Source organism: Geotrypetes seraphini, chromosome 13 (genome assembly GCF_902459505.1).
Source record: "Geotrypetes seraphini chromosome 13, aGeoSer1.1, whole genome shotgun sequence".
In the NCBI taxonomy this organism is placed as follows: domain Eukaryota; kingdom Metazoa; phylum Chordata; class Amphibia; order Gymnophiona; family Dermophiidae; genus Geotrypetes; species Geotrypetes seraphini.
Genome location: NC_047096.1, coordinates 53264003 through 53794666, shown reverse-complemented (window position 1 = coordinate 53794666; position 530664 = coordinate 53264003). Strand labels below are relative to the sequence as shown.

The 530664-nt window shown below is 43.0% G+C and overlaps 1 protein-coding gene across 13 annotated transcripts; it reads left to right on the top strand.

Moving 5' to 3' along the window:
- Positions 1 to 72186: 72186 nt before the first annotated feature.
- ST3GAL4 (ST3 beta-galactoside alpha-2,3-sialyltransferase 4) lies at positions 72187 to 506626 on the top strand. Of its 13 annotated transcripts, XM_033917741.1 has the most exons (16): positions 72187 to 72762; positions 156565 to 156702; positions 269685 to 269741; positions 305570 to 305679; positions 350178 to 350243; positions 445592 to 445667; positions 451331 to 451461; positions 456381 to 456468; positions 458086 to 458166; positions 458405 to 458502; positions 459477 to 459540; positions 475141 to 475236; positions 480845 to 481034; positions 495748 to 495891; positions 499666 to 499809; positions 501837 to 506626. In XM_033917741.1, exons 7-16 carry the CDS (start codon positions 451440 to 451442, stop codon positions 501921 to 501923), a joined length of 1014 nt encoding a protein of 337 aa, XP_033773632.1. In that variant the 5' UTR covers positions 72187 to 72762; positions 156565 to 156702; positions 269685 to 269741; positions 305570 to 305679; positions 350178 to 350243; positions 445592 to 445667; positions 451331 to 451439; the 3' UTR covers positions 501924 to 506626. The 13 variants fall into 13 exon arrangements, with proteins under 13 accessions (XP_033773632.1, XP_033773629.1, XP_033773637.1 ...); XM_033917738.1 differs by lacking the exon at positions 305570 to 305679; XM_033917746.1 differs by lacking the exons at positions 305570 to 305679; positions 451331 to 451461 and adding an exon at positions 430603 to 430711.
- Positions 506627 to 530664: the final 24038 nt, after the last annotated feature.

The following is a 530664-nucleotide window of genomic DNA, read 5'->3' as shown; positions in this document are numbered from 1 at the left end:
GGCCTACAAGTGGACTTGTTTGCACCTCTTTGCAATCACCAGTTGCCCTGGTTTTGCTTCAGACTTTCCTTCCTTCTCCGTCTGATAGCAACTTTTTTCTCCTGGATTGGAAGGGAATGTTTTTCTGTATGCATTCCCTCCACTTCTTCTTCTGTTGAGCATTTTATTCCAGCTCATGAGAGAAGTAGCCACCATACGTCTCTTTTCTCCATGGTGGCCCAGGCTTCATGGGTTCTCCTTTCTTCTTCAACTCAGCTCAGGGAGCCCGTAACTCTTCTGATATTCCATACTCGATTCAGTCCAACTCAGAGGTCTCTGATTAATTCTAATCTGCATTGATATCCATTGTCAGTTGATTTTTCTCAGGCTGCGTCCTTCTCAGCCTGTTTGTTATCTTATGGATGTCTCCAGGAAACCAGCCACTTAACAATGTTTCCATTATAAGTGGTCTTGGTTTTTCTTCTTGGTATCTTCTTTATCTTCATGTTCTACATTCCTACATAGTGGGATTGCTCATGGATTATTTTCTTCTTTGTTTGCTTTTAGTCTCGAGTCTATATCTCTCGGACTTCTTTCAAGTGCTATTACATTTTTTTCCCCTTTGTCAGTCGAGGGTCAACCTCTTACTGCTTATCCTCTGGTGTCTAGATTCATGACATCATGACAGGGGTTTTTAATGTGTAATCACACCTCATGTTTTCTCCTGTCGTTTGGGCCCTGTAGCCCTTTTCACTTGGTTTCCAGGCTTATGATAGGGTTTTTTTCCCCTGTGAAACCACCTCTCTGGTCCTTTCATGTCATTTGGGACCTTACTGTAGTTCTTTCTAGTTTGTTGAAGCCTTTTTTTGGCAGTTCATCTTTTATTTCTTGCCTGGCAAGTGTTTTTTCCTTATTGCTCTCGCCTCTACCAGGAGTGTGGGTGAGTTACCTGTATTAGTAGCAGATTCATCCTTCTCAGTTTTTCATCATACCAAGGTGGTTCTGCGTACATGTCCAAAGTTTCTTCTACAAGTTGTCACTTTTCTTTTCACTTAATCACTTGTTCTGCCTGTGTTTCATTTTGGCCTGCTACTTTGACCGGACAAAACCTCAGCGAACCTTTCTCTAACTTTTCTTTTGATTCACGAAAGTTAGGGCAGCCTTTATTAAAGAGAATGATTTACGCCTGGCTATCTGTCTGCATCTCGTTCTGCTATGCTCAGTCTGCCCTAGCACGATAAAGTCGTGTCACAGCCTCCAGAGTTAGAACTCTGGCAGCTTTTGTTGCTTTCCTTAGATCTACACCATTAAGGACTTCTCTAAAGCTGCCACCTGGTCCTCACTTCTCACTATTGTCTGAATTCTTTCTCCAGACGGGATGGGCACTTCGGCCACTCTATGTTTCAAATTATATTTTCTTTGGCCAACACTCCCACCATCCCATCTCTGTTAGCTTGGAGGTCATCCATCAGTGAGAATATGCTGCATGCTTGTCCTGGGATAAGCACAGTTACTTACCGTAACAGGTTTTATCGAGGGACAGCAGGCAGATATTCTCACAACCCACCCACTTCCCCGGATTGGCTTCTTAGCTGGCGTATCTTAACTAAAGGACCGTGCGCCCTCATCGGACAGGAAGGCACTCACGCGTGCGCAGTTCGGGCTTTCACAAACTTTTTGAATTCTTAAAGTGGCGATGCTCTTTTTAAAGTGGTCCGTACCGGGGCTCTGTCGGTGACGTCACCCATCAGTGAGAATATCAAGTTTCAAGTTTATTAGGATTTTATATATCGCCTATCAAGGTTATCTAAGCGGTTTTTACAATCAGGTACTCAAGCATTTTCCCTCTCTGTCCTGGTGGGCTCACAATCTATCTAACGTACCTGGGGCTATGGAGGATTTAAGTGACTTGCCCAGGGTCACAAGGAGCAGTGCGGGGTTTGAACCCACAACCCCAGGGTGCTGAGGCTGTAGATCCAACCACTGCGCCACACACTCCTCCTCTATATCTGCCTGCTGTCCCTGGATAACACCTGTTATGGTAAGTAACTGTGCTTTTCTACCTTGAACATTGCCAGTGTCCATCTTGGATCCTCTGCTATTACCGTATTTTCGCGGATATAACGCGCGCGTTATACGTGATTTTACGTACCGCGCATACCCCTCGCGCGTTATATGCCTGAGCGCGGTATACAAAAGTTTTTAAACATAGTTCCCACCCCGCCCGACGCCCGATTCACCCCCCCAGCAGGACCGCTCGCACCCCCACCCCGAACGACCGCTCGCACGCGCTCCCACCCGCACCCGCATCCACGATCGGAGCAAGAGGGAGCCCAAGCCCTCTTGCCCGGCCGACTCCCAGACGTCCGATACATCCCCCCCCCGGCAGGACCACTCGCACCCTCACCCCGAAGGACCGCCGACTCCCCAACAATATCGGGCCAGGAGGGAGCCCAAACCCTCCTGGCCACGGCGACCCCCTAACCCCACCCCGCACTACATTACGGGCAGGAGGGATCCCAGGCCCTCCTGCCCTCGACGCAAACCCCCTCCCCCCAACGACCGCCCCCCCCAAGAACCTCCGCCCGTCCCTCAGCCGACCCGCGACCCCCCTGGCCGACCCCCACGACACCCCCACCTGCCTTCCCCGTACTTTGTGTAGTTGGGCCAGAAGGGAGCCCAAACCCTCCTGGCCACGGCGACCCCCTAACCCCACCCCGCACTACATTACGGGCAGGAGGGATCCCAGGCCCTCCTGCCCTCGACGCAAACCCCCCTCCCTCCAACGACCGTCCCCCCCCAAGAACCTCCGACCGACCCGCGACCCCCCTGGCCGACCCCCCCACCCCCCTTCCCCGTACCTTTGGAAGTTGGCCGGACAGACGGGAGCCAAACCCGCCTGTCCGGCAGGCAGCCAACGAAGGAATGAGGCCGGATTGGCCCATCCGTCCTAAAGCTCCGCCTACTGGTGGGGCCTAAGGCGCGTGGGCCAATCAGAATAGGCCCTGGAGCCTTAGGTCCCACCTGGGGGCGCGGCCTGAGGCACATGGGCCTGGGATCCCTCCTGCCCGTAATGTAGTGCGGGGTGGGGTTAGGGGGTCGCCGTGGCCAGGAGGATTTGGGCTCCCTCCTGGCCCAATATTGTCGGGGAGTCGGCGGTCCTTCGGGGTGGGGGTGCGAGTGGTCCTGCCGAGGGGGGAGAAGAATCGGACGTCGAGGGGGGGCATCAGGCTTTCAGGATGGGGACAGGACTTCAAGGGGGGACAGGCAGACCTTCAAGGGGGACAGGACTTCAAGGGGGGACAGGCAGACCTTCAAGGGGGGACAGGCAGACCTTCAAGGGGGACAGGCAGACCTTCAAGGGGGACAGGACTTCAAGGGGGGACAGGCAGACCTTCAAGGGGGGACAGGCAGACCTTCAAGGGGGGACAGGACTTCAAGGGGGACAGGCACGGAGAGGCGGGGCAGTGCACCGAAAGTCAGGGCGGGTGAACGGTGAGTCGGGGCAACCAGAGGAGAGTCGGGGCAGTGCACCGAAAGTCAGGGTGAGTCGGGGCAACCAGATGAGAGTCGGGGAGGGCGAAAGGAGAGTCGGGGTGGCCAGAGGAGAGTCGGGGTGGCCAGAGGAGAGTCGGGCAGCATGCGCGTTATATGCCTGAGCGCGGTATAGAAAAGTTTTTGTACATATCATCGTGATTTCTGCGCGCTATACCCCTGTGCGCGTTTTACAATGGTGCGCGTTATATCCGCGAAAATACGGTATACCTAAGATATTTCAGGTATTGGTGGCTTCCCTTTCTCTCCCCTCAGTGGGGATCCCATAGCTCCTGCTTGTTACCCTTAGCAGGTTGGATCTGAGTTATACATGAGTGTTTGTTGTTCTCTGTTTACTTGTTAAATGTTTATTGATCATTGTTCTATTTTCTAAGTTTCAAAGCAGAGCAGAATGTGTTTCTTGTCAGGGAAGTTCCCCGTGCCTCTCCTTCTCTTTTCTCTTATTTCAGTGGAGTTTAATTGCTTTGGTACCAACTGAGGGGGTGTTATGTTTCACTACATAAGTAGAGTAGTTCTCAAGTTCTTAAAGAGATATCCTTCTGCAGTTTATGGGAAATGGAAATCAACAGCTCAAGTATGGATTCCTGTGTATCCTAACAGAACCCAGATTACTGAGGTAAAAATCTAATCTGTTGATTTAAGGACCAATTTAGCCTGGTTTCAGAAGGAATAGTTTTCTAGCTTCCTTAGCCAAGGACTATCATTGCAATAGCTGAGTGAGTTGGGAGGGGATATAAAATAGGAGAGAAGAACTTTGTATAGTTACAAATGAATCTTCATGGCCCAAAGTAGCAGGAAAATATTGCCTGGTCCAAAAAACCCAAAGGCTCAAACACTTGAATTAATGAGATGTCTGTTTTAATTTAGTCTAAGATAAGAAAAGAAACACTTTGTAGCATCTTTTATAGTTATTAAAATTAACATTTTGATCAGCTTTGTAATTTCCTACACTGCCAATAAAAAATTCCTTGGGCTTATAGTATCAAACTATCATATAAAAATGCTAATGTCCTAGGCTACAAAAATCATTAGGGTAACTTTTTTATTGAAATTCTTGATGATTCAGTTCTCTATTACATTTTTTTAAAATTGATACAGTAGTTTTATGTTCTTTGTAAGGGAAATATTAATATACTCCTAGAACAGAAACTTCTATAAAACCACCTATATTATAGAATGGAAATTTGTATTGCAGCCTGACTTTGGTGCACAATGGGAATAATTTACTAACTAATTCCTTCACATAAGCAACTGTGATTAGATGCATCCTGTCACATTTACTTATTATTTGGATTTGTTAACTGTTATTCCCATCATTGAGAAATATATTAAAAAGCAATGGGCCCAGCACAGACCCCTGTGGAACCCCACTATTTACTCTTTTCCATTGAGGAGGCCTTGGATGGACACAACTTGTTTCATCTCCCATACATCAAGCAGGACATATTTTAGATCTGTTTTTTACCTAGTACTATGAGCTCCTTTTATCAAGCCGTGCTAGCAAGGTTAGCGCGCATGACTTTTCATCATGGGCTAACCCCCACACTGGACTAAAAACTACCGCCTCTCAAGAGGAGGCGGTAGTGGCTAGCGGGCCGGTGGTTTAACGTGCGCTAAACCGCTAGCGCGGCTTGATAAAAGGAGCCCTATGTTCTACATCCATATTTGTGGAGAATGTTCCATGGTCTGATCTCTTTTGGTATATTGTGATAATATTTTATTTGAAGAAAGTAAAGACTAATGTGGCATGACTGACATTTAGTTGTACAGGTCAGTTTGTGAACAAGTTGAAATCCCTTCTGAATCCTAAGGTGAATAATTTAGAATATGTATCTTTGAACGATGCTTGTGATAGGTGGCATGATTCTTTAACAGAATGTTTAGATATTATTGCTCCTTTTAAAGGAAGTTAGAGTAAAGCGGATGCATACTGTTGCGTGATTTTCAGATGCGATTAAATTATTGAAACAACAATTGCACCAGAAAGAGCGTATTTGGCACAAATATCCTCATGCCCCAACAGTAAACAAAAAAACAAGGTCTGTGCCCTTCAAATTCATGCGAGAGCTTTGCTGAAGCTTTTGTTCTAAAAATAAGAAAATTGCAAATTCTTTACAGACATGGCTCTACCTATTGAGTTATCAAGTTCATGTGAGCCATGGAGAGATTTTACTCTAATATCCAAGCAAATTGAAATGATTATAAATGGACTTAATTTGTCTTTATGTCCATTGGACCCTTGTTCTCTACTGATAGTGAAAGCCTTGAATGATAGTTTGCTTTTGTGTTTGATTTCGTTGATTAATAAATCTTTGTCAGAAGACATTGTGTCTAACAATTTGAAGTGTGCAGCGGTTCATTCTTTATTAAAAAATAAAGCCTTAGATTCTGAAGTTTTCACAAATCGTCCCATATCATCTTTGAGGTTTTCAGCAAAGATCTTGGAGAAATCAATATTGCTGTAATTGAAAGATTTTGAATGAAAATACTGACTTAAATGGTTTTCAATTCAGCTTTAGACCAAAATATTCTACAGAAACATTATCATCATCTGTATTGGACCTTGTCAGAGCAGGTTTCGCTAGAGTAAATATTATTTTTGTGGTCTTTTTTATTTTTAATATATTGGCTGCTTTTGATTCAGTAAGTCATGAAATTTTGTTGTGACGTTTGGACTCCACTGGTATCTGAGGGACTCTATTGGAGTGGTTTGTCATTTTTGGCTGGCCATTTGTTTTGTGTTCAGAGAGGGGTTGAAAAGTCTTATTGGAAACAGATCCTTGTGGGGGCTCTACAATGGTCAGCTCTGTCAACTGTTCTTTTTAATGTTTATCTCCTCCCTCTCGTTGCATGTTTGCCCAATTTGGTACTCATTTTCGGATATATGCAGACATCCAATTTTATTTTCCTGTTGGTGAATCTTTACAAAAAGCTATTGATTTTCTGAAAGTATATCTTCAGGTAATTAATAGTTGGATTTGAGATTGAATATAATGAAGATCCAAGTGTTAGGGTTGTTGTTGTTAGGTGCCATTGACTCATATTTGAATCCTAGCGGGCTAAATCCTTCTCCAGTACCAAAGCTCAAATGAGTCAATCTTTTTTCTGTCTTGTTTCCCTAGTGTTCAGCTTTCGCGTCTATAATCGACCTCTGAGAAAAATGAGCAGGGCTGTGGAGTCGGAGGAAATTTCGGGTACCTGGAGTCGGAGTCTGAGTCAGAAGTACAAAAAACTGAGGAGTCTGAGTCGGAACATTTATCTACCGACTCCATTATTGAACTTGGCATACCAATCACGAGCGATTCTTTCAGCTATAGCACCCACTATATACACAGCACAAATGTTGCGAGCAGCTTCTGCGGCCTTAGAACCTTGATTAAAAGCAAAAAGAAGGTGGTGTAGAAAATGCTCATTTCTCTCAACTTGACATTCCATTTTAACGATCTGAAAATTAACCAGTGCTGTGGAGTCGGAGTCGAGGAGTCGGAGGAAATTTCGGGTACCTGGAGTCGGAGTCGGAGTCTGAAGTACAAAAAACTGAGGAGTCGGAGTCGGAACATTTATCTACCGACTCCACAGCCCTGAAAATGAGTATGTGGACAAGTCTGATCTTCGTTTGGTGTGTTATTTTCTTACCTTTGAATACTTTGTCAAGAGCCTTCATTGATGAGTGACCAAGTGCTAGTTGCTTCTTTGTCTACAAAAGAGCCCAGGAAATTGAAATCCTTTACAACTTCTATTCTGTTGCCTTCAAAAGCTCAAAATCATGATTTTCCGTGTTCATGATCTTTGTCTTCTTTATGTTCAGTTCTAATCCCTTGCTATGACTTTCAGCTTTGACTTTTCTCAGTAGATATAGCATGTCATCTTTGCTGCTGGTGATGAGCATTGTATCATCTGCATAGCACACGTTGTTTATATTTCAGCCATCAAATTTGAATCCGACGCTCTCTTCTTCCAAATTTGCTTTCCTGAAGATGGCTTCACCTTAAAGGTTGAATAGGTAAGGTGCCCGACGCCATGTTTTATTGGAAAGTAATCAGTATTGCCATGTTCAGCTCTCATTGCAACTTTTTGATTTTCGTAGAGGCTCTTTATCAGTTGACTTATGTGTTTGAGTGTTCCCATTTGCGCTAAAATTCTCCATAGTTTATCATGATCCACACAGTCAAAAGCTTTGCTATAGTCGATGAAGCAAAAGTATTAGGCTTAGCAGGCAATAATGTCCAGATAGATTGGCCAACTCAATTTTGGTTTGAGAGTGAGCATATTTCTATTCTTAGAGAATGCTAGTATTTGATTGTTATCTTGAATTTGGCACAGTCTATGAAATCCCAAGAGAAGAGTGTGGTGAAAAAAGCCTTTTTTCAGTTAAGACTTTTGAGAGGTCTGAAAGATTTTATGTCAATTGTAAACTTTCATGATTCGGGTAACGATATTCCTGATTTTGGACTACCATAATTCTTTGTACTTGGGACTTCCAAAGTATATGTTACAGGCTTTTCAGCTTGGGCAGAATGCAGTGGCCCGATTGACCAGTGTCTCTAAAAGTAAGCATATTACACCAATTTTGTAAAAGTTGCCCTGGTTACCAGTTGAGTCTCGCATTGGCTTTAAGATTTTGTTTAATTTTCAAAACTTGTGAATGATGATGGTCCTGTGTTTCTTGCAACTACATTACAAGCCTTTGCGCTGTTTATGATCTCAAGAATAATTCTTAGCTATTCCTTCTTTTTAGACAAGACAGATTATTTATAGAGAGTCAATGTTTGATTGAACGAGCAAGGAAGTGGAATGAACTGCCTTTGGATTTACGTTATGTCACCAGCGGGGTCAGGGCAATTGGTCCCGAGCCGCTGGGACACAGAAGTATTGGCTCTTGTGTGCTGCAGCTAGCTACACAAGAGTAAATAAATCAGGATTCAACCCAAAAAGAAAAAAACACACTCCAAACCGGTATGTAAGAATACAAAACCTGGACCGGATTTAATGGTACAATATCCAAAAACAAAAAGGGTTGCTTCACACATCAGCTTGACATCAGTCTTCAAAATAAAGTAATCAAAAAACTAAACTTTGTCAGGCAATAGCCGCCAATAGGTAAGTCTTTGTAATGTTCAAAAGAGGTAAACTTAAACAGTCCTATTGCAGTCCAATATTTCTCCAAAAGAAAGAGGTTTCAAAACTCAAAACCAGAAACCTTAAACCTCAACAAAAAGGATTCTTTTCTGTAACAAGCGTTCCCCAAACAATAAGGTTTCTCTGCACATCGAATAATATAGTCCCAGCATAAGTCCTTATTCTTCACCAAAAAGACTTGTGCTTGAACCAGTGCACCGGCAATGATTCCTCCAGCCGCAGTAGTGCTGGATAAGGTGGTGTGCTCCACGTGATGGAATATTGCCCAGATAAGGCCCTCTATCCCTCCACATTTGACGTGGGGCTAACCCCCACCACCTTCAAACAAAACACAGTCTGCCTTGCTCAAAAATAGGCCTTCCAAAAACCTATATACTTGTAATCCACAGTTATACAGCACTTGAACACTTGCCTTTGCTTAGCAGACTTTCATGGGCTGTGTGCTGGCAGTTAACTCAGGGAAAGACTCCGGCTCCAAATCCAGTTCCATGGGTTGGAACTCTTCCAAAGGCCTCTCAGGTAACTCTGCTCCAGCCTCTACTAGTTCCATCTGCTCAGGAATCGAACAGCTTTGCAGAGCTCTCAGCCCTGAGCTCTGCGACTGCCTGTGTTCACTCCCTGTTGCCTTCTCCCCTTCTAGCCAGGCAAACCTGAGGTTTAGGAGTTGGGGACCACGCCCCAAATGCCCAGGTGTGCCGGATATCCTGGCCTTCCTTCCCTGTCTAAGTGGGGGAAGGGAAACCTGCATTCTGGCACCAGCACTCCCTCTGCTGGACCCAGGAGTAACTGTAGGCAAAAGGTTACCTTGGGGTTTAAACAGAGCAACTTGGGCACTATCTGCTCCAGCAGTGGGCTTTATGCCTAGCAGGCATACCTTGCATATCACAGTACTTCGTTAGGTCTATTATATTTTCATAAGCAGCTAAAACATTAGTCACTCAAGTTTATTGCACTTAAGCATTAAAGTATATTTCTATAGTTTCATAATAGTACTATTGTATGTGATTAATGACTGCATAATTTTTAAGTATTAGTTATCCAAAGCAGTATGTCATTTTTGGATTTTTTTTTTGTACGTCCTGTGTATTGTTTTATTGTGTATGAATGATTTGTACCCTGCTTAGAACTGTGGGATAATGCAGGCTATAAATATTTTAAATAAAAAATTAAACAGCTTAGCCGCATTGCTGCACACTAACCAATTAGCAAAGGGGTAGGGAACTCCGGTCCTCGAGAGCCGTAATCCAATCAGGTTTTCAGGATTTCCCCAATGAATATGCATGAGATCTATTTGCATGCACTGCTTTTAATGCATATTCATTGGGGAAATCCTAAAAACCCGACTGGAATATGGCTCTCGAGGACCAGAGTTCCCTACCCCTGAACTAGCATGTGGTTAGTGTGGGAGCCCTTACTGCCTAGTAAACAGGTGTCGGTAAGGGCTTCTGTGCTAATTGGCTGCATGCTATTTGATAAATTAGGACATAGCCATTAGTGTGGGAAATAGGAAATGTGAACATTTTTCAGCAACGCTTTAAAGAGCTGTTATTCTATACATCTTGCTTAAGTTGTCTATTCCTTCACATACCCTCCAAGGCCCAATTCTATATAGTCCGCCTAAAATCTTTATGCTGACTAGAACGGCACTAAGCGTGATTCTATAGAAGTTAGGTGCAGTGTATAGAATCATGCTTAGCACCACCTAAGCGGGCTAGACGTTCTAACTTTAGGCGCACCCAATTTATGCCAGGATTCTCTTTGCCTGAATACCTGTGCCTAAGTTAGGCGCCTAATTCACAATGAGGCACCTAACTTGAGAAAATCCATGATCAGCCCCTAACCATGCTCACTTTGGACTAGGCGCCTACTTTTTATAGAAATGTGTTTTTCAAGGTAGGTGCCTGACTTGTAATTAGGTCTAATTAAAGCTGATTGAGATAAGTGCCAATTAGGCCTATTAAGATGTCAAAACAATTCACATGTGGGGTAATTACATGTAAGAGATTTTTGAAAAAACCCAGCAGCCAAAAATGTTTCTCAAATTGCTTCAACTATCAAGTGTGGAGGACTAGCAAAAAATACTTTTGTTATTGGATCCTCTGTAGTGGGTTGTGGAGAAGTCTATTATTACTCCACATATCACCACTAATACCATCATTGGTCTCCGCTTCTGTAATTTACTTTCATGTCATTCCGAAAACATTTGTTATCTAAATTGATAATTTCATTGTGTAAACTGTACAAATGTTGTGTTCAAAAACCACTTAGCTCATTATTTATGATATCCAGACTAGAGAATGACACGGGGACAAATTTTTCATCATCCCCGCAGGAACTCATTTTTCATCATCCCCGCAGGAACTCGTTTTCCATCCTGTCCCGGTGAGTTCTTTTACTGTCCCTGCCCCATTCCTGCAAGCTCGTCCTCATCTACACAAGCCTCAAACACTTTAAAAATCATATGTATTTGAAGCTTATGCGGTTAAAGCAGAGCTTACAGGAATGGGACAGGGACTGCAACAAAACCCGTGGGGATGGGGAAATTGAGTTCCTGCGGGGATGGGGAAAAATTTGTCCACGTGTTGTTCTCTAATCCTGACCCACTGCCGGCATGGTCAGTGTTTTGGAACCTGCATCAGGGTAGCAGTCCACTGAAAAAATAAAAAATATATATGTAATCTCTAAGCCACCCTTCGAATATTACTCACATTAAAAACAATGTCTCAAGATTTATTTATTTTCTTCTTATTAGCCTCCTAAATTACTCACATTTACCCATGCTAAGTAGTGCCAAGCAACCTATACTCGGCTATTCAATGCCAGCTGGTATCCAGAAACCAGCGCTGAATATCTGGGAATAAAAAATACTGACTGATGTGGGCTGAATATTCACCCACAAGTTTGCAAAAAATTTCCTAAGAAATAAACATGACAATTCAGATTTGATTTCTCCCGAGTGACCATTCCAAAAATGCAGGATTGTTCCAGAAATTATACACTCCCCAGCAGCAGCATATGCGATATCCTTACATGATCTCCAGCTGTACTAGGCTGATGCAGATGTAATGACAAGGACTTCTGGGAGATGAGGCCCATTTCCAAAGGCGAGGGATAGCTATACATCTGTTCCATTCTGAACCTTGTCCTCCTCAAGATACATTCTGCTCCTTGACTGCTTCTTTCAAATGCATTCATTTCAGTAGAAGTTTTCTAGTTTAGGAGACAAACATCATGTTTCTAGCTTTTACTCTTGTCACCTTCCCTAAGAGAGTCTTTCAGTGAATTGCCTTGTACTCTGAATCCCCTAGCCAGCAGGCACTTTTGGATTTAATGTTGCAGAAAGAAAATGGGCTTTTATACATGACTGATACAACTGTCATAGCTCCACAGTTAATACCTGTCAGTATCCCCCGGGTGCCAACCAAAACAGAAAATCAAGAGACGCAGTTACAATAAGGAGCATTGGAAAATATGTTTTAAATGGCAAATTTGAGCTGCTGTGAATATATTGTTTCAGAAGGAATGCTGATCATAAATAAATGGTTGGCAAAATCAAAAGTGATTATAAAAGGATATGGACTGTTCTGAGCATCCTGCCTAGGATTGTCACCTAACCCACATCTACTTAAAGAAGTTGAGCCATTTTTTGTTTAGCGATGTAGTGAGGGAAGGAGGCACCCAGGGTGGGGGCACCTGGTATCGCCACACTATGTGTGCCTCTTCAATTCTTTGCCAGCAGCAAGCAGCATCTCCTACCTACTGCTCATGGCAGCCTCAGCTCTCCATCTGACATCACTTCCTGGTCCCGTGACCAGGAAGTAACATAAGAAGGAAAGCTGAGGCCAGCGCAAGCAGTAAGTTGGAGGTACTGCTTGATGCTACTGAATAGTTGAAGAGGTAGTTGGGTGGGGAGGTGCCAGAGCCCCCACTAGGACAGCACCTGGATTGGTCCTCACCCCCTCCCCGCTACGCTACTGTAGCCCCAGTTCATACAGAGATGTCCTGTTTTTCTGAAGTGTCGAATACCCATCCTCTAATAGTTTTACTAGTACTTCTTCAGTTTAATATGTTTTTAAACTATTCCCTTGCTACTTCCTCATCTCTACATGCACACGTGTGTAGAAAGGAAGGCAGGCTCACATACAAATCCATTAGTTTGTGCAGAATGAAATATCATCTCTAGCAATGTGACTTGCTATGCAGCAGGGGTGGGCAACCTTTATACACAGAGGGCCACATGAATGTCAGCACTTTCCCTAGTCGGCTGCAACATTACATAATGCTGAAATCAAAAATGCATGGGACTCCATAGACCTCCTGTGATGAATATTTAAATAAGTAAAAACATAACTAAAATCAATATAAACAAACTGATAAGAGTAGCTATTTTGGAAATACTTGTGAAATACAGTACTTAAAATCACCCAAATTCTGGTTATTGATGTCTTCTGTGTACACTTTCCATAGACTTGTGAGCTGTATAAAATTCAAAAGTGGGCCTCTGTTAGAGTAAGAAAGGAATGCATGTGAGGGTGTCTGATACTGGTTCATGTGGATGGAGAGGAACTGGTCAACAAATTTCACGCAATATTTTCACACTAACAATTTACTAAAAATTGTTCTCCCATTTTCTGTCTGTAGAAAAAGTTCTTAGCAAATATAGCCCTAAATCTATCCCATGTGCAGCTCATGCACAAAGTATAATTTCCTATATAAATTGTAAACTGTAAGGGCTTTTGGGTATATACTCCCTGATATTCAGCCCATGATACTGCAGATTAAAAGCTCCTGAGTGCTTAAGGTTACCATATTTTTGACCTGAAAAAAAAAAAAGAGGACACATGATGACCCCACCCCTGGTCCTGCCCCTAGAAGCTAGTTTGGCAAGGCCGATTTACAAGGAATCCAGTGGCTCTTTTCCTCTTGCCTTTTCGGTGCTGCAATTCGATTTTCTTTGGGCCAACGGCAGCAAAGTGACATGAGCCTGCTGCTGTCAGCCTGCCCCAGAATCTGCCTCTCTGCAGGACCTGCCTACGTGGGAACAGGAAGTCGCTGCAGAGAAGCGGTTTCTAAGTCAGGCCGATAGCAGCAGGCTCACATTACTGAGCTGCTGGCGGCCCGAAGAAAATAGAATTGCAGTGGTAAGGGGGGAGAGCCACTGGATCCTTTGTAAGCCAATCCTACAAAACCTGGACAGATGCCACAATTTAAAAATCCTATCCAGTCAGTCTTTTTTTTTTTTTAAAGGAAGACGTCTCAGTTTTCCTGGACGTATGGTAACCCTCTGATTAGGGCTGCTTGATTTTGCTATTGTCAAATCCGGACCTGCCCAAATCACGTCCCATTCTGCCCCAGCCAACCCCTCAACCTGTTCCATTCTCGGAGCTGCGTTGGGAGGGCATCTGCACATGCACAGGTGTGACAAGATTGTCACAAATGTGTGCATGTATATGATGTCACCGCATTGCATCCACGCATGCGCAGATGCCCTCCCGACGTTGTCCCGAGCTGGAAGTTTTTCAAAACCCGGATGAAGTGCTGGGTTTTGAAAAGCCGTCTAGATACCCAGACATGTCCTCTAAAAAACTGAACTATACCTTAGGCTTATAAACCGCATCTTCTCTATAACAGTAGAGCTCAGTACGGTTTACAAGAAATTAGAAAGGAGAACAGATACAATATGGATGGAATAGTATGGAGAGGAGCGGAATTTACAACTTTGAAAATAGCCAAGTTTTCAGATGTTTTTGAAATGGTTGGAAAGAAGCCAGCTCGCGCAGTTGAATAGGAAAATTGTTCCATAGCTCAGTAATTTTGAAAAGCAGAGACTTTCCTAATTTGCCAATGTAGGTAACGCCTTTCAATATAGGAAAGGACAATTTAAATTTTGGAGTAGATCTGGTAATGTCAGATCTTACAGAATTCCAAGACAGGGGAATTAAAAGAGGAAGGATGCCATGCAAGATCTTAAACCCACGCTGCTCCTTGTGACCCTGGGCAAGTCACTTAATCCCCCATTGCCCAAGGTACATTAAGTAGATTGTAAGCCCGCCGGGACAGAGAGGGAAAAATGCTTCAGTACCTGAATAAATTAATGTTCTCCTGGGAGAACGGTATAGAAAATTGAATAAATAAATGTTAAGCAGGCACATTTAAAATAAACCCTGGAAATTATTGGAAGCCAATGAAGTTTCTGTAGGAGCGGAGAGACATGATCAAATTTACTTTTTGCAAAGATCAGCCTAGCAGCAGTATTCTGGATTAGTTGAAGTCTTTGAAAACTTTTCTTGGTCAAGCTTAAATAGACAAAATTACAATAATCCAGCCTTGCAAGGATGATTGATTGAACAAGGACAGCAAAGTGTTGATGATGGAAACAGGATCTCACTTTCCTCAACAGATGGAGACTAAAAAGACATGTTTTTACCAGAGAATTAAGATGGTCATTGAATATGAGTGTTGAATCTATAATGACACCCAGAACTTTACTTGAGAATTCAATCTGCAGTGAGGATCCTGAAGGCAACAGAATGGACGAAGGTAGCTGCTCTAATTTTGGGCCATGCCAAAGTAACTTTGTTTTGGATTCATTCCGTTTCATTTGTACAGTAAGGGCCCAAGACTGAAGTTTCATTATACATTCTAATATATTCCCAACAAGGTCAGTGAGCTTCAAGTCTATCTCAAGGAGAACAAAGATGTCGCCTGCATACGTAAATAGTGTTTTGCAGGGAGATAAAATGGAAAAGTTTTAAAGTAGTCATGTAGATGTTGAAAAGATTAGATGATAAAGGTGATCCCTGCAGGACTTCGCAAAAAGGCTTCCAAGAGGATGACATGGTGCCATTCATATTAACAGTATATGAGCGAGATCGTAAGAATTTTGAAAACCAGTCTAAGACTGTGGAATCAATACCTTTCTTAGAAAGTTGGTAAATCAAAATATCATGGTGAACGACATTGAAGGCCACCGATAGATTGAATTGTAACAAAATTATTGCGCGCTTGCAATTGCTGAACCTTAGAGATTAGTGAGATCAGTAGAGATTCAGTACTGAGATTAGGTCCGGATAAATCTGGATGTTGGTAACCCTACCTATTACTGCTATGGGAATAGCTAGGCTTAAATCTCACTTCTGCTCCTTGTGATCTTGGGCAAATCACTTAATCTTCCATTGCCTCAGGTACAGAATTTGATTGTGAGGCCCCCTAGGAACAGAGAGCAATACCTGGTGTACCTGAATGTAACTCACCTTGAGCTGCTACAGAAATAGGTATGAGCAGAAACCTAAAAAAATAAAAATATATAGAAAAAAAATAAAAATGGATATTCAATGCCAGAGACATGTTTGGATACTAATGCTGAATATCTGAGTCAGCTATGGAGCCAGAAGCTATACCATATTTGGTGCTGGCATCTCCTTAGCTAACCAAGCAAAGGTAGGACTGCACAAAAGGCAGTCCTATCTGTCCATTTAGTTATGCAGCATCAGCACTAGATATGGCTGGTGCCTTCCCAGCACTAACCACACAGAGAGGATATACAGTGGCACTATGGCCCAAATTCTGTAACTGACGCCTAATGATAGGCACCTATTTTGGAGGCGCCCATCTAGAGAGGCGCCTCTCTAAATTGATTAACAAACTCAAGCTTTTTAATCAGCAATAATTGAAACGTAGGCGCCTATCAAGAAAGCACAATTCTGCAACAAGGCGCCTCTAAAAATTTAGGCGGCCTTCAAAAAAAATAGACGCTATGCACGTTAGGTGTGGGCTTGGCTGTGTTAGGCACCTTGTTGCAGAATGGCTGCTCTTAAGCATGCTTAAGTGCTCACATAGGTGTCTAACTTTTAGTTGTGTCTAGAGCTGGCCAATATATTGGTCGCCTCCAAAATAGGTGCGGCTCCGCATGATTCATTAAACAGCACCCTATTTTACTTGAATCGTGCTGAACAGTGCCTATATCGGCGCCTAACTTTTGGGCGCTTCATTTAGAATTTGCCCATATTTTGCCCTTTTTTGGGAGCCATATGAAAACCCTACACTCAGTGGACTATTCCAAGAGTGTAGGGTGTAGGGTTATCATATGGCTCCCGAAAAAGGAGGATGAATTGAGACATCCAGGTTTTACTTCCATTGCTTTCAATGGAAGTAAAACCCGGATGTCTCTTTTTCTGGAACCATATAATAGGGTTTAAGGGAGCATAAACCTCTTCTGCCTATCTAAGCCTCTTTCAACCCTTAAAAATCTGCTGAACAGGGTATTAATATTCCTATCACTCTCCTCCCTGTTGGTTTTCCTTTATACGAGTATTATACGAGTTTATACGAGTATTCCTTTATACGAGTATTCTAATCTTCATCAGTAGTTGTACTTATTTTCTGTACAGCAGTTTGCAGCTGGAACCCAGGCATAATGTCACTTTTTGGATCCATTCACTGTTCTCTGCAGCAGCAGTTGGATGGGATTCATCGTTCCAGTGAGGCTATATTGTATCATTTTACTTTTTTTTAAGTTCAATTTCTTTATTAAAAATTTTAACAATAATACAGTATTATATAGAGTAAGTACAACCTGGTATAATTATGAAACAATGCAGTAATCATACACAGGATGGGGAGTACAAAAGTACCAGGTTAAATAACAAAAGAGTGAGCACAAAATTCTGCAATATACATATACAGATATGGTGTAATTAAATACCTGAAAAAGTACTACAATTATATTATGATTTAACTGGATTCCAAGTTTTCAGATTTGAGTTGACAGGTTTTTCTGCAATAACACGTTTTTAGCAGTTAAACAAACAGTATTCCACCAAGAATTGTATTCAACTTTAGTAAAGTCCTTCCAACAAAGTAAAATATGTTTAATTGCCAAGAATATTAAGATGCTAAGTAATCTGGAATTATGTTCTGTTAATGTGGCCTAATATGAGAATTTTCAGTTGTAAAGGGTCTTTAATGTTCAATATGGATGATATAGTTTTCCATACTTTGTCTCAGCAAACTTGCAATTGGTTTCATGAGTAAATCATGTGTGTCAGGGTTCTTTCTTCTAATTCACAGGACCAGCATAAATTGGATGATTTATTTTAAAAAATTTGCAATCTTTTTTGGAATTCAGTGCATTTTATGGAATAGGAAATACATGGATTGGAGTACATAAGAACATAAGCAGTGCCTCTGCTGGGTCAGACCAGAGGTCCATCATGCCCAGCAGTCCACTCACACGGTGGCCCATCAGGTCCAGGACCTGTATAGTAATCCTCTATCCATAACCTTCTATTGCCTTTTTCTTCAGGAAATTGTCTAATCCCTTCTTGAACCCCAATACCGTACTCTGTCCTATCATGCCCTCTGGGAGTGCATTCCAGGTGTCCACCACCCATTGGGTGAAGAAGAACTTCCTAGCACTGGTTCTGAATCTGTCCCCTCTTAATTTTTCCAAATGGCCTCTCATTCTTGAAGTTTTTGAAAGTTTGAAGAAATCTGTTCCTCTCCACTTTCTCTATGCCCTTCATGATCTTGTAAGTCTCTATCATGTCCCCTCTAAGTCTCCGCTTCTCCAGGTAAAAGAGCTCCAGTTTCTCCAATCTTTCAGCGTATGACAGGTTTTCCATACCTTTTATCAAATGTGTCGCTCTCTTCTGTACCCTCTCGAGTATCGCCATATCCTTCTTAAGGTATGGCGACCAATATTGGATGCAGTACTCCAGGTGCGGGCGCACCATTGCCCAATACAACAGCAGGATAACTTCTTTCGTTCTAGTTGTAATACCTTTCTTGATAGTACCTAGCATTCTATTCACCTTCTTAGCGGTCACTGTGCCGACGGCTTCATTGTCTTGTCCACTATTACCTCCAAGTCCCTTTCTTGGGTACTCTAACCCAATAACAGCCCTCCCATCATATAGTTGTACTTCGAAACCGAGTTGACTCACGTCATATTTAACGTCTGGGCAGTTGAGGGGCATGATTATAGATTTATTTTTATTAAGTTTATACCCAGACTCTATGGAATATTTCCCAATCGTATTCAGTAAGGAGGGAAGAGATGAAGGTGAGATATATAACAATATGTCATTGGCATATGCCGAGATCTTTATTTCTTGATTTAGATGGCGGAAACCTTGTATATCTGGGTTGTGTCGTATGGCAATAAGGAGAGGTTCGAGAGCCAGGTCAAACAAGAGTGGGGACAAAGGGCAGCCCTGTCTAGTTCCTCTGCTAGGATTAAATGAGGAGGATAATTTACCATTTATGTATGTCTTGGTCGAGGGAGATGTATATAACAATCTAACTCTTTGAATGAAGGTGGGTGGAAATCCGAACCATTGCAATACTTTAAAGAGGAAGGGCCACTCAACCCTGTCAAATGATTTTTCAGCGTCAAGACCTATAGCTAATAATGGATGGTCGGAAAGAGAGGTTGTATCATGTAGTAAAGAAATGATGGTTGAGAAGGTATGAGTATTGTCTGAGGATCGGCGTCCAGTGATAAAACCACATTGATCAGGGTCAATAAGTTTGGTACTAATCTGTTGAATTCTGCAAGCCAAAAGTTTGGCGTAGATCTTGGCGTCAACATTTATTAAGGAGAGTGGTCGATAATTGGTGATCTTTTGTGCGTCTTTGCCAGATTTTGGTAAAACAATTATGGTAGCTTCAGTGAACGAGCCATATGGGTTGCCTGATTCGAGTAGATGTTCAAGATACCTGAGGTATTGGGGTAATATTATATCCTGGAACTCCTTGTAGAATTCCACAGTTAGCCCGTCTGGGCCAGGAGTTTTACCGAGAGCCATCGTATAAAGTGTTCTGGAAAGTTCTTCAAGGGTGATAGGTGAGTCCAGTGCGTCAGCCTCCCCTGACTCTAGCCTGGGCCTGGGCAGGTCATCTAAAAAAGAGAAAGCAGAGCAATTTTCTTCCAGTTCTGAGGTATATAGAGTGCGATAGTAATTCATAAAGGCCTGAGATATATCCATTGAGTCGGTGAGAATAGTCGAGTCATCCAGAGTAATACTAGCTATATCCGATTTTCCTTGTTTGCTTTTCAGAGAAGCAGCTAGAAGATGGCCACATTTATTACTTTCAGCAAAGTATGATGTCGATTTCTGGAAAACAGTGTGTGCTGCGGATTTGCTCAGTGTAGTGTTATACTGATATTTCAATTTGCCAAGTTGTTGCAGAAGAGACAAGTCAGAGGGGGTTTGCTGATGTAGAGTTTCCAGATGTTTGATTTCCAAATCCATTTGATTAATTTCAGTTCTCTGTTTTTTGTGTTTATGAGCTACATATGATATGATATGGCCTCTGATACATGCCTTAAAGGCATCCCACCAGGTATTCCACGAAGTGTGCTCTGGTAGATTGAGGAGAAAGTAGTCATTAATGGCTGTTCTGACGTGTTCAGTAAATCCAGGATCTTGTAAGAGGGTCGAGTTAAACCTCCATTGCTTTTGTGTTATTGCAGGTAACGAAATGTTGAAAGTCATAGTGATTGCAGCGTGGTCTGAGATAGTAATAGGGTGTATGGTGGATTCCGTCACCTCAGTTATTAAAGAATTACTAATCAGGAAGTAGTCTATTCGTGAGTAGGAGAGGTGGGGGTGGGAGAAAAAGGTGTATGCAGAGTGATTAGGGTGCTGAAGTCGCCAGACATCAGACACGTTCAATGCAGTATAAAGTTGTTGCAAGGCAAGCCAAGCTCTTGATTTTTTATATCTCACCTGAGATTTGCGGTCTTTTCCGGGATCAGGAACTAAGTTAAAGTCACCACCAAGAATGATTTGTGCATTGGAGTGTGAAAGGGCAGAGGCTGTGATTTCGTGAAAAAATTCAGGGTTGTCTGTGTTGGGGGCATAGATATTGTATATGGCATAGGTGTTTGTACCACAGGTAATGGTAACCCTAACCCATCTGCCATGCAAATCTGAGGACGAGGAATGCACGATTAGCCCCTGACGCTTCTTTATAAAAATTAAAACACCCCCTTTCTTATCAATCGCAGGAGAAAAATAAGGGGGAAAAGCCCAGGATAAATATAATTTCTTAGAGGCATTTTCATCTAGGTGGGTCTCTTGAAGCAAGACTATATCCGGATTAAATCTTTCTATATATGATAATAATTTCTTTGCTTTGATTTGATTGTTTAATCCTTTAGCATTCATGGATAGAATTTTAAGTGCCATGAGCTGTCATGAATTGAAGGAATGCAATCCTAGATACATATACTGTCTCATGTGCAGAACGACCATGTACATATGCTGAAACATTATACCAACTCAGTATGTGAACCGTGTGTTTGAAGGGGGAAAACATCTTGTAGTATAATACACAGTGACACTGTGATGAAGACATCACAAAACTAAAAATACCTGTGGGGAAAAACAGCTTAAAGACATCAAAGAACAGCAGGGGGAGAAAGCACCTAGAGCAATGGATTTTTATGGATGAAATATTCCACTCTGAGAGAAATAAAACAGTAAGGCATCCAGTAATGAAGCTGATACCACATGAATCAGTTATTAAGGTAGTAATATATACGATCATAAAGCATGCCACAGAAAAGGAAAAGTGATAGGTGCACCATAAACGAGAGAGGGAGAAAAACATGCCAGTAAACACCCATATATAATACAACCATGCAGAGTGTTATAACATGCTAAAAGTGAATCCAATTAGCAGAAACCTGGCAGGCAAAGAGTCAGTGCATGGAAATCAAGAATTGCAACACACACAGCATGCATTAACCAGTGAACTAGCATGCTATGAAAAGTGTCATTTTAAATTTAATGGTGCCATACAGTCAGTGGTGGCAAAACATGCATAGTGATTCACAACACAAATCAAACCTGATGAATGGGAGTTGGAGAGTGTTGCTCAATAAAAGCAGCCAGTTCCTCAGGGTTGAGAAAATCTTTTGTAGTGTTGTTGAGAGTCACCCTCATTCTAGCGGGGTAGAGGAGACCATATCTAGCAGCGAGCTGCTTCAGCTGAGGGCGATATGAGAGAAGTTGTTTTCGCTTGTAGGCCGTCGTCTTACTGAGGTCAGGGACGAAAAGTATGGCGGCTCCCTCGTGTTTCAGAGGAGCACGTATCTTGGCACGTTGCATGATGTCAACTACTTGCTGATAACGGAGCAGTTTCACCACTACTGGACGAGGGAAGCGGTCCGAGGAGGAGCGATGCGAAGGGACGCGATGCGCTCTTTCTATTTCAAAATCTTGCGTGAAGGTGAGATCAAGGAACTTCGGGATCCATGTGGTCAGATGCTTGATTAGATCGCGGTCAGGTATTTCCTCAGATAGCCCCAGAATTCTAAAGTTGCTCTTACGAGAGCGATTATTGCTGTCTTCCAGCTCCCTTTCCAGTGTTGTGATGCGCTGAGCCTGTTTCCTGAGGTCAGTTATATTATTAGTGTTCACCTCCATCTTGTTTTCCAGAGAGGTGACACGTGTTTGGATAGCCAGAAATTCAGATGTGAGAGCTGAGTTTTTCATTAATCTCTTCTGTTTCCAATTTTGTGTCGGAAACCAGGCTTTTTAAATCTTTAATTTCGTCAAGCAACTCCCTGTTGCTGACCGTCGGCGTTTCCGGGAGCGGCGTCTTCGAGGGAGAAGACGGCTCAGGCTTGTGCTTCTTGTTGATCTTCTTGTCCGACATTGCCGGTTCGGACGCTGAAATGAAAACGCTGTGATGAAACGAAGCAAGAAGGGTGCAGGATCGATTTTTGATGCGGGTGGAATAAAGATTTTTGAAGGTTGGTGCAGGAGCTCTTCTCTCATGCTGCCATTCCTCGCGGGCTCAGCAGCGCCCCCCCCCCCCCCCCCAAGGTTTTGATTTCTATTTTAAGAGTGTTGCAATTTTGGAGAACTACTTTAACATTAAGAGTCATTTTCATAGATAAGGGGGAGTCACTGAGCTGAAAGGAATTTATCAAACAGGTACGTTTTTAGTCTTTTTCTGAAGGTGTGGTAGTTCATTTCTGTCCTTATGTTAATTGGGAGAGCGTTCCACTTTCACATAGAGCTCCTTTTACTAAGCTGCGATAGCATTTTTAACACGCGCAGAATTTTAGCGCGCACTAAACCCGTGCTATGTGGCTAGAACTAACGCCAGTTTAATGCTGGTGTTAGTGTCTAGCGCGCTTGGCAATTTAGCGCGCTTAGCGCGCGCTAAAACCACTATCGCAGCTTAGTAAAAGGAGTCCTTAGTTGTGACGTATTGTATGTGAAAAGGCTGTTGAATGTTAGCTTATATTTCACTCCCTTGGATGAGGGGATTATCAGTAGGTAGGTGGTGTTGATCCTGGTTGAGGTGAAAATGAAGTTGGAGAGCAGGTGGATTATCTTCTGAGGTGAGTTGGTGCTTAGTGCATAGTGTACAATGCAGGAGATTTTAAACATGATTCGGACATTTATAGACAGCAAGTGTAGTGTTCGGTAGTATGCAGAGACACGGTCATTTTTTTTTGTTTTTTTTTTTGCAGAGACATACATTATTACATTAGATTACTTTTGGAGACATAGCATTCAAATAGGAAAGAAGTTTCTTCTGTTTTATTAAATCCCTTTCAAATATTGTATATCAAGTACAAAAATACCAACAAAAAAGAATCAACTTTCCTGCACTTTAGGTTTGTGCTTTAGAGGCAAAATAACGCTGGTGCTGGGTTCTTTGTGCAGGCCGCAGCTGCACTAATAGTGATTAACTTCGTGAAGAAGCCTGATGTAACATATTGATTCGGGCGAAACGGAGATCTTCCGTCAAGTTAAGTACTACTTCATTTCAATTATAAATACAAATATACAGCACTCGATAAAACTATGACTAAAAATTGAGATAAAAACGATCAATGATAGTCTGCATTGAAGTTTTCCTTCAAGATTTGTTCTGAGGTCTGACTGCAGACACTTGAGATTAGTTATCTCTGGTACGAATTTTGTTTGATTCCACTCTTAAACAAAGTTGATTCTTTTTTGTTGGTATTTTTGTTATTAAATCCATTGACATTCAGTGATACTAGTTTAAATGTCATAAGTAAATAAAAAACTTGAACAAGATTCTCAGCAAGATGATTATACTGTAGTACTCATATTTAGCAAAATTGTAGGGTATTTCAATATATAACATGAAAGTATTGACAGAAAATGAGCTCACTTTGTTGTCATGTGGATACATTGCCAGTTGCCACATGAGGTAGCAGTATGGATTAGAGAGAAGACAATACAAAAGCACTACACATCAAACATATCTCCCACATAGCATATATGTGATAGTATAAATTTGTCAAACATAATTACATAAAGCATTTATTTGACTAATTGTTGTCTTGTTATGCAATAATACCATTATATATCAATTTACAATGCAAGAAATTTACATCCTGTACTGTATAATTCTTTTAGTATTATTACAAACCAAGTATGCATCTGGTTAATACAATAATTATATCAGTAGCTATTACTAAGTATAAAAAGATGGAAAGCTGTTATTTGAAGAGAGATGAATTCAAGGATATTTGATATAACCAACATAATTTATTCATTATTATATGTTGTAAAAATTACCTCTCAACTTAGTAATGCTGTTTGGTAGGATTGCGATTTGACAATGACGAGTATTATTTAGAATGTCGACAATGGTTGGCAAGTAAAACTTCTGCAACTGTAATTGAGGCCTGCAAACTCATGGTCATAGTAGGCCACAAATATTCTATGAAAGAGCCAGTGTCAGGTTGTTATCTTCAAGAAAAGCCTCAAGTTCAGCCTGGACCCTCTAATCAGCACCAATTTTTTTTAGGTGGCAGGAAGCACCAAAGCTCAGTAAAAAAAAAAAAAAAGTAATTTAAATGACGTTTATGACTGAGTTTCAAGGCACCTACTGGCACCTTAAAACTTGGCACTGGAATCGTACCTCCATAGGCGCTTTAAGCTGCCTGTTGGCGTGGCTAATGCCGGAAGGGGCGGAGGCACAATTCACATGACAGGTAAGAACCAGAAATGTAGGCCTGGAAAACCCTGGCCTACATTCCTGGTGCCTACCTTTGAAGGAGGCATAATTCTGCACTTGGCGCCGTCACCTGATTGACGCACAATTGGCAGACACTTTTATAGTGGCCACCAATGGCGTCGGTTACAGAATCCGGGCCTATCTGATTAGCGCATCCATTCCCTGTCATGCCCCCTCCCCCCCAAAATAATGAAAAATAATTAGCACACACATAGGGCCAGATTCTGTAAACCACGCCTAAATTGACAGCCACCTACAAAACTGAGTGTCAATCATGCTTAAGCGCTGATTACAGAATCGCAGCTAACAGCGTCTACCAGAAAACGTAGGCATCTGCAATGTAGGTCAGTTTTACTGGCCTACATTACAGATGCCTAAGTTCTATAGTGAAACACACCTGATGGTGCCTAAGTCCCATTCCACCCCCTAACCACACCCACTTAGGTGCAAGACACCGTTAGGTGTCCTGTTGTAGACTTGATTCCAGTGCCTACACTGTAGATGCTTCTCGGTGCCTAATTTTTATTAACAGATTTTTACCATGCCGATTAAAGCCAATTAAAACAATTAAGTTAGGCAGCAGTAGGGCCACTATCACTACGTAACTTATGGTGCCATTTATAGAATATGCCCCTTAGAGCACAGATAGCAAAACTAGCGCAGCAGAACAGTTTAGCACAGTGGTTCTCAACCCTGTCCTGGGGACCCCCCAGCCAGTCGGGAATATGTATGAGAGAGATTTGGCATATAATAGAAGTGACAGGTATGCACATCTCTCTCATGCATATTCATTAGGGATATCTTGACCACTGGTGGGTCCCCAGGACAGGGTTGAGAGCCACTGGTTTAGCACATCTTACATTAGGCCATTTTTGCTACATTAGATGCACATTAACATTAATGCACTCCAAAGTTAGTTTTCACAAGGAAAGTGTGTTTTGTTAGTAAATGACCTACAAAGAATCTACTCATTAAAATCACAGTCTAAATTCATTCACGTTATGCCAATGTGATCCAAGTGAACCAATATCAATAAATCTATCATAATAAAACCCTAAGAGCGCATGCGCACTTCAAATGCTGTTATCCCTGACTCCATGATCTATGCTTCCATGGCGCCGCATGCGCAGTAGGATCCTGTGGTGGTTTCTCTATTGGCCTCCATTCTCATGCACATACACGCCAATGGCTTCCCCCTCCCACACCCCAGCCAGCTTGCATCTCAATAAACGGGGCACAGACAGGGACTAGCGGCATTTCCCCAGCCCGAGGCCGGACCAGCAGCACAAGCAGCCACAGTTTCATCAAGCAGGCCATTTGTTAGGCTGGCCCACTTCGATAATGCGAGGCGGGCCGGCCTAGCAAAAGCCCCAATGCAGCCCAGGCTAGCGGATGCTGGACAGGGGGAACAGGTAAGGGAGAAGGGGTACTACTGGACAGGGGGGATATAAAAGGAAGGGAGAAGGGCTACTGCTGGACAGGGGGAGCAGGGAAGGGGTGCTGCTGGACAGGGGGGAGGTAAAAGAGGAGCAGGGAAGGGGTGCTGCTGGACAGGAGGGAGGTAAAAGGAAGGGAGAAGGGCTACTGCTGGACAGGGGGAACAGGGAAGGGGTGCTGCTGGATGGGGGGGAGGTAAAAGGAAGGGAGAAGGACTGCTAGCACCTGTTAATGTAACAGGCTAAAAACTAGTATAATATAAATGCATTAAAACATTATAACTTTATTACTAACATGATCAATTGATGAATAAAGTTACAATGTTTTTAATGCATTTATATTATATTTATTGATATTGGTTCACTTGGATCACATTGGCATAACATGTGAATGAATTTAGATTGTGATTTTAATGAGTGGATTCTTTGTAGGTCATATTCTATTAGTTTTGAATCTTTCTGTTTTTGAAATTTAATTTTTCTCAGTGAGTTTGTTTTGTTGTTAGTAAATGAAACACAAGTGAAAGATATGTATCAACAAAGTAAATACAAGTGCCACCACAGGTTGATACTAATTGATATATAGCCTAAATGGAGTAAAAAAGATCTCAGAATCACTTTTGGGAATCATAGATTTCTCACCCCAAAATTGTACGGTGACATTAGATGCACATTAACATTAATGCACCCCAAAGTTAGTTTTCACAAGGAAAGTGTGTTTTGTTAGTAAATGACCCATAAGGTTTCTTTGTGTAAGTAAATATTTTATATTTACCTGTATAAAAATGTTGAAAATTAATTCTCGGTATATTTCTTGTAGTTTACTTGGAAGGAATGTAACATCCATTTTACTTTAGGAGGTAGCAGTTTCAGATTTTAAGTGTGAGCTATTAAATGGACTTTGTCTGCTAATTAAAAGCATTAGTAAATTTTTTAAAATTTTTATTGTTCTGACTGATACTAACCAACAATTGTTAATGAAACGTCCTCTCTTTCTGCTGATCTGCACAAATGTGTGTTTGCAGTTCTCTGAAATAAGGGCATCTCAGTTTGGTCCTAGACCTCTGTCTCTCACATAATAGAATCTTTGCAGTCTAATACCTTTTGTTGGACAACTGACAAAGAAATCAATGATAGTGTAACATGAGCCTCGGACACCGTGTATAGATTCCCTCTCCAGAATCATTAAGCAAATCCTTCAGTCATCTGACTTGACAAATTAATCCAGTCTTGGCCTTCTTAGGAAATCTATTCCTCATATGACCTGTAAGATTCGCCACCAAAGGGCCTGCTCCCTTGGTCAGGGATTGGCTTTACCATTTATTTATTCAGTTTTTTATACCTTTCTCCCAGGGAAGCTCAGAACGGTTTACATGAATTTGTTCAGGTACTGAAATATTTTTCCCTGTCTCAGTGGGCTCACAATCTAATGTACCTGACTCATTGGGGACCAAGTGACTTGCCCAGGGTCACAAGAAGCAGTATGGGTCTGAAGTTGAACCCACAATCTTGGGGTGCTGAGGCTGCAGCCATAACCCCATGTCACACTCTCAGATATAGTGTCACAATCTAATGTACCCAGGGCATTGGGGACCAAGTGACTTGCCCAGGGTTACAAGAAGCAGTGTGGGTCTGAAGTTGAACCCACAACCTCGGGGTGCTGAGGCTGTAGCCATAACCCCATATCGCACTCTCAGATATAGTGTGGCAGGAACATGCTTGTTAACTATATCTGCCATATCTGACAGATATGGCAGATATAGTTAACAAGCATGGCAAAACATAACATGCCAAATATGGTGTGGCGAGACATAATATAGTGAGCACAGTGTGGCAGACATGGTATGAGAGATTGTAGTATGGTAAATATGGTGTTTAGTATATTATAGTGCAGTAGGACAAAGATGGTGAATAGTATGACAGAGTTCGGAGGAACATTGTATGAGAAAACATGGTATGGTCAGACATAGGATGAAGCACATAATGTTAGACTGGAGATTGGGGAATTAGGGCACTTTGTCAGAAGATTGGGGGAATTTGGGTCAGCGCACTCTTTCTGACTGTACTAGAAAAAGATGACCAGAGCATGTACTTTGGAGAAAAGGTGGGAGAGGAGAGATATAATAGAGATGTTTAAATACCTATGTGGCATAAATATGCATGAGGCGAGTTTCTTTCAATTGAAATGAAACTCCAGAGTGAAAGGATGTATATTGCTGGAACCTAACCTCTGTTTTCCTCTAGACTCAGCATTTCATTATTTGCCATTTTGCAGTTTGCAAACATTTTTGGGAACCGAACTACCAAGAATAATGAGAACGGACTGTCCATGATTCCCTTTCTCTAAGAAAATGCAAGAATTCTTTTGTCCCAACAGAGAAAAGCACAGATGTAAAAACAGGAAACCATAACATGTCTAAAAAGTTGTTTCTATCTATTTATGTGAAAAAAAACCCAAAACCCATATGCAGTGACTTTGTTACAGGCATGTGAAGATCAATCTGGGATTGTCTGCATTACCAGAAGAGAAGATTACAAAGTTAATGGTATGAGAAAATGAAATCCAAAATATTATAATGGAAAGAAATAAACTGTAATATTACTAACTTTGCAATAAAAATGAAGAGATTTTTTTTTTTTTAAAGTATTTCTTCATGGAAGTTAGTGGATGCAATGAACATCCTCAAAGGGGAGAAAAAATTAGTAATGGAATTTAAAAAGATATGAAATAGAGACTGATGGGGAAAGTGAAGTTACTTACCTGTAACAGGAGTTCTCCATGGAAAGAAGGATAAGTCAGCCATACAAAAGTGGCTGATGCATCCTGCTTGTTCTAGGCCAGTGCTTCTCAACTCAGTCCTTGGGGCACACCCAGCCGGTTCGGATTTCTAGATATCCATAATAAGTATGAATCGGGGAGATTTACCTGCATTGCCTTCACAGGATGCAAGTTGGAAGGTGTGGCTCATTGGTAGAGCTGCTGCCTCTGCACCCAGAGGTTGTGAGATCTAATCCCAGTGCTATTCCTTGTGACCCCTCAGCAAGGGTAGGGCGAGCATATGTTATATTTGCAGTATTTTGTTTGTATAAAATTTAGTTTCTTTGTTATGATTGATTGATTCTGTCCTATAACTAATAGCGTTCCATTTTTTTTTGTTTTAAAAAATTTATTTTTATTGTACACCGCTTTGAATTATGTTGCAACTAAGGCGGTATATTAAGTTTTGATAAATAATGTCACTTCCTCCAGTGCCCACCGCTTTGAATGCCAAAGCCACAAAAAGGTGGTATACAAGTCCCCCATGCCCTTTCCCTTCCCTATCATGCATATTCATTGTGGATATCCTGAAAATCTAACTAGCTCAGTGATGCATGTTGGTAACAAAAATCTCATGCATGAATACAGGATGTCTGGGGCGGTACTTGGAGAGACCTCCCGGGAAAGGGACTTGGGAGTTCTGATCGATGAAGCCGTCCGCGCAATGTGTGGCGGCGGCGAAAAGGGCAAACATAATGCTAGGAATGATAAAGAAGGGGATCACAATCGCGAAGGCACAGGCGGAAGAACAAATGGCTAAAAATGTAAAAAAGGGAGATAAAAATTTTTTCAGATATATTAGTGAAAGGAGGAAGATAAAAAATGGAATTGCTAGGCTAAAAGATGCTGGGAACAAATATGTGGAGAGTGATGAGGAGAAAGCAAATGTGCTAAACAAATACTTCTGTTCTGTGTTCATAGAAGAAAATCCTGGAGAAGGACCGAGATTGTCTGGCAAAGTTACACGAGAAAATGGAGTAGATTCTGCGCCGTTCCCAGAGGAGGGTGTTTATGAGCAACTTGAAAAACTGAAGGTGGACAAAACGATGGGACCAGACGGGATCCATCCCAGGATACTAAGGGAGCTCAGAGAGGTTCTGGCGAGTCCTATTAAAGACTTGTTCAACAAATCTCTGGAGACGGGAGTGATTCCTGGGGATTGGAGGAGAGCGGATGTGGTCCCTATTCATAAAAGTGGTCACAGGGATGAAGCAGGAAACTACAGGCCGGTGGGCCTCACTTCAGTTGTTGGAAAAATAATGGAAGTGTTGCTGAAAGAAAGGATAGTGTACTTCCTTGAATCTAATGGGTTACAGGATCCGAGGCAACATGGCTTTACAAAAGGTAAATCGTGCCAAACGAACCTGATTGAATTTTTTGATTGGGTGACCAGAGAGCTGGATCGAGAGCATATGCTAGATGTAATTTACTTGGATTTCAGCAAAGCCTTTGATACAGTTCCTCATAGGAGGCTGTTGAACAAACTTGAAGGGCTGAAGTTAGGACCCAAAGTGGTGAACTGGGTCAGAAACTGGCTGTCGGACAGACGCCAGAGGGTGGTGGTTAATGGAAGTCGCTCGAAGGAAGGAAAGGTGACTAGTGGAGTCCCTCAGGGTTCGGTGCTGGGGCCAATCCTGTTCATTATGTATGTGAGTGACATTGCTGAAGGGTTAGAAGGAAAAGTGTGCCTTTTTGCAGATGATACCAAGATTTGTAACAGAGTAGACACCGAAGAGGGAGTGGAAAATATGAAAAAGGATCTGCAAAAGTTAGAGGAATGGTCTAATGCCTGGCAACTAAAATTCAATGCAAAGAAATGCAGAGTAATGCATTTGGGGATTAATAATAGGAAGGAACCGTATATGCTGGGAGGAGAGAAGCTGATATGCACGGACGGGGAGAGGGACCTTGGGGTGATAGTGTCCGAAGATCTAAAGGCGAAAAAACAGTGTGACAAGGCAGTGGCTGCTGCCAGAAGGATTCTGGGCTGTATAAAGAGAGGCGTAGTCAGTAGAAGGAAGAAGGTGTTGATGCCCCTGTACAGGTCATTGGTGAGGCCCCACTTGGCGTATTGTGTTCAGTTTTGGAGACCGTATCTGGCGAAAGACATAAGAAGACTTGAGGCGGTCCAGAGGAGGGCGACGAAAATGATAGGAGGCTTGCGCCAGAAGACGTATGAGGAGAGACTGGAAGCCCTGAATATGTATACCCTAGAGGAAAGGAGAGACAGGGGAGATATGATTCAGACGTTCAACTACTTGAAGGGTATTAACGTAGAACAAAATCTTTTCCAGAGAAAGGAAAATGGTAAAACCAGAGGACATAATTTGAGGTTGAGGGGTGGTAGATTCAGGGGCAATGTTAGGAAATTCTACTTTACGGAGAGGGTAGTGGATGCCTGGAATGCGCTCCCGAGAGAGTTGGTGGAGAGTAAAACTGTGACTGAGTTCAAAGAAGCGTGGGATGAACACAGAAGATTTAGAATCAGAAAATAATATTAAATATTGAACTAGGCCAGTTACTGGGCAGACTTACACGGTCTGTGTCTGTGTATGGCTGTTTGGTGGAGGATGGGCAGGGGACGGCTTCAATGGCTGGGAGGGTGTAGATGGGCTGGAGTAAGTCTTAACAGAGATTTTGGCAGTTGGAACCCAAGCACAGTACCGGGTAAAGCTTTGGATTCTTGCCCAGAAATAGCTAAGAAGAAAAATTTTAAAAAATTCAATTAAATTAAAAAAAAAAAAAAAAATTAAATTGAATCAGGTTGGGCAGACTGGATGGACCATTCGGGTCTTTATCTGCCGTCATCTACTATGTTACTATGTTACTATGTTACAAACAGATCGGAGAAGGTTATCATGCCACTGTACTAGGCCATGGTGCGCCCTCACCTGGAGTACTGCATCCAGCACTGGTCACCGTACATGAAGAAGGACACGGTACTACTTGAAAGGGTCCAGAGAAGAATGACTAAGATGGTTAAGGGGGTGGAGGAGCTACCGTACAGCGAAAGATTAGAGAAACTGGGCCTCTTCCTCCTCGAACAGAGGAGCTTGAGGGGGAACATGATCGAAACATTCAAGGTACTGAAGGGAATAGACTTGGTAGATAAGGACAAGTTGTTCACCCTCTCCATGGTAGGGGGAACGAGAGGACACTTTCTAAAGTTGAAAGGGGATAGATTCCGTACCAACATAAGGAGGTTCTTCTTCACCCAGAGAGTGGTAGAAAACTGGAGCAATCTTCCGGAGTCTGTCATAGGGGAAAACACCCTCCAGGGATTCAAGACAAAGTTAGACAAGTTCCTGCTGAACAAGGACATACACTGATAGGGTTAGTCTCGGTTAGGGCGCTGGTCTTAGATCAAAGGGCCGCCGCGTGAGCGGACTGCAGGGCATGATGGACCACTGGTCTGACCCAGCAGCGGCAATTCTTATGTTCTTACCCTGAGGACTGGTTTGAGAAGCACTAGCCTAGGAGCAATCAGAGAATAACTAGGGCCTGAGACAATGCACCAGGCAATAAATTTGGCAAACTAGATGAGCCTAATGTCCGTATGTGTCATCATATTCTATGTCTGTGTTGGAGAACCTGTGAAACCACAAAGTGTGTGCATCCTTTGACATCAAGCATCCAATTAAGTTGTGCACACCTCTTGGATTAGTGCCCAAATTTGGGCATCATATATCGAATCCAGTGACAATGTGCATAATGCTAATCTGGTGCCTCTTCATGTGAACTGGTTCAGGAGAACTCTTTTTTGTTATAAGGGGGCACTAAATCATCCTACCTAGATACAGGAGAGTTGCTGTACCCTAATGAGTACAGTGCCTCTGAAATATGGCTTCTCAATTCTGTCCTGTGGCCCCACAGATCGTTGGGTCCTCAGGATATCCATAGCAAGTATGCATGAGATAAATAAGGGCTGACCCAAAGATTAGGCAGCAGCTTTTGGTCAGTGCCAAAGAGCAGCTGCAGTTCAAACAAGAAAATACAGTAGGTCCTAACAACCACACAAACTACAAAGAACAGACAGTATAAAAAAACAGGAGGCTGAGAGGGAGGACATTTTCAAAAAGCCCATTGACCTAGATTATTAAGGGAAGGGCAGTATTGGGGTGATAATGTTTGTTGGATGGCATGGGGACCTAGAGTTAATTGGGGAAGGGAAGTGGGCGCAAGACTGAGGTTTTGCCTAAGATGTCTAATAATTCCCTTGCACAGGCCCTTAGATAAATTTGCATATGGGACTAAATTCTAAATATGGCGCCTAAAAAATTAATAAGAACATAAGAATTGCCACTGCTGGGTCAGACCAGTGGTCCTTCGTGCCCAGTAGTCCACTCACGTGGCGGCCCATAGGTCAAAGACCAGTGTCCTATTTGAACATAGCCTTACCTGCGTACGTTCTGGTTCAGCAGGAACTTATCTAACCCTTTCTTGAATCCCTGGAGGGTGCTTTCCCCTATAATAGCCTCTGGAAGAACGTTCCAGATTTCTCTCTGGGTGAAGAACTTCCTCACGTTTGTATGGAATCCATCCCCTTTTAACTTTAGAGAGTGCTGAAAAAACCACTGGGCACAATTAAATCTTATTTTGACTTTTCGTCTTTTAGATTGATTGTGAAGTCCTTGGCTCTGAGTACTTTAGACTATTGTAACATCATTTATCTAGGTTTTTATCAAAAACTCATTAGGAAAATGTAAATCATCCAAAACACGGCTGTGCGAATAATTTTCAATCTAAAAAAAATCAGAACATGTAACACCATACTATCAAAAGTTGCATTGGCTTCCGATAGAGGCAAGAATAACTTATAAATTGGCCTGTATTTGTTATAAAACTTTATATAGTCTTATACCAAGTTACCTTTTAGATCGTTTTGAAGTAGTAGAAAATGGACATTCTTCACGAAACACAACCTTATTTTTTCCCCCCTCAATAAAAGGTTGTGTATTCAAAAAATTTCTTAATAGAACCCTATCTTTTCAGGCAGGACTTTGGAACCAAAGTTGTAGTGGTTTGATCTTATATTCTTCTTCTTACCAGGCCTTTAGAAGATCGTTAAAAACTTATGTTTGATAAATATGTATAATCTAGATAGAGGTAGTGGCGGAATAGAAGACACTAATGTAATGTAAAAATTTCTTAATGTTATATTTTATATATGATGTACTGTGTTTTGTGGTGTAAATTCACTGTGTTTTTACAGTTCTTTCCTCTTATTGTAACCTGCACTGAACCATGAGGTATTGCAATATATAAATAAATTTATTATTATTCTGTAAACCATGCTTAAAGTTAGCTGTGGTTTACAGAATAGTGCTTATTCCTGGGAACCATGCCTAACTTTAGGGCAGGGATGTCAAAGTCCCTCCTCGAGGGCTGCAATCCAGTCGGGTTTTCAGGATTTCCCCAATGAATATGCATGAGATCTATTTTCTTGCACTGCTTTCATTGTATGCTAATAGATCTCATGCATGTTCATTGGGGAAATTCTAAAAACCCGACTGGATTGCTGTCCTTAAGGAGGGACTTTGATACCCCTGCTTTAGGGTGACCATTTGCACCCATGCCTAAATTTAGGTGCAGATGTGCTTATTCTATAATTATGTGTGTACATTAAAGGAATGCTCCCAATCCGCTAATGACCTGCACATTTTCATGCCCCCTTGTTTTGACTAGCATGTAAAATATAGGTGCGGATCTTGCGCCTAAATTTGCATGCGTAACTTGTAATTGATCCTAATTAGCATCAGTAATTGTAAAAATGCCAATTATTGCTGCTAATTAGCTTGCTAGTCCATTAAATTGCGTACACAAATTGGGTACACACCCAAATTTGTGCACGCAATTTTCAGCACTTTTTATAGAATTAGGGGGCTAATGGCTTTCTAATCCATGCAGATTTATCTAATATAATAAAGCCCTAAGCGCGCATGCGCACTCCCACCTGCATGCTCCTGTTTTCCATGCACTGTAGGGACCTGCAGGTAGGAGTGCAATGCGCATGGCCCACGCTCGTGGCAGCAGAAAGAAGAGGCCGTACAGCGCCGCGTCTCCCGCGGCTTTGGAGTGTGAACTGGCCAGGGCGACGTCAGCGGGGGCCGGACCTGAGCTGGAAGAGAGAGGAGCTGCTCTCCTCCCCTCCTCCAACGGACTTTAATTCCTGGCTCCCAGGCTTCTCTTCCTGCTTCGGCTGGGCCCGTGTAAAAAACCCCAAAACCCTCAGAGCTCGCTTCGGGTCCGGCAAGGGCTCTGCGGGTCCTGAAACCTTCCGATTCAAGCAGTGTCTGCAGCACTCTACACACGCTGCTTTGTGGCGTTCTACTGCCCTGATTTGCTGGGCAGTAGATGGCCCTGAAGCAGCATGTGTAGAGTGCTGCAGATGCTGCTGGAATAGGAAGGTTTGTTGGGACCGCGGGAAGGGAAGGGAGGGGGGCGGTAAGGGACTAAGGGAGCCGGCCAGACTGCGGGAAGGGAAAGGGGGGGGTAGGGGAAATGCTGCTGCTGCACAGGGAAGTGGTGTGGGGGGAGGGAAATGGAGAGGGAGGGAATGCTGCTGTGGCTGCTGCACAGGGAAGTGGTGGGAGAGAAATGTTGTTGCATAGGAGGCAGGGAGAGAGACAGATAGATAGGAAGAAAGACACAGGGGCAAGAAGAGACACAGAAAGACAGACAGACAAAGGGGGCCAGGGAGAGAGACAGACAACGGGAGGGAGAGAGAGACAGAAATAAAGACACACAGACATATATTCTAGCACCCGTTAATGTAACGGGCTAAAATACTAGTAATATGCATAAAAGGTAATTGTATAATCTGGTGCCTAAATTTAGATGTCAATAATGTGCCTAATTTATAGGAGTACATACAGGCGTGATTGGCGCCTGTAATTGGAAGTTGCACACATTAGTGCTAGATGTTGTTCTATTAACAAAGCACTTAAATTGCATAGTGCACAGTTCTTGGGGAGTGTATGCCTGCGCGGAGCTTGGGTATGTGACCCAACGACACGCGCAACTTGTAAAATATGTGCTATCATTGTGCATGCTACATGGCACACTTAGGCCAAGGAAAAGTGGGGAAGGGACACTGCACATCGGCACAAAAAAGATTAAAGGCTCTCAAATAGGCTTGCATTACTTCGCTTATATGTTTTAATAGTTGACATGTTTTTAATAAATTGATTGATTGTTCTTAACCTTTTCCTATTGTGTGTCCCGGATGACGGGACATTCCCAAAAATGTCGTTGCCATCGTGGATAAACAGTCTGTATGGACTAATAAAGAGCCAGGAACACAAAATATTTGAATTTACAGACTTATTTACATTATGTTTACAATAGCCGTAAATGATAACGGTGAATAATACAAAACTTTGCTAAAATAATTACGATTGGAACCAGCGTAACGTAAAATTTATTACGATAGGAAAAGGTTAAGGCTGATGTGCCGTGTCCCTTCCCCACTTTTCCTTGGTCTTTGTATTGTTATACGTGGGGTCGTGTTTTCCTTTCTGTTGTGGAATGCGCACTGAGGCATGCCCACTTGTCCCTATTGACAGCGCTGCTGGAATCAGGCAAAACGGAAATAATCCTAACTGGAGTCTTTTACTGAGGTGTGCTAGCCAATTTAGCATGCGCTATTTAGCGAGCGCTAAATCGGCTAGCGCGCCTTAGTAAAAGACCCCCCCCTGTGTTTTCCCTCCTCCCTTTCCTATTACATTTTTATAGTTCTTTGCCTTGACCTAATTTTTGAGTCTTTGAATTTTAATGTGACTTTTTTTTCTATTAAATGTTTTTAGATTGTAAGCCGCTCTGAAGGTATTCCCTAGATGCGAGGTAGTAAATTTTAATAAACTTGGACTTGTGCCAGCCATTGATTCATGCATGCCTAACTTTTGGTGTGCCATTCTGACTTTGCCTTAGCATTTTATAAGAGCCTAGGCACACCCTTAAGCCATTACAGAATTGGCACATAAACACCCCTCTCTAAGGGAAGGCTGCCGATTGAGAAAGATCTAAGTGACAACAGACAGAAGTTTTAATTTTGCACTGAAACAGACTAAGTCCCAGGGAACATTTTTGGGATATGTATGTCGGTCTGTTTATAATGAACCAACAGAAAACAGCAAGCATGTATGTGTGTAGCGTGAATTAGCATTCTCATCGCTGTGTTATGATGTATCATTGTCTAAATCACACAATCATGATTTGATTCATAAAAGCTCCTGAGGCAGGCCGTAGAAGCCAAAACACGTGCATGTCGAGCACACCAACAATATTCTGGACCTCTGCTGTTTTCTCTTGGTTCGCTACTTGTTTGTGGAGGATTTTCTCCTGGTTTTTGCCTTAAGTCTGTTTATAATTGCAGTATGTAACCCTTGGTCAGTTTGTATTGTGTTTGTGTATCTTGTTGTCATGCTTTTTGTTATGATGCTATATGTATAGGATTTTACAGTTGTGACCTGGTTTTGATTCAGTCTGTAGAAGCAGGGTATCAGTTCCCAGTTTTTATTTGAAATACAAGAGAATCGCCTAAAGACGTCAAGTCAATTATTGGAAGTGACAGAGAGGTAGGTTTGCCCAGGAGAATGGACAGAACCTGTGGGTCCATTGTAAATCTCTCTCCTTTCCCTCCCGGCTTCAAGTGCATATGACATGTTTGCACCTATATTCTGGTTGAGCAGCACTGCTTTTGTCTTTTTCACATTTATGCACCTAGCCTACATATGAGCATAGAACTACCATCACCAAAAGGACGAGGTGCAAAATTAGAACTTGTAGAAGAAGTGAAGGGGGTGGGGGAACCAGAAGCAGCAATTACGGGGGCTTTACGTATTTACTGGTTCTGTCCCTGCTCTATGCCCCTTCATGGTTCATTCTTCACTACAGGAAACTATCCCCTCCTTTTATCAAGCTGCGCTAGATGTTTCTAGCATGGGTCTGTGAGGTAAGTGCTCATAGGAATTTTATGAGCGATGGAGCATTTACCGTGCTGGCTTGCAATAAAAACCTATAGCGCAGCTTGTTAAAAGAAGCCCTATGTGAACAGCCCAGGCATCAAATAACCAGCAAATCGCCCAGCGGTTTAACGAACTGTAGAGAGCAAGCTGACCAAGAGCCAGACAAAATGGTTCATTTTCTATAAAATGCATTTCATCCACTGCCTTTTAAATGGTATATTAAAGTAGTTCATCTCTGTTTTATCTTCTCATGATTCGCTCTTTCCTTCATTATCTTGTTAACAGCTGTGAATACTTTGCCTACACTGTATTGCTGTTTTATTTTTTCTACATCAATACTAATAAAATTCTAGTTATAAATCAGAGCAAAATTCTCATAATAAAGACACATAATTACCCAATTTTTGTTTTGTGCGAACAACAACAACAAAAATTTATATAGTTTTCTACGCCCCCCAAGGAACTCCCGAATAAAGAAGATGGGGATCATCGTAGGTGACTCCATTATACGACATGTGGACAGCCACACCGCAGGAGGAAGAGAGGACAGAGTCGTCACCTGTCTGCCTGGAGCAAGAGTGAAGGATGTGACCAACAGGATCTCCAGGATCATAGATGGCGCAGGGGGAGAGGACACCGCTGTGCTTATCCACGTGGGAACAAATGATGTGAGCGGGCGGAAGTATGACAGGGAAGAGCTGAAGGGCCAGCTCCGCTCACTCGGAAGACAACTGAAGATCAGGGAGGTGAAGGTGGCCTTCTCTGAGGTCCTCCCAGTACCAAGAGCGGATGGAAAGAGACAAGGGGAATTGCAAGTAATCAACGCCTGGATGAGACGATGGTGCGAAGAAGAAGGCTTCGACTTCGTGCGCAACTGGACGGCGTTCTGGGGAAAAAGCAAGTACTACAGAAGGGACGGACTACACCTCAACAAGGAAGGAGCAAGAGTTTTGGCAGGCAACATGAAGAAGGCAATCGAGAAGGCTCCTGGTAGAGGAGTGTGTGGCGCAGTGGTTGGATCTACAGCCTCAGCACCCTGGGGTTGTGGGTTCAAACCCCGCGCTGCTCCTTGTGACTCTGGGCAAGTCACTCAGTCCTCTATAGCCCCAGGTACGTTAGATAGATTGTGAGCCCACCGGGACAGATAGGGAAAATGCTTGAGTACCTGATTGTAAAAACCGCTTAGATAACCTTGATAAGCGGTATATCAAATCCTAATAAACTTGAAACTTGAAACTTTAAACTGAAAGATAGGGGAAAGCCGACAGTCGACCACCGGTCGATGGCACGGATAGCAGGATGCCCCGACGAAGAAGCCAAGGACTACTACTCCTACACAAGAGAAGACGACCTCACAGCCAATAAGGGAGAAAAAGCAGGAAGGGACAACTCGGACACAGGAGGGGACGACCACACAGCAAACAAGGGTGATAACACAGGAGCAGTAAAGGATACCGTAATTGAAACTATAGGGACGGCCAAGAGTAGAAGGTCCAAAAAGGTAACACGAAGGGAACTTAGATGTATGTATACGAATGCTAGAAGTCTAGGTAACAAAATGGGGGAACTAGAGACAATAGCAAGACATGACATATTGGATATCATTGGCATAACAGAAACATGGTGGAATGAAGAAAACAAATGGGACACAGTACTACAGGGATACAAACTGTATAGAAGAGATCGAGTAGGGCAGAAAGGTGGAGGTATTGCTCTATATGTTAAGGAGGGAATAGATTCTGTTGAAATGGTTACAACAGAAATGAAAGAGAAGCTTGAGTCACTCTGGATCAAAATTCCTGGTCAATATGGCGCAGATACGAAAATTGGCCTTTACTATCGTCCCCCAGGACAGGCGGAGGAAACTGACTCAGAAATGATGGAGGAAATCAAACAAGAATGCAAGATAGGCAATGTAATTATATTGGGAGACTTCAATTTCCCAGGGATAGACTGGAAACTAGCAACCTCCAACTGCGGCAAGGAGGCCAAGTTCCTGGAGGTGCTAGGGGATTGCTTCCTGGAACAAATGGTAAAAGAGCCGACAAGAGGCAACGCCACCTTGGACTTGGTCCTAAATGGCCTCACGGGACCGATAACAGAAGTGGAAGTCATGGTTCCACTGGGAACGAGTGATCACAATGTAATCAACTTTAAACTTGACATCGGGAAAGGGAAACATGCCAAAACCTTAACCACCACCTTAAACTTTAAAAAGGGTAAATACGATCGCATGAGAGCCATGGTAGAAAAACGACTCGAGAAGATGGTGGACAAACTTGAAACGGTAGATCAGGCATGGTCCCTACTGAAAAATACTATCACAGAAGCACAAGATCTCTACATTCCGAGGATTTCCAAAGATCGGAGAACAAAGAGCAAAAGAGAACCAGCATGGCTTACCATACAGGTGAAGGAAGCCATAAAAGAAAAGAAGGACTCTTTCAAAAAATGGAAATGCATAAAGACAACCGAAGCTTGGAACAAACATAAAGATGATCAGAAGAAATGTCACAAGGCGGTGAGGGATGCCAAACAGGAATATGAGGAAAAAATAGCCCAGGAGGCCAAAAACTTCAAGCCCTTCTTTAGATACGTGAAAGGGAAAAAACCTGCAAAAGAGGCAGTGGGACCCCTGGACGACCAGGGAAGAAAAGGGTACATCAAGGAAGATAAACAAATCGCAGACAAACTAAATTCCTTCTTTGCGTCCGTCTTTACGAAGGAGGACACCTCAACAATACCTGAAGCGGAGAAAGTGTTTGCAGGAGAAATAGAAGACAGCCTCACCACAGTTGAAGTGGACTTAGACCAGATATACTATCAGATCGACAAACTTAAAAGTGACAAATCCCCTGGACCGGATGGAATTCACCCGAGAGTCTTAAAGGAATTGAAGGTTGAAATCGGAGAGTTATTGCAAAAACTTGCAAACCTGACAATCAGAACTGGACAGATACCGGATGACTGGAGGATAGCGAACGTCACGCCAATTTTCAAAAAAGGATCGAGAGGGGAACCGGGCAACTATAGGCCTGTGAGTCTTACGTCGGTCCCCGGCAAGATGGTTGAAGCACTGATCAAGGATAGCATAGTCTGGCACTTGGACGCACACGACTTGATGAAACCCAGTCAACATGGATTCAGGAAAGGGAAATCATGTTTGACGAATTTACTCCAATTTTTTGAGACCATGAACGAGCAAATTGATAGTGGGAAGCCGGTGGACATAATATACTTGGACTTCCAGAAAGCGTTCGACAAAGTTCCACACGAAAGACTTCTCAGGAAACTACAAAGCCATGGCATAGAGGGAGATATACAAAGATGGATAGGCAAATGGCTGGAAAACCGAAAGCAGAGAGTGGGCATAAATGGGAAGTTCTCCAACTGGGAGAAAGTGGTGTACCCCAGGGCTCGGTACTTGGGCCGATCCTTTTTAATATTTATATCAATGACCTGGAAGAAGGAACATCCAGTGAGATCATCAAGTTTGCAGACGATACAAAACTATGCCGGGCAATCAGATCGCAGGGGGATACAGAGGAACTCCAGAGCGACTTGTGTCGGTTAGAAACATGGGCGGAGAAATGGCAGATGAAGTTCAATGTGGAGAAATGCAAGGTAATGCATTTAGGCAATAAGAATAAGGAATACGAGTATACAATGTCAGGTGCAACTCTGGGGAAGAGTGAACAAGAAAAGGACCTGGGTGTACTGATAGATAGGACCCTGAAGCCGTCGGCACAATGCGCGGCAGCGGCAAAGAAGGCAAATAGAATGTTGGGCATGATAAAGAAAGGAATCTCGAGTAGATCGGAGAAAGTTATAATGCCGCTTTATAGGGCAATGGTCAGACCACACTTGGAATACTGCGTCCAACATTGGTCTCCCTACCTAAAGAAGGATATAAAACTGCTGGAGAGGGTGCAGAGACGAGCAACAAAACTGGTGAAGGGTATGGAGAAACTGGAATACGAGGACAGACTTATAACACTAGGATTGTTCTCCCTTGAGAAAAGGAGACTGCGTGGGGATATGATCGAGACCTTCAAAATACTGAAAGGAATCGACAAAATAGAGCAGAGAAGATTATTTACATTGTCCAATTTGACACGGACTAGAGGACATGTAATGAAGCTAAGGGGGGACAGGTTCAGGACTAATGTCAGGAAGTTCTGCTTCACTCAGAGAGTGGTTGACACCTGGAATGCCCTCCCAGAGGAGATTATTGCGGAATCGACCGTCCTAGGCTTCAAGAGCAAACTAGATGCATATCTCCTTAAGAGAGGCATATAAAAATATGGTGGACTATAAATTACGCCAGGTGTACACCTGGCAGGGCCTCCGCGTGTGCGGATCGCCGGACTTGATGGACCGAAGGTCTGATCCGGAGATGGCAGTTCTTATGTTCTTATGTACACATAAACCCAGACGGGACACTGTACAGTGGTGCCTCACACAACGAACTTAATCCGTTCCAGGAGCAAGTTTGTTATGTGAAACGTTCGTTGTGTGAAACGCGTTTTCCCATAAGAATACCTGTAAAACAAAATAATTCGTTCTGCAGCCCTACATTTCCCTCCCTCCACCTCACCTCACATGCAGAGCCTGCCAGCCTTCTCCCTCACCCAGCCGCACGATCTCAAAAAGCTGTGCACGCGCAGCTGCTGGAGTTGATCAATGTTCTCTCTCCTGCAACTTCCGGTTTCCGGTTGCGTCAGAGGAGAAGATTGAACAACAGAGCATGCGCGCATGTGCTGCTCTTTGAAAGTGTGTGGCTGGCCGAAAAAGAAAGCCGGAAAACTCGGTTTTTAAGGTAAGGTGGAGGGAGATGATGGAACACTGCATTCAGACAGGAGGGTGCTGCTGTTCCCGGCTCACATTAGAAAGTGGCGAGAGTAGTTCCGCCCCCCCCCCCCGGGCCCCTCGGGCGACTTCGTTGTGTGAAACGAAGTTCGTTATAGGGAGCAAGACAAAAAGTTCGTTATGCGCAGCGTTCGCTGTACGAGGCGTCCGTTATGCGAGGCACCACTGTATATTCATTCCACATTTGTGCCTAGTTGCTCTATGACTCACAGCTCACACCTGATTGGTTCTATGGCTTAAATCACTTTACAGTACAGTGGGCTACTGCAAAGAGAAAATAGACCTGGGAAGTTAAGGCTATAGTCTTCTACTTGCTCTGTATACTATGGGGCTTTTTCAAAAAAGATAGATTTCCTAAAGATAGCATAAACTGGCACTTGGGCATCTTACTAGTCAAAACATCAAGTGGGAAGTTTTGAAACTGACTTTTCAGACATCTCTCTGGTTGTTTTGTCTCCAGTGCATCTAAATCTTAAGGGGGCATGTTAGAGGTGTGTTTTGGGTTGGCTTAGGACTTGGATGTTCGGCAGGAATAATCAAATTTTTTAACAAAACATCTAGGGCATCATTTAGACCAGGGGTACCCACACTTTTTTGGCTTGTGAGCTACTTTTAAAATGACCAAGTCAAAACGATCTACCAACAATAAAATTTTAAAAAACACAAAGCACACTGTATGCAGAGAAAATGTTAATTGCCATTTGTATTCGGGGTTTTTCTCAGAGGTCAAGGCAGATGACTTTAAAATATGCAATGTCACCTCAGTAACAACTATACAAGAATAGACAAATATACCCCCTCCCCTTTTACTAAACCGCAATAGCGGTTTTTAGCACAGGAAGCTGCACTGAATGCCCCATGCTACTCTCGATGATCATAGGCTCCCTGTGCTAAAAACTGCTATTGCAGTTTAGTATAAGGGAGCCATAATGCAAAATATAGACAGCAGATATAAATTCTCAAAACGGACACATTTTGATCACTAAATTGAAAATAAAATCATTTTTCCTACCTTTTTGTCTGGTGATTTCATGAGTCTCTGGTTGCACTTCTTCTGTAAAGCCAATATTTCTTTCTGCCTTTCTTTCTCTCTTTACCTGCCCTCCCAAGCCATCGTGCTGATTTCTCCACTTTCCTGATTCTTTCCCCACCCCCACCCCCAAGCAAACAACGTGATTTCTCCCTGCTGCTTCCCCGAGCCAGGCCTGGCGCATACAAGGGCCGGGCCCACAAGACTTCACCTCCGACATCAATTCTAACGTGGAGGAGGAAGTTCCAGACCAGCCAGGAAGTGATTGGCTGGCCCAGAACTTCCTCTCTGACATCAGAATTGACGTCGGAGGTGAAGTCTTGTGAGTCCGGCGCTTGTACGTGCCAGGCCTGGCTTGGGGAAGCTGCAGGGAAAAAAGATCGTAAAGGGAATGCGATCGACTCGCGTTGCCTTTGCGATCTACTGGTCGATCGCATTCGACCATTTGGGCCCCTGATTTAGACATTTGGAGCTAGAACTGTTTTAAAAACAAGGGTGAAGAAGGTATCCAAACTGACCAGTTGATCACTGGAGAGATTAAGGCACAAACCCCTTATTCCCCCAGTGGTCACTGACCCCCTCCCACCACCTAAAAAGTAAAAAAAACCCCAAAAAACCACCCTACATTCCAGCCTGTATTTACAGCTTCAGGCAGTCACAGAGTTGAGATGAGCTGAGCAGAGCAAAGTGGCACTCTAGGGAATACTGCAGTGAATGTCACATTTAAAAGTCCCAGGTACACTATAACTTGCTTATATTGTATAGTGAGCCCTCCAAACCCACTCAAAACCTACTGTACCTACATAAAGATGACACCTACAGGTATAAGGGCTAGTGTTGCGGTGTACAGGTAGGCATTTTGGGTGGGTTTTGGAGGGCTCACTGTACAATATAAGCAGGTTATAGTGATACTAGTCGTTAAGCCCGTTACATTAACAGGTGCTAGAATATATGTCTGTCTGTTTTTTTCTTTCTGTCTTTCTCCCCTTCCATTTCCCTGTGTAGCGCTGTCTCTGCTTTCTTCCTCACTCTGCACTCTCCAGCTGTAACATTACTGCCTCGCTTTATCTCCCTGCTCCTGATCCTCTGTTTCCTTGTAGGTGTCTCTTCCTTTTTTTTTTTTTTTAAATTCCTTCTTCAGTCTCAGTTCTTTATCTGAACATTCCCTTCCTCAGTCTCTCCAATTGCAGCTCTCTTGCCCTCTAAGCCCCTGCTGTGCATGTCGCTCCTGATCCCCTTTCACTGACCCTTGCCACTGCATAATTTTTGTTATGCTGGCTGGGTTTCCATGGCAACCCTGCTCGCTAATGCCCCGAACTCTTGCTTACAGTGATCGTGGTCTCCATGCCACCTTGGGGTCTGTGAGTGTGGGGCCGTTTTATTATTTCCTCGTGGGAAGCTGTTTTGCAGGCTAGTGGGTGTGAGCGGCCGGGATCGCGAGCAATGCCCAATGTTCTGTTGCCGACCGTTACAATTGGGGCCTTGACTCCTTTAGTTCTGGCCGAAGTTATTTTTAAGTTCTAAGCTGCGGCAGCGGCTTCTCTCATGATCCCTGCCTGCGTCGGAAGCCTTCTCTGACGCAGGTGCGGCTCGTGAGAGGAGCCACCACCGCGGCTTAGAACTTAAAAATAACTTCAGTCAGAATATTACCTTGGGTTCCGCGAGTGTGGTACAATTTTTCCTGGTCTCTGATTGGGTCCTGTTTGGCCTGCCACTGCCTGGAAGAGCTGAAGAGCAGGGAGGCCCACGTACAGATTCTCTGCCGGCCACTGTCACAGCTAGGAGCGCATGCGCACTCCTGCAGCCACAGATCTACGGATCATGGAAGCATGCAGTTAAGAGTGCGCATGCGCGGCTAGGGTTTTATTATATAGGATGTGTACCTGGAACTTTAAATGTGATATTTACTGCAGTACCCCCTAGAGTGCCCCTCTGCTCTGTTCAGATGTCTGTGTGGCCAGTTTGCTAAGAATGCTGGCTGCTTGGATGTCCCATTTGTTTTTGTGCATTGTTTTGTGCTTGTTTTTGTGCATTTTTCATTTGGACATGTTTGTATTCGAAAATAACCAAAAAAGATAGATATACTAAGGGCCAAATCATCTAGATAGGTCATTAAAAAAAAAAAAAAAAGATAGGCATCTTGCTATTTTGAAAATAGACATTTTCTCTACTGAATTTCTGGACATCTTTCCCAAAACATCCAAACTCAGACTTTGACATCCTATGGAAAATGCCGCTCCATATCATAAGAAAATAAGGTGCTTATTGGCTAATGAAGTTAGTTGATCTCAGCCACTGAAACCTAGTTGTAGCTTTCCAGATGGTGTTTCTGTATGTACAAACTACTAAGGAGGGGAACATCTTCAACATGGGATACTGTTACATGTTGTTTTACCACAAGTTGTACCATTTTATGCAATGTACTAAAATAGTATGACCTGTGCTAAAATAATCTGTCTTAATAGTAGCCCGTGTAGAGAACTTCTTCCCTAAGTGAAAAAAATGATTGTAAAGTTAGCTTAAATTAGAGCTTGCATTAGAGCTGTGTGTTATTGACTTGGGCATAATCAAAAGAAACATCTAAGCCTGATTTGGACATAGGGCGCTAGTTGCTCAACGTCAGCAGAAGCAAAATGTTCATTCCCGAAAAGTACGTCCCCCAATTTTTTTTTTTTAATGAACATTGTCTACCTGTACGCACAGGCATTTAATCAGCCAGACCGTCACCACGTCTATCTTTATATCACATTCTTGACCAAAAATTTGTCCAAGTCCCAAATGCTCAGAACAAGACCTTTTAGACATGGGATGGCCAGTTCCTCCTGCTGCCATCTTTCCGAGACAGCCACCCAGCAAAAGGGATGCCCACTCCCTAGTAACATAGTAGATGATGGCAGATAAAGACCCGAATGGTCCATCCAGTCTGCCCAACCTGATTCAATTTAAATTTTTTTAATTTTTTCTTCTTAGCTATTTCTGGGCAAGAATCCAAAGCTCTACCTGGTACTTTGCTTGGGTTCCAATTGCCAAAATCTCTGTTAAAACCTATTCCATCCCATTTAAACCCTCCCAGCCATTGAAGTCCTCTCCAGCCCATCCTCCCCCAAATGGCCATATACAAACACAGACCGTGCAAGTCTGCCCAGTACAGGCCTTAGTTCAATATTTAATATTATTTTCTGATTCTAGATTCTCTGTGTTCATCCCACGCTTCTTTGAACTCAGTCACCGTTTTCTTCTCCACCACCTCTCTCGGGAGCGCATTCCAGGCATCCACCACCCTCTCCGTAAAGTAGAATTTCCTAACATTGCTCTTGAATCTACCACCCCTCAACCTCAAATTATGTCCTCTGGTTTTACCATTTTCCTTTCTCTGGAAAAGATTTTGTTCTACGTTAATACCCTTCAAGTAATTGAACTTCTCAATCATATCTGCCCTGACCCTCCTTTCCTCTAGGGTATACATATTCAGGGCTTCCAGTCTCTCCTCATACGTCTTCTGGCACAAGCCTCCTATCATTTTCGTCACCCTCCTCTGGACTGCTTCAAGTCTTCTTACGTCCTTCGCCAGATACGGTCTCCAAAACTGAACACAATACTCCAAGTGGGGCCTTACCAATGACCTGTACAGAGGCATCAACACCTTCTTCCTTCTACTGGCTATGCCTCTCTTTATATAGCCCTCCTGCCGGAACCCCCCGCAAAGATCATCAGCAAGAGGGATGCTCACTCCCTCCTGCCGGAAACTCCTACCTTCCCCCCCGAGACCTTCCCCCGCAGGAGGGATACCCAATCCCTCCTGTCGGAACCCCCCTCCCAAAGATCAACAGCAGGAGGAATGCCTAGTCCCTCCTGCCAGAACCCCCTAAAAGGCATACCCCTGACCCCCCCAAAGCCCTCTTGGATCCCACCAATACCTTTTTTAGTTGGTTGGCTGGCAGGATACTTGCTCCCTCTGGCCGGTAGGCCTGCCTTCACAGAATGGCAGGCCTTCCCCTTCCCGGTGCATCGTGGTATGCACTGGGGAAGGGCCTAAAGTCATGATTGGTCCAGGCGCCTAAGGCCCCTCTCATAGGAAGAGCCTTAGGCACCTGGGCCAACTGGAATCTTAGGCCTCTCTTCCCAGTGCATTTTGAGATGAATTGGGAGTGGCTTAAGATTCCAACTGTCCAGAGCCCTTAAGCCACTCCCATAAAGTGATCATTGTGTTGTCTTGTCTGGCATGAACTTCAGAAGCAAAACTCCTCCCAGAAGACAGTTGCCATGACTTGCCTGCAGATTTTTCTGTCTTGAACATTTTGGGGTGGGGGATGACTTGTGCTTTTACTGCATTAAATTCATTTTGGACTCAGGATCTCTGTGATAGACCCAAGTCTCATCTTCTGTCACCAAATGATGAAAAAAATTCACTTGGTCTTCTTGGAGCAACTCCAAGTTCTTCTGATAGCACTGGAGCCTTGAAGCCTTTTGACATAGTATCACCATTCTTGGAACTCATTTTGCATTAATCTTGGACGTGCCCAACTTTTTATGACTTGCTGTACAGTGAGAGGTTAGAGAAACTGGGCCTCTTCTCCCTTGAAAAGAGGAGGCTGAGAGGGGACATGATTGAAACATTCAAAATAATGAAGGGAATAGACTTAGTAGATAGAGACAGGTTGTTCACCCTCTCCAAGGTAGAGAGAATGAGAAGGCACTCTCTAAAGTTAAAAGGGGATACATTTTGTACAAACGTAAGGAAGTTCTTCTTCACCCAGAGAGTGGTAGAAAACTGGAACGCTCTTCCAGAGACTGTTACAGGGGAAAACACCCTCCAGGGATTCAAGACAAAGTTAGACAAGTTCCTGCTGAACCGTAACGTATGCAGGTAAGGCTAGTTTCAGTTAGGGCAACGGTCTTTGACCTAAGGACCGCCGTGGGAATGGACTGCTGGGTACGGTGGATCACTGGTCTGACCCAGCAGTGGCAATTCTTATGTTCTTAATTATTTTCCAAATTGTACCTGCCGAGATGCCTGTTTCCTCAGCTATTCGGGAAACCTTAATTCATCTGACAAAATTAAATCCTCTACTTTCTTGCACATTTCTGTGGAAGTTGCTTCCACAGGCCGTCCAATGTGAGGGTCAGCTTTAATGGACTCTCTACCCCACTTAAACTGCTTGCTCCAAAATTTCACTTTGTAGAGTGATGGGGCAGACTCACCATAAACTGCAATCATAGGTTCATAGATCTCTTTTGTTTTGTTTCCTTTCTGTTGTGAGAAACTGTTATCACTGATCAGTGCTCCAAATTTAGCAGTTTCTTACTTGATTCGCATGAGGACTCTCCTGATATCCTGTTTCTTGAAATGTTAGACTTGCACTGAGCCGCAACTGTGCATGAGTAACCTTGAGACATGTCACAACATGCACAGACTTGTTTCAATATGCTTGCTATTATCTTTCATAATCAGGTAGATAAATTATTGAATGCCCCTCGTATCTAAATAAAATATGTGCAAAACTTGTATGCTAATTAGGGAGAACACACTGGAGGCATATGCATAAGGATCTATGCTAACAGCAGCTACTCGTCATTCCTCAGCAGAAAAATCTACCAGCGCACTTCTGAGCATGTGTGGGAATATTATTCTGTGTTCAAAACTCAGCTCTTCTAGTATCGGTGCCTTGCTCACATAGGGGGGAGTCTTTTACTAAGGTGCCCTAAATGCTAACGCATCCATAGAATATAATGGGCACATTAGCATTTAGCATGCACTAAATCAGCCAGCGTGCCTTAGTAAAAGACCCCCTTAGCAATGCCAGCAAATACAATTACAAATAGAAGTGAGGCAATATAAACCATACATAGTTTTATCTTAAACTCTTTTAATAGGTCATCAGATGTACTTTCCGTATATGATCATGTTTAATCCACAGAAATGTGTGCACAGCTTAGGCAATGATTTCATTAACTTTAGTCGTTACCTAGCCCTCCTCATTGACTCAATTTTCTATGTTTTATTTATACGCTTTCTTCATACGTTTCTTTTTTCCATTTTATATATATGCTTTCATACCACGTTTTATTATTAATTGTTAGCAAAATTTCTCATTTCATAAATGTACTAAAAAGTACCGGTACTTATCTTGCGCACTCTGTTTACTATGTCAGCTGGGGACTGTTTTCCTCCGACATGTTTCGCCCTGTGGCTTTATCAAGGTTGTCCCCGGCAAAGCATACAAGATATTATTTAAAACTTTTGTCACCCAAAACAGCACACATTATTATTATTTAACTCTTGTAAAACCTTATCAGCTCTCATCACTGTTATACTTATCTCCTTTTCTTTCTTTATATTATTTACTTATGAACACTGTTCGGTCCACTTCTCACTGGCCTCAGTGCAGTTCAAAATGGCCATGGCATTTTTAGAATCACTTTATAGGAGAGATACAGCACAGGTGACCAATCTGATTTCTGGTCTGACAACAAATGACAGTCTCAGTTCAGTAGTACTCTTTTTAAGGCTATTCAAGGAAGATTGCCCATTCTATCTTCAAATTTAGCCCATTAAGCGTCAATGTATCTAATTCAAAAATCCAACATTGTTCTTTATAGTTGAGCATCTGGTCTGGATTACCACCCTCCCACCCTACTATCGCTTGATCAATAATTTGCCTTTTTATATCCTCAACAGAATGCTTTTTCTCTTGCCAATAGGGGACTCTGTTTTTTTTAGGTGTGTCTTACAGAAAAGCACTGTAGGAACCCAATGCAAAACAATCTGTGTCCATTTTTAGGTGCAGATGCATCGCAGAAATTGAATGCCAAAAAATTAATAGGTAGGTAATGTATTTGCACAGTTTCTGACAACCAGGAATCTTATGCACAATTGTACACAAATGCACATCTAAAAAAAGGACACAGAAAAAAAACCAAACCAACCGACATGCCATAGCTGAGGGCTCCTTTTACCAAGGTGCACTAGCAGGTTTAGCACACGCAGGGTATTACCGTGCGCTACACCACGTGCTACGCAGCTAGAAGTAACACCAACTCAATGCTGGCGTTATCGTCTAGCGTGCGGGGCAATGTAGCGCGTGCTATTCCGTGCATTCATGCCCTAACGCAGCTTAGTAAAAGGAGCCCTGAATGTTTTAAGTCCCCCTGGGCTGGATTGAGAGTTGTGTGCATGTGTTAAGAGTGCAGCTGTTGGTGTTTCATGTATGTTTGTTCTGAGCCTCAAACAGACGTCGGGACAGTTGGGATCTGGTGTAAATGAGCTGCTACCGAGTGTGTGGCTCAGGAGAGGGTTCTTTTGTGTTAAATCCAGAGTTTTAAACTGAATTTGTGAGAACTAGGTAAGTTGGTGACATTTTGGAGCATTTTGGTTGTTTTAAAAAACAAACAAACCCCCCCTCCCCAACCAGGTTCAGTGAGTGGTGAGGAAGTCCCTGAGTGAGCTCAAGGAGCTGAAAAGAGGCTAAAACAGCTTTGTTTGTTATTTTGGTAAAGTTTTGAGTGGTTTTTGGTGTGGTTTCAGGTGCTTGAAGAAGCAGACCAGGTCCTGTGAGGACAACTTGGACTGGTAGTCAGTTCTATAACTTTATTTAAAATGTTTTTATTGGTAAGCATAGTATAAACCAGGGGTGTCCAACCTGCGGCCCAGTGATATATTTTGTGCAGCCCTGGTCGAGGGCAATGCAGTGTTTTCCTCTGCTGCCCCCGGGTGTTTACCATCTTGCCGGCTCCTTCCTCTGTCTTTCTGCAGCGTTTGCGTGGCCCCAGAAACATTTTTTCCAGCCAATGCGGCCCAGGGAAGCCAAAAGGTTGGACACCCCTGTATAAACCATACAAAATGTAAAGCATTCAACAATTTCTGAGTTACTTACATTTCCAGTTTTACAATAATTCAACTCAGTAGTACATCCCAACAGACCCCCTTTTATACAAACAGAAATAAATAACCTACCTGGAGATCTGAAATCTTGAACCCCTGGGTAAAGAAAATATTTTTAAACCCCCACAGATAACATACCTCCCACACACACACACAAAGAGTAAACTGGTACTTAACTGGAAACAGAACAATCATTTAAGATCTGACTCCTCACTCTAGTAGGAAGGTATTGTAAAGATGAATCCCAAGCCAATATGAACTTTTTATAATATTAGGAGGTTGTCAAACTCCATAAGATTCCCTTATCATGAGTGAATACCTTATTGTGGGAGAAATATCTTACAGCCAATGATTCATGAGACACTTTATCCCTAAAATATATGCCCTCTGTAATACTTCACCCTTACCACTGGCTCCCAAATAAGATTGCCCAGCAAAGATAATACCCTCCAATTGAAAAGGTGAAGTGTAGCCTAACATAAATTGCAGTACTCGCCACTGACAAATGCCATGCAAATTATCTACTTGATAACATTTCCTACATATAGGAGAGAAAAAAACCACTGTGGAGTGACGATGATCCTAAAATGGACTTTAATGATAGAATCAAAGTTCCAAATTATACAATAAAATAATCCACAAAAAAGCTAGTAAATAATCCACATGCAAATCAAAAGGACTTAGTCCGCTAGTAGCGCAGGACCCAACATGGTCCACGTTTCGACAAGATGTCTTTTTCAGGGGTCCTTTTTTTTTTTTTTTTTTTTAATTGCTTTGGTTTTGTATTCATCATCATAGGACTCTTAGGGACCCCTGAAGAAGACATCTTGTCGAAAGGCGGACCGTGTTGGGTCCTGCGCTACTAGCAGACTAGGTCCTTTTGATTTGCATGTGGATTATTTACTAGCTTTTATGTGCCAGTTTGATGTTTGGAAGGGTCCACCATGCAGAATTAGCAGTTGCTTGAGTGGTTTGATTTGATTTTAATACTTGATACACCACTCAAAACAAGTTGCTTGAGTGGTCAGTGGGTTCCCCCTAAATTGTTGGGACAGCAAACGTCATGGTTCTCTTTTCCCTCTAGAAGAAGAACAAAATGAAGTTGTGGTAAAGAAAACAATACATTTATTTCACCTATGACTAATGTGTACAAGATTCTCACAACATATTTCATATATGATATATTTTCAAATAACATTAAATTTTAAAATTTTTATTTTTTTTTTTAATTAAATATTCTATGAAATTTTATAGCAGAAAATTCCACTATCCTAGTAAGAAACCTTCCTGAGTTTTTTTGGCAGTGCTCACATATGAAGTGAGGTGCCCAAGATTTGTCTTGATACCCAATAGGCATGCTGAAATATGCCTTGTAGGCATTGTATATCTTAGCAGATGCTTCTATAGAGTACTTTTTCCCCTCTAGTCTTAATAAATTGGCCGCATACTTAAAAAAATGCATCTGCCAGATGTTTGCAGCCTCTATGCCATCTAAAACAATGCAGATATGTTACCACTTTGATAGCTGGAAGTGAACTAAGCTGATGGGCTTAAGATCTCTATAGTTATACTGAATTACTATTGATATTGATGGAAAGTTCTAGAAAGTTCTTGAAGTTACTCTAAGAGGCCCTTTTACTAAAGCCAGTTGCCAAAATTACTAAGGAGTATGGCAAAAAAAGGTAAATTTAAAAATTTCAATGTCCTGGTCACAAAAGCAAAGTTTGAGGGGAATGGTAGTCATTTTCTATACATTTGTGGCATAGGAAACTAAGAAAGAACATTTATTATCCAAGAACAAAAAAAAAAATTTTGCTATATGGAGGGGCATTTTTGATAGTTCATCTAAGTCCAACTTCAGATGTTTTCTGCAAGACATACAATTTTTTATTTTAAAATGATCCATCTAGACCAGGGGTCTCAAAGTCCCTCCTTGAGGGCCGCAATCTAGTCGGTTTTTCAGGATTTCCCCAATTAATATGCATGAGATCTATGTGCATGCACTGCTTTCAATGCAGATTCATTAGGGAAATCCTGAAAACCCGACTGGATTGTGGCCCTCAAGGAGGGACTTTGAGATCCCTGATCTAGACATTCTTGGTCCTTGGCTATTTTTGAAAATCAAACCATCCAAATTAAGCCCATTTGGATGCAGGAAGGACCGGTATCTTAATGGACTGGCCACAGAGACATGCCAACAGGACAGTGGGGCACCTTAGGGGGCACTGCTGTGAACTTCACATAAAACATGCCAAGTACATATTTCATCAGAACCCCTTTTTAGTGTATAGTGAGACCTCCAAAACTCCCAGAAAACCTACTATACCCACTTGTCTACCACACCAATAGCCCTTATGACTGCAGGTTTCACTTATGTATATGGCAGTACAGAAATAAGGTCACCTCTTTCTCCTGGTATGACCTCTCTGGCAAAGCATGGTAAAACATAATATGACAAAACATGGTATAGTGAGACAGCATGACAAGCATAGTATTACACCTAATCTAACATACATTAAATATGTGCTCAGTGATGTGAACATTCAAAAATGCCACTGGAAGACTATAAGATGTTCAACTCCTTACATCATTGCACAAGCCCTCCCTGCCTCCATTATAAATATGCTCATAACACCTAAAATCGTGACTGAAAAAATTATAAATAATAAAGTACTTAGCTCAATGGATCTTTGTAGGCTCTTGTAGATTGCAAGCAGGGTTTTTTTTTATGCAGGGTTTATTTTTACCCATAAAGTGCAAAGGCATCCTTAAGTTTCAAGTTTCAAGTTTATTTTTAACTTGTTGAATCGCTTAATTTAAATTGCTAAGCGATTTACAGATAAAAAATAGATACAACAGATTAATTATAAAAGGATACATAAATTTAACACATTATCATACAGAATAATAAATAAAGTCATACAAACTAACAGACACATGAGGAAAGAAAGGGTAGAACTACAATCGTATATATTAAAGAAAACATAAATGGTAAAAATACAACAGGTAAGGGAAATCACGGGGAAATAAAAAGGTAAAACCAGCTGGCATCAAAACTGTGTGTGACCAAATCTCCCCAGTCCTCAATAAGGGTTAAATATAAAATATATAATCCAAAATCAGACAACCAAAAAAAACAAGTCACTGAAAATCCTTCATCCATATAGTCCACATGTTCACCATATATCCTCACTCTGCTTCCTCCGACACAGATCGTGTTCAAAAGGCTCTTTTTCAAGAGGAAGAAAACGCTGGAAATGTAGAACACACACACAAAAAAAACTATAAGCAAAAAGCACCAAAACTTAAAGCACTTACATAAAAATAGACTAAACTTTAAAGGAATATTTGAACTTCCTTACCGGGTGGAGAGCAAAGAACACACACTCCCAAACACAGTGATGTTTCAACTGCCGGACCAAATCACGTGATCAATCACAGAGGAGGTGAAATTTAAATAGCCATGAAAACCTGACGTCAACTGCTCAGGTGCTCAAGTGAAATGATCAGCGAGGCCGGCGGTGAATATGCAAAAAATCTTTACAAGATAAATCAATGTGGTATTAGCCGCTCAATTTCCCTATTAAATCCATGGGGCATAACAGTGCCCCATGTAAAAATTAAATGCTGTTTGTGGAAAGTGAGGAGCTGAGATATATTGCCTCCATTTCTCGGGCAGAAGTGTTTTAACACACAGAACTTCAACTCAGTTAATAGATGGTTAGCTTGACCTCAATGTTCAACTAAAGGAGATTCAAGTTTGTTAGTCCTGTTACAACTCAAATGTTCTGCGATGCGGGTCTTAACCGCTCTCTTAATCTGTCCAATATAAAGTTTAGGACAAAGACAAAAAAATCCCATAAACCACTTGCAGGTGGTCTTAGATCTCAATTCATAACTGATGTTAAAGTTAGTGTTAGGATTGATATTTTTGATTTTGAGAATTTATTCATCTAATTTTTTTCTCTCTTCAATATATTCTTTTTGTATAAACATAGTGTTACAAGCATGGCTAACCTAGTTTGACACAACAATATGACACGTAGCACGATAGAACCTAGCATGGTAGACATGGAACGGCAAACATTGTGTAGTAGACATAGCGTGAGAATCGTAGCATGGTAGACATAGTATGGCAAGTATAGTGTGGAAGATACGACATATAATATAGTAGAGAGAGAGACAAGGTGACTGTGATAAAGCATTTTATGACAAAACATGGCATGGTCAGATGTAGTACATAGAATGGAGGGAGCTTGCACAGTGGAGGCTATATATTATACCACCGAAGGGGACTTGGTAGGATAGAGCATTATATGTTGGGCAATATAAAGTATGACAGTACATGGTTATAGTCCATTTGAAACAATTGCTTTATTTTTGGTATTATAACAGTGCTTGGTAATCCATCAAAATACTAGAGATTGTTAGTACTTCTGACTTGGAAGGTCATTACAGTTGAAGGCACTGAAAGAAGGTAGGAGTTGAACGATAATCATCAAGCTCAGTCCCAAAAATAGAAGGCAAATTTGACCTGTACACAACAGTGTAGAACTGTAGTAGAATCATGGATACAACTGGAGCAAGGTGTTAATAATAATCTGATTTAATCATGTATTTATTACCATTCTGGTTCCAAAAAACAAATGACCTAAGACGTGGTATATAGCAAAAGACATAAAATCTTTACAACAATTTTAAAAAACCCATAAACTACAGAATGAAAAAAGTGAAAATTTGTCACTACTGTTATCATAAACAAATATAGTAATATCACAAACACATCAAAATCAATATAAAATATGTATCCTTAGATGCCTGATTTATGTTGGAGGTGTGGTATGGGTCCTGGCTCCTTCTTGCATATATGGTGGGATTGTAAGGCAATTAAGCTATTCTGGTTGTATGTTACTAATACTTTAACACAGTGAATCCAGGACCCAGTCCAGATTCTACCTCAGGTCTGTTTACTGGGAATGCATAATTTTAGAGGTGATCCATGGCGGACTAAACTTGTGCGTATGGGTCTGGTGGCGGTTAAGTGCCTGATTGCCCAGCATTGGAAGCACACAGTTGTTCCCACGGAGGAAGAGTGGTTGCTTAAATTAAGTAAGCTGGCACAGATGGAATGTCTAGCTGCTAGGCATTATGGTCATTATGAACAGCAGGAATGGATTTTGAAAAAAATATTTCAAGTTATTTAATTATTTCTATGAGCTGATGTTGGGGAGGGGGATAATGGGGGGGCCTGTCTGAAGGAAACACAAAGGGACCGCCCTATGGAGTACATTCTGCTTTATGGGGGTTGCAGATATCTTTGTTGATGGTGGGGATTGTCTTGGACTGGGTATAGAGTTGACACTATCTCTTTATATTGGCTGTATAGGCATAGGAGACGGGAGCAGGTGGTGAGGTAGAAGTTTTGGACTTTATATTGTTTTATCTGGCCTGTCTCGATTTGTATGTAGTGCTGTATCTCTGTGTTGCTGGACTGTTGTTGATCTTTTATAGAATAAAATTCTAATAAAAATTTTTAAAAACTCAATATAAAACTATAATACCTTACTTACCCCCCTTTTACTAAACCACAATAGCGGTTATTAGCACAGGGAGAAGCGTTGAATGCTCCACGCTGCTTCCGCCATGGAGCATTCAATGCGGCTCCCTGCATTAATAACTGATATCGTGGTTTACTAAAAAGGGGGGGGGGGGGGCATTAAATCTTAAAGTAAATCTATCAAATTTGCACAGCCCTTCTGCTATCATTACTGACCACCTATAAACTCCCAAAAATGATTGAGGCAGAAAGCACCAGTAAAGCCCAGTCATAGCTGTCTTCTTTTTAGGATTTGCAGTTAAATTGATTAAGCCATGTTGAAAGTATTCAGAGCTGCATGTCTGCCTTCAAACTTAGAGCCTCTTTTACTAAAGAATGATAAGCCCTAGCTTGAGTTTAGTGCTTGATAAAAAGCTTACTGCAAAATGCTTTAACATGATTTGCAGTAATTTTCTAGTTTGCACACATTAATTGCACATAATTTTTATATATATATATTTTTGGGAAGGGACATGTTATGGGCAGGGAATTGTCATGAAAGCACCTCCTAAATAAGAGTGATAATTGCTCCCAGATTAATTTTTAGGGAAGTCCTACGTGCTAATAGAAAAAATTAAAAAGCTTTAAATACTTTGCTAATTCTTAGGTTTAGCAAACGTGAAACTCCCACATTAAAACATGTTGAGCCCGGATTTTAATGGGGCCGATATTCAGACTGCGAGAGACAGTTGGCTATCTCCCGCAGTTGGCAACCAGCATTGAATTTCTAGGGTTTTTTGGCTGGCAAAGACATATCCCCCTTTTACTAAGCCAGGGTAGAGGTTTCTATCATGGTCTGGAGTGCTAAATGTCCTGACGCTCATAGAATTCCTATGAGTGTCGGAGCATTTAGGGCCTTGGGCCAAAGTAAAAAAAACTCTTCTGAGGCTTAGTTAAAAGGGTGTGTGGGGGGGGGGGGAAGCCAACTATACCAATATTCATAGTCTGGCTGGCTAAGTCCTAGAGGCATTTTAAGTTGGTCTATCTGGCCACTTAGTCAGAACTTAGTCGGTAAGCCAATGAATATTGGCGGTGACTGGCTATGTCTGCCAAACGGGATATTCAGTGGGAGATAGTTGGCCATGTGCTCTTTGGCTGGCCAGAAGCCATTTCTGGCTGGACAAATAGCGCTGAACTTCTGGCATAATGTTTTTTAGTAAAAGAATCCCTTAGTCACTACCACTGCTATTAATTATTTCTAGAGTGCTACCAGGCGTATACAGAACTGTAAAGAGTCACAAAAGAGACAGTCCCTGTGTGAAAGAACTTACAATCTAAACAGACAAGATAGACAAACAGGATGCCAGGGTGGGGATACAGTTAGGGGGGGATGGATAATCTGCTGGCTAGGATGGTGAGCAGAGGAGAGTAGGGTTATGGACTGAAAGCTATATCAAAAAGGTGGGTTTTCAGTCTGCTTTTAAACAAAGTAAGGAAAGGGGCGTGACAGACAAACTCTGGTAGATTATTCCAGACATACCAGGCAGCTAGATGAAAGGAATGAAGTCTAGAATTGGCAGTGGAGGAGAAGGGTAAGGATAAGAGCAGTTTATCTGAGGAACGAAGTTCTCGGGGAGGTTTATAATGAGAGATAAGAGAGGCGAGATACTGAAGGAATGCAGAATGAACACACTTGTAGGTTAGTAGTAGAAGTTTAAACTGTATGTAGAGGTGGATAGGAACACAGTGGAGTGATTTGAGGAGGGGGGTAAGGTGAGCATAGTGAGGCTGACAGTAGATAAGTCGTGCAGCTGAGTTTTGCACCGATTGCAAGGGGAGAGGCAATTCACAGGGAGACAATTATTTGAAACAATCCAAATGTTGACTGCACATTTATCCAAAGCAGTTTCGTAATACTTATGTACGGTTGTGAAAATTAAAGCTTTGTAGGTGTTTTGTCAAATCACTCATTAAAAAGAAAAAATAATAAAAATGGGAATATTAACTAATCATGTCTGTCTGCCTTTTACCTTGAGATGGTGTCAGGAAAAGGCAAAGACATCAAGACTGGATGAAGATGATGGATAAACAGCAGATGAATGAAACATGTCTGAATGTACTTCCATAAATTAGCTTTATTATTTTAAAACATTGTTAAGTACCACTGAAGTGGAAAACCATTCAAAGTGATTTACAGTAATAACATCATTCGATATCAAAACATCCCAATTCCACCCAACTGTGAAATCAAATGAAATGCATATAATTGAAAATATAATTGTAGCAAGCTGCCAAAATATGTTTTCATTTGTAGTTGCAGGAAGAGCATTCTGGGTCCCTAGCATTTAAGGAAAATATAAAATTGAGTTAAGGTGGAGCCTTGTCTCTTCCACATAGGAACATAACAGTTTCCATATTGGGACAGATTGAAGGTCCATCAAGCCCAGTATTCAGTTTTCAATAGTGGTCAACCCAGGTCACAAGTACCTGGCAAGATCCCAAGGAGAAAACCAGATTTTATGCTGCTTATCCTAGGAATAGTAGTGGATTTTCCCCATGCAATCTAGGACTAGGGGGTATGTGATAAAGCTACTAAGTAGTAGATTTAATACAAACCAGAGAAAATATTTCTTCACACAATGTGTAATTAAACTCTGGAATTCGTTGCTGGAGAATGTGGTAAAAATCAGTTTGCTTAGCAGGGTTTAAAAAAGGTTCATTTCCTAAAAGAGAAAAGGCCTAACAGGCCATTATTGAGATGACTTTGGGGAAATCCACTGCTTATTCCTAGGATAAGCAGCATAAAATCTATTTTACTACTTAGAATCTAGCTAGGTACTTGGGACCTGGGTTGGCCACTGTTGGAAATAGGATACTGAGTAGAGAATGACACGGGGACTGTTTACCGCAGTAAATCTGAAGGCATGGAGACATTTGCAACTGGTTTACCGCAGGAATGGGGACAAGACTTCTCACCGCCCCGCAGAAGCGGTGAAAAGTCTTACTCCTATGGTAAAAAAATTGCACCTGTGTCAGACTCGGCATCTCCTCCTGCGCCTATTTTACCACGATGAAGACAGAAGAAAACCAAAGCCTCAGACCAATGTGATTTGAAGAATAAAATTACCAGACAACAAAAGGTAGAAAAAAATAAATTTATTTAATAATTTTGTGATTAGAATATTTCAGATTTGAAATATGTATCCTGCTAGAGCTAGTATTAGACATAACTGGGGACTGCAAAGCCCAGGCTGTGCTTCTTCCAGCTGGCTTAGGGCTCACTCTCTCTGACCAGGGGGCAGTTGCCCTAGTTACATTCCCCTAACACTATTCCTGCTGTGTGTGACTGAAGTATTCTGTTAGCTTAATTTTTCTATCTAGCATTCTGTAGTAATTTGATTTGTTCAGTTTTCACAATAGTGGAGGGGATATTTGTGAAAGGGAGGGGAGACAGGGGTTTTATTGATCCTTGCTCTGTATTATTTGTGTTTATAAAATGACAATTGTACAGAATATTGTCTCTTTTTATACTTTAATAAAATAAGTTCAGTATAAAATCATAACTATTCGAGGTTTGTGCGGATGGGATCTGACAGTTTGCAGGGCGGGGGTGGGAATCAAGCTTGCGCGGTGGGGACAGGGATTGAGCTCAAGGGGCCGGGATGGGGACTGAGCTCACAGGGACGGGGTAGGGATGAGGACTGAGCTCGCGGGGACGGGGCAGGGATGGGGACGAGCTCAGGGGGATGGGGCGGGAACGGTGATAAATTTTTTCCTCTGTGTCATTCTCTAATACTGGGTTTGATGGACCTTCAGTCTGACCCAGTATGGCAATTCTTAAGTTCTTAACAATGGCTTACGGACTTCTCTTTTACAAAATTATCCAAACCTATTTTAATCTCTGCTAAACTAACTGCTTTCACCACATTCTCCGGCAGTGAATTCCAGAGTTTAATTACACATGAAGAAATATTTTTTCCGATCTGTTTTAAATCTACGACTTAGTAGCTTCATCATATGCCCCTTAGTCCTAGTATTTTTGACAAGAGTAAACAAGCAATTAACCGTTCCACTCCACTCCACTCCCTGGAAGGAGCATATAGAACAGCAGTAAGTGGGTAATCCTAATCTAGGACCCTTTGGAGCCTGGCTGCCTACTCTAGGGGCACAACAAACAAAAGAACCTCAATTCTTCACTTAAAAAGGGGAAAACACAAACGGTCTCTTTTACAAAGCCGCACTAACAGCCCCAAAGCCCATAGAGATTTAAAGGGCTTCGGGGTTGTTGCCATGCGGCAGCCGCTAGCGCAGCTTTGTAAAAGAGGCCGAAAAACAATGTCCTGCACTAAAAGTGAAGGAATAAGTGAAGTAGATGAAATGGATGTTATCAGGTTTATTATAAGCAAATATTAACATAACATAATTACTAAAATAATAAGATTGATGAATCTTATATAACAAAGGCAACAAATAAACTCTGGTTGGTGCTAATCTGTAAAGCAATGTCTCTTGTGTTTGCCAAACCAGTTCAGAGATGCAGTAGGACAAAAGCTGGTGAGTAGAGATGGTGCAGGATCAAAGGGTAGATGGGACCCTACGTGGTCTGTGTTTCGGCATATGAAAATGACTTCTTCAGGGTCCATGGCTGGGGGGAACTTGAAGGGCCAGACCATCCGCAGCACTGAAACACATAGAATATTGAAAGCCACCAGTATCAAATTGGGATAAAACAGTATTGATGCTTTTAGTATCTGGGTACTACAACTGTGAACTGATTATTCGAGATATGAACTTTCAACAAATGTCAATGCTGAGCTTTACCCTTCGATCCTGATGGGGAGGGAGGGGGAATTCCCCTGCTGTGATCAGCTGAGCCAGCAGCCATGGACAGAGACCACCCCCAACCAGCAGGAGGGATGCCCAATCCCTTCTGCTGCCACCCCCGAAACAATCCCCAGCAGGAGGGATCCTCTGGCCACACTTGCAGATAAAGGTACGAGAGGTCCAGGTAAGTTTCGGGGGGTGTTTTTGGGGGTGACAGCAGGAGGGATTAGGCATCCCTTCTGCTGGGGATGGGCATCCCTCCTGCTGGGGTTTTCTGGGGTTCCGGCAGGAGGGAGTGGGCATCCCTCCTGCCTGCCGACTTGCGGTGGGTTTCGGGGGTTCCTTGCTGCAACTGCTCAGCTGATTTCAGCAAGGGAATTCCCCCCATCAGCTGAGCAGCAGAGACTCCCCAAAGCCGTGATTCTGTAACAGCGCCCTCAAATGATTGACAGGCAATCCAACTTGGGCGGCAGTTACAGAATCGCAGCTTTGGGGAGTCCCTGCCGCTCAGCTGAAGGAGGAGGGGGAATTCCCCTGCTGCGGTCTAGTGGCAAAGATAGGTGCCTGAAATGTAGTCTAGGGTTTTCCAGGCCTCTATTTCAGCCACCTATCTTGAATTATGGCTGGGTAGCCACTTTAGCCTGCATAATGCCACCTTCGGCGTTGGCCATGCCTACTTTGGCGTTCTGTGGCCTAAAGCGGCTACCTAGCTGCGATTCCAGCAGCCATTTCAGCTGCCTTTTAATTAAGCGTTGGTAGGCGCTTCAGCACTGCTGTTCCTGACTGCATTTTTCAATTACATAGGCATGGCAGCGCGCCTACCGATGCCTAAGTTTAGTCACTGGTTATAGAATTTCTTCCTTAGTGAACAGGTGGACTTAGAAATGGATATAACTGTTGAAGAAATAATATCCAACATCTCTGACCTACAAAAAGGTAAAATGCCTAGCATGGATGTATTAACAACTGAATTCTAAACTGCGCCTAAACAGACTCTCCTTTTAACCACCTACACAGAATATCTAAATTCTAAGAGTGTTGCCAGCACAATGGGTGAGTCTTTGCTGATTATGCTCCCCAAGGAAGACCATGATCCCACTGAGGTTTCTAACTATAGATCTCTCACTTATAAATATATACCAAATTAATAGCCACTCGTCTATCCAAATTTATTAACTGTTTAATTAATCAGAATCAGACTGAATTTATAGCTGAGACATTCAGCTGATAATGTCAGACTTTGCCTTCAACTAATGCAAACATCCAAACCTGTGAACCTGCCTTTCTGATTTTGTTAGATACTGAAAATGCATTTATGCTGAAATATGTTTATTAAATATCAAAGTGCACACATATAAAGATGACAAAATAAAAGTTTTCTTGAAAATTTGCACAAAACAATCTCTGGGTAAAGAAGAACTTCCTTACATTTGTACGGAATCTATCCCCTTTCAACTTTAGAGAGTACCCTCTTGTTCTCCCTATCTCGGAGAGGGTGAACAACCTGTCCTTATCATAAGAACATAAGAAGTTGCCTCCGCTGGGTCAGACCCGAGGTCCATCTACTAAGTCTATCCCCTTCAGTACCTTGAATGTTTCGATCATGTCCCCTCTCAATCTCTTCTGTTTGAGGGAGAAAAGGCCCAGTTTCTCTAATCTTTTGCTGTACGGCAGCTCCACCAGCCCCTTAACCATCTTAGTCGCTCTTCTCTGGACCCTTTCGAGTAATACTGTGTCCTTCTTCATGTATGGCAACCAGTGCTGGACGCAGTACTCCAGGTGAGGACGTACCATGGCCCGGTACAGCGGCATGATAACCTTCTCTGATCTGTTCGTGATCCCCCTTCTTTATCATTCCTAGCATTCTGTTTTCCCTTTTTGCTGCCGCCGCACATTGTGTGGACGGCTTCATCAACTTGTCAATCAGAACTCCCAAGTCCCTTTCCTGGGAGGTATCTCCAAGTACTGCCCCGGACATCCTGTATTCGTGCATAAGATTTTTGTTACCGACATGCATCACTTTACACTTATCCACGTTGAACCTCATCTGCCATGTCAATGCCCATTCCTCGAGCTTGATTATGTCACGTTGCAGATCTTCGCAAGCCCCCTGCGTCTTTACTACTCTGAATAACTTCGTATCATCTGCAAATTTAATCACCTCGCTCGTCGTACCTATGTCCAGATCATTTATAAAGCTATTAAAGAGCACGGGTCCAAGCACCGAGCCCTGCGGCACCCCATTGGTGACGCTCTTCTAGTCCAAGTATTGTCCATTTATCCCCACTTTCTGTTTCCTATGCTCCAGCCAGTTTTTAATCCACGTGAGTATTTCACCCTCAATTTCATGGCTTGCAATTTTCCGAAGTAGTCATTCATGTGGAACCTTGTCGAACGTCTTCTGAAAATCCAGATATACAATGTCGACCGGATCGCCCTTGTCTATCTGTCTGTTTACTCCCTCAAAGAAGTGCAGCAAGTTCGTCAAACACGATCTGCCTTTGCTAAAACCGTGCTGACTGGTCCTCATCAGCCTGTGTCTGTCAAGGTGATCAATGATGCTGTCCTTTATCAAGTGACTCTACCATCTTTCCCGGTCTGTAATTCCCCGGATCTCCCCTCGAACCTTTCTTGAAGATCGGTGTAACATTCGCCACCTTCCAGTCTTCCGGAATCTTTCCCGATTTGATCGACAGATTGGCTATTAGTTGAAGCAGTTTAGCTATGGTCCCTTTCAGTTCCTTGATGACCCTCGGATGGATGCCATCCGGTCCCGGGGATTTATCGCTCTTAAGCCTATCAATCTGCCTACATACCTCCTCTAGACTGACCATCAATCCTGTCAGCTTTCCGTCTTCATTTCCAGCATATAGCCTGATGCTGTGTACATCTTCTTCGGTAAATACAGATGCAAAAAATGTGTTCAGTTTATCAGCGATTGCTTTGTCCTCCTTTAGCGCTCCCTTTATTCCATGGTCATCCAACGGTCCCAACACTTCCTTTGCGGGTTGTTTCCCCTATTATGCTTATTTTGTATTTCAATAGTTTGTTGTTTGATGTATTGGTTGTTTAAAACTTTTTATTATTATGAATGTTAAATTTATATTACGAATCCCCTAATCAGAATTAGAATGGAATGATGAAGCCTACATAAAACAAAAACAAAAGAAAAAACCAGCAAAGATATATCAATTCATTTTATTTATTTATTTAATTAGTTTTCTATCCTTTTGTCCCCAAAGAGCTCAGAATGGGTTACAGGTTAAACATGCATAATTTCAGTACAAGTTTACGATAAACGTTTTTATCCTATGACCTCATGTGAATGAAATTAAAATTTATGATCAAAAATCACACTCAGAATCCATGAGGACTTTCAAAAAGGAAGATGGAAATTTTGAACTGTAAGAGAAACAGAGGTAAAAGATCCAGGGCCAGAAAAAAATATGGCCTCACACTTGGAGGCATTTGAAAAGAGCTGATTTTGCCTCAGCCATTCAGATACAGAATTAAGACATACTTGGAGAGGAAGGCATCATCTGAGGCAGAGCAAACTGAGAAAAGAATTAGGACATTGTTAGTATGGCAGTGGGGGCTACTGCCCAAAAAGAGCAGATCAAAACTGACAGAGGTGCAAGAAAAATTTTAAACACTAGAGGTTATAATAGCGATCCTCCCCTTCATTACTCTGGAGTAGAGTTCTGCACAGGAACAGGGATTGCGGGACTCTCGCAGGGATCCCCCTCCCCGGTAAACAGGACTTCCATGGGGATCCCCCCAGGCTTACGGGACTCCCGCAGGGATGGAACTGGGGTTCCTGAGGCCTGGAAAGAGAATTAGTAGACAGACAAAAGCAGAAACTGGGACCAAGATGATGAAAACCAAAATGTCCTACCAGCTACAGCAAGGGAGATGTTCATTTTGAGGGGGGCTAAGCTCAAAATGGGAGGCCCAGCCCCCTCTCATGGTTATGCCACCAATTGTGTTTAGTACAAAATGAAGTACTTATTGAGTTCGTTTTGGGGTTTCCAGTTCAGTTTTGGCACATTTTTCTTTTGCAAATATTGTCCTGAAAAGTGCCTCTCTCAATTCTGCTTTAAATGATTTAGGGCTCCTTTTATCAAGGTGTGCTACGGGGGTTAGCGCGTCGGACATTTCATCATGCGCTAACCCCCGCGACAAGCCAATAACCTAACGCCTCGTCAATGGAGGCGTTAGTGACTAGCGCGGCAGGCGGTTGAACGCATGGAATTCCGCACGTTAACCGCCTACCGCACCTTGATAAAAGAACATAAGAACAGCCATCTCCGGATCAGACCCATGGTCCATCGAGTCTGGCGATCCGCACACGCGGAGGTCCAGTCAGGTATACACCTGATGTAGTTTTAGTCACCCATATCCCTCTATGCCTCTCGTAATGAGATGTGCATCTAATTTGCCTTTGAATCCCAGCACAGTGGATTCCTTAATAACCTCCTTTGGGAGAGCATTCCAGGCGTCTACCACTCGCTGCGTAAAGCAGAACTTCCTGACATTTGTCCTGGACTTGTCCCCCCTTAGCTTCAAACCATGTCCTCTTGTCCGTGTCGCGTTGGACAATTGAAATAATTTATTTTCCTGCTCTATTTTATCGATGCCTTTCAGCATTTTGAACGTCTCGATCATGTCCCCTCGCAGCCTCCTCTTCTCAAGGGAGAACAGTCCCAGTTTCTTGAGTCGTTCCTCATATTCCAAGTTCTCCATACCTCTTATTAACTTCGTTGCTCGTCTCTGCACCCTCTCCAGCAGTTTTATATCCTTCTTTAGGTTGGGAGACCAATGTTGGACACAGTATTCCAAGTGTGGTCTGACCATTGCTCTATAAAGCGGCATTATGACTTTCTCCGATCTACTCGTGATTCCCTTAGATGCTGTATGGTTTGATTCTTTACTCGTTGCTGCATTAAAAACCATTTGTGGAACTTGGAATGACCTCTCACAAGTTACCTATGCCAGATGGAGGAACCAGATTTGTTTGTTCTACAGATATGTGCTTTATATTGCCAAAAAATCCAACTCTTTTATTTCACACTAGTCTTTAAGCCCGTTACATTAACGGGTGCTAGAATAGATGTCTGTCTGTCTTTCTTTCTGTCTTCTTAGCTGCTGTCTGTCTGTCTTTCTTTGTCTCTTTCTCTTTGGCCGCTGTCTGTCTGTCTTCCTGGCTCCGTCTATCTGTAATTCTTTCTGTCTGTGTCTCTCACTGGTCCCCTGTCTGTCTGTCTTTCTTTCTCGCTCCTTAGCCGCTGTCTGTCTGTTTGTCTCTCTGGCCCCCCGTTTGTCATTCTTTCTGTCTGTGTCTCTCCCTGGCCCCTTGTCTGTCTTTCTTTCTTGCTCCTTGGCCGCTGTCTGTCTGTCTCTCTGGCCCTCTGTTTGTCATTCTTTTTGTCTGTGTCCCTCCATGGCCCCTTGTCTGTCTGTCTTTCTTTCTCGCTCCTTGGCCGCTGTCTGTCTGTCTCTCTGGCCCACTGTCTGTTTGTCATTCTTTCTGTCTGTGTCTCTCCCTGGCCCCTTGTCTGTCTGTCTTTCTTTCTGTCTGTCTCTCTCCCTGGCCCCCTACCTATCTTTCTCTGGCACCCCCGAGCAAACCAAGATTGCTGCCTGCCCCCCAGCACACCCCTCCCCACAAAGCAGTCCCATTTCCCTCTCCCTCTCCACTTCCCTGTGCAGCAGTAGCAGCAGTAGCAGCAGAATGCCTCGCAACACCTCGGACACCCTCCTGCCGTTGCTCTCACCGTCGCACGTGCTGCAAGCTGATGCACGTCGCATGCACCACAAGTCGCAAATGGAACACGGCACGGAAGCACAAATCACGGCAGCAGGGATCATGCTGTTTCAACTGCGCATGTGCGGGTAAGGGTTTTATTATATAGGATGACCTAATGTCTATTCTAATTCTTTCTGTGTTGTATGCATCTCTTATTTCTGTTCAAAGTTATTTGTTTATATTGTATTTTATTGTTGGTTTAAATAAATTATGACTTAAAAAAAATCAAAACTATCAGAAGTAATTGCTGCTTTTTATGGGGACAGGTAACTTTTATGGGAGGATTGTACCTAGGGTATGTGGCACCCGGGTCCATCATTTTTTGACACCCCCCCCCCATGTAAAAAAATATTTTTTGTAATGACCATGAAACGGAATAAATGGTCAGAATAGAAACAGGCAGTGAAAATTTTCTTTTATTGAACCTCATATATGTAACCATTATTCCAAACATAACATAACATAACATAAATTATGTCTGAATTGTCACGACATCAGAAGTACATATGGAGTAGTTGCAGGTGCTGCTTGGTACAGTTCTGATTGTGTTAGTTCGGTTTTATGTGTTTTTTGAATAGAAGGGTTTTTATTTCTTTTTTGAAGGTTTTGTAGTCTGTGGTCGAGGTCAATAGGTTGTAGAGTTGGGGGTCGAGTGTTAGGAGGTTGTCGAACAGTTTTTTTTTCTTTTAATGTTTTTGGTTGAGGTGGATTGAATTATTTGGCTGAAGAAATTAGTTAGCTGAAGAAATTAGTTACCCCCCCATTCCACACACATTAATTTTCTTCCATTTTTGTTCCCATTATAAAAAACACTGATAAGTTCCCAGAAAAAAAATACATTAAAATAAGAAGTGAAAACAAAGGTCCCTACAGATGAGAATATAACATAAGAATAGCCTAACTGGGTCAGACCAATGGTCCATCATGCCCAGTAGCCCATTCTTATGGTAGCCAATCCAGATCACTAATACCTGGTCAAAACCCAAAGAATAGCAACATTCCATGCTACTGATCCAGGGCAAGCAGACACTTCCCCCATGTCTTATAACAGACTATGGACTTTTCCTCCAGGAATTTGTTCAAATCTTTCTTAAAACCAGCTACACTATCTGCTTTTACCATAACTTCTGGCCACTTCATTTTTAAGTTTAGATCTTTCCTTCCAAACAGAGACCTTGCTAGATGTCAAATACAGCACAAGGTAACTTCACACGGACTTAGCTGTGCAGGAAATGTGAATCTCCTCATACACCCACCATATAGTGCAAAAATGTGCAAAGGTCTGTTTTTTTCTTTCGATCACTACATAGCCTAATGCCACACAAGCAGCGCTGTTACAAACATATTCTGAAGGTCAATGCTAAGGTTAACAAAGTTTCCTTCCTTGGACCAGAAGGAGATACTGACAAACCACTGGAAGAGATCCCAAAACAACTACTCAGGAACAACACCCAAAGACCCACTCAGTGTGTGAACCAGTTGACTGGAGTGGACTAACTGGGGGATGGAAATGGGCCCAGAGTTTGCTCAGCAGAATTTCCCAGACCATCTCTTCCTCTCAACACATTGACACGCTGCCACCACCACCACTAGGAACACCTCACCAGGTAGGCCAGCAATGCTATAAACTTTATAAAACACATTATTATATTTTCTTATAAAGCACATATTTTAACTGAAGTCTCTGACATCCTCAGCCTTTCCATTCACAAAAATAGAAGGAAGAAAAGTTCCCATTTCCTGCTGTCTCATGTCCCCAGCCTATACAATATTTTTATTTTGCAGACCCTTTAAAAGTCTGACCAAATCCTCATTTCACTTGCATTATAAAGTACTGAGGATGCCATCTCTCCCCAATCCCATGTCCTAAATTCCAAGACAGTAGCGCAAACTAGTGCTGCCAGATTCAGGAAAAAAAATTTAGATTCAGCCTATTGAATTGGTTTAATGATTCGATTTTCCTGCCCAATTGGGTGTTTTTTTCAAACATCCTGGTGGGTTTATTTTATAGCTTTTTCACCCCCCTTTGGTTTCTCCTAACCACACTGGCGCTTTGGTGTAAATCCTAGCTCACGTTTACGGTCTAACACCAGCTCTGACAGGATACACATTTCAAATCTGACTTATTGTAATCACAAAACAGAAAATAAAATTAGTTTTTCTACCTTTTGTTGTCTGGTTATTTTTCAAATCTTGTTGGTCCAAGGCTCTGGTTGTCTTCTGAAAACTTGCTTGCAAGGGTCTCCTTCTTTCTTCTTTCTCCATGCTAACCATTCATCTTCCATCTTCCATCTCTGTCCTCCCCTTCCGTTTTCCTTCCCTCCCACGGATGTCTGGCATCTTTCCTTTTTTTTGTCTCCCTCCACAGATCCACCTTTTCTTAACTACCCTTTCATCCAGTATCTCTCCCTTTCTTTTCCCAACTACTCTCCTAACCAGTATCTCTATCCCTCCCTCCACACCATCCCTTATGTCCAACTTCTCTCCCTGTTCTGTTTCTTCCCTCCCTAAAACCCATGGTCCATCATCTCTCTCCCTCTCCTCTATTTTCAGCCCCATTATTTCTTCCCACCCAAAGTCCGGCATATGCATGTCTCTTTGAACCCCTCCCCCTTCCCTCCGTGTACTTCTACACCAGGGCCCCCCCCTCCCCTGAAGGCCTGTCCCCCCTTAAAGGTCTGCATCCCACCCCTGAAGGCCTGTCCCCCCTTGAAGGCCTGCACCCCACCGAAGGCCTGCACACCCTCTGAAGGCCTGTCCCCCCCTTGAAGGCCTGCCTGCCTGTCCCCCTTGAAGGCCTGCACACCCCTCCCCCCTTGAAGGCCTGCCTGCCTGTCCCCCTTGAAGGCTTGTCCCCCCTTTGAAGGCCTGCCTGCCTGTTCCCCTTGAAGGCCTGTCCTCCCCTTGAAGGCCTGCCTGCCTGTTCCCCTGGTCTGTCCCCCTTTGAAGGCCTGCACCTCCCCTGAAGGCCTATCCCCCCTCTTGAAGGCCTGCCTGCCTGCCTGTTCCCCTTGAAGGCCTGTCCCCCCCTTGAAGGCCTGTCTCCTTCCCCCCACCAAGACCTGCCTGCCAGCCCCACCCTGAAGGCCTGCTGTCCCCCCCCACCACCTCGAAGGACCGCTCGCCCCTTATCACGTAGGACTGCTCATCCCCCCGGCCTCCCCTCACCATTTACCTGGGGAAGCAGCCTGCAGCAAGATCGCGATGCCAACGATCTTTGGGCTGCTTCGGCTCTGTTTCCTCTGCCGCGGTCCCGCCCCTCCTCTGATGTCAGAGGAAGGGGCTGGACCGTGGCGGAGGAAACAGAGCTGAAGCAGCGCAAAGATTGCTGGCGTCCCGATTTTGCTGCAGGCTGCTTCCCCGGGTAGGTTAGGGGAGGGGAGGGGAGGGGAAATCCAATCCAAACGCGAGACCCGGACGTCGGGGGCTGAACCGGATGCAGGGGGGGAACAGGACCGGGAGCACCCCCTCAGGCTGCCTGGGGCGGACCGCCCCCCTCCCCCCCCCCTTGGTACGCCTCCGAGGATGGCGGGGACAGAGGAGATTCCTCACGGGGTCGGGTGGGGACGGAGGGGATTCTAGTGGGGCTGGGTGGGATTTCTGTCCCTGTGCAACTCTCTACGCTGGAGCAGGGTCCCTGTTACTGCATTGGGCTCATTGTGACATCCTGATACATGCATATTTCTTGCTTTGATTGCTTACAAATGTGAAAATGACAGGATAGATGTTTACAATGATTTAATCAAAAACAAAAACATCATCGAGATCCCATTGTCTAAATATACCAGTCACTTGTTCTCCTTGCAGTTCCAAGTGATTTAAATTGTTTATTTCATTTAATTTGATATACTGTACCAATTGCCAGGCAGGAACACAGTTTACAATAAAAGTTCAGGATGAGCTATATAGAAAAAGGAGGTGATAAAGTTTGGTATAATTGTCAATTTCCCTCATTACAGAGAAAAAGCCAGATGGAAGAACTTGGATTTAAAAAGTTTTTTTTAAGGTTGTGTATTTTTCCATCTACAAAAACTGTTCTTCAAAAATATCTATTGGAATCTTCTTCTGCATTTCAAGGAGTGAAAATATGGAACCAGATTCTCTTTTGGATTAGGCAATTTGGCTCCTATTATTCTTTCAGGAAAGCTTTAAAAACATTCTCTAATACTGTATAACATAGTGCCATTAGTAATTTTGAAATAAATTGTTATATTTTTAGCATTCTATAAATATATGTTAAGGCCTGTAATTCTGTAGTTGGAGAACTTCTTGTGATGGAATCTGCATTGAATCTAATTGGAATAATGCTAAATAAAAGACACCGTATATAGCACAGAACAGTTACTAAATATATGTCTATGAGAATTCGCAATTGCCTTCCACATCAATGATTCCTTAGGTCACACTTGTAAGTGTCTCATCCCCCTCCAGGGTGCTGTGGAATGGAGCGGAGGAGTAGCTTAGTAGTACAACAAACAGCCTGAGAACCAGGTGAAGAGGTTTAATTCCCGCTGCCGATCAAGTCATTTAACCTTCTACTGCCCGGTTGCAAAATAGGTGGCTTGGATTGTGACCACAGAACGGCAGTCCATCAAGTCCCGTCCCCTTTCCCCCAACAGCGGAAACTCAAGGGCATGGCAAACATCAGCAAGGCATCCTGGCCTGACTCCTTGTGTTCCTTCTTTGTGCTGCATCCCCCCTCCTCCTCCCCCTAGTGCTGGCAATCAGCTGAGTGTGCGCAGGCGTGTCTCTTCGTCTCTCCCCCCTGCCCCAGGGCCTCCCCCCTCCCTATCTCCCAGGCTGGCTCATCTCCACCGAGGCGTCCTAGATGCTGCTGCCTGTTTGCAGTCGCATCGGCGGGGAGCCGTGCAGCCTTCTCTGCGTGGGTATTGTGGATTGGATCCGGTGAGTAGGATTCGTCCTTCTGGCTGCTTCTCTTTGCTCCATCAGAGCCTAACGGGGTAGGCGAGGGAGCGGTGGGATCCCCCCTTCTTCCGTTCTGGAGTCTTTCAGCTCCTTCCTCTGCAGAGCTCCCACAGCACTTGCTTGATCATGTGCGAGAATTTGCCAGGAACTCGATCTATCCAACCCCCCCCCCCCAAAAAAAAAAAAAAAAGCCCCAAATCTAATTTAGATGTGCAAACTTGCTCCCAGCAATCCAAGTAGGTATTAAAAACACGACCGTTCTCTTCGGTATCTGAACTTCATTTTATTCGAGCAAATGGGGAACAAAGAGGATTTTTCGTGCTCGATGTTTTCAAACTTGCAGTTTTTGGGGGTTTTTCCGAGCAATGGTAGGGGGGAGGGGCTGACCATGCTCCTTGATTAATTAGAAGCGGCTTCTCTGGCTGCATCTGAAAGGAGAAATTGGAATTGTACAACAGAAGCTAGGCTCTGGGAGTGGATGTGTGCCACTTCTTGGACTCTGTGTCCTGGCTCTGCTGAGAGATGATTTTTGGAGGGTTGCAGTTACCCAGCTCCAGAAAGGAGACTTCCTGGCTATTCAGATTTTAAACATATATTCCAAAACAGTGTGGCATTGGTAGTGCTTGAGTCTGCCCTTTGAAATCTGTGCTGCAGAGCCCATAATGCATCAGGATGAATATGGCAGAAATGTAGGACCAGCTTAAAAATCTCTTGTCTTGGAACTGGGTAACTTGGAAACTCTGATCCTGGTTGTGGCAGGTCTGTGGTAAATACAGATGAGACTGCCTAATTATTATAAAATCTATAGGGTATCAAGTTTCTTGAACTTTCATCATCCAGAGAATGGTTTTTTCCTTTCATCTGAATGCTGGTATGACTAGGACAAATCACCATGGTGTTTGTATGTTTACACACAGTGATAGAGATAGCGATTAGTTTTCGGCATTTCCTAGTAACAGTTTCAGAGTAGAAAAAGAATGTTTGTAGATGGGTCCATGATGTTCAGATTCCAGATTTCTTCTGGTGTTCTTGAGATGACTGTTATCTCCTGTTAAAAAAATAAAATGAAAGTGTGTGTATATATAGAAAGAGATCTGTTTTCATTTGTTTGGTCAGAAGCACTTCAAAATATCTCTAGTCTATGGTATTCTTTGAGTTAACTTTTCAAGACTAGCCACCCTGTTGCCGTTATTGAACAACTATAACTGGGTTTTGGCAATGCTCTCTTATCACCTGTTGTAAAGATGACATCAATCTTAATTTTAAAAGTAAGTTATCCTTGAACCCTAGTTTGACCTATTGTATGGGTCTCCCAAGTTTGGGGGTGGAGTTCAGTTCTGCACACAAACTAATTAGTTAAAACCAGAGGACATAATTAGAGGTTGAGGGGTGGTAAATTCAAGAGCAATGTTAGGAAATTCTACTTTACGGAGAGGGTGGTGGATGCTTGGAATACGCTCCCGAGAGAGGTGGTGGAGAGGAAAACGGTGACGGAGTTCAAAGAAGCGTGGGATGAACACAGAGGATCTAGAATCAGAAAATAATATTAAATATTGAACTAAGGCCAGTACTGGGCAGACTTGCACGGTCTGTGTCTGTATATGGCAGTTTGGGGGAGGATGGGCTGGAGAGGGCTTCAATGGCTGGGAGAGTGTAGATGGGCTAGAGTAGGTTTTAACTGAGATTTCGGCAGTTGGAACCCAAAATATAGTACTGGGTAGAGCTTTGGATTCTTGCCCAAAAATAGCTAAGAAGAAAAAATTAAAAAAATTTAAATTGAATCAGGAAGGGTAGACTGGATGGACCATTCGGGTCTTTGTCTGCCGTCATCTACTATGTATATTACATTAAAAATAATTGACATTAATTAGCACTAATTTGGACTTGTGCGTGAATGTCCCTGCATACTATTCTATAATGCACTATGCATGGGGCATGGGTGGGTCAGGGGCATGCCCAAAACTTGAGCACTTTAGGCTAGGTTCTATATATGTCACCTAAAAAAATCAGTGCTGACTAGTGTGGCAGTGAGCACGATTCTATAAAAGTTAGGTGCCCATTATAGAACCATTCTTAGGCTGTGCTAAGCATTCTAGCATTTAGGTGCACTCAAAAGCCACACCCCTGATCTGCCCCAACCATGCCCACTTTTAACTTTGTGCTTTACATTAGGGCACAGGTGTCTGGGGGAAAGGGTGTATCTTTAATTTTAAATACAAGGGAGTTCACTAGAGTGCAAAGGACCGTTAAAAGCAGTCTAGGGCAGAGTGGTTGGGTTGGAGTGAGAGAGGGTGCGTCAAGACACCTGCTCCTCTGAACTAATCTTTCACGCCGTCCCAGGCCTGGCAAAATTTTCCTATGCACAAACCCATCATATTTTATTTTTTATTTGCATGGCCGCAGAATTGTTAATGCCTGCAAATGTGGTGTGCAGTAATGGTTTCTGAGCGACTTAACACCTGTGCTGAAACTATATCTGCAATGCTCAGCCAGGTGAAATACTTTCTGCATAAACCCCTGAATTGGGATGCACATTTTTTAACTGGTGGATTAGGAAGCCTGGCATTGAACTTAGGGCAGGGAGTCCTTTTAACAGATCATATGCTCTATGCAATCTTCCCCTCACCCTCACAGCTTAAGAAGAAAGGTAGTGGGGTAGGTGGGGGATGTATAATTCTGAAAATGATGATGATCCTTGCTCTTCACAGTTAAGTCCTCACTATTAATAACTCTAATCCTGTGCTTTGTGTATTTCATTCTTGTCCACTGGTCTTGATTAGACTAAGCTGTCAGGAATCAAGGGACCCTCTTTTCTGTGTTTGGTAGCACTACACGCAAGACCTCAGATTTTCTTGTTTTCAGAATTTGTACTGCTTTCCTAAATTTTCTTTCTCTTCTGTCCTGTGTAGTCACAGGTTTACTGTACACTGTTTGATTAATTTTGTGTTATTTTTCATTGTTGCCATTTTGATTACAATTTTACTTATTCACCACCCCCTTTTTAAATCTATTGTTAACTGCTTAGGGTTAAAAAAAAATTATATTAGCTGCATATCAAATAAAATGAACCTGACAATAATAATAACTTTGGCTGCCGAGAGAGAAGATGTTACATTAGCCCAGTGTATCTCAAACTGTGTGCCGAGCCACACTAGTGTACCTCCTGAGATGCCAAGTGTGCCACGGCACACTGAGGAGGATGAGAGGCACCTGCCAGCTGACTTCCCTACGCGGTACAGCGCCAGCGCTCCCCGATTCACCGAAGGCCTACATGTTTCCCCCTTCTCTCTAGCGTCTCTGGCTTCCTCCCAGTCTCACCTTTTAAAGCTAATTACAGCAGCCTGCAGAGGATCGCCGATAGGTAAAATGATTTTATTTTCAATGTAGTGATTGAAACGTGTCAGTTTTGAGAATTTATATCTGCTGTGTATATTGTGTGTATATGAAAAATGAATGGAAAAAATTGCATTACAATTAATAATAATAATAACTTTATTTTTCTATACCGCCACAATCTTGCGACTTCTAGACGGTTTACATTCAAGAGAGCTGGACATTCAGCGAGTTACAATATGCAGATAGTCAGAGGAAATACAGAGTTACAATATGCAGATAGTCAGAGGAAATACAGAGTACATCAACTTTAAGAATGCGAAAATATAAAATATACATTTCGCTAAGAAATTTCCAAGAGGACCTGTTAGGAAAAGGTTGCGAATTACCAAAAATACATCGAAAATTACAATATACAGTTTAAGAATTTTCAGGGGGGGACTTATTAGAAGAAATATCCCAAATTGCAAAATACAGTTTGATAAGGATTTCAGAGGGGGTATATTTGGGAACGAGAAAAGAAAGAAGTGTTCGGTGAAAATTCTATTTAGGTGATATATTTGTCGAATAAGACAGTTTTTATGAGTTTTCTAAAAGTATTATAGGTCAGTCTAGCTTTATTAATGTAGTTGTCTAGCCAGTGTTGTTGTTTGTTTGCTTGGTATGCGAAAGTTCTATCCAGAAAGATTTTGTATTTACAATTGGTAATGCTTGGGTATGCAAAAAGATAGCGGTTTCTGGTTTGTCTTATAGGGCTGTAGAATATGAAGTGAGATAGCAAGTACGTAGGAATTAGTCCCCAAACTAGTTTGAAACATATGCAGGAGAACTTGAAAATTATTCGTGCCTCGACTGACAGCCAGTGCAGTAATTTGTAGTAGGGGTGACATGGTCGCTCTTTTTTAATCCAAATATCAAGCGGACCGCTGTGTTCTGAATAATTCTAAGTTTCCTTACTGTTTTTTGGGGTATACCCATGTAAACGATATTGCAATAGTCCAGAGTAGAAAGCACTAGTGATTGCACTAGTAATCTGAACGATAATGGGTCAAAGTATTTTTTGATGGTCTTTAATTTCCATAATATCAGGAAACATTTTTTTACCACTATATTTGTGTGTTCGACCATTGTCCTATGTGGCACCCGGGGCCCATCATTTTTTGACACCCCCCCCCCCATGTAAAAAAAATTTTTTTTTTTTTTTTTTTTTGCAATAACCATGAAATGGAATAAATGGTCAGAATAGAAACAGGCAGTGAAAATTTTCTTTTATTGAACCTCATATATGTAACCATTATTCCAAACATAACATAACATAAATTATGTCTAAATTGTCATGACATTAGAAGTACATATGGAGTAGTTGCAGGTGATGCTTGGGACAGTTCTGATTGTGTTAGTTCGGTTTTATGTGTTTTTTGAATAGAAGGGTTTTTATTTCTTTTTGAAGGTTTTGCAGTCTGTGGTTGATATCAATTGGTTGTAGAGTTGGGGGTCGAGTGTTACAGCTCGAATGGCTAGGAGGTTGTCGAAAAGTTTTTTTCTTTTGACGTTTTTGGTTGGAGGGTGTGTGAATGGTGCACAAGTTCTCCTATGTCTGTTTGAAGTGGATTGAATTATTTAGCTGAAGAAATTAGTTACCCCCCATTCCACACACATTAATTCTCTTCCATTTTTGTTCCCATTATAAAAAACACTGATAAGTTCCCAGAAAAAAAATACATTAAAATAAGAAGTGAAAACAAAGGCCCCTACAGATGAGAACATAACATAAGAATAGCCTAACTGGGTCAGACCAATGGTCCATCATGCCCAGTAGCCCATTCTCATGGTAGCCAATCCAGGACACTAATACCTGGTCAAAACCCAAAGAGTAGCAACATTCCATGCTACCGATCCAGGGCAAGCAGACACTTCCCCCATGTCTTAATAACAGATTATGGACTTTTCCTCCAGGAATTTGTCCAAATCTTTCTTAAAACCAGCTACACTATCTGCTTTTACCATAACTTCTGGCCACTTCATTTTTAAGTTTAGATCTTTCCTTTCAAACAGAGACCTTGCTAGATGTCAAATACAGCACAAGGTAACTTCACATGGACTTAGCTGTGCAGGAAATGTGAATCTCCTCATACACCCACCATATAGTGCAAAAATGTGCAAAGGTCTGTTTTTTTCTTTCGATCACTACATAGCCTAATGCCACACAAGCAGTGCTGTTACAAACATATTCTGTAGGTCAATGCTAAGGATAACAAAGTTTCCTTCCTTGGACCAGAAGGAGATAAACCACTGGAAGAGATCCCAAAACAACACCCAAAGACCCACTCAGTGTGTGAATCAGTTGAGTGGAGTGGACTAACTGGGGGGTGGAAATGGGCCCGGAGTTTGCTCAGCAGAATTTCCCAGACCACCTCTTCCTCTCAACACATTGACACGCTGCCACCATCACCACTAGGAACACCTCACTGGGTAGGCCAGCTATGCTATAAACTTTATAAAACACATTATTATATTTTCTTATAAAGCACATATTTTAACTGACCTCTCTGACATCCTCAGCCTTTCCATTCACAAAAATAGAAGGAAGAAAAGTTCCCATTTCCTGCTGTCTCATGTCCCCAGCCTATACAATATTTTTTTTCTGCAGACCCTTCAAAAGTCTGACCAAATCCTCGTTTCACTTGCATTATAAAGTACTGAGGATGCCATCTCTCCCCAATCCCAGGTCCTAAAGACTAAGACAGTAGCGCCAACTAATGCTGCCAGATACAGGAAAAAAAAATTTTGATTCGATTCAGCCCTATTGAATTGGTTTTTCAATTCGATTTTCCTGCCCAGTTGGGTGATTTTTTTCAAAACTCCTGGTGGGTTTTATAGCTTTTTCACCCCCTTTGGCTTCTCCTAACCACACTGGCGCTGTGGTGTAAATAAAATAAAGAAACAAAAAGGACTTTTCCTCTTTCTGTTAAATCCTAGCTCACGTTTGCAGTCCAACACCAGCTCTGGCAGGATACACATTTCAAATCTGACATGTTATAATCACAAAACAGAAAATAAAATTAATTTTTCTACCTTTTGTTGTCTGGTTATATTTCAAATCTTGTTGGTCCAAGGCTCTGGTTTTCTTCTGATAACTTGCTTGCCAGGGTCTCCTTCTTTCTGCATGCTAACCATCCTTCTGCCAACTCTGTCCTCCCTTTCCATTTCCCTTCCCTTCCCAGGAAGTCTGGTATCTTTCCTTTTTTTCATCTCTCTCCACAGATCCACCTTTTCTTAAATACCCTTTCATCCGGCATCTCTCCCTCCTTCCCCACCATCCCAGAGTCCACCATCTCTCCGTTTCTTTTCCTAATTACCCTCCTATCCAGTATCTCTATCCCTCCTCCACACCATCCCTTGTGTCCAATTTCTCTCCCTTTCTGTTCCTTCCCTCCCTAAATCCCATGGTCCATCATCTCTCTCCCTCTCCTCTATTTTCAGACCCATTATTTCTTCCCCCCCCAAAGTTTGGCATATGCATGTCTCTTTGAACACCCCCTTCCCTCCGTGTACTTCTAAATCATGGTCCCCCCCCAAAGGCCTGTCCCCCCTTAAAGGTCTGCCTGTCCCACCTTGAAGGCCTGCACCCCCCTTGAAGGCCTGTCCCTTCCCCTTGTAGGCCTGTCCCCCCCTTGAAGGCCTGCCTGCCTGTCCCCCCCTTGAAGGTCTGCACCCCCCGAAGGCCTGTCCCCCACTTGAAGGCCTGTCCCACCCCCTTGTAGCTTCTCCCCCCCCCCTTGTAGGCCTGTCCCCCCTTGAAGGCCTGCCTGCCTGCCTTTCCCCCCCTTGAAGGCCTGCACTTCCTTGAAGGTCTGCACCCCCCCGAAGGCCTGCACCCCCCCGAAGGCCTGTCCCCCACTTGAAGGCCTGTCCCACCCCCTTGTAACTTCTCCCCCCCCCTTGTAGGCCTGTCCCCCCTTGAAGGCCTGCCTGCCTGCCTTTCCCCCCTTGAAGGCCTGTCTCCCCTTGAAGGCCTGCACCCCCTTGAAGGCCTGCACCACCCCCCTCGAAGGCCTGCACTCCCTTGAAGGTCTGCACCCCCCCCCCGAAGGCCTGTCCCCCACTTGAAGGCTTGTACCACCCCCTTGTAGCTTCTCCCCCCCTTGTAGGCCTGTCCCCCCCCTTGAAGGCCTGCCTGCCTTTCCCCCCCTTGAAGGCCTGCACCCCCTTGAAGGACTGCACCCCCCCCCCCGAAGGCCTGCACTCACTTGAAGGTCTGCACCCCCCCAAAGGCCTGCACCCCCCCGAAGGCCTGTCCCCCACTTGAAGGCCTGTCCCACCCCCTTGTAGCTTCTCCCCCCCCTTGTAGGCCTGTCCCCCCTTGAAGGCCTGTCCCCCCTTGAAGGCCTGTCCCCCCTTGAAGGCCTGCACCCCCTTGAAGGCCTGCACCACCCCCCTCGAAGGCCTGCACTCCCTTGAAGGTCTGCCCCCCCCCCGAAGGCCTGTCCCCCACTTGAAGGCTTGTACCCCCCCCTTGTAGCTTCTCCCCCCCTTGTAGGCCTGTCCCCCCCTTGAAGGCCTGCCTGCCTGCCTTTCCCCCCCTTGAAGGCCTGCACCCCCTTGAAGGACTGCACCCCCCCGAAGGCCTGCACTCCCTTGAAGGTCTGCACCCCCCCAAAGGCCTACACCCCCCCCGAAGGCCTGCACCCCCCTGAAGGCCTGCCTGCCCCCCTTGAAGGCCTGCACCCCTTGAAGGTCTGCACCCCCCCCAAAGGCCTACACCCCCCCCGAAGGCCTGCACCCCCCTGAAGGCCTGCCTGCCCCCCTTGAAGGCCTGCACCCCTTGAAGGTCTGCACCCCCCCCCCGAAGGCCTGTCCCCCCTTGAAGGCCTGCCTGCCTGCCTGCCACCCCCTCCCCCTTGAAAGCCTGCTTGCCTGCCCGCCCGCCCCACCCTGAAGGCCTGATGCCCCGACCCACCCCGAAGGACCGCTCGCCCCCCTGGCCTCCCCGCACCACCTATGAAGCAGCCGCAGCAGGATCGCGAAGTCAGCGTCAGCGATCCCTGCGCTGCTTCCTGCGCCACGGTCCCGCCCCTCCTCTGACGTCAGAGGAGGGGCGGGATTGCGGCGCAGGAAGCAGCGCAGGGATGCTGACGCTGACTTTGCGATCCTGCTGCGGGCTGCTTCACAGGTGGTGCAGGAAGGTCAGTGGGGCGAGCGGTCCTTCGGGGGTGGCGGGGGACTGAACGGCAAGGCCGGGAACACCCCCTTAGGGCTGGTACCCGGGGCGGCCCGCCCCCCCCGCCCCCCCTAGGTACGCCACTGCCCGAGGGGTTTCTCCAGGAGTTTGAGTATATCCCACCACTAACCACTCGGTATGATCTTTGTTAGGAAACCCTGTATCCAGTTCCTTGCTTTTCCATGATTCCTATTGCATCTAGGCAGTGTATCATTATTTCGTGATCAACTAGGTCGAAAGCACTTCTAAAGTCTAGTTGTAGGATAAGAGCACTTGTTCCTTTGCTGAATAGGCCATATAGGTGATTCAGGATCGAGGCTAGGACTGTCTCAGTGCTAAAGTCTTTCCTGAATCCTGATTGGTGTTCGTTTAGTATGTTGAATTTGTCTAGATATTTCACTAGCTCCACGTTGACCAATCCTTCAAGTATCTTGGTAAATACGGGGATGCTTGCTATGGGTCTGTAGTTGGTTTTCAAAGCTAGAGATATTTTTTTATCTTTTGGAATGGGTGTGATTAATATATGTCCCATTTTCTCGTGAAATGTTCCTTCCGTGAGAGTGGTTGTTATCCAATTGTATAATAGGTCCTTTTTAAAATCTAGTGTGGCTGTTTTCAGGGTCTTGGAGGGACATACGTCTAGGAGGCAATTTGATTTAGTATATTTATTGAAAAGGGTAAGAAATTGATGCCAATCAGGAGGTTTGAAGTGGTTCCAGATCATGTCTACTCTAGGTTCTTTTTCGAGGGGTCTGATTTGGAATTCGAAGTTGGATGCAGGTGAGGGTCTCTCTTACCTCTAAGATTTTGTTGTTGAAAAAGGTGGCCATGGTTTCTGCTGAGGGTATACATTCATTTTCCTGTAATAAGATTTGGGTAGTGTCAGTTAGATTGTTTACCAGCTTGGAAAGTTTTTTGCTGTTTGTTTGTGCATAATGTTTTGTTCGTTTTTCTCTAATCTGGTTTTTATAGTTTTTTTATTTTTTGTTTCCAGTGTACTTTGTCTTCTTTGTTTGTTTTTTGCCAGGTTCTTTCTAGTTTTCTCAGTTCCTGTTTTAGAGCTAGTAATTTAGAGTCGAACCATATATTTAGTTTCCTTTCTTTCTTTTTATATGTTTGGAATGGTGCTTTATCCCAGGACAAGCAGGCATGATATTCTCACATGTGGGTGACGTCATCTACGGAGCCCCGATGCGGAAGCATTTTCAAGCAAACTTGATTGAAGATTTAAGTTTGCTCTGCTGCTCCACGCATGCGTGCCTTCCTGCTCCACTAGGGGGCGCATCCCCTCGTGGTCTCCAGTTCAAAATTTTCCGCTGAGCCTAGAAGTCGTGTTTTTTCAGGCTCTGCCCCAACTGTCTTCTAGCACCGCAATTTTTTCTTGTTTTTTCTCGATTAAGTTGCTGTGTGCGAATTTTTCTTTTTTAACTTGATTCCTGCTTCGTTTTTCACCGACCCGGAGGCTTCCGTGGCCGCATGGCTACTCGAGCCGCGGCCACTTTCGATTCTATGTCCCGGCCTTTGACCGGCTTTAAAAAGTGCACCCGGTGCAAGCGGCTTCTTTCCATCACAGACCCGCATCACCGGTGCATCCTTTGCCTGGGGGCCGCTCATCCAACCGACTCCTGCCCCCAATGCGCTACTTTCCAGAACCGGGCCCTCCGTCGAAGGAAAGCTCGCATGGCGGATCTTTTCGCCCCAGACCAACCCTCTACCTTGGCCTCGAGGTCGGCCCCGGCCTTGACCTCGGCCCCGAATACCTCGGCATCACCTCGAGACTCGACCCCGAAGTCCTCGGGACAACAGAAAACCTCGGCTCCGGGTAAGTCCCCTCTTCCCTCTTCAGGTTCCTTACCATCAAAGAAACCAACCTCGGGGACACCGGCGACGCATGGCGGAAGCCCCATGCTTACAGCCCCGGCGAAGCCCTCCAAGCCTTCGGGCCGTGCCTCCACCACACGGGAATACTCTGATACGAGGTCGCCCCCAGTGGAGTGCACCGAGGCAATGGACATGCCTTCGATGCTGTCCGTGCCTGTCTTCCAGGACCTACTCCGAGCAATGATCTCGTCGGAGCTGTCCGCTGCAATGGCCCATCTACAACCGGCCTCGACCTCGACCCCGCATGTGCCAGACCAGCCTGAGCCTCGCGTCGAGCCACCTCGGGGAAAAGTGCGCAAGCTCCGCCGCATCTCATCCTCCTCTGACTCCTCGCCGAGGCACCCGAGGCGCTCTCCCTCCACAGAGCAAAACGTCGTGCTAAACCGACAGAAACCTCGAACCGCCATACCTCCAAGAAGGCCCGGAGTTCCCCCACTCTACGAGGCCGTTCCCCTACACCTCGTACGGGACTGCTCAGGGTGGCGGAGTTATCACTCTCCAACCCGCACATCCTCCGAACTCCCCCTCGGACCGGGGCTCCGATCCGAGGTGTCAGGCTTTCACCGAGGGAGTCCGGGTCGAGGTCACCGATTCAACATCGATCGGTACCCCGAACCCCGGCATCGTCTCCGAGGGGCTCCTCGAGACGTCGGAGATCCCCGACCCCGGAACACTTTCACAGCGCTTCCCCGGTCTCGGAACGTGGATCGGAGCGAGAACCTCGATACTCGAGGGAAGCCTCCCCGTCCTTCTCCACCCGACGGATGTCTCGTTCACCGACCCCACACGGGGCCTCGGGAACATCCCGCCCATCCTTCACTCGCTTTGTCCAGGACATGGACCACGCTTTGGACTTAGACCTCCAGTCCGACTCCAGATACTCAAAGGAGTACCTAGCGGAGCTGGACATGCCATCACTGCCCAGAGAGTCCCTTCGCTTACCGCCTAATCCGGTACTCCAACAGGCTTTCTTCAGGAACCTGGAGACCCCCTATATGGTCACAGCCGTCCCCTCCAAAATGGAGGCCAAGTACCGTACGGTACCCTACCCGGGGTTTGAACAACCACAGCTCTCCCACCAGTCGCTGTTGGTAGAATCGTCCCTGAAAAAGGCTCACCCCTCCCGGGTCTCAGCTACGGTCCCCCCAGGTCGGGAAGGCCGAACCCTGGACAAGTTCGGCAGGAGACTATATCAAAATGCGATGATGGCCTCTAGGGTGCAAAGCTACACTTTCACCTTCACATCCTACCTCAAACACCTCATCGGACTACTGAGAGCCTTTGAGACTGACTTACCAGCCTCCCGCCAAGGAGCGTTTAGCCTGCTTGTAGAGTCCCTCTCCAACCTACGCCTCCATCTATTCCACGCGGCCTACGATGGCTTCGAACTCTCCTCCAGAGAGGCAGCCTTTGCTATCGCCATGCGCCGACTAGCTTGGCTGCGCCTGGTCGACATGGACCCCAACTTACAGGACCGGTTGGCTAACCTACCCTACGTGGGAAAAGAGCTGTTTGACGACACTATCGAGGCGGCTACAAAATGCCTCTCTGAACACGAACGCTCATTTGCCTTCCTTGTCCGGCAAAAGCCCAAACCGCCCGCGTCCAGGCCATTCAGGGCCCCTCCGCGCCGCTACCCGCAAAAATCCACCCCTGCCTTCTCCCGGCCTCCGCCCAGGCGTCCGCAAACCCACCACCGGGCCCCACCCAAATCCCAACCGTCTGCAACTACCAAACCATCCCCGTCCTTTTGACAGGATACGCGGAAGGGGACTGACCCCCTCCGCCAGAGTTCCAGGCTCCCTACCTATCGGGAGCCGCCTCAGAGCTTTTTACCCTCACTGGGAACAACTCACGTCGGACGCATGGGTCCTTGGCGTGATCTCATCAGGATACTCTCTCAACTTTCGAGCCATTCCCCCAGACAGCCCCCCAGGGAAGTGCCTTCCCAACCGAACGCTGCTACCACAACTCCTCTCAGAAGCTCAAGATCTGCTTCGCCTGAGAGCGGTGGAGGAGGTTCCCCCCGACCAACAGGGGAAGGGCTTCTACTCCCGTTACTTCCTGGTACCGAAGAAAACGGGAGACCTACGCCCAATACTAGACTTGAGATGACTCAACAAATTTCTGGTACGGGAAAAATTTTGGATGCTTTCCCTACCGACCCTCTACCCCCTGATCGAGAAAGGCGATTGGCTCTGCTCCCTCGATCTGAAGGAAGCGTACACACATGTTCCAGTGCACCCTGCTCACCGCAAGTTCTTGCGTTTCCAAGTAGGGGACCTGCACCTACAATACCGAGTCCTCCCCTTCGGCCTAGCATCGTCACCCCGGGTCTTTACCAAGTGCCTCGTGGTGGTCGCAGCTGCCTTACGCTCCCAGGGCCTTCTTTTATTCCCCTACCTGGACGACTGGCTGATCAAAGCCCCGTTCAGGGAAGGGGTTATCTCAGCGACCCAACAGACTATTATCTACCTACAGAGTCTGGGGTTCGAGGTAAACTTCCCAAAATCCCAACTGAGCCCCTCGCAGTCCCTGCAGTTCATCGGGGCCACGCTGGACACGGTTCGCCTCCGTTCCTTCCTCCCCCCTCCACGTCTAGAGGCGTTAGTAAATCTGAGTCGAAAGATCTCACTGCTACCCTCTGTATCAGTTCGACAGATGATGACTCTACTAGGCCACATGGCCTCCACCGTCCACGTCACACCATTCGCCCGTCTCCACCTGAGAATCCCTCAATGGAACCTAGCCTCTCAATGGCGTCAAGATCGGGACTCGATCGATCGCCCCGTGACAGTGACTCCTTCTTTGCAACGATCGCTCTGCTGGTGGGCCGACTCTTCAAATCTTTCCAAAGGTTTGCTCTTCCTCGCCCCCCCCACACAACAAGGTCCTCACCACGGACTCATCGGAGTACGCTTGGGGAGCCCATCTGGATGGCCTACGCACTCAAGGGATGTGGTCAGCAGAGGACCGTCGCTGCCACATCAACGTGCTAGAGCTTCGGGCCATCTATCTCGCAGCTGTAGCTTTTCAACATCTGCTCCACGACCGGGTGGTTCTCATCCGAACCGACAACCAGGTAGCAATGTACTATGTAAACAAACAAGGGGGAACAGGGTCTTGGCCCCTCTGCCGGGAAGCTCTGCGCCTCTGAAAATGGGCAATCTCCAACAACACCTTCCTTCGAGCGGTGTACATACAAGGAGAACAAAACTGTCTGGCGGACAGACTCAGCCGCCTCCTCCAGCCACACGAGTGGTCACTGCACTCTCAGACCTTACGACAGGTGTTCGAACAGTGGGGGACACCACAAATAGATCTGTTCGCATCCCCCCACAATCACAAACTGCCTCTCTTCTGCTCCCGGATGTACTCCCCGGACCGGCTCGAGGCTGACGCCTTCCTCCTCGACTGGGAGGGAAGGTTCCTGTACGCGTTTCCACCGTTTCCTCTGATCCTGCGGACACTTGTCCACCTGAAAACATTACAAGCCACCCTGATCCTGATTGCTCCTCGCTGGCCACGCCAGCCTTGGTTTTCCCTCCTACTTCAACTCAGTGTCAGAGATCCACTGCCTCTGCCTCGGTTTCCCTCTCTACTATCACAGGGTCAGGGTTCGCTGTTACATCCCAATCTTCAATCTCTTCATCTGAATGCTTGGTTTCTTTCCCCCTGACTTCTCTCCCCGTGTCTCAATCAGTCAAGGAGATACTGGAAGCCTCTAGAAAAACCTCGACGAGAACCTGCTACTCCCAAAAGTGGACCAGATTCTCAACCTGGTGCTCCTCCCACAGTCAGGACCCGGTGTCGGTCCCCGTTCCTCTGGTCCTTGACTATTTCCTTCAATTATCTCATTCCGGCCTAAAGACCAACTCCATTCGAGTACACCTCAGTGCGATTGCGGCCTTTCACCAGCCCCTGGAAGGGAAAGCCCTCTCGCTCCATCCCTTAGTCTCTCGCTTCATGAAGGGTCTCCTGAATGTCCACCCTCCTCTCAAACCTCCTCCGGTGGTTTGGGACCTCAACGTGGTTCTGGCTCAACTAATGAAACCTCCATTTGAGCCCCTAGACCAGGGGTGTCAAAGTCCCTCCTCGAGGGCCGCAGTCCAATCGGGTTTTCAGGATTTCCCTAATGAATATGCATGAGATCTATTTGCATGCACTGCTTTCATTGTATGCTAATAGATCTCATGCATATTCATTGGGGAAATCCTGAAAACCCGACTGGACTACGGCCCTCGAGGAGGGACTTTGACACCCCTGCCCTAGACAAATGCCATCCAAAATTCCTCACTTGGAAGGTAATTTTCCTGCTTGCGCTCACTTCCGCTCGGCGGGTTAGTGAGTTACAGGCTCTGGTAGTGGACCCACCCTTCACGACAAGGTGGTACTCTGCACTCATCCAAAGTTCTTGCCTAAAATAGTATCTGATTTTCACCTCAATCAGTCCATTGTCTTGCCTGTGTTTTTTCCCAAGCCCCACTCTCATCCCGGAGAGGTGACGCTCCACACTCTTGACTGTAAGAGAGCGTTGGCCTTCTACCTCCAACGCACTCAGTCACACCGGAAAGTCCCACAATTGTTTTTGTCCTTCGACCCAAACCGGTTAGGTCACCCAGTCTCCAAGCGCACCTTGTCCAACTGGTTGGCCGATTGCAACTCCTTCTGCTACGCTCAGGCTGGTCTCGCGCTGCATGGTCGAGTAACGGGACACAAGGTCCGAGCAATGGCAGCCTCCGTAGCGTTCCTCAGGTCCACACCTATCGAGGAAATCTGCAAGGCTGCCACGTGGTCTTCGGTTCATACTTTCACCTCCCACTACTGTCTGGACTCACTGTCCAGGAGCGATGGCCGGTTCGGCCAATTGGTTTTGCGAAATCTATTTGCTTAAATTGCCAACTTCCCTCCATCCCTTTTCAGTTAGCTTAGAGGTCACCCACATGTGAGAATATCATGCCTGCTTGTCCTGGGATAAAGCACAGTTACTTACCGTAACAGGTGTTATCCAGGGACAGCAGGCATATATTCTCATAACCCGCCCACCTCCCCGAGGTTGGCTTCTTTGCTAGTTAAGTGAACTGGAGACCACGAGGGGATGCGCCCCCTAGTGGAGCAGGAAGGCACGCATGCGTGGAGCAGCAGAGCAAACTTAAATCTTCAATCAAGTTTGCTTGAAAATGCTTCCGCATCGGGACTCCGTAGATGACGTCACCCACATGTGAGAATATGTGTCCCTGGATAACACCTGTTACGGTAAGTAACTGTGCTATTCGGTCTAACACTTCTTTGCTAAACTCTGCCCATCTAGTTGGGAGGTCCTGTATTTCCTCGATTTTGGGTTGTAGTTCGTAGTGGGCCCAGAATTCTGTTGGATTTATAGTTCCTTTTCTGGTGATTGTGGTTGGTTTTGGGATTTTTCTTTTGTATTTTTGTTGGGGTGATTTTTTTTGCCAATGTATATCAAAATTACATATGTAGTGGTCCGACCAGATGCATTTATCCCAGGTCCTTGTGTTGTAATGGATTTTTGGGTTGGGGATTTCTTTTTGCGAAAAAGTAACTATGTCTAGTTGGTGGCCTTTTTCGTGTGTTTTCTCTGGTTTTGGTATTATAAAACCGAGGGTTTTTAAGAAGGTGTTAATTTCTATTACGTCAGGTTTTTCCACTTGCTCCAGGTGGACGTTTACGTCTCCCAGTAGTAGATTGTACGTTCCTTTTATGGTGTTAGTAGTGAGGTATTTGTATAACTCTTCTCTGCCATTAGTCCACTGTTTGGGGGGAATGTAAAATATTGTCACGGTTGGTGCCTCTTCCAGTTGGGTGTTGGTGACCTTGCAAGTTAATATTTCTAGGTCTTTAGTGGTTTTTGAGTCTATTTTGCTATAATCAAAGGTTTCTTTTAGAATTATTGCTATGCCACCCCCTTTTTGCCAGTTTCTAGATAGAGGTATTATTTTGAAACCCTGGGGTAGCATTTCTTTCATAATCGTGTCAGTGTCTGATACCATCCATGTTTCAGTCAGAAATAGGAAGTCGGGGTTTGTTTGCGCCAGCCAATCTTGTATTATTTGTTCTTTGTTCATGTAGTATCCCTTGAGATTATCGTACTTAGTTGCGGCTAGTGTTTTAATGCATTCTGTTTTTTTCAGTTTACTTTCCTTGGTTTTGTTTCTATGGGGTTTGAAAGAGTTGTGAGTTCTATTTAACACAGGTATTTGTAATGGGCCTTGCTTTGTATATTCATATAGAAATTGATGTGGGCCATTTGGTTTGTTTGTCTTGGTTGGTCTGTGCCAGGAAAAATGAATAGGGATTGGTTTGGGATTTTTTTCATCGTTACACCAGCTTCTATAATATTTTAGATAACGTATCACCAGTATCAGGAGATAGTTGTTGAAGGTCGCCATTTATGGTTAATGAGTAGTGTATTCGGGTGAATAGGTGCAGTCAGTTATAGAGGAGGATATATAGTACTATCAATGTTGTGCAAGAATATCAGCAATGTCAGGTGCAATAGTAGGTTGCTAAAACTAATCAGGATATTTTGGAGTCACAGTGCTATCAATGCTATACAGGAATATGCAGAACTATCAATGGTATACAAGAGTATCAGCTGTAACAGGTTGTATATGATTATCAGGATATTTTGGAGTCAAACAATACTATCAATGCTATATAAGAATATGCAGAAACTATCAATGATATACAGGAGTGTCAGCATTGATAGGTGCAGTATAGCGATGTCAGCGTTAGTGGTTGTTAAACTTATCAGGATATTTTGTCGCTTCACAATATAGTGATTGAAACGTGTCAGTTTTGAGAATTTATATCTGCTGTGTATATTGTGTGTACATGAAAAATGAATGGAAAAAATTGCATTACAATTAGTAAAGGGCAGAGCTTGGGTGGACCTAGGGAGGTCTGTGGTTGGGGTACTCGGTTGATATTTGTTAGACTTAGGGGGTACTTAGCTTGAAGTAGTTGAGAAACACTGCTGTAGGCAATCGGCTGGCGCCAGTGCCTCTCTCTCTCTCCAGCACTCTTCCCTGCTGGCACCCCCTACTGGCTTCTCAGGGCCCATCTGGAGGGCCTCTGCACATGTGTGGATGTTGACGTGATCATGTCTTGCATATGCGTGATGTCATCACGGTGACATCCGCACTCCTGGGTGCTTCAAGCCATAGCCACTACCTTTGGTGTGCCCTGTCTCGAAAGTTTGCGAGACTGCATTTGCCTGTAGACAGGCCACTTTTCTTCCCAGGCAATGCTTGAAGGGATTTAAGAGCCCTGTAACAGTGGAAGCTCTGGGTGCTGGTAAAAGCTAGGAGAAAGGCATTGTAAATTTCAGCAAGATTTGTTTGATTTAGGCGCCCTGACCTGGCTCCATATGTTTCTTCTTGCTGAATCCCCCTCCTCTCTTTAGTGCTGGTAATCAGCTGAGTGTGCGCAGGCGTATCTCTTCGTCTCTCCCTGCCCCATGGCCTCTGCCCCTCCTTATCTCCCATGCTGTCTCATGTCCGCCGAGCCTTACTAGATGCTGCTGCCTGTCTGCAGTCCCAGCAGCACCCCTGGGTTGGGAAGCCGTGCAGCCCTCTTCCTCTGCAACTTCCCTTCATGGGCATTGTGGATTGGAGCCAGTGAGTAGGATTAGTCCTTCTGGCTGCTTCTCGTTGCTCCACCAGAACCTAATGGGGGTAGCGAGGGGAGAGGTTGGATTTCCCCTGTTCCGATCTGGAATCCGACTTGTTTCTTCCTCTGCAGAGCTCCCACACCGCTTCCTTGATCTTGTGCAAGAATTTGCCAGGAACTGATCTATCCACATTGAAAACAGGTACCTCATTTAGATGTGTAAACTTGCTGCTAGCAATCAAAGAAGGTGCTTAAAAACATGAAAAGAAATCCGGTCTTCTCTTCTGTATAGGGAATGAAGAGTTTATTTGATGCTTGATGTTTTAAACTTGCAGCTTTTGGCTTTCAGAGAATGATAAGGGGAGGGGCTGGCCTTACTCCTTGTTTAATTAGAAGCCGTTTCTGTAATTGTGATCCCTGTTGCACAAAAACTTTTTTTCCTGAGCCAGTAAGACTCATTAAAGCAGTGTTACTGTCATGGAAAGCTCCCCTCCCGACGCAAAAAAGGGTTCTCCATGGTTGCTAATGATCCTCATGCTAATGCATTAGAAAGAGCATTCCATATAATGCACAGCAACAAATGCAGTTTTAGCGCACAAATTTTGATGGCAGGGTCTGAGCTGTCGTTGCCTTACTTTCCTGTCACTGCCTGAGTACTGATTGGCTCAAGCACTAATAGGAAAAATAAGGCAAGAGCTCAGACTCACCACTGAAAAAAATGTCCCTGAGTCCCCCCTCCCACTGAGCTCAAAATATTGTGAGCCTGGTGGTCTAGTGATGGGTTCATAGACAAAACCGCGGAAGACAAAGGCGCGCGCCGACAACTGAGCGCAAGATGGAGGCGCGCGCCGAAGAAAATGACAGTTTTTAGGGGCTCCGATGCGGAGTTTTGTTGGGGAGCCCCCCCACTTTACTTAATACAGATCGCTGCGTGGTTTGGGGGGTTGTAACCCCCCCCATTATACTGTAAACTTAACTTTTTCCCTGTTTTTAGGGAAAAAGTGAAGTTTTCAGTAAAATGTGGGGGGTTACAACTCCCCAAACCCCCCCAACGCCCCCACAACGTGACACGATCTGTATAAAGTAAAGCATCGGAGCCCCTAAAAACAGTTATTTTCTTCGGCGCGCGCCTCCGCACTGTGCTCAGTTGTCGGCGTGCGCCTTTGTCTTCCGCGGTTTTGACCTGACACCCTAGTGATGTGAACCTTAAGGGCAAGGATCCCCACCCTTCTCTTGATGACTGGCAGGAGGGATGCCGACTCCCTCCTGCTGGTAGGTTCACTTTTTCAAAATGGGGAGGGGAGGGGCTTTAGTCACTTGAGCCAATCAGGGCCTTAGACCCCTCCCAGTGTGTACCAGGACGGCCTGCCATTTCCACTAGACCATCAGGATCATTACTATCTTTTGGGCTTGGCGAGAGAGGGACTAGTGTGAGAGCTTAGGTGGCTTGGCAGGAGGAGGGACCGGCATTGAGAGCTTGTGGGTCTCAGTGAGAAGAATGGAAGGGGTCATCTTTATTATTATTTTTTTTAATAGACGCAGCTCTTGTGTGTATTGTGCATGCACAACAGCTGTGCCCATTAAAAAAATGAAGCAAAACAGCTGATCGGGGATTCCCTTGCTGGCTCCAAAGCAGGAACAGACAGAGGATGCCCCGATTCAAAGCCTGCAGCCACTGCTCTCCCCTCTGCCAGTTCTTAGCTTATTACAGCTGGGTAGAGGGAAGGAGAAGGGAAGCTGCAGGCAGGAGGAGGATCTGTGCCTAGTGATTGCTCTTCTGAACAGGTGCCAGGCACATTTCCTCCCCTCTTTTACTGGTGCTGCTCCGCACAAATAGCATGCATATAATTTGCCTGCTATTGTGCTGAGCATCACCAGTAAAAGAAAAATTGCTCTAACCACAGGTTGTTGTTTTTTTTTTTTTTTAAATCATATGCTATGCCTTTATCCAAAAGGAGAAATTGGATTTACCCAACAGAGAGGCTAGGCCAACAAGAGGCAAGGCTCACTGAGGGCAAGATTCTCAAAACTTTAACGTATTTGCTAAACTTTTCCGGCGGTTTAGCCTGCACGCATTTTAGCGACGGATTATCAAAACAGATTATCTCTGTCTTTAGCGAGGTTTCTAGCAGTCTCCGACAATGGAATGCAAATGTGCTCTTTAACATTGAAATGAGCCCTCTGGTGGATTCTTAAAAATTGCCAAGGCATTTTGGAAGAGTGACGTCGGCTTTTGGCAACAAAAAGCAGCGACTGGTCCGGGGGTGCCGTTACACTTGTGTTTTGATTGGCTAATGAAAAAAAAAAAAGGTGTATCTATATGTTTCATAAGTGGAGGGTAATAAAATCTCGCTTCTTTTGAGTTTATGGGAGAGACGGGCATGTTTCATGTGTGCTTGTTAAAAGCCAACTTTTCTTCTTGAGCGCGTGTATGATACCCTTGCCTTGTGTGTTTCTGGCTGTGGGTCATGATTAAATTTTACATAAAAACCAATTACAATGTTAACACTCAAACCTGCACAAGAGTCCCTAATTAAAGATAATACTAATCTCAGGAAGAAAGTGGAAATACTCGAAAATAATTCCAGGAATAATAATTTGAGACTTATTAATTTTCCTAGAGTAACCACTGTCACTCCTAGGGAAATGTTAAGGAGATATTTGACAGAAATTTTGCAAGTTTCTGAGGAAACTGTACCACCATTTACCTTAGTTTACTATTTACCAAATAAAGAAGGGACTCAACCTCAGTCTAATACAGTGGTGCCTCGCATAACGAACGCCTCGCACAGCGAACGCTGCGCACAACGAACTTCATGTCTTGCTTCCTACAACGAACTTCGTTTCACACAACGAAGTCGCCCGAGCTGCATCCTTCCGCGCAGGCACTGCGCTTAACTGCCCTCTCTCCGCCTGGCTCCCTGTGCAGTGGCGGACCGTCGGCTCGCAGGGGCCCGGCGCCTACTGCTGATGCGTTGGGGGGGGCGGAGCTACTCTCGCCGCTTCCCCGATGGTAGAAAAAAAAAAAAAAATGAACAGTTAAGTCCCAGTTTTTGCCGCTGAGACTCTGCCCTCTCTCACTGTAAAATTAGACTCTACTTAGTCTGTCTTTAAATTTAAAAAATGTGTGTTGTTTTAAAAAACAATTATGTTTTTAGATGTATCTAAATAAAAATAATAACAAAAAATTTATCTTTTTTTATGTCATCTTAGCATATTTTATGCTACAGAACGAATTATTTTTTTTAACATGTATTGTTATGGGAAAACGCGTTTCACATAACGAACTTTTCGCATAACAAACTTGCTCCTGGAACCAATTAAGTTCGTTGTGTGAGGCACCACTGTATATCGGAACTAAGACCATTGAATGTGACCACAATGATTGTGACTTTAGCTCTTGCATTGGATAAAGTATGGTTATTGAGACTTTTCTTTAAAAATAAGCAGAAAGAGTTTCTTGGATGTAGAGTACAAATGTTTCCTGATTTTTCAAGAGAGACTCAAAAGCGTCGTAGAGAATTTTTACTTTTGAAATCTGGAGTCACCTCTTTGGGAGCAACGTTTTACTTGAGAGATCCTTGCAAGTGCATTATTTGTTACCGTTCAGTCAAAGATGTTTTTTTTTTAACCTTACCAGTTAACTGCTTTTCTGGCCTCACATCGACTGGATAAAGAGAAAACATCTTTAGCTCAATGATTTATTTAAGCAGCTCCTTAATCTCAGTTTTGTCTGTAAAAGTCTAACTTGTATAATTTTCTTTTCTATAGTCTCGCTTACGTAATCTTGGATTCCGTTTTGTGGACTTGAGTTTGGATAGTTGAAAGAATTTTCTTAAGTTTATTGTGATTTTTTTTTTTGATATAAGTAATAATTTCACTAACCAACTTTCTGTACAAGTGAATATTTGGAACATATTATTAATAGATGCATACATGTTTGCATTGTGCACCTAGGTGCCTGGGTATTGGATTATTTGCATCAATAAAAATTGTTTGAACTTAAAACCAATTACAATATTTGCCTGAATTGTAGTAGTTTTTTGCTGATAAAAGTCAACGTAGCTCCCCTCCCCAATGGCATTTTTCAGCATGGGGGGGTGTTTGGCCGGCTGCGGGCAGGGAGAAGGGGGCCATTGGCACCGATGGCAGGAGGGACCGAGCATCCCTCCTGCCATTTTTGGGGGTTCTGGGAGGGGGGAAGAGATGGAGCGCTTTGTTGGGTGGAAGAGAAGCTTTTTTTTTTTTTTATTGGCCAGATATTTTGCTTGTGTGAGACATGCAAAATATCTGGCCCATTAAAAAAAAAAAAAAAAAGAAAGAAAAAAAGCCGGCAGAAGCTTTGACAGGAGGCTGCTTCGCCTGTCACTACTGTCGGCGCTCTGCTTGGAGAGTTTGCATGCAAATGATTTGCACTTCCGTGGAAATCATTTGCATGGGAAAAAAAAGATAGTGAATCAATCGCTGTTTAAAAATCGGCCAGAGAATCGGCCAACAACGATTGAATTGCTATCTTTAGTGAATCTAGCCCTTTAACCCTGTAGACCAGAGGTGTCAAAGTCCCTCCTCGAGGGCCGCAATCCAGTCGGGTTTTCAGGATTTCCCCAGTGAATATGCATGAGATCTATTAGCATACAATGAAAGCAGTGCATGCAAATAGATCTCATGCATATTCATTGGGGAAATCCTGAAAACCCAACTGGATTGCGGCCCTCGAGGAGGGTCTTTGATACCCCTGCTGTAGAATGCTTGAAAATAGAATAAGCAGCTGAGGTGTGAACTCAGCAGAAAGAGATGTTTAAAAACAGCAGATTCAGCCTTAATAGAGGTTTACGTTTTTTTCATTCCAAGAGTATGAAAATTTAAGAACAAATTCTTATTAAAATAAGAAAGAAAAGGGACCTAATGTATAAGACCAAAGGGGACACCATAAAGCCCCGAAGAAGGCACAAATAGTTTGGAGGTTTATCAAACTTTTTGTTAGATTAGGGTTGGAAACTGCTGACAGTTTTTCCAGCCTATTCCTCTTCTGTAATTCTGTACCGCTGACTCTTAAGAGCAAGGTTTACTAATATTTTTTCTTGCCCATTAATGTGTTTTAATGTAATTTAATGCACATTAAATCAGGGTGCCCACCCCTGTATTAAATGTTGTTACCAGCCAAAGATAATACTGTGTAACAAGGTTGTACATGTTTGAATGGAACCAATGGCTGGGGCTCTCTTTGTGGTTTTAAATGAAGCATCTGGATCAAATTACATTTCAGTTAATATAAGAGTTTGCATTTTTCTAATTTAATTAGGCAGCTTCCTGGACTGACTCCTTCTTGCCGATACTTTGCCTTTAAACCTCTGAAAGAATAATAATCCAGGGAAATAATAAATAATAATCACTGTCTGAAGATGGCATCTAATAAGGGGTATAATTTCTACTCAGTGACCTTATTACTTTTTCTTTGAACTTTGTTGAGAGGAAGAGCATACACAAGGCTTGCTATTTATAGGGATGATACTTAATAATCGTTGCTCTGTAATGCTGTGCTCACTGGTGCTTTATAAATCCTAGAAGTGGGGGAGAGGCCTTGGTTCAGTGAGATTGGATATAACCACTTATATAAGCATATGAAGTCACTTTGCAAGGAAAAAAAATAAGGAATAGAGAAAAAAAAATGAAGAGTTGAAAAAGAAACAAATACAGTTGACAGAAGAATTGAGAGAAGTTAGGTAATGAAGAAAGAAGTATGGTTGGAAATTGAGAATGGGTGGTAAGGGTCTTTTAAGGTTGCTTTGAGTCTCCTGCGGCCACGTGATAGCAGGCTTCATTTAGCCTGTCTGGAAGTAACATAGTAACATAGTAGATGACGGCAGATAAAGACCCGAATGGTCCATCCAGTCTGCCCAACCTGATTCAATTTATTTTATTTTATTTTATTTTTTTAATTTTATTTTATTTTTTAAATTTTTCTTCTTAGCTATTTCTGGGCAAGAATCCAAAGCTTTACCCGGTACTATGCTTGGGTTCCACCTGCCGAAATCTCTGTTAAGACTTACTCCAGCCCATCTACACCCTCCCAGCCATTGAAGCCCTCCCCTGCCCATCCTCTACCAAACGGCCATACACAGACACAGACCGTGCAAGTCTGCCCAGTAACTGGCCTTAGTTCAATATTTAATATTATTTTCTGATTCTAAATCTTCTGTGTTCATCCCACGCTTCTTTGAACTCAGTCACAGTTTTACTCTCCACCACCTCTCTCGGGAGCGCATTCCAGGCATCCACTACCCTCTCAGTAAAGTAGAATTTCCTAACATTGCCCCTGAATCTACCACCCCTCAACCTCAAATTATGTCCTCTGGTTTTACCATTTTCCTTTCTCTGGAAAAGATTTTGTTCTACGTTAATACCCTTTAAGTATTTGAACGTCTGAATCATATCTCCCCTGTCTCTCCTTTCCTCTAGGGTATACATATTCAGGGCTTCCAGTCTCTCCTCATACGTCTTCTGGCGCAAGCCTCCTATCATTTTCGTCGCCCTCCTCTGGACCGCCTCAAGTCTTCTTACGTCTTTCGCCAGATACGGTCTCCAAAACTGAACACAATACTCTAAGTGGGGCCTCACCAATGACCTGTACAGGGGTATCAACACCTTCTTCCTTCTACTGACTACGCCTCTCTTTATACAGCCCAGAATCCTTCTGGCAGCAGCCACTGCCTTGTCACACTGTTTTTTCGCCTTTAGATCTTCGGACACTATCACCCCAAGGTCCCTCTCCCCGTCCGTGCATATCAGCTTCTCTCCTCCCAGCATATACGGTTCCTTCCTATTATTAATCCCCAAATGCATTACTCTGCATTTCTTTGCATTGAATTTTAGTTGCCAGGCATTAGACCATTCCTCTAACTTTTGCAGATCCTTTTTCATATTCTCCACTCCCTCTTCGGTGTCTACTCTGTTACAAATCTTGGTATCATCTGCAAAAAGGCACACTTTTCCTTCTAACCCTTCAGCAATGTTACTCACATACATATTGAACAGGATTGGCCCCAGCACCGAACCCTGAGGGACTCCACTAGTCACCTTTCCTTCCTTCGAGCGACTTCCATTAACCACCACCCTCTGGCGTCTGTCCGACAGCCAGTTTCTGACCCAGTTCACCACTTTGGGTCCTAACTTCAGCCCTTCAAGTTTGTTCAACAGCCTCCTATGAGGAACTGTATCAAAGGCTTTGCTGAAATCCAAGTAAATTACATCTAGCATATGTCCTCGATCCAGCTCTCTGGTCACCCAATCAAAAAATTCAATCAGGTTCGTTTGGCACGATTTACCTTTTGTAAAGCCATGTTGCCTCGGATCCTGTAACCCATTAGATTCAAGGAAGTAAACTATCCTTTCTTTCAGCAACACTTCCATTATTTTTCCAACAACTGAAGTGAGGCTCACCGGCCTGTAGTTTCCTGCTTCATCCCTGTGACCACTTTTATGAATAGGGACCACATCCGCTCTCCTCCAATCCCCAGGAATCACTCCTGTCTCAAGAGATTTATTGAACAAGTCTTTAATAGGACTCGCCAGAACCTCTCTGAGCTCCCTTAGTATCCTGGGATGGATCCCGTCTGGTCCCATCGCTTTGTCCACCTTCAGTTTTTCAAGTTCTCATAAACACCCTCCTCTGTGAACGGCGCAGAATCTACTCCATTTTCTCGTGTAACTTTGCCAGACAATCTCGGTCCTTCTCCAGGATTTTCTTCTGTGAACACAGAACAGAAGTATTTGTTTAGCACATTTGCTTTCTCCTCATCACTCTCCACATATCTGTTCCCAGCATCTTTTAGCCTAGCAATTCCATTTTTTATCTTCCTCCTTTCACTAATATATCTGAAAAAATTTTTATCTCCCTTTTTTACATTTTTAGCCATTTGTTCTTCCGCCTGTGCCTTCGCCAAACGTATCTCTCTCTTGGCTTCTTTCAGTTTCACCCTGTAGTCCTTTCTGCTCTCCTCTTCTTGGGTTTTTTTATATTTCATGAACGCCAACTCTTTCGCCTTTATTTTCTCAGCCACTAGGTTGGAGAACCATATCGGCTTCCTTTTTCTCTTGTTTTTATTGATTTTCTTCACATAAAGGTCCGTAGCCATTTTTATCGCTCCTTTCAGCTTAGACCACTGTCTTTCCACTTCTCTTATGTCCTCCCATCCTAACAGCTCTTTCTTCAGGTACTTTCCCATTGCATTAAAGTCACTTTAAGTATCGTGCGGCCGCTCTCCACTTTAGCCGTTATATCAAACCAAACCGTTTGATGATCGCTACTACCCAGGTGAGCACCCACTCGAACATTAGAGATATTCTCTCCATTTGTGAGGACCAGATCCAATATCGCTTTTTCCCTTGTGGGTTCCATCACCATTTGTCTGAGCAGAGCCTCTTGAAAGGCATCCACAATCTCCCTACTTCTTTCCGATTCCGCAGACGGAACATTCCAGTCCGCATCCGGCAGGTTGAAATCTCCCAACAGCAGAACCTCCTTTTTCCTTCCAAACTTTTGGATATCCACAATCAGATCCTTATCAATTTGCTGCGATTGAGTCGGAGGTCTGTAGACTACACCCACGTAAATAGAAGTTCCATCTTCTCTTTTCAGAGCAATCCATATCGCTTCTTCCTCTCCCCAGGTCCCTTGCATTTCGGTCGCTTGGATATTGATCTTTACATAGAGAGCTACTCCTCCACCTTTATGACCATCTCTGTCCTTCCTAAAAAGATTATATCCCGGTATGTTTGCATCCCATCCATGTGATTCACTGAACCATGTCTCTGTGATAGCAACAATATCTAGATCTGCCTCTAATATCAGGGCTTGCAGATCATGAACTTTGTTGCTTAGACTGCGAGCATTTGTGGTCATCGCTTTCCAGCTATTTTTCAGCGATAATCTCCTTTTTTGTATGGATTTTTGTGTCGTTTCACTTTCCATTGCAATACTAAGAAATGATTTGCTGATATTGCTTATGTTGCAGCCTTTACTACTATCACATCTTTTCTTTTGCTGGGGGTGGTCTCTATAATTGTCCTTCGTACATACACCACCCCCACCTCCTAGTTTAAATGCCTAGAAAAATATTGTCTAAATTTCTCTGCAAGGTTTCTTTTTCCTGCTGTAGTAATATGTAGCCTATCAGTGCAATATAGTGTAGATCTGAAAGTCTAAATCTTGAGGAGTAGCATTCCAGAGACAGGGTAAGCAGAACAAAAATGCGTTCTGTCTTGTAGCATCAAGTCGGGCTGTGGAGGAGTGAGATAGTAATATAGTAACATAGTAAATGACAGCAGATAAAGGTCCATCCAGTCTGCCGATGAAAACAAAAAACTGTGGATACAGATGTTCTGGAGATAATTTATTATACACTGACATATAAAAACATGAAAATTCAATTAAAAAAGTACAATGATAAAAATCCAACCGGACCCTACACGGTCCGTGTTTCGGCGAACACGCCTTCCTCAGGGGTCCTAAAAGGAAGAGATAATGATAGAGAAAGATAAAAAGATGGAAAGATAAGAAGTGACTGTGATGCCAATCTGGAGCATGCATATTAGTATCTATACTCGACTGCAAGATAAAGCAAGTGAGCCAAGTGTGATCATGCTATATAGAGAGACTTGAAACATTGACAAGAGACATAAGAGGAAAAAAATATGCCAAAAAAGGCCGAAAAGAAAAAGTGCCATGGTGTGTATTAAGAGTATAAAATTAAGCACAGAAATGTATAAAGTGCCTAAGAGAAGCCATAAGAATGAAAAGTTAATAGGATAAAGAAACCAGTCTGCCCAGTAGTTACACGCATTATAAATTCACGATTAAATTGTCTTTTTCCTTTCATATCTCTGGGCCGTAGAAGTCTGCCGGTACTGTTCTTATGTTCCAGCTACTGGAGCTGCCGTCAAAGCTCATTCCAGCCTATCCAAAGAATCTCATTTGCAGGATACAGACTGTAAATGTCTGCCCAGCACTGTCCTCCTATTTCAATTTACTGGCTTTCCTGTTGAAGCCCTCGCCAGCCCATCCTAAACTGAATTGCGATATACAGGAAATGGACCATTCAAGTCTGCCCAATACAGGCCTTAGTTCTTCAATTTATACCAGTGTTCTTCAACTGCCAGTCCATGGACTGGTGCCTGTCTACAGAAATCACATGACGGTTCACAGGGCTGGCACGTGCATTGGGCCCGAGACAGTGTTCTTTAGCTGCTGGTCTATGATGCGATCGATGCGGCGTCTTTGGGCCGGCTCCCTCTTCCTCAGTGCTGCAGTGCACAAAGCCGTGGGCAGAGGTTCCTATGCGTGTCCTGTGCCTGAACGCGTGTTCTTCTCTCTGACATCGCATCGAGGTGAAAAACGGGGAACGGCGATGGCAGCGGGCGAGTGGGTTTAGAAAGGTGGTGCGGTGGCAGCGGGTGGGTGGGTTTAAAAAGGAGGTTTGGTGTCAGCAGTCGAGTGGGTTTAGAAAGGTGGTACGGAGGGCGGATTTTACAATGTTACGGGGGAGAGGGTAACAATTTGTACATTCGCTTCATAAGACGCACCGAGATTTCCACCCACTTTTGGATGGGAAAAAAGTGCGTCTTATGGAGTGAAAAATATGGTAGTTCTATATTAATGCCTATCTCCCCTGTTTCTCCTCTCCTCTCCATATTCAGGTCTTCCTGTCTCTTCTTGAACTTCTTTTGACGCAAATCAACTACCATTTTATTGCCTTCCTCTGGATCGCTTCAAGTCTTATTTCTTTAGCCAGATATGGCCTCCAAAACTGTACACAATACTCCAAGTGGGGCCTCTGCAGGGCCGGATTTTCCTATAGGCTAACTAGGCTTCAGCCTAGGGCCTCAAGATCAAGAGGGGCCTACATTCAAATTGTTAGCAAAATTAAAATTACATTATTCTAAAAACAGTGAACATAAACACTGAACCGAAAATAAGGAGAAATTCTACGCATATGACTAATAAACAAACATAAAAATGTATTGGTTAAGATCAACACGTTCTTCTCATTGGGTCTGTTCGTTTGTATATACTAGATTGCACCAAAGTATAGTTCATACGTTCACTGATTGCTATGGCAAATATTGACGTGTATTATGCTACTAAGCTCTGGTTTGTTCTTGCATAAATAAATTGCAGATTGGTGTAGATTGGAACAGACAAACGAACAGACCTATTGATATCCCGACGTTCGGTTATATTCGTGTTATGTCACATGTTATGAAACACGTGTTAATGTTATTAGAAAAGATTCTTATTTTAGGATTCTCGCCTTTTGAGTTCAGTAGGTTCAATACTTTAGTGAAGTGTTTATAGACTATTGAAAAATGTTTTTGTGACAATATCTTCATTTCGCGGAATTCTAAGTAAGTTCTTAACATATGTTTTAATTTGCATATTTTAAAATGTATATTACGTGCTTTATTTTATATTTTCATGATTATATCATAAATAATAAAATCCTAGAGCGCACATGCGCTGTTGAAATATCGTGAGTCCTGGTGGCGAGAGGTGTGCTTCTGTGTCACTCCTCACGGCGCCTGCGCCAGCAACTCATCAAAATTCAGCCGAGGGTTGGGGAATCTGAATTGCACACGTGCTCCAGCTCCGGATCGGATCCCGCTGCTCCTCTCTTCCCCCCCCCACCCCTTTCCCAGCTCCAGAGGGGAATCGGTTTCAGCCCCAGGTGGGGGCGCGCGCCGGTCCCTGGTCCGATCCTGCCTCCGGTTCAGGTTTTAGCCGCTCCCCAGTTACCTCGGTTCCGCCTCGGGATCGGAACTGGCTCCGGCTGCAATGGGGTGCCGACTTGGCTTCTCCCTTTCTTTTTCTCGCCCTAGGAGGAGGATCGGGGAGGGAAAGACGTCAGTCCGGAAACAGCTGGGCAAAGCCCAGCCCCGCGGGGAGAGAGGCAAAATGTGGATCCGTCAGGACAGGGCGGCCCAGACTGGCATCGGGGGGGGGGGGTTGGTTCAGTGGAAGGGGGATGGGAGGCAGGCAGGCTGGCATCGGAGGGGGGTGGGTGTTTCAATGGGAGGTGAAAGGGCCTCATAAGTGGAATAGCCTAGGGCCTCTTTTCATCTAAATCCGGCCCTGGGCCTCTGAGTATCTCATAGTATAAGTTGGAGTCTAAAGAGAGATTTGTGATGGAAACCGGTATTAATTGAAAAGTCTAGTGAGTTGCTATCAACATTTTGAACTGAGACTTGAGTGAGGCATATAGTCAGGGCTGTTCTCTAGGGAGGAGAGTGGTGTACTGAAACCTGCTTGTGCTCTATACATAGGCAGTGGAATGGGGTGGGGCACAGTGACTACAACTCTACCGGTTTCAGGCCCCACATAGCATCAACATGGGGGAGGGGGGTGACGAGAGAGGCAGGAGTAGAGCTTTGTTTGGGCCTCCCAAGTGTAAAGATAATTCTACACCACTCAGGATTTTGTAGATGTCAGTCATATCCCCCTTAATTGTCTCTTTTCCAAGCTGAAGAGGCCCAACCTCTTTAGTCTTTTCTCATATGAGAGAAGTTCCATCTCCTTTATCATTTTGATCGCTTTTCTTTGAACCTTTTCTAATTCCACTGTGAACAATATGGAAGTATCTTTTTTTGCAATAAAAAGTTTTTGGACCTTGGAACTTTGTTTGTGTTAGAGGCCATTTGCTCTGTAGGGATCCTTCCTTCTGTTGTTTTGTTTTGGCCTGCCTCTCTCTCTTGAATTAACTGTTAACTGCATCTGTCATTCAGTGGTGCCAAGAGGCTGAGAGAACATAGGGTTAGATTCACTAACCTGCCCGAATCGGAACAATCTGTTTTCCGATTCAGGCAGGTCTGACTGATTCACCAATCAGTCGTATTCAAATGGGGACGATCGGAGGAATGCCCCCATTTGCGAGCAGGGATTGCAAATGTGCGATCTCCGCTCATGCGCACACCCTGACAGTAATGACAAGAGAAGCAGCCTCTTGTCACTGCTGTCAGGGCTCTGCCCTGATCTCTCCTACCTGCCCTGCCCCGCCCCAATCTCTCTTGCCTGCTCGCCGGATTCTCCTGCTCTCTGCCGCCGTTCCCTGCAGTGCAAGCCCTTGGTTTTAAAGTGGGCCTGCACTATGGGGAACGGTGGCAGAGAGCAGGAGAGTCCAGTGAGCAGGCAGGAGAGATCTGGGCAGGGCAGGCAGGAAAGCCTACACTAGCCCCACCCACCAGCCTGACATACCGCCGGCCCTTCCCGACACCCCCCTCACCACCTCACCCATGACCAGCCCACCACAGGCGGTCAGGCCCGGCCCACCAACCGCTCCTACTCCTAACTATTTTAAAGGTACAGGGAGGGAGGTGGATGCAGGTAGGCCAGCAGGCCCAACCAGGGTGAGCTGGGGGGTGGGAGGCCTACGGAACAGGAGGGACTGAACACCCCTCCTGCTCCCAACTTTTTGGTGCCGGGACTGGGTGGGTTGTGCGGTGCTTGGGGGGGGGGGGCGGCCGTGCTGCAGCATCGGCAATGTGGGTTTTATTTTTATTTATTTATTTTTTTTAAGTGCTTATGGCAGTAGGAACTCATGAGGCCTTAGGCCCCGCCCCGGTGTATCATGTGTGACATGGGGGTGGAGCCTAAGGCCCTGATTGGCTCAGGCACCTACCTTGGGAGGGGCCAGGGGCACCTGAGCCAATCAGTGACTTTCTTAGAGCTGAGCCTTAGGAAGTCCTTGATTGGCTATTGCTTTGACTAATCAGGAACTTCCTTAGGCTCAGCCCTAAGGAAGTCCCTGATTGGCTCAGATGCCCCAGACACCTCCTAAGGTGGGAGCCTGAGCCAATCAGGGCCTTAGGCTCCTCCCTATGTATCATATGATGCAACAGGGCGGGGCCTAAGGCTTCAGAGGAGGCCTCACGGGAGGCATTGGAGCAGGAGGGGCTGGAAAGGGAGCCTGGGGTGACCGGTGGTGGGGGGTGGCAGGAGAGATTTGGCATCCTTCTTGCAGTTTGTTTTTTGGTGGGTGGGCCCGGCCCGGCAGCCTGACTAGATTTTGCAACAGGGAGGGAGGTGGGCCGGGTCGGGCCCAGCCAGGCCAGGAGGGGTTTAACATGGCAGGAGGGAGTTGGCATCCCTCCTTTTTTTAAATTTTATTTTTTTCCTTTTTTTCACTTTTTGTAGGCCAGGGAGCCCATGGTTTTAACCTGCTTTAACCCAGGGGTTAAAACCACGGGCTCCCAGTGCGGGGAAGAGCAGGAGAGATTTGGGGCGAGAACGGGGTGGCAGGAGAGATTGGGGGTGAGAGCGGGAGAGTCGGGGCAGGCAGATTTGGGACACAGCTTCGGGGCAGCAGAGAGCAGGCTGCGGGGCAAATTTTATGTGGGTTTGGGGCACTTGTTGGGAGGGGGGTTTAATATTTTTTTAAATCGGGCAGATATTTTGTGTGTGTAAAACACGCAAAATATCTGCCTGATTAAAAAAAAAAAATTTAAAAAGCCAGCAGAAGCCCTGACAGGAGGCTGTTTCTCCTGTTACTATTGTCAAGGCGTTAGTGATCGTGCAGTTGGCTGGGGGTGTGCCAAGGATCGTCTTCATTTACATGCAGGCCTTTAGTGAATTAGTCGGCCTGCATGCAAACGGAAATGGATCACACACGGATTGGAGGGTTAGTGAATCTAGCCCTAAGTAAGCCTCCAGGCAGGCCAAATTAGGCCCACGGGCCTTGAGTTTGATACCGTGCCTTAGATAGAAGAGTGGATAGAGAAGAGATTCAAGATAGTCGTATAGCTAGAAGCTCTTCCTACGGTGGCAGAATTTAAGCTTTACTGTTTTTTTTTTAGCGTTGCTTCATACTATGCCTAAGCGTAGAGGGAAACAGAGGGGTGGTTTTCCTGCCTCCTCTGCCACATCGTTAATGCGCCAGACAGCAATCACATCTTATGCTGTGTCGGTTGAACAGGGCGCTTCTGCTGATCGAGGGGGGTCGACCTTGATATCGGACAGCGAAGTTTCACTGAGCCCAGCTGGTCTGGGAGTTCCCCCACGCTCCGGGTTGATGTCAGGGATGCCGACAGCGTTGCAGGAAGCGGCAGGGCGGTTTCTACTCCACTAGCGTTGTTCAGCTCACCCTTGACCCCGGAGGCAGTTCAGTCTCGCTGGATCTTCAACTTCAATCGCCAGCGATTGGGGGACTTGGAATTCAGTGAGTCCCGGGAGTTGGAAATATTAATATGGATTCAATGGTTGGAGCTTCTTCAATGCTTTCTTCCTCCCTCCTGAGCCCGCTGAAAATACCATCGGTGATAGATATGCAAGCAATCTGGGAGGCTATCGAAAGCCTTCACAAGATATGCTCCCAATTTATTTCTGTTTCACAAACTTCCTCGTAACAATTAAAAAAACTTAAGAGGAAAAAATTCAACATCACGATCAAAGATTTGACAAAGTAGAAAAACAGGTCTCTGAGTTACAGAATTCTTCTAATTTGCAAGTTAAGGACAAAGCATTGCTGGACAGGAAGATTGAGAACCTGGAAATTGTAAATAGGAATTTAAACCTAACATTGATTAAGTTTCCAGGCTACAATCACCTAAGGAACTATTTCAACAGTTTCTAACTTCTGTCTTGAAGTATCCAGAGACACCTATACCCCCACTACAGAAATTGTACTATTTAAATCATGGTTTAAAGGATTCCTACAATCCAGAACTTACAGAGTTAAAACAAACAATGAAAAATCAGAACCATGGAACAACCCCTGCGGAGTACCCCAAGGATCACCTCTGTCTCTCACACTCTTCAACCTATACATTGCTTCCTTCGGCTCCTACTTGGATAAGCTAGGCCTAACCTCCTACAGTGCAGATGACATCACCATTCTCCTCCCCTTCGACCAACCAGCGCCATCCTTGGTAGGCACAATACACAGAACACTTGAAACAGTAGCAACATGGATGAAAGAACACAAACTAAAGCTTAATCCTGATAAAACAAACGTCATCCTCCTAGAAAGCAGCAAATCGCCAACCTTAACAAACCTAGTAATAAACTCGATCTCATACCCCATTCAACCCACGCTAAAACTCCTCAGAGTGCTGACAGATAGAGGCTATACCATGCAACCACTAATCAACAAAATAACAAAAACATCATTTGCTATTATGAGAAACCTAAGACAAGTTTGAAAATTCTTCGACAAAAAACAATTCTAACTCTTGGTACAATCACTAATCCTAGGCCTAATAGACTACTGCAACATACTATATCTCCCCTGCCCAGCAACCATGATAAAACAACTACAAACAATACAAAACACAGCCCTAAAACTTATCTATTCACTGAAAAAATACGACCACATCACAGAGGCATACCACGACTCACACTGGCTCCCAATACAAGCCAGAGTACACTTCAAATTCCACTGCCTACTATTTAAAGCTATAAACCGAGACAGCCCAACCTACTGGAACAATCAACTAATTAAATCCACCTCAACCAGACACAGGATAACCCACATACTATTCACACATCCACCAACCAAAAATGTCAAACGAAGAAAAATGTATGACAACCTACTGGTCACCAGAGCAGCGAAACTGGACAGACAAATCACCAATCTGCTGATCTCGACCACAGACCTACAAAACCTTCAAAAAAGAAACGAAAACCCTACTATTCAAAAAATACATAAAACCAATATAACACAACCAGACATGTCCCAAGCTTCACCTGAAACACTATCTACTCCTTAGCAAATTAGAAAATGTTCAGACTATTCTTTAAAGTTCTGCTTAATGTCATAACAATTCTTATGTAATCCGCCTTGAACCGCAAGATAATGGCGGAATAGAAATCACCAATGTAATGTAAATATTCCTAAGGAAATAAAACAGGATTTGGAAAATCAATCAACAGAATTAAATATTACAGATACTTTGAATCTTCACAGTCTGAAATTTCTGTAAGGGCTACACTTCTTGTGACCTTAGTCTTTTTACAAGACAAAGAAGCTGTTCTTTGTCTATTCTTTAGAGCCGAGAATGTTGAATTTTTTGGTACTAAAATAGCTTTTTTTCCTGATGTTTCTAAATGAACGCAATCTCATTGAAATAAATTTCTAATGTTATGTCAGTCAATATTGAGTTTAGGAGCTACCTTTCAGCTGCGCTTCCCTTGTAAATGTTGTATTAATTATCAAGCTAATAGATATACCTGATTGTAAAACCGCTTAGATAACCTTGATAGGCGGTATATAAAATCCTAATAAAACTTGAAAAACTTGAATATGTTTTTTATGAACCTGATCGATTACAATTTTTCTGCTTCCGTAGCCCTACAGATGCCTACTGATGTCACCATCCAGACTGTTTAGTAAGATATACAAGTGATTTGCTCTGTACTTACGAGTATCTTGATATGTTTTCTTTTTCCTTGAAATTCAACTACCCTTGACAGTGCTTGATTCTCTCTCAAGTTTCAAGTTTTATTAAAATTTTGATGTATCGCAATATCATTAATTCAAAGTGATTTACAATTAAAACAGGGTCTTAATTATTAAATAAAACCAACACACACGGACATGACGTACCAATACATAAAGGAAGTAGGGAGAACTACAATAAGTATAGTAAAGGACACATGAAAGGAAAATACAAAAGGAGGGTAAGAAATTTTAAAAGTATTGATAAAAATATAATAGAAAATTAAGAATTTTTTAAAAAAAATTTTTAATTCAATTTCTCAGAGCCTAAGACAGAGGACATGTGAGTTTAAGCAACGAATGGGATCAAAAGAGACTCCGATGATTAGGTCTCAAAAGCATCCTTGTACAACCAGTATTTTAACAGTCCTTTAAATTTACTTAGTGATTTTTCTTCCTTAATAAATGATGGTAAGGAATTCCAAATTCTTGGTGCTGTAACTGCAAAGATCATATCTTGTCTTGTATTTATTATACTAAGTGGTGGAATTACTAGAAGGTTTTTGTCCTCTGATCTCAAACTTCTAGTAGGAATATATGAAATCATGTACCTTTCTAGGAATCATGGAGCTTTAGTTGTTAATATATTGAATGTTAATATTGCTAATTTGTAGGAGATTCTGTGAACAATTGGAAGCCAATGAGCTTCTTTAAGAAGAGGAGTCACATGATCAAATTTTTTCCTGTTTGTTATGATCTTAAATGAGGTGTTTTGAATTAGTTGTAATCGACGGATATCTTTAAGAGCTACTCCTTTATAGAGCAAGTTGCAATAGTCTCAATTGTGGACTATTATCATAGTACAGTTTATGTTGTTGTTATATGTATTGTTTCCTTATTGGATATTGTTATTTTTCCTTATAAAGAAGAAGAAAAAGAATGGATAGCTTTCAAGTTAGACCTGTATAATGTAAATAGTTAATTTTATATATACAATTGTGCTGGTAAAAGACTATTTAGCTCTGGGGGGCAATGTCTCCAAATGAGAGAGCTTGCTAACTCTTGTTGTAGGACTTGCATCATGCCAAAGAGAGCTTATCCTCTTGAGTTCATAAGATACTACATCCAAGTGTGTTTTGGAAATTCTTTTTAAAGAGGCCTGTAGTGCTGAAAACAATAAGAAATATTTCTCTATCCTTCTGCTACATTTTCTTGATACTCGCAGCTTTTCTTTCTGTACATGATTCATAGATGTGTCAGCCCCGTGACTACTTGATCAACACCATTCTGATGTTTTTCTCTTTTACCGTTATGTCTGGTTGTTACTCAGTTTTCTATCTGTTAGTATGGGAATGACACAGGTAATCATAACCTCTTCATTCTCCATGATTCTCTTAGGGTCACGATTCCAGTGTTGTAGTGTTTACAAAGTTTCCAATGGAGGAGATGAACCACCTTGTTTTGCCTTTCTGTATACTGGGTACAAAGAGCTCTTAGCCCTCAGGGAGTGGGTCCAATCTCTTGAGGCTAGAATGGCAGACTTGTAGAAGCTGAGGGAGACAGAGGTATATAGAGGATACCTACAGGGACATTGTAGAGAAGTCCCACCTTTAGTCTGGCAGCCTCTGTGCCTCCTTGGAGGAGGGAGGTTTTTTTTTTTTTTTTTAAAGGAGAGCATCACCTTGGTGAAACTGGAAGTACTGTAATCCTTTAGCCAGGACTTGCCCGCCTGGGGATGCAATATCCTCTCGTACCAAGGATGTGTCTCCAGGGGCTTATGCCCAGTAGGCAAGAGTTAGGGTGGCTGTTGTAGGAGGAGATTCAATAAATAGGCATATGGATAGCTGGTTGACGTGAGGATCGCTTAGTTACTTGCCTGCCTGGTGCAAAGATGGAGGACAAACAGGTGGCAGTACTGCGGAGTTATGCTCAATCGATAGATACTCCAAGGGAGAAGGGTCCTTGAGCAGGCAGACTAGTTGAGGGAGGGTTCTCAAGTGGGCAGACTTGTTGGGCCATCGGCCCTTTTCTGCCGTCATATTCTATGTTTCTATGAGCCTGCTGTCTTGGTACATGTGGGTACCAATGACATAGGGAAATGTGGTAGGGAGGTTCTGGAAGCCAAATTTAGGCTCTTAGGTAGGAAGCTAAAATCCAGAACCTCCAGGGAAGCATTTTCTGAAGTGCTCTCTGTTCCACATACAGGACCCAAGAGCAGGCAAAGCTCTGGAGTCTCAATGCTGGATAAGGCAATGGTGCAGGGAGGAAGGTTTTAGATTTGTTAGGAACTGGATGACATTCTAGGGAAAGGGGAGCCTATTCTGCAAAGATGGACTCCACCTTAACCAGGGTGGAGTCAGGCTGCTGGCATCAACATTTAAAAAGGAGAGAGAGCAGCTTTTAATCTAGAAACTGGGGGAAGGCTGACAGTCGCTCAAGAGCATGGTTTGGAACAAAGCATCTTTAAAAGTTATCATCAAATAGCATGGTTGCAATAGGAGGCCATAGACCAGGTGTCCTTAAATACAGAGCAGAACGATTTTTAAAGATTTCAAATTATCAAGAGAAAATATTTCTTCACTCAACCTGTAATTAAATTCTGGAATTCATTTCTGGAGAATGTGGTGAAAGCAGTTAGCTTGGCAGGATTTAACTTTAGCAAGATCTGGAAAATTTCCTAAAAGAAAAGTCCAGAAGCCATTATTAAGATGGACTTGGGGAAATCCACTGCTTATTCCTAGGAGAAGCAGCATAAAATCTGTTTTACTCCTTGAGATCATTCCAGGTACTGTACTGTGATTTGCCAGGTACTTCTGTACAGTATCTGGTGGAAACAAGATACTGGGCTTGATGGACCTTCGGTCTATCCCAGTATGGCAGCTCTTATGCTATGTTCTTATGAATGACAAACATTGTTTGAAATGTCTGTATGCAAATGCCAGCAGCCTAATAAACAAGATTGGAGAGTTAGAATATATTGCACCAAATGAAAAGATACAGTAGATATAATGGGGATCTCTGAGACCTGACGAAAGGAAGATAACCACTGTGATAGGGTACAAATTATATCACATTGGCTCGAACGAGTGGAACTTTAGCATTATATTTTAAGGATGGCCTTGAATCAAATAGACTAAAAATATAAAAATTCTACAGGAAATAAAACATACCTTGGAATCCCTATGGGTAGAAATTCTATGCGTAAAGAAGAAAAGGATAGTGATAGGAGTGTACTACCATTTGCCTGACCAGATAGATGCTGAAATGCTATCAGAAATTGGGGAGGCTAACAAACTGGGTAACATAATAATAATGAGTAATTTCAACTACCCCAATACTGACTGGATAAAAGTTAACATCGGAGCATACCAAGGAGATAAAATTCCTTGATGAAGGACTGCTTTTTTTGAGCAGCTGGTTCAGGAACCAACAAGAGGCAAAGCAATTCTAGACCTTCCAAGGGAAGGGCTGCAGTTGTTTATTCTTGATTTTCCAGTCCCAATCTTACTCCTGATGTAGGAAGAAATATTAGTAATAGAAAATCAGCTTGAAAGCACGGCAGTAAAGTGAAATGGAGCTGACATGCAGATTGCATGCAAATTATCGATGAAGAAATTTCTCCTAATGTTAAAAAATATGCTAATCATACTAGGGCATTTTTTTTTTCTTTTTAGTGTTGAACCTTTACATTAGCCCTGGGCAGGTGCAAAAATGCAGCTGGGGTAAAAAATAACCAAAGATTTCTGGTGGCCCAGATGCCCATCACACTCAGCTAAGGCCTTAATAATTCCTGGTGATCCAAGCTGACCCGCTTGGATCCCCATCCTCCTCAAGAATGAGCAATTCTTGGGACTAGATGTGCCTCAAGGACTGAGTTAAGAAGCACTGATCTAAACCATAGAAGCCAACTCTGTGTGGGTGCATGAGCATTTCCAATATTGAACAAACGTTTTGACTGTGTTGAGAGCAAGGTAACTTCCACTAGATTTAGCACCTTCAATAATTTTGAAAAGTTTGACTCCTATAGAGTATGACGGCAGAAAAGGGCCGTCGGCCCAACACATCTGCCCATTCAAAAGAACCCTCCCCTTAAAAGAACACTCCCTCTAAGCAATTCCCCTAAATGAACCCACATGTTTATCCCATCGTTTCTTGAAGTCGGGCACGTTGCTGGCCTCAACCACCTGACGTGAAAGGCCATTCCAACGATCGACCACCCTTTCGGTGAAAAAGTACTTCCTGATGTTACCATGAAATCTCCCACCCTTAAGTTTGAGCGAATGCCCTCGTGTTGCCGTAGGACCCGTAAGAAAAAAGGATGTTTTCCTCCACCTCGGTACAGCCTGTAAGATATTTGAACGTCTCTATCATGTCTCCCCTCTCTCTGCGTTCTTCGAGAGAATATAATTGTAGCCTGCTCAGACGTTCTTCATATGGGAGATCCTTGAGTCCTGAGACCATCTTAGTGGCTATTCGCTGAACCGACTCCATCCTCTTCACATCCTTCTGAAAAGGATGGAGTCGGTTCAGCGAATAGCCACTAAGATGGTCTCAGGACTTGATCTAATCAAATGATGTTCCTTGTGATATACTACCACTACTTATTTCAGTAGTGTTACTGGATGTATGCAATGCTGTACACTTTATTTGCAAATACCGTCTCTGGCCCTTGTAGGCTCACAATCTGAGGGCTCCTTTTATCAAGCCGCGCTAGCGGTTTAATGTGCGTAATAGCGTGTGCTAAACCGATGGCCTTGCTAGCCACTACCGCCTCCTTTTGAGCAGACAGTAGTTTTTGGCCAGCGCAGGGGTTAACGCGTGATGAAAAGTCACGCACGTTAACCCCGCTAGTGCGGCTTGATAAAAGAAGCCCTGAGTTTTTGTGTCTGGATCAGCGGAGGATTAAGTGATTTGGTGTGAACGGGCCGAGCTGTTTTCTCCCATCACATTACCAGCACATGCAGTGCTCCTGGCTAGGTTTTCTAATAACCCTCTGTGTATTCACACACATGTACACATTCTAGACACTTTTGGAAGGTATAATGAAACACTTTTTTAAAATTTATTTACAGGATTTGAGTCTGTTCCTTCACAGACCAGGGAGGAAAATCACTCTCAGTTCAACTCGGCAGTCTGGTTCAGTAGCATAATTCTTCACACCTCTTAAGGTTCACAGGAATCTCCAAACATTCCTTTGACCCATAAACATAGTTCTCAGAATAATAAGTGGGGCTTATCTCAGCCATCCAAGCACAAAAAAAACCTCACAATACCAGCTCTTTCAAACAGTTCGTTTCTCAACTTCCCAGGGTTCTGAGCCCTCTCTGCTCAGTGAAGTCTCTTCATGGAGGCTCTCACCCTCCCCTCCCCAAATGAATCCCAGACTAGCATATGAAACTCTTCCTGCCTGTGTCACCCCATGACTCAGCGTGGTAGCCGAGCTCTGAACTACAGAGCTCAGTGCATCCTGGACCCTGTAGTTTACCCACTAATGGGCCAGTGCCCTCTGCTGTCATAGGAACATAATAGCTTTATTGGGTCAGACCAACGGTCCATCAAGCCCAGTAGCCTGTTCTCCAAGAGATCTCGCGTGTCTATCCCATGCCCTTTTAAATTCAGACACAGTTTCTATTGGTTTTAAAAGTATTTCCACTTGTACCCATTCTACTCCACTCAGGATTATGTTGATTTCAATCATATCTCCTCTCAGCTGTCTCTTTTCCAAGCTGAAGAGCCCTAACCTTTTTAGTCTTTCCTCATATGAGAGGAGTTCCATCCCCTTTATCATCTTGGTCACTTTTCTTTGAACCTTTTCTAGTGCGCTATATCTTTCTTGAGATAAAGAGTCACTTGTGAAGGAAAATCCCTGACTCCCTCACACATGCCCTGAGTTACAAGGAAGTGCTAAAGCTTTGTGTGCATGTATCGGGCACGTTTCTCCCCATACTTTTCATTTAGTAGTGCAGATTTACCATGCATATCATTTGCATATGTTTTCTTTTGAACATCACTTAGCTATTTTTTTTATTTTGCGTTGTTCTTGTGTTGTGGACTTTAGCACCTGGCTTTGAGCATCGGCCTCTCTGTGTACCCCAAAGACTGACTTGAGAGTCACTGAAATAGAGATCGTGGCTTGTCAGTATTTTGAAGAAATGATGCTGCTTTATATAGTATCATGCAATAGATAAAAACTCTGCTGCAGGTCAGTAAATTCCATTAGTGTGTCTCTTCTGTGGTAATTATTGTCCAGCTTCCTAGCATATGCCAGCTTTGTGAGTTGCAGTTTCCATTCATTTTATAAATATATATATTTTTTTACATTTCAAATATGTTTATTGTCATTTTCATCTGCTTATTTTGATGATTGCATTTCTGTTTTGCTTCCCAAATGAAAAATAGCTGACAATTGCTCTTATTGCATGTTATCATCAGACAGCAACTATGTGTCATTGTCTGATAACGGCATCAGCTACTAAAAAAACACATCTTGTGTGTCATATTTCAAGTCATTGCGTCATGACCTGGATTGATTTATTTATTCCAATTGATTACTCATCTCTTCATAAAGCTAGAGATGAGGTGCAATACATGATCAAAAACAAATCGGTCAAAACGGAGTCCCAAGTAATTGTAATCCTGCCCCATCCCTTCAGATAACCACTACTACTATTTCTCTAGCACTACCAGACGCATGCAGCTCTGCACAGAATCTTAAAGAGTAAGAAAACAGTCCCTGCTCGAAAGAGCTTACAATCTAAACAGGCAAGACAGACAAACAGGATGTCATGGATACAGTTAAGGGGAACGGTTAATCAGCGGGCTGGGTTGGAGGGCAGAGGGGACAATCAAGCCATTGTGACATCACTGATGAGGTTGCCTCTTATTGGTGGAAGGAGGCATTATGACATCACAATCTCAGCTCTGCTTCCCAAAGACAAACAGGATGTCATGGATACTGTTAAGGGGAACGGTTAATCAGCTGTCTGGGTTGGTGGGCAGATGAGTAGGGTTAAGGATTGAAGGCTATATCAAAAAGGTGGGTTTTCAGCCTGCTTTTAAACAAGGGAAGGGGATTGACGGACAAACTCGGGTAATTTATTCCAGGCATAGATGAACGAAGTCTGGAATTGGCAGTGGAGGAGAAGAGATCAGTAACACACAGTTCTACATGACAAAGCCCACAGCAATCCTATCAACCCCATGACTTCATGAAGACAACCAGTCCCCAACCCTCTTGTGTTGTATCTCACTAGTGGAGCCAAATTTTCAGCCAAACAGCCAAACACTCAAACACTAATATTCCATGACAGGTTAGGTAGGCCACTTTGTACAATTGTCACTATAGTTCTTTGTTTATATACAATATAACCTTGAATTGCAAGTAACTTGGTGTACGAGTGTTTTTTGCAAGACGAGCAAAATGTTTTATTAAATTTTAACTTGATAAAAAAGCATTGCCTTCCAATACAAGTACGTACAGTATATGCACATGACAACTGAGCCAATGGTTCTTCTCTCTCTGACGCTGCGGGAATGTAGTTGACTGTTCTAAACGAGCGAGGTCTTGCGATACGCGCGCCATGTCATAGTGAAAGTAGTCCTACACAATCCTCTCCTCACTCTCGTCTCCCTCACACCAGCCACAATTCTTTTCAAAAGTAAAGTGCAGGTTAATGCTTTTTTTACTTTATAAAGTACAGTACAGTATTTTGTATTAAGGGTTTTTGGGTTGTGGAACGAATCATCTGAGTTTCCATTATTTCTTATAGGGAAATTTGCTTTGATATACGAGTGTTTTGGATTGCAAGCATGCTTCCTGAACGAAGTATTCTTGCAAAACAAGGTTTTACTGTATATAGATATGTAATAAATTAGTTGGACATTAAGAGCATGAGTCTTCTCATGGATATTGAAATAGGGTTAGCTTGCTGTTTAGTAGGTAATAGTGCTGTCCGATTCAGGAAAAAAAAAAACAACCTTTCATTTTTAGCCAACTGAATTGATTTTTCAATATGATTCGATTCACTTTCTATACCACAGCTTTTTAAGTTTAAATATTTTAAACATTTTATTTAACCTAGGCAATATCATGTCAAAGCTAACATGGCTTTAAAATTAGCTAGAAAAATGGATTAAATGAATTACATTTTCTAGTTCCTATTTAGAAATATTAATTTATCATTCTCCCTCTATAAGCTATTATCTTCTCCTATCCTAATTCTTCATCTGACTATACAGCCTGTGTCTGGCATCCTGGTACACAGGTACTCAAAAGGTTAACCCACCAGGAGAAAAACGCATTAAGTAAATGAAGGAAAGGATCTCAGAATTGCCACTCCGTGGATAATAATGAAATTAACTAACTAAGGAATTGTGGCAGGAGTATCTTTCATAAATCCAAAAACCTTCATACTATCAATGTGTCAAATTATAACACGTTTTAGAAAAATTTCAATCATTTACTACTTAAAATATTTTTTTGTTTTTGAATTTTTCTTTTTATAGAATCAATAAATATGAGAACTCAGTAGTGCAAATAGCTGTAAACAGATCTCTTTCTTATCTATATTTGTGCAAAAAACTTTGTGCGAATAGCATTCTTAGAATTATATTGAAAACAAAAGCACTTATCTTTCTTAGATGTGAAAAAAGCATTTGATAAAGTGAAATGGCCTTTCTTGTTTACTCCAAAATAGAATCCTATAAACTTCAGAAATAGATATTTCATTTAATTATGCTACTGAATTAAAGGCTCTGGTAGAAACCCATTTAAAAATAAGCAAAAAGACTTTATTAATTTGGAAATACTAATTGGAAAGAATACATACTTTGTAAACGGGTTTCTACCAGAACCTCTAATGTTTATAAATTTTTATCAACACAACTAATATACTACTTTATCCTGAAGCAAAAAAAAAAAAAGAAATATAATTTTTTTCCTATCTTTGTTGCCTGGTTTCTGCTTTCCTCATGTTTGCATTCAATTCTTTCCATCCACTATCTCTCTTCTCTCTGCGTCTTCCATTTGCTCTGTTACTGTGCCTCTCCCTTTCTCCCCCCTTCCAAATTGGTCTGGCACCCATCTTTTTCCCTCCGCTCCCCCCATAGTCTGGCACCTCTGTCTTCTTCCCTGCCAGCATCTTCTCCCCACTCCCTCTTCCCCATTTCCTTTCAGTGTCCTTCTCCCCCCCCCCATCTTCCCCATGTTCTGTCAGGCAGCATCCTTCTCCCCCCTCTGCCTTCCCCATGTCCTTTCAGCGGCCTTCTCCACCCCTTTGTCTTCCCCAGTGCTTTCAGGGTCCTTCTCCCCCATTCTGTCTTCCCCATGTGCTTTCAGCATCCTTCCCCCCTCCTCCCGTTTTCCCCATGTCCTTTCGGCGGCCTTCTCCACCCCTTTGTCTTCCCCAGTGCTTTCAACGGCCTTCTCCCCCCTCAGTTTTACCCATTTCCCTTAAGCGTCTTTTCTTCTCCACTCCACCTTTCCTCCCTCCCTGCCCCTTACCTTTGTGGCGCTTCCCCACCTGACCGACAACAGAACAGGCCCGGTCAGACAAATCTCCCTGTCCTGTAGCTGCAAATCTAAATTACCTTCTTACAGCAGCTGGAGTATTGAAGCTGCTGTAAGAGGTAATTTAGATTCGCGGCTACAGGGCAGGGAGGTTTGTCGGCCAGTCCTGTTGTCGGTCGATCGGGGGACCTGACCGGATGTGCACACTCCCCGGGGCGGACCGCCCCCTCCTCTTTCATATGCCATTGCCTTCTTCCTACCTGCCCTGCTGCACACAGCCGACTGGAAGTCTTCCCGATGACAGCGCTGACGTCGGAGGAAGGGAGGGCTTTGCTTAAGCCCTCCCTCCGACGTCAGCGCTGCCATCGGGAAGACTTCCGATCGGCTGTGTGCTGCGGCAGGGCAGGTAAGGAGAAGACTAGCCTTGCGGCAGGAATCCCGCGACCCTCGGAGGCGTCCCCAAGGGATCCCCGTGACCCAAGGGGGGAACCTGCGGGATCCCTGTGGGTCCTGCGGGATTCCTGTCGTCCCCATTCCCGTGCAGCTCTCTATTGCAATCCTCATTAATCCCAATTAGTAGCTTCCTATAATATTCTTATTAATTTGAACTCTTATTATCCATTATAGTGTTCTACTTTGTGTTTTCTTATTACTGCTTTTTATCAACATTAAAACATATAGGCTTATCTACATAAGAACATAAGAATTGCCGCTACTGGGTCAGACCAGTGGTCCATCGTGCCCAGCAGTCCGCTCATGCGGCGGCCCTCTGGTCAAAGACCAGCGTCCTAACTGAGACTGGCCCTACCTGCGTACGTTCTGGTTCAGCAGGAACTTGTCTAACTTTGTCTTGAATCCCTGGCGGGTGTTTTCCCTTATGACAGACTCCGGAAGAGTGTTCCAGTTTTCTACCACTCTATGGGTGAAGAAGAACTTCCTTATGTTCGTACGGAATCTATCCCCTTTCAATTTTAGAGCGTGCCCTCTCGTTCTCCATACCTTGGAGAGGGTGAACAACCTGTCCTTATCTACTAAGTCTATTCCCTTCAGTACTTTGAATGTTTTGATCATGTCCCCTCTCAATCTCCTCTGTTCGAGGGAGAATAGGCCCAGTTTCTCTAATCTTTCAGTGTATGGCAACTTCTCCAGCCCCTTAACCATCTTAGTCGCTCTTCTCTGGACCCTTTTGAGTAGTACTGTGTCCTTCATATACGGCGACCAATGCTGGACACAGTACTCCAGGTGAGGGCGCACTATGGCCCGGTACAGCAGCATGATGACTTTTGGGAGCTATTGAAACCTTATACTCTGAGTCCAAAGCATCTTTAATAGTAAATAGAATACAACCAGAAGCCTTCCCAATAGAAGGTGGCCCTGGGCAAGGATGCCCATTATCCCCATTATTTTTCTGATATCATTAGAACCTTTGTTAAACATGCTATGTAACTCCCCAGAGATAGAATATGTATAGTTGGATGAACTAGAGGTTAAAGTGCTGGCCTTTGCTGATAGTTTTAATGGATCCGCACCATTCATTATATGATATGCTACGTTCATTATATAATATGCTACAAAAATTGGAAAGTTATGGTATGTTGTCAGGTTTTAAACTGAATTTGCAAAAGTCAGTGGTAATATCAGGAGCAAAAACGGAACAGAGGGGAGATTTTCCATTAACGTGTGCCAACGCAACTCTTGAATACTTAGGCATATTGGCCCTGATTCTATAGTACTTAGAAAATTAAAGCCAACTACTGCAGCACTATGCATGATGCTATAAAAGGTAGGTACACTGTATAGAATGACACCTAGCAGTATCTAAATGGCCATGAGTTACTGCCTGAGCTTAATATCCCTCACTTGTATTCCAAGAGCTCATACTGAGGCCCTTTAAATTGATTTCTTTTACTTTTTTAATAGATGGCTTTATAGATTTTTTACAAGTGAAAACAGTCCCCCCGAGGGAAATTTTTTCCAGTTAAGCCAATTATCTATTCGGTAATAAAAAACAAAACATGATAAGTGCAATAGAAGGCTTCTTAAAGTTAGTAGGTACAATACTCCCCCGATATTCGCGGGGGTTCCGTTCCAGGAACCCCCACGAATGTTGAACAACCGCAAATATGGTTTTTAGCAGAGGAGACAGGAGAGGTTCAGCCGGAGAGGCAGGAGAGGGCAGCCGGAGTGCTGGCGAGTGAAGGAAATCACTCGCAGTATGCTCCTACCGCCTCTTCCAGTACTAAAGTCAGGCTTCACCAATCAGGAGTTGCTTTGACACGCAGCTCCTGATTGGTGAGGCCCCACTTTAGTACAGGAAGAGGCGGTCGGTGCATACCGTGAGTGATTTCCTTCACTCGCCGGCGCTCCAGCTGCCCTCTGCTGCCCGGTGTTTCACGTTCGGAAAATACCACGAATGACCGGGACTGCAAACTCGTGGGGGAGCACTGTATTTATTGTTGAGTTAACTGAAGCCATTTTAAGTGATTTAAAGCCCTGTTTGTACTAATTGGTAATCTAAAAAAGATATAGTGGCACTAGCAAAGGTTCAAAGAAGAGCAATCAAGATGATAAATCTAATCTAATCCAGTCTTCAATTTATATACTGGGTCATCTCGCAATGGAGCTCGACTCGGTTCACATGTAATTAATTCTAGAGTACAAAAGAAAGAGAGGATAAAAGAAAAAAAGCTGGATTATCATAAATTCTTTGATACTATAGTTAAGCCATTTAAATTTTGTATAAGGAAGTGACATCACCGATGAGGATGAAGCTTCGTGGGGGCTGAGGTGTAATTGCATGATTGCATGGTGATTTTGGCTTGCCTTGCTCCTTCCTCACATTCCTGGCATGGTGTGATATGGTGACAGTGACCCGTTGCAAATTAGACCCCTCCAGAACAGTGATCGGCAAGTCAAGGCCAGGAATCGACAAACAGCAAGGCTACCTGAGTGCATCCAAGATGGCGGTGGACCCGATTGCAGCGCGGGCCTTAGAGGCAGAGGGGGCCAGAGGAGTGCACGGCCCTCCAGAGTCAGAAGAATTTGCGTATATGCTGGTGTGCCTTCAGGAGGACATACTTTTCGGTCAAACAGATATAAAACATGTGATGGTTGAAATCAAACAGGACTTACATGAAATAACCTGCCGGCAGGAAGAAATGGAGACGTGAGTGGATGCGGTGGTGGAGAATTTAATAGACACTCAGGGAGCGGTGGCGGCCCTCCAGAAAGATGGGTCGGACTTGTGGGAGAAGATGGAAGATTTAGAAAATCGCACACGTAAAGGTTGGGAAACAGTGATCATAACATGATCAAGTTCAAGGTTGAGGTAGGAATACCGAAAGAAAAGAGAACCATAGCGACAACTTTCAACTTCAGGAAAGGAAACTACGAAGCAATAAGAGAAAGAGCACAGGAAGTATCAAAAAGAATATCACCAAGTGGTTCGAAAAGCCAAAAGAGATGCTAGCCAGGGAAGCACGAAATTTCAAACCGTTCTTTAGATATGTTAAAGGGAAGCAACCGGCTAGGGAGGAGGTGGGACCGCTGGACGAAGGAGACAGGAAGGGAGTGGTAAAGGAGGAGAAAGAAGTGGCAGAAAGACCACTTTTTGTCTTTTTGTCTGTATTTACAAACGAAGACACATCCAAAATACCAGAACCTGAGCAATTCTTCAATGGAAATCAAGCAGAAAAATTAACATTCATGGAAGTGAGCCTTGAAGATGTACGCAGGCAGATAGAAAAACTAAAAACGGACAAATCCCTGGGTCCGGACGGAATCCATCCAAGGGTTCTGAAGGAATTAAAGGAGGAGATAGCGGAACTACTGCAGCAAATTTGCAATCTATCCCTGAAAACAGGCGTGATCCTGGAGGACTGGAAGATAGCCAACGTTACGCCCATCTTTAAAAAGGGATCAAGAGGTGACCCGGGAAACTACAGACCGGTGAGTCTGACCTCGGTTCTGGGGAAAATGGCGGAAGCACTGATAAAAGAAAACACCGATGAACATTTTGAAAGAAACGAACTTCTGATAACCAGCCAACATGGTTTTTGCAAGGGGAGATCGTGCCTAATGAACTTATTGCACTTCTTCGAAGGAATTAACAAACGGATGGACAAAGGAGACCCCATAGACATCATATATCTAGATTTCCAAAAAGCCTCTGACTAGGTGCCCCATGAATGCCTACTCCAGAAACTGAAGAACCATGGGGTGGAAGGAGACGTACATAGATGGATCAGAAACTGGTTGGCGGGTAGGAGTGAAGGGCCACTACTCGGACTGGAGGAGAGTCACGAGTGGGGTCCCGCAGGGCTTGGTGCTCAGGCCGCTGCTATCTAATATAATAAAACCCTAGCCGCACATGTGCACTCTTAACGGTGTGTTCCCTGATCAGTATGTCCGTGGCTGGCAAGAATGCGTATGCGAACTTACAATGGCCCCGCATTCACGGTCTCGCTGGCTCCCTTAATAAAGTTTTTTGCGATGGTGGCTCGCTGACAAAAAAGACTCCAGCCACTTTGCCGGCTCCCCACTCACTCCGTAAGTAATTTCTTTGCGGTCTGACCCTCCCATCCCTTCCCGACATCTGACAGGCTCATTTAGTCCTTTGCCGCCGCTCCCCTTCCCTTCCCGCCATCCTGACTCCAAAACTGCCGATTCTAGCAGTGTCTGCAGCACTCTACACACGCTGCTTCGGGGCCTTCTACTGCCCTGATTTGCTCTGCCGCATCTCTGATGATGTCATCAGGGACGTGCCAGAGTAAATCAGGGCAATAGAAGGCCCCGAAGCAGCGTGTGTAGAGTGCTGCAGACACTGCTAGAATCGGCAGGTTTGGAGTCAGGATGGTGGGAAGGGAAGGGGGGGTGGCGGCAAAGGACTAAATGAGCACCCATTAATGTAACGGGCTAAAATACTAGTTTAATATATTCATAAATGATCTAGAAACAGGGACGAAGTGTGAGATAATAAAATTTGCAGACAACACCAAACTATTTAGTGGAGCTCGGACTAAAGAGGACTGCGAAGAATTGCAAAGGGACTTGAACAAACTAGGGGAATGGGCGACGAGATGGCAGATGAAGTTCAACGTTGAGAAATGTAAAGTATTACATGTGGGAAACAGAAACCTGAGGTACAACTATACGATGGGAGGGATGTTATTAAATGAGAGTACCCAAGAAAGGGACTTGGGGGTAATGGTGGACATGACAATGAAGCCGACGGCACAGTGCGCAGCGGCCACTAAGAAGGCAAACAGAATGCTAGGCATAATCAAGAAGGGTATTACAACCAGAACGAAAGAAGTTATCCTGCCATTGTATTGGGTGATGGTGTGTCCGCATCTGGAGTACTGCGTCCAATATTGGTCGCTGTACCTTAAGAAGGACATGGCGTTACTCGAGAGGGTTCAGAGGAGAGCGACGCGTCTGATAAAGGGGATGGAAAACCTTTCATACGCTGAGAGATTGGAGAAACTGGGTCTCTTTTCCCTGGAGAAGAGGAGATTTAGTGGGATATGATAGAGACTTACAAGATCATGAAGGGCATAGAGAAAGTAGAGAGGAACGGATTCTTCAAACTTTGGAATAATAAAAAAACAGGAGGGCATTCGGAAAAGTTGAAAGGGGACAGATTCAAAACGAATGCTAGGAAGTTCTTCTTTACCCAACGTGTTGTGGACACCTGGAATGCGCTTCCAGAGAGCGTAATAGGGCAGAGTACGGTACTGGGGTTCAAGAAAGGATTGGACAATTTCCTGCTGGAAAAGGGGATAGAGGGGTATAGATAGAGGATTACTGCACAGGTCCTGGACCTGTTGGGTCGCCGTGTGAGCGGACTGCTGGGCACGAAGGACCTCAGGTCTGACCCAGCAGAGGCATTGCTTATGTTCTTATGTTCTAATTTGTGGTTGAGACGAGTGCCGGAGACATACCTATAAAGATGTGAGAAAGGTCGCTCAGGAAATTTGTGACGATCTGTCGAGCCTGGTGCAAGGGGAGGCTTCTGGAAGCCCAGCAGTGCAAATTGAAAGAGCACATTGTTCCCCTGGTTGGGCGCAGGGGAATTATCCCAGGAACATTGATCTGTCTGTCTTCATATGGTGTTAAATAATAATAATAATAATAACTTTATTTTTGTATACCGCAGTACCATAACAGTTCAGAGCGGTTAACAGGGTAAGAGACTGTACATATACAGTGATGTTACAAATAAGACAATCAGCTTAGCTTACCAAGTCGGGAGTGGTCAGGAAATCTGGAGGTATGTCGGAGATACAAGGCGGGGCAGGGGGTGGTGGAGTCAGAGAAATTTGTCAAAGAGTTAAGATTTGATTGATTTCCTGAAAGTTTGGTAGGAGGGTGAGCTAGAGATGAAAGTGGTAAGACATGTATTCCATTTGCCTGCTTGCTTGGAATGCCAGGTATCTATCGAGGAATCTCTTGTAGAAACAGCCCTTTAGGGACGGGAAGGTAAACAGGTGGGTATTACGAGTGCGGGTGAGGCCTGAACGTTCAAAGTGATCCGATAGATAGAGGCTATTCTGCAAACTGCCTGGCGCCGCAGTGATTATCAATGGAATGGGCTGTCGATTACTATCTTTCAGGATCTTGCTGCGGTTACCCTGAGGAAACAGAGAGATTTTCATGGGGTGACCCGCTATCTGAGACAAGCTGGCTATAAATACAGATGGCAATTCCCCTTTGCAATGGTGATAACAGTCGGGACAGTACACAAGAGGGTAAAAACATCAGAAGAGGTGTGGACTGTACTGAAAGAGATGGGTGATAAGCTGCCTGTGGAGTTGTCAGGTGTGGCCGGTGGGAGAGCAGATGGGGATCGCCCTGCATGATGGCAGCGAGTGAGACAGCAGGGCTCCAAGAGAGGAGAGATGGGAACATCAGGGGGGTGTCCGCCATGAAGAAGATGTGTGGACTATTTGTTGGACTATTGGTTAGTTTCCAGTTTCTGGGTATTAGTTTGGGAGAGCGTTTCGGGAGCTCTGGGGGGGGAGGGTGTTAGCAGTTAATTGGTGGAGGTGAATGGGGAATGTGGTTGTGAGGATGTTTGTATGGATGTGATGGGTTTTTCATTTACTCTTTTTGCTGGGGCGAGGGGATTTGGGGGAGTGGGGGGAGGTTGGGGCTTGTCAGATGGAGCAACCAGTTGCGGCCCTTCCATTGGAGGGCCTTCCTTGTTTAGTCGGCTTCGGCCGTCTATGGGGATGGAAAGGGAGGGTGGGGGAGGGTGGGGTGGGGTAGGGGGATGGAGGGGAAGGGGGATGGGTGGGTTTCAGGGAGGTTCATTCTCATCCTGTGGGCTACACGACTGGTTTAGGGGGGACTGGGCTGGCTGCAGTCCAGATTGGAGGGGGGGAGGGTAGCGGTAGTGCCATCTTTAAGGTGGAGACATGGAATGTGGGGAGTATTAACTCACCAATCAAGTGATCCAAGATTTTACAACATTTACAAAGACATAAGGTTGATGTGGCCCTGTTGCAAGAAACACCTAGATGCGAAGGAACATAGTAAGTTGAAATGGTGGTGGGTGGGGGACTATGTGGCGGTGGATGGGGTTGACAAGAATAAAGGGGTAATCGTATTATTTCGGAAGGGGGTGGTGTCTAATTTGGAGGTGCTGGAAATTGACCCGGGAGGGCGCTATGTTTTTTGTAGAGGGGAGATCGCTAAAAAGAAATTGATCCTTGGATGTTTGTATGCTCCCACTATATATGACCCCCTATTTCAGCAACGGGTGTTGACTGCCTTATTGCCCTATCAGGGGGAGCTGGTGCTCCTAGGGGGGGATTTTAATGTTCTTTGGGATCCTAGTATTGATTGTTCTGGCGAGGTCGGTAAGGGCCGGTACCCTGGAGCACAGGGGTTGCAGAGCTTGGGCCAATTGTTCTATCTGGTTGATGTCTGGTGGGTTTTACACCCCGCAGAGAGGGATTATACCCACTTGTCGAGAGCATACAACACACAGTCCCGTATTGATTATCTTTTGGTGTCTGGATCACTGTTTGGTATGGTGTGTCAGGCTGAAATCGGGGTGCCCGTTATTTCTGATCATGCTTGGGTGTGGTTGCAGCTGGAGGTGGATAGTGGCCGGCATCGACAGCGGCATTGAATGTTTCCTCTTTATCTTTATAGGGATGTACAGTTTCAGGAGATGTTGAGCGAGTAGTGGCAAAATTATACTCATAATAATGCGGAACATAAAGATGGTGCGGTCGGTGGGAGAGCAGATGGGGATTGGGAAGCAGCAAAAGAGGTATTGCGTGGGGAAATCATTAGTTATACTAGTCATGTGCAAAAGATGCGTGACCGGGAAATTTTGTGATTGGAAAAGGACTTACGTCAGGTACGTAGGATCTTTGGAAGCACTCATCGAGATGTGGATAGGGCCTGGTACTTGGAAATACAAGTGACTCTTAATGAGTTGTACATCAGCAGGCGCGTAAAAATTTAGCGTATTACAGATACCAGTTGTACCGCTACGGCCAGAAAGGTGGGAAAATGTTGGCCCGTTTGGTAGCTCTGGACTGGGGGTCCAAACTGATAGTTACGTTAAAAGATACCAGAGGGAAGAGGGTCCATACTGATCCAGGGCAGCTGTGAAATCTTTCGGCAATATTATATGCATTTATATGGTGCCCCGGATGGAGGGGGTTTGAGTGGCTCATTGTATCTTTAGAATATAATCCATCCGCGGATAAATTCACAGGAGCGAACAACTTTGGTTACACCCGAGGAGGAGTATGCAGTGATTGTACAGAGTCCGCTAATGAAGGCTCCGGGGGAGGATGGGTTTCGGAATGAGTTCTAAAGATCTTGTTAGCAGGTATTGTGCAGGAGCTAGCTCAAGCGTTTAATGTTATGATACAGGCGGAGGCGTTACCAGAGCATTTGAATATAGCCCGTATTTTGGTGCTTCCTAAGCCAGGGTGGGACTCTACGGTGCCGGAGGCTTACCGACCTATCTTCTTGTTAAATGCGGAGGTTAAATTGTTAGCGAAAATCATAAGAACATAAGAAGTTGCCTCCGCTGGGTCAGACCAGGGGTCCATCGCGCCCAGCAGTCCGCTCCCATGGCGGCCTATCAGGTCCATGACCTGTAAGTGATCCTTTGTCTAAAACCTTTCAATCCCTATTTTTCTTCTATCTATACCCTTCCATAATCCTATCTCTACCTCTATCTATATCCCTCAATCCCCGTATCCTTCAGGAACTTGTCAAATCCCTCTTTGAATCCCCTTAATGTACTCTGTCCTATCACATCCTCCGGAAGCGCATTCCAGGTGTCTACCACCCTCTGAGTGAAGAAATATTTCCTAGCATTGGTTCTAAACCTGTCCCCTTTCAATTTCTCTGAGTGCCCCCTTGTTCTTGTAGTTCCCAATAGGCTGAAGAATCTGTCCCTTTCCACCTTCTCTATGCCCTTTATGATCTTGTAAGTCTCTATCATGTCTCCTCTGAGTCTCTGCTTCTCCAGGGTGAAGAGCCCCAGCCTTTCTAGCCTGTCTGCGTATGAAAGGTTTTCCATACCTTTTATCATTTTTGTCACTCTTCTCTGAACCCTCTCAAGTATCTCCAAGTCCTCCATGTCCTAATAGATTGGAGAGGGTCTTACCCCGCATTTTGCATGAGGCACAAGTTGGGTTTGTGAAAGGACGGTCGAACGCTTGGAATATGCTCAAATTATTGCTATCATTAGAAGTGCGAGCTCACTGGCAACAACGGTCGCTATTGGTGAGTTTTGATGCGGAAAAGGCTTTCGACTGAGTATGGTGGGATTTTCTGTTTGATACGTTGGAAGCGTATGGGTTTGGAGGTTTTTTTGTCTCGGCAGTGCATGCACTATGTGTTGCCGCAGGTGTGTATTTTGGTAAATGGTTTGGAGTCTGGTCTTTTCCCATTTTTTGTGGGACGAGACAGGGATGTCCTATGTCGCCGCTCCTTTTTGCATTGACTCTTGACCCCTTGATTAGGGATGTGTATGCGCAGCCTATGGTGGCAGGGTTTCAGGTGGGGACCCATCAGTTTAAGCTGGCGGCTTATGCAGACAATTTATTGGTGCATATTGTGGAACCTGAACATTCGCTGCCGGTCTTATTGGACCTTTTGAGAGAATATGGTGATTACGCCGGCTTGCAGCTTAATTTGTCCAAGTCAGAAGCGCTGGCTTCCTCGATAAATATTCAGGAGGGGTGGGGGACTCGGTTTCCTTTACGGTTGGCTAAGGGGGCTTTTCGTTATCTTGGGGTGTGGATAGCCTAGGATGTCAAGGGCTTGTATAAATTGAATGTCCCTCATTTATTGCAGACCACGCGTAGTTGGCTGGAGAGTTGGCCATCGTTGCCTATATCGTTGTCAGGGAGGATTCGTATCAGTTGATACGAATCATCATTCGTATCAGTTGATACGGATGATGATTTTGCTGAGATGGCTTTATATGTTTCAGACTCTCCCCCTGCGTCTTCTCAGGCGGGATTTGCAGAGAGTGCAAGGATTATTTTCTAAGTTTATTTGGGCACGCAAGAAAGCTAAGTTGTCGCTGATGTGTTTGCAGGGTGGTTGGGGGCAGGGGGTTTAGGCTTGCTCGACTGCAACACTATAATTATGCCTGCCTATTAAGGCATTTAGGGGATTGGATACTGGGGTCCTCTAAGTTTACCCCGGTGTGGATGGAGCGGGCTTATTATGCGCCAGCTCACCTATTTTCGTTGTTGCATTTACCGTGTGGACAGATACCGGTGCGTTTGCGTTCCAGTTTGCTGGTGAGATCTCTGCAGGAGGCTTGGATCTGGCTGGTGTGTCACTTGGATGGCGATCCGGTGGTCACTGACCAGATCCTGCAGCGTGGACATTTCCCTTTTTCTCCGGGAAATGATAATGTGGCTTTTGCAGTTTGGGAATGGGAGGGGTTTTGGAAGTTGGAGCATGTGATGATGCCAGAGGGCAATTTGATAGGGTATAAATGGGAAAAAGGTTATCCGCTCAATTTTCTCCCTTTGCTGAAGCCATGCTGGCTGGTCCTCATCAGTTTGTCCGTCAAGATGATCGATGATGCGGTCCTTTATCAGCGCCTTTACCATCTTTCCCGGTACTGAAGTCACACTCACTGGTCTGTAGTTTCCCGGATCTCCCCTCGAACCTTTCTTGAAGATTGTGGTGAAAGCAGTTAGTTTAGCAGGGTTTAAAAAAGATTTGGCTAATTTCCTAAAAGAAAATTCCATAAGCCTTTATGAAGAAGGACTTGGGGAAAAGCCACTGCTGATAAGCAACTTAAAATCTGGATACTGTGCTTGGTAGACTTTTGTTCTCGCCCAATATGCAACTCTTATGTTTTTTATGTTCTAATGTTCTGAGATCCAAGTTAGCCTCTTTCATGACTACCTCTAGATCTAGGAATCTTTTTCTATGGGCTTTTTATGATATAACTTTCTAGCTGTTACCGCTTTTTCCAATTTCTTTACAAGTGTTTACATTTTTACTTACCTGAGAGTTTTGTCCATTCTTCCCCAATAATCTCAGTTTAAAAATCCCTCCTCAATAGGTTTGCCAGTCTGTTCTTGAAGACTCTTCACCTCTCTTCAATAGATGGATATCATCTCTACTCATCAGTGTTTGGAATATCATTCCATAATATAGAAAGCTGAAACCATTTATATCGTCTTGCATCAGTTGATGAAATGTTAGCATTTCTGCCTTGGTCTTTCTCCCTTACTGGGAGGACTGAGGTGAATACTACTAGTTACTACAGGAGAGGTGTGGTGTGGTGGTTAGAACTAGAGCCTCAGCATGCTCAGTTTGTTGGTTCAAACCCTGTGCTGTTCCTTGTGACCCTAGGCAAGTCAGATAGATTGTGAACCTGCCAGGATAGATAGAGAAAATGCCTGAGTACTTGTATGTAAACTGCTTTGAATGTGGTTGTGTAACTACAAAAAACGTGGTATACAAGTCCTTATCACATCCCATTAGGACAGACTCCCTCTCCCGCCCAGTGGTTGTAAACAAGTTTAAATTTCAAGTTTAAAAATTTGATTAATCGCCTAATCATATATTCAAGGCGATATAAATTATTTTTGCATTATATAACAACGAATAAGGGTTTAATACAAATGCTACAAACATGACTTATGGGACTAACAGAACCACTAGGAAAAGCAGGAATAGAAATACAGTGATTGACAGCAAATGAGACAATTAAGGAAAACAACAAAGGAGGGATTTAGAAGAAGTCAGGAATCTAAAGTTGGGCTAAAAAATCAGGAATCTCAAGTGAGGTGTGCAGCCTTGTCTAAGGGATCTAACAGTCAAAAGCATCTTTTTAAAAAAAGCATTTTAACTTGCCCTTGAATCTATCTATGTCTTTCTTCCCTTAGATCAGGGGTGCACAACTCTGGCCCTTGAGGGCCGAATCCAGTCGTGTTTTCAGAATTTCCCCAGTGAATTTGCATGAGATCTATTTGCCTGCACTGCTTCCATTGTATGCATATTGATCTCATGCATATTCATTTGGAAAATCCTGAAAACCTAGCCTGGCTTAGATAAATAGGTAAGGAATTCCATAGTTGAGTAGCTGTGACTGACAAAATGTATTGTCTAGGTCAGGGATCTCAAAATCCCTCCTTGAGGGCTGCAATCCAGTCGGGTTTTCAGGATTTTCCTAATGAATATGCACGAGATCTATGTGCATGCACTGCTTTCAGTGCATATTCATTGGGGAAATCCTGACAACCCAACTGGATTGCGGCCTTCAAGGAGGGATTTTGAGATCCCTGGTCCAGGTGTATTAATGGATTTAAGTGAAGGAACGGTCAATAAATGTTGATAACTGGAACGAAGTGTTCTGGTGTCCCCTGTAAATCCAGTTCCAACTGCCTTGAGCTAAAAGTTAAACCCAGTTTCCTCTGCATGGCAATACAGAGCTCTGCCAAATTAACTAGCTGGCTTTTTCTCTTGCCTGTGGTAACAGTGTACAGCAGGTGCTTTCAGTGCCCATTGCTGATCCTGGAAGATGGCATTTGATATTTAATCAGAAAGGTTAGCTGCTGAAGTCTGTTTTGAGGATGTGTATCAGTTCTTTGTCAAACTCTGCTTGTTGTACCTTGTTTTGAATTAAAATAAAACAAGCTGGCTCGTTTTGGTCTCCTGTGTTTTTAATAAATCAGGTCCCTGTGGCTTTGTGTAGTTTACTGGAAGATTAACATCTGTCCCTGATTGCCCTGTGTGAAATGTTCTCTCAGTAAAGCTTCTTTCATGGCCATTCTGCCCTTACATGCTTTACCCTTACAAGATCCCAGCCCATTTCCCCTGTAGTCTGAATATTTCCAGAAATAGCGTGGCCTATATTTCTCATCGTATTTTCTTAATGTTTTTTTTTTTTTTTGGACGGGTCTTTGATGACTCAACCCCCTCTAAGCCAAAAGCTTATTCCTGAAATGTGAACCCTTTCCTGAATTGCTAACAGAAGGGTTCTGGTTTGGCTGGTGATCCCCTAGCAAAGACTTTTTCTAAGTGCACTGAATGAATATACCTCTTATGCTGATTCAGCACCAGAATAATGTGATCGGGATGATGTTATGATGAACAAAATCTGATGTCAGCTATGTAGTCAGGAAGCTCCTCATTCGATCACGTGATCATACACAAGCACACAGGGCCAATTCTGGAGAGTAACCCTTTGCAGTTACTGTGGTTAGTTTTCCGATAAAGAGATTGTTTTTCCAAGTTTTATTTAAAATTTGATATACCGCTTAAAAACTGTCTAAGCAGTGTACAGTGTTATAACTATTAAAAACAAAGGGGGAGACATTAAAACCAAAAGACGTAGATGACATATGGAGACATTATGGTAGGGGTGAAGTACAATCTGTGATAGGAAAGGGAGACATAAATGGTCAGCACATGAGGGGGGAGGGAGATGCTCTTCCTTCTTCCTGAGGTCTAGTATCTACTTGTCATAGGCGTTCTTAAAAAGAAAGGTCGTAAGCTTGGCTTTAAATCTGTCTACAAGTAGTTCCTCACGGAGATGTGAGGGCAAAGAGTTCCATACTGTGGGTGCTATGACAAAGAAGATCTTCTTTCTGGTAGTGTCGTAAAATAGGTGTTACGGGGATTGGATAACCAGAAGCAGGGTAGGATTAACCAATAGGCCAAGTAGGCATGTGCCTAGGGCCCGAAATGGGAAAGGGGCCCGATGAAGGAGGGCATCAACACTGTTTTTTCCAAACGGCAATGGGCCCCTCCAGCATCAATCGGCAACGCTTGCCCAAAGCTTCCCTCTGACGCAGCTTCCTGTTTCTGCCTGGGTGCATAGAAGGATGGGGCAGGGCAGGGCAGGGGGCCCAGTGTTCTTGTGTGCCTAGGGGCCCTCGACTAATTAATCCTGCCCTGACCAGAAGATGCTGGTTACTGGATCGTTGCGTTCTAGTTGGACAGTGTGGGATGAGCTGTCTATCTGTGTTGCCATTGACCTACAAGTATTTAACATAAAGAGGGAAATTCAAATCTAATCGAGGATGCATAACGGCGCCTAATTGAATTCTGCAAGGAACGTAATTGTTTTAATTGGCATGGTAATTGACCATCCCATTTAAAACCACTTTAATATTACAGTTCTTGGTTTTTCTTGATGTTGAGCATTTTTCTTTCCAATTCTATGTGCTCTCTCTATTTCCAATGTACTTTTAATTTTTATTGGAAGAATTTTTGGTATTACATCCTCTAAAAAAGAGATCATGTTTTTCCCCTTGGCACCTTCCTTTAATCCAATTATTCTTATATTCTGATTTCTAGATCTGTTTTCCATATCAATCATTTTCTTATTCATTTCCATCAAGATATTATGATCTTCCTTGTAATTTTGTTGAATGTGTTCAATTTTTCCCATTTTATCTTCCAATTTGTCCATTCTATTATTTAAAATATCAAACTTACTGTTCATGAGATTCATTTCTTTTTTCATTTCCATTAGGTTTAAATTAATATTCCTTAATTCTTCCATTACCTCAATTATATCTAGAGCAATGGAACCCCACTGGCAGTTTGTGGATCCTCCTTTAATCTCTTAGTCTTTCCTGTTGATTTAGCAGGAGTTTCTTGTAGTTTTAGTTTAGTTGATGCCATTTTCTCAAATTTTAAAATGAATCTGGAGAAAATTAATTACTTTAAATCTAATAAATTATGCTCATAGGAGGGAGCTCAGCCGTTAGCCAGCCATCCGCTAAGCATCCAAGTTCCAGAATCCCGCTTTAAAACATTTTTAAAAAACAAGTTGCATGTGGAATACCATGTAGCACCTAGTGACACCAAAGTCGCTGCATCTGTTATGCGCTGGTCCATTAGGCCAGGAAAACCCTGGTCTAATGTAACGGCACGTACCACTAGGATATCTAAGCCTGCTTTAGGTGCTGCTAGGTGTGAATCTATAAATGGCGCAGCACGGTTGATTGATCTTATTGCCGACTGATACCTACAAGTTAGGCGCCATCTATAGAATCAGGCCCGAAATGAGGATAGCTGAAAAATGTAGCACTTTCAAAACTACACACTCGTGAAGAAAAGCTTCATCCACTTCCATGCATATGAGAATGTTCTTATCTCTTTACAAAATAAAGAAGGAAAAAAAGACCTCAGATACCCCTCATTATAAACTGTGGCGTCCTTCCTAGCTCACAATGCAACACTGTTCTGGGGTTGATGTAATCATAGGTCAAACAAAACTCCCATTATCATCCAAATCATCAAAACGTATAAATATAGAGGCTATGGTCTTAAATCTACATTAAACCCTAATAAAAAAAAACCATTTATTAAATAATGATAACAAAACAATTTTATCTAATTGGAAGGATTTTTCTAAATTGGATTATAATGTGGTGGAATATGATATGTCTGTATAGTAAATATGAGAAAATATGTGCAATTAAGTGTGGCAGGTTGAGGAAATTAAAAAAGGTATGGAGCTGTTTATTGAACTTGAAATGTTGGTAATGTGCACTACACCCTTTGACTTATTTATCTATATTGTATTAATATTATTTTGCTTTTGTATCTTAATTTGTAATTATTTCTTTTAACATTTTAATAAAATATTTATGAACCCCCCCCAAAAAAAAAAAACAACAACCCAAAAACATATAAATAATTGAAGAGCAGGAAACTTATCTTTTTTTTTTTCAACTTAGTCCTCCCTGTTTTTGGGGTAAGTGCATTAATTCTTTAATCAAACCTGAATAGTCCATCCAGTCTGCTCTGTAGTCCCATGTATTACAATTTCATCATTAAATTAAAACGTCTTTTTTCTTTGTTTTTTTTCTGGGCCATAGACCTTAGAAGTCTACCACGTACTGTCCTTAGGTTCCCCCTCCTTTCCTTTGCTTTCTTGGAAAGTTTTTGGTTCTTATCTTCTTGGTTGTCTGCTGAATTAGTGTCTTTAGTCCCACCCATCTGAGGGTTTGCTACTGGAAATAGTTAACACAATGTTCCTGCACTTTTCACTCTGCAAGTGCAGGAAAATTGTGTTAACTGTTTCCAGCCTGATCTTTTAGCAAGTAAAGTGAGGTTTGCAAATTCTGTGTTCTAAAAAATCCTGTATCTTTTGCTCAGCTCTGTAGTATAGTGATTTGAAGGGTTTGGCTTGCAATTGGACAGTTTGAATAGTTGCCTTGAACCAGAGTCTAGCTAGGAGGGGCCATGTCCTGGAATATTTTCATTTTCTCTTTAAGTTGTATAAGTTGCGTTTATTGCTTGGTAATAATCCATGACACACCCATGCTCCACCCACATGAAAACCCCCCAGACAGTTGTGTGCCAAGTGATTCAGGCACCCTGTTTATAGAATGGCACTTACAAGCAGAATTGTTGCTTGGTACCAAGCATGCTCCTAAGCACTACTATTTACAAAACACGCTAATGGTGCCTAACTCAGAGTGGAGGAGTAGCCTAGTGGTTAGTGCAGCGGCCTAAGAATCTGGGGAAGTGGGTTTGATTTCCACTTTATCTTCTTGTGACTCTGGGTAAGTCACTTAACCCTCCTTTGCCCCAGGTACAAAATAATTTCTTGTATATAATATGTAAACCGCTTTGATTTTAACCACAGAAAGGTGGTATATCATAAGAACATAAGAACTGCCATCTCCGGATCAGACCTTCTTGAGAGAAATTTCAGGTTGAAGAGCTTAAATGTGTTAGAATTTGATCTGATAAGACTAAGGGCTAGATTCACTAAGCCCACCGATCAAGTCCCGAACACTTATCGACCCCTTCGTGACCCCAACCTGATTTACTAACCTTACTCCAGATCCGATCCTCGCCTGATCCGATCCTCACATTTAAATGAGGGGGAACGGCATGCAAATATAGGCAGGCAGTGATTCACTAAAAAAAAAAAAAAGGAAGAACCCTGACTGGGTTGGCCGATCAAAAAATAAGCGACTGCTGAGGACCAGTCGCTCAGGCCCTTTCCGACTTCCCTACTCTCTGCCTCGACCATTCCTTTCCTGCTCTCTGTCACCCTGAAATTCTGCCTCTCCCCAGAGCCAGTCTCCCTTGTTGGATGCTTAAAATGTCCTTTTCTGAAGTGTTCTTCTGCCCCAATCGCTGCCCTGCTTCTGCCCTGACTCTCCTGCTCTCTGTCCCAACTTTCCTGCTCTCTACCCTGATTGCCGCCCTGCTCTCTACCCCGATTGCCGCCTTGCTCTCTACCCCGATTGCCACCTTGCTCTCTACCCTGATTGCCGCCCTTCTTCTGCCCCGATTGCCGCCCTGCTTCTGCCCCAACTCTCCTTGCCTTCCCCTACGCAGTTGGAGCCGTGGGCTCGTGAAAAAGTAGAAAAACTAAACAAAAGTAGTAAAAAAAAAAAAAAAAAAAAAAAGTTTTCTTTAATTCTGCCGGGCACGGAGGGCTATAGCCGCGCATGTGCAGACCATCTAAAGATGGTCTGCGCATGCATCGGGATCGCTGGAGAACATTCCGTGCGCATGGTTGGGGGTGTGATTCTGATCACCCTCATTTGCATGAGGGCGATTCATGAATCAGCCCCCCCGGCCACGGATCCAATCCGATCTGTGGCCTTTGTGAATCTAGCCCTAAATGTCAGCTTCTCTGTTGCTCTTATAAAATTGAATGTTTTGTTTGGTTGTCTAATGCTGCCAGTGAAAATTAGCACCTTATCAGGGCAGAGTGTGTACCCTTGCTAAATTGACACCTTTTCCCTTATTTTATGGTATCCTGCATATTTGTTATAGCAATGATGTACTGAGAATGTAGTGTTAAACTTGAATTTTTCTGTAGTAAACATCAGAGCCTCTAAGGGAGAGCAGTTTTTAAGTAGGAGTTACTTCTCACCTCCCTCCACATTCCTCACCTGCTTACTACAATATTCTTTCCTGCCGGCCCTGCAACTGTGAACAACTTCAGATTTCACAGTTGCTAATTGCAAGGCAGGAAGGGTTGGTCATGAGATCCGAAGTTGTTTTTGGTTACAAGCAGACAAGATATTCTATGGTTGGTTCTGAGTCTCCCAGGTTTGGCAGGAGCTTCCTGCTTTTGTGCAGCTGCACCGAGATGGGGAGAAGTTTTCAACTCAGGCTACAAAATTAGTATAAAATGTTTTAGGACTTCTACTGCATGGCAGTGGAAGATGGCCCAGTTTTTACTGGGTGCCTAGTTAGTAGTGAATTTTTTGTTTTTTGGCAAAAGAGGCGCCGGTATTCAAATACCAGACTGTTTTTTTAGGAGTGGGATGATTACTGAGGGACCCAACCGAGCCAAACAGTTTCATAGTAAGGGTGGAGGGCAGTTTACCCTGGGCACAATCTTTGTAAAGGGCTCAGGCACCCGCCATCCTCATCGCACCTCCGCTCCTTCCTGGCTTTCCCCTGCTGCACGCTTGCACCCCCCCCCGTACCTCTTAATTTTTCCCTTACAAACTTGCTGCCCACATCAGTGTCGCCTCTTTTTGACGTCGCTTCTGGGCCCTGCGCCTAAGAAGTGATGTCGGAGGGATAGCCAACACGATGTGGGCATCAAATGTTTGCTAATGTTCAAATTGAGCGAGATTGAAATTCTTCTAGGATATGCATAGTGTTAACTGTAGCACTGCATACATATTGGAAAAGGCAGTAACTTTTACCCCAAAATATAAACTTTTATTTCCTTCTTTTAAGGCAATAAAATGTGTTGAGAAATTATGCCAAAGCAAGGAAAACTGCAGATGGGCATACAATGATGCAGGCAAAGTTTATTATGACAATAGATAAAATGCGGTTAAAAACATCACCTAAAGGCAAACAAACCAATGGATCCGACATGGTCCGTGTTTCGGAAAACACGCCTTCATCAGGGGTCCTGATAAACCAAAGTAAAACATACAAAATAAAATTATATCAATACATATGTATGTGAATACATAAGCATAAATAAAAAAAAGAAAATAAAAAGAGGTATACAAATTCAAATCAAAATCATGAAATACAAACCTTAAAACCATAAAAGACAAAACTTACAAGTGGAAAGTTAAAAGTAAAGTTAAAATTAAAGGACATCCAAAGCAAAAAGAAGAAAAAATGAAAGTAGCCAATTTATCATGCAAGTGTATATTATCACCAACAATAATTTAACAAATGATGGTGAACATAAGAATTGCCATCTCTAGACCCTGGGTCCATCAAGTCCGGTGATCCGCACATGCGGAGGCCCCACAAGGTGTGCCCTGGCATGGTTTTAGTCCCCATGTCACTGTATGCTTCTCAAGGGAGATATGCACCTAATATACCCTTACCCGTATCACTCTATGCCACTCTTAAGGAGATATGCATCTAGTTTACCCTTAAACCCTAGAATGGTGGATTCTGCAATTACTTCCTCTGGGAGAGCATTCCAGGTATCCACCACTCGCTGCGTGAAACAGAACTTCCTGATATTCGTCCTGGACCTGTCCCCCCTCAGCTTCAGTCTCTGTCCTCTTGTCCGTGTCACATTGGACATTGCAAATAGCTTCTTTCCCTGCTCTATTTTGTCGAATCCTTTCAGTATTTTGAAAGTCTCGATCAGGTCCCCTCGCAGTCTCCTTGTAGTTCAGGTTCTCCATACCATTCACTAGGTTCGTTGCTCGTCTCTGCACCCTCTCTAGCAGTTTTATATCCTTCTTTAGGTATGGAGACCATTGCTGGACGCAGTATTCCAGATGCGGTCTGACCATGGCTCTGTAGAGCGGTACTATAACTTTCTCTGATCTACTCGTAATTCTCTTCTTTATCATGCCTAGCATTCTGTTTGCTTTGTTTGCTGCCGCCCCGCCGCACATTGCGCCGACGGCTTCAGAGTCCTATATCAGTACACTCAGGTCCTTTTCCTGTTCGGTCTTTTCCAGAGTTACACCTGACATATTATACTTTTGATCTTTATTTTTTCTGCCCAAATGCATCACTTTGCATTTTTCCACATTAAACTTCATCTGCCATTTATCTGCCCACTTCTCCAATTGATTCAAGTTGCTCTGGAGGTCCTCGCTGTCCTTCTGCGATCTGATTGCCCGGCATAGCTTTGTGTCGTTTGCAAACTTGATGATTTCACTGGATGTTCCTTCTTCTAAGTCATTTATGAAAATATTAAATAAGATGGGTCCAAGTACTGAGCCCTGGGGTGCACTGCTAGTCACTTTTTTCCGAGTCTGAGAACTTCCCATTTATGCCTACTCTCTTTTTTCTGTTTGCAGCCATTTGCCTATTCATCTTAGTATATCTCCCCCTATTCCATGGCCTTGTAGTTTCCTGAGAAGTCTTACATGTGGAACGTTGTTGAACGCTTTCTGAAAGTCCAAGTATACAGTATCCACCGGTTCTCCACTATCAATTTGCCTGTTCACTGTCTCAAAAATTGGAAGTAGGTTCGTCAAACATGATTTCCCTTTCCTGAACCCATGTTGACTGGCTCTCATCAGATCGTGAGTGTCTAGTTGCCGGACTATGCTATATTTGATCAGCGCCTCAACTATCTTTCCAGGGATAGACGTGAGAGTCGCAGGTCTGTAGATGCCTGGCTCTCCTCTCGATCCTTTCTTAAATATCGGCGTGATGTTCGCTATCTTCCAGTCATCCAGTATCTGTGCTGTTTTGATTGATAGGTTGGCAAGTTTTTGCAATAGTTCTCCGATTTCAAATTTCAGTTCTTTTAGGACTCTTGGATGAATTCCGTCTGGTCCAGGAGATTTATTGCTATTAAGTTTGTCGATCTGGTGGTAAAACTTGTCCCAGTCCACTTCTACTGTGGTGAGGCTGTCCTCTACGACTCCCTTGAACACTTTCACTGCGTCTGGTATTGTTGCGGTGTCTTCCTTTGTAAAGACAGATGCAAAGAAGGAATTCAGTCTCTCCGCAATTTGTTTGTCATCCTTGACGTACCCTTTTCCTCCCAGGTCGTCCAGTGGTCCCACTGTCTCCCGTGCGGGTTTTTTCCCTTTTACATATCTAAAAAAGGGCTTAATTTCTGGCCTCTTGCGCTATTTTCTCCTCGTAGACCTTTTTGGCAACCCTCACCGCCTTGTGACATTTTTTCTGATCATCTCCATGTTTGTTCCAAGCTTCAGATATTTTCATGCGTTTCCACGTCTTAAAGGAGTCCTTCTTTTCATTTATGGCTTCCTTCACCTCTTTGGTAAGCCATGCCGGTTCGCTTTTGCCTTTTGGTTTTCTTTACTTTGGACATCCGCAGAATGTAGAGGTTTTGTGCTTCTGTGATAGTATTTTTCAGTAGGGACCATGCCTGTCCCACCGTTATGACTTTGCCCAACTTTTTCTTGATCCGTTTTTTTTTTTTACCATGGCTCTCATGCTGTCGTATCTTCCCTTTTTAAAGTTTAAAATCGTGGTTGAGGATTTGGTACCTGTCCCTTTCCGGGCATCAAGTTTGAAGTTGATCATGTTATGATCGTTCGTCACCAGCAGGACCGTGACTTCTTTTGCCGGACCCGTAATGCCATTTAGAATCAAGTCCAATGTGACGTTTTCTCTCATCGGCTCTCCTACCATCTGTTCCAGGAAGCAGTCCTCTAGCACTTCAAGGAACTTTGCCTCCTTGCCACAGTTAGAGGTTCCCAGGTCCCAGTCTATTCCCAGGAAATTGAAATCCCCCAAGATTATGACATTACCTGTCTTACATTTTTATTTAATTTCCTCCATCATTTCCTAGTCAGTCTCCTCCCTCTGTCCCGATGGTCGGTAGTAAAGGCCAATCTTTATGTCAGCAACGTTGTGTCTGGGAATCCTGATCCAGAGGGATTCCAGCTTCTCCTTCTCTTCCATCATAGCCTCTCTCACAGATTCTAATCCTTCCCGAACATATAGGGCAATACCTCCACCTTTCTGCCCCACTCTATCTTTTCTGTACAGTTTGTATCCCTGTAGTATTGTGTCCCAGTTGTTTTCGTTGTTCCACCATGTTTCTGTTATGCCAATGATTTTCAGTTCGTCATTATTAGCTATTGCTTCTAACTCTCCCATTTTGTTTCCTAAATTTCTAGAATTGGTATACATACATTTGAGTTCTCTTTGTGTTACCTTCTTGGACTTTCTAAGCCAAGCAGTATCTACTGTTTTTTCCACGGTATCCTTTTCTGCTGCTGTGTTGTCTCCCTTATTTGCTTTGTGGTCGACCCCTCTTGTGTCTGAGTCGTCCGTAATTCCTTCTACGGGACATCCTGTCACCCGGGCCATCGACTGGTGGTCGACTGTCGGCTTTCCCCTATCCTTCAGTTTAAAGCCAGAAACCAGAAAAAGGACTGCTAAAAAAAAGGGTGATTGTGGAATAATATATCATAAAGGAATACCACCGATAAGTGAAACCAATAAAAAAAGAAAAGCTGAAAATAAAAAATGTAAAAAATGAATAAACTTTGAATGTCCTTTATTTTTAACTTTATTTGTATTGATATAGTTTTATTTTGTATGGTTTACTTTGGTTTATCAGGACCCCTGATGAAGACGTGTTTTCCGAAACACGGACCATGTCGGGTCCATTGGTTTGTTTGCCTTTAGGTGATGTTTTTAAACGCATTTTATCTATTGTCATAATAAACTTTGCCTGCATCATTGTACGCCCATCTGCCGTTTTCCTTGCTTTGGTTTGTCTTCGTATTCCTGATTGCAGACTTTGTTGGTTCCTCTTTCGTTGTTTGCCGAGAAATTATGCCAGTCCTATACATTTAAATTAACGGAGATCTGGAATGGAATGCCTTTTATTAGAACAATGGGCTCTTTTCAATTATTTCATAAGACTATGAAAACATCACTATTTGCACAATATTTAGGTGATCATTCTAGATGATCCAATAATCTTTATGAACTAATTGAACCTTTTCTTTTATTAGGTTAGCCGCATATTAAGAATATTTATCCTCTTTCACTTCGCCTTTTGTTAACTGAGTCGAGCTTTTGTTGATGATCCGGTATATAAACCCGAGTCTTAGAATAGATTAGATTGGAAGAATAAAGACACTTTGAAGCAGGGAGTTTGAGTTTGACCTTTAGGGGTACTGGTACACAAAACCCCTGCTATGCTAAACCACCAATCTCTTAGGCTTTAGCTGTGGCATTTGCTTTCCTGTGGAACTGCAATGGAGAAATGGTTCAATAGTCTTTGGATGGTGCAGATAATAATAATAACTTTATTCTTTTATACCGCCATAACCAAAAGGCGGCTTACACTAAAAAGAGCTGGACAATCAGCGAAATGCAGTAAAAAATACAAATATTTGTAAAATAGATTTTCAATAATAAAACTCACTAAGTAATAAACATATCGAACAAAGTGGCCTTAATTAATTTCTGAAAACTGCAATAGGATAACATAGCTTGCTGAATACATTTACCTAACCAAGATGTAGCCATGAATCACTTGTCTCCTTTCCCTTGCTGATCATGACTGCCCAGGGCTTGAATGAGAGAGATTACATTTAATTAGATTGCTTTGGATGTGTCAGCAGCTGGACAGTTAATTATAAATTTTCTTCCCATTGCCCTAATTCTTGAATAATCTCTAGGCATTAGGAGTTAAAACTACAGAACTCCCAGGTTAATCTCAGCGTACTGATGTGCAAACATTTTCAGAGGTGAAATAACTATTTGAATTTTATGAACAGCCTATTCTCACAAGCAAAACAACTTGTCAGGCTGTTGTGCAATGTAAGTTAATGACCAGATCTCTGGAGGAAATACATTGTGGGTTTTGTATTTCCTGTTTTCGTTACCTAATTTGAAAAGCACAGGCAATAAAATGAGCCAAATTGAGATGTTAGAAAACTGGGACATACTAAAAGCCTTTCTCCATTATTTGTACGGCAATAAAAGTAGCAATAACTTATAAATTACTTATGTTTATGTAATGATGTACAAAGAAAATATTATATATAAAAAATAAAATAATGATGGGCCGCCGCGGGAGCGGACTGCTGGGCGTGATGGACCTCTGGTCTGACCCAGCGGAGGCAACTTCTTATGTTCTTAATGACAGGAAAGCACAAACAGTAATTATATCAAAAGCATCATTTATACCTATCCAGAACAAGCCTATCCAGAACAAGCGATACATACTTATTATTATTATTGAGATAACTTAAGTGCTTTGCAAAAGTTTGTCCCCTTGTACATTTTTCACAATGTGTTGTATAAAACATACATTTCAATGCATTCTAAAGTATTAAACTAGCAGTTCTACTGATCTACATAACATACTATTTATTTATTTTTTATTTAAGTATTTATAGGCTGCATATCCAGCAATTCTTTGCGGCTTACAATTAGTGAATTTTAGGCGCTAGAAACTTCCCTATCTTTCCAAAAAGGCTCATAATCTAGCTAAAGCACCATAAAAACAATTAATATACTAGGTATAACAAGAGAGAATTCATAAAAGTCATAAAAAATTAAACAAAAATATATGGGAGGAGAAATGACTATCATAAAGAAAAGATAAAACAAAAAGACCAAAAAATAAAAACCTGGCAGAAAAATCAAAAGAAATAAAATTAAAATAAAGTCCAATTTTAAACATTGTAATATCAGTCAAATCTAGAGAAAAAACATGTCCATCTTTGCTCTGTGTAATGCCACCGAGACACTGATGAAGGAGGCAGCCCAAGGCGAACCACACCGGGCAAGCAGTAACTAGGGGAGAAGCAGCAGGAATCAGCTGAAATTCTCAATACACTGCATCGCACGACGAGCAACACATGCCGCTCATCCAGATCACCAGGCAAAGCCGGACACCGCCAAGGCAGGACACTAACACAGCAGGCTCCCAGACTCCACAAAGAAGCCACAGTGGTTAATCTTCCTATTGCCTATGTAGCCGTTGACCTTGGCGGCCGAGCCCAGGGAGCTGAGCTCATCCCCTGCCAGCAAGCTCTACTCCAGGTCCCCTAGAGTCTTCTGGCTGCTGCTAATGCTGCCAGTGCCGGCGGGTGTGCTCAGGCTGTTCCTCTCTGCACTCCTTGCCATGACGGCCAAGCCTCTCAACCCCGCAAGAACAGCTATAGATATATTGTGTAAATTTTTGTCTCACCCAAGGCACATCCAAATCATGCCCTAGAGGAAAAGTCCATAGTCTGCAATTGAAGCAGCCATGGGGGAAGCCACTGCTTGCCCTGGATCAGTAGCATAGAATGTTGCTACTATTTGGGTTTTTGCCAGGTACTTGTGACCTGGATTGGCCACTGTGAAGATGGGATACTGGGCTAGATGGACCATTGGTTCTGACCCAGTAAGGCTATTCTTGTGTTCGTATATCCACATCACGTTATTTTTAAATTTCTGCAATGTTTGGGTCTCTATATGTAAATAATGACTTTCTGAAATTGTCATTTACACATGTAAGCAATCTATACTCGTAAATGTTGATGTTTGTACATGGATTTGCATCTGAAATAACACCCATAGCATAACTTGAAGGTTTATAGTTCCTGTGATCATCACTTTGTGGAAAAACTCAGAAGAAGCAAAACCTAAAGGGGTCAATATCTAAAGTGATTTAACCAAATAAGAGAGGCTTCTGCTTGGTTAAATTATAGTGGCTGGTCCAGGAGCTGATTTTTTTTTTTTCAGTAGTACCTGCAGCAGAATATTTGCTCTGATTACTGTGGCACTTGCCTGTTAGTGCCAGGATGATCAGAAGGTTTTGGTAATCCGTCTGGGCTCTGTAACCCTGGGGGAGGGGGAGTGGGGGAGGTTGAAGGGTGATCAGAAGGTACCAGGCAGTAAGAGTTTGTAGTTCATAATGTGATAGGAAGCCCAGATTTTTTTCTTGGGTATTATTTTGACACACATACAAATAGTCATGCCAACAAGGAATTCTTAATTTGTAATCAAATGGTATCATAAGTAAATGAGGAGCTCTTGGAGGAGCTTTGAGGTGTTCTAGTTCAAATAATCAGAAGCTTGTGGTCGTGTGAGGATATGAGGTAGGTGTTTCTCTAGAGAAAAGAGGCACCAGGATTTGCCTTGAAGTATTCCATTAAATAACATGCTGCCGTGTGTTAGATTTTGCTGTGGATGCATTTTATCAGCTAAGAATGCAATTTTGTCTCTCCTATAGTGTTGCTAGGCCTTAGACATCTACCAGATCCTGTGCATGATCAATTCCAAGCAGTTCAGATCAAATTGCTAATTAAGAATGACTTAAAAACAAAGCAACAATTGAGGACTCTATAGAAGGAAGGAATTTATACTCATTGTTATATGGCGAGGAATCTCCATGAAAGGAGCATTTTTTTTTGTCTGTAGTTTTGGGAAGAGAAGATTACTGGATTATTTTGCTAGCTGGGTGGAGCATCTATTTGCTGCTTTTCGGTTGCTTGCATTTGCTTCCTTTGTTGGTGGAAATGTGTGGCGCAGTGGTTGGATCTACAGCCTCAGCACCCTGGGGTTGTGGGTTCAAACCTCGTGCTGCTCCTTGTGACCCTGGGCAAGTCACTCAGTCCTCCATAGCCCCAGGTACGTTAGATAGATTGTGAGCCCACCGGGACAGATGGTAAGAAAACAAGCTATAGGTGATAGTCTTAATGGATTAAATACTTCTGCAACTAGCTTTTGAGTGCTCTGCTTCCTTTATAAGGTTCATTGAGAAATAGTAGAGTTGTACTGATACACTGAGATAAACAGTATGGTATCAGTTAATTGCAAACTCTGTGCCACGGTGAGATTCCAGAGTGCCGTGAGATGATGGCAAGGAGGAGAGGCACCAGCGTGACGTGTCTCTTGTGGCACGTTCTGTGGGCAGACAGCCAGCACTACCACCTCTCCGCACCCCCCACTGGCGTACCAATTTCAAGGTTGGCAAGCTCAGCCAGGAGCACTAAATTCTCCAACACTCATAGCATTCTTATGAGTGTTGGAACGGCATTGTAGCATTTAGTGCCCTGGGCTGCGGTAGAAACCTCTATCGTGGCTTACTAAAAAAAAAAAAGGGGCCTTAAATAATTGTTTGGTGCACCTAGCCGATCTAGGCACTTAATTATAGGGCCATTTATAGAATCTGGGCCTATGTGCCCAGCTGCCTTTAGTTGGGTGTGAGTATTTGCACCATTCATGAGACCGGTGTAAGTGCTTGTGACTAAATTTAAGTGTGTAAATGTGGACTTATTCTAGTATTCTCTAATAGCAGTTGTGCGTTGCTCCCAGATTCTATATATAGTGCCCAAAGTTGCACACTGAAATCTGGGCATGTGCCCAAGTTGCACAGACAACTTAATTGATCAACGAACCGTTAACTAGCAAAAATTGGGCGCTAACAACCAATTTTTGCAGGTAATTGGCATCAATTATAATTTGTGCGCGCAACTGGCTGTCTGCTAGTCTATGAGGCTTGGCGCTTAATTCTCTTAGCACATATTTGAAAAAGGGGCATAGGCAGGGACCTATAAAGTCCATAAAATTGTGTGTGGAATTACAAAATTTACCCAAATTACATCTAAGTTGGGTGCTGGCATTTACATTTGCCTTTTGTAGGTGTGAGTACAGCATCAAAAGTTAGACACTGAATCCGTGCCAAACACTTTTCAGTAAAACGGTGCATTCCCTTTAGAGAATAATGCTTAACGCTTAATTTTTTTGGGACCATTTATTAAATTCCTTCCTTAGTGTGCCACAAACATTTTGAAGCTGCAGCATACTAAATGCGGGGCCGTGGCTGGAGGGCATCCGGAAATGCGTGGACATTGACGTATTATCATCACATTGAAGTCCACACATGCACGGATACCTTCCAGCCACCCTGAGTCTCCTATTACTGCCAGCAGATGGGTGTATGTGTGTGTGTGCTGGAGAAGGAGAGGTGCGGAGAGGTACCCGTGCCCACTGCCTACAGGATTGCCTCTCGCTGCGCGAGGCATGTCCTGTAAGCCGTCAGTTGGCGTCAGCGCGTCTCCTCCTCGACGGTATCCGGCCTAACCCTAACTTTAGGCGGTGTAATGAGAATTAACCCCTTAATAAGCAAATAAATGCCAGCGTCTAGGTTATGGAATTTTTCAGATAGGGCAGAAGGCAGTCTGTAAGAATATTCAGAAACAGTATTTCCTGATAGTGCCTTTGACTTTCCCAGTCAATAGCTTTTTATCCAAAGAGCATCTGTTGTTACCTGGATAAGTGCTTTTGAATATTGACTTGCAACTGATTTCACATTTGTTCACATGCTCCAGTTTCCTTTGTGCTACCTTGGAACAATTGAAAACTGTTCTGGTCCAAGAGAAGAGCATGCCAAAAAGACAATAACTTGTATCCCTGAAAGATGATCCAGGGCAGCATGCAGACATGTTTGTTGCTAGTACATGATGCACTATATGGACTAAGGTCCAGATTCTATAAATGGCACCATAAGTTAGGTGGTGGTAGTCATTGCACCACCGCCTACCCTAAATTGCTTTAATTGGTACAGTAATTGATTGCATTGTTAAAAACTAATTAAAAACTTGATAAAAAAAAAAGTATGTGCTGGTAGATGCCTACGAAGGTAGGCATCGTAATCACTTCTAAGGAGACGTCTAACAGTGCCTAAGGTCAGATGGCAATTTTCAAAAGAACTTAGGTGTCTGCAATGTAGGCCAGTAAATTTTATGAGTGTCGGAGCACCGTCGGAGCATTTAGGCCCAGATTCTGATAACTGCGTTCCGATTGTAGGCAGCTGTTGGCATCCTACAGCTGTCTAATCAGCCAGCCGGGACGCACCTTAAAAAAAAAAATTGCTCCCCAGGAAAGCCACCTATTTGGAAGGTGCCTCCGGGAGCCTAGGGAGACCCGCAAGCCTGCCTAAGCTCGCCTAAAACTAGGTGGCCCTACGCGTCTCCCTAGTAAAGCAGGAGACGCTTACAATGTAGGCCAGCAAAATGCTGGCTTACATTGTAAGTAGACGTGGCCGCTATATTTATCGCAGCAAGGGATCTCCCTGCCCCTGAACGAACGAGGCAGGAAGGTGCCCAACCCCTTCTGCCGGGAGAACCCCATTGCCCCTATGGGATGCTCATGTCGGATCTCTATCTCTCAAAGGGTAGCTAGGAGGGTGGGTTGGTCAATAGAGTGGGCAGACTTGATGGGCCTTGGCCCTTTTCTGCCGTCACTTTTCTATGTTTCTATGATTGCCGGCAAGAGGGTGCCCAATCCCTCCTGCCGGGAGAGCCTCCACTCCCCACTACGATTGACGGCAGGAGGGTGCCCAACCCCTCCTGCCGGGAAACCCCCCCCACTACGATCGCTGGCAGGAGGGTGTCCAACCCCTCCTGCTTGGAAAGCCCTCCCTGCACGGACCCCCCTAGACTCTCAACACTAACCCCCCCAACCCTTCGGAACCTCCCACTAACTGTGAAATGTTGGTTGGACGGGTCTTTCCACTGTCCGTCCTTCCGGCCTGCCTCCATCGAAATGAGGCGGGCCCACCCCTCTCTGGCTCATCAAATAAGATCCTAAGGCCTGATTGGTCCAGGTGCCTAAGGCCCAACCAGGATGGGCATCCTCCTGCTACCACGATCTTTGGGGGGGAGGGAGGGGGAGACTGGCAGCCACGGCCGCTATTATTGTGGCAGGGAGATCCCTTTCCGTGATAAGTATAGTAGCTGCGTCCATAGTAACCCGGTTCTGTAACCGGCGTCTATAACATGGACGTCGGTTACAGAATTGGGTTTATTTTAGGCGGGTGTAGGCCTGATTCAGTATAGGATGCCCGTCCTGGGCGTCTTATACAGAATCCGGGCCTTAGTGCTTCGGGCTGTGGTACAAATCTCTACTGCGGTTTAGTAAAAACCAGCATTAATGAATTGCTGTATATGAAAAACAAATTCAGATCATCAAGGGACATGGAAAACATGAATGGGATATTGATAATTAACATGAAAGGCTCATCAGTAATGGGAATTTTCCAGTTCAAAAACTATTAAAGATGTACATGGTCACAAGGGACCACATGAGAAGGTCACAAGGGACCACATGAGAACTAGCTCTGAAAGAAGTATTCTAAAAGTCGTCATTTGTCCATTTTCTAAAAATCTACATTTGGAAATTTTATGTTCAAACAATTTTATTGATGAAAACAGCATTACAATCGTAAACAAATTATACATATCCAAGTCGAGTAGGAAACAATGGAACAGCAACAGCAGCAAAGAGAAACAGTCATCAGTTTTATACATAAAATGCATAAATCTCCCATCCAACTATTCCCCATTAATAGACCTAGGTCCATAATCAAAAACAAAGCACCCCAGGACCCTGGACTCTTATGAGTGGGCCCTGGACTCTTGGAGTGGGCCGTCCATCATCCCTCTCTCTCCCCTCTCTGACTAGTAAACTGTCTCTGACTAGTAAACTGTCTCTGACTAGTAAACTGTTATCAGATGCATAACGTACAAAAAGAGCCCCCCTCCCAAAACAAAGAACACCCCTCACTCCCCTCCCCACCCAAATAGTGCTGTCACAAAGCCAAATTTCAAACAGACCAATATCCACTAAAACTATTCCCCCACCCTCCCTGGTACTCTCCATCCTTTCCCCCCTGTACTCTCCACTCAGTCAACTGCGAACAGCCCAAATTAAGACAGCCACTTAAGTACAGCACTACGGCCTTTGTAATGCAAGGACTGCAGATAGGGTTCCCAGATGCGCATTACATTTGGAAGTTTTATGATGAAAGAAAGATAACTGACCACAGAGAAAAGCAACTGGAGGCACCTATATTTAAGTTGTGCTTTTAAAATCATTTTACAAGTAAGCAGTAGAAGGGTGGTGTCATGGGAATATATTTAGTGGCGTAGTAAGGCAGGGAGCAGTCTGCCCCAAGTGCTGTCTTGGTGGGGTGCCCCTTCTCTTCCCTTGTACCTCTTTTACAGTTGCAGCACGAGCTTGTGCCAGCATCGGCTCTTCCTCTTCACTTCCTGGACTCGTGCTTAGGAAGTGACATCAAAGGAAGAGCCAGTGCCCTAACTGAGACTAGCACTACCTGAGCACGTTCTGGTTCAGCAGGAACTTGTCTAACTTTGTCTTGAATACCTGGAGGGTGTTTTCCCCTATAACAGACTCCGGAAGAGCATTCCAGTTTTCTACCACTCTCTGGGTGAAGAAGAACTTCCTTATGTTTGTATGGAATCTATCCCCTTTCAATTTTAGAGAGTGCCCTCTCATTCTTCCTACCTTGGAGAGGGTGAACAACCTGTCCTTATCTACTAAGTCTATTCCCTTCAGTACCTTGAATGTTTCAATCATGTCCCCTCTCAATCTCCTCTGTTCAAGGGAGAGGAGGCCCATTTTCTTTAATCTTTCACTGTACGGCAACTCCTCCAGCCCCTTAACCATCTTAGTCACTCTTCTCAGGACCCTTTCGAGTATACCGTGTCCTTCTTCATGTACAACGACCAGTGTTGGATGCAGTACTCCAGGTGAGGGTGCACCATGGCACGGTACAGCGGCACGATAACCTTCTCCGATCTGTTCGTGATCCCTTTCTTTATCATTCCTAGCTTTCTGTTCACCCTTTTTGCCGCCGCCGCCGCAGATTGCGTGGACGGCTTCATCAACTTGTCGATCATAGCTCCCAAGTCTCTTTCCTGGGAGGTCTCTCCAAGTACCGTCCCAGACATCCTGTATTCATGCATGAGATTTTTGTTACCTACGTGCATCACTTTACACTTATCCACGTTGAACCTCATCTGCCATGTTGATGCCCATTCCTCGAGCCTGATTGTCACGTTGCAGATCTTCGCAATCCCCCTGTGTCTTCACTACTCTGAATAACTTCGTATCGTCCTCAGATTTAATCACCTCACTCGTCGAACCAATGTCTAGATGAAGATGTTGAAGAGCACGGGTCCAAGCACCGAGCCCTGCGGCACCCCACTGGTGATGCTCTTCCAGTCCGAGTATTGTCCATTTACCCCCACTCTCTGTTTCCTATGCTCTAGCCAGTTTTTAATCCACGTGAGTATTTCACCCTCGATTCCGTGGCTCTCAATTTTCCGAAGTAGAACCAGCGGAACCTTGTCAAACGCCTTCTGAAAATGCAGATATACAGTGTCGACCGGGTCGCCCTTGTCTATCTGGCTGTTTACTCCCTCAAATAAGTGCAGCAAGTTCATCAAACACGATCTGCCTTTGCTAAAACCGTGCTGATTGGTCCTCATCAGCCCGTGTCCGTCAAGGTGATCAAAGATGCGGTCCTTTATCAGCGACTCTACCATCTTTCCCAGTACCGAGGTCAGACTCGCCGGTCTGTAGTTTCCCGGATCTCCCCTCGAACCTTTCTTGAAGATCAGCGTAACATTTGCCACCTTCCAGTCTTCCGGAATCTTTCCCGATTTGATCGACAGATTGGCTATTAGTTGAAGCAGTTCAGCTATAGTCCCTTTCAGTTCCTTGATGACTCTCGGATGGATGCCATCCGGTCCCGGGGATTTATCGCTCTTAAGCCTATCAATCTGCCTACACACCTCCTCTAGACTGACCGTCAATCCTATCAGCTTTCCGTCTTTGTTTCCAGCATATAGCCTGATGGGTTCTGGTATGCTGTGTAGATCTTCTTTGGTAAATACAGACGCAAAAAAATGTGTTCAGTTTGTCAGCGATTGCTTTGTCCTCCTTTAGCGCTCCCTTTATTCCATGGTCATCCAACGGTCCCACCGCTACCTTCGCGGGTCATTTCCCCTTAATATATCGAAAGAATGGCTTGAAGTTCTTCACCTCCTTGCTTTTTTTTCCTCGTAGTCTTTTTTGGCCCCTTTTACCACCTGCATTGATGTTGTTTGTGCTTGTTCCAGTATTCGTTCGTTTTTGACCTTTTCCATTCCTTAAACAAAGTTTTCTTGTCTCTGATCGCTTCCTTCACCTCTACAGTGAGCTACGCCAGTACTTTGATCCCTTGTTGATACACAGTATATATAGATTTTGCGTCTCGGTGACCATGTTCTTAAAAAGGGACCAGTAGAGAGTGGGGAAGGAGCGGGTGGGGCAGAGAAGGGGGAGGGGCACCACCGCCCTGGGCGCCTCACTCCCTCGCTGTGCCACTGAGTATACATAATTGTTTTTGTTCTTCAGTGTTGTATTTGTTACAGTTTTTAATGTTGTAATGGCTCTGATAATAACTAGTTTTCTGTATTGAGCAATTTATGAATAAATACATTCTAGTCGTTCCTAAATTAGGCACCTGGATTTATAAGCTGGCTTCTGGATTCTAAGCAAATGTACTGAGGCTTGATCTAAGACATGAAGGAATTTATTTCCATCCTAACAATATTTAAAGAAACACTTTAATCTAGCTATTGCAGTGAATTTGGTATGGGTCAGGGTGGATTTGATTTTAAATCACTAGTCCGAAAGACGATGTAAATCACACTGGTGACGTTATGAATGGATAAATGGAATTCATTTACCAAAAAAATTGAACTTTTCATATGTTAAGCTACATAATTAAAAACTGGCCTTATTTCATGATGATTTAATTTTGGACTATAATGTATCTTAAATAGAAAACTATCTTTTGATAGATTTTCCCTCAAAAAAGTACCGTATTTTATTTTAAAAAAAAAAAAAGTTCATTTTAAATTGTAAAAAATCCAATTTTAAAAAAATCTTTTTTTTTTTTAAATCATTGATTTTTATTCACCCTGGTATGGGGTGATATATGTGGTACAACCAAAGCAGTTTTCATATTTATAATACAGGTACTATGACACTCATGTAATGGACTTCTTTTTCTTGTGATACCACCCTTTATCATTTCATTCCTCTGTAATTGTACAGACAGAGAAATTACCGTATTTTCACGCATATAACGCGCGCGTTATACGCGTTTTTACCTACCGCGCATAACCCTCGCGCGTTATATGCGTGAGCGCGGTATACGAAAGTTTTCAAACATAGTTCCCACCCCGCCCGACGCCCGATTCACCCCCCCAGCAGGACCACTCGCACCCCCACCCCGAACGACCACTCGCACGCGCTCCCACCCGCACCCGCATCCACGATCGGAGCAAGAGGGAGCCCAAGCCCTCTTGCCCGGCCGACTCCCCGACGTCCGATACATCCCCCCCCCCCGGCAGGACCACTCGCACCCCCACCCCGAAGGACCGCCGACTTCCCGACAATATCGGGCCAGAAGGGAGCCCAAACCCTCCTGGCCACGGCGACCCCCTAACCCCACCCCGCACTACATTACGGGCAGGAGGGATCCCAGGCCCTCCTGCCCTCGACGCAAACCCCCCTCCCCCCCAACGACCGTCCCCCCCCAAGAACCTCCGACCGCCCCCCCAGCCGACCCGCGACCCCCCTGGCCGACCCCCACGACCCCCCCACCCCCCTTCCCCGTACCTTTGGAAGTTGGCCGGACAGACGGGAGCCAAACCCGCCTGTCCGGCAGGCAGCCAACGAAGGAATGAGGCCGGATTGGCCCATCCGTCCTAAAGCTCCGCCTACTGGTGGGGCCTAAGGCGCGTGGGCCAATCAGAATAGGCCCTGGAGCCTTAGGTCCCACCTGGGGGCGCGGCCTGAGGCACATGGTCGGGTTGGGCCCATGTGCCTCAGGCCGCGCCCCCAGGTGGGACCTAAGGCTCCAGGGCCTATTCTGATTGGCCCACGCGCCTTAGGCCCCCACCAGTAGGCGGAGCTTTAGGACGGATGGGCCAATCCGGCCTCATTCCTTCGTTGGCTGCCTGCCGGACAGGCGGGTTTGGCTCCCGTCTGTCCGGCCAACTTCCAAAGGTACGGGGAAGGGGGGTGGGGGGGTCGTGGGGGTCGCCAGGGGGGTCGCGGGTCGGCTGGGGGAGCGGTCGGAGGTTCTTGGGGGGGGCGGTCGTTGGGGGGGAGGGGGGTTTGCGTCGAGGGCAGGAGGGCCTGGGATCCCTCCTGCCCGTAATGTAGTGCGGGGTGGGGTTAGGGGGTCGCCGTGGCCAGGAGGGTTTGGGCTCCCTTCTGGCCCAACTACCAAAGGTACGGGGAAGGGGGGTGGGGGGGTCGTGGGGGTCGCCAGGGGGGGTCGCGGGTCGGCTGGGGGAGCGGTCGGAGGTTCTTGGGGGGGGCGGTCGTTGGGGGGGAGGGGGGTTTGCGTCGAGGGCAGGAGGGCCTGGGATCCCTCCTGCCCGTAATGTAGTGCGGGGTGGGGGTAGGGGGTCGCCGTGGCCAGGAGGGTTTGGGCTCCCTCCTGGCCCGATATTGTCGGGGAGTCGGCGGTCCTTCGGGGTGGGGGTGCGAATGGTCCTGCCGGGGGGGGGGGGGGATGAATCGGACGTCGGGGGGGGGGGGGGGAACGGAGAGTCGGGACAGCGCACGGAGAGGCGGGGCAGTGCACGGAAGTCAGGGGGGTGAACGGAGAGTCGGGACAGCGCACGGAGAGTCGGGACAGCGCACGGAAAGTCAGGGCAGTGCACGGAAGTCAGGGGGGGTGAACGGAGAGTCGGGACAGCGCACGGAAAGTCAGGGCAGTGCATGGAAGTCAGGGGGGGGTGAACGGAGAGTCGGGACAGCGCACGGAGAGGCGGGGCAGTGCACGGAAGTCAGGGGGGTGAACGGAGAGTCGGGACAGCGCACGGAGAGGCGGGGCAGTGCACGGAAGTCAGGGGGGTGAACGGAGAGTCGGGCAGCATGCGCGGTATAATCGTGAGCGCGTTATACCAAAGTTTTTGTGCTTATCATAGTGATTTCTGCGCGCTATACACGTTTGCGCGTTTTATACGGGTGCGTGTTATTTGCGTGAAAATACGGTAATCCCTCATGATTTGCAGCTGCTTGCTTTGGCCTATGTTGGAGCTCAGCGGCCTGGTCAGCTGGTCCATTTTCTATTGTGACTAAAAGGGCACAAGAGGGCAAAGAATACCTCTGAAATATGTGCTGTGCAAAATGCAGAACAGTCCTTAGGTGGAATTTTGGCATTTACACAATGGGTGACATTTTGGGGGAAAACATGGCTGAAGTCACTAGAAACAGTCTCTCCAAAAGTACTTAATAAAAACATTTTGGGAGAGATTCCAGAAAGAATGCTAAAAAGTAGGTAACAAAAATATGGGCACTAAGACTTTGCTAGGACAAGAACCATCTTTTCTGAACAAAGACATCGTGGGTCTTGTCTGCTACTTGTTAACAAGGTGTTTGCTTACAGCCAAGGTCAGCCCCAGACTAGATCCTGAGAAACTATGTAGGAGTGAGCTTCACAGGCATAGTGCATTAAAGTTAGTCTTGCTTTGTTATCTTGGCGAGACATTCTGTACCAGTCCTGATAAGAAGGGTCCAACTAGAAGCCCATTTGCCCTCCTTATGTGTGACCAGCCATAACCTACTGGACGGGGCCTGATTGGCCCATGTTGTTACCTGGACATGACTGGAGAGATTATGAACTAGGCTGAACTCAGTTTTGTGTTTGATTTTGGGAGAAGGAAGAAAAGAGATTTCCTGGTTGGCGTGCACAGCTCTGGGAAGAAAAGGACTAAATTGTCTGTGAAGCTTTTGTCTGTGTTTCTATGAGACCTCATTTAGAATATTGTGTGCATTTCTGGAGGCCGCACCTTCTTCTTTTTATTTTTAATTCTTTATTCAATTTTTAAACTACAGTTGTGCACAATAATTAATACACTTACAAAGAATATTAAAATTATTATGTTTTTAATATTCTTCATTTTTAAAACTTACAATAAGTGCAACAGCATATAACATCAATTTATATTTAAATATATCACTTAATATCCTATTAAAATTTAATTCAGATCCCATAACACACAATAAACTTACAAGAATTTATATAAAAGAAAATTATTTCCCACCACCCATCCACCTATTAATCAATAAATAAATACCTACAAGAACAATCTAAACATACCCCTAAACCAATTCCAAAATGTACCCCCCTTCCCCACCCTCCCGCCCTGGATGTGTTTGTTTAAAGGGACATCTAAAGAGATCAATCCTTACAGTATTTAGTTGATGGTTCCCGAACATCCATAAATTTCTTGTAACTTCCCTGCTGAATGGCCATGAACCGCTTCATTTAAAAAATAAAACAGAGGTATTCCCAGCAGAATGTATAATTTAATCTACCCAATTTTTCCAATTTTTTAAAATAAGCTGCATGGCAACCCCTGTCATTATAAAAAGAAGTTTGTTATTTCTCACAGATAGTTGACTCTTCGCTCTCATAAATGTACCAAATAAAATGGTATCATACGATAATGCCACTGGATTCTCTAATAAATTATTAACTTGATCCCAAATAGATCTCCAAAATTTCAGTATCCAGGGACATAGTATAATAAATGATCCAATGTCCCAGCTTCGAGATGACAGTGCCAGCATCTGTTAGACTTGGAACTATCTACTTTATGTAAACGAACTGGGGTCCAAAAAGCTCTACGTAATAAGAAAAACCATATTTGTCTCATAGATGCATCCTCCAAATCCAGATTCGTGGCCATTGAAACGCAGTAATCTGTTGCTTTATCTCAATGCTCCAAATGTCACGAAGACCAGTCTTTGGTTTCTTATTCAAAAATCCAGATACTAATTTATACCACTGAGTGGCCTGGTGTCCCAGGAAGTCCGCCTGAAAACATAAGACCGGCAAGCTATATTGATTTTTAAGATTTTAAGCTAGAAGGATGCTAGGGTGCATAGGGAGAGGTATGGCCAGTAGGAAAAAGGAGGTATTGATGGCCCTGTATAAGACTGGTGAGACCTCATTTAGAATATTGTGTACAATTCTGGAGGCCACACCTTCAAAAAGTATAAAAAGGATGGAGTCGGTTAAGAGGAAGGCTACTAAAATGGCTACTAAAATTGGCTTCATCATAAGGCGTATGGGGACAGACTTAAAGATCTCAATCTGTATACTTTTGAGGAAAGGTGGGAGGGAGGAGATATACTAGGGACGTTTAAATACTTACGTAGCATAAATGCACATGAGTCGAGTCTCTTTCATTTGAAAGGAAGCTCTAGAATGAGAGGGCATAGGATGAAGTTAAGAGGTGGTAGGCTTAGGAGTAATCTAAGGAAATATTGCTTTATAGAAAGGGTGTATGGAACAGTCTCCCAGAAGAGGTGATGGAGACAGAGACTGTGTCTAAAATTCAAGAAAGCGTGGGACAGGCATGTGGAATCTCTTTGAGAGAGGAAGAGATAATGGTTATTGAGGATGGGCAGACTGGATGGCCTTTATCTGCCATCATGTTCATCTATGTCTGTTTATATGACTTGTCTCTTTATGTGCTAAGACCTGCACCAAGAAGAATTCTGCAGCTGATTATTCTGGCTTTTATTAGATGGAGAATCCTACTACTGTGGCAGTGCAACGACTGGGTCCTTAACTTATACTGGAACTTGGGGTTTACACTGCAAAACTTGCACCCCTGAAGAGAAATCGTTTCAACACCATCGGTCGCTGATCCAGCTGAAGAAGGGTAAGAAGTTTCAAGTTTTATTAAAATTTGTTATACCGCCTTATCAGTCTCCTAGGCGGTTTACAGGTAAAAACCAAACAAAGGTAAATCCATACATAAAAACATAGTAAAATAAACAGGGACAATGTCATAATAAAAAAAAGAACAAATTATACAAAGTACAAAATACATAAATACCAAAAATACAATGAGGCAACAGAAACAATAGGCTAAGGCAGGGATCTCAAAGTCCCTCGTCGAGGGCCGCAATCCAGTCGGGTTTTCAGGATTTCCCCAATGAATATACATGATATCTATGTGCATGCACTGCTTTCAATGCATATTCATTGGGGAAATCCTGAAAACCCGACTGGATTGCGGCCCTCAAGGAGGGACTTTGAGATCCCTGGGCTAAGGGGAAGAACTACAAAATATAGAAAAGAAGGTAGAAGGAAGGAACGTAAGGGAGGGAAGACAGAGGGTTAAGCAGTTGTACAGTGATACCTTGTAGAGTTTCAGGGATTAACCTTGGGGTTAACCTAGGGGTTAACCTTGGACACTTGGTAATTAGCCTAATATAGCTGCTGCTTTGTGATATCTTCTCAGGAAATTTCTTTAGTGTAAAAATATATTTATTTAAAAATTTTTTATACCGCCAAAAGTCTCAGCGGTTTCCAAAATAACATACATAAAAGCATAAAAATATACATACACTAAAACAGCAATTTAAAATCATCTATAGGCCCAGATTCTATAAAAGATACCTAAAGGTAGGCACCTAGAAAGACCCGCTTAGCTGATTTAGGTGCCTAATTTAATTATTTGAAAAAAGTTTAATTGGTGCTGATAACAAGCTTAATTGGCTTAAATTAAAACTAATTGGTTGGTAGGTGCCTAACTCAGCGGGTGCCTAGTCCAAGGTGTTTATCAGAAAGTGGGCATGGTTATGGGCAGATCATGAGCGGAGGTGTGTAGTCACCTAAACTGGACTGAGGCACTGCTTAGCACCGGTATTTAGGCCAAGAAAACCCTGGCATAAATAGGGGTGTCTGTGGTTTTCTTACCTACCAGTGCCTAAGTCCAATTTAGGCACCGCTAGGCGTGATTCTGTAAACGGCGCCTAACTCATGATTGTCATGCATTATGTGCCGTGTTCCTTGGTGCCTATTTTTAGATGCTGTTTATAGAATTAGGGCCTGAATGCCAAGTCTATAATGGTAATTGTGTGTGAAATTGCCATTATAGAATAGATTGTAAGTTGGCTTGTGCATGCCTAAGTTTACGTCATGAACACGTACCCATGTCAAAGGCTGGTGTGAATGCTTGAGCCTCAAGTTGGCAGTTGGTGTATGTAAGTGATACTATTCTGTAACTTGTGCACACAACTGCAAGACATGCCCCTGATCCACCTTTGCACATTAGAGAATTTAGGCGCTAGGTTTATAGGTAATTAAACCCTGGAATTCTTTGTCAGAGAATGTAGTGAGAGAGGTTAGCTTGGCAGGGTTTTAAAAAGGTTTGGATAATTTCCTAAAAGAAAAGACCATAAGCCATTATTAAGATGGTCTTTGGAAAATCCACTGCTTATTTCCAGAATAAGCAGTATAAAATCTGTTTAACTTTTTAAAAAATCTTGCCAGGCACTTGTGACCTGGATTGGCCAGTGTTGGAAACAGGATACTGGACTTGATGTATCTGTCCTCTGTCCGAGTATGGCAATTCTGATGTTCTAGAATAGTGTCTAAGGCCCAGATTTTCGAAACTTTAATGCCGTCACTAAACTGTTTTTCAGCAGTTCAGCCTGTACACAGTTTAGCGATGGATTATCAGAAGGTATTAACTCCCTCTTTAGCAAGGTTTATAGCAGTCTCCGACACTGACATGCAAATGGGCTCTTCAACATTGAAATGAGTCCTCTAGTGGATTCTTAAAAAATGCCGAGCCATTTTAAAAAAGCGGTGTTGATTTTTGGCAGTTAAAAAAAAGCGACTGGTCCAGGGGTACCGGTCAGTGTCAAGACTGCTGGAAACCTCACCGTGACTGACCCGACCCCCTACCTGCAGTGGGAGAGATGCCCACACTTTCCCGCTACACTAAAACTTTCCCTCCCCTGATCCTCCCCCTCCCCTGCAGCAAGAGAGATGCCTACACTCTCCCGCTGCACTAAAACCTTGCCGCCACCAACCTGACCACCCCCTGCAGTGGGAGAGATGCCCCCACACTCCCGCTGGCAAGTAAACCTCCCCCCCGCCATCCTCTTCCTCCCCTTACCTTGAAGTTGAAGAACGGGAGGGACACAGACTCACTCCTGCCAGCTGCCTGCATTGTCTGAAGACAGTTGGTATGGTTCTATGGAGTGATAGAAGCTGCTTTGATTGCATCCAATTTCCTGCTTAAGATTACAGAGCTCTTCCTTCATACCAGAAAGCTGAAGACAAATGGGGCAAACCCTGTCTCCAGATAGTGCGACTTGAAACTAAAGCACATGCACAGAAAAAAATGCAGCTATCAACACCGCCATTAAAAAAAACCCCAAAACAAAAACACAGCAAACCTCACTGTGACTGACCCGACCCCCACTGCAGCAGGGAGAGATGCCCACACTCCCATGGGAGGGGCCTTAAACAACTTGGACCAATCAGAGCCTCATACCCCCTCCCCGGACGCATCGTGAAGGGGCCTAAGGCTCTGATTGGCCCGGATGCCCCATAGGAAGGGGCTTTAGACGTCCGGGTCAATCAGAGCCTTAGGCCCCTTCACGATGCATCCGGGGAGGGGGTATGAGGCTCTGATTGGTCCAAGTTGTTTAAGGCCCCTCCCATGGGAGTGTGGGCATCTCTCCCTGCTGCAGTGGGGGTCGGGTCAGTCACAGTGAGGTTTGCTGTGTTTTTGTTTTGGGGTTTTTTTTAATGGCGGTGTTGATAGCTGCATTTTTTTCTGTGCATGTGCTTTAGTTTCAAGTCGCACTATCTGGAGACAGGGTTTGCCCCATTTGTCTTCAGCTTTCTGGTATGAAGGAAGAGCTCTGTAATCTTAAGCAGGAAATTGGATGCAATCAAAGCAGCTTCTATCACTCCATAGAACCATACCAACTGTCTTCAGATTTCTACTATTAAAGAGGAACTCTGTAATCTTAAGCAGGAAATCGGATGCAATCAAAGCAGCTTCTATCACTCCACAGAATCATACTAACTGTCTTAATAATAATAATAACAGTTTATATACCGTAGGACCGTGAAGTTCTGTGCGGTTTACAATGATTAAAAGATGCTACAAATTGAGTGGAATTAACAAAGTTAAAAGCTAGTGATTAACATCTCTAGGGATCAGTTATTGTGGAATAAGATTGTGCAGGTTAGTTGCCTAAATATTTCAGGAACAGATATGTTTTTAGGCGTTTCCTAAATTCCCTATAAGTAGTAGGTGTAAACAATTGTTCCAGATCTTTATCCCATAATGCTGCCTGATGTGAGAAAAGATGTTGATGATGTCTTAAATTTACATCCTCTTACCGGAGGGGAACCAAAATTCAAATGTGAGCTTCTCTTATATCTGTTGGCTGAGAAAGAGAAAAGGTCAGTTATATATTTAGGGGCTAAACCAAATAGTACCTTAAAACAAAAACACCCAAACTTAAACTTCACACGTGCCTCTATTGGCAGCCAATGCAGAAGTTGGTAGGAAGGTGTTACATGATCGAACTTCTTCAACCCGAAAATCAGTTTGACCGCTGCATTTTGCACCAGTTGTAGTCGCCGCATATTCTTCTGGGAATTTGCCAAGTAGGCGATATTACAGTAATCAAGTTGACTTAGTATGAGGGATTGTACCAGAATTCTCAATGATGACACATCAAAATATGCTCTAAAGAAGAACTCAGGAATTGAATTCAATCAGAGCAGCTTCCATCACTCCACAGAGTTGTACCAAATTAATACCACTGCCTTAAAGAGTAATGCAATCAAGGAATAAATGGATCACAGTAGGCTCAGGTACACTGTGACATGTGACACGGAAACATCCGCCCTCACAGTTGCACCTACAGAATTCTTTTGCTCCATTAGAGCATTTCACTGCTCAAGAAAGAACTGAAATAGAATTGGAACCAGTTAAGGTAACATATGAAGAAAAGCGCCCACAAAGAAAAAGTAAAAAAGGTCAGTCCAGAAAATTATTGCTTTTAGGGTTTTCCATCATCAGAGGCATTAACCTTGGAACACAAGTCAAGGAGCCTAAAATAGTTTAGTGTCTCCCAGGATCCACGGCTACCAGGAGTACCAAACAAATACTGTGTATAATCGGGGAAGAAACTAAGAATTCTAAAGCTGATGTTATCCATTTCAGCGCAGAAAGCTTTTCGGGAGCTAGGGGAGGGTTTAAAACCTTTTGTAAAGACTGTAGCCTTTTCAGAAGTACTGCCTGCATATGGAAAGGAAGAGAAAAGAGTTAAAAACACAGAGGACTTCACTAGGTGGCTCAAAGCCTGGTGTCGGCAAAAAGGCTTTAGGTACATAGGAGACAGGGAAACACATGGAAAGGTACGAGACGATATGGTAAACATGGGCTTCATCTTACTATAAAAGGAAAAAGAATCCTTGCTGAGAAATTTAGACAATATGTTTCTAGGCAACTAGAAGATAGGGGTGGCGTATGTATGAAGGACAATTATGGAGGCCATCCCCAACAAAAGACAAGATGTGATGGTAGTAAAGATAGTGGCGTAAACAATATTAGCAACTCACTTCTTAGCTATGCAACAAAAAGCGAAACTAAACAAAAAAAACTACAAAAAAAGGAGTTTACCAGTGAAAGATAGCTGGAAAGCAATGACCACAAACACTCGAAGTCTAAGCAACAATGCCCTGATGTTAGAGGCAGACCTGGATATTGTCGCTATCACAGAGACATGGTTCAATGAATTCCATGGATGGGATACAAACATACCGAGATATAATCTTTTTAGGAACGACAGAGATGGTCAAAATGGTGGAGTAGCTCTCTATGTAAAGATCAGTATCCAAGTGACTGAAATGCAGGGGACCTGGGGAGAGGAAGAAGCGATGTGGATCGCTCTCAAAATGAGAAGCTGGAACTTTTATCTATGGGGTGTAGTCTACAGACATCTGACTCAAATGCAACAAATTGATAAAGATCTGATTGCAGAAATCCAAAAGTTTAGAAAGAAAGAGGAGGTGCTGCTGTTGGGTGATTTCAATCTGCTGGATGCTGACTGGAAAGTTCTATCTGCGAAATCTGCTGGATGCTGACTGGAAAGTTTCATCTGCGGAATCAGAAAGAAGTAGGGAGATTATGGATGCCTTTCAAGAGGTTCTGCTCAGACAAATGGTGATGGAACCCACAAGGGAAAAATGATACTGAATCTGGTACTCACAAATGGGGAGAGTATCTCTAATGTTCAAGTGGGTGCCCACCTGGGAAGTAGCGATCAGCAAGCAGTTTGGTTCAATATAACGGCTAAAGGGGAGGGTGGCCTCACAAAATTCAAATGGGAGAGTACCTGAAGGAAGAGCTGTTAGGAATGGAGGACATAAGAGAAGTGGAAAATCAGTGGTCTAAGCTGAAAGGAGCAATAAAAATGGCTACTGTAAAGAAAATAAATTTATGTAAAGAAAATAAATAAAAACAAGAGAAAAAGGAAACCAATATGGTTCTCTAAACTAGTAGCAGAGATAATAAAGCAAAAGAATTGGCATTTGTGAAATATAAAAAAAAACCCAAGAAGAGGTGTAGAGACAAAATTGTTTCAGATATATTAGTGAAAGGAGGAAGATGAAAAATGGAATTGCGAGAATAAAAAAATGCTATGAACCAATATGTGGAGAGTGATGAAGAAAAAGCAAACATGCTAAACAAATACTTCTGTGTTCACGGAAGAAACTCCTGGAGAAGGACTGAGATTGTCTGGCAAAGTTACACATGAGAATGGAGCAACTACACTGTTCACGGAAGGTGTTTATGAACAACTTGAAAAATTGAAAGTAGACAAAGCGATGGGACTAGACGGGATCCATCCCAGGATATTGAGGGAACTCAGAGAGGTTCTGGCGGGTCCTATTAAAGATTTGTTCACCAAGTCTAGAACTGTTACAGAACGGGACCTGGAAGTAATCATTAGTAAAGATATGAAGGCTGCCAATCAAGTGGAGAAAGCTTCATGCAAGGCTAGACAAATTCTGGGTTGTATCTGGAGAAATTTCATCAGCTGAAAGTCCGAAGTGGTACTGCCGCTTTACAGGTCCATGGTGAGACCACATCTGGAGTACTGTGTTCAATTTTGGAGGCCACATTATCAAAAGGATGTGCTGAGAATAGAGTCGGTTCAGAAATTGGCCACTAGGATGGACTCAGGGATCTCCCATATGAAGAATGTCTAGATAAGTTGCAGCTATACTCTCTCGAGGAATGCAGAGAGAGGGGAAGACATGTTACTGGCCGTATGGAGGTGGAAGAAGACATCTTCTTCCTTACAGGACCTACGGCGACAAGAGGGCATCCGCTAAAAATCAGGGGTGGGAGATTTCATGGTGACATTAGGAAGTATTTCTTCACCGAAAGGGTGGTTGATCGTTGGAATGATCTTCCACTTCAGGTAGTAGAGGCCAACAACATGCTCGATTTTAAGAATAAATGGGATAAACATGTGGGTTCACTTCGAGGAAGTGCTTAGGGGAGTGGGTTATTCGGATGGGCAAACTTGTTGGGCCGACGGTCCTTCTCTGCCGTCATACTCTATGTTTCTATGTAAGTCTCTAGAGACGGGGGTGGTTCCTGGGGATTGGAGAAGAGCGGATGTGGTGACAATTGACAAAAGTGGTCGCAGAGATGAAGCCTCACTTCGGTATTGGAAAAATAATGGAAGTGTTGCTGAAAGAAAGGATAGTGAAATTTCTAGAATCTAATGGGTTACAGGATCCGAGGCGACATAAAGGTAAATTGTGCCAAACAAATCTGATCGAATGTTTTGATTGAGTGACCAGAGAATTGGACCAAGGATATAGGCTAGATGTAATTTAGTTAGATTTCAGCAAAGCCTTTGACGCAGTTCCTCATAGATGGCTCTTGAACAAACTTGATGGGCTGAAATTAGGGCCCAAAGTGGTGAACTGGATTAGAAATTGGTTGACAGACAGACGCCAGAGGGTGTTGGGTCATGGAATTTGCTCGGAGGAAGGAAAAGTGAGTAGTGGAGTCCCTCAAGGATCTGTGCTGGGGCTGATCCTATTCAATATATTTGTGAGCAACATTGCTGAAGGGTTAGAAGGAAAGGTTTCCTCTTTGCAAATGATACCAAGATTTGTAACAGAGTAGACACTAAGGAGGGAGTGGAAAACATGAAAAAGGATCTGCAAAAGTTAGAGGAATGGTCTAATATCTGGCAACTAAAATTCAATGCAAAGAAGTGCAGATTAATACATTTGGGGATTAGAAATTGGTAGGAGTTGTATGTGCTGGGAGATGAGAAGCTGATATGCATGGATGGGAAGAGGGACCTTGGGGTGATAATGTCCGAAGATCTAAAGGCAAAGAAACAGTGACAAGGTGGTGGCTGTTTCCAGAAGGATGCTGGGCTGTATAGAAAGAGGCATAACCAGTAGAAGAAAGAAGGTGTTGATGCCCCTGTACAGGTCATTGGCAAGGCCTCACTTGGAGTTTTGTGTTCAATTTTGGCAAAGGACATAAGAAGACTTGAAATGGTCCAGAGAAAGGTGATGAAAATGGTAGGAGGTTTGCACCAAAAAATGTATGAGGAGTGACTGGAAGCCCTGAATATGTATACCCTAGATTGGAGAGACAGGGAATATATGATTCAGATGTTCAAATACTTGAAAAGTATTAATGTAGAACAAAATCTCTTCTAGAGAAAGGAAAATGGTAAAATGGTAGACTCAATGGTAGGGGTGGTAGACTCAAGAGTAATGTAAGGAATTTATTTTTATGGAGAGGATGGTTGATGCCTGGAATGTGCCCCCGAGGGAGGTAGTGGAGAGGAAAACTGTGGGAGAGTTCAATAAAGCATGGGATGAACACAGAGGATCTCTAATCAGAAAATAATAGTATATATTGCAGAACTAAGGTCAGTACTAGGCAGACTTGCACGGTCTGTGTCCTGTGTATGGCCATTCAGTTGAGGATGGGCTGGGATGGTTTAGATGAGCTGGAGTGAGCTTTGATAGAGACTCGAGTAGATGGAACCTGTGCACAGTACCGGGCAGAGCTCTAGGTTTCTGGCCCAGAAATATCTAAGAAAACGAACAATTTAAATTAAATCATTAAATTAGAGCAGGGGTGTCAAAGTCCCTCCTCGAGGGCCGGAATCCAGTCGGGTTTTCTGGATTTCCCCAATGAATATGCATTGAAAGCAGTGCATGCAAATAGATCTCATGCAGATTCATTGGGGAAATCCTGAAAACCCGACTGGATTCTGGCCCTCGAGGACCGACTTTGACACCTGTGAATTAGAGAGTGTATGTTTGGGCAGACTGAATGGACCATTTGGGTCTTTATCTGCCGTCATTTACTATGCTATGAGAATTCACAGCTGGGTAGGATATTTATTTACTTACTTACTCCCCTCCCCCGCCTTTTTTTTTTTTTTTTTTTTACAAAACCATAGGATGGTTTTTAGTGCCAACCACGGCAATCACAGCTCTAACACTCATAGGAATTCTATGAGCATCGGAGCTGTTACTGCCGCAGCCGTCACTAAAAACCATGCTAAGGTTTTTTAAAGAGGGGGTGTTATTCAACATCCTATTATTCTGCTTGGGGTACAAAAGAGCATACACAATTAAATACATACATCAAAGTCTATTGCTATAGTTGGCAAAAATGATTTACATCTCAGTTATAGGATGGGTGAATACTCAGCTTTAAGGGTCAACCTTTTTTTTTTTTTTTTTAACGCAGCCAAAAAATATCCAGATATTCAGCACCACAATCTGGCTAGTGGCTGGCAGAATATATGTCCAGATAAGGTTGTCCAAGTTGGAATTTGCCCTTAGTGGTCATTTCTGCAGAATTTTAATAAGAAATCTTCTAGACTGAGTTAGGTTAAATCTGCTTTGTTCTGTTTGTTTTCTGAGTGGATGATTTTGGTCTTAGGTGGTTAAGAGTTTCAAGCTGAAACTTTAAGGAGGTACACAAGCAACATTTCATTTTTGAAATGATGTTTTCTTGATTTATTTGTTGGTTTTTGGGTTAGTTTCACACATTTGCTGTACTAGGGAATTTTTAATGCACACTAAGTTGATTTAATGTGCACTAACTGATGAATGAATAATAATAATAACTTTATTTTTTTATACCGCCATAACCAAAAGTTCTAGGCAGTTTACACTAAAAAGAGCTGGACAATCATCGAAATACAATAATACAGTAAGAAATACAAATATTTGTAAAATTGAATTTCAATAATAAAACTCACTAAGTAATAAACTTATCAAACAAAGTGGTCTTAATGCAAGTTAAATAAGTTTAACACACACTAAATTTAAGGCACACTAATGAACTCGCACCCCTAGACCCTAAAATCTGTGCGTCACAAACTTTTTAGGTGTACTTCTTTATAGAGTAGCATGCAGCCAGATGTACATATAAATCCAATTGGTGCCAGATAACATAAGTAATTGGTTGTTAGTACCCAATTATTGCTGTTAATTGGCTCGTGAACCAGTTAAGTTTGCACACCAATGGCATAGTGAAGGAAGGAGGCACCCAGGGCGGTGGCATGTGGCATTGCTGCACCGGGTGCCCTCCTGCACTCTTCTCTATCGGGTGTGCCATGCCTCTTCAAAATCTTTGATGGCAGCGAGCAGCACCTCCTAGCTGCTGCATGCACCAGCCTCAGCTCTCTCTTCATAGCCAGGAAGGGATGTCAGGAGAGCTTAGGCCGGTGCAAGAAGCAGCTAGGAGGTGCTGCTCAAAATTTTGAACAGGTGGGTGAGCGGAGAGGTGCAGGCACTCCTCGTCAAGATGGCGCCTGGGGTGGTCCATCCCCCTCGCTATGCCACAGGTGCATACATTTAAGAAGCACACCCAAATATTGATGTGTAAATTTGGATGAACTTTGTAGAATCCAGGGGGATACCATGCCTATTTTAGAAGGACATGTGGGCACATATGTTTTTATAAAATTGCAGCACAGAAGCAGCTGAAATCATGTTTAAAAAGTGACTGTGCACATTTACATCAGCCCAAGAGCTCATATAACTTTATACAGCTGAAGTAATTGTTTATGGGTGAATTTTATAACTTAAGCCCATACAGTACTTTGTAATTTTGCCTGAGCTCTTCCTTATAGCACTTTTTCATAGTGCAGGGTCTGTGTAGTCTAATCTTATAAGAAGAGGTGTTTTAAGTGCTTATACTCATGAAAACCAAGTTACTTACCTGTGATAGTGTTCTCTGTGGGCAGCAAGATACAAGTCCCCACAGTATGGGTGATGTATTGATGGAGCCTACACAGGAAAGCTTCTGTAGTCTTAGTAAATACCTGAAACTTTTGAGTCACTTCACATCACATGTCCACCACTTCCCGTCTGCCACTATTGGGCAGTTTATTAATTTAGCTTGATTACTTGATAACTTAAAGATCTGGATTATGACTGTATGGTTATTGATATACTATTAGAAATGGAAGATGGGACTACGTTTTGTACTTGCAAGGTGGAAGTATTCGTGTTAATACCTATGGAGTGATGAGCAGGTTGCTTAGTTACAGAGTCTGCGCAATTAATCTGTGGAACAGGAAGAGAAAGTACAGTTGTTCCACTCCTTATGAGAATTCTTTAAAGTAGTTTACGATGTCAGTCTGCAAAATTTGGGAGAGTTCTTTTAAGTTCATTCTTCAAAGGAGTCATCATTCGTCAGCATGAAGAAATTCATATTCTAAGGTGAGAGGTATTTGTGAAAAGTACTAGAAATGGTGTACCTTGGTTTCTTGAGTTTATTATTTAAAAGACAACAGTAACTTTGCTCATGGAGGAACTGAGGGTGTCAATGAATAAATTTGTTATGTTTGCTGGGAAATATTATTATGGGTTTTTTGTTGTTTTTTTTTGTAAAAACCTACGTAATGTTTAGGTGGGGTTTTACTTAAAGAAAGAGGATGTTTGGTATTTTAATTCCTTTAGTTGTGAGCAATATGCATTGATTTTAAATTAGATGAGTCATTATTGCATTTTCATTGCTTATTTTCAGTGTCTTCAAATATATAAGAGAAAATTATATTTTTTGAAATTTTCTGTGATATTTTTCTTATATTTAGATTTATTCTAATAATTGTTAAGATGTTTTTTATGGCAGTACATGCTGGTGTTGAAAATTTTTTAGATTTTTTGTTTAATACCTGGTTACATAACAAGAATTTCATTGGATATGTATGATTCCAGTAAAGGATTTGAATGTTCTATGTAATACATATGAGATGGAGGTTAATTGATAATGGATGATAGGTTATTGGGATTTAAGATGTGAATGGTCTGACAACTGGGGATTCAACTCTAAATGGGTTTTAATTGGGTTTATTAATACAAGATAAAGAGGAAGTAGAAGATAATGTTTTAAGGAGATAGATATTAAAATGAATATGTATTTTATAATAATAGGCTTTATGATATATGGGGGTTTTAGATATATATAAATATAAATGACAATGACATTGAGTAATTTATTTATTAGTACGATAATTTCATTTATATATAATTTGGGTTGATATACAATAGATAGCTTATTGTATTTTGAGAATATAATATAATAAATTATCCTGTTGGGGTTTTTCGTCACCTGAATCCACATGTGTGTCTCCAAGTTTTCACTTTTGTTTTGGGGGGATGGGAGGAGAAGGGTGGGGGATTTAGATAGGGGGTAGGGGGTGGGAGGGGGTTGGATTTTTTTGCTTTTAATTATGGGAAAAGTGGTATTATAGTTTATCTTCAATATAAATTTCTTTGCTTAAAGATTTTTGTAGGATCAATTTATAAGAAATTATGTCTTTGAAAATATTCTCGTTAAATGTAAATGGTCTAAACCATCTGATTAAGAGGAAAAAAACGCTTTTGTTCCTAAAACATGAGAATGCGGATATCTGTTATATCCAAGAGACGCATCTGTCTGATGAAGAGTCAAAGAAGCTTGAGGGGAATTGGGTGAAACATTGGTTTTTTTTGCCCCTGCAGTGGGAAAAAAGGCTGGAGTTGCTATTTTGATTAATAAAAAATGTTTAGTATGATAGCTTCTGATCCACTAGGAAGATGGTTGCATGTTAACATGAGTATGGGTAATACTACTTTGTCACTTTTCAATGTATATGCCCCCAATTCGAACCAAATAGAATTTTATAAGTCTCTACAACAGTTGGTTTTGCCACTGGCTGCTTCTAATTTGGTAGTGGTGGGAGATTTTAATGCTGTTATGGATCCTTTAATGAACATGAACAGACTATAAAACAAAACACACACTTACATACAAAATATAAAATTACATGTAACATACAGGTCACTTCAACGATGAATATCTTTATACTCAAAAATAACTGGTCAGCCCATAGAATATATCAGAATATAAAATTGCATGAAACATACAATTCGCCTCAGAAACAAACATCATTATGGCCAATAAAACAGACCAGACCATGGAATACATCCATGGCCAGCACTCTGGTTTTGGCTGTTGACCCTCCCCCTCTACAAAACCACAATAGCGGTTTGTAGTACTCCTTGCTGCTGCTGATGCTCGGAAGCAGCGTAGAGCATTCAGCGTGCAGGGCTGCGCTAAAAAAAATGCTATTGCGGTTTTGTAAAAAGGGGGAGGGGTAAATGAATTTTACACCTTTCAGGGATGAAAAGGATAATATCGGACAATGTTTAAAGTGTCCACCTTCAACCTTGACTCATTCATGAAGTCTTTGATTCCGCTGAGCTGTTAACTCGGTGAACGCTGGAGTTTCATTAATTAAGAGCTGTTTTGTGAGCTTGATGTGCTAGAGCTCCTTCCTGTTCAACAATGAATGACTTAGAAATGTCTTGAATTTCAGGTAGATGTTTCTGATGTAGTAGGATGTTTTTGGGCTATTTGGAAAAATGTTGGAGGTCCTTTTCTTTTCTGGGCACTGTGTATTTATTTTTATTTTTCTTAATTTTATTATTTATATTCTGCATATCCTACAATTCTACGCAGATTACAAATTATTCAGGTACTCGAGCATTTTCCCCTATCTGTCCCAGTGGGCTCATACTCTATCTAATGTACCTGGGGCACTGGAGGATTAACTGACTTGCTCAGAGTCACAAGGAGCAGTGCGGGATTTGAACCCACAACCCCAGGGTGCTGGGGCTGTAGCTCTAACCACTGCACCACACACTCCCTACAGAATACCATATGACATTTTCATGTGTAAGTCAACATTTAAATATCTAAATGTCAGTATTCTGTTCATTTAGGCTTGCTGTTGGTGTGTTACTGTAGGACTTGTTATAATGTTCCTCTACATTGGACTTTTCATGCCACTTGTGAAAATTTAGTTTCTAGTACTATACTTGTGAAAGGGCTGCTGGCATCTTGTACATTTACAGACACAAATGATGTGTGAATATGGGCACCCAGTTATGGAATTGCTTGTGGAGGGTAAGGCAAATTTAGTAAATGGTGTTCACAAGTTAGGTGCTGGGAAGGTCTGTGCTAAACTAGTATTTTCCAAAGAGTTCCCTTTACAGCAGGGGTGTCCAACCTGCTGCCCAAGGGCCACATGCGGCCCCTGTGAAGTATTTTGTGCGGCCCCAGTCGAGGGCGATGCATTGTTTTCCTCTGCTGCCCCCAGGTGTTTACCGTCTTGCCAGCTCCCTCCTGTGTCTTGTTGCAGCATTTGCGCATTTGTGTGGCCCCAGAAACATTTTTTTCGGCCAATGCGGCCCAGGGAAGCAAAAAGATTGGACACCCCTGCTTTACAGATTTCCAGCTTAGTGTGGATACTGTGCCCAACTTGGAGTGTGAGCATTTATGCCTGCTGAGACCTGGTGAATGGTGGATGCACAAGCAATGGCAGTTGGGCGCATAAATGGACCCTGAACCACCCATGCCCCTATATAACATTTAGGCACACATGTTCTAGAATAGGGATGCAATATAAAAGCCAGTGTGTGCCAATTAACATCCAATTATTGATTAATGACTTATTGACTAATTAGTTTGCACATGGATCTGGGATTCGTGCCCAAATTTGGGCGACCTGTATAGAATTCGGATTGGAACTGGGAAGGTTAGATCTGTCCTACTCATACAGGCAGGTATATTCTTTCTTCTTTAGATGACATGCAAGAAAATGGAGGATGAGGGGAGCAGTGCAGTGAAATATCAGTAGTCTGAGAAAATGAAGGAATCTTTGAGGTTGCCCTGTCTGTACTCAACTATCTGGCTTACAAGGGAGCTACAGAGTCCACTCTATCTGGTATCATTGGCACAGAAATGTCAAAACAGTAAGACATTGGGCTAGATTCACTAACCTGTTTTTCCTGGGCAATTCTTGGCCGATCCCAGCAGGCCTGAAGAATCCACAAATGGGAAAAATTCAAATGAGGTTGATCGAAGGAACACCCTCATCTGGCCGACGTGGATTGCTAGTGTGCGATCCCGCACATGCGCATACCATCGATAGATGGGCTGCGCATGCGTCAAGACCCCTCTGAGCCGTGACTTTTAAAAAACATTTTTTTACTTTTTTAAACTTTTTTGTAGCCCAGCAAGCCCAAGGTTTTAACCCGCTTTAAACCCGTGGGTTAAAACCATGGGCTCGCAGTGCGGGGTATGTCAGAAGAGATTCAGGGCAGCAGGCAGGAGAAATACAGGGACGAGCAGGGTGGCAATTCGGGGCAGAGCAGGCAGGAGCAATCCGGGGAAGAGCATCGGGGTGGCAGGCAGGAGAGATTCGGGGCAGCAGAGAGCAGGGCTTCAATGGAGCTGGAGAGTTGGAAAGACGTTTTCGACTGGTCCCCAGCAGTTGCTTCTTGGGTTGATCGGCCAGCCCAGTCGGTTTCAAAAATCTCTTTGGTGAATCGCACCCCTGTCTACTTTGCATGCGTTTCCCCTCATTTGCATGCACGGATTGAAAGCAGATCGCAGGAGAGGTTAGTGAATCGAGCCGGAGGGAAATTTGGTCACAAAGGGGTCGCAAACTGATCAGTACATGATCGGTTTGCTTAGTGAATCTAGCCCATTGTACCTTATTGTGATTGCAGGAAGAACTGTGGGATCACGGATGGATACGATGTTCTTCTGAAATTTTAAAAAAAGAGACTTTTAAAATATTAAAAGGATTTGACCAAATTAACCAGGAAGCAGCATTACTGACATTTTCAGATGTGACAAGGACATGAGGTCATAGCCTGAAACTGAGTGGCAGCAGGTTCAAGACAAATGTTAGGAAGTTCTATTTCACACAACGAGTTGTGGGCGCTTGGAATGCTCTCCCGGAAGAGGTGGTGGCAGAGGCTACTGTTCTGGGTTTCAAATGCAAGTTGGATGCACACCTTTTTGCAAAACATATTGAGGGATACGGGAAATCCGGGTCTCCAACAAGGAGCATCTAAATGGGCCTCCGCGTGTGCGGATCGCTTGACTATATGGACCTTGGTCTGTTCCGGTGAAGGCGTTTCTTATATTCTTATGTTTTATTGCATAAGCAGTCTCTGAGGTCTTATGGTAAATGAGGGAGTCCTTTGTTCTAAAGACCTTACAATAAATAGAAAAAGCCCAAACAAATAAATTCTGATGGGAAATTTCATACTAAGGAGTCTAGATGTGATAAATAGCTGTAGGAAGGGTAAAGTGCCTTTGCAGCTGACTCAGCTTGCAGGGGTGGGGAACAAAAGAAATATGAAAGGAAGGTGAAATGGATAATGGTACAATCTTTTTCTGACCTTGTAAATGAGTTAATAAACATTCAAACCCAGTTTGAGGTAGAGAGTTGCACGGGAACAGAAATGTCACTCATCCCCTCTTGTCTTTACTGGAATTTAACATTTATCCACCCATCTCCACCCATCCCCACAATTAATCTCTATCCCCGCCCACACATACCTGCAGGAGTTGGCACGGTTACTTACTTGCTAGTAACCCACCATTTCCTCCCAGCCCCAATAGCCTCCTGTTCTTTTTTTTTTTTTTGAGGGGGAAGGGCAGTATTAACTATTGAACCAATGAGTGTTCCAAGCCTCAGTCTGGTGTTCCAGTTGCCTTTCTGGGCATTCCAAGCCTCGTTCTTGCACTCCATTGCCTGCTAAGTGCATTCCAAGCCTCATTTTGGCATCACTAGCTAATTTGACTAACATGGGAAATTCAGCAACAACTTCTTCAAATCCCTGTGGGAATCCTGTGATCTCCCAATCTTATGCAGCTGCCTAGTTTGAGGAGTTGGAGAGGGATATGGGATGGGTAGCAGAATTTTTTACCATTTCCCATGTACAGTAGAGGAGTAGAAGGAACTGTTATCATAAGAACTTTAATTCATGCCTGAAGAACTGGCTGGTGAATGGAAGAAGGTCTTTGGTATATTGGTGACTGGGGATGGACTAGGATCCTTTCAAATGAACATAAGAACATATAAGAACATAAGCAATGCCTCTGCTGGGTCAGGCCTGAGGTCCATCTTACACAGCAGTCCGCTCACGCGGCGGCCCAACAGGTCCAGGACCTGAGCAATAATCCTCTATTTATACCCTTCTATTCCCTTTTCCAGCAGGAAATTGTCCAATCCTTTCTTAAATCCAAGTACTGTACTCTGCCTTATAACATCCTCTGGAAGCGCATTCCAGGTGTCCACCACACGTTGGGTAAAGAAGAACTTCCTGGCATTTGTATTGAATCTGTCCCCTTTCAACTTTTCCGAATGCCCTCTTGTTCTTTTATTTTTTGAAACTTTGAAGAATCTGTCCCTCTCTACTCTCTCTATGCCCCTCATGATCTTATAAGTCTCTATCATATCCCCTCTAAATCTCCTCTTCTCCAGGGAAAAGAGACTCAGTTTACATCCATTCAAGAAGGGCACTACAATTATTTCCTGAAATAGTATAGTGCTCATTTCAGGCTGCTTTAAGGCATTCCTTTATGTTTCCTAACAGCCATAATACCCTTGTGCAAATAAAAACTTTACCAGTGGTAAAACTAATCATAGGGGGTATCGCTGTTTATTAGACCTACTTCTTTAAGTTTCAAGTTTATTAGATTTTAATATACCGACCATCAAACAAATATCTGGCCGGTTTACATTAAATTAAAAAAATAAGTATTGAAAAAGAAATTAATATAATAAATATTTACAAAGTGCATATAGTGAACATTAAGACATAAACAGGACAAACTTGACAGTGAGGAAAAAAGGGAATGGGAGGGTAAAGTTACATTGTAGAGAGAAAAGGGAGAAAGGGGAAGTGGGAATTAAACATATTGGGTGGGGAAAGATCTTTAAAAAAAAAAAAATAAAATAAAAATTGAAAGTTATGAGAATGAAATTATCGAGAAGAGTAGAATCTAAACAGAAGAGAATGCGTCGCGAAATAGAAAAGTCTTTAGGCCGTCTTAAATTTATCTAGTTGTTCGTCTCGAAGTGGTTGTGGTAGAGAATTCCACAATGTTGGGGCAGAAACAGCAAAATTTATTTTCCGTGTGTAATAGAAGTGTTTTATGGAGGGAATTAATAGGAGATTTTGATTTGTAGATCTCAAAGTTCGTGATGAACATTGAGGAATGAGGAGTTTATGAAGAAATGAAGGCAGATGAAAAGATTTTATTTTGAAAGTCAAGAGGATGATTTTATAGGTGATTTGGTGAGCCACGGGAAGCCAGTGTGCATCTTTCAGGACTGGAGTGACATGATCATATTTACCTAGTTTATAGATGAGTTTTATTGCAGTATTTTGAATTAATTGAAGGCGTCGGATTTCTTTTTGGGGGAGACCGTTGAGAAGGGAATTACAGTAGTCTAAGTGAGAAATAATCAAAGAGTGAACCAGAATTTTAATAGATTCGGTCTGCAAGATTGAAGTTAATGAGCGAATGATACGAAGTTTATAGAAACATGTTTTTATTACTGAACTAATATGGTCGTGGAATGATAGATCTTTATCAATAATGACTCCTAAAAGTTTTATTTTTGTTTCCATTTGAATTGGAACAGATTTAATATAAATTTTTTCCGGTAGAAATTCGGTATTCTTAGTTGAAAATAGAAGGCCGCGGGATTTGTCAATATTGAGAGAAAGTTTATTAGAATAGAGCCAGTCATTTATGGTGTCCAGTTTATTGTTTATATCTTTTATATCAGAAATGTTAGAGGTGTTGATTGGATGAAGAAGTTGGATGTCATCTGCATAGGCAAAGATCGTAAATCCAATAGATTGAGCTAAGGTTAGGAGAGGAGATAGGAAGATATTAAATAGTAAAGGGGATAGAATGGAACCTTGTGGGACGCCATAGGTTTGAGATAAAGAGGTAGTGGTTTCATTCCTTACATGGACTTTAAAGCTACGTTCTTTGAAATAAGACGTGAACCATGAAAGTGCAGATCCTGTGATACCGCAATCTTTGAGTCTGTTTAGGAGAAGAGAATGGTCAATGGTATCAAAGGCTGCTGAGAGGTCGAGTGAGATAAGAAGGACAGATTTTTGATGATCATGATAATAGTGTATGGTTGAGATGAGGCCTAGCAGTGACAGTTCCGTTGAGTGCGAAGAACGGTTTTTTCGATAAATTCAGAAAGTTGAGTGTGAATGATTTTTTCCGTTAGTTTCGATATTAAAGGAAGATTAGCAATAGGACGGTAACTTGCTGGAAGAGAGGGATCAGAGTTGTATTGTTTAATTTTTGGAAAGACGAGGGCAGTTTTCCAGGCCGAAGGAATAGAGCAGTCGGAAAGGGATTTGGATATCATTTCCCAGAGATACGGACCAAAGAAAGAGAAGAATTTTTTGAGGAGAGAAGGAGGAATACTCTCCAAAGGAGTGTTAGAGGTATTTAGAGATTGCAGGATGGGAAGTAAGTTAGCTAACGAAGGCATTTTAAAGGTTGAGCAAGAGCTGAATGAAAGATGAGAGGAATCGTTGGGCATATGTGAAGGAGGAGCAGAAGAGGCAGGTCCGAGATGAGATCTAATATCCTTGATTTTTTTATCGAAGAAAAGTATTAGTTCATTTGCAGAAGGGGTGGTAGTTAGGGGTAGTTTTTTTTTAGAGTATTTTGAAAGAGATTGAGCAAGATTGAAAAGAGTAGAAGAGTTGCGGGTGGTAGTTATAAGTTTAGTGTAGTATTCTTTTTTGGCTTGTTGAATAGCATTTTTGTAGTGAGAGGCTTTTTCTCTGTACAGAGTGAGGAAGTTGTGAAGAGAGGTTTTTCGCCATTTATGCTCTATGGAGCAAAGTTGTCTGCGAAGAAGGGTGAGATTTTCATTATACCAGGGTTGTTGTTTGTTTTTGTGGGTCTGGTTTGGAGTGAATTTCTTTTTTTCTTGTTGAGGTGCCAGAGAGTCTAATAGGGATTTTGTGGAAGTATCCCAAAGAGAAGTTTGTTCATTAAGAGAAAGGGAAGAGAAGTCTGTGAGGTTTAAATTGAAGAGATTCTGGATGGCTGTGAGAGTAATTTTATTGGTATTACGAGTAAAGTATGTATCTTTTTTGTTTTGTTTTTGGACATTACATAAATTTGAAGGGGAGTCTAGTTGCCAGCTGATTAGGAGGTGGTCAGACCAAGGTAAAGGATGAAATTGGAAGTTTTTGAAACTCAGAAGATCATGTCTATGGTGTTGCCGGCTACGTGGGTAGGCGAGGAGATGAGAGAGGTTAATGAAAGGTCAGAAATCAGAGTTAGAAGTTCAGAGGTGTTGTGATGATTAGGGGAATTGAAATGAATATTGAAGTCACCGAGGATAATAGAGTCTGGATAGGTGATATTGAATTCTGATATGGTGGAAATGAGAGTGGAAAGTGAAGTTTTAGTTACCGGAGGGGGAAGGTAGATAAGAAGAAAATTAAAAGAGGGAGAAAATTTGATGGAAAATTGAAGAGTTTCAACTGAGGCAGTGGGGGATAAATTTGAAGTATTAGGTTGAAAGGGGATGGAAGTATGATAAATAACAGCTACGCCTCCTCCTTTTTTACCCAAGCGGGGGTGAAAGATAGCCTTAAAGTTGGGAGGGCAAGCTTGGGTTAAGTAGGCTTCTTCCCCCTGGGTTAGCCAGATTTCGGTGAGGCATAGGATTTGAAGTTTATGTTGAATAATAGTATCGTAGATAAGATGATGTTTATTTTTTAAAGATCGTACGTTTATTAAACCAATATTGAGTTTTGAAGGAGAGTGAGGTGAGATAGAGTAAGAGGTAGGAGAAGGATGAATTGGGATGGTGGTATAAAATCTAGCCTGAGTTTCTGTAGAGAAAAGAAGGGGGGTTTTCTTGGGAGGTCGGCAGCCCCAAATGGTGGAAATTGAAGACATTATTTTAAGATTAGGGGGTTGGGGAATAAAATGATTAATTTGTAATGGGGTATGAAGTAGAGAAAGAGAAATTAAGAAGAAGAACAGCATTGCAAGTAGAAAGAAAAGAAAGAGATGAGATACGTTAAGGAAAGAAACTTTGTTTAAAAGGTGAAGCAGCTGCATGAAGGAGCGCATAAAGGAGCAGGACCTGCTCCTTAGGTGCGCTCCTTTGCGGCGTGCGCCGCAAAGCAGGGGAATTTGAAGGAAACGCTACTGGTGGTGGAAAGTGCTACTGGACTGCACAGTTGCAAATGGCAGCGACAGAAGTACCAGTTTGAGGTTCAGAGGACTGTGTTACATAGCCACTCTAGAAGCTCTGATTGGGATTGTGTTGAACACTGTTCTGGCAGATACTGTTTTCCTAAGGGAATGGAATTCTCTTCATATGCACGCTTGAAATACTGCTGGTGAAAGAACAAACATATTATTGTGGTGTACTGAAGTCATAGAGGTGTAATGTACGTCTCTGTGGATTTTGATCTTTTGTTCTTGTTAGGTTTTCCTTAAAGTTGAATTTAGAGGCCTATCTTACAATGCTTGTGACTGGAATTTCTTTTTTTTCATTTATATACTTTGTCAATTTAATTCAAAGTATAAATTTAATGAAATTAAGAAAGAAAAAAAAAAATAGGAAAGTAAATAGTTTATTTATTTATAAATCTCTTTATTGGTCATGATGCACAGACAGACGTTTATCATTAAATAAAACCCCACCACAACATATAATACTGTCAATACGATTTCCATGGAAACACAAGAGAAAATGAGATCCAAAAATCTATGTACATAAACATCTGCTCATGTTCCATCTTATCCAAAACTTTTCCTGGCGGACAAAACCACTGTCGTTCCCTCTTGAACAACATCCCTAAATACCTGCTATCACCCAACCATTCCATACCTACCGTATTTTCACGCATATAACGCGCGCGTTATACGCGTTTTTACCTACCGCGCATACCCCTCGCGCGTTATACGCAAGTTTTTCTACATAGTTCCCACCCCGCCCGACGCCCGATTCACCCCCCCCCAGCAGGACCGCTCGCACCCCCACCCGAACGACCGCTCGCACGCGCTCCCACCCGTATCCACGATCGGAACAAGAGGGAGCCCAAGCCCTCTTGCCCGGCCGACTCCCCGACAATATCGGGCCAGGAGGGAGCCCAAACCCTCCTGGCCACGGCGACCCCCTACCCCCACCCCGCACTACATTACGGGCAGGAGGGATCCCAGGCCCTCCTGCCCTCGACGCAAACCCCCCTCCCTCCAACGACCGCCCCCCCAAGAACCTCCGACCGCCCCCCCAGCCGACCCGCGACCCCCCTGGCCGACCCCCACGACACCCCCACCCCCCTTCCCCGTACCTTTGTGTAGTTGGGACAGACGGGAGCCAAAACCGCCTGTCCGGCAGGCAGCCAACGACGGAATGAGGCCGGATTGGCCCATCCGTCCCAAAGCTCCGCCTACTGGTGGGGCCTAAGGCGCGTGGGCCAATCGGAATAGGCCCTGGAGCCTTAGGTCCCACCTGGGGGCGCGGCCTGAGGCACATGGGCCCAACCCGACCATGTGCCTCAGGCCGCGCCCCCAGGTGGGACCTAAGGCTCCAGGGCCTATTCTGATTGGCCCACGCGCCTTAGGCCCCACCAGTAGGCGGAGCTTTGGGACGGATGGGCCAATCCGGCCTCATTCCGTCGTTGGCTGCCTGCCGGACAGGCGGTTTTGGCTCCCGTCTGTCCCAACTACACAAAGGTACGGGGAAGGGGGGTGGGGGTGTCGTGGGGGTCGGCCAGGGGGGTCGCGGGTCGGCTGGGGGGGCGGTCGGAGGTTCTTGGGGGGGCGGTCGTTGGAGGGAGGGGGGTTTGCGTCGAGGGCAGGAGGGCCTGGGATCCCTCCTGCCCGTAATATAGTGCGGGGTGGGGGTAGGGGGTCGCCGTGGCCAGGAGGATTTGGGCTCCCTCCTGGCCCGATATTGTCGGGGAGTCGGCCGGGCAAGAGGGCTTGGGTCCCTCTTGCTCCGATCGTGGATGCGGGTGCGGGTGGGAGCGCGTGCGAGCGGTCGTTCGGGGTGGGGGTGCGAGCGGTCCTGCCGGGGGGGGGGCAGGGCAGGGCGGGTAAACGGAGAGTCGGGACAGCGCACGGAGAGTCGGGGAGGGCGAAAGGAGAGTCGGGGTGGCCAGAGGAGAGTCGGGGCGGGCGAAAGGACAGTCGGGCAGCATGCGCGTTATACCCGTGAGCGCGGTATACAAAAGTTTTTATACATAAAATCGTGGTTTCTGCGCGCTATACCCGTGTGCGCGTTATACACAGGGTGCGCGTTATCTGCGTGAAAATACGGTACCTCCACCCAGAGTGGTGACCATGAAGAAAACTGTGTAAGCGTTTACAGAGGAATGCATTGCTTATTTAAAATTCTGCTTAAAGCATAATGGGTCAAAGTGTTCCAAAAGGTTCCCACACTTTCTGAAAACTCTGCCACTGCAGTGGCCTAAAAGTGGAGACCCTCAAGCAGATTCAATTAAGGCATAGGCAAACTAAAAGTTTAAGGGTGGGGGACCTTGTCATATGTGCTCAGGATTTAGGAGGCTAGAACTGCCAACTGTCTGGATTTTTTTCAAGATTCCAAAAAGTTGTAAATAACCCATTTCAAAGCCAGAAGGGCTGGCTAAGTGTGTGGATATTTTTCAGAGTTTAGCTCACTACAGCACTCCATGCTGCGTGCAGTACTCTTCCAATGCAGAGGCTATGGCAGGCTCCAGCCAATGGAAAGGTTGCTGTAGTCATAGGAAGGAGGGGCTGAGCTGCAAGAGCTGTGGGGGAAGCAGATCTCTGCACAGGGTCTTTTGGAGTATTGTTACCAGACGTCTGGATTTATCTGGACATGTCCTCCTTTTTAAAGGACTGTCTAAACCAGGGTGCCCAAAAGGTCGATTGCGATCAACCAGTAGATCGCAGGGGCAATGCGAGTCGATCGCGGAGCCCATCACAGGTTCCGCAATACACTCGCGTTGCCTTTGCGTTCTCCCTGCTTCCCAAACGCGCAAAAGCCAGGTCCGTTCAGCCACTACACAAGCCTCCCCCGACGTCAATTCTGACATCAGAGAGGAAGTTCTGAGCCAGCCAATTGTTGCCTGGCTGGCCCGGAACTTCTCCAATATCAGAATTTACATCGGGGGTGGGGTGGGAGGGGGGTAGAAGCTTGTGTGGTGGCTGCATGAGCCTAGCATTTGCACGTTAGGGAAGCAGGGAGAAATAATCTGCGGCGGTGGCTTAGGGGGGCAGGGAGAGAGAGTGCCCTGTCCCTTCCTACCACTAGACCACCAGAGAGGGGACAGGGTACAAAGCCTGTCAGGGAGAGGGGACAGGATGCAGAGCCTGGCAAGGAGAATTTGGTTCAGAATATTGTTTTTTTTCTTGTTTTCCTCCTCTAAATTTAGGGTACATCTTATGGTCAGGTGCGTCTTATGGAGCGAAAAATATGGTATGTATGGTGACATCTAGTTACTGAACAAAGTAGTTTGCTGGTTGCTGTATCTACTGCCTCCTAGTGGTGGAGATCCACAACAATACTTGTTTTGGGACAATGGTACTTTGCAGGGGAAACTAAAATCTATCCTTTGAAATCTGTTGACAATGACAATTAATGGCTACAAGCATTATTACGCTTGTTTTTATGTTATTCTTTTCAAACCAGCAAAATATTTTGCTATTGCACCATTTAAACCACTCAAGGTCAGAGGCATGCACAGACATTTGCAAATTGTATTTAATCCTTTTTTTATTTTTCCTTTTTGTGTTTGTCTGGTACACAGGTGTGTGAATTGTCTTGTTTGAGTAATGCGTTTTTTCTTTTTTTACCCCAATTTTACTAGAACTTGTAAATCGCATTGAATTACGATTTTGCGTTCAAAATCAAAACTTTATTAAACTTGGACAAGACAGATACAAACATATATATGGAGAGAGGTTGAAAACAGTCCTATAAAACATGTGCCACATGCCCACATACTTTCTCCACTTGTATTACCAAATCAGTAGGAAACAAAACTTGTTTTATATTATCATAATGTCCTGGTTGTAAGTAACACCATTGTTACTATGAGACATTTACAGTTCAGTCAAAACTTAGCCATTGGACTTGAAAAAAAATAAGAATTCAAGTTGCTCCTGAGTCTAAACTCTCCTCCATGCACCCATGACCCTAGTGCCTGAAATCATGAGTTATTGTTCTAAAACTCCTTTCCAATTAATCATGGTTACCTCTGATGCATTAATATCACCATTCATATGTTTGAATGTCTCATACCTCCCCTGTCTTGCTTCTCTTAAAGGATATTTGGACTCTTCAGTAACATCTCACAGATCTTTGGTTCTGTAGACCTTCATAGTAACATAGTAGATGATGGCAGATAAAGACCCAAATGGTCCATCCAGTCTACCCTTCCTGATTCAATTTAAATTTTTTTAATTTTTTCTTCTTAGCTATTTCTGGGCAAGAATCCAAAGCTCTACCTGGTACTTGTGCATGGGTTCCAACTGCCGAAATGTCCGTCAAAACTCATTCCAAACCATCTACACACTCCCAGCCATTCCTTCTATAGGCAGCCTCCACTTTACCTCTTTCTGAAGATTTGGCCTTCAAAACATGAATGCTTTTTGTTCTCTTAGGCTTCCACAATTGGCGTCATGATTGTTGCTGTTTTCCAGGTCTCGCTGCATCTGGGTAGGCAGAACCAATGTTTCAGCCATCATGCTGTGGCTTTCTTCAGGGTATTTATCCATACCCTGAAGAAAGCCACAGCATGATGTCTGAAATATCAGTTCTACCAACCCAGATGTGGTGAGAGGCAGAAAAAAACAACAATCATGAATGCTTTTTGTCGAACATGTGATTTGTTGAAATGACTGAGCAGGGTTTCTTTATGTGGAGAGTAACATATAGGGTGTCCACAAAAACACTCCTTGATTTTTAAATGGTTACAAAATCAAAACTTATTGGAATATGTTTATAAATAAGATGACAGCAGATACAAGTTCCAAAAAGCCCAGTTAACAAGATCTTACACAATCGCTTGCACTTTCACCCTTATAAGCTGCAATTGGTGCAGAAGTTACAACCTTCAGACAATGCAACCCGACAAAATGACCAGGTCTTCCTCTGGCGGCCCCCGAGATCACCGGGCATTACTGTTTGTGACTTTTTCCTTTAAGGGAGTACGTGAAAGACCAGAGTGTACGTACCTCCACTACCCGCATCTCTGGATGATCTGTAGGAGCGTATCACTGAAGCTATAAATGTGATCACACCGGATATGCTTCAAAGAGTCTGGTCCGAGTTCAATTATTGCATCGATGTTTGCCGAGTAACAGGTGAGGCGCACATCGAGTGTATGTAATCAGCTGATACCATATGAAACTTTATCAGTTGATGAAACTGTGGCCTCAAAGGTGAAAGAATATTCCAATAATTTTGGTTTTGTAACCATTTAAAATTGAGGAGTGTTTTTGTGGGCACCCTGTATTTCCTGTGCACTGGAACAACAGGGATGCTACCGGTCAGGAGCGAGGTCCTCCTGTAGAGCTGATGGAGGAGGGTTCACTATTAGAATTTGGAGGTAAATGCTGAAAATTCCCTCTCTATGCACGCCTACTTCTTAATAGCAGAAGTAACACATCTTAACCATTACAGGAAAGAAGAAGAAAAGGAGTGACAGAAAAAACCCACACATCCCGCTTCTATATTTACACAAAACTTTACACACCTTTATTTTAATGGAATGTGTTATTGAACTCTGCAGTGACATTATGTACACGGAAGTTTCAGCTTCCTGATGTATTATATATGCATTTCAGTTTTTATTTTTCTAATAGTTTTGATCATGCAGAGTCCAACTTCCAGAGTGTGCCAGTTCTGTGTTTTGCCTTCCTATTTTTTTTGCTTATTTGTGGTCACTTGCTTCTTATTTGCTGAGGGTCCGTTTGTGTTTTACATATGTTTCCAAGATGCAGCATTTGATTAGCATGTCATTTTTCTGTACAGCTCTGTAGAAATTGTAATGTAGTGGCATATTGGTGTTTTCAGGTCCAGCAGACACTATATATACCTATGCAGATGATGTTTTCATTTTATTAGAAGTTGATCCTGGTCCCTAGTATAGACTGCTGCATTTCTAAACTTCAGCTGTGGGCTTTGTCTATTCAAATGAAACTAAACGCTGCCAAGACCAAATTGCTTTGGATTGGGCCAAAATTAGAAAACCTCCCTTCCTCTGTTACATTAGAAACAGGTATCGGATTACATATAGATTTTTCATCTAGAGTCTTGGGTGTCATCTTGGACTCATCACTTACATTTCATGAACAGATAAATTCCTTGACAAAGAGTGTTTTTTTAGTCTGCGCATGTTGAGGAATGTCAGATCACTATTCCATCAAGAACATTTCTCAGTATTGGTACAATCCACTGTGCTTTCTCAGCTAGATTATTGTAACTCAGTTTATCTGGGGATTAAGCAGAGCAGTCTAAAATGACTTTAGTTAATACAGAATACTGCAGCTAAGCTCATGTTTCTCCTTTGTTGATGAAGCTTCACTGACTCCCAGTTCGCTTTAGGATCCAGTTTAAATGCGCATGCATAATCTTCAAGCTTCTCTATGGAATATTTGATCCTTTTGTCCTCTTATGTAGGAATACCCGTAGACTTTGCCATTTGAGAAACATACAAAGATATACAAGATATTCCTTTAAGGGAATTAAATCTGCTGGGAAGCTCAGTCGATCTTTTGTTTTCAAGTTTGTAGAGATCTAGAATGAACTTCCTGACTCCATTAGGTTCTTAGGTCAGCTGCAATTATTTTGTAAATTCCTGAAAACTTTGTTGTTCTCGCAATTTTTAAATGGTTTAACTACAGCCTCAACAAAATGATAATATAGTTATTTTTCTTATGCTTTTCTTATGTACTTTAGTTTTTAATTAATTCTTCCTTCTCCTATGTTTTCTGCTATGTACTCTAGTCTTAATTATATGTGATCCGAGTCGAGCTCCACTGGGAGATGACCCGGTATATAAACCAAAGATTAGATAATGATGATGTGGTTTGAATTCTGGGAGTTAAAGCTGTTTTGGTAAGGTTCTGAGTGTGTTTATATACAAGTTTGTACCACATCAACTAATCATAATCAACTTCAGCACTTTAATAAATCATTTTTTCTTTTTTGGGGATCTTCAGAATTGAGCGCAGCAATCTGTCATATTGTTTTAAGAGAGCTGCTCAGATCATCATTGATCCCTTTTATTATATTTATCTTTTTTCTTATAAATATATATATCTTTCTTCTCCTTCCGTATCCAAGGGGGTTAGGGGCAGAGTCGACCCGTGAATATTAAAAAACCGCGAATAATATTTGGGCCAGTTCTACCCCTAACCCACACTTCCCCCTAGCTATTTTAAGCCCTGTAAGCCCCCCCCCTTATGCCTTACTTGGTGGTCTAGCGGTTTTTCGGGGCAGGAGCGATCTTCCCACACTCCTGCTCCATGCAGATCGCTCATAGGAAATGGCTGCCTTGCTCCCATTGTAGTCTCGAGAGACTACGGGAGCTCAAGGCAGCCATTTTCTATGAGCGATCTGCACGGGGCAGGAGCATGGGAAGATCGCTCCTGCCCGAAAACCTGCTAGACTACCAGGTAAGGCTTAAGGGGGGGCTTACAAGGCTTAAAATACATAGAAGGCAATGGACAACTGAAGGCGAGCCAGCACGGCTTCTGCAAGGGAAGATCGTGCCTCACGAACTTACTGTATTTCTTTGAGGGAATAAACAACCAGGTGGATAAAGGGGAATCCATAGACATCATTTACCTTGACTTCCAAAAAGCCTTCGATAAGGTACCTCACGAAAGACTACTTAAGAAGCTGTGGAGCCACGGGGTGCAGGGGGATATCCACCGATGGATCAAACACTGGCTGGCAGGCAGGAAGCAGAGGGTTGGAGTAAAGGGCCATTACTCAGACTGGCAATGGGTCACGAGTGGAGTTCCACAGGGGTCGGTGCTGGGACCAATCCTGTTCAATATATTCATCAACGACCTGGAGACGGGTACGACATGTGAGGTTATCAAATTTGCTGATGACACCAAGCTTTGCAGCAGGGTTAGAAACGCGGAAGACTGTGAGGTCCTGCAAAGAGACCTAACAGGACTGGAAGAGTGGGCAAAAAAATGGCAAATGAGTTTTAATATAGAGAAATGTAAGGTCATGCATGTAGGGAAGAAGAACCCGATGTTCAGCTACAAAATGGGGGGATCACTGCTAGGGGTAAGCAACCTTGAAAGAGACCTGGGGGTGATGGTGGACACAACATTGAAAGCATCAACTCAGTGCGCAACGGCCTCAAAGAAAGCGAACAGAATGTTGGGTATCATTAAAAAGGGTATCTCGACCAGGACGAAGGAAGTCATCATGCCGCTGTATCGTGCAATGGTGCGCCCACATCTGGAGTACTGTGTCCAATACTGGTCGCCGTACCTCAAGAAGGACATGGCAGTACTCGAGGGGGTCCAGAGGAGAGCAACTAAATTGATAAAAGGTATGGCAAACTATTCGTATGCTGACAGGTTGAAGATGCTGGGGCTGTTCTCCCTGGAAAAGCGGAGACTTAGAGGAGACATGATAGAAACCTTCAAAATCCTGAGGGGCATAGAGAAAGTGGACAGGGACAGATTTTTCAGACTGTGGGGAACCACTAACACAAGGGGTCACTCGGAAAAATTGAGAGGGGACAGGTTTAGAACAAATGCTAGGAGGTTCTTTTTTACCCAGAGGGTGGTGGACACATGGAACGCGCTTCCAGAGGTTGTGATAGCCAAGAGCACATTGCAGGGTTTCAAGGAAGGTTTAGACAAGTTCCTAAAAGAAAAGGGGATTGAGGGTTACAGATAAAAAAGAAGAGGTAGGTTACAGAAACGGACAGGAACCACATTACAGGTCATAGACCTGACGGGCACGATGGACCAATGGTCTGACCCAGTGGTGGCAACTTCTTATGTTCTTATACCAAAAAATTAAAATGTTTTTTTTGTTTTAAAATTGCGAATAACCGGATCCGCGGATGCTGAAACCACAGATTTGGAGGGGGAAGTGTACAATGGAAGGGAGAGGGGGGGTAGGGGGGTTAAGAATTTTAAAAGTGTAATAAAAAGTAAAAAGAAAATTAAAAAGATTATTTATTTATATTTCTCGAGGCCAGGGACAAAGGACGTGAAAGTTTCTGCAATGAATGTCCAAAAGAGAATTTGGCTGTCTAAGTACAAAAGCCACTTCACTTAGTACTTGATATACAAATCCAATAAATCCTGAAGTACTAGCACTAAAGTATCTAAATGCTGGACAAATTTACACTCTTCTACATTATAAGCTTTTAAACTAGTCCATAACTCAAAATTTTTTATGTCTGGATCTACAGAGTGCAACCGGGAATGGCATACTTCTGGCTACTTAGGTCTACATCGATCCAATTTTTAATGAATTTTTTGTGCTTTTTTTCTTTCTCATTGTGCAAAACTTATATTAAAACTTATTTTCTACTTAGCGTGTGCTTATCATTCAGCACATTAATAAATCTTCGATTTCACCACCTCTCCCAACATGCATGTTTCACAGGAAACTTTCTTCAGGGTCGAGGGGATCTATATCTGCACAAAATGTTTCTTATTGGAATATATTCACTCAGGTATAAGAAGTCCAACATTTATTGTGAGACCCTTATAGCTCTCTAACATGAACTTAACAAATAATAGATCCATGTGTTAAAGCGTTCTGCCAGGCATGATTGGTAGCTTTCCAAGATCTAATTGGTTAATAGTTGTTTATTGACCTTTCCACTAGGAATTTGTCAAACCCATTTAAGATGAGCTAAGCAGGATAGGATTTTTGTTTTTTACTCAAGGAAACTTTCTCCTGGTACAATTTGAAGACATTTCTAACCATTTTCTCTTTCACCCCACTTAATGATGTTACAAAGCTCTGCCAAGTATCTCCTCTAAATCTCTTCCTCAAGCTGAGGAGCTCTATTCTGTTCAGCCTTTCTTTATAAGGAAGCTGATCTATCCATTTTGTCATATATGTCGCCCATCTCTGTATCTTATTCAGTTCTGCTGTATCCTTTATTTTGAGATGGAGTGACCAGAATTGCAGAGATTCAAGATGTGGTTGTTCTTTGGTTTTATCCAGAGGCATAATGAGGCGCTTACTTTTATTTTCTATTTGTAGTGAATCTTTATCTTGAAAAAATTTTAAGATAGTAGTTAAGACTTAGGAAAGAAAAATATCAGCCAAACAAGAAAATAGGGTGGATAATAGGTTAGAGCAGTGGTAGTCAACCTAGTCCTCAGGGACCACCTGACTAGTCTGGTTTTCAGGATATTCACAATGAATATGAATGAGGATATCCTGAAAATCCGGACTGACCAGGTGGTTCCTGAGGACTAGGTTGAATACCACTGGGTTAGAGGACAGTGTCTCTGCAGGAGTAAGCTGATCACACTGAGGCCCTGCACCCGCTCACTATCCAAAGGAAAAGGCTTGAGAGAACCGCCATGTCTTACGAGCTACCTTGAATTCTTTAAGGGAGGGTATGCTGTGAATTCAATTACCTCTTACCCATCTTGACAGTTGGTATGATGAATTAGTGTGGTTGATACTCTCCTATCTAAAAATTGTAGTTTCTTTCTTGTATTGAACCGGTAGATTGCACACTGCCTTGCTCTGCTATTCCAGTTAAAGGTGGTATAGTAAATCCAAATTAAATAAATAAATCATTTATATTTTCTGCTGTGACTGTTGCTGCTCATTGAACTAAGCATTTTGATATACTGCCTCCAAGATTTTTTTCTTGGGTGATGACTCTTAATACAGAACAAACTTTGTATAAATATAATTAGGATTGTTTTTCCTTTCGAGCATCCCTTTGCAATTGTCTGTGTTTAGGGCCCTGGTTACTAATGTGTGTCAAGGGTATAATGTATCTTTTAAACCAAATAACATGCATTAAATGTACACTTGAGATCACTGGGTTGCTACTGCACAACCTGATCCTCATGGGGAGCATTTTAAAGGTGAAATCTAGTACTATTACTATTTATTATTTCTGTAGCACTACCAGACGCACACAGTGCTATACTTTAAACACACAAGAGACAGTCCCTGCCCGAAAGAGCTTACAATCTAATTATGAAAGACATACTAGCCAAAAATGGTGAATCAATATACTTCATTCTGCTCATGTAGGGAAATACAAAGGGAGAAGAGTTAGAGAGGATAGAGGACTATGGAGGGAATGACAAACAAATGTGGTGCTTTACAGATTGGTAAGGTTAAGACTTGAATACCGCCAGAGACAGAGCCCAAAGTAACAAGTCAGGTAGGCTGTTCCAGGCATAAGGCGCAGCAAGGCAGAAGGGACGGAGTCAGGAGTTGGCTGTAGAGGAGAAGGATACAGATAACATAACATAGTAACATAGTAGATGACGGCAGATAAAGACCCGAATGGTCCATCCAGTCTGCCCAACCTGATTCAATTTAAATATTTTTTTATTTTTTCTTCTTAGCTATTTCTGGGCAAGAATCCAAAGCTTTACCTGTTTCTGTGCTTGGGTTTCAACTGCCGAAATCTCTGTTAAGACTAACTCCAGCCCATCTACACCCTCCCAGCCATTGAAGCCCTCCCCTGCCCATCTAAGAAAACCAAGTTCTCAGTCTTGTGTTTTACCTTTGCCTTGATACCTTGTCATGAGTACAGCCCACCCCCGAAAGTCCCTTCTGAAGAGCAGTCCCACACCTATGACCCCTTCCTTCACATTCTCATATCCCATTCCATTCTCTCACTAGCAATTACAAGAGATCTCCCTGATGGCCACTGGGAGGAGGGGGAGGGGGAGGCAGGAACAATCCCCAATAACTCCTGCCCCATTAGCACTCAGATTCAAAATGGTGCTCAAATCATTGTAGCAGTAGTCTGGTGGTACTGCTGCTAGAGACCAAGCTGCCAAGGTTCCACAAGTTAGTGACTCATATGAAAAACTGGTCTGCGGAAAAACTGCAAATTTTAGTAACTCCCCTCTAAATTTTATCTGCCATTTCAATTCCCATTTCTTTAGCTTTGAAGGTTCTTCTGCAAATTTTCAGTCAATCTGTATTTTGACTGCTTTTGAATATTTTTGTGTCATCTGCAAATTTGATCAATTTCTTCCTTTTCCTTATGGTTAATGAATATGTTAAATAACTCCTTCACTAATCACCTTTTTTCTTTATATCCAACACTATTACTTAATTCAACACATAGCTGATGTGGTTAAGTGAACACTCAGACCCACAGCTGAGGTCCCAGTGAAAAAATCACGGAGCAGCTGTATAGGAGACCATCATAGTTGTTCACAGTCTCCTCCACCATGCAAAGACTGAATAACATTAAATCAAAATGAAATAAAGTAAAATAATACAGAACATCAACTTAACTTTGAATGGAATAGACACAACTGCTCCGGGCTCCTCCTTTATTCTCAATACCGACCCCCCAACCTAGGTTTCACCCGCTGGCTTCTTCAGGAGGGGTGCTGAAATTACAAGATGACTCAAATCAACACTAAACCCAACAGCTTACTCTACCTTCTCAATAAACTTGAAAACATTGTAAATACTCGATATACACATACACTCTACGACTTACCGGCACAAACACTCCATGCTGCACACAGACACGCTACTGACGACGGGATACATCTCAGCATAGTTTCCTGAGGCATTTCACTATTTACCTCTTTTCACTGGGAAAAAAAATGAGCCATGTAGTCTAACTCTTTAGACTAAATAGTCAAGTGACAGCCCTTGCAAAGGTTGGAATATTTTGGGAGTAGTGTTTGACATAACTCAAGCCAAGGTGTTTTTGCCTGAGTGCAAATTCAACAAAATCCATGCTTGGATTCAGAGACTGTTTTGTTTTTGGTGCCCTGAAGGCCTGAGATTATTTACAAGTACCAGGTACACAGACATCCAGTATGGAGGTAATACTAGGGGCAAAAATTCACATATGACAAATGCAGATCTCCAGGGAACAGAGGTTTTTGAATCCAACTTCCACTACATGACTTAAAGTCTTGGTAAATACACCCTTGAGCAAGTCTTAAATATTGAAACACTAGCCTAGATTGTTGTCAGTAAGGGAATATTCATAGTAGGGCAATAGAAGACCAAGAATGTGCCTGCATCTTTAAGGAATCTGTTTAATTAAGTATACAGATGCTTACGAAAGCAGAACCACCAAGGTGAAATAGGGAAAATGTCAGTTCCAGGCAGGATGGATGGGATTTAAATCAATAGGGACAGATAGGGAAAATACTTGAGTACCTGATTGTAAAACTGCTTAGATAACCTTGATAGGCAGTATATAAAAACCTAATAAACTTTAAACTAAAGGAGAAGGAATTGTCAAAAGGAGTTGATGGAAAACTTGTTAGAAATGTAATAAAAAATGTTTGTATGTTGTGCATTATTCATACTGTTGAGATACTTTTTTTTCCCCCAAAAAACTTTATTAATTTCATATCTTAAAACAAGTACAATCAAGACATATAACAATTTAACTTTCAAATACACCTGACATCTTATATTTGGCCCTTATAAAATAATATACCTCCCACCCTTATTCCTTTATAAAAATGATTTGTTTCAATTATAACCAAACATACTCACCCCCCTCCCCCCTTTATCTCTTAAACTTTTTATATAGGGAAGAACATTTTTAATCTTTACAATATTCTATCAATGGCCTCCACAAATTTATTATAATTTCCTTTTTGGACCACTAACGCCCTTTCCATTTTATATATATGACAAACAGAATTCCACCAGAAACAATAATTAAGTCAATTCCAATTTTTCCAGTTATAAGTGATCTGTTGAATGGCAATCCCAGTTAAAATTAACAATAATTTATTATTATTAGGTGATAGTTGTTTCTTTGCTCTCATTTCTATACCAAATAAAACTGTCATATGATAATGCCACATGATTTTCTAATAAGGAATTAATTTGATTCCAGATTGATTTCCAAAATTTGAATATATAAGGACAGTAGAATAACAAATGATCTAAAGTCCCTGCTTCAAGATGACAATGCCAACATCTATCAGATTTAGAGCTATCTAATTTTTTTAAACGAACAGGGGTCCAGAAAGCTCTATGCAGCAAAAAAAAACACGTTTGTCTAATAGATGCAGACATTATACATCTCATCCTCCAAGCCCAAATACGTGGCCATTGAGAAGCCGTAATTTCATGCTTAATCTCAATGCTCCAAATGTCTCTAAGACCATTCCTTGGTTTTTTTTTCCCAATAATCCAGATTTTAATTTGTACCACTGTGCGGCCTGGTGTCCCAGAAAGTCTGCCTGAAAGCAAAGGAATTCTAAACTATATTGATTATTAAGATTTTTCCATTCAGGGAACCCTGCCTGAATGGCATGCTTCAGTTGCATCCATTTATAACTTTGTGATTTATTTAAGCCAAATTTTTGTTGCAACTGTGAAAACTCAAGCAGTTTACCATTAGATATTACATCATCAAGAGTACGTATTCCTCCTATTATCCATTGCTTCCAGATAAGTTTACATCCGCCAATTTGAATCTTGGAGTTAAGCCATAATGTTTGATTGGTCGATTTATGAATTGGATTAGAAGTTAAATTATCTATCAATTTTAAAGTTTTCCATGTGTCAATTAATATTTTATTTTCTTTATACAACCTAGGCATTTTAACACTAATAATATGACACAGCCTTAAAGGAGACATGAGTTGCCATTTCAACCTTAACCAATCTGGTAGTTTTTCCATTAGTTCTGGGAGGACCCAATACATACCTTGGCGCATAATATAGGATTGATGATACCTATAGAAATTTGGAAAATTTACCCCTCCCTCCATAATTGATTTTTGTAAAGTCACTAAGGTAACTCTAGCTATTTTACCTTGCCAAACAAATTTTGTAAGAATACTATTCATTTTTTTGTAAAAAGACCCCTGAAAAAACACTGGTATCATTCCCATTTGGTAACAAACCACAGGTGAAATCATCATTTTAACTGTTTGAACTCTTCCCCACCATGAAATATGTAAAGGATTCCATTGCTCACATAATTCTGTAACTTTCTGTAAAATATGTTTTTCGTTTATTTTTATTGTCTCTTCTAATGTATTTTTAATCCAAATTCCTAAATATTTTATTCCCTCATCTTTCCAGATAAATGAAAAAGTATCAAATAATCCTTTTGTACAGTAAATATTGAGTGGAAGGACTTCTGATTTACTCCAATTTATTCTATAACCTGAAAATTTTCCAAAATCATTAATCAAATTAAGTAGATTTGGAATCATTGTTTCAGGATTCCTTAAATAAAGCAGAATGTCATCTGCATATGCAGAGACCTTATATTCCTGATCTCTTCGAGGAATACGAGGAATACCCTGAATCTCCTTTGATTGCTGAATTGCTAATAACAAGGGTTCTAAAACAATATCAAAAAGCAAAGGAGATAGTGGGCATCCTTGTCTAACCCCCCTTTGCAAATTGAAACTTTCTGAAAAATTATTATTAATATATAATCTTGCAATAGGGGAGCTATACAATGTTTGAATCATTTGTATGAATCCTGATCCAATTCCAAACCATTCCATTGCTTAATACATAAAGGACATTCCACTCGATCAACAGCTTTTTCTGCATCTAACGAAACACAGAAAGCTGGATCATTAATATCTTTGGATAAATTTAACATATGTAAGGCCAATCTGGTGTTGTTAGAAGAATGTCTATGAGCTACAAATCCAGTCTGATGCATTCCAATGAAGTGAGGGAGAGCCTTAGCCAAACGTAAAGCAATGTTTTAGCCAGAATTTTGCCATCTACATTTATTAAATAAATAGGTCTGTAGTTTGAAACCAATGTGGGATCTTTATTTGGCTTTGGCAAAACTATAGTAACTGATTCTGCCATAGTTACTTTTATACTGCCACTATCTTATTGTGTTTGATATAAATTCAATAGATAAGGTAATATGGTAATTTGAAAAGATTTGTAGAATTCTACTGTGAAACCATCACCACCTGGAGCAGATCCACTGTTGAGATACTTAAATGTTGACTATCTCTTGATTATCCCTTTCTGTCTCTCTCTATACATACACAGGCCTAGAGAAAAGAGGAGAAAAAGGGATATGCAAGAGACACGCAACATTTAAGCATTCAAGTACCTCAATGGTATAAATAATGCACAGGAAGCAAACATTTTTCAGTTGCTGTAAGAGAACTGTAGAATATCAAATTCAAATATAGACTGAGGAGTAACATCAGAAAAGATGCTGAATGCATGGAAAAGCATCCCAGCAGAAAGATTAATGGAAATTAAAGATGGCATGGGATAAGGGCAAAATAAATCAGATGGCATGGAGGAGTGGCCTAATGGTTAAAGCTGCTGCCTCAGCACTCTGAGGTTGCAAGTTCAATCCCAACCTGGTCTTTATGAGGAGCGGCGGGACTGCGGCAGAGGAAACAGCTCCGAAGCTGTTTGCAAACATAGCTAACGCTGTGATCTTCTGTGCAGGATGTTCTTCAAAGATAAACCGTGCAGGAAGGCCAAGGGGGAAGCCGGACACCAGTGGGAGGCCAAGGGGAACTCGCAGGCCTTCCGGGGGGGGGGGGGGAGTAATCCTTCGGTATGGGGGGTGGGACAGGCCTTCAGGGGGGAACAGGCAGGCAGGCCTTCAAGGGGGGAGACAGGCAGGCCTTCAGGGGTGGGATGCAGGCCTTTAAGGGGGGGGACAAGCCTTCAAAGGGGGAGACAGGCCTTTAGGGGGGAACAGGCAGGCAGGCCTTCAGGGGTGGGATGCAGTCCTTTAAGGGGGGGACAAGCCTTCAAGGGAGGAGAAAGGCCTTCAAGTGGGGGACAAGCCTTCAAGGGGGGGAAACAGGCCTTCAAAGGGGAAACAGGCCTTCAGGGGGGACAGGCAGTCCTTCAGGGGTGGGGGTGCAGACTTTCAGGGGAGACAGACCTTCAAGGGAGGGGGCCCTGGTATATAGAAGTACACGGAGGGAGGGATGGAAGGGGGGTTCAAAGAGACGTGCACATTCTGGACTTTGGGGGGGAAGAAATAATGGGTCTAAAAATAGAGGAGAAGAAGAGAGATGATGGACAATGGGATTTAGGGAGGTAAGGAACAGAAAGGGAGAGAAGTTGGACACAAGGGATGGTGTGGAGGGGGGATAGAGATACTGGATAGGAGGGTAGTTGAGAAAAGAAAGGGAGAGATGGTGGACCCTGGGGTGGTTGGGAAGGAGGGAGAGATGCTGGATAAAAAGGTAGTTAAGAAAAGGTGGATCTGTGGAGGGAGATGAAAAAAAGAAAAGATGCCAGAGGACAGACATGGCAGGTGGATGGTTAGCACGGAGAAAGAAGGAGACCCTGGCAAGCAAGTTATCAGAAGACAACCAGAGCCTGGGACCAACAAGATTTGAATAATAACCAGACAACAAAAGGTAGGAAAAATAATTTTATTTTCTGTTTTGTGATTACAGTATGTCAGATTTGAAACATGTATCTTGCCAGAGCTGGTGTTAGACCGCAAACGTGAGCTAGGATTTAACAGAGAGAGGAAAAGTCTTTTTTGTTTGTTGATTTTGTTTACACCACAGCGCCAGTGTGGTTAGGAGAAGGCAAAGGGGGTGAAGAGGCTATAAAACCACCAGGATGTTTGAAAAAAACACCCAATTGGGAAGGAAAATCGAATCGAATCGAAAAACCAATTCAATAGGCTGAATCGAATTGAAATTTTTTTTCCTGAATCGGGCAGCACTACTCCATACTCACCATCTTCCATCTCTGGACCTTCCCTTCCTCTGCCATGTCCAACATTTCTGTTTCTCTCTCACACCTCTCTATTCCCCTCCATGCAGCATCTCTCTCTTCCTCCCCTCCATTATCATGTGCAACATATTTTTCTCTCTCCCTACCCTCCACCCTATGTCCAGCATTTCTCCCTCTCACCCCTTTCTACCTCTTTGTTACATCTCTCCCTTCCTCTCCTCCATCTCTTGTCCAATAATTCTTCCTCTCTTCCCACATGTGCAGCAGCTTCCCACATGTGTAGCACCTCCTGACTGACCCCTTCCCCCCCCACCTGTGAGATCTGACATACCTTCGAGTCTTCCAAAGCAGCTTCAGTGGTGTCGTTGGCCAGAGGAAGTGCTGTGAACAGGCTGCTCTACCAGGGCTTCCCTCTGTGGAAAGAAGGCCCTGGCAGGACAGGCCACAAGCCTCCTTTTCAGAGCACTGCTGCTGCTGCTGTTTTAGGAGGCCTGGGGGTATGTCAGGTCTCACTGGGGGAGGGTGTTGGTCACTGAATTGGCAAGTATAATTTTTTTTTGGAAAATGAATCGATTCACTGAAGTACGTTAGATAGATTGTGAGCCCACTGGGACAGATGGGGAAAATGCTTGATTTCCTGGTTGTAAAATCGCTTAGATAACCTTGATAGGCAGTATATAAATACCTAACAAACTTGAAACTTAAACTTGAAACTTGGTGCATTGATTTGAATCGGTGAATTGGGCAGCACTATCCTGGAGGGACAGATAGAGAAGAGTACCTGATTAGAACATATAAGAACATAAGAGTTGCCGCTGCTGGGTCATTGATCGTGGTCCATCATGCCCAGCAGTCTGCTCACATGGCGGCCCTTTTGGTCAAAGACCAGCGCCCTGAGACCAGCCCTACCAACGTACGTCCTTGTTCAGTAGGAACTTGTCTTGAATCCTTGGAGGGTGTTTTCCTTTATGACAGCCTCCGGGAGAGCATTCCAGTTTTCCACCACTCTCTGGGTGAAGAAGAACTTCCTTACGTTTGTAGGGAATCTATCCCCTTTCAACTTTAAAGAGTGCCCTCTCGTTCTCCTTACCTTGGAGAGGGTGAACAATCTGTCCTTATCTAATAAGTCTATTCCCGTCAGTACCTTGAATGTTTCGATCATGTCCCCTCTCAATCTCCTCTGTTCGAGGGAGAAGAGACCCAGTTTCTCTAATCTTTCACTGTAAGGCAGCTCCTCCAACTCCTTAACCATCTTAGTCGCTCTTCTCTGGACCCTTTTTAGTAGTACCGTGTCTGTCTTCATGTATGGCGATCAGTGATGTACGCAGTACTCCAGGTAAGGACACACCATGGCCCGGTACATCGGCATAATAACCTTCTCCGATCTGTTCGTGATCCCCTTCTTTATCATTCCTAGCATTGTGTTTGCCCTTTTCGCTGCCGCCGCACATTGTGTAGACGGCTTCATCGACTTGTCTATCAGAACTCCCAAGTCCCTTTCCTGGGAGTTCTCTCCAAGTACCGCCCCGGACATCCTATACTCGTGCTTGAGATTTTTGATACCGACATTTATCCACGTAGAACCTCATCTGCCATGTCGATGTCCATTTCTCGAGCCTGATTATGTCACGTTGATTATTGTTCACTGTACAAGCAGTCCCTGGGTTAAAAACGTTCGACTTATGTCTGACTCGTACTTACGAACTGGGGGTCTTGTCTCCTTTTCTGTGCCAAAGAGCTCCTCTTCCTCCCTTCCTTGTCCCAATGTGCCCCTCATCATCTTTCCCTCCGTTCTGCATCTCAAATTTGTGCCTCCCTCCTTCCCTCTTGCGGGTGTTTACCTCCGCTGGCTGGCTGCCTCCTCCCATCCTCACTTCTCTTTGCAACACCAAGCAGCTGCTCCTGCACGTGGCCCATGGTTGACCATAAGCTTTCCCTATGATATCGGAGGGAAGGCTTCTGGTCAGCCGTGAGTCGCATGTAGGAACTGCAGCTGCAGTTTTGTGAAGAAAAGTGCGACTGGGAGGAAGGAGCTAGCCAGAGCAGGTAAACACCCATGGGAGGGAAGCATGAATTTAGGACACAGAACGGAGGGAAAGACAAAGAGGGGGTGTGTTGGGATATTGAAGGGAGGAGGAGGAGGTTTGCGATGAGACAGGAAGGGTGGAGGAAGGTCGTGATGAGACAGGGAGGAAGAAGGGGTGCACTGGCACAGGAAGGGAGAAGCAGGGTCACATTGAGACAAAGAAGGAATGGAGGGAGCACAAACGGGACACAAAAGGGAGGGAGGGAGGGAGTGAAGCATGAACTTGGGACATAGAATGGAAGAATAGAGGGAGTGAGGGAAAGAGATGCTGAGGTGGGGCAGGAATTGAAAGTGAGATTTGTTGGCATGGGTGTCTGAGAGGGAAATAGAGATGGTGCACATGGGGAAATGAAGAAAGATGTGAATTGGGCATAGGGAGGGAGAAAGAAAGATTGGACATGGTGGGAGAGGCGTGAGGTACAGATGCATGGGGATGAGAGGGAGAAATGTTGGATGTGGTAGTAGAGAAGGAACAGTGAGATGGATGAAGAATAAAAGTAAGTGTAAACCTCCTATCTTTTCTTTCTATTTAAATGACAGTACTTTATTTTGAGGACTGTTTTTTTAAATATTTAATGTTTTTATAGACTGTGTACTGTACAGGATCTGGGTTACATATATATTCAATTTAAGAACGGTTTAAAAAATGGAACTCGTTCTTAACCTGGGGACTCTCTGTGTTGTAAACTACTTTGGCGAATCTCTTCATGAAGGGGTGGTTAATAAATCCAAATGAAAAATGAAGGGAACATTCATACAAACATAAGAGTTACCCTACTGTGTCAGACCAAGAATCCATCTTGCCCAGTATCTTGTGTCAATGGCCAGTCCAGGTTGCAAGTACCTGACAGAGCCTTAAAAATGACAACATTCCATACTGCTTCATCCCAAGAATAAGCAATAACATTCATTAGGTCTACCTTAATAATGGTTTATAGACTTTTCCTCCAGACATTTGTCCAACTCTGCCCCCAGAATGCCCCCTAAATAGCCGTTTTTGCATTGGGTGCTAACCCGACATTTTCAGCAGCACTAACTGGTTAGGTACCTCTGAATATGACCAGTTAGTCTCAAACAAGTGATTTAATCGGAAAGCAGCTGTTTTAGGCCAGTTTAAATCACTTTGAATACCAACCGCACTGTTTTCCTTCAACATTTTGATCTATCCCATGGTCTTTTAATTTTCTTAGGAGTCAGCTGGGGCATTGCAATAGGAATCAAACTGAGTGCTCTGGATGCTCTTTTCTGGCCTCATTTGCTGTAACATAGTCATTTTCTTGACAATGGTAACTTGCTAAACCATTGTTCAGCTACTGCTGCTCTCCTGGTTCTACTTCAAGTAGCCTGCGAGGCATTACAGTAGCAGCACTCAGAATGCGATTTGTGACCTACTATTTCCCAATCCCTCTCAAAGCCTATAATTAGAGACTCTTGCACATTTACTGATAAGGTGTTTTTCTGGAGCACACAATGGCAGCATTGTTGTGATTATAATTATGTTTTTCTAGGAGTCTTTTTTGCCTTGACTAGGTCTATGTTTTTGACAGTGAACATATGAAGAGAGGTGAACTCGGTGGTGCAACCTAGAGCAGTGGTTTTCAACCCAGTCCACATGGCCAGTCAGTTTTTCAGGATACTGACAATAAATATGCATCAGAGATATTTGCATGCAAAGAACTTCCCTTGAGTTTAGTCACCCAACTATTTATCCCAATGGACTCTGTACCACCCATCTTGTCCCCACTATATATTTGCACTTGGCCCCTTGACTATATAGTAAGCTGCATAGGCAGCAGAACACTTTTTTGTTTGGGGGGGGCTGGGAGCGGGAGAGGGGTATATCTTTTGTTTTGGTATTATTCCTGATAGTAATGATGGATAGGGGAGGGAATTTTTATCTTTTGTATAGATGCTGATTGATTATAAGTGCTTGGTTGATTATCATTATTTGTATATAAATTGTATTGCACTTTTTGTTGGCATTAAAACTAAACAAATTAAAATAAAAAAATAAAAACTCAGCGTGAAAACTATCAGGTCCAGGAACTTTCCAAAGTGCACTAGAGTGGATTACCATAGCAATCTCTTCAGCTGAGATAGGAGCATTTAATATCTGCAGATGATGAGCAGACACTCGGGGAATGGGAATATTATCGAGATACAGCACACTCGGCATCTCCGGATCTACAGAACGAGTATACAGCTGCTGATAAAACTGGCGGAAAACAATCGCTTCATCAGTACAAACTGACTCCACCCCCTCCCCTGTCATCCGGAGGATCTGCCGAGGGTCATCCGAAGTACGCACCAAGTGAGCCAAAAGCCGCCCACCCTTATTACCATGTAAATAAAATTGATGCTTAAAGTATTGAAGCGCGCGGGCAGTACGGGCCTGCAATAACTCATTTAAAAAGGCCTGCAAGGCCAACAGAGTGCTCCTGCGGAAAGGGGTGGGATGACACGCATACCACATCCTGTTCGCTTGAACCTGTCTTTCCAGGCATAAGATCTCTCTATCTCGTGCCTTCTTCTTAAAACTAGCTTAGGCAAGAATTTCGCCCCATAGCACTGCTTTAGCTGCATCCCAATATAACACCGGATCATTCAGATGGGCCTCATTATGTAACTGATAATCCTGCCATTTCTTAAGTAAAGAGTCCTTATATAAAGCCAGAGGAAAGGGCCAGCGATGAAGGTCACCATCACCTGACCCCACAGTCAAAGTGCACCAAATAAAGGCATGATTGGAGACACAATATGAACTAATCCCCGCTGTTTTTGTAGAAGAAAAAAGAGAAGTAGACAAAAGCCAGTAGTCTATCCGAGATTGGGTGCCATGAGCGTGGAACAGGTGAATATAATCACGTTCCCCAGGGTACAGGGTTTGCTACACGTCCACAAGGTCTAAGGAGGAGCATAGGTAAGAAATACCCCTAGAAGTGTCCATGCGCTCCTGCGGGCGGGGATCGGACTTGTACAAACTAGGATCATGGACAAGATTAAAATTACACCCCAGCACCCGATGCATGTTAGGGTATTTACTCAACATAAACATTCGACGCGTAAATATTACAGGGAAGTAAAGATTTCCGGTTTAGAACTATGACAAACCGACCAGAAGGGTCTGCATATACTTCATGCACCGTCACATCTAAAGTTTTCCGAAGGAGAATCAAGACCCCTGCCTTTCGCCTTAATGCTTCAGCCCCCAGCACACGCCCAACCCATCATCTAGCAAATTAATCATGTTCCAGAGAGGTCAGGTGTGTCTCCTGAAAAAAGGCAATATCTGCCTTATGTCGATTCAAGGTCTGCAATATCTTTTGCCTCTTAACAGGGGAAGTAACCCCATTAACATTCCAGGATATCAATTTAACCATAGAAATCACCTATAGACAAAGATCAACAGGAAAGTGAGCAGCAACACAAAAAGAAGGGAGGTCCGTCTCAGTCTAAAAACCCACCAGAAAGCCGTCCACCACAAAGCAGCGGAAGAAGACATCCAATTTAGAAACAGGAGGTGGGGGGGGCAGCAAACCCCCAGGAAAGCCCTCCCCCAGCCCATCCTCCAAACAAAAATAAAACCAAATCTGAAAGCTAAAGAAAAAAAAAAACCACCAACAAAGTACAAACACTCAGCCACCTCTGTCCCCCCACCCTCCTCAAGAAAGACCCCCATTCCATCCCAAATATTCCTATGTCCCTGAGGACAATCCTGGGATGCCCAGAGCCACCCAAACTCCCCCCTCCTCAAACAGAATCCTAACCAAGAAGTAGATATGCTGTCAAAGAACGCTCAAAGAAAGAAATGGCCAGAAAGCCCTATACAGTATCCAGGCACATGCAGGCAAACCTTTATACAGAGCCCACAGTCTACCTAACTCAGAAACAAACCAACCTAAAACCCCCATTGAACCCCCCCCATCATCCCCAAAAATCACAAACAAAATCCATCCCACCTGCCCAAGTCCCCTCTGAAGAAACAAACCCCCGCAGTTTCCATAACTCACTGTAAATTGGGTTATAACAACAACTCTCGCACCCCTCTCCCCACCCAACAACCTACCACATGTACCCAGGCAGCACCCCACAAATCGCTGCCCAAGCAAGACCATTCTGTCCCAAAAGGAAGGATCCCAGCAATACCCCCTTACCCACCAACCGATCAAGGTCTACAATATCCAAAGGGGGATGCCTAGGAGAGCAAAAGGGGAGCCAATGCAATTCAAAGTCTAGTAAGTTGGTGTCCCAGCTGAAATCATCTGTACTAGGTAGAACACAGCCAACCGCACCAGGCAGGCCAAGAGCAGCCCACGGGAGAAGCTCGTGTCTGGCATACCAGAAAGGTTGAAGCCGAAGACGCCGCCCGGACCATACAGGGGAAAATCACAGGGCTGCAAGAAGGAAGGGTAGTCCAGAGCAGGCAAAAAACCCCCCGGCGTGAAGCAGCCAGCATAGCACGGCAGGCTCGACCGCCAAAGTGGGAGCCGCCACCCCAGAAATCAGCAGGCAACTGTAATCCAAAGTCCCAGAAGCAGTCCGGGGCATTGTTATGGCGCTGAACTCGTAGAAGGGGTAGCCATCTGCGCTACAAAGTGGGTGGAATCAGCTAGCTGATCAAAAAAATGAGGTTTACCCTCGTAGAAAATCTTCAATTTAGCAGGATACAAGAGGACAAACTGCACGTGCCGGCGATGACAATCCGCACAGAGGGGAGACCAGACCAGAAACTCTAGGTGAGTAGTCTTGGAAGCAAAGCACGGTGGTATTCTCATAACTCAGGGGCCCCTTAAGCCGGATTGCACAGAGGATTTCCATTTTATGAGCATAATTGAGTAGCTTCAGGATCACAATGTGCGGTTTTTCTGATGGCAATCTTTTAGGCCCAAGCTGGTGATCCCGCTCAATACGAACTGGCCACACCGCGGAACTCAGAGCCAGAGTGTCCACCAACCACCGCTCCAGGAACCCTTGAAGCTCGGCTTCTGAAATGCTTTCAGGGAGTCCCACCAAGTGTAAATTCCCCCGACGGGAGCGATTTTCTAGGTCATCCACTTTATCTTCTAAGAGCTGAAGTTTAGTTTGCAGTGCAGATTGCATGGTCATGACCTGGGCCATTGAGTCCTCCAGCTCCGACACACGTTGGCAGCAGGACGAAAACTCCCCAGTCAAAGATTCCAGTCACCCATCCACAACATCCAGTTTGTCTGTGAGGGCCTGGAAACGGTGGTCTAAGGATGACTTAATTGCCTCTTTCACTTCAATCACTATCTCCTGCAGCCACACAGAGCTCACCGTGGGTCTCTCTAGACTGTTACCATCCGCCATCTTGGGCTCCGCAGCAAATCTCATTATATTTATATTTAGCTTTTAACAGGGCATTCAAAGTACTCTGTTCCCATTTTAAAGCCAATTGTGATTCTAAAACTGAAATAATTTGTTCCAATTTGGAAAACTCTAATCTGAGTAATTTCCTAACGTGCCGAATATGAAATAATCTGCCCCCGTATAGTTGCCTTAAAAGCATCCCAAAGAATTTCCAAAGAGATTTCCATTTGCCATCTTGGGCTCCGCAGGTTTGGTTTTCTCCTCCTCCTTGTGGAGAGATTTAGAGGTCATAATCGTGGTACAGGCAGTAACCAGGTAAACCAGCCCTCTGCACCACTCCAGAGCAAATGTAATAAGAGAAATTTGTTTAGTTTAAAGCCGATAAAGTGCCGATTTGAAGAGAGGGGTTCAGGAGCTCAAGGCATGCATGTCTGCTCTCTAGCTCAGCACCGAGTATCATATTAATTTTTCCTCATATTGATTTCCATAAATTGAGTATCAAGGGACAATAAAACAACAAATGATCCAGTGTCCCTACATCAAGATGACAATGCCAGCATCTATTAGACTTTGAACTATCCAACTTTTGTAAATGAACTGCAGTCCAAAAAATTCTATATAACAAAAAAACCCAACAAGTTTGTCTCATAGATGCTGACGCTGTACATCTCATCCTCCAGGTCCAAATCCGTGCCAATTGTGTAGCAGAAATATAGGTTCTATGGTGGCTTTTGTAACCTGTTGAAAGTTATCAAAGTTAACAGAGATCTTATTAATCAGGATTGCAATCAGGATTGCCTTTTTGCCTACTGCTGGAGCAAAAAAACAATGCTTTATCCACCCTCCCTCCAATTTAACTGCCTCTACAGCTGATAGATGATTTTCCTGTATAAAATAAATATTTGCTTGCTGGCTTTTCAGGAAATTAAGAACCTTTTTCCTTTTGATGGGGTGATTGAGTCCGTTTACATTTAGTGAGTATAACTTTAAAGCTATTTCCTTTTAAATATAGGTACCAACAAATGGAAAAAATAATATCTTTTTTACTGAGATTATTATTAATCTTTCCACACACATCCAAGATCCTAAACTAAAAGCCCCCCACTCCCTCCCCAACCCATCCCTTTAAGTATCTCAATAACTTGGGTGCGCACATACAGACTAGCAATTACCATGCTCCCTAAACACCTTAAATCTTCCCCAAAATTAATCCTCCCCAGTTAAACAATTACAAAAAAATAATACTAAGTAAATTATGATTTCCAGTTATATTAAACTATAACACAATACCAAATATATTATTAAGTATTGAATATGCAAATGAACAGTTTACATTACAAATCATTTAGCCCCTCTAGCAATTTAAAATAAAATAATTCATCAATTCTTTGACATTTGAGTAATATCACATTCTATATACATTTTGTTTAAAATTATTACTTTAATTACTTGATTAATTATTAAAAATAATAAATTACATCCATGGAAAAGGAAATATCTCATGAACCATTTTAAGAACCCTAGGTAATATGTATAAATCTTACCAAATAAATAAGATAAAATTAAAACCTCAGTTTATAGCATAACTGAATTAAATAAACTGATAAGTCAATATATTCATAAAAAGTAAATGTGTAAACCATCTCATAAATAATAGATATTTGTCAGTACTAGTTAGAATGAATTAGTCAAAAGAAACTAGGATCAAATAATTATTGTCTCAAATATATTAAACATAGCCGAATCCAAATATTCCATATCTAATATTATACTGATTGTAACTTTGTGCTACCTACTGTAAAGAGATATATAACATTCAATTAATTATTCATTTAATACTAAATTCAGTCACACAGTAACCAATCACACTACCTTATCCATTCATTCTTTTACTTTCCATTCACAACTATCCTAAAAATCTCCCACCCCAAATAACTCTATACCTATTTGACCGCTCAAACATCCAATTACCATTACTATCTATTTATGCATCCTACAGCCTTATAAGCCAGAGCATTATTTTCGTATAACCATTTTCCCCCATGTACTGCATGTATACAGCCCAGGAGTTACCAACTACAAACAACACAATGAACATTCCTGTCAATCACAAAAAGGCAATTCCTAAACGGATAAACTCTCCCTGAAGCAATAACTTCCATTTAATAGAATAAATTGCATTATTCCAGCTCAATGAGCAGTGCAAAGTTATCCTTGAAGTGGTTGTAATAAGCAATGATGTTATCATGCTACAGCAGAGCCATAATGACAATTTCATTCAGGGCATCACGGTGATCCTTCTCAGATAGCTGGGTAAGACACACTTCCTTCCACACCACCAAGGAGTCTTCCTCGGTGCGCTGGTACGACGTCTCCTCTCCACAGGCCCCGTGGTCTAGAATACAGATGGGGATGTAGTGGAGCTTCTCCTGCTCAGGCACTGTACAGGCCCTCGAGCCACCCACATCACTGTCTCCATAGGAGCCCTGCCAACTTTTCTTTTAAATGCAGCTTCGGCGGCAAAGTGCTTCCCTCTCCTTGCGGAACCGAGGCAGGGGGAGAGAAAATGTGGCCTACTTCTCAGTCTGGCTATTTTCGCTGAAACCTCGGTGAAGAGAAACTGAGGATTAACTCTTGTTCATTGCGGGAAGTAGGAGGCAACTGTGGCGTCTTTGCGGTCCTAAAGACCATTGTAAAATTGCCGGTGGGAGAAGAGAGAGTGTGTACTGATCCATATTTGACCTATGTGACGTCAGCTGTTCAATTGCAAATGAGAGACAAGGTAATATCTGGCGAGGAGGCTCCAAGCGTCCGAGTTGTAGCAGGCTGTAGGAATGCTTCATATCCACGCGGTCTCAGTTTTTTAAACTGTCACCAGAATAGCTTTAGAATTATGGCTCCCGTTCAAAAATCAACAATTGTCATTTAATTTTCGCTTCAATTTATCCAGCGAATAGTTAAACAACTACAATCCTCTATCAAAACAAGGAACAGTCCATTCCCTCAAATTAATAACATAAACACAATATAAAATAAAGATGAAGATTATAAGTAATATTATTAAACCTCAGGATATTATGTTATTGGATCAGAAATTTGATTAAGATATTCTTGGAGCTTAGCTGGATCTTCATAATGAACAATTTTATTGCAGTGAGTTACCCTCATCACTGCCGGATAAAACAACCCGTATTTGGCTCCTAATTGTCTCAGCTGTGGGCGGAGTTGTAAAAACTGTTACCTAACAGTTGCCGTGGCCTTTGCAAAGTAAAAATAAGAGTCTTAACACTTGCCATTTCACATCTCTGGATTCCTTAGAAGCCCTCAATATCTCCATGGCCTGTGGAAATCTGAGCATCCTGGAAATGAAGGGTCTTGGTCCATTCTGCCTGCCATTTCCATGGGATGGTATACGATGTGCCCTTTCAAATTCCAACGGTTGCCTGAGGTTTAAAATAAGTATTTTTGGAATTAAGTCCTCTAGAAATTTGATTGAGTCAGATCCCTCAGCTCCTTCTGGAAGTCCCAATAATCTAATGCTTTTCCTCCTGCCCCTATTATTGATATCTTCCAGCTCCTTAGTTAGACGCATGATAACTTTATGGTCTGACTGGCACTGCACTAAAGAAGTTTCAGTGGCAGTTACCTGATATTCTAAAGCCTCCATACGAGAGTTAGAAACCTTCACTTGATTTGCCAGATTTATCACCTCTTCTTGAACAGCTGAGAACTTAATTGAATTGTCTTGCAGCTGTTTTGAATTATCTTGCAGCAAGCCCTTAATACTTTTCATCTCCACCATCAGCTGCTCCAGTATTTAAATAGAATCCTTCGGGAGTGGCACTTTAGAAGGTGTAGGTGGATCAGGCTTTGATCTTGTTGCTGTACCAGTTGCTACAAAAGCATTTTCCAATCTGGTTTGTCTCCCCACTGCCATGGTAAACCAAATCTGATATTTTGAGGAAGAAATAACTGATAAAATAAACTAAAGGTGCCTTTAAAGGAGGAGCAGAGCAATTACACCTCTATCTGCCTCGCAGCCAAGTGCCGGAATCTCTACAGGGAGATACTTTTAAAACCAATAGGAGGAAATATTTTTTCACTCTGAGAATAGTTAAGCTCTGAAACATATTGCCAGAGGATGTGGTAAGCATGGTTAACATAATTAGTTTTAAGAAAGCTTTGGGCAAGTTCCTGGAGAAGTCCATAGTTTGCTATTGAGAAAGACATGGGGGTAGTCATTGATTTCCTTCCCATTAACCGCCCCTTACCCACTTGTTGATAGTTTTTGAGAGATCCAGTCCTTCTCTTTCCCCATACCCTTTGATAACTTTTAGTGTGGGGAAGCTCCTTTTCTACTTTTTTCTCAATCAATACCCTATATGGAACTCATAGGATACCCTAGGACACTGCAAGGCCATACCCACACACACTACCCACTGCAGTCACTCAATCACAAATGGACAAAAAAAGAGAAAAAAAAAAGTGGAGAAAAGGTCTCAATTTTGCTTCATATGGCCAAAAAACTCCACTTCATTTAAATGCCCACTTGCACACGTGAACTACAAAAAAGGTGGTGAAAAAAAGCACTGTAGCAGCCCATAGAGAACTACCATTTATCACAGCATGCCAGGGAAAAATATTTCAAACAGTAATAATGTGAAAATACTTAGCATATCAGCACACTAGTCACTCAATATTGCTTAATGAGCAGAACAAAAAACTTAGCTGCCACTGATGTCCAGGCTCTCCTCAAAGCATTCACAGTCACTACTCCAACACCCGGACCCGGCAGCCAGTTGATCCGATGGGGAAATCTCCGTTTCGCCTCGCTGCGTCAGGGGTTCCAATTCTACTCCATCACAAGCAACAGATCAGGACTCTGTGCTACCACACTCCAACTCCACAATTGAATCACTTCTGGCTGCAGGCGGTATATATGGTAGTATAGTAGGATTTTGGTAGCCTCACACTTTCCATCATAAATATAATGGTTAGAGTAGCTTATGGGCCTGGGTCCTCCTATCTTTGACTCAGTAGCCCAACAGGTTACTTGACACACCTGTGTGATGCTCTGCTAGGATTTCCCATACCAGATATTGCTTTTCAAGGGACAGGTATGTACTGTTTCATTAAGATTTTTGGGGGATAGGAGGGGGTTCAGTGACCACTGCAGGAGTGTGTGGAAGTCATCACTTAATCCCTCCAGTAGTCATTTAGACAGTTTGCATATATTTTGAGTACTTAGATGCTTCTAAAATAGGTCTAGCTCCGGATATCTAAGTTCCGTCCTAGGAAAGAGATGTCCAAGTCTAATCATACCCAAAGCACGCCCATAACATGCCTCCAACACACTCCTCCCCCCCTTATTGAATTTTGGACACACAGAGGCTGGGATGCCTTTCAAGACATCCTGGAAGTCAGTTTTGAAAATTACAGACTCCATGCTGGAGTTAATAAAAAGAAAAATACCACTATCTATGTCCTTACCAAGATATACTCTTTTTTTATATTTTGTAACCATGGTGATTAACTCTGAAATTAAAAAAAGTTATTAAAAACAAACCTGGACAAGTGGGATGAACCAGCCTGGGAAAATGCAGAAGGCACTGCGTTAATTCTCAGCAATGACAGGAGTGTCCTGAGCTGTCCCCAGCAGCTGCCATAAATAAGGCGATTAGGACGTCCAAGTACCATTTTTTGCCATTTTTTTTTAATGTCTACATTTTTTGAAAATGAGCCCCAAAGAATATGGGAACCAATTGGAGAATTGTACACATACATGTTTCAAAACCTATGTAAATACTAAAGAATAATAAGTACCTAATATTACACTTGCGCATACATATGCACTTCAGTACTAATTTCGGCAGCAGCAGCACACTAGTCCCTACATGCAGGACTCCTAAGAGCTTTCTCAACATGCTGTTTCTGTTCTGCCAGTTCTGAGACTTATCAGCCATCCCATGGAAATGGCTCTTAGTTTGCTGCCAGCCCAGAAGGAGAGTCACTCGCAGCCCCAGACAGATTTACTTCTCTGCTGTGCAAACATTATGAAAGGGAGGATTGGAAACAAGAAGAGCAAGCTGGGGAATTTTAAGGTTGGTTGATCTAAGATTGGTGTGGTATGGTTCTGAAGGGTAGGAGGCACATATTTGTGCTTTTAGCAAATATTTGAATACATGCTGAACACACACCTAACTAAACTTAAGTATATTCTAAGAATGTTATAATCTTTATTTAATGCATAACTGTATAGGATGCATACATTTAAGTGGAATGTGGGCTGGACATGGGTGTGTCTTGCATTAATGCACGTGATGTAGTACTTAAGTATGCCCAGTTATGCCTTTCATTGACAGCATAAGTAAGTGTACCTATCTGTGCACACAAAATGCAGGTTTAAGCCTGTATTCTGCGTGCACAGCCACTGTTAGAGAACAGGTACTTAGGCCCCAATTCTATAAATGGTGCCTAAAACAGGCGCTGAGGAACGTGGCGCATAGCACATGTCAACCTTAAGTTAGGCAATGTTTATAGATTGTGCCTAGCAGCACCAGAAGTGGACTGGTAGGCTCCTGAACCATAGGCACACCCTATTTATGCCAGGGTTTTCTTGGCCTAAATACTGGCGCCTATGTTAGATGCCTACATGCAAAAAACACCCACGATCTGCCTCTAACCATGATTACTTTCTGTTAGGCACCTTGGCTAAGTGCCTACCCAAATGTGGTACACCACACCCAAAATTTAATAGAAAAGAAGGGGTGGTGGGAGGAAAGGGAAAGAGGGGGAAGTCTTTGATAAGTCCTTCATAAACCAACATCAATGAAAAATTTGAAGGATTCTTTAACAGAGAGGATAGGTCATAGATAAGTAGGTTAACCAGTCTATTGCTGAAGACACTTCTCTTCTTTGATAGATGCACACCAACCCTGCTCAGTAGCCCTTGGAAAATCATCCCATGGTCCAGGAAGCCAAAACGCTCTCAATGACACCATCCACACAGCCACACATTCATCTCCAGGATGCAAGCTTCTCTGCTTTGGCCTTTACCCTCAACAGGGAGGATCAACAAGAACACCACCTGCACACTTGACTGTTTCACCTTTTTTCCCAGAACCACAGTCACTTTTGATACATTTGGAAGGGTACCTAACAGTACTGCTAGTGCCAACATGGATAAGCAGAATTGGATAATAGTCATTAGGCTTTTGATGAGTCTAGGCAAGTTCTCTATAGCATCTTGAATTTTGGCACCAGGCAGACAGCATACCTGGTCTGTGGATGGACTCCTCTGTATCCTTCAGAAGGGAATTACCAACCACCATTACCTTATGCTTCCTAGTAGTCATGGATTCTTCAACTTTCCGGATTTCGAGCTTTGGTTCTTCCTCTCTCTAATATGGTCTCATCTCCTCCACTTTCAGGGCTGCATATTGGTTCTTTAGTTCAAGGGCAGGTGAATTTACAGTATTGATTCTGCACCTGTATCTGAGTCCAACTGTCCTCCCTCAGCATGGCCTCCTCTTCTCCACTGCTGAAAATCTTTCATGCCTCATGAAACATTTCATTGATGTACCTTTCATAGATCCTCAGCACTTCTTCAGGACAAGGAGCAGCTAATATTCAATCTCAAATGATTTGCCAGTATCCATAGTTTCAGAAAATCAATAGCTTTTTATACATATTCCCCAAATGAAAAATAAAATTGGATGTCGTTTGCAAATATCCAAAAATGGAAATCAGCACGATTAAGCTTTATAAATAATTAAGTTAGGCGCCTGGATTGGCTAGGTGTGCTGATCTAGATACCTACCTTTAGGTGTCTTTTATAGAATCAGGGTCTCAGTTAACACTATCAGATTGTTGAATACGTGATGCCCAGATATAGAATTACCCCTAGCCTGCTGGCACCTCGGAGACATTTTCGAAACTCACAAGTTGATTGTACTAACTTCAGAATGCTCGGGATTAATGCAGTAAGGTTGGACATTCTTCAGCTGGCTACCCCCACCCCCACCCTTGTCTTTAGGCTACTTAGAAACATTTTGACAAGCCAGATACAGGACAAACCAATTCTTAGAAGAAACTTTTGTAGCCTTATTTATGGCAGCTGCTGGGGACAGCTCAGGACACTCCTGTCATTGCTGAGAATTAACGCAGTGCCTTCTGTATTTTCCCAGGCTGGTTCATCCCACTTGTCCAGGTTTGTTTTTAATAACTTTTTTTTAATTTCAGTTAATCACCATGGTTACAAAATATAAAAAAAAAGTATATCTTGGTAAGGACATAGGCAGTGGTATTTTTCTTTTTATTAACTCCAGCATGAAGTCTGTAAAGCAGTCACTCCCACACTAGAACCAAATAATCACTGCTAAGTAATAAATCAAAGTTTTGTTTTCTGCCCAGTGCCCAAATGCTGAACCTAATTTATTTTCTCTTCCCCTCCCAGCACAATCTGCATTCAAATCTCAGAAGCACCACTCCTAATCAACTCCTTAAAGCAGGGGTGTCAAACTGCAGTGTAATTATATTTGGCCTGCGAGAAAATACCAAATGTCTACTAGAGCTGATCCACAGGGTATGTCAATGTAGGACAGTATACTATCTTCACGATATGTGTTACGGTAGTTGTTTTTAGATCTTTCACTTTTATTTATTTATTTTGAAATTCTTTATTAATTTTCAAATCAAATACAAAGTGCAAAGAAGACAATCAATTAATACATTAAATAGCACTTAGATCCAAACAAATAATGATACACAGTATATTTCCCCCCCTCCCCCGCCTCCTTCCCTCCCACCCTCCCTGGATGTGTGTAAAGATCAATTAGGAATTAAAGGCTTATGTGATTACTCAGTTTTAACAAATTCCGTTAATGGACCCCATGTTTCCTTAAATTTTTTTATTATGTCCCATTTGCTCAGAATTCATTCTTTCAAATCTATAGTATTGACATAAAGTTTCCCACCAAAAGTTAAAATTCAATCAGTCCCAGTACTTCCAATTCCTTGTTATTAACTGCAAATGAACTGGGGTCCAGAATATTCTATGTAACAAAAAAACCCCAACTTTGTCTCATAGATGCTGACGCTGTACATCTCATCCTCCAAGTCCAAATCCGTGGCCATTGTGTAGCAGAAATATGCTGCTTTGTTTCAATGCTCCAAATATCTTTTAAGCTTGTTTTTGGTTTTTTATTCAGATATTCATTTATACCACTTGGCGGCCTGATGCCCTTGCAAATCTGCCTAGAACATAGGCCCGGTAAGCTATACTAGTTTTTAAGTTACGCCAATCGGGGAACCCTTTCTGAATGGCCTGTTTCAACTGCAACCATTTATAACTTTGAGATTTTGATATGCCAAAAGATTATTGCAATTGTAATAAATTTACCATTTTCCCATTCTGAATTACATCATCTAGAGTTCATATGCCTGCAACCAATGTTTCCAGAGAATTTTAGACTCGCCGATTTGAATCTTGGAGTTCAACCATAGGGATTGACACATGGATTGTTGTATTGGAGTAGGAATTAAAGCTTTAATAAATTTTAATGATTTCCAGGTAGAAAGAAGAATATTATTGTCCTTATATATTCTGGGAAGCTTGGACTGAGGTGTGGTAAGGATCCAAGATGGTCCCTAAGCTCACTTCATTTACCTGTTTGCAAGAACTTTACCTGCTTAAAAATGCCGAAGAGGAGAGGACAAAGTGCTGGTGGAGCCTCACAGCCCTCCAGGACTGCCGTCTTCGCCAACATTGAGGAGCTGATGAGGAGAATACAGGAAACGCCAATACCATCGGGGAGTTCCCTGCAGGAGTCGCGCAATGGTGGCGAATCTGTGCCGTTCTCCATAGGGCTGGAGACATCGCTAAGCCCCGATGTGAGAGCACCTCCCCCACGCCCTCAGTCCACCAGTTCCCCGCGAGCGGAGGTACTTTCGGATGTCGGAGTTCACCTCCTCCCGGAGGCTAAGGAGATCGAAAGAGGAACTGTGCTGCTGGGGTCCTTGCTGCTGCAGGGAAGCCCGAATGAGGAGACTGAGGAGGAAGCGGAGGGGAAGTAAGAGCCCAACAGGACGTTGGAAGGAATAGGTTGCCAGTGGGTGAGCTAAGTAAACTTAATTTACACTTTCTTCAAATAGAGAAGCCCTGGGAGGTAACATTGGACTCCTTGTGGGACCTAATGGCTAACTTGGCAAAATCTATAAGTCCACAGTTACAACAACTTGAAATTAAATTTAATGATCACGAGATTGAGATTAAAAATCTGAAGACTGGAATTGAGGACTCTAAGACCTCAATACAGAATGTATATCAAGAACTAAAGGTTACTAAACAAATTACTGAGACATTAATTAAAGATAACACTAACTTAAGAAGGAAGATGGAGGCAATGGAAAATTTTTCCCGGAATAATAATCTTAGATTGATCAACTTTCCCAGGGTGCCTATGATAGCCCCTAGAGAAATGTTGAAACGTTAAATGATGGAAATATTGGAGCTTTCTGAAGAAACATTACCTCCATTTACACAGGTCTATTACCTTCCAAATAAGACACAGGAACAGCAACAACAACAGAATTTGGGACATGATTTAATGAACATATCTAATATTTTGGAAACTTCTGATAAAGAATTGGAGGTTCTAGCAACTTTACTTTTAACAGTAGCTCTCGCACCAGGTAAAAATTGGTTGCTGAAACTTTTCTTTAAAAATAAACAAAAATAATTTTTAGGTTGTAAAATACAGATGTTTCCAGATTTGGCCAAGGAGACCCAGCGAAGGAGACGTGAATTTTTGTTAAGGAAACCTAGTGTTATAGCTCTAGGGGCTACATTTTATTTGCGACATCCATGTAAATGTGTAATTAACTATCGTTCACATAAATTTGTTTTCTTTGAGCCATCTCAACTGACAACCTTTCTCTCAACTTCATGTTTGGAGAAAGATGGAACATGAGTGCTAAGTTTAAGAAAGGGTGTACTATCTCAGTCAACTTTGTAATTTTTTTTTCTTTTCTTATTATTATTTGCCTATTATCCACCTTGGATCCTATTTGAGGACTTGAGTAGAGATTTAAGCTTATATTTGATGTTTTATAATGTCTTATTTTCTTGCTGAATTTCCTTTCTGTACAAGTTATGCTTGATTATATTGAAAATTCAATAAATATATATAGATATATTCTAGAAAGCTTAATACTCAAAATATGGTGAAGACGTAATGGGTACTTAAAATAAGAGCCTTACTCTAAATGAGAGGGGTCAAAATGACTTGAAACTACAAAAACCAGACCAGCTCTCTATTCTCCAGACACCTGAAGGGTCTCGGGCTAACTGAACCCCTTGTGCCAAGTGTTTGTTTGGGTGTTACAAACAGAATGTTACATCAGTAAGTGGGAACTCGTGTGAAAGATTTTATCTGAGTTCACCAGGGTTCAACACCGCCAAATGCACAAACGTGCTTGGCAGACATTACCCACTCACATCATTTTAAAGCACTCTGTGGGCTAATCTAAAAATCTATAATTTGTAGTGCAAGTTTTTTTTTGTTTTTTTTTTAAATTCTTTATTCATTTTCAAATTTACAATAAGTGTAACAATATATCCAAACTGCTTTTTAACTTTTTCTCTTTAAGCTATAAATTAATGCAAAAATTGTTATCAATCGCCCAAAACCCTGGTGTCTATATAATGTGGAGAATTAAATTTAAATAGAATTCAAGTAAATAAATCAACAATTCAACAACGCTTTTAAATGACATTGGTGAAAAGCTCCTGAGAAGTATAAAGCCTGGTGAATTTTAAACCCTTAGTAAAATGGCTGAAAAACAGGAACTTATCTGCAAACTGCTGTTTTGTTTTTTCATGCGGGGTGCCAGCTAATTGCCCTACAGAGCCCCGTTTCGTGCCCTTCATCAGGTGCAACCTCAGGAGCATCTCCCAAAGCAGTACGGATCAAGAGATGGTTCTCCGTAGTACAGTTACACTGTAAATAAAAGCAAGAGTATTTAAGTCTTATGGAATACTCCCCAGCCCCCTCACTCCAGCTGAAATTAATCCTCCTATTCCCAATAGGTCCACCCTTCTAGCGTCATAGATTCTCTCTCCAATACTAGCTCAGACCTACACAAAGGGAGACACGCTGCACCCCTAGTGGATCGGCTCAACTCAAAACTCCAAGGGGGAAAAAAAACATTCTAATTTCCTAAATAAAAAGATAAAAAACGGAAATTACTGGAGCGCCCTTATGAGGGATAAGAGATGTGTATATATATCTCTATATCTATCTATAGATCTCCACTACAGGGGGCTAGAACAAGTTAATCATGGATGGTTTTTTTGTGATTGAGGAAATGTTGTTAGTGTATTCCTGTGCTAAAGGGAAAACCCCTATGAGTCAGGAACATATTGTAGTCCAAAATCCAAAAGCCTAAAAGTGTTCAATTAAATATGTTGCTTGTCTTGTAAAAAATGATCAACTGTTTATATTGCTTGCTACATGCCAATCTATAGCTTTATTCATACCATATGGAAAATACAATTTTAAGCAGTAAATCCAGTATTGTTCTCTGGCAAGCAAAAAGTTCCTTTTATTTCCTTGAAATCCATTCATGACTTGCTCAATAATAGTCCAACACATATCTTGTGAACAGATGTCCTGTTTCCATAGTGTGGCTCACCATAGGGGCATTTTCCCTCAAGTTTTTCATGCAACTTCTATGTTCTGTAATTCGCACTCTGATGGCTCGAATGGTACTCCCTACATATAAGAAGTTACAAATGCATTGTATAACATGTACTACATATGTACTGTCACAAGAGGTGTTACTCCGTAGCTTGTATGTCTGTTTAGTTTGTGAGTACTCCCACTGATCTCCTTCCAATGTTTGTTTACATGCTAGACAATGTCCACAAGCCTTGAGACCCAGAAAAACTTGAGAGATATTGGTCCTTTCCTGAAAATTAGCTCGTAATGGGGCCATAAGATGACTCTCTAATATCAGCCAATCTGATAGATTCTCCATAAGTTCAGGATCCGATAATAATAATAATAATAATAATAACTTTATTTTTATATACCGCCAACAATCTTGCGACTTCTAGGCGGTTTACAATTTAAGAAACTGTTTACAATAAAAGAAGCTGTAAATACAATAAAAATAAAGAGAAACTTTACGTACAGCGAGTTGAAGAGTATAGCAGTGAATATCTCGTACAACGAATTAAAGAGTATAGCGGTGTACATCTGATAACATTAATAATGTTAACATCAGTTTGTGTGTTGCAAGGCCAGGAAGTGCCAAGTTGTTTACACAGAAGTAGAGATGTTCCGTATTTAGTGATTGGGGGTTGGGTAAACAGTTTGCAAGTTCAGGTATGTGGTGATGTTACGAGGGGGGTTGATCCGGTTCGTTGCCTAGGTATTTCAGGAATAGGTAGGTTTTTAGGTGTTTCCTGAATTCTTCATAGTTGTTTGTGTGCGCGATTAGTTTTCCTAGGTCTTTACCCCATATGGCTGCTTGATATGATAGCAGTTGCTGATGGTGTCTCTTATATTTGCACCCTCTAGCCGGTGGGGAGACAAATTTCATGTGTGTTTTTCTTTCATGTCTATTGGTTGGGAATGAGAAGAGGTCTGTGATGTATTTTGGGGCTAGACCGTTTAATACTTTGAAGCAGAGACATCCTAGCTTGAACTTCGTGCGTGCCTCCATCGGCAGCCAATGTAGGAGTCGGTAGGAAGGAGTTATGTGATCGGTCTTCTTCAGTCCGAAAATCATCCTGACTGCTGCATTTTGTATTAGTTGTAGTCTTTGCATTTGCTTCTGGGGGATTGTCAGATGGGTGATGTTGCAGTAGTCCAGGTGGTTTAGTATTAGGGATTGTACTAGGATTCTGAATGCTGAAGTGTGGAAGTACGCTTTAATGGATTTAAGTTTCCAGAGAGTGAAAAACCCTCTTTTGATTAAGGAGTCTATGTGGTCTTTCATGGTTAGTCCTTGGTCTAGTATTACTCCTAGAATCTTCATCGTTGGTTGAATGGGGTAGTTTAGATTGTTAATGTGTAATGATATTGTCGTATTTTGTGTGTGTGGCGAGGCTATTAAGAATTTAGTTTTTTCTGAATTGAGCTTCAGTTTGAAATCTGTGGTCCATTGATCCATTGTGTTTAGCGCTTCAGTTGCTATGGGGGTGATTTCGGAGGGGGATGCTGTAAACGGGATTATGATTATGAAGTCGTCTGCATAGCTGAATACTTTTATGCCTCGCTGGTTTAGCTTCGTGCCTAGTGTAGCTATATAGACGTTGAAGAGTAGTGGGGATAGTGGGGACCCCTGTGGAACGCCTGATGGGTTTCTCCATGTTTTAGAGAGATTGTTATTGAAGCGGACTTGATAGGTGCGGGTCGTAAGGAAACCTCGGAACCAATCCAGGACTTCGCCTCCGATGCCAATTGTATCTAAACATTGTAGTAGTTTTTTGTGATCTACCAAGTCGAATGCTGAGCTCATGTCGAATTGCATCACTAAGGCTTTGTGGCCCTTACTAAATAAGTTACGTAGGTAATCTAAGATTGCTGCTATCACCGTCTCAGTACTGAACAGAGGTCTGAAGCCTGACTGGGTTTCATGTAGCAGTGAGAACCGATCTAGGTAGTTCATCAGTTGGGTTTGTACCAAGCCTTCCATTATTTTTACGAAAAATGGGATGGATGCTACTGGTCTATAGTTGGTTGCTGAAGTTAGGGGTAGTTTATGATTTTTTGGGATTGGGGTGATTATAATGTGACCGTTTTTTGATAGGAATTTTCCCTTTTTGAAATTGTTGGACATATGAGTCCATAGTGTTATCTTAAAGTCTAAAGGGTTATGTTGGGTGGACAGGGATCTAGGATGCAATTTGATGTGGTATATTTGTTGTAGAGTTTTATGAAGTTATTCCATTCTAGGTCCTGAAAGGAGTTCCAATACATGTCCACTGGTATTTCGTTTTCGTGTATGTTGGCTATTTGCTGTTCATCTGTGTTATTTGTTGGGCAGTTGTTCCTTAGGTTCACAATTTTTGAGTTAAAGTGTTGTGCTAGATCGTCTGCTGATGGAAGTTTTATGTCGTGTGTTGATTGACTGTGGCGTGTGGTGTCAAATAGATTTTTTACTAGATTAAACAATTCATGAGTGTTAATTCCTTTTGCACTTATGTTGGATGTGTATATTTTGGATGAGTAGAATTTTTTCCTTTTTTCTTTTATCAGTTGTTTATATTCCTTTATGTTTGATCTCCAGTTATTCCTGTCGGATATTTCACCTGATTTGTTCCAGATCCTTTCTAATCGTCGTATTGATTGTTTCATTTTTTGTAGTTCGGAGTCGAACCAGTTGTTATATTTATTTGAACGGTTTGTTCTGTTTTGTTTGGGAGCTATTTTGTCTAAGATATTTGTGCTTGTTTTTGACCATTGTTCCCAGAATTCACCTTCTTCGTTCATCTCCTTGCGCGCTTCGTAGTGGGCCCAGTATTCCTCTGGGTTAATGTGGCCCCTTGTGAGATGCTCTTTTTTTTTATCCTTGGGTGAGTTTTTACTTTAGTTTGGTTCCAGTTTAGATTAAAGTAATAGGTGTAGTGGTCGGACCAGATGTCGTGGTTCCAAATGCCGTTTGATATGGAAATAGTGGGATTTAGGATTTCTTTTGTGGACATAGCTACTAGATCTAGCTGGTGGCCTTTTTCATGGGTTTGTGTGGGTGAAGGAAGATTGAAGTTGAGTGTGGATAGGAAGTTTTTGAAATCTTTTGTGTCGGGATTTTTCTTGTTTTCTAAATGTAGGTTTGCGTCTCCTGCTATAATATTGTAAGACGGAGTAATTGAGTTGTGTAGGATGAATTCATAGAAGTCTTCTCTGGCCTTTGACCAGCATTTTGGCGGTATATAAAATAGAATGCAGGAGAGGTACTCTTCTAGGTCCTTATTGCTAATCTTGCATGCTAGTGTTTCTAGTTGGTTGGTTATCTTGGAGTCAACTAATTCTAGTTCGAGTTCTTCCTTGAGGATGACTGCTAGTCCTCCCCCTCTGCGGTCTTCACGGTTTAGCATGTGAATTTTGTAGTTATCTGGTATTAGGTCATTTAGTATTGGGTCCCCTCCTGATATTAACCATGTTTCCGTTAGAAAGAGGCAGGCTATCTTTTTGTGGACGATCCAGTCTTTGATTAAGAAAGCTTTGTTCCTTACTGATCTGGTGTTAAGGTAGGCGCAGGGAATGGAGGTAGTTGTGTTGAGTGTGGTGGGTGTATTGATTTTGATGAGTTTTATCTCCCTTGGTCTTTTTTTGAGGGTACGGTGAGGTCTGTTATTACTTGTGATCGTTTTAATATGATTTACTCTTTCTTCCTGTTGGTTAATTAGGAGCCTAATTGGTGTATCAGGTTCCTGGGCGGATTGTAGCTTTGGATAGAGTGATATAGCTTTTTTCACATTGTTGCATAGCAAATATATCAGTAGGATTGATAAGAGCTTCATGATTGCTGATTTGGAATCCTTCTAGTATTGATTTATGTTGGTTTTCTGTCTATGCAGGCTTTCTGTCTTTATCAGTAAATGCTCTTGTATAGGGTTGCGAATAAATTATTATAGGATTGTGGAGGATTTGAGTGGGGTAATAGTCGGTGATTGGCGGGTGGAGGAGCGGGGGTTCCACGCTCCTTACCTTGTTGGAGGTCAGCGGACGATACATACCCTGACGCAAAATAGAGGCTTGGTGATATCTGTAAATATTTGGAAAATTTACCCCCTCGTTGTGATTTTTGTAAAGATACTAAGGCTATTCTAGCAGTTTTACCTAGCCAAAGTTTGGACTCTCCCCCACCAAGAAAGATGTAATGGATTCCAATGCTCACACATTTCTTTGACTTTCAATAATAAGGATTTTTCATTTACTGTCATTGTGTCTTCCCATGTTCTTTGAATCATAATACCCAAAACTTCATACCCTCTTCCTTCCAAAGGAATGGGAATGGATTAAACAAACCTTTTACAGAATGTACACCTCTGATTTACTCCAATTTATCTTGTAAGCAGAAAATTTACCAATTGATCTATCAATTCCAATAAATGTGGGATGGTCGATTCAGGATTCTTCAAATAAAGCAAAATTTCATCTGCATAGGGCGAGACCTTATAATCCCGACCTGCATATGGAATTCCCTGTATCTCCTTTGCCTGCTGAATGGCCAACAACAAGGGTTCAAAAACAATATCAAAAAGCAAAGGAGATATGGGACATCCTTGTCTAACTCCCCTCTCCAGACAAAAACACTCTGAGAATGTATTAATATATAATCTTGCAGAAGGGAAACTGTACAAGGTTTGAATCATTTGAATAAATCCAGAACCTATTCCAAACCAATCCATTGTTTGATACATAAATGTCCATTCAACACGATCAAAGGCCTTCTCTGCATCCATAGAAACAGAGAAGGCTGGATCCTCTATAATTTTTGCCAAATTTAACATATGAAGTGCCAATCTGGTATTGTTTGCAGAATGTCATTAAGCAACAAAACCCGTCTGGTGCATTCTAATCATATAAGGGAGAACCTTGGCTAACCTCAGAGCCAATAATTTAGCCAAAATTTTCCCATCCACATTAATTAAAGAAATAGGCCTATAGTTTGAAACCAACAAGGGATCTCTGTTTGGCTTTGGCAAAACAATTGTTAACACTTCCATCATAGTACCTGATATACAACCCTTAGGGCTCCTTTTATGAAGGTGTACTAGCATTTTTAGCAAATGTACTGGATTAGTGCGTGCTATAGCGCGTGCTAGCTGAAAATCTACTGCCTACTCAAAAGGAGGTGGTAGCGGCTAGCGTGCACGGCAATTTAGAGTGCACTATTCTGTGCGTTAAAGCCCTAGCGTACCTTCATAAAAGAAGCCCTTAGTCAACTGTGATTGATATAAAATTAAACGATGAAGTAATAGTATATTTTGAAAAGATTTGGAAAAACTCCACTGTAAATCCATCACTACCCGGAGCGGATCCAACTCTAAGAGACTTTAATGCTGCTTGGAATTCCTTAAATGATATAGGCGCTTCAAGAATTTTCTTTATATGCTCTGGAATTTTTGGCCCATTAATTAAGTTTAAAAATTCTCTTCCTTCAATTTCTTTATTTGAATAGAGCTCAGAAGAATATAAAGCTTTATAATAGTTTAAAAATTGCTTTAAAACTTCTCCAATATGGGTAGAAATTTTACCTTTTTCATCTTTAATGGCCACAATCTTTACTTTTCTTTTTTTTGCTTTAAGATAATTAGCCAATAATCTTCTCGCTTTATTCAAGTTTCCGTAATACAAAGCCTGCTGAGAAAACAAATCTTTCCTAGCCAATTGTGAGGAAATCTCATTATATTTATATTTAGCTTTCAACAGGACATTCAATGTATCTTGTTCCCATTTCAAAGCCAGTTGTGATTCTAAAGTCAGAATAGTTTGTTCCAAATTGGAAAATTCAAATTTAAGCAATTTCCTAATATGCGCCAAACATGAAATTATCTGCCCTCTCACTGTAGCTTTGAAAGCATCCCGTATAGTTTCCAAAGAGATTTCCTCTGAAGTCTTGAATTGAAAGTATTCAGTCATTTTTATTTGAATTTCCTCAAGAAAGTTTGAGTCTGTAAACAGTGTATTATTGAACCTCCACACTGGTCTATTAGAATCTTCTTCCGTGAACTGATATTCTATCCAAATTCCAGCATGATCCGACAAAAGAATAGGATCTATGCTGGCCTTTGTAACCTGTTGGATGAAATGATCCAAAAAAAAAAAAATAATCAATTCTTGAAAAAGATTTATGAACTTGGGAACAAAATGAAAATTCATGAGCATTAAAACGAAAAATCTGCCATATATCTTTCAATCCACATTTATGTATAAGATTATCCAGGCCTAATGATTTTAATTGTTTACTCGGTTGTTTATCCATTAATGGATCCATGTCAGCATTGAAGTCTCCGGCCACAATTAAATTAGTTGTAACCAATGACAGAATTATTTGTTGGAGTTAAAAAAATCTGCTTGATTTGAATTAGGACCATAAATATTAAGAAGCTTCAGACCATCATTTCCCAAAGTCATATTAACATGGAGCCATCTACCCATAAGATCTGCCTGAAAGTTACCAAATGTAGCAGAACACTTCCTATTAATCAGGATTGCCACACCTGCCTTTTTCCCTGTTGCTGATGTGAAAAAACAGTGTTTTATCCACCCCCTTCCAATTTAGCTGCCTCATCGATGATAGGTGTGTTTCTTGTAGGAAATAAATGTGCCTCCTGTTGTTTCAAAAAATGAAGTACCTTTTTCATCTTGATGGGATGATTAAGTCCATTAAAGTTTAAAGAATATAGTTTAATGGCATTTTATTTGATTAAAACATGTTTATTGATTAAAACATGTTTATAGATAAACCTTTAAATTTCATTTAACCAGATATATACATAATATTTTCACACACATCCAGGACCCAAATCCAAAAAACCCCCTATTCCCTCCCATATCCCCATCCTTAAAATAATATGAAAACTTGGATGCAAGCATTGGATTAACAGCCTCCAAGTCCTCCTTAATGCCCTATATCTGTCCCAACCCAACATGTACTTCATAATGATTATATTCCCAAACCCTTTATAATTTTAAATCATACAGTAGATGAGATTACCTAGATCATTCCTGCAGTACCATTTTACCAAATACAGAAGAAACAATCAAATAATCACATTCCCCAACTCTTCACAATTATTAAATCATGTAATAAATAGTTACTCAATTCAGTCCTATAATACTCTGTTAGAATAAATAGAAGAATTATCAATCTCATTTCCACAATCTATTAAAATAATACCCTATTGTATTAAATAAATATATGACACTACATAGGCAAAAAGTAAAATTTAAGAATTGTATCTCATAAATATGATACTATATACCCTATAACAAATCCACTTATAATTCATTTAATTTTTATCAAATATCCTATAATCCCTAGATAAATTAACTTCTTTCAGTATTTGTTTAATATTAATCCCCCCTTTTAAAATATAAATAACTATATTTCAATTCATTCAATTCATAAAATTCATTTTAAATTCTATTTTAAATAATTAAAGACATTCTCTATTAAAGACATATTTCCATTAGATATTTTCAGCATTTGTAGAAGAAATTATCCCTTTTATAATATAAACATACATTAAATTCACTCAATTCATATCAGCCAACCTAGTAAATCTATAATAAATTACTAAAGTATAATTATACCAGTATATCAATAACTAAAATGTTTCATAAATGTGAATTCTTGTGAATGGCTAATTAAAATGTTAATCTAACATAACATACCAGTAATAACTCTCCATAGCAATTATAAGGTATAGGATTAAAACAAATAAGAGATTCCACATCCTAGATTAACTTTAAAATCAAGTTATCAAGTCTCATGTCGTAAATGATTAATACTGCCATTTATGTTCCCAAACCTGGTCTTCAATAATAATCTGAAATTGCCCAAAGATGAACTGCACCAGATCTTTTCTGTTTTCTTATTCCTTCCTTTATCAATGATATTTCTTTGTTATGATTTGGAGTGATTCCAGTTTTACGTTTCCAGGAAGAACAAAGCTGGTATGTTGTTGTTTTCATCCAACCGCTATGTCAAGATTGTTTCCTATCGTCCTTGCAGTTCATCTTCTGAATTTATCCCATGGAAGGAACTCTTGACAAGCTAGCAGACTCTTTGCATGTAAATTTGAACAAGGCGAATGAAAGCAAAATAAGATAGGGAACAAGTGACGTTTGTGACGTCTCCTTTTCTTTAGTTGCGTGCGCTGGATCCAGCCACTGTAATCACAAATGTAACACCCTTCCATGCAGAACAACCATCAGACAATGGGGGCAGGGAGGTTAGGTCTGAATGAAGCTGGAAAGCAGTATTGAGCCATATTCAATCACTTACCAGCTCTGTCCTCACTTCCTGAGTCAAGCTGGCTTTGTGCCTCCAGGAAACACTTCACATTTTTAGCGACTTCATGGAATTCATATGATATAAAAGAAATAAATATTAAGATTTGTGAGACATCCTGTCTTAGTGTGAAATCCATCAACGTTGGAGGTCGGTGGACGGCTTCCTGCTGCTTGTTGGAACCCGCGGCGCACAAACGCGCTAATACCTGGGCCCGGACACTTCCCTAATTGAGCCGATCACTGGTGCTTCGCAGGGCTGCTGCCTTCTGATTGCAGGTACGTTGGGGCCAGCGGCTCAGAAGCGCGCTGCTGTGTGGGCGGGTGCCACTTTTGAATGGCTGCTCAGTTCTACTGAGGCAGCCATTCAGAAGTGGTGCCCGCCCACACAGCAGCGCACTTGTGCGCTGCTGGCCCCGACATGCTGGTAATCAGCAGGCAGCAGCCCTGCGAAGCACCAGCGAACGGCCTAATTAGGGAAGTGCCGGGCCCAGGCATTAGCGCGCTTGTGCGCCGCGGACCTTGACAAGCAGCAGGCAGCCGTCCTTTTACCTCCAACATTTAAAGGTACTGCCGGGTGGAGGGGGCTGGGACGGAATTTAAAGGTGCTGGGGGGCTGGGATTGAATTTAAATGTGCTGGGGGTATGTAAATATGATTGATGGAGGTGCTGGGTCAGAATATAAAGGTGTGGGGGCTGGGATTGAATTTAAATGTGTTGGGGGTATATAAAAGTGATTGATTGGGGGGGCTGGGATGGAATTTAAAGGTACTGGGGGGTACGTGGGGGATGATTTAAGGTACTGGGGGGCATGTATGGGGGATGATGTAAGGTACTGGGAGCACCTGGGGGGCATGGGGGGGTGATTTAAGGGATATGGGGATGATTTAAGGTACTGGGGGGCACGTGGGGGTATGGGGGATGATTTAAGATATATGGGAGATGATTTAATGTACTGGGGTATGTGGGAGTGTGGAGGATGATTTAAGGTACTGGGGGTATGGGGCCTGCCTGCCTGCCTGCCACTAGGTCTGCCTGCCTGTCACTAGGCCTGCCTGCTGTGCCCTGCCCCGACCTACCACTAGACCACCAGAGAAGGGTGGGGGGACAAGGTACAGAGCCTGGCAGGGAGAATTTAGTTCAGAATGTTTTTTTTTTCTTGTTTTCCTCCTTTAAATCTAGGGTGCATCTTATGGAGCGAAATATACAGTATTTATTATTTTTAATCTGGTTTTAATTCATCATGTGACCATTGATTTCCTTTGTGTTTTTTTTGTGCCACTTTTTGCTTATGATTACGGTTGTGACTATGGCACTTGTCATATGACCTCCCCTTTTTTAAATTTTTCGAGCCGGTTTTACTTTTGATTTGCTCAGCTCAGAGCGCTACAGATTGTCTCTACTAGGTAAGAGCCTCCATGGCTTTATTTAAATCTTCCTTTTTTATTTTTAACACGAGCCTGTATGTTGAAGTGCTAAGGGGACAGTCACCTTAGTACTTCAACATACAGACTCACTTATTTGTTGCGGCTTTACCATGACCATCAAAGCTTAGGGACCCCTGAAAAAGATGTGTAGATTGAAACATGGACCGTGTCGGTCCCTTGATTTGCAAAAAGGTGGTTATATTATGCGCAACAAAAGACTGACTAAATAAACATATCCTGCATCTTGTACAGCTATCTGCAGTTTCTCTTTTTCATTTGGTTTCTATTCAGTGGTACACCATAAGAGCTTTGGATTGCATTTTATTTTTAGGGTGCTGTCATATCAATGTCATTAACTGAACTCTGGTGCTCTGAGCTCAGCCTGTTGTTTTGCCACTGATACACAAGCTGTGTGTGCCACACAGTTCGGGGGAAGTTTTTTTTTTAGAATGTCAGTAAATGTGTTGGACACAGAAGAGAAGGGCAGAAACCACTCTACTGACCCTAAATTGGATAAAGTCTTGGTGTTTTGGTAGTATTCAGCCCAGGATTATTTGTAAAACTTGGGTTCCTCTGTGACTGTGTTCGTTCTCGGTGGATAATTTATTGAGAGAAGCAACTGCACTGGATGAACAATTTCATCAAATTTACATTCTTGTCAAAATGAAGCTTGAGAGAGGAGTTAAAAAAAAGAAAGAAAGGCAGGAGATCATCTATTCTTGTAAATCTAATAAATCTTTTTGAGTGGGAGGGGAAGAGGAGAGCAGGGGTGAATGTGGAGAAAGAAATGCAGACTCATTCTTCTACCATACTGTGCAATTTTTATGTAAGGGAGTTGGGTATCCATGTACAGTGTAGAGTCTACAGTGTAGACCATTATACAACATGACTCACTGTAATGTTAGATCTCTTATAACATGGCCAAGAGATGGACCACACTTTTTTTTAAAAATTAAACATTACAGCGTAGACCCAATATAAGCAGTTCAGTTATAATGTGGTTAAGTATCTTGGATTCTAACATCTGCATTGAATGTGATCTACAGCATGTGCTCTGAATTAGTCTCTGGTGAAAGTTTTGCTTCCTGCAGAGAGAGGAGGGGTTGATCACAGCTACCACATCCTCTGCGCTATGTGCCCTGCCTGACAACACACCTTGCAGCCTCCTCTACTAGCTTTCTTGTGAACTTGAAGCTACAACGGTGCAGGTTCAATGAGTCATGTGAGACTTCAAAACCCCATAGCTTCAATTTCAGGGAGAAGCTAACAGAAGAGGAGACAGCAGTAGGGAACTTGACAGGAGTAGGTACTTGATTCATCAGCTCTCAATATTCTTATTCACTCACTCATCAAATCAAAACTGAATTACTGTAATTCACTACTCAAAGGCATTACTCAAAACGGAGCGCGGCAGGGAAGTTCCTGATGCATCTGGGCGGCGGCGGATTGTCAACCTGCTCCCCATGTGCAGCGCGAGCAGCACCCGGCCTCGCTTCTTTCTGGCAGGCAGTGGAGTGGAAGACAGCGATACAGTTTTGAGTGGCCCGTGCACGCCCGCTGCTGAGCACTCCAGTGCGGCTGACTTGGACTGAGAAGAGCGGCGGTGAGGGTACAGGGCATTCGGGCGATTGCAGGGCCAGCGGGGAGTGCATTCGGCGCTAGTTGGAGGCCTTTGAGGAACGCTGTGTTAGTGGCCTGCAATAGCGCTCTGGAGGTGACCAGCTCAGCCTTTGGGAGGGGCAGGAGTTTAGCCCAGTTGGGGAGGCTGGTTCCTTGTTCGGGGCCCCCTGGTGTTCTGCCTTCCTGCCTATGCATGGATTCAGCTGCCCTTGCTTGTCAGCGGAGAGCCCCCGAGTGACGAGTGCCTGGGAGATTGGCTACAGCGGAGGGGATCCGAGCTGGTAGAGCCGTGGAGACTGCTGCCTCGCCCACCTCATGAGCCAACATCTGCAACCCCGCAGTCCCACAATCGGCTGCCGGATGCGTCGGATGTCCACGAGGAGGAAGTTGGACAGCTACGGGTTTGCGGGAAAGAAGCAGGGAGCCCCGAAAACAGCAGGAGCCAGTCCGCCACAGGCAACCAGGATGGCGGTGTTGGAGACCGCTGAGGGGGGTGGTGTGAACCATCAGGATCGACCAGGCGGAGGTGTGCAGGGGGGGCTCCATGGAGGTGCTGGACTCCCTGAGAGAACTGTTGCTGGACATTCGTAGAGAACTGCAGTCCCTGCGCCACAATGTTACCACAATAGTTGCAGACTTAAAACGAGACCTGGGGGAGCAGGTGAAGAGGCAGGATGCGGTGGAAGCACATGTCAACACCATGACTGAGGATATTATAGCTGTGCAGCAGGCGGTGGTGGGGGTCCGCGCGGAGGAGTTGGCGATGTGGGACAAGTCGGAAGATCTGAAGAACAGATCCCGGCGATATAATCTCCGGATCCGGGGGGTGCCGTAAGAAAGTGCCTATTAGGATGCCCGCCAGACAGCCTTGGACATCTGTACAGATATCCTCACAAGTGCTCTGGCAGGTGAGGGGCGGGTGCCGGAAAATTAAATAGAACGAGCGCATCGGGCTTTGGGGCACCCTAGATCCAACTTGCCCCGTGACATTGTTTTGTGCTTGGGCAGCTTTCAGGTGCCATATTCCATGCAGCGCGGAAGCAGAGGGATTACAAATGGAATAATTTGCGGGTGGACATTTATCTGGATGTGGCGGCAGCAACCTTGCGCAAGCGGAGGGATATGCAAGCGGTGACCACCTATCTCCGCAGAGAGGGCCTCGGATATTGGTGGCTTTACCCATTTGCCTTGGCACTGACGGTAGGACCACGACCAGATGGGTTCGCACAGTGGCGGAGGCCTGGTCGGTGCTACAAGAACTAGGTGCTCCTAACCTTCCTGAGCAGGGATCTCCTAGAGATCGAGAGGAGGAGCTGGCTGGACCTTCCGGATGGCGGTGACAGACCAGAGGAGTGATGGCGCTGAGTGCAGAGGGCCGTGAGCCACAGGGACAACCCCCCGTGAGAGGGCTGCTGACATCGCTGGACATTGCTGTTGGCTATGATGACTTCCGCTGTATAATGGCTGTGGGGTCTTTGCTTGGGAGATGGGAGGGGTGTGTGTGTGTTATTGGGAGGGTTGAAGGATCAATTGGGGAGTCTGTGTGTGGTGGGGCTTCAGGAGGGGGACCAGGTGTGATGTTGAGGGCAATTGTAAGTGTGAGGCTTGTATGGTGGGTTTGGGTAGTTTGATTCAGTGTTGCCGGGGGGGTCTGTTATGTGGACTCTGCGGTGTTTGTGTGCAGGATGAGTGTTGCAGGGAGGGATGGAGGCTTTATTGATGGGTGTTGTATGTGGTGGAGACCCGGGAGAAGTGTATTGCATATATTTGGTGTATATTTGGGGTGCTGGGGGAGTGCATTGGGGTGGCTGGGGTGGTGGAGTTGCTTATTCCTCAGGGATCTTGAGATCTGTTTGGATGGTTTCGAGATGTAGTTTTGGGTTGGGAACAGGGGGGCGGGGGATGTTTGTGGAGGGGAAGGGACTGGGAGTTGGGGTGTGGGGGGGGGGGAATGATACTTTCTGCCCCAAATTGGAATTGGATGGTCAGGGGCTGGGGTGGCCGGGTCCCAAGGGTATTGAAGATTGAGTCTGTGGAGTGGTTAGTGGCAGTGGATCCTGGTTAATTTTGTAACTTGGAATGTGGGGGAGATAAACACCTAAGTTTTTCACGTGTTTGGGATTTGTGCAGTTTGTACACTTGGGAAGACTCTATGTTCGCTGGCACAGTAGGCTGAAACTATTCCCCTGACGCAGCTCAGCGAAACGGCGATTTCACCGTCGGGCAGGAGTGGCTGCGGGGTAGAGTGGACTGGTGCCATTTAGGTGCTTGGAAGACAGCTTGGATACCGTCTGCAGCTAAGTGACTTTGGTTTTTCCTGCTTGCCTTTGATTGTGTTGAGACTCTAATGTGTGCTATGGACTGTGCTCACTCCTTGTGAGGGTCACTTCCGTGTCTTTCACTATTTTGTTAGACACAATTTTGACCCTGCTTTTCTTTGAATTTGAAGTGGAGTTTTTTGCCAGATGAAGATGAACTGAGGCTTTTTCGCCACAATTTTTTGTTTTTTCTGGTTTTTCTGGCTGGATTTGAGTGAGTGGGTCTGTGTGTGAATGCAGTGACTGTACCTTGTAGTGTCTCAGTAGGCTCCCCAGCTGTTTCCAGTAGAGCATACTTTGAGTGTTATGGGGATAAATTCCCCCATTAAGCGCTCCAAAATTTTACAACACTTACAGTGCCATAAGGTGGATGTGGCCTTTCTCCAGGAGACCCATTTAACTGATCTTGAACATATGAAATTGAAGCAATGGTGGGTTGGGGAGTGTGTTGTGGCTTCAGCCAAGGAGAAACATAGGGAGGTAGCAATTTTGTTCCGTAAGAGACTTCTAGACAACCTACAAATTTTGGCTAGGGATGGGGAGGGTAGATATGTGCTCTGTCGAGGGGTGATCGCACAGCAGGACATGGTATTTTGCTGTGTCTATGCTCCTAATGAAAGTGACCTGGCATTTTATGCTAAATTAACCCGCTTGTTCCTGCCCTTCGCCCAGGTCTCCCTGATTGTTGGGAGAGACTTTAACGCTGTTCGTGATTCTAGTCTGGATTGCTGGGGTGAGGGAGCTCCAAAAATTTAGTGATAACCTGGAATTAATCGACCCCTGGAGGGTATTGCATGGCTCTGAGAGAGATTACACCTATATGTCCCAGGCGCCTGGTACGCAGTCTCGCATAGACTTTATTTGGGTGACGGAACAGGTGTTTTGGAAGCTGGAGTGGGAGGAGATAGGTCCCTACACAATCTCTGATCATGCCTGGGTTCAAGTGACGTGGAAAGAAGGAGGGGGGCTTTCGGGGAAGTGGTGCTGGGTGTTCCCGCTTGCATTGTATAGGGATCCGAACTATAGGGAACAGTTGCTGGGTACATGGAATGAATACAAACGGCATAATGCTCACGCAGAAGGAAGTGTCGAAGGCGGTGTTGCGGGGGGATACCCTTAGTTATAGTAGTCACGTTAAAAAAGCTCACGTAGCTAGGACCCGGAGGAGGTATGGCTAGACTGGCGACCCCATGCACAAACAGTAATTGATGGAATATCAGGTGGCCCTCAATTCCCTACTACATCAGCGGGCGCGCAAATCCCTCGCTTACTATAATGAGGGGGGGGGGGGGGAAACTGCTGTCCCAACTGGTTTCTACAAGAAGATAAGGCAATAGAAAATATTTTTCTTTTCTAAGGTTAAATTCAAGTAGGTATCATATACACAACCTTAGGTAAAAATATATTATTCACCGTTTAGGACCTCAGCGGTGCAAGCTGTGAGAGCAGTTCATTCACAGGATTATTTGCACTAAAGTCTTCATCGGTCTTGTTTTATATATATATTTTTTTAAATATTTTTAAATTATTTTTATCTTTAAATTAGTTTTTAATTTATAGAAAAGATAGAAAGGTACTCATCTTTTAGAAAAGCATAGCAGGGGCTCTTCACCAACATAGGCTATGTTTCGCCCAGAGGGCTTTATCAAGGTATTTTCCCCTTTGTTATGCCAGTTCCATGTATACTGCCGATAATGTTTGCTCTTTTTGAACTTTTCTAGTGCCACTATATCTTTCTTGAGATAAGACCTGAATTGAACGCAATACTCAAGTTTCAAGTTTAGTAAAAAAATTTTATACCGCTCAATCAAACTTCTATGCGGTGTACAAATAAGTACTAATGAGGAACCAAAAATACAGACTTACGGTAATAAGTAGATCTCGTGCTGAGTCACAAGACAAGTAATACACAACATATAAATGAACGGGAACAAGAGGAAAAAGGGAGGAACTACAATAATCAAAGTAAAGTTAACATAAAAGGTAAGGTACGGTAGGAAGGGGATTTAAAAAATAATTAAAAATGTAGCCCTAATAAGGGCAGTTAGGTGTCAAAAGCATCTTGGAATAGAAAAGTTTTAAACTTATTTTTAAAATGAGAAAGAGATACTTCTGAACGGAGATGGTTAGGGGTGGAATTCCAAAGAAAAGGGGCGGTTACCGTGAAATTATTAGATCTAATAGTATTTATGAGATTGCACCATGGAGCGATACAGGGGCATTATAACATTCTTAGTCTTGTTAACCATCCCTTTTAAAATAATTCCTAGCATCCTATTTGCTTTTTTGGCCACCGCCACACATTGGGCAAAAGATTTCATCGTATTTTTTACAATGACACCCAGATCCTTTTCTTGGGCGCTAATCTCCAAGGTGGACCCTAGCATCCGGTAACTGTGATACAGGTTATTCTTCCCAATGTGCATCACTTTGCATTTGTCCACATTAAATTTCATGTGCCATTTGGACGCCCAGTCTTCCAATTTACTAAGGTCCACCTGCAATTTTTCACAATCCACATGTGTTTTATCTGCATGCTTTGTCATCTGCAAATTTAATCATCTCGCTCGTTGTTCCAGTTTACAGATCATTTAAAATAAGTTAAATAGCACCGGTCCCAGTACAGACCCCTGCAGCACTCCACTGTTTACTCTCTTCCATTGAGAAAAATGACCATTTAACCCTACCCTCTGTTTTCTATCTGATAACCAATTTCTAATCCACAACTGAACTTTGCTACCTATCCCATGACACTTTAATTTTCTCAGGAGCCTCTCATGAGGAACTTTATCCAAAGCTTTCTAAAAATCTAGATATACTATATCAACCGGCTCACCTTTATCCACATGTTTATTCACACTTTCAAAGAATTCAAGCAAATTTGTGAGGCAAGATCTCCCTCGGCTGAACCCATGCTGACTCCGTCTCATTAAATCATGTTTGTCTACATGTTCCACAATTTTAATTTTTATAATCGTTTCTATCATTTTGCCCGGCACTGAAGTGAGGCTTACCAGCTTATAGTTTCCTGCTTCATTCCTGTGACCACTTTTGTGAATAGGGACCACATCTGCTCTTCTCCAATCCCCAGGAACCACTCCCGTCTCCAGAGATTTGTTGAACAAGTTTTTAGTAGGACTTGCCAGAACCTCTCTGAGCTCCCTCAGTATCCTGGGATGGATCCCGTCTGGTCCCATTACTTTGTCCACCATCAGTTTTTCAAGTTGTTTATAAACACTTTCCTCTGTGAATGGTGCAGAATCTATTCCATTTTCCTGTATAACTTTGCCAGACAATCTCGGTCCTTATCCAGGATTTTCTTCTGTGAACACAAAGCAGAAGTATTTGTTTAGCACATTTGCTTTTTCCTCATCACTCTCCACATATCAGTTCTTAGCCTCTTTTAGTTTAGCAATTCCATTTTTCATCTTCTTCCTTTCATTGATATATCTTTAAAAAATTTTGTCTCCCTTTTTTTTTTGATGTTTAGAAAATAGGAGACTTTTTTTTTTAATTCTTTATTAATTTTATTAAACATATCAAAAGTGCAACACAAATACATTCAAGAGTTCAAAAAACAGCACTTACATACTTGTAAATTACTGAAATCTCATTACCCATCCCCCCCTTCCTTCCCTTCCTGGATACATGGTAGAGAATGACACGGTGAAAAAATTGGTCCCCGTCACCGCCCCGTCCCCGTCTCACCATCCTCTGCACCGCCCCGTCACCGCCATTCCCTTCACCGCCCCGTCACCGCCACTGCCACCCCATTCACCGCCCCGTCACCGCCACTGCCACCCCATTCACCGCCCCGTCACCGTCACCGCTGCATACATAAAAGCCTCAAACGGGTACGATTTTATATACTTTTCTTTATTTACGTATAAAGGAAACATTCTTTAAAACTTTAAAACTTTAAAACTTAGTTAAATATTAGTTAATAACTATACAAAAACAAACACGACATGTACTTTTAATTGTCCTTATTTTTTAACCCGTGGATGAACAACAAATCATCCACAATCTCTGGATTCATAAATTTATTTATGTGTGCTTTTTCAACCAGTAGCAGCGAGTAATTAACCAGCAATCAAGTCTCAGTCAAGTAGAAGCAATGGAGATGTTTTGTGGTGTTTCTTCATTGTTGGTTGTATTGTTATATGTTCATTGTATTATGTTATTTTGTTGTTCTATTGAAATATGTGTTGGATGAGAAGGCTGTAATTTGTTTTTCATTTGGATGTTTTATTGTACTCCGCATAGAATTGCAGGATATGCGGAATATACATTTTAAAAATAAATAAATAGTCCTTAGCTAGAACCACAGACTAGCTAATGCAAATCCAAGTCTGCTCATTCAGTGATGATAGGGTTCTGTTTCACCTGATGGCTATAAATATATTGTCAGGTTAATCTCCAACCCTAGGAGCTGAGCCAAAGTCCTCTGTGTACAACTATGCCATTGAGCCAAGAGGCTGACGCACTAGAAAATAAAAACAGATTTCTTGTTTGGATCCAAATAGTTGTTTAAAAGAATTATACACATGCTTTTACACACAGGAAACAGAGGCAGGAGGGAAATCCCAATGTAAGTGCAAGGGCATAGATATAAAGTACCCACATTCTCTCACCAGTCCAAATTAGTTTCCCTTTAAAAATCAGCTTGCAAATAGCTTAAAAATTGCCTCCCTACCATAAACTGTGCAATAAGGTTGAGAATTTCTTTCATATGTTTAAGAAGACACATGAAAAAAATTGCTACATGTCCACTTCACCACATTAATACATAGAAAGTATGGCCAGCAAGCCAGGTGCAGTAGTTAGTTTTATAATAAACAAGGTTTTAATATGATAGTAACTTGTGCGAATTCTACATGCTCAAGATTGTGATGAGTTAGACATGTAGGACGTGGGATAGAGCCATAACTGGCTTAGGCTGCGACTTTATGCCCATCCCCTCCTGCCTACCCCAACAGCCCCCCCGACGATCGCAGCAGGAGGATATCCAACCTCTCCTGCCAGCTCCCCAACAGCCCCCCTATGATCACTGGTAGGAGGGTGCCCAACCCCTCCTGCCGGCCCCCCCAACGGCCCCCTATATCGCCAATAGGAGGGTGCCCAACCCCTCCTGCTGGACCCCCCCCCCCACGAACCCTCCCACCCCGGAACCCCCTTAGTCTTACTTTCCAAGTTGGACCGGACGGCTCCTCACACGTATGGCCAGCAGGCTTGCCTCCGTCCAAACGAGGCGGGCCCGCCCCTACCCTGCCCAACCCACAGGATCCTAGGGCCTGATTGGTCTAGGCACCTAAAGCCACTCCCGCTATAGGAGGGGCCTTAGGTGCTTGGGCCAATCAGGCCCTAGGATCCTGTGGGTTAGGCAGGGGAGGGGAGGGGCGGGCCTGCCTCATTTGGACGGAGGCAGGCCTGCTGGCCAGACGAGCGAGGAGCTGTCCGGTCCAACTTGGAAAGTAAGACTAAGGGTGGTGTTTCGGGATGGCGGGGTTTGTTGGGGGAGGGTCCGGCAGGAGGGGTTGGGCACCCTCCTATTGGCGATATAGGGGGCCGTTGGGGGGGCCGGCAGGAGGGGTTGGGCACCCTCCTACCAGTGATCATAGGGGGGCTGTTGGGGAACTGGCAGGAGGGGTTGGATATCCTCCTGCTGCGATCGTCGGGGGGGCTGTTGGGGTAGGCAGGAGGGGATGGGTACCCTCCTGCCGCGATCGTTGGGGAGGGCTGGTTCTGTCGGCATGAAGGGCTGAGCACCTTCCTGCCGGCGATCGTCGGGGGGGGGCGGGTTCTATTGGCAGGAAGGGTTGATCTGACAAATGAGGAGCCAGTATATTGGGGGGCGGAGTCAATGCGGCAACGTGCAAGTTGGATCGAGAGTTGGAGGAGACAGACAACATGGCGGAGACATCAAACACCCGGTCACGAACACGGTGAAACACAGGTAAATAGCGGTTCCTAGAAGGGGGTACATTGGCCTGCGGGGACAAATCTTTTCACCGTTTTTGCGGGCGGTGAAAACTTTTGTCCCCGTGTCTGCGGTGATTTTGCTTTGGAGTCTCCATAACCCGCAACCAAACCGCAGCCACGCCGCAGCTCCCTGCGGGGATCGCTCCCCGTGTCATTCTCTAATACATGGAACTAAAATCATATCTCCCTTTTTTACATTTTTAGCCATTTGCTCTTCCGCCTGTGCATTCGTCAGATATATCTCCCTCTTGGCTTCTTTCAGTTTCACCCAGTAGTACTTTCTGTACTCCTCTTCTTCGTTTTTTTTTTATATTTCAGGAACACCAATTATTTTGCCTTTATTTTCTCCGCCACTAGTTTGGAGAACCATGTCGATTTCCTTTTTCTATTGTTTTTATTTATTTTCTTCACATAAAGTTCCGTAGCCATTTTTATTGCTCCTTTCAGCTTAGACCACTGTTTTTCCACTTCTCTTATGTCCTCCCTTCCTAACAGCTCTTTCTTCATTTACTCTCCCATTTTATTAAAGTCTGTACGTTTGAAATCTAGGATTTTAAGTATTATGCGGCCGCTCTCCACTTTAGCCAAACCGTTTGATCGCTACTTCCCAGGTGAGCACCCACTCATACATTAGATATACTCTCTCCATTTGTGAGGACCAGATCCAATATCGCTTTTTCCCTCGTGGGTTCCATCACCATTTGTCTGAGCAGAGCCCTCTAAGGTGCCCCACTGCTTTGTTGGGATATGTATGTGGCCAATCCATTACTATGCTGGCCCTTCCCACCTCCAAATGGTCAGGATTAGGATGTTTTGAACATGATCGTTTTGGTATTCAAAAACAGCCAAAAAAGTTAGACGTCCTTAGGGGCCAAGACATCCAAATAGGTAATTAAAAAAAAAAAGAAAATCAAACCCAACTTTTTGCCATTTAGCGGTTTAAAAAAATGGACGTTTCCCCACCCCAGTATTTGAATGTCTTGCGGGATACGTCCATAATCAGACTTAGATGCACCATCGAAAAGGCCCTCCATGTTATAAAGATAAATATGTGCCTTCTTGACATTATAAAATACTAGTGTAAGGTGCAGATGTTTACGTCTATCCTGGAGCAAGTGTAACAGTTCAGGCCTGTGATTTAAGTTAAAAATAAATAAATATTACTACTATACCCAATTAAACACAGTGTCAGTTTTTCATATAAAGTATTTTGTAGATGAACCTTCAGAAGTGGATTCATAGAGGCATTCATCACACATTTATGACTGACTTCTCAAAAAAAGCATGCGCCATCAGTCTTCATCAGGTTGTCAAATACATCATTTTAAGCAATCGGTACAATTCATTAATGTTCCAGACACAGTGTTGTATAGTGTATATAAGTAAATGCAACTGATTTCTGTACTTAAGTAAATGTTATGTTACTTTATTTGTAAAGAAGTACAGGATAATATTTATTATTTTTATTGAAGTAATAATTTCACTAATCTTCACTACTTTTTATTTGCAGTTAAAAGTAAAAGTGGAACCAAGATCTAAATGAAAATTCCTCAGTAAATATGGAGGGGCCATTTTCAATAGGATGTCTAAAGTCCGATTTTGGACCTTTCCTACAAAACATCCAAAGTTGGAGGCAGAGAAAGTCATTTTTGAACATGATGTCCAAATAATATATTTTTTTAAAATCGCCTACTTATACCTCTTGGCCGCCAAAATGCCTAGGCCAGGGGTGGGCGAGGGCTGCAATCCAGTCGGGTTTTTAGGATTGCCCCAATGAATATACACGAAATCTATTTGTATGCACTACTTTCATTGTATGCAAATGGATCTCATGCATATTCATTGGGGAAATCCTAAAAACCCGACTGGATTGCGGCCCTTGTTGCCCACCCCTGGCCTAGGCCATCAGGACTTTTAACTTTATTTGTCATGTTCGACCCAAAAAAGTCCAAGTCAGAAACGTCGAAATAGGCACCATTTCACCATTTAGATGTGGGCAAGGGACATTGTAATGGACTCTAATAGACATTCTAATAGAGCAGTGGAGCACCTTAGAGGGCACTGCTGTGAACTTCATATAAAGGGTGCCAAAAGTGCATCTCACCATAACCCCCATGTAATGTATGGTGATCCCTCTAAAACTCCCCCCAAACCTAATTTTACTCATTTGTCTCCTACCCCAATAGCCCTTATGGCTGCAGGTGGCACTTATATGGCAATATAGTAGTGTTTTGGTGGACTCACACCCTCCCAAAATATGAATAAAACATGCCTGTCTTAAGAACAGCAGAATCTGGTATGGAAATGTTAGTAAAGCATCACACAGTTGTGTTAAGTAGCCTTGTGGGTGGGCTAATGAGCCATAGAGAGGAAGGCCTAGGCATATGAGACACTCTAACCACTACATTTATGGTGGAAAGTGTGAATCCACCCAAACCCGCCAAAATCGTACTATATTTTGTCAGCAGCAGTGGCCCTGATTTCTTTCCTCCATGTTTATCTTTTGGCTAGTAGTTGATTTATCAGGGCAAAAATAGGCCTCACCTGAGAGGGCTCCTCTTAAGAATTTGGCATCCTAGGTATGTGCCTACGAGTAGTTTGCTGAAGCCTTTCTCTTAATTGGAGCTGCGGGCAAAAAGCTTCCAGGTTGACCGGCTGAGGAAGACACTACGTTGTGAGTCACAAATGGATACAAAGTATCCCATTGAGGGGAAGGGGAGTTAATCATAAGGACATTCCTGATCTGTTGAACCAGAACTTACAGACTACAGGCATTCTGGAACAATCAAGGCACTTGAGGTAAAATGCAGTAAATGGCACCCAAAATTAGATGCTGGAAGATCCACATTAAGGGACCCTTAGCTGCGATAAGGGAAAGAGAATGGTATTTGTAAACAATAACGTGTGCTTACCACATATAAACTAGCACTACCTCGGGCCAAATTCAGGCGTCCTGTGGTAGTTTTTGCATGTGTGTATGTTGCCCGTGCGCGAAAAAACTAAAATTTGTGTTTTTAGCACCAGCGATGTGTTTGGGGGCAGAGAATGGGCACAGCTTTGCTAATCATTTAGCGCATGAACACTGCTGCGTGTGAACATGTGGCTAGTGCAGGATCTCTTACAATCTAGACAGTGGAGGGCTCATAATCGAAACTGAAATATGTCTAAAAACCCGCCCAAGTCAGCACTTGGATAATCTAAAAGACAGATTGTCCAAATGCCAGTCGAAACAGCTTTTAAAACATATCCAGGGACTTTTTAGGCCTCTGAATCCTGTTGTGCACCCAGAGCTGAAAGGGGTGTTTTTGGAGGAGTAGTTAAGGTGGGATGTGGGCCGACCTAGACTTACCGGTAGTCGTCCTGCAGAAATAATCGAAGGTTTGATGAGACTGCCTAGACAGAACTTAGATGATGTATAGACAGGTATAAGTGCCCCAAAGGTGTCCAAAGTGACCAGATAACACTGCAGGGATGAAGTAAAGACCCCCCTCCCCACCCCGTGTTCACTGACCCCATCACATCCCCACAAAGTTCAGAATAAAAATGTACATACCTACCTCTGGAACAGCAGCACCTAGTATAGGAAAGCCTAGTAGAGCTGCACACAGGTCTGTTAAATAGCCTGGGGGATGAGCTAGTGAACGATAGAAAGGAGGATCCAGGCCCTTAAGCCCATAAGCACATTCATGGTGGAAAATGTGAGTCCACCAAAAACCCCAAAACCCTACTGTACTGCCATATAGGTGCCACCTGCAGCCATAAGGGCTATTGGGGTTGTAGACAGGTGGGTATAGTGGGTTTTGGAGGGCTCACCATAACCTATAAGGGAGTTCTGGTGAGATGTTTATCTAACAACACTAAAGAATTGGCTGACACACCTTGTCCTTGGAAGAAAGAAGTCTAAAGGAGTGAAACAAATCTATAAATTTGTAAATGATGGACATCAGTGTGAGCCCTTGATAAATCAACGTAAACCTCTGGCTCAGGCAGTATCTCAAAAGGTGACCAGTACCAGACCGTAGTCTAAATGAGAATAGCCTCATACATCATATAGTCCATACGAAATTGATAAATGTGTAATTCAATCACACTCCCAAAACAAACACAATAGACTTTTACACCAAGGAGAAGGGGTTATAAAGGCTTAATATATACATATACTCCCTAAAGAACCACCCAATAAACAAAGACCCACCTAATAAATACAGGAATAAATAGATAAAAAAATAAATAAGTTGTGCTATAAAATAGTAAACCATACAATAGACAAAAATAGTACCTATGTATAAAGTGCAAGTGATGAAAGGTAAAATCTTAGTAGAAAAAATACAAAGTGCGCGGTGCTTGCTAATAATCCATGAAATACAAATATATATATGTATATCTCAATGAAGTATGACAAAACAAGGGACCATATAAATATGAAGTGCAAATGCAAGTCTCTACTAACAGTCCATAACATGTGCCATTTTTTATATAAAGTGCAAATGCAAATTCTTAATGAATGTTCATAAGGAAAAAGAAGATTATAAAAAATCTCTAGCACCAAATATAAAGGTTTTTTTGTTTGTTACTGACATACATAAGACTTTAAAGTGCCACAGTCACACAAATACACCAAACAATAAATAGTGAATAAATAACTTCAGTCAATAAGCATTCAAAAACGCACGGTAGCCATGGTAAATTACATTGCAAAACTATCCTAACATCACTCATCACTCATAAATATCACCACTCTGAAATCGCTTATAAATATCACCACTCGATAAATCACCACTCAACAGAGTTCCGTTTCGCCAATTCGTCAGGAGCAGAGATTATTTGAGGGAAAAATAAAGTGGATAAAGAACCGACATAGACTGCTAAGTTTGCCGGAAAGAAAATATCAAGGTTCCACAGTGTACTACAATCAAAAACGCTGGAACCAAAAAAATATATGTTTATCTGACACCCTTTTTGTGAAGTTCACAGCAGTGCCCTGTAAGGTGCCCCACTGCTCTCTTGCCATGTCTGGGTGGCCAGTCCATCACAATGCTGGCCCCTCCAATGTCCAAATGGTCTTGTTCTGGACGTTTCAGACTCAGACAAATTTTGGGTTGTGATTGTGGTATAAAGATTGACGTAGTGGCAGTCTTGGACGATCAACTGCCGGGACGTACAGATAGACGATATTTAAAAAAAAAAAAAAAAAAAATGCTTTTAGACATACTTTTCGAGAATGGACATTTTGAAGCTGCCAACTTTGGGTGACTAGCGCCCTACATCCAAATCAGACTTACCGTATTTGCCGGCGTATAAGACGACTTTTCAGTACCTTAAAATCCTCCCCAAAGTCGGGGGTCGTCTTATACGCCGGGTACTGTTTACATGCCCTTACTTTACATGCCCTAACATCTCCTTCCTTACCTCCTTACGGTGCCGGGACATCAGCGGGGCCATGGCGGGACATCAGTGTGACAAGGGTGCCAGCTCCTTCATCCTGCGCAGCGGGAAGCAGCGGCGCTCTGGCCCCACCCCTTTTCTCTTTACTACGTCTCTCGCACATGCGGCCATGTGTGGAGTCTAGCCCTTAAGGAAGTTGCGGGGGCGAGCAGGAGGCGTGCCGCTGTGTATGGCTGTGTAGGGCTGGCACTCCTGTCCCATTGATGTCCTGCAATTTTACAGTTTACATTGAAGGCAGTGTGTAATAAAATACATAGTGCAACTATAGTACTGATAAAGTACCGTGTACAGTATAGAAAATGTCCAGCACTCAAACCCCTATCAACTCTATTATGGCCCCAGCAAAAAGAACGAAATATGAAGCAAGTTTTAAACTTAAAGTTGTAAACTTTGCCATGGAACATAATAATTGTGCTGCTGCAAGACATTATGGAGTAACTGAAAAGATGGTTCGGGACTGGAAATCAAATGAAAAAGCATTGAAGAGTATGCCAAGGGGTAAGTGTGCATTAAGAAGAGGCACCGCACACTGGCCAGAACTTGAGAAACATGTGGCAGACATGGTGAATGAGCATCGCCAAAACGGTAATGTAGTGACACGAAACAAAATACGATTGTTTGCACTTCAGTGGGCCAAATCTAACCCAGATCACAGCAACAATTTTAAGGCCACTATATCCTGGTGTAGTAGATTCATGGCAAGGCATAATATGGTACTAAGGCAGAAGACAAAAATTGCCCAAAAATTACCTGCAGATCTGGATAACAAAGTGGAGAGTTTCCATCGCTACATAATAAAAGTACGCACTAAACATGGCTACGCATTAAGTAGTATTGGAAATATGGATGAAACTCCAATGAATTTTGATATGATTGGAAATAAAACTGTCCATCAAAAAGGTGAAAAAACTATTTTGATTAAAACAACAGGACATGAGAAGTCCAGTTTTACAGTGGTACTAGCATGCACAGCTGATGGCAACAAACTGAAACCAATGATTATTTTTAAAAGGAAAACAATGCCAAAACTCAAGTTCCCTGCTGGTTGTTTTGTACATGTGAATGAAAAAGGCTGGATGGATGAAGAGGGTGTAAAACTATGGCTGGATAATGTATGGAGCAGACGACTAGGTGGTCTAATTGCAAAACGAAGTCTACTTGTGTGGGATATGTTCAGGGCTCATTTAACTCCCACCACCAAGGAAAGGCTTGCAAGACTAAAGACAGATGTGGCAGTTATTCCTGCAGGATTGACATCATTGGTTCAGCCACTGGATGTGTGCCTAAACGAGCCGTTTAAAGATCGCATTCGAGAACAGTGGAATGAATGGATGGTTAGCGGCGAAAAGTCTTACACAAAAGGAGGAAACATGCGTGCTCCACAGTTGAACGTTTTGTGCCAATTTGTCATAAAAGCCTGGAATGACATTGATGCACAAACAGTAATCAAGTCTTTCAAGAAGTGTGGCATATCAAATTCATTAGATGGTATGGAGGACGACTACTTGTGGAACGATGAAGAGGAAGCTGAGGCCACACCATCTGATACGGAATTACCAGATCCATATGATGACTGCCTTGCAACTGTACCACAAGATGTCATTGATGAACTTTTAGAATCAGATGACGAACAGGAGGCTTTTGAAGGCTTTTAAAGGGAAACTGTCATGCCAGCAAACTTGCTAGGGACTTGCCCGGCACTTGCTCTCTCCCTCTATGTGTTATCTTCCTTCTATCATTGACAGTTTCAGTTTGGTTAACAGTTTAGAAAACAAATAGCATAGAACAATAAACCCATGGCAGCTCCCATGGGTTTATTGTTCTATTCAGCTTTAGTGAATTAAGTTTAATGTTTACCGTACATGTTTGATGATATACAGCCTTGTAACAGTTTTCCTGCTAAGTACCTGCATGTCATAAACATTTGAATTAAAATTGTTGAAATAAATTCTGATGTTCTTTTAAGTTTTATTTGTTGTGCAGAAGGTGTGCGGAAGAAGGGGTAGTCTTATACGGCGAGTATATAACAAACTCTATATTTTAACTGTAAAAGTTGGGGGGTAGTCTTATACGCCCAGTCGTCTTATACGCCGGCAAATACGGTAGATGTATTATGTAAAAGTCACATGTGCCTAACTTTGGGAATGATACTTATGCTTGTTCAAACTCTATATAAATACGGGTGTGCAACTAATGGCAATTAGGCGCCTAAATGACTCTATTTTATAACATTGCAACTAAGGGCTCCTTTTACTAAGGTGCGCTAGCAGTTTTAGCGCACGCTAAAAGCTAACATCTCCATAGAGCTTGCATTAGTATTTTTAGTTAGATCATGGTTAGCGCACGCTAATCTTTAACGCGTGCTAAAAACGCAAGCGCACCTTAGTAAAAGGAGCCCTAAGTCCTAGGAATGCCCCAACCTGCCCATGCCCCTCCAACAGCCTCACCCCTTTTTAGTTGCACAGTACGAAATTTAGTCACACTGACAACTGGTTGCAGAGCAGATCCTTGTGCAACTTCTAATTTTTTGCTAATTAAGTGCTTGTTGACATAGAAACATGACAGCAAATAAAGACCAAATGGCCCATCCAGTCTGCCCGTCTACTATCGCCTCCTCTCCCTAAGAGATCCCACGTGTCTATCCCACGCTTTCTTGAATTCAGACACAGTCTATGTCTCCACCACCTCTACTGGGATACTATTCCATGCATCTACCACCCTTTCTGTAAAAATGTTTTTCCTTAGATTACTCCTGAGCACATTTATGCCGCATAGGAATTTAAATGTCTCTATCGTATCTCCCCCTCCTGTCTTTCCTCCAAAGTATACGTATTGAGATCTTTTTCTGTCCCCATATGCCTTATGATGTAGACCACCAACCATTTTAGTAGCCTTCCTCTGGACCAACTCCATCCTGTTTATATCTTTTTCAAGGTGCAGTCTTAAGAATTTGTGCACAATATTCTAAATGAGGTCTCACCAAATATATGTGGTTATTTTTCCTTTGAAAATTGGTACAGGTGCAGACATTTGCACTGCTTTGCTGTGGGTGGGTAGTTTTCAAATGGAAAATAACAGGATAGATTTGAAAATGCAATGAGAGAAATTCTATAAAAGGTGCCTAAAGGTAGGCACGTAACTTAATTATATATTGGCTTCCATTATGAGTTTTAAAAACTCATAATTGAAATAAATAGAAATCAATTAGGTGATAAGCGCCTATCTTCGTAGGCGTTAGTCTACATAAGATAGGCGCCTAACTCCAAAGTAGGCGTGTTTAGGAGCAGAGAAGGTCTTAGGTACCATTAGGCGCGATTCTCTAAAGTACTTAGGTGCCTATAATTTAGGCTTTCAAAACTCTGGCCTACGTTGTAGGTGCCTGTTTTAGTTAGGTACAATTGTGTAATGGGCGCCTAAGTGTGATTGACAAGAAATAGGTGCCTAACTTTAGGTGCCTATCTTTTTCATGACCCGTCAAATGCGCGCACGACAATTCTGCTCCATACAGCGGATACTATTTTGTCTTTTTGAGGGTTACAAAGTAACCCTCTTTTTTGAGGGGGCGGGAAATCCCCCTCCACTACACTTAAACTATTCACTTGTCGTGCACACATTTGACGGGGTGCAATTTTCCTGTGCACATTTGTCGGTGTACCATCTTTTTAGACACCCTTTATCCCCTGCCTCTAACAGAGCTAAAATGCATGTGTGGTGAAGTATATTCTTTATACTGTATTTCACTGTATAAGGGTAAGCAGTATTTAGATAGCCCTTGCACTTAAATAGATCTGAATTTAGTAAATGGTTTTTGAAAACTGACCCCCTCATGTTAGCACTGTTATATCCCCAAAATGCTAGCCATTAACATACCCGCCCCACGTAGCCTATGTTTATGAGAAAATGCCTTACAGAAAACTCATGGAACGAGAAGAGTCAGGTGTATTGGCTCCAATGTTAAGGTCACCGAACCTTGGCTTGTTCTTTTTCTGTTGAAAGTAGATTTCTTAGAAATGAAGCAGCATCATGAACTCTGAACTCAGTTTCCTGATATTAGGTGTTCCTTTGTGCCCTTTCTTGCTGCAGGATTCAATGCAAAGGGTTTGGTTTCTAGTTGACGTGGAGGGGCATAATCGAAAAGGACGTCTAAGTCCGTTTACGTCCATTTCGCAAGTCGTCCAAAGTAAAAAACAGCTTAAGACACATTTTCGAAAGATACGTCCAACTTTTTTTTCGTTTTGAAAATCGTCTAATTATACGTCCTGATCGTCCAAGCCACTAAATCGTCTATCTTTATACCACATTTTCGTCCAATTTTCCGTCCAAGTCCAAAATGCCTAGAACAAGCCCTGTTGGACGTGGGAGGGGTTTTCAAAGTGATGGACTGCACACCCAGACATGCCACCTAAATAGTGGGGTACCTTACAGAGCACTGCTGTGAACTTCACAAAAAGAGTGCCATATCTTCTCCTCCCTACAGCTCCCTTATAGGTTATGGTGAGCCCCCCCCAAACCACCTCCAGAATCCCCTAGACCCACTTATCTACCACCCCATAGCCCTTATGGCTGCAGGAGCCACTTATATGCCAGTACAAAAGGGTTTTGGGGGTGTATAGGGGAGTGCACATGTTTAAGTATCAATGCAGTGATTACAGGGGCTTATGGGCATGGGTCCTCCTCTCCATGAGTCCCTAATCCATCCCCAAGACGACTTAAGCTGCCTCTGGGCTGGACGACTAGGCTTTCCTATGCCAGGCGGCCAAGTGATAATGGTCTGGAGACTGAATTTTAAAGTTATGATTAAAAATTTTATGGAGGTGGGGGGGTTTGGTGATCACTGGGGTAGTGTGTGGGGGGTCTGTTTTATGTGTTTGCAGTGCTTATCTGGTGACTTTAGTTGGGCTTTTGTGACTTAGACTATGTTTTACATGGTCTAAGTCAGTGTTTTTCAACGTTTTTACACCTATGGACTAGCAGAAATATAATTATTCTGTGGACCGGCATCGGTCCGTGGAACAGCGGTTGAAGAACACTGGGCTAAGTCGTGGGCCAGACCCTGCCCATCTCTACCCAATCTCCACCCCAGACCCCGCCCCCATAATAGTACTAATTGCACTTTGCACGTCTTGTGCCTCATCTGGAAGCCTTCCATCTGACGTTTCAACATCAGAGAGAAGGCTTCCGGTTCAGGCGCAGAAAGCCCATAGGAGCCACTGCCCGTGGCTTTGTGCACTGAATCAGTTAGGAAGAGGGAGCTGGCTCAAAGATAACGCCGCATCGATCGCACCGTGGACCAGCAGTTGAAGAACACTGTTTTGGACCTGATGTACGTGCTGGCCCTGTGGACCAGCAGGAAATTTCTGTGGACCGGCACTGGTCCATGGACCGGTGGTTGAAGAACAGTGGTCTAAGTCACAACGTCCACGTTCTGTCTAGACTCTGTTGTAAAACTTTCGGTTATACATGCTGTACGACTAAGTCTAAGCCGGCCCATGTCCCGCCCAACTCCCGCCCTCAACACATCTCCCGAAACGCCCTGTTTAGCTTTGGTCGTTCAGTGGCACTATGAAGGCCTAGGTTGTTTAGAAATACGTCCAAACCCATTTTTATTATGGCACTTAGATGTTTTTGAGAAATGTTCGTCCAAGTGCCGACTTAGGCCGGTTTTTGGACATTTTTCTCTTTCGATTATGAGCCCCATCATCATTAACCAGCATCATTTCAAAGCAAATCCAGGTCCAGATTAGATTTCCATTCCCATTCAGTTTAGGACAAGACACAGCGGTGTGCTTGAATTATTAGCTTTGGCTGTCTGAAAATAGCATGCATCTAAATGTGGAAATTATTCCTTTTGGTTTTAGATTTTTTTTTTTTTACTTAATAATAATTATGATGGGGTGTTTTATTTTTTTATATTGTGCGTGTTATTTTACACCCCTCTGCAGGGAGTAGATTGTGTGTGCAGATATGGCCATTCTTCTTTGCAAGCAACAACTCCACGAGATGAAGATTAGCACAAACACAGTGAAGATGACCAGTAGTGCTATAGATATCTTATTGCTCCAATTAAAAAGACTCGATACGAACATGTTTTGACCCCATTGCCTGCATCAGGAGTCTTAATGGTTACCGATACTGCTAAACAATGATGCCGTGTTGCAGAGCATACAGTTGTATGGCTGTCAGGTGCACAGTTCTGTGAAAAACTCTTTATATCACTGGCGAGTGCGTGCCTCAGCACTTTAGTCAATGCACGCGCTTGCCAGCGATATAAAGAATTTTTCACAGAACTCGCTGTGTTTGTGCTAGTCTTCTCTCCAAACCATATACCATAATCATATGCCTACACAAACCACAAACCAAGATATATATGTCATGAACCCTAATGAAATAATATAAATCCTGGACATGGCTCGGCTTTTCTAAATTGTAAATCATATTGAACTTCTTCTGGGGAATATTAGTGATCCATAAATAGTAATGTAATGTAAATGGTAATAAATAAGCAGAAATAGAAAAATATTGTTATTGTATGGGGGTATATTTTTTTTTTAGGGGGGGAAGATGAAGCTTCTTTGGTTTTGAAGACATGAGAACATAAAATGCTTTTAAGAGCACACTGTTTTAAATGTATGATATACAGTACATAGTTTCAACATGTAGTAACACTGAAGGATTATTTTGTTAATGCTGTATCATTGTTTAGATCGAGGAACACCGATTCATCTTTGTTTTTTTCTGGCATAGGAAGTACAGTAATAAGCTGCCAAACAGTTGCTGGGAGTTTTATAAGCTGGGTAGAGTGCTTGCTGGACCCTTAGGAAAATGAGATTCTTGCTGAGATCTGGGGAGACAAGAGGAATAACACTTACTGGGGTCTAGGGGTTAGAGAGTGCTTTCTGAGATTTAGGGGTAGAGCCGGGGAGAAGATGATTGTGCAGAAATGGAAAGTTAGGTAGGAAGTAGGAAATGGAAGAAAGGGAGGGAGGGTGTGAGTGACAGGGAAGGATCTGGGGATTAACCATTTGGTTAACCAATGGTTAATCCTCTCCTGGACAGAGGACTATGGAGAGGATGATAGACAAAAGGGACAGGGTTATGGTTTGTTTATTTATATCCCGCCAATAATACAATAACGCACGCTACTTACAACAAACTAAGTGGGTGACCGGCACTCTACTTTCAGATATTATGCTCCATATTTCATCTGACAAAAAATATGCTGTTTAAGTAATCGCTTAATGGCTTGGGTAATACAATTATAGACGCTTCCATAAAGGTACCTGTGACTACGCCCATGGAGTTAAAGTGAGTGTACAATTGAAGTAACTGGGAAGCTAAAATATCCTGAAAAGTAATGTAAAATTCAACCGTGAAACCATCAGGTCCAGGGGATTTCCTCTTCGCCATCGCTTTCAGGGAAGAGATAATATCGTCAACCGTGATGTCCGATATGAGTGCCATATAATCCTCTAGGGTTAATTGAGGTCGTTGTGTCATAGGACTAAGAAATTCAGTGACATTTCTGTCGGAAAACTCTATAGAATAAAAGATTCATAGAATAATTTAAAATTATGAATAATTTCTAGCAGTTCTGTGCACTTGGTACCATGTTCGTCCAATATGGCATAAATATGAGATTTTTCTTCACGAAGTTTCAGATATTTAGCCAAAAGATGACCAATTCAAGTTCAAGTTTCAAGTTTATTTTAGTATTTGATGAATCGCCTATTAAAATTGCTAGGCGATGTACATAGTCTAAGCAGAGAAAACAAAGAAACTAACACATTAACAATATAATTTCAAAAAAAAACATACAGAAGGGGTTAGGAAAGGAGTTAAAAAGTTACAATGTTGGGTATGGAAATTAAAAAAAAAAAAAAAAAAGGGAAAAACAAGAGGAAAGGTTACAAATTACCAAAGCACAATTCAAGGAGTATCTCTAAAACAAGTAAAAGTTTCAAAAATTAAAAGCATCTTTAAATAAATATGTTTTTAAAAGTTTTTTAAATGTTACAATATCGTGTTCAGATCTAATATACTGGGGGAGGGCATTCCACCATTGGGGTCCCGTCACTGTGAACATATCCAATCTTCTTGTTCCTATGATTTTCAAAGAAGGTACTGACAGTAAATTTTGATCTGATGATCGCAGTAAGCGTTGGGTTTTATATGGGATTAGTGTCCTTGAAATAAATTATGGTTCGCCAGATGCTAAGGTCTTAAAAATAAGAAGCATTATTTTAAACAAAATCCTGTGACCAATCGGTAACCAGTGAGCATCTATTAATAGTGGGGAAACGTGGTCATATTTTTTCGCATTGTAAATTAATTTTATGGCCGTGTTCTGAATTATCTGTAGTCTCCTTTTTTCTTTTTGTGTAATGTTAATAAATAGAGCTTTGCAATAATCAATTTTTGATATTATAAAGGAGTGGATTAGTATCTTTAATGAAGATAAACTAAGAAATTTGGCAATTGACCTAATCTGACGTAATTTGAAGAAACAATTTTTAACGATGAGGGAAATATGTTCGTGATAGATTAATTTATCATCTATAAGTACCCCAAGAATTTTAACAGAGGATACCAAGTTGAGTGAGGTGTTATTGAGATTAAACGGTTTTGAGAGAGTTATATCTTTTTTCCAGTTGAATAACATAGACTTAGTTTTATTGATATTTAAAGCTAATTTGTTTGAATTGAGCCAATTTTGTATTTGTTCTAGTTTGTGGTTGATGTAAGAGATTTCTATGTTATTTTCCGGATCTAAGGGATGGATAAGTTGGATGTCGTTCGATTATTTGTACTATGGTAACATGCAGTTTGCATAAACAGAGTGTTACCAGCTTGAGTACTTAAGTGCAGATTATATGCCAATCTGGATTTTCGCAGCTCAGTCAATATCTGCATATTTTCAGGATGTAGTTGATGTAAAATCTCCAATCTCTTAATTTTCCGTTCCTGTTCCAGTAGGGATTGTTTGGTACGTTTATTTCTACCTGCTTGATATGCTATTATGCACCCTCTAATATAAGCTTTATAGGCATCCCATAGAGTGACTCTATTCGTGTGTGTAGGAGAGTTAAATTCAAAATAATCCTTCAAAGCACTTCCTATTTTAAGGACAAACCGGGGATCATCTAATAATGCATTATTAAATCTCCAAGAATGAGGTGTAGATTGTATCATAATAGCATCTAAATGCAGCTCAATCGCAGCATGGTCAGAAATGGAGATCTCATTTATCAATGCAGCTATAATGCTGTTTGAGAGTTTTTTACTTTAAAAAAAAAAATCAAGACGTGAGTACGAATTGTGAGGTGGCGAATAAAAGTAGAATTGAGAATCTGTGCGATGTAAAAATCTCCAAGTATCAATCAAATCCAAATGAGATAGCATGTTATGTAAGCTGTGCCAAGCTCTGGTTATTTTGTACGTTACAGTGGACTTCCTATCAATGGAGGGTTCAAAGGCCAAATTGAAATCTCCTGCCAATATATAAGCATGAGAGGACTCAGCAAGCGCTACTGATGTAAGATTATCAAAGAAGAGTGGGTCATCAATGTTAAGTGCATATATATTGAAAATTGAAAGCATGTGATTCTTTAATTGAATCGTTATCATATTCCAGCGTCCTTCCGTATCATTTTTATGATTTAGAATTTGAAGACCAGGATTATTTCGAACTAGAATAGCAGTACCATTTCTCTTTTTGGTGGCTGGCGAATAATAAACCTCCCTGGCCCAACTAGTCTTTAACTTAAGGTTTTCTGCAGCTGTCAAATGCGTTTCCTGAAACAGTATTATATCTGGAGATTTCCGAGAGACATAAGTAAGAATTTTTTTCCATTTGATTGGGTTATTAAAACCTTTTACATTTAAGGAAAGTAGTTTCAGCGACATATAATTAAGAAGTCATGATAATTAGTCATCTGCAGCCCCCGTGAACCCGTCGAACATAGTTGCTCAAATAAACCATGTCTGGAAAAAAGAATACGTCTGTGCCAATATACCATATTCCGTTCTTCAAAACTAAACGGATATATGATAAACAATCTCTGTGGGAAACAAGTACATAGTGTGACAGGGAAGAGCCTGTCAGCAGTTTAAACCCAGCTTTAAACCCTGCCTTGCAAAGGCTGGCCCCTATTCCTAAGCCCAGGAAGCTGCCTAATAATCCTGTACCTATCACCAAGAGTCAGGGCAAGGCAGAGAGAGAAGGGCAGAAACCATAACATCTGGTTTAGGGCACTATAATCCCTTTTATAATACCTTGGGCAAATCTCTAACAAAACCTCTAGTAAAGAAAACCAGCACAGGCATGGTTAATGAGAGGGGTGTGGCTAGCAAGCAGGACGAACCCAGAGGGAGAGTGGGATTAGGCTTACAGCATAAAATGAGCACAGGTGGAAACACTGGGGAGGAGATTGGTAAGAAGACTGCAGGGGAGAACACTCGGAAGAAGACTGTAGGGAGAAATGCAGGAGAGAGACATTCCGTGCTAAGCATGAAAGAGCCTGCTAGGAGGTCTCTGTCCCAGACCCTAGCTAAAGCACAGCTGGTCTTACAACCCTCCCGAGCTAACAGACTTCTGACTCCTAAGCAGAAGTGCAGGGGAGTAGAAAGACTTCCAGGGCAGGGCTGGCCGTTAGCTGTCCCTGAAGGGAGTTCTTACCCTGTCTCAGAAAGCGGAGATTCCCTAATGGAATTAGAGGGAGAGCTATCTGAAAGCAGTGAGATGGAGTGCAGTCTCGCAGTATGGGATCTCCTGGAGAATCACAGTTAACAAGGTATGAATGGGGGAGGGGAATGAAAGTGAATGTATCTTTGTGTAGCGTTCTTTCTCCCGTAGCAGAACTGTGAGCATGTGTGAATGAATCACTTAGAGCTTGAGAGGCAGGCCGTGTAGATAAAGGGAAGGAGGTGAGAACCTTTAATTAACTTCCCCGAGAAGTGTAACGGAACTCAGAGACCTGACATTGTGTAACCCTGAAGCAGGGAACTTTCGGGAGGGGACTTACACCAGTCATAAAAGGTTGGGTTATATAAAGTTCCCTAGCCCTACCCAGGAGCATAGGGTAGTGTGGGGGGGGGGGGGGGGGGCATTGGACTTCGGGTGGGTTAGGTCACAGAGCTTCCTGAAGTATTTCCAAACAAAAGGAGCAAAACTAAGGAGAAAATGTTTTGGTTATTTTTTTGGCTTTTCTGCCTGGGCAGCAGGCTGGACTGTATTGTAAGGAAGAAACCTTATGAAAGTATGTTTTGTTTTAAGTCTCCTCAGACCAGAGGGACTACTGGAACCCTAGTGCTGTGAACTAGGGGTAATAAAGATAAAAGCTGAACTTTACCAAGAACGCAGTCTCCACTAATTATTCTACTGCTTATCCAGTGGGAGTCCTCCTGGGAGCACTCCGTCCTTACGCCTGGGGCGGGAGCCGGGTTGCCAGCGCTAGGCTTACCCCCGGCCCCGCCACAATAGGAAGCAGCACAACTACCTCACGGCTGCTTAATACAATTTGAATAGGTAATAATCGCCAAATGGAGTATCAGGTCATACAACAGGCATGAAATCAAAATATAACAGCTATGTTAAGTATTACAGAAACATCAGCATCATCAGCAACATCAGTAACATCAGCAACATCAGTAATAGAAACCGGCCACCCCCAGCAGAACGCATAAAGAGAATTAACAAGTACATCCATCTCAAGCTATATTAAGTAAAGATGTCATCAGGAAAAACAATACAGAAAATTATATGATTATATAAAAGCACAGGGACACATTAATCCTTATGATGGCAAAGGCTAGTAGACAATGAAAAAGAAAAAGAATAATTAAAGACATCCATCTATATGAAGCAGAGACAGCACAGAAGCATTATTGCAGAATAATATATAGTTATAGGAAAGTATAGGAATACAACAAACAATGTGTCGTCATTTGCAGTGGTATGATGTAGGGTATGTGTAGCATTTCCCGGCATCAATCCATTACAAGTACATGGAGCACCTGACAAAATAGTGCAGATACTTATATAAGGAGAAGAGAATACAGTAACACACCAGGGCCTATGGGGAAGGTCAGGATGATATAATACAATATAAGAAGTATAAGCAGAGGATAGCAATCCATTGTAAGCATAAGCATCACCAGGTAGATTATAGCAAGAAATCATGTAGTGACAATAGCAACAGTGTAATATAAAATAGTAGAAGTATACTTAAGACAACAATCTAATAGAAGCAGACAGATCCCTAGGCATTTCATTACAGCAAAGTAGATGGCACAAAGTAGATGCCGACCTGGATGTGGTGGCGATATCTGAGACCTGGCTCACGGACTCCCACGGGTGGGACATGGTCATACCGGGTTACAACTTGCTTCGCCGGGACAGGGAAGGCAAAATGGGAGGAGGTGTAGCATTATATACTAAAGATGACATTAAGGTCACCAGAATCACAGATGTCCACTACACTGGGGAATCCCTTTGGGTAAATTTGGCCAGAGGGAAGGACAAATGCCTGTATCTTGGCGTAATATACAGACCCCCAAGACAACAGGATGATCTAGATATGGAATTAATCGGAGATATAGAGAATATCACCTTGCGTGGGACACAGTATTGTTAGGTGACTTCAACATGCCTGATGTGGATTGGGACATGCTTTCCTCTGCTTCCGGCAGCAGCAGGAGGCTATTAAACTCTATGAAGGGAGCAAGACTCAGGCAACTGGTGTTGGAACCAACAAGGGATCAGGCAATACTGGACCTGATACTTACCAATGGAGAAAGTGTCACAGAGGTCTCAGTGGGCGACACATTGGCCTCCAGTGACCACAACATGGTATGGTTCGATCTCAGGAAAGGTTTCACTAAATCTACTACACTGACCAAGGTCCTCAAATTCAAGGACACAAACTTCAAAGAAATGGGAGACTTCGTTCACCAGGCGCTACAAAGCCAAGCAGAAACCGATAACGTGGAAGAAATGTGGTCAACTTTGAAAGCCACCATACAAGAAGCAACAAACAGCTATGTTAAATCAGTAAGTAAACGGCGAAGGAACAATAAGCCACAGTGGTTCTCTGTGGAGATTTCGGACCTCATCAAGGAGAAGAAAAAAACATTCATCTCTTACAAACAATCAGGGAAACAGGACTCTAGGGAAGTCTATCTGGCCAAGTCAAAAGCCGTCAAAACAGCAGTTAAGGAGGCCAAATTCCGCATGGAGGAGTCTCTAGCGAAGAACATCCAGAAAGGAGATAAATCCTTCTTCAGGTATATCAGTGACAGAAATAAGAACTCAGGCAGGATAATACATCTTAGGAAACCAGACGGAGACTATGTAGAAGCGGACTCGGAAAAAGCCCAACTGTTAAATGAATACTTCTGCTCAGGCTTCACCCGTGAGGCGCCAGGACTTGGCCCTCAGCTACAGACAAGGGTTGACGCAGATGACCCGTTTAGTAATTTTGAGTTTACACCCAGCGGTGTCTACTGCGAGCTGTCAAAGCTTAAGGTTAACAAGGCAATGGGGCCTGACAACCTACACCCCAGGGTTCTCAGGGAGTTGTGCGATGTCTTGGTGAAACCGCTATCTGCGCTCTTCAATCTCTCCCTTAGTACGGGTAACGTCCCATTGGACTGGAAGACGGCTAACGTCATTCCATTCCACAAGAACGGCTCCAAGATGGAGACAGCAAACTACAGACCGGTGAGTCTCACATCAATAGTGTGCAAACTAATGGAAACTCTAATCAAACGCTAAGGGGATACGATCCTGAACGAGGAGAATCTACGGGATCCCCGTCAACATGGATTTACTAAGGGAAGATCCTGCCAATCCAATCTGATCAGCTTCTTTGGGTGACGAGAAAGCTGGATGTTGGGGAGTCCCTGGACATCGTATACCTGGACTTCAGTAAAGCATTCGATAGCGTACCACACCGCAGGTTGCTGAGCAAGATGAGTTCTATAGGATTGGGCGACACATTGACGAAATGGGTTGGGAACTGGCTTGGAGGTAGGCTTCAGAGGGTAGTGGTGAACGGCGCCCCCTCCGAAATGACGGAGGTAATCAGTGGAGTGCCGCAGGGCTCAGTCCTGGGCCCGATCCTATTCAACATCTTTATAAGAGACTTGGCAGAAGGGCTGCAAGGTAAAATAACATTATTCACCGATGACACCAAACTAAGCAATGTAGTGGGCAAAAGCACAACAGACATAAATTCAATGTCCGACAACATGATGCACGACCTACTCCTACTGGAGCGCTGGTCTAGGTCCTGGCAACTTAGCTTCAATGCCAAAAAATGCAAAGTCATGCACCTGGGCAGCCAAAATCCATGCAAGACTTACACCCTTAATGGCGAGATCCTAACAAGAACTGAAGCAGAACAAGACTTAGGGGTGATCGTCAGTGAGAACATGAAGACTGTCAATCAAGTGGAGCAAGCTTCATCCAAGGCAAGGCAAATCATAGGTTGCATATGCAGTAGTTTCGTCAGCCGTAAGCCTGAAGTCATTATGCCATTGTATAGATCCATGGTGAGGCCCCACCTGGAATACTGTGTGCAATTCTGGAGGTCGCATTACCGTAAGGATGTGCTGAGACTGGAGTCGGTCCAGAGAATGGCCACCCGGATGGTCTCGGGACTCAAGGATCTCCTGTACGAGGAACGGCTGGATAAGTTGCAGCTGTACTCACTCGAGGAACGCAGAGAGAGGGGTGACATGATCGAGACATTCAAGTATCTCACGGGCCGCATCGAGGTGGAAGAAGATATCTTCTTTTTCAAGGGTCCCGCGGCAACAAGGGGCCATCCGTGGAAAATCAGGGGCGGGAAACTGCACGGGGACACCAGGAAATTCTTTTTCACTGAAAGGGTGGTTGATCGCTGGAATAGTCTTCCACTTCAGGTTATTGAGGCCAGCAGCGTGCCTGATTTTAAGGCCAAATGGGATAGACACATGGGATCTATTCACAGAGAAAGGTAGGGGAGGGTCATTGGGGTGGGCAGACTAGATGGGCCGAGGCCCTTATCTGCCGTCAATTTCTATGTTTCTATGTTTCTATAGAGAAGCAGTATAGCAATAGACCTTAGAAAGACAGAAGTGGTAATGCAATATAAAAAAAAAGATATGGGAAATATGATACATCATTCATATTCAATCAAAATAACAAAACAGGTAATATGTATTGTAATAATGTGACCTACAATAGAAGAAGATGTAATAATGGAGATATTTAGAAGGCAGTGAGAAAAAGTAGAAAAACAACAAACCAGGCAATATTAACGGTACGGATAAGATATAGCTTAAAAGAATAAACTGAAGGCAACTATCTATGGTAACCAAATGAATCAACAGATATGGTATTGCAGAAATTGATATGGTATGGAAAAGTAGCAGAAAAATAACAAACCAGGTAATATTTTATAGGTATATGATATACAATAGAAGAATAAACTTCAACCAGGGTCAAAACAAGTTTATTCTTCTATATATCACATACCTATAAAATATTACCTGGTTTGTTCCCTTTGCATTTGCTAATAAAGACAATTTAAAAAAAAAAAAAAAAAAGAAGAATAAACTTAAGACATCTATCTATTGTAAACAAATGTGACAGCAAATAAAGTATTACAGAGTTTTACATAGTAGTGAGAAAAAGCAGAAAAATAAAAACCAGGCAATGAATTGTATTGATGTGATGCACAATAGAAGAATAAACTTAAGACATCTATCCATTGTGAGCAAATGTGACATCAGGTATGGCATTGCAGAGATTTACAAGGTAATGAGAAAGAGCAGAAAAATAACAAATCAGATAACATTGATTGCAATGAGGTGACAAATAACAGAAGAATAAACTAAAGGCATCTATCCATTGTAAACAAATGCATCAACAGGTAGGGTAATGCAGAGATTAATATGAGTCAAGCGAGGGAGTTGAAAATTAACAAACCAGGTGATATAAATTGTAAATATGTGATACACAATAGAAGAATAAGCTTAAGACATCTATCTATTGTAATCAAATGTAATAGCAGGCATAACGGAATTTTAAATGGTAGTATAAAGAGCAGAAAATAATAAACCAGTCAATATGAATTATATTGATGTGATATACAATAGAAGAATAAACTTAATACATCTATCTATTGTAAACTAATGCGTCCACAGGTAGGGTGTTGCAGAGATTAGTAAGATATAGAGAAGGAGCAGAAAATTAACAAACCAAGTGATATAAATTGTAGACATGTGATACACAACAGAAGAATAAACTGAAGACATCTATCTATTGTGATTAAATATGCCAGCAAGGAAGGCATAGCATAATTTTTATACCCTGGTATAAAGAACAGAAAAATAATACATTACATTACATTACATTTGCGATTTCTATTCCGCCTGTGCCTTGCGGTTCTAAGCGGATTACAGTTAAAAGAGATCAGGACATTACCGAGAGAATTACATAACATCGCTTCGAGTAGATTACATGTTGTGGTATAGAAGTACAGTTATAAGATATCTGGATTTATCGATAGAATAACTTAACAGGGTTCAAGTAGTTACAGGGTACTGTGGGGAAAACAATCTAGGTAACTTAAGAAGGATACCTAACATTGAAGGAATAGGTTAAATGGGTACCTATGGGAGATGCTTATTTAGGAATAGGTTAAATGGATACCTGAGGGAGATGCTTATTTAGGAGTCTGGATGTTTTTGATATAAGAGGTTTGAGGGTTGACTAATGTGTTATTTACTGGGGAGATTGCATGTGCGATTGGGGAGGGGAATAGTGGGTAAGGACGTGTTTTTTGAAGAGAAATGTTTTGATTTCTTTTCGAAACACTTTGATGTCTGTTGTTTTGATCATCAGTTTGGTGATGGTGGGGTCAATTTTCGCTGCCTGTGTTGCTAGAAGGCTGTCGTAGTTTCTTACGTCGGGTACCATTATGAGGGGGGGAAGGTGAAAAGGTTCTGAGTTCTTCTTGATCTGGGTAATCGGTAGCGGTGAAGGCGGTTGTTTAGGTAACTGGGGGCCATACCATGGGTTACTTTGAAAAATAAGCAATAGAGTTTTATTTATAAGCAAATAGCTTTTATCGAAAGCCAGTGAGAGTCTACATAGGCGGGGGTGACGTGGTCAAATTTGCTGAGCGAGTATATAAGTCTGATAGCTGTGTTCTGGATGGTCTGTAGTTGCTTTATCATAGTGTTTGGGCAAGGTAGGTAAAGGCTGTTGCAATATGAATTGAATGGATGTGATATACATTATAAGAATAACTTAAGACATCCACCTATTGTGAGCAAATGTAATATCAGGTAGGGCATTTCAGAAATCTGTATGGTAGTAAGAGAGAGCAGAAAAACAACAAATCTGGAAATATTAATCGTAATGATGTGATATACATTAGAAGAATAAACTTAAGTAGGGTATTGCAAAGATTGAAATGGTATAAAGAAGGAGCAGTGAATGAACCAAACATATACTATGAATTATAGGGATGTGATATACAATAGAAGAATAAACTTAAGACATCTATCTATTGTAAGCAAGTGTGATAACAATCAGGGTATTGTTGAAATAAATATGATAGCGAAGAAGAGCAGAAAATGACAAATCAGGTAACAATAATCATAGTGATGTGATATACAATAGAAGAATAAACTTAAGACATCTATCTATTGTAAATTAGTGTGATGTTAGGTAGGGTATTACGGAGATTACGGTAATATGGCATAACGAAGGGGCAGAAGAATAACAAATCTAGATATAAGAACTGTAGGGACATGTAATACAATAGAAGAATAAACTTAAGACATCTGTCTATTGGAGGTTAAGGTATTAGCAAGTAGGAAACCCATAGAGAAAGGTGATGATGGAGATATGCATTAAACATAAGTAACTTGATGACTATTGCAGTGATGTAATGTAAAATATGAAAAGTAATATCTTTTTTTTAAAAATTCTTTATTCATTTTCAAACTTACAATAAGTGTGATAAAATGTCCAAACAAATTAACAATATCTATATTACTTAATAATCATCAATGGTAACAGTGATAAATACTTAACTCCCACCCTTCCCCCATTACCTATCAAATAATCCATACTTATACAATACATAACTATAAAATTCACCCTCCCTTCCCTCACAATTGAACTTGTAAATTTAAGGGAAAAGAAAATTTCATCTAATCAGTACAATACTTTGTTAATGGCTCCCAAACATCTTGAAATTTCTTGAAACTACCCCGCTGAATTGCCAGAAATCTCTCCATTTTAAACATATGACATAAGGAAATCCACCAAAAATTATAATTTAATCTACTCCAGTTTTTCCAATTATACGTAATTTGTTGAATGGCAACACCAGTCATTATGAGTAATAATTTGTTATTGTTTGTAGAAATCTGACTTTTTGCTCCCATTGCCATACCAAATAGCACAGTATCATATGATAATGCCACTGGGTTATCTAATAAACAATGAAAAGTAATCTCAATGCATCAAATTAGTTGGAAGCAAACGTATGACTGACAATAAAAGGAATACTCGAAACACTTCTATCAAGGCTAAACATTCAAGTCAGTAGTCACAGTAGTCACGGAGCAATGGAATATGAGAGTAAGACATGCCGTATACAGCAGGCCACATCATGGTAATATTGAGCAAACAGGGAGAACTCAGAAAGGTGAGCAGCGCAGTTGTCCAGGCATGAGATTTGAAGCACAGCACATTTAAGATCTGTGTATATATAGCGGGTTCTCCCGATGTTAACAAACGCTGTGTACAGTTAGCTCACATGGTGCTGAATTTTTGCCCCAGCCGCCACGTGTCTCATCTTCCTGAAGGCAGTGAAGGCGCCATGATGTCTGCCAAAACTTTGTCCCTGGAATGGCGCTCGAGATAGAGGATAGAACAGAAGCACAAAAAATACTTTACAAACCAAGGTATAGTGTAAAAATGGTGAGAATAGAAGTCCACGTAATCATATCAACAAGGCCGGTGAAAGAGGAAGGTTTTCCAGTAAGTCATACCGTAGAGTATTTCTGCAGAGCCGGTGAGAATGAGCTAGTTGATAGTATCGAAAGTACATGGCATTAGCGAAATATAGCAAATCACATGGCTTTCACACTACATCAATGGGTGAGGGTCGCATCTCCTCTATGAAGTCAGCGAGCGCGATGGGATCTGTGAAGTCTTTAGTAGTATTATTTAGAGTTACCCCCATTCGCGCCGGGTACATCATACCATATTTGGCATTAAGTTCCTTTAACTTGGGGCGATATGTTAACATTTGTTTGCGAAGCTGAGCGGTTCTTTTGATCAGATCAGGCCGAATAGGATATTATATCCATCAAGCTTTAAAGAAGATTTCACCTTCGCGTGTGCCATGATTTCAGGTATTTGGCTGAACCGAAGTAGCCGAAGTACAATCAGGCGTGGATATCGAGCATTCGTGAGCATATGTGAAGGAACTCTGTGAGCACGGTCGATCTCCAATGGTTTGTCGAACTGCATATCTAGAATCTTTGGAATGAAGGTTTCCAGGTATTTAATCATATTAGTAGATTCAGTTCCTTCCGGGATCCCTAATATTCTCAGATTATTTCAGCGGGATCTTAAATTCGCTTCTTCCAATTCCCGTTCAAGTTGAGGAATCTTTTTGACTTGTAATTGCAATTTTTGATTTGTAATTGTCTTCTGAGTAGCTTGTTTATCTTTTACTGATTGTAGTCTTTGCTGGAACTGTGCCACATATTCCCTCATGTCGGCTATGTCGGATTTAATCTCCGTGACATCAATCTGAACATCCGCTAGCATAGAGCGTAGGGTCTTAAGCGCAGCCAATATGGCCTTCGGGCTGTCGTCTTCTTTGCTTTCATCCGACGGCTTTTTAGGAGACGGTGGGTCAGGCTTGTGCCGTTTGCCTACTTTCGAAGAAGCCATGTCGTTACAGAACTAAGTAGATGTTTTAACCTCTCAAAAAAGAGAGTTTTGATGAAGCGATTATGTCGATTTGGTAATTGTGCAGCCGGAGCTCTGCAGTTATGCTGCCATCTCCTATCTGGCTCGCTAGCGCACCCCCAGCTTATTCCATTCTAAACATAAAACATAAGAACTCACTTGTATACCACAAAGACCATTAAGTTCTATGTGCTTCACAGAGATTAGCAATACAAATGAATAAACATCCAATATCTAAAATAAAAAGATGCATCTTTAAAGCACGTTGAAATTGTTGATACGAGTTTGAAAGTGTAAATATGTGAGTCAGATCCCTAATCCATGAAGCTGCCTGAAAGGACAGCAATCGTTCCTAGAATTTCTTATATTTGCATCCCTTTGCAGAAGGAAACGAAAATAGTGAATGAGATTTTCTAGAATGTTTGGAATTTGTAATAATGAAAGATTCTATAAGCTACTCTGGGATTAGACCTGTAATGCCTTAAAACAAATACAGCCAAACTTAAATTTAACCCGTGCTTCAATCGGAAGCCAATGCAATCGACGATAGAAATCGGTGACATAGTCATACTTCTTTAAATCAAAAATGAGTCTAACTGCTGCATTCTGAGTTATGCGCAGTCTTTGAAGATTTTTTTGAGCACCAGCAAGATGAATGATGTTACAATAATCCAGCTGACTAAAGACCAATGATTTAACTAACATTTGAAAGGAGTTAATATCAAAATATGCTCTAATAGTTCTTAGTTTCCATAGAGTATAGAAACCCTTTTGAACCAACGAGTCAACCTGATTTTTCATGGGAAGGGTTCAGTCTAGAATTACACCAAGTATCTTTATGGTTGGCTGGATGCTATAGACTTTGTCATTTAAAGCAATAGATGTAACATCTTCTTTTAAATTTGGTGATGCAAAAAAAAAAAAAAAAATTCTTTTTCTGTATTAATTTTCATTTTGAATTCTGTCATCCAAAATTCAATTGTCTGAAGAATCTCTATAAAAGTTTGATTGATTTGAGAAAAAGAAGTATGTATAGGAATTAAAACAGCGATGTTGTCTGCATAGCTAAATAATTTAATTTTGTAATGAGAGAATCTATTGCCTAAAGAGGCCAAATAAATGTTAAAAAGCAATGGAGACAAAGGAGACCCCTGGGGTACTCCACAAGGGTTACTCCAGCTTTTTGAAAACTCATTATGAAGCTTTACTTGGTAAGTTCTAGATTTAAGAAAGCCTTCAAACCATTTCAAAACCTGGCCATGTATGCTTATAGTATCCAGACATTCTAATAGTTTATCATGATTGACAAGGTCAAATGCACTGCTTAGGTCCAGTTTATAAGATCAGGGCACTAGCACCCTTACTAAAAAGATTACATAAATTATCCACCAGTGATGCTAAAACTGTCTCTACTATATGTTGGTCTAAATCCTGACTGTGATCCATGCAAAATGGAGAAGTGTTCCAAAGAATTCAACAATTGGTTATTTACTAAACCTTCCATAATTTTTATAAAGAATGGGATTGACGAGATGAGCCTATAATTAGCCACTAAGGATACAAATCCTTTAGGATCCTTGGGAATTGGAGTTACAATAATATGACTTCCAGATGGAAGAAAAGTGCCATTATCAAGCAGAAAAGTTATCCAAATAAACAGGTCTAATTGAAACTTTAAAGGCGGGTCCATACAACAAAATGTGCTATCCCTGGACACTGCCAGTCTAAGGTCTTTAACAGGTGGAATATGTAATTCTACCAACCCAGCAGACCATAGTTGACGAGACAGGACATGTGGCAAAATACTCTCAATTAAACATTTGGGGGCCAAATTGTGCAAGCACATATATACCGTTAATAACAACTTATGAAGAGGATGAGGGTGGGAGAGTGTGGAAATTGGAGTCGGGGAGAAGGTGAAAGTGTAGAAATGGAAAGTTAGGTAGAAAGTAGGAAATGGAAGAAAGAAAGGGAGGAAGCAGATGATTGATGGGGAAGGATCTGGGAATGGTGAGAGGATGAGTATTGTGGGAAGGTGGATAAGAGTTGGTGAGGGATAGGTACAAAACAGGAAGTCTTATCTATTATGCATAAGGCAGAAAAGGGGCAATTCTAGGGTGATAAATATACAATTGAAAATGAGAAAAGACTCATAGCTAGAGAATGACACAGGGACAAACTTTGCTCCCGTTCCCGTGAGCTCCTTCCCTGCCCCATCCTCATCCCCACCCCATCTGCACGAGCTCAGTCCCCGTCCCCACCCCTTCCCCACGAGTTCATTCAGAAAAGAAATCAAAACCCTGCTTTTCAAAAAATTCATCCAAATATCTTAACCCCTCCTCTTTTACCTCCAGAAGATTCACCTACCTTCAGATAACCTTCCCCCAAATTACCCACCTTAACACCTTCCAATTAAACAAATACCATAAATAGATTGTAACCTACCCTCTCTAACTGAATTCCATATGTATTTTTCATACATTTCTTCACTGTCAGTTTAATTTCCATCCTATAAATTCACATAGAATTTTTCTTTTTTCAACCATCTTTATTTTCTCTTCTTTATTAGTTTCCAGGTACTTTAGTTAGATTGTGAGCCTTCGGGACAGTAAGGGAATTTTTTAAGTACCTTCTTACTTCTCATTTATAATCTTAATGTATATTTTCTTCAAACCGCTTAGAACCTAACGGATGTAGCGGTATATAAGAAATAAATTACATTACATTACATTACATTGTCCGTACTCACAAACTCTTTCTGATTCCCATCTGCACAAACATCGAATAGTTATGATTTTAAATTGAAATCATTTTATTAAAGTATATAAAGAAACAATATTCTGTACACTTGTCATTTTATAAATCACAAATAATATATAGAAAAATCATAAGAACATAAGAATTGGCATGCTGGGACAAAACAAAGGTCCATCAAGCCCAGGATCCTGTTTCCAAAAGTGGCCAACCCAGGTCTCAAGTACCTAGCTAGATCCCAAGTAGTAAAACAGATTTTGTGATGCTTATCCTAGGAATCAGCAGAGGATTTCCCCGAGCCATCTCAATAATGGTCTATGGACTTCTCTTTTAGGAAATTATCCAAACCTTTTTTAAACCCTGCTAAGCTAACTGATTTCACCACATTCTTTGGCAATGAATTACAGAATTTAATTACATGTTGTGTGAATAAATATTGCGCGCACGCAAAACACAGGGGAAACAAATCCACAAAGGATAGAACAGTGAAAACAAGTGGAATTGTCCAATAAAAAGGTACACCAAATAAAGATGTCTTTCAACTCATCTGGACAATCAGGTTATTCTTTATTCTTCCAAAAATACTCGACCCGACATGTACATGTTTCGGCCCTACGGCCTGCGTCAGGAGTCTATAGATAATGTATAAAATCATATAAACGCATATAGAGCCATATGAACACTACAATGAACATAATATATACTAATAAGAATATTAAATACATACATTAAAAACATTTTAAGAATATATTAAAAAAGAAGAAAGAAACAACAATTTGCATATAAAAAAAATCTCATAAACACATGCAAGCAACCATATATTTTAATACAAATGTATAAATAACTAATATCGTATAAATTTATCAAATAAATATCAAATAAATCATAATAATAATTAAAATCAAACATAATCTAGATGTCACAACAAAACAATTTGAACATTCCATATATTAATGAATCAAAAGTTAATGATAAAGTAATTAAAAGATAATAATTACTAATTAAGTAATTAAAAAAACAATAATTAAGTAATTAAAAATCAATGTATTATCCCAAGGAGATTAAAAATAAACAATGTATAATCAATAGAAATCAAAATATTGTATTTCATGGAGTAGAAATCAATAGCCACAAAGGATTAAAATGTATATAAACAATAGAAACAATATATAATGTATAATGTATTATTTAAGTCTATTATTATAAAAAATTAATCATAACAATGATTAAAATCAAACATAATCTAGATGTCACAGTAAAACAATTTAAACATTCCATATATTAACAAATCAAAAAATTAATAATCAAGTAATTAAAAAATAATAATTACTAATTAAGTTAATAAAACAAATACTAATTAAGTAATTAAAAAATAATAAATGTATTATCCCAAGGAGATTAAAAATAAACAATGTATAATCACTAGAAATCAAAATATTATATTTCATGAAGTAAAAAAATCTATATATATATATTGTCCCTAGAAAAATATATTTAACAAAAATCAATAGTCACAAAGGATTAAAATGTATTTAAACAATAGAAACACTATTTAATGTATTTTATAAAATCATTGAACCGATGTCTCACAATATACTTAGAAATAACCAATATTAAAAAAGAACAACTAGAAAAGCAATAATCAATATTAAAACAGAATGTAAATCACCCAAGCATACTAAGTAAAATAAATGAGATATAAGAAGATATAAGAACACTGCAGTACCTTAAAGATCTTTGGATGTAAATAACCTCTAGCATGGACCACTCTAGAAAACTGTATTAATCTAAAATGGAAATAGTACATCTATTAAAAGATATGTGACAAAAAAAGAACTAATATAAAATATAAAATATAAAACTGAAGTATCTCAAAACAACAGACACTAAAAATTAAAACTGAAGAAAAGAAGAGAATGGTTGTCAAAACGCTGTCGCTAAAATACTGGCACAAAGAGTCAAAAGGTAAGAATGGTTCAAAGAGTCAAAAGGTGAAACTGCTCGATAAACTAATAAAAATAAAAATAAAAAACAAAGCTGAAAATAAAAAGAAAAAAGAAAACTGAGGACAAGGACGGTTGCCAAAACGCCGTCGCTCAAAACCTGGCACAAAAAGTAAAACTATGAAACCACAACCCAATGAACTAATGAAAATCAAAAATTAAAATCAAAAATAAAGGACAAAGCTGAAGAAAAAGAGCTCTTACCAGAACGCCGTCGTGTAGATGCTGGCTGTAAAGAAAAATTGTAAAGTGACCAGGTCGCAAAAACGCAGTAAATAGAAAAACGGAAGAAAACGTGATGACGTGAAAAACGTGATGACGTCATCCGTATCTGTAAAGGAACAAAAGAAAAGCCCTATGAACAAAAAGCAAGCCAAGATCTTCTCAAAAAAAGGGGAAAAAACTATGAAAAAGACATAAAAATAAACACAAAGAGGACAAATAACCACAAAATGAAGAAAAAAATGAAAAAATAACCACAAAAAGAACGAATCAAAACAAAACAAAAACGTTCTGAACATAGGAAAAAATATAAAAACGTGTGGAAAAAAGGTATATATATATGTGTGTAAGAAAATATAAGAAACGGGGGATAAAAAATAAAACAATAAAAAATAATAAAACAAAAAAGAAAAAAAGAAAAATATAAAAATATAATATAAACTAAAAACTAAAAAATCCTCATCAATAAAAAATATAGATAATATCTACAAGTATGGGGCTCACAAACAAGATCTCAAGTCTAAATCTATGTTAAGGCCATGTGGACTGATGGTATTAAAATTATGTATAAAACGTTGTTCCTCCTTTATAAGGAAATTATCAGAATTACCACCTCTCCACCTGGTTTTAACAACTTTCAAAACAAAAAACTTTAAATCCGCAATGCAGTGTCCTTTATCATACCAATGTTCAACGATTGGAGCAGATTGTACATTTCTACTGATACAGCTTCTATGTTCTATTAATCTAGTTTTAATCATCCGTTTTGTTTTACCAATGTACCATTTATCACAAGGACAAATGATGGCATAAATCACTTGAGATGTCTGACAGTCGCTATATTCTTTCAGATTTATTTTAGCTCTAGTCACTGGATGTTCATAACTAGTCACCGTCATACTATGCTTACATACAGAGCAATGTCCGCAAGGTATGTGTCCCACAGGATCATTGTTGATAACTGGGGATTCTGGTAAAGCAGAAGGCACTAAAATGTCTCTTAGATTCCTATTTCTTGAATATGCTATTATTGGTTTAACACTTTCGAAACAAGCATGAGGCTGTAGAATGTGCCAATTTTTTCTAATGATATTCTGTATATCACTAGAAAGATATGAAAATCTCAGAGTACACACTAGTTCAGGTTTTGATCTGACTGCAACTTGATGTAATAAGTCATCTCTATGTTTTGTTAGTGCTTTTTGGTAACATTCATCAACACATTTTTCTGGATATCCCCTGGCTATAAAATTGTATCGCATAGCCGGAGCCTGTTTTTCAAATTCTTCAATGTCTGTACAGAGTCTGCGTAACCTTAAAAATTGTGAAAAAGGAAGATTCTTCTTAAGACTCCTGTTGTGAAAACTTGTAAAATGCAGATAGGAATTCCTATCAGTATCTTTTCTAAAAATGGTAGTTTTTAAACCATAAACCGTTTTAAAAATTCTCATATCCAAAAAAGAAATGGATTCACTGTTATGTTCCATCTTAAATTTCAGATTTTCATCACACGTGTTCAACCATTGGTGAAAATCATTAAGTTCTTCATTTGTTCCCCTCCACAATATAAAAATATCATCAATATATCTTTTATACAGCACCACATTGTTTTGAAAAGGATGTGTTTGTAAAAAGATATCCTCAAAATTCGCAACATAGAGATTTGCAATGTCCGGAGCCATGGATGATCCCATGGCTGTACCTTTAATCTGCTGAAAAAATTGTCCTTGAAAACAGAAATAATTATTTGTTAATGCTATGCTTGCTAATGTGAGTACAAAATGATTAGGTATTCTTTTATGTGTTTCTCTTTTTCTAAGTGTTCTTTCAATGATTTCTAATGCAGACAGTTGTGGAATGTTTGTATATAGTGATTCGATATCCATAGTAACCAATATGATATCATTCAACAAACCTTCATATTCATCAATAATATTGATCATATGTGAAGAATCTCTAATGTATGATGTAATGCCTGGAATAAATGGTCTTAGAAAAAAATCTACAAATTTTGACAAAGGTTCTAAGATGGAACCATTTCCAGAGATAATAGGACGACCTGGAGGATTAGTATTAGATTTGTGTATCTTTGGTAGGAATAGTGGGATAATCAACAGTCAAAAAAGCACTCTCTTTCATAGTAATATACCCTGCTTCTTTTGCTATCTTGACTAGAGAATCAATCTCCGTTTTGAGTTGTTCGGTAGGATCAATTTGTAAAGGTGCATAGTATATTTGATCAAAAATTTGTCTTTCTACCTCAGAAATATATAACAAACGATCCATTATGACAATACCGCCACCTTTATCAGCAGGTTTGATAACAATATCAGTATTTCCTTTTAATTCTTTAATAGCAGATTGCTCTGTTTTTGAAAGGTTGAAGAACATTTTCTTTTTGTGCTCTTTTTCTAAAATGGCAATATCGTGAGTAACACATGATTGAAAAGCTTCAATAAGTGGGTCTATAGGGCCCGGAGGAAACCAATTCGATACAGGTTTAAGAACCGACATGTCTGTATAAGATGGACTATTTGAAAAAAAGTGCATAATCTGAAGTTTTCTTTGAAATCTAAAAAGATCAATTTTAGTTTGAAATGAATCATATGGACTTGATGGGACAAAGGATAAACCTTTACGTAGAACATCTGTTTGAACTTGAGATAGACTAAATTTAGAAATATTAAATATGGGAATTTCTTCTCTCTGATTTTGATTTTGGGATGGCATGATTTGAGAATTATTTAATAACTTACACTGCCTCTGCTTCTTCCTCTGCCTCTGCCTCTTCCTCTGTTCAAATAAAAAGACCTGTTTTGGTACTGTTGAGGCTGTGGATATCTGTTTTGTTGGTAATACTGATAACCCCCTCGTGTATTCAGACCCTGATGTTTTATTAATGGTCTGTAGTTGTTTGGCTGTATCGGCCCTTTTTCGGGCCATATTTTTTCTAAAAAATTATCTGTATGAGAGTCTGTGTGAGAAACAAGATGAGAGGCAGGAATAATAGGGCTTTTAAGTGGAGATACAAAAAGTTCATCTGAGTCACTCCTAATCCTTTTCCTCATTTGAGTGCCCGAGGTAGATGGTCCATTATTGATGGTACCATTAGGTGACTGGATAATGGGAACAGAAGTACCTTGTCTATCTCCCTTGTTTTTTCTTTGATGGCCTTGATTACCTTGGTTTGTATGATAAAAACGATCTTGATTTTTAAAGAATGAAAATTTCCTTCTTTTCTGAAATTCTCTAGGTTTACTCCAAGGGTAAATACTCCCTTTGTTGTAATCTTCTAGATCACGTTGCATTTTGGAATTCTTGGTCTTTTTGATCCCTAATGTAAAGGATTCTAATATTCAAAATTGCACACCAATCATGTAGAAAGGCCTCATCATTTATGTGTGAATAAATATTTTCTTCAGTTTGCTTTAAATGTACTACTTAGTAGCTTCATCACATGCCCCCTAGTCCTAGTATTTTTGAAAAGAGTGAGTGTGTGGTGCGGTGGTTGAAGCTACAGCCTCAGCCCCCTGAGGTTGTGGGTTCAAATCCCGCGCTGCTCCTTGTGACCCTGGGCAAGTCACTTAATCCTCCATAGCCCCAGGTACGTTAGATAGATTGTGAGCCCGCCAGGACAGAGAGGGAAAATGCTTGAGTACCTGATTGTAAAAACCGCTTAGATAACCTTGATAGGCGGTATATAAAATCCTAATAAACTTGAAGCGTATCTACCCTTTCCACTCCGCCCAGTATTTTATAGACCTCTATCATATCATCCCTGAGCAATCTCTTCTCCAAGCTGAAGAGCCCTAGCCGCTTTAGCTTCTCCTCATAGGGAAGTCATCCCATCCCTTTTATCATTTTTGTTGCCTTTCTCTGTACCTTTTCTAATTCAGCTATATCTTTTTTAGGATACGGCTACCAGAACTGCTATTAGTATTGAGCATGCTATTAGTGTGGTGCAGTGGTTAGAGCTGAAGTTGTGGGTTCAAATCCCACACTGCTCCTTGTGACCCTGGGCAAGTCACTTAATGCCCCCATTGCCCCAGGTATATTAGATAGAGTGTGAGCCCACCAGGACAGATAGGGAAAAATGGTTAAGCACCTGAATGTAAACCACTTAGGCTATAAGTGGTATATAAATAAATAACTATTAAATATATATATATATTGCTGCACAGTTCTCTTGGTAATTTCCCAATGCTGTTCCCTATAGTGCTGGGGTTCTGAGCATCTCCCTGTGAGAAAGTACTGGAATATATTTATATAGAAAAAGCTCATTGCACTTGAGAGCCAAAATCCTCAGCAGAGCAAAATTCATGAGAAATAATCTAGTTGGTTTTTTTTTTTATTAAGATCTGCCACAAAAGAGGAAATACCGAAAGCTGTCTGCGCTCTGAAGCATTTTTTGTGGTAAGTGGAGAGAATTCAAATGTAACTAATTTTTCATTTAGATATTTTGGGTATGAAATGTGTTTTATGCATGGAAACTGACTTAAAAATTGAATGGAGATAATATATACATAGGTAAAAAGTAAGTGCATTAAGTGACATTCATGGATTTTGTTGTAAATCACTGTTGGTAATTTTGAAAGACAGTGGAATAAGTATATGTATGTAGGTGTGTGTGTGTGTATATTGTGTGTCTAAATAATTGACTTATTTGATATTTTAGGTACTTATTTTGTTACCTGAAAAGGTTCAGATCCTAATACTGCCTTACACACATACTCTGTCGTCTCTGGTACCGATGCAAAAAAAGGGGGGGAGGGCATTTCATTAAGAAGAAAAGAACACACATGCAGACTATTACATGGCAAAAGAGATGTGTCTTTATTCAGTCCCCCCCCCTTTGTACATGCCCAGTCACAAGCTAAAATGGGTGTAGCTAATGAAGAAAAGAAAGTTTTGTTTCTCATAAAAAAACAGGGAGGGGGGAAAGCTTATAAAGAATATACCCTTACATTACCCACATAGTTAATAGTGGTATATAAATTTTAGAATAAATAATTAATGTTTGTATCTCTCATATACTAGCAAATTTACATAAGAATAGCCTTACTGGGTCAGACCAAAGGTCCATCAAGCCTAGTAGCTAATCCAGGTCACTAGTACACACTTCCCCCATGTCTTTCTCAATAACGATGGACTTTTCCTCCAGCAAATTGTCCAAACCCTTAAAACCAGCTACACTATCCGCTCTTACCACAACCTCTGGCAATGCATTCCAGAGTTTAACTATTCTCTGAGGATCCAAGATGGCGGATGGAAAGGTCAGCTGAGCGTTTTGGCACAGACGCTCGAGCGACAATTTGTCTTTTCCTGCTTTTAGAGAAGTTTGTTCTTGAAATGCCGAAAAGGAGGGACCACAGTGCTGCTGGAGCCTCGCGAAGTTCCGGTCCAGCCAGGCTTGGCAGTATTGACGAGCTCCTGCGCCAGATGCAGGAAGTGTCGGCAGCATCAGCACCCCCGTTGGAGGCACTCTGTTGCGAGACAGAGGTGGTTTCCCCGGGACTGAAGATCATGTTGAGCCCTGACGCCAGCGCACCTCCCCCTCTTCCTCGGACTGCCAGCTCCCCACGGGTGGAAAAGCAATCGGAGGCGGTGAGCTTTTCTCCCCGGAGGATATCAGAGAGGGGAGCTTGGAACTGGACTCCCTACATCTGCACGAGAGTCCTGTGGAGCCTGAGGTTTCTATCAATCAGAGGGTGAACCGCGATCGGGAGAGTCGCCACCAGGAGGAGAGGTCAGTTGGAGTGAATACAAAAATTGATCCTGAGAAACTATCTATTATACTAGAGAAACCTCGAGAGGTAACTTTGGATGCCATTTGGGATCTTGTGGCAGATCTGACCAAATCAATTAAGCCTCAATTGTTTCTGCTGGAACAAAAATTAAATACCCATGAAACTGATATTAAAAATCTTAAAACTGACTTACAAGACGTTAAAAATTCAAATGTTGCCTCTAAACAGATTACAGAAACACTAATGAGAGATAACATAAATCTGAGAAGGAAATTGGAATCTTTGGACAACCTTTCTCGAAATAATAATCTCAGATTAATTAACTTTCTTAGAGAAGCAACAATGTCTCCTAGAGATATGCTAAAACGCTATTTGATGAAAGTATTAGAATTTCAGAAGAATTGTTGCCACTATTTACCCAGGTTTACTATTTGCCAATACGAAAAGAAGAAGAAGAACATCATCATCAAAAGTTACAAAAATCACAAGATGACCAGCAGCCACTAAATATTTCAACGATATTGAAACGTTCGGACAGGAAAATGGCTACACCAGCAACATGACTCCTTACAGTAGCCTTAGCACCAGACAAAATCTGGTTGCTTAGACTTTTCTTCAAAAATAAATGAAAAGAATTTCTTGGATATAAAATACAAATGTTTCCAGACCTGGCACGAGACACACAAAAACGCCGTCATGAATTTTTGATCTTAAAGCCGGGAGTTACTGCTCTTTGAGCAACTTTTTTTCTCCGTCACCCATGCAAATGTGTGATACAGTATCAAACGCAAAAATATGTTTCCTTTGACCCTCCCCAACTGACAACCTTTTTGTCGGCTGCTCGCCTGAAAGCAGGGATAGCATGAGTGCTTATTGTTTAGTTTGAACATTTCCTTCAGCTGATTGAATTTCCTGTTTTCTTCTTTTTCTTTGATTGTTTTTACTAATTGCTCGCTGAATATACTTCTTGGATCCTGTATTGAGGACTTGAGTTCTTGGATCCTGTATTGAGGACTTGAGCTGAAGTTAAGCTTTAATTTCTTATTGGTTGTTTATATTATTACAAATTGTAATGTTTGTTTGTTTCTTTACTTAACTTCATCTTTCTGTACAAGTGGATACTTGATATGTTTTTGGAAAATATGATAAATAAAAAAATAACTATTCTCTGAGTGAAAAAATATTTCCTCCAATTAGTTTTAAAAGTATTTCCTGTAACTTCATCAAGTGTTCCCTAGTCTTTGTAATTTTTGATGGAGTGAAAAATTGATCCACTTGTACTCGTTCAACTCCATTTAGGATTTTGTAGGCTTCAATCATATCTCCCTTCAACTGTCTCTTTTCCAAGCTGAAGATCTCTAACCTTTTAAATCTCGTACGAGAGGAGTTCTATTCCCTTTATCATCTGGCCGCTCTTCTTTGAACCTTTTCTAGTGCTGCTATATCTTTCTTAAGATAGGGAGACCAGAATTGAATGCAATAATTCAGGTGAGGTTGCACCATGGTGTAATATAGAGACATTATAACATTCTTAGTCTTGTTAACCATCCCTTTTTTAATCATTCCTAGCATCTTGTTTGCTTTTTTGGTCACCTCCTTACCTTGGGCGGAAGGTTTCATCCTATTGTCTACAGTGACACCCAGATCCTTTTCTTGGGCGCTAACCACCAAGGTGGATCCTAGCTCCAGTATCTGTGATTTTAGTTATTCTTCCCAATGTGCATCACTTTGCATTTGTCCACATTAAATTTCACCTGTCACTTGGACATCCAGTCTCCCAATTTCCTTAGGTCTGCCTGCAATTTTTCACAATCCACATGCGTTTTAACAACTTTGAACAGTTTAGTATCATCTGCAAATTTAATCACCTCACTCATTGTTCCAATTTCCAGATCATTTATAAATAAGTTAAATAGCACCGGTCCCAGTACAGACTCCTACAGCACTTCACTGTTTACTCTCTTCCATTGAGAAAAATGACCATTTAACCCTACCCTCTGTTTTCTATGTGATAACCAATTTCTAATCCACAACTGAACTTTGCAACCTATCCCATGACTCTTTAATTTTCGCAGGAGCCTCTCACGAAGAACTTTATCAAAAGCTTTCTGAAAACCTAGGTACACTACATCAACTGGCTTACCTTTATCCACGTTTATTCACACCTTCAAAGAAGTCAAGCAAATTGGTGAGGCAAGAACTCCTTCGGCTGAACCCATGCTGACTCTGTCTCATTAAATCATGTTTGTCTATGTGTTCCAAAAACAAAAGAAGACTGTGGAGGGGGGTGGTTTCCACAGTAGAAAATATTAACAAAAATTAGTCCACATATGCTTAAATGACTTTATTTCACTGTGGAACAATCTGGTCTTGATTTTGTTGTTTTGTGATCTGTCTGTGTTCCACAGTTTTATTTTTTATAATTGTTTCCACCATTTTGCCTGGCACTGAAGTCAGGCTTACCGGTCTGTAATTTTCCAGATCTCTTGTAGAACCCTTTTTTTGTGAGAAACAATTTTTATTGAAAACGGCAGAAAAAGACAATGAATACAGCAGAAGAGACAGTTGTACAAAAAACTATACAGCGATTATCCCCCCAGTCCCAAGAGCCCATCCCCACCAGACCCCTATTCCCCTATACCCTGCCCCTTTCAACAATGAACCAGAATATACAAATGAGTAATTAACATTGGCTACCCTCCAATGTTCAGGTACTACAGACCATTTCCGGTTCAGATAGATCTCTTACATATTCTTCCGTAAAGACCAAAGGAAAGAATTCATTCAGTCTTTCCACTATGGCCTTATCCTCCCTGAGCTCGCCTTTTGATCCTTGATCATCCAACGGTCCCATAGATTCCATCATAGGTTTTCTGCTTCTGATGTACCTAAAAGAATTGTTATGAATTTTTGCCTCTTCTGCAAGTTTCTCTTCATATTCTTTCTTAGATGCAAAGCATTGATATAGAAAGCTAACTTGCACGTGTTTGTGTCTCTTCTTACTTTCTTCATTCAGATTCTTTTTGACTGTATCACCCCACTTCTTCCTCCAACATCATTGGTTACCTGTTTCTTCCCATATTCCTTTTTGGATTCTTTCACTCCTTCACAAGGTGATCCATATTGATATACAGTCAAACCTCGGTTTACGAGTGCACCGGTTTGCGAGTGTTTTGCAAGACGAGCAAAACATTCGCAAAATTGACACCTTGGAAACCGAGTTTGACTTGATTTACGAGTGCCACCCCCCGCGATCCGGCATCCCCCCTGCTCGCGTCGTCCCCTCCCCGCGATCCTACATCCCCCCCGAGCACCGAAATAACATCCCTTACCCCGATTTGGCACCGGCACCAGCACCAACGCACAGGACATGCCGGTGCCGGTACCCGAAGATCCTCCCTCTTGGCTGTGCCTTGCTGGGCGGTGCTTCGGAGATCCTCCCTCTTGCCTGTGCTGGGCTGGGCCTTAAGCATTTGCGCATGCTCAAAGCCTTCTGGTCTCACTCTCTCCCAGATTCTGATAAATATTTGGAGAGATATGAGCTTTTGATTATATTGTAGATACTGAGTGCTTTGAGACCTTGAGATCTGTTAAATTTTATTTCAAATGTATTCTTGTAATACTGGGCCTTACATGTTTTTGAACTGGACTGATGGGAGTGTAGTTGCAATCTCTGGGCCACATTAAGCATTAGTGATATGACCCCATGGAATGTTGTATGAACATCCTTGTAGTGCTCCCTATATTATGCACTTTATTTCTATTATTATTATTATCATGTGCAGCATCTTTCATCCCTGCCCACCAGCCCCAAACCCAATATTTCTCCTTCTATCACCTCTCTTTAAAACCATGCCACATCTCTCCCTCCATTGCCTCCACCACCATGTCCAACATTCCTACCTCCCTCCCACCACACCGCTCATGGCTAACCCTGAAGCCTTCCCTCTGAGCAACTTTTTTTTCCCTCTCCCAAAGTCTTTCCACCTTCTCCACTTTCTTGAGGCCCCTTTTGCATCCCTTTCCATCTGTCCCACTGTTCTCTCTCCACCACCACCATATCCAACATTTCTACCTCTCATCTCTCCCTTTCCCATGCATCTCTTCTTCACTCCTCTTCCACCATGTCCAATAATTCTCACTCCTCCTATTCACAACAATTCTCCTCTTTCTTAATTTCCCTAATGTGCACCATCTCTCTTTCCCTCTCACTCAGAAACCCATGCCTAACAATTCTCCCTTTCTATTCCCTCCCCCCACCTCAGCATCTCTTTTCCTAACTCCCTCCATTCTTCCATCCTGTGGCCCAAGTTTATGCTCCCCTCCCTCCTGCCCTCCATTCTGTGTCTCATGTTTATTACCTCATCCCTCCTTTCTTCCTTCTTTCCATACTTTGTCTGAAGTTTGTACTCCCTCCTTCCTTCTGTGTCCCAACACACCTCCTCTCTCATATGTCCCAACGTGCCCCTCTTCGTCCTTCCCTCCCTTTATTCTGTGTCCCAAGTTCATGACTCCCTCCCGCAGCTCCCTCCTCAAAGCCACACTTCTCTTCACAAAGCTGTACCTGCGGTTCCTACACGCGGCCATGGCTGACCTGGAAGCCTAGAGGGAAGGCTTCTTGATCAGCCATGGGCAGTGCTGATCGTGGCTTTGTGAAGAGAAGTATGGTTTGAAGGAGGGAGCTGGCTAGAACCCGGGGACTACCTGTAATGTAAATAAAATTAAAATTTCTGTGTGGCTTGGTTTAGCACAGTCCACAGCCCGGTACTGGTCCGTGGCTCAGTGGTTGGGGATCCCTGCTCTAGGGGGCGTGTCACATGGGGTGTATTTCTGGCTTGGGGCAGTCCTGCATCTGAATTTTTGGGATATCCACAGTGAATATGCATGAGAGAGATTTTAATCCACAATTTCCACTGTAGGCAAGAGCCCACAAAATGAAGCTTCAGACTGCAGAGAATTTCTCTGGATAAATCCACGAGGCAGTGCAATGCTCACATAACTAATAGGGAAACCCTGGTGAATTTTGGGGGGGACTGGGACATTGGATCTAGACACACAGGATGGTTGGTTGTGGTATGAATTGAATGCTGTAATAATAACTTGAGCCTCTCATGTGCTGGGCTAGGTAAGAAGAGCTTAGCCTTGTTAATGAATTCTTTAATTCATGCTCTGAAAGAAGGCAGCCTTGTTGTGAAATGGTGTTGTCTCATGCTTGCTTCATATGCTCTGGGCTGATTAACAGAATTCTGCCTGGGTTTCATATTACCTTGCAAGAAAACAGCCTGGCTTTTTTAGGACGTCGTGCACCAGCTTACTACTTTGCAATAGACAAAACTCTTTTTGTGGCGGCAAAGGGACACAGGTCTCTTGTTTCTGGAAAAGAGAGTTTCTGTATGATTACTCTGCTGAACAGAAAGGGGCCTACAGAGGACATACAGTATATCCACTATTGCCATGTTTCAAGGAGCTGGGCTACCTCTCATGTTCAGAAGACATCTTTCTTTTAAAAAAAATCTTATTTCAAGGTCTCTCGTTTTCATGTTTCAAGTTTCAAGTTTTATTAAGGTTTTGATTTGAACGCAATATCAAATAATTCAATGCGTTTAACAATAGTAATTTTGGGGGGGACAAATAATCATTTAAACAATAAAAACATACAATCTTATCTATAGTTATTTGAAGATACATAAGGAATACAAGGATAAATTACATTTGTTTAAAATAAAATAACCAAAAAGAAAAAACATTTAGGGAAGAACAACATCAGGAGGGATATTAAAAGGTTTTACAGAAACTTGGTCTAAAAGTAACTTTTTTTTATTTTTTATAAAAGACTTGATCTAAAGTGATAATAGAAAATCAAAGAGATTACCTGATCTAGGTTTCATATGCATCTTTATAAAGATAGCTTTTTAGTTTGCTTTTAAATTTTTCTAAGGAACGTTCAACGCGCAAAAAAATTGGAAGTTTGTTCCAAAGCTGGTGTCCCAAGATAGAGAAAGTTGTGGTTCTTCTGGTGCCAATTACTTTCAATGATGGAATGGACAGCAAATACTGATCAGCTGATCTAAGAAATCTAGCTGGGGAGTAAGCTATTAAATATCAATATAAAATAAGGGAGTATTCGTTTTCTGAATTTTATATGTTAATAGTGCGATTTTATATGTTATTCTGTGTGAAATCGGTAGCCAGTGTGCTTCTTGCAAGAGAGGAGTGACATGATCATAGTTTTTGGAGTTAGTAATAATTTTTATTGCTGTGTTTTGTATTATTTGTAATCTTTGTATTTCTTTCTATGTTATACCTTGGTACAGTATATTGCAGTAGTCCAGCCTAGAAATTATCAAAGAGTGAATTAATACATTAAGGGCTTTAGATTCTAGAACTTTGGCTAAAGATCTAATGAGACGTAGTTTATAAAAACAAGTTTTAACTACGGAACTAATCTGATCATGGTAGGATAGCTCGTGGTCCAATAATATTCCCAATATTTTAATCGTTGTTACTTTTTGTAGTGGAAAATTATCCAAATAGTTTTGGGCCGCAAATGTGATGTCTTTTTTCCATGGCAAGAACATTATTGAAGATTTAGATGCATATACCGAGATATAGCAACGGTTACATTCTTGTGAAATCTGCTCCCTCCCTTGGTCTTTACCACCTTGTCTAAGAAGTAAATTGGAGATACTGTTGTGCTACTGTTCTTTGGGGGCCATCATAGGCTTAATGCTGTCAAATAAACAGTGGTTCAATTTTCAAAAGCTCATTGAAATTTAGATGCAGGGATGATGTGCAGCAAGCACAAATTCCATAATGGAAACTGTGTAGCTGCCATTATGGATTACTAGCGTAAATCTCTATTTAAGTACTTAACATTAGGTGTGAATACTTATGACTGGCATAAATGCTCTTGCCTAACTATAGGCAGATTGGTGCTTAAATAATAGTATTCTGTAACTTGGGGGTGTAAATGCCTGACATGCCTCCAAACCCACCCCTACTCCTCTCAAGTCCATGCCCCCCCCCCCCCTTAAAGTTGCACGCTTTGGAATTTCAGTGCACAGCTTATAGAATAGTGATTAAGGCCAATTACACAATGCATAAATGCCGCTGAGGGGGTACACAGCACCAGCCGCGAGCCCAAGTCCAAGGCAAAGGACCAGGGTTCCACAACAAAACAGGGGTGTCTAAAGTCATACAAAATGGAACCAAAACTTGGACCAGGAGATAAAAAAGTACAATGCTTTCTTAAAAATTGTAACAAAAATACACACTGGAACCTTGACCCTACACGGGCCACTTTTCGGCAAAAAATGCCTTCCTCATGGGTCCTATGTCTGTATCGGGACGGCGTTAGGTTCCGTGAGAGATGTGAAGGAATGGTAGAACACCAAGCCGAGGAAAAAGTCCTCCTGAAAAGTCGAAGAGCAGAAGAACTTTTCCTCGGCTTAGTGTTCTAACATTCCTCCCTATCTCTCACAGAACCTAACGCTGTCCTGATACGGACATAGGACCCCAGAGGAAAGCATTTTTTGCCGAAACACGGCCCGTGTAGGGTCAAGGTTCCAGTGTATATTTTTGTTAAAGTACAATGCTTTATTTAAAATTGTATCTCCTGATTCCAAGTTTTGGTTCCATTCTGTGTGACTAAGGCCAGTTACTCACATAACTGCACATTGGTACCAATTATAGTCAATCGTTGGCTGTTAAATCCAATTAACAGCCATTTATTGAATCAAGTTGCACACAACTGAACTTATTCTACAATTTGCATGCACAAATCTTGTCTCCAAAACAAATATTCTATTCTACTCCAGTTTGATCTCTCAAGACAGATGGACATTGAGAGAGAGAGAGAGAGAGAGAAGGGAGACTTGTTGCCAATAGGGGTGGAGGACAGAGGAAGAAAAGATGGACTCATGGAGGGACAGAGAGAGATGTTGGTTGGGGAAGGGAATGAGGTCCGGAGGAGAGGAAGCATGCAGGAGACAGAAAGTGTTAGACTCATAGAGAGATAGAGAGAGTGAGAGATGGATGGGGAGGGCAGAAAGGAGGGAAGGAGAAATGTCACACTCAGGGAAGGAGGAGAGGGCAGAGAGTAAAAAATTTGAACTCATGTAGGGAGAGAGATAGATGTTGGTTGGGGAAGGGAATGAGGTCCGGAGGAGAGGAAGCATGCAGGAGACAGAAAGTGTTAGACTCATAGAGAGATAGAGAGAGTGAGAGATGGATGGGGAGGGCAGAAAGGAGGGAAGGAGAAATGTCACACTCAGGGAAGGGGGAGAGGGCAGAGAGTAAAAAATTTGAACTCATGTAGGGAGAGAGAGAGATGTTGGTTGGGGAAGGGAATGAGGTCCGGAGGAGAGGAAGCATGCAGGAGACAGAAAGTGTTAGACTCATAGAGAGATAGAGAGAGTGAGAGATGGATGGGGAGGGCAGAAAGGAGGGAAGGAGAAATGTCACACTCAGGGAAGGGGGAGAGGGCAGAGAGTAAAAAATTTGAACTCATGTAGGGAGAGAGAGAGATGTTGGTTGGGGAAGGGAATGAGGTCCGGAGGAGAGGAAGCATGCAGGAGACAGAAAGTGTTAGACTCATAGAGAGATAGAGAGAGTGAGAGATGGATGGGGAGGGCAGAAAGGAGGGAAGGAGAAATGTCACACTCGGGGAAGGGGGAGAGGGCAGAGAGTAAAAAATTTGAACTCATGTAGGGAGAGAGAGAGATGTTGGATGGGGAAGGGAATTTTATTTTTTTATTTATTCAATTTTCTATACCGTTCTCCCAGGGGAGTTCTGAACAGTTTGCATGAATTTATTCAGGTACTCAAGCATTTTTCCCTGCCTGTCCCAGCGGGCTCACAATCTACCTCAGGGGTGCCCACACTTTATGGGCTTGTGAGCTACTTTTATAATGACTAAGTCAAAATGATCTAACAACAATAAAATTTGAATAAAACACAAAGCACACTGAAAGGCAGAGAAAATGTTAATTATTCATGTTCCGGGTTTTTTCAAAGAGGTCACGGCAGATGACTCTATGAAATGTCACCTCAGTAACAAAATACAAAAATAGATAAATACACCCCCTCCCTTTTTACTAAACCACAATAGTAGGTTTTAGCACAGGGAGTTACGCTGAATGCCTCGTGCTGCTCTCAATGCTCATAGGCTCCCTGCGCTAAAAAACGCTATTGCGGTTTAGTAAAAGGGAGCCATAGTGCAAAATATAGACAGCAGATATAAATTCTCAAAACCGACACATTTTGATCACTAAATTGAAAATAAAATCATTTTTCCTACCTTTGCTGTTTGGTGATTTCATGAGTCTCTAGTTGCACTTTCTTCTTCTGACTGTGCATCCAATCTTTCTTCCTTTCTTTCAGCCTCCTGTATGTTTCCTCTCCTCCAGACCTCATTCTCTCTCCCAACTTTTTCTTTTCTGTCTCCCTGTTCCCCCTTCTTTCTGTCTCTCTGTCTGCCCCCTTTCTTTCTTTCTCCGTGCCCTCCCCCAAGCCACTCGGTTTGCTGCCACCGCCATCGGGGAACAGCCCCCAAGCCACCTCCGTCCCAAGCTTTCCCTGCAGAAGCGTCGCGCTGACCAACATTCTGCTCCCTGACGTCAATTCTGATGTAGGAGAGGAAGTTCCGGGCCAACAAGGCATTTCTCCTCATTCCATCCAGCCTGAGCCCCATCTCTCCTTGATCCAGCATTTCCCTTCTGTGTCTGTCAGAATTACCATTCCACCTATTTTCCAGCATCACCCTTCTTTGTGTCCATCTCACCACTTTTTCAGAATCTTCATTTGTCTCTGTCCTTGTCTTTACCCCATGTTCACCATTTGCCCTTTCAATGTCTTTATCTCCATCCCACACACACTTTTTCAGCATTACTTCTATGTCTCTATTTCACCTCCTCTTCATGTCCCCTCTGTATCTCTATCCTTATTCAGTAGGTCCTGCTTACTCTTTCTCTTCTTTGTGTCACTATCTCCATTTTCAGCTTTCCCCCCTTTTCCTTTGTTAATGCACCCTTTAGCCAGAATCTTTCCACCTTCCCTCCACTCCGGCCCAGCCCAGTATGAAATATTTCCTTTTGTTTCCCTCCCCTCTCTCTTTCTCTCTCTCTTCTGCTCCCTCACCCACGAGTCCTGCATCTGGCCCTCTCCCTTCTACCTGCACCTGGCAAAACCCCCCTGCTCCGCGGCTCTCTTAAGCAACTCGTCAGCAGCGGTGATCAAGACAAGCTGCTGACATCGAGGCCTTCCCTCTACGAGCCCCGCCTTTGTGGAAAAAGGAAGTTGAAACAAGCGGGACTCGCAGAGGGTAGGCCCCGACGTCAGAAGCTTGTGTCGATCGCTGCTGCTGAGTTGCCGAAGAGAGCCGCGGAGCAGGGGGTGTGGCCGGAAGCAGGTAGAAGGGAGAGGGCTGCTGGAAGAGGTAGAAGTTCCGGAGTATGACACCGACCCGGGCCAGGATGATTTCTTTTTCAGGCTGTTGCTGCTGCCACCACCACGCCCCCCCCCCCCCGAAATGACAAAAACAGCCTAATGCCCGGCGTCGGCGTCTTTGTCGGGGAGAGGAAGGCTGATAGGCCCGGTAGATCGGGACGGCAACACGAGTCTATCACAGAGCCCGGGATGGGCTCTGCGATCGACTCACGTTGCCTTCCTGAGCTACCGGTCGATCGCGATCGACACGTTGGGCACCCCTGATCTACCTAATGTACCTGGGGCAATGGGGGAATTAAGTGACTTGCCCAGGGTCACAAGGAGCAGCTTGGGTTTGAACCCACCAGGGCCGCCATCAGAAATTTCTGGGCCCCTTACTGAGCAATCCTATTGGGCCCCCCACGCACCCCTTTCCCCCCCCCACCGACGCCCCCCCCTTCTTCCATGGGCCGAATACACACATACTTTTCTGCTAATGCTCCACCTAAGCCAGTCCCGTAAAATCTTCTCACGTCCATTGGGTGATTTGGCATAGAGGACATATTCATAAAAAGAACGTCCATCAAGATCTTTACTCATAGACTGTGCCATTTGCTTTAAATCATCTTCCATCATTAATCCAAATTGCACAATTCTTTCTCTGTCTTTGTCCTTGCTGGATCCTTCCAGTCAACAAATTTATGAGCAGGTGCGGAGAATGCATTTTTAAACAAATGTAGTTTATCCTTGTACTCCTTATGTAATTTTAATCATCTATGGATATGTTTGTATGTTTATTGTTCAAATGGTTTTATTTATTTCCCCAAATTTATTTTTGTTATACGCATTGAAAATATTTGATATTGCGTTTAAATCAAAATCTCAATAAACTTGAAACTTGAAACGAGTGCCCGTGAGATTGTGGGAGGGTTAAATACTCAAAACTTAGAAGAATAACAATTTACTTAAAGTTTTTGCTACGCCAGCTTTCTGGTATCTTTACATACAGTGGCGTACGTAGCATATGTAACACCCGGGGCCCATCATTTTTTGGCACCCCCCCTCTGTAAGAAAAACATGATTTTTAGTAACAAACCAAACGTCACACATGAGTACCTAGGAAAAGGCAGCATCTTACATATTGCAGTGAGCAGTACATCAATACACCCATTGTAAAACTAAACAAGCCAGACCAGCACAGATCAATCCTACACCGTCAATCCTAACAGAAAACCATGTCTTTCGAACACACAGAACACAGAAAACACCTTCGCCTAGTATGGAATATGTCATCACAAACTAACCCCTCACTCTTTTACAAAACTGTAGTGTGGATTTCAGCCACAGTGGTAACAGCCCTGATGCTCATAGAATTCTGAGCATCAGAGCTGCTACCACCACGGCTGGCGCTAAAAAACGCTCCACAGTTTTGTAAAAGGGGGGGATAAAATAGAAATACACAGTTTCAACGCTCTAGCTCAGAGGTGCCCAAACTTTTTGAGCTTGTGAGCTACTTTAAAATGACCAAGTCAAAATGATCTACCAACAATAAAATTAAAAAACATAAAGCACACTATACGCTGAGAAAATGTTAATTATCATTCCTATTCTGGGTTTTTTTCAAAGAGGTCAAGGCAGATGACTCTATGCATTGTCACCTCAGTAACAACCATACAAAAATAGACAAATATATCCGCCATCCTTTTTATTAAACCACAATAGCAGTTTTTAGTGCAGGGAGCTGCACTGAATGCCCAGCGCTGCTCTCGACACTCATAGGCTCCCTGCGCTAAAAACCACTATTGCGGTTTAGTAAAAGGAGACCATATTGTAAAATATAGACAGCAGATATAAATTCAGAACTGTGCATAGTAAGTGAAGGGAAGTTTTCATCTCTGGGAATTTATCCAGTTAACTATTAAGTTATTTGGGCAAATTCCTTTGAAAACTGTGGTAATACTGCCTCCACTTTGCTAAATTTAAAATAAAACCATTTTTCCTACCTTGTCTGGTGATTTCATGAGTCTCTGGTTGCACTTTCTTCTTCTGACTGTGCATCCAATCTTTCTTCCCTTCTTTCAGCCTGTATGCTTCCTCTCCTCCACACCTCATTCCCTCCCCCAACTTTTTCTTCCTCTCTCCCTGACCTTTCTTTCTTTCTCTCTTTATGCCCCCTTTTCTTTTTTTCTGTTTCTCTTCTTTCCTTCTGTCTCCCTGCCTGCCCCTTTCTTTCTTTCTCCCTGCCGTTCCCCAAGCCACTGCCACTGCCGCTGCCATCGGGGAACAGGACCCACCAATGGATAACAGGCCCCAAAGCTGACGCCGACGCATGCTCTCCCTGCTTCGGGCCGATCAGTCTTCCTCTCCCCGACGTCAATTCTGCCGTCGGAGAGGAAGTTCCGCCCAGCCAGGCAGCGATTGGCTGGCCCTGATGGCGGCCCTGAAACCCACAACCAAAGGGTGCTGAGGCTGTAGCTTAAACCAGTGCACCACACACTCCCCTGGAGGAGAGGAAGCATGCAGGAGGCAGAAAGAAATATTGGATGCACAGTCAGAAGGAAGTGCAACCAAAGACTCATGAAATCACCAGACAGCAAAGGTAGAAAAAATGATTTTATTTTCAATTTAGTGATCGAAATGTGTCAGTTTTAAGAATTTATATCTGCTGTCTATATTTTGCACTATATTTGTCTATTTTTCTATAGTTGTTACTGAGGTGACATTGCATATTTTAAAGTCATCTGCCTTGACCTCTTTGAAACCCCCCAAATATAAATGATAATTAACATTTTCTCTGCGTATAGTGTACTTTGTGTTTTTTAAATTTTGTGGTTACCATTATGTATTAAGATTATATTGTGTGTACATGAAAAATAGATGGAAGAAATTGTATCACAATTAGTACTATGATTATAGGGGTGGAGTTTGGGGCGGCGCCTGGGTGGGTCTGTGGTGGAGCTTGGGCAGGGGCACTCGGTTGATATTTGTTATGGGGTAGTTGGCTTGAAGAAGTTGAGAAACACTGGTTTATAGAATTAGGTTTTAGTTTCATTTTGTGGATTAATGACGAGACCAAGATTTGTACCCCCTATTGAAAATTTGGTTGTATGACACTATCAAGCATTTAAAAGCTAAAAAGGGTCAAGATGTATATTTAGTGCAGTATTTTCTTATGTCTTTGAGGGGGAAGTTATAGGGAAATACTTTTAAAACCAATAGGAGGAAATGTTTTTTCACTCAGAAAATAGTTAAACTCTGGAACGCATTGCCAGAGGTTGTGCTAAGAGCGGATAGCATAGCTGGTTTTAAAAAGGGTTTGGACAATTTCCTGGAGGAAAAGTTCATAGTCTGTTATTGAGAAAGACATGATGGAAGTTGCTGCTTGCTCTGGATCGATAGCATGGAATGTTGCTATTCTTTGGAATTATAGAATTTTGCACTCTTTTGAGATTCTTTATGGAATGTTGCTACTATTTGGGGTTCCGGAATCTTGCTTACTCTGAGATAATGGAATGGTGCTACTCTTTGAGTTTTGGACAGGCTAGGGACCTAGATTGGCCACTGTGAGAATGAGCTACTGGGCTTGATGGACCATTGGTCTGACCCAGTAAGGCTATTCGTATGTTCTTATGAAGTTTCCAATGTGGGCTACTAGAACTGAACCAAATATTTAGATTTGATTTGATTCACCTCCAAATAGTGCCCTGAATACTCAAATGAATAGTGACTTAAATTTGAATACAAATAATCTGTGTCTTTACTGTGCTAAATCCTACTGAAATACTTGAACTCTGATTTCACATTGATTCATTTATTATTTGTTAGTTAGACACAGAGAAACTGAGAAAAATGAAGGCAGATAAAGGCCATGTGACCTATCTAGTCTACTTAACCGTGTCATGTACTATCCCTTCCTTTCCCTTAGAGATTCAACATACTTGTCCCAAGCTTTCTTTGAATTGAAATATACTTTTTGGCCCGGATACTGTATAGAATCGAGCCTACACCCGCCCAAACTAAACCTGATTCTGTAACCGATGTCCATGTTGCAGACGCCAGTTACAGAATCGGGTTACTTTAGACGTGGCCGCTATACTTAATCGTGGTAAAAGATCTCCCTGCCACGATTAGTAAAGCGGCTGTGGCTATGGCTGCCAGTTTCCCCTCTCCCCCTCAGACGATCCTGGCAGGAGGGTGCCTAACCGCTCCTGCCCACAGAACCCCACGATCGCCAGCAGGAAGGTGCTTAACCCTTCCTGCTAGTAGGCCCCGCCCCCAAAGATTGCCGACAGGAGGGTACCCAACCCCTCCTGCCAGACTCTCCCCAATGACCACCCCCATATGACACCCCCCTTGGGGCTTTACCTCGAGTTGGCCGGATGGGTCCTCACACCGTCTGGCCAGCAGGCCCACCTCCTTCCAAATGAGCCGGGCCCGCCCCTCCCCCTGCCCAAACCACAGGATCCTAGGGCCGGATTGGCCCAGGCGCCTAAGGCCCCTCCTGAGGGCAGGTTTCATTGGGGGGGGTCTGGGGAAGGGGGTTGGGGCGTTTTGATTGGGGGGTTGTTGGGGGGTCCGGCAGGAGGGGTTGGATACCCTCCTGCCGGCAATCTTTGTGGGGGGGGGCCTACCGGCAGGAAGGGTTGAGCACCTTACTGCCGGCGATCATGGGTTCTGTGGGCAGGAGGGGTTGGGCACCCCTCCTGCTGCAATCGTTGAGGGAGGGGGAAGGGGAGACTGACGGCCATAGCCACGGCCGCTATACTAATCGTGGCAGGGAGATCCTTTACCGCGATTAAGTATAGCGGCCGCGTCTAAAGTAACCCGATTCTGTAACTGGCATCTGCAACATGGACATCGATTATAGAATAGGGTTTAGTTTGGGCGGTGTAGGCCCAATTCTATACAGAAATCCCTTGTCGCGATTAAGTATAGCAGCCGTGACTACTTACCATGTGGGTCAGCATTTTGCTGGCCTACAATGTAAGCGTTTCCCACTCTACTAGGGGTGCTCAGTCCCTCCTGCTCTTGGTCTACCCAACCCCTCGGCTCACCACTGGTCGGCCCAGGCGGTCGAGCCTGGCCCACCCCAGTACCTTGAAAATAATTGGGAGCAGGAGTGCTGCACAGTCTTTCCTGCTCCTTGGAGGCTCCCAACATCTTCGGGAGCAGGAGGGATGCCCGGACTCTCCTCCTGCTCCTACACCATGCCAAAATCTCCGAGACCCTCCTCCTGCTCCTGACCTCCAGCCAACCGACGCCTAATAGCGGCCTTAGGCCCCATCCCATCATCTGATGCATGGGGAGAGACCTAAGGCACTGATTGGCTGAGGCGCCTCAGGCTCCTCCCTTTGGAGGGGCCTGGGGCACCTCAGCCAATCAGGGACTTCCTTAGGGAGGAGTCTAGGGAAGTCCCTGATTAGCCAAAACAATGGCCCCCCAAACCAAACTCATCACCACCTCCCTTGGAGGAAATATTTGCAGATTTCTGGCTTTGTATTTAATCTCATCCCCAGTTGACAAACTTTGTTTACATTTTCCTCCCTCTTAAACCTGCACATTGGTCTTAATAGCTTTAATTGAATGTTGCACAATTTCCTTTCATCTAGTGCACACCAAGAAAAGGGCTTCTGACTAGAGAGCTGCGCGGGGACAGAAATCCCACCCGTCCCCGTGAGGAATCCCTCCGTCCCCATTCGTTCCCGCGAGGAATCCCTCCGTCCCCATCCGTGCCCACGAGGAATCCCTTCCGTCCCCGCCCGTCCCTATAAACTTCAGAAATAGTTATTTCATTTAATTATGTTACTGAATTAAAGGCTCTGGTAGAGAGAGACCCATTTACAAATAAGCAAAGACACTTTATTAATTTGGAAATATTAATTGGGAAGAATAAATACTTTGTAAACGGGTTTCTACCAGAGCCTTTAATGTAAATATAAAATCTCAGCTGCTGAGAACCCCCAAACTGTCAGATGAGGACTTCCTTTGCAGTTGGCTGGGGGTCCCTTTTGCCAAGCTTGGCAGGAAGCAGTAGCGTCCCTGAGTCACAGATGCTGGCACATCAGTGGCTCATGGATGCTGCCAGCGACTGCTGTACTTGGTGGCCATCTGTAGAGGAGGTGCTCTGTTGGTGGTGCTTAGGGATCCCCACCAGCCACAGCAAGTACTTCAACACTGTAGAAATAAAACCAGAAATGCATTTCCTTTTCTTTTGAACACAATACTAAGACATCTGCTATATACATTTCCCAAAGCTAACATATTTTAGTGAATAAATTCCATTTTTTACTTTTGTTGTCTGGAGATTTATTTTTCCATAAAGTTGGTCCCAGTTTCTTTTTTTCTGCTTTCCCAATTCCCATCTTCTGTAAATTCTTCTGTTGCTGTCCATTCGTTCCTCCTACCATGGTCCAGCATTTATCCCTTTCTCATCTTTTGTGCCTGCCCACCAGCCCCATGCCCGATATTTCTTCTTCTATCACTCCTCTCTAGCACAATGCCACATCTCTCCCTCCATTCCCTTCACCACTATGTCCAACATTCCTCCCTCTTGCATCCCTTTCAATCTGTCCCACTGTTCCCTTTCCACCACCACATTTCTCCCTCTTATCTTTCTCTTCCCTCTCATCTGTACCTCATTCCCTCCCTATAACCAAAAATTCTCCTCTTTCTTCCATTCCCCATGTACACCATCTCTTTCCCTCTAATTGACACACTCACGCCCAATTCTCCCTTTCTATTCTCACCTCCACTTCAGCATCACTTTCCCTCCCTTCCTCCGTCCTCTCTCCCAAGTTTATGCCATTCAACAAGTTATGGACGTCAAAACTAGCTAACTAGCTTGTTGTAAAAAGCAAAGGCCTGAAGACAGTTTCCCTTTCTTCCTTGCCTCGTTGTACAATGTACAGGAACACCCCCCTCCCCCCAAAAAAAACCCAAACAACAAAAAAACCCAACTCAAGCAGCCAATCTGTCCTCTTTCCATTAATGTTGCTCCTCTCTTCTTTTCCCTGCCTTCTGTGTTCAAAAATGCACTCCCTCCTGTGTCCCGCATTTGGGCCCCTCTCACATCCCAACTGCTTCCTCCTAATTACAATGCATGCGTGCCCGCTTGCTTGCTCCCTCCCATTCTGCCCCCCTCCCGCAAGACTCGCTGCTTCCTTCTTTCCACTCCTCTGTGATATGCAAGGCGCACGACCCATCTCACCTCCTCTCCTGACGTTACACAGAGCAGCACTTCTTCACAATTACAGGGCAGCTGACGAGAAGCATTCCTCCGACGTCAGCTCTGACATCGGGGGAAGACTTCTGGGTCGGCTACGTGTGGACTCGGAGTGCTGGGAGCGCTGTATGCTACAGGAAGGCAGGAAAAGAAGATGAGCCACTCGGCTCGAGCTGCCTCCAACCTCACGGGATCCCCAAGACCACAAGGGGGCGTCCCCACGGGATCCCCATGACCCGAAAGGTGAACCCGTGGGAACCTTGTCGTCCCCGTTCCCGTGCAGCTCTCTACTTCTGACTTAAAGGAGTGGTGGAGAGAGAGCAGTACAGTATAAAGTGCCACCATCTGATTAGTGAGACAGCGGTAGAAAGGCAGCTGTTTTTAAGTTGAAATGGAAGATTTCAGCTTGATGTGTTGAAATTTGCTCAAAGGCTATACAGACATGAACGTGAACATCTCCGTGAATTAAGGAAGGCTTTTATTTCCATTCCACCTTCCTATCAGTTTGTGCTTTGGAGAGAAAAATTCTAGCGCTTGGATGAAGGTTTCCCGTGGTAACTGTGTGTTCTGCAGCCTCTGTGCTGTGTCTCTTCTCGCTAGCCAAGTACAGTAGAATGCTATAGAGCCTCTTTCTCCACCTCGTCCTTGCTAGAAGACATTTTTCCCATTGTACAGATGGGCAGGTAGAAACGGTGCAGATGGTAATTAAAGTTGATAAGTATATCTGCAGGGCGCAAGAGCACTAATTATTATTCACTGCTGTTTCCAGTCTTTATTCAGTTGTTATCCATCAGGTTACTTTGTTCTGATATGTGTTAGGACCCATGAGGAAGGAGTGTTTCTTCAAAACATGGACCGTGTCGGGTCCGGTTTTATCAGTCCTTTTGGAAACAAACTGTTTTATGTTTTTTATGATATTTTATGATTGCTCAATAAAGTCTTGGCATCCTGTACATCATCACTGCAGTTTCTGTTTTTTGTTTTTCGTCTTCACATTTGACTGCAGAGCGACATGAACAAACTGTGTGAGTGGGCAAAAAGATGGCAGATGAGCTTCAATGTGGAGAAATGTAAGGTCTTGCACATGTACAGCTATACGATGGGAGGAAGGGTGATGGGGAAAGGCACCCTAGAAAAAGACCTGGGGGTTTTGGTGGATACAACAATGAAGCCAGCAGCGCAATGTGCAGCGGCCTCAAAGAAAGCGAACAGAATGCTGGGCATTATCAAAAAAGGTATCACTACCAGAACGAAGGAGGTTATCCTGCCATTGTATCGAGCAATGGTGCGACCACATCTGGAATACTGTGTCCAATACTGGTCACCGTACCTTAAGAAAGACATGGCGATACTTGAGAGGGTTCAGAGGAGAGCAACTAAGATGATAAAAGGAATGGAGAACCTTTCATATGCCGAAAGGTTAGACAAACTGGGGCTCTTTACCCTGGAAAAGCGGAGACTGAGAGGAGACATGATATAGACATATAAAATCATGAGAGGCATAGAGAGGGTGGAGAGGGACAGATTCTTCAGACTAGCAGGGACAACAAAAACAAGAGGTCACTCGGAAAAACTGAGAGGGGACGGATTCAAAACGAATGCAAGGAAGTTTTTCTTCACTCTGAGGGTGGTGGACACCTGGAACATGCTTCCAAAGGAGGTAATAGGACAGAGTACAATACTGGGTTTCAAAAAGGGACTGGATGACTTCCTGGAAACGAAGGTTACTCTACAGGACAAAAGCGAAAAGCGTATGTGAGTTTTAGGGTAGGAGCACTATCAGGTCCTGGACCTGAGGGGCCGCCGCGTGAGCGGACTGCCGGGCACGATGGACCTCCGGTCTGACCCGACAGAGGCAAGTCTTATGTTCTTATGGATCTTCTGTTTGTTGTTGCCCCTTGGAGGAGAGATTTAAAACATTGTTGATCCACTAGCTGTATTTTATGGGTGGAGATAAAAGTTCTAGTTTAAAGTGGGACAGAGAAGGGGGATTTGGGAGGACTAAGGCATGGCTGTGAGAAGAGAGGAGTTTTTGAGGCTGTTTCTTAAAATGGATTAGTTTTGATGGTATGAGGAAGTAAGTGAACTGAAATAACGTCATGATTTGAATACACCTGTGTGGTAATTCATTAATTACCTAAAAGAATATTGGACCAGCTGCATGGATAATTCTGGTAAGGTTTTGAACTTGTTTTTCTAATGTTTACACAGGCTCAGGATGTCAAAAGTTTTTTCCATTGCAGTTAGCGTCATTGCAGAACATATTATCTTGTACATGCATTCTTAAATATTTGTAACCTTTTGTCAATAGGGAAATAAGTATAGAAAGTGTTCTCCACCACTGAGAAAACATAATGGGAGGGCTGTTCATGTGCCTAACCTCTTTTCTATCTAGCCTGACTGTGCAGTAGTTCATTTTTTTTATTTTTTTTTTTGGGGGGGGGTTTGCTCTGTTTAATTTAATGGCATTACTTCAAGTGTACAAAGTTATATTTACGCGCACACAATCTGTTTATGCATGTCCATATTTCATGCAAGTAAAAAAACTTTGCACATGTAAATTAACAAAACAAAGTAGAACAAAGGCACAAGCCGCAGTCTCCTATGTTGTTCAATTTGGGCCACATTCTCTATAGTGTGACCAAAGGTGCAAGCACAAATCTGTGCACAATGCCAATTATATGTGTGCAACTTGTTTAATAAGCTAATCAGCACCGATACTTGGCAATTAATACCTAATACTTGGCACTAATTAGAATTTACACACACAGCTTTCTAAGTGTATTCTATAAAGTGGTGCACATAAATTCTAGTGCAAAGATCTCAAAAGGGGGCATGGCCGGGGAAGAGCATGGGTGGGTTGTGAAAGTTAGGTGCACTGAGAGAGAATATGCTTAGACCTGGTTTTCATTGGCCTAAATGGGTGGGCCTAAATGTTAGTCATATGGACGAGCATTAAGAATGATTCTATAAACTGTGCCTAACTTTAGAGATATTTTATAAAATCATGCTTTTATGCACCAGTTATTTAGGCATCATATTTATTTATTTCACTTATAACTCATACTGTCAATTTTTTTCTATATAGAATATGAGCACCTTAGGGAAGCTTTTAAAGTATCAGGATGCCAGTTGCATTCATATGTTGAGGTATTCTGATTTAGAAAGATCAGTCCTAAACTATTAATTTAATAAACATTTATTTATTAGTATTTGTTCACCACCTTTATGAAGTTGTTCACATCTAAGGCAATGTACAAGGACAATCTAGACCAGTGGTCTCAAACTCAAACCCTTTGCGGGGCCACATTTTGGATTTGTAGGTACTTGGAGGGCCGCAGAAAAAATAGTTAATGTCTTATTAAAGAAATGACAATTTTGCATGAGGTAAAACTCTTTATAGTTTATAAAACTTTCCTTTAACAGTTAAAAGGAAAGATATATAAACTATAAAGAGTTTTATCTCATGCAAAATTGTCATTTCTTTAATAAGACATTAACTATTTTTTCTGCGGCCCTCCAAGTACTCTATTTTTTTCTGCAGCCCTCACATTTAAAGTTTAATATCTTTTCTTTCTTAAAACTGGCACATTTCAATCACTATATTGAAAATAAAATCATTTTCCCTACCTTTGTTGTCTGGTGACTTTATTTTCTGTGCTTTCAACTATGTTTCCAGGGCCTTCTTGTCCTTTGACTGTTTTTCTCTCCTTCTTCACTTTCTGCCTTGCATTCATCTTTGGCATTAACTTAATATTAAATTTTTCTGCTTTCTTTTCAAAATCTACGTTTCCATGTCTTACCTTCCCTTCCTATCTCTCTCTTCTTCCGTCCTATTTCCATGGTCTGGCATCTCTTTCCTTCCTTTCTCTCCCTCCCTCCCTCCTTCCTTCCTTTCCCCTGGTCTGGCATCTGTCTCCTTCCCTTCCCCCATGCCCTAGCATTTCTCCCTCCCCCTCCATGGTCTGATATCTCCTTTCCTTCCCTCCCTCCCATGAGCTTGGCTTCTTCTCTTGTTCCTCTCCTCTCCCTTCTCCTTCCTTCCCTCTCTTTCCCCAATTGGGTGCAGCAGCAACAGAAGCAGCATTTCCCTTCCCCCTTTCCTGTGCAGGAGAGGCATTTCTCTTCCCCTATCCCTCCTTCTTCCTTTCCCTGTACAGCACCAGCAGCATTTCCCTAGGGTCCCCCTTTTCTATGTAGCAGAAGCATTTCTCTTTCCCCTCCCCTTCCGTTCTCTTCCTTGTGGAGCAGCAGTGTGTCTGGCTGGCTCGTTCCGTTCAAAGCTGCGGGTGGCGGCTCCTTGCGAGATCCGCGCCTGCGCCTGAAGCCTCTTTGATGTTGTGACGTCAGAGAGGCTTCCGATGCAGGAGTGGATAGCGCGAGGAGCCGCCAACCCACGGCTTTGAACGGAACAAGCCGGCCAGACACGCTGCTGCTCCAAAAGGAAGGGAAAGGGGAAAAGAAATGCTGTTGATCTCGTCTAGACCGCAGGCCGCAAATAACATCTGGAGAGCCACATGCGGGTCGCGTGTTTGAGACCGCTGATCTAGACAATCTGGACATGCCTATAGGAGGGGTACTGTATATTCAATAAAATAAACCTTAAACAATTTCAGCAGAAAACAAATATTCAAATAACAGGGCATATTACGACATAGTAAAGGCTGACCATTATTCACCATAGCAACATAGTAACATGGAGGGGCATAATCAAAACATACGTTTAAGTCCGATTTGGGCATGTGGTGCTAGACACCCAGCATTGGCAGTGGGTAAATGCCCATTTTCGAAAAATATGTCTAAAATATTTTTTTGCAAAAATCGCGCCTCTGAATGTCCAGGCTATTGTTTGTCCAGACTGTCTAGCTTTATACCACATTTTCAACCAAAATTTCGTCCAAGTCCCAAACGCCCAGAACAAGACCATTTGAAAGTGGGGTGGGCCAATCTTGTAATGGACTGGCCACTCAGACATGGCAATAAAGCAGCGGGTCACCTTACAGGACACTGCTGTGAACTTCACAAAAAGGGTGCGAGATAAATATCTCACCAGAACTCCCTTATAGATTATAGCGAGCCCCCCAAAACCCACTATATCCACCTGTCTACAACCCAATAGCCCTTCTGGCTGCAAGTGGCACCTATATGGCAGTAGAGTAAGGTTTTGGTGGGCACACATGTTCCACCATAAATGTAGTGGTTAGAGTGGCTTATGAGCCTGGGTCCTCCTCTCTATGGTTCACTAGCTCACCCAGGCTTTCCTATAGCAGGTGCTGATGTTCTGGAGACAGGTATGTACTTTTTTATTTTGATCTTTGTGGGGGTGTGAGGGGGGTCAGTGAACACTGAGGGAATGTGTGTGTGTGGGGTCTTTACTTTGTCTCTGCAGTGGTTATCTGGTCACTTTGGATACATTTCTGGCATTTATACCTGCTTTTTACATCGTCTAACTCAGTGTTCTTCAACCTTTTTACACTTATGGACCGGCGGAAATAAAATAATTATTTTGTGGACCGGCAAACAAAGACTGAAATTTTTTAAAAAACCATTTTCGCCCCATCCCCGCGAACTCAGTCCCGTTAACCATCTGTTCCCATCTGCACAAGCCTCAAATAGTTATGATTTTATATTGAACATATTTTATTAAAGTATAAAAAGAAACAATATTCTGTGCAATTGTCATTTTATAAATATAAATAATACAGGGCAAGGATCAACAAAACTCCCGTCTCCCCTCCCCTTCACGTATATCCCCTCTACTATCAAGAAAACTGAATAAGCCAAATTATTACAGAATACTACACAAATATCATGCTAACAGAATACTGCAGTCACACATGGCAGGAATGGTGTTAGGGGGAGTGCTACTAGGGCAACTGCCTCCTGGTCAGAGAGAGCCCTAAGCCATCTGGAAGCTAAAGAAGCACTGCCTGGGCTTTGCACTCCCCAGTTATGTCTAACATCAGCTCTAGCAGGATACATATTTTAAATCTGATATATTCTAATCACAAGATAGAAATAAAATTATTTTTTTCTACCTTTTGTTGTCTCTGGTTTCTGCTTTCATCGTCTTTTCACTCTCTTCCATCCAGCGTCTGCCCTCTGTCTCTTCAATCCAGCATCTGCCCCTTCCATCCACTGTCTGCCCTCTCCCCCTCCCATATGGTATCTGCGTTCTTTCTATGCCCCTCTCTCCTACACCAGATCTAGCATCTTTGTCCCTCATTCCTTATTTCTCAACTGATCCCCCTTCCCAGCATCAATCTCTCTCTACTTTGTCATTCTCTGTCTCTCCCCTTTCCCTTATCTGATCTCTCCATTCCATCCTGACTCCTTCCCTTCCTCTAATCTCCCTGCCAGCTGTTTCCTTCCAATTTTCCTCCTCCCCTGTCCAGCAGTACCTTCTCCCTTTCTTCCTCCCCTTATCCAACAGTAACTTTCCTCCCTTCCCTTCTCCCCTGTAAGCAGTATCCCCTTCCCCTCCCTTGTCCAGGAGTACCCCTTCTTCCTTTTCTCCTCCCCTTATCCAACAGTAACTCTCGTTCCTTCCCTTTCCCTTCTCCCCTGTCAGCAGTACTCCCTTCCCCTCCCTTGTCCAGGAGTACCCCTTCTCCCTTTCCTCCTCCCCTTATCCAACAGTAACTCTCGTCCCTTCCCTTTCCCTTCTCCCCTGTCAGCAGTACCCCCTTCCCCTCCCTTGCCAGGAGTACCCCTTCTCCCTTTCCTCCTCCCCTTATCCAACAGTAACTCTCGTCCCTTCCCTTTCCCTTCTCCCCATGGACTCACACTGCGGGGAAGGGTGGCAGAGAGCAGGAGAGTCGGGGCGGCAAGAGCAGGGTAAGGGCTATCATCCAGTGCTGTTCTGGGAAGGAGAGGCGTCAGAGAGCAGTTTTTTAGGACCAGTCGCTTGTGTTTTGATCGGCCAGCCAGTCGATGTGTCAGGAAAAAGTGTAGTGAATCGGGTCCTTCCTGCTTTGCATGCCGTTTCCCCTCAGATCTGCAATCACAGATCGGAATCGGGTCGGAGAAGTTAGAGAATCGGGTCAGACGGAAATTGGGTCACAAAGGGCTCACAAACCGATCGGTACATGATCGGTTTGCTTAGTGAATCTAGTCCTAAGTCTAGGTCATCCCCCACCCTGCCCACATACTGCCCTAACCACTCCTGTAGATATACCCCTTTCAGCTGTGGGCGCATAGCGGCATTCAGAGGTATAAAAAATCCCTTGGCACATCTTTCGTTGGTTTGAGAATTGGCACTTGGACAACCTGTCTTTTAGGTCATCCAAGTGCCGACTGGGCGTGTTTTTGGACATGTTTAAGTTTTGATTATTTTGTTGATTTAAAATTTTTTTAAACCGCCAAAAATCTCAGCGGTTTCCAAAATAACATGCATAAAAGCATAAAAATACACATACACTGGAACACAGTAATCCAAAAACTGTCATACATATAGCTAACTATATAGCAAAAGAAACACGGATATGTGAAATATCAATAATATAATGTGCCACACTTTCACAAAAGATGATGATGTCACAAATAAGTGTAGGCAGTACTGCTTCAGTTTGAAGGGGTGTATATTTCAAAAAATGGAGGAAAAAGCCTCAGACAAATGCCCTCCCATCACCACAATGGTGGATAAAGGTGGTTGGGTGGTAACCTCATTGGCAGAAAACCTCCATTGCACTCCCTATTGAATAAACTATAAGCAGGGCTGTCTATGCAATTGATAGATGAAAAAACTTTCAACTTATCTCTATTGATCGGTACACCGACGATGGCCAGCGTTTCGCCAACTTGCTGCCTCAGGGTGTAACAAAAGCCAATCAAACTTTTAACCGGGACGTGGAGAACGTCGTCTCTGATCAGAGGAGATGTTCTCCACGCCCCGGTTAAAAGTTTGATCGGATTTTGTTACACCCTGAGGCAGCAAGTTGGTGAAATCCGATCAAACTTTTAACCGGGACGTGGAGAACGTTGTCTCTGATCAGAGGAGACGTTCTCCACGTCCCGGTTAAAAGTTTGATCGGATTTTGTTACACCCTGAGGGCTGTCTATGCAATTGATAGATGAAAAAACTTTCAACTTATCTCTATTGATCGGTACACCGACGATGGCCAGCGTTTCACCAACTTGCTGTCTCAGGGTGTAACAAAATCCGATCATACTTTTAACCGGGACGTGGAGTACGTCTCCTCTGATCAGAGGAGACGTGCTCCACATCCCGGTTAAAAGTTTGATCGGATTTTGTTACACCCTGAGGCAGCAAGTTGGTGAAATCCGATCAAACTTTTAATCGGAACGTGGAGAAGAGACGTTCTCCACGTCCCGGTTAAAAGTTTGATCGGATTTTGTTACACCCTGAGGCAGCAAGTTGGTGAAACGCTGGCCATCGTCGGTGTACCGATCAATAGAGATAAGTTGAAAGTTTTTTCATCTATCAATTGCATAGACAGCCCTGCTTATAGATTATTCAATAGGGAGTGCAATGGAGGTTTTCTGCCAATGAGGTTACCACCCAACCACCTTTATCCACCATTGTGGTGGTGGGAGGGCATTTGTCTGAGGCTTTTTCCTCCATTTTTTTGAAATATACACCCCTTCAAACTAAAGCAGTACTGCCTACACCAGGGGTGTCCAATGTCGGTCCTCGAGGGCCGCAATCCAGTCGGGTTTTCAGGATTTCCCCAATGAATATGCATTGAAAGCAGTGCATGCACATAGATCTCATGCATATTCATTGGGGAAATCCTGAAAACCCGACTGGATTGCGGCCCTCGAGGACCGACATTGGACACCCCTGGCCTACACTTATTTGTGACATCATCATCTTTTGTGAAAGTGTGGCACATTATACATATAGCTAACGACATAAAAATACCCTTAAAAATACTTTCAACAATTACTGATCAACTACAGTTGAAAGCAGAACAATTTCAGGGGAATAATTATCATACTGTATCATAAATAAGCATCAATGAATAGCTTAGTTTTAAGTAGTTTATGAGCCCCATAATAAATGACGGTCCATTCAGTCTTCCCTTAGTTATTCTTATTAAAAATACATTATTAAATTAACTTGTCTCTTCTTTGATATTTCTGGGCCATAGACTAAAGTCCTCCTGGTATTGTCCTAGGTTCCACCTGCTGAAGTTGCCATCTAAGCTCATTCCAGTTTATCCAACCATCCTGTTGTTTCATTTCAGGATATATATTGTAAAGTTTAGCCAGTAACATCCTCATGTTCCAAGTTAGTGGAGTTCCCATTAATGCTCTCCTTAGCCCATCCTACACCAAATCACCATATATAGGACACAAACCATACAAGTCTGGACTTTTCCTCCAAGGATTTAGCCAAACCCTTTTTAAAACCAGCTACACCAAGTGCTGTAATTATATCCTCAGGCAACGAGTTCCAGAACTTAACTATTCATTGAGTGAAAAATACTTCCTCCTATTTGTTTTAAAAGAATTTCCATATACTTTCATTGAGTCTCCCCCTGATCTTTGTACTTTTTTTTAGAGAAAAAAAACCAATTCATTTTCACCCTTTCCACACCACTCAGGATTTTGCAGACCTCAATCTTATCTCCCTTCAGCTATCTCCTTTCCAAGCTGAAGAGCCCTAACCTCTTTAACTTTTCTTCATTTGAGACGAGCTCCATCCTCTTTATCATTCTGGTCGCTCTTCTTTGATCTTTTTCTAATTCCACTATATATTTTTTTTCAAATGACAATCAAAACAGAGCAACAAAATTCACGTTCAGTAATCCTATAGAGTTAGTCCTCTTTGAGTTGTTTTCACGTTCTTGAAAAAAATATTGAGAGTTTTGGGGTGTCTTAGACACTATCTATGGAGTTACAAGTGAAAGATTATTTAGGTTTGTAATTTTTAAGTTGTGACAATTTCAGTGCATTAGAGCTTATTTTCAGGAGAATCATTTTAAATTATTGGGGCAGCTGATGATTTTAACACACAGTGACTACTGTAACTGAGTGACTCATATTTGAGGGTCTCTTTAAGCTGTTTAAATAGGCTGATTTTGGCGCTTGAAAATTTGACAGAACTCTCCTTGGAGTTCTTTTACTAAAGCTGCGGCAAAAGTGGCCTTAGTACACTGCTTAAGCATATCTTTCCTATGCGCTAATGCCACTTGTGCCACAGCCGGAAAATGACACATTTTTCCATTTTCTGAATTAATGGCCATGCACTAATTTCACCATTGGCGTGTGGCCATTAGAAAAAGTTACCATGCGAGCCCCTGTTGATACCTATTTTGTATGTGGTAAGAGTCCACACACTAACCCCGCACTAATCAATTAGAGCATGACAATGCGTCACATGCTGTTTAGCGCTGTGATGCCCACTTTCCACCCCCAAACACACACCTGTCGAGAAAAATAGAACAATTTTTTTAATAGTGTGCAGTGCTTGCATGCAAAAAGGCAAATTTACCACAGGACACCAGAGCACGTCCAGCAGAAAAGCCTTTTATGTGCAGTAGGCACATGCTAGCACTTACCACAGTTTACTAAAAGAACCCCCTTATGAAGAAGTTACATTGGTTGTCAATTTGGGGGAGAGTTTAGTTTAAGGTAACTGTATCATTTATAACAATTTATGAGGGCTGGCTCCATAATATTTTTTCAATGTTGACTAATGTCATTTCAGGCAGCCACTTGGAATACTGAATTTCGTAAGCTACTTTTTACCTTTGCCTCGTATTTGAACTTCAGGAATTTGTTAAAAACTTATCTATTTGAAAAATGTTTGTAAGATTAACTTTGTATTTTACTATAAATGTTTCAGTTTATTTTATTTGTTAAACTGCATAGATTTGAAAGATATTGTGGTATACAAACATTATATTATATTCTTTTGCAATTCTTGCTCCTAAAGATTTAAGGGTCCTTTTACTAAAGTGTGCTAAACTTTAAGGCAGGCTTAGGGCCTGATTCTGTATAGGATGCCCGGTCTCAAAAGCTGTCTAAGCGGCTTATGCGAATTGCACACCAAACACTCCCTGACTCCATCCCTAACACTCCCAGACACCCTCTGACTCCACCCTGGCACCCCTAAGTTCTTCCTACCACCTCTAAACGCCCCTCATACATTTATCTTATGGCCGGCAAGAGAGATGCCCACTCCCTCCTTCTGGCAGGCCCGCCACTGCAAAATGGTGGGTCTTCCTCTTCCTGGTGCATTCTGGGATGCACCAGGGAAGGGCCTAAGGCCCTGATAGGCTCAGATGCCTAAGGACCCTACCATAGGAGGGGCCTTAGGCACCTGGGCAAACCGGAGTCTTAAGCCTCCTTCCCAGTGCATTCTGGGATGTACTGGGAGTGGCCTAAGACTCCGATTGGCCAGATGCCTAAAATCCCTCCCATAGGGGTTTTAAGGGGTGGTGGAGGGATCTTGGGATTGTCGGGAAGTAGTACGGGTGGAGTCAGGGGGTGTCAGGGGGATCTTAGGGGTGTTGGGGGTGGAGTCGGGGAGTGTCAGTGGATATTGGTGTCGGGTGGAGTTAGGGAATGTCAGGGGGATGTTGGGGTGTCCAGGAGTTGTCCGGCTGGAGTCGGGGAGTGTCAGGGGGTGTTGGGTTGTCTAGGAGTGTCAGGGGTTGAGTCAGAGAGTGTTTAGTGGGGTTTGGGGAATGATGGGGCCAGTGGCAGGAGGGAGTGATCATCTCTCCTGCCAGGGGATGCCTCGGGGGGTGGCAGCAGGAGAGAATGGGCATCCCTCCTGCCTTGGACTGTATTGGGAGGGTTCACCGTTGTGGCAGGAGGAATAGGGCACTCCTCCTGCCGCGGACATTTGAGGGGGACTTTGGCGGTTCTGGCAGGAGGGAGTGTGCATCCCTCCTGCCAGCCGACTTCACAGGGGGACGGGTTTCCTGCTGCGGCTGTTAAACTGATCATGGCAGGGTGATTCCCTTGCCGTGATCAGCTCAGTGGCCACATCTGTTTGAAATGTAAACCGGAATTTTGCTGGCCTACATTTCAGGTGCCTATCACGGCCCTAGGGAGACACCTATGGGCTGTCTAAGCTTGTCTAAGGCCACTTCTGGGCAAGACCACACCCATTCCTAGCCTTGGGTGAGCTTAAGTGGCCATAAGCGTATCCCTAGCTCATAAAAATGCCTACAGTGTAGGTGGCTTGCCTCGGGGTGGTTTTTTTTTAATTTTTTAAAGTGTGTCCCAATTGGTTGGTTAGACAGCGGTAGGATGCCTACCACTGCCTACAATTAAGATGCTGTTTAAAGAATTTGGCCCTTAGTGTGCAAGAAAAGGCTTATTGGAAACATGCTAAAGTGTTTTGTGGTAATTTGCCTGTAAGCACTAATCATGCACTATTTAATTTTTTTGTAACTCTTTTCGGGAGGGGGCATGTCATGGATGGGGATAATGCAGACTTAATGTGGGAGTGCTTATGCTCTGATATTAGGCACCTAGATTAGCACGCTTAGCCCATCTTGGCACTTAATTTAGGCCCTCTTTTACAAATCTGAGGTAGAGGTTTCTACCGCAGCCCGGAGTGCAAAATGTTCCAATGCTGCTCCAGTGCTCATAGAATTCTATGAGCATTGAAGCAGCGTGGGAGCATTTAGTGCCCTGGGCCTTGGTTGAAACATCTACTGCGGCATAGTGAAAAAGGGGGTGTTAATTATTAAATTAGTTAAATCGGCATTGTTAAAGAGAAATAATGAGCTCATAAATGTCAAAATTAATTGGGTGCTAGGGACCTACTGCTTTCAAGTGGCCATGGTTGTGGGTGGATTTTGGGCATGTTTTGTGGCTAGACATCTAAATTGGACTTGGGGCTGATATTTAGGCAAAGAAAACCCTGGCATAAATAGGGGGTGCCTATGATTTTGATGCCTTTTGGTGCTTAAGTCCAATGTAGCCACTGCTAGGCACAGTTCTATACAGTAAATGGTGCCTATCTGAAGCTTGACAGCTGCTATGCCCTGCATTGTAGAATCGAGACCTTACTGCCTCCCGCCTCCTAAATAAGAGATGTTAAGTGCTCTCCTAATATTTTGTTCAGATCATGCGTGCTAAAGGAAAATGTAGCATGAAACCTGCAGAAATAAAAATGAAAAAGACCTATTTTAGGGATATATTAGAAATGGGCTTAGCAGGGGCGCTTTTGAGCCTGACTAAGATGGTCGCCTGATTGTTCAGCTCCGGCAACTCTTCTTACTATTATCATCTTCTGCTTTATTCTCCGCAACTGAAATTCATCAAACTCTGCTATATCAGCCTACTAAACCATGGCTTCTACCAAATCCAGCAAGAGACATAAGCCTGAACCCCAATCTCCAGTGAAATCTTCCATGGAGAAACCGGAGACTCTCTCCATGCTGGATTTATGGGAAGCGATTAAATCTCTTCAGGATATTATGACCAATACCAAGGATGCAATGACCGAAATCAGAGACGAACTATCTACAATACACACTGATTTAACCACATTTAAAGCAAAGGTATCAGATCTGGAAATCAAAACGGTAACGGCTGATGCTAATATCAAAGCCCTCCAAAGCCAAGTGAAACGCACCCTGGCAATTGAACGGGAACTGGAGGACGCAAGTAACCGATCTTGTAGGAATAACATTCGTCTTCTTGGGATACTGGAAGGCCTGGAGGGAAATAACATGATTACATTTCTTGAATCCTTCATTCCGACTCTGCTAAATCTTCAGCTTTCCAAGGATTTTGAAATTGAATGCGCGCACAGAACTCCATCTTCACGCCAACCACGTGACAAACGACCTCGGCCCATCGTACTCGAAGTTCTTCACTACCCTCAAGTCCTTGAAATTATGCAGAAAGCCAGATCCCTCACACCCCTCAATTATGAGGGCAGCTTGATCTTGTTCCTTCCTGATCTTCACAAGAATACGGTACGATCCCGATTAGAAGGCTAGGACTTCAGACATCAACTGAAGAAAATGGGCGCACGCTTCGGTATTCTCTACCCAGCAAGGATGCGTGTTACTTACATGAACCAAACCAAGGATTTCACCGACTCTGAGCTTCTTATATTGAAGAGAAGTCAAGACGCCGATCGACTCCGTCTGATTCATCATCAAATTCATCATCAAATTCAGACCGAAAATAGAACCTCACACATTCTGGAACACAGTCGACCCCGAAATTGACCCCAACAACCCCAAAGAATTCATAAACAGTTGGCGGACCCTCAGTGAATCTACACTAAACAAACTAGCTCCAATAAAAAACAAAAACAAAATAGACAGACCATCTAATAAATGGTTCGACGACGAACTTCTACAACTAAAAAGAAAATGCAGACAATTAGAAAGGACATGGAAAAAACAAAAACACAATCACATCAAAGATGAATGGAAAATCCTAATCAAACAATACAATACCAAACTGAAGGAAAAACGAAAAAACTACTACTCCAAACTCATCAGCACCGAAAAACCAGACACAAGAATACTTTTTGACATCGTAAGAAATCTCACTGATACCAAACCATTTCTCGCCACCCAAGGAAACCAAACTCCCACAGCCACCCAATTAGCGGATCACTTCAAACACAAAATCATCACAACCAGATCCACATTCAACAATTCAAGAATCAACATAGAAGAAATACGAATCAATCCCAAAACAGATGAAGCAATCCCAGCAGACAGGATATGGACAAACTTCCCAAAGATACAATGGTCAGACTTGAACAGGCTTTACAAAAAATACAGCAAATCCTCATGTGACTTGAACAACTGTCCCTCATACTTACTAGCAACAGCTTCCACCAAATTTAAAGCTAGCCTCACACTATGGCTTCAAACAACACTAAGTGAAGGTCATTTCCCACCGGAATTAGGAGAAATCATAATTACACCTATCCTAAAAGATCCCAAAGGTCCTATAGATAATCCTGCAAACTATAGACCAATCGCTTCAATCCCACTATACATTAAAATAACAGAAGGCCTTGTCGCACAACACCTCTCCAACTACCTTGAAGACCATCACATACTACATCCATCACAATCTGGATTCAGATCCAACCATAGCACAGAAACTCTACTGGTATCAGTATTAGACATTGCCCGACAACACCTCAGCAAAGGAAACAAGCTGCTTCTCATTCAACTCGATCTTTCTGCGGCATTCGACCTAGTTGACCATCACACACTACTCCAGACATTAGACGCAATAGGAATCTCAGGTAATGTTCACAAATGGTTCCAAAGCTTCCTCAAAACACGAACATACAAAGTCAAATCAAAAGAACACATATCCGACCCATGGTCAAACCCATGTGGAGTACCACAAGGATCACCATTATCACCCATATTATTTAACCTCTTCATAGCATCCCTAGGCATAACCCTAGACGCCCTAAACACAGTATCATTCAGCTACGCAGATGATATAACTATCCTCCTCCCCTTTAATATTCAAGACCCCTCATCCACAAACCACCTGAAAATAATAATGGAAACGGTAGAAAAATGGATGTCAAGTCATAAACTAAAACTGAACTCGGAAAAAACTAAATTCCTACTACTAGAAAAGGAAAAAAAAACATCTCTCACAGAACTAGAAGTAAATACAATCAAGTACCCAATGCAAAACACACTCAAGATCCTGGGAATACAACTAGACAGAAACTGCACAATGCAGTCTCAAATCCACAAAATCATCCAAAGAGCTTTCTTCACAATACGTAACCTAAGAAAAATAAGAAAATTCTTCAACAAAGATCAATACAAGATATTAGTACAATCCCTAGTACTGAGTATTGTAGATTACTGTAACAGCCTATACCTATCATGCCCAAACTACATGATAAAACAATTACAGACAGTTCAGAATACAGCCCTCAGAATCATCTACTCACTAGGCAAATATGACCACATCACCAAAGCATACCTAGACTCACACTGGCTACCAATAAAGGCAAGATCCCAGTTCAAATTCTACTGTCTTCTATACAAAGTAATACATGGAACAGCACCCAGCTACCTAAACAACAGAATACACCGTAACCTCTCACACAGATTAAGGAGAACTCAGAGCCTATTCACCTACCCCCCTCTCAAAGGAACACGACGAAAGAAACTATATGACAGCCTTCTAGCGACACAGGCAGCAAAGATCGATACTACCATCACCAATCTACTGACCAAATCAAAAGACACTAAAGTATTCCGAAAAGAAATCAAAACTCATCTCTTCAAAAAACACTTCCCATCATCATAACCTCACAAAAGTATTAGAAAATGCTCTCATGACCACCCTACCACCACCACCAGCAACACCTGAATCCGGACAGTATTATCTCTATTCGTCTAAACAACAGAATCCGGACAATATTATCTCTATTCGTCAAAACAACCTATCACTATCTACTATCTGCTATCAATTTCTTCTGGAAAAGTCCAGAATAACAATTGTAACTTGACGCATTCTTGATTACATGTACTACAATGCTACTGGAAATGTCCAGTCTTCTAACTTGTAATCCGCTTAGAACCGCAAGGCACAAGCGGAATAGAAATCACTAATGTAATGTAATGTAATGTAATCATTTCTGACTATAAACCTTGCTGCCTAATTAACTAATTGTTTACCTTTGCATTGTCTCTGCACTATCATTAGACATGCTACACCCAGTCTAGATAACTAGATATTTTATTAGCAGCTTGTTGACCTCTCTCTTGTTTGTTTTGCTGATCTCTCTCTTGTTTGTTTTTGCTGATTTCATATTAATTTCCTGTTAACCTGTTTCATATTAATTGCCTGTTAACCTACATAATTTGTTTATTGGTGGAAGATACTTTTTCTGCACTTTCCTTTAGGTTGCTGGTGTGCTGCCTTTCTTCTGACTGTCTGGCCACTTCGCTCTCCAGATATCCGAAGCTCCATGCCTGTTGCTCCTTTGCAGCGCGCCTTTTTCACTTGCCTCATGGTATATTTCATTACTTCTTGCTGCCTTTTATTGTTTTCATTAAACGTTACTGCTCTCTCTATATCTGCAATTTTTCCTTTTGCTACATACTTGTATGCTAGAATCTATTTTTTCCCATTACCTAACCACAGTATACCATTGTACTCACAGACTAATATAAATGTTTTTACATGTCTCAATAATACTGTCAAGAAACAAATAATTTTATCCTATTTAGATGATATCAACCCTGACATTATTTTTCTCCAGGAAACACACCTCAATGCTACCGACTCTGCCAAATTCACTAAGAAAGGATTTTTGCTCCCCTTTTCTCACCTGCTCGCAATGAAAAAAAATGGTGTTCTTATCCTTATTAGACAGAACCCCTCTATCTCGATTATGTATAGCTCCCATGACACACATGGTCGCTGGACTAGCGTTAAACTCAATATTTCTGACCAAACCCTTAGAATAATTAACATATATGCCCCTAATATAGACCAACCTGATTTTTTCCACAACCTGGTGAAAAAGTTCAGATCCCAATGCTGCCTTACACACATACTCTGTCGTCTCTGGTACTGATGCAAAAAAGGGGGGGAGGGCATCTCAGGAAGAAAAGAACACACTTGCAGACTATTACATGGCAAAAGAGATGTGTCTTTATTCAGAACAACAACACATATTTATATTCCCCCCTTTGAACATGCCCAGTCACAAGCTAATAATGGGTGGAGCTTATGAGGAAAGATAAGTTTCGTTTCTCATGAAAACAGGGAGGAGGGAGGGAAATTCCACAGCCAGTAGTCATAGTTACAGATAACAAAAAGGGACAATGTTTTTGTGTGATTTCTTGCATAGCAAAATAAGCTTATAAAGAATATACCCTTACAATCCCCCCTTACGTCATGAAGATGACGTCATAAGCACATGGCAGTAGCGTGGAGGGAAAGGTACTCTGCTAAGATGTCCGAGATCATAGATATATATAGAAAACCTTGGAAAAGAAATATAAACAATAAATAATTCCTTCACATATCATGCAAACCACCAAGAGCAGCAATATAAACACGGGGGTCAAAGCTTCCGGGAAGGTCAGTGGATCTGTGGGAGGGACCAGTAGGTACAAACCAGGGCTACAGTAGAGCGATGAACAGCAGAGTTGACAATATCATGGAATCACAGGAACCAGGCAAGGCAGGCAGCAAGAGCGAAAGAGTCAGTCAGCAGGGAGGCCACGCCAGGTTTGGAGAGGAACATGAGCCAGTGTGGTGATGCGGTCCACATCTTCCTCGAGCACGGTACCATCATCTTCAAGGTCAAGGCAGTAGTTAGAAAGGTGGAACTTGCCACAGATGCCACCTTCCGCAGCCAGCAAGTAATCTAGAGACAGGCGATTCTGGTACATGGCAGTGCAAAAGTTCAAGAACAGCTTGCAAGTGAAGTATGCAGTTGAGCAGGTAGATTGGGGTCCGATAACCCTAGGAGCCATCTTCAACTCACGTAGCAGGTCCATAAGCAGCAATGATCCGTTCAACAGGCCAGTTGTCACCCCATTTTCCAATCTGTAAGGGGTGGAGAGTGCTAACTGCTTTTGGCGACCCCTAGTGTCGAACAAAGGGGCTCCCAGGCGTTTGCTGTCGACCAGCAGTAACAGAAAGGAGCTGGAACGGATCCAAGTACACATGTACCAGTCCGGTGAGCAAGCAGCCAAAGGTAAGCAAACAGGCCACAGAGCCAATATCAACCATCAGCAGCTGGCCATCGGGCGTAGGAAGTTCTATGGAGCAGGTACTGAAGAGGAGGTTCTGGTAAATTGAAGATGCAATAATGGAAGTCCGCAGGGCCCACAGTGGAAGTCATGGGGCTGATGTGAAAGAGAGGTTCTGTGAAGGCAGGACTAGCATATCCAGCTGTGTTCATGGCCACTGTTTTCCCATACCGGTTCCACCACAGACAAAACAATTGCTGACATTAAGGCCCTGATTCTCCAAAGTGCCGTCCCGATTTTAGGCAGCTGTAGGCATCCTACAGCTGTCTAATCAGCCAATCGGAAAGCACGTTAAAAAAAAAAAATGCTCCCCAGGCAGGCCTGAAGGCGCCTCCGGGAGAATAGGGAGACCTGCAAGATACCTAAGCTCGCCTAAGGGCCTTAGGCGAACCTAGGCAGCCCTACGCGTCTCCCTAGTAGAGGAGAAGCTTAAAATGTAGGCCAGCAAAATGCTGGTCTACATTGTAAGTAGACGCGGCCAAAATACTTATCGCGGCAAGGAATCTCTCTGCCGCGATAAGTATAGCGGGCCGCGGCCTGTCCGATCGCTGGCAGGAAGGGTGCCCAATCCCTCCTGCCCGAAGACGCACCCCCCCGACAATATCGATCGCTGGCAGGAGGGTGCCCAATCCCTCCTGCCCGAAGATGCACCCTCCCCCCCGGCGCTAACAACCCCAAACCTCCACTCCACCAAACTAACCTGTTCTTACAGCCAGATGGGTCTTGCCCGTCCAGCCGGCAGGCACACCTGGTCGAAATGAGGCGGGCCCGCCCCTTCCCGGCCCATCCCGCTGAAGTCTAAGGCCTGATTGGCCCAGGCTCTAGAAGCCTGGAGCAATCAGGCCTTAGGCATAGCGGGTCCGCCCATCCCCACTTAATCTAAGGCCTGATTGGCCTGCCGGCTGGACGGGCAAGACCCATCTGGCCGTAAGAACAGGTTAGTTTGGTGGGTGGAGGTTTGGGGGTTGTTAGCGCCGGGGGGGAGGGTGCGTCTTCGGGCAGGAGGGATTGGGCACCCTCCTGCCAGCGATCAATATTGTTGGGGGGGAGGGTGCGTATTCCGGCAGGAGGGATTTGGCACCCTTCCTGCCAACGATTGGACAGGCCGCGGCCCGCTATACTTATAGCGGCAGAGAGATCCCTTGCCGCGATAAGTGTAGCGGGCCGTGTCTAATCTAACCCGATTCTCTAACCAGCGTCTGTAACATAGGTGTCTCTCCCGGGCGTCCTATACAGAATCAGGGCCTAGGTGTCTTGCGGGCCTCACCTTCAATATAGGCGGCCTGCCTGGGGAGCATTAAAAAAAAAAAGTGCATCCCGATTGGCTGAGTAGACAGCTGTAGGACGCCTACAGCTGCCTAAAATCGGGGCGCACTTTGGAGAATCAGGCCCTAAGAGTCTGACATTAAGAGTTAGATCCCAAAACCGCCCTGCACACACTCTGTCGCCTCTCAGATATCTGGAGACAGTCTCTTTAGGAAGAAAGGCTGCTCAGGTTCAGGTTTGTCCCAAAGAAATTGTCCATTTATTACGAGTTTTTTATCCATTTTTATAGCATTATATATGGGTCATTTTTTTCAGCATATGACTGTAGAAAAGACCATATTTGGTAACAGGATACATAAAAGCAACTAAAAAGAAGTAGCAAGCATAAGGGGAGCTTTGGTGGGAAGTTTCATAATACTGTTCTTTTGTCTAAGGTTTGAGCAAATGTTTCATTCTTAGCAAAATGTTTCTTATCTACAGGAGAAGCAGGATCGCTCAGCTAGATCACGGGCTGTGGGGGGTTCAGGACATGAGGAGGAATGACCTTGGCACAAGTAGCTAGCTTCAGAACAGGATGTAAAACACAGAGCTCAGAACACAAAGAGAAAAATGACCTTGTAGCTGTTCAGCAGAATGAAAACTGTTTTCAGCAGTTCTTTTTTTTTATATGTTACACAACAGGAATAGAAAAACTTACAAGGAATATATGTGCCCCTTCAAATGACGTCATAAGTGTACAGCATGAGCTTGGAGGGAGAGATATTCCAGATATGACTCTCGAGGAGGGGGTTTAGGAGCAGTAATACGAGCAATAAAACATATGAGTATTCTAAAAATGATATAGGCAACAAAGATACAAATAATAATAGAGATTATAACAATAATAAGGTCTTTAACCCATCCCTGCATCCAACTAAAGTACTGATCCCAAGGATTAGATAAACCAGAGTTACGTTTGAGTTCAGCAGAGAGGTCTTCTAGTTTCTGAATGGCCATAGTAACCTTACCCGTGGGACATGTATTATCAGGAATAAAGGTGCAACAGGATAAAGTACTGGGGAGAATTTTACAGACACCCCCCTTCTCAGCAAGGATCATATCCAGGGCCATGTGGTTTTGGAAAGTCATCTGAGAAGTGGGGCCTAACTGATCAGCAATACCTTGCAAGACGTCCCTAGTGGAGTTCACAAAGCGTTGCTGATTATAATAAATGTAATTAATCCAATCAACATTCTTATTGATAGTGATAAGGGGAATAAGAGACTCGAACCCAGCCTAGTTGTGACAGGAAAAACAAAATCTACTTTCATATGTGCAGAAAAACATAACAGAAAATAGCACATGAGACACATTCCCATAAAGGACAGGCTCCTCCATGAGTGAAGGTGTCCTTATAGGGGCATTGCTGGAAAGGCATTAAGCTAGAGAACACATTGGAGATAATAATGCTGCCAATCGAAGAACAGTATGAGGGGCAGTACCATGACCGTAAGTAACATCAAATAACATGCATGCATTAAAAGACAAAGGCACTGGGCAAGGAGGGTAATGAGGGGGCCCTCAGCACCTGCTAAAGACACCAGGTGGGGGTTGCGATAAACCACAAGCTGCCAGTTACACTCAAACACTTGTAAACAGTTCCTGTCCAAGAAATTAAAAGGTCAGGATGTGGTGTTGCAGGGGTATCAGTCTCTTTAAACTGGTAAGATCCATACTCGGAGAGAAAGGTGTCTGCACAGACAGGGAGGGACACACACCAGCTTGAAAGGAGTTCAGGTATCATCCAGCAGCTGAAGTCCAGGGAGGTGAGTCAAAGGAGGACATTGACTTGGTATAAGTACGGAAATGAGAGACAATAGGCAGATACACAATGTTCATAAGAGGACAGGGTAATAAAATGGTGTCGGTTGCGTACAACTAGTAAGGCATTCAAGAGATACCATAAGGATACTCAGTGTAAGGCACACAAAAACCCATTATACCAGAAATGTGTGAATTGAGCAGATCCAGTGGAACCATGGAATAAACACTGTATAGAACCTTTGTCTTAATAATATAACCCCTAATTAAGCAGCGCTCAGGCCATGAAAACAAGAACTAAAAGAGATATTGTGCAATTTAGATAGGAAACAACAAAAATGCAAAAAATGGGTATAAAAACTCCCAAAATGGCCAATGGTATGTTTTCCGGGGTACCCCACAAACCATACAGACAGACAACACAGAGATTACATGGCACAAACAAACATTGAGCTCCAGTAGGCCTTAAACTTGCTTTCATCCGTCATGGAGTCAGGGCTGAACTTAAATCTGCAAATAAACACAATTATACAAAAGGAAGAAGACAACAACATCATAGAACATAGCACTAGCAAAGTAAATTTCCATGTAACACATGGCACAATAATCAATAATCAAAAAAGGCATAATCAAAGGGTCTGGCATCTAAACATATGCTTGAACTTCTGAAACAGAAAACAAAAAATTTAGTCAATGGGCTCCATTGCTCTGCCTTTTTTATTCATAGGGCATGTCTTCAGTCAAGTTATACAGTCATAAGAGATCATGCAATCAGGGACACAACTGGCTAGTTTGCTTCAATTAACAGAAATATGAAGATCTTACTAGGTAAAGCAAGATACAGTAACCAGGGTTAGGTACAGAGGTAGTATGAAGTATTGCAGTGTCAATGCTAAGAAGAAAAAGAAACATTTTAAATCTTAAAGTGCAAGGTCATTTCAAGGTTACTTGAAGCACAACTTTTTCTTCCTGTTTTTTGTGGGGGGGGGGGGGGTTTCAGTTCAGCAAAAGATTCTTTGTGCCAAAACTGATCCATGATAGCTATGTATGTATTCCAACTGCCTGCTTTCACATCATCATCATAAGGAAACACATACCCACTGTTAAGAAAAAAGAAAAGTGATAGGGGAAACGCCCCTTGCCAGATACCAGTAGTAAATCAGTCGCCAACAAGCTGCATCTCCCAGACCTGTAAAAGAGACTTGTACAGTGTACTGTAAAACAAAACATAAAAATGAAACACTACAATGCTTAACAGATTAAAGTAGTAAATTGCACTTTCCACTAGAACATATGAGTTAGTATCAATTCATAGTTGCTTTATACAGTTCCTACCCCAAAGAGCTTACCTAAACTAAAATAACTTGGAACTTTACTCACACCTGCCTATTCCAACTAGAATATCCCTTATAATAATGACATAATACATGCACATACTTTCAAACACTTGACACATCCCTGTTTATAAATGTACACTATTCTGTCTGCAATGTCACCAAATCCACATTAGCCACAAAACAAACCTGAATCATGTTGCTAAGCCAAATTATTTTTTTTCATCTCTTCATATTTATTTTCATTTTTGTCTTGTTTCCCCAGCGTTTTATTTGACCAAGTTTCCAAGTTAAAAACTCGATTATATTCTAAATACTAAGCCTTTGACTTTTTTTTTCCCAGAACTTCAAAATGTGCACAGTGCTGTAACTTTTGGCAATAATCCTATTCTTATTTTTTTATTTTTATTTTTTCAGGCGATAGTGTTTGTTTTTCCTGTCATACATTACGGTGCACAGTTTTCTGCCACCTTAATTTGGTGCCAGCAAAAGTCACACACCCCACAGCTTTATAAAAGAATTCTAATGTCTCCTAAAGCCAAAAGATATCCTAAAACAGGGGTCTCAAAGTCCCTCCTTGAGGGCCACAATCCAGTCGGGTTTTCCGGATTTCCCCAATGAATATGCATGAAATCTATGTGCATGCACTGCTTTTAATGCATATTCATTGGGGAAATCCTGAAAACCTGACTGGATTGCGGCTCTCAAGGAGGGACTTTGAGATCCCTGTCCTAAAACTATTAATTCAAAAATTGTTTATGTAGATCAGAAAACTAGTTCTTATTGTCTTCTGCAATCCTGCCATAACTGGCAGGGATGAGATGTTACATTTCATGATTAAAAGCAGTACTCCCCCTTCCTGTTCTGAATGTGAGAAAGTTTAATAAGTTTCAACTCTAGTCACGAGGAAATGTTTTCTCTCCCCCTGACTCATTCAGCTCCCTCTATCTCTGTGTAAGGCACCGTCTCAAATTATTTTCTCCTAAAATCCCCTCTCCCCCGAGGGTTTTTACAGGGAGGAGATAAATAGTTTAAGGGGTCTCATGGGCAGATTTTTTACCTCTTTGTTTTTTTTCAACAGGAAACATTTCTAGCTTCCTTAGTGCTGCTTGCAATTCTACTAATTTAAAATTTGACATAGCTAATGTTTCCTCCGCACTAAACTTTGGCCAGAAGCTAGGTGGAGTCTCAATACTTATCAGTTGCTTCTTATCTTTTCTCTTAATACCGGACACACTGTCATTATCACTGCAGGATCCTCTCTAAGGGCTTTTCCAGAGGATTGCTGTCCGGGGGGGTCTCTATCACCCCCCTCATCACTTCTACTAGATTTTTACTCCCCATTCTGTCCCTTGCTCCATTCCCCCCTTCCTCCTAGAGAAAAAACACTGGAATGCATGGAAAAAGAAGAGGGGTGAAAGCTCTCACTACTGTCCAAAGGCACAGCGTGGGGAACTTTTTTTCAAGTGAACAAAAGAAAAGCCAGATTGCATTTTGTTTGTTTTTGTTCACAGACAGAAATCAGTAATGTAATTCAGACACGCTTCTCTGTTCAACAAAGAGCAGATACCAAAGCTGCAGTTCAGATACCAAAGCAGCATTTCTTGGTGGTGTGGGTTTTTTTTTTTGTTTTTTTCCCCCAAGGCTCATTGTTCTTAGGAAGGAGAGGATCCTTAGTGCCTGTCTGACCCAGAACAAAGCATAAATTTTGCTTACCTTACCTTATATGCAAGATACAGGAATATACAATACAATACAAAGCGTATACTTCAAACCTGATCTAAGCGATAGAAGAGGTTAAGCACATGCAAAGCTTTTACCCCACAGACGACAGAGTAGGTAGTCATGTCTATTAATATCGTTCTTCCCAAAAAAACGTGTGGCCACATACTACAGGAGTTCCCTAAACTCCGTAAGCAACAGGAGTTCCCTAAACTCCCTAAGGCCAAAAGCCTTAATCATGGAACAGGAGGTGCCAAAAGCCTCAAGAGACTTGCCAAAAGCCTCAATAACATATAATGGTGTGGAAGACTTGGAAGAGGGCAGAGACCCCAGTGAGAGTCAGAAATCTATACTCACTCACTGTAGTCTCGGCACCACCTCAAATCCCGGACAAGCCCCCAGCTGAAAAGGTTCAGATCCCAATATTGCCTTACACACATACTCTGTCGTCTCTGGTACCGATGCAAAAAAGGGGGGAGGGCATCTCATTAGGAAGAAAAGAACACACATACAGACTATTACATAGCAAAAGAGATGTGTCTTTATTCAGAACAACAACACATATTTATAGTCCCCCCCCCTTTGTACATGCCCAGTCACAAGCTAATAATGGGTGTAGCTTATGAGGAAAGATAAGTTTCGTTTCTCAAGAAAACAGGGAGGGGGAGGGAAATTCCACAGCCAGTAGTCATAGTTACAGATAACAAAAAGAGACAATGTTTTTGTGTGATTTCTTGCATAGCAAAATAAGCTTATAAAGAATATACCCTTACACCTGGCTAACCATATTCTTCAAGATCCAGACACACCATACATAATAGGTGGAGATTTTAATCTCATCCTTGACCCTCAGCATGATAGGAAATCTCACGTCCCATATAAAAAAACAAAATCTTGGTATACACCGCATGATATTATTTCTCAATTACAACTTATCGACCCTTGGAGACTTCACCACCCAGATGTCAACCAATTTACATTCTTTTCAGGCCCCCACTCCACATACTCCAGAAGAGATTATTTTCTCACCAGCTCATCATTAACAGATCATCTAGTCACTACTGAAATCAAAGATATAACAGTCCGTCTTCATTCAAGCATCTACCTATTATGCTGACAACAATAAAACTGGCAATCTCCTGGCAAACTACCTGAAGAAATCAAAAAATAAAATATCAATATCTTCCATTAAAGATTCTTCTGGCAAATTAATCATTGGTACTTCAGATATATCATCGAATTTTCTCTCCTTTTACCAATAGTTTTACTCCTCAGAATCTTCCCCCTCTGTCAATCATGCCAAATGTTTCTTGTCCCTACCCCACCCTTTGCTAGCATCTGAAGATCATCTTTTGTTAGATAAACCTTTCATGCTACAAGAACTTATTGATGCCATCAATTCTCTTGCCCCCAACAAATCCCCGGGACCAGATGGACTGACTACTGAGTTCTACAAAGCTTTTCTGCCTTCCCTACTCCCACATATGTTATCCTTCTTTCATTTTCTATGTGCCCAAGGTCAGTCTCATTGTTCTTTTGCTGAAGCCACTCATTGTATTTCCCAAACCAGGCAGATTCCCAAGACATGAAGAACTATCATCCAATTTCCTTGATTAACGTTGATGCCAAACTTTTTGCTAAAATACTTGCCACACATTTACAATCTGTCCTGCCCAAACTTATTAACCCTGACCAATCAGGTTTTCTAAATGACAGATACTCCTCTAATAACACTCACTTAGTATCTCATATCCTTCATTATACCACATCTCATTCTTGATAGACTCTTGATAATGGCCCTAGATGCTGAGAAGGCCTTTGATCGGATAGAATAGCATTTTTTTTTCATACCTTGAGATGGTATGGATTCTCTGAGTCTTTCATTCAAATGGTCAGAGTTCTCTATTCTCATCCATAAACAAGAGTCATGATTAATGGTCATCTTTCACAACCATTTCATCTGACTGGAGGCACAGGACAGGGTTGCCCCTTCTCACCCTTACTCTTTAATCTTGCCCTCAAACCTCTCTTAACAGCTATCAGACAAGACACTAGAATTAAAGGATTCCATGCAGACTCTTTTTTAGTTAAACTTTCAGCTTATGCTGATGATGTTCTTTTATATATTGCTCCAGAATCTCTAACCTTCGTCTTGGAACAAATCCGATTATATTCTGCAATCTCTGGCTACAAATTAAACATCACAAAATTGGAAATTATGCCCTTAAACTGTATTGACTCACAACCTGATGCTCTTTCCCATGGCTTTATATGGTCCCTCAATAAAATTAAATACCTTGGAATTTATGTTGGACCCTCTATTGAATCCACATTACAACTTAATACTGAATTTCTCATATCTATCATTCAAACTTGCACAAGGAGATGATCTCCTCTCAATCTCTCTTGGTGGGATAGACTCTCCACTATCTGCATGATGATTACTCCCAAAATAAATTACATCCTTAGTATGTTACCCATTTTTTTCCCTCATTCAGTATATACTCGTATTGAAAAAAATCCTAGTTGACTTTTTATGGTAAGGAAAACAACCTAGAATTGCACTCAAAAAACTGAAATGTCCTCGAGACCAAGGAGGTGTCAATTTCCCCAGTTTTCGAGATTACCTTCCTGATAAAACTGATAAAAGGTATGGAAAACTTCTCATACGCTGACAGGTTGGAAATGCTGGGGCTATTCTCCCTGGAAAAGCGGAGACTTAGAGGAGACATGATAGAAACCTTTAAAATCCTGAAGGGCATAGAGAAGGTAGACAGGGACAGATTCTTCAGACTGTGGGGAGCTACAAGTACAAGGGGGCACTCGGAGAAATTGAAAAAGGACAGGTTTAGAACAAATGCTAGGAAGTTCTTTTTTACTCAGAGGGTGGTGGACACATGGAATGCGCTCCCAGAGATTATGATAGGCCAGAGCACGCTACAGGGGTTCAAAGAGGGATTAGATAGGTTCCTAAAGGATAAGGGGATTGAGGGGTACAGATAGCAGTAGAGGTAGGTTATAGGAATAGTCAGAAACCATTTCACAGGTCATGGGGCTGATGGGCCGCCGCGGGAGTGGACCGCTGGGCGCGATGGACCTCTGGTCTGACCCAGTGGAGGCAAGTTCTTATGTTCTTATGTCACAAGGATCTCTATGGTTGAATCTTAATCCTTCTACCATACTTCCCACCTGGTTACACTTAGAACATACTATAATTGACTCGTTTTACCTGCAATATGCTCCGACCATAACCCTTCCTTCCTCTGCTAAAACAAACCCAATCTTATTTAGCACCTGGCAAGCTATATTCCATCTAGACTTTATCACTGACAAAAAATGGGTGGATTCTATCTCAACTCCAATATGGAACAATCCCTGAATAAAAATCAATAAGGAAATAGTTGCTTGGAAAGCTTGGCATCAGAAAGGCATTTGGAACCTCGGGCATTTACTTATGGAAGATAAATGGATCTCCTTCTCCGACATCATGGCCAAATTCCAAATTCCTCCCTCACAATACTTCAAATGGGTACAGTTGCACCATTGTCTCAAATCTAGTTTTTCTTCCCCCTCATCCCTACTCAAATCTCCTGACCTATCTTTTATGACACTCTCGTTTTCCCTTTCTAAAGGTCAATCATCCAAGTGGTATAAATTCATACAATCCAAATGCTATCATACCCAATCAGACTCCTTTACCAAATGGAACACGACTCTACAAATGTCCTTCACTGTAAAAACCTGGTTAGCTATATGGCCTCGACTCTTAAAATCTTTGCGATCAGCCTCACTATTGCAAGTGGCCCTATTCCTTTAGGGCATTTTGGATTCCTAACAAATCAGCAAATTATCCAAGTCAAATGATGGCTGTTGTTGGACATGTAAATCACTAGATGGATCTTTATACCATATGCTCTATGCCTGTCCCTATGTATTAACATTCTGGTCTGCAATTTGGTCCATGATTACTGCAATTTTTCATATCTCTGATCTCTTTACATTTGACATTTTGATTACTGGTTCACTTGCATTATCCTCCCCTTTATGTAAGCACCATGATCGCCTCCTGATAGCTTTGCTGTTTATTGCTATTAAGATTATCCTCCAAAACTGGAAGGATTCCTCGAAACTTGAATTTAATCACTGGTGGAACTCTGTTTACATAAAATTTGAACGACATATTGCTGAATGACACAACTCGACAGCATCTTATACCAAAACCTGGTCTCTACTTCTTGAACATTGTAAATCGGACTTTTAATGTTCTCTTCTTTCATATAATATATCATCAATTGTTTTAGTACACGCTGTTCTCCTTTTCATTTCTATGGTATACATCTTTTGTCCCATAACTTGTACTATTCCTATTACCGTATTAGAATTCCTTACTACTATTGCATTGAATTTATATACTTTTACTCTTGTCCTGCACTACTGATCGCATGCCCCTGATTTATCTGTATTTTCAAATTCCTTTACCGCAATTTAATATACTCGGCATGTGATGTTACTTGTTATCATATGCTTCCCCTTTGGAAGCATTATCACTGTTTGTAACATTCTTTATATATGAAAAATCAATAAAATTATTGAACTAAAAAAAAAGAAATGGGCTTAGTATGCAGGACATTCTCAAGTTAAAATGTGCTTAGCCAATTTCTTAGCACATCTTAGTAAAAAGGCCCCTTAGGGGATAAAATTGTTGTTTGCTTGAACTTCCCTCCATTAAAATCCAGTAAGAGATATAGCAGTATAGAAAACACCATTAGCATTAGTATTAGAGGATTTAGATTTAAACATTTTTTATTTTTCTTTTAAATTTCAGGTTGCTAAACTCTAGAATGATCTTTCTTTAAAAGATCTTCATTTCTAGGCTTTCATCATACATTGAAGACATTTTATTTTGCTAAATATTACTGTAATTAATACTTTATTTTCTGTTCATGTTTTATTTGTTTAGAAACTTCCACTAAAATGTACCGGTTTCTTTTGCGGAATTGTAAGTTGCTCAGAACCTTTTTTTCTCCGGAGACAAGCAGTGGAGATGCAGGCACACTTGAAGGTGAAGTCCTCTGACGAAGCCTAAGTGCCGGTACTCTCCCCCTAAGTAAGTTTTATCGTAGTGGGCATGTGCAGGTATGTTATCTCCGAAGCCCCTCCCCTCGGAATGTTAGTTTTTTCTTCTGCTGGTCTTAGAAAGTCGCAGCTCTTCCCTCTCTCTTAGACATTAGGAAAAAACAAGATAATATCTTAACACCATGCGCAAAATGTTTGTTTCTTTTCTTCAGAACAAATTCAAACCTGTGCAAGTTATTCTTCAGGAAAATTACCATAAAAAACCTGAAATAATATAAAACAACCAATACCAGCTTCTTTTCACTGCTGTAAGTATCTTCATCTGCTTCCCAGCAAATAAAATGGAAACTAGGACCCATCAGACACTTTTTCTTCAACTACCATAATGTCCTCCACCTCATCAGCGGTGCTGCGCGCCAACGGCGTTTCAAAGACTTCCAGCCTACTGTCGCTGTCAGGAGCTCCCCCCCTCTCAGGGCCCAAGTCTGGTACCGCCGAGGGTGGGCAGTGTACTATCTCCGTCTCACATTGGGTAGAATGGTTGAAAGAGATGAAAAGCTGGTTAGTTGTATGAAAATCAGTACATTTCAGGTAAAAAAGTACTGCGTGTCTGTAATGTAATGTATGAAGGGTTTCTTCTGCTGGAGAATCATGAGGAGGAGGGAAAAAAGATGGTAAGGTTATAGTTTCATTCAAATGGAAGTCAGTAACTACCTTTGCAAGGAACTTTGGATGTGTTCTCATCCGTACCTTCGTTGGAAAAAATTAAAGGTAAGGATAGTACATTACTAAAGCTTGAAGCTCACCGACTCTTCTGGCTGAAGTTAGCGCTGTTAAAAAGGCTACTTCTCAAGTAAGACATTGCAATGAAGCAGATCCCGGAGATTCAAAGGAAGCTGACTTGAGTTGATCTAGGACAATATTAAGATCTCATGACAGGGGGAGGGTCTCTGAGTGGAGGTCTAAGGTTAGAGAGTCCTCTTAGAAAACAAACCACCAGGGAGTATTGAGAAATAGGTTTACCATCAATATGAGGATGATATGCTGAAATTGCTGAAAGGTGAAATCTGACCAAATTGGATTTCAGGCCAGACTCGGATAAGTGCAATAAGTAGGTTAAGAGGAAAGGGACTGAACATTGGAGAGGATCTTGAGACTGAGAAGATGCCCAAATTGAGAAGCGTTTCCATATGGACTTCTAGTTGAAGGACGTTTGGCTGCGAGAAGTACAGTTTTTACTGAGTGTCTAAGATGGATGTCTCAATTTCCATGCTGTGAGATTGAGGCTGCGAAGGTTGGGATGCAACAGATGCCTGCTGTGTTGTGAAAGTTGAGAAGGATGATATCCCAATGGACGTGGTGGAGCATTGAGAAGGTCCTGGAATAGAGGATACCTGATCTCCCTGGCCAAAAAGGGGCAATTAGGATTAAGTGAGCCTTGTCCTTGAGGGCTTTGTGAAGAACCTTGGAAATGAGAGGAACTGGAGGGAAGGCATATAGGAGATGTTGACTCCATGGAATGGAAAACGCATCTCTTGCTATGGTCTGTGGAGCTGGGCGAAAAGAACAAAATCTTTGGAATTGCATATTTTCTTGAATAGCAAACAAGTCTATCAATGGGGTTCCCCAAAGCTGGAATAGATGATGAAGCATGGCTGGGTTTAACGTCCACTCGTGTGGGTTGAGTTTCCTGCTGAGTAAATCCTCAAGGATGTTGTCTTCTCCTGAGATGTAAATCACATGCAAGTCTATGTGAAGCGATAGCACATAGGTCCAAAGATGGTAAGCTTTTCTGTAAAGAGGGAGGGACCTGGATCCCCCTTGCTTGTTCAGATAAAACATCACAACTTGGTTGTCTGTTTGAATTAGAATACGATGACTGGGAATGTAAGAGCTGAAAGCTTGAAGAGCATAGTAGATTGCTCGAAGTTCCAAGTGATTTATGTGCAGACGTGTCTCTACCGATGTCCATTGGCCTTGAGTTTGAATTTGGTCTAATGTGCTCCCTTGGTGGAAACATCGGTCATGATGGTGAGTTGAGGAGGAAGAGGTTCGAATGGGGAAAAGGGATTGAGCACACCATAGAATTAAAGCCTTGATGTACGCTGGAAGGGGAATGTTTGTAGAAAGTGGTTGGACACGCTAATTCCAGTGCAACTTGAGGTGGCATTGGAGAGGATGCACATGTGGAGTCTTGCATGGGGCACCAGGGATAGGGATGCAGCCATATGACCCAGTTAGGCATAAGATGTTTCTTGCAGTAGTTCAAGATGACTGTCTGAGATGGGAGACTAATCTGATTATGGTCTGATGTTGATCTTCTGGTAGGAAGGCCTTTGCTGTAATTGTATTGATGTTTGCTCCAATGTATGTGAGGGAGTGAACTGGTATGAGTTGTGACTTCTGGAAGTTGATGAGAAAACCGAGATCTTGCAAAGTTTGAATGGTGAAGTGGATCGTGTGTCGCAACTGTTCCTCAGAATGCGCTACGAGAAGCCAGTCGTCTAGGTATCGAAAGACTGCATGATTGTGCCTCCGCAGATAGGCAGCTACTACAGCTAAATGCTTTGTGAAGACCCAGGGCACTGAGGAAAGGTCAAAAGGCAAGACCTTGTATTGGTAGTGGTTGTTGAGAAATTTGAACCGAAGGAATTTCCAGTGTGGTATTGTCATTTTGATGCTTTAGCCTTTTAATTAGCTGATTCTGATACCATGGAATGATGTGGCAGTTGTGTAAGATCATACTCAGGCGCCTTTTGGACTTTGTATTTCAATTCTAAACATCTAGACCAGGGGTGCCCACACTTTTTGGGCTTGCGAGCTACTTTTAAAATGACCAAGTCAAAATGATCTACCAACAATAAAAAAATTTTAAAACCCCCACAAAGCACACTGAAAGGCAGAGAAAATGTTAATTATCATTCATATTCCGGGTTTTTTTCAAAGAGGTCAAGGCAGATGACTCTATGCAATGTCATCTCAATAACAACCATACAAAAATAGACAAATATAGCCCCTCCCTTTTTACTAAACCACATAGCAGTTTTTAGCGCAGGGAGTTGCGCTGAATGCCCCTGCGCTGCTCTCGACGCTCATAGGCTCCCTGCGCTAAAAACCGCTATTGTGGTTTAGTAAAAGGGAGTCATAGTGCAAAATATAGACAGCAGATATAAATTCTCAAAACAGACACATTTTGATCACTAAATTGAAAATAAAATCATTTTTCCTACTTTTGTTTGATGATTTCATGAGTCTCTGGTTGCACTTTCTTCTTCTGACTTCTTCTCACTTCACTCTGGCTGCACTTCTTCTGACATCTTCTGATTTCAGCCCACTCCTTCTTTCAGCCTCCTATATGCTTTCTCTCTTCCATACCTCATTCTCTCCCCCAACTTTTTCTTTCTTTCTCCCTGCCTCCTATTCTTTCTTTCTCTCTCTCTCTCTCTCCATGCCCATTTTCTTTTTCCCTGCTTGCCCCCTTTGTTTCTTTCTCCCTGCCCTCCCCCAAGCCACTAGGTTTGCCGTCGCCACCGGGGAACAGGCCTCCAAGCAACCGCCCCCCAAGCTCTGCATGCAGAAGCCTTGCACTGACCAGCATTCTGCTCCCCTTCAATTCTGATGTCGGAGAGGAAGTTCCGGGCCAGCCAGGCAGCGATTGGCTGGCCCAGAAATTCCTCTCCGATGTAAGAATTGATGTCGGGGAGAGCAATGCTGGTCAGCGTTAGGCTTCTGCAGGCCCAAATCTCTGGATCCCCAGGGCCGAGGAAAAGAAAAGAAAAAAAGCCAGTCTTCCATGAGAGCCGTTCCAGTCTCTTTTTAGCACGACACTCAACTTCCCATTTTCAGGCTCAAGACGTCAGAGCAGCAGCAGCAGCTCCGGCATTTTTGTGCAGAGCACTTCCTGCTCCCGACCGCCTTTCTCCAGTCTGGCTTGTCAATTCCGCCAGAGGCAGCCGGCGCTCAGCTCTCAAGGGTCGTGACTTCCCTAGACCTCCCTCCCGCCTTCTCCCGAAGGAAGTGATATCATCCCCCAGTCGGAAGACGGGTTCTGGCAGTCGGGCAGGAAGGGCGCAGCAAGAATGGGGAACCTTGGGGAGATTCCGGTGGGGAACCTTGGGGAGAGGAAGGCTGATCGGCCGGCCGATTGGAACGGCAACACGAGATCGACTGGCGTTGCCTTCCCGATCGACCGGTCGATCGCGATCGACCGGTCGATCGCGATCGACGTGTTGGGCACCCCTGATCTAGACGCTATAGAAATAGAATATGGTTTTTGCCAATTTTCAAGATGAAGATCTTGTAACACCTGGTGGATTGGCAAAGCAATAAACTCATTTGACAGAGTTTTGCAGGACTGAAGAATTGCTTGAAAATCCTTCTTTCCTGGTTTTACCAGAGCTTGGTTAAGACTAAGTAAAGTAGATACATTTTGTAGGAATTTTGGATAAGAATAGTTTTCTTGTTCCAAGTGGCAGTGGAGGATCTGTGTGAGAAGTAGGGCTAGGTAAATCGTCAGACTGAGACCATCTGGGAGACAAATTGGCAGTATACGGTGAAGAAGCACAAACAGATGTGTGAAGAGACCAGATAGGCTCTTTGTGGACGTATTCAGTTGGAGGAACATACACCTCTGGGGTAGTGGAGAGATCTACACATTCAGGGCATTGCTGGTGTTGAATTTGCAGATTGTCAGGAATAGGGGGAAGGCTGCTGAAATAAGACAGTACTATCCTACATAAATCTTTGAAAAATAGAGAAAAAATTAGACATAGGGGCCATTTGGTCCTGCGCCAGGGGAGACGCTGCTGGAACCGAAGGAGGAGTGGAAGGCCATTTTGCTGGAATAGGGTCCTGAGCTGAGGACTCCTGCGAGGCAATTCTTTTTGATTTTGATGCTACTTTAGAAGGTTTAGAAGTACTTACAGTTTGCAGCAATGACTGTCTCTTCTCAAGAGAAGACCGCAGGGCCTTTCCCAGTTTACCTTTGAGCGGGAAGCCTGTTCTTTTTGAGAGCCTGGAGCTGCTCTTGTTGAAAGCCAGTGGAGAAAGCCTGGACACCGGCTGCTTCGGCGGTACTTCTCCAAACTCTGCCAGTAACTGAGCGGCAACGTGAGACGGAGACAGTACATTGCCCACCCTCGGTGGTACCGGACTTGGGCCCTGAGAGGGGAGGAGCTCCCGACATTGAAAGTAGGGTGGAAGTCTTTGAAACGCCATTGTTGTGCAGCTCCGCTGACAAGGTGGAGGACATTGCGGTAGTTGAAGAAAAAGTGTCTACAGGGTCCTAGTTTCCGTTTTATTTGCTGAGAAGCAAATAAAACGGCAGCAGCAGTGAAAAGAAGTCGATATTGGTTGGTTTATGTTATTTCAGGTTTTTTATGGTAATTTTCCTGAAGGAAAACTTGCACAGGTTTGAATTTGTTCTGAAGAAAAAAAATGAACGTTTTGCGCGTGGTGTTGAGATATTATCTTGTTTTTTTCCTAATGTCTAAGAGAGTGGGGAGAGCTGCCACTTTCTAAGAGCGGTAGAAGAAAAAAACTAACGTTCCGAGGGGAAGGGCTTTGGAGGTAACATACCTGCACATGCCCACTACGGTAAAACTTACTTAGGAGGAGAGTACCCGCACTTAGGCTTCGTCAGAGGAGTTCACCTTCAAGTGTGCCTGCATCTCCACTGCTTGTCTCCGGAGAAAAAAAGGTTCTGAGCAACTTACAATTCCGCAAAAGAAACCGGTACATTTTAGTGGAAGTTTCTAAACAAATAAAACATGAACAGAAAATAAATTATTAATTACAGTAATATTTAGCAAAATAAAATATCTTCGATGCACGATGAAAGCCTAGAAATGAAGATCTATCCAAAGAAAGATCATTCTAGAGTTTAGCAACCTGAAATTTAAAATAAAAATAAAAAATGTTTAAATCTAAATCCTCTAATACTAATGCTAATGGTGTTTTTCTATACCTCTATATCTCTTACTGGATTCTAATGGAGGGAAGTTCAAGCAAAGAACAACCAGTTGCTAAAAGGATAATTTCCACATGGATAGCGCATTGTATCTCTTTCTGTTATAAACGAGCCAAGATGCCATCTCCTGGCATTGTGGGAGCACATAAAGTACGTGCCAAGGCTTCCTCAGTAGCACATCTTCACTGCATTCCCATTTAGGACATTTGTAATGCTGCTACATGGTCTTCAGTTCATACGTTTTCCAAACATTATTGTTTAGACCAAAGCTCGGCTCAAGATACTGAATTTGGTCAATCTGTTCTAAGATATCTATTTGCAATCTAATGAGTTCCACCTCCAGTCTGTTTACTTAAGCTTGGGACTCACCTTCAAGTGTGCCTGCATCTCCCCTGCTTGTCTCCGGAGAAAGCACAGTTGCTTACCTATAACAGGTATTCTCTGTAGGCGGCAGGGGAATGCAGTCGCACTTGCCTGACCAGCTTCCCCTCAGTCATACATATTTTTTAGCTAGAGGACACAACTAACATTCCGAGGGGAGGGGCTTCAAAGGTAACATACCTGCACATGCCCACTATAGTAAAACCTTACCATACCTAGAGGAGAGTACCGGCACTTAGGCTTCATCAGAGGACTTCGTTTTCTACAACAGAATATCCATTACAGGTAAGCAACTGAGCTTTCTTGAGCTTGGGTGGCTAACAAATGTCAGGAACAGAACAGAATTCCTAGTTCTCTCTCCCAGGGCACTGCTAATTTTTTTCTTATAAAAAAAACAGTGTTTGTAAAAACCTGTTACTACATGTCATTGCAGCTGGAATGTGAAGAAATGGAATAAGCACAAAATGAAATCTAAAACCTTCGGTGACAAATTTTCAGTCTTAATTACGTCTTCCTCAGTATAAACTCAGAAATAACACCTCATTCTGACAGTTTGTCTTATGTTGGTCACAGATGCTATCTCTACATAAAGCATTTTTGCATTCCTATGTCCAAGCATGCCTAAAAATGAACTGATATTGGTGTGATTCAAATTAGACACATGCCTGCTACTTTGTAGCCATATGCCCTGTTTAAAGGAGAACAGTCTTCTCTGGGCATAATTATGTTTATAGCCTTGAAAATGACTGATTTTTACTTATATTAAACTGAAGTTTTATTTGTGTTAACATGTATTAACTCTGTCCTACATTTCACCTGCCACCGGAAATATCTTTTAATACTTTCTTGATGATGTTATTCATGGCTGAGGTCATGTCCTACTTTGTCAGCCCAGCAAAATGACACCTTTTAAAATGCACTGCAGAAACATTAGTTGGAGAAATGCTGCCGTAATCTTTGGATTTCTGTAGACACCAGTAAACTGCCCTTGTCTTTCTCAGTCTGACCGTGAGAAGTCATACTCAGATCTGATTAATCTGAGGCTCTCAGCTCTTTGTCCTGACCTCAGCACATTACACACTGGGATGGTTTTTATACTCAGACCCAAACTGCAAGATCTTGGGGTTTTAGCTCGCATATTTTCAGTAGTAGCTCAAGGTCGGTTACATTAAGGTACACTAATAATTTTTTATCCCAGGACACGTAGACAGCCTATTGTCACATGTGGGTGATGTCATCCATGGAGCCCAGATACGGACAGCGTTGCAAGCAGACTTGCTTGAAGAAACTCAGAAGTTTCGAGTCTGCCACACCGCGCATGCGCGAGTGCCTTCCCGCCCAGCACAGGGCGAGGCTCCTCAGTTCTCAGTTTTCTGCAGAGCCTAGAAGTCCGTCTTTGATGCTCTGCGCTGAACTTAGTTCACTTCGTGCCTTCTCTCACCGCAGCTCGTGTTTTATTTTACTTATTACCATGTCACTGTGCTTTTCTTTCAGTCATTGTTAAAAAAAAGTTACATTTATTGTCGAGTGACTGGCGGAGCCTGTCGCACGCCCTCAGCCTGCAGGCTTCGACTTTGCGGCGGCTATTTTTCCTTCTATGTCCCAGCCGGTCATGGGCTTCAAGAAGTGTAGCCAGTGCCAGCGTGCGATCTCCCTCACTGACCCACCACTATTGCCTGGAGTCGTGCGTTCGCTGTGCTACCCTTCAACCTTGAGCCCTCAAGCATCGGCGAGCTCAAGTGGGAAGATTTTCAGTATGGAAACCTCTGCTACACTCTCAACCTCCGATTCGGTCAGGTCTGCTACGGGGTGTCCTCCTGCCTCCACGACTTTGACCTCAATTCTCATCAGACCTTCCTCGTTTGGAACGTCCTCGACCTAGAGTAAATTTACCAAGTCTTCTCCTGAGCTTCCCTCAGGTCAGATACCTCAGCAGACAGTTCCAGTGGTGGTCCTCAAGCTACCTAAGCATCATTCCTCCAAGTCAAAGCATTCTTCCTCTTCGTCCTCAGAGCCTTTAGCCTCAGCAAGGGTTCTAGTTTCAGACTTGGATCCACAGGCTCCCATACATAGAAACATAGAAAGATGACGGCAGAAAAGGACTATAGCCCATCAAGTCTGCCCACTCTACTGTCCTACCCCATTAAGTCAGAGTGCTGCTCGACCCACGTAGGGATCCCACGTGGATGTCCCATTTATTCTTAAAGTCGAGCACGCTGGTGGCCTTGATCACTTGCACCGGTAGTTGTTCCAGTGATCCACCACCCTTTCTGTAAAGAAATACTTCCTGGTGTCACCACCAAATCTCCCTCCTCTGAGTTTGAGCGGGTGCCCCCTTGTGACTGAAGGTTCCTTAGGAAAGAATATGTCGTTTTCCACCTCGACAAGACCTGTGACGTACTTAAATGGCTCAATCATGTCACCCCTTTCTCTGCTCTCCTCTAGAGAGTAGAGCTGCAACTTGCCCAGTCTTTCCTCGTATGAAAGACCCTTGAGTCCGGAGACCATCCTAGTGGCCATTCGCTGGACTGACTCAGCTCAAAGTACATCTTTACGGTAATGTGGCCTCCAGAATTGCGCACAGTACTCCAGATGAGGTCTCACCATGGTTCTGTACAGTGGCATTATGACTTCAGGTTTACGGCTGACGAAGCTTCTATTGATACATCCCATCATCCGCCTTGCCTTGGATGAGGCCTTCTCTACTTGTTTGGCAGCCTTCATGTCTGCACTGATGATTACTCCCAAATCCCGTTCTTCTGAGGTCGTAGCTAGTGTTTCTCCATTCAAGGTGTATGTTCTGCATGGATTTCTGCTGCCGAGATGCATCACCTTACACTTCTTTGCATTGAAGCCCAGCTGCCATGTTGAAGACCAGTTTTCCAACTTGATCAGATCCTGCGCCATACCATCCGTGAGATCGCTTTCACCTACTATATTACACAGTTTGGCATCATCGGCAAACAGCGCTACTTTACCCTGAAGCCCTCGGGTCAAGTCCCTTATGAATATGTTAAAATGGGATGGTCCCAGGACTGAGCCCTGCGGCACTCCGCTAGTCACCTCCGATGTCTTAGAGAGGGTGCCATTGACCACCACCCTCTGAAGTCTTCCACTCAGCCAATCATTGACCCATGCCGTTAGTTTCTCACCTAACCCCATCGATTTCATCTTGTTTAATAGTCTACGGTGTGGGACACTGTCAAACGCTTTACTGAAATCCAAGTACACTATGTTCAGAGACTCACCCGAGTCTAGCTTTCCTGTCACCCAGTCAAAGAAGCTGATAAGATTGGATTGGCATGACCTGCCCCTAGTGAATCCATGTTGACAGGGATCCCTCAGATTCCCCTCATCCAATATTGTGTCTAATTTCCCTTTAAGTAGAGTTTCCATGAGTTTACACACTATTGATGTGAGACTTACTGGTCTGTAATTCGCAGCCTCCGCTCTGCAACCCTTTTTGTGCAGAGGAACAACATTGGCAGTTTTCCAGTCCAGGGGGACTCTCCCTGTACTTAGGGAGAGATTGAAGAGCATGGCTAACGGTTCCGCCAAAACATCGCATAGCTCTCTGAGCACTCTTGGGTGCAGATTGTCCGGTCCCATGGTTTTGTTCACCTTGAGTCTTGACAGTTCTCTGTAAACATCAGCTGGTGTGAACTCAAACTTCTGAAATGGGTCATCCATGCTTTGCTTTGCATCCAGCCGAGGCCCGTGCCCTGGTGCTTCGCAGGTAAAGACTGAACAGAAGTAATCATTCAGTAGTTTGGCTTTATCGGAGTCAGTTTCCACATAATTCCCGTCTGGCGTTCTAAGTCGTACTATCCCGTTTGTGTTCTTTTTCCTGTCGCTAATGTATCTGAAGAAGGATTTGTCCCCTTTCTTGATGTTCTTTGCTAGAGTTTCTTCCATACGAAGTTTGGCTTCCCTGACTGCTGTTTTTGTCCTGTATTCTATGTTTGCTTCTTTTTCCCCGGTGTGTTTGTGTGAGAGAAATGCTCTTTTCTTCTCCTTGACGAGGTGTGATACCTCATCTGTGAACCATTGGGGTTTCCTTTTTCTTTGTTGTTTGGTTACCGATTTTATGTAGCGGATAGTTGCCTCATGAAGGATCGATTTCAAGGTTGTCCACATAGCTTCCACATTATCAGTTACTTCTTGAACCTGTAGCATCTGGTAGACGAAATCTCCCAGGCGTGCGAAGTCAGTGCCCCTGAAATTGAGTACCCTTGTTTTTGTTTGTGATCTAGGGAAGCCTTTCTTAAGGTTAAACCATACCATGTTATGGTCACTGGTGGCTAGCGTCTCTCCCACTGAGACGTCCGAGACGTTTTCCCTATTCGTAAGTACCAGGTCCAGGATGGCCTGGGCCCTAGTGGGTTCTACTACCATTTGTTTGAGCCGTACTCCCTTCATGGACGTTAATATCCTCCTGCTATCACAAGTTGTCGCTGATAGTGTGTTCCAGTCTACATCAGGCATGTTGAAGTCTCCTAATAGAATAGCCTCCCCCCATAAGGTGATATTCTCAATGTCTTCAATTAATTCTGCGTCCTTTTCCTCCGATTGTCTCGGAGGTCTGTATACCACACCAAGGTACAGGCATTTTTCTCCACCTCTGGCCAAGTTTACCCAGATGGATTCCCCAGTATACTTGACATCTGTGATCCTGGTTGTCTTAATGTTCTCTTAGATATAAAGTGCTACCCCACCACCTAACTTACCCTCTCTATCTTGTCTAATCAGGTTGTATCCCGGTATGGTTCATTCCCATCCATGAGATTCTGTGAACCATGTTTCGGATATTGCTACTATGTCTATGTCTGCATTAACTATTTCTGTTTCTAGTTCTAGAAATTTATTCCCTAGGCTGTGTGCGTTAACATACATAGCTCTCCACTCTTTCTGTTTGCTAAGCTCCTGTTGTGAGCCACCCATTTGAGTCAAATTGTCTACTAGCGATTCGTTTGCAGTAAGGGTACTTACCTCAGACCTAGAAGCGTAATGTTGGTTCGCTACATCAGGATTATTACTTACTGCTCCGGTGTAAAAGTGGGTACCCACCCCCGACTTACCTAGTTTAAAGCCCTTCGAAGTAGGCGGGCTAGTCTGTGTCCGAAGACATTCTTACCTCTGTTGGTCAGGTGGAGTCCGTCTGGTCCCTGTAGTCCCTGTAGTGTCTCTCCGTGATTCAGGAATCCGAAGTTCATCTCCTGGCACCATCGTTGTAGCCACTCATTCGTCTTCAGGATGCGTTCGTCCCTGTCCCTTCCTCTGCCCCTAACAGGACCATTTTAGACCATTTTAGAGCGGGAATTTGTTCAGTTACTGACCAAATATAGTCCTGCTTCAACTCTGCTTCTTGCAGTCCAGCCTGGGCACTCAACAGTCTCACAAGAGGTCTAGTCCTTGCCTATGCCTCGAGCTGAATCTAACATAGTAACATAGTAGATGACAGCAGATAAAGACTCAAATGGTCCTTCCAGTCTGCACAACCTGATTCAATTTAAATTTTTTTTCTTAGCTACTTCTGGGCAAGAATCCAAAGCTCTACCAGGTACTGTGCTTGGGTTTCAACTGCCGAAATCTCAGTTAAAACCTACTCCAGCCCATCTACACCCTCCCAGCCACTGAAGCCCTCCCTAGCCCATCTACCCCAAACGGCCATACACAGACACAGACCATGCAAGTCTGCCCAGTACTGGCCTTAGTTCAATATTTAATATTATTTTCTGATTCTAGATCCTCTGTGTTCATCCCACGCTTCTTTGAACTCAGTCACAGTTTTACTCTCCACCACCTCTCTTGGGAGCGCATTCCAGGCATCCACCACCCTCTCCGTAAAGTAGAATTTCCTAACATTGCCTTTGAATTTACCACCCCTCAACCTCAAATTATGTCCTCTGGTTTTACCGTTTTCCTTTCTCTGGAAAAGATTTTGTTCTACGTTAATACCCTTCAAGTATTTGAACGTCTGAATCATATCTCCCCTGTCCCTCCTTTCCTCTCTAGGGTATACATATTCAGGTCTTCCAGTCTCTCCTCATACGTCTTCTGGCGCAAGCCTCCTATCATTTTCGTCGCCCTCCTCTGGACCGCTTCAAATTTTCTTATGTCCTTCGCCAGATACGGTCTCCAAAACTAAACATAATACTCCAAGTGGGGCCTTACCAATGACCTGTACAGGGGCATCAACACCTTCTTCCTTCTACTGGCTACGCTTCTATTTATACAGCCCAGCATCCTTCTGGCAGCAGTCACTGCCTTGTCGCACTGTTTTTTTGCCTTTAGATCTTCAGACACTCTATGCAAGGACACTCTAATCAAGGAATCCAGTCTTTGCGAGTGTCTGGTTTGGAATCTTCACACTCTATGCAAGGAGTCCAGTTTTTGCGAGTGTCTGGTCTGGAATCTTCACACTCTATGCAAGGAGTCGAGTCTTTGTGAGTGTCTCATCTGGAATCCTCACACTCCATACAAGGAGCTGAGTCTTTGAGAGTGCTTCGAGATTCTTCGATCCAAACCACTGAGTCTATGGGCAGTGGCGTACCTAGGGTATGTGGCACCCGGGGCCCATCATTTTTTGACACCCCCCCCCCCATGTAAAAAAATATTTTTTGTAATGACCATGAAACGGAATAAATGGTCAGAATAGAAACAGGCAGTGAAAATTTTCTTATATTCCAAACATAACATAACATAAATTATATCTGAATTGTCATGACATCAGAAGTACATATGGAGTAGTTGAAGGTGATGCTTGGGACAGTTCTGATTGTGTTAGTTCGGTTTTATGTGTTTTTTGAATAGAAGGGTTTATATTTCTTTTTGAAAGTTTTGCAGTCTGTGGTCGATGTCAATTGGTTGTAGAGTTGGGGGTCGAGTGTTGCAGCTCGAATGGCTAGGAGGTTGTCGAACAGTTTTTTTCTTTTGACGTTTTTGGTTGGAGGGTGTGTGAATGGTGCGTGAGTTCTCCTATGTCTGTTTGAAGTGGATTGAATTATTTAGCTGAAGAAATTAGTTACCCCCTCATCCCACACACATTAATTCTCTTCCATTTTTGTTCCCATTATAAAAAAACACTGATAAGTTCCCAGAAAAAAAAATACATTAAAATAAGAAGTGAAAACAAAGGCCCCTACAGATGAGAACATAACATAAGAATAGCCTAACTGGGTCAGACCAATGGTCCATCATGCCCAGTAGCCCATTCTCATGGTAGCCAATCTAGGATACTAATACCTGGTCAAAACCCAAAGAGTAGCAACATTCCATGCTACCGATCCAGGGCAAGCAGACACTTCCCCCATGTCTTAATAACAGATTATGGACTTTTCCTCCAGGAATTTGTCCAAATCTTTCTTAAAACCAGCTACACTATCTGCTTTTACCATAACTTCTGGCCACTTCATTTTTAAGTTTAGATCTTTCCTTTCAAACAGAGACCTTGCTAGATGTCAAATACAGCACAAGGTAACTTCACATGGACTTAGCTGTGCAGGAAATGTGAATCTCCTCATACACCCACCATATAGTGCAAAAATGTGCAAAGGTCTGTTTTTTTCTTTCGATCACTAATGCCTAATGCCACACAAGCAGCGCTGTTACAAACATATTCTGTAGGTCAATGCTAAGGATAACAAAGTTTCCTTCCTTGGACCAGAAGGAGATACTCATAAACCACTGGAAGAGATCCCAACACAACACCCAAAGACCCACTCAGTGTGTGAACCAGTTGAGTGGAGTGGACTAACTGGGGGGTGGAAATGGGCCCGGAGTTTGCTCAGCAGAATTTCCCAGACCACCTCTTCCTCTCAACACATTGACACGCTGCCACCACCACCACTAGAAACACCTCACTGGGTAGGCCAGCTATGCTATAAACTTTATAAAACACATTATTATATTTTCTTATAAAGCACATATTTTAACTGAACTCTCTGACATCCTCAGCCTTTCCATTCACAAAAATAGAAGGAAGAAAAGTTCCCATTTCCTGCTGTTTCATGTCCCCAGCCTATACAATATTTTTTTTCTGCAGACCCTTCAAAAGTCTGACCAAATCCTCGTTTCACTTGCATTATAAAGTACTGAGGATGCCATCTCTCCCCAATCCCAGGTCCTAAAGTCTAAAACTAATGCTGCCAGATTCAGGAAAAAAAATTTCGATTCGATTCAGCCTATTGAATTGGTTTTTCAATACGATTTTCCTGCCCAGTTGGGTGATTTTTTTCAAAACTCCTGGTGGGTTTTATAGCTTTTTCACCCCCTTTGGCTTCTCCTAACCACACTGGCGCTGTGGTGTAAATAAAATAAAGAAACAAAAAGGATTTTTCCTCTCTCTGTTAAATCCTAGCTCACGTTTGCGGTCTAACACCAGCTCTGGCAGGATACACATTTCAAATCTGACATATTATAATCACAAAACAGAAAATAAGATTAATTTTTCTACCTTTTGTTGTCTGGTTATATTTCAAATCTTGTTGGTCCAAGGCTCTGGTTTTCTTCTGATAACTTGCTTGCCAGGGTCTCCTTCTTTCTTCTTTCTGCTTGCTAACCATCCATCTGCCAACTCTGTCCTCCCTTTCCATTTCCCTTCCCTCCCCAGGAAGTCTGGTATCTTTCCTTTTTTTCATCTCCCTCCACAGATCCACCTTTTCTTAACTACCCTTTCATCCGGCATCTCTCCCTCCTTCCCCACCACCCCAGAGTCCACCATCTCTCACTTTCTTTTCCCAATTACCCTCCTATCCAGTATCTCTATCCCTCCTCCACACCATCCCTTGTGTCTAATTTCTCTCCCTTTCAGTTCCTTCCCTCCCTAAATCCCATGGTCCATCATTTCTCTCCCTCTCCTCTATTTTCAGACCCATTATTTCTTCATCCCCCCCCCAAAGTTTGGCATATGCACGTCTCTTTGAACACCCCCTTCCCTCCGTATACTTCTAAACCAGGGTCCCCCCCCAAGGCCTGTCCCCCCTTGAAGGCCTGCACCCCCCTTGAAGGCCTGTCCCACCCCCTTGTAGGCCTGTCCCCCCTTGAAGGCCTGTCCCTCCCCCTTGTAGGCCTGTCCCCCCACCTTGAAGACCTGCCTGCCTGTCCCCCCCCTTGAAGGCCTGTCTCCCCCCCTTGAAGGTCTGCACCCCCAGAAGGCCTGCACCCCCCTGAAGACCTGTCCCCCCTTGAAGGCCTGTCCCCCCTTGAAGGCCTGTCCCCCCTTGAAGGCCTGTCCCACCCCCTTGTAGGCCTGTCCCCCCTTATAGGCCTGTCCCCCCTTGAAGGCCTGTGCCCCCCCTTGAAGGCCTGTCCCCCCCTTGAAGGCCTGCACCCCCCTGAAGTCCTGCACCCCCCCTGAAGGCCTGCACCCCCCCTGAAGGCCTGTCCCACCCCCCCTGAAGGCCTGTCCCACCCCCTTGTATTCCTGCCCACCCCCTTGTAGACCTGTCCCCCCTTGTAGACCTGTCCCCCCTTGAAGGCCTGCCTGCCCCCCCTTTGAAGGCCTGTCCCTCCCCCTTGAAGGTATGCACCCCCCCCGAAGCCCTGTCCCCCCCCCCTTGAAGGCCTGCCTGCCTGTTACCCCCCTCCCCCTTGAATGCCTGCCTGCCTGCCCACTCGCCCCACCCCGAAGGACCGCTCGTCCCCCTGGCCTCCCCGCACCACCTATTAAGCAGCACTACCTATGCTCCCGGCCTTGCCGTTCAGTCACCACCCCCAAAGGACCGCTCGCCCCACTGACCTTCCTGCACCACCTATGAAGCAGCCGCAGCAGGATCGCGACGTCAGCTATCCCTGCGCTGCTTAGGCGCTGCTTCCTGCGCCGCGTTCCCGCTCCTCCTCTGACGTCAGAGGAGGGGCAGGACCGCGGCACAGGAAGCAGCGCCCAAGCAGCTCAGGGATAGCTGATCTCGCGATCCTGCTGCTTGCTGCTTCACAGGTGGTGCAGGAAGGTCAGTGGGGCGAGCGGTCCTTCGGGGGTGTGGGGGGACTGAACGGCCAGGCCGGGAGCACCCCTTCAGGGCTGGCACCCGGGACGGACCGCCCCTCCCGCCCCCCCCTTGGTACGCCACTGTCTATGGGACTTTGATCTACAGCTTCCAGCCCTATATCCTCACAAACCATAGGGTGAAGTCTCGACCTCGCACGAGACCTGCTTCCAGGCAGCACTCTCATCGCCGGTTGAGGCACAGGTCCTCCTCCAGAAAGAAGCCTTCCTGGTCCAGGCCTTCCAGCTCTTTGAGGCCTCGAACTCCTCGATCCAGGATACCAATAGCAGAACCTGAGGGCTCCGCTTCTCCCAGTGCCTCGTCCCAGTCTGCTTATTTGCTATTCCAGGCAAGTTGGAATCGAGGTATAGAACTGTACATTGCCAGGGCTTTGAGAACTCACAACTATCTCATCAATCCCTTCTTGTGGAATCTTCCTTAAAGAGGAGTCTACCTTCCAGGGTCTATGCTACCGTACCTCCTGGCAGAGAGGGCAGGACCATGGACAAGTTTGGCTGTTGTCTTTATCAAAATTCGATGATGGCCTCCAGGTTTTTAAATTATAATTTTATCTTTGTTATTGCAAGTATTTTATTGATATACTCCCTGATTTTTCTAAAGACCTTGGTTAACACAGGCTTTTAGAGTTCCACAAAGTCATTGATAAATTAGCACAATTCAGGTTACACCTTCTTCAGTCATCTTATGATGCCTTTGGACTTTCCTCGAAGGTCACTGCTTTTTCAGTAGCGATGCACGTTCGCAACATTGATATGGATCCCAACATTCAGGATCGTCTGGCCAATATTCATTGTGAAGGCAATGACCTCTTTGATGAATCGATAGAGGCCGCCACCAAGAAATTGTCCGAGCATGAGAAATCTTTTGCTTCCATTGTCAGACCAAGGCCTAAGCCGGCTCCTTCTAAGCCTTCTCGACCACTTCCATCCTATCAGAGGTGTTATCCTCCGAGGGCAGCTCCTTACACTTGAGCACCTCCCAAGAAACCACAACAACAGCAGAAGCAATAGAAACCTCAGCCTTGTGCTGCACCAAAGGCTTCTCAGCCTTTTTGACTGTCTCAAAGAGAGCATAACCTCCATTGTTATGCCTCTGTCCTTTCCTCTTCCCATCAGAGGTTGTCTCCATCATTTTTACCATCGATGGGAGACCATTACATCCGACCTCTGGGTGCTGTCAATAATCAGGGAAAGATACTTTCTTCATTTCACTCAGATTCCACCAGAGCTTCCTCCAAGAGAGTATCCTTCCAATCCTTCCCAGACTGCCCTTCTTCAGGAAGCTCAAGCTCTGCTTCATCTCCGTGCCATCGAGGAAGTTCCCTTGTAACAGTAGAGCAGGGGTTTTTACTCCCATTACTTCCTAGTTCCGAAGAAGACGGGTGATCTGTGACCCATACTGGAACTCAGGGCTCTCAACAAATTTTTGGTCAAAGAAAAATTTTGCATGTTGTCCCTGGCATCCCTTTATCCCCTTCTAGATCAAAACGATTTGTTATGTTCTCTAGATCTCAAGCAGGCTTACACTCACATCCCCATTCATTCGGCCTCCCATCAGTACCTCAGATTTCGGGTGGGGAATCTGCATTTTCAGTACAGAGTGCTACCCTTCGGCCTGGCATCATCTCCCAGAGTGTTCACCAAGTGCCTAGTGATGGTGGCAGCAGCTCTGCGGAACTATGGTCTTCAGGTATTCCGCTACCTGGATGACTGGCTTATCAAGGATTCAACATCTCAGGGGGTTATTGTAGCGACCTAATGGACTACGTGGTTCCTACAAAGCTTGGGATTCAAAATCAACTTCCCCAAATCCCACCTTCAGTCTTTTCAGAATCTGCAATTCATCGGAGCTGTTCTGGACACTATCAACTCAGAGCATTCCTTCCTCAGCAGTGTCTGGATGCTCTCCTTTAGCTTTGCTGCAAAGTGTCTTCCCTTTCTTCACTCTCAGCGAGACACATGATGGTACTACTCGGTCACATGGCCTTGACCGTTCATGTGACTCCTTTGCCAGACTTTGCCTCAGAATTCCTCAGTGGACCCTGGCATCTCAGTGGGCGCCGGCTTGCGACCCACTCTCTCAACTAGAGGTCTGAAAGGGAACAGGGTTCGCGGGAATCCCACGGGGACCCCTCCCAGGCCCACGGGACTCCCACGAGGACCCCTCCCAGGCCCACGAGACTCCCACGGGGACCCCTCCAAGGCCGACGGGACTCCCACGGGGATGGGTCCAGAGATCCTATCCTGAAGCCTACCTAATTTCCGGTCCGGCACCGAGCTCAGCTCCCGAGTCCCAACGAATCAGCAGCAACAGTCTCTGTCACGTAGGCAATGATCTCAGCACGTAGGCACATAGACTCTTTGTGCCTACATGCTAAGCTCCATGCCTACATGACAGACTTGCTGATTTTTGGGGAGGTGTGACGTGCAGGCTAGAGCGGGCGGACAGTCATCCTCCTCCCCCCCGAACACTCATGCTTAACTCCCTCCTCAGTATCCGGGCACACATGCAACCACTGTAGGAAACAGCGAAGGGGAGAATGCCCCAGAAAATTTTGCTAAGTTCAAGAATTCTTTGTTTTTTTGTTAAAAAAAATAAAATAAAATCACATGTTCTTTTCCTGTACGCAAAATGAAATGCAACGAGGAGGAGGGGCCAAGGCTATGAAGACTCAGGGCTGCTGACTTTAGGAGACGGGTGATGGGAATGAATATAGGGAAGGGTTTTTGTTTCCTGCTGGAACTCTTGGAGGGAGGTTGCTGTAGGCAGAGCGTCTCACCTCTGCTGCCTGCCCCATCTTCCAGCCTGCAGTGACGTCTCCTCCCAGCTCCTTTCTGGGGTGAATTTTTTTTTTTTCCTGTTTTGTAAACCAGAAGTCCTTATTGACAACAGGCCTAGGGAAGGATGCGAATAAGATTTTGGCATGTTTATGAAAGACCGCTTCTTCCTCACGTGTTTACTGGTATGCAGGAAATACATCTCAGAATTCAACAGTAAAAAATAAAATCTACTGTACGCAGTCAAGGTAAAATAATAAAATTGTGCAGAGGCAGGCAGGTCCTGCTTCATGCTGTTGGACAAATCGCTTTTACTTACAATGTTACATAATTTGGCATCGTCGGGGAACAGGGGCTTCAAGGTAAAATAACACTGTTCGCCGACGATGCCAAATTATGTAACATTGTAAGTAAAAGAGATTTGTCCGACAGCATGAAGCAGGACCTGCTTTTATTGGAACACTGGTCCTCGACCTGGCAGCTGAACTTCAACGCAACTTCAGCGCAAAGAAATGCAAGGGCATGCACCTAGGCAACAATAACCCATGCAGAACGTACACACTGAATGGGGAGACCTTGGCTAGGACTGTGGCAGAACGAGATTTAGGGGTGATCATCAGTGAAGACATGAAAACAGCCAATCAAGTGGAGAAAGCTTCATCCAAGGCCAGACAAATGCTGGGTTGTATCCGTAGAAGCTTCGTTAGCCGGAAGCCCGAGGTCATTATGCCGTTGTACAGAGCCACGGTGAGACCTCATCTGGAGTACTGTGTACAATTCTGGAGGCCACACTACCGTAAGGATGTGCTGAGAGTTGAGTCAGTTCAGAGAATGGCCACCAGGATGGTCTTGGGGCTCAAGGATCTCACGTACGAGGAAAGGCTGGACAGATTGCGGCTTGAAGAACGCAGGGAGAGGGGAGACATGATTGAGACATTTAAGTATATCACTGGTCGTGTAGAGGTGGAAGATGATATTTTCTTTCTTAAAGGAACCTCGGCCACAAGAGGGCATCCGCTGAAACTCAGGGGCGGGAAATTTCATGGCGACACCAGGAAGTATTTCTTCATAGAGAGAGTGGTTGACCATTGGAACAAGCTCCCAGTGCAGGTGATCATGGCCAACAGCGTGCCTGATTTCAAGAATAAGTGGGATGCCCACGTCGGATCTCTACGAGGGCAGTGTAAAGGTATCGCCACCTGAGTGTGATCTCTAGGAGGGTAGTTAGGGAGGGTTAATAGAGTGGGCAGACTTTTCTACCATCATTTTCTATGTTTCTATGAAACTGTGGTTGTTTTCCATGAGTAAACACTTGGGTGGGTACATTGCTATCAATTTGGCATCTATACAGGGAGGAGAAACCTGTTCTGCCTTGGTTGTGGCAAGAGAAACGCTTTACTGTTCTTGAAGCATATGTTGTTAACTGAAGGCTGGGCAATAAGGTGGCAGAGCTACTAAGGTGCTCTTTTTTCGAGGTTAACCCAGTAGTAGAAAGCCTCACAGGGACCCCTCCTGACGAAGGACCCGAAACTCGAGTCGGGGGGTCGGGCTTAGTATCAACAATTTTTAGCAAGCACGTCCGTTAAGGCAAGCACAAGTAGCACACAGCACTTTAAGTTTACTGCACTTTAATCTCATCGCAGCTGGAGGTTAAGGAGATTGCCGTCAAGCCCATTGAAGCTATATTCAAGATAAGTGAAATCTTATTATCTGCATACATAGTAAGATCTATTGTATTGTACAAATGGAGCAGGATGGCAAAGGGACATTGGAAGTGATATGATGGTCCCGAGTATACCCCAGTTTGGTGAGATCACTGAATCTAAGGGTATTGGTCTGAACACTTCACAATAATTATATTTAAATTTTATCATATTTATAACTATAGAGCTGTGATAAATTTGAGAGTAGAGCTACTAAGGTACCAGAGTTGGGCAAGTTACTTTGTAACAAATGAGCTCCTCTGGGAGGATGAAGTATAAAGGCATCCATGAGCCACTGAGGTACCAGCATCTGTGACTCAGGGATGCTACTGCTGCCTGCCAAGCTTGGCCAACTGCAGAGGAAGTCCTCAGCTGAAAGCTTGGGGGTCCTCATCAGCTGAGTATTTCTATTTTATATTTACATTTACATTAGAGGCTCTAGAAGAAACCCGCTTACAAAGTATGTATTCTTCCCAATTAATATTTCCAAATTAATAAAGTGTCTTTGCTTATTTGTAAATGGGTCTCTAATTCAGTAGCATAATTAAATGAAATAACTATTTCTGAAGTTTATAGGGATGGGCTGGGACAGAGGGATTCCGGGTGAGGACGGAGGGATTCCTCACAGGGACGGATGGGGACGAGTGGGATTTTGGCAGGGACGGGTGGGATTTCTGTCCCCGCGCAACTCTCTACTCTCAACACATTACAGTCACTCCTTCGTTGAGACAGTCTCTCCACTGGAGGATGCTCTCTTCCAGTCTCTCCAGAGGTTTACTGTTTCAGACACCCCCTCGTCAGAAGTTTCTCATGACAGATTCCTTGACCTACACTTGGGGGCTCATCTCGATGGTCTCCATACTCAAGGCCACTGATCCAGCATGTCAGTGTCACATCAATCTGTTAGAACTCAGAGCAATCTTCAATGTTCTCAAAGCTTTTCAGCATCTTCTTCACGACCAGGTAGTCCTTATTCGGACAGACAATCAAGTAGCCATGTACTACGTCAACAAGCAGGGAAGAATGGGATCTCTCCCTCTTTGTCTGGAAGCAGTCTACATTTAAGGAGAGAAAAATTGTCTGACGGACAAATTGAGTCATCTACAACCTCACGAATGGACACTCAATTCCTCACCTCTTCATCACATTTTTTTCTCAGTGGGGAACTCCTCAAATAGATCTCTTTGCAGCTCCCCACAACCACAAACTGCATCAGTTCTGCTCCATGATATACTCTCCTCATCGCCTCGAGGCAGATGCTTTCCTTCTGGAATGGACGAATCTCTTCTTGTATGCGTTCCTGCCATTCCCTCTCATTCTCAAGACTCTTGTCAAGCTCAACAAAGATCATGCCACCATGATTCTAAGAGTTCCTCGGTGGCCCAGGCAACCCTGGTTCTCCCTTCTACTTCAGCTCAGCAGCAGGGAGCCATACCTTCTACCAGTTTTTCCATCTCTTCTTACACAGAGTCAAGGATCTCTTCTTCATCCCAACCTGCAGTCTCTACTCCTGACAGCTTGGTACCTCTCAACATAACTCCTCTTCAGTTTTCTCAACCTGTTCGGGACATTTTAGAGGCTTCCAGAAAGCCTGCCACTAGACAATGCTACCACCAAAAATGGACTTGATTTTCTATGTGGTGCATCTCTCATGACAAGGAGCCTCAAGATACCTCCTTGTCTTCCGTATTGGATTATCTTCTGCACTTATCTACCTCTGGCCTCAAGTCTACATCCATTCGAGTCCATCTTAGTGCAATTGCTGTTTTTCATTAGCGTATCGAAGGGAAACCCCTTTCTGCTCAACCTGTGGTTTCCAGATTTATGAAAGGACTTTTCAATGTCAAACCTCCTCTCAAACCACCTCCTGTGGTTTGGGATCTCAATGTTGTTCTTGCTCAATTGATGAAGCCTCCTTTTGAACCAATGGCATTGGCTCATCTCAAATATCTCACTTGGAAAGTGGTATTTCTCATTGCTCTCACATCTGCTCGAAGAGTCAGTGAGCTGCAAGCTTTAGTTTCTGATCCACCTTTCACAGTTTTCCATCATGACAAGGTGGTCCTCCGTACTCATCCTAAATTCTTACCTAAAGTGGTTCCAGAATTTCATACTCTGGACTGTAAACGTGTTTTGGCTTTTTACTTGCAACGCACTCAGCCACATAGATCTGTTCCTCAACTTTTTGTCTCCTTTGATCTGAACAAGTTGGGTCACCCGATTTCTAAGCGTACCATCTCCAACTAGATGGCTGCTTGTATCTCCTTCTGCTATGCTCAGGCTGGACTGCATCTACAGAGTTGAATCACAGCTCACAAAGTCAGAGCCATGGCGGCTTCAGTATCTTTCCTCAGATCCACTCCTATTGAGGAAATTTGCAAAGCTGCCACATGGTTCTCGGTTCATACTTTCACCTCTCATTATTGTCTGGATGCTTTTTCCAGACGGGATGGCCATTTTGGCCAGGCAGTGTTAAAAAATTTATTCTCCTGAATTGCCAACACTCCCACCATCCCATTCTGGTTAGCTTGGAGGTCACCCATATGTGAGAATAGGCTGCCTGCTTTCCTGGGATAAAGCACAGTTACTTATCGTAACAGGTGTTATCCAGGGACAGCAGGCAGCTATTCTCACAACCCACCCACCTCCCCTGGTTGGCTTCTCTGCTAGCTATCTGAACTGAGGAGACGTGCCCTGTGCTGGGCGGGAAGGCACTTGCACATGTGCGGTGCGGCAGACTCGAAACTTCTGAGTTTCTTCAAGCAAGTCTGCTTGCGAGGCTGTCCGCATCTGGGCTCCGTGGATGACGTCACCCACATGTGAGAATAGCTGCCTGCTGTCCCTGGATAACACCTGTTATGGTAAGTAACTGTGCTTTTCTGTCCTTGGAGGGCTCACAATATGAGTTTGCATCTGAAGCAATAGAGAAGTGACTTACTGAAGGTCTGTATCTACAGGAAGGGGCTTTCTGCTCAATAGTGCAAGATGTTATAAGTTCAATAGATTATTATTGTAATACTTTCTCTAACTACTACACTTATGGTAGACTATGTAAACCTTCCAAAACCCACAGTACCTACATATAGTAATATAGTATATCTGGGATATGCAAAAGGGTTTTTGAAGAGACTGTAGACAGTACATAACTCTGCAGTTAGGGTAATTTATTTTCAACTTCTAAGTATGATAGAATAACGTCATATTTTAATTTGGAATGCCCTGCCTTTTTCAATTAGATCAGAAGCTTGGTATACTGCTTTTAAAAAGCTCTTTAAAACATTCCTATTTAAGAAATTTTTATTTTGAAATTGATGATTATGTATGCTTATTAATGTATAATTTTATTATTCAAAATCCAGAATAAAAGGTAACAAAAACTAATACCATAGCTATATTTCAATTGTTACCAAGCCAGGCAGTGGAAAGAACCTACAGAGTATGTAGCAGTCACAAACATGTGGAAAAAAAAGCCTCAAACTTAAGTAGCAGCATAAATACATAAACTTCTAGCTGGCTTAAATCTTATCACTGGCATAAAGAACTCCACATGGAACTTGCTCCATATCTCAAAAAGGTCCAAACCACTATCTGTGCATAGGAGAGTTAGAGAAACACTTATCTTTAGCGGGAGAATCACTCAGTTCGTAGTCCCCAATCTTCAATTTTTCAAACACTCCAATAATTCCAAAAGTTCTACTCCTCCAGCAGAAAAGTACATAATCCCGACAAAGATCCTTGTTTCACAAAATCACCTTGCTGCATCAGGGGAAATCATTCAAATCCGTTCATTGTTGGCTCTCAAAATGGCAAGCCCTATAAAGAACACCAGGCGAACTATTTCCAGAATAGTTCAAGTTCAAGTTCAGGTTTATTTTGATTAATCGCCTATATAAAACTTTCTAGGCGATGTACAATAAAATACAAGTTATAAAAAACATAATATCATATTAGTATTACAAAACATCCAAAACATCATCACAAATAATTATTAATTAATTAAATAAAATAGAGATGATTTCTCTTTACCTAAAAATTAACAAAACATAACAGGAGGAATGGAGGGAAAGGGTTACACTATTTCTCTTAATAAAGGGAAAGAACATATGGAAGGGAAAGACAATATAAAGGAGGGAGAAACGAAAGGAAATTAATCATTAAAAGCATCATTAAATAAAAAGGTTTTCAACAATTTTTTAAAAGAAATAAGATCTTTTTCCTTTCTAATAAAAATATTATCACAATCAAAAGTTGTTAAGAGGTGATAGGCTCAGGAATAATCTAAGGAAATACGTTTTTTTATTGAAAGGGAAGTATATGCGTGGAACAGTCTCCCGGAAGAGGTGGTGGAGACAGAGACTGTGTCTGAATTCAAGAAAGCCTGGGAAAGGCACATGGGATCTCTAGAGAGAGGAAGAAATAATGGTTACTGCGGATGAGCAGACTGGATGGGCCATTTGGCCTTGAGCTGCCATCATGTTTCTTTGAGAAGAATCTATCCAAAAGACAGAGAACACTTTGATTACACTGCACAACAAAGTTTTTGCTTCCTGAACACTGCTGGGTGTTTCTTATAGAATTTTGGGTGCTGATCATGAATATTACATCAAAAATTACCCATCACGTACCATTTCAGAGAAATCTTCAATTTTGTCGTGATTTTTTCTTATATTTGGATGCAAACAATTTTTTCTCCCATAAGTGTCTTATCAACAACGGTTTGTGCCGCCTGGGTATGTCCATGCATAAAATCTAGCCAGGTTGGAAGCTGTTTTATGGAAGATGACATCCTGGGCATGTCTGGGCAGGTCTGAACGAGCTTGCGCTGTCTCACCATGCTATAATGGTGGCTTCCATACACCGATCCTGCTCATTTGGTTAATATAGATAGTCCGTGTGTGTATATAGTATCAGTATAGTAAAGTATAGTAGTATAGTAGCTGTAGCAATATAACAGTAAGTAAGCTTGATGCTATAGACGTTTTGGTGTCGGGCAATATGTCTCGTCGGTGTCGTAACAGCCGCGACACATTCTGCTATATCTGTGGGGAATATACACTTACGCCTCAGAGACGTTCGATGACTGCCCTTGTAAAGAAAGCCTATCATCTGTATTTTGGCTGCAAAATAGGTGATCAAGACAAGCAATGGGCGCCTCACATTTGCTGTGCGACATGTGCTGTTAGTCTGAGAGCCTGGCTCAGAGGTACTCGAAAGACGATGCCATTTGCTGTTCCGATGATATGGCGAGAACAGAAAGACCATGTGACGGACTGTTATTTCTGTTTGACTAATGTGTCTGGTTTCTCTGCCAAAAACAAGAAGTCAATTGAATATCCTAATCTGCCTTCAGCAATGAGACCCATGCCACATGATGACAGTCTTCCAGTTCCGAAACCACCAGAGGATTGGACCTTAGACGAACCAGATGAAGAAACTGCAGTGCAGGGTTCTAACAGTGACATTGACCCGGATTTTGAACCATCCTCATCAGGCGATCCACATCTGATAACACAGTCCGAATTGAACGATTTGGTCAGAGATTTGGGTCTGTCAAAAGCAAAAGCTGAGCTGCTAGGTTCGAGACTGCAGGAATGGTGTTTGCTATCACCAGGTACGAAAATTTCTGTGTTTCGAGACCGGCATCATGATATAACCAAATTTTTTGCACAAGTCGACAGTCTCTGTTTCTGTTGTGACATTGAAGGATTGTTCTCGGTCTTTGGTTGTGATCACAACCCGGAAGAGTGGCGTCTTTTCATTGATTCGTCAATGTTAAGCCTGAAAGCTGTTCTGTTGCACAATGGCAACGTTTATCCTTCAGTACCTGTTGGCTATGCAGCACATATGAAAGAAACATATGAGAATATGGAAATGTTACTAAAGTATGTCCAGTATACCAGGTATAACTGGAATATCTGTGGAGACCTCAAAGTCGTTGCTCTGTTACTAGGACTGCAGCTTGGCTATACAAAGTACTGCTGTTTCATCTGCGAATGGGACAGCCGAGACAGAGAGTCGCACTATTCTAGAAAGAACTGGCCACTCCGTAAAAAGTTAGTTCCAGGACAGAAAAATGTAGCACATGAATCGCTTGTTGACCCGACAAAGATATTTTTGCCTCCTCTTCACATTAAACTGGGACTCATGAAGAATTTTGTGAAAGCAATGAACAAGGAAGGGGAAGGTTTTCGTTATTTAAGACAGATGTTCCCAAGAATAACTGATGCCAAGATCAAAGAGGGTATTTTTGTTGGCCCCCAGATCAGACATGTTATGAGTGACAAGCGATTTGAAGATCTGTTAGTTGGGCCGGAAAAAATTGTCTGGAAAGCCTTGAAAGACGTTGTTGACAATTTTCTGGGCAATTACAGAGCCCCAAACTACATTCAGCTGGTAGACAAACTTCTCAAAGCATACAAGAGAATGAAGTGCAATATGTCACTCAAGATTCATTTCCTCCATTCACACTTGGACTTCTTCCCCGCAAATCTCGGTGCTGTGAGTGACGAGCACGGTGAAAGGTTTCATCAAGACATAGCTACGATGGAGAAACGATACCAGGGCAATTGGAATCCGTCAATGCTTGCCGACTATTGTTGGATGCTACAACGTGATGCACCAGACACTGAATATAAAAGAAACTCGGGAGCAAAACACTTTTAATTCTGTTTCATTTAGTCGCTTGTGCGAAACGTAAACTTGACTATATATTTTATTGTCAGTAAACATAAAAATGTCTATTTCTCATAGTTCTTACGTGATGCAGTAAAACCAAAACCATATTTGAGCATACCAAGTTGGTACCTGTCATAATCACCAAAAACTTTTCAGGAATCAAGACTTAACCAAAAAATTGTTGTGCAGTGTTAGTTAATAAATGCACATTACATTTGTTTTGAAACTGTGAAAGAAGCTAGCTGTGAGGCACATAATATATTGTATTTTTGAATACCTAATCACAGATATGTTTATCTAAATGTTTATTAAACTTTGTTGTTCATTCTTTACCAGAGTCTAAATTATTTAATTTAAATTTACTCGGTTATTAAAATATATGAGTAAAGAAAATTTTAAATACAGCTCTGGTTTTTCTTTCCTGAGGTAAAATCCCAGTGTGTCCTCAAGCTACTTCTTCAAAGAACATTTCCTGGGATTTTGGCTTCAGGGTAGAAGCCGGGTTACATAGAGCAACAAAGAGAAATTCTATTTTCTGTGAGCAGACTGATTTTATCATTTGCTCTGTTCTCGGGCTCTTCCTCCTGGACTCTTTCCTGAGAACAAAAGCAGTGGTGAAGAGCTAATATCAAACTCAGAGACTGGCAAAGGAGATCTGCTGGAGGTTTCTCAAGAGAGACAAAAAACTTATAGTTTTAGAGCTGCCAAGAGATCTGAGAGGGGGATTTGGCCAGACCTTGATTTTTGACAGCCTCTCCCTCCCTCCCCCACTCATTTTGATACGTGACTTGCTGAATTAAGACTGGAAGAATAGAAATAAAGGGGTCAATATGTTTTGCTCACCGCTGATGGCATTATTCCTATACATTCAAAGCTGGGACCTGTGTGGGCTTTGCAGGGCCGGCTCAACCATTGGACCAGGTGAGGTTCTGGCCCAGAGCACTGGTGATACAGGGCACCAGTGATACAGGGTGCCAAAATCCCCAGCCTCTGAGCTCATCGCCAGTGTCCAAAGCTTTCTCCCCCTCCTCTCTCGATCCAACATTTCTCCCCTTCTCTCTCTAGGGGAAGGGGTAAAACACGGACCTCGTGGATCTAAACCCGCATGTCCTTAAAAATCTGAGGTCCGTGCCACTTGTAGTTAGTTTCTGGCTCTGACAGACCTCGGTGACAATTTAGTACTGACGGATCCGTCTCAGCCTAGGGAGGGGAAAGTATTAGGATCCGTCAGCGCTACAATGTCATCGAGGTCTGTCAGAGCCAATTTACTGGGCCTGCAGGAAACCAGTTTAAAGGATTCGTTTTAGAGCCGTTCCAGCACTAGCACTAGTCTCTGGCTCTGACAGACCTCGGTGACATTTTAGCGCTGACGGATCCTAATACTTTCCCCTCCCTATGCTGAGACGGATCCGTCAGTGCTAAATTGTCTCTGAGGTCTGTCAGAGCCAGAAACTAACTACAAGTGGCACGGACCTCAGATTTTTAAGGACGTGCATGTTTAGATCCGCGAGGTCCGTCAGGTCCGTGAGGTCTGCGTTTTACCCCTTCCCTCTCTCTAGCACTGCTCCCTTTCCTCTCTCCCTCCTTCTAAACATTACTTTGCTTGTCGGTAGCAACAGCATGCACAGAAGGCTGCTTTTGGCCAACCCTGGGTCTTCCCTCTGCCGTGTCCTGCCTCCCTTTGATTCAATTTCCTGTCAATGGGATGCAGCAGAGGGAAGACACAGGACTGGCCGAAAGCAGCCTGCTGTGCATTCTATTGCTACTGGCATGCAAGCTAATGTTTTGAGGGCCATGGGGGAAGGAGGGAGAGAGGAGAGGGAGTAATGCTGGGCTAGGGTCTGGCGAGAGAAGGGAGAAATGTTAGACTAAAGGGGAGGGGAGGGGGGGATGAATGGTTAAGCTTTGGAGACAGGGGCACCAGTGTCATTGAAGTTGGCTCAGGGTGCCATAACTCTTTGAGCTTGCCCTGGGACTTTGGCTTTGAATATCTGGCTATTTATAAGCCCACTAACAGAGAGCTGCTTAAGTCTATTGCTCACGTAATTTGTGCTCAGAACCATTAGTTACCGCTGATGCAGGCGTTTCTGCAGACCGTGTCAAGTCCCACTTGGGAACACCTTGGCTGCATTTGACTGCTCAAGTGCTAATATTCAGTCCTTAAGCGACAAAGTTTACTGCATAAATGAGACCACATAAAAGTCTGTCTTGTTTTTACGCAGTAACCCATGACTACTTAGGAATATTCATCACTTAAGTAGCCATGGGTTACTGCGTAAAAACAAGACAGACTTTTATGTGGTCTCATTTATGCAGTAAACTTGTCGCTTAAGGACTGAATATTAGCACTTGAGCAGTCAAATGCAGCCAAGGTGTTCCCAAGTGGGACTTGACACGGTCTGCAGAAACGCCTGCATCAGCGGTAACTAATGGTTCTGAGCACAAGTTACGTGAGCAAAATGAAAGGTAATATAGCATGAAAACATTTGTGATTTTAAAAAAAACTTTGTGGAACCTTTTCCTATGCACCAAGTTTCCTTATGTGGTGCCATTTTGCTTTCTCTTCTCCTATTTCCTTTTTAGTTGGGGGGGTTTTGTTTTGTTTTGTTTTTAGCAAGTGCTAATATGCTGGCCAGCAAAAAATGTTCATTGACACAGATTCTGGGTATTCAGGCACTGTTCCTTCTAAGCTGAGCAGAAGTCCTCCCCTTCAGTGCTGCGGAGGAGGGGGGGGGGGGATGTTTCACTATCATATTTTCAATATTGAGAGATAGGTAAGTTCTGTCAGACTCCAGGGAACCTGCCTGTCTCTACAGATTCCAAGTTTATTTAAAATTTGATAAAATCGCTTTTTCAGAATTTCAAAGCGATGTACAATAAAAATAGGGAAGATAAACAATTTACTGGGGGAAACACCGACTGAGTTCAAACGAGAGGAAAGTAATGGGAGGAACTACAATCAATATAGGAAAGAGAACGCAGAAGGTATAAAACGTAGGAGATTACATTGACGGTGCCTTGCCTGTGTTAAATGTCAATGTCTGACTAAAACTGGGATGAATTATTCAAAAGCATCCCTGAATAGGGAACCATAATGAAGCATCATCCCCTATTGGTAGCAGTGCAGTTGGGGGACACCCATTCAGCTTAGAGAGAACAGTGATTCAGTGCCAGCTGTATCCAGATATTGGTGCTGCATATCTGATGTTTTTTTTGTATTTTTTTTTTTTTTTTTAAATCAACGGCAGCCGGCATTTTAAAAAACATTGATTGCTACAAGCTGAATATCAACACTCAGGTTTCTTTCCTTGAACTAAACATGACCCCAGAACGCCTGTACAACTTTTGGTTGTGTTAAAGAGAGGAACTTTTCAGATAACTAGTTCATTTGGCTAAAATGATTTTATTCATGCAAAATCTTTTGAAAATTTTCCCTTTTTATGCATATATTACAAGACCTAGTTCTATATTCTGAGACATATCAATATGCAGTCAAACTTTGGATAGCGAGTAACATGGTTTGAGTGTTTTGCAAAACGAGCAAAACATTTTCTCAAATTTTAACTCGATAAACGAGCGTTGGCTTGTAGGACGAGCACATATACGTGCGCCACATCAAATACGCACATAACACATGCACCTGCAATTCAAGCACACAACATACACACATCTCACGCTGAGCGCTGATGAACGTAATAAAAACATCACGCCCAATTCACCCGCAGTGTAGTGACTGTTCGAAACGAGCGAGATCTTGCAATACAAGTACGCCAAGTACTGTATTTTCTATTAAAGTTTTGGGGACGTGAAACGAATCGTCTTGAGTTTCCATTTTTTCTGATGGGGGAATTTGCTTTGATATTTGAGCGCTTTGGATTACGAGCATGCTTCTGGAACAAATTATGCTCGCAAACCAAGGTACCACTTTATTTAAGTGGGAAATGGAGCATCTTGCCAAAAGAAGGTTGCATGTGATTTTCAGTAAATATACATAGGAGGAGCTCTTTCTGAAGCTGGTCTGTCTTGTTTCTTGCAGCATCAGAGCTGTGATGTGCTGACTGATGCAGACTCCCAGTGCCGATATCACAAATGATGATAAACAGTAAGTGTTTTGGAATATTTTGCTTTTGCCTTTGTTTCTTCAAGAGCCAGCCTTAGGCTGGCCTTTTCTGCTTGGGAAAGATGAAGGTCATTGAGCTCCAGGGTAACAGTGTCTCTTTGTGATGGGTGAACTAGTTGCCAACCCTTTTTGACAGTCCTGAAAGAGCTACTGTAACAGAGTATGCCGACTGTTCTTTATGAGGTTGGCTTTTGGTTGAATTTAGCTAGTGCTGCTCCAGCTTAAGTCTTTATTTTCTTATTATTTTTTGGGCTGTCGTTTGCAATGAAATATCATTTGCTGATAATAGAGTGCACCCTTCATGTGTAAAAAAAAAAAAGAAGAAAGAAGTATATTTTGCTTGAAAGAGCTTTCTCTATCCATGTGCAGCTTGCCCCATCTCCCCTTCCTTTCCCCTCCTCTTCATCCATGCGCATCTCCTCCATCTCTTTTCTTCTATTCCACCCTATCCATGTGCATTTCCTTCTTTTCTCTTCCTTTCCTCTCCATCCATTTGCATTTCCTCCTCTTTTCTTCCCTTCTGCTCCATCCTATATGCTATACCTATTGTATCTGGCTATTGTTCAACTGGGTAGAAAATAATGGTAGTTTCAACATCAAACAAAACCAGACAATAATTAATGTGTAAAATATTTTTTGTAGCTCCTCTGTTGGCTTGTTGTTCTCCTTTATGCATTTCATATAGCCATTCTCTTCATCGGATCGTTGTTCTTACTTTTTATGTGCAATATTCATTATTAAAGTGAATCCTTAAAATAATAGAACTTATCTTATCAGCTGTGGAGCGCAGTGGAAAAGCAAAGAGCTAAACGATACAACAGGAGCCTCGACTCTGAAGAAAAATCAATGAAACATGGTCATGTCGGTGGAGGTGATTAATATTCTCAATTAAAAAGATAAGTTCTATTATTTTAAGGATTCACTTTAATAATGAATAATGCATATAAGAAGTAAAAAATGATCCAATGAAGAAAATGGCTTAAGCGATCTCTATATGAAATGCATAAAGGAGAATAACAAGCCAACAGAGGATCTACCAAAAATATTTTACACATTAATTATTGTCTGGGTTTGTTTGATGTTGAAATTACCATCCTATATGCAGCATATCTCTTCTCCGTCCATGTTCAGCATTTTTCCTCTCTCCCATCAACAACTTTCTTCCCTCCTACCCATCCAGCCTCACCTACTGTCTCCATTACCCCACCTACCAAAGTCCAACATCACCCCCTCTCCCCCTGCCAAGGTCAGCATTTCTCCTCCAACCTTCCTCCCTCTCCCACTACCTGTGCTGCCTGCCTGAGTCCGGGCTTCTGGTAGTAAGAAGACAACACAAGGCCCGGCACCAGTGCTAACTAATGCTGCCCAAATCAGGGAAAACTTTTTTGATTCGATTTGGCCTATTGAATTGATTTTTCAATTCGATTCACTTTTCCCACCTAATCGGGTGTTTTATTCAAACATCCTGGCAGATTTATTTAGTAGCCTCTTCACACCACCTTCCCCCTGTTTGCCCTCTCCAACCCCATTCTGGCGCTGTGGTGTAAACAAAATAAAAAAGACTTTTCCTCTCTCTGTTAGGTCTTAGCTCACGCTCACTGTCTAACACCAGCTCTGGCAAGATACACATTTCAAATCTGACATATTGTAAACACAAAATAGAAAATAAAATGATTTTTTCTACCTTTTGTTGTCTGGTCATTTGATTATCCAAATCATGTTGGTCCCAGACTCTGGTTTTTGTTTTGTTTTCTGTTAACTTGTTCGCCAAGGTCTCCTGCTCATTTGACATTTTCTTCTTTCTCCATGCTCGCCATCCATCTTCCATCTCCGTACAGTCCCTTCCACTGCCTTATCCAACATTTCTTTCCCACTGTCTACCATCTCTCACTCTCTCTCTCCCTGCTTTGTGCCCTGGGCCAAACCTCTCTATTTCCCTTCATGCAGCATCTCTCCCTTCCTTCCCTCCATTATTACATGCAACATTTGTTTCTCTCCACCCCCATTCACCATCTCTCCCTGCCTTCCACCCTATGTCCAACTTTACTGTCTCTCTTTTCTCCATGCATGTCTCCCTTCCCTCAACAATATGTAGGATTTTTCCCTCACCCCTTTCTATTTCTGTTACATCTCTCCCTTCTTCTCCACCCCATGTGCAACAGCTTTTCTCCTTCCTATCCCCTGTGCAGCAGCTTTTCTCCTTCCTATCCCCTGTGCAGCAGCTTTTCATCCGTCCCTCCCATCCCCCTGTACAGCAACTTTTTATAGAATCGGGGCTCTAGTCCACAAATTGCTTTGGGGATTTTAAATTGTTGCTTAACACTCTGCACCTTTCTTAACCTGTTTTAAAATCAGGTTAAAAGTAAAAGCAGCCCCTTTACTATCTAAGGAGCTCTTTTACTAAAATGAACAAAGAAAAAACTGCAAACAAGATGCAGGTTGGGTCTTTAATTTTTTATAAATCGCATAGAACTTTATGGCCCTGTAGTATATAAATTGATTATTATTATATATTGCTCCACAGAGATTTTCCTACAGAGAGACTTTTTGGGCGATTATTTTGGCTTTACACAGGCTCACCTTTATTTTCATTGCAGTTTGATTTGAGACCTTTACAAATTAGGGACCCCTAATGAAGGTGTGTTTACCGAAACACAGACCGTGTCGGGTCTCCTGGTTTTTATAAAGGTGGTGACATTAACCGCAATATATATGTGTTTAAATAAATCCAGCCTGCATCTTGTATTCGTGTCTGCAGTTTTTTCTTTGTTTGTTCCGATTGTGCTTCACTGCAGACTACTTGGATTGTGCTTTTGTTTTTGTTTGCTTTTTTATTAAAAGACATTAAGTCCTAACATGTGGTTACCGCACCAAAAAAAGGCATGCCACGAAACACATTACAGGGTTTTGTGGTAATGTGCCTGTTTGCATGTGCTGTTTATTTTTTCAAGAGGGTGTATGGTATGGGTGTGCATTCTGATTAGCACACACTAACTGGATAATGCAGTAAGTGCTCCCACGTTAATTCTTTGCAAGTCCTGCATGCTAATGGAAAAATTAGCACAGGACCAGCAAAATAAAGGGGGAAAGGATTTCACATACTGTCAAAGTGGTTTACATACTATATACAGATAACATATTTTGTACCTGGGGTGTAGGCGTCACTACAGGGTGGCCAGTGCTATTCCCAAAAAATGGCATGCCATCTCAGTTCCATATGGCTCGGGCTCATCCCCCTCCTCCCTCTGGAGTTAGGGGGGAGATAGTACAAGGCCTTGCACAGGCCCAGCACCATAAGAACATAAGAACTGCCACTGCTGGGTCAGACCAGTGGTCCATCTTGCCCAGCAGTCTGCTCACGCGGCAGCCCTCTGGTCAAAGACCAGCGCCCTAACTGAGACTAGCCCTACCTGAGTAAATTCCAGTTCAGCAGGAACTTGCCTAACTTTGTCTTGAATCCCTGGAGGGTGTTTTCCCCTGTGACAGACTCCGGAAGAGCGTTCCAGTTTTCTACCACTCTCTGGGTGACGAACTTCCTTACGTTTGTACGGAATCTATCCCCTTTCAACTTTAGAGAGTGCCCTCTCATTCTCCCTACCTTGGAGAGGGTGAACAACCTGTCCTTAATTACTAAGTCTATTCCCTTCAGTACCTTGAATGTTTGGATCCTATCCCCTCTCAATCTCCTTTGTTCGAGGGAGAAAAAGCCCAGTTTCTCTAATCTTTCACTATATGGCAACTCCGTACACTATAAGGCAATTCCTCCAGCCCCTTAACCATCTAACTTCAGCACTGAGGAGCCTTCAAGCCTACCACTTGTGGAGGCCCTGTTGCTACCGCCCCTTTGACACATACATGTCAGAGCGGGAGGAGCCAACAAGGCCTTCCCAAGCACATGGGCTCGAAGTCTTTTCATCACTGAAGTTAACGCTAGTGCTGCCTGATTTGCCAATTCGAATTGATTCACCGATTCACTTCAGTGAATTGATTCAAATCGATTTGTTTTCTAAAAATAATCAGATTCACCGATTCAGTGAGTCCAGACATACCTCCGGGGTTCCTACAGGAGCAGCAACAGCAGTGCCTAGCCAACAGAAGCATCGCTCTGCACAGGCTGCTTCTGGCCTGCTCCACCAGGGTCTTCCTTCTTCTCTGCCTTGTCACTGATGACAGCACTGATGACATGGCTGAGGGATGCCCTGGTGGGCAGGCTGCGAGTAGTCTGTTCACTGTGCTGCCTCTGATAGCCGACCACCACCACCGCTGCTGCTAATTTAGGAAGCCCAAAGGGGATAGAGATCGTCAGTTGGGAGGTGCTGCACAGGGAGATGGGAGGGAGGGATGAAAAGCTTCTGCTCAGGGGGTTGAGCCTGAGCCAAATGGAACTGGGGTGGCAAGCCATAGTGATGCCTATACCTCAGGTACAAAATATGTACCTGTATATAGTATGTAAACCACTTTGATTGGCAGTATGTGAAATCCCTTCCCCTTCCCCTACCCCCTTTGTTTTGCTGGTCCTGTGCTAATTTTTCCTTTAGCATGTGGGAGCACTTAACTGCTTCCTTTTTAAGTTAAGTCCACATTATCCAGTTAGTGTGTGCTAATCAGAATGCACCAGTTGGATAACCCTATGTCATGCACCCTCCTGAAAAAAATAGTACACCGTTAGCATGTGCAAATAGGCAAATTACTGCAAAATGCTGTAATGTGTTTCGTGGTTTGCCTTTTTTGGTGTGTTAACCGTACGCTAGGGCTTAATGTCTTTTAGTAATGTCTTTAGCTTTTTCTGAAATACTGCCTGCATATGGAAAAGGAGAGCAAAGAGTGAAAAACACAGAGGACTTTAATAGATGGCTCAGAGCCTGGTGTCATCGAGAAGGTTTCAGGTACATAGGAGGATGGGGAAATACATGGAAGAACAAGAAGCTATATTGCACTGATGGGCTACATATTACTACAGCAGGAAAAAGAAACCTTGCAGAGAAATTTACACAATATTTTTCTAGGCATTTAAACTAGAAGGTGGGGGTGGTGTATGTACGAAGGACAATTATAGAGACCACCCCCGGCAAAAGAAAAGATGTGATGGTAGTAAAGGCTGCAACATAAGCAATATCAGCAACTCATTTCTTAGTATTGCAACGGAAAGTGAAACGACACAAAAATCCATACGAAAAAGGAGATTATCGCTGAAAAATAGCTGGAAAGCGATGACCACAAATGCTCGCAGTCTAAGCAACAAAGTTCATGATCTGCAAGCCCTGATATTAGAGGCAGATCTAGATATTGTTGCTATCACAGAGACATGGTTCAGTGAATCACATGGATGGGATGCAAACATACCGGGATATAATCTTTTTAGGAAGGACAGAGATGGTCATAAAGGTGGAGGAGTAGCTCTCTATGTAAAGATCAATATCCAAGCGACCGAAATGCAAGGGACCTGGGGAGAGGAAGAAGCGATATGGATTGCTCTGAAAAGAGAAGATGGAACTTCTATCTACGTGGGTGTAGTCTACAGACCTCCGACTCAATCGCAGCAAATTGATAAGGATCTGATTGTGGATATCCAAAAGTTTGGAAGGAAAGAGGAGGTTCTGCTGTTGGGAGATTTCAACCTGCCGGATGCGGACTGGAATGTTCCGTCTGCGGAATCGGAAAGAAGTAGGGAGATTGTGGATGCCTTTCAAGAGGCTCTGCTCAGACAAATGGTGACGGAACCCACAAGGGAAAAAGCGATATTGGATCTGGTCCTCACAAATGGAGAGAGTATCTCTAATGTTCGAGTGGGTGCTCACCTGGGTAGTAGCGATCATCAAACGGTTTGGTTTGATATAACGGCTAAAGTGGAGAGCGGCCGCACGATACTTAAAGTCCTAGATTTCAAACGTACGGACTTTAATGCAATGGTAAAGTACCTGAAGAAAGAGCTGTTAGGATGGGAGGACATAAGAGAAGTGGAAAGACAGTGGTCTAAGCTGAAAGGAGCGATAAAAATGGCTACGGACCTTTATGTGAAGAAAATCAATAAAAACAAGAGAAAAAGGAAGCCGATATGGTTCTCCAACCTAGTGGCTGAGAAAATAAAGGCGAAAGAGTTGGCGTTCATGAAATATAAAAAAACCCAAGAAGAGGAGAGCAGAAAGGACTACAGGGTGAAACTGAAAGAAGCCAAGAGAGAGATACGTTTGGCGAAGGCACAGGCGGAAGAACAAATGGCTAAAAATGTAAAAAAGGGAGATAAAAATTTTTTCAGATATATTAGTGAAAGGAGGAAGATAAAAAATGGAATTGCTAGGCTAAAAGATGCTGGGAACAGATATGTGGAGAGTGATGAGGAGAAAGCAAATGTGCTAAACAAATACTTCTGTTCTGTGTTCACAGAAGAAAATCCTGGAGAAGGACCGAGATTGTCTGGCAAAGTTACACGAGAAAATGGAGTAGATTCTGCGCCGTTCACGGAGGAGGGTGTTTATGAGCAACTTGAAAAACTGAAGGTGGACAAAGCGATGGGACCAGACGGGATCCATCCCAGGATACTAAGGGAGCTCAGAGAGGTTCTGGCGAGTCCTATTAAAGACTTGTTCAACAAATCTCTTGAGACGGGAGTGATTCCTGGGGATTGGAGAAGAGCGGATGTGGTCCCTATTCATAAAAGTGGTCACAGGGATGAAGCAGGAAACTACAGGCCGGTGAGCCTCACTTCAGTTGTTGGAAAAATAATGGAAGTGTTGCTGAAAGAAAGGATAGTTTACTTCCTTGAATCTAATGGGTTACAGGATCCGAGGCAACATGGCTTTACAAAAGGTAAATCGTGCCAAACGAACCTGATTGAATTTTTTGATTGGGTGACCAGAGAGCTGGATCGAGGACATATGCTAGATGTAATTTACTTGGATTTCAGCAAAGCCTTTGATACAGTTCCTCATAGGAGGCTGTTGAACAAACTTGAAGGGCTGAAGTTAGGACCCAAAGTGGTGAACTGGGTCAGAAACTGGCTGTCGGACAGACGCCAAAGAGTGGTGGTTAATGGAAGTCGCTCGAAGGAAGGAAAGGTGACTAGTGGAGTCCCTCGGGGTTCGGTGCTGGGGCCAATCCTGTTCAATATGTATGTGAGTGACATTGCTGAAGGGTTAGAAGGAAAAGTGTGCCTTTTTGCAGATGATACCAAGATTTGTAACAGAGTAGACACCGAAGAGGGAGTGGAAAATATGAAAAAGGATCTGCAAAAGTTAGAGGAATGGTTTAATGCCTGGCAACTAAAATTCAATGCAAAGAAATGCAGAGTAATGCATTTGGGGATTAATAATAGGAAGGAACCGTATATGCTGGGAGGAGAGAAGCTGATATGCACGGACGGGGAGAGGGACCTTGGGCTGATAGTGTCCGAAGATCTAAAGGCGAAAAAACAGTGTGACAAGGCAGTGGCTGCTGCCAGAAGGATGCTGGGCTGTATAAAGAGAGGCGTAGTCAGTAGAAGGAAGAAGGTGTTGATGCCCCTGTACAGGTCATTGGTGAGGCTCCACTTGGAGTATTGTGTTCAGTTTTGGAGACCGTATCTGGCGAAAGACGTAAGAAGACTTGAGGCGGTCTAGAGGAGGGCGACGAAAATGATAGGAGGCTTGCGCCAGAAGACGTATGAGGAGAGACTGGAAGCCCTGAATATGTGTACCCTAGAGGAAAGGAGAGACAGGGGAGATATGATTCAGAAGTTCAAATACTTGAAGGGTATTAACGTAGAACAAAATCTTTTCCAGAGAAAGGAAAATGGTAAAACCAGAGGACATAATTAGAGGTTGAGGAGTGGTAGATTCAGGGGCAATGTTAGGAAATTCTACTTTACAGAGAGGGTAGTGGATGCCTGGAATGCGTTCCCGAGAGAGGTGGTGGAGAGTAAAACTGTGACTGAGTTCTAAGAAGCCTGGGATGAACACAGAAGATTTAGAATCAGAAAATAATATTAAATATTGAACTAGGCCAGTTACTGGGCCGTTTGGTGGAGGATGGGCAGGGGAGGGCTTCAATGGCTGGGAGGGTGTAGATGGGCTGGAGTAAGTCTTAACAGAGATTTTGGCAGTTGGAACCCAAGCACAGTACCGGGTAAAGCTTTGGATTCTTGCCCAGAAATAGCTAAGAAGAAAAATTAAAAAAAAAAAAAAAAAAATTTAAATTGAATCAGGTTGGGCAGACTGGATGGACCATTTGGGTCTTTATCTGCCGTCATCTACTATGTTACTAGTAAAAAAGCTCCTTTGATAGTAAAGGGGCTGCTTTTACTTTTAACCTGATTTTTTTTAATTGTTACTTAATACCCTGCAGGGTATTAAGTAACAATTTAAAAAACCCAACGCAATTTGTGGACTTGAGCCCTGCTTCTATAAAAAGCGCCTGCCGTTAGGCGCCTAGATGAGCGTAGCAATTTTTTTTTTTATTGGTTCAATCAGCACTTTTAATTGAGCAGTGCCAAAACCAATTAAAAACAATTATTGTGTGTAGGAAAATGTGCGCCCAAATCCATATTGGTACCGATTAGTGCCAATTTGTACCCAATTATTGGTACTAATTGGCTTCTTCACCAATTTAATTGGGCACACATCTTGGAACGATGCCAAAATTTGGGCACTATATATAGAATCTGAGGGATATTGCAATATGATAAGAAGAGTTAGGTTTAATGCCGCAGATATTCTGAAGTGCATTTTGGAGGACATTGAAGAGAGCGGTGACAGTGTGAATGACAATCAGAGTTCTGGCATAGAATATGAAGACTATGTGTCGGGAGAGTGTCTAGCAGTGTTCCCCCTAAGCTGTGCACAAGTGCACATGTGTTAGAAAGGGGGCGCACATGCCTAGCAACTGCATGCACCAAATTTTTCCTTGCTTTCTTTATTGTACCACACAGTTACTCCCAATACTCATAGGCTGTTGCCAAATTGAAAAATATATACTAAGCCCCTGATTCTGTATAGGACGCCCGGGAGAGGTGTCCTATTCATAATCGGGCCTACACTAAACCCCGATTCTGTAACCGGCGTCCATGTTACAGACGCTGGTTAGAGAATCGGGTTAGATTAGACATAGCCCGCTACACTTATCGCAGCAAGGGATCTCTCTGCCGCTATAAGCCTAGGGAGGCCCACAAGACGCCTAAGCTCGCCTAAGGGCTTTAGGCGGGCCTTAGGCGAACCTAGGCGGCCCTACGCGTCTCCCTAGTAGAGGAAGAGATGCTTACAATGTAGGCTAACAAAATGCTGGTCTACATTGTAAGTAGACGCGGCCGCTATACTTATTGCGGCAAGGGATCTCTCTGCCGCTATAAGTATAGCGGGATGCGGCCGCCTGTCAGATTGCCGGCAGGAGGGTGCCCAAACCCTCCTGCCAGAAGATGCCCCCCCGACACTACCGACCGCCCCCCCCCCCCGACACTACCGATCGCTGGCAGGAGGGTGCCCAAACCCTCCTGCCCGAAGACGCACCCCCTCCGCACCCTCCCCCCCGCGCTAACAGCCCCCAAACCTCCACCCCACCAAACTAACCTTTTCTTTTGGCCAGACGGGTCTTGCTCTAGGCGCCTGGGCCAATCAGGCCTTAGACTTAGTGGGGATGGGCAGACCCGCTATGCCTTAGGCCTGATTGGTTCAGGCTTCAGAGCCTGGGCCAATCAGGCCTTAGGCTTCGGCGGGATGGGCCGGGAAGGGACGGGCCCACCTCATTTCGACGAGGCGGGCCTGCTGGCTGGACGGGCAAGACCTGTCTGGCCGAAAGAAAAGGTTAGTTTGGTGGGGTGGAGGTTTGGGGGCTGTTAGCGCGGGGGGGAGGGTGCGGTGGGGGTGCATCTTCGGGCAGGAGGGATTGGGCACCTTCCTGCCAGCGATCGGTAGTGTCGGGGGGGGGCATCTTCCGGCAGGAGGGTTTGGGCACCCTCCTGCCAGCGATCGGTAGTGTCGGGGGGGGGCATCTTCTGGCAGGAGGGTTTGGGCACCCTCCTGCCAGCGATCAGTAGTGTCTGGGGGGGGCGGTTGGTAGTGTTGGGGGGGGCGGTCGGTAGTGTCGGGGGGGCATCTTCTGGCAGGAGGGTTTGGGCACCCTCCTGCTGGCAATCGGACAGGCGGCCACGGCCCGCTATACTTATAGCGGCAGAGAGATCCCTTGCCGCAATAAGTATAGCGGCCGCGTCTACTTACAATGTAGACCAGCATTTTGTTAGCCTACATTGTAAGCATCTCTTCCTCTACTAGGGAGATGCGTAGGGCCGCCTAGGTTCGCCTAAGGCCCGCCTAAAGCCCTTAGGCAAGCTTAGGCGTCTTGCGGGCCTCCCTAGGCTCCCGGAGGCGCCTTCAATATAGGCGGCCTGCCTGGGAAGCATTTTTTTAAAAAACGTGCATCCCGATTGGCTGATTAGACAGCTATAGGACGCCTACAGCTGTCTAAAATCGGGACGCACTTTGTAGAATCAGGGCCTAAGTACATAGACTGTGGAACTCAAGAGTCTTCTGGTATCACCTTCAGAATTAGTCTCGGTGAGTAACCATATTGCAGACTATCATCGATCCAATGGTCTATTTGTTAAATTTCTAAAAGATTTTTATTTTATAATTTTTTGACTTTATAAATATTCTTCTTATGTATAAACAGGTGAAATGCTGATATTGCTATGCATCCATAATTCAAGTCTTATCTAAAACTTATTACTTAACTTGAGTGTAACTTCTTAACCATCTGCCCTGAGTTGCTATTATGACAGAGGAACTCCGTTTCGCTCCAACTGACTTGATTAGAGCTTCTTCAGGAAATCGAAGTTTAGCGATGGTAGTCACTACAAACGTAAAAGAAGAAAACTAGTGATTCTCTCACTCACACATTTATATCTCCTTTACATTTATATAATTCATCTTTAATTTAACAATTTAGCATTTTAAGAAAACCACTCAGGGACCTTCTTTTAGGTTATACTCGTCCTATACTCTGGATGACTCTACTTTTCCTAACCAATCTGGACCGGCTGATACATATTTATTTTCAACAGTTTTTCGTATTCTCCTTAAGTTTAAACTTAAACTTAAATATCTCAGGCCGTAGTATATTTCGGGTTAATCGGCAAAAGAGAAGTGCTTACCTTTTTCTACTCCTTGGCATTCTTTTATCGTTATTGACGCCGCTAAGATCGTCAAAGGATCTAACTCGTACTCATTCTGCTTTTTAAAGGCCATTTACGTCATTTCCTTTTTTTTTTCCTTTTCTCTTTCCGGTCTATTTTTACGGAAGTATTATTTAAGATAAACTGCTTGATGAATCAACATCAGGTTTAAAAACTAAATGATATGATAGCGGCTCTTGTTTGCCATATATTTTTTTGCCAACACCCTTCAGTTTATTTGTTTCATGTTTGAGCCCATTACACTACTGCCTTACAGTGCTGTCTATGTTTATAATGTTTCTATTTTTACGACTATTTAATGCTTCTTTTTCTTTTTTGTTTCTTATAACCATTTGTTAAAAGAACACCTGCCAATTCATAGTAATATTTAAACCATTTGGTTGCGTACTATGTAACCGATCTATCCATTTTTGTTCTATTTGTAACAGGTTTTTTTTACCCCTTTTCCCCTCTTACTGATTCTGGAACCTTATCAATAATCATAGAGTGTAGTTGTTCAAATGTGTGTACTATCCTCCAGTGGTTGCGTATACACAACCATTGGAGGATAGTACAGAGAAATCCATGTTTTGAAAATGTAAAATTACGTTTGGCTTTTTCTAGAGCCCGTAATTTAAAAGAGATCTTGAGTTTAAAACCGGATGCTATATAATCTAACGAAGTATTTAATGGATCCCATTCGAGATATGGAAGATGCCAAACATGTTCGCTTACAATACAAGGGGCATCATTTGAGAATCCTCTAAGTCATAAAACATATAAGTTGCGTTATCAAACCACTTGTAGATCAGATTATGTGGTATATTTAATTAAATGTCCATGCCAAAAAATTTACATCGTTTCCAAATACACAGGGAAAATTTAGCAATTAAGAGTCAGAAAGTAGCTGAAATGCAAAAAATTTACATCGGCAAAACAATTAGACATTTTAATATTCGAATGACAGAACATAAATCCTGTTTACATCTACAAAGGAAAGAAGCACCCTTAGTGGCACATTGTTTGACACATAATCACACATTTGAACAACTACAATGTATGATTATTGATAAGGTTCCAGAATCAGTAAGGGGGTGGGGGAAGGGGTAAAAAAACTGTTACAAATAGAACAAAAATGGATAGATCGGTTACATAGTACACAACCAAATGGTTTAAATATTACTATGAATTGGCAGGTGTTCTTTTAACTCAAGTATATTATTTACCGGGAAAATCACAAGATCAGCAGCAAGTTATTGCTGCTGATTTGAATGCAACAGCATTACTTGAACTTTCAGGTACTGAAACAGTTTCTCCTGCTACATTATTATTGACGGTGGCTATGGCCCCTGATAAAAAATTGGCTTATGAAAAATTTCTTCAAACATATGCAGAAAGAATTTCTAGGTTTAAAAGTCCAAATGTACCCAGATTTAGCCAGGGATACCCAAAGAAGACGGAAGGAATTTCTATTACTAAAATCTGGGGTTACGGCATTGGGGGGCAACCTTTTTCCTACGTTATCCATGTAAATGTGTGGTTCATTATTCTTCACAGAAATATGTCTTTTTTTTAAACCCTTTCAGTTGACAACTTTCCTTTCAATGTCACGATTGGAGAAGAATAGAATTAAAACTTAATGCCCTATTTGTAATGTTTAAGAGGTGACTAATTTTGAATACGAACCTGATCATCTATGCTATCTATTGATGTATATTTCTTTCTTTTTTTTGTTTTTTCCGCTATCTACTTTTTGGATCTCTCTTATTGTGGACTATAGCGATTAAGTTAAAATGTTTCTTTTTATGTGTTGATATAAGTACTTGATTTGTTCTTATATTGCTATCGGTACAAGTTTATACTTGATTGTATTATGAAAATGATAAAAATAAATATATAAAAAAAGAAGGGGACAGGGCCAGAAGCACAACAATGAAGAAAGCTGCCTCGCGATGCCTTTATCTTTGTATTGCCACCGCCAAATAGAGGGGGAGAGACATGCCGGATAGAAGGAGGAGGGGGGGGGTGTCAGGCAATGGATGGGAAGGGGAGGGGACAGAGAGTGCAGACCCTGGATGGAAGGAGAGGAGAGAGGGTGCAGACGCTGGATACTGGGACGAGAGGTCAGGTGCAAGATAGAAGGAGGAGAGAGAGGGGCAGATGTTGGATGAAAAAGGGGAGTAGAAGACACTGGATGGAAGGGGAAAGATAGATGCAGGATAGAAGAGGAAAACGGTGTCAAATGATGGATGGGGGGAGAAGAAAGAAGATAAGAGTTAGTGAAAGAGTGGGAAATAAGAGGAAGTAAAGTAGGAGAGCCAGAGTGAGGGAAAGAGATGGCAAGCTGTAGGTAGACAGTAAAAGAAAAAAGGAAAACTGTAGACCAAGCATGTCAAGCTCTAAGGCTAACACGGGCCACATAAACAAGGTTTATGTGGGCCGCTAAAAAGCAAAAATGTGATTTTTTCATAGAAACTTAGGTTTATTTCAAAAAGTACAGTATAAAAAAAAAGAACAAGAGCAACGATAAAATTAATGTTTTCTTCCTGACACTTGGCATCTCTTCTCTGCTACTATTTTTCCTATTTCTGGGTAAATCTTGTCCGGAGTGATTACTTTTAAAACTGACCCAAGGATGGGAAATGGAATTACAGGTCACTTTGGGACATTGGGATGTTGCCCACACTCTTCGGACGACACCAGGGGTGACCCCGTGTGCTTGGTTGCAGGAAACGTTTTATAGGGTGACATTACGAGCTTACTATACTCGCACACAGTTATATTACAGTGGAGGTCTCCCTACACCGGTGTATCACAAGTGTGGACAGGGAGAGCACACCTTGGGACATTGGTAGAGTCCTGAGGAGTATACCGGCCCAATTTGTTCTGGATTTGGCCGAGGATTATGGCCATTTGTCCCGGGGCCACTTGACTCTCTGTAGGAAAATGAGCCTGTTGGCCCGTAAATGTATCCTCTAATATTGGACGGTCCAGGACCCTCCGGAGTTCTGGTATTGACGGAATCAGTTGCATCAGTTGGCTACCTATGAGGCAAGAAAAGCCGGGGGGGGTCATGGAAGCGGAAGCTTTTGTTTTTGAACATCTCGGAACTCTATCTGCAGTCCTTGCACTCAAAGGACCACAGTGCGATATTAAGATGGTTGTCTTAATACGGGCAGTTTGAAGTTGATGGGGTGGAGAGTGCTATGGAGGAGGGGTGGAGAGTACCTGGGTGGGGGGGGGGAGGTTCTTTGACAGTTGGATCTTGGTCTGTGCTATTGGGTGGGGGAGAAGGGTATATAGTTTTGTATGTTCATACTCTGATTACAGTTCTCGGTCAGAGTGGGTGGAGGAAAGATGGATGGATTGCTCCAGGGCTCATAAGAGTCCAGGCCCTGATATGCGTTGTTAGTGTCTTTGGACCTAGGTCTTTAGGTGGAATGGTTAGGTAGGTTGATATATCATTATGTACCTACAAAATATTGATGACTGTTCTCTTTGTTGTGGAAGCTGCTTCATTGTTCCTTACTCGACTTTGCTATCATCTGTCTGTTTCGGATGTTTTGCTGTTTTCAACAATAAAAGCGTTTGAACATAAAACTGACCCAAGATGAATGTCGGTAATTCTGGATCTGATAGGAGACTTATTTCCTTTCATAAGTGTAAATAACTACTCGAACCGATAAGTACTTGCAAACAAGGAAATAATTTCATATGTGAATTTTCGAGTATTTTCAAACCTGGCTGACAAATATTTATAAAATTCAAGCAAGCCAACTTCACTCTATTTTTTCTTCAAATCTGAATCGCACTGGATCTCAATTACTTCCATTTGCATATGATTAGGTACTGATTCTACATTTATTGAAAAAAATTGGAAAACCCCCCCGAAGAAAACTTGTCTTCCAAAGATTTAAAATCTGTAATCTTGTTTCAAACTCAGTTCTAAGGCTTAATTTTTTTTCTGCATATTTTTGATACAATGCGATTTTTCACCTAAACTTGATTTATTTATGTTGCATGTCGGAAAGTGCGTTAAATCATAATTTTTCAACTGCTTTTCCCAAAGAACTAGCTTACATTGGAATGCTTTAACTTGATCACACAGGTTCATAATGATCTGATCTTTTCCTTGCAGTTTTAAATTTAAATCATTTACCAATAAGTGTTTTGTTATATCAGCAAAAACAAACTTGTGTCTTAATTTTTAGTTATTAAAAACTGACATATTTCTTCTTTCAAGTCTTCTTTCAAGAATTATTTAAGGACCTTGGAGCAGGATAGTCAACATACCTCGGTAAAGTAGGACAAACCGGAATATTTGCTTAAAAATGAGAATTGTCGCTGATTTAAGCCCTGGGATCTTATGAAATTGATAAATCAAGTTTTCAAGTTTCAAGTTTATTAGGAGACTTGATTAATCGCTTAATCAGGATTTCTAAGCGATGTACACTTTAAAATTCACATTTGTTTAGGGAACAATACAATACGTACAAATACTTAAATAGGGCTAATTTACATTAAATTAACAATACTAAACAATGGGTAAGGAGGGAAGAAATACAATTCTTAAAGTAAAGAGAAGACATTAAGGGAAAATACAAAAGGGTAATAATTAACAAAAGTATAGCAAAGTTAAATAAGACAATAAAGTAGTAAAATTAAGTTGCGAAGGCATCTCTGAAAAGGAAGGTTTTTAACTCATTTTTAAATTTCCCAAACTCCTTCTCCTCCCGTAAAAAAATAGGGAGGGCGTTCCAAGTCTGCGGTGCAGTACAAGAAAAGATAAATTGTCGTCTCGTATTAAAATTGAAAATGTCAACAAATTTTCCATGTTTACTATCTTTGTGCATAATACTTCTTGATGTATAATGCAATGCATATGATGAATCTTGGATCCATCACAAGTATCACTTTGTTTTTTTCTCAGTAATGCCATAAAATTGTTGGTTTTTCCGACCATTGAAGAAGCTCCATATGTAGCTACAGAAGTTAGTTTTGACAGAGGTAAATTGTATTTTTGCAGAAGTTCATAAACACAATTAAATATTTATTGTCCTGTTGTAGTGCCACGCATTGGTACTAGTTCAATAATTCCTCAAAATTGTTGAAATTCGTGTCTGAAGCACAAAGAAACACAGCTAATTCAGCTACACCCCAATGTCGTATTCTTGTCACAGGCAATGGGAAAAAGCTTTGAAACTAGATGATTTTGCTTTGATCTGATCACTTAAATTGCCGGCCAAATCAGTAATTCTTTCTGCAACTATATTTCGAGACAAAGAGATTATTTGAAAAACCTTCACATGTTCAGGACAAACAATTTCTGCAGCTTTAATTACACATTCCTTGATGAAATCACCTTTGGTAAAAGGTTTCAAGTGTTTAGTTATCAACTCCAAAAAGGCATAGCTTGCATGCACAGCCACTTCACTTTCTTGTGATACTTTAGTAAACATGAACTGTTGTTTTTACAGTCTCAACTTGAGGTTTTTCAACTTCTTGTCTCATTAATCCTTCGTAATTGTCATTTTTGATTTATGCTGTTCATAGTGCCATTTAATGTTATATAACTTTGGCACACTAATAGCATTATTACATATCAAGCAAATTTTTATCTTTTACTTCACTGCAAAAATACTCCAGTTCCCACATTTCTTGGAAATTTCGATGTTTATCAGCAATTTTTTGTTTAGTTTTACTACCACTTGGTTTTGATAAAGACATACTAAATACAAAGAATCGAAATAAATGAGTAATTGTTAACATACAAAAAAGTGACGAATGTTTTGCCAGTCTTCAAGAAAGGTTGAAGGGGAGATCCAGGAAACTACAGACTAGTGAGTCTGACCTTGATTAACTTGCTGCACTTCTTCGAGGGAGTAAACAGGCAGATAGACAAGGGTGACCTGGTCGCCATTGTATATCTGGACTTTCAGAAGGCGCTCGACAAGGTCCCACATGAACGACTGCTTTGAAAAATTGCGAGCTATGGAATCGAGGGTGAAATACTCACTTGGATTAAAAACTGGCTGGCGGATAGGAAACAGAGAGTGGGAGTAAATGGACAATACTCGGACTAGAAAAGTGTCATGAGTAAAGTGCCGCAAGATTCAGTGCTTGGACCCGTGCTCTTCAACATATTAATGAATAACCTGGAAATTGGTACGATGAGTGAGGTGATTAAATTTGCAGACGATACGAAGTTATTCAGAGTAGTGAAGACACAGGAGGATTGCGAAATTCTGCAACATGACATAAACATGCTCAAGAAATGGGCTGCGACATGGCAAATGAGTGTAAGGTGATGCATGTCAGTAACAAAAATCTTATATACGAATACTGGATGTCCGGTGCAGTACTCGGAGAGACCCACCCCAAGAAAGAGACTTGGGAGTACTGGTCGACAAGTCAATGAAGCTGTCTGCGCAATGCGCGGCAGCAACGAAAAGGGCGAACAGAAGGCTAGGAATGATTAAGAAGGGGATCACGAACAGATCGGAGAAGGTTATCATGCCGCTGTACCAAGCCATGGTACGCCCTCACCTGGAATACTACATCTAGCACTGGTCACCGTATATGAAAGACATATTACTACTCTAAAGGGTCCAGAGAAGAGCGACTAAAATGGTTAAGGTGCTGGAGGAGTTGCCGTACAGTGAGAGATTAGAGAAACTGGGTCTCTTCTCCCTTGAAAAGAGGAGACTGAGAGGGGACATGATTAAACATTCAAGATAATGAAGAGAATAGACTTAGTAGATAAAGACAGGTTGTTCATTCCCTCTCCAAGGTAGAGAGAATGAGACTGCTGGACACGAAGGACCAGTGATCTGACCCAGCTGCGGCAATTCTTATGTTCTTATATTGCATGAATATAATGAATGAATGGAAGAAATGGCAAGACATTTAGTACTATTATTATGGAGGTGGGGTCTAATACGGAGCTTGGGCACCCCAAACCAAACAGCATTTCGCTGCTCCTGTCCTCCAGAAGTGTAAAAAAAATTCTAAATGAGATCTCACAAAAGACTTATACAGAGGCATTATCACCTCCTTTTTTCTGCTGGCCATTCTTCTGCACCTATTCTACCTGTTTGACCACCTTAAATTCATCACAGATGATCACCCTTAAGTCCCACGCCCTTCGGTTTTCGTAACCCACATGCGTGACCATGCATTTTTAGCATTAAATCTTAGCTGCCAAATTCTAGATCAGTGGTTCCCAACCCTGTCCTAGAGGACCCCCAGCCAGTCAGGTTGTCAGGATAGCCCTAATGTATATGCATGGAGCAGATTTGAATACCCTTTCACCTCCATTTTATGCAAATCTCTCTCATGCATATTCATTAGGGTTATCCCAAAAATCCGACTGGCTGGTGGTCCTCCAGAACAGGGTTGGGAAACACTGTTCTAGATTATTCTAAAAGCTTCACTAGACCTCCTCAGGTTATCCATTCCATCAGGGATGTCTACCCTATTGCAGATTTTGGTTTCATCCGCAAAGAGGCAAACATTACCCAAAAGCCCTCTGCAATATTTAAAAGAATTTGACTCCAAGCCAAAACTTATGGTAAAATCCACCACTGGCAAAATCCCTTTCCTCAGAGCGAGCACCTTTTACTCTCTGTCACCATCCACTCAACTAGTTCCTAATCTAATCAGTCTCGTTAGAGCTTATACTGGGGATACTCATTTATAAGTTGTTAAAACAGAACTGTGTCAAAGACTTGCTAAAATCTAAGTGAATTGCATCTAATGCTCTCCCTTGATGCAATTTTCTGATCACCCAATTAAAGCCAGTAATCAGGTTTATCTGACAAGACCTGCCTCTAGTAAAAGCATGCTGCCTCGGGTCCTGCAATCCATCGGATTTGAGAAATGTCACTATTCTGTTTTAGAAATGTTTCTATTAATTTACTCATCACAGAGGTCAGACTATTGGAGAGGTGGGCAGATAAATGGCAGATGAAGTTTAATGTGGAAAAATGCAAAGTGATGCATTTAGGCAGGAAAAATAAAGCACACAAGTATAGTATGTCAGGTGTAACTCTGGCAAAGACCGAAAAGGACCTGGGTGTACTGATAGGACCCTGAAGCCATCGGCGCAATGTGCGGCGGCAGCGAAGAAAGCAAATAGAATGCTAGGCATGATAAAGAAGGGAATTACAAGTAGATCAGAGAAAGTTATAATACAACTCTACAGAGCCATGGTCAGACCGCACCTGGAATACTGCATCCAGCATTGGTCTCCATACCTAAAGAAGGATATAAAACTGCTAGAGAGGGTGCAGAGACGAGCAAAGAAGCTAGTGAATGGCATGGAGAACCTGGACTACGAGGAACGACTTAGGAGACTGGGGCTGTTCTCCCTTGAGAAGAGGAGACTACAAAGAGACCTGATCGAGACTTTCAAAATACTGAAAGGATTCAACAAAATAGAGCAGGGGAAGCAGTTATTTACAATGTCCGATGTGACACGGACAAGAGGACATAAATTGAAGCTGAGGGGGGACAGGTCTAGGACGAATATCGGGAAGTTCTGTTTCACGCAGCGAGTGGTGGACACCTGGAATGCTCTCCCAGAGGAAGTAATTGCAGAATCCACCGTTCTAGGGTTTAAGGGTAAACTAGATGCACATCTCCTTAAGAGTGGCATAGAGTGATACGGGTAAGGGTAAATTTAGATGCACATCTCCCTTGAGAAGCATACAGTGATATGGGGACTAAAACTATGCCAGGGTACACCTGGTGGGGCCTCCGCATTTGTGGATCACCGAACTTGATGGACCCAGGATCTGATCCGGAGATGGCAATTCTTATGTTCTTAAACATAAGTATACTGCTTATCATGTTCAATGAAAGGGAATGGGATTAGTATACCGCCTTTTTTTGCTTACACATTCAAAGCAGTTTTACATATATAAGGTACTTATTTTGTACCCAAATAGAAACATAGAAACATAGAAATTGACGGCAGAAAAGGGCTATAGCCCATCGAGTCTGCCCATACCAATGACCTACTCCCTGACTTTTACTCCCCTATAGATCCCATGTGAATATCCCATTTTCTCTTAAAATCTGACACGCTGTTGGCCTCAATCCAATGATCGACCACCCTTTCGGTGAAGAAGTACTTTCTAGCATCACCTTGAAATTTCCCTCCCCTGATTTTCAGCGAGTGTCCTCTGGTTACCGTGGGCCCTGTAAGACTGAAGATATCATCTTTCACCTCTATACGCCCCGTGATATACTTAAAGGTCTCAATCATGTCCCCCCTCTCTCTTCGCTCCTCCAGTGAGTACATCCGCAGTTTTTTTTAGCCTTTCTTCATACGTGAGATCCCTGAGCCCCAAGACCATCCTGGTAGCCATTCGCTGAACCGATTCAATTCTCAACACATCTTTCCGGTAGTGTGGTCTCCAGAATTGAACACAATACTCGAGATGAGGTCTCACCATGGATCTGTACAGTGGCATTATGACTTCAGGTTTTCTGCTGACAAAACCCCTACGGATGCAGCCCATCATTTGTCTTGCCCTGGACGAAGTAAATGGTGTATCAAATGTTGATCAAACTTAGAAACATACCACAAAGGTTAGACTATCCAGTCACACTGTTATGTAAAAGCATTTTTTCTGCATGTAAAACAGGCTTTACACGTGAACAATCTATATTAAATTATCCCCTCCGTCCTCCAACAAAGACTTTATGTTGATGTCCGGAAAGGGGTGAAAGCACACAAAGAGTGGCCTTATATAAATATAAGAAACAATTGGGGGTGGGGATGCAGTAACGAGGCAAACAGATAAGCCATTATTTACCTTCAAAAAAATAACTGGCTTAGAATAGTACAAAGCACAATGAAGACTGATGTGCCTGAAAAAAAGAACAAAAGAACTTTTCCTATCTGTACAGTCTGCTTTCTTCAATGAATGACAGCTGACCTGCCCATTTACATAGAGCCCTGGCAGCTGTGATAGCTAAGGGCATCTTCTGTTTGCACAGATTAATCCTTGCTTGACCCCTCTAGGTTTGACAAAACTTCAAAGCAGTGCAAGAAGGATAAAATATGCAGCCTCATGTGAGCCCCATAAAGATCCCACCTCTACCACACATATCCTGCAAAATTCTATCCAGAGTATCCTTCACAGTACAAAGAAAACTTGCCAAGCTCATCATTACCACGAATTGGAATATATATAGTATACTATACTAGACAAGATCTTCTCACTGTTTGAACTTTCTGCTTTCCTCCTTTCTTCCTAAATCGACCTTTACATTGCTGATCTATAAGTGTGTTTATTCTGCTGCCCCTCAATACCTCTCCTCTCTTCTTTCTCCTTATGCACCTCCCAGAGAACTCCCATCGCTAAAACAAAACAAAATGTGCATCCTGATTGGTTCGTAGACAGCTGTAGGACACCTACTGCCACTTACAATCGAGATGCCATTTTTAGAATCAGGACCTAACTCTTCTACCTACCTCTTTCCTATTTCAAAATGGATTTCTACTTCCTTCTTTCTAAGAATTTAATTGAAAACTTGTAGACCACCCTGATATGTAAGAGAGGCTGTACATCATGTCTAATAAACCATATGCACATAGTAAGGAACGGTTGCAACCATAGCATGCAGAAAGGATTGACCATATTAGATATATTAGATAGATTGTGAGCCCTTTGGGAGACCGGTATAGAAAACTGAATAAATAGATATTGTGAAAAGCTTTAGCATCTGATAACCAGAGCTGGTATTGTGACATCATAATGCCTCACTCCACCAATGCCTATGAGCCAACCTTATCAGTGATGTCACAATGGCTTGATTGTCCTATACTTAGATCACTTTTACTACATTTTGATTTCTAGAGATTTCTAGAGCACCCTGAGGTTATGGGTTCAAACCCATTGTGCTCCTTGTGACCCTGGGCAAGTCACTTAATCCCCCCATTGTCCCAGGTACATTAGATAGATTGTGAACCCACTGGGACAGACAGGGAAAAATGCTTGAGTACCTGAATAAATTCATGTAAACTGCTCTGAGCTCCTATAGAAAACTGAATAAATAAATAAAATCAGAGGGAAGAGATATCACCAAATTTCTATAAAGGCTGTTTTGTAATGAAAAATAAGAGAGGTTATATTCCTATAGGGTGAACATTGTTGTACCAGACATGGATCCTTGAAAAGGTTTTCCAGCATTGACTTTGTAGATTTTATAACACAGTGGTTGCGTATTGCTGGGAGTTGAGCTTCATAGGTGGAATTAGTAGGTTATACCTCCCTAGTGAGAATGAGGTGGTCTAAGCTGTGGTTCTAAATTGTTATATTTAGCTTATATTTACCAATGTGTTTATTTGTTAAGATTCTTTTCAATTTTCTTAATTCTGCATTTTATTGCTGTACTGTATTAACGATGGCGCCTACACATGAATTGTCATTCTACAAAGGTCGTCCAAATTTATGCACCAAAATGTGGGTGTGATCCTGAGGTGTGTGCACAACTTAATTGGCTAATGAGCCAATTAATGGCAACAATTGGGTGCTAACAATTATGACGTTAAGTGGCACCCATTTGGATTTGCGTGCGCATATGGCTGCGTGCTATTCCATAAGGCAATGTGCCTAACTCCCTTAGTTTGCATCTCAGAAAGGGGTGTGGCCATGGGAGGAGCATGAGCCTGCCGGGGCTGTTCTGAAAATTTGCTTGCATAGTTACAGAATACTGGGTCAGTGTGCTTAACTTGGGAGCCGGTTGGATTTTTATCACAGGACTTTTTATCATTGTACTTTTTTAATTGAATTTTCATGGTTTTATATGTCAGTGTTTAATAAATTATCTCCAGAACATCTGTATCCACAGTTTTTGTTAACTTGGGTGCCAGCATTTATGTCAGGTTTCAGCAGGTGTAAATCTGTTCAGCCGCAGTTAGTTGCATGATTTGCGCATTTAGAGCTATTCTACTGCGTTCAATATTGGTCGCCGTACCTCAAGAAAGACATGGAGGTACTTGAGAGAGTCCAAAGGAGAGCAACGAAACTGGTAAGAGGGCTGGAACACTACCCATATGCTGAGAGGTTGGATAGGCTGGGGCTCTTCTCTCTGGAAAAAAGGAGGCTCAGGGGTGATATGATAGAGACCTTCAAGATCATGAGGTGCATAGAGAGGGTGGATAGGGACAGATTCTTCAGACTGAAGGGGACAACAGGTACGAGGGGGCATTCGGAGAAACTGAAGGGAGATAGGTTCAAAACAAATGCAAGGAAGTTTTTTTTCATCCAAAGGGTCGTGGACACTTGGAATGCGCTACCGGAGGAAGTGATCAGGCAGAGTACGGTACAGGGATTCAAACAGAGACTGGATGGATTCCTGAGGGATAAAGGGATCATGGGATACTGAGAAAGCTAACCAGAAAATAAATGTAGAAACCCAACCAGGTCGTGCAGGTGCAAGACCGGAGGGCTAGGACGTTAATGGGAAGATAGGACTCAATTAGGAAACCGAGGTGGCATGGGGGCCCCTTCTGGTGATTTAGACAGGTCGTGACCTGGGCCGCCGCGGGAGCGGACTGCTGGGCAGGATGGACCTATGGTCTGAGCCGGCGGAGGCACTGCTTATGTTCTTATGTTCTTATTAAGAGTGCATACCCTTTACAAGACTAGTGCTTAGTGCTGGTTTTTTCCGTCACCTAATTTGGAACACCTTTTATAGAATCCAACCCTTAATGTGGGGAGTGTGTGGTGCAGTGGTTAAAGTGGTTAAAGCCTCAGCACCCTGGGGTTGTGGGTTCAAACCCACGCTGCTCCTTGTGATCCTGGGCAAGTCACTTAATCCCCCCATTGCCCCAGTTACATTAGGTAGATTGTGAGCCCGCCGGGACAGACAGGGAAAAATGCTTGAGTACCTGAATAAATTCATGTAAACCATTCTGAGCTCCCCTGGGAGAACGGTATAGAAAAATTGAATAAATTTTAAAAATGAATTAATTAATTAATGCAGTGGTCTCCTAAGCTTGGTCCCAGTGCTGCATGCAACCCCCTAACTCAGTGTCTCGCAGTTTTTCTCAAGCTGTGGCACACTAACCGTAGTGGCCATGGCTTGAGGCACCTGGAAGCGCATGATGTCACCATGATGATGTCATGCACATGCGTGAAGGGCCTTCAGACAGGGGGAGGGGTGGGCGGGCAACAGGGAATAGGGCCAGAGTGAAGGAGAAGCACGTCCTGTAGGCAGTCAGCTGGCGCTGGCGCCTCTCCTCCTCCCCAATGTACCGTGGCACACCTGAAATCTCAGGAGGCACATAGTTTGAGATACACTGCCCTAAATCCTCCTTTGTGGCCCTCAAACAGTTGGCTGAAATGGTCTTCAAATCCTGTAAGCGCGTTAATTTCAATCTTGCACTCTTGATTTAGTAATTGCAAACAATCTCTTAAGTATGTTGCTGAGGTGTCTCATTTATGGAATTGGCTACTGTTGACCATCCAAAATAAAGTGAGTTTTTACAGGATATGAACATGTATTCTTTTCTAAAAGTACAGTGTTCTGCGGGTTTGCGAATCGTGAACTCAGTCTTTTGTGGTATTTTCCGACTGCTTCTTCCTGGTACTAAAGTCAGGCTACATCAATCAGGAGCTGCTCTGACACACCAGATAGCGTGTCAAAGCAGCTCCTGATTGGTGTAGCCTGACTTTAGTACCAGGAAGAAGCAATTGGAAAATACTAAGCATGATCCCACACCCAATGTTCAGCACCGGCACCCCAGCTGCCCTCTCCTGCATCTCGTGCCTTCGATCCGCTACTAAACTGCATTTGCGGTTTCCTAAATTTGCGGGTGTTCCTGGAATGGAACCCCCGTGAATTTCAGGGGAGTACTGTAGTGTCTTGCACATTCAGTACATTTTTTGCAGCGTTTCAAAAATGGTTCAAAGATGTGCGGTAGACTGTTTTGTGATATCACTTTTTTAGTGCTGCGGCTGTGATGTTTTTCTGACCTTACTAGGTCAGACCAATGGTCCATCAAGCCCAGTAGCCCATTCTCACGGTGGCCAATCAAGTCACTAGTACCTGCCAAAACCCAAGGAGTAGCAACATTCCATGCTACCGATCCAGGACAAGTAGTGGTTTCCCCATGTCTTTCTTAATAACAGGCTATGGACTTTTCCTCCAGGAAATTGTCCAAACCTTTCTTAAAACCAGCTACTCTATCTGCTCTTACCACAACCTCTGGCAATGCGTTCCAGAGGTTAACTATTCTCTGAGTGAAAAAATATTTCCTCCCTATTGGTTTTAAAAGTATTTTCCTGTAACTTCATTGAGTGTCCCCTAGTCTTTCCCATATGCATCATTTTGCACTTGCACACATTAAATGTCATTTGCCATTTTGACGCACAAAAGGCCTCTTGCAATTTTTCACAATCTTGTTGTGATTTAACAACTTTGAGTCATCAACAAATTTTATTATCTCACTAGTTGTTCCCATCTCATTGATAAATATGTTACAAAAGCAGCAGTACTAGCACAGTCCCCTGGGGAACTCCACTATTTTCCCTTCTCCATTGAGAATATTGACCATTTAAATCTACTCTCTGTCTTCAGTCTTTTCAACCAGTTCTTAATCCATAAAGAGAAATTAGGTGCTAATTTTCTTTCTTTTAGTCTCTCCAGACCGGCACAGGCCACCGATGGGCAATATTCCACCATGACCAGCAGGTGGAGACCGAGACACAAACCCCGGTTGCAGCATGTCATCATCTGAAGAGAACTTCTTTCCGTGCGGTTGTTTTTTTTTCAGGGCCATAACATTTCAAGAGTTTCATTACTGCTCTTTCCAGTTTTAACACAAAATTCAATTGCACGCTTCTGGCGTACTCTCACAGATACGTACAAAGTTTTTCCTCTTGCTGTGACTCAGTAATGAAGATTACAGCAGTCCAACTACAGGTTCAGAAACGCTGATGTATGAGCTTCACAAGAACCAGCACAGCACTCCTACTTCTTGGAAAGAAAAACAGAGGCAGTCTCATTACTTTTCAGGCAGCCCTCGTATATCTTTGAAGTGCTGTAGATTCCAATATTAGTAATAATTTTTAATATTTAATACCCAGTCTGAGCAAGCAGATCAGATGGTGCCACTGAAAGTCTGGACAGACCAGGGTCCCGCTCCACCCTAGCCCCACCCCCACATGATCCTCTAATCTTTTTCCCCGAGCTCGGGGCTGTGTCTGGAGGACCTCCGTGCAAATGCCGACATCGACGTGATGAGTCACGCTTATGTGTATGACATCATCGCATCGATGTCAGTGCATGCACAGAGGACTTCCAGTTGGCCCTGAGCTCGGGGCCTTCCAAAACCTGGATAAACTGCCGGGTTTTGGAAATCTCTTTGGGCACCTGGACAGTCCTCTAAAATGAGGACATGTCTAGATTTTTCCAGACATATGGTAATCCTAGATATATATATAGAAATGGCACCTGCTAACTTATAACAGCAAAAAGGCTGCCTGGATAGTGCTGGTATGCAGACACTGGCACCGAGTAGCCTGGAACAATCCACCCAACAGCAGCTAATATAAAAAAACAAACACCGACTGCTGCCAACTGAATGTTTTCCTTTTAATCTTTAGTCTTGAAACAAAAACATTTATGTGGTTAACGTAATCCTTTGGCACATCAACCCCATTGTCGTTCGCCAAGAAATCATATAGTGTCTGTAAAGGTGAAATTTTTAAGACCATATCCAATAACTTGTTAGATGTTGCAATATTTGTACATATTTGGTATTTAATCGTCTTTGCAAAACCACAGCCTCCAGATAAGTTACTGCTTTCCAAAGAGTTTCCAAAAGTAATCTGTGTAGATAAATTTTGGGTGCTTCTCTCCATATTCTGCAGAAACAACAAAGCGGTTCCAGGGCATAACTTCAGGCATAGGCACCACCAGATCTGTGGGTGCTAGAGCACCCCCAGTATTTTTTTGAAGAACTGCTTAGACATCAGAGCTGAAATCTTCCATCCTGATGTAGAGCTACATGGGAAAGCAGGAAGTAAGGCTTTGCCCCTGCAGCTACTGCTTCCACCTTCCCCTGCAGCCCATTGGTCAAACATTCCTGATTCAGTCAATAAGCTGCAAAGGAGGCAGGACCAGTGGCTTAGGATAGTATTTCTCAATACGTGCTACTTGGGTACGCAGGCCGCTTTTTGGGGGTACGCGGTCTGGCTGCCAATTCCCACCTGTCCATAGAGGAGGAGGAGGCGGCCACTACCGCCGGGACTCACGTTAATGCCTGTCTTCCCCCTCCCCCTGCTGAAGCTGCTTCTGACATTTCCACCCCCCCCCACACTGAAGCCGCTTGTAAGTGGCTGACCCAGAAACCTTCTCTTCGACATCGTAGTTGACGTTGGAGGGGGGGAGGCTTGTGGGTCAGCCACATGCAGCATGTGAGTCGCTGCTTTGCTGTCTATGTGGGGAGTGCTGCTGAAGGGTGAAGACCGAAGGAGCAAGTGCGGCTCGAAGATTTCTGTGTTGGTGACGGGGGCGGGACAGAGACCATCGGAAGTAGCTTCAGCCGGGGGGGGGGGGGGAGGTTGGAGATCGTTGGAAGTGGCTTCAGCGCACAAGGGGGGCATGATCTTTTGCGACAAATGGTGGAAGGCAGGGAGGGAGAAATGTTGGATATGGTGGTGGAGAGGAAACAGAGGGACAGTAGAACCTTAAGATCTACTGAGCAAAATTTACTGACCATTCCATCATTGAAGATTATTAATACCAGACGGCAGTTTATATTTTCGGTAACCGCACCACAGACCTGGAACGCTCTTCCAATTTATTTACGAAATGAGTAGGATTTAGGAAAATTTAAAAGTAATCTAAAAACATTTCTTTTTAACGATGCTTTTAATACTTAATTCAATAATTGTTAAGGTCAGTAATTTTATTAGTTTATACCTTAGCATTAAAATGTTTTCCCTATTGTGTTTTTCCTTTGTTTTGCTTTTCTTTAATCAATTGTATTTCAAAACCTTATCTTACCTTATGTAATGAGTATATGTATTAGTAATTTACCCAATGTCATTATTTATAGTCTGTACTGTTTGTTACTTATTGAATGTATTTTAAAATGTTCATCGCTTAGAATTTGATTAAGCAATTAATCAAGAAAAATAATAAACTTAAAACTTGATTGAAGGGGATGCAAGATGAGGGAATATTGGACATAGTGATGGAGGGAGAGATGTGGCATGGTGCTTGAGAGGGATGATAGGAATGGGCATGGGGCTGGTGGGCAGTAGTGAAAAATGCTGCACATGATTCCGGGGGATGAGAGAGGGAGAAATGTTGAATGTGGCATTAGAGGGGGTGGGAGAGATGCCTGGATCTCTCAAGACAGATGGACAATGAGAGAGAGAGGGAGACATATTGCCAATAGAGGTGGATGAGAGAGGAAGAAAAGTTGGACAGAGAGAGAAATGTTGGTTGGGGAAGGGAATGGGGTCCGGAGGAGAGGAAGCGTGCAAGAGGTAGAAATAAATAAATATTGGAAATGCATAAAATCACAAGACAACAAAAGTAGGAAAAATAATTTGATTTTCAGTTTAGTGATCAAAATGTGTCAGTTTTGTGAATTTATATCTGCTGTCTATATTTTGCTCTATATTCTATTTTTCTACAGTTGATACTGATTGCATATAAATGATAATTAACATTTTCTCTGCGTACAATGTGCTTTGTGTTTTTCTAATTTTGTGGTTACCATTATGTATTATTAAGATTATATTGTGTGTATATGAAAAATGGATTGAAGAAATTGTGTTACAATTAGAACTATTATTATGGGGGTGGGGTCAGGGGCGGCTCTTGGGTGGGGGGGGGATACTTGGTTGGTATTTGTTAGGCCTAGGGAGTACTTGGCTTGAAGAAGTTTAGAAACACTGGCTTAGGAGACACCATTGTTCATACAACCTTAGCCAGCCAATAGGCTGCAGGGGAAAGCAGGACAGAAGTTTGATGTCTCCTATTGATCCTGCCTCCCCCTGAAGCTTGTAGGTTAGCTAGGGAATGTCTGAACAATGGGCTGATAGGGAGTAGAGGAGAGCAGCAGTGTAGGTCAAACTGGCTTCCTGCCTTTGTTCTGCCATAGAGAGGGGGGAGATGCTGAGAGAGGCACTGGGAAAGGAATGAGGAAGTGATGGAGAAGTAGGGAAAAGAAAGAGCAGATACAGACACTGATAGGTTGTGAGAGAAAAAAAAATGCTGAAGGAAGAGATATGGACAGTAAATGATTGCCTTACCACCCTCATCTCTCTTGCCCCATCCTACCTATCCTTCAGAAAATCTCTCAAAGCTTACCTCTTTGATAAATTTCTCTAACCCCATCCTTCCTGCCTTTCCTCTCCTTTCTCACCTATATACCTCTTCTTCCCCGGATCTTACTATCCTCATCCAGCACTCCCTTGTGACTGTATATATTCCTTTCTCTCCTCTCTTCATCCTTCCAAAGTATTTTAGATCAATGTAGTCTTCTTAGAATGTTTATTTCTTATTTTTCCTCTATCTCTATTTTTCACTTCTTTGTTATTCTCCAGGTACTTTAGTTAGATTGTGAGCCTTCGGGACAGTAAGGGAATTTCTAAGTACCTATCTTACCTTTTTAATTTTAATTGTTACTGTTACTGGTTACTTTACCCTGGTTAATCAGACTCTGCATCTTCGCTATAAATGTACAGTCTCTTCTCCTGTAAACCGCTCTGAACTGTTTTGTGGTATTGCGGTATACAAAAATAAAGTTATTATTATTAAAACAGAGAACAGAGCTGAAGTGTTTGTGGAGGGAGAATGGGCTGTGATATAAAGAAGTGGGCGAGGGATGGGCTGAATCGAGAGAAATGAGGACTGAGGCCCAGATTCTCAAAACTTCAACGCCGTCGCTAAACTGTTTTCCGGCAGTTTAGCCTGTAAGCAGTTTAGCGACAGATTATCAAAAGGGATTATCTCCCTCTTTAGCGAAGATTCTAGCAGTCTCTGACACAGACATGCATAGGGGCTCTTCAACATTGAAATGAGCCCTCCGGTGGATTTTTAAAAATTGCTGAGCCATTTTCTAAAAGTGGCATCGGCTTTTACCTACAAAAAAACAGAGTGGTCCAGGGGTGCTGGTCAGTGTCAAGACTACTAGAAATCCCATATGTTGTGATGCAGCAGGAGTAAGGTGACCGTTCCGTTTTCAGACCCCCTGTCCTGTTGTTCCCACACACTGCTTCGGGACACCGAAATGTCCCGTTTTCAAGGACAACGTCCCGAAGCTATGCGGGGTGACAACAGGATAGGCAATCGCTTCCTGTCCCTCCCTGCTGCACAAAAGAAAGAAAAAACAAAAGCCTTCCTTTCCCCTGGTGCGCTGCTGTCTTATCTCCCTGCTACTACTGCTGCTGCTAATCGCCAACAAGAAGTCTTCTATCCGACATCAATTCTGACGTCGGAGAGGAAGATCTGGGCCAGCCAGGCAGCAATTGGCTGGCCCAGAACGTCCTCTCTTACATCAGAATTGACGTTGGAAAGAAGATTTCTTGTCGGCGATTAGCAGCAGTAGCAGGGAGGTAAGACAGCAGCAGCGGCGGACCGGGGGGAAGGAGGGAGGGTTGTTTATTTTCCGCGACAGGGAGGGAAGGAGAGAGGTAGACAGGCAGGCTGGCTTCGGGGGAAGGACAAAATCTGGAAGTCAGTGACGGGGACATGGGAAGGAGGGGGGTCACTAAGGACATGGGAAGGAGGCACTGGGACACTAAGGACATAGGAAGGAGACACTGAGGGCATAGGAAGAAGGCACTGGGGGCACTAAGGACATGGGAAGGAGGCACTAAGGACATAGGAAGGAAAGAGCGAGGGAATAGAAAGTGGCAATTATTGGGCCTGAGTGCAGAAAGAAAGAAATGAAAGAAAGGATACACAGTCAGAAGGAAACGCAACCAGAGACTCATGAAATCACCAGACAGCAAAGGTAAGAAAAATGATTTTATTTTCAATTTAGTGATCAAAATGTGTCAGTTTTGAGAATTTATATCTGCTGTCTATATTTTGCACTATATTTGTCTATTTTTCTATAGTTACTGAAGTAACATTGCATATTTTAAAGTCATCTACTTTGACATCTTTGAAACCCCCCAAATATAAATGATAATGAACATTTTCTCAGCATATAGAGTGCTTTGTAGTTTTTAAAAATTTTATGGTTACCATTATGAATTAATAAGATATTATGTGTACATGAAAAATGAATGGAAGAAATTGGGGGCGGGACTGACAATTAATAGATGTTCCCTTTTGATGAAAAAAATAAATGGTCACATTAAGCAGGAGAAATGCCCATCCGCTGCATCACAACACCCCTTACCTAAAAAAAAGTCTGACACCCCCCCAAGTGGGAGAGAAGCCCACTCTCTCCCGCTGTACTAAAACCTAATCTGAACCCCTCTGCAGTGGGAGAGAAGCCCACACTCTCCTGCTTCACTAAAACCTAACCGGAGGCCCCACCCCGCAGCAGGAGAGATGCCCACTCTCTTCCGCTGGCAAGTAAAACCTCCCTTGCCACCCCCTGCACTCCCCCGCCACCCCTCCCCCTTACCTCAAAGATGAAGAGCGGGACGGACACGGACCATGGGAGGTACCTTAAACAACTTGGGCCAATGAGAGCCTCAGGCCCCTTACCAGATGCATCGTGAAGGGGGTCTAAGGCTCTCATTGGCCCGGACGCCTAAGCTCCTCTTACGAGGAGTCTGGGCCAATGAGAGCCTTAGGCCCCTTCACGATGCATCCGGGGAGGAGCCTGAGGCTCTGATTAACCCAAGTTGTTTAAGGTCCCTCACATGGGAGGGGCCTTATACAATCTGAAACAATCAGAGCCTCAGGCCACTCTCCGGTGCATCCCAAGATGCACCGGGGAGGGGAATTCCCTTATTCGACGCAGGCAGCTGGCAAGAGTAGGTCCATGTCCCTCCCGCTCTTCATCTTTGCAGTAAGGGTGGGATGGGGTGGCGGGGGAGTGCAGGGGGCAGCGGGGGGGGGGGGGGTTACTTGCTAGCGGGAGAGAGTGGGCATCTCTCCTGGAGGGAGGGGGCTCCGGTGAGGTATTAGTGCAGTGGGAGAGAGTGGGCATCAGTCCCGCTGCGGGGGGGGGGGGGTGACTCTGGTTAGGTTTTAGTGTAGCGGGAGAGTGTGGGCTTTTCTCCCGCTGCAGAGGGGTTCGGGTTAGGTTTTAGTGCAGCGGGAGAGTGTGGGATCTCTCCTGCTGTGGGTGGGGGGGGGGGGGGGGGGGGGGGAGGTCAGTCACAATGTGCTTTTGTTTTGTTTTTTACGGCGGTGTTGACAGCAGCATTTTTTCAAATTAGGAAATCTTCGCTGCTGTCTTCCGACCTTATTTGCATGCGTGATTTTTAAAGAATGTCTTGGGTTTTTAGATTCGATATCGGAATGGCTGTGTTAGCAAACCGTTGCTTTTTATCACGAGTTTTTGATAATCTGGGCCTGAGAAAGGAATTGTGTGGGATTCAAACAGGAGGGGCTATTAGGATAGATCGTCTGAGAAAAGGGTTCTGAGGAGAGAGAAGGTCAGGTTGCAGGGAAGAAGAGGTAAAGAAAGGGATGGGAGTGGCAGGAGGGGTGAGACTAGGAAGAAAAAATAACAAGCAATAAAAAGATCATTTTTAGATTTTTTTTGTGCTCGCGGTTCAAATCTATCAGCTGCACCTCACAACTGAGCGAGCCCAAGAATCACTGGGTGGGAGATATAAATATTACTAATTGGACTGGGTAAGTTTTGGTTAGCTGCTGGTTTCTGCTCTTTTCTTCCAACTTTGTGATCATTGAGGTCAATAAGTTGTTTCAGTAGAAGGACAGGAAAAGGGGAGGAGGTTGTGCAAGCATGGAATACCATGAACTGAAGAGTTCCCTTTTAAAACTTACTTTGTCTAGGCTACTCTGATATTGAAAGGGAAATGGTCAGGGATTGAACTGGGGGGAGAATGGAGAGAGAGCACTGTTCCCTTTCCCCCATTACATCCTGCAGGAGGTAAAAATGGTGGGGGCACTGGGCTCTGTGTGTCTAAAGAAGTATCACAGCAGCAGGAAGAGGTGGCAGGAGACTAACCCCCTCTTTTACTAAGGCGCGCTATCCGATTTACCGTGCCTTAGTAAAAGGATCCCTATAAGCAGTGTTGTGGATGAGAAGGGACATGCTTAACGTGACCATAAGTCCTGTTTTGAATGGGACCATCCCGTTAATGGATAGCCTGTCCCATTGTCCCCAAGCACAGCTTCGGGACGCCGAAATGTCCGGTTTTCAGGGGCCCACTGAAGAAACAAGTACTGTAGTGAATACAGCCCCTCCCCCCCTGTACCTTTTTTTAAAACCCTGCGACTGCCTCCTGTCCTGATGTGTTCTGGCAGCAGTAGAGCGGTGCGGCTGCCTGATCCTGCGCCGCTCACTGAATGGCTGCCATCAGTTCTTTCGAGTCTACGATGAGAATTCACGGCAGCCATTTGGGATGAGTGATCTGCGTGGGACAGGAGCGTAAGAAGACCGCTCCTGCCCCGAAAGATCGCTAGACCACCAGGTAAGGTCCGGGGAGGTCCGGGAAGTTGGGGAGATTCCAGTTTTAGGAAATCACGAATAATCGAAAATGCGAGTCCTAAAACCACGAATCGGGAGGGGGAAGTGTACTTTTGTCCCCCCTGTCATCTTTATCCCATGCAGCTCCTTAATCCCCCACTGCCCCAGGTACATTAGGTAGAGTGTGAGCCCACTGGGACAGATAGGGAACAATGCTTGAGTACCTGAATGTAAACCACTTAGGCTACAAGTGGTTACTTAAAATAAATAAATACAATTTATCCCCCCAGGTAAGGTTGGACCAAAAGTGGCTGGGTGGCAGAGTTGGCAAGAAGCTGTTTACCTGATAGAAATCCCCTGGACAGGTTGTGAGTGCAGTAGGCAATTAATTAATTAATTGAAGAACTAAGGCCAGTACCGGGCAGACTTGCACGGTCTGTGTCTGTATATGGCCGTTTGGTTGACGATGGGCTGGGGAGGGCATCAATGGCTGGGAGGGTGTAGATTGGCTGGAGTGAGCTTTGATGAAGACTTAAGTAGTTGGAACCTAAGCACAGTACCGGTCAGAGCTTTGGATTCTTGCACAGAAATAGCTAAGGAGAAGAAGAAGAAAAAAAACCCTCAACAACATATTTTTAGATTGAATCAGGTTGGGCAGACTAGATGGAGCATTTGGGTCTTTATCTGCTGTCATCTACTATGTTACTATGTATATATTGCACCAAAACCCCCAAACTCTTTTGACAGTTAAAGACAATAACAGAAATATGGTTTATGTAAAAAGAAAAATCCTTCTTTTATCTTGTAGATGCTCACACAAACTTCTTTCTATCTCTGCACTTTGAATTATCATTCATTCACTGGTTATATCCAGACTAGATTATAGTAATACGCTTCTCCAAGGGATTAGACTTCAAGGTCAATACTGTTAACAACTCATGCAAAATTCCGCAATACGTCTTCTGACGAAATCCCAGAAATATGGCCATGTCCCACCCTTTCTCTAGAATACTCACTGGCTCCCCATTTCCCATTGCATCACTTAGAAACTCAGAAGATTCTCAAAACTTACTGTACCCTTAACGATGGTTGCTAAACCTGTTCCAGCCAGTTTAGTGTGCATGTGTTTTACAAGCCAGTTATCAAAATTGCTCACTGCGTTCTTTTCCGAGCTTTCTAACAGTCTCCGATTCGGCCATCAATATTCAAAGGAGCACTCTGGGTGATTCTCTACCATCACTGTGTAATTCCCCAAGCGTGATGCCAAAAATGACCGACTGCTCTGAAGGTGACAGTACTGTGAAAATTGTATCTCAGGCATGTGTTTTTGGCTGTGGCTCAAGATAAAATTCTTCCTTGGTAACGTGTGAACAGACTGTGATGTACATGATTAAGCAGCACTGCAAAAGTCTGTTGAAGACTAACAAGATCCTGAATTTGACTTACTGGTCTTGACAAATATTTTAGAAAAGTCAGATTCTGAACAAGTGTCTTTAGGTACAATGTTTGTACAATTAGCCTTAGATTCAGAAAGGGACTGGTTACTAAAAATGTTTTTTAAACATAAAGATAAACTTTTCCTGAATCAAAAGATAAGAATGTATCCTGATGTAGCTAGAACAGGGGTAGGGAACTCTGGTCCTCGAGAGCTATATTCCAGTCGGGTTTTCAGGATTTCCCCAATGAATATGCATGAGATCTATTTGCATGCACTGCTTTCAATGCATATTCATTGGGGAAATCCTGAAAACCCGACTGGAATACGGCTCTCGAGGACCGGAGTTCTCTACCCCTGAGCTAGAATAACCCCCAAAAAAGAGGAAGCAATTTCTAATTTTACAGCCCCAGGTTATAAAACTGGGTGCCTCTTTTGTACTCGGATTTCCTTGCAAATGTCTTGTTAATTACAAAGGAGTTAGATATACCTTTTTTGAATCCTCTCAGTTATCTAGATTTATTACAGGCATGGTAGTGATTACTGCTAGCACCCCAGTTGAGGAACAAGTATGCTCGTAGATAGTAAATTAGGTTTGACTTGGGTGCACATTGGTTTACTTTAAATAATGTTGTAATTATAATGGAATCCGATTGTTTCTTTGATTTTCTTCCCCATAAATAGTGGACTGGAATAACAGAACAAAGGTGGAATATTTGCCTTATTTAATTTCTAATTGTATAAAATTATTATTTTTGTTTCTGTTTAAACTGAATGATTTTGTGATCATGGAAAAATGAAACTTTAATAAAAATAAAATTTAAAATAAAAGATTAAGCAGCACTGTGACCCCATATAAAGGTTCAATCATAGGTCAGAAAAAAACCCTCTGGTAATCAATGCTTAATAATAAACTGCAGAATGGAAAAAGGAACACTGAGCTCCTTTTTCCATTGTGCAGTTTATTATTAAGCATTGATCACCGGAAGATTTTTTGACCTATGATTGAATCTTTATATGGGGTTACAGTGCTGCTTAGTCATGTACATCAGTCTGTCCCATCCACTGAGGTCTTTTTTCCCTCTCTACTTAATATTAAGTATTTATTTAAGTAAAGTATAATTAATTAATAAGGCAATTGTGATTACATTGTTTCTACTTTTTGGTGTTTATAGCAATATATTTGTTAGTGGATTCTGCCTCCTTTTTTGAATATAGTAGTCATGATAAAATTTGACATTAAAAAAATTACAAAATTCAAAAGTCCATGAATTAAAGGCATTTCTGAGCTGCGCATGTTTTGTTCTACAATGACGACATTATAGATGGTGGTTCTTATCCTGCACTTTCCATGTTGTCCTGATGAGAAGATGATGCAATGAGACCCAAAGATGATGATGACGGCGTTGCTTTTCCCAGCACATGTGCACATTTAAGCCTTTTTCGTGGCATATTCTGCGCATGTGCCAATCGCTATCACCAACGATTCATCACATGTAAATTTAGCGACCCTTTACAAAACTCTGGGAGCCTCATTTGCATACACGGTTTTTGAGAATGACTCATTTTTTTGAAATTGTTACTATAACAGCCGCAGCAGCGGCCTGTCTGATTTTACCATGAACATTATAGAGAATCTTCCCCTCATTCTTTTGAGTTTCAGAATACATCACTCTGGTTATCTACTTTACCCAGCTTGCTTAATAATATTTTATGTACCACATGTACCATCTTCAGCTGTTTGTTGGAACAATCTCGATTCCTTAATTATGGCGCACCTGCTTTTACAAAGATCTATATTGCAGATGGGCCGCAATTATGGACCATAATTATTACTGTTACATCTTTGCCTGGAGAGTAATGTTGACAAATTTAAATCTGGATTTAAAACATTTCTGTTTAAAGATGCCTTCAGGTTGGAACTCGATTCCCGTATTCCTCATTGGAGGCTGTCTGTGTGCATGATTGGGGCAGCCTGTTGCTTCTTCATGACAAACTTATCTTCTTTTGAGATCCTTTAATATGCACTAACTGATTTAGTGCATGCTAATGATTAACATATATTTAATGCTAAAATGTCCATAGGAATATAATGGGTGTCTTAGAATTTAGCGCACATCTTAGTAAAAGGCCCCCTTTGTGTGACACCTCTACTCTTCTTTGCTTTACTTTTCTGTTCTTTCCTGTTAATTATTGCAGTTTCTAGTTTTGATGAGTGTAACCTACTCAGCTGGCTTTGCTTTTGATGTGGTATAGCAAATGAAATAAAAACTTGAAACTTAACAGGGGATTGGTATTTTTCACCTGGCAACTAGAACACTTCTTGTAATTTGATGTGTTTCTGATTGACTAGGGATCAGCCTCAATCGTCTTCTTGGACTAATGGTCATAGCTAACGTGACCATTTATTTTTTTCATCAAAAAGGGACATCTATTAATTGTCAATCCCGCCCCCAATCCCACCCTAGCCCCGCCCCAATCCCACCCTTGCCCCGCCCCTAATCCTGCCCCCAATCCCGCCCCCAATTTCTTCCATTCATTTTTCATGTACACATAATATCTTATTAATTCATAATGGTAACCATAAAATTAAAAAAACTACAAAGCACATTATACGCAGAGAAAATGTTAATTATTTATAATTGTGGGGCTTTCAAAGATGTCAAGGCAGATGACTTTAAAATATGCAATGTCACCTCAGTAACTATAGAAAAATAGACAAATATAGTGCAAAATATAGACAGCAGATATAAATTCTCAAAACTGACACATTTTGATCACTAAATTGCAAATAAAATAATTTTTCCTACCTTTCCTGTCTGGTGATTTCATCAGTCTCTGGTTGCGTTTCCTTCTGACTGTGCATCCTTTCTTTCTGCACTCAGGCCCAACAATTGTCCTTTTCTATTCCCTCCCTTCTTCCTTTCAATGTCCTTAGTGCCCTAAGTGCCTCCTTCCTATATCCTTAGTGCCTTCAGTGCCTCCTTCCCATGTCCTTAGTACCCCTTCCTATATCCATGGTGCCCTCAGTGCCGCCTTCCTATGTCCTTAGTGCCCTCAGTGTCTCCTTCCTATGTCCTTAGTGCCCCTTCCTATATCCATAGTGTCCTCAGTGCCTCCTTCCTATATTCTTAGTGCCTCAGTGCTTCCTTCCGATGTCCTTAGTGTCCCTTCTTATATCCTTAGTGCCCTTAGTGCCTCCTTCCGATGTCCTTAGTGCCCCCAGTGCCTCCTTCCCATGTCCTTAGTACCCCTCCCTATATCCTTAATGCCCTTAGTGCCTCCTTCCGATATCCTTAGTGCCCCCAGTGCCTCCTTCCCATGTCCTTAGTGCCCCTCCCTATATCCTTAATGCCCTTAGTGCCTCCTTCCGATGTCCTTAGTGCCCCCAGTGCCTCCTTCCCATGTCCTCAGTGCCCTCAGTGTCTCCTTCCTATGTCCTTAGTGCTCCCAGTGCTTCCTTCCCATGTCCTTAGTACCCCTCCCTATATCCTTAGTGCCCTCAGTGTCTCCTTCCTATGTCCTTAGTGCCCCAGTGCCTCCTTCCTATGTCCTTAGTGCCCCTTCCTATGTCCTTAGTGCCCCCAGTGCCTCCTTCCTATGTCCTTAGTGCCCCCAATGCCTCCTTCCCATGTCCTTAGTGCCCGCAGTGCCTCCTTCCTATATCGTTAGTGCCCCTTCCTATGTCCTTAGTGCCCCCAGTGCCTCCTTCTCATGTCCTTAGTGCCCCTTCCTATGTCCTTAGTGCCCTCAGTGTCTCCTTCCTATGTCCTTAGTGCCCCTTCCTATATCCATAGTGCCCTCAGTGCCTCCTTCCTATGTTCTTAGTGCCCCAGGGCTTCCTTCTGATGTCCTTAGTGCCCCTTCTTATATCCTTAGTGCCCTCAGTGTCTCCTTCCTATGTCCTTAGTGCCCCAGTGCCTCCTTCCTATGTCCTTAGTGCCCCTTCCTATGTCCTTAGTGCCCCCAGTGCCTCCTTCCTATGTCCTTAGTGCCCCCAATGCCTCCTTCCCATGTCCTTAGTGCCCGCAGTGCCTCCTTCCTATATCGTTAGTGCCCCTTCCTATGTCCTTAGTGCCCCCAGTGCCTCCTTCTCATGTCCTTAGTGCCCCTTCCTATGTCCTTAGTGCCCTCAGTGTCTCCTTCCTATGTCCTTAGTGCCCCTTCCTATATCCATAGTGCCCTCAGTGCCTCCTTCCTATGTTCTTAGTGCCCCAGGGCTTCCTTCTGATGTCCTTAGTGCCCCTTCTTATATCCTTAGTGCCCTCAGTGTCTCCTTCCTATGTCCTTAGTGCCCCAGTGCCTCCTTCCTATGTCCTTAGTGCCCCTTCCTATGTCCTTAGTGCCTCCAGTGCCTCCTTCCTATGTCCTTAGTGCCCCCAATGCCTCCTTCCCATGTCCTTAGTGCCCGCAGTACCTCCTTCCTATATCGTTAGTGCCCCTTCCTATGTCCTTAGTGCCCCCAGTGCCTCCTTCTCATGTCCTTAGTGCCCCTTCCTATGTCCTTAGTGCCCTCAGTGTCTCCTTCCTATGTCCTTAGTGCCCCTTCCTATATCCATAGTGCCCTCAGTGCCTCCTTCCTATGTTCTTAGTGCCCCAGGGCTTCCTTCTGATGTCCTTAGTGCCCCTTCTTATATCCTTAGTGCCCTTAGTGCCTCCTTCCGATGTCTTTAGTGCCCCCAGTGCCTCCTTCCCATGTCCTTAGTGCCCCTCCCTATATCCTTAATGCCCTTAGTGCCTCCTTCCGATGTCCTTAGTGCTCCCAGTGCCTCCTTCCCTTGTCCTTAGTGCCCCTCCCTTATCCTTAGTGCCCTTAGTGCCCCTCCCTATGTCCTTAGTGCCCCAGTGCCTCCTGCCCATGTCCTTAGTGCCCCTTCCTATGTCCTTAGTGCCCCTTCCTATGTCCTTAGTGCCCCCAGTGCCTCCTTCCTATGTCCTTAGTGCCCTCAGTGCCTCCTTCCTATATCGTTAGTGCCCCTTCCTATGTCCTTAGTGCCCCCAGTGCCTCCTTCTCATGTCCTTAGTGCCCCTTCCCATGTCCTTAGTGCCCCAGTGCCTCCTTCCTATGTCCTAGTGCCCCTATTGCCTCCTTCCCATGTCCTTAGTGCCCCTTCTTATATCCTTAGTGCCCCCAGTGCCTCCTTCCTATGTCCCCCTTACTGCCTTCCAGACTTTGTCCCACCCCTAAAGCCAGTCTGCCTGCCTCCCTACCTCCCTTCCTCCCTGCTGTGCCAAAGCCAGAATGCTTGGCCTGCCTACCTCATTCCCTCCCTGCCGTGCAAAAAAAAAAAGTCTCCCTCCTTCCTTCCCCTTCCAGTCCGCCGCCGCTGCTAATTGTCAGCCTCTCTCCTTATCTCCTTCCAGCGCCGATTCAAACCCGCTGCTGCTGCTGCTAATTGCTGCCCAGAAGCTTTCTTCCTGACGTCAATTCTGACTTCGGAGAGGATGTTCCAGGCCAGCCAATCACTGCCTGGCTTTCCTGGAATGTCCTCTCTGACATCAGAATTGACATCGGGAGGAAGGCTTCTGTGCGTCAACTAGCAGCAGCGGCGGGTTTGAATCGGCGCTGGAGGGAGGTAAGGAGAGCAGCCGCAGCGGCGGACCGGGGTGGTTTGAATCGGAGGGACAGGCTTTTTTTTTTTTTGCGCAGCAGGGAGGGACAGGAAGTGATCACCTGTCCCGTTATCCCTGCACATAGCTTTGGGACGCTGTCCCTGAAAACGGGACATTTTGACATTCCGAAGCTGTGTGTGGGAACAATAGGACAGGGGATCTAAAAACGGGATGGTCCCGTTCAAAACGGGACATATGGTCACGTTAGTCATAGCAATACTTTCTTGCTTTCTGAACAGCAAAAAAGGAGAATTTATAGCCCGAGAGTTTAGAGGAAGGCTCTGTGGTCCAGGAAACGAGCTGGGTGGCGAGAGGTTGTCGCCCTGAATCTTATTTTTGTTTTGAATGTGTCTCATTTTGTTTCCATGGTGGCTTGTGCATGGCTCTCGCTTGCAGTGTGACGTTTGCCTGGCTTGTTCTTGTGGGAGATACTGTTCAGTAAGTTATATCTCTGTGTGCCACAGTCTGGCCTCATATAGCATGCATGGCGCCTGCTTTATTCTCTGTCACTGATGTATTTTGCTCAGGGCAAATTCTCCAAATAGGTTAGTGTTTGTCTGTTGTGGTTTCCATTCTTAGTTTTGAGTGTAGTTTGCTGTTGCACAGAAATTGAAAGGGTGTGTCAAAGTGAATATCATTTCTAATATGCCTACAACCTGTTCTTCCTATTATGTATATTTTTTTCTGTTATGCATTTAAATATTTTCTTTGCGTGCAGGTTTCATGTTAGTAACTGTTTCCAGATTTACCCCTTTTTTTCTAGAAAATTCTTTGTTCAATGTAGACAGATTAACTGTCTTCAGAAGGTTTGTATGAGTTTCTGGAGGACAGATTATTAACAGTTATTACTGTATATATATCTCTTATTTGAATTTCATTGCTGTCAATAAATATATTTTTGAAACTGTTTCATGACAGTCCTATTATTAAGTTCCAATTTATTGATTTTGACTTTACCTCATTCATTGTTTATATCTAGTCTTTTTTCTACTGCTCTGCTGTTAACAAAATTGTAAATTTTATGCTGAATTATACCTGCTGTATACTGCCTTGGGTGGTTCTCTTCATAAAGGCGGTTAATAAATCCCAATAAATGAATAAATACTGCTGGGAATTGGAAGTGAATAACGAGGAATGGATTTTTCCATTAGGATCTGTTAGGGATTCAGATTACACAACTACAGAAAAATCTCAACCCAAGTGATCCAAATATAATATAACAACTCTTGTACTAAATTCACTTAATAAGATAAGTGCAAATCACCACACTTTGTTTAAAGACTAAATTCAGGAAAAGGCCTCAGAAAAGGAGCCTACGCACTGTAGACTAGAGTAGTCTGCGTAGTTTTATATTGCTCCAAGCTCCGGACATTGGCCACAAAAAACCTGAATATATTATTTATTCCACATTTATTCAGCTTTTTATCGCTTATATACATTTTTATCTAACTTTTATTTAAAATTATTTCACAACTATTTTCTAGACTGCTGTGAATTTCATTCCAGGACAAGCAAGAAACATGTGAAATGCACTTCTCTTTAGTTTCGAGAGACCAGATAGTTAGTCATTTTTTTTACTTCTTAGTAGCTGTTGCCTCTCAGTGCTATTCTTTATGCCAGTATTATTCACTTTTGCCGACGGAGGCCAGCGTTTCGCGGAATTAATACTATTTCCGCTGTGTCAGGGCCACATACAAGGCATTAGAACATCTATAAACAAAAGCATAGCATTATTTAGCTAGCCAAACTCATTTATCACCCAAATCAACTGTTATTTACTTACGATTCTACTTGCAACTATCATAGATTCTCGAACATCGATAAGATGGCGGCGGCGTCTCGTTTATACCCACCCACTGAGGTCATATCCATTTACTCGATGTGGATCTTATTCTCCTATTGGAGAGAATTCATTCATAGTAACATGGTAATAAAACACTCAACCAACTAATTAATAAAAATGTTGCCATTCTATATTCTTATTCAAACCCATGGGACATAGTGTATCTAAACGATTAATCCATCTCTGTTCATGTTGAGCGAGATATCGTTTAAAGTCGCCTCCTTTCTTCCCCCTGCTGACAACTTCCAGTATTATAGCTTTCAATGACCAAAAGTCATGATTCTTTTCAATACAGTGTTTAGCCAGCGGGGCACCAATTTTCTGTTTTTTTATATTACTCTTATGTTCAATGAGGCGAATATTTAATTTTCTAGAAGTTTGGCCCACATAGAGAAATCACATGGGCATTTAAGTACATACACTACCCCTTGGGTTTTACAGTTAGAATCATGTTTTAGCAAATACTCCCTCTTATTTCTCGGGTTACAAAATCTGTCGGTGCATAACATTATTTTGCACATTTGTCATGCACCGCAGGTTTGATGCCCCTGATAATGTATCATTTTATTGGCATTAATACTCGGAAGCATTGAGGAACATAAAATTTCCTTAAGGTTGCGATTCCTGCGGTAGGCTATCCGCAAGTCATAATCTTGGAAAGGTCCTGATGTTTTCAACATTTCCCAAAGCTTCCTCAAAGTTCGAACTGTTTGATAACTATTTTTAGAGTATGTTATCACACATGTTACAACTTTACCCTCCTTCTGTGATTCTTTATCCACTCTCGGAATGAGTAAGCTTTCATGGGGGTTGAAATAGGCTCTTTTATAAGCTGCCTTCACTACTTTAGGGGGATAACCACGTTGTAAAAATTTCTATTTAAGTACAGGTTTTTTGTGGCCAATGACTGGAGCTTGGAGCTAGTCTATGATAGGACTGTGCGTAGGCTCCTTTTCTGAGGCCTTTTCCTGAATTTAGTCTTTAAACAAAGTGTGGTGATTTGCACTTATCTTATTAAGTGAATTTAGTACAAGAGGGATTCAGATTAGCCATAGTTGGAGACAGAATGCTGGCTCAGTGACCCACTGTTCTGTTTCAGTATGGTATTTCTTATGCTATTGTGTAGCTCACTCCTGAATGACCTGAATCCCCCTGTCTAGAGTACACGTATAATCTGAATCGACAGTCCTTTTGGATGTGGAGCTGGGTGCATTATCCACACTGTTGTTCAACTGAATTCTATACTTTCAGAAAGAAGAAAATTGCATCATCGTTGGTTGTAGCTCTGAGCGACATTTTTTAAAAAGTAATTTTATACAGTACAAGTGATATGAAGCTACTGGGTAAGATACTAATCAAAAGAGTGCAACCTATAATTCCTAAGGATGTCATATATGACCAGACAGATTTTAGCTGAGGCTATCGGACAGATCATTGAGCTCTGCTAAGAAGGAGAAGAAGGAGCTTCTGTTATCCCTGGAATCTAAAAAGGGCCTTAGTGTCAACAAAGGGAGGAAATTTATGACTTAGGCAAAATCATATAGGCTAAATCGACAGAAGCAATTTTTGTGAATGGTGAAGAGTTGCTGACTTTTGCCTATAGAATCTGATTACATGAGGAAGATGAGAATAAAATAACTGTGAAGGCAGATGTTTGGCATTTGATATACTGCCCTATCTTGGGGAAGTTTAGCGTGGTGTACAAATGATACCCCGATGAGTATAGAAGAGCCCCAGAATTCTATACTTTTGATTCTGGAAGAAATCAAGGAATTTTCCAGTACCGGATTTTAAATTCAGCGTAGACAAATTAGCAGCTTTGGGAACAGAACTGGAGCCCAAGGATTGTAGGATTCAGACCCCTTTATACTTATGGCGCATAAAATAAAATAGGTATCTGACTCATTGTACATCGGACCAACTGTAAGATGCACCTTGTTTGGTCAGCGATAGATCTAGATGTCTGGTGTGAGCTGATTGGTTGGGTAGAATAGTGGCAATATATATGGTTATATTGCCCATGTTGCTGTTATGCTTTTTTTTTTTTTCTTTTTTTGCTACCTTCCCAGTCTATATTCTACATGTTTAATTTTCAAAAAAAAAAAAAAAAGGCTAAGGTTATAACTGAGTATCTATGAGAAGGAAAATGAGTCAGAGTTAGGTGGGAAAGGCTTGTACTTCCTATAGGAAAACAAGGTGGATTACCACATTTCAAAGTGTAGGAATTCTTACAGCTTTTTTGCATGCACAGGAGTTCAAAAGAGCAAGGATAAACAGCCTTGTGTCAGTGGGCGGGCACCCTTTCCTGTCACCTGTTCCTGGTCTCTGGATGGTGGTAAGAAAGAAGGTGGGCATCGGGAGATGGACATTTCCATAGTGTTAAGATCATAAACTATTTTCCTTTCTCCAAGCCAGAATATGGAACAGACTCGCACCTGCTTCTTTTTCACTACCTACAACTCTACTTTGTAGACCAACTATCTTTTTTAATGTATAAAGAGATCCAGTGAGATTAGAAATCAGGGTGTCAGCGCTCAAGAAAACGATCTGGGTGTCATCGTGGCAATACGCTGAAATCTTCTTCCTAATGTGCGGCGGCAGCCAAAAAAGCAAACAAGATGCTAGGAATTATTAGAAAAGGTATGGTAAACAAGACTAAGAATGTTATAATGCCTCTGTATTGCTCAATGGTACGACCTCACCTTGAGTACTGCATTCAGTTCTGGTCTCCTTATCTCAAAAAAGATATAGTGGCACTAGAAAAGGTTCAAAGAAGAGTGACCAAGATGATAAAGGAGATGGATCCCCTCTCGTATGAGGAAAGACTAAAGAAGTTAGGGCTTTTCAGCTTGGAAAAGAGAAGGTTGATCGAAGTCTACAAAATCCTGTGTGGTGTAGAATGGGTACAAGTGGATCGATATTTTTACTGCATCAAGATTTACAAAGACTAGGGAATACTTGATGAAGTTACAGAGTAATACTTTTAAAACCAATAGGAGGAAATATTTTTTTTACTCATAGTATAGTTAAGCTCTGTAATGCGTTGCCAGAGGATATGGTAAGAGCGCTCTTACCATGCCATCGATCCAGGGCAAGCAGTGGCTTCTCCCATGTCTACCTCAACAGCGGTTTATGGACTTTTCCTCCTGGAACTTGTCCAAACCTTTTTTTAAATTGCTGTTGAAACATACATGGGAGAAGCCACTGCTTGGCCTGGATCGGTGGCATGGAATGCTACTACTATTTGGGCTTTTGCCAGGGACTTATGACCTAGATTGGCCTCCCTGAAGATGGAATACTGGGCTAGATGGATTATTGGTCTGATCCAGTAAGTCTATTCTTATGTTCTTATGTATATGGAGTTGCTGGTAGATTGATTAATGTTCTTCAGTTAGCTCAGAATGCCTGCTTATGGAGAATCCCTATTACTGTCACATTACTTCTAGAATATACAACACACTTATGGAGCTGTATGATTGTAAGATACATCCTCATAAGGAAATCATCAATAGCTTTTGGATGAACCATTAAAGCTAAAATAAATGGTCAGATATATAAATATGCCAATAAGTGTTTGTTATTCACTGCTGGTAGGCATTTTATTGGAATGTATGTGAAACATACATAACCGCCGCCAAAATAGCAAAGTTCAATAGAGGCCTTTCTCTAGACTGTTGGAGAAGTTGCCATGTGCTAACATTTACCCCTTAATTCTGTAAACTTGTGTGCTCAATTTTGTTCTTAGTGGATAAAATTGTGCATGCAAATTACAGAATAATGACAATTTTGTGCTTAACTTAAAAGATTAATTAGCTGCTTATTGGCATTAATGATTAACTATTAGTTATAACTGGTACTGACTGGCACTAATTAGCAGTTACGGGAGTAACTTCCATTCATTGCTAATCTATAAATTGTTTGTACAAAATCCAGCATGTGCAACTCAAAAAGAAATGTGGACCTAGAAGGGGCATATATAACACATGCATGGATTACAGAGTTCTTGCAACTGTCTCTATTTAGGCACAAGTACTTATACAGACCACTGAGCTAGCTTATGCCTAAAGTTAGACACATAAATGGGATCAACACGTGGGTTTGTAGGGTCATGAAATGGTTAACTGTTGTTTAAAATATTGCTCTGGCCTACATAGCTGACAATCTATTGACTTCATCTGCCTAAAATGTATGTCCCTACCTTACCACATTGTAAGCTGAATAGATAAGAGTTTGAGCCATGATGTGCCCTGCCCTTCTGTACATGTAGCATTTAGACCTGTAAGATTTAGATAAGCAGAGAAATGAGCTAGTTTCCTATAGGACTATAAGTTGTACCCCTGAACCTATCATAAGTGCTGGCTTAGGACCAATAATAATTGTAGAAAGTTATAGAAGTAACAAATGAAAATTGTAGTTTTTGCATATATTAGTTTGCAAAAAGGGCATAAAAGTCCATGTATTTCCTGTTTCTGACACTCTAGTAGGCAGGCTATTAACTGCACTAGAGTCCCGGCATGCTGTGAATAAAATTTCTTGTACTTTCTTCACACCTCTGACTTTGTGTGTCCAAGTGACCTTTCAGGTTCACTTCAAAGAAGAACTTAGAGGGGAGGGATGAAGTATGTTGTGGGTTTCTAAGTATTCGGTGAGAAGTTTTGCTACGAGGCCTTTCATTTGTTTGACGTATAGCGGTATTGAGGCTATAGGTCTTTAATTGGATGGCTAATCTGTTGCTCCCTTTGGGTCTTTCAGAATTGGGGTTATGATGATTTTGGCGAGTTCTTGTGGAAATTGACTCTCTGTTAAACAAAGCAGAGAACTTCCATCTTTGTGGTGGTGTGCCCATCGCTTATGATTACACACTAAGGACACACTTCATTAATATTAATATTTATTATATCAATTACTGGTATGCTTATTAATTGTGGAATGAATGCATATAGTCTGTTAACTGAGAGGAACTCTTTACTGTACGGTAGTTATTTACTCAAATTGGGCTTGGTCACAGCATAATTTTATTTATTCCATTGCATTGGTTTTCAGCTGTCTTCATATCTAGTTTTGCTGTTTGATGAATTCTCCAACTGAATATGGTTAAAAGTATGCAAGCTGCATAACCACACACCTGCTTGTAAATGCCCTAGAAATGGATGGCATGTGTGAGGTACAGGTGGAGACAGGGAAGTTAATTTTGCAATCCTTATGATTAATTTCAGCAGGTATTTTTCCTCATCTAAATGGCATTTGTTTATCTTACATCAGATTATAGGAAGCCAGTGGCACCTTATATGTAACACCCTTACCGTTGACACATATCCTTTTTTTTTGTATTATTTATTTATTGCTGACACATATCAGTTTGGTAGCAGTGGATGTTAGTTGGCCCCTGGAGCTGTGACTGTGAAGCTGGAGAGGGAGGTTGAGGAGGAAGATGTGAGAGAGGGAGAGTGTGGCAAGGAGGAAGTCAGGGATCTGGTGAAAACTCTGTGAAACCTTCCAGCAAAAGCGGGAATTGAATGGTCCCAGAAAAACCATATTACAAAAATAATTTTCCTGGGGTCCTCTCCCATCTTAACCCAGTCATTGGCTTGAAATAGGGCAAGAATGATTCCTTTGCCTTCCAGGGATAGAAAAATACCTGCTGTACTTAAACAGACACCTTCAAGCCTAAAGGCTATTGAAATGGTGTGCATTGAGGTTCAATTAGAGCACAAAATTAAAAATAATGTTCATAAACAGCTGAGTGAGATTTAAATATTATCCCAGAACAAGCAGTCAGCATATTCTCACGTATGGGTGATGCCACCGATGGAGCCCCGGTATGGACCACTTTAAAAGTGCATCACCACTTTAAATCTTTAGAAAGTTCACGATAGCCCGAACCGCACATGCGCAAATGCCTTCCCACCCAAAGTAGGCGTGCGGTCCCACAGTTTCTTAGTTTCCGCAGAGCTAAGGAGATGCGTTTTTTCAATAGCCGTTGAACTTTTTTTGCTGCTTTTCCACTCTCTCGGAATTTTGACTTTCTTGTCATTTCATTTTTCTTTTAGTTTGTTTTATTCATTTGAGTAAAAAAACCCCAAATAGTTATGATTTTTGGTTTTTCTCTTACGTGGGTTCGGCCCAGTGGGGCCTGTGCCAACCATCTTGGTCTCGGACTTCGATTTAGCAGGGGCAGTTTTTCTGTCGATATCACGCCCGCAGACAGGTTCTAAAAAGTGCGGTTGCTGTGCTCGGATCATTTCAGTAACTGACCCACATCGCTAGTGCCTCCAGTGCTTGGGGCCTGAGCACCATCCGGAAACTGTTCTTCTCTTCAGAAAAGAGCATTGAAGAGCCGCCTGATCCAGCAAAAACTGCTCTTTGGCATCGCATTGGAGGGCGAGCCTTCAATGGCTCCGCATGAGGCGACACCGCATCATTCAACACTGATGGAAACAACTCCGGTGTCACAGTCATCCCCCATAGCCTTCCCCCACCCCGTCTGGGCCCCAGGTCAAAGTAGCAGTGAGCAAAGTTCTGCAGACCTCGAAGAGGCCCAAAAAGCACTCCACTCCAATCTCGGTGAGTGCCTCGTAATTGGCCTCATCGCCGGAGCGCAGAGCCGCACCAAAGGTACCGACAAAAAAGCCAGCGGTACCGGTGCTTACCCTTAAGCAAAAGATAGACAACTTGCTTAAGGAGGAACTGGGTGAGCATTTCCAAATGCTGATGCTGACCCAATTACTCTCCATGTCGACACAGACTCCTCAGGTACCAGTCTGGTCTGAGCCCTCGTCACCGGTTGAACCTGCAGTGGAGTTTCCATCGGTGCCGGTGCTTTCCATCAAAAAATCGGCACCGGGGACTCTGAACAGGATCCTCTTCTTTCTGAGGCTGAAGGCTCTTCAGATGATGACTCACCTCACCATTCATCTCAAGAGACTCCTGTATTGTCTGAAAAATCATCTTTTTCTAAGTTTCTTCGTGATATGTCAGAAACTTAATAAATTCCCCTTGAAGCTGACTCTAAGCATTCTAAGCAGTTCCTGGAAGCCTTAGATTATGATCAACCACCTAAGGAATTGCTTAATCTTCCCCTTCATGACATTTTGCGGAAAACTTTTTATAAAAACCTGGAAACGCCACTTACCATCCCTGTGACTCCTCGCAAGTTGGATTCTCTGTACAGAATGGTTCCCATTCCTGGGTTTGACAAACCCCAACTTCCACATGAGTTTCTTCTAGTGGAGTCTACTTTGAAGAAGTCTTCAGGGGCTAGTGTTTATGCCTCAGTACCCCCTGGCAGAGAGGGCAAGGCTTTAGTAAACACCTGTATCAAAATTCCATGCTGGCCAACCGTTCTGGCAACTATAACTTTCATTTTTCGTTTTATCTTAAACATTTGATTAAAAAAAGTCACTTTTTCAAAAGTACATTCCAGAATGCAAACTTCCTGCTTTTCAGCATCATGTTTCGGATCTTTTTTAGCTGTGGAAGTATATGGTACGTTCAACTTACAACAGCTTTGAACTTACCCTGCCGTGCTGCAGCAAAGTCTGTAGCCATGAGGCGCCTGGCCTGGCTTCGTGTTTCTGAGCTGGATGTCAACCATCAAGACAAGCTTGTAAACGCTCTGTCTGGGAGATGAACTTTTTGGTCCCTCCGTGGACACGGCTACTTAAAAGTTGTCAGCTCATGAGACCAGATGGGACACTCTGGTCAAGCCTAAGAAGAATCAATATATAAAGTGAAAAAATCAATCTGCCAAAACAATCAGATCCTAAGGATAGTCACACTTGAGCAGGCAAAGAAAAGGGTGTGTCTCCCAGCCACAGAGAGCAGCCACAGATTTCCAGAGATCTGAGGAAGGCAGTCAACTCCAGCCAAAAGCAGGGAAGCAGCAGACACCATTTTGACAGCAAGAGCAGAACCCTCTAAAATACCCTGTTGAAGCCGCTGTATGCAGCGAAACGGGACCCATCGATATTTCATGTGCTAGCCAGTGTTTGGCGACAATGCAATTTGGGCCTTTAAGCAAACAGTGCAAGAGAAAAGATAAAGCGCAGGAGTAAAGATAAAGAGCAAAGATAAGTTATATCGCTCTGTGAGTGTGCTGAGTACAATCAGTAATGTTGATTCCAGTTTAGTATATGAAGCAGGAAAATAAGCTGACTTTGGATTTGATATAAGGGGTGGTCAAAAATTTTTTTTGATAAATTGAAAAAGTATATAAAAAAAGATTTAAAATAGTTTAAAAAAAGTTTTTTAAAATGAAATTAATCTATTAATCTGAAAAGTTTGATAAAAATAAGATGGATTAAGAGGTATATAAAATTAGCTACGATAGAGTAATAAAGGGTATGTGTGTGTGTGGGGGTGTCATGAAAGATAACCATTACCACATAAATTAAGGGTGAAAGTCATTATGATTACATTACATTACATTAATGACTTCTATTCCACCTGTATCTTGCAGTTCTGGGCGGATTACAAAAGAAACAGCTGGACATTTCCAGGAGGATTACAAGAAGATTGGAGAATTACAATTTAGGGTTTAGGATGCAGACAAGATGACTGGGCTATTCCAGTAGATTTTACAGTTTGGGGAGCTGTACAAATAGGAGATAGTGCAATTCCAGTATATATACAAATTGGGAAGCGGTAGACATGCTTGAGGCTTTGAAGAGAAAGAATAACTGGAGATGAGGAGAGGTTGGGGGGGAGGGGGATACCCGGAGGGTAAAACCAGGGTTAGAGTTAGGACATCTGGATAGATTTTTTGAATAGCAAGGTTTTGATTTCTTTTCGAAAAGATTTGAGGTCACTCATTGATATCAGCAAGTTAGAGATGATTCCTTTAGTGGTATTCTGAGACACTATCCCTCACTTTTAAAAATTGACCTCTCTGACAATTTGTCTTTCTGTCAAGCCTAAGAAGCAGCCTCTACTCTCTCGTCCCTTCAGACTGGCTCCTTCTTCTTACAAGAGGAGGTTTGTTGCTAAGCCTGCTGCTCCTGTTCAATCTTAACCCAGGAGACAAAAATAGTATCCCCGTCAACAACAGAAACCACAGGCTGCTCCCCAAAAAAACTACACAGCCTTTTTGACGTGTTTCTAAAGAGCATAGCCACCGTCAACATTTTACATACTTTGTCTCAGCCCATCAGAGGCCGTTTTCAATATTTCATTGCTCGCTGGGAGCTCATAACCTCAGACCTCTAGGTCCTCACCATCATTTGTCAGGGTTACATGCTCCATTTTGACACCCTGGCTTCAGACCATCCTCCAAGAGAGTCTACTTTGGACCCTGCACAGTCCTCCCTTCTTCTCCAAGAGGTTCAATCCCTTCTCCTGTTGAATTCCATCAAGGAAGTTCCTCTATCTCAGCAGAACCAGGGATTCTACTCCCGTTACTTCTTAGTTCCAAAGAAGATGGGAGGGCTGCGACCCATTCTGGATCTCAGAGCTCTTAACAAATTTCTAGTCAAGGAAAAATTTTGGATGCTCTCTCTCGCCCTGCTTTATCCTCTCCTCAATCAGAACGACTGGCTATGCTCTCTGGATCTCAAGAAAGCCTACACATATATCTCAATTCATTTGGCTTCCAAGAAATACCTCCGTTTTCAGTTAAATCAACGTCACTACCAGGTCCTTCCCTTCAGCCTGGCATCTTCTCCCAGAGTCTTCACGAAGTGCCTAATTGTAGTGGCTGCATCTCTTCGATCACACTGCCTACAAGCACTGTTCCCTCTAAGCTGAGCAGGTGTCCTCCAGCTGCATTGCTACCACTAGGGGGTGGAATATTTTCAGTCGCTAAGAACAGGTATGTTCCCTGAAGTCCTGCAGAACTTGCCTGTCCCTCACAATTGAAAATGTGACAGTAAAACAACACCCTCTATTAGTGAGACTGTGGGTGGAGGACTCCTGCTCAGCTTAGAGGGAACACTGCACAAGTCTTCCCTTACCTGGACGACTGGTTGATCAAGGCTGTATCCTCTGAGGAAGTGGTCAAAGCAACATCTCAGGGTGTGGTGTCAAGAATAGTGGAAGTTAAAAAAGGGTCTGCATTATTGGCAATGTTGTTTAACATATGACCTCATTGGGGAAGAAATTTAAAGAGATGGGTGTGCAATACAGAATATATGCTGATGATATTCTGTTCTTCTTCCCGATAAAAGCCATCCCTAATAAGATCTTTGCTTGCAAAAGTATATGGAAATGATCGGAAGTTGGATGAGTGAACTTGATTTGAAATTGAATGTTAACAAAATGGAGGTAATGGTGGTGAAAGGTCAAAGAGACAATTTTGAGTTGAAAAATGTGGTTGTTATGGGGGGAAAACTGCCGGTAAAAAAGGAGATGACTGTCCTGGGAGTGTGTTTAGATAGTTGTTTGACAATGGAAAACCAAATATTAACAAATAATCAGGATGGGTTACATGCAACTTCGAATGCTTTATAGATTGAAGCCAATATTACCAACACACGATTTTCCGTATTGTGGTTCAGACGTTGATCCTGAATTAGGTAGATTATTGTAATTCACTATACCTAGGAGTTGTGAAAAAGAAATTGAGAGCTTTGCAAATGCTTATCAACTCCGCTGCAAGATTAATAAAATGGGTTTGTAGGAGTATCCATATAAATCCTGTGTTGAAGAAACTACACTGGTTACCTATGCAACAAAGAGTTCAGTTTAAGATTGTTGCAATTATACATCAGACATTGTATCATGCTTCCCCAAAGATCTTACAATAATTTTTTCAGATCTATAAACCGAGAAGAGAGCTTAGAGATGTAAATGGGATGAAATTAAGTTTGGAGGGTAGAATCATAAAAGATCACAAAGGCCCAATAGATAGCCCCTCCAACTACAGACCTATCGCTTCAATACCAATGTACGTCAAAATAATAGAAGGCCTAGTTGCTCAATACCTCACCGAATACCTGGAAAAACATAACCTACTCCACCCATCACAATCAGGATTCCGAACTAACCATAGTACAGAAATACTACTTGTCACATTACTAGATACAGCACGGCAACACATTAGCAAAGGAAAAAAAATGATATTAATACAACTAGACCTCTCCGCAGCATTTGACCTAGTTGACCACACCTTATTACTACAGATTCTCAACGCCATAGGAATCTCAGGCAAGGGTCTACAAATGGTTTCAAGGGTTCCTTAATCTAGAACCTACAGGGTAAAATACAATGATATCAAGTCAGAGCCATGGGCAAATCCCTGCGGAGTTCCACAAGGATCACCTCTTTCGCCTACGCTCTTCAACCTCTTTATCTCCTCCCTAGGAGCCACTCTTGATACCCTAGATGTCACATCCTTCAGCTACGCAGACGACATCACCATACTCCTCCCTTTCGACCCATCAGAGACCACCACCACAACAAAGCTAGAAACAACCTTAGATACAGTAGAAAAATGGATGATGGATCACAAACTAAAACTGAACCCAGAAAAAACAAAATTCCTTTTGCTCGAAAAGGCCCAAACTCCTACCATCACCAAACTAGAAATCAAAAATACCAAATACCCAATACAACCCGAACTAAAACTCCTAGGAGTTACGATAGACAGATGTTGCACAATGCAGTTCCAGATCAATAAGACGACCCATAAAGCTTTTCTAACCATGAGAAATCTACGTAAAATCAGAAAATTCTTCAACCAAGCACAATTCAGACTAATCGTCCAATCCCTAGTCTTAGGTCTGCTGGATTATTGCAACTCCCTATATCTTCCATGTCCAGCCACTATGATAAAACAACTCCAGACCATACAAAACACCACCCTCAGACTGATCTATTCACTTAAAAAATACGATCACTTAACAACTGCCTTCTTAGACTCTCACTGGCTACCCATACAAGCACGAATTCAATTCAAATTCCACTGCCTAGTATTCAAAGCATTACACGGCTCTTCCCCCTCCTATCTAAATAACCGCTTAAACCAGATCTCCACCTCAAGACACAGAAGAACCTCGAATCCTTTCGCCTTCCCCCCACTCAAAGGCACACAACGCAAGAAAATGTTTGACAACCTTCTGGCAACACAAGCAGCAAAACTCAACCATTCCATCTCCAACCTGATGACAATAACAGACAACTTCAAAACATTCCGAAAAGAAATCAAAACCCTGCTTTTCAAAAAATTCATCCAAATATCTTAACCCCTTCTCTCTTACCTCCAGAAGATTCACCTACCTCTAGATAATTCTCCCCCAAATTACCCACCTAAACACCTTCCAAGTAAACAAACCCCATAAATAGATTGTAATCTTACCCTCTCTAACTGTATTCCATTTGTCTTTTTCACACAGTTCTGCACTGTCAGTTTAATATCCATCCCTTAAGTTCCCATAGAATTCTATCCAGCTATCTCCCATATGTTTAAAAAAAAAAAATTGTATCTTCACTGAAAAATGTCCAGACAAATCTTTTGTAATCCGCCTTGAACTGCAAGGTATAGGCGGAATAGAAATCCGAATGTAATGTAATGTAGAATGTCGAGGTAGAGGATCGGAGCATCAATGATAATATGTAGCTGGCGTACAACTAATGGAATGCCTTGCCTGATATCCTGCGGTTTTTGTATGGGGAGGATGAATTTTAAGAAAATGCTGAAAACTCAATTGTTTGATAATGCCTTCTTATGCTAAGATGTATTTCAGTTGATAATCACCTTCTAGAATTTTATTTCTTTTTTTTTTCTGACATCGAAGTATGATTTAAAGCTTGTTTTGTACTTCTGAGTAGATTGAATTTGTGCTCTATCCCCTATTATAACAGGGATTGATTAATCGATTGTTTGTCTTGATTTGTCTATGTATACGTGATGACGTTAGGGAAACAAGATTCTATGTATGTCATATGGAAACTGCATAGTTGTATGCGGTATATAAATTTTTAAATAAATAAATAAAAATCTCAGACCATCTTTTTTCTTCAGGTTCTAGGATTCGAAGTCAACTTTCCAAAGTCGCATCTCATTCCAATTCAATGTTTTCAACTCATTGGAGCTCTCATGAGAGCGTTTCTTCCTCCAGATCGCCTTCAAGCTCTCATCCGCCTTTGTCAGCAATTGCTCCTTCTTCAGTCCATCTCTGCGAGACACATGATGGTTATTTTGGGCCACATGGCTTCCACTGTACACAGCCTTTAGTCTCCTCTCCGTCTGGAAGCCAATGCCCTTCTCCTGGATTGGATGAGCCTGCTTCTATATGTATTCCCTCTAATCCCTCTCATGTTGAGGACTTTGTTGAAACTCAAACGAGAGGCAGCCACCATGATTCTCATAGCTCATTGGTGGCCCAGGCAGCATTGATTCTCCCTTCTATTTCAGCTCAGCTCCAGGGAACCAATATCTCTTCCAGTTTTCCCTACTCTGCTGACTCAGTGTCAGGAATCACTTCTACATCTCAACCTGCAATCACTACAGCTTGGTTTCTCTCGGGCTGAATCCATCTGACTTGCATCTCTCCCAGCCTGTTTGACATATTATTGATGCTTCCAGGAAACCAGCCACTCAACAATGTTATCAGCAAAAGTGGACTAGGTTCTCTTCCTGGTGTCTTCATCATCATAATCCCACTTCTTTGTCAGTGGAATTGGTGTTAGACTATCTACTCCATTTGTCTGACTCTTGTCTCAAGTCTACATCTATCAGAGTCCATCTTAGTGCTATTATAGCTTTTCACATTCCAGTCGAGGGAAAACCTCTTACTGCTCATCCTTTGGTCTCCAGATTCATGAAAGGATTTTTCAATGTTAAACCTCTCAAGCCTGCACCTGTCGTCTGGAACCTTAATGTGGTACTTTCCAGTTTGATGAAGCCACCATTTGAACCAATGGCCACAGCTCATCTCAAGTTTCTCACCTGGAAAGTGGTCTTCCTGATTGCTCTCACCTCTTCCAGGAAGGTCAGTGAGTTGCAAGCATTAGTGACAGACCCATCCTTCACAGTTTTTCACCACGATAAAGTGGTTCTCTGCACTCATCCAAAGTTTCTACTGAAAGTTGTCTCGGAGTTTCATCTCCATGAGTCAATTGTTCTACTAGTGTTTTTCCCTCAGCCTCATTCTCATGCTGGAGAAACTGCTTCGCATACTCTGGGCTATAAACGTGCTTTAGCTTTCTACATCGACAGGACAAAACCTCATAGAACATCACCCCAACTCTTCATCTCATTTGATCCTAACAAGTTGAGGCATCCTGTTTCCAAGAGAATGATTTCCAACTGGCTGACTGCCTCCATCTCGTTCTTATGATCAGACTGGACTGGCACTGGAGAGTCATGTCACAGCCCACAAAATTAGAGCTATGGCAGCTCCTGCTGCTTTCCTCATATGTACTCCCACTGAGGAAATCTGTAAAGCTGCCACCTGGTCCTCAGTTCATACATTCACTTCTCACTATTGTCTGGAGTCCTTCTCCAGACGGGATGGGCGCTTTGGCCAGTCTGTATTACAAAATTTATTTTCCTAAAGGTCAACACTCCCACCATCCCATTCTTGTTAGCTTGGCGGTCACCCATACGTAAGAATATGCTGCCTGCTTGTCCTGATATAAAGCACAGTTATTTACCATAAAAGGTGTTATCCAGGGACAGGCAGGCAGATATTCTCACAACCCACCCACCTCCCCGGGTTGGCTTTTTAGCTGGCTTATCTTAACTGAGGGACTGAGTGCCTATGTCGGGCAGGAAGGCATTCATGCATGCGCAGTTCAGGCTTTCGGGAACTTTCTAAAGACTTAGTGGCGATGCACTTTTAAAGTGGTCCGAACCAGGGCTCCGTCGGGGATGTCACCCATGCATAAGAATATCTGTCTGCTGTCCCTGGATAACACCTGTTACGGTAAGTAACTGCTTTTTCAGCCCATTGCTCTAACCCAGTGTTTCTCAACTCAGTCCTGGAGTACCCCCTTGCCAGTCAGATTTTCAGAATATCCACAATGAATATGCATAAACCTGATTTGCATAAACTGCCTCCATTATATGCAAATTTCTTTCATGCATAATCATTGTGGATATTCTTAAAATCTGACTGGCAAGGGGGGTGGGAAGTACTCCAAGACCAAGTTGAGAAACACTGCTCTAACCTTTAGGTTACCTTTCTTCTCTCCAGGGACATCTGTTGGCCATTTTCTAGGATGGATATTCCTATGCTACCATACAGACATCCTTGTGCCTTGTTTTTCCTGTTCATGATTTCGGTATTTCAGTTTGTAAAATGGATGCTCATGCTAGATTTTTCCAGCCCATGGACATCCATCTTGCGTGTTTTTGAACAGGTTGTATCCTGCTGAAAGTACATGTGAGATGGATGCCCATTTGTGATGTTTTGACTTGGGATGTCCCTATTCCCAGTGGCGTACCTAGGGGGGGGCGGGCCGCCCCGGGTACCAGCCCTAAGGGGGTGTTCCCGGCCTTGCCGTTCAGTCCCCCGCCACCCCCGAAGGACCGCTCGCCCCACTGACCTTCCTGCACCACCTGTGAAGCAGCCCGCAGCAGGATCGCGAAGTCAGCGTCAGCATCCCTGCGCTGCTTCCTGCGCTGCGATCCCGCCCCTCCTCTGACGTCAGAGGAGGGGCGGGACCGTGGCGCAGGAAGCAGCGCAGGGATCGCTGACGCTGACTTCGCGATCCTGCTGCGGCTGTTCATAGGTGGTGCGGGGAGGCCAGGGGGGCGAGCGGTCCTTCGGGGTGGGTCGGGGCATCAGGCCTTCAGGGTGGGGCGGGCGGGCAGGCAAGCAGGCTTTCAATGGGGGAGGGGGGTGACAGGCAAGCAGGCAGGCCTTCAAGGGGGGACAGGCCTTCGGGGGGGGTGCAGACCTTCAAGGGAGTGCAGGCCTTCGAGGGGGGTGGTGCAGGCCTTCAAGGGGGTGCAGGCCTTCAAGGGGGGACAGGCCTTCAAGGGGGGAAAGGCAGGCAGGCAGGCCCTTCAAGGGGGGACAGGCCTACAAGGGGGGGGGGAGAAGCTACAAGGGGGTGGGACAGGCCTTCAAGTGGGGGACAGGCCTTCGGGGGGGTGCAGGCCTTCGGGGGGTGCAGACCTTCAAGGGGGGGACAGGCAGGCAGGCCTTCAAGGGGGGGGACAGGCCTACAAGGGGAAGGGACAGGCCTTCAAGGGGGGTGCAGGCCTTCAAGGTGGGACAGGCAGACCTTTAAGGGGGGACAGGCCTTTGGGGGGGGACCATGATTTAGAAGTACACGGAGGGAAGGGGGTGTTCAAAGAGACATGCATATGCCAAACTTTGAGGGGGGGAAGAAATAATGGGTCTGAAAATAGAGGAGAGGGAGAGAGATGATGGACCATGGGATTTAGGGAGGGAAGGAACAGAAAGGGAGAGAAATTGGACACAAGGGATGGTGTGGAGGAGGGATAGAGATACTGGATAGGAGGGGTAATTAGGAAAAGAAACGGAGAGATGGTGGACTCTGGGATGGTGGGGAAGGAGGGAGAGATGCCGGATGAAAGGGTATTTAAGAAAAGGTGGATCTGTGGAGGGAGATGAAAAAAAGGAAAGATACCAGACTTCCTGGGAAGGGAAGGGAAATGGAAAGGGAGGACAGAGTTGGCAGATGGATGGTTAGCATGCAGAAAGAAGGAGACCCTGGCAAGCAAGTTATCAGAAGAAAACCAGAGCCTTTGGACCAACAAGATTTGAAATATAACCAGACAACAAAAGGTAGAAAAATTAATTTTTATTTTCTGTTTTGTGATTATAACATGTCAGATTGAAATGTGTATCCTGCCAGAGCTGGTGTTGGACTGCAAACGTGAGCTAGGATTTAACAGAAAGAGGAAAAGTCCTTTTTGTTTCTTTATTTTATTTACACCACAGCGCCAGTGTGGTTAGGAGAAGCCAAAGGGGGTGAAAAGCTATAAAACCCACCAGGAGTTTTGAAAAAATCACCCAACTGGGCAGGAAAATCGAATTGAAAAACCAATTCAATAGGGCTGAATCGAATCAAAATTTTTTTTTTCCTGTATCTGGCAGCATTAGTTTGCGCTACTGTCTTAGACTTTAGGACCTGGGATTGGGGAGAGATGGCATCCTCAGTACTTTATAATGCAAGTGAAATGAGGATTTGGTCAGACTTTTGAAGGGTCTGCAGAAAAAAAATATTGTATAGGCCGGGGACATGAGACAGCAGGAAATGGGAACTTTTCTTCCTTCTATTTTTGTGAATGGAAAGGCTGAGGATGTCAGAGAGGTCAGTTAAAATATGTGCTTTATAAGAAAATATAATAATGTGTTTTATAAAGTTTATAGCATAGCTGGCCTACCCAGTGAGGTGTTCCTAGTGGTGATGGTGGCAGCGTGTCAATGTGTTGAGAGGAAGAGGTGGTCTGGGAAATTCTGCTGAGCAAACTCCGGGCCCATTTCCACCCCCCAGTTAGTCCACTCCACTCAACTGATTCACACACTGAGTGGGTCTTTGGGTGTTGTTTTGGGATCTCTTCCAGTGGTTTATCTCCTTCTGGTCCAAAGAAGGAAACTTTGTTATCCTTAGCATTGACCTACAGAATATGTTTGTAACAGCGCTGCTTGTGTGGCATTAGGCTATGTAGTGATCGAAAGAAAAAAAACAGACCTTTGCACATTTTTGCACTATATGGTGGGTGTATGAGGATATTCACATTTCCTGCACAGCTAAGTCCATGTGAAGTTACCTTGTGCTGTATTTGACATCTAGCAAGGTCTCTGTTTGAAAGGAAAGATCTAAACTTAAAAATGAAGTGGCCAGAAGTTATGGTAAAAGCAGATAGTGTAGCTGGTTTAAGAAAGATTTGGACAAATTCCTGGAGGAAAAGTCCATAATCTGTTATTAAGACATGGGGGAAGTGTCTGCTTGCCCTGGATCGGTAGCATGGAATGTTGCTACTCTTTGGGTTTTGACCAGGTATTAGTGTCCTGGATTGGCTACCATGAGAATGGGCTACTGGGCATGATGGACCATTGGTCTGACCCAGTTAGGCTATTCTTATGTTATGTTCTCATCTGTAGGGGCCTTTGTTTTCACTTCTTATTTTAATGTATTTTTTTTCTGGGAACTTATCAGTGTTTTTTATAATGGGAACAAAAATGGAAGAGAATTAATGTGTGTGGAATGGGGGGTAACTAATTTCTTCAGCTAAATAATTCAATCCACTTCAAACAGACATAGGAGAACTTGTGCACCATTCACACACCCTCCAACCAAAAACGTCAAAAGAAAAAAACTGTTTGACAACCTCCTAGCCATTCGAGCTGCAACACTCGACCCCCAACTCTACAACCAATTGATATCAACCACAGACTGCAAAACCTTCAAAAAGAAATAAAAACCCTTCTATTCAAAAAACACATAAAACTGAACTAACACAATCAGAACTGTCCCAAGCATCACCTGCAACTACTCCATATGTACTTCTAATGTCATGACAATTTAGACATAATTTATGTTATGTTATGTTTGGAATAATGGTTACATATATGAGGTTCAATAAAAGAAAATTTTCACTGCCTGTTTCTATTCTGACCATTTATTCCATTTCATGGTTATTGCAAAAAAAAAAAAAAAATTTTTTTACATGGGGGGGGGGGGTCAAAAATGATGGGCCCCGGGTGCCACATACCCTAGGTACGCCACTGCCTATTCCGAGATGGATTTCCTGTTAAAATACTGTTTCCATGTTATCTAGCAAATCTTTTAAGAAACATAAATATATCTTGCTATCCTTCAGATCTGAAATCTGATTGCTTTGACACATGTGGGTTAATGGAAAATATTACCCTCTGTAAAATGATGCTGTTCACATTTACCCATGGTGATTTTAACCAAATAATAATTTAGAGTTTAGCAGTTTCAACTTCTACCTGCCACTCTACTTCCTTGTGTGTTATTATATGGGAATCCTGTTGCATAGCCAAAAGGTGTGGGCTGTTGGTTTGTTTTTTTTAATATTCTTTGTCTTGATTGAAGTTACACAAGATTATGAATCATATGGTCTTTGTGTGTCAACAAAGCTATAAATTATCAGCATTATCCTTGTAATGTTCACTAGAAGTTTATCTAACCCAAACTGGTTTTGTTTATTTCCTGATAAAATACAATCTGCTTGAAGAAATGGATAATGTGCTTTAGAGTGCATTCAAAGTATAATCAAGTGCTTAAATATTTGCCATATAGTGCACAATTAAATTGCTATTTACAAAACCATAATGGTTTAATACTTTATAGCAAAAAGACTTAAAGAGACAAAGCTTTAGTCGCATCGGCGAGGGAAAAATAATGCCACTCAAAACCTATATGGTCCTACGAGTGTCACCTCTGAAGTTTCAAGATACTCTAAAGTATTTGACATCTGATGAAATTCATTACTGTATTTGTATAAACTAGTTAGATTGCTTTATCATAAACTTTAGCTTATTTGAAAGTGAATTGAAAATCTGTGCCTCTAAGCTCTATAATGCCTTGGACCATAGACACATGAAGGAATAGACTCCCCTTCCCTGAGAGTTCCTGTATTTTTTATTTTACTGGTTATGTCTGGGGGCAGGTAAATGTTTCTTGAGTGATTGTTGTAGGTTCTTTCATCTATTTTATGTTATTTTATTGTAAACAGCTGTGCTCTAAGTAAGTCAAGCAGTATAGTACATTTTAATCAGCCATAAAGCATAATAGGGTGAATAATGGAGATGTGCAGTCAGTTCACAGTCAGTCTTCAACCAAGCAGATTTGGTTGTATTTGTGTTGATTGATTTCTAATATAAAGTTATCTACCCTGAATTATTAGATAGGTGGGATATACATAAATTACAATAATTAAAAAGATGGTACCTCTCGTATTGGGTTTCGCTAAAGCTATTATATTTTCTGTGGTTGATCTAGGTCAGTGGTTCCCAGAACTTAAAAAGATATTTAAAATTGCATAAGGAAAATAATAAATTGAAATAAAAAAGTGTGTGGGGGGGATTGAGGCCAAGACAAGGACATAATTGAGACGGGTAGGTGATGAGAGGAAGGAGGGGGAGAGGAAGATTTTTAATTACATTATGTAAATAAAAATAAAAGGAAGGAAAAAGGAGAGGGGAAAACAGGAGGGGAAGGGGAGTGTTGCTTCTTGAAAGTATTTCTCTATTTATTAGTTTTTATTTTCCCTTTTTTCGGGTTCTCAATTGGAATTTAGCTAGACGTCTTTGAATAGAAATGTTTTAAGGTGTATTTTAAACTTGTTTAGAGAATTTTCAGAGCAGAGATGTGGTGGCATTGTATTCCAAAGCAAAGGCGTGACAGCGGAAAATATAGTGTTTCTAGTATAGTATAAGTCCTTGATTGAGGGGACTGTCAGTAAGTTCTGATTAGTGGATATAAGGGCCCGAGCAGGGGTATGTGGGGTTAGATATTTGCCTAGAAAGGCAGGCAGGTGGGAGGTCCTAATTTTGAAGACTAGAAGGAGAATTATAAGTTGTTCTGTGAGAGACTGGTAGCCAGTGCGACTCTCGAAGTAGTGGGATAACGTGGGGCATTTTTTGGCTTTATAGATAAGTTTGATCACGGTATTTTGAATTAATTGAGGCTCTTACCTATCTTGGGGGGAGGGGAAGACCTCTTTTACTAGAACTTAGCAAGTAAAATGAATCTGGATTGTTGCTTCAACATTGCCTTGAGAATTAATGTGACTGTTAGGCAGACTGGATGGACCAGACAGGAGCCGTCATTTATTATGTTCCTATTCACTGTCTTGCCAAAGAACTGATAATAGCATGGACAGCAGCAGTGATATAATGAAATTTTTGTGTACTCTCGTTTCCCTACACATATGCTGCCCTGCCACAAAGCATGTACCACATAGGTATCAATAGTGCAAGCTTTTTGTATGCAGATACCATCCTATCACAGAGAAGGTACCATTGAAGTAAGTGCAGTTTCGAGCTTAACTTACACATACTATGTTAAATTCTATAAATGGCACTCAGATTTGGGCACCAAAAATAAAATAAATGCTAACCGCTGTTCTATAAACAGCAATTGGGCGCTGTTTATAGAATAGTGTTTAGCGCCAGACATGAGGTGTAAATCTTTATGCATAAATAAGGCGGTAACACTATGCGCAAGTTATAGAAATTTGCATCTTTACAGAATTAAAATTATTGCCAATTAGCACTGATAGTTAATTATTAGCACCCAGTTATGGGTACTAATTGGCTTGTTCAGTTAAATTGCACATGTAAATTGGGCATATGTCCAAATTTGCATGAACAGTATTAGGGGGAGTGTCTCCCTACAGAGCAGTTTAGTTCTGAGGGAATTTTGCACACCTGCAGGTTGCAGAGTTTCAGCCGAAATCCAGTCCTATGCAGAATTCTGCATTTGCTCCATGGATTTCAGTGTGGGGACCAGGAGATGGTAGCAGCTGCTTATCAGCTGGCAGGCTTAATTTAGAACATAGGAGGTGTGATAAAAATAAATAAATAAATAAATACTACGAGGGGGCACACACATAAATAGAGCATGAATATGCCACCAAGCAATGTGCACAACTTATAGAATCCTCTCCATTGTGCACATTGCATGGCGTCCTTAGGCACTATCAACCTGCTATAATTTTTGTCCTGCCAGTACAGCGTTGTGCTAAAGTATTCTATAAGGGCTTAGTCGTGCTTGTTCTTTTATAGAATTGGAACTAAGTATGCCCCATTGTAGTGCTCTTCTGTGTTGTCTGCTGTTAGGGCAGCTGTTCCCTGCAGCCTATTGACTGGTTAAGCTTCCTTAGAAATGTCTGACCAATGGGCTGCAGACAGAGGTGGGAACAGTAGTCACGGAGACACTGCCTTAGCAACCTTCAGTCCTTTTTTTTTCCCCTCAGCCTATTGGCTGGCTAAGTTTCCTTAGGATTGTGTGACCAATGGGCTTCAAGGGGAGGCAGGAGTAATAGCTACAGAGATCTGAAGACCATAGATGCATCCCATTACATCAGAATCCTTAGGGCCATTTTCAACATCTAATTCAGAGACATACATACAAACATACAATTATTATTCTGTTTATATAATAGGATAATAGCTATACAGTAAAACCTTGGATTGCAAGTAACATGGTATGCAAGTGTTTTGCAAGACAAGCAAAACATTTTATTAAATTTTAACTTGATATACAAGCATTGTCTTGCAATACAAGTACATACGGTATACACACATCACAACATCAGAATTGAGTTGATGGTTATTCTCTGTCTGACACTGCAAGAGTGTAGTGACTGTTCTAAACGAGTGAGATCTTGCAATACAAGTACTTTGTACTTGAGCGAGATCTAGCAATATAGTATTTTGTATTAAAGTTTTTGGGTTGTGGAACGAATCATCTGAGTTTCTATTATTTCTTTTAGGGAAATTCGCTTTGATATATGAGTGTTTTGGATTACAAGCATGGTTTTGGAATGAATTATGCTCATAAACCAAAGTTTTACTGTATTTATAATCTGTGACTTACCTTACAGTTCAGGACAATTTACAGTTAAATTAAGAGCTGGGACATATTCTAGAATTATAAAATCATAAATGATAAAAAAAAATTCACAGTTTAGATTCATAGCTACAAATGTACACAATGATAAAAGATAAAAGAACATACTTCTTGAAGAGATACATTTTGATATTTTACGGATTGTTATCAAGTTTTCAAGTTTATTAGGTATTTATATACCGCCTATCAAAATTAAGCGATTTTTTTTTTTTACAGTCAGGTACTCAAACATTTTCCCTGTCTGTTCCGGTGGGCTCACAATCTATCTAACGTACCTGGAGCTGGACTATGGAGGATTAAGTGACTTGTCCAGGGTCACAGGGAGCAGCGTGGAGTTTGAACCCACAACCCCAGGGTGCTGGGGCTGTAGCTCCCAACCACTGCACCACACACTCCTCAATAGGACAGAGAAGACTTAATTATGATAATGATTTCTTTTCTCAATTCAGTGCTTAATAAAAGTTGTTCATTCTATTAATACCTTTAGGTGAAGGGAAACAGAAACTGTTTAAACTTGTGAGTTTAATCCCAGTGCTATTCCTTGTGACACTGGGCAAGCCACTTAAAAGCTCCTTTGCCCCAGGTACAATAGTTAGATTTTAAGCCCACTGGGACAGATAGGGAAAAAGTCTGAGTACCTGATCAATGTGAACTACTTAGGATATACAGTAAGTGGTATATAAATAAAATAAAAACCAAAGACATTAACCCTCCCCCCCTCTTTTATTAAGCCGCATTAGCTTTTTTTTTTTTTTTACCACTGGCTGTGGTGGTAAAAGCTCCGACGCTTATAGAATTCCTATGAGTTAGAACTTTTACCGCCACAGCCAGCACTAAAAAGGGCTAATGCGGCTTCATAAAATGGGGGGTAAGAAAGAAAGAACGATCTTCCTTTTTGTATTAAAGTGATAATAAAAATAAGTCAGGACCATACAAAATGAAAGTTTATAAATAAAACAATAAAATTTGAAAAGTATTCTTGATTCTACAGATAACCAATATGACCTCAAAAGATAAGGAGATAGGCTGTCAGATTTTTTTCATTGAATAAACCAATTGCAATGCGGTGTTCTGAATGGTTTGCAATGGTCTGTTAATTTTAGAACACCCTAAATAAGCAATATTACAGTAGTCTATTTGACTTAAGATTGAACCAAGATCTTAAGTTGTCACTTTTTCCTTTGTTTCTTCTGTCAACTTGTGTTTAGAAACAGGATCTACAATGTATCCAATAAATGCAAGAATTGCACCAACACACTAGCAAAACAAACAAATCAGTTGCCTCTCCCCGACATGATCATGTTTCAAGACTCTTCCTCAGGGTCGAGGCTCCTCGCATCTTTATCTCCGTTGTTACAGAGTAACTTCTTTTATCAAAGCTTTCAAACATGATCATGTCGGGGAGAGGCGACTGATTGAACTGGAATGCGATCCCGAGAGAGGTGGTGGAGAGGAAAACGGTGAACGGAGTTCAAAAAAGCTTGGGATAAACACAGAGGATCTAGAATCAGAAAATAATAATAAATATTGAAGAACTAAGGCCAGTACTGGGCAGACTTGTACAGTCTGTGTCTGTATATGACCGTTTGGGGGAGGATGGGCTGGGGAGGGCTTCAATGGCCAGGAAGGAGGGTGTAGATGGACTGGAGTGAGCTTTGATGGAGACTTCAGAAGTTGGAACCTAAGAACAGTACCTGGCAGAGCTTTAGATTCTTGCCCAGAAATAGACAAGAACCCCCCCCCCCATGAATTTTTAGATTGAATCAGGTTGGGCAGACTAGATGGACCATTCGGGTCTTTATCTGCCATCATCTACTATGGTACTATGTTTTTAAATGGTTTAGAAAAATGAAATCATAACAAAGAAAAAAAATAAGATAAAGCAAAGGAAAAAAAATATTTGGACTGGTGAAGAACTGTGCAGCGGTATTGGACTATATACAAGAGACGTGCAAGTTCATGGCTGCCATCTGAGGATTCAATATATAAGATAAGAAGTTGTGACTGAGTATTGATATTGTGATAGTGATATGTAATTAGTCAGTCATTTAGCCACACATTTGTTGATTGAGTAACTGTCTTCTTTTTGAGCATTAGTGTCAGCAGGTAGGTTCCATTTTGACTAAGGTAAAGCCCATTTTTCTGAAAAAGGCTTCCTGAAAGGTTTCCCTGCACTGTCTCATCTTTGTAATGGGACTCCAGAGCCTTGCTTGCCTCTGAGGTTTCTGAGCATGGGATTGAGATGATTCCTGAGAATGTAAACCCAGAGGTTCTAGTTTTTACCCCTCCCCTCTTTTTTTTGTTTTTAGATTTTCTACTGAACATAGAGATAAGGACCCAGGCCCATAAGCCACTTTAACCACTACATTTATGGTATAACATGTGAGTCAGCCAACCCCCCCCCAAAAAAAAAAAATAATAATTTTTTTTTTTTTAAATCCTACTCTACTGCCATATAGGTGCTACCTGCAGCCATAAGGGCTATTGGGGTTGTAGACAGGTGGGTATAGTGGGTTTTGGGGGGTTTACCATAACCCATATGGGAGTTCTGGTGAGATGTTTATCTGGCACCCTTTTGTTAAGTTCATAGCAGTACACTTCAAGGTGCCCCACTGCTATGTTGCCATGTCTGGGTGGCCAGTCCATTACAAGATTGGCCCCTTCCACGCCCAAATGGACTTGTTCTGGGCGTCTGGGACTTGGATGAAATTTTGGTCGAAAATGTGGTATAATTCTTTAAAGAGAGAGGGAAGAATCAGAGTATGAATGGGCACAACCACTCACCCTCAAGCCTTACATTGAAGAATGCTGGTGTAGAAGGACTGAGGTTGAGAGAGACACTAAAGAATGACACGGGATTGTTTCCTGTGGTTATCCGCGGGGACGGGAACGGTGATGAATTTTGTCACCATGTCATTATCTACTCTGTGTATCTCAGGTACCTCTACTTCCATAGGGTCGGGCTCCTTAAGTCCCTCGGTGCCCCCTCCCTAGGTTTGTTGGGAACCATTATATATTGCCTACAAATCCAGGGAGGCTCATCTTCCCCAGGGCTCTTCCCATTGCTAGTTCCTTGCCTACAAAGCCTTCTCCCTTCTCTTCCTAATCCAGTCTGGGAATTCTCTATCATGGAATACCCTGTTTTCTCTTCACAATCATTTCCCAGGAGGATTACACTCATAAACAAGCTTGAGCATCCTCCCAATTAAGATAATATATAGGGCTTAACTGATGCAGTTTAAAAAATATATTACATTTGCAAAAATGGAAAGCCAGATTAAGACATATACCTTGTTTCACTGTATTCAACAGGATTGATAAAGTGATTTATTTCAAGAACATAGGGCATCAGTGACAGAGGAGAGGTATTGAACTTAGATGACAGTATTTTCTACCTTTAAGGCCAAGGAGAAAGTGGAAGCTCCCACTGATCCCTTGTGTGGCTTGCTGACCCTTTTAAGCCACCTTCTCTGGAAAAGGTGTCATCGTCGTCGTCGTCGTCTTCCACCCTATGACTCTCAGTGAGTTTCAGTGGCAAAGTGTCCAAATCCCCACACTGTTTTTGCAAAATGGTGAATTGCGTGGCTTAAAGTTGTTGTGAGTTGCTTGGAGCCAGGAAAAAACAGAGCAGTTGTTGCAAAAGTGGCACCCGCAGCAATCCTCCAAAGGCCAAGGGGTCTATTAACAAATTGGAGAAAAAAGCTTAATTGGTAAAGATAAGGGTAAAGGCAGAATGGTGGGGGTGTACAAGTGGGAGAGACAAAAGAGTCTGAGACTTGCTGAGATGGGGAGGGTTTGATGGCTGAATAAGCCAGGTTTAAGTGTTCAGACAAACAGATAAGTGCATGCTGAGGAGAGGGAGAGAAAATGGAGAAGACAATTGGAGGGGAAGGGAAGACAGGCTGAGGGAGCATGATTGTGGGAGAATAGCCTTTATTTTAGTTACTAGTCTTTAAGCCCGTTACATTAACGGGTGCTAGAGATTCCTCGGCTTCCTCCCCCTCCCTTTCCCATCCCATCAACCCCCTTGTTTCCCTTTGCACAGTCTCCCTGCTTCATCCGCTCCTTCTCCTGCGCGGGCCACCGGAGCAGAGAGGACTGGGCAGAGGGGGCTGCCAGCCGGGGCCGGCGGAGAGGAGCTAGGCGGCTGGAGGAGTAGCAGCAGCCGCTGCCGATTGCAGCCTCCGTCCCGCCTTCGCCTCCCTGGATTTGCTAGAGCGGCCTGCAAGGTTCGCTACAGTGGCTGGCGAACCTCAGCAGGCCGCTTTGAAGAGGACCGGCAGTGGGAGGGAGGAGTTGCAGGCGCCGTGAGCACTGGCACAGAAGCACAGCTCACGCCACCAGGACTCACGGATTTTCAACAGCGCATGCGCGCTTAGCCTTTTATTATTTTAGTTATATGAGATTCTGTGAATGAGCCTTAGCAACTTGTTTGGTTCAATGATGATACCCCTCACCATGTCCGACATAGGCAGGCACACACACCACCCCTTACCAAGGGCACTGGCTGCTTTTCCCTGCTGCGAGTCTAGCTTGCACAGTTAAATTTTATTGTCAGTGCTCCTGCTTGAAAAATAGGGAAGATCACTAACCTACGATGTTTTCCTGAATCATAGTCCCAGTTTCAAACCCAATACTATTTCTCCTCCATGACCAGTAATAAAATTAATTCCTTTTCATTGAATCATACCACATCAGTCATGGTCCTGTTGCCATCATCCCCTTAATGTCTGAGCTTCTACCATACCCTGAAACCCTCAGGCAAACAAACATGGGTCCCGGTTCATCACCCTCTTGGACCAGACCTTGGATACAAACTATTTATGTCTAAACAATGTTTTGTTGAATAAAGACTATGCATCTTGTACATCAGTCATCTCTGCAGTTTTTTTCCTTTGTTTGTTGTTTGACACATCACTGCAGTTCGGTTGGATCTTTTGTTTGTGTTGCCAATCATATGAAGTTGACATATGTGAGGAGTTCTGTAATGCAACAGCTTTGTCATAATTTGTATTAATTTGGCATAATTGTTTTAATCCCCATATACAGAAGGTATGGTAATATTTACTTGGCCCAATTTTGACCTAGTTTTAAGTGACACTCTTGATCCTTTCTATTGTTATATGCCAGGCTATTGCATAAAAAGACTAGGATCTGGTTTATTCAGTTAGCTTTTAAGTTGGGGTAGAGGTATGGAGGTTTTATGAGTCACAGGACGAGAGTGGCAGAAACGTAATAAGCCATTAAACTCCATTGCTTGCTTGAGAGCAGCAAGTTGGTTTAGCTTTGAGCGGTCCCAGGCAGCCAAATGGAAAAATGGGAGGTCTCAGGAGTTTTGTCACCTTAGTCTCCAGATTGTACTTGGTAATTAAATGCTGACTGCCTAAATTCTTTTGAGGATTAGTTAGGAATATAATGGGCGAAGGAATGACAGAAAAGGGACCGTTTTACTAAGCAGTACGGGTTTTATACAACAATAAAATGTTAGTGCAGCCGAAGCTGCGCTGTACATTAGAGAATGACATGGGGACAGAAACTCTTAATTTCCCCGTCCCGTCATCACAAGTTATGTCACGGCCCCTGTCCTTGCTCCATTCCTGTAAGCTCTGCCTTAACTGCACACACCTGAAACACTTAATATTTTAAAGTGTTTGAGGCTTGAGCAGGTGAGGACAGAGCTTGCAGGAAAGGGGCAGGAAAAGAACTTGCTGGAACGGGACAGGAAAATGAGTTCCTGCGTGACGGGAAAAATTTGTCCCTGTGTCATTCGCTACTGTACATCCAGAGCTGGAGCAGTGCCACACAGGTAAGACTGACCATGTGATAACTACTACTATGCACGAACTACTTAATGCAACAATAGGTGAGATTGAGACAGAGTGGGAGTGGTCATTACTATGTTGTGTTTCATGCATCAATAAAGGCATTACAGAACAATACCTTAATATTCAGGCAATGTGGAACAAGAAGTAGGCCTTTTTCTTCAAAAAGAAAAAATTCCTTATTCTAAAAATATTCTTCTTGCATAATAAATAAATAATTAATTAATAGTGCTCAGTGATAGCCAATACAAACTCCAAAGCATAAGAGCATGGGACTCTGCCAGTTCAGGCTTATATACATCATAGCATACAACAAGTAGGCCTACAGGATTATTAAGGGGGGAGCTCTCAATGCGAGGTAAAAGGCAGCTTTGATCCCCACCTTGCATAGGGAAGTCATCAACCTGTGGTGTCTCAGTACCACAGGTTGCTAACTGCTGTGTAAAAAAAATAGCAAAGCTTGTGAACTACCTCGCAAGCAGCGTTATTCCATTGGTCCGGGAACATTGGCTGCTAAGCGACAACTCGATGCTCCTGGGCCATACCTTAAAGGAACTGCCATCCCTACAGTAGAGTTATGGGCAGAAACACCCTCCCCCCCCCCCAATCTGCTGAATGCTCTCACTGCCCAAAGAACCCCCCTGCCCCACTGAAAACTTTTCCCTGATCTTTATCCTCCACCTGAGGCCTTCTCATAAAGGGCCTCCTACCTTTGTAAAATCCTTAGTCTCTGGTGGTCTGAGAAGGAGTACCGTATTTTCGCGGATATAACGCGCACCTGTGTAAAACGCGCACAGGGGTATAGCGCGCAGAAATCACGATGATATGTACCAAAACTTTTCTATACCGCGCTCAGGCATATAACGCGCATGATGCCCGACGCTCCTTTCGCCCGCCCTGACTTTCCGTGCGCTGTCCCGACTCTCCGTTCACCCCCCCTGACTTCCGTGCACTGCCCTGACTTTCCGTGCGCTGTCCCGACTCTCCGTTCACCCCCCCTGACTTTCTGTGCACTGTCCCCCCTTGAAGTCCTGTCCCCCCTTGAAGGTCTGTCCCCATCCTGAAAGCCTGATGCCCCCCCCCCCGACGTCCGATACATCCCCCCCCCGGCAGGACCACTCGCACCCTCACCCCGAAGGACCGCCGACTCCCCAACAATATCGGGCCAGGAGGGAGCCCAAACCCTCCTGGCCACAGCGACCCCCCTAACCCCACCCCGCACTACATTACGGGCAGGAGGGATCCCAGGCCCTCCTGCCCTCGACGCAAACCCCCCTCCCTCCAACGACCGCCCCCCCCAAGAACCTCCGCCCGTCCCCCAGCCGACCCGCGACCCCCCTGGCCGACCCCCACGACCCCCCCACCCCCCTTCCCCGTACCTTTGGAAGTTGGCCGGACAGACGGGAGCCAAACCCGCCTGTCCGGCAGGCAGCCAACGAAGAAATGAGGCCGGATTGGCCCATCCGTCCTAAAGCTCCGCCTACTGGTGGGGCCTAAGGCGCGTGGGCCAATCAGAATAGGCCCTGGAGCCTTAGGTCCCACCTGGGGGCGCGGCCTGAGGCACATGGGCCAAACCCGACCATGTGTCTCAGGCCGCGCCCCCAGGTGGGACCTAAGGCTCCAGGGCCTATTCTGATTGGCCCACGCGCCTTAGGCCCCACCAGTAGGCGGAGCTTTAGGACGGATGGGCCAATCCGGCCTCATTTCTTCGTTGGCTGCCTGCCGGACAGGCGGGTTTGGCTCCCGTCTGTCCGGCCAACTTCCAAAGGTACGGGGAAGGGGGGTGGGGGGGTCGGCCAGGGGGGTCGCGGGTCGGCTGGGGGACGGGCGGAGGTTCTTGGGGGGGGGCGGTCGTTGGAGGGAGGGGGGTTTGCGTCGAGGGCAGGAGGGCCTGGGATCCCTCCTGCCCGTAATGTAGTGCGGGGTGGGGTTAGGGGGTCGCCGTGGCCAGGAGGGTTTGGGCTCCCTTCTGGCCCAACTACACAAAGGTACGGGGAAGGCGGGTGGGGGTGTCGTGGGGGTCGGCCAGGGGGGTCGCGGGTCGGCTGGGGGACGGGCGGAGGTTCTTGGGGGGGGCGGTCGTTGGAGGGAGGGGGGTTTGCGTCGAGGGCAGGAGGGCCTGGGATCCCTCCTGCCCGTAATGTAGTGCGGGGTGGGGTTAGGGGGTCGCCGTGGCCAGGAGGGTTTGGGCTCCCTCCTGGCCCGATATTGTCGGGAAGTCGGCGGTCCTTCGGGGTGGGGGGTGCGAGTGGTCCTGCCGGGGGGGGGGGGATGTATCGGACGTCGGGGAGTCGGCCGGGCAAGAGGGCTTGGGCTCCCTCTTGCTCCGATCGTGGGTGCGGGTGGGAGCGCGTGCGAGCGGTCGTTCGGGGTGGGAGCGCGAGCGGTCCTGCTGGGGGGGTGAATCGGGCGTCGGGCGGGGTGGGAACTATGTTTAAAAACTTTTCTATACCGCGCTCAGGCATATAACGCGCGAGGGGTATGCGCGGTACGTAAAATCACGTATAACGCGCGCGTTATATCCGCGAAAATACGGTAATTCCCAGTTGCTCCTGCTCTTGTTGGAGCTGCCATCCAAAATATTGCACATAACCTCTAGTGGTAGACTTGAAGTTTTCCGGCTAGGAGTCATGTTTCTATATATGGACAAATATGGTTTAATGGTTGGGGGAGTTTTGATTGGCAGTGCACTATGTTGGGGGCTTGATTTTGGGGAGTGCAAGAAGGTATTTTGGCTTGTGGGGGGGGGGGTGAACTTGTTCTTCACTGACTTAACAGATCTCTATTTTACTGATGATGTAGTTTTATTGAGAGAGTCAGGAGAGAGTTTACAGGTTAGAAGAGACTGCTAGAAAAGTAGGCTTGATAATATATGAAAAACTAAGATTATGTTGATTGGAACTAGTAGCCACAAACTTATTATTGAGCCGAAATCAGTTGAGAAAGTAGAACAACTCTCATATCTTGACAGTATATTGTAAAACAATGATGACATTGAGGCGAATGTGAATTATAGAATTGGGCAAGATGGTTGTGACATTTCAACAGCCACACTCAATATGGTGAACAAAATCAATCCGTATCAAAACAAAATTGAGCCTTTATCATTCCATTGTATTGCCAACAGCATTGTATGCCAGTGAAACTTGGAAGGTATCAACCAAGATAAGAAAGAATGTATATTACCAATGAATTCTGAGGACAATCTTAGGTGTGACTCATTGAAATCATGTTATGAATAATGGGATACCGAAGAAATGCATCTTCAGAAAATTCTAGGATCTTGTTACCAAATGCAGAGTCTGGTTGACAGAACACTTTGGACCATTTTTTTGGCCCCAAAATTTTGGTTTATATTTGAATATATTCAGTACATTCATGAGCAGCAGGTATTTCCCTGTCTCTAGAGGGCTCACAATCTAACTTTGTATCTGAGACAATGGAGGGTTATTTATTTAATTTTCTATACCGTTCTCCCAGGGGAGCTCAAAACGGTTTACATGAATTTATTCAGGTACTCGAGCATTTTTCCTTGTCTGTCCTGGTGGGCTCACAATCTATCTAATATACCTGGGACAATGAGGGGATTAAGTGACTTGCCCAGGGTCACAAGGAGCAGTGTGGGTTTGAACCACTGCGCCACACTCCTCCCCAAATGATTTGCCCAAGATCACAGTGGTAGGATTTTAACTAGGCTTCGATGGATGTCACTAGGCTGCTACTCATTTTTAATGAGTATCTGCTTCTGTTTTAATTGTGTAATGATATGCTTTCTGTTTGTAAACTACCTTGATGTCCCAAGTGAACAGTAGTTAGTCAAACAAGCCAAACTAATATTTGTTTAAACGTGCAGTAAGAAAGCTACAGGTGTGGTTATATGATGCGATAGCACTGCTGAAGAAATGGAAATCATTGTGTGAGTAACTATAAATATCGTTCTGTCTATATGAAATACCATGTTAGGTGAGGTCTTTAAGTATTTTGGGAGTGACACATTGAATGAAGAGCCTATGTTGGCAAAGAACGTCATTACACATGTGGGGGTGTGATTATGAGAGAGAGGATGTTCTTTTATTTCCTTGGGTAACAGAGGGAAGTCTCTGTGCATGTATTCTTCCTGTCTTGCTAAAGTTAACAAGCTTCAGCCACCTTGCAGTATTGGCATCAGAGATAGTGAACCAGCAGATCACATCAGGTGCCTCTTGGGCTCATCTGATTTGGATTTTTTGGGTGACATACAGGTAGTCTTTGCAGATCATATTTCCTTCAGTATCTGGTAGTTTGGGGGGGAGGGGGACAATAGAAGTATACTGTAATGGTGGTCGGTCTTGTCAGGATGCGGATGTCTCACTGATGAATAGAGTATTGTGTTGCCATTGAGTCAAAGAAAGGGAACTGCAAAAGATTTCTTGTGGTTTCATCACAGTTTATACTTTTTTTTCTGTCATATCAATGATTTAAAGAAGGGAACTGTTTTAGGGCTCTGTGTTTATAAGCTGCTGTGGTCAAATGTTCAAACTCTAGTAAATTCAGATAACTTAGAAACAAGAATTGGATTTAGCTTGCATTCAGGTTCAGTAGGTGCTTCTCAGTCCTCAGATAGTTTACAGTCTATGGGGCTCCTTTTCGGAAAAGATAGTTGTCCAAAAGACAGCACTTGGATTCTCAAAACAGACTTTCTAGACGTCTTTCCGGTCTTTTAGTCTCCAGTGCATCTAAATCTTAAGGGGGCATGTTAGAGGTGGGTTTTGGGCGGGATTAGGATTTAGGCATAATCTGCAGGCATAATCAAACATTTAATAAAACATCCAGGGCTTTTTTTTTAGACATTTGGAGCTAGACCTGTTTTAAAGGCATCTAAATATGATTTATCTTTATTTCTATAATTTTATTATGTTATGTAATAAATGAATAATGCAATAAATAAAAAGAAATAAATGCTAAAAAGGTGCCTGAACTGACCAGATGACCACTGGAAGGATTAAGGCATGACCCCCCTCCCCTTACTCCCCCAGTGGTCACTGACCAAAGATGTGAAAAAAACAGTACATTCCAACTTGTATTATGAGGGAGTGCTGAAAAGTTCTCAACCCAACCAACCAACTTCCTAAATTCTGAGTGTTATTTTGCCACTTTAGCTGAAAAGAGTGTTAATTTATTTCTTTAAATGAAAATTTGCAGAAATGAAATTCTATGTTTTGACATTTCAGATCATTGATTTGGCTGAGAACTTTTCAGCACCCTTTCGTAGTGTAAAGACTTTCAATCTCTGGTAACCAGAGCTGAGATTGTGATGTCATAATGCCTCATTCCACCAATAACAGCCAACCTTATCTGTGATGTCACAATAGCTTGATTGCCCTATACTTGACTCACTTTTATTACATGACAAAGGGGTGCTGAAAGTTCTCAGCCCAACCAACCAACTTCCTAAATTCTGAGTGTTATTTTGCCACTCTAGTTGAAAATTGTGTTAACTTATTTCATTAAATGCCAATATGCATAATTGAAATTCTATGTTTCGATATTATTTCAGATCCTTGATTGAACCATATCCACGTCATTCTCTTCTTGTTTGGCCTGAGAACTTTTCAGCACTCGCTCTTACAACTTCAGACACAGACAACTGAGCCCAGCAGAGAAGAGCAGAGGGGCACTCTTAAGAAGTACTGCAGTGAATTTCACATCTAAAAGTCCCAGGTACACATGCCACTATAACCCACCCAAAACCTACTATACTTGCATAAAGATGACATCTGCAGGCATAAGGACTATTATGGTGGTGTACAGGTGGGTACAGTAAGTTTTGGGTGGGTTTTGGAGGGCTCACCATACAATATAAGATGGTTATGGTGACTTGTGTACCTGGGACTTTGAAATGTGACTTTCTCTGCAGTGGCCCCCCCTAGAGTGTCCCTCTGATGTGCTCAGCTCTCTGTGAATAATTTGATAAGAATGCTGGCTACTAGCAGGTCTGAAAAACTGGCTTTGTGCATTTTTCATATAGACATCTTTATATTAGAGAATGGCCAAAAAACTTACTAAGGACCAAAACATCTAGATAGATCATAAAAGAAAGATAGATGTCTTGCTGTTTTGAGAATGAACATTTTCGCTACTGGATTTCTGGAGGTCTTTCCCAAGGCGTCCAAACTCAGACTTAGACATCATGTCGAAAATCCCCCTCTAAGCTTGTATCTGAGGCAATGGAGGATAAAGTGACTTATCCAAGATCACACGAAGTTAACACATTGTGGAAAGTTTTTGAACTGCCATAAAGTCAGGAGAAATGTAAAATCCAGGGATTTGAGATTGGCTGCCCTCTGTCCTTGACTGACTGTATGAGGATTTGGGATGAGTCAATTTTCTCTCTATGCTGCCTCCTGTCCTAATCAGATCCATTGATTCTGCCATTGATAATCTCTTTTCCAGGGTCACACAATCTCCCTGTATCTCAGTTCTGTTATGTGGCTCTACTGTTATCTTTAGGTATGACTTTAGCATAAGTAACTTTCTTCTTCAATCGCTTCAGAAATTTTCCTGTGCCAGAAATTTACTGTCTGCTCAAGAGGATGTATATTCAGCGGTGTAGTAAAGGAAGGGGTAGGTCCAGGTGCTGTCTTGGTAGGGGTGCGGCACCCATCCTCCTCTCTACCCCTACTCCTTCCACCCCCTCCCCCCCCCCCCACTGCCACGCACGCTGCTTCCTGTCCCCGTACCTTTGGTAACATTCGTGGCATGAGCGGCAAACCCCAACCTGCTGTCACACCTGCATCGGCTCTTCTTCTGACGTCACTTCCTGGACCTGCGCCTAGGAAGTGGCATCAGAGGGAGAGCCCACGCAGTTTGAGGTTGCTTCTCTCGCCACAAATATTTACAGAGTACGGGGGAAGGGAAGCGGTGCATGGCAGTGGGGGTGCGGGGAAAGAGGGATGGGCACCACCATCCCAGGCGCCTCTCACCCTCGCTATGCCACTGTGCACATTTCTGTCTGTGGATGAAGGGTAGGGCAAGATTAAGGCATAAAGAAACTAGGCATTTGCCTATGGCCAAAATGTTCATGAAGGGACTCTCTGAGATGTGCTAATTTGATGGCTCCCAAGGTAGATTTATGTAAGTCATTTGCTGGCAGAAAGAAGAATTAGAGGGGGAGACAAGCCATCATGACTACTATTACTACTTATCATTTCTATAGTGCTGTACATTACAACATTCAAAAGACAGTCCTTACTCAGTAGATCTTACAGTCTAATCAAGCAGACAAATAGGACAAGTAGGGGGTTAGGGAGATTCCCGGGCATGGGCGCTTTACAAGTGAGTGGGGGTTTGGAGTTAAAAGCAACCTCAAAAAAGAAGGCTTTTAGCTTGAATTTGAATACTGCTGGGGGCGGAGCTTGATGTATTGACTCAGGCAGTCTGTTCCAGGCGTGTTGTGTAGCAAGAGAGAAGAAACGCAGTCTAGAGCTGGCAGTAGAGGTGAAGGGTACAGATAAGAGAGACTTGCTCGATGAATGGAGTTCTCAGGGGGAAGTATAGAGAGAGGTGAGAGGTACTGAGCAGCTGTGGATATATGTTAACCAAATCATGTTATACAGCTACAGTTCACAGCGTAGTCTATCTCAGGTTTTAGTGCTGAAAGCAAGGACTCCTCTGAGTTATCTTGGCCACTGTAAGAGGTTCCTTAATCAGCCAACCCCTAATTCTGTAATCTTGGTGTCACCAGCCAGACTCTGAATTGATTGAACGGTTTCTTTAATAAATGAAACAAACAACTTACAGTCAGATGGATTCAATGCAGTTCAAGCCTGTTACGTATCTTCTTACTCTTCCAGCATATCAGGGTTACGCTGGGAGTGTCCACCTTGTGGAGATGACACCGTTCTCCAGACTTAGAAAATAACCCTAAGCTGTGTTAGATCGTTAGAACTAAAGGGGTGAAAAAACCTGGTGGGAGGACACCACCACTCTCAGGATCTCACCCAGGCATGTGCTCAGCAATATGGCCATTGCTCTCCCCAGGCTGGAGAAGGAAGCAGGCCCATGCTCTGTAGAAAGAAAAGCCTAGTCCTCAGGAAAGCAAAGCCCTCTGGGAATCTGAGTCCACAGTGCACCCAAAACCTATACATCTAATACAGTGGTCTCAAACTCCAACCCTTTGCAGGGCCACATTTTGGATTTGTAGGTACTTGGAGGGCCTCAGAAAAAATAGATACTGTCTTATTAAAGAAATAACAATTTTGCATGAGGTAAAACTCTTTATAGTTTATAAATCTTTCCTTTTGGCTAAGTCTTAATAATAATATTGTAATTTATAGTTAAAGAGACATATGATCAAAAAACTGTTTTATTTTACTTTTGTGATTATGATACACATACCAAGGGCCTCAAAATAGTAGCTGGCGGGCCGCATGTGGCCCCCGGGCCGCGTGTTTGAGACCACTGACTTAATACAAACATTAAACTAGTTCCTATGTAAGAAACTGAGCCAATGCTCACATAACAAGGAGGCAGAACAGCGGAGGTTTGTCTCTTCTTCCTAATCCCTCTTCAATGTCCCCAGTTAGCAAGTGGAATCATTAAGCAGAATTTCTTACTTGTTGGTTTCTTCTCTGCCAGATTTCCATTGCAAATAGGCATTGAACATAGCCTGGAATTAATTTTTTCTGTCCTTGCTACCAGACTTTGGAGCACTCCATTTATAATTTGATATACTGACTATCAACATGTATCTGATCGGTTTACAATGCTAAAAGTTAAGTAATAAAAAATATAAAATTAAAATAGGGCATAGTGAAGACAGAACAAAAACAGAGACATTGACAAAACCAGATACAAGAGGAGCTGGGGGAAGGATTGAAATTACAGCATAAAACAAAATTAAAGGGAGGTACGGAGGGAAGGCAAAGAACAGCGGAGCGGCTTCATAAAAGCAGTTCTCATTGTTTGTAGGATATGATTGGTGAAAAAATCTTATCAGGTATTTTGGTAGGCATCTTGGAATAGAAAGGTTTTAAGTTTGATTTTGAATTTAAGGGAGTTTTCGTGGTGGAGATGTGATGGCAATCTCTTTTTAAAAGCTTACAAATTTAATTAGGGAGTGGAGAAGGCAGCAGAAAATAGTTCAAAATAAGAAGAGCATTTTAGAATATGATTAGATTAATGTACTTGAAAGTTTATAATTTTTCCAAATGTTTGAAAATTGCTGTTAACATCATGTTGTAAACTTTAATAAAGATGATTTTTCTTATAATTAACAGCATTATTACTAGGTGCTTAGAAACTAAATATACAGTAGATGTTTACTTTCCAGCTTAGGTGTTCTCTGAGGGTACAAAAGAATCGATGTTTATCTGTTCATGTCTTTGTGCCACAGATACTATTGCTGGGCATCTTTTCTGGTGAATTTGAATATGTCCATTGGTGTCACTTTGTAGCTCTCAGTACAGAAAAAGCACAACCACTGAGACCCGATGCTCTAAACAGTGAGTGTGCATTTAACGATCAATAAACCAGTTATTACCAGTTTAGTGTTGAAAGGGGAGAGGTTTAGAACAAACGCCAGGAAGTTCTTTTTCACACAGAGGGTGGTGGATACATGGAACGCGCTACCAGAGGATGTGATAAACAGGAGCACGCTACAGGGGTTCAAAGAAGCTTTGGATAGGTACTTGGAAGACAAAGGGATTGAGGGGTACAGATAAGAGTAGAGGTAGATTATAGGGATGGGATTAGAGGTAAGTTACAAAATTAATCAGGGACCACTGTTCAGGCACTAGGCCTGATGGGCCGCCGCAGGAGCGGACCACTGAGCAAGATGGACCTCTGGTCTGACTCAGCGGGGGCAACTTCTTATGTTCTATTTTAGCTTCCGATGCACAAAATAGCGGGATCCGGAAGGTTCGCCCCCCACATTTCGCCCCCAGCAATTCGCCCCTCACATTTCGCCCCCGCACATTTCGCCCCCCGGATGTTTCGCCCCCACACATTTCGCCCCCGCACATTTCGCCCCCCGGATGTTTCGCCCCCACACATTTCGCCCCCGCACATTTCGCCCCCGCACATTTCGCCCCTGAGCGTTGGATTATGTGTACTGCACATTTCGCCCCTGAGCGTTCCTCCGTTCTCTCTCTCTCACTCTAACTTTGTATCCCTTCCCACCTCCCCTTTCTGGTCTGAGTCATTCTTTTCCTCTCTTTATCTTTCCCCTACCCCACCCCCAATTGTAGGTCCAGCATCTGTTCCTTCCCACCCTCTTTTCTGGTATGGGTCACTTTCTCTCCTCCCCTCCCCACTTATGGTTCCAGCACTCTGAAGCAGCAGCGGCCGCCGATCCTGACAATCTCACTTACCCGAAGCAGTAGTGGCAGCCTGTGAGCAGAGGCAGTGCCGTAAACAGGCTGCTTTCGGCCAGCCCTGGCAGGGGTCGGGGGAGACGGGGCCATGGGGGGGGTTAATGGGAGCTTTTAGCCCAAGTCCGACGTGGACTTCATGAGCTGTTCGGAGCAGTTGTCGGTTGGATTGGGATCGAGGTGAGCTGGAGTGACGGGGAGGGTTTCAGGCTTCTCTCTCTCCTCTTCCAAGTCTGTCCTTCCTCCCGTGGGAACAACTCTTAGCCTTCGCTCCGGGCCTAAAGTTGGCCCGGGTTCTGTGATTTGACCCCCGAGGCCTCTTTCTCTTGACAGCTCATGTCCCAATGCCAGAGTTGGAGGAGGGAGAGGGGGGGGGGGGCACCGCCGCTCACTTCGTTTTCCACATAGACCCTCACGAAATGTTTCCAAAGAAAAGTCGCTTTGGTTTTCCCCGTCTCCTCCCCTAACTTTTCGCTCTTAAATCTGGGGAAGTCTTGGCTTTTCTGACCCTAACTTCATTCACTTCGCAGCCCAGGTGAAAAGGGCAGGAAGGAGGTGCGTTTTCTTCTCCTCCTCTCTGGCTTTGGGGGTAGCGGTGGCCAAGTGGCCTTTTGGCCATTGCTTCAGCTGCTTGAAAGGAGCCGGTGCTGGCTGTGGGCTGGCAGCACCGCCGTCCATGACAACACCCACTCCCTCCCGCACCGCCGTCCAAGTGGCCTTTTGGCCATTGCTTCAGCTGCTTGAAAGGAGCCGGTGCTGGCTGTGGGCTGGCAGCACCGCCGTCCATGACAACACCCACTCCCTCCCGCACCGCCGTCCAAGTGGCCTTTTGGCCATTGCTTCAGCTGCTTGAAAGGAGCCGGTGCTGGCTGTGGGCTGGCAGCACCGCCGTCCATGACAACACCCACTCCCTCCCGCACCGCCGTCCAAGTGGCCTTTTGGCCATTGCTTCAGCTGCTTGAAAGGAGCCGGTGCTGGCTGTGGGCTGGCAGCACCGCCGTCCATGACAACACCCACTCCCTCCCGCACCGCCGTCCATGGCAGGCAAAGCACACAAGAAAGCCCCCACCCCACCGGGGATCGCGGAGGGGCCCAGGCAGTGAAACAGGTGAGACGGCAGCAACTAAGCTCATGTTCCCTTTCGGCGGACCTGCGGCTCGTCGGAGGCGCGCGGCGTACGCTCCACATCAGCAGCGCCTGAAAAAGAAAAGTCAGGCGCGCTCCGAGTCAGGCGCGCTCCGAGATGGATTTCTTTTTCCCCTCAAAGGCAGGGGCGAAATGTGCGGGGGCGAAATGTGCGGGGGCGAAATGTGTGGGGGCGAAATGTGTGGGGGCGAAACATCCGGGGGGCGAAATGTGTGGGGGCGAAATGTGTAGGGGCGAAAAATACCTGGGGGCGAAATGTGGGGGGCGAAATGTGAGGGGCGAATTGCTGGGGGCGAAATGTGGGGGGCGAAACTTCCGTGAACCCAAAATAGCTCTTAGTCATTACAGCCTCCGATAATTGTGATGCAATGAGCTTATAAATATGAAAACAAGCACTCTGGGCAATGCCCAGATATTGCTGGGTGAGGCATGAAATGAAGCACCAACCTTGAACAGTCTAAAATTACTGTCAGGTCTGGAGGTGCTGGTAGTGTTAAAACCACATCTTAGGCACGCATCTTAGGTACGTCCATTGAAAACCTATATCGGCATGTCTATTCAAGTTTAAAAAAAAATGGGATCATACTTTTATAGGGTTGGGGCACCATATAATGTGTGCGTATGTTAAAAGCGTTTCTCATGCATGTTCGTTAAAAGTGTACACCGGCAGATCTGGTCAATGATATAGGTCAGGAGTTCTCAACCCAGTCCTTGGAACCAGGTCTGTGGAGTCGGTAGATAAATCCTTCGACTCCGACTCCTCAGTTTCTGGTACCCACGACTCCGACGCCAGGTACCCAAAATTGTCTCCAACTCCGACTCCACAGTCCTGGGATGCCTCGAACTACTATGGCTTTGGCGGTATATAAGAATAAAATTATTATTATTATTATTATAGGATTCACACTGGTCCATGGATAGTCCAGTGCAGTGGTCTCAAACTCAAACCCTTTGCGGGGCCACATTTTGGATTTGTAGGTACTTGGAGGGCCGCAGAAAAAATAGTTAATGCCTTATTAAAGAAATGACAATTTTGCATGAGGTAAAACTCTTTATAGTTTATAAAACTTTACTTTAACAGTTAAAAGGAAAGATATATAAACTATAAAGAGTTTTACCTCATGCAAAATTGTCATTTCTTTAATAAGACATTAACTATTTTTTCTGCGGCCCTCCAAGTACTCTATTTTTTTCTGCAGCACTCACATTTAAAGTTCAATATCTTTTCTTTCTCAAAACTGGCACATTTCAATCACTAAATTGAAAATAAAATAATTTTCCTACTTTGTTTGGTAATTTCATCAGTCTCTGGTTGCACTTTATTCTTCTGACTGTGCATCCAATACTTCTTCCCTTCTTTCAGCCTCCTGTATGCTTCTTCTCCTCCAGACCTCATTCCCTCCCCCAACTTTTTTCTTTCTTAATCTGTCTGTCTTTCTCTGATTCCGTGCCCCATTTTTTGCTTTGTTTCTGGTTCCCTGTCCCCCCTCCTTCTTTCTTCCTTCCTCCGTGCCCCATTTTTTGCTTTTTTTTCTGGCTCCCTGTCCCCACCCCACCTTCTTTCTTTCTTTCTTCCTTCCTTCCTGCCCTCCCCCATGCCACCGCCACCGCGGAATAGGCTGCTGCTGCTGCCGCTATCGGGAACAGGCCATCTCCCTGCTTCTCTTCTGCACGGGGCCGACCAACTCTCGCTGCCCGATGTCAATTCTAATGTCGGAAAGGATGTTCCGGGCAGCCAGGCAGCGATTGGCTAGCCAGAAGTCCTCTCGACGTCAGAATTGACGTCGGGCCGCCAGAGTTGGTCGGCCCTGCAGGGAAGAGAACAGTGGACCGCCCCCCCCCCTTGGTATGCCACTGGAGCAGCAGCGTGTCTGGCCGGCTCGTTCGTTCAAAGCCGCGGGTGGTGGCTCCTTGCGAGATCCGCGCCTGCGTCTGAAGCCTCTCTGATGTTGTGACATCAGAGAGGCTTCCGATGCAGGAGTGGATAGCACAAGGAGCCGCCAACCTGCGGCTTTGAGCGAACGAGCTGGCTGCTGCTCCAAAAGGAAGAGAATGATGGCCTCCAGACCGCGGGCCGCAAATAAAACCTGGAGAGCCACATGCAGCCCGCAGGCCGCGTGTTTGAGACCGCTGGTCCAGTGCATGGATGTAGGTGATTGAGTATATGGTTAGGATGGTGCATGGGTTGCGATGTGTTCTGAATGCAGTTAGAGAAAATTGGTAGTTGTAGCAGGATTGTAGCCAGTGCTAGTTGCATGGCTAGGTACCCCGGAAGTTAAATGTCAGCCTCGCTTCTTCTGTTCCATTGTTTGCATTTGTATATGAATACTGGTTGTACAAACACAGAAACATACATCAACAACCACTCTCTTCTCAGTCATATATAATGGCTATATACCAAAGATAGGATGAGAATTATTTGGCCACATTACATATAGGCATTAACAAAGAGTTGTTCTTTAAAAACTTCTTAAATTGAACACAGTCCATGCATAGTTTTTGAAATTACATAGCGCACCCCTATTTTCTTAAGTGCTGTTAATTTCATTCCTCCCTCAGATCTCAATGTCCTTCCAGGTCTATAGATCTCCCACAATGCCCCCAAAACATGCTGGGGCTGATCTAAATAATACCTGGTGGACCCGGGACAAACCTTTATACTGTAGCCTCTGTTTTATTGGTAGCCAAGGAAGTTGTTTTAAAACAGGCGAGATATGCTTCATTCTAGGTGTATCAGTAATCAGCCTAGCATCTGAGTTCATTACCAACTGCAAAGCCTTGTTTTTTATTTGTGTCAAACCAAGATAAAGTGAGTTACAGTAATCCAATTTAGGCAAAATTAGACCCTGTACTATCTTCTACAATGATACCCAGATCCCTTTTCTTGGGTACTAACCCCCAAAGTGGACCCTAGCATCCAGTACTGTGATCCGAGTTATTCTTCCCAATGTGCATCACTTTGCATTTATCCACATTAAATTTCATCTGCCACTTGGACACCCAGTCTTCCAATTTCCTTAGGTCTGCCTGCAATTTTTCACAATCTGTATGCATTTTAACAACTTTGAACAGTTTAGTTTCATCTGCAAATTTAATCACCTCACTCGTCCCAATTTCCAGATCATTTACAAATAAGTTAAATAGCACTGGTCCCAGTACAGATCCTTGTGGCACTCCACCGTTTACTCTCCTCCATTGAGAAGAATGACCATTTAACCTTACCCTCTGTTTTCTATCTGATAACCAATTCCTAATCCATGACGAATTTAGGGAATGGATGAAAGATAGAAGGGATACAAAATTGAAGAAAGCGAAAAACAGAGGGGGTAGTGGAATTACTAGAGAGGGAATAAGAGGGAGATGAGGAAAACTGGTAGGTAAATGAGAGGTGAAAAAGAGACTAAGGCCTAGAAGGTGACAAAAAGGGAGAATGACATAGGCAGAGAAAAGTATAAAAAGAAATGTAAAAGAGGTCAGAGAAGAAAAGGAAGAAGGACAAGAGAAGAGAGAAGAAAATAATTTTGAAGACCAGAACAAGGAGGGGCATTTTCGATAGGCTGTCTAAGTCTGAGGTTGGACTTTTTGGGCAAGACGTCCACAAACCCAGCAGAAAAAAATGTCCATTTTTGAAAATGACCTATGTATAAGTTTTTGGTCCTTACGACATTTTATCTTTTTTTTTTTGGCCATTTGCAAAAATAAAAATGTCCACATGAAAACCACACAAAAGCAAGTTTTGTAGACATACCCAACTACCTTCTCTGATGGCGGCAGAGGAATCCCCATCAGCCGAGTCAGTTTTGGGTATTCCTGCTGGCTCAGCTGATAGGGATTTCCCCTGTCAGGATCAGCTGAGCCGCAGAGCCCTACTCCCCTTCTCCTGACATCCCCTCACATCTCCGGACCCCAGCACATCCCCTCCCCCACATCCCCCAGCATTGCTGGACTGACCCCCCTCCCTCCCCATCATCCCCAGACCCTTTCTGTACCTGCTGATGGCAGATCAGCAGGAGGGAAGCCCACTTCCTCCTGTCTACAGGGCCGTATGCTGTGAATGATGGGCCTTCCCCCTCCTAATGCATCTTGGGATTCAGTGGGAGGAATCTAAGGTCTTGATTGGCTCAAAATCATGTTATAGAGTATCTTGCTCAGTTTCTTTTTTTGGGGGGTGGAGCTCTATTTTACTTTTTGTCTGCATGTTTTTTGTGGTCTCCCATTCTGTATCAAGCTTTGGGGTATTGTCACCCAAAACAATTCTCAGAAGAGGCATAGCCAGAAATCCAATTGGGGGGGGGGCAGGGGTTGACTTGGGGGTACAAAGCATTTCCTTTCAGCTCTCTCTGCTTCCCCCCTTACCTTTGCTGACAAGGCCTGCCAGCCGAAGAGATTCGTTAGCCAAGCCTCCACACATGCTGCGTCAGCAGCAAGGAAATCAATGGGGTGCTTCAGTTACAGATGCTGGCTGAAGCACCCCACCAGCTTCTTCACTGCTGAGGCGGCATAGTAAGGGGTTCAGCGAGCAAATCTTTTTAGTTGACAGGGCTTGTGCATTCCTGCCAATCATTCATTTGGTGCAGTTTTGGAGGGGACCTGAGCACAAAGTTGGGGGGGGGGGGGTGCTAAGGTCCTCAAGACTCCCATGGCTACACCAGTGATACTCAGGATTACTGGTCTCCACACCCTGGAAAGTCACCACACAAACAAAATCCCATTTGCTTTAAACAAAGTATCTTGCAGTAGAAGGAGCATTAGCTGTTCCTGAGGTGGTGATAACAATTTGAATGTTTTATTTTTGTATGATAAGTTGCAAGGGGGAGTAGCTCCATTGTTGAGGAATGTGGAATTTGTGATATTGAGATTCTGAGCAATTTTGTAGAGAATCTAGACTTCACTCCCACACAGAAGAATTTGCTTAGGTGATATGACGACAGGGCAGCATACCATAAATGGCAAACCTCCAAAATCTATCAAGCTGACCAACTTGTCAAATACATACAAAAGCAGCCTCATGTCAGCCATCTTGCAGAACTTCTAGCCTAATCCACCACTGTCCTAACAATCTTAGAAACATAGAAATTGACGGCAGAAAAGGGCCACAGCCCATCAAGTCTGCCCATACCAATGACCTACTCCCTGACTTTTACTCCCCTAGAGATCCCACGTGAATATCCCATTTTCTCTTAAAATCTGACACGTTGTTGGCCTCAATCACCTGCTGAGGTAGTTCGTTCCAATGATCGACTACCCTTTCGGTGAAGAAGTACTTGCTGGCATCACCATGAAATTTCCCTCCCCTGACTTTCAGCGAGTGCCCTCTGGTAACCGAGGGCCCTGTAAGACAGAAGATATCATCTTTCACCTCTATACGTCCCGTTATATACTTAAAGGTCTCAATCATGTCTCCCCTCTCTCTTCGTTCCTCCAGTGAGTACATCCGCAGTTTTTTTAGCCTTTCTTCATACGTGAGATCCCTGAGCCCCAAGACCATCCTGATAGCCATTCGCTGAACCGACTCAATTCTCAACACATGTTTCTGGTAGTGTGGTCTCCAGAATTGAACACAAGACTCCAGATGAGGTCTTACCATGGATCTGTACAGCGGCATTATGACTTCAGGTTTTCTGCTGACAAAACCCCTACGGATGCAGCCCATCATTTGTCTTGCCTTGGACGAAGCCTTCTCCACATGATTGGCAGCCTTCATATCATCACTAATGATCACTCCTAAATCACGTTCCACCGTGGTCCTGGACAAGGTTTCACCATTTAGTGTGTAAGTTCTGTGTGGATTTTTTTTACCTAGGTGCATCACTTTACATTTTTTAGCATTGAAGCTTAGCTGCCAAGTTGATGACCACTGTTCCAGCTGCCGTAGGTCTTGCGTCATAATGTCAGGCACACTGCTTGTACCTACTATGTTGCATAGTTTGGCGTTGTCGGCAAACAGTGATACTTTTCCTCTAAGCCCTTGGGTCATATCTCCTATGAATAAATTGAATAGAATCGGCCCTAAGACGGAGCCCTGTAGTACTCCACTCGTCACTGCTGACGTTTTGGAGGGGGTACCGTTTACCATCACCCTTTGAAGCCTACCGCTTAGCCAATCCCTAACCCATGTAGTGAGTGTATCCCCTAATCCCATAGATTTTAGTTTGTTCAACAGCCTGCGGTGTGGGACGCTATCAAAAGCTTTGCTGAAGTCCAAATATATCACGTCCAAGGACTCCCCGGCATCCAAATGACTAGTCACCCAGTCAAAGAAGTCAATCAGATTAGATTGGCAGGACCTTCCCCTGGTAAATCCGTGTTGGTGTGGATCATGTAGATTTTCTTCGTCTAGAATTTTGTCGAGTTTCTGTTTGATCAGTGTTTCCATGAGTTTGCACACTATGGATGTGAGACTCACCGGTCTGTAATTTTCTGTTTCTGTTCTGCAGCCCTTTTTGTGGAGTGGAATTACGTTAGCTGTTTTCCAGTCCAGGGGTACTCTTCCCGTGCGCATGGAAAGATTGAAGAGCACGGATAGTGGTTCAGCCAGAACTTCACACAGCTCTCTGAGCACCCTGGGGTGTAGATTGTCTGGTCCCATGGCTTTGTCTACTTTGAGTCTTGAAAGTTCGTAGTAGACGCTACTGGGTGTAAACTCGAAATCTTGAAACAGATCATTTTGGCTGTCTCTTGTCTGTAGTTGTGGACCAGCTCCCGGTGCTTCACAGGTGAATACTGAGCAGAAGTATTCGTTTAGTAGTTCTGCCTTGGTAGAATCAGATTCCGCGTAGTTTCCGTCTGACTGCCTAAGGCGTTCTATCCCATCCTTGTTTCTCTTCCTGTCGCTAATGTACTTGTGTTGATAGATTTTGGTGGTAATATATATGATGGGTACATATGTGGGTTTTATGTACATTTCTTTTTGTGATATAGTAAAGTCTAATTTTTGTGACATCTTATATGTATTCCTAATTATCTTAAATCTGAGATGCCAACTCATTATGGATATCCTGAAAACCTGACTGGCTGGGTGTATTCTGAGGACTGGTTTCAGAAGTACTTCCCGAGACTGATCATTGTCTGGTTACTTTTAAATCAGTATTTCCTCCTTTCAGATTGAAGCAAAGAATTTTATCACCAAAACCACTTTTTTGGCAATGGACTCAAAATCCTTTATTGAAGCGCTAGGTAAATAATAGCTTTTGCTTAGATGGCTTATTGAGTTAAATGTTGACTATAGCAGGGAGTTTCCTGGTTTAATGACCACTTGTATGATCTTAAAAGAGGCAAACATAGGCTTGAAAGAACTTTATGATAGGACCTTTCTGATTGTAATAAAACCTATGGACAAATGGCACCCCACCCTTTAGAAGCATTTTATTATGGCTATTGAACAGACTGTCTTGACACATTCTATAACCCTTGTTTTAAACAAGACAAGGCAAAGCAAATTTTCCAGATTCATTTATAACTCACCTTTCATTTAAGCTTGAAGGTAAAAAACTAAAAACCACTTCAAGGTAGGTGTTTACACTGAGGTGCCAATGGGCACCTAATGGCACATAGGCATGGTTAGGGGCAGCTTTAGGCCAGAAAACCCTGGCCTAAATGGCAGATCGCATTAAGGACGTCCAAACTGTGCCTAAGTTCCGTCCATAGAACTTAGGTGTATCTGAAGCCCAAACTATGCTCAAAAGTAGACCTGGTTTTCATTCGTCTACGATGTGGACATGAGATAGACGCCCTAGATTGCTCAGCTTCATGCAAATGAATCAAAGTACACCCATATTGAAGCTTTGCCCAGACCACACCCATTCCACACCCACACCTATTCTGTTAGGCGTGGATTTTCCTAATGGGCGTCCATGAAATTGTGGACCTGCCTACAAAGTGACATCCACATCCTTTGGACGTCCATGTGCCAATTATCACTCGTTAAGACCCTTAAATGGCTCATTAATCATAATCACTTAGTTTGGATGCCTAAGTCCCTCTCAGCATTAAGCGGGATTTAGGCACCCTATATATTTTTCATGTTCATGAGAGTTTTAAAATTTAGCTTACACCCTTTTCATCAGTAACTTAGGGTGGATTATTATTTAGATACTTAAGGTATTTTGCCTTTCCCTGGAGAGCTTAGTCTAATTTTGTTTCTGTGGCAAGAGGAGGGTTAAGTGACTTGTTTAAGATCACAAGGAGCTAAAGTGGGATTTGAACTGTGCTTCCCTGGCTATCAGCCCACTGCTCTAACCACCAGGCTGCATTTCCTTTCAGGAGGATAAGTGTCTATCCAAATTGTGCAGCAGGCTCGTGCAGTTTTTTTGTTTTGAGATTTAACCATTCTCCTTTATCATATCCAAGTTAACATAAGAACATAAGCAATGCCTCCGCTGGGTCAGACCTGAGGTCCATCGTGCCCAACAGTCCCCTCACGCGGCAGACCAACAGGTCCAGGACCTGTGCAGTAATCCTCTATCTATACCCCTCTATCCCCTTTTCCAGCAGGAAATTGTCCAATTCTTTCTTGATTCCCAGTACCGTGCTCTGCCCTATTACGCCCTCTTGAAGCGCATTCCAGGTGTCTATCACACGTTGGTAAAGAAGAACTCCCTAGCATTTGTTTTGAGTTACAGTAAAGACACAAGTAGTTTCCTTGTTGAAGTGGATTTGCAGTTTGTGAAAGGCAATTCTATAAAGTCACATCTACAGGTGGGCACCAAATATCTGCATATGTTTACAGAATACCAGCAAGTACATGGCAAGAGACGCCACTAATTGACACCTATATGCTAGCTGTGATTCTATAAAATATGTGTGTATTCACTTAGGCCCTGATCCTATAAATAGCAGCTAAGTCAGGCACCAAGGAACGTTTGGAAGATCTGGACCCCTAGACCCGCCCCAGTTCCGCCTCCCGCTGCCTGCTCTTGTCGGGCAGGAACACATCCGCGCATGCATGGATGTGATGCGATGACATCGTGTGCATGCACGTGTGCGTTCCTGCCCAATAGTAACCTGGACTGACCCCTGGAGATGTCCTTAAAAGGAGGACATGTCTGAGGAAATCCAGATGTCTGGTAACCCTAGTGGCATATAGGGGAAATTCTACAAATGGCACTTGAACTTAGGCACCAATAGGTGCCCTACCAGTGCCTAAGTTAATTAAGAAACGCTTTTTAAAATGGCAAAAGATGTTAAAGTTAAAGCGCCTACAAAATCGGTACCGGAATCGTGCCTCTTTAGGCGCTTTAGGTCGCCTAACGCCGGAAGTGGCATTAGGCAGCCTAAATTGCCTACATAGGCACGATTCATGACAAAGATAGGTGCTGGAAATGTAGGCCTGGAAATCCCTGCCCTACATTTCTGGTGCTTGTCTTTCCTGGAGGCATAATTCTGTATACAGTGCCTTCGCATGATTGACACATGATGGTCAGCCGCCTATATTGGCGCCGTGTACAGAATCTGGGCCATAGTGCATGTCAGTCTTTAAGTTAGGTGCTTTTTATAGAATTGCGCCTTGCGGCGCCTAAACTGAACTTAGGCACCCTAACCTTAGGCACTCCCTATTTATGCCAGGGTTTTCTTAGCCTAAATACCAGTGCCTAAGTCCAGTTTAGGTGCCTACCATGCCAAACACACCCATGATCCACCCCTAACCATGTCTACTTTCTGGTAGGTGCCTTGGACTAGGTGATTACCTAAAAGTGGTAGGTGTCTAACAAGTTAGGTGCCAACTATCCAATTAATTTTAATTTAAGCCAATTATGAGGCACTAATTGCTCATTATTGGCACCGATTAAGCTTTTAAAATAATAAAAACCCCTCTTATACAAAGCCCGATAGCACGGGCTGCTGCGGTAACTGCCCCGAAGCCCAAAGGGATTTAAAAGGCTTCGGGGCTTTTGCTGCACAACAGCTGCTAGTTCAGCTTTGTAAAGGGGGGGGGGGGGCACCTAACTTTAGGCATCTTTTATAGCATCTGGGCCTTAGTACAGATATGTAAGAGGGGTAATCACGTGGACTGAGAGTGAGCAGCTTTACTCGATACACGTGTAAATTACAGAATATTGTATGTTTCTCATGAACATGGTGCCTCATAGCCAAGGACATTCATACCAACTACTGACATGGAGTGATTGCAGCCACATGTTTGTACATAAAGTGGTGTCTGATTCCCATATTCCGTAACAGTTGGAAAAAAGTGAGATCTAAATAATAAAAGCATAAACATAACGGCCTTTACCCACATAATTGCCCATGTAGATTACTGCTTGGCACGAAGATTTGTGGTGCTAATTTCTTTTTTTTGTTGTTTTTTTTGTCAACAATGTATATCAGTCCCCCAGAACGGATATACACATAATCACATGAACAGCCAATCCCCTGCAAGCTCATCATATATCCCCAACCTAATAAACATACCCCTGTGACATTGAGCCCTGATAAAGACCCACCCCTCCCCATCTCCCCAAACATGTCCCCCCCAACCCCCCTACCTGTACAAACATTTAAAAGGCATAAGTAAAAGAAAGCATGTGATCCTCAATGCAAGAGCAACCAACGATTCAAGTAGTGGCAGAAAAGTAAGGCAAGCAACATAGTTCTGTATATGTATCAATTGTCTAACCAACATGGCTATCTGAGTCTATGTTAGCATTGAGCTGGTTAGACGATTGATATATACACAGAGCTATGTTGCGTGCCATGGTGCTAATTTCATGGCATCCTCTTGAGTGCTCTTTACTGAATTGCCCCCTTAGATTATAGTAAGGCAGCAGAGGGTGAAGCGACTTGCCCGACGTCCCAAGGATTAGGAAGCTTGGTTTTTAGCCTACTTCTCTAACTACTTTGCTAGTCCTCCATTCTTGCCAGTCTTGACAGAATAGCTCAATCTCTTTCAGCTCATCTGGGAGGGAGCACCATTTTTGGGAGCCTCAGTTTGAGTGCCTGTGACGTTTGGGTGATACTGTATTGGCATCAGTCCTTTGGGCGCTTCTCATCCCTCTTCCTGGAACTGGGCTGTTGGGGCTGGCAGTGTTGTGGTGGGGTGGTCCTCAGAATAGAAAAGAGATCATAGCTGCCTCAGGCAATGCCTATGAGGGAGGATGGTGCCATAGGCACCACTGGGGAAGGAATGATCTCCCTTCTGCTCTGAGGATTGTGCCATCTGCAGCACTGTGTTTCTGCTGGCTCAGATGATTCCGCCTCAGATCCTGGTTAGTATGTGTCTGTGTGTATGGGGGAGGGGGGAGATCACCAGTCAGTGCGAGAGAGAGGACTTTTGGACACCTGCAGTTTGGGTGTCAATATGCATAGGCACCCAAATGTTGGTCCCCAAAACTCTTGCTTCAATTTGGAGAATGTCTGTTGACAGCAGTCTTTAAATCTTGCCATTGGTTTTCTGGTCCTTTAGTGAATATGAAATTGATTATTGCTGAATTACTTCATATTCGCTTCTGCTGTGTGCTTTGGATCACTGCCCCACAGAAACAGGTTATTAGAAATTGCCTACCCTGTGTGCTATTATACAGGTACCTCATTCTCATTCAGTGGAGTGATTTCTGGAAATAAAGTTTGGCCAGGGATTGAAACAGTATGCATGTTTTTGTATTTTCAAAAGCATATATATTTTTATGGAAAAAGTAACCTCAGAAGAAAGGAGGTGTATCTTCAAGTACTTTTAATTTTGGGAATTCTCAAAGTTACCTGTGCACTTTTGTCTTAAAAACTGGTCCATTGGAAATGTCCAGGGCTGGTTCAAGGCATGGACCAACTAAGGCAGTGGCTCAAGGCTCCAAGCCTTAAGGATGCCAAAATCATGTTTCAATTGTTCTCCTGCAGTGTCCAAAACCTCCATTCTTGGGTCTGACAACCTTCCCCCATTCTACCTTTAAATGTGGTTGTCTCCAGCAGCCTTTCACCTAATGCTACCCGCACCAGCTCCATCTTCCCTATGCCACATCCCTACAGAAACAAAAAGTTACATCAAAGTGGGGGTAGAGCATGGCAGAAGGAAGAACCTGGAGCTGATGTGGGTAGCTCAAGATGAAAATCAACTGATGCTGGTGCTCAAGATGAAAATCAACTGCATTTAAAGGTAGACAAAGAGGAGGAGTGTGGTGTAAGAGAAAGGATGGAGCGTTGAACCAAAAGCTGGCCCAGGGTGCCAAACCAGAAGTTGACGTGCTGCTACAGACCCTGGAGCCAGCCCTGTTCATTAGTCAAAAGTATTTATAGACCTTATAACTAAGTACTATTTTCCCCATAATGGTATAATATAACTATGGCTCTGGCGATGAATACTAATGAATCAGACAGAAAACTTAGTAATAGCATAAAGACTGTATTGGCTGTTAAAATATAATGTGGGAAAACTGGGTAAGAGAAAGTGTCATAAGTACATAAGAACATAAGAAATGCCTTCACCGGATCAGACCATAGGTCCATCCAGCCCGGTGACCCGCACATGCGGAGGCCAAGCTAGGTGTTTCTTGATGAAGACCTTTGATTGCCTATATCCCTCAATGTGATTTGCAAGAAAGTGTGCATCCAACTTGCCCTTGAATCCTAGAATGGTAGTCTCCATCACAACCTCTTCTGGGAGAGCATTCCAAGCGTCCACCACTCGCTATGTGAAAGAGAACTCCCTGACCTTTGTCCTGGGCCTGTTGCCCCTCAGTTTCAGTCCATGACCTCTTGTATGAGTCACATTTGACAGTGTGAATAACGATGTTTCTTGCTCTATTTTGTCAAATTCTTTAAGTATTTTAAAAGTCTCTATCATATCCCCTCACAGTCTTCTCTTCTCGAGGGTGAACAATCCGTTTTCCGAGGTGTCTTTGAATGAAAGTATCTAATGGCAGCATCTTCCTCTTTTAGGTGCTGTTCAGGAAGCGAGATGAGAGCAGCTGCTGCAGAGAGCCTGACCAGCGTCTGAAAATGAGCTGCGATTCATGTGAGTGTGCTCAGCTGACGCAGCATCGCTTCGCTTCTATGCTCACGTTTCTTGTTCACCAGTGCTACCTGTGAGCGGGCTGTCTAGGTCAAGTGGAGCAAATGGAGCTGCAAATGTAGAAAGAGGATAAATGCTAATAATTCTCATTATTCAGCTTGCCTACAAAAGGTATGACTTAGGAAAGGGGATGGGACCTGTATACCACCTTTTTGTGGTTACACATTCATACTTATTTTGCACCTGGGGCAATGGAGGATGAAGTGACTTGCCCAGGGTCACAAGGAGCAGGCACTGGAAATCAATTTGCTGACGATTGTATTTTTTTCTTGGTATCTTAATCATAGGAAGCTTTATGATTTGCAAAGTTAGATAATGGTTAGGGCAGTGACCTGAGAGCCAGGGAAACCAGGCTTGATTCCCACTGCAGCTCTTTGTGACTAATCCTCCATTGTCCCAGTTACAAATAAGTACCTGTAAGTAATTTGTAAACCAATTTGATTGTAACCACAGAAAGGCATTGTATGAAATCCCATCCCTTTTCCTTGTCTTTCAATGTTTGCATAGAATGAGAAAGCAGATATTAAGACTCAAACTTGTTCTACTTTTATGCTCCTTGGGACTTCCAGCTCAGTGTGAACACAGAGGATCTAGCAGTATAAGTCTTCATTTGGAACTACGTAGGCTTTTGACCCCGTTTTTATGTCCTCTCCCAATTTACTTAGGACTGTGTACTGAAGATCTATTTTCTCTTGTTATTTTATTTTATTCAGTGTATAAATGTCTGGCCCCATTTACCTCATTTCTCAGCATTACATAAATAAAACAAACAAGCAAAAATCTGAGCTAAAAAAAACCCAACAACCCAACAACGTTTTAGCTCTCTGGGTCTCCCCCATACATATTAAGCCACCTTATAAAATGCACAGTGTAAGCAACTAAAGGTGCTACAGTAAATAGATAAAACTCAACAGAATTGAAGACCTGTTCTACCACAATCATGAACAGATAATTCTGTCTTTGAACTTTGCCATTTTTATTGAGCTTGTCAGTAAATGTCTCAGTTCAGCTGAGCAAGTAAGAGCTGAAAAGTGGATCTATTCCAGTAAACTCAGCACAGTATAGAAAGTTCTCATGTTATGGACACACCAAGACAAAACAAAACCTTTTTTTATATGAACATGGATTCATAAGAACACTGCATTAATTGTTCTATCTGTATACATTGCCGATTTTGCATAAGCGGTCTTTTGTATTGTGTTCTGGTTACATAGTTTTAAGAAAACAGGATGTGTTTACATATTACTGCTAGGGTGTACATGTCCAAAATGGTTGTTAATTCTCATTTTGCACCAAATTTTAGCAATTTTTGTGAATATTTTTTGTTTTTGTCCTCCCACCTTTTTTGCATGTATTGCAAGAATTTTTTTTTGCTCATACAAATTGATTCTGGTTAATTTGTAGGAATATGCATGCACAAGCAGCTTGCAAGCACTTAAATTTTTACATACCTGTACAAACCAAATGCATGCTAATGAATGCACACCCTTAATTTCTAGAACAGAAGGCTCATCTCCTAGCATCCCATAAACACAAAAAGAGAGACAAAACACTGCAGCAACTAATACACAACACAAAATGGGAAGAAAGAAGGCTGCTCAATCAAGTATATCTCTTTGGTGTCACTATAGGTGGCACAGGGTGGCAAGTGCCACTTCAGAAAAAGAACAAAAGGCCTTGTCACTCATTTTACATAACATAAAACAAATTCATCAGGGGGATGCTCTCCTTTAAGAAGACCTCCCTCCTCTGAGGCAGTACAGAAGCTGCCAGATTGGAGGTGGGACTTTTCTACAACATCCCTGTAGGTCTCCTCTATACATCTCCTGTCTCCCTCAACTCCTCCAAGTCTGTTACTCTGGCCTCAAGAGATTGAACCCGTTCCCTGAGTGCTACGAGCTCTTTGCACCGACCACACACATAAAACCTCTCACCAACTGGAAGATAATCAAACATGTAACACTCATTGCAAAAGACTGGATAGCCCCATCTTGCTGCTGGACTGCTGCCTGCATCTTAATATTGGTGATTTCTTTTAGTTGCTACAGGAGTTGGAATATGTACACTAAGGGTTAGATTCACTAACCCCCGATTCCGTGTCCGATCCATTCCCGATTGCATGCAGGCAGCAAATTCACAAAAGGCTTGAATGCAAATGGGGACGATCGTTGACACACACCCCACCCACGGCACGGATCACTAGAGAGCGATCCTTGAGCATGCGCAGACCCTGACAGTACTGACAGGAGAAGCAGCCTCCTGTCACTGCTGTCAGGGCTTCTTCTGGCTTTAACAAAAATTTTTTTTAATCCGGCAGATATTTTGTGTGTATTACACACACAAAATAACTGCGTGATTAAAAAATCACCCCCAAAGTGCTTCCTCCCCACCAAACCCCTAAAAAATGCCCCCCCCCCAAAAAAAAATGCAGCCCCGCCAAAGAACAAAAAGCAGGAGGGATGCCAACTCTCTCCTACCATCTTAAAACCATCCTGGCCCGGCCCGGCTCACCTCCCTCCCTGTACCTTTAGCTAGGCTGGCCGACTGGCCAAGCCCGGCCCACCCCCTCCCTGTACCTTTAAAATCATTGGGAGAAGGAGGGGTGCTAAGTCCCTCCTGCTCCAGGCATCCTCCGACACCAACTGCAGCCTTAGGCCATGCCCCAGTGCATCATGTGATGCATGGGGAGGGGCCTGAGGCCCTCATTGGCTGAGGCGCCTCAGGTTTCTCCCTTGGGAAGGGCCTGGGGCGCCTCAGCCAATCAAGGACTTCCTTAGGGAGGAGTCTAAGGAAGTCCCTGATTGGTCATTTGGAGGATTGGGAGGAAGGTTAGTGAACTGGGTTGGGGAACAATTGGGTCGCAAAGGGGTCGCAAACCGATTGGTACATGATCGGTTTGCTTAGTGAATCTAGGCCTAAGTTCCCCTAAGATTGCTAGTTCTAAGTTATGTTAGAGTAATGTTTAATTTTGATTATTATTTTATAATGTAATTGGTAAGTTAGCCTCTAAGGATTTTCTAGACTATTTCTTAAGAGCTAATTACTAGCTAATTACTTTTTTAGCCTTCTAATTGATTCAAGGAACTATAAATATGAGGCCAGGGATGGGTGGGAATTAAACACCTAAAAGAAGACTTTCCCCAACTGCTATCTGTGCTCTAATCTGATTTTATCTTATGCTCTGACATGCAGCCTAAAATACTAATCTAGACTAAAACACTAAAAACCCTAACAGAGACTCTAAAGCAGTGTTTTTCAACCGTGCCGCGAGATGTTGCCTGGTGTGCCGTACGGTCAGGGCCGCCATCAGGGCAGTACCACCAGTCTAGGGAGAGGGGCGGTCCGCCCCACGTGGACAGGAGAGAGCTGGACGGGGGACCCGCGGAGTTCAATACATCTCGAGCCGCGAGGCTCGTCTTCTGCTTCCTGCCTGCCCTGCAGCTAACATATAGCCGATCGCAAGCGTTCCCCGATGTCAGCGCTGACGTCGGAGGGAGGGCTTAAGCAAAGCCTGCCCTCCGACGTCAGCGCTGACGTCGGAGAATACTTCCGTTTGGCTATTTGTGCGCGGCAGGGCAGGCAGGAAGCAGAAGACAAGCCTCGCGGCTTGAGCTTCGTTTTGCTGAGAAAGTTGCAAAGATGGGCTGGGAGGCAAACACGGAACACAAAAGGGGGGAGGGAGTGCGTTTTTGGACACAGAAGAAATGGACTTAGGAGAGAGGAAGGGAGGGAAAGAGATGCTGAGGTGGGGGAGGGAATGCGGTTTTGGACACAGAAGAAATGGACTTGGGAGAGAGGAAGGGAGAGAAAGAGATGCTGAGGTGGGGGAGGGAATGGGTTTTTGGACACAGAAGGCATGGACTTGGGAGAGAGGAAGGGAGGGAAAGAGATGCTGAGGTGGGGGAGGGAATGCGTTTTTGGACACAGAAGAAATGGACTTGGGAGAGAGGAAGGGAGGGAAAGAGATGCTGAGGTGGGGGAGGGAATGAGTGTTTGGACACAGAAGGCATGGACTTTGGAGAGAGGAAGGGAGGGAAAGAGATGGTTGTGTACAAGGGGAATAGAAGAAAGGAGAATTTTTGGTCATAGGGAGGGAGTGAGGTACAGATAGTGGCATACCAGGGTGGGGGGGGGGGCGGTCTGCCCCACCCCGGGTTTACGTCCCAAGGGGGTGCACAGCTGGCCATCCTCCAGTGTTGTCCCTAGGCCGGCAAACTGCGGCTCTTTAGCCACTTGAGTGCCACCGCCGCCATCGGGAACAGGCCGGCGCCAAGTTCTCCCTGCTTTTCCCTGTGGGGCCGGCCAACTCTCGCCACTCGTGTCAATTCTGACGTCGGAGAGGACGTTCTGGCTGGCCTAGAACGTCCTCTCCGACGTTAGAATTGATGACGGGTGGCGAGAGTTGGTCGGCCCTGCGGGGACGAGAAGCAGGGAGAACTCGGTGCCGGCCTGTTCCCGATGGCGGCAGTGGCAGCCTATTCCCCAGTGGCGGTGGCAGCATTATAAAATACTTTCTTTGTGTTTATTTGATTCCTATATATTTATATATAGTCAATATAGGCACAGTTAAATTTTTTAACTTTTTCTAATGGTGGTGTGCCTCGTGATTTTTTTCATGAAACAAGTGTGCCTTTGCCCAAAAATGTTGAAAAACACTGCTCTAAAGACTTCACTATTGCCTAAACTGACTTTGCTGTAAAAGCAAAGTACTGAATTAAAATGTAAATGAGAAGGACAAAGAAATCACCCACTGAAGTCCAAGTTTTACCTTTTCCCAGATCTTCACTCAGCACCTCTTCAGGACAAACCTCAGGCATAAAATACTTTTTGATTGTTCTTAATTTATTTTCAAAGTGTAAAAGGAGTTTTTAATTATTACCAGTTGAATGTGACCATGTTTATAATGTTAATAAATTCTCCCAAAATTTTTGATTGAAGAACTAAGGGAAATTTATAACCATCAAAATTTATATTGTCAATAGATTTTGTGTCAGTAGATGGACCAAGTCATAAAAATGTGGTTTTGTTTTTATTTAATTTGAGACAATGTGAGCAGATGCAATTTTCAATAGTATTCACACATTTTCAGATAGTAACTAGTGTCTCTGCCCTTAATTGGGATACTAGAAGAATGACAATAATGTCATTGCATGTACAGTATATAATGTTTTAAACCAATTTGGGTCAAGAGCGACCCCAAGAGATTGGAATAACAAATTAAAAATTGGAGAGAAGGGGAAGCCTTGAGGCACTCCATTAAGTGGTCTCCAATTTTCAGAAAACTGTTCCTCTTTCTTCACATTGTAATGCCTATTATTAAAAATAACAAAAACCCACTGATTCAAGAAAGCACTGGCCTTGAATTCTTACATGGCTCTCAAATGAAAATCTTCCAAATCAAAAGCACTGCTAAGAACAAATTGGGTAATAATAACACACTGACCTTTGCATAATAATTTCTAACAATAGGCTACTACAGCTGATACTACATTTTCTGTACTATAATTTTTTTTTAATAAAGACTGATTGTGACAAATGTAAAATATCAAACTGTTTGCAACAGATGCCTAGTTGTCTTATAACAAATCCCTCTGTCACTGTAACAGAAAGTGGTACTGAAGCAACAGAACAATAATTACTGACATCTGCTAGACTCAACATCCTTTGGTACACGTGTCAAAACAATACCCCCTCTAGACGACGGAAATAAGCCAGATGACAACTGATAATTTAACCAGTGAGTGAGTAAACCTAGAAATAATGGAGATGCCAACTTAACCAAATACAGTGGGGCAAACATGCATACAGCAGAAATATTTAGCATATTTCAAAAACAAGCTTTTAGTTTATGCTTATTAAAATCTGCTATACCGCCAGATCTTACAATAGTTCTTAGCGGTTTACATCAGTAAAATTTCTAATTAACATATAAAACACAAAAGGAACGCCTTACAATATAGGCTAGCACACAGAGAAACACAGCAATCAACATCAATAATCTTCATTATCCTGTGCGTTGAAGGGAGTGTCTTTGAACTGAATTTGATCAAATTTCCCCTGTTCTTATCCACCAGGATAGTAGATCCATCATTAAATTGTACAATACAGAGAGGATCATACAGGGGCAGATGGACCCTCATGGTTTGAATCTTAGATTTAAAAAAAGGTTGCCAGATCTCAAAAGAATTTCCCGTTGGAGCGCAATTCAAATTGCCCTGGAAGTTTTTGAACAGACCTTGTAAGTATATCTTTGGACTTTTCTGCAAGGATGTCCAAAAGTCGGGTCGTTAAAATAACAATTTTTGAAACCGCAAGATGTCTGTTTTTTTAAAAAAAAAATTTTTTTAAATACCTCATCTAGATTTTCTGGTCCTTAGGATGACTATTTTTTTTGCCCATTTTCAAAAATCAAAACATCCATAGTGGGAGGAGACAGCATTTTAATGGACGGTTCACAAAGATATGGCAACAGAGTAGTGGGGCACTGCTGTGAACTTCACAATAAAGGGTGCCAGGTACACATTTCATCATAGCCCTCCATTTATGGTGGAATGTGTGAGCCCTCCAAAATGCCCCCAAAACCTACTATACCCACCTGTCCATTACCCCAATAGACCTTATGGCTGCAGGCATTACCTATATGGCAGTACAGTAGGTTTTGGGTGGGTTCTGGAGGCCTCACACATTCCACCATAAATGTAGTGGGTAGGGTGGGATATGGGCCTGCTGCTCTACTAGGATTTCCTGTAATATCTGCAGCTGTCATAGAGGCTAGCATGTACTGCTTCTTTCACATCTTTGGGAGGTGGAAGGGGATCAGTGAACACTGGGAGAGTGAGGGGGGATCAAACCTTCATGCATTCAGTGGTCATCTGGTCAATTTGGGCACCTTTTTTGGGGCCTTATTCACCTTTTTTTTTAGTTCAATATGTTTATTAATTTTCAAAAGATAAGAACGATACACGCTAGAATACATGGTAGGCAAAATAATACATGAATGCCAATATCCATCCAAACTTCACCATGCGCCCTAGATCCCACCCAGCCTCTCCCCCACCCTACCCAAACCCCAACAACCAATGATACACAAAAACAGTGAAGTAGAAACAGTCACCACTCCAGAGTCCAGTTCAGTATGCTGTGTTATGTGTTAAGCAAATGACTCCGAGCTCTGGGAGTCAAAGTGCTCCAGAAAGGTTCCCAACAGTGGCGAAAAGCTCGGCCAAGCTTGGAGTCTAAAGAAGAGATATGTAGTTGGTCCATGGAAGCCTGCTGCATCTTCCATGGACGCTGCAGCCAATGGGATAAAGTAGGAGAGTCAGAAGAAATCCAGCAGTGCAATATCACCCTTTTCCCCATCAGCACCACACGAGCCATGAAGCTCCGAAATCCCTTCGGGGAAGGGAACGGTAGGGAACCTTATTCACTTTTAAAGGAGGTCTAACTGATTATTGCTGCAAGGCATCCAAGTCCTGAGGCCGCTCTAATCCTAACCAACCCATGCCTCTAACACACCCCCTTAAGATTTAGACTACAGTGGAGGGAATATGACCTGCAAGGTGTCTAAAACATCAGTTTTGAAAATCGGCATTTGGACATTTTGACAATTAAAATGTCTCAAGTGCTGGTTTATACTCCCTTTTAGATGTATTTCTTTTTTGAAATTGAGCCCCATAGGGTTCGATGAATTCGTACAGTCAGAAACTATACACTAACTAAACTACAAGTGCTCTTTTACCTTGGGCATGCAGAGAGTCACAATACAAGATAATGCGTGGGTTACCCTTAACTCCAGAAAACATGTACTGTATAATTATGTGAAAAGGGCACCGCACTATATTAGAGAGGCTGCGTATGTGGAGAGTGTGTCCAATAATTGAAAACAAAAATCCTAGGACGAGTTTAATAAAAGGCTAGCAAAGATCATCAAAGTATAGTTGGATCTCAACCCCTAATTATACCTACAGTAAGTAGAAGATAAAAAACCTTCCAAATGACTCAATCTGCAACTATTTCTAGTAACTAGAATAACACTAGTAAGACAGTAAATGGAATATTAGTGGCAAGACAGTAGAAGTTGCAGAAAGCTCTAGAATACACAGAATAAATAACAAAAGCAAGAGAAATAATGTCATTAGAGAAAATAGTAATGTCTCAAAAAGGAGATTACAGTAAAAACAGACACAGTTCAATATTGAAACACTGTAGTCAGCATTATTTTGAACACCCACCATGAGATTTTATACAGTGCTGTTATTCATAGAAGTGGTAACACTGAATATATGTATATACTAGAGAATAACACGTGGACAAATTTTTCCCTGTCCTCACGGGAACTAATTTTCCTGTCCCGTTGAGTTCTTTTCCTGTCCCTGCCCCATTCCTGCAAGCTCTGTCCTCATAGTCACAAGCCTCAAACACTTTAAAATCATAAGTAGCAACATTCTAGAGCTCAGATTGTGATGTCATAATGCCTCATTCCACCAGTGCCTAAGCTGTGTATTCATCTGCACAAGCCTCAAACACTTTAAAATCATAAGTAGCAACATTCTAGAGCGCAAATGGTGATGTCATAATGCCTCATTCCACCAATACTTAAGCTCTGTCCTCATCTGCACAAGCCTCAAACACTTTAAAATCATAAATAGCAACATTCTAGAGCTCAGATTGTGATGTCATAATGCCTCATTCCACCAATGCTTAAGCTCTGTCCTCATCTACACAAGCCTCAAACGCTTTAAAATCATGTGTTCGAGGCTTATGCAGTTAAGGCAGAGCTTACAGGAATGGGACAGGGAAGTTGAGTTCCTGCGGGGACAGGGACAAATTTGTCCCTGTGTCATCTCTAGTATATACCTGCAAGCACCACCACTATATGGATAATCTTTATCCTGTCCAGAATTTATACTGATAGCAGATGAACATCACATTTTCCGTAGACTTAGGTGGAAACTCCCTGTGGTTTAATCATTAGCTTCCAAATCTGGGCCTGGAGGCACCCCAGCCAGTCCGATTTTCAGGATATCCACAATGAATATTCATGAGAGGGATTTAAATGCAGTGAAAGCCGTGCATGCCAATCTCTTTCATGGATGTTCATGAAAAGGCAGAGTCTACTTTTCATTATAGAATATGCACCAATTATGCCCCCTCTGGGTAAACTATATATAGATGCACTGTTACAGAATTACACCTCCCATCCCCCAATTGTCTTCATCCATATCATTATGAGGGTACTTTTATAAAGTGAATTTGACATGTATGTGGCTTGATGGTATGTACTTTGCAGGTACAGGGGTGGTGTGTGGCTGTAGCTTGCAGGCAGGTGCAGAGATCATAAAATGATGGTAACCAAGAGAAGATAGATAATTTGCAGGTATCACGCAGGAGCAGCTCGCACTTTGGTAGGTAAAATCTTTTATTCTTAAAAGGGGATTTCACATAAAAATTGCCCCGCATGGTTACACTTTGCCCACTACTGGGCTGCGTCAGCAGATCCTGCTATACTAGATTCGATACTGCCATCTGCATGTTGGGCTGAATTGCTGCTGATTTATTTGAATATTTGAATCAGCTCAAAGAGATTTGCCTGTGATCATTAGGAGTTTCAGCGAAACCTGCCTTGATGCAGCCCAGTAGTGGGCAAAACATGGTCACGTTGAGCGATTTTTATGTGTGACTTTCTGTTAAGAAGAAAAGATTTTATGTTACTGAAGTGTGATCTGCTCTTTTCCTACTCCGCCTAGATTATAAAATGCATAAATGTAAGTGTATTCTTGAATAATCTAGGTGCAGAGCACTGGTGTACCTGGCTTGGATGCCACCAGGTGCATGACACCCCTTCCCCCTTCTCCAGGCAGTGGGAGGTGTGTGGGTTTGCGTGCTTGTGGCTATCAGTTCTACCGCCTCCTCCCCCCTCCCCTACCCCTCGCCTAGCCCTGGAACAGGAAGTTGATATCAGAGGAAGTGGGAACTGGCAGAGCCGACAGCCACGTGTGTGTGGACTGTGGCCCTCCCAGCTTCTTTGTGCACCTCTTACCACCTGCACCTAGGGTGGACCACACCTACTGTCCTACCCTTGGTATACAACTGGTGCAGCTTCCTCCTACTTGACAGCAAGACTGTGCCTGCCGGCAGGCATGATTTTTACTATTTAAGCTAGTAGTGTTTTAAAAAGACACATAGGTGCCTATCTGTCTTTATAAAATAGTGCATTGTATCGCAAACTGTGTGTCCCGAGATACTGGTGAGGAGGAGAGGTGCTGGTGCCAGCTGACTGCTTATAGGACGTGCCTCTCGCACAGTAGAAGCATGTCCTGAAGTTGGTCAGCCAGCATCTGCGCCTCTCCTCCTCGTCTGCACCTCTGCTCCTTCTCCTCACCTCTCCTTCAGCAGCCCCCTCCCCCCGGTCGGCAATAGGAGGCTCAGGGCCGTGGCTGAAGGACATCCGCACAGGCACAGATGTTGACGTGATGACATCATGTGACACATTGAAATAGTGCCTAAGTTGGTGCTTAGTTTATTAAACCAAGCGCCCTGTTCTAAAATTACTCTGTGTGTTGGCAACCCAATGTCACCCCTATGGTTGGCTCTTTTACTCTCACCCCGTTCTTTGCACACTCTCACATTCTGCTTTGTCCATTCTTTTTTCTCTAGACTGGAGGGTTCTGGCTCTATTCATGCTGGGAACTTTCTTCTCTGTGGCGGTGGTGTGGTACCTGCGAGCAGAACCCAATATGCCAGTGTAAGTTACGGTTCACAAACATTGGGGCAGTAAATAGATGAGGAAGCAGTCATTTGTTGGCACGAATGCTACATCTAGCAGAGCATAGCATCTTTCAAGGCTTCTCTCTATGGTCTTATGTGCAGGAAATGATATTAAATGCCAACAGTTCATGCATTCAGTATCAGGAACCGCCTTGAACCGCAAGGTAATGGCGGAATAGAAATCACTAATGTAATGTAATGTAATTCTTTAAGAAAAGTGTGCCCTGTATACATAGAGGGGGGAATTCCATTTATGTTGCCTAAAAAAATTGGCATAAAAATATCCATGCTTAGTGCTATACTATAAACTGCATCCAGAGTTAGGTACGGTCTGTAGCAAGTGTATCGCAAACTGTGTGCTGTGGTACACTAATGAGCCTTGCAAGGTTCCAGGTGTGCCGCCAGATGCTGGGAAGGAGGAGAGGTGCCAGTGCCGGCTGACTGCCTACAGGACGTGCCTCTCGCGGCAAGATTCACATCCTGTATGCAGTCAGCCAGTGCCGGCATCTCTCCTCGACGCACCTTTTCTTTTACAGCACTCCCTCTCCCCCCCACCCCTTCCCCCCCCACACACACTGATGTCTCAGGACCCCGACTGGAGGGCCTCTGTACATGTGCGGATGTCGATGAGATGACATCACACATTTGCATGATGTCATTGTGTTGACGTCAATGCACTTCTCGATGCCCTCGAGCCGTGGTCCTCAATTTAGTGTGCCTGTAGTTTGCGAAACTGGTTTACCAATATGCATACCACCTGTCCATGTGACTAAAATGTAGGCACAGCCTTCTATGCTAATGAAAACCTGGCATTAATGCCTGCGCCTAAATTGTGTCTGGTTTCTATAACAGTGCATTTAACTTTTAGAAATGCCTTTGGTCTGCCTATGCTCCTCCCCCTGCCATGCCCCCTTTTGAGATTCAAGCACTAGAATTTATTCACGTCACTTTATAGAATACACTTAGAAAGCTGTGTTTATAAATTCTAATTAGTGCTAATTATTGCTTGTTAATTGATAATAATCTGTGCAGCTTGGCTTGTTAACTAATTAAGTTGTGTATGCAATTCAGAATATACACAGATTTGAGCTCATAACTTTAGTCACAGTATACAGAATCTGGGGGAGTGTGGTTTTTTTAAGAAGAGTTCATCTATTATTGGCAAATTACATTATGTCACAATTGACAGCCCATCCTTAATGACCGGCTTTCCTATGCCTGAATCCTGCCCTGGCAGCTTATTGTAGTCTGGTACTTGTAAACCTGCAGGATGTTTGGGGTAGGAAGTTAGAGAGCCAGGAATGTGGTTGGGATCTGGACTAGTTAAAATTGAGAATTTGTGCTCTTGAAGAAGGGTGGGACTGAATGAGATGGAGAATTTTCACTTACTGATGAGGGTTTCACCTCTTAGATCAGGGGAAGGTGAGCAAAGCAAGAATATAGTTAGTACTTTGTTAGTTCCTGTAGTTATTTTTTTGACATATCCCTGTCATTTTTCTTGGTCCTGGGCTTTCCCAGGGAGTAAAGGGGAAGAACTTTGATTTGGAGGTTTCTCAGTGAGGAAAGCTTAAAGGGGTCTTTGTTTTCTTCCTAGCCCCTATGTGATTGCTGAGGATGACGGCATGATGTGTTTGCAGGGGAACATGGGAAGGAAGGCCTTACTACTGATAGAAAAGTAAGTACTCTACTGTTGCCCCAGCTTGTCCTTATTCAGATTTGAAGCTGGTTTGAAGGTAGGCGAAAGTTGAAATAGTTTCTGTCTACAGGTAAATTGGGCCAAAAATGAACAGACCACACATGATTTGTTGTCGATTTGAGTAAGGTGAACATCACTGCCAGTTGGTGCAGTCTGAACCATTTTTGAAGTCCCCCCTCCCTCCCAACTTCAGGTCTTCTCCCTTTTTTACCCGCAGTTATAGTCGGAATCATCCAGCATTCTTACAAATGAGCGACTTTTTCTGGGAGAAAAACCAGTCGGTTTATCAGCTGCCATATGGTACTCAGGGAAGTGGTAAGTAATACTACCTTAGGGCTGGATTTAGGGATTGGAAACTGGGGAAAGGGGGGAGGGGAGTTCTGTAGGTCAGTTTGCAAGTCCAGTGCTTGCAATAGCACATCTTTCCCCCATGATAGTGCAGTAGATAAAAGGTATTTGCAAAATGGATTGAAATATTGGATGGTCACTAAAAAAGCAGCAACATCTACCGTGAAATTAAGCAACAGCTGTAGTGAAAGTGAAGCTGGTTAGTGAGCACCAGGGTCCTGTGGTAATATTTTACTAGGAATGGTTCACACTGTCCCTAAATAAGTTTGATGACAAAAATGATTCCCTCAATAGAGAGTAGAATTATTGGAGTATCCACCAAAAAGCCTCTAATCCAGTGTGTCGCAAACTTTCCTCCCGGCAGCACACTAAATCTAGTGCCCCTGCTGGAAGGAACCCGGAAGTCGACGTGATGATGTCACGCACGTGTGTGACATCATTGCGTCGACATCCGCACCTGCGTGGAGACCCGTCTGGTCGCGACACCGCCAGTGGAGGGATCCGGGAAGTGCAGGGAGAGGAGGAGAGATGCTGGCAAGGAGGAGAGTCATCTGCGCCAGCTAACTTCCTACAGGACGTTCCTCTCGCCGCGAGAGGCACGTCCTATAGGCAGGCAGCCGGCGTGGTGACTCTCCTCCTCGCCAGTGTGTCGCGGCACACCAGAAATCTCAAGAGGAACACTGGTGTGCCGCGGCACACAGTTTGCGATACACTGCTCTAATCAATAGTAGTAGACTTAAAAGGCTATAACTTCACTGTGTCATGATTATAAATTTAAATGTTTCAGTGATAAGAGAGCCCTCCGTTTTTGCAACTCAAATGGGCACACAGCCTCACAGTCAGAGTTGTCTACAGATGAACCCAAGCGGGTATTCATTGTGAAACATCCCCAAGTAATTATTAGCATATTATTAAACTTTTACTCTCTCTTTTGCTTGCAGAAGAAATACTGCTTAAGGTACTGGCACTAACAATGAGATATGACATGCCTGACCGCGTACAGAGGTAAGGCCACAGGTGATCTTGTCACCATCATCTTTTTTTCTTTAAGTTTTCTTTTGACATGAGCTTGGGAGAGCTGTGTGTCTCATGACTGTAATAATAGCAGACATAGGCGTTGGAACCGGGGGGAGGAGGGTGTGAGGGGGTGCCACAGAGGCCATGGCTTCCCCCCAAATTGTCCATGGCTCCAGGGCTGGCGTTAGCCGTAGCCCAGGGTTTCTCAATGCGCATCACTCATCACCTACCCGCCGCTACATTAAATTACAGCCCCGGTGCCGCAACTGCAGGAAGGGATGGGCCAGCGCGTGCAGGAATTGATTTTATTTTCAATTTAGTGATCAAAATATGTCAGTTTTGAGAATTTATATCTGCTGTCTATATTTTGCACTATATTTGTCTATTTTTCTATATTTGTTACTGAGGTGACATTGCATATTTTAAAGTTATCTGCCTTGACATCTTTGAAAATCCCCCAAATATAAATGGTAATTAACATTTTCTCTGCGTACATTGTGCTTTGTGTTTGTTTTATTTTGTGATTAACCATTATGTGTTGTTAATAATATTTTATTGTATGTATATATGAAAAATATGGCATTACAATTAGTACTATGGGGGGGGTGGGGTCTGGAAGGGAGCTTTCAGGCCCCCCTCCAAACAAAAAAGTGTTCCGCTGCCTATGGCAGCAGATACTACAGGGCAAGACTGAGGTGGATCAGCAGTGCTGAAGATGCATGTTTCCTGTGTTAAAACCACCCCCCCAAACCCCAATGTGATCAAGCAAGAATTTTGCTGGTATTTTGTAGTCTACCTCATCTGTGATATTTGACACCATCCCAGATAAACCGAGTGCCAATTCTTACTACATTCTAATTCTTGCTACGTATGTAGGCTGTGCCATTAGTGGTCTTCATTGTTTACGTTTCTCTCTGATTTTCTTAGCTTGGATTCCTGTAGTCGGCATTCCAACCGTCCCCCTAGATATGAAGTTACCATCCCGCAGCCATCAGCGTTGGATACAGTTTGGTTAAGTGACTGAGTTTAGCTAGGCAGACAATAGCTTCACTATATTCTGGTAATGAAAAGTAGGCTGGTTAGCAACGGCTTTATATCTTAGTACCCCAAACTTTTATCATAACATCCTCAAAGGGTTAAAGGTATTCTGCCTCTCTTCCCCTTTGCTTTCTTGAAGCTAAGGACCCGGAACTGCCCTGCCCAGCCCATAGGATGGTGCTTCAGTTTCTGCTGCTGTGGTGTGGTCCATTTCCCATCATGCCTTCCTGGGACCTCTCTCCCTCCCAGTGCCTTGTTGTTGGTAACTAAGACTCTGCCCCATATTCTCTTGATATCCTTGTCCCACAGGCTGTCAGACACCAGTATTGATACTGGAAGTTTGCAAGTCCAGTTTTCTATAGTTCTCTCTCATGCAAGGCTAATTTTTCTTTGTTTTATGTCTGGTTTCCTCCCGTCCATTTTTCATCTGGGCGTCATGAATGGAGCTCTCACTCTCTCCCACACTGGTTTCTTATCAGTGATCCAACATGCACAGCCCACCTGTCTCATCAGTGAGCTATCATGCATAGCCTTTTTGTGCCACATCCCATCTGACTTTCAGAGAGCCATTGTACACAACCTTTTGTTTATTTCTTTAGAAGACCATCGTGGGTATAATTCAAGTGGCTGAAATCTGTAGCTGCTGCCAGGTGCATCCATTGTGTGCCAGTAGCAGAGCAGTCAGCAGTGTCGTCATGTTCCAGTACCCTGGACCTGGGAATACTGACGTCCTTGGTTTACCATTGTTACTGCACAGTTTGAATGCTCCCATCAGCAACCAGGGAGCCCTTGTGCTTTTAGCTGGTGTGAGCCCAGGGAAAAGACTATTTCCCCTTCTTTTAAGGTAGTCCCCCATTTAAAGTAGTCCCTTATACTTGGTTCCCCATTTCAACTTAGAATGTTCATCAATAGCCACACGCAGACTACACCTGTTTAATCACCCAACACTAAAGGCCTGCCGTTACAAAAGATACCTGAATAGAACACTTGCCTTCCAAGCAGGTCAACTGAACGATTGGCTGGGAAACATTATCACGCACTCCTCATCCTATCTAAGTTTCAGAAAACTTGTAAAAACAAACTTGTTTAACCAATTTGTAACCAAGTTCTATCAAGCCTCTCCTCTCCAACCCTAACCGAATTGTTCCCAAAATCTCTTATGCCTCACCTCTGTATCATGCTCTCTTGTATTTTGATGATCTTACATTGTACCTGTATTCGCTGTTTGTCCAGCTCTTCTTTGTTGTAAACCGCCTCAAACTACCATGGCTTTGGCAGTATATAAGAATAAAAATTATTATTATTAAAGTGACAATCTCCTTTTTAGTTTGTATTCTTCCTTGATTTGCTTGGCTAGAAAGGCAGTATAAACATAAATGATCTGCTGACATGCACAGAGAGAGAGTAGCTATTTAGCTTGTTAACATTCTACAGATGTTCTAGTGTTCCACAACAATGAAAAGATGAAAAATAAAAAAGGCCTATCCTAAACCTTTGGGTAGGACCACTGTTCCCTTTAAGCTGAGTAAGAGTCCTCCAGCTGCATAGCCTCCAGTAGGGGGTGCTGTTTCAATAGTGTGCTGTTTCAATAGTGTATATTTGTCTATTTTTGTATAGTTGTTACTGAGGTGACATTGACCTCTGAAAAAACCCCGAATTCAAATGATAATTAACATTTTCTCTGCGTAGAGTGTGCATTGTGTTTTTTTAAAATTTTATTGTTTGTTTCAAATCTATTCTCGGTATGGCCCCCCCCCTATACCTGGCCTCCCATTTTAAATTGAATTGCACCACCAGGCCTTCACACAGAATTCATATGTTCAGTCACCCTATAATAAAAACCTGCCGATACAAAAGATTCCTTGACAGAACACTAGCCTTCCAAGCAAGTCAACAAAACGTCTGGCTAGGCATCATCATCAAGCACTCCTCATCCTATCTTAACTTCAGAAAACAAGTTAAAACCAACCTGTTTAACCGATTTGTAACCTAGAACTCTTAAACCTTCTCCTGAACTCTTAGCCACATGTACTCGATATCCCCACATTGTGACTTTATGTAACCAAAGGTTTTGTAACTTCTTCAAATTTTTATTGTAATTACTTCAATCTCTTTGTATTGTAACTACTTCGCTGATTGTCCAGTGCCTCTTGTTGTAAACCGCCTCGAACTATCATGGCTTTGGCGGTATATAAAAATAAAATTATTATTATTATTTTCAGTTGCTAGGGATAGGCAGGTTCCCCGGAGTCCTGCAAAGCTTGCTTGTCCCTCACTATTAGAAATGTGATAGCGATACAGCACTCCCTACTGGCAGGATTGTAGGTGGAGGATGGGACTTATTGGACCTGACTCAGTCTAGAAGACAAAGGTTCCTGATAAAAAACTGAATGGAGTTAGGCTGAAATGGGCTACAAGAGACTACAGAGTGGGTATTCAAAGTGATTTAACTAGCCAAAAACAGCGCCTGGCTGGTGAAATCACTTGTACAGGCTACCCATTTAAATTTAGCTGTACTTAGGGCTAGATTCACTAACCTGACTTCAGGGGCCGATTCCAGCGGGCCTGACGAATTCTCAAAACAATAATATTGAAATAAGGGCGATCGGAGGAACGCCCCCCTCCGACTGCATGGATCGCTAGTGTGCGATACTGACACTTGCGCAGACCATCTGTAGATGGTCTGCGCATGCGTCTAAGACCCTTCTGAGCCATTACTTTTGTGTTTTTACTTTACTAGCCCAGCGAGCCTGTGGTTTAACCCGCTTAAACCTGCAGATTAAAACCACGGGCTCGCTGTGCGGGGAAGGGTAGGCAAGATTCGGGGCAGCAGGCAGGAGAGATTCGGGGGAGAGCAGGGCGGTTATTTGGGGGAGAGCAGAGCGGCAGGCAGGAGAGATTCGGGGGAGAGCAGGGCGGTTATTTGGGGGAGAGCAGAGCGGCAGGCAGGAGAGATTTGGGGGAGAGCAGGGTGGCGATTTGGGGGAGAACAAGGTGGCGATTCGGGGGAGAGCAAGATGGCGATTCTGGGGAGAGCAGGGCAGCAGGCAGGAGAGATTCGGGGCAGAGAGATAAATATTATCGGGACAGCAGAGACCAGGGCGTGCAGAGAACAGGGCAGAGAGCACGGCGGCAATGGAGCTGGAGAGTTGGAAAGGACGTTTGCAACTGGTCCCCAGCAGTCGCTCCTTGGGTTGATCGGCCAGCCCAGTCGGTTTGAAAGATTTCATTAGTGAATCAGGTCCCTGCCTGCTATGCCTGTCGTTCCCCTCATTTGCATGCGCAGATTGGAAGCGGATCGCAGGAGAGGTTAGTGAATCAGGTCAGGGAAAATCGGGTCGCAAACTGATTGGTACGCGATCAGTTTGCTTAGTGAATCTAGCCCTTAATCAGTTAGTGTCACTGAATATCATGACAGACCGCTAAATTGGCTATTTTGTGGGCAGTCTAGGGGTGGAGTTGGCACTTATGCAGTTAAGAGCGGATATTCAGCACTTAACCACCTAAGTTAAGAGGTCAAATCAGACTGCATAAAACACAATCCAATCTTTATGCAGTGTCGCATAAGAGAAGAGCTAGCCACATAAACACGAATATTCAGTGCCCAGGCATGCGTTTTCACATAGGAAGAAGCCAAAGCAGTGGCAAAATTGAAAGGCGCATAAAATATCCACAAAAGAACATCGGTGACAAAGGGAGAGAGAAGTGCAAATGTTAAGTTGGAGCCATTACTGCGTATGAGGCTTAAGAACATAAGAACAGCCTTACTGGGTCAGACCAATAGTCCATCAACCATCCCAGTAGCCCATTCTCACGGTGGCCAATCCAGGTCATTAGTGCCTGGCCAAAACCCAAGGTGTAGCAATATTCCATGCTACCGATCCAGGGCAAGCAGTGGCTTCCCCCATGTCTTTCTCAATAACAGACTATGGACTTTTCCTCCAGGAACTTGTCCAAACCTTTCTTAAAACCAGCTACGCTATCCGCTCTTACCACATCCTCTGGCAACGCATTCCAGAGCTTAACTATTCTCTGAGTGAAAAAAAATTTCCTCCTATTGATTTTAAGAGTACTTCCCTGTACCTTCATCGAGGCAAACCAGTGAAAAGCTTGGTGGGGCCAAGTGATTCTTATCTACTGAGATCATCTGTGTTTCTATGACTAAAATGATCCTGGAGAAGAGGAAAATTATTACAGACTCCTTTCTCATATAAGCTGCTTGGTTACATTTTCCCAGTTTTGGCATTGATATGTTGCGTTCATGTTCTGATAAATCCAGCCCCTGGAGTATGGGTGTGTTTGGGATTTAGAGCCCAATGAACACTCCCCTTGGCAATGTCTTGCTTCATCAAGGTCTTTTCCCACAGACAGGTTTCAAAACAATACAGCAAAGTTCACAAGCTTTCTCTTGGAAAGGTGTCCAGGGGGAAAAATACTCACAGATCTGCACTTGCTCTTTTTCTTTGGATACCCTATCCTTCAAAACAAGTTGCTTAGTTTGAATTTGGAAAACTACATATGTTGTTTCATTATATAACCAGTACTACTTATCATTGCTAAACTGCTACCAGGCTTGCAGAACATTATACGGACAGCCTCTGCACAACAGAGCTTCCAGTTTAGTCAAGACAGGCATACATCAGAGATAGCCTAGGGATTAGAGCAGCAGCCTGTGAAGCAGAGAAACTGGGCTGCTTTTGCATTTGCTGCACTGGGAATCACCACTGCGGGCCTTGTAAACGGAGCTCTTAACTCTTTATTGTCTCAGGTACAAATTTAAGGGCCATTTTACTAAGCTCTGTTAATAGATAGGCATAGTGTGTCCTAAGACAGGGCTTTCACATTTACCAAAACCATTTCTATCACGGCCACAAAATTGACTTTTTTTAAAAATAAAATTACTTTATTTACAATTTTACAAAAATTAATCCAAGCAGAAATACAGAGATAAGATTATAATATAGGCATATATAAATAAGAAAAAATATAATTAAACTCTTAGGTCTCCTTTTACTAAGGTGCACTAGCGTTTTTAGCGCACGAAGGATATTATCGCCCGCTACACCGCACGCTACTCGTCTAGAACTAATGCCAGCTCAATGCTGGCGTTAGCGTCTAGTGTGCGTGGCAATGTTGCAGCGCTATTCCACAGGTTAATGCCCTAACGCAGCTTCATAAAAGGAGCCCTTAATTAGACCACTGTATTATACAATAGAATGGACACTTGAAAATAAAAGATTTAAAAGGAATTTAAAACGACATTTTTTTATTTCTTGAATATTTGGCCACATGCTAATGTTAGCATTAATGTGCGGCCATTTCAAAAATTTAACGTGGGAACATTTAGGGCCTGATTTTATAAACAGTGCCTAGCGGTGCCATCTCTTGGGTACCATTCAGGGGGTTGTCAGTTAACCACTAGGTGCTGTTTACAGAATTGTGTCTAGCATGCCTAACTTGATTTAGGCACTGCGAGGTGTCCTAATGTTAGACGCTGGTATTTTAGGCTACGGTTTTCCTGGCCTAATTTACTGGCACATAATACAGATGCCTACTAATGCCTAAGTAGGATTCTTTAGTTCAGGTGCAGAACTTTGTAACGTGGGAGACATGAAACCGGCAAATTAAAGAGGGATTCCTTGAAATTGCCTGTGGCGAAACATAGTCCTATGTCGGAGTATGTACCCCTAGCCGCGTTTGCAAAACAAAGCAACAAGCATTAAGATGAGTACTTGCTAAGATATATTTATTATATTAAATTATTACTAAGCAGTTAAAGCACTTTAGAAAATCTATATATATATAAAATCGGAGGTATGTATGTGTGTATGTATGTGTGTGTGTATGTGCCGCGATCACGCAAAAACGGCTTGACCGATTTGAACGAAACTTGGTATGCAGATCCCTCACTACCTGGGATGATATGTTCTGGGGGTCTCTCGGCCCACCTGCACATGTGGGCAGAGCTACAAACATAAAATCACGTTTCACCCATTCATGTCAATGGAAAAAATGAAAAAAGCTGCCATTCTCACAGTAATTCAAAACCGGCTTGACCGATTTTAACGAACCTTGGTATGCAGATCCCTCACTACCTGGGGTGATATGTTCTGGGGGTCTCGCAGCCCACCTGCACACGTGGGCGGAGCTACAAACAGAAAATCAGATTTCACCCATTAATGTCAATGGAAAAAATGTTAAAAGCTGCCATTCTCACAGTAATTCAAAAACGGCTTGACCGATTTGAACCAAACTTTGTATGCAGGTCCCTCACTACCTGGGCTGATATGTTCTGGGGGTCTCGCGGCCCTCCTGCACACGTGGGCGGAGCTACAAACAGAAAATCTGATATCACCCAATCATGTCAATGGAAAAAATGTAAAAAGCTGCCATTCTCACAGTAATTCACAAACGGCTTGACCGATTTGAACTAAACTTGGTATGCAGATCCCTCACTACCTGGGGTGATATGTTCTGGGGGTCTCTCGGCCCACAACTCTATGTTGCTTGCTCAAGGGTGGGTTCCCCCAACAAGGTATATGTTCTTGCTCCTGGAGGTGAAACTAAAAATTTTGTTTATAATCACGTTTTGCGTTAGTTGTATTGTATTCATTTTGTCAAATATTTCACATTATAATTTGAATATTGTACTTTTTATTAAGCTGTAAAACAATAATTTCATTCACTACTATAAAGTATCTTTATTTGAATCCATTTACAGTGTTATTGCTATAATTAAATACCCGTGCAACGCCGGGTCATCAGCTAGTAATATATAATATATTAAAAAAAAGACCGATGACGAGTCTGGTGCTATTTGTCTGTGTGTATGAAACTTATATTACATGCAGCTGCACCGCCAAGGTCTATGAGATGAATATTTAAGGTTGCTCTCGATTAATGCTAATGCCTAAATCATACCGTGCTTTTTCTACATCCCTAACCATGCCATGTTTATGTTTTGTGGGTAGCATTAGGCACCTCGACTTAGGTGTTGGTAGGCATTACTCTGAGTTCAAAATACAAAAATCTTTCTATATTTAAAAGTGAATATTTAAACTAAGTACAAAAAAGTGCTCAGAACCAATGACTGGTAGTAAAAAGATCATGCCGGGGTTTTACCCCTAGAGAAAATCTTTACTTGTTCAATCATCGCACTTTAAGTATTGTACTGTATTGGTGACTATTCCAACTTCTCAAAGTGTCATAAACATTCAAAAAGTTTTTAGTGTACTCATTTTGGATGTCTAATTGTTCCAGGTTCTGATGCGTTTCGCCAGACCGGGCTTCCTCAGAGAACCCACACAGAAGTCTCAAAATGGTTGTGATCTAATGTTCTTTCCTTGTGTGGGTTCTCTGAGGAAGCCTGGTCTGGCGAAACGCATCAGAATGCCTACTATTTCTGAATGTAATTCACCTTGAACTACCACTGGAAAGATGTGAGCTAAATATAAATAAAAAAATACATGACTAACAAGAGAGTCTAGGACAGGGGTGCCCAAATGATCAATTGCGATGAACCAGTAGATCGCGAAGGCAACATGAGTCGATCATGTTGCCTTCGAATTCTACCTGCTTCCCGTCGCAGAAGCGCCGAGCCGATCAGCCTTCCCCACCCAATGTCAATTTTGAGAGGTAGTTCCAGGTCAGCCAATCGCTGCTTGGCTGATCCGGAACTTCCTCTCTGACGTCAGAATTGATGTTGGGGGTGTAGGCTGGTCGGCCCGGCGCTTCTACGTCGGAAAGCAGGGAGAGCTTGGGGTGCGGTGGTTTGGGGGCCTGTTCCCCGATGGCGGAAGCAGTGGCTTGGGGGAGAGCAGGGAGAAAAAGAAAGGGAGTAGGCTGGAAAACAGAAAGAAGGGGGGCAGGGAGACAGAAAGAAATAAGGGAATCAGAAAGAAAGGAAGACAGGGGGGAAGAGAGACAGAAAGAAAGAAAGGGGGCATGGAGAGAGACAGACAGAAAGAAGGGGGGCAGGAAGGCAGAAAGAAAGAAGGGAGAAAGAAAGAGGGAGCAGGGAGAGAGAAGACAGACAGAAAGAAAGGGGGCAGGGAGAAAAAAGACAGCTAGAAAGAAAGAAGGGGCAGGGAGAAAGAAAGAAAGAAAGAAAGGGGAGGGGGCAGGGAGAGAGGAAGAAAAAGTTGGCGGAGGGAATAAGGTCTGGAAGCATACAGCAGGCTGAAAGAAGGGAAGAAATATTGGATGCACAGTCAGAAGAAGAAAGTACAACCAGAGATTCATGAAATCACCAGACAACAAAGGTAGGAAAAATGATTTTATTTTCAATTTAGTGATCAAAATGTGTCCGTTTTGAGAATTTATATCTGCTGTCTATAGTTTGCACAATGGCCCCCTTTTACTAAACCGCAATAGCAATTTTTAGTGCAGGGAGCCTATGAGCATTGAGAGCAGCGCAGGGCATTCAACGCAGTTTCCTGCACTAAAAGCAGCTATCGCGGTTTAATAAAAAGGGAGGGGGTATCTTTGTCTATTTTTTTATAGTTGTTACTGAGGTGACATTGCATAGAGTCATCTACCTTGACCTCTTTGAAAAAAAACCCAGAATATAATAATAATAATTTTATTTTTTATATACTGCCCAACCAGAAGTTCCGGGTGGTTCACAACAAGAGAACTGAGGCATATCAGTGAAGATGCAAGATACAGTAGAAATCAGTAGAATACAATGCTATAAAATACAACATGATACAATGTAGAGTGATACCAAGCCAAGTCATTGCATAAATTTACCAAACAGATAGGTTTTCAGTGATTTTCTAAACTTATAGTAAGATTGGGAGTGGGCAATCAGAGAACGCATCCAAAAGTTCATTCTGCCTGCTTGAAAGGCTAGAGTTTTGTCTAAAAAACTTTTAAAATGGCAGGCTTTCGGAGTAGGGTACATGAACATACCCGAGTTTCTTGTGTTCTTGCTTAATGTGAATAGATTTAATTGGGAGGATAAGTATGATGGTAGTAATCCAAAGAGAGCTTTATAAGAAATGCAGCTTAATTTAAAAATGACTCTAGTTTCAAAAGGGAGCCATGGAGTTGCATGTAAAAAGGGCTTATATGGTCAAACTTTGTCAGTCCAAAGATCAAATGTACAGCAGCATTTTGAACCAGGTGAAGTCTTTGCAGTGTTTTCTTGGTTGACCCTAGATATGTGATATTACAATAATCTAAGGTGGATAGGATGGTGGATTGAACTAGTATTCTAAAGGACATCATGTCAAAATATTTTTTTATAGTTCTTAGTTTCCATAAAATGGCGAAGCATTTTTTAGTCAGTTGGTCTGTGTGTTTCTCGAACGTTAGGTGTCAGTCCATAGTTACTCCCAGGATTTTGATATGACTTAATATTTTAAATTTTTGGCCATTAAGTTGAATGGAAGTTTCTCTGAGTTTATCATTAGGACTAGCTAGGAAGATCTTAGTTTTCTCAGGGTTGAGTTTCAGTTTTGACTTGAACAGGGTAACCTACCAAACCCTTAGTTGCCCGGGAATAATGATACTTGCACAAACGTTTCCATCCAATATTATTTTTATTTAAAATTAACAGCAAACCTCAATTCATTAGGCCATATGTGCAAGAGGGTCGTCATACATAGTCAGGCATGTCAAAGTTCATCTCTCCTGACAAATATGATCTCCCTGAGAATCAACGCCCCAAAGTTCATTTATATACTTTTGCAGTACCTAGTATGACATCACAGTTGTCAACCAATCAACCAAGAGAGGCTGGCCGTTTGTGGAACAAAGATATTCCTTTTAACTTTTAGAGATACCAGGATTAAAGAAAAGTTTTACAAATCACATCCTTGTTTTACATCAATTTCTGAATGCGTAACACATTATAACGTACCCAATAAACACTTTGTAATTCTCAAAAAGTTTAAATCAACCAGTTCTTCTGTGTTTAGAGAACTCGTGTTTTGGAGAAAACTGACAGTCTGGGGTTTTACAGACACAAAAAGAACATACGTATAACCCCTCCTAACGAGAACTCCCAATATGGGCTAAATGAGCCCTCCATTCACAAGTTTCTGAAAGGTCAGATAGGTCAAACTGCAAATGAGTTACTTTTCTGGATTTCTCCAGGTTTAAAATATATAAAAACTATAGTTTATGATTTTATGTTCAAACATACATGCACACACATAATCAAACACATTCTCACGCATTCGGAGCCCCAAAACATTCATTAACCATTCAATACTTAAATACAAATTATATTCACTTTCTTCTATACCCAGCATTGGAATGTGAAATCAGATATGCTCCAAGCTAACTAGCTCAAGAACATCTGCTATCAGTTAGGCCATGAGGATCTTCTGGCGCGAACCCTTTAGACCAGGGATCTCAAAGTCCCTCCTTGAGAGCCACAATCCAGTCGGGTTTTCAGGATTTCCCCAATGAATATGCATTGAAAGCAGTGCATGCACATAGGATCTCATGCATATTCATTGGGGAAATCCTGAAAACTCGACTAGAATGTGATACTCAAGGAGGGACTTTGAGACCCCTGCTTTAGAGCAAAGAACAGACACAAAGAAGAATAGAAACAAAATGGAGGCAGATTAATACAAAATGAAGTTATTAATACCTGTATAAGTGTGTTATGTATATCTACCTGGCTTCCAGATGCATATACTCTTTCCCTCCTGGTAACCCCTAGTGTTTTCCTGTTATTCTCTAATGTCATTTTTCTGGCCTTTGCCGCAATCCATATTCAGTTTTTTATTGTTGTATTTATGCACCAACTTTTCATAAGTTTCTGTTGGGCATGGCCATAACTATCACATATGCATCTAACTAGATTTACCCAGAATCACATAAAAAGGAGGCATCTCATTTGTAGAAAAAATCTACAACATTCAAATTTTTTCTTACACACTATCCATTCCAATCCAGTATATCATAGCGCCCCCTACCAGCCATCCAGTGCCACTACTCAGACTGGAACATCCATTGTTTTATTTTTCCCAGGATATTTGAGATTAGGTTATTTAGTTCTGTTGAAAATGATTGGAGTGGTTTTAGTATAGTGATATCATCAGCGTATATGTAGAATGCCAAAGGGACTAAGTATATGTTGAACAGTGTTGGCGAGCCTTGCAGTCTTCTACATAATATCTGTGAGCAACCAACATACGTAAAGGGCCTCTTTTAGAAAGCCGTGGTAGTAATTCCCCTGCAGCAAATGCACTGAAGCTTATTCAGTTGCTGTGATTTTGGTGCATTTACTATGGGAGAATCGCTACTGCAGGTTTGCAAAAGAGACCCAAAATAAATGACAAGAATCCGATTAGCTAATTATAGGGGTGTGTGGACTATTAAACTGAACTGGGTAAAAGAGAAGAGTTTTACATATTCTACGCAATGGTGTCGGTTTCCAGAAATGCTGCTTGTTCAAATGAGCAACGCGATACTCAGAATTCAACATAGGATCAAAGGAGACACTGTGCACCTTCAGTGTGTTTCATTTTTCAAGCACACATTCTTTAAAGGGAGTGCATTACCTATAAGTGGTGGCGTCAGAGTTTCTAAGAGCCAGATCGTTTTTTGTTCTATCAGCATTTAGCATAAGACACTTGCCCCCCCTTATGAACCCGCATCAGTGTTTTTTTATTATCGGCCATGGCGGTACAAGCTGCGACGCTCACAGAATTCCTGTGAGCGTCAGAACTTTTTACTGCTGTGGCTGGCAATAAAAAACGCTAACGTGGCTTCATAAAGGAGGGGGGGGGGAGTTAGTTAGTTCTATTTTGTAAAGATGACAAAGGCATCTTTGAGCCTTTGTAATGTAGCCTTATATAATGACCCCTCTCCCCAGTAGCGTACAGATGTCCTTGTGCAAATTTTACCCTATTTTGAAGATGTCAATGTGTGCATGTAGTTTCAGGTTTAATTTTAATTTGATATACAGTATATCTCCGTGAATTTGCGGTTTGTGAATCGCAGACTCGGTCTTTTGTGTTATTTTCCGACCGCCTCTTCCTAGTACTAAAGTCAGGCTACACCAATCAGGAGCTGCTTTGACACGCCAGATAGCATGTCAAAGCAGCTCCTGATTGGTGTAGCCTGACTTTAGTACCAGGAAGAGGTGATTGGAAAATACTCGTAATGACCCTGCACCCGCCGGCACCCCAGCTGCCCTCTCCTGCCTCTGATCTGCTCCTAAACTGCATTTGTGGTTTTTCAAAATTTGCGGGTGTTCCTGGAACATAACCCCCATGAATTTCGAGGGAGTACTGTACAACCTATCTAGTAGTCTAAGCGGTGTGTTAAAATAAATTAATTTTAAGAAACATTTGTTGACGAAGACAGGTACAAATGAACATTAAACCAATACTCGCTACAAGAGGGAAGAAGGGAGAATAATTACATTATATTTCTAAAAAAAATAAAACAAGAGGGCAACACAGGGCATAAATTATACCGCCCCCCCCCCCCATCACAACTGTGAGCAGATTATGCCCCAGGATGCCTTAATGCAGATCACATAAAAGTGACGCTCTTTTATGCATCTACATTCTCTGCAGAAAACCTGCTTTACATGCTCTATAACATAAGCACCTAAATATAGACTAATCTAATCTTCTATTTCTGCATCGCACATACCTAAGCAGGCTCAAGGTGACTTACAAAGAGAAGTGAGAGAAAGCGGAGACTAATAGCACTAGCGCGTGAATGATACAGATTTGCCATTTGGCCTTTATCTGCCATCATGTATCTATGTTTCTTGTTAAGTAGTATTCTATAGGCCTGATATTCAGAAAAGGCTGAGTTCCTAAATTAGCCTCCTAAATTTGTACCCTATTTTCAGCCAAATTTAGCAGCATAACTTTTCAGCTGAAAATTCATCTTATTTTAGTAGCTTAGAAGTTATGCTCATAAATGTAGGCCATATCATCAAAAAGGAGAAACACCAGGGTAGTATTAAACTCTTCACTTTTTCAAAATGAGTAAAATCACTCCAATTATCATGCAAAAACCTCTTTATCTTCTGTCTTCTATACCAAGATGGTTTAAAAAAAAAAAAATAAAAAATCAGTGTTCAAAACTTCTTCTTAGCATCCCATGCACTAGGTGGGTCTTTTATACATGCTTCCTAAAATTTCTTTTAAAACTAAAACTGACCAGGAGAAGGAATATCAGAAATTCAACGTGTGAAGGGGATTATGGGGCCTCTTATAGCACACAGCTCTTTCAGAACCTACTTTACCAATCCCAGTTCTTTAATCATTTGTTCCTCCCCCCCAACCACCCTGTTTTTAGACAGCGCTGGAATCCTTGGGGATAGATAAGCGCAGTTTCACACTTTATTAGTGCACCTTGTTCTATGGAATATTTCATATATAATTAATTTTAAAAAACATTTCGCAAATAAAATCAAGAAATGGGGAGGAACAAATGATTAAGAACTGGGATTGGTGAAGTGGGTTCTGAAATAGCTGTGTGCTATATTTCTTTATACCGTGATATTTTTTAATTTGTATGTTCTTAACTTTTATATTCTGAAATGTATTCATAGACCCCTGATGAAAGCTATTGTTGAAACTTGGACAAGTTCGATTCTTCTTCAGTAAAATTTTATATGTTGCTCCTTTTGGTTGTTCCTCCTCCTTTGGACCACTTTTGTTGTCTTGTGTCACTGATTGCCCTGAAGTTGACCAGTTTCAAGGCACTGACACTGGCATCACTAGGCATGCTCAGTTTAACCAACACAACCCCCTCCCCCACAGTCTGAGCCCTGAACCTGTGCTGATGTATCGGTAGAACTAAGCATGTGGGGAGGGAGGGAAGATGCTTTTGTCGGAGCATTCCTGCTAGCTGCACTGACCATGTGCACTGCCACTGGTTTACAAGATGTTTGAAAGCACTAAAATAGGGAAAAGAAAGAAGGCCAGTAAAGTACCATGTTTCCCCGAAAATAAGACCTGTCCCAAAAATAAGCACTACCATGATTTTTAAAGATGCTCCTAATATAAGCCTTACCCCCAAAATAAGCCCTAGTTAAGATCAACCATCGAATATTCCTGACACTCCCCAACTCCATCCCTGACACTAGTGCTGCCCAACTCGCCGCAAAAAATTGGACTCGTCAACTCAGCATCCCCCAACCCGGTGAAACCTGACATACCTCCACTCCAAGGCCGCCTAAAGCGGCAGCAGCAGCAGTGCTCTAAACAGGCTGCTTCGTGGTCTTCCCCACTGGGGCTCTCCCTCTGCCGCATCACAGTGGGAGGGTCAGTAAGGTTCTGCTGCACAGGGGGATGGGAGGGAGCGATAGAAAGATGTGGCACAAGGGAATGGGTGAGAGGGGAGGAAAGATGCTGCACATGGGGGGGGGGGGAAGTAAGAAAATTGGAAGAATTGGGGTGGAGGAGAGGAAGGGAGAGATGATTGTTGTATATGAAAAAAAAATAAGATATCCCCCGAAAATAAGCCCTAATACATTTTTGGGACCCAAAATTAATATGACACTGTCTTATTTTCGGGGCAACATGGTATCTCTTAACTGTTTCTTTTGGGTTTGTTTTGCAGCTTGCCATGCTGGAGATGTGTAGTTGTGGGCAATGGACACAGGCTAAAGAATAGCTCCCTTGGAGATGTCATTAACAAGTATGACATTGTTATGAGGTAGGTGCTACCAATACACAGGACAGAGAGGCACGGATTTGGTATTATCCTGGGTACAATGCATACAGTGGAGGTAGTGTTTGTAAATTTATCTCAACCCTATTCATGCAAGGCAACTTGTTGAAATTTGTCAAAACATTCAGTCTAATCGACATTTAGTTGTCAATGTTTTATCAATGTTTTTAATAAGTCTTCAGTATATGCCAACCACCCGCCTATCAATTCATGGCTGAAGTATTGCCTGGCAAATTCATCCTAATCAGACTTATTTTTGTTTTTGTAAAAATTTTCAATATTCAAGTGCTCCTAAAGTGCTAGTTTTGTGCTCTTAAATACTTCTAAAATATTTTCAAACTTTAAACTTTACGAATCTTGTACTTAGCTTTATGCTTTGTATATTTGATTTCCTCTGTTTGTTAATTTCTGTTGAACGTCATGCTCCGACATGTTTTGTCAAAGGCTTTATCAAGAAGAGGTCCCCTAATGCATCTTTTTTTTCATATAAATCAACAATCTTTGTATAATTTAATAAATTCTCCAAATTATAATAAACGAAGTGTGTAACCCAAACAGATTAGCCCTTCATAGTAACATAGTAACATAGTAGATGATGGCAGATAAAGACCCGAATGGTCCATCCAGTCTGCCCAACCTGATTCAATTTAAATTTTTTTTTTTTTTTCTTCTTAGCTATTTCTGGGCGAGAATCCAAAGCTTTACCCGGTACTATGCTTGGGTTCCAACTGCCGAAATCTCTGTTAAGACTTACTCCAGCCCATCTACACCCTCCCAGCCATTGAAGCCCTCCCCTGCCCATCCTCCTCCAAACGGCCATGCACAGACACAGACCGTACAAGTCTGCCCAGTAACTGGCCTAGTTCAATCTTTAATATTATTTTCTGATTCTAAATCTTCTGTGTTCATCCCACGCTTCTTTGAACTCAGTCACAGTTTTACTCTCCACCATCTCTCTCGGGAGCGCATTCCAGGCATCCACCACCCTCTCCGTAAAGTAGAATTTCCTAACATTGCCCCTGAATCTACCACCCCTCAACCTCAAATTATGTCCTCTGGTTTTACCATTTTCCTTTCTCTGGAAAAGATTTTACCAGTGTTGATCCGCTGCATTCTGACTTAATCTCTGTAGTGCTAAGATGGCCGCGGCATTGTTTCTTTGGTCTTTATAAATCTAGGTGTTGAACCTGCATAGTGACCGGGGAATTCAAATCTTTGTGACTTTATAGTAATGTCATCCACTCGATCTCCTGTTTGAGTCCAAAAGGAGTCACGGTATTCAAAGTAAAAATCCAGCGCTGTTCCTTGCTATTTAGCCTCTTTTCATAATTTCCTCCCTCCCACCCTTCTTTTAAATGATCAATGATTCGCCATTGGATATCATCTACTGTGTGAGCCTTATCTAGTCAATGTTGAACCAACGGAGCCTGAATGTTGCCTGTCGAGATTCTAAATTTATGTTCATTCAGACATATTTGAACCAGTCGGCTGCTGCGTCCGATATATATCATATCTCATGGGCATACAATTACGTACACAACGTTGTGAGATTTACATGTGGTATGTGTGTGAGAATCAATAGTGATGGTTCTTTTCCCCCTCAATTGTTTTTTCACACCATTGGCATGGATTCCCCAAATAGAAACATCACTATTGACGTCACTACGCAGACACGTTCAACACCTAGAGTTATAAAGACCAAAGAAACAACGCCGTGGCCATCTTAGCACTACAGAGATTAAGTCAGGATGCAGCGGATCAACACTGAAGGGGGTAATCTGTTTGGGTTACACACTTCAAGAGAACGTTAAGAACACCTTGAATGAGCCAAGTGCAAAGTGATCCACCCACGTAATCTGCAGTGAGACCATATAGCACTTTATAACACAATAATCCAAATTTAAAGATGACTCTGCCCTCAACTGAAAGCCAGTGCAACCTACAATAGTAAGGCGTCAGATGACCTGACTTTTTAAAATTTAAAATTAACCTTACTGCAGTATTTTGGATCATTTGCATTCTATAAAGATTTTATTTGAAGGCCTGCACGAAATTTCAAACCGTTCTTTAGATATGTTAAATGGAAGCAAACGCTAGGGAGGAGGTGGGACCACTAGGCGACGGAGACAGAATGGGAGTGGTGAAGGAGGAGAAAGAAGTCACAGAAAGACTTAACATGTTCTTTTCGTTTTTATTTACAAACGAAGACACAACCAACATACCAGAACCTGAGCAATTCTTCAATGGAAATCAAGCAGAAAAATTAACATCCATGGAAGTGAGCCTTGAAGATGTGTGCAGGCAGATAGAAAAACTAAAAACTGACAAATCCCCGGGTCCAGACAGAATCCATCCAAGGGTTCTGAAGGAATTAAAGGAGGAGATAGTGGAACTACTGCAGCAAATTTGCAACCTATCCCTGAAAACAGGCGTGATCCCGGAGGATTGGAAGATAGCCAGTGTCGCGCCCATCTTTAAAAAGGGATCAAGAGATGACCCGGGAAACTACAGACCGGTGAGTCTGACCTCGGTTCCAGGGAAAATGGCGGAAGCACTGATAAAAGAAAACATCGATGAACATTTTGAAAGAAACGAACTTCTGATAACCAGCCAACATGTTTTCTGCAGGGGAAGATCGTGCCTAACTAACTTATTGCACTTCTTCGAAGGAATTAACAAATGGATGGACAGAGGAGACCCCATAGACATCATATACCTAGATTTCCAAAAAGCCTTTGAGAAGGTGCCTCATGAACGTCTACTCCGGAAACTGAAGAACCACGGGGTAGACGGAAACGTACATATATGGATCAGAAACTGGTTGGCGGGTAGAAGACAGAGGGTAGGGGTGAAGGGACACTACTCGGACTGGAGGAGGGTCACGAGTAGTGTTTCGCAGGGCTCGGTGCTCGGGCCGCTGCTATTTAATATATTCATAAATGATCTAGAAACAGGGACGAAGTGTGAGATAATAAAATTTGTGGACGACACCAAACTATTTAGTGGAGCTCGGACTAAACAGGACTGCGAAGAATTGCAAAGGGACTTTAACAAACTAGGGGAATGGGCGACGAGATGGCAGATGAAGTTCAACGTTGAGAAATGTAAAGTATTGCATGTGGGAAGCAGAAACCCGAGGTACAACTATACGATGAGAGGGATGTTATTGAATAAGAGTACCCAAGAAAGGGACTTGGGGGTAATGGTGGACATGACAATGACGAATAGAATGCTAGGTATAATCAAGAAGGGTATTACAACCAGAACGAAAGAAATTATCCTGCTATTGTATCGGGCGATAGTGCGCCCGCATCTGGAATACTGCGTCCAATATTGGTTGCCGTACCTTAAGAAGGATATAGCGTTACTCGAGAGAGTTCAGAGGAGAGCGACACATCTGATAAAAGAGATGGAAAACCTTTCATACGCTGAGAGATTGGATAAACAGGGTCTCTTTTCCCTGGAGAAGAGGAGACTTAGAGGGGATATGATAGAGACTTACAAGATCATGAAGGGCATAGAGAGAGTAGAGAGGGACAGATTCTTCAAACTTTTGAAAAATAAAAGAAGAAGAGGGCATTCGGAAAAGTTGAAAGGAGACAGATTCAAAACAAATGCTAGAAAATTCTTCTTTACTCAACGTGTGGTGGACACCTGGAATGCACTTCCAGAGGATGTAATAGGGCAGAGTACGGTACTGGGGTTCAAGTAAGGATTGGACAATTTCCTGCTGGAAAAGGGGATAGAAGGGTATCAATAGAGGATTACTGCACAGGTCCTGGACCTGTTGGGCCGCCACATGAGCGGACTGCTGGGCACGATGGACCTCAGGTCTGACCCAGCGGAGGCATTGCTTATGTTCTTATGCATAATAAATGATGTTGCAATAATTCAAAGTGCTGAGAATCAAAGACTGCACTAAAAACTCCACTTTTCAAGCAAATGCGTGGACAAAAAAGTGGGGTTTCAACAATAATAGTAGAACATGGCACTGTGTTGGACGTGCACAGAGTATAATGGTACAGACGTGAACTGGACTAGAATTATGTAACCCTTTGTTCCAGAAGATCATATTGTTTCCAAGGAGTAAGCTCAAATAATTATTTTCCCTGGTCCTCTCGCCACTATTACTTACATAAGCAGCAGAACACTGCTTTTTTTTGGGGGGGGGAGGGGGCAGGAGCTCTGCCCTAGCACAAGACTTCTAAACAGCTCCCGAGTCCCCCACCCACCTCCTCCAGGCACTTTAGTTAAATCTTCAGCATTCACCGTGCAATGTCTGCGAACAGGCCTGCCTCAGGAAGTAGAACGAAGGATTCTGGGGCAGATCTGCTCTCTGATGCTGCACGGTTGATTCGCGGTGGCTGCCCGAAGATTTATGCAACACCACCGGGAGAAGGGTGAGCGGGAGGGCCAAAAAAAAAAAAAAAAAGCGACTGAGAATTTTGGGGGAGACCATGGCCCCCGTGGCCTCCCCCATTCCAATTCCTATGTAAGTGTAACATTCATGTTCACCTTCAGGGGTGAAATGGATTCTATAGTAGGAGAAAGGGATTTCCCTTCAAGGCCTAAGGTATTTAGTTCCACCCTTATCAATAATACAGTCTTTTTAGGTGCTCCAATTAAGTTTTGTTCAAATTTTTACAAAACAGGTAGTTGAGACTTTGAGGCATTTTTTTCCATGGATGTACAGCATTGATCAGATATGTCTCTTCATAGTACTACAATGTACTGCTCCTTCATCTGTATCCCTTTTCACCTGGGGATTTTTTTTTTTTATCTTTCTGCCACATCTACTCCTGCAAAAGGCTCTGCATGCATAGGTGCCAACATTTCAAAATGCTCGAGGGTGCCAGGCACAATACAAATTGCTTCTCCTTTGACACTGTGAAAAAGCGGCTGAGCTAAGAGCCTTTCCTCTGACATCAGAGGGACTTCCCCGGATGTCAGAGGGAAAGCATTTGGCTCAGCCATGTGCAGCATGTAGGACATGCTGACCATGGCTTTGTTGAAGAGAGACAAGTGCAGCTCTAGTAAGGAGGAAGAGGGAGACGACCAGAACATGGTTAAACCTGAGGGGCCACAAACTCGGGACACAGAATAAAGGGAGGGAGGGAGGAAGAGGGGCATGTTGGGACACAGGAGGGAGGAGAGATATAGAAGCAAAGGAGGGAGCACAAACTAGGAAGGGGGAGAGGGAGACATCACATTTGGCCATGAGTGCTTGGCTGCCAATGTTTGGCCGTGTAACGGTTGGCTGCCAATGTGGCCGACAGTGGCTGCGACCATACGTGATGATTCGGTTTCTAATATCATACATTCCTTCTGCCAGTATCATACTGGGCTAATCAGAATCCCAATGGGATCCTTAAAGCGCCTGTTGGTACAGACAATAGCACTAAGATGGCTTTGCATTGCAATACAGGATGGTACAAGGTATGCTGCTAGAATTACAAAGTGAGGCATGATGCTGAACACAGACATGGAAGAAATGCGACGCCATGTTGAATTTTGTCTAAGGTAGAATGGACATGTGCACTACAGTTACTCATGCTCCCTTTTTCTGTGTGCTTTCCACCCTTCATTCTCACAGGCTGAACAATGCTCCTGTACACAAGTATGAGCACGATGTGGGTAACAAGACCACTTTGCGCCTGTTCTACCCGGAGTCTGCAGACTTTGACCCTCACTTACAGAACAATCCAGACTCTCTCATGGTGTTGGTTCCCTTTAAAACCCCTGATATACAGTGGCTAAAGGCCGTTCTAAACAATGAGAAGAGGGTAAGTTGTGCAGGGCTGGTTCTCTTTTCATTTCATTCTTCTTGTTAATATAAATTGATAATGATAGACAATCAAGTGATATTGTATGTGTTCAAATGTTATTTTCTGACGCACTTGTTGTAAGATATAAAAATGAATAAAGAATTTAAAATATTTCATTCTAATTTTTTTTCTTTTTTAATCTCATCTTCCAATGAAGACAGTGGCCTTATACTTTATTATTTCTATTCAGCTTTTATCCAGAACGGATTACAAATATTGCATGCATATTAAAACACTTGACAAATCAAAGCATATAAATAGCTCATTCGTAAAACTATCAAGACTTAGCTCAAAAGTACTGTAAAAAAAGATAAAAAGTGAAAGCTATATGCTAAGTAGCATATTTCATCTGACAGAAAAGATGTTTTTCAACATTTTCTTAAACTGATGTAAATCTTTCTGTTGCCGAAGATACATAAGAACATAAGAATAGCCTTACTGGGTCAGACCAATCCAGGTCACAAGTACCTGGCAAAAACCCAAGGAGTTGCAGCATTCCATGCTACCTATCCAGGGCAAGCAGTGGCTTCCCCCATGTCTTTTTCAATAACAGAGTATGCACTTTTTCTCCAGGAACTTAACCTTTCTTAAAACCAGATATGCTATCCACTCTTACCACAACTTCTGGCAATGCGTTCCATAGGTTAACTATTCTCTGATTGAAAACATATTTCCTCCCTATTGGTTTTAAAAGTATGTCCCTGTAACTTCATCGAGTGTCCCCTAGTCTTTCTAATTTATGACATAGTGAAAAATCGATCCACTTGTACCCATTCTACTCCACTCAGGATTTTGTCGACTTCAGTTATATCGCCCCTCACCTGTCTCTTTTCCAAGTTGAATAGCCCTAATCTTTTTAGTCTTTCCTCATACAATAGGACTTTCATCCCCTTTATCATCTTGGTTGCTCTTCTTTGAACCTTTTCTAGTGCTGCTATATCTTTCTTGAGATAAAGGAGACCAGAATTGAATGCAATACTCCAGGTGAGGTCGCACCTGGCATTATAACATTCTTAGTCTTGTTAACCATCCCCTTTTTAATAATTCCTAGCATCTTGTTTGCTTTTTTTGGCCCCCTCCGCACATTATCTACAATGTCACCCAGATCCATTTCTTGGGTGCTAATCCCCAAGGTGGACCCTAGCATCTGGTAACTGTGATTTTGGTTATTCTTCCCAATGTGCATCACTTTGCATTTGTCCACATTAAATTTCATCTGCCACTTGGACGCCCAGTCTTCCAATTTCCTTGGGTCTGCCTGCAGTTTTTCACAATCTGCATGTGTTTTAACAACTTTGAACAGTTTAGTGTCTTCTGCAAATTTAATCACCTCATTCGTCATTCCAATTTCCAGATCATTTATAAATAAATTAAATAGCACTGGTCCCAGTACAGATCCCTGCAGCACTCCACTGTTTACTCTCCTCTATTGAGAAAAATGGCCATTTAACCCTACCCTCTGTTTTCTATCCGATAACCAATTCCTAGTCCACAACTGAACTTTGCTACTTATCCAATGTCTCTTTAATTTTCTCAGGAGCCTCTCATGAGGAACTTTGTCCAAAGTTTTCTTAAAATCTAGATACACTACATCAACAAGATCACCTTTAGCCGCATGTTTCTTCACAACTTCAAAGAATTCAAGCAAATTGGTGAGGCAAGACCCATGCTGTTTCATTAAATCATGCTTGTCTATGTGTTCCACAATTTTATTTTTTATAATTGTTTCCACCATTTTGCCTAGTACGGAAGTCAGGCTTACCGGTCTGTAATTTCTCAGATCTCCCCTGGAACCCTTTATAAAAATTGGCGTAACATTGGCCACCCTTCAATCTTCAGGTACTACAGACAATTTTAGCGACAGGTTACAAATCACTAACAGCAGGTTAGCAATTTCATGTTTGAGTTCTTTTAGTACTCTGGTCCAGCACATGTAAACACAGTGGCGTACCTAGGGTATGTGGCACCCGGGGCCCATCATTTTTTGACACTCCCCCCCACCCACCCCTCATGTAAAAAATATTTTTTGTAATAACCATGAAACGGTATAAATGGTCAGAATAGAAACAGGGAGTGAAAATATTCTTTTATTGAACCTCATATATGTAACCATTATTCCAAACATAACAAAGTTCCCCTTGGACTGGAAAACCGCCAACGTAATCCCACTCCACAAAAAGGGCTGCAGGACTAAGACAGCAAACTACAGACCAGTGAGTCTCACGTCTATAGTGTGTAAACTCATGGAAACACTGATCAAACAGAATCTTGACACAATCCTAGACGAAGAAAAACTCGTGATCCACACCAACACGGGTTCACCCAGGGTAGATCCTGCCAATCTAATCTGATTAGCTTTTTTGACTGGGTTACTAGACAACTGGATGCCGGAGAGTCACTGGACGTGGTATATTTGGACTTCAGTAAAGCATTTGATAGCGTCCCTCATCGAAGATTACTGAACAAGTTGAAATCGATAGGATTAGGAGACACTTTAACTACATGGGTTGGGGAATGGCTGAGCGGTAGACTTCAAAAGGTGGTGGTGAACGGTACCCCATCCGAAGCATCGGACGTGATCAGTGGAGTGCCGCAGGGCTTGGTCCTGGGCCCGATTCTATTTAACTTATTCATAAGAGATATGACGCAAGGACTTAGAGGAAGGGTATCACTGTTCGCTGACGATGCCAAGCTTTGCAACATAGTAGGCAAAAGCTTATTACCTGATAATATGACACACGACCTAATGTTGCTGGAACAATGGTCAACTACTTGGCAGCTAGGCTTCAATGCTAAAAAATGCAAGATAATGCACCTGGGTAAGAGAAACCCGCATAGAACTTATGTACTAAATGGTGAGACCTTGGTTAGGACCATGGCGGAACGTGACCTAGGGGTGATCATTAGTGAGGACATGAAGGTTGCCAATCAAGTGGAGAAGGCTTCCTCCAGGGCAAGACAAATGATGGGGTGTATCCGCAGAGGTTTCGTCAGCAGGAGACCTGAAATTATGATGCCGTTGTACAGAGCCATGGTGAGGCCTCACTTGGAGTACTGTGTTCAGTTTTGGAGACCACACTACTGAAAAGACGTGCTGAGGATCGAGTCGGTTCAGCGAACGGCCACCAGGATGGTCTTGGGGCTCAAGGATCTCACGTATGAAGAAAGATTTAAAAAATTGCGGCTGTACTCACTTGAGGAAAGAAGAGAACGGGGAGATATGATTGAAACATATAAGTACATCACGGGACGCATCGAGTCAGAAGATGATATCTTCTGGCTCATGGGACCCTCGACCACCAGAGGGCATCCGCTGAAGATCAGGGGAGGGAAGTTTCATGGCGACTCCAGGAAGTACTTCTTCACCGAAAGAGTAGTGGATCATTGGAACAGACTCCCACTCAAGGTGATAAAGGCCAGCAGCGTGACGGATTTTAAGAGAAAATGGGATACTCACGTGGGATCTTTAAGGGAGTAAATTTAGGGGAGGGGATACTTGGAATGGGCAGACTTGGTGGGCTATAGCCCTTTTCTGCTGCTTTTTTCTATGTTTCTAACATAACATAACATAAATTATGTCTGAATTGTCATGACATCAGAAGTATGTATGGAGTAGTTGCAGGTGATGCTTGGGACAGTTCTGATTGTGTTAGTTCGGTTTTATGTGTTTTTTGAATAGAAGGGTTTTTATTTCTTTTTTGAAGGTTTTGTAGTCTGTGATCGAGGTCAATAGGTTGTAGAGTTGGGGGTCGAGTGTTGCAGCTCGAATGGCTAGGAGGTTGTCGAACAGTTTTTTTCTTTTGACGTTTTTGGTTGGAGGGTGGGTGAATGGTGTGCGAGTTCTCCTATGTCTGGTTGAGGTGGATTTAATTATTTAGCTGAAGAAATTAGTTACCCCCTCATCCCACACACATTAATTCTCTTCCATTTTTGTTCCCATTATAAAAAACACTGATAAGTTCCCAGAAAAAAAATACATTAAAATAAGAAGTGAAAACAAAGGCCCCTACAGATGAGAACATAACATAAGAATAGCCTAACTGGGTCAGACCAATGGTCCATCATGCCCAGTAGCCCATTCTCATGGTACCCAATCCAAGTCACTAGTACCTGGTCAAAACTCAAAGAGTAGCAACATTCCATGCTACCGATCCAGGGCAAGCAGACACTTCCCCATGTCTTAATAACAGACTATGGACTTTTCCTCCAGGAATTTGTCCAAATCTTTCTTAAAACCAGCTAAGCTATCTGCTTTTACCATAACTTCTGGCCACTTCATTTTTAAGCTTAGATCTTTCCTTCCAAACAGAGACCTTGCTAGATGTCAAATAAAGCACAAGGGAACTTCACACGGACTTAGCTGTGCAGGAAATGTGAATCTCCTCATACACCCACCTATAAGTGCAAAAATGTGCAAAGGTCTGTTTTTTTCTTTCGATCACTACATAGCCTAATGCCACACAAGCAGCACTGTTACAAAAGGTCAATGCTAAGGTTAACAAAGTTTCCTTCCTTGGACCACAAGGAGATACTGACAAACCACTGGAAGAGATCCCAAAACAACTACCTAGGCACAATACCCAAAGACCCACTCAGTGTGTGAACCAGTTGAGTGGAGTGGACTAACTGAGGGGTGGAAATGGGCCCTGAGTTTGTTCAGGAGAATTTCCCAGACCACCTCTTCCTCTCAACACATTGACATACTGCCATCACCACCACCACTACCACTAGGAACACCTCACTGGGTAGGCCAGCAATGCTTATAAACTTTATAAAACACATTATTATATTTTTTTATAAAGCACATATTTTAACTGAACTCTCTGACATCCTCAGCCTTTCCATTCACAAAAATAGAAAGAAGAAAAGTTCCTATTTCCTGCTGTCTCATGTCCCCGGCCTATACAATATTTTTCTTCTGCAGACCCTTCAAAAGTCTGACCAAATCCTCGTTTCACTTGCATTATAAAGTACTGACAATGCCATCTCTCCCCAATCCCAGGTCCTAAAGTCTGAGACAGTAGCGCAAACTGCCCGATTCAGGAAGAAAAATTTCGATTCAGCCTATTTAATTGGTTTTTCGATTCGATTTTCCTGCCCAGTTGGGTGATATTTTTCAAAAATCCTGGTGGGTTTTATAGCTTTTTCACCCCCTTTGGCTTCTCCTAACCACACTGGCGCTGTGGTGTAAATAAAATAAAGAAACAAAAAGGATTTTTCCTCTCTCTGTTAAATCCTAGCTCACGTTTGCGGTCTAACACCAGCTCTGGCAGGATACACATTTCAAATTTGACATATTGTAATCACAAAACAGAAATTAAAATTAATTTTTCTACCTTTTGTTGTCTGGTTATTTTTCAAATCTTGTTGGTCCCAGGCTCTGGTTGTCTTCTGATAACTTGCTTGCCAGGGTCTCCTTCTTTCTTCATGCTAACCATCTATCTGCCATCTCTGTCCTCCCTTTCCATTTCCCTTCCCTCCCCAGGAAGTCTGGTATCTTTCCTTTTTTTCATCTCCCTCCACAGATCCACCTTTTCTTAACTACCCTTTCATCCGGCATCTCTCCCTCCTTCCCCATCACCCCAGGGCCCACCATCTCTTCCTTTCTTTTCCCAATTAATCAAGAACCTACAGGGTAAAGTACAATGATATAAAATCAGAGCCATGGGCAAACCCCTGCGGAGTTCCACAAGGATCTCCACTCTCACCTATGCTCTTCAACCTCTTTCTCTCCTCCCTAGGAGCCACTCTAGATAACCTAAATGTCACATCCTTCAGCTACGCAGACGACATCACCATACTCCTCCCCTTCGACCCATCAGATACCACCACCACAACAAAGCTGGAAACAACCTTAGATACAGTAGAAAAATGGATGATGGATCACAAACTAAAACTAAACTCAGAAAAAACAAAATTCCTCTTGCTTGAGCAGGCCAAAACGCCTGCCATCACAGAACTGAAAATCAAAAACACCAAATACCCAATACAACCCGAACTAAAACTCCTAGGAGTTATAATAGACAGTTGCTGCACAATGCAGTCCCAAATCAACAAGACGACCCAGAAAGCCTTTCTAACCATGAGAAATCTACGTAAAATCAGAAAATTCTTCAACCCAGCACAATTCAGACTAATTGTCCAATCCCTAGTCTTAGGTCTGCTGGACTACTGTAACTCCCTCTATCTTCCTTGTCCAGCCACTATGATAAAAAGACTCCAGACCATACAAAACACCGCCCTCAGACTGATCTACTCACTCAGAAAATATGATCACAAAACTACTGCCTTCTTAGACTCCCACTGGTTACCCATACAAGCACGAATTCAATTCAAGTTCTACTGCCTATTATTCAAAGCGTTACATGGCTCTTCCCCTTCCTACCTAAACAACCGCTTATACCAGATCTCCACCTCAAGACACAGAAGAACCCCAAACCCTTTTACCTTTCCCCCACTCAAAGGCACACTACGCAAGAAATTGTTTGACAACCTTCTGGCAACACAAGCAGCAAAACTCAACCATACCATCTCCAATCTGCTGACAACATCGGACGACTTCAAAACATTCCGAAAAGAAATCAAAACCCTGCTTTTCAAAAAATTCATCCAAATATCTTAACCATTCTTCACCTACCTCAAGATATTACGTCCCCAAATAACCCACCTAAACACCTTCCAAGCAAACAGACCCAAAAATTAGATGGTAATCCTACCTACTCTAACAATATTCTCTTTGTCCATATCACACAGTTCAGCACTGTCATTTTACTATCCAACCCCTAAATCCCCTTAGGAATCTATCCAGCTATCTCTCCTCTGTCAAAAAAAAAAAAAAAAAAAATTGTATCTTCACTGGAAAATGTCCAGTCAAATCTTTTGTAATCCGCCTTGAACTGCAAGGTATAGGCGGAATAGAAATCCGTAATGTAATGTAATGTAATGTATCTCTATCCCTCCTCCAAACCATCCCTTGTGTCCAATTTCTCTCCCTTTCTGTTCCTTCCCTCCCTAAATCCCATGGTCCATCATCTCTCTCCCTCTCCTCTATTTTCAGACCCATTATTTCTTCCCCCCAAAGTCTGGTATATGCACGTCTCTTTGAACACCCCCTTCCCTCTGTGTACTTCTACACCAGGGTACCCCCCAGAGGCCTGCACCCCCTTGAAGGCCTGTCCCCCCTTGAAGGCCTGACCCCCCCCCTTAAAGGCCTGCCTACCTGTCCCCCCCTTGAAGGCCTGCCTGCTTGCCTGTCCCTCCCCCGAAAGCCTGTCTCCCCCCATGAAGGCTTGTCCCCCCCTTTAAGGCTTGCATCTCCCCCTGAAGGCCTGTCCCTCCCCTTGAAGGCCTGCACCCCCCCGAAGGCCTGCACCCCCCTTGAAGGCCTGTCCCCCCCTTAGAGGCCTGCCTGCCTGTCCCCCCCTTGAAGGCCTGCCTGCCTGTCCCCCCAGAAAGCCTGTCTCCCCCCATGAAGACATGTCCTCCCCCCTTTAAGGCCTGCATCTCCCCCTGAAGGCTTGTCTCCCCCTTGAAGGCCTGCATCCCCCGAAGGCTGCACCCCCTCCAGAAGGCCTGCACCCCCCGAAGGCCTGCACCCCCTTGAAGGCCTGTCCCCCCCCTTGAAGGCCTGTCCCACCCCCTGTCCCCCCCCTTGAAGGCCTGTCCCACCCCCTGTCCCCCCCCTTAAAGGCCTGCCTGCCTGTCCCCCCCCTTGAAGGCCTGCCTGTCCCCCCCGGAAAGCCTGTCTCCCCCCATGAAGACATGTCCTCCCCCCTTTAAGGCCTACATCTCCCCCTGAAGGCTTGTCCCCCCCTTGAAGGCCTGAATCCCCCAAAGGCTGCACCCCCTCCAGAAGGCCTGCACCCCCAGAAGGCCTGCACCCCCTTGAAGGCCTGTTTCCCCCTTGAAGGCCTGTCCCACCCCCTGTCCCCCCCCTTAAAGGCCTGCCTGCCTGTCCCCCCCCCTTGAAGGCCTGCCTGCCTGTCCCCCTGAAAGCCTGTCTCCCCCCCATGAAGGCTTGTCCCCCCCCCCTTTAAGGCCTGCATCTCCCCCTGCAGGCCTGCCTGCCCGCCCCACCCCAAAGGACCGCTCACCCCCCTCCCACCCCCATCCAGATGTCCGATTTTTCCCCTCTGTCCTCCCTGCACCATTTAGAGTAGAAGCAGCCTGCAGCAAGATCGCCCCCCTCCACTGTCATCAGGGACGTGCCAGAGTAAATCAGGGCAGTAGAAGGACCCGAAGCAGCATGTGGAGACTGATGCAAGCGCTGCTGGAATCACCACGTTTGTAGTCCGGACCACGGGAAGGGAGGGGGGGTAGAGAAAACACTAATGCTGCTGCACAGGGAACTGGTGGAGGGGAGGAGGGAAATGGAGGGGGAGGGAATGCTGCTTTGGACAGACAGACAGAGAGAGGAAGGGAAACACAAATAAAATAAGAAAGACACAGGGGCAGGTGCACAGGGAACTGGTGTGGGGGGAGGGAAATGTAGGGGGATGGAATGCTGCTTTGGACAGACAGACAGAGGGAGGAAGGGAGACAGAAAGAAAAGAAGAAAGACACAGGGGCAGGGAGATACACAGAAAGACAGACAGGCAAAGGGGGCCAGGGACAGAGACAGACAGAAAGGACAGCGGGAGCCGCGTCAGGAGGGGTGCAGGATGTGGCAGTGGGAACTTTTCCAATGGGTGCAACTGGGCGGCTGTCGGGAGCCTCTGATCAGGGGCAGAGCAAGGTATCATAGGGATAAGAAGGAGGAGGGGGATAAAAAAGGAAGGGATGCCTACTGCTGGACAGGGGGAGAAGGAAAGAGATGCTGATGGACAGGTGGGGTGAAGAAAAAGGAACGGAGGACTAATGTTGGACAGGGGGAGAAGGAAAGAGGTGCTGCTGGACAGGGGGGAGGTAAAACAAAGGGAGAAGGGCTGCTGCTGCATAAGGAGAGCAGTGAAGGGGTGGTGGTGGACACAGGGGAGGTAAAAGGAAGGGAAAATGGACAGGGGGAGCAGGCAAGGGGTGGTGATGGACAGCCAAGGAAAAAGAAAGGTAGAAAGAAAGAAAGTGGCTAAGGAGAGAGAGAGAAAGAAATAAAGACAGACATGTTCGAGCACCCGTTAATGTAACGGGCTTAAAGATTAGTATAATAATAATAATAATAATAATTTTATTTCTTATATACCGCCAAAGCCATAGTAGTTCGAGGCAGTTTACAACGAAGAAGGGCTGGACAATCAGCGAAAATGGTACAAAGGTACAATCAGAGAAAATGGGTACCAGAGAAGAAAATGGTACAAACAGAGAAAATAGGAACAATCAGCGAACAGTGGTACAATCGGCGAAAAAAATGGTAGTCAGCTACAAAAGGTACAAATAGGGCAAAATGGTACAGGGAAGAAGGTCAAGACAATCTGCGTATAGGGGTATTAGGATGTGAATCGGGTGAATAGATTAGTTTTTAGTAGTTTCCTGAAGTTTAAGTAGGATGAAGTGCGAGAGATGATGTGGGCCAGCCAGTTATTGAGCTGACCTGCTTGGAAGGCAAGAGTTCTGTTTAGATAACTTTTGTAACGGCAGGCCTTTAGGGTAGGATAGCTGAACAGGTGGGTTCTGTGCGTGAGTTTGGATGGGCGGTCTAGGATGAAATGGGATACCAAGTAAAGGGGGGCCGAGCCAAGGATGGATTTGAAACAGAGACAGGCGAACTTGAATTGCACTCTTGCTTCCAGGGGTAGCCAGTGAAGTTTCTGTATTAGAAAAGAAAATGAGCCATTATGAAATGTTTGCACATTTCTTTATTTTGAAAATCATGCTTGGGTTTTGTTTTGTTTTTTTAATTCTTTATTGATTTTTCAAACTTCAATAGTGCAAAACATAAAATGTAACATATAATACTACAGTAAAAACACATTCAGCTTACACGTATTCATAATCAACCATTTTCTCCTACCCACCCAATGATATTCAATAAAACACAAAGACATAGATTATCGCAAAAACCTCATTCAATGAATGATATCCTCCCATTCACCCACCCACCCCAAGTGCAAATAGCCAAACAACAAAATTAAGACAGAAATTATCCCCCCTTGCCCCCTCTCCCTTCTCTGGATGTGCCTGAAAACAAACAAAAACTAACACATGATCAAAGACCTACTATATTGAAGAAATGTAAGATGTCAATGGACCCCATACCGATTTAAATGAATTACTATGCCCCAAATTATCAGCAATCATTCGTTCACATCTATAACTGCAGCACAGATTTGCCCACCAAAAAGGGAAATTTAAATGGTCGCAGTTCTTCCAATTTTGGGTAATCATCTGGATGGCAATCCAAGTCATGATAAGGAAAAGACGGCTTTTATATTGATCCATTGGGGGCTTGGTTTTGTTCTAATGCTATGCAGCGTACTACATATAGAAAGACCACATTGGGGGCTTGGTTTTGTTCTAATGCTATGCAGCGTACTACATATAGAAAGACCAATCAGTGGGTGTCCAAGTCTAGCATAAGGAGACATTCAGGATTAAATTTTCTTACACAGCATGTGAAGACTTGCAGAGAGAGGTTCTGTGTAGCGATCCTTTCTGAAACTTGGCTTACAGCAGAGGAAGTGCAACTGGGGGTCACCTGGACAACTCTCTTATTGTGCTGGAAAAACCAGGGGAGTGATGCACCCAGAACAGAAAGGAAAGCAATCTACTTGCAATACTATCTTTTTCTCTATTGAGGGTTATTTATTTATTTTCCAGTTTATAACCTGCCTCATCTTTAAATTGTTGAAGCCTAGAACCCTGGTTCGCCAGGAGTTCACTAGCTTTCACTCTTGCATATATACAAATAATTAGTTTTTACATATTCCTATTTGGAACACATCAGTGCTATCAACTTTTCCAAAATTGCATTAGGAGATTATATTATAATAATAATAATTTTATTTTTATATACCGCCTAACCAAAAATGGTTCTAGGCGGTTTACAACAGATATTGACTAGTCATACATTGAAGAGTAAAATTTAAAAGGAAAATACAATTCTAAGCAATATACAATAAATAGGAACTGATCCTACAGTGGAGAATATGATTTAAAAGGAAAATACAATTTAAAAGAATGGTTCTATATTGTTGAATAATATTCCCCTTATGGTTTTTGCTTATTGTGTCATCTTTTTTTCCCACATTCTTCCATGTCCAAGTCATATATTACATCTTCCTCTGGTGGGCAGAAAAGCATACATCACCAATTTAGAAAATGAGTTCTAATGTAGAAACGGGGAAGTTTTGTAAAGGGGTCCTGCACTTAAGACATCTAAAGGGCACCTAGTTGGAACCTGTTCTATAAAGGAAAGCAAGTCCTGCTTTTCTTTATAGAATACTAGCATATCTGTGTATATGTACACATATGTATTCAGGCGCAAACACTCCAACCATAAAGCTGGTGTAAATGCTCGTGCCTAGATTCCAGCAATGTGCATGTAAAGTATACTGTTCTATAAGTTATATGTGCAAGTGTGCACTCAACCCAGACTGTACTCATATAAATGCCCACTTGCAAACTATGAGCTATCAAAGATATATGCATAGGGCCTGATTCTATATAGACCGCCCCCAAAAAATTATCGCTGACTAGAACTGCGCTTAGTGCGATACTAGAAGGGGCATACGCTTAGTGGCTGTATACTTCACTAGGCGCACCTATTTAGGCTAAGAAAAAACAGGTCTAAATACCTGCACCTAAGTTGTGCATGGATTGGGCGTATTCCATACCATGATCTGCCTGTGCTCCTCCTCAGGCTATGTCCCCTTTTCAGATTTGAGCACTAGAACTGACGCACACCACATAGAATGCGCCTCCCAAGTTGTGTGTGTAATTTCTAATTAGTGCCAATTAGCATCAATTATGAGGTGTTAATTGCCAATTATTGGTGCTGGTCGGTCTTGTGTGCGCAAATCAGTTGTGCGCACCTATTTTGTATGTACAACTTATGCCACTGTATACAGAATTTGGGAGATAGTGGCAGAAGAGTGTATTTCTGTCATTTGCATTTGTATGTGTACATGCATGTGTATATATATATTGGTATTCTGGCCATTCTGATAAGATAATAGTGGATAAGACAATGAAGCTGTCGGCACATTGCGCAGCGACCTCTAAGAAGGCGAATAAAATGCTAGGTATAATCAAGAAAGATATTACAACCAGAACGAAAGAAGTTATCCTGCCGCTGTATCGGGTGATGGTGCGCCCACATCTGGAGTACTGCGTCCAGTATTGGTCGCCATACCTTAAGAAGGATATGGCGATACTCAAGAGGGTTCAGAAAAGAGCGACGCGATTGATAAAAGGTATGGAAAACCTTTCATATGCTGAAAGATTAGAGAAACTGGGGCTCTTTTCCCTGGAAAAGCGGAGACTTAGAGGGGACATGATAGAGACTTACAAGATCATGAAGGGCATAGAGAAAGTGGAGAGGGACAGATTCTTCAAACTTTCGAAAACTACAAGAACGAGAGGGCACTCGGAAAAATTAAAAGAGACAGATTCACTAGGAAGTTCTTCTTCACACAAAGGGTGGTGGACACCTGGAATGAGCTTCCAGAGGGTGTGATAGGACAGAGCACGATATCGGGGTTCAAGAAGGGATTAGATAATTTCCTGAAGGAAAAAGGGATAGAAGGTTATAGATAAAGGAATACTATACAGGTCTTGGACCTGATGGGCTGCCGCGTGAGCGGACTGCTGGGCATGATGGACCTCTGGTCTGACCCAGCAGAGGCTGATTATAATGTACAAGAGAAGACAGAAAACCCAATAAATCATAAAGTACTAAATCATAAAGTAAACAGGGTTTGACCTAAAAAAAAGGCCTTCACAATCCCCCATAAGAATGTGTGTGTATATATGTGTATAAGCATGCTCGTACACCAAAGTGCTTGTATATCAAAGCAACTTTCCCCATAGCAGTTAGTGGAAACGCGGGCGATTCATTCCACATCTCAAAAAGACTCCCCCCCGAAGTCACTGGTGCATTTACACTCCACCCCACTATATCCCCAAAAGACCCCCCCCCTCCCCCAAGGCCACTGGCGCGCTTCCACCCCACCCCTGGGAACTGGCTTCGCCCAACCCACCCCCAAGAACCGGCATCGTTCCCAAGAACCGGAGAAACCCGAGAATCTCATTAAAATCTTGGAGAGAGTGGGAGCCAGAAGGCCTTGAGCATGCGCAGATGCTCAAGGCCCAGCAGATATCACCGGCAGGTGGCAGGCTCCTTTGGCACCGGCACGTCCTATGGGTTGGTGCTGCATGCCGGTGTCCAATTGTGGTAAGGGGTTAGGCGGGCAGGGCGCGATGCTGGTTCTCGGGGGTGGGGGCTCGCAGATCGAGTCAACGCTCAGTTTGGGAGGCAAGATTTGCGACAATGTTTTGCTCGTCTTGCAAAACACTCGCAAACCACATTACTTGCAAACCGAGGTTTGACTGTATATATATATGAGCCACTCGGTTTTCCAATATGAGCAGGAAAAGACCTCAGATCTCCACCCCCACCCTACAGAGATTGGGGGAAGGAAATGAAGGAGTAATAATACCGCATGGGCATAAAAACACCTTCTCAAGCATATGAAAAGGTGGCTTTGTGCAATGCAGAATATCTCAAAGAAAACAGTGTTTATCTTGTGCAGATGATCTGATATGTTGACGTTGGCCAGTATTTCATTTGTAAAGCTGCCTCAGGGTGTGAAAATGCTGTATAAACACAACAAGCACAAAATTAATGCAGAGTATATCCTGAAAAAGCATACACATGTTATATGGATAGGAAACAAACATACCTGTCTTTCAAAAGCATTTCCTGCACCCAATCTCTGTAATGTGGGGGCGGGGATCTGAAGCTTTTTCCTCCTTATTTTGAAAAAACGAATGGCTTATATATGTACAGTGGCATAGTAACGGGAGGTGGGGGGGGCAGTCTGCCCCAGGTGCCATCTTAATGGATGTGCCGGCATCATCCTCCTCTTTGTCCCCCCTCCGCTCCCTCCCCCAATACCATGCACCCGCCCCTCCCCTCGTACCTCATTAACATTCACGACGTGAGCAGCAATCTCAACCTGCTGCTTGCACCAGCGTCAACTCTTCCTCTGATGTCACTTCCTGCACCTGTGCCTTGTAAGTGATGTCAGAGGAAGAGCCGGCGTTGGCACAAGCAGCAGGTTGGGGTTTCTGCTCGCAATGCGAATGTTAGAGGTACGGGGGAAGGGGAGGAGCACATACGCATGACAGGAGGGGGCAGGGAAGGAGCGGAAGGGGACGGAGCAGAGGACCCCGGTGCCTCTCACCCTCGCTATGCCACTGTATATGTACTTATATAACTATACATATACGCACACATGCATATAATGGATTGTGAAGGCCTCTTTAGGTCTGTTTATTCATATGTATGTTTGTTATCTGTTTACTTTGATTTAGTAGAAAGAGTATTCTGGTCATTAACATGCGTGTATTTGCCATGTAAATGTTAGTAATTTCTTTATAGAAATGCTATTATATGACTCGCTATCTCACGATGACCACACATACGAAGAGCTGCCATTTCCATCACCGTTTAACAGTGATCTGACAGGAAGAATGCACCCATAATTCACCCTAATGATGTCCTTTCCTATTCCAGTCTCGAAAAGGCTTCTGGAAATCACCCCCTTTGATTTGGGATGTGAAGCCAGAGAATGTTCGGATCCTGAATCCTTATTTTATGGAAGTTACTGCTTCTAAATTGCTGAATGTCTCTATTAAACCTCCTCGTAAAAATAAAGAGGTAAGAAAATTCAAAGGTAGAAAAGGGCTGTGTAGTATCTTCCTGGAATTCTCACATCCTGCAAAATGTTCTAGCATGCTCCCTGTGATCTCTTATTTACACTTAATCAAAAATATAGGGACTAAGGGGCACAAAATGAATTTATTGAGGCTGATATTCAGCACTATTTTGCTGGCTAGGAGCTGTTCCCGGCCAGCTAAATAAAATGTAGCCAGCTAACCAATATTCAATAGGAGATAGCTGATTATCTTCCGCTGAATATCTGGCTCAGTGGATTGGCTGGTGACCAGCTATGTCACGTGACATAGCAAATTACAGCCAAAGTTTAGTGGCTTGCTGGCTAACTTCAGCGGCCAAATATAGCCTCCTAAAAGGGTGGTTTGTCTTTGGCCATTACGACTTAACCAGGTAATCCGCTCAATACTGGCCTAGCTGGCTATGTCTTAGCCAACCAAAAACAGATTAGAAATTCAATGCCAGTCGCCCGATAAGGCGCCGGTATTGGTGCAGATCGCCAGCAGTCTCCCATGGTCTGACATAAACAAATTGGGGGAAATTTTTCTTCATTTAATATATAATTAAACTCTGGAATTCATTGCCAGAGAATGTAGTAAAACTGTCACCGCTGAGTTTTTTTTTCTTGTAAAGTTAATCATTGTAGCAAATTTCAAATAAATAAACTATAAAAGCAGATAGCTTAGCAGAGTTTAAAAAAGGTTTGAACAATTTCCTCAAAGAAAAGGCCATAAGCTATTATTAAGATGGAAAATCTGTTGCATATTCCTGAGATTAGTAGCATAAAATGGGTTTCACAAGATCTTGCCTGGTACGCATGACTTGGAAACTAGGTCACTGTTGGAAATGGGATACTGAGCTTGATGGACCTTCAGCCTGTCCTAGTTTGGCAATGCTTTTGTTCTTATGTTCATGTGTGCGTGTTTGTGCCATTTGTTCAGGTAAAGTGATTATCTTGAGGACAGAAAGGTCAGTAAATTTGACTTGCAATAACATAACATAACATAAAATTTTATTTATATACCACAATACACCGTGAAGTTCGGTTAATAGGGGTAAGATAGAGGATCATACATAAAAGGGGAGGGCACAACAACAAGTAACATAGGAGTGTAAATAAAGGATCATGTGGCAGGTTAGAGTCAAATACAATACAGGTGAGGCGATAAATGAAAAACTTAAGAAATAAACAGATTGGATCTTAGGACAAATTCAGATGCGGTAAGGGAGGAATGAGTCCATCAACTTAGCCACAGGACTGGATGATCTATCTATGATGTACTGTATTAGATTGAAGAATGACATGGGGACAAATTTTTCCCCGTACCTATGGGAATTCATTTTTCTGTCCCCGCAAGTTTTTTTTCCTGTCCCTGCCCCATTCTTGCAAGCTCTGTCCTCATCTGCCCAAGCCTCAAACACTTTAAAATCATAAGTATCCGTGACTTGTGCAGTTAAGGCAGAGCTTACAGAAATGGGACAGGGACAGCGACAAAACTCATGGGGACGGGATGGGGAAATTGAGCTCCTGTGTCCCATGTCATTCTGTAGCTCAGGTGTTTGAGTTCTCTAAGCTGGATGAGTTCTGCATCCAGATCTCTTATAATTTGTAATCCGCCTAGAACCGCAAGGCACAGGCGGAATAGAAATCACTAATGTAATGTAATGTAATGTAATGTAATACTTGATATTTCGGATTGACTTGGGTTTTCCCATTTCCCATTAGCTCCTGTTTTAAACACTGACCTTTAGACATAATGTTACAGCAATTAGATATCTGAGCCCGTCTTGTCCCATTGGTGTAATGTGGGTAAAACCTAGGAATCAGGGGTTGGATTTTGTTGAGAAAATCTGGCAGAATAGATATGATGGAAGGCTTATTGGAATATGACTGACCTTGACCTGGTATAACCAAACTACACCAAACTGGCCTTCTTCCAAATTGTAGATGTCAGTGAGACAATGATGATACTGTACTATATTTTAATTAATGAATTATTGGACTGTTATATTTTATATTGTAATTTATGTGAGATATAATTTAATGTAGGATATAAATGTGATAAATAGTCAATAAAATGACTCTTGTGGCATCACCAATTTTATTTTTCTATCCCGTTTTCCCCAGGGAGCTCAGAACGGGTTACAGGTTAAACATACATAAAATATAGTTAACAGGTTACAATATGACAGTTACAGAAGAATTTTTACAATACAAGGTTGTGTCCTAATTCTATACATACTATAGGTCTACTAACAAGAAATATAAAATAGAGTTCAGAGGTTAAAGTTTGCCATAGTAATCCTCAACAGTGTAAGTTTTTTCAATACAAGTTTTCTAACCTGGATAAAAGAGCCTCGGCACTTTGGTTCCGCTGTAATATGTAATGTAATGTAATTTATTTCTTATATACCGCTATATCCTTTAGGTTCTAAGCGGTTTGAAGAAAATATACATTAAGATTATAAATGAGAAGTAAGAAGGTACTTAAAAAATTCCCTTACTGTCCCGAAGGCTCACAATCTAACTAAAGTACCTGGAAATTAATAAAGAAGAGAAAATAAAGATGGTTGAAAAAAGAAAAATTATATGTGAATTTATAGGATGGAAATTAAACTGACTGTGAAGAACTGTATGAAAAATACATATGGAATGCAGTTAGAGAGGATAGGTTACAATCTATTTATGGTATTTGTTTAATTGGAAGGTGTTAAGGTGGGTAATTTGGGGGAAGGTTATCTGAAGGTAGGTGAATCTTCTGGAGGTAAAAGAGGAGGGGTTAAGATATTTGGATGAATTTTTTGAAAAGCAGGGTTTTGATTTCTTTTCTGAATGTTTTGAGGTTGTCTGATATTGTCATAATACTGCTAATTCTTCCCCTCCCCCCTCCATGAACAGGATTAGCAGATGTTGCATGATTGGACCAGGAAGAGAAAATGGGCACGCTAGGTAGGCCTTGTGGTTGAGATGAGTTTGCCCGTAGACAGGAGTGGCATGTGGTATTGGACAGCCATCCTTCTCTGTTAAGTAACATCACACTACTTTGGGAGGGTGGTGGAGAGCAGAAGGACAGCTGGGGGAATAAATATGCTGCAATACAAACTTATTCTTCATTTTGTGGACCCCGAATTAAAGGTCCTGTCTTAAGGATGTGACAGTTACATCTTTTGTAGGTAGATTATACTGTAGTAGTTAGGAGGGAGGAGAGCAAAATCCTCACAAGGGTAGCAAATGATAAAAGGAAAAAAATGAGGTCCAAAACAAGATAAGGAGCCTAAAAGTGATGATAAAACACTTCTGTTTAATAACGTTTAAACATTGACAAGGCCAGTGTTTACAGCTAAAGAAGCATGATTCGACACAGTCATAGTAATGACTGCCTGAGTATTAGCTGTCTCTGTGCAATGCACAGCAGCCCTCTGTGCAATCATTACTTCCCTAGTTATAATCCATCCTTGATATATAGCTTTTTAGCGCATTCAACTCCTGATGCACGCAGCCCTGCCGAAACACAGCAATATTGTGTTGTGCTTCTCCAGCTGCAAACACTGACTTTGTCATTGTTTATAACTTTAATAACTTTAATAACTTTAATAAACAGAAATGTTTTATCATCACCTTGGGACTCCTTGGGTTTGTTTTGGGATCTCACATTTTTTTTTGCAGATTCCAGTAATTGTCATTACTGGAATCTGCAAAAAATTTACATCTTATCTTTCTTTCTCTCTCACTCTCTTTTTTTTTTTTTCCTCTTCCAGAAACCTACCACAGGCCTCTTAGCCATCACCTTTGCACTGCACATCTGTGATGTGGTTCATATTGCAGGGTTCGGTTACCCAGAGACCACGAATAAAAAGCAGACAATACACTACTATGAGCAAATCACGCTGACATCTATGGCGGTGAGTCACGGCATCTTAGTGTGGGGAAACAGCAGAATGCCACTTAAAACTCTAGAATGAAAAGATGCTTTTCCTGAGCCACTCAATATGTTTTGATTTCAAGAAATCTCTTCATACATAGACACTGTTGGATAACGCGCACTGAATATATTCCACATAATTCAAATACAAGCCATCAATACACAATCATAATAATAGCTGTTTGTTTTATGAATTTGTTGGTTTTTGGCAATTTTAATCTTTATTTAGATACCTGTTTGCGAGCATGTGATAAATCCTTCGCCTTTCTCTTCTCTGAACTGGAACTTATCCTTCATGTCCCGTTCTCAGTGCATGTCACTGGCCACATCCTGGATTAGGTTTTCACTAGGCCATTGGAAGGCCTGATCCTTTCTTGTTTTTCTTATACCTCCTTCCCACAGACAGATTATTTTCTTATTTTCTATTCCCTGAAATTCTCTCTAGGTCCGTTGTCATATCATCCTCTTATGCCCTTTTACCCCTCCCACCGGCCAATCCTGCTACCACTCCTCTCCTTCCCCTCCCCTCAAATTGCTTAACTCCCTTCCAAGTGATTTTTTTTCTCTGTCAGTCTCAGACCAAGCTCAGGTCTGGATCTTTTCTTTGTGCAAAGCACTACCCTAACAACCTGTACAGTTGTCTGTCCAGCACTCCATGGTATCAACTTCAACTCTTGTCTACTAAAGCAACAACTTTGCTGTGCTGAGTGCAATTGGTGCAAATTTCCCTCCTCTACAACTCTTAATTTTTGTAATGATTTATCATGGCCACATCGCTGCCATGTAAAGTCCCTTCACAGGGATTACTATACAATCCTGATAAATAAATCGTCCAACTGGCCAAAGAAATTATATGGTTTGGTCAACCAGTTTTCTTCCATTACCCTAACATTTGCTTACCTTGACAATATCTTGGCCTCTGCTTTTGCTGATTATTTCTCTGCTAAAATTAAGTTTCTGCATTCTTCCATTCATCACCAACTTCCCTTCCATTTCTTCATTTTCCCAGGATACAAATCTAGATTTCCTATATCCCCCACATAGCCGCCTCCAGAATGCAATTTTCTTCTTCATGGACCCATTGCCCCAATTTAACCTTCCTTCTTTGACCCTGTTGACTAAGGGCTGGATTCATAAAGATGTTCACTAAACTGGTTCCAGCCGGTTCAACGTGCCAGTTTTTTACTGGCCGATTATCAGAATGGCTCACCGTGGTCTTATCTGAGATTCCTAGCAGTCTCTGACTCTGCCATGCAAATGTAGTACAATTAGGTCATTTATATAAAAATGAATTAGAATGGGCTCATTAATATTTAAAAGAGCACTCCAGGTTATTCTCTATCATCGTGTGATTCTCTAACCTCGTTGTTCCACCTTTGCGGGCAAAACTTTCCAGCAGGGTTTGAGCTGTCATAGCCTTACTTTCTAGTTAGTGTCTGAGTTCTGATTGGCTCAGGCACTGACTGGAAAGTAAGGCTTGACAGCTAAGACACACCCCTGCAAATTAAAAAACAACAACCCCTGATTCTTCCCTCCCACCGATTTCCCTCCCCCCCCAAAGAGACATTCAATGCCCCTGACAATGCTGGCATCCCCCGCATCTTTAAATTGAAGGATGGCAGGAGGGATGCCCACTCCCTTTTGCCACTGGGGTCCCCTGCCCCCCTTGACAACCCCAAACCCTTCCGACAATCCCCCTGTACCTTTAAATTGAAGGTCTGCAGGACCTCCTGCCGTCATAGTCTCCCATCCCCCCTCCTTTACCTTTAAGATAAAGGCCAGCAGGAGGGATGTCTACTCCCTATGGCTGGCAGGTCCGCCTCTTCAAGATGGTGGGCCTTCCTGGTGCATCCTGGGATGTACCGTGGAGGGGCCTTAGGCTCTGATTGGCCCCTGGGAAGCTGTAAGAAGGAAACTGCTTTATAATGGGGGAGTTTGGAAACATATCAGCTTTGGGATCAATTAATGCCAATTAATCTAACAAAAGATATCTTTTTCTGTGTCCAGGATTCAGATCACAATGTCTCTCATGAAGCTCAAGCAATACGAAGATTGTTGGAAGCCAGAATCATAAGGAACCTTACTCGCTTCTGAAAAGACTTTGAAGAACTTCATCCCCAGTTAAGGGGAAGCCTATTATGAGGCTCAGAAGTCTTCATGAGCTGCTGTCCTCAAGTACTTTCTAACTGGAGCCTACCACTACTGCCAGCGTGTTCCTTGACGAAACTAGGAACACTATAGAAGCAACACTGGGGAGGCTAATAGTGTGGCCAGGGCCACTCACGAGGCTGTTGCCTTACTGCAGTTGGTGGGTAGGGCAAAGATTGACTTCCTGGAGACAGCAGGCACCGAAAGCATCAAGGATTGTATATAGATGGCATGTTGCTGTTTAGAGACAAACTTTCTAGCTGGAACGCATTCCCAGGACAACATCAAGATTTGGAAGGCATTAAAACAAAGGCTTCTGATGACTTTTAACTTTTCAATCAAGCAAAGACTTTTGTTGGGTCTGTGACGTTTAATTTAAATGCATATTGATCAGAAGGATACTGCAAAATGAAGGGCTTTGGAGTAAATTATGGTTTACTGTATGAATCGAGAAGGCAGCTGCCGGTGTGATGCCTAGATCCCTTTCCCCTAGAAAAGAAGACTGTTGGTAAAGTGTTCCATTGAGGGAAGGTGGGTCAAGGATGAGTCTGCAGAGCAGTCTTGTCATGAAAAGAAAGGAGATCCTGTAGTGATCCTGAATGTGCTGCCCTGTCCAATTATTTTATACTTTGTTATAAAACTTCAGTATTGAAAACTGCTGGGTTTCTGGGCAGAGAGGTTAGTCCTGTACTTTCAAGGAGGCATTTGTGGGGACAGGTGCCCTCTAATGTGCCAGTATAAGCCACCTTGATTTCTTTACTAGGAGAAGGCCTAGAAGCAAACTAGAATATGTTGCTAAATGGAGGATGGAAAACCAGGGTTAGTCCCCAGAGCTGCTAAGTATACTTGCACTGCAGGGACGGTGTAAATTTATTGTAGAGATTGGACACAGCAGATCTGAAGAGTTTCTAATTATCCCTCATGCCCTCTTTTGCAACTGCCTCTCCTCCTGTATAGACTTTATCTCTTTTGGTACCATCATTACCGCATTTTGCACAGTATGTGACTGACTCATACAGTTAACTGTGGATAGTCAGCCTCTTAGTTGAAAAGGCCAGTGGGATACCTCTTACATTACAGAAGGGTTTCCCACAACTGTTCTGATGACCTCACAACCAGTGGGATTTCCAGAATGAAAATACTAGAGATAAAGTCGTTTATATTGGGTCTTAAGTGTATCATGCATATTCATTTTGGATAACCTCAGAATTGGATCGACTGGGGGGGTCACCAAAATAGATGCACCATATTAATACAAGCTCAGTGTTTCAGAAAGACATAAGGCAGGTAGAAATACTATCTTGTATCACTTGACAGTGTTGATAGAGGATTTGCTCTTTTTTTTTTTTTTTATAAAATGATCCACAACCCCTACTACCATTTCCCCATTCAGTTGTAGAAGCAGCCATATAGTGAATCATAGAGATTGGATGTGATTGGTCCATCTTTTGATTTAATGTCATAAGTGACATCACACAACAGGTTAGGGACCACTCAGGCACCCAGTTTATGGATGTACAATGTGATTTATAGAATTCTGATAGCCATATTGATCCCAAAGACAACTGGGTTCTTTTTCTAGCAAATCATTACCTTTCATTAGATCCACAGAAGACTAATCTAAAAGATGGCATTTTATATTAGCTTTCTAGACAACATTGTCTCTTCAGATGTGATGCCATTTATAAATTGTTCCAAGTTGTAAGGCTGCGGGAGCAACTTAGAAACTGAAAACCATAATCATCTGGCAATGCTATGTTCAGTTTGTAGAAGCTGAATTTTTCTGCTTGTGGGACATAATTTCATAGTAAAACATTTCCAAAAAAGCCTCTGTGTAAGCTCAATCGCAACACTTCACATAAAAATTAGATTATACATATTATGGGACCATCAGAGGGTAAAATCTCTCCATTTTCTAGAGATAACGTTATCCGCAATTTGTCATCAGGCCGTGAAGCAGTGTTTCAATTTGTTTAAATTTTACAACTGCACTCCATAAAATGTTTTCAAATGTGCACTTATCTTAGAAAAGGCACTGCCACAGTGCAATCCAGGTTTATTTCCACGAAGACTTCATGTTTTGTTCTTCTACGTCAGGGAGAAATTTCCTGGACCAAAGTTTTTAAAAAGCATTCATAAAAAACTGTCCGATATCACTGTATACTTAATTTTCATATCGTCTAAGGCAAACCCATAGGCCTTTATGAAATAGGCCTACTGCAGCGACTCCCCAGTAATGCACAAATTCTCTCACACAAATTTATATCTGCTCCAAAGAGGACATTAATGTCTGAATGTACTAGTCTGTGCATGGCATGCCAAAAGTTGTATGCTGAATGGTAGGTGCATGCCCAAGCTGCACACATAACTGAATTGATTAATAAATCCTTAGCTAGCAATAATTGGACGCTAGCAACTAATTATATGGCTATTATCGAGACGTTGACTGCGCAACACCAAGTTTACCTACTGATTTGTTATTGCACCACTGTTTAAATTAGTATTCTATGATTGTTTAATCCCAGATGACCCCTGACATAGGTGCTGTGCGCCAAAACACGATCTGTGTCTGGCCTGTTGTGTAAAGACCAGTCCCAATTTTTGAGGCTCTTTGTGCTTCTTTTTTTGTTTCCATAGGTTATATGAAATATGTGCCTACATCATAACTACATCCCTCACCCCCAGGAATACCTACTTGCAGATCACATAAAAATATACATACTCTTTCGGTGCATCTACTTTATCTAAGTTGTTTTTTGTTTATAGAATATACTTTATACAAGGAAAGAGCTTTCTAAAATGATACATTTTAAAAATCTGATATAGCATTACAACATTCCTGTATGTTTAAAGGATTCAAGGCCAGGGATAAGAGGTGCCAAAACCCTGGTCCTCTATAGATAGGAAGGGGAGTGGAGGCAGAGATGATGGATTGGGATTGTGGCATCCTTTTATCACCAGTGGGGGAGGGGGGGCGGAGATACCAGTGCAAAACCTGGCTCAGCACCAGAGTTCCTTGAGACAACCCTGAAAGGATTACAAACACGTAACAATTGGTATTTACTGCAACCAATGATACTTCTGAATTGGGATTGGGGGGGGGGGGTTTGCTCTTTACCTTTAAAGTTATTCAGCATATGGGACCTTTGCCTTTAACAGAGACTACACAGAAGTACTATTGTAATTATTTAAAGCCTTTTCCGCATTCAAACTCTATTTCACACAGGAAAAATTAATTTTATAAAATTGAAAGATCACAAATGCATGTGAAAAGTACACCTATGTTTACGTGACCTGCTTGTTGGTTTTCCCAGGGCTTAGCTTGGGGAGATCATAAGTGGACTTGAGATGTTTACACGCACTTTCTAAAATTCACTCGTATGTGTGTAGAATAAATGCCAAAACATTCCTTTTCTTGGAGCACGTGTGAACTTGTGCATCAGCTTTGTGCCCTATTGGGGCTGCACCTGGGAGCCTGTATTACCTTTATAAAACAACTGCTGTGGCATTCCTTCAAATTATGAATCACAGGGGAAGCAGTGGTGACGTAAGGTGTTCAGGAATGAAGGTCATTGCTGATTTCTTTCAGTGACTAGCAGAGGTAGCATTCTGCTCAAAAATCCACAAGCCTTTGCAGGGTGTGCTATTGTAACTGGTAGTCCTGGGCATTGGTGGGAGGAGGGAGGGGAGATAAATGGGAGAGACCTGCAGTAATGCTGTATCTACACAAGGAACTTTTAAGAAGGATGATATATGCACTAAAGTGGGCATGTTTTTGTATAGAGTTTGGAAGGAGGGTTTAGATTGTCCAATGTTCTCTCACATTCATTGGACAAATTCACATTTCTAATTGATCTGATTCCTTTTGAGAATCCTTCCCTGTAAAACCTTTCTTTTTATTGCTTCACATCGTGCTCCTGTCAGGGAGCTATTATGCACATACAATAGGCTCATGTGTTTTGCAGACTGACTACAGTAGTATCCTTTTGTGGTTGAGAAATTAGGCCAGTGGTTCCCAACCCTGTCCTGGAGGAACACCAGGCCAATTGGGTTTTCAGGCTAGCCCTAATGAATATGCATGAAGCAAATTTGCATGCCTATCACTTCCATCATATGCAAATCTCTCTCATGCATATTCATTAGGGCTAGCCTGAAAACCCGATTGGCCTGGTGTTCCTCCAGGACAGGGTTGGGAATCACTGAATTAGGCTACGACCTCTTCAGTATTGATTGCTGTGCTGTAATTTAACTGACCACTAGGTGTCTCTGTAATAGCAATGCTCTGTGAGCATACTGACTGTTTTGCAACACTACCACCACAGGTTTACCTGAGGAATCTATAGGCACTTTTCTGCTGTAACTGTGTGTTTGTTTTCCTGTCTGTATTTTTATTTTAGATTTCTTGTTTTTTCACCACTTCCCTTTTTCCCATTTGTTATTGCTGAATACCTGACAATTTTTTTGTGACTGAATTTGCTGTAACATGGGACTGGTGAATCGTTCACTGGATTGCTTTCTCCTCCTACCTTCCTCCTTAAACCACTGATCCCAAATAACCAGTGGGGGTCAGGATGAAGAAGACAGCCCTCTGGGGCTCAAAGCCAAATTAATTTAACTAATAAAAATAAATATTATTTATCTTAGAACTATAGAGGTGTAATGCAGAATAATTTTGTGTTGCTTCTGATTATTCTCTGTTTAAATGTATAATATGATTGACATAAATTATTCAATGCTCGGTGTTCAATACAACTAGAAAACACAACCATTCATATGATTGATATGGTATCTTGGGGGTCAGCAGGATCATAACACTTTTATCTATGGGTAAGAGGGGCAGCTGCCCTTGGCCCATCTTAACAGGGTGTCCATAGGTACAGGCAACTGTAAGTACAGTGCTCACTCTAGTCCTGCAATTGCATTATTCATTAGTGCAATGTCACCTATTTATCCAAACTTATTTTCAGCTCTTTTCTACTCCCAACCCCTGTCCTCAGTATGAGCTGCCATCTTCCCCCTCACCCCCAATTCAACATCTCCCTCTGCCATGCACTGGTCTATCTTAAAGATGGCCTTCTGTTGGTTTCCAGCAGCAGCAACATTGCATATATGTTGCCTGTGGCCTGGTCTGAAGCTTCTCCTCTGACCTTTCCTGCCTATTCAGAAACAGGAAGTGATTTCAGAGGAGGTGTGAAGGGCCAAAGGGGAAGCTTTAGAGTAAAATAATTGCCACTCCTATTGTTAAAGATCCCAAAGAATCTATTAGTGAAGTTTCAAACTACCAACCAATAGCTTTAATCCCTTTGTTTACTAAACTGCTAGAAGGGCTGGCCAGTATTCAATTTATCAGACTATTTAGATCATTTTACATTTCTATCTAATTTTCAGTCGGGTTTCAGATCACTCCACAGTACAGAAGCTATACTTGTTTATTTAATAAATCACTTATTTAGTATTATATCTTTGGGACAAAATGCCTTGATTTAACAATTAGATTTGAGTTGTGCCTTTGATTTAGTTGCACTGTCTAGATTCATTGGGTCTGTCAGGTTTAATAGTTTTCTGCGATCTCACATATATCAGGCTAGAAGAGATAAAATTTTCTCTTATAAATGGAGTTTACCATGTGGTGTTCCTCAGGGATCTCCCCTTTCACCTTCAAAATCTTTCTTCATTGAAAAAGGAATTAACTGAATTCCGAGTCTTACACTATATTTATGCAGATGGTATTACAGTAACTTGATATTTCCTGTTTCCTCAAATTTCCCATTAGATGTATCTTGGATAGAAAAAGTTTTACTGTTGATACATGATTGGATGGCCAGTTGTAAATTAAAATTAAATAAAGAAAATCTAGAGCAGGGGTGTCCAACCTTTTGGCTTCCCTGGGCCTCATTGGCTGAAAAAAATGTTTCTGGGGCTGCACAAACGCGCAAGCACTGCAGCAAGACAGAGGAGGGAGCCGGCAAGACACTAAACACCCGAGGGCAGCAGAGGAAAACACTGCATCGCCCTCGACCGGAGCCTCACAAAATGCTTCACTGGGCCGCATGTGGCCCTCGGCCCACAGGTTGGACACCCCTGATCTAGAGTTTTCTTGGCTTCTAATAATAAGACAAAGGAAAAAAATTACTGTTAAATGGGATTACTTACATTATTATTCCAGCAATAAAAATTTTAGGGGTCCAATTAGATTGGAATTTATCAATGAAATCACAAATAGATTAAGTAGTACGAAAAGGATTTGTAACGCTATGGATGTTAAGGTCCATTTGTTCTTATTTTAAACCTTATCCATTTCAACTATTGGTGCAATCTCTTTTATTAAGTATTCTAGATTATTGCAATATAATATACTTAGTGGGTTCCTATAAAAATTTCCAAAAGTTACAATTTATTCAAAATTCTGCAGTGTGTCTGATACTTAGGGCTCCTTTTACTAAGGTACGCTAGCGTTTTTAGCATGTGCTAACCCCGTGCTAAACAGAAAATGGTAACGCAAGCTCTATGGAGGTGTTAACGTGTAGCGCACGGGGCTAAGCGCGCGCTAAAACCACTAGCGCACCTTAGTAAAAGGAGCCCTTAATTTGAAGAAATTTGATCATCTTTCTGGGTTTTTTTTTAAAAAACCAGAAATTGCATTGACTCCCAATACAGGCTGGGGCATTATTCAATTAGGATATGTTTGTTATAAGATCATGTTTAGTTCATTCTTATATGATCATCTTTCATTTTCTTTACCAAAACGATCTTTTTTTTTTTTTTTTTTATTATATTTTTATTATTTTCAACTTAAATTTCAAGTATTACACTTGTACAGAAAGCAAGAATAGAATGGATATCAAATACAATAGTAATATAATTCCTAAGTTAACAATTATACTATTTATGCTCAAGTCCACAAATTAAGATCCAAGAATTAAAGAAACTTGGCGAAGAAAAAAAAAAAAAAAAAGAACAGTAATAATAACAGAAAACTGAGAGCTATAGCATTGAGATAGGGGTCACAATATCTAAATTATAGGGCTCAAAGATTGTTAACATTCAGACGAGACATAGCCACGAAGTTAGTCAGTTGTGATGGTTCAAAAAACACATATTTAAACGTACGATAATATACAATACACTTACACGGATGTCTCAAATAAAAAGTTGCCCCCAAAGATAAAACCCCAGGTTTCAAAAGAAGAAATTCACGGCGGCGCCTTTGCGTCTCCCGTGCCAGATCTGGGAACATTAATATTTTATAACCAAGAAAGCTTTTTTGTCTATTTTTAAAGTAAAGTTTTAACAACCATGTTTTGTCAATTGGCAAAGCTAAGGTGATAATCATAGTGGCTGGTGATGCTAAATCCTTCTCAGATGTTTCTAAAACCTGTGAAATATTTAAAGGTTCTTGATCTGAAGATTTTACTTTTGGTTGTTGATTTTGTTCTTTATCAGACAAGTAATAAACCCTTGAAAATGGTGGTAATGAGTCCTCGGATATCTCTAAATTTTCCATTAGATATCTCTTAAGCATATCTCTAGGTGTTACTAACTCAAGTCTTGGAAAATTAATTAACCTTAAATTATTGCTACGTGAGTTATTCTCAAGCATTTCAATCTTCTTCCTTAGGTTAATATTGTCTTTAACTAAGATCTCTTGAATTTGTTTCGATGATTCAATTTCTTTTTCTATTTTTTGAATTGATGAATTAGAAGTATTTGTTTCTTCTCTTAAGTTCTTCAGTTCCTTATCATGTTCCTTAATTTTCTCTTCAATTTGTTGAAATGTAGGAGTAATATTTTTAACAAAACCAGCCATTAAGTCCCAAATAGAGTCTAAAGTCACTACTGCAGGTTTAATCAGTACAATTGGAGTTTGTGTAAGTGTAAATTGCTCACCGTCCTGAAGTCCTTCGAGGGGAGTCTTCTGTCCTTCCCCCTCAGATTGAGATGGTGTTCCCCCAGACATCTCCATGGGGGCCCTGGAAAAGTGGGCCCCAACCTCCAAGCTCTCCAGTAAATCCTTCCTTGCCTCTGGAGAGGAGAAAACCATTGAATCCGGGGTTTCCCCGCCCCTGGGAGAGCTGGTCGTCTGGGGCTGCGGGGGCGGTGCCCTAACGTCAGGGCTCAGCGTGGTATCGGGCCCAGGAGTATCCACAACGGGTTCGCCTCCCTGTGTCCTCTGCGGGCCGCCATCCGACGTCGCCGTGGCCTCCTGCATGCGCCTCAGGAGATCCTGTATATTTCCGAGACCCGGGGCTCCAGGACGCCGCGAGGCAGAAGCGGCACTCCGGCCCCGTCTCTTCGGCATCGCGGTAAGTAAAAACCGCTAGGAAAATTCAAACGAATACGATCCTGGGACACGCAGCTCAGCGCGTCCTGCTCTCAGATCGCCATCTTGGATCTCTACCTACCAAAACGATCTTTGCCTGTCTGTCAGTAAAGGAATGCAAGTATAAAAGATTTGTAACCAATCTATTTTCTTACCAAGTGGCCAAATGGGAGTCTATAATTGAACCATTAATTTCACTATCGGAGCTGCTCTTCATACATCAGTACACAGCATACAGCACTGATAATGTTTAAACTCTAAGGCTACAGTTCTGGAAAATACAGTTGACTCCAGCAAGGCCAGCAGACCGGACCGCCACGTGCTCTTAAGTGGAGTGTGCGCTTAATAGGCGTACCTCATTTTAGTCAGGCGGTTGTTTAGCCAGTATCAGCAGCTACCTGGGGTGATGGCGGCAAAAGCAAGCAGTGCTGAGAGGAAGGTGCTGGTGAGTGCTCGGCGCACTGGCGTAGGTCTCCCATCTACTTGCTGCCTAGGATGGCTCGTGATGCTTTCCAGGGACTTTCCAGGGAGAGGGGGTTGGGAGATAGTAAATGCAGTGCAACAACTACAGAGGACCCGTGATTGCATTTAACCAGAGTGAATGTAATGTGAAAGAACAGAGGTGCAACCTATGACATCAGTGTGCATAAACGGATTGTGTGCTTATCAGAAGTGTAAATATCCGGAATTTACGTCTATTGACTTTAATGTTAAAAAAAAAAAAAAAACCCCGGGACCATGGTAGTAGGGTGCGGATAACCGGAGCGTGCGCTTACCCGACATGCACTTAGGTGGAGTCGACTGTAGATGCACCCTTTAACAATTCATTTCAGTGCATACTATTTGCCCAGGGCTACATTGTCCCCCCAGCAAACGAACAAATGATTCTCTTAAAAAGGGAATCATTTGAGGGTGTTCTCACACTAAACTTCATGACGTAAATTGAAAAAAAATCAGTACCAGTTGATGGAAAATATAGGCTGGAACTCTCAAATGGGTGGCCAGCCCATGGCACAGTAATAGAGATCAGCAAATGCCAAACTGATTTTAGCACATATATCCAGTCTCCCCATATTAGGAGAGACCCCTCTTTATTCACATCTCAAGGAGTTTACCTTGTTACACACTCTCATAATAACATAAGAATTGCCGCTGCTGGGTCAGACCAGTGGTCCATCGTGCCCAGCAGTCCACTCACACGGCGGCCCTTAGGTCAAAGACCAGAGCCCTGAGTCTAGCCTTACCTGCATACATTCTGGTTCAGCAGGAACTTGTCTAACTTTGTCCTGAATCCCTGGAGGGTGTTTTCCCCTATAACAGCCTCCGGAAGAGCGTTCCAGTTTTCTACCACTCTCTGGAAATATAGAAAGGTGAGTTTGGGCACCAGGTGACGTCACATTTCAGTATGGCTCCATGATAAGTGGGTGCCGCGGGTGCTCACCGGCGTTGCTCATCTTCTGGCTGGCTCACCTGCTGAAAGCCGTGGGTGTCTGTTCCTTGCACAATCTGTGGCTGCGTCGGAAGCGGTTCCTCTGACATCCAGACTGACGCAGTTGTGGATCACGCGAGGAGCGGACGCCCGCGGCTTTCAGAAGGGGAGCTGGCCAGACATGCTGGGCAGGAAAGGGGGGGGAGGGTAGAAATGCTGGCAGGGAAGGGGGAGGGTAGAAATTCTGCACATGGAAGGGGGAGGGTAGAAATGCTGCACAGGGAAGGGGGGAAGGTAGAAATACTGCACAGGCAAGGGGGGGGGAGAAATGCTGCAAAGGCATGGGGGGAGACATGCTGCTGCTGCTGCACAGGGAAGGGGGAGGGTAGAAATACTGCACAGGCAAGGGGGAGACATGCTGCTGCTGCAGCACCCAATTGGGGAGAGAGAGGGAAGGAGGGAGAAGGAAGACAAGGGAGAGGAAGTAGAGATGCCAAGTCCATGGGAGGGAGGAAAAGGAAAAAAGGAAAGGAGATACCAGACCATGGATGGGGAGGAAGAGATGCCATGGCATGAGGGAAGGGAAGGAGATAGAGATACCACACCATGATGTGGAGTGGGAAGGAAGGAAGGAAGGAAAGGAGAAGAGAAAGAGAGAGATTCCAAAGCATAGGCGAAATGGTGGAGACAGAAAAATGGAGAGAGGTGAAGCTGAAATGAATCATGTGCAAAGGAGAGAAGGGACCCCAGATATACAGTTTATTGAAGGGACATAGAAAGAGGGAAGATGCCATATGGCAGAGAGAGAGTGTGGTAGTAGATGGAAGGGGCAGAGAGAGAGAGAGTGTGGGCAGTAGATGGAAGTGATAGAGAGGGAAGAAGCTGGGTGGAAGGGGCAAAGAGAAGGCAGATGGAAGGGAGTTGCATGGAAGGGAGAGAGGACAAACACTGTATAGAAAAAAGAGAGCAAAGAGAAGATGATTAAAGCAGAAAAGACAAAAGGTAGAAAGATTTTTTTTTGTTGCTTCACTTAGAATCAAGTAGTGTATTGATAAAGGTTTATAAATAGGAAATGGAAATAAGGCAATTTTTTGGACTAAACCCCTTTCCTCAGGACAGGATACCATAACATAACAGCAGTTCTATTCTGAAGAAAGATTTGGCCTCTGAAAGCTAATTGAAAAATGGATTAGTCCAATAAAATGGTATTTTCTTATTTCTCATTATTCGTTTTATTTTTATTTGTTAATTTGTAAAGTGGTGATTGTTATGTATCAGTTTCTTCAAATTACATCTACTGTCTTTATATTTTGCACAGTATTAGGGGACATGTGTCACTGTTTTTGTGGTGTTGTAGTGTTGCATTGTATGCAGAGCCTGGTTTCTTGGCAGTTCAGTTTAACTTTTGTCTACATATTTCTATTTTTAGTTTGTGATTATTCCATATTGGGCGAGGGTGTATCTCTGTTCTGTGTGTATGAAAAGGACATAGTTTTCAGTTGGCATTGACTGTGCAGGATCTGGCTTGTTTAGTTTTACAATGTATGTGTTGGTGTTCTAGTGCTCACTGCAGTGTTTAAGATGCTGCCTTTTCCTAGGTACACTCTTGTTGTGCAATATGTGGATTGTTATTAAAAATCATATTTTTTATATAGATGGGGGGGTCAAAAAATGATGGGCCCCCAGGTGTCACATATGCTAGGTAAACCACTGTGTATGTATATTATCCTTATCTGCCCTGAGTGCTACATTCCAGTGTATTTTGCTAACTTTCATTTATTGCTAATAAATATATTTCATACCAGTAGCCAAGGAGTGCGAGGTCTATTTCTGTGACGCGATCAGCAGCTGTCGCTGTCATTTTGTATGGAATCTATCCCCTTTTAACTTTAGAGAGTGCCCTCTCATTCTTTCTACCTTGGAGAGGGTGAACAACCTGTCTTTATCTACTAAGTCTGTTCCCTTCATTATCTTGAAGGTTTCGATCATGTCCCCTCTCAGTCTCCTCTTTTCAAGGGAGAAAAGGCCCAGTTTCTCTAATCTCTCACTCTACGGCAATTCCTACAGTCCCTTAACCATTTTAGACGCTCTTCTCTGGACCTTTTCGAGTAATACCGTGTCCTTCTTCATGTACGGTGACCAGTGCTGGACGCAGTATTCCGGGTGGGGACGTACCATGGCCCGGTACAGTGGCATGATAACATTCTCCGATCTGTTTGTGATCCCCTTCTTAATCATTCCTAGCAATCTGTTCACCCTTTTTGCCGCCGCCGCAGTGCATTGCGCAGACGGCTTTATTGACTTGTCGACCAATACTCCCAAGTCTCTTTCCTGGGGGGTCTCTCCAAGTACTGCACTGGACATCCTGTATTCTTACCGACATGCATCACCTTACACTTATGCACATTAAACCTCATTTGCCATGTCGCGGCCCATTTCTTGAGCGTGATTATGTCACATTGCAGGTCTTTGCAATCCTTCTGCATCCTTACTACTGTACTCTGAATAACTTTGTATCATCTGCAAATTTAATCACCTTGCTCGTCATACCAATTTCCAGGTCGTTTATAAATATGTTGAAGAGCACGGGTCCAAGCACTGAACCCTGCAGCACTCCACTCATGACGCTTTTCCAGTCCGAGTATTATCCATTTACCCCCTCTCTCTGTTTCCTATCCCCCAACCAGTTTTTAATCCACGTGAGTATTTCACCCTCGATTCCATGGCTTGCAATTTTTCGAAATAGTCATTCATGCGGAACCTTGTCGAATGCCTTCTGAAAATCCAAATATACAATATCGATCATGTCATCCTTGTCTATCTTCCTGTTTACTCCCTCAAAGAAGTGCAGCAAGTTCGTCAAGCAAGATCTTCCTTTGCTGAAGCCATGCTGGCTGGTCCTCATCAGATTGTGCCTGTTCTGGTGATCAATGATGCTTTCCTTTGTCAACGCCTCTACCATCTTTCCCGGTACCGAGGTCAGACTCGCTGGTCTGTAGTTTCCTGGTTATCCCCTCGAACCTTTCTTGAAGATCGGCGTAACATTCGACACTTTCCAGTCTTCCAGAATCCTTCCCGATTTGATCAACAGATTGGCTATTAGTTGGAGCAGTTCAGCTATAGCCCCTTTCAGTTCCTTGATTACCCTTGGTTGGATGCCAACCGGTCCTGGGGATTTATCGATTTTAAGCCTATCAATCTGTCTGCATACCTCTACTAGACTGACCATCAACCCTATCAGTTTCCTGTCTTTGTTTCCTGCGTATAGCCTGTCAGCTTCCGGTATATTGCGTAAATCCTCTTCGGTAAATTCAGACGCAAAAAATGTGTTTAATTTGTCAGCGATGGCTTTGTCCTCCTTTAGCACTCCCTTTATTCCATGGTCATCCAACGGCCCCACCGCTTCCTTCACGGGTCGTTTCCCCTTAATATATCAAAATTTGAAGTTTTTTGCCTCCTTGGCTATTTTTTCCTCGTAGTCTCTTTTGGCCCCTCTTACCGCCTTATGGCACCTGCTTTGATGTTGTTTGTGCTTTTTCCAGTTTTCATACATTTTTGACCTTTTTCATTCCTTAAACGAAGTCTTCTTGTCTCTGATTGCTTCCTTCACCGCTACAGTGAGCCACGCCGGTTTCTTGTTCTTTTCCCTCTTGGATCCCTTGTTGATACGCGGTATATATAGATTTTGCACTTTGGTGACTGTGTCTTTAAAAAGGGACCATGCTTGCTCTAGCGATTTTACATGCTTATCCTCTTCTTAATCTTCTTCCCCACCATGAGTCTAATGGCTTCATAATTTCCTTTTGGAAATTCAGTGCCGTGGCCGACATTCTGGATCAATGTTTTGCCTTGTGTCCAGGTTGAAGCGGATCATATTGTGTTCACTGCTTCCCAGCATCCCTTCTACTTCTACGCCTTGCACCGGTCCTTGTAGTCCATTTAGAATTAAGCCCAGAATTGCATTTCCTCTCGTATTTTCCTTGACGAGTTGTTCCAGGAAGCAATCACCTACAGCATCCAGGAACTTGGTCTCCCTACCACAGCCGGAGGTACCTAGGTTCCAGTCTATCCCCGGATAATTGAAGTCGCCCATGATAACTACGTTGCCTCCCTTGCAGTTGCGTTTAATCTCGTCTTGTCATTTCTCCATCAGTTTCTTCAGACTGCCCTGGGGGTCGGTAGTAGATGCCGATCCCGGAATTTTGGCCCATAGAGACTCTACCTTATTTCTCATTTCCGGCATGTTCTCTCCGGTAGACTCAATTCCCTCTTTGATATATAGGGCAATACCCCAACCTATTTGACCTACTCTGTCTCTGCGGCATAGCTTGTATCCTAGTAGCATAGTATCCCCGACGTTTTCCTCATTCCACCATGTTTCCATGATGCCAATGATGTCAAGATTATCTCTTTGTGCCATAACTTCCAATTCCTCCATCTTATTCCTTAGGCTCCTTGTTTCTACTACATACACTTGAGTTTGCGGCCTGTTACTTTCTTGCATTTCCTTCTGTCTTCCGTCTGTATTGCCTATGATCCGGTGAGTCTTCTCTGCTATATTCCTGCACGGTATCCTCTGGGCATACTGTTTCCCGAACCATCGACTCTTGGTCGACTGTCGGCTTTCAAAGTCTTCCTAGTTTAAAAAGTGTTTCCCACCAAAATGGAAGATTTAAACGGTCCCATCGTTTCCAATTCCTTGTAATCATTTGCAGAGCAACTCCAGTCATAATGAGAAGGAGTCTATCTTTTTGATTTTTAAGCAGACTCTTAGGCATAAATGAAGTATCAAATAAAATTGTTCCGTAAGATAGCAGTATAGGAACCTCAAGAATAAAAATTATTTTGCTCCAATGAAACAGAAGTTGATTCAATGTTCCCACTTCAAGTTGGCAGTGCCAGCATTTATTAGAACGTGTACAATCCAATTTTTGTAGTCTCACCAGGGTCCAGAATATGCTATATAATAAAAAGTATAAAGTTTGTCTCATAGAGGCTGAGGTCATACATCGCATTCTACGATTCCAAAGTCGGGGCCATTGGGTTGCAGAGATGTTATATTGTATTTCTGAATTCAAGATATTACGTAGGCCTATTTTGGAAATTTAGGTAAGTATTCACGTATTAATTTGTGCCATGTAGAGGCCTGATGGCCTTGGAAGTCCACTTGAAAACATAAAAATGTTGACCTTTAAGAGTACCAATCAAAAATTATATCGTCATTTACCATTTTCTTTTAACCATCATTTTTTAGCTTTCTGTAGGGCCTCAGACTAGCCATTAGGTACCGTACATTTCTATGGTCACCAATCAAAACTTGTGGCTATGGCATCCTCACTAGCCCCATTAAATATCTTTTTTATTTTCACGTTTTTCCTTATTTAAAGTGCTTATTGCTATGTTATATAACTTAATTCTTAAATTCTTAAAACTTATTTGACTTATCTTAAGTCAGTCTTGTCTCATAATGTCATCGGGAAGGGACCTGTCACTTGACATGTTTCGCCTTCTGGCTGTTTCAAGAAAAGTCCCCTAAAAACATGAAAAAGTAATTAAGAACATAAGAACATAAGCAGTGCCTCCACCGGGTCAGACCATAGGTCCATCATGCCCAGCAGTCCGCTCCCGCGGCGGCCCAAACAGGTCACCTGTCTGAATCACCAGAAGGGGCCCCCTTGCCACCCTGGTTTCCCATTGAAGTCCTATCTTCCCATCGAAGTCCTAACCCTCCGGTTTTGCACATGCACGACCTGGTCGGGATTCTATACTTATTTCCTGGATACTTCTCTCAGTATCCCACGATCCCTTTATCCCTCAGGAATCCGTCCAATCCCTGTTTGAATCCCTGTACCGTACTCTGCCCGACCACTTCCTCCGGCAGCGCATTCCAAGTGTCCACGACCCTCTGGGTGTAAAAAAAACTTCCTTGCATTTGTTTTGAACCTATCTCCCTTCAGTTTCTCCGAGTGCCCCCTCATACCTGTTGTCCCCTTCAGTCTGAAGAATCTGTCCCTATCCACCCTCTCTATGCCCCTCATGATCTTGAAGGTCTCTATCATATCTCCCCTGAGCCTCCTTTTTTCCAGGGAGAAGAGCCCCAGCCTATCCAACCTCTCGGCGTATGGGCAGTGTTCCAGCCCTCTTACCAGTTTCGTCGCTCTCCTTTGGACTCTCTCAAGCACCGCCATGTCCGTCTTGAGGTATGGCGACCAATACTGAACGCAGTATTCCAGATGCGGACGCACCATCGCTCGATACAATGGCATGATGACTTCCCGCGTCCTGGTTGTGATGCCCCTCTTTATGATGCCCAGCATCCTGTTGGCTTTTTTCGAGGCTGCTGCGCACTGTGCAGATGGCTTCAGTGATGCATCCACCAGCACACCCAAGTCTCTCTCAAGTCTGCTGTCTCCCAACAATGCCCCCCCCCATTTTGTAGTTGAACAACGGGTTCTTTTTCCCTATATGCATGACCTTGCATTTTTCCACATTGAAGCGCATTTGCCATTTGTCTGCCCAGTCCTCCAGCTTCTCCAGGTCCCTTTGCAGGTCCTCACACTCCTCCCTGGACCTAACTCTGCCGCACAGTTTGGTATCATCTGCAAATTTTATGACCTCGCACTTTGCCTCTTTTTCCAGGTCATTGATAAATATGTTGAAGAGTAACGGCCCCAGCACCGATCCCTGTGGCACACCGCTTGTGACTCCCCGCCAGTCAGAATATTGGCCCTTTACTCCAACCCTCTGCAGTATACCCGACAACCAGTGCTTGATCCATCTGTGCACATCTCCTCCCACCCCGTGGTTCCACAGCTTCCTAAGCAGCCTTTCATGTGGCACCTTGTCGAAAGCCTTTTGAAAATCGAGGTAAATGATGTCGATGGGTTCCCCATTGTCCACCCGACTGCTTATTCCCTCAAAGAAGTACAGAAGGTTCGTTAAGCACGACCTTCCCTTACAGAATCCGTGCTGGCTTGTTCTCAGTAGACCATTTCTTTCAATGTGCTCGCAAATGCCGTCTTTGATCATAGCTTCCACCATCTTCCCTATAATTGAAGTCAGGCTCACCGGCCTGTAGTTCCCGGGGTCACCCCTCGATCCCTTCTTGAAGATAGGTGTGACATTCGCCAACTTCCAGTCCTTTGGTACCTCTCCAGTTTTCAAGGATAGGTTACAAACATGCTGGATTGTGCCCGCTATTTCCTGTCTTAGTTCCTTCAGAACCCTTGGGTGGATCCCGTCCGGACCCGGTGATTTGCCGCATTTTAACCTGTCTATCTGTTTGAGGACATCCTCCTTACTTACCTCTATGTGTTCCAATTTTTCAGCCTGTTCCCCACTCATGAGCTCCTCTGAGTCCGGTATATTAGATGTGTCTTCTCTCGTGAAAACCGACGAGAAGAACGTGTTCAACCTCTCAGCTACCTCTTTATCCTCCTTAATCACTCCCTTCCTATCCCCATCGTCCAACGGCCCCACCTCCTCTTTCGCTGGTCGTTTCCCCTTTATGTAACTGAAGAATGCCTTGAAGTTTTTCGCCTCCCTGGCCAGCCCCTCTTCGTATTTCCCTTTTGCTTTTCTAACCTCTCGGTGGCATTCTTTTTGGCATTAAGCTCAGACTCTTTGTTTTTTAGTTAGAAACATAGAAACATAGAAAGATGACGGCAGAAAAGGGCTACAGCCCATCAAATCTGCCCACTCTACTGACCCACCCCATTAAGTCTGAGTGCTAATGACCTAGTTCCTTAACTCGACCCTCATAGGGATCCCACGTGGATGTCCCATTTATTCTTAAAGTCGAGCACGCTGGTGGCCTTGATCACCTGCACCGGAAGTTTGTTCCAGTGATCTACCACCCTTTCTGTGAAGAAATACTTCCTGGTGTCACCATTAAATTTTCCTCCTCTGAGTTTGAGCGGGTGCCCCCTTGTGATCGAGGGTCCCTTGGGAAAGAATATGTCGTTTTCCACCTCGACTTATTAGGAGCTTTCAAGTTTAAAACCATATAATAAATCTTACCCCTTCTTAAACTTATTCGCACCATCCTGATCTGCATAGTGTTTAGTGAGATAAGATGGCCATAGTGTTTTTGTTTCTTTTTAAATACCTCCCCCCTACTGACATCAAAACTGGCAGCGAATCAGGATTTAAATTAGGGACATCCATTCAAATTCTTGATTCAACCCTCCCGGTTCTACCGTATTCAAATTATATATCCACTTTTGCTCAGCAAAATTCAATCTTCTTTTATAGTTTCCTCCCTCCCACCCTTCTGATATGTGGTCAATAACCCACCAGCGTAATTCTCCTATTGTATGAGCACATGAAATCCAATGTTGTGTGAGCGGGGCTTCCTTTACTTCATTAAGGATCCTAGACTTATGTTCATTTAGCCTCACATTTATTGAGCGACTCATCCTACCCACATAGATCAAATCGCACGGACATACAATGACATATATAACATTATGGGACCTACAAGTAGTCCTTGTTTTTGCTATTATATCAATATCCCTGTTGGGAGGCTGCCAATTTCTTCCTTCTATTGTAGTTTCACACCATTGACAACTTTGGCATTTGATATGTCCCATTTCCCCTCGAACTTCCACAATGTCTGTGCTATATCTATACCGGGCCAGCCGTTCCCCAAGATTATTGCCCCGGCTTTAGGCTATTGTGGGGAATTCCGCAAACAAATCAGGGATAGTCTGTAGTATATGCCAGTGTTTTTTCATACATGTTATCAACTGTTTAGTTCCATTATAAAAAGGAAGAATGCATGTAAGTCTAGGGTTCTCCTGAGCCACATTCTCATTCTGGTTTACCGAATGTTGATTCAGAAACAATTCCCGATTAGCGTACTTAGCTCGTAAAAAAGCTTTACGCACTGATTTTCTTGGATATCCTCGGGAGAGGATTCTCTGTTCCAACTCCCTAGATTGCTGTAAAAATTCATTTTCCTCAGTGCAAATTCTCCGCAATCTAAGGAATTGCCCAATCGGTAAATTGAATTTCAATTTATAGGGATGATGGCTATGAAATTTTAGTAAAGTATTTCTAGATACTGGTTTCCGGTATAATGTGGTTTTCAAAACATTCTGATCACAATTAATGGTGAGGTCAAGGAAATGTATATATTTAGCATCGTATGTCAACGTGAACTGTATATGTGTATTCAATTGATTGAGGATATATACAAACTCTTTCAAAGACTCCTCCACATCATTCCAGACGAAAAAAACATCGTCCAAAAATCTCTTCCACAGTATCACTCTACTAAATTGTTCCAATGAGTATATCATAAACATCTTCCATCCTCACCAAATATAGAGTTGCCACCGATGGGGCTAGCATGGCCCCCATGGCAACCCCTTGCATCTGTAGGTAGAATTTTCCCGCAAACCAAAAATAATTTGCCGAGATCACCAACTCTGCCAACTGGACTAAAAATTCAGTTTTTATTCTGGATTCATCAGCTCTCTGATCTAAATAATAGCTAATGGTCTCCAGCGCTGCTTGCTGGGGAATCATTGTGTATAAAGATGTTATATCCAAAGATGCTAGGATAGTAGTATCAGATCCAAGTTCCAAATTCTGTAGTAGAGTGATAAAATGGGAGGAGTCTTTTATGAAAGATGCCACATTTGTAGCAAAAGGTTGTAAAAAGTGATCCAAGAATTGTGAAAGGGGCTCCAACACTGGGGTCGTTGTAAATTCTTCTGCACTTTTGGAACAAAGTAGATCTTCGGGGTAACAGGATATGTTTCCATCAAGAACGCAGCTTCTTTCTTCGTTATCCTTGAATGTAATGCGGGTTCCACCAAATGTTTAATCCTATCCATAAGTTGTTCCTTAGGATCATTGTCTAGCTCACAATATGCTTGCATGTCACTTAATTGCCTATACACCTCTGCGTTATATTGTTCTCTACTTTGGATAACAGTGGCACCCCTTTTGTCCGCTTTCAATATTAATAAGTCTTTATTATCAGTCAATTCTTTCAAAGCTTGTCTTTGTACTCTATTAATTTTCCCCGGTATATATCCCATCGCATTCTCACCTTCCAACTTCAACAGATCACTTAAAACCAATTGTTGAAAAATACTAATGGAGGGATGAGTATTTCCTGGTGGCACCCAATTACTAATGGGTTTTTTAATGGAAATGTCGCAAGTGGGTGGGTTCTCATGAAAAAAGACCCGGAGCTGCAATTTTCATATAAATTTTAAAAAAGCTATCCTCGTCTTAAAGGGATCATATAGCATAGTAGGAATAAAATTCAAGCCCAATTGAAATACCTCTTCCTGTGCGCTTGTTAATAAATAAGATGTTAAGTTTATCAAGGTTGATTGTTCCGAGTGATCGGACCTCCCGTTCCTCTCACAGTCATGTTCCGTCCTTGTTTGTTCCCCTGAGTCTTCCCTTGGGACGCCCCTAAAAAAGCCTTCGTGACATCAGGATTGGTATTCGTCTGGGCACTGTCATTCCCTGCATCACTTGAGTATTCCGATTCATCCGACGATTTTTCAAAAGCTACCTTTTTCTGTTTAATTTGATGCACATTCTTCTTGTTCCAAGTGTACACTTTGTCATTTTGGTAATCATATTCATCCCTCCTGAACTTCTTGATCTTAGCCTGTTTTAAAGAGTCTTTAAATGTTGTTAAAGATTGCTGAAACTCATTCATTTTTTTATCATATTCTTCCAAAGAGAATTTTGTTTTTAAGTCCTGGTTCATACCTTCAAGTTTTTGTTTCAATTCACCTTTTAATTGTGTTGTTGTATCCACTATCAGAACCATCAAGTCACGACTGCAGCGATTTAATATGGCTATCCATTTATCTAAAAAGTTCTTATCATTAGTAAATAGCCTAGGTTCTTTTAACATCCGAAGTCCTCGTGGAATCATTGCTTTCTTTAAATACTGAATGAGAGTACTACCATGCAGCTCCGCTCTTATCATTCTTTTCGGTATATTTTCCCAATCTTCCCACAAGTTCTGTGATCCCAATTCACTGCCATCATCAAGCAGGGCCGGTCTTAATAATAAAGTTTGTACATGTTCCTCAGTATAACCCATGAAATCTGCCATGATGGCTATTCCTTTTAGTAACAATTCGTATAAAAATCTCAAATTTCCAAATTTACCTAATTTTTTAAGACTGTATATCGCACTTCAACAGTATCACCCGCAGCCACAAGTTTTGATTGGTGACCATAGAAATGTACGGCACCTAATGGCTAGTCTGAGGCCCTACAAAAAGCTAAAAAATGATTGTTAAAAGAAAATGGTAAATGACATTGATATAATTTTTGATTGGATATCTTCAATGTCTTACAATTGACTGCGGATCTTTAAGAATACGCCATTTAGGAATTCCTTTTTTGGATAGCTTGTTTTAATTGTGTATTTGATAGGCCAAATGACTACTGTATCTGAAGAAAAGATGCCAGTTTATCCTGAGAACATACATCTTCTAGAGTTCTAATTCCAACCTGCAACCAGTTTTTCCACAAAATTTTTGATTTTCTCACCATAATTTTAGGATTCAGTCATAAGGACTGACATTTTGTTTTCTTAATAGGCGTTGGCAATAGAACATCCAAGAATCTTAAAGTTTTCCAAGTAGAATGAAGAATCATATTACCTTTAAAGATTCTTGGAAGTCCAATAATCAATAATTAATAATAATAATAATTTATTTTTTTGTATACCGCTATACCAAAAGTTCAAAGCGGTTCACAACAGGAGAATACATACAGTCAGTCAATAAAATACATGATAAGTCAATAGGAGTACATCAGATAAAAGCATGGAAAGTTAGAACAATGGCCCCTGTTAAAATGTGCGCATATCACATGTGTAAGACAAAGCGGGGCCATAAGTTGACTTTCAAGAATAAGTCAAAATGGCAAATTTTCAATGAGCTCTGGAAGGATCCAATACATACACTGATGCAAGATGTAAGTTTGATGGTATATATAAAAATTTGGAAAATGTATTCCTCCCAAAGATTGAGACTTTTGCAAAGATGATAAGGCAATTCTGGGAGTCTTACCAAGCCATAGAAAACCCAAAAGAATTCTGTTTAGTTTTTTGTAGAAAGATACCTGAAAATAAATTGGTATTATACTCATCTGGTAACAAATTACAGGAGCGATCATCATCTTAATAGTTTGAACTCTCCCCCACCAAGAAAGATGCAACAGGTTCCATCGCTCACACATTTCCTTAATCTTCGTCAATAAGCATCTTTCATTTACCAGCATAGTTTCTTCCAGTGTCTGTTGGATTATTATTCCTAAATACTTTATTCTAGAATGGAATAGAAACATAGAGTTTGATGGCAGAAAAGGGCCATCGGTCCAACAAGTCTGCCCACTCGAAGAATCCTCCCTCAACAAGAACCCTCTTTTTAAGCATTTCCCCGGAGCGAACCCACATATTTATCCCATTGTCCCTTGAAGTCAAGTGCGTTACTGGCCTCAACTATCTGACGTGGAAGACCATTCCATCGATCAACCACTCTTTCGGTGAAGAAGTATTTCCTGATGTCACCATGAAATCTCCCACCCTTGAGTTTGAGTGGATGCCCTCTGGTTGCCGTGGGACCCGTAAGGAAGAAGATATCTTCCTCCACCTCAATATAGCCCATAAGATATTTGAATGTCTATCATGTCATCCCTTTCTCTGCGTTCTTCGAGAGAATATAACTGCAGCCTGCTTAGAAATGGATCAAGTTATCCCTTAACACAATGAACATTCAGTGGAAGAACCTCAGATTTGCTCCAGTTGATCTTGTATCCAGAAAATTTCCCAAAGTTTCTGATCAACTGTAGCAAAGCTGGAATAGTTAGTTCAGGATTAGTTAAATGCAATCAGATATCATCTGCATATGTTGAAACCTTATACATTTGACCTGCATATTGTGACAAACCCAATTCCATTTCTGGTTTAGAAACATAGAAACATAGAAATTGACGGCAGAAAAGGGCCATAGCCCATCGAGTCTGCCCATACCAATGACCCACTCCCTGACTTTTACTCCCCTATAGATCCCACGTGAATATCCCATTTTTTCTTAAAATCTGACACGCTGTTGGCCTCAATCACCTGCTGAGGCAGCTCGTTCCAATGATTGACCACCCTGTTGGTGAAGAAGTACTTCCTAGCATCACCTTGAAATTTCCCTCCCCTGATTTTCAGCGAGTGTCCTCTGGTTACCGAGGGCCCTGTAAGACTGAAGATATCATCTTTCACCTCTATACGCCCCGTGATATACTTAAAGGTCTCAATCATGTCCCCCCTCTCTCTTCGCTCCTCCAGTGAGTACATCCGCAGTTTTTTTAGCCTTTCTTCATACATGAGATCCCTGAGCCCCAAGACCATCCTGGTAGCCATTCGCTGAACCGACTCAATTCTCAACACATCTTTCCGGTAGTGTGGTCTCCAGAATTGAACACAATACTCGAGATGAGGTCTCACCATGGATCTGTACAGTGGCATTATGACTTCAGGTTTTCTGCTGACAAAACCCCTACGGATGCAGCCCATCATTTGTCTTGCCTTGGACGAAGCCTTCTCCACATGATTAGCAGCCTTCATATCATCACCCTTTGAAGCCTACCATCTAGCCAATCCCTTATCCATGTAGTGAATGTATCCCCTAATCCCATCGATTTTAGTTTGTTCAACAGCCTGCGGTGCAGGACGCTATCAAAAGCTTTGCTGAAGTCCAAATATATCACGTCCAGGGACTCTCCGGCATCCAGATGACTGGTCACCCAGTCAAAGAAGTCAATCAGATTAGATTGGCAGGACCTTCCCCTTGTAAATCTGTGTTGGTGTGGATCATGTAAATTTTCTTCGTCTAGAATTTTGTCGAGTTTCTGTTTGATCAGTGTTTCCATGAGTTTGCACACTATGGATGTAAGACTCACCGGTCTGTAATTTTCTGTCTCTGTTCTGCAGCCCTTTTTGTGGAGTGGAATTACGTTAGCTGTTTTCCAGTCTAGGGGTACTTTTCCCGTGTGCATGGAAAGATTGAAGAGCACGGATAGTGGTTCAGCCAGAACTTCACTCAGCTCTCTGAGTACCCTGGGGTGTAGATTGTCAGGTCCCATGGCTATGTCTACTTTGAGTCTTGAAAGTCCGTGGTAGATGCTACTGGGTGTAAACTCATAATCATGAAACAGGTCATTTTGGCTGTCTCTTATCTGTAGTTGTGGACCAGCTCCCGGTGCTTCACAGGTGAATACTGAGCAGAAGTATTCGTTTAGCAGTTCTGCCTTGGTAGTATCAGATTATGCGTAGTTTCAATCTGATTGCCTAAGGCGTTCTATCCCATCTTTGTTTCTCTTCCTGTCACTAATGTACCTGAAGAAGGATTTGTCCCCTTTTTTAATGTTCCGTGCTAGATCTTCCTCTGTTCGAAGTTTGGCTTCCCTGACTGCCTTTTTGACAGCCTTAGATCTGGCCAGATAGTCTTCTTTTGCCTCCCTTTTCCCAAGATGTTTGTAGGTGATAAATGCTTCTTTTTTCTTTTTAATGAGGTCCGAAATTTCCTTGCTGAACCATTGTGGTTTTTTGTTTCTCCGGCGTTTGCTTACTGTATTTATGTAGTGGCTAGATGCTTCGCTCAGGATGGATTTTAGATTTGACCACATAGTTTCCAGATTGTCAGTTTCTGCATGGTTTTGCAGCTCCTGATGGACAAAGTCTCTCATGTGGTCGAAGTCTGCGCCCCTAAAGTTGAGGACCCTCGTTGCTGTGTTTGATTTAGAGAAGCCTTTCCTGAGGTTGAGCCATACCATGTTGTGGTCACTGGAGGCCAGCGTGTCTCCCACTGATACTTCCGAGACACTGTCTCCATTTGTGAGTACCAGGTCCAGTATTGCCTTTTCCCTGGTGGGCTCTAATACCATTTGTTTGAGTTGTGCACCCTTAATGGAGGTTAATATTCTTCTGCTACCACACGTAGTCGCGGAGAGGGTGTTCCAGTCTGTATCTGGCATGTTGAAGTCCCCTAACAGTACTGTGTCACCACGCAAAGTGATGTTCTTTATGTCCTCAATCAATTCCTTGTCTTTGTCTTCCTGTTGCCTTGGAGGCCTGTATACCACACCTAGGTAAAGGCATTTTTCATTCCCTCTGGCCAGGTTTACCCAAAGTGATTCCCCTGTGTATCTAACCTCTGTGATCCTGGTAGTTTTGATATTATCCTTAGTGTATAGTGCAACCCCCCCCCCCCCTCCTAATTTGCCCTCTCTGTCCCGACGAAGTAGATTGTAGCCTGGTATAACCATATCCCACCCATGCGATTCTGTGAACCAGGTCTCGGATATCGCTACTATGTCAAGGTCAGCATTCCTTATCTCTGTTTCTAGTTCCAGGATTTTGTTGCCCAAGCTGTGTGCATTAACATACATTGCTCTCCAAATTTGTGATGAGATGCCTATCCCCTTTAGTGTGACTCTTGTTTTTTTTTGTGTATACTATGGGTACCTACCTTAGGCTTAGAAGTGTGGGTTTTACTTGCTTCCCCAGGGTTGATCCTTGCTGCTCTGGTATGTATGTATGAACCCTCCTCCAACTTACCTAGTTTAAAGCCTTCCGAAGTAGGCGTGCTAGTCGATGTCCAAAAACTTTCTTGCCTCTCCTTGTTAGGTGTAGTCCGTCAGGTCTCTGTAGTCCTTGTAGCGCCTCTCAGTGGTCTAGGAATCCAAAGTTCATCTCTAAACACCATTCGCGAAGCCACTCGTTGGTCCGATGGATACGCTCTTCCCTGTCTCTGCCTTTGTCTCTTACTGGGAGAATTGATGAGAAGACCACCTGTGCTCCTGTCTGCTTCAGCTTTCTTCCCAGGGCCTCAAAGTCTTTAGGGATGCTGTCTGATGTGCTTCTGGCAGTATCGTTGGTACCTACATGAATGAGAAACATAGGGAAATGGTCAGTAGGTTTCAGAAGTTTGTCTATACTGGTGGTGATGTCCTGGATCCTGGCTCCAGGGAGACAGCAGACCTCCCTCGACTGCAAATCTGGTCTGCAAATTGGTCCTTCGATGCCTCTTAGCATGGAGTCTCCGATGACCACCACTCTACGCTCCTTCCAAGGGGGGGGGTCGAGCAGTGAGAACTGTAGCCGATGTTCTGTGTTCGGAATCCTGAGCCCCCTCTAGTAACATAGTAGATGATGGCAGATAAAGACCCGAATGGTCCATCCAGTCTGCCCAACCTGATTCAATTTAAATTTTTTAATTTTTTCTTCTTAGCTATTTCTGGGCAAAAATCCAAAGCTTTACCCGGTACTGTGCTTGGGTTCCAACTGCCGAAATCTCTGTTAAGACTTACTCCAGCCCATCTATACCCTCCCAGCCATTGAAGCCCTCCCCAGCCCATCCTCCAACAAACGGCCATATACAGACACAAACCGTTCAAGTCTGCCCAGTACTGGCCTTAGTTCAATATTTAATCTTATTTTTTGATTCTAGACTCTTTGTGTTCATCCCAAGCTTCTTTGAACTCAGTCACAGTTTTACTCTCCACCACCTCTCTCGGGAGCGCATTCCTGGCATCCACCACCCTCTCCGTAAAGTAGAATTTCCTAACATTGTTCTTGAATCTACCAAGCCTCAACCTCAAATTATGTCCTCTGGTTTTACCATTTTCCTTTCTCTGAAAAAGATTTTGTTCTACGTTAATACCCTTCAAGTATTTGAACGTCTGAATCATATCTCCCCTGTCTCTCCTTTCCTCTAGGGTATACATATTCAGGGCTTCCAGTCTCTCCTCATACGTCTTCTGGCGCAAGCCTCCTATCATTTTCGTCGCCCTCCTCTGGACCGCCTCAAGCCTTCTTATGTCCTTCGCCAGATACGGTCTCCAAAATTGAACACAATATTCCAAGTGGGGTCTTACCAATGACCTGTACAGTGGCATCAACACCTTCTTCCTTCTACTGACTACGCCTCTCTTTATACAGCCCAGCATCCTTCTGGCAGCAGCCACTGCCTTGTCACACTGTTTTTTCACCTTTAGATCTTCGGACACAATCACCCCATGGTCCCTCTCCCCGTCCGTGCATATCAGCTTCTCTCCTCCCAGCATATACGGTTCCTTCCTATTATTAATCCCCAAATGCATTACTCTGCATTTCTTTGCATTGAATTTTAGTTGCCAGACATTAGACCATTCCTCTAACTTTTGCAGATCCTCTTTCATCTTTTCCACTCCCTCTTCGGTGTCTACTCTGTTACAAATCTTGGTATCATCTGCAAAAAGGCACACTTTTCCTTCTATCCCTTCAGCAATGTCACTCACAAACATATTGAACAGGATTGGCCCCAGCACTGATCCCTGAGGGACTCCACTACTCACCTTTCCTTCCTTCGAACGACTTCCATTAACCACCACCCTTTGACGTCTGTCCAACAGCCAGTTTCTGACCCAGTTCACCATTTTGGGTCCTAACTTCAGCCCTTCAAGTTTGTTCAACAGCCTCCTATGAGGAACTGTATCAAAGGCTTTGCTGAAATCCAAGTAAATTACATCTAGCATATGTCCTCGATCAACTCTCTGGTCACCCAATCAAAAAATTCAATCAGGTTCGTTTGGCACGATTTACCTTTTGTAAAGTCAAGTTGCCTCGGATCCTGTAACCCATTAGATTCAAGGAAGTACACAATCCTTTCTTTCAGCAAAACTTCCATTATTTTTCCAACAACTGAAGTGAGACTCACCGGCCTGTAGTTTCCTGCTTCATCCCTGTGACCACTTTTATGAATAGGGACCACATCCGCTCTCCTCCAATCCCCAGGAATCACTCCCGTCTCCAGAGATTTGTTGAACAAGTCTTTATTAGGACTTGCCAGAACCTCTCTGAGCTCCCTTAGTATCCTGGGATGGATCCCGTCTGGTCCCATCGTTTTGTCCACCTTCAGTTTTTCAAGTTGCTCATAAACACCCTCCTCCGTGAACGGCGCAGAATCTACTCCATTTTCCCGTGTAACTTTGCTAGACAATCTCGGTCCTTCTCCAGGATTTTCTTCTGTGAACACAGAACAGAAGTATTTGTTTAGCACATTCGCTTTCTCCACATCACTTTCCACATATTGGTTCCCAGCATCTTTTAGCCTAGCAATTCCTTTTTTCATCTTCCTCCTTTCACTAATATGTCTGAAAAAATTTTTGTCTCCCTTTTTTACATTTTTAGCCATTTGTTCTTCCGCCTGTGCTTTCGCCAGATGTATCTCTCTCTTGGCTTCTTTCAGTTTCACCCTGTAGTCCTTTCTGCTCTCCTCGTCTTGGTTTTTTTTATATTTCACGAACGCCAACTCTTTCGCCTTTATTTTCTCAGCCACTAGATTGGAGAACCATATCGGCTTCCTTTTTCTCTTGTTTTTATTGATTTTCTTCACATAAAGGTCCGTAGCCATTTTTATCGCTCCTTTCAGCTTAGACCACTGTCTTTCCACTTCTCTTATGTCCTCCCATCCTAACAGCTCTTTCTTCAGGTACTCTCCCATAGCATTAAAGTCCGTACATTTGAAATCTAGGACTTTAAGTATCGTGCGGCCGCTCTCCACTTTAGCCGTTATATCAAACCAAACCGTTTGATGATCGCAACTACCTAGGTGAGCACCCACTCGAACATTAGAGATACTCTCTCCATTTGTGAGAACCAGATCCAATATCGCTTTTTCCCTTGTGGGTTCCGTCACCATTTGTCTGAGCAGAGCCTCTTGAAAGGCATCCACAATCTCCCTACTTCTTTCCAATTCCGCAGACGGAACATTCCAGTCCGCATCCGGCAGGTTGAAATCTCCCAACAGCAGAACCTCCTCTTTCCTTCCAAACTTTTGGATATCCACAATCAGATCCTTATCAATTTGCTGCGATTGAGTCGGAGGTCTGTAGACTACACCCACGTAGATAGAAGT

Coding starts and splice junctions, on each gene's coding strand:
- ST3GAL4 (XM_033917742.1), top strand. CDS start 451,440: ATGACAACTGATAATTTAACCA. Junction 458,503..459,476: donor ATATGGTACTCAGGGAAGTG/GTAAGTAATACT, acceptor TTTTGCTTGCAG/AAGAAATACTGCTTAAGGTA. Junction 499,810..501,836: donor TCACGCTGACATCTATGGCG/GTGAGTCACGGC, acceptor TTCTGTGTCCAG/GATTCAGATCACAATGTCTC.